Consider the following 558,343-nt stretch of genomic DNA (forward strand, 5'->3'; position numbering starts at 1 on the left):
AAAAACTTAACAGCACCAGTATTGAATATCCTTTAAAACCTGGGCTAGTTACAACCCTATCAGCCAAACCTATTTTTGTTGGCATCCGGCTGTCTCAAGAGACAATGGAGTGCACCTCCAGGGGTGAAGTCAAATCGCTGGAGAATCACAGCGCCTGCTGTGGCTGCAGAGGGAAGAATCCCTGAGAGGTGGACCTCCAACCTCTTTAGAAACCTCCAGTGAAGGAGAGTCCACCACCTTCCAGTGAAGTCTGTTCCACTGTGACTCTTCCTCTGAAGGGTCTTCATGCTCACAATAGTTGTGGAACCTGTAGTCTTCTAGAAGTTCGTGGACCTCAGCCCCAACCAGCATGGCCAATGTCATGCTGAGTTATGGTGTAGCCCAGTGGTTCTCAAAACTCTTTTTCTCCGGGCCACGCTTTCAGAATAAAAAAAATTTGCTCGCACCACACCAAGTTTAAATTGACAAGAAATACATTGAAAAACGCCTGATGCCCTTGCTCTTATTTTGAAAAGGTATCTATCCATACAGTCATACCTTGGGTTGAAGTTACTTCAGATTGAGAGCTTTCAGGTTGCGCTCCGTGGCGAGCCGGAAGTAACGGAACGTGTTACCTCTGGGTTTCGCTGCTCGTGCATGCGCAGTCAAAATGACGTCACGCGCATGCGCGGAAGTGGCAAATCACAACCCACACGGACGCGGGTTGCGTTCGCTTCAGGATGCGAACGGGGCTCCGGAACCGATCCCATTCGTATCCAGAGGTACCACTGTATTCTGCAAAGAATTTTCTTATATACTATACTGTGTTTAAATGTCTCTTTGATGGCCCTTGAATCTTCCTGCCACACTTTCCATCCTCTCATGCCACACCCTTTGAGAACCACTGGTCAAGCCGCAGCCGAAGGCCACCAATTCTCTCCCCCTTTTTTAACAGGTGTCAGAAGCCGAACATGGAACCCACTGCATGCAGTGCATATTCATTCTATGCCTAAGCTATGTGTCAGGTGTGCGTGCAGGAGCCAGGCCCTGTGACCAATAGGACTGGAGGACTGGGGCCTTCCTAAGTTTGTTCTGAAGAGGCAAGGTGTGGCCACACAGGTGAGGCCGATTGGTAACTCACAGCACCTGGTGGCAAAAGCTGGGAAGGGATATAAGGGCAGCATTTTCCCTTCAGCTCTTTGCCACAGCAACACGTTCCCTGCCTTGCTGCGCTTGACTCCTTGCTTCTTGATCCTCAGACCCCTGACTTCGTGACTCTCTGCTTCTTGATCCTCGGACCCTTGACTTCATGACTCCTTGCTTCCTGACCCTCGGCTTCTTGACTTCCGGCTCTCTGACCCTCGGACTCTTGGCTTTCTGACTGCTGGCTTCTGGACTCCCATTCCTGCTCCCACCCCAGCCGGGACTTCAATTGCCCGTGAACCGGACTGTGACACTATGTTACACACTCCAGTTCCTGATGGGATATTAGTCTAGGAATGTATCTGTGCTTGCAGCATGCAAGCTAAATGGGTGGCGATAAGGAACCAAGAAAGCTAGCAAAGAGAACAGAAACAATGAAAATCCAAACTATAGCTGTTGCTTTAAACTTAAAAATTAATATATGTACAGCCAAATGGTATTTTATTCTTGATCACTAAGCAAGCAAGGCAGTATACAAATGCATAGCACACTCATGCAAGTGTGCGACCTCAACTCCTTGCTTAGCCAATTTTACAATTCACCTAAATTAATTATTGCACGCATAGCTGATACACAGCTGCGAATCCATGTGTTAAAACTGGCAACATTTAGAAAGCAAGGGGAGGAAGAGTGTCAAGGGGGGAAAAGGCCACATTCCTCTTTTCTATAAATCCTATTTATAACTAAACTGCAGAAGTTTATTTCATTTGTTGAGAGAATAGCAGTAGAAGCATAGAGTTGGAAGGGCCCTCCAAAGATCATCTAGTTCAACCCCCTGCAATGTGGGAATCTCAGCTAAAGTATCTGTTATGTACTGAGTTGAATAGGATCCAAAAGGCAGCAGTCTAATTGGTCCTAGAACAAAAGGGTCCAGAATGCAGCAGTCTGATTGGTCCTAGAACAATGCAGCAGTATGATTGATCCGCAGGGGCCACCCAATCCAGCTCTAGGTGGAAGTGAATCCGCAACCTGATTGGCCTACAGGAGAATCCCAGAATTAGCCAATCACGTGCGGCCCATTGTGTAAATAATGTATATAAAGAAGATATTTTGGGGGAACTTTCATTCCTCACTACTATGAGCTGAATAAAGAGCATGAAGTCCACACTCGACTCCGAGTATATTTCAGTATCCATGACAGATGGCTTAAAAACCTCCAAAGGAGGAGGGTCCACCACCTTCCGAGGGAGTCTGTTCCACAGTTGAACAGCTCTTACTGTCAGAAAGTTCTTCCCGATGTTGAGTCGGAATCTCCTTTCTTGTAAGGCCATTGGTTTGGGTCCTACCCTCCGGAGCAGGAGAAAACCAGCTTGCTCCATCTTCCAAGTGACAGCCCTTGCGATATAAGATGGCTGTCTTATTTCCTCTCAGTCTCCTCCTCTTTACCAGGCTAAACATTCCCAGCTCCCCCAAACCGATCCTCCTAAGGCTTGGTTTCCAGATCTTTGACCATCAGTCAATTGTTGGCACTCAAGTTGCGCTTGGAGAGCTGATGAACTCAAAAAAACAAAACAAAACAAACCCACCCCACCCCGGATCCTGGTGTTTTGTTAAAGCAGCAAGCACCTGAGGTCCAAAAGAGCCCTGCTGGATCAGGTCGCAGACCCATTTAGCTAAGAATCCCATTCTCACGGCGCCCAGCTTGAGCTCCCCAGTTTGACTATTCCCAGCAAACTGAGATTCAGGTCGCCTCCGATGGCAGAGGAACCTAACACACATGTGCAAAGCATGCTTCATTTTCAACCTTTAGTTAAAAAGGTAAAGGGACCCCTGACAATAGGTTGACTCTGGGGTTGCGGCGCTCATCTCGCTTTATTGGCCAAGGGAGCCGGCGTACAGCTTCCGGGTCATGTGGCCAGCATGACTAAGCCGCTTCTGGCAAACCAGAGCAGCGCATGGAAACGCCGTTTACCTTACCACCGGAGTGGTACCTATTTGTTTACAGTGGTACCTCAGGTTCAGTGGTGTAGCGTGGGTTGTCAGCACCCGGGGCAAGGCAAGTAATTTGCACCCCCTAACCTGTGGATTTGCGCCCCCTAACCCGTGGATTTGCGCCCCCCAACCCTAACCCCCAGGTGTTGCGCCCGGTGCGGCTGGCCCCCCCTGCACCCCCCACATTACGCCACTGCTCGGGTTACATACGCTTCAGGTTACAGACTCAGCTAACCCAGAAGTAGTGCTTCAGGTTAAGAACTTTGCTTCAGGATGAGAACAGAAATCATGCTCCGGCGGCGCGGCAGCAGCGGGAGGCCCCATTAGCTAAAGTGGTGCTTCAGTTTAAGAACAGTTTCAGGTTAAGAACGGACCTCCGGAACGAATTAAGTTCTTAACCCGAGGTATCACTGTACTTGCACTTTGACGTGCTTTTGAACTGCGAGGTTGGCAGGAGCAGGGGCCGAGCAGGGATTCGAACCACCGAGTTGGACAGGAGCAAAAGATCTTCGTTGGTGGTGGTTGTTTTTTTTTTGGGGGGGGGAGGGTTGCTTGCTGTACACGAGCCGGGCCCCCCCCCCCGGACCCCAAAAGTCGCCGAGTGATTTGGCATGCAAGGCTTCTGGGCTGGAGGAAGGAGCCCGATGAGTGAAAAGCTTTGCACCGCAAGCGTGTCATAATTAGATCCGAGAGAGAAGCTTCCTGTTTCCTTTTTCGGGTTTTTTCTTTTTCTTTTTTCCAAGCTGTCACACAAAATTTGAAACCAGCCGGTAACGTGACCCGCCGCACCAATGATGTGAGCCGAGCAAGGCGACTTTCATTTCTGGCGCCCGTTACAAATGCGAAGCTGTGCGCTCTTCGCTCCTGCGCGCGTGGAAAGAGCTGGAGGAGATAATGGTACCGCTTCTCTGTTATTTTAAAGATCGTTTTGAAGCTGCGCTTGGCTCGTGGACGGAGCCCGACAGCTAACTTCAGCAGGCTGGCCAAACAGACCTAAGGAACCCCCCTCGGCAGGAAGCTATGCTGGTAAGACGCAACTTCATCCGTCTTTCTTACAAAACTGCACTTTGCGCAACAGCGGGCTGCACAGCTTTGGACGTGGAGCTCCTATAGCCTCGTTTGCAAATATCACGGGGGCTGTGTGTTAAAAGCTTCCACCGATCTGCTCTGTAACTGCCCCCTGCTCTCATTTTGGGGAAGGCAGGAAACACCCGGGTCTCAAGCGTGCCAGGAAACGCCTATGCCTGATCGGAAAGCCCTAGTCGCCGCGCAAATGACGCACCTGCTCTCTGGGTCGTTTCTTTCTCCAGATGCTCCAGCCTTGGGCCAGAGTTTTTGGAAACGGGTATTATTAGACTCTGATTCAGCCCTATCCTGGTCTGCAGACGTAATTTGGAAACTTATCAGTCATTCAGCTCAGTGATGTGGTCTTGTTCAGTAAAGTGGAAATAATTCAGGAGGGCTACTAGTAACTTCTGATCAGAAATGTTTTAGCGCTTTGGAAGCGGGCTTGCGGATGTGGCATGGCAGCAGGTCTCAGGTAAAGGAGTATAGACAACAGGTTCTTGAATGAGGCAGAGTTCGTTCAGGAAGAAAACTGGAACCCGATTCCTGTTAGCGCTGTCTAATTTTAAGAACGCGAGGCAGCTGCAGAGAATCACTGTTTACTCCACCAGTAATTGATACTTTATCCGATTTTTGTTAAGTTTTGTTGTTTGGGTTTTGTTTTTTAAAAACTGCAAATTGCCTTTTTGAGGACCTGCACTAAAGGTAGGATAGACATACGGTATCTGAAAGGGCAGCCTCTGTGCTAGAGAGAAACCAGGCTTTTTAGCAAGGATAGAAGGTTATCTGTCGTTTTCAAGCAGTGACAACAAACATCCCTGGACAAACGCATCATGGCAGGTGAGGATATACTGTACTTAAGTCTATTCTACGGGGGCGCAAAGCACTTTGGGCACCCCAGGGGAGGACAGGTCATTGGAACAGCCTGGAACAGCCAGTGTTTTATCCCCTCCCCCAGGAATGAATGGAAGCCATGGACTTATATGAAGGAAAGTAGCAGGATCCATGTTGGGGCATCACAGGAGATTTTTGTTTGTTTTGTTTAGTCGTTCAGTCATGTCCGACTCTTTGTGACCCCCTGGACCAGAGCACGCCAGGCACTCCTGTCTTCCACTGCCTCCCGCAGTTTGGTCAAACTCATGCTGGTAGCTTCGAGAACACTGTCCAACCATCTCGTCCTCTGTCGTCCCCTTCTCCTTGTGCCCTCCATCTTTCCCAACATCAGGGTCTTTTCCAGGGAGTCTTCTCTTCTCATGAGGTGCCAAAGTCTTGGAGCCTCAGCTTCACGATATGTCCTTCCAGTGAGCACTCAGGGCTGATTTCCTTCAGAATGGAGAGGTTTGATCTTCTTGCAGTCTATGGGACTCTCAAGAGTCTCCTCTAGCACCATAATTCAAAAGCATCGCTTATTAGGCGATCAGCCTTCTGTATGGTCCAGCTCTCACTTCCATATATCACTACTGGGAAAACCATAGCTTTTACTATACGGACCTTTGTTGGCAAGGTGATGTCTCTGCTTTTTAAGATGCTGTCTAGGTTTGTCATTGATCACAGGAGATGGGAGGGGATAAAACCTAACTGCACGGAGCCCCTTCTTTGAGAACTAAACCTGCACCTATCTGCATAGACTCACTCTCTGCTATTCTGATTTCTGGTCTTGGCAACAGAATGTTGGTACTTGGCGTTGAAAGCTGAATGGCTGGATTCAGTTATATTCTTTTTCCCTGAAATACACACTGTAATCTTAAAGCCATTTATTTGGGAATAATCCCCATGAAACTGAATGGGAGTGACTTCTGAGCAGACATGTTAAGTAGACTGTCAACTGGGGTGGGCAGAATGTGATGGTAGAATATTCGGAAGGTTCAGGTGCCAACATGGGAAGTTTAAAAATAGCAATTGCCATTTTCCAGGTGTTCTGTGATCAATAAAAATAAGAGATGGAGAAGTGAGGCCCAGAGGATTGTGTCTTGGGTTTCCAACCAGTTTCTGTATTTAGTGAGAGTAATTGACCTAGTTCGTTGCTGTTTTTTCATATTTGTATAATAATAATAATAATAATAATAATAATAATAATAATAATAATAATAAATTTATTATTTATACCCTGCCCATCTGGCTGGGTTTCCCCAGCTACTCTGGGTGGCTTCCAACAGAATATTAAAATACAATAACCTATTAAACATTAAAAGCTTCCCTAAACAGGGCTGCCTTCAAATGTCTTCTAAAAGTTTGGTAGTTATTTTTCTCTTTGACACCTGATGGGAGGGCGTTCCACAGGGTGGGTGCCATTACCGAGAAGGCTCTCTGCCTGGTTCCCTGTAGCTTGGCTTCTCGCAGTGAGGGAACCACCAGAAGGCCGTTGGCGCTGGACCTCAGTGTCCGGACAGAACGATGGAGGTGGAGACGCTCCTTCAGGTATACTGGACCGAGGTCGAGGTATCCAAGCCTTCCTCCAACAAGATCACTTCAGGCTGCCATTCGTGCACATTTTATCCTCATGAAAGCCCTATGAGGTAGCCTAGTCTGAAGGAATTTGACTGCCATCTGTTGGCTTTGTGGCAAGCAGGAACTCAAACCTGATCCAAGTCTAACACCAGCAAGCTAGAGTGCTGGCTCTCATGTCTGGCCTTTCTCGTGTTGCTGTCAGTCAAGATTTGCCAGAGCTGAATGGTCTGCATCAAAGCCAGACCCCGGCTCTTGTGCAAAATGAGCATTGCAGAACAAACTGACAACAACAGAGCATTAAATGCAATGCACCTGAATTTTTTTTTTTTTTTTTTTTTGCAAGAACTTGGCTTTCCTGTGGCAGATGTTGCAAAATCTAGGGGCTTCCCATAGCATAGATGGTTACAGAGCTCTCTTCAGGTCTTCATCTTCTCTAGAAATGGAAGATGCGTAGCAAGCATTGCAGGAATGAATAGAGCAATAAACATTTGAATCTTTTCTTTGGCCTTTAAACATGTCAGTATGAAATGTCTGATTCTGTTTTAGCCTGTTTTTAGCTTATTCTTGATTCTAATTACATTCTGAATTTTTTTAAAGTACAGTGGTACCTCAGGTTACATATGCTTCAGGTTACATACGCTTCAGGTTACAGACTCCGCTAACCCAGAAATAGTGCTTCAGGTTAAGAACTTTGCTCCAGGATGAGAACAGAAATCGTTCTCCGGCGGCACGGCGACAGTGGGAGGCCCCATTAGCTAAAGTGGTGCTTCAGGTTAAGAACAGTTTCAGGTTAAGTACGGACCTCCGGAACGAATTAAGTACTTAACCCGAGGTACCACTGTACCTGAGACCACATAACACCAGTCTTGAAAAACCTACATTGGCTCCCAGTACGTTTCCGAGCACAATTCAAAGTGTTGGTGCTGACCTTTAAAGCCCTAAACGGCCTCGGTCCAGTATACCTGAAGGAGCGTCTCCACCCCCATCATTCAGCCCGGACGCTGAGGTCCAGCGCCGAGGGCCTTCTGGTGGTTCCCTCACTGCGAGAAGCAAAGCTACAGGGAACCAGGCAGAGGGCCTTCTCGGTAGTGGCGCCCGCCCTGTGGAACGCCCTTCCAGCAGATGTCAAAGCGATAAACAACTACCTGACATTCAGAAGACATCTTAAGGCAGCTCTGTTCAGGGAAGTTTTTTACGTGTGCTATTTTACTGTATTTTTGGTTTTTATGGTAGCCGCCCAGAGTGGCTGGGGAGGCCCAGCCAGATGGGCGGGGTATAAATAATAAATTATTATTATTATTACCTGTTGTTTTTTTTTAACCTGTTCTTTTACTGACAATTTTGATTTTTTGTTGTTGTTGTTTTTTGTAAACTGCTTAGCGGTTCTATTAAGTACTATTAAGTACTATTAAGTACCCAGCCCTATCTGGATGGAGATGCTGGGTTTAAACCCCAGACCTTCTACATACAAAGCATCTGTTTTGCCATCAAGCTAGGCTGTTTCCCATTGTTGCATTTTGTTAAATAAGTGTAATTTTGTTGGCATCCATCTATCTGAGGGCCGCCTCCCAGGGGTGACAAAGCAGCACCCAAGTGCCCTCCCCAGGGCGCAAGTCTGGGCAGTGTGTATGGAGCTCCTGGGCTGCCCAGATGACAAAAATAAGCAAGTATTTTTGGATTGACCCTGAAGGGGAAAGATCCACAGCTTGGGTAGCAGGTCTTTACTTACAGTGCTGCCAATCAAAAAAATCAGGACTGTGTGAGACTAGACCAATTTGGCAGCTTCATGTGTTCACAATCTCTTTTGTTGATATTCTTCCTTTACCACCTGAAATATACTCAGCGTCACATAGTGATTTCATGCTCTTTATTGCGGCTCGTAAAACAGTGAATAAATTTCTCCCCAAACTTCTGGCTTTATATACGTTATTTACACATTGGGTCCCGTCTGATTGGCTGATTCTGCTTCCCTCCTGGAGCCTGATTGGGCTGCTCCCAATATAAACCACGTGTCTGAAATAGTACAGGAGAACAATCCTGAAGCCATTTTGACTCTCCCAAATTGACCTCAAATATTTCTCTGCAAGGAGGACGGAAATGGGAAAAGCTTTCCAGTTGTCTTTGGACTTGTAGGGGCTTACGCCTCCCTGTAAATACAGTCTGGCGAGTATCTGTTAAGCTGAGCAAACTATCAATATGTGTAAGAGATTCAGGAACTACCATGTCAAAGGGATGGCTAGGCTACCCAGAAAAGGCAATCAGATAAGGTATTATCAGGTATCCTGACAGACAGGAGACTCATATTTCTGCTGGGGACCACCTCTTTCCGTGATGTATGCATGATGTTTTGGGGGGGTGGTCTTGAGCTACAGGGGAGGCAACTTTCAAATGTCTATATAAGAGCTTGCACACCAATGTTCTAGGTCAGGCTTCAGCAACCTTTTTCAGCTCTGGGCTGCTCCACCGTCCCTCAGACCATGTGGGGGGCCGGACTATATTGGGGGGGAAATGAACAAATTCCTATGCCCCACAAATAACCCAGAGATGCATTTTAAATAAAAGGACACATTCTACTCATGCAAAAACACACTGATTCCTGGACTGTCCGCAGGCCGGATTGAGAAGGCAATTGGGCCGCATCCGGCCCCCGGGCCTTAGTTTGCCTACCCCTGTTCTAGGTCCCTAGTCTCCTCCCTCCCAACGAGGGGTGAGTGGTGGACCCTGTTGCAACAGTTTAATAAAGATCAGGCTTACTAGCTGCTTTGCTCCTCAATATTCTCTGGTTGGCCTCTGTTATTTTCTCCTACCAATAGAGAACCTACATAAGGACTCTATACGGGCTCTTCGATACCCCATAAGGGAAAGGGAGCAGTATTTTTCTGTACAACGCTAGGTAAATCTGCGAAACATTCCCTGTCTGAAGCCCAGGAGAGCAGCTGCTCGTCAGTGTAGGCAGTGCTAAACTAGATGGACCAATAGTGTAAGGCGGCTTTCCCTGTTCTTTCGTTCCTGGTCTCCTGTGCAAAGGTGAGAGTTGCATCTGTTGTTCTGCCTACTTGGCCTCTGCCATGGGGCTCCCAGAAGGTTCCCTTCACATTCTTTTTTAGTGATTTACTCATTTAGGGAGGAAAATAGGTTCTTTGATGGCACTTCTCTAAGCCAAGCTGGCTTGACCTATTTTTTTTTTTAGGCCTTGCTAAATCCATTGATCAAACTCACATTTACTAATTTCAGAATTAGGGGGGAAACTGGCACCCAGGAATTTAGAGGATCCTTGCCCCCTACAAAACCATACCACTAGCTTGTAAAAAATAATTGTCTTTAGAGTCCTCCACCCCTTGAAAATACAAAAATTAAGAAGAAGAAAAAAAGCAACTCTGGGGATTGCATAATCATTGTGCTACATCACAGTTTTAAGTGCCATCATTTTGTCAGTCAAATAGCAACTGCTGTAATAGTAAACCACAGCACTGGGTTAATCCTATGCTCTTTCATAACTTTCCTTACTCATTTGTAAACTGGACTGTGGGTTTAAAAGAAGTTTAAAAACCTTGCTATTCATCACTAGCAAGTGGTTTTGGCTCAGACATGTGGTCTATACATTTATGTATGTGCTTGCTTGGTACATCTATGAACTTTTATTTTGCATATATAAGACCTTAAAATTCTTATAACACTATACATTATGTTTGGACTTGTTAACTAAGCATTAGTTTCCACAAGGCAGCTGTGAAGTCCAGTCCCACCATGGTAGCACAATATCGTGTGCATTTATCAACACAAATATTGCCTGAAATTGATGAAGTTACATAACTGAGGCTTTACGCAAGTCAATGAACACACTGCATTTTTTGTTTCTTTTAACCTGTGATTCATTCCACATCTCTGAACAGGGTTTTGTTTTTGCTTTGTTTCGCTTCAAAATGTGGGAACATTTGACTTTGATTAACCAGAAGCCTATTTTAGCTTCCTGTCTCATATCTTCTACCAGGAAAAACGGAGGAATTTGCTTGTCAAAAAGAAGTCCTCAGCACCGCCTCCCCGCAAAGTCTAAACACGTTTTTTGGTGGCATTGTTTCCGAGTGCATAGGTTTAACTCGTGAAACACCTTGACCTTTGTCAGCCGGATGAAATGCTACCCTTCGCTTTCAAATGGAAATACGCATGAGCTTACAAAGTGTTGCCATTTAAACTGGTTAGCCTGAAGGAGGAAGCTCTTGAAAGGAAAAGGAGAGAAGTACCTAGCCTCTGCTTGTCTCTTCTCCCCGTCCCCACTTTTATCTGTTTATGTTTTTGGTGAAACAATAATATAACTACAATCTTTCTTGCTAGAATACTGCTTTCTGATCCAAAGTTCTTCGTGACAATAGGGGTTGCAGACTGAAAATGAGGGCAGGCTCCAGCGTTGATGGGCGAAGCGCCCTCTGGTGGGCCATCTCTTATTACAACGATGGGCTCCCTAAGATGGTTGGGTGGCACCTTGTATGCCTCATTCTGGCAAACCCTTCAGCCAAGCTGGTGCCAAACATATTGCTGTGCTTTCCTTTAGAAGAAGAAGAAGAAGAAGAGTTTGGATTTGATATCCCGCTTTATCACTACCTGAAGGAGTCTCAAAGCGGCTAACATTCTCCTTTCCCTTCTTCCCCCACAACAAACACTCTGTGAGGTGAGTGAGGCTGAGAGACTTCTGAGAAGTGGGACTAGCCCAAGGTCACCCAGCAGCTGCATATGAAGGAGCGGGGAAGCGAACCTGGTTCACCAGATTACGAGACCACCGCTCTTAACCACTACACCACACTGGCTCTCTTTAGATGCCATCTTTAGATGACATCAACAAGGCCAAGAGGGGGGTCTTGTTGTCTGGGCAGCCCAGGACCTCCATACACGCTCACACTGCCCAGGCGTGTGCCCTGGGGAGGGCACTTTGCTTCTGCTAATACTGTGGTTTGGCTTCACCCCCGGAGGTGCACTCCATTGTGTCTCAAAGGAGTCGTGATACCATCTTATCAGACCTGGTGGTGTGAGAAGGCCCAAGTAATGATGAACTTATATAAAAGTTCTAAGAAGTTCTTAACAGTTCTAAAAAGTCCTAAAAATAAGAATACAAAGAACTTGGAGAGTCGCTGCCAGTCAAAGCACTGAGCAGTGGTGTTACATGTTTTGTGGTTTTGTTGGGGGAGGGGAACCACAGCTCAGTGGTAGAGTACGTGCTCTGAGCCTCAGTCTCTGGTATTTCTAGTTAAAAGGATGAGTGTTCAGGTGATCTCTGCCTGAAAAGCCTCTGTCAATCACTCAGAAAATGGGCTAGATTGACAGATAAGGCAGCTTCCTATGAATATGCCAGTTTTTCTTTTCTTCTTTTCTTTTCTTAAAAAAAGGTTAGCGTCACACCCAGAAGTCTGTTTTTAGAATGCTATTAAAATGGGCACAGCATCAGATATTTTTACACTTTCATGTTTCGTCTTTTTTGTGGCGGAATCATGCTTTTTTGCCATTCTCGTTGGCAGCAGCGCCACCTGCTGTTGAAAGCAAAGGCGACGAAAGATGAAGGGTGAGAAAGAGCCTCAAGTGTTTTCCTCTCACGAAGAAAGAAGTCAAAAACCTGTTCTGTGCATCTTTCATGCGAATGTGTAATTTTCATTGGCTGAAATGCACGTTCAGGGTTTGTTTGTTTTTGACTGCGTTTCTTTCAAGCCCCACTGCCTAAGGTTGGAGAGAGGTGTTTTTTCTCTCTCCATAGATTTTAAGTTACCAGTAGTCTGAAGAGAATGGGCCTAGCTGTGGTATATACATTTGTACCACTTTCACCTATGAAAAAATGGTGTCTTTGTAGGCTTTCTGTACTGTGGCAAATGCTGTTTAATCAGAGGTGACAGTATGGTGAAAATAAAACCAAAAGACATGATGGCTCTTTCAAGAATCTCAAAGATGATGGTATTTCCCCAGCGTAACCTGCATTGATTCTAATGTCAACTTTTTAAATATACCAGTTAGGTTGCTGCATCTTTAATAGTTATATAAAGGTACCCTGTACGGGCCAGTCGTGTCCGACTCTGGGGTTGTATGCCCATCTCACTTAAGAGGCTGGGGGCCAGCGCTGTCCGGAGACACTTCTGGGTCACGTGGCCAGCGTGACGAAGCTGCTCTGGCGAACCAGCACCAGCGCAGCACACGGAAACGCCGTTTACCTTCCCGCTATAAAGCGGTACCTATTTATCTACTTGCACTTAGGGGTGATTTCGAACTGCTAGGTGGGCAGGAGCTGGGACCGAAAGATGGGAGCTCACCCCGCCGTGGGGATTCGAACCGCCGACCATACAATCGGCAAGTCCTAGGCACTGAGGTTTTACTCACAGCGCTACCCGCGTCCCTTAATAGTTATATAGAAGAGGCGATTGCATGATAAACTACACCTGCTAAAATTACCTCTTCACACACAAATTATCCCCTTGCACCAGATGAATACCGTTTTATTTGCCTGGCCTTTTTAGATCTTTTGTCTACTCTGTTCTATAAATTATTGTATTTTTTAAAACTCATTTTAAAGCTGCTCTGGAATACCCTTTGGGACTGATGATGTGTGGGCAATTAAATCTAAATTAATAACTATTCATACATATGCTCAAACAGCAGAACAGGAACACTCTTAGAGCTCATCTGCGCCGCTCCTGAAATCCCACATTTTCCAAATCTGTTTTGTGCATTATAGCACTCTGTGGTTCAGTACCTATGCAGTTAGATGTTCTCGCATTCTTTTGTACCAGGAACACACATTGGGCCTATTGTTACTTCGCATCTAGAGTCTTGTTGCTGCTGCTGCTTTTTAAACTTAACCTGCCCATGGACACTTCGTAAGCAGTCCATAAAAGCTCCTGATGTGTCCTAACATTAGCTTTCCCTTGATAGATAAAGGAAAATCCAACTTGTGGTCCTGACTAACCAACAAAATTTACAATGCATTCTCAGGCACACCTCCTACTTAAGGTGCAAGGGGGGTCTTCCTCCCTGGTAAAGGAGAAAGGAGAGAGAGTTTCACTCAGATATCAACAGCAGCAACAATGAAAACAAAATGAGGACTGAAGGCAGTGGCTTTGGCACAGAGGACAGGGCAAAATAGGATAAACTAAAAAACATGATATGGCAAGTGCACATTACAAGACACAGTGCCATGTGCAACTGATTTAGAATACCTTTTTGCATTACTATTGGTTAGGGGGAAAGCAGATCTTAGCTTCAGAAAGACCGACATGCTACCAAGTCAGTAGAAACTTGGGAAACAGTAGAAACAGGTGGTTCCTGCAAATAAAATAAGAAAGCAGCAGCCTACAAGGCAAATTTTGAGGTGGTGTGGGTGTTCTCATTGTTTCCTTTGCACAATCCTTCGCAAGTTTCAGGCTCATTCATTCCCTCCTGTTTTGTGTGCAAGAAGCAAAATATGAGAGCTCTCCACTGTGTCATACGCTGTACGACTGTGGTCCATTTGGACTGTAGCTAGCTAAAGTAAGCCGTAATTAAACCATGGTTCATGAGCCTGGCTTGACAACCCACTAGAGTTTAAGCAAGCTGCAGTGCTGCATGTTCAGACAAATGGGAAACTGTGGTTTGTTTAAAAGAGGAAGCAGATGCACACCAGATGCATGTGCCAGAGGAGGAGAAGGAGCATGTGAAGCTGGCATCTCCACACCCAAACTGGTCCACTTACTATCACATGTGAAAATGTCCCCAGTTTATGCAGAGTAATCTATCATTCTTCCCACTAAGATCAGGGTGCAATAAGATGAACACATAATTGTCACATGTTTTCCTCTCGAGATCCACCGCTTAATGTTATTTGTAGTAAAGCAGGAATGAGAAGCGTATAACTCTCTGAATGGCTCATAATTAAAGATCAGTAATATTTAATGTTCATGCATAATGTCCTTGTGTTCTGTTTAAGAACCAGGAGGTTTTTGTTGTTGTCAATGCAATGGATCAAGAGCAATATATATTGCATTTTCACCTTTAAGCGGTAGATGGCACTAGCGACACACTATTGCTGTCACGTCCTGATTTTTCATGTTTTCCTTTTGTGAGGAAGGCACATATATTTAAGTCCAAAACAAGATCACATTAAAACACACACACACCAGCACTTGGCATGTCTGTAAACACAAAGGCCAAAAAGCAGCTGCCACTTCTGATCAGAACCACAGAACAGTTTCCACAAGGTCTTCTGAGGACAAGTTTTTTAAAAAATATAGTAAAGGAACTCCTCCGAGGCTCTAATTTAAGAGCCTTGCATGACTCATGTAAACAGAAGTGGCGCAACTGGTGAGTAATCCTGATAGCGCCTTTCTGTAAATATTTAATCGCAGTCAGGCTTCCAATGAGCCAGTCGGATTTTGGGTATTAAGACAATTACGATCTTAAAGGAAAGACGTGAGGAACGGGAAGGAGCTGTTCTCGTTGCATGAGATTTGCTGCTTGTTTTTCTATATTTACTGTTGACCCCCTTTGTCGCATATATTTTAAATTAGCTTTTCTCCTTGTTGTAAGCCGTGCAGAGAACTTGGTTCTAGAACGGCATATGAATGGCCTAACATATGTAAAGTAAATATATGAATGAAATTCAAAATTCAGCCTACAAACTGAGGTATAATGACACTTTTGCTGCAGATGGAAATATCGGTATTTTGACATTCAGTGTATGAATCTTTACCCATGAACATTTTGGGGACAAAAGAAGAGCTTTGAGAGGACGTTCAAAATTTTCTGCAGAAAGCAGAGTAGCTATCTCTTGTTCCCTGACTGTTCCCCAATCAGCGCAGGATCATATAGGATCACTGCTACATCACCCAATCAGATTTGCCTATGGATAATGTTGTGGGGGGAAAGGAAACCAGTGCTTTGCCCTCAAAATAAACTCATGAGAGGGAGGAAAGTTCTGTCTTTGTTGCTCAAGCGACTGGGCTGTGCTAGCAACACATCACCCTGATTGCCTATGCGATTGTGGTGCTCCTGTAAACATTTTCACCCACTTTAGAGGCCTCTGTCAAACTCACAAAAAGGGGGGTGTTTTCCGTAGGTGTTTGCAACCCCTTCTCTTGTTCTGGCACTGTGAACTGACTGAGGTTTTAGAGTAAATAAGGTGTGCTGATTACTTGGTCGAGGAATAGGTAGTTGATAGCCTCGTGGACTTGCAGCATTTAACTCCACCTACAGTAGGTTTTAATAATAATAATAATAATAATAATAATAATAATAATAATAATAAATTTATTTATATCCCACCCTCCCCAGCCGAAGCCGGGCTCAGGGCGGCTAACAACACTAAAGTAGTGCAACATTATAAAAACATTATAAAAATTAATTAAAATCAAAATTGATGGCAACCTGAAATATACTCAGAGTCGCAAGGTGATTTCATGCTCTTTATTCAGCTCATAGTGGTGAGGAGGAATGAATGAATGTCCCCTCAAAGTATCTGCTTTATATACATTATTTACACAATGGGCTGCACATGATTGGCTAATTCCAGGATTCTACTGTAGGCCAATCAGGTTGTGGATTCACTTCTATCTGGAGCATGATTGGGTGGTTCCTGCTAACCAATCATACTGCTGCATTGTTCTAGGACCAATCAGACTGCTGCATTCTGAATCCTATTGTTCTAGGACCAATCAGACTGCTGCCTTTTGGAGCCTATTGTTCTAGGACCAATCAGACTGCTGCAGTTTGGATCCTATTCAACTCAGTACATAACACCCCTCCCCTCTAAGTTCCAGTCCTGCCCGGAAGGTCGCATTCATAGTCCTCAAGGTACGCCGGTGGCCTACGTGTGCGTTGCGGCCTGGGGTGTTCCCTGGTCCGGGGTTCAGGTTCTGGCTCGTGTTCCAAGGATGGGGCTGTTTGGTCTGGCGCAACCGGCTCGCTCAGTCGTGGTTCTGGTTCCGGTGTCCTTTCGGCCTCGCGGGTCCTCTCTGTATTTACTGATTCTGCCTCTCCTGCTTGCCCCTGCTGCTCTATGGGCCTCACTGCCCCACTGTTCCCTTGGGACTCCTCTGACCTGTCCTCCTCCTCCTGGTTTTCTCCCGGGAATCGTCGCCGTATCTGGTCGCAGTGGCGGCGCCAGCATTGCCCCCCATCTGTTAGCACCTCGTACGACACGGGGCCCGTGACCCTGGTGACTGTGGCAGGTACCCATGCAGGGCCTGCCCCAAAATTCTTTGCGTACACTGGGTCCTGGGCCTCGAAGGTCCGGGGGTTCCTGCCTTCCCCCACCACTACCTCATCCTGAGCTCTATCGGGGTGAAGGCGGTCCAATCTGATTGCAAGGCGCCGACCCATTAGTAGTTCAGCGGGGCTCCGGCCAGTCGTTGAGCTGGGGGTGCTGTGCTGTGCTAGAAGGAATGTGGCAAGGCGGTACTCCCAATCCCCTTGCGTCATGCGGCGAAGGGTGTCCTTGGTGGTCCGCACCATGCGTTCTGCTTGGCCATTGGTGGCAGGGTGGAATGGCGCCGAACGGATGTGGCGGATGGCGTTCTGCACTGTGAAGGTTTGAAATTCTCCTGATGTAAATGCAGTCCCGTTGTCTGAGACGAGAGTGTCAGGGAGCCCGTGGGTTGCAAACAGCCTGCGTAGTACCCGGATGGCTGCGGACGTAGAAGTGGACGGTACCAGTGCGACTTCCAGCCATTTGGTGTAGGAGTCCACCACTATGAAGAATGTTTTCCCCTGAAAGGGGCCAGCGAAGTCCACATGCAGGCGTGACCATGGTGCTCGGGCGGACTCCCAGGACTGGACTGGGGCCCTTGGGGGATCTGGGCGGGATTCCTGGCAGGCCTGGCAGTGTTTGACCCAGGCCTCTATCTCTCCGTCGATCCCCGGCCACCACACATAACTCCTGGCAAGGGCCTTCATTCTTACTACCCCTGGGTGTGTCTCGTGTAGGGCTGTGAGGACCCTTTTGCGGAGGGGCTGGGGAACAACGACCCTGCTTCCCCATAACAGGCACCCCTTGTGGGCTGACAGTTCATGTTTGCGGGTTGTGTAGCCGGCGAATTCTGGCCCGGGGCTGCGGCTGGGCCATCCCCTCCACACCCAGTCCAGGACCCGGGAGATGACCCTATCTTTCTTGGAATGGTGTGCAACTTCTTGTGCCTGAATGGGGCGGTCAGGAAGCAGCTCCAGGCTCATAACCTCTTGTGCAGGTGCTGGGTCGGGGCCTGTTTCCGGTAGTGGTAGCCTGCTGAGGGCGTCTGCATGGCCCATCGCCTTTCCAGGGCGGTGAATCAGTGCATACTGGTAGCTGGCAAGGAAAATTGACCACCTGAGGACGCAAGGAGACAGCACTTGGGGGGTCTGCTTTTCGGGGGCAAACAAGCCAAGCAACGGCTTGTGGTCAGTCACCACGGTGAAGGGCCGCCCGTACAAGAAATCATGGAATTTTTTTACTCCCTTCACGATTGCCAGACCCTCCTTGTCGATTTGCGAGTAGTTCCGCTCGGTTTCGTTGAGTGTCTGGGAAAAGTATGCTACCGGTACCTCTCTTCCATCCGGGAGTTGGTGTCCCAGGACAGCGCCGATGCCATAGGGCGAGGCGTCGCATGCTAGCACCACCGGCAGCCTCTCGTCGAAGTGTGCCAAGACCGAGTTTGAGACAAGCAAGTCCTTGACTGCCTGGAATGCAGCCTCCTGGCGCTGGCCCCACACCCAAGGGGCCCGCTTGTCCAGGAGTCTGTGTAGGGGCTCCGCTACCGCCGCCTTGTGGGGAAGGAAGGAATGGTAAAAGTTCAATAATCCCAAGAAGGCCTGAAGTTCAGTCTTGTTCTTGGGCGCTGGGGCATCACAAATGGCCCGTACCTTGTCCCCAGTCGGGTGAACCCCTTCTGCATCCACCATAAATCCCAGAAAGTCCACTTGAGGCACTCCTAGTAGACATTTTTCCCGCTTCACCTTGAGACCCGCCATCTGGAAACGGTGCAGAACAGTGCGGAGGCGGTCCTCAAACTCCTCTGGTGTGGGCCCGGCAATCAACACATCATCAAAGAAGGGGGTGACACCAGGAATCCCTTTAAGGAGAGAGTCCATTAGATTCTGGAATATGCCTGGTGCCACGCTGACCCCGAATTGCAGCCGCTTTACCCTGAACGCTCCTCTGTGCGTCACAATCGTCTGTGCCTCTGCTGTGGCCTCATCTACTGGCAGCTGTTGATATGCTTGGGCCAAGTCCAGCTTGCCAAAAATTTTCGACCCAGCCAGGGTGGCAAGGACATGGCTGACCACTGGCACTGGGTATGCATGGGCCATGAGGGCCTTGTTTATGGTACATTTGTAGTCTGCGCAGATGCGGACCGAACCATTAGGCTTGACGGGTGTGACGATTGGGGTTTCCCAGGGGGCATTAGGCACCGGCTCCAGCACTCCTTGCTCCACGAGTCGGTCCAATTCCTCGTCTATACGGGGTTTCAGGGCGAATGGGACCCGGCGGGCCTTGAGCCTGACTGGTCGTACTGCGGGGTCAAGCTGTAGAGCAATGGGGGGGCCCGTATACTGTCCCAATTTCCCATCGAAAACCCCCGGAAACTCCTTGCATATGGCGTCCACGTCCACTTGTAAGCTCATGTGGTTCACCCCGGTGATGGCTAGTCCCAGTGGTCCAAACCATGCCAACCCCAGTAAGCTAATGTAGGGGCCCTTGACCACAAGCAAGTCCAGTTGCCGCGTCCGCCCTCGGTATTGCACCCTGAAGGTCCCCACCCCCATTGTGGGGACCTTACGTTTCTGGAAGTCCCGGAGGGTGAATGGGGCCGGCCTGAGTTTGGGACCCCCAGTAGGACACAGTTTCCTTAAGGTCCTTGCCGAGATTATGGATAGAGTTGAACCCGTGTCAAGCTCCATGCGGCATGGGGCCCCCTCTATCTGTACCTCTACATAAATTTTCTCTACGTTGGGGTGGGGCAACTGGTATACCTGGAAGTCTGTGAGCTCCGTCGAGTTGCCTTGGTGCGTTGGGCCCCGGGACCTGGGGCTCTTGGATTGGTCATCTGATGCCTGGCTTCGGGTGGGCCGAGCCCGACACACCCGGGCGATGTGTCCCAATTTTCTGCACTGCCTGCACTCTGCGTTGCGGAAACGGCAGGTCCTCCTCTCGTGACTTTCTCCACAGCTTGCGCAGTTCCCTCCTTCTCGTCGAGGCAGCTGTGGTATGTGGGCTGCTTGAGTGCGCTGCTGTACTCGGTGCACCTCCTCCCTGTCGGATCCCGAGTCGTTGGTGAGGTCTTCGTGGTGGACCCTCGGTTGGGACGGCTGGCTCAGCCGTGCCTCTTGCGTCGACCTCTCAGCAGCTTCCGTTGCCAGGGCCTCCTCCAGAGCGACCTGGAACGTTAGGTTCTTCTTAGCGTAGAGGCGTCGTTGCAGCTTCTCATCCTTCAGGCCACCAACGAGGCGGTCACGAAGCATGTTCTCCAGCTCTGAGAAGTTGCAGAACCGGGCAGCTTGGCGGAGAGAGGTCACAAACCCAGTTATGGTTTCCCCAGGGGCTTGCCGCTTTGCGTAGAAGGCATTTCGACAAGCCACCACTGAGGGCTGTGGCGAAAAGTGCCCCTTCAGCTGTTCCATTATTGTTTTGTATGGAACAGTAGCGACGTCTTCAGGCGCAAGGAGAGCCCGGGCGATTTCAAATGTCTCCTCTCCGCAGACGCTGAAGAATATTGCCCTCTTCTTGGCGTCTTCTTCATCGGTGACCCCTTTGGCTTCTAGGAGGAAGGTGAAACGGGAGGCGTACGCTTCCCAGTCTCCAGATGCTGGGTTGAATGGCGAGAAGCTGCTGTCAGTTGCCATTCTGAGTTCCTTGTGTCCCGGAGCTGAAGCCTGGATACACGGTGCGAGGCAGCGGTGCGGCAGGTGGCGGTGCTGCGGTGCTGTGTGTGGCAGTCAGCTCAGCGGGATCCCACCTTCGTCGCCAGTGAAATATACTCAGAGTCGCAAGGTGATTTCATGCTCTTTATTCAGCTCATAGTGGTGAGGAGGAATGAATGAATGTCCCCTCAAAGTATCTGCTTTATATACATTATTTACACAATGGGCTGCACATGATTGGCTAATTCCAGGATTCTACTGTAGGCCAATCAGGTTGTGGATTCACTTCTATCTGGAGCATGATTGGGTGGTTCCTGCTAACCAATCATACTGCTGCATTGTTCTAGGACCAATCAGACTGCTGCATTCTGAATCCTATTGTTCTAGGACCAATCAGACTGCTGCCTTTTGGAGCCTATTGTTCTAGGACCAATCAGACTGCTGCAGTTTGGATCCTATTCAACTCAGTACATAACACAACCATAAACTAAAGTTTTGTAAAGATTGCCAAAGGAGGGAGTCAGGCTGCGCCCTGACCAAAGGCCTGGCGGAACAGCTGTGTCTTGCAGGCCCTGCGGAAAGATGTCAAGTCCTGCAGGGCCCTGGTCTCTTGTGACAGAGCGTTCCACCAGGTTGGAGCTGCAGCCGAAAAAGCCCTGGCTCTAGTTGAGGCCAGCCTAACCTCTCTGTGGCCTGGGACCTTCAAGATGTTTTTATTTGAAGACCGTAAGTTCCTCTGTGGGGCATACCAGGAGAGGCGGTCCTGTAGGTACAAGGTTTTACAGTAAAAACCTAGGGGACGCGGGTGGCGCTGTGGGTTAAACCACAGAGCCTAGGACTTGCCAATCAGAAGGTCAGCGGTTCGAATCCCTCACGACGGGGTGAGCTCCCGTTGCTCCTGCCAACCTAGCAGTTTGAAAGCATGTGCAAGTAGATAAATAGGTACCACTCCGGCGGGAAGGTAAATGGCATTTCCGTGCACTGCTCTGGTTCGCCAGAAGTGGCTTAGTCATGCTGGCCACATGACCAGGAAGCTGTATGCCGGCTCCCTCGGCCAATAAAGCGAGATGAGCGCCGCAACCCCAGAGTCGGCCACGACTGGACCTAATGGTCAGGGGTCCCTTTACCTTTACCTTTACCGTAGATTTTGTCTGTAGACCAGCCTTTGCAACCTGGCGCCATCCAGATGTTTTGAATTGCCGTTCCCACCTCTTGAGGGGAAGCGAGGCCTCAAAGCAGCAGGTAGCTTTTATAAAAACACACCATATCCACCCAAAACTACACGCTTGTGCAACGAAGAGGACCATCCCGCTGGATCCATGTGTTGTGATGAGTTAGCTCTGCATGGCTTAGGTCAGGGACACTCCAAGTGGCCTTTGGCTTTTTCCCTCCTTTCCATGGGGCAGAGTTGGCCTCAGGTGCTGGAGAAGAGGTTCATATAGGAAAAGGACGGGAGAGGTGGAGCCAAGCCAAGAGCCTATTGGGACCCAAGGAAGCCTATCGTATTCCACAGAGCTATTGAATTTGCTTGGCAAACTCCTCTTTCTCTGCCCACACTCCTCATCCTGCTCATGCGTTTGACTAGCAGCAACTGCCCTGGGAAAGAGCTGATGTCTGGATTGTGGCTGTCTGGTGTCAGCTGGTTTCTTTTGCACAGTTCCTCACCCTTCCGGTCTTGAATTCAATTCGCCACATTTCCAAACAAAGTTCACGTGTCGTGCTTGAAAAGACCTCATGCAAATTCAGCGGTGTTTTAGTATACACACTATCAAATGCAATTTTTTTCCTAATATGTATATTCATTGTGTAATTTGTTTTTCTGTATACATTTCTGCACTGCAAAATTTGGAGAAGTGGGTCAACTTTGACAGGCGGCCGGGAGCATCCACATACCGGTCACCTGGTGACATCAGATGATTGACAGGTGGGGGACCCCACCCACTTGTCAGAAGTTGGCTTGTCGGGTAGGAGGTGATAAAGATCTGGATTCCCAGGCCAAAAACCTTCCCCATCCCTGCCCCTGGAGTCTCATCGCACAATTACTTATTTATTTAGTTATTCTCCCCCACCAGATCTTATCCTCACAACCCTGTTCATAGGTTCATAGATAGTGAATAGCCCAAAGTCACCTGGCGAGTTTCATGGCCGTATAGGGATTTGAACCCTGTTCTTCCAGGGCCTAATCTGATGCACTAACCACTGTATCAGCCAAACATATTCACTTCCATTTGTTGAAAGGAACAGCGCTTGAGGGGATGTGATCTGAAATCTTCCGCTTTGTATGGGTGTTCAAGATGGGCGATGGTTTTGTGACACAATCTGGCCGCCTTAGCTTTTTTTTGAGGGGGGGACATATTCTGGCATGGTGCCAACACTATCCAATTTATTTGACGACTTTGTGCATCAGATGAAATGGTCTTGACCCCATGGAAACATACAGTGCGATTATGTTGACGTCTTCAAAACCTTGCAGGATGCATTGTTGATCTTTTCTTAACAGGTGATATAAAAGCCATTTCTGGTTCCCTTCCCTTATTTTGGCTCTTAAACAGAAGAAAACAAAACAAATCTGAGGTGGGATGGATTGATTTCTTTTTGTGGGATCATGACAAAGAAGCTCACTTTAAAAAAAAAAAAAAAAGAATCGCTCTGTTTTATACAAAGCATTGGTGGTGCTATGGAAATCGCGAAATAACAATAATAAATAGCTTGGGTGCCTCTCTCAGTGTTTTTAATCTGGTGGCATTATTTTTAAGTCCTTTTCATTCCGGTGGGAGCGCCTCGCCGTCGAATGACGTGTTACATGTGCCCAGCCCTACTTGACGGCGAGCAACAGTCAAGAAATTAGTTTCATTAAATCTTGCCTCTTGTCCCCCGATGATCTCAGCGCACATAGGCCGCTGTGCCTTCCAAGCCAGAGATTAGTCTCCACCAACTGTGAATGGAAAGAGAAACCTGATCTCTGAAAAAACAAAGACTTCCCCCACCCCCCACCTCCCACCCCTCTTGCCTCTCTGTGCATTGTGAGCTGCTGGCTTCTACGGTCCAAGGTATTCTCCCTCCTTCTCCCTGACAGGCCTGCTGTAGCCATCCAGAGTCTCTTATCTGCCAACTGCAGTCAAACCAATTTTTAAAAAGGGCTGAATAAGACGGAGCTTATCTGGAGAGCCGAGGCCTTATCTCTAGCCTGTTTGGGAGCTAGCAGCCCACTGTGTTTGCAGGGAGAGGAAATAATTTTCTCAGAAGGCAGCGGGAATTTTTTCCGGCAAGATTTCTGGTCCTTGGCGACTTGGAAGTCCTACGGAGGAAAGCTTTTTAAAGTGCACGAGCCGGTGGCTTTTGTCGCGAATCAGTTTCAAGTCAAGTGTCTTGAAATCCTTGGTGAGAATTTGGGCAGCCCTGAATTGTTTTTTTTTTTTTTTTGTGGTTCAGAAACTAAAGAAAGAAAGAAAGAAAGAAAGAAAGAAAGAGAGAAAGACAGACAGACTCAAGCGGGCAGCATAGAAACAGGAAGTGACATCTGCAGTCAGAAGAATAAGCATGATCCATCGTTTAACTATGCATCCCTCCCAATTATAAATCGCTAGTCAGAGGATCGCGTATTGGTCTCAAGCAGGCATGGCCAAACTTGGCTCTCCGGCTGTTTTGGGACTACAACTCCCATCATCCCTAGCTAACAGGACCAGTGGTCAGGGGTGATGGGAGTTGTAGTTGGAAATAGCTGGAAGGCCAAGTTTGGCCGTGCCTGGAAAGGAATATGAAGCTCAAAGTAGGTAAAATAGCCTTGCATTTAAGCACTAGCCTGGTTACCACAGGCAACTAGGAATCACATGCAAGTGAGTGACCAGGCTGGTAGTAGAAGAATGGGGTGCTCTGATCCTTCTCTGCACCTGTCATATAAACCAAGTTGGCTGCTAGAAGCCCCCTCCTCTTAGCTCAGCTTATAAATACAGCTCTTCATGCCTCCTTTGTCAGCGACTAAAAAAGCTTTGCATGCTACTACTGACTGAGATGCTTATTTTAGAAGGCCCAGGTGAAACCTATAATCTGGGCTGGCTTAGTTGGTGTCGAATTATGCAGGGTGCATTCCCCCAGGAGGCAGTGATGACAACCAGCTTTGATGGCTTCGAAAGAGGATTGGACAAATTCACAGAGGAGAGGGCCATCGGTGTCTACTGGCCAAGATGGTTGTGTTCTGCCTCCACAGAATGCCAGTTTCTAGAAAGGTGCTCTTGTAATCATGTTCTGCCCCTTGGTTCTCCACAGGCATCTGGTTGAACATGGTGAGAATGGACTGCTGCATAAGATAGGTCATTGGCCTGATCCAGTAGCCTCTTCCTATGATGTTCTCCCATAGGCTTGCTCTCTGTTCTGTAGCAGGAACCCCCCACCCCAATCATTCAGTTTGTACAAACTTCACACACACACTCACACACTACATACACTATGCTTCTGTTATAAATTCATAGAAAATCAACCATACATTGGATTTGCACTGTTCCACTTTTATTTTACTCCATGAAGGAAGGACTACAAAATGGGGAAGGTTTGATACAGGGCAGCCATAATCCCTTCACCATCCCAGCACATCTACAGGAGCCCTGCCCAGTTATGGCTATGCCAACCCTGATGATCCCAGACAGAAGACAATCAAGATCACAAAGAACTTGCATATGGGAGTGGATTCAGCATGGACTGAAACAAAGGACACTGATCAGATCTTCCCTCAGGGGGCAGGAAAATGCCAACTCCCCTTTGTCTCCTGGAAGTGACTCATGGGGAGGGGGAGAGAAAGGAACCAGCCAGGTGACAGGACACTCAGGTTACCACCACAACTCCTCCCTCAACCCCTCCTTTCTGTAATGTTACAGATAGGTAGCCGTGTTGGTCTGCCATAGTCAAAACAAAACAAATTCCTTCCAGTAGCACCTTAAAGACTAACTAAGTCAGTTCTTGGTATGAGCTTTCGTGTGCATGCACACTTCTTCAGATACACTGAAACAGAAGTTTCCAGACCCTTCTATATAGTGAGAAGGTGGGGAGGGGTATTACTCAGAAGGGTGGTGGGAATGGGTGATTGGCAGATAGCTGTGATGAGCCTGCTGCCAATCACCCATTCCCACCACCCTTCTGAGTAATACCCCTCCCCACCTTCTCACTATATAGAAGGGTCTGGAAACTTCTGTTTCAGTGTATCTGAAGAAGTGTGCATGCACACGAAAGCTCATACCAAGAACTGACTTAGTTGGTCTTTAAGGTGCTACTGGAAGGAATTTGTTTTGTTTTTTCTGTAATGTATGCATGATGTTTCTGGGGGTGGGCTAGACCTAGAGGAGGGGAATTTCAAAAGTTTTTATAAGGTCTTGCACACCATTTTTCTGTGTCTTTTCTCTCACCTGCAAGTGAGGGGGGCACCCTGTTGCAACAGTTCAATAAAGGCCAAGCCTACAGGCTGCTGATTTGCTCCAATTTACTCTGGTTGGTGTCTTTACTTTTTGTCCAAGGGAGCCCTCGGATTTTTCCGGTAACAGTTCCTTCTTCCAAGCAATGAACCTTATTTATTTATTTTAATTTTTATTCATTTTCCTTTTTCATTCCTTACATACATCTCATATCCATAACATTTGCTATGCATTCCTTCCTTCCTCCCCTCCTTGGCTTCCCTCAACTTCCATTTCTGGTTTGCATCTCCTTTCACCCACTTTGCTACTTCCTAAAAGAAAATAATACTAATAACATATTTATACAGCAACATCAAACTAAAAACATAAAAATAAAAGTAAATACACCGTACTATTTCTCTATCTTCCACATTTTTTCTAATACTAATAATGTGAATGTTTATTTAAATCCTGCCATCCAGTCTATAGACTTTCTTTGTTTCTGCAAGAATAATATAAATGGTTCCCATTCTTTTTCAAAATCTCTGTTGTCCTTTTCTCTTAATCTGTCTGTCATTTTTGCCAGTTCTGTGTAATTCATCAGCTTCCCTTGCCATTGTTCTTTAGTTGGTATTTCTCCAGTCTTCCAATTTTGTGCAATCAACATTCTCGCAGCTGTAGTGGCATACATAAATAAAGTCCTCTTTTGGTATATCTTGACCTAAGACACCTAGTAGAAAGGCTTCTTTTTTTAAAACAAAAGTTACTTTCAACATTTTCTTCAACTCATTATGTATCATTTCCCAATAGGCTTTTACCTTTTTACAATCCCACCACATATGGTAAAACATACCTTCAAGCAACCTTATTTATGAACCTTAATTGTAATATGCAACACAACTACAAAAAGCAACTAATTTAATACATTACAATGGCAATAATATACTATGACAGTTTATTATAATAAAGTTATGACACGGGCAATTGCTGTCTCATAATGGCCCAGTTCACACCTTGTGGGAAACCATTGTAAATCTGGGGTGCTTTGCTCCTCTGCAACCATGTACAGGAGAAGCAAGCCATGGTCTAAGCCAGGCATAGGCAAACTTATCCCTCCAGATGTTTTGGGACTACAGCTCCCATGATCCCTAGCTAACAGGACCAGTGGTCAGGGATGATGGGAGTTGCAGTCCCAAAACATCAGGAGGGCCGAGTTTGTCTATGCCTGGTCTAAGCTGTGGCTCATGGTTCTGCTTTTTCTCAGCCAGCGTACCAGATGGAGCAGGTAGACAGCTGCCTTGGACACAGAAGTGACCTGCGCCTCCATGGACAGCTGTGAGTCCAAAATGACTCCCAGGCTGCGCACCTGGTGCTTCAGAGGCATAGTTACCCCAATCAGGAGCACAGAGTCCCTCACATCCGCCCAGCCCCTATCCTCTCAAAACAATACTTCTGTCTCTGTCTCGTCAGGATTCAGCCTCAATACCATCACTTTCCCACTGGTCATTTTAACTGGACTTGCCAGATATTGAAAATGGAACTTTCTATATGCAAAAGCACCAACTTTACCACTAGTTATGATCTGTATGAGAATGCAATATATTCTCATGATAGTTCTGAGTGTTTTAGGTTTATTTTTGTGCCAAGCATTTGTAACATTTCAGCACTTTCGTGGGAAAATATACCATATTTTTCCGTGTATAAGACTAGGTTTCCCCCCTCAAAAATAATGTCAAAAATTAGGGGGCGTCTTCTACACGGGATCATCTCCCCCCATTTTCTTAAATCTGAGTCCCTCAAATTAGGGGGCGTCCTATACATGGGGGCGTCTTATAGACGGAAAAATACGGTAATTCTTGTAGTGGAACATGCATATGTGAAAACGTGTGGTTCTAAGACTACAAAATCCATGATGTAGGGCAACTACGAGCATCATAAGCAGGTACAAAAACTTCCATGGCTTCCATACAATTATACTGTAGGGAAGGCAGTGTAAAATGGAACAGCCAAACCTCAGGTCGACAGATTTTCCACAAAAATATGCTTCTTGAGACAGGAAAAACAGAATTGGAAAAGGAATTTTGTCTGTGGCTTTCACTTATGCCTACTAGGGACCCTTAACCAGCAATTTTAAGAGGACATTTATGTCTTTAAATGTGTACTGCTAGTCTCATGACTACCAATTGGTTTGAAACCTGGTGTTGGTAATGATTGCTCAGAAAGACAAAATTATTAGTGTAAGAAAGAACTCAAGAAGGTAAGGACTAGGAATAGGGGGGAAATTCAGTTCAGTTTGTGAATCTATAAGATTACCGTATTTTTCGCCCCATAGGGCGCACTGGCCCATAGGGCGCACCTAGTTTTTTGGGGGGAGGAAATAAAGAATTGTTTTTTTTATTCCCCCCCAGGCGCGGGGCTGGGGCGGGGGAAGCCCGAGCTTCCCCCGACCCCAGCCCCCAGAACAGGCTGCTATCCGCAAGCCTAGGGAGCCCGGCGGGAAGTCGCGCCGGTCTCCCTAGGCTTGCGGAGAGCTGCCTGAAGCCTGGGGCGCGCTGTTCAGCACGCCCCAGGCTTCGGGGTGCAGGCAGCTCTCCGCAGCCCTTGGGAGAGCTGCCCAAAGCCGGGGATGTGCTGTTCAGCGTGCCCCAGGCTTCGGGGTGCAGGCAGCTCTCCGCAACCCTTGGGAGCCCGTCGCAACATCGTGCCGGGCTCCCAAGGGTTGCGGAGAGCTGCCCGAAGCCCGGGGCGCGCTCTGCTGCGCTCTCCAGGTTTCGGGCTGCAGGCTGCTGTCCACAAGCCTTGGGAGCCCGGCGGGAACTCCCACGGGCTCCCAAGGCTTGGGGATAGCTTCCTGAAGCCTGGGGAGTGAGAGGGGTCGGTGTGACCCACCCCTCTCGCTCTCCAGGCTTCAGCGAAAGCCTGCATTTGCCCCATAGGACGCACACACATTTCCCCTTCATTTTTGGAGGGGGGGGAGTGCGTCCTATAGGGCGAAAAATACGGTAATGCTTTCTGAAACAACATGCAAACTAAATAAAAAAAATCCTGCCAGTAGCACCTGAGAGACCAACTAAGTTTGTTATTGGCATGAGCTTTTGTGTGCATGCACACTTCTTCAGATACCTACTTGTAACTAAAACACAGCCAACCTTCAAAATTAATGCTTAATCTGAATTTTTTCCACAACCAACCATTATTTACAGAAAGGCATGTATTAGTCGGAAATGTGCATAAAAACGAATATACAAGTAAAACAACATACAAAAATGCATTATATTAAAATAAATTGCTTGATACTAAATTGACACTGCATACAAAAATGTGTTTTATTAGGAGGAATTTGCACCAAATTTGCACCAGAAGATTTTTTTTTTTTTAAGACTGGTATCACTCTACAATATATCACATACATAGTTTTATGGCGTGCATTTTGTCAGCTATGCACACCTGACTAGAAGCCCCTCTGCATCTAAGCTTTAGGGACTGGAGATGCTAAAACACGCCCCCCAAATGACAGCTGTCTGGATGTACAGTTCAGAATTGGTACAGCTATCCTAGCTGACTTGTGCCCAGTCGATGACCCAGGGCCCTTGTATAAAAGGTGCGCCAAGCAGAAAATATCAGATAACACGAAATCCAACGGAACTGGTTTTATGTTCTCCCAGACTACAGAGTACTGTATGTCCAAGGCTATGAGCACAGATGGTCTCGTTCCAGTGTGACTCTGGGTCTCCTGGAACTGTAATTACCCACTATTGTATAGTGGGGGAAAAGGGAACAAACTTGAGTCACTTGGACAGTCTTCAACCAGAAATTCAAGTCCCTACATCAAAGAGTTGTGCAGCTGTGAAGCATGAAAGGCAAGAGGTCCAAATTAGCAATAAGGTCACATCAAAGTTCAGATAATGCCGAGGGCGCGTGCATAAGGGGATACCCTTGGGAATGGGGGTGGGATCCACAGAGCAAGTGCCATATTTGTTGAGACAATTCCATGAAAGCTGCCATTCCAGAGAAGAAAACTCTTTTCTCCTCCACCCCTCCCTTCGGTAGATGTAAATCTGTGTTGTCAGTATGAGCCAAAGTCAATAGGCTTGAACCTTGTTCTTATGAACAATTGTTTCACAGTTTAATAAACCCTTAATGCACTTTTAACTTCTCTTCTGTTCTTGCTCTCTCTCTCTCTCTGTGTGTGTGTGTGTGTGTGTGTGGAGAGAGAGAGGGAGGGAGGGAGGGAGAGAGAGATTTTAAGTGGGTGAACAGGCCTATCTACCTATCTCTGTGTCAGAATGCTTTGGTTCCTAAAAACATGACCAGAATACCAGTGCCTCTGTATACCTTTGAGATGATACCTACTTACTTGGATACCATGCAAAGAAATGGTAGCTTGCAAATTTTTCTGGAGAAATATAGCAAAGCCCAGTCCCTAGGATGGTATTATTATTATTTTGTGGTGATGCATTTATGATATTTAGATCTTAACTTTCTGTCTTTAAAAGTTCTACCAATACAGCTATTAAAATCAGCAAGCAGTCAATAAAAATATAGTATAGCAACAAAATGAGAATTCAATCGGCCAGGAGGCACAATTCATCATCCTACCTGGTCTCCTGCCAAATGTTTCTCTCTCTCTCTCTCTCTCTCTCTCTCTCTCTCACACACACACACACACACAAACAAACAAACAAACAAACACACAAACACACTTTAGAACATAGAAGATGCTTTATATACCAGATCAGTCTGTTGTTCTGTTTAGCTCAGCAGTGGCTCTTTGGGGTTTTAGCAAGGAGCATTTAGTGAAAGCACATAGTGCAAGTAGATAAATAGATACCGCTCTGGTGGGAAGGTAAATGGCGTTTCCATGCGCTGCTCTGGTTCGCCAGAAGCGGCTTAGTCATGCTGGCCACATGACCCAGAAAAACTCTCCGCGGAAGCGGACAAACGCCAGTTCTCTCGGCCTGTAAAGCGAGATGAGCACCACAACCCCAGAGTGGTTTGCGACTGGACTTCAACTGTCAGGGGTTCCTTTACCTTTACCTTTATTTTGTGGCCTTGCCAGGAGATGCTAGGGATTGGAACTGGGACCTTGTTCATGTGCTCTTCTGGGCCCGACCCAGATCCGAACAATGTCAGAAGGCCATTCAGGCCAGGACTAGACAGGCCTGTGCTGAAGACTGAGTAATAGTAGTTAAGGATGTCCCTCACGGGCAGGGCTTCCATTATTACAATTTATTATTTATTCTGTCTCTCTTTCTCACTCACTCTGAACTTGGTCCTCCTTGTGGGGATGAAGACAAGGACTTTGTGATTAAAAACCATGTATGAACAAATACAGACCCGAGGCACTTACTCTTGACCGCAGCGGAAGTTCATCGCACAGTTTGCCATAGCTCATAAATGCAGGATGAAGTGTCCCGTTCAGGCTATGTGGGGCTTCAGGGGGATTCTGTCATGCACTAATTACCCTGACAATGTGAAGACAAAGCACCTCTGTCTGAGGCCCATAAATGCAACTTCGTATAAGGCATCGAAATTCTACATTTTGCACTTGCATAGATGCTTTCATTTAGAAATGAAACTGTGCTTTTTCAATAGTAGGCTTTTCAGTCATTCTTGTAGCTTGGTCATTCATAATCATGGGATATAAAATAATTCAGAATGGTGAAGCAGAGGAGGAGGACTAGAAAAACAGTGGGTGGGGAAAGGATTAAGCACCCCATTTCCTCCCCAGCTACTTTTGCATTCTAAATTCTGCCCCCCCCCAAAAAACCGGCAACAACCCAGCTTTGCTTGAAAGGAAAAATAAGGCTATGGCATAGTAATTGTTTCCTGACACTTTTGGGTTACCGTTTCTGCATCTTTCTCCCTGTAATGGACCAGCTAAAACTCCATTGCAGAGGTGAGACTACATCTCCCAGATCAAAATTCATGAGTACAGATGTCAGGGGCTCAGGAGCAGAGACACAGGGGAGAGAGGAAACGGAGAGCGAAGGGGAGGAATCTGAGGGCAGTTTACGGGAGTATGACAGTGGCCCGAGAGATTCCATGAGCTTCTCCAGTGATTCAGAAGATTCCCAGAGGGGAGCGCCGGTGGCCAGGGCGAGGGGGGTCCCAGGGGGGACACACCAGAAGCAAGGGGCCAGCGGGGACTCCCAAAGCAGCAGTGGGAGATCAGGACCAGTTCCCCCACCAGAGCGGAGTGGGGGGGAGGAGTCCCATGAATCAGGGCCAGCGTCTTCTCCAGTAGGGAGAGAAAATGAGTCAGGGCTGGCCACGCCTCCATCGGAGAGTGAGGGAACGGAGGGGAAGTCAGGTCCAGCTACCCCCCCCCCCGAGGGGGGAAGCAGTGACAGGAGCAGTGAAACGGTCAGAAGGAAGGTTGCCGGCTGGGCGCGGGCGCCAAGTTCAAATGTACAGGCACGCGGGACAGCTGGAAGCCCGGATTGGGAGCCAGGTCCTAAAGCACGCCGGAGGCAGGGGGAAGAATCCGGGGACTCAGCATCAGAAGAGTCCAGAAAGGGCAACACCCCAGCGGGCAGACGGACCCAGAGGAGGAAAGAGCAGAGGAAGAGGTGGAGCAAGGCTAGAGTCTTAAACTGGTGTCTGGGGGGAGGAGATTCAGACGGAGCTTCAGCGGTCTAGCGTTGAGACGTAGAGCTGCACGCCATGACTTTGAAATCGTAACTGAACTTCAGTAAAGACTTTTGTATATAAGAACGAACTGGTGTTAGTCCTTTGTGAGCTGGGACCTCGGGCAGCCCTGACATTAAGCTCCGTCTCCGAAAAAAAAACCTCGCAGCGTGAGTTGGCGCAGCGAGGGGCAAAACTTGGTGTTTTGCGAGCTCACGAAGATCCGGAAGGATGACTACAGAGGAGAAGGTGACAGCCCTGCAAGAAGCAGTCACGAGGCTTTCCATGGAAGTAGCAGCATCCAGGAAGAGAGAGGAGGAAGCAGTAGCGTTCTGCCAGGATCTGCAAACCAGGTGGGAACATTTGAGCAAGGAGGGGCTGCCAGGACCCAAGCCGGAGGGAGTTGGCCTCGGGAAGAGTGGGGGCAGCATCGTATCCCGTTTCGACGGGAACCTGCAGCAGTATCCTAACTTCAGGGCAGACATAGTTTTCGCGCTCAAGTTGCTTCGGAAAGATTTTAGAGATGAGGAGGAGAAAGTGGGGTTCATAATAAGTCATCTGCATGGGGAAGCTAAATCGTGGCTGCGCAATTTATGGCGCGAAAATGACCCCGCCGTCAAAGATTCAACAGCTTTTATCAAGGCTATGGACACTTGTTTTAAATCAACGGTTGATGTGGATGTGGCCAGAAGGGAAATGCATGGTTTGAAGCAGGGGAAAGCCACTGTGCGACAATATCACTCCCGCTTTTTTGCGTTGGTTAATGCGCTGGGCTGGGAGAAGGACTCAGCTGCCATCCGAGACCTGTTTTGGGAGGGGCTCAATGGGGCTGTGAAAGATGAAATTGCGAGGGGGGGAAAGACCCAAGAGCACCACGGAAGTCGTTCAAAGAGCGCTGGCGATTGGGGTGCGTCTGGAGGAACGCCCTTGGAGCAAGGATGAAGGACGTTTGGGACGCACACCAGCCAGATCACCTCCTTTCCTACCCAGAGAGGCAGCGCGCGCCCAGTCCACGCCTCCACTGGGAGGGGGAGAAGAGCCGATGGAGATAGGTGGTGCCAGGGCTCAGACAGCAACCAGAGCCTAAACACCAGGAGCAGTCAAGGCGAAGCCTCCTAGAGGGAGCAGGAAGTGTTACATCTGCGACAGTGCACAGCACATGGCCAAAGAGTGTCCCCAGAGGCTCCAAAAGCACACTGCAGCCTCAGCAACAGTAAAAGGAGCAGTTCAGCAGGGGGAACAGCTACAGGAAAACGAGGGGCGTACAACCTCATACGCATGCGGGAGGGCGATGAGTGGAAGACAGCCATGTTTACGCCTTTGGGCACCTATGAATACCGAGTTATGCCATTTGGTTTACAAAATGGCTCCCATTGTTTCCAAGCCTTCATGCACCACGTGTTAGCGGGACTCCTCTACAAGAAGTGCGTCTGCTTCCTAGACGACATCCTGATTTTCTCAGAATCGCAATGGCTCACGACAGAGACGTCAAGGAGGTCCTGCAGAGACTACGGGAGCACAGACTTTACGCCAAACTGGAGAAGTGCCAGTTCGACATGACGGAGGTGGATTTCCTGGGCTACAAGCTGTCTGACAAGGGACTCGCCATGGACAGCACCAAGGTCCGATCGGTGTTGGACTGGAAGAGCCCGTGCAATCGGAAGGAGGTCCAGAAGTTCCTCGGCTTCGCCAACTTTTATCGCAAGTTCATCAAGGGGTTCGCGATGGAGACGGCAGCCATCACGGACACCCTCAGCTCCAAGAAGAAGAAGTTCACCTGGACGGACCAGGCGGAGCAGTCCTTTCAGAGACTCAAGCGTCTCTTCGCGTCCGAAGAACAGCTGCTACACGTCAACCCCAGCAAACCAATGAGGGTTGAGACGGACGCCTCGGACAGAGCGGTGGGGGCGGTCCTGTTGCAGCAAGATCCGCAAGGGGACTGGAGGCCGTGCGCATTCTACTCCAGGAAACTCAGCAAGTCGGAACAGAACTACACCATCTGGGACAGAGAGTTGCTGGCCATTCATGCAGCTTTCAGAGCGTGGAGGCACTTCCTCATCGGAGCCAAACACACAGTGCAGGTCCGCACGGACCATAAGAACCTGGAGTACTGGCGCACGGCGCGGTTCTTGAACCAGAGACACATCCGCTGGGCGGAGTTCTTTGCGGATTTCGACTTCCGGATAGAATACATCCCGGGAGACAGCAACGTCATGGCGGATGCGCTATCCAGGAAGCCACAGTATCTCGAAGAAGCGGCACCGATGGCGGCCAAGCACATTTTCGCACCGAAGGCGTGGGCGTGCGCTTCAGCTACTGTGGACCTGGACGCGGTACGTCGCGCGCTGCAGGTGGATTCGTTCGCACAATCCAAGATGGAGGAGGTGCGAAGAGGCACTGCGAAGGACGACGAGTTCCAGATACGCGACGGACTGCTCATCCGCAAAGGGGCCCTCTACGTGCCGGGAGACGAACTCCGCGCGAAAGTGCTGCAGCAATTACACGACGCGCCCAGCGCCGGGCACTTCGGCAAGGACAAGACGGCGGAATTAGTAGCCAGAGACTTTTGGTGGCCCAAGATGAGGGGAGAAGTCGCGGATTACGTCACTAGGTGTGACACATGCCAAAGGGCCAAACCAGTACACAGGCCGCCGGCGGGACTGTTGGAACCGCTACAGACGCCGCTCGAACCGTGGGAGAAAGTGGCCCGGGACTTTGTCACATATCTGCCCAGTTCGTGAGGCAAAACAGCGGTACTCGTGGTCGTAGACCTGTTCACCAAGATGGCGCACTTCATTCCTTGTGCGAAGGTGGCCACAGCGGAACAGACTGCCAAGCTATTCATAGACCACGTGTTCAAGGTTCACGGTTTACCGCGGTCCATCATGTCCGACCGGGGTCGCCAATTCATCTCGAGCTTCTGGCAGAAGCTACTGGGCATCCTGAACGTCAAGATCAACTTAGCGTCGGCACGACACCCGCAGACCAACGGACAAGCGGAGAGGGTCAACGCCATCATGCAGCAGTACCTGAGATGCTACGCGAATCAACAGCCCTCGACCTGGGTGGACTACCTACCGCTGGCCGAGTTTGCCTACAACAACACAAAGCACGTGTCCACGGGGGTGACACCGTTCTTTGCCAACAATGGGCGGCATCCCAGAACCTTCCCGGGTTTAGAGAAAGTCGGGGAGGGAGAGACACAGGGAGCAGAGGCTTGGGCAGAGGAATTATGTGAGGTCCACGAGCAGCTCCGAAGGCATTTAGAACTAGCAAAACACGCATACAAAGTGCAGGCAGACAGGCACAGGAGAGTAGGGGAAGACATCCAGGTGGGGGACTGGGTCTGGTTAGCAGCACAGGCAGTGCCGGCCAGGACGTTAGCTAAGAAGAAGCTCAGACACAAGCAACTAGGGCCTTACCAAGTCGAGGCACAAATCAATCCGGTAGCCTTCCGGTTGACACTCCCGGAGGGTTCCAGAATGCACCCGGTCTTTCATAGATCAGTGCTTACACCCTACAAGGAACCCCACAGGTTTCAGGCGCCAGGGAACACACCAGACCCAACCCGCAAATCGCCAACAGGGGGGGGGTCGCCGAGAGCGGCGCCACTCAACGAGGTCACGGAGATTTTGGACTCGAGATGGGGGGAAGAGGGGGTCGAATATCTCCTCGCCAGGGAAGGTACCCCGGCCAGCGCCAACAGATGGGTACCGTACTATGCTGTGGAGGAGCACTACCTCAAAGACGAGTTCCATGCACTCTTCCCACACAGACCTATGCTGGCAGATTATTTCGACGAATATCTTTTCACACCCACACTTTCAGCCAGCACGTTCCAGGGGTTCTCATCAGATGAGGAACCAGCACCCGACACACGCTCCCCGGAGGGATCACTCTCGGGGTCTGTCACCGGAGGTGGGGTGGAGCAGGGAACTGCTGAAGGGGCCTTTACAGGCAGCATCCCCCGAGGCAACCGGGGGGGAGACGGACATGCACGTGTTGGGGGAGGATCCTGTGTTCGAGCACAGCTGCAGAGAGATGGAAGCAGAGGAGATCGACGTCGACGAACCCATTACGGACTGGCCGGACCCAGCCGGTCAGCTGCACACCAGAGGGGAAGAACTGTATCCCGCGCTCACCCCCACAGCGCTGGAGCACCCGGAACCCGCACCCGAAGAGGGGGAGGGGGGAAGGGGGGCTTCGAGGGGGGATGGATGTCAGGGGCTCAGGAGCAGAGACACAGGGGAGAGAGGAAACGGAGAGCGAAGGGGAGGAATCTGAGGGCAGTTTAGGGGAGTATGACAGTGGCCCGAGAGATTCCATGAGCTTCTCCAGCGATTCAGAAGATTCCCAGAGGGGAGCGCTGGTGGCCAGGGCGAGGGGGGTCCCAGGAGGGACACACCAGAAGCAAGGGGCCAGCGGGGACTCCCAAAGCAGCAGTGAGAGATCAGGACCACTTCCCCCACCAGAGCGGAGTGGGGGGGGAGGAGTCCCATGAATCAGGGCCAGCGTCTTCTCCAGTAGGGAGAGAAAATGAGTCAGGGCTGGCCACGCCTCCATCGGAGAGTGAGGGAACGGAGGGGAAGTCAGGTCCAGCTACCCCCCCCCCCGAGGGGGGAAGCAGTGACAGGAGCAGTGAAACGGTCAGAAGGAAGGTTGCCGGCTGGGCGCGGGCGCCAAGTTCAAATGTACAGGCGCGCGGGACGGCAGAAAACCCGGATTGGGAACCAGGTCCTAAAGCACGCCGGAGGCAGGGGGAAGAATCCGGGGACTCAGCATCAGAAGAGTCCAGAAAGGGCAACACCCCAGCGGGCAGACGGACCCAGAGGAGGAAAGAGCAGAGGAAGAGGTGGAGCAAGGCTAGAGTCTTAAACTGGTGTCTGGGGGGAGGAGATTCAGACGGAGCTTCAGCGGTCTAGCGTTGAGACGTAGAGCTGCACGCCATGACTTTGAAATCGTAACTGAACTTCAATAAAGACTTTTGTATATAAGAACGAACTGGTGTTGGTCCTTTGTGAGCTGGGACCTCGGGCAGCCCTGACAGCAGATAAAATTGTTCTATACAGTGGTACCTCGGGTTACATACGCTTCGGGTTACAGACTCCGCTAACCCAGAAATAGTACCTCGGGTTAAGAACTTTGCTTCAGGATGAGAACAGATATTGTGCTCTGGCGGCGCAGCAGGAGGCCCCATTAGCTGAAGTGGTGCTTCAGGTTAAGACCCATTTCAGGTTAAGAACGGACCTCCGGAACGAATTAAGTATGTAACCAGAGGTACCACTGTATAATAATAATAATAATAATAATAATAATAATAATAATAATAATAATAATAATAATTTATTATTTGTACCCCGCCCATCTGGCTGGGTTTCCCCAGCCACTCTGGGCGGCTTCCAACAAAACACTAAAATACAATAACCTATTAAACATTAAAAGCTTCCCTAAACAGGGCTGCCTTCAGATGTCTTCTAAAAGTCTGGTAGTTGTTTAACTCTTTGACATCTGATGGGAGGGCGTTCCACAGGGCGGGTGCCACTACCGAGAAGGCCCTCTGCCTGGTTCCCTGTAACTTGGCTTCTCACAGTGAGGGAACCGCCAGAAGGCCCTCGGCGCTGGACCTCAGTGTCCGGGCAGAACAATGGGGGTGGAGACGCTCCTTCAGGTATACTGGGCCGAGGCTGTTTAGGGCTTTAAAGGTCAACACCAGCACTTTGAATTGTGCTCGGAAACGTACTGGGAGCCAATGTAGGTCTTTCAAGACCAGTGTTATGTGGTCTCGGCGGCCGCCCCCAGTCACCAGTCTGGCTACCGCATTCTGGATTAGTTGTAGTTTCCGAGTCACCTTCAAAGGTAGCCCCACGTAGAGCGCATTGCAGTAGTCCAAGCAGGAGATAACCTTTCCAACATCATTGACAGAATCATGCACATAACATCTAACAAGAAGTCAGGATTCTATTCTATTCAGGGCTGCCTTAAGCATAGGTGGCGCTGGGGTGCAAAGATCCACCCGGCGCCCCCTCCCCCAGGTTGCCCAGTCCCAGGTGCACAGGAGGGTGGAGCTGACCTGCCGCCTCAGCATCTTGCTGGCTCGGCCTCCCCCGAACTTGTGACGCAGAGCCGCCCACAGCAGAAGAGCCCACCGCAGTGCTCCAACCGACCAATGGGCTCTTCCCCGCACTCAGCTTTTAGGCCCTGGACTCTCGGCCTGGCGCCCCTGAGAGGCTAGTGCCTGGGTGCCCCACACCCCTAGCACCTATGGGTAAGACGGCCCTGATTATATTAACGAATCACCTCTGAATTATTTCAGTGACAAAGACTATTGCACCTTAATTGTGTGCTTCTCCAGATGGGTATTTTATTGTGGGTGTATTCTACAGCAAATTATTGCCACAATAATAGTGCATTTGTGGTGGATTTATTGTGCTTAATCGGTTGTTCTGCAATGTTTCCCCAATCCTGCCACGCTGCTGCTGTCTGGAGCGATAAAAGTGGGGCAAGGAGCTGCACGTTTGCGGTATAAAATGTCGCTGGATTTCCACCACTGGTTAGAAATGAAGCCTTGTGAGCACACCAAAACTTTTTGCAGGCACAAACCATATTGAATGCAGGATCAACGTGCAACCTCCCTGAAATAATAATGAAAGCACAATAAAAAGTGATGTCTAGAGGAGCTGTTGGTGTGTGTGCACCCGCTCATAGGATCGTTCCAAAATATTGCCCTCAGGACACCAAATCTTTATTGCCCAAGATAAGCCCTGGTTTTCTTTCCCTACAGCTTCCATCAGGAATATGACATTTGATACTTAAAGGCCCTATTGGAAACTCTTTGACTGGCTTTTATGACCAAACAAATGATCTTGAGGCAAGAGGGATGTGGGGAAATGTTAAGGAGAATCAGCGTCGCATGTTTTGGAGAAAGGAAGATTCTCAGCAGTGGTTCTTTCTGAAAACTTTGGTTATGACCACAAGCGCTCTGTTTATCTTTCAGAAAAGAGAGGGGGGAAATGGTTTTGCGGGAGCTTTTCCAGGATTCTGCCTTCGGGGGGAAAAGGCCCCTGCCAGTTTTCCTTAATCATTAGGGCTTATGGGTGAATGTTTTCTGAAGAAGGCTCCAGCCATCTGGGCAGTATACGGACATGTAATTATGCCGGTGTTTAAGGCAAACAAAAGACTTGCTGATCAGCAGTTTTTGTGCAGGCTGCAGGTGGCTGAGAGTTTTTTAGAGGAATGTCACAATGTATGAGAGGAGGTTGGGGGGCGGGGGGCGGGGATGACTCAGAAGTGCTTGGTCACTTGTGGTTTTTCGTTCATGGTTTTGCTATGACTATTGCCTTGTTTTTACTTGAGCAAGAAAGCAGGTGTTTTGTGTCTTGGTGCAAAACAGTATTTTGTAACAGGGCTGCAACTGTTCATGCAACCCATGGTTGCTTAGCTCGCCAAGAAGGGAACTTTTTTTAAAAAAATACACCAGGGTCACACAAATGGTTTTCAGCAATTTTTCTGCAGTATCTATAATATCATAACTCTCGAAAGTCATGGATAGACAGACAGGCTGATTGACTATAGTCTTTGGGAAACTTTCACCAAGACCATCTGTGAAAGCCCAGGAACAGGTGCCTAAGAAAGCCTTAATAATAATAATATACAGTAGTTCTAAAAAACATTTTGTTTTTTTACTAAGATGATGTGTGTGAATTATCTTTTGGGCACATGTGGTGGTTGTTGTAGTGCAAATAGGTCCCAAATCTCTGACTCATGATTGTGTTAAAAAAAAAAAAAAAAAAAAAAACTCCCATGGCTGCTGGAGTAGAGTTAAGGCTTGTTAGATTGCAATAATGGTAATAATTAACTAATAACTCAAATTTCTATCTCACACCTTCAGCAGGACTGTTTTCAGAGTGCCTTTACAATAGTTGAAATTTGCACCATGAATAAAATAACATGGCCGTACAGGAGCAAATAAAACACAGTCCAGTTGATCGATACCAAACAAGCGAGAGCTTTAAAAAGGGCTTGGTAAAGTGGCTTGAAAGGTCAAAAAACCAAGAGATCGTAAAAGCCTGGGAGAGCAAAAAAGGTTTTATTTTGCTATATTGGCACCAAGGGAATTTCTGCTTCTTTGGAAATCATAGAAGGGTAGAGTTGGAAGAGACCACAAGGGTCATCTTGTTCAACCTTCTGCAATGGAGGAATCTCAAACTGAAGCATCCATGACAGATGTTCATCCAACCTCTGCTTTAAAACATCCAAGGAAGGAGAGCCTGCCTTCTGAGCGAGTCCGTTCCACTCTCGAACAGCTCTTACTGACAGAAAGCTTTTTCTGATGTTTAGTCGGAATCTCCTTCCTTGTAGTTTGACTCCATTGGTTTGCACCCTACCCTCCAGAGCAGGAGAAAAGAAGCTTGCTCCACCCCCCATGTGACAGCTCTTTAGATATCTGAAGATGGCTATCAGATCTTCCTCTCCTCTTTTTCAAGGCCAAACATACCCAACTCCCTCAACCATTCCTCCTTTTCTTAAATCCTCCGGTGTGTTGGAAGACGAGGTAGCTTTGATGTGCACCAAAAGACATTAGAAGGTTCATGCCAAAGGCCCATCAAGTGCAACATCCTGTACAGTGGTACCTCGGGTTACAGACGCTTCAGGTTACAGACACTTCAGGTTACAGGCTCCGCTAACCCAGAAATAGTACCTTGGGTTAAGAACTTTGCTTCAGGATGAGAACAGAAATCGCACAGCAGCGGCACGGCGGCAGCAGGAGGCCCCATTAGCTAAAGTGGTGCTTCAGGTTAAGAACAGTTTCAGGTTAAGAATGGACCTCCAGAACGAATTAAGTTCTTAACCAGAGGTACCACTGTAGTTCTTTGTGGATTGTTTGCTGCCTGCTCTAGGGAGTTAAAGTGGGTATCCTGTCTCCTTTTGGGGTTTTGCCTAAAGTACCGGTAATAAGGCAGCCTAAGAAATAAGGCGACACGACTCAGCCTAGGCTTCAGCAGTTTGTTCTCCTATGCCTGTGGGTATGGACACCTCTCACACCAAGCAGTGAAGAGGGGCACTTCCAGATGTTCAGGAGGGATTCTATATAACATACAGTGGTACCTCGGGTTACGTACTTAATTCGTTCCGGAGGTCCGTTCTTAACCTGAAACTGTTCTTAACCTGAAGCACCACTTTAGCTAATGGGGCCTCCTGCTGCCGCCACACCGCCAGAGCCCGATTTCTGTTCTTATCCTGAAGCAAAGTTCTTAACCTGAAGCACTATTTCTGGGTTAGCGGAGTATGTAACCTGAAGCGTATGTAACCCGAGGTACCACTGTACAGGTGAATTCAGGCATTGAACGCAGTTCAATATGATTTGGGGCTCTTGAGCAACAAAATCGTTTCCCCACAGCGCAGATATTTTACGATAAGAAAAGTGAGGGGGAAACGGTGTGAGATAACACCTGCTTAAGAAATCATCATCTGACCTCCCTGCAAACAGTTCTTACAGGTACCACTGTAGTCACAGAGGCCAACCAGATGCATGTGGGATGCTTTCAAGCAGAACATGAGTGAACAGCAGTCTCCCCTCCTGCGATTTCAGGCAACTGGTATTCAGAGGCCTATCACCTCTGATACCAAGGTACTGTAGTAGACATCCCTCATGATGAGTAGGCATGGATAGTCTTATCCTCTGTGAATTTGTCTGAACTGTCAAACATGGGATTGTATTTTTTTGAAGCTAGGAAGCTTTCTCATACTATGTCACACTGTTTTTCCATCTAGCGCAGGGTTGGGGAATAACCTCCATGAAATCTGATCAATACTGTGTCCATGCCAAACATAGGGCGCTTCCAACGACCTGTTTGTTGTGTATTCGTCCTGATTTATTTGCAAGGATCTTGGTTAGTTAGTGAGCATTTACTCTTAATTTGTTAGTGAGGACGTTGGATGATCAAAACAAGTGTTGGTTCGCACTTTCTAGGGCGTTTTCTCATCACTTTCCTTGTTGCAAAAAGCCTGGTCTTTTGAAGAAAAAAAAAGGAGGTTTGTTGCGCAAGGCTTCCCAGTCTTTAGTTCCGCAAACTGAAAAAAAATTGCCTCTATGTGACTGAATCCCAGCTGAAAAGAGTGACAGTCTGGAAACTCCCTTAGTAGATGGGAGTTTGCTTGTTACTAGCCAGGGCCTGTTGTCTACTCTACTTTCCTGTCTATTGGTCAAGACAGAACTCCAGATGTTGCAAGAAGGCACTTCCCATTAAAACAAAAACGAAAACCATTGGGGGTAGATTCTGTCTTACTCATCTTGTTCATTCTTTATTTATTAAATTCATATACCTCCCTTCATCCCAAGATCACAGGGTGGTTTACAACATCAAAACGCAAAACACATAACATTAACAGCAGGTTAGATTTGTGAGTGGCAACAGTCAAGAGCCAGATAAGGTCTACAAAACTATCCCTTATTTTCAGAGCTCTGTAGCTCGAACTAGCTCCGTTGGTTAAAGCGTGGTGCTGATGATTCCAAGGTTGCAGGTTTGACCCCCCATATGGGACAACTGCATATTCCTGCACTGCAAGGGGTTGGACTAGATGGTCCACAGGGTCTACGATTCCATGGAGACGCCTGAAGGAGCGTCTCCACCCCCATCATTCTGCCCGGACACTGAGATCCAGCGCTGAGGGCCTTCTGGCGGTTCCCTCGTTGCGAGAAGCCAAGTTACAGGGAACCAGGCAGAAGGCCTTCTCGGTAGTGGCACCTGCCCTGTGGAACGCCCTCCCACCAGATGTTAAAGAGAAAAATAACTACCAAACTTTTAGAAGACATCTAAAGGCAGCCCTGTTTAGGGAAGCTTTTAATGTTTAATAGGTTATTGTATTTTAGTGTTTTGTTGAAAGCTGCCCAGAGTGGCTGGGGAAACCCAGCCAGATGTGCGGGGTATAAATAATAAATTATTATTATTATGAACTGCACACAAAGATTTCTATGAATTACTGGTTTGCGGAGCATGAGGCCTGGAGATTCTTATCCCTGCTGTTCATGCCAAGTTCATGTACTTTAGGTGGCATTTAACAGTGATCCCTAGCCCTGCCTATGTGCAAATGTCGTTGCAATGTGGAAAAGCAGTTAAGGCGTGCAGTTGTTTGGCTGTGCTTCCATCCAGAGCAGATTTGGGGGCGGGGGCTGGAGGCTGAGCAAAGTGATGTCTTTTGATGAACCCCTTTAGGCTTACCTATTAGCAGTGGTGCTGTGAACAACACTGGATGGCCGAGTCTCTCTGCATCTCAGTGTCCCAAAGCGATGCTAGGGCAGGGACATTGCCGGAAATGAATATGGCACCCAGCTCTGCTCAGAGCACTGTGCCAGAAATGTTTATAATGGGAGCAAGCCAGGGATGATGTTGGCAGTGGGCCCTGCTGGGGTACTGTAGCCCTGTAGCTTAAGGATGCCATGTGTTGATACCTGCCTTGGATCTTCCTACTTATGAGCAGATGAAAAAAGTTACTTGGATGCTCTAAGCAATCCATGTTCATGAATTTCCCTGAAAGGGGAGCCATAAGGCATTTGGAACTTCCAGACGGAGGCAGTTTCATTGTTCAGTTCAGTTCAGTTGTAGTCTCCCTGCTTCAGAGTTAATTAAGTGTCTTCCTTCTCCCCAATGTCCTGAAATAGATAGATTACAAAAAGCTTGTCGTTAGGCAGGCAGGCTTCCTGCTCTGTCCCTGTTTGATCAACAGGTAATTTAATTGACTTTGCAGAAGTAGAATAGTGAAGGGATCGGAATGGGGGTGGATGAAGTTCCTTCCCAAATCGCAGCACCTGCCAGAGGAAGTCACCCTGTGGTACCAAATAAGGTTGCCAGTCAGGTTACCCCCAGAGGCAAATGTTCCCTTAATAAGCACACATACCTCGCAAAATGAGATGTCTGGGCTGGAAGGCAGGGAAGAGATCAAACAGTTAGCATGCCCCTGATTAGGCTCCAGCCCGTAATTATAATCCTGCTGTTTCCATGGTTTCCTGATCGCACAGCGACTTTGCCCATGGGGCTGGTCAGTTTTTGGAGGGAGAAAGCCCACCCGCTGGAGCCCGGCTACGTCTGTAATTCTCTTTCCGTACTTGTACGCACAGCAGAAGATTTGCACTAAAGCCCTGTATCTTCAAGAGACACAGGGTGTGCGATGTATGGCCGATACTGGCCCATTGGCGGATCAAACTCCTTGGGGCAGATTTTAGGCTGTTTGTATACATGAACCAGGGACGCGGGTGGCGCTGTGGTCTAAACCACAGAGCCTAGAGCTTGCCAATCAGAAGGTTGACGGTTCAAATCCCTGCGATGGGGTGAGCTCCCGTTGCTCTGCCCCAGCTCCTGCCAACCTAGCAGTTCGAAAGCAGGTAGTGCAAGTAGATAAATAGGTGCCACTCTGGCGGGAAAGTAAATGGCATTTCCGAGCACTGCTCTGGTTCGCCAGAAGTGGCTTAGTCATGCTGGCCACATGACCCTGAAACTGTACACCAGCTCCCTCGGCCAGTAAAGCGAGATGAGTGCCGCAACCCCAGAGTCGTCCACAACTGGACCTAATGGTCAGGGGTCTGTTTACCTTTACCTTACAGACTTTCAAACCCCAACACTCACCTAAAAAGAAGAAGGCAGGACAGATTTGTTCTCTGTTCCTCCAGAGGACTCAAAAACAATAGATGAAAATTTCAGGGAAGCAAATTTTGCTTGAATGTCATCAGAACCCCCCTTGCTAGTAAGAGCTTCGATAGAAGTATTTAAGCAGAGGATGGCTGGCTGTATCTTAGGAATACTTTGCTTGATTCCTACATTGTAGAGCCTGCATTGAGCCCCAGGGGTTGGAACAGATGACAATCTAATATTACTTCCTTGATTCTACAATTCTATAATTGTATACAATTGTATAACTGTATACAAACTCTATAATTCTGTGGCCTGCCTTCCCCCCACCCCCTTGTAAACAGGGCAGCTCGACAAGTAGAGGGGTAAATCTTGCACTGTTATCTTCCCAAATGCAAAAATTGCCCGTCAGTCCCTGGCCTTTGCTTCTGGAGCATTATTGCACGCCAGCTAAATGCTTACTAATCAAAAGCATTCCCAGAAACTGCCTTCGGTCTATTGTGTTGGTATGTGTCCGGAAAAGAACAGCAGCCCTTGCTGTGTTTTTTAAAAATGTGAAGTTGCTACTTGGTGCACCTGAATGCACCTCTTGACTTTTCAGGTGTTTAGTGGCTACGCAGGGGGTCAAAACACGTAAGTGCTAAGTGCAAATTATCAGCGGCATTGTGGAGTCACTGTTGAATGGCTTTTTGTAACAATAAACCTGGAGAGCATTCATTCTAGTCAAGGGTTTGCTTCTTTTTTTTCCATTTACCCCCAGAAGAGCTTTGGTCTGCTTCCAGCCATCCACCAAGAACCCCCTAGTAAATAGTTCATAGCAGAAGTCAATAATTCAGGCTGATTGGCAGGGTAACCTTAGCTTAGCATATTGTTTACGGCTTTTGGTATAACAAGACAGGAAATCTGGAGAAGGGGAGCGGACTGGGGGAGTTAGAGCCTGTTTTTGTGTGTTTTCCCCTCCTCCCCAACAAGCATGGATGGAGCATTATGGAAGAAATATGGTAACTCTTTAAGTTAGTTGTGTATCAATGAAGCAATCGGGAGGGAAAATCTTCCCAATGAAAAGATCACGTTGCTCATTGAAATTCAAAAAGCCTCCTTTAGACTGTCCCCATCTTTATTTTCCTGGAGAGTTTCTCGTAAGTGTATCCTAATCCCTTAAGAAATGTAAGTCTCTGGGTTGCAAGTCTTGGGCCAAGAGGGCACAGATAGTTCATATTGATATTGATTTTTGCATTTGGTTCTTTTGTCCTTTTCTCCCACTGGCCCCTCTAATTGGCTGCCAAGGTCCCTTTGGAGATTGCTAATAGTGTGAAAGTGCATCTTCCCAAGATCTCACATTCAGCACGAACTGAAAAGACAAAAGAGATGAGAGAAGGGCGGGGGGGAACAAACCCAACGAGGAGACAAAGCTTACTGGCATCAATTCTGAAACTCTCTTATTTTATTAGCTCCACAAAATGCCCTTTCCAGATGTTCGCTTGAATGGCTGCTGGATTTCCATTACATTTCCATAAACCGTCAGCATTTGCAAGCCTGATTATTAGATTAATGTTTTCAAGTTGTAGACTAATGTGGTGATTAAAACAAAATGGCTCATCATGCTATGTCTTCTGTTGAGGCTTCAGATTACTGTAATTAATGAAGGGAAAAACACGGTTATGAATGCGTGTTTGATTCAGCATTGGAAATGAGTAACCTTTAAAAATAGTAGCTTTGTGCCACAGCGAGAAGCCAGGAGGTTGATTCTCTCCTGCCCTTAAGTTGTTTTAAATATTTTTTAAAAATGCTATAACCCACCCTGAGACCTTTAGGATGAAGGATGGGCAATGAATAAAAAAAATAACGATGATGATGATGATGATGATGATGATAGGAGCTTTTCAGGTGTGTGGGTGGTAGTACATGGAATGTGGGAAGCAAACTTTCTGATTATGCACATTATTTAATTATTGTTGGCTTGAATAGTTTGTACTTGGTTGGTTTTCCCAAACAGGAGATTGATAACGGGTTAATTTCTTTAAAATCCTTCTTTGTAAATGGGTGTGCTTCAGGGAACCACAAGCTTTTAGGAATGGGAACACCTGAAGTTTATTTAAACTAATTCACTGTTTCACTCATCAGTCCACGTTCTTCCCTTTTCTCACCTTCCCATCCCACACTCTCCTGCAAGCCCCACTTGACTTGCCCCTACCTCTTACTGCAAGCTCTGAAGTGACAGGAGCAGGTTTCAGCAATTCCAGCCTGCTAGATCACACTATACCAGAGGCCGACTGATATTGTAGGCAAGAAGTGCCAACTGAATGTTTTGTTCATGCCATAAACTTTAAAGCACCCCAGAAAGAACCCTGGGAAATGTAATTCACAGAATAAAAAAATTCCTTCCAGTAGCACTTTGTTGTTGTTGTTTAGTCGTTTAGTCGTGTCCGACTCTTTGTGACCCCCTGGTCCAAAGCACGCCAGGTACTTCTATCTTCCACTGCCTTCCGCAGTTTGGTCAAACTCATGCTGTGGTAGCTTCGAGAACACTGTCCAACCATCTCATCCTCTGTCGTCTCCTTCTCCTTGTGCCCTCCATCTTTCCCAACATCAGGGTCTTTTCCAGCGAGTCTTCTCTTCTCATGAGGTGGCCAAAGTATTGGAGCCTCAGCTTCAGGATCTGTCCTTCCAGTGAGCACTCAGGGCTGATTTCCTTAAGAATGGATAGGTTTGATCTTCTTGCAGTCCATGGGACTCTTAAGAGTCTCCTCCAGCACCAGAATTCAAAAGCATCAATTCTTCGGCGATCAGCCTTCTTTATGGTCCAGCTCTCACTTCCATACACCTTAGTAGCACCTTAAAGACCAACTAAGTTTGTTATTGGTATGAGCTTTCGTATGCATGTATCTGAAGAAGTGTGAATGCACACGAAAGCTCATACCAATGACAAACTTATTTGGTCTCTAAGGTGCTACTGGACCATTTTTTTTTTATTTTGTTTCGACTACGGCAGACCAACATGGCTACCTACCTGTAACTGTAATTCACAGAGCTACAGTTCCCAGCACCCTTAACAAACAACAGTTCCCAGTATTCTTTTTGTGGTAGTGGTGGGGGGAAGGGATGTGCTTTAAATGTGTGGTTTGCATGTAGCTTTGAGGAATAGGTTTTTCCAAACCCATGCTCACTCACTAACTTTGAATATGAGACAAACATCACTGTAAACAAACAAACAAACAAACAAACTCTTTTTACCACAAGAATTTCTTCAGCCATGAAATACATATTCCAGAGGGGTTAATTGCATTAGTCTGGAGCAGCTAAAACATTTATTTGTTGATCTTTTAGGATGCAGCACAGCTCTAGTTTTGGCCACTAGAGGGCGTTCTCACTGTTCCATCAATAAATGGTGGCTGTGAGGAGATCAAAAAGATTTCTCCTTTCATTATGCTTGGAAGTAAAATGTATTGATTTCAGCGGAGCTTACTTCCAATTAAACATCCTTAGACTTCCTGCCAAAGGCTACGTACACACTAATGTAGTTTTCCTCGATCCAGAATCATTCACAACATGCCGTTTTCAATCTAGAGAGCCAGTGTGGTGTAGTGGTTAAGAGCGGTGGACTCGTAATCTGGGGAACCGGGTTCGCTTCCCCGCTCCTCGACATGCAGCTGCTGGGTGACCTTGGGCTGTTCACACTTCTCTGAAGTCTCTCAGCCCCACTCACCTCACAGAGTGTTTGTTGTGGGGGAGGAAGGGAAAGGAGAATGTTAGCCGCTTTGAGACTCCTTAAAGGGAGTGAAAGGCGGGATATCAAATCCAAACTCTTCTTCTTAGATTGATTCTAGATCTCTTCCGGTAGCACCTTAAAGACCAACTAAGTTAGTTCTAGGTATGAGCTTTCGTGTGCATGCACACTTCTTCAGAATCTGAAGAAGTGTATTTGAACTGTTTTGAAATGTGTATCTGAAGAAGTGTGCATGCACACGAAAGCTCATACCTAGAACTAACTTAGTTGGTCTTTAAGGTGCTACTGGAAGGAATTTTTTTATTTTGTTTTGACTATGGCAGACCAACACGGCTACCTATCTATAACTGATTCTAGATCTGTGGTTCCAAACGGGGAAAAATTGATTTTTAAGGGGGGTAATTTGAGAATGAGTTATTAACAGTGAATGGACCTTTTAGGCTTCCTACACATGAATAGGAGTTCACTTTTTGAATAATAAGAATTATATGTTGGGGGAGGTGGGCATCAATATTTTAGAGATACTTAAGTGGGGCATGGCCAAAAAAATGTTGGGAACCACTGTTCTAGATCCTGCCGATCCTGGGTGGGTGTTGTAATAAACAAAATCTGCCCTTATTCCCTTATGGGGTACCCAAGAGCCCTTATAGAGTCCTTTGTAGGTTCTCCATCGGTAGGAGAAAATAACAGAGGCCAACCAGAGAATATTGAGAAGCAAAGCAGCTAGTAAGCCTGATCTTTATTGAACTGTTGCCTCAGGGTGCTCCCCTCACACGCAGGAAAGGAGGAGGACCCTGAACCAAGGTGTGCCTGCCCTTATATTTTAAATTTTAAATTCCCTGCCCTGGAGCTCAAGACCACCCCTCCATACATCATACATACATCACAGAAGGGGTGTAACCCAAGACCACCCCCCCACCAAAAGGTGGTCTACAACAGAAATTTGAATGTTGTTTTTTCCTGTCTGCCAGGTTATCTGATAATGCCTTATCTGATTGCCTTTCCTGGTAGTCTGGCCACTCCTTTGAGATGGTGATTACCCAATTCCTGAGACAATGGGAAAGTTCCCTCACCCCCTCCCTCCTTGCAGAGAAAACATTTGGTCAGTTTGGGAGTCAAAATGGTTTCAGGGTGGTCTTTCTGAGCTGCTCCAGACATGTGGTCCCCATAGCTGTGTACGTGCTTGGTTGGTACATTTATGAACATTTATTATATATAGAAGACCTTATTTTTTTATTTCAGTGTGGTTATTCGATACACCTGAGAAAACCCTCAGCCTGGTCATTTGATTTGGATACACTCCCCATTCCTGGGACCATCTTATACCTGTTTTGAAATGAACACAGTGCAGGGTAACGCAGAATCAATCTGTAGTGAGCTTTTCTCGGACTGAAACCAGTTTCTCAATATGCACTTAGTAGGGGCAAATAATAATAATAATAATATTTATACCCCATCCATCTGCGTGGCTTCCAACAAAACATTAAAGGTAAAGGTAAAGGTTAGGTCCAGTCGTGACCAGCTCTGGGGTTGCGGCGCTCATCTCGCTTTATTGGCCAAGGGAGCTGGTGTACAGCTTCCAGGTCATGTGGCCAGCAGAACCTTCTGGTGAACCAGAGAAGCGCATGGAAACGTGCGGTACCTATTTATCTACTTGCATTTTGACATGCTTTCGAACTGCTAGATGGGCAGGAGCAGGGACCGAGCAACGGGAGCTCACCCCGTCACAGGGATTCGAACCGCTGACCTTCTGATCGGCAAGTCCTAGGCTCTGTGGTTTAACCCACAGCACCACCCGCGTCACCAAAATATTAAAAATACAATAAAACACAAGAGGTCTAGATTGTGTATGGACTGCACACTGTGGAAATTTTGTGTGTGTGTGTGTGTGTGTGTATTCACTCAAGAATCCCCTATAACTTTTCTTTTGCCACCAAGGACTAAAGAAACTACAGTGGTATCTCGGGTTAAGTACTTAATTCGTTCTGGAGGTCCATATTTAACCTGAAACTGTTCTTAACCTGAAGCACCACTTTAGCTAATGGGGCCTCCCGCTGCTGCCGTGCTGCCAGAGCACGATTTCTGTTCTCATCCTGAAGCAAAGTTCTTAACCTGAAGCACTATTTCTGGAGTGCTTAGCGGAGTCTGTAACCTGAAACGTATGTAACCTGAGGTACCACTGTATCATGGTTTATAAGGCTGAGAATTAGTTTGGGGCCCCTGGTCTGAACTTCATGTGTAGAACATGATTAAACCACAGTTTCCTGGTTCTGATGTAAGGAGTAACTGCTGTTTAAACAAACGGAAAAGAATGGTTTAAACCAGTGGTGGCCAAACTTGGCCCTCCAGCTGTTTTGGAACTACAGTTCCCATCATCCCTGACCACTGGTCCTGTTAGCTATGGATGATGGGAGTTGTAGTCCAAAAACAGCTGGAGGGCCAAGTTTGGCCACCACTGGTTTAAACAAACTACAACAGAAGTACTGATACTGGAAGACAAAGGAGTACAGAAAAGGAATGCATCACATCATTCCCAGCCTAATGAACCATGGTTTATTAGGCTGAGATACCTATGTCTGACATGGCCCACAGCCTTAAATAGATTATTGACTGAGACAGAAAATGAGTGTGCTTCTTCAGGGTCTGAATATAGTCATTATTAACACAGAAAACCATAGTGGTAAAGTTTTAACACTTCTTCACAGATGCTTTCAGAAACAGATCAATCTGAGTAAATCTTCTCACACACATTGGCTGGTGTCTTTCTTTTCGTGTCATGTTCAGCTCAACCTTGCTGAGCAACCGTGAGGTAACTGGACCCTTCTCTGCTGCTTTAAATTGACTGGTTTAATTTGGTTTCTCCACCCCCCAAAAAAGCTGTATCTGCAGGCTTTGGTGGAAGCAGTGTTTACTGTTTGAAACTGAGGAAATCTGGAACCAAACTCTGAAGGGACCAGCTATTGCCAGAGTAAGGAGATTTAAATCAATGCAGTTTAACTCACTGGGAAGGAAAAAAATATGCTCCTCTGTGAGGTAAAAAGTAAAAATTAAGCTATACGTTTTGTGAAATATGCTTTTAGAAAGGTCTGCTTAACACTGGCAAGAAAAAGCAGTTTTATGGGACCCCAATCTGACCTGGCAGTGGGGAAAGAGTTAGCCCTTTCCCCTTGCATCAATGTGCCACTGCAAATTCTACTCAGCTACTGTTTGTCCTCCCCTCCCTCAAATTGCTTCTTGCAGCAAAAGTGCAAAAAGAATGTGTTCTGTATTTAAACAAACCTTAAAAATAAAAATATTCACGTAACATGTAATTTGACCCAAAGAGTCTGTGCTGTTTGGTTCACGAATTGCCACAATACTCTTATATAACCTGTTGGTCATACATCTCAGGCTTGACCTCAAAGAGTCAGGTGTTGTTGTTTTTTATCTGCAGGCATTTCACATCAGTTATCAGGGGTGGTGGGAGCTGGAGTCCAGCGACATCTGCAAGGCCACAGGTTCCCCTCTCCTGTTTTAACAGGAAGGAAGGCTTTTACTCAGTATGGCTTAGATTCCTTTTTGAGAAGTGGGGCTGGCTGTGTCTGAAAACTTTTGCCGCCTGGTCCTGTGCCTTTGACGAGAGCACGATGTGCAGGCCTTAGCAACTGATGTTAATGCTCAGCCCCATGCTGTGAAGAAACTAAAGCTTTTGTTTTCCGCAAATCAAATTGCCACTAAAGACACAGGAGCAGGTCTTTTCGAGAATGGTACTCCTAATCCAACACAACTGCAATTAATTCAATAAGTACACCTTACTCTGTGCTGGATTAGGGCCTACTAGTGTTAATTTTAAACCAGGGAATTTTTAAGAGAAAGAGGATAATAAAATTTTAATTAAACTTTCTTTTTCTTTTTGTGTCCCTCCTGGATTTTTTCCAGCCTTGCTCAAGGAGCATCCGGCCAAGGTCCTTAAAGGCTGAAAACCAAGAACACTTAACTACCATTAACTTACTGTTGCTAATTTTGTTTGTTTGTTTCTTCCTGGCAGGGCTTCTTTATCTTCAACAGCAGCACAACAGGAAGACTCTAACAGGTGCGCTTCCCTCTAGTGATGCAACATACTGGCTGATGGTCTCACATAGAATCATAGAATCCTAGAGTTGGAAGAGACCACAAGGGCCATCGAGTCCAACCCCCTGCCAAGCAGGAAACACCATCAGAGCACTCCTGACATATGGTTGTCAAGCCTCTGCTTAAAGACCTCCAAAGAAGGAGACTCCACCACACTCCTTGGCAGCAAATTCCACTGTCGAACAGCTCTTACTGTCTCCCTTTTGTGCAGCTTAAAGACACAACATCTCTTCTGGAGAAAAGAGCGGGCAGCTCTTAAACGATCGCATTTAAGTACAAAGCTTTGGGGAAGCTGTTCCACAGGAGGACTCAGAAGTGCTGTTTATAATGGGTAAAGCTGGTGGAATCTGTCCCAGAAAACTCGGATGCAAATGGCAGTGGTAGACCGGTGGAATTGCACTTTAATGCCATTAATACAAACATGTTCTGTGCTCAGTCTGATTCTTCAAACCCTTGTCGTTGTTCCCCACCGCCCACCGCCTCATTTTCCTTGAAAGCTATCCAGCTTGGCCACAAAACAGCTCGCTAGGCTGTGTAAGGTTTCGTTTAGTAACATACTGAAATAATTATGAAAGGACACTTTCCTGTTTCTTAAACTTTGTCCTTTTTCTTCCTTCACACTCTGGTGTGGCAGGTTAAGGGAATCCTTATAGATAGAGCCTTTCCTGCCAGCTGGGATAGCTCAGCTGGTAGAGCATGAGACTCTCAGGGTTGTGGGTTCAAGTTCCGTGCTGGGCAAAAGATTCTTGCATTGCAGGGGGTTGGACTAGATGACCCTCGTGGTCCCTTCCAACTCTGTGATCCTGCGATTCCTGCCGATTGGCAACTAGGCTGTTGCTGCATGCAGCTTCACAGGGCAGGCCCGACCTTCACAACGCCAGTGGAGGTTTAGCCATCAGCTCTAGAAGAGTCAGGAGTCCAAGTGACAACGTGAATCTTTCTGCGGTGACCTTAAAGGCCAGGATGGCCCCAGATGGCATTGTGGGAGGCTGACCTGCAGCTGTTGTGATTTAGGATTGCTCCTCCACAGATAAATCACCAGAACTCTCGAGATTTACCGGGCTGTCCCTTGGCATATATAAAAAGGTCAGCGCTTTCTTCTCTTGCTAGGGAAATTGCACATCATTCAGGGAATTAACACAAGTTGTTAAAGTGAGCCACCTCTTTTAAGAATGTATGATCTATAAGCACAAGACAGAGCTGTTAACTCATAGGGTATAATTGGTATTAGAATAAGCCATATTATATGGAAGGGACCCTGAGGATCTTCTGGTCCAACTGCCTGCAATGCAGGAATATGGGGATTGAACCTGCAACCTTGGTGTTATCATCACCATGTTCCAACCTACGGAGCTATTATGAAAATTTGCAGGTTTAGAGAGCCCAAGGGGGTAGAGTTATGTGGGGAGCGCATTTCACAAGTTGAAAAGAAACACCCAACAGAGGTCGCACCCACGCCACACATTTAAAGCACATAGCTTCCCCTAAAGTTACAGGGAACCAGGCAGAGGGCCTTCTCAGTAGTGGCACACCCCCCCCCCCCGTGGAACGCCCTCCCACCAGATGTCACAGAGAAAAATAACTACCAGACTTTTAGAAGACATCTGAAGGCAGTCCTGTTTAGGGAGGCTTTTAATGTTTAATAGGTTATTGTATTTTAGTGTCTTGTTGGAAGCCGCCCCAGAGTAGCTGGGGAAACCCAGCCAGATGGGCGGGGTATAAATAATAAATTATTATTATTATTATTATTAAGAATCCTGGGAACTGTAGTTTACACACACACACACCCAACTCCCAGTACCCTTGACAAACTACAGTGATGGGAAAATGCCCTTTGCTTTAGTGCAACGTCAACCCAAAGCAAATCTGAGTGAATGCTCATTAGATAGCCATCATCATCATCTAATCTCCCTGCAAACAAATCGGGATGAATGTTCCACAAACAGGTTGCCTGGAAGCTCCCTAAAACAATATAACAAGAAGGCCTACCTAGCAGGCAGGGAGTTATAAAGCATAGGTGCTGCCACACCTGGGACTTTCTGCAAGTAAAGTGTTGCACCACTGACGTACGTTCTCTCCCCTGACATCTAATGATATGGTGCACGGATCATGGCCCAGCAGCCAAACTGTACTGCAGGTGTGATAACAAAATCACTCAGCTGAATTTTTTTTTGGAGGGGGGAACGACACACACCCAAGGTTAACTCACAATGGAAAGTTTGGGGATTAATTCCTCCAGATGAAATGCCTCTTTTAATTTGAAGCTACTGGATGACTTAGAAAACCCACAGAGCTCATAAGGAAAGTAAAATGCAGGTTTTCAGATTCTGCAGGCTGTTGCTGCTGACATACTATCACTGTGGGAAATTAGGATCAGAAAGCAAAACCACTAGTACCGCAGGTGCGCTGGGACTGGAAGAGTACAACTAAGCATTAAAATGTCAGTGTCCATATGGCTGAGCATACATCAGTTCATTGTCCAAAGAAAACAACGTCCCCCAGTTTGCCGTGCATCTATGGATATGCCTTAATTATTTTATTTCTTGGATGACATCAGTTTTATGTTCCCTCTGGAATCGCAAGGTCAAAGGCTAGCGTCTCTTCAGCATTAACGCACACATAATATTTTGTCTGAAGAACTGATAGAAGGAAATTAAATACACGGGGCGGCCAAAGTCCCTGGACTTCAGAACTACAAGCCAAAATCATAACGTGGCTCAGAGCTACAATATACCACATCTTGTTGCTACTTCATCTCCCTCCCCAAAACCTTGGCCGTCAGATCAACCCTTTGCTCTCCAAAGCCCCCAACCACATCACCTGTGCCTCTCACTCTCTTAAAAAAAATACACTCTTCAACCTCACCCACCAGGGCTTATCCCAATATCTACAGCAGCTCCATTGATTGCCAAACGTTCCCTTTCTTCTGTGATTTTCCAGTTTCCCCTTCCCAGCTTACCCCCTTCAGTTAACCCACTCTCCCCCCCCCCCAAATCTTGTGTCCCGCTATTCTCTTTGTGCCCTGCAGAATTCTGAGGCCATAACTCTTAAGAACATCGAAGAGCCTGCTGCATCAGACCAATGGCCTGTTTAGTCCAGCATCCTGTTCTTAGAGCAGCCAATCTGTGAAAACTTGCAAGCACTGCAAGAGTGCAACACTACTCTGCCACTTGTGATTTCCCAGCAGCTGGGGTTCAGAGTCATGCTGCTTCTCACAGTGGAGGTGGAACTTTGCTATTGTGGCTCGTCTTCATATCCCAGGATCTTCCTTGTAGCTGGGGGGGGGGTGCGGTGCTGGGGGCAGGGGAAGATTAGGAAAAGGTACATCTTCACTGTCAAGATTGCAGCCAATGCAGATTAACTTAATGTTTCGTTTTAGCTGGGTTATGTGCAGGGCCTTTTGCCCTGAGCACTCTGGTTTTCTTCTCATAGGTCTCACCTCTTGTCTTTCCAAACCACTGACAGACCTTGCCCGTTCCTTTGCTTCGTCTTCATCTTTCACGTCCTTCACCTGCCTTTTATTTTTATTCTTTTTAGAGACCACCCATTGGGGCGGCCCATCAGTGAGGCAAGGTGAAGCCATTTGCCTCAGGCGGCAGATCTGGCTCCCGCCACTGCAATGCCACCGGCCTCACCGGGGCTTTGCCCGCACTGCCGCCATTGTTGTTGCCCGCACTGCTTACCTTTTTTTTGTTTTAGACAGTAATTTTACCTTACTTTCCAACAGCTCTTTTACAAACGTTTAAATTTCATTACTAAATCCGATTCTTTTGTCTTTTTTAAATGCATCATTTAATTGGTGATATTGTAGCCAGTCTGTTAATAACTCTCTTATATCTTCAAAGTTCTTTAATTTCAGTTGACTCTCCACCTCCATTAACAGCCCTTTATATGTTGCCCATTTATTTTTTTACATTCAATTTTTTCAATAATATTGTTTCAAGTGGGGAAAGCCACCATGGTGTTTTCTGTTCTAGTAAGTTTTTATATTTCTCCCATACACCATAGATTGATTTTCTTACCAAATGGTTAAAAAAAAAATCCTTTATGTACTTTTACCTTTTCATACCATAAATATGCATGCCAACCAAATCTGTTATCATGACCCTCCAAATCTAGAACATCAGTGTTTTCTAATGTTATCCATTCCTGAAGCCAACAGAGACAGGATGCTTCGTAGTATAACCTCAAATCTGACATACTGCTTACCTTTTTTCTGAATTATTGGCCTCATGTCGTAAGCCTTAAAACACCCCGATGAATGAAAGACTTTATAAGATTAGATTGTCTTCCAACTATGAAACCTAGTTCTCAATGAGATGGTAAACCAATACATGGGTTATACCATTTCATCAAGGATGGAGAACTTTCAGGCCTCTCTGTGCAATGCTCTGGACTCCACTAAGCCACTCCCTTACCCCCCAGACCACACCCCTCACTGGGCTTGGTTCACAGCCTATTCAAGTGTTTTTGCATGGCTGGAACATGTCCTTGAACTATGACAGTGCTCCTTTCTTGCGTGGCTGGAATGTAGAGACAAGGTCTGCATCTGTTGCTCTGTCCGTGTTTGGCTCTGGTCCTGTCCATCAGTGCCCGCTCCTCAAAGGCTGCCCACAAGGAAATATGGTCCTTGGGCTGAAAAAGTGTTCCGCTCTCCTCCACTGTGCATTAAGCTTCACACAACATAAAAAAATGCCTTTCACATAGAAAATTAGAAGTTGGGTGGTAGTTTTCTCCCCTAGTTTTCTATGTGCATGGATTTTTCCCCTGCAGAGAAACATTCAGCAATGAGACTCTTACCTGTAGTTTGAAGTTGTATTTGATAGTGGAAACAAGGATTTTGAATATATAAACATTTTGGCTGTTTTCGTACTATTCTATCACATAAACTGTATTGGAAAGTTTTTAATGTTTGATGTTTTAGTATGCTCTGATATATGCTGTGAGCCACCCAGAGTGGCTGGGGAAAACCAGTTGGATGGACAGGGTGTAATACTAATAATACTAATACTAATAATACTAATAATACTAATAATAATAATAATAATAATAATAATAATAATAATAATAATAATTTATTAAACAAATTATCACCTTCTGTCTTCTCTCTCTCTCTTTGCAGTATCATATTTATCATCACTTAAAGACGATTTTTTAAATTAAAACTTTTCTTCTGCTTAAGGATGTTAGCCGTGTATTGAAGGAGGATCATCTGGAGGTAAACATAATAATAATAATAATAATAATAATAATAATAATAATAATAATAAATGTATTTTGTTTTGCTGAGTGTTGAAGCCACACTCTTTCCTTATGTCTTAACTGTGTTGAAAAAAAATGCCTACGATTTGCACAATATTTTTTCGTGGGTACCCTAAGCCTCCCACTTTCCTTTCTCCTGGCTTTTTATGGGCCAACATATTGAGTAATACTGATAGGGTTGTTACCTATCTTGGCAGACTTCTAAGATTTATGTCCTTTTCTTGAACTTTGGCAAAGCTTGAGTAACTTACCCTGCCAGTAATGTAGCACTTAGCTGAACTCAGCTGAGCAAATCTACTTATATGGGTTTTTTAAAAAGTGTATTCCAAGATGTTGCCTTGTTATTCTTATTGTCACTTTCACAAGTAACAGGGATGGTGAATCAATTTTCCCACGTAGGAAAACTATCACAAGCTAGCAGTATAAAAATAACCCACCCTTTAAGGATCTAGGTTTAGAACTGCCTAGAAGTTACTTTTGCCAACTCGAAACTGGCAAAGAAGATAACAACAAGAATATTAAATCAACAAGGCTAAACAGATTACTTCATGTAGAGTGACAGCTGGCCATGAGTGATAACACATGATAATAGCTTGTAAAAAGTCGAGATATGAGCTGAGCAAATATGATTCCAGAGCTACTATCTGAGTCAAGTATTTATGACAGCCTGAGTGAGTAGTACCTGTTCTGGCATAGCTTTGAGGGCTCTGTCCTCTTCTTGAACCTTGGCAGCGCCCGTATAACTTGTCTTGCAAGTTAATGTAGTGCTCAGATGAACAGAACTGAACGCACTGGATTCCAAAGCCACCATCTGACGAAAGAGTTTAATTATAACAGATCAGTTGTTAATAAATAAAAATAAACCAGAGGCCTCTTCTGTGTGTTTAACCTCACAGGCTGCTGTTTGCAATACATGGCCCTTTGATTATGCAGAATCACAACGAACAATTAAAAACCTTTTGTTAGCACAGATCATTCTGTTAATGCATTTGTTGTTGTCTTTCACACACACACACACACACACACACACAAAAACACATGGTGAGGTTGCAACATTGATTCTGTTTGCTAGATTCTTTCAAAAGTGGGATGGAATTATTTGATATCTTTGGACATGAGCCTTTTTCCAGTATTTGCAGTCTTTCACAAACAATGCAATAATGAGTGGAGCTTTTTTCTGTTTGCTCCAATTCTGGCTTGGTGCAGGCATAACACTGCAGATCTTCCAAAAGATGCTGAAGAGGCTTTCAAGGTTCCTCTGTCTTTCCTCATCTCTGCTGTGAATTCTCTCTCCACCACCTTCCTTTGCTGGCTTTTGTGGTGGTTTAGTGTCATATCTTGCACAGTTTTATTAGGAAACTAGCCAAAGAGATAGTGGGACCATTGGAAAACGAGCAAAGAAAGGAAGACAGGAGAATTGCAAGGAACATATTTGTCTGTGTTCACTTCAGATGATGTTGAAGGGGTACACACACCTCAACTATTGTTATTTTCCTGGAAGTCTCTGACGACCCCGTCTCTGTGCTGTGCCAAGATCATGTCTGACCACATCCTGGAAAACCTTTGAAATGTGTGCCGAGCCCAGGAGTTGGTGACGAAGAGTTGCGTTTGTTATTTGAAGCATTCCTAAAACTTATTCACCACCACGGTTGGCTGAAAATAGTACCTTGTGGTCGCTTCACCATGTTAAAAGAAAAAGCAATGTCAATCAGCTGTGAATTTGATCCATGAACTTCTTTAGATGCAGTTTTAACTTATATTCTAGGCGATGTCTCTTCTCTGTAGGAGATGTTCTCTGAATGGGGGGAAGAGCAGAACCAATGTCTTGCTGAAGGCACCAGCTGCTTGTTTTCACCACCAGAATAAAACACCAGGTTGTTTTCAACCAGAAACCAGGCAGTGGTAGTGGTAGCCTGGAATCAGCCAGAAGTCAGCTCTAGCAATTCTTTGGTTGGCTGCTGGAAGATATGCATTGTGAGGGTCATGGTACGCAGGAAGCAGGGATATGTGAACAGATATCCCAAAGTCATTTAATTTTTCTAAAAGCAGCTGAATCAGGGACAGAAAATTGGGTGGGTGGTGGGTGGGCTGACCCTCTCACCTTGCACGGATTATCTCACATAAATTCACACACCCCTGCCATTCCTTGAAACTGTTGCTAGAATATTTTCCAGGGACGGTCATAGATTTACAGAAGCCACCCCGGTTTCTGATTTGATCCCAGAATGTCCCACTTTTCCTTAAGACGTCCCTATTTTCATCGGAGAAATGTTGGAGGGTATGCTATTAGAAACTTCAGGAAGATGGTTTATTTATATCGGAGGTGCGGGGCGGGGGGAGAGGTTAAAAATGCATCTTCCCAGCTCCATATTCACAATCCAAACCAACACCTTGGAAGAGCTGATCACAGATCTCACTCACTGTCTGTAATTTGGCCCTTAGTGGCCTTTACAGGCAGAGTCAGGGATTTGTTCTCAGACTAATTAATTGACTGAGGTAGGAAGTGAGTGGTAGGCCCAAAGCTAGCCCTTACTACCTGTAATGGCCTCTGGATAGCTTTGCATCTGTTTCTGACAGCCAAGACAAGCATCAATGGGGAAAACGGATTTCTGCTATCCTAACCCATAAGCCTTTTTTGAAGGGTTTAATAATATCATCTGATCTGATCTGGCCTGTTTTTCTTAAGAGGCTTCCTTGCCAGACAGCGTAATTTCCTACAGTTTACTCTTTGGTCAGAGGACAATGGTGTTATCCCTTCAGTCCCAGATTCAGGATCTGCTCTTCAGGGTCTCCCAACAAGGTAATCTCTCAGTAGACCCCAAGATAAATTGCTGCACAGTTCTCATATATATTTTTAAGAGTTTTTGGGATTTATTTTACTTTTATTCCTTCCTTCCTTCCGAAGGAGCCCAAGATGGCAAACTCAGCAACAGCAATGAAAAGAAAACCAAACACCATTAAAAAAAAATATATTATACAAACAGTTATCTCATGTTATCTCATGGTCACCGCAAACAGTGTCATTCAGCCATCAAACTGAATAAACAGAAATATTTTTAATTTTCTCCTGAAAGTTAGTAATGAGGGAGACAGACACACCTCCCCAGGGAGGACATTCCACAAATGGGGGGCTGTGGCTGAAAAGGCCCCGTCATATGTCAGTAGCAACCCAGGCAGTCCCACCAACAAAACATTGTCCCAATTGTTAAACATCGGAGCTCCCACAAGATGGCAGCTGGCCACTTTGGAAGCCTTGCTTGTTTGTATTTTTTGGTCAGCCCTGAGCCCAGGTCTTCAGCCCCTCAAGGCTACTAAATTGGTCAAGCTCTGAAACAGTAGCTAGAGAAGGATGGACTCAGTAACTGTACTGGTTTAACTGGTCCCCCTATATACGTTTCCCAGAGGAGTGAGGAACATTTTGAATTTACCAAGAAACCACGTCTCTCATTTCAAACTGTAGAGCATGTCTGGGCAGGTCCTTAGGAGCCGCATAACACACAGAGTTAACTGTGCCTATAATTTGCAACTGACCCAAGTAAATTGATACCATGGTATGGTAAGCAGATAAACTCCGAGAACTATTACTTTATTGTAACCCTGTTTCCGTCGCATATTGACACAGAAATTCACATTAACGTGGATAATAAGCAAGAGACGATTTTTCTGTTATCGACAGCATCCATTATCCCAATAAACGACACCAGGGCCCTCTTGCATTTCCTCTTTATATCCACAACATTTTTACACATGCCTTGCGCATTGCCGTGACATTTCCCTTTTTAAAAGGCCTCTCATGTTTATTTCCAGTGAGTGTTGTGTGACAAAGGAATTCCTCAGTTTTGGCTCTTATCTTCTGTTCTTCCAGCTGCCCAAGCGAATGCCTGCCATAGCAGATGCCCTGGCTGCCTTGCTAGCACATGTCCCAATTCTTTCCGTCTTTATTTATAGCTGACTTTGAAGAACTCTGAAACTTGGCATATGTTGAAATTCGTTAAGAGATCTGGAGTGCAGCGTGTCGCAGGAACATAGGAAGCTGCCTTATGGTGAATCAAACCATTGGTTCATCTAGCATCAGGCGAGGTGACATGGGGTTCAAACCTGGAGATGCTGGGGTTCAAACCTAGGACGTTCTGCATGCAAAGCCGATGCTCTGCCACTGAGCTATGGCCGAGCTCTATTTCTCTGTTGCACCTGAATCAGGTGTAGCCAGGCAAATGCTGGTCCAGGACCTGGATGTTGTGATGGGGCTAGATGATGGCCAATAAGTTGTAGTTGAATCCCAACAAGGCTGAGGCCCTCTGGGTAGGGGATTTCCAGGTCTGGCAAGTAAGTGGTTGTTCCTGTTCGACACAAGATTGCCTTTCCCCTAAAGGAGCAGGGCTGCTCATTGGAACCATCCTTTATTGCAACTCCTTGCTCTGCCCCACCCGCAAACACCACAGATGCTGGCATCACCATTCAGACTACCCAGAGAAATTTCCTTAACTTCTGGAGCAGATTTGAGTATATTTCACTCTGGATAGTCTGAAAGGTGATGTCGGGGAAAATAAAATCACCAAAAATCAGTTCCCCTCCCTCATACTGGATTGAAGGCCCTTCAGCGAATAGAAGGGTAGCTTGAGGATCAGTCAGGAGTGCGTGCAGGAGCCGGGCCCTGTGACCAATAGGGCTTCGCAGGACTGGGACCTTCCTAAATTTGTTCTGGAGAGGCAAGGCATGGCTGCACAGGTGAGGCCGCTTGGTAACTCACTGCACCTGGTGGCTAGAGCCGGAAGGGATATAAGGTCAGCATTTCCCTTCGGCTCTTTGCCACAGCAACACGTTTCCTGCCTCGCTGCGTTTGGCTTCTTGCTTCCTGATCCTCAGACCTCGGCTTCTTGACTCCTTGCTTCTCGACCCTCAGACCCTTGACTTTGTGACTCCCAGCTTCCTGACTCTCGGACCCCTGGTTTCTGGACTCTCGTTCCTGCTCCCACCCCGCCATCTTGCCCCCGGTCTCGACGTCCTCAGCCAGGACTTCGATCGCTCGTGACAGGGTCTGTGGTGTTTGTCAAATGAGGAAGGGCCAGCCCTACTATTAGGTATTTGGTGGCAGGCGAAGGCCAGCAGTGGCATTCCACTGAGAGTGTTCCTCTTGAGCAACCTCAAACATTTCCCTCTGCTTGAAGGAAGGAAATATGTCTGCCACATGCTCTGTCCTGGTCCCCCTAAACTAGCTTGCTGCCTTAGGCGCTGAAGTAAAATTCAGCTGCCAGGCCAATCAGCTTCTGTCCATGGAGTGGAGAGGGGGGCATCTTGTCCTTTGCCTCAGGCAGCAATATGTCTGGGGCCGGCCTAGTGAGCTGTGAGAAACAGCAGTTGGACAGTTTGGGGATTTGGAGACATACAGAGCTGTGAATGTGTGAGGAGGCTGAAGGTGAAATAAGTTCTCTCTTTCTGAAACTCTGAGGCGTGGGGTGGGAGCAGAACTGATCCCTTGCAGGAGTTACTGTTTGCCACCGCTTATGCTCTGTTTGTGTATTTTATAAATGAAATATTACAAAGACACCACAACTCTCCGGTTCCATGCAACGGAATCTAAACCTGATAATTCTGCCCTTGGAATTACTCTCTGCTCTGGGAAGCGGGGAGCACATAACAATATTTGAGGGCATTGGCTTACATGGTACTGCGAAGGACAGCTTATTTCCTGCTTGCATTGAGTTGCCTTCTAAGACGATACACAAGCTGGGATTGATTTCATTCTGCGCAACTTTTATTAGTTACAGCTTTTCCCTTCCCCATGCTGAACATTTGCATTCTGGCTGAGACGCCTCTTAGATCTGGTTCACTCATGTCCCGGCAAAGGATGGAAGGGTCTGTCCATTTCAGTTCCCATTTTCCCCATCTTAAATTCAGTTCTCTGCAATTCTGCAGTATTTTTTTTCTTTACTAATGTACACATTTTTTTGCAAGCAGTTTCCCCCCAATATAATGCATTTTAACGTTACTTTCACTTATATGCACCCTCTGCCTTAATATATGCTGTTTTATAAACCTTGGTTGTTTGGTGAACTGTACTGCAAAATTTGGATATATTTGGAAGAAATGCTGCATATCAGTTCACATATTGTTTTGTAGGTTTGTCATGTTTCAAAAAGTGAAAATCTGGACACAAAAGTTGTTGGGCTTTTATTGGCAAAGTTGTTGAGCGTTTTTGGTGAAATAAAAAAAGGGGGGTTCAGCTACTTTTAATTAAATTTGTCAAATTCTCTGTACGTACTACTGACATGGGTTGCCATACATATGGATTTTCATGGAGATTTCAGCAATTTCCACCCGCACACTGTTTATGAGAGTTGAATACAGTGGTACCTCAGGTTACATACGCTTCAGGTTACATACACTTCAGGTTACAGACTCCGCTAAGCCAGAAATAGTGCTTCAGGTTAAGAACTTTGCTTCAGCTTGAGAACAGAAATTGTCCTCCGGCGGTGCAGCGTCAGCAGGAGGCCTCATTAGCTAAAGTGGTGCTTCAGGTTAAGAACAGTTCCAGGTTAAGTACGGACCTCCGGAACGAATTAAGTACTTAACCTGAGGTACCACTGTACCAGCTATGTTACAGGTAGCAACCCTATTTGGGAAGTGCAAATCTGGTAGATTCCTGCTGACTGACTTACTTTTGTGGTGGATCCTTGCATCGTCAGATTCCTTTATTATTTCATTTTTAAATAGTTTTTATTTACACCATTCTTCAGCCAAAGAAAGGCTCCCAGAATGGCTTACAAATGTAAATAGTAAAACATATCACGGACCCATCCGCAGTGACCCCCCTCCCTGGAAGCAAGGCACGAAGGGGAACAAACCCTGCCCAACTGACCTGGCCATATTGGCTAGTATTCAAATAAACTGATATCAGGAAAGCCCGCCAATCTCCCGCAGCTGGTCTGGGAATTCCCCACAGACGGCTGCCTAGCCCTGACCTTGCTCCCAAGGGCAAGGGCCTGGTGCGACAGGCCGCAATAGCTGCCCGCCCTGTGATCGGGTAAGCAGCCATTCTAAGTCTGAGGGCAGGGACTAAGGTCACATCCACACCGTCCATTTAAAGTACTCTTATACCACTTTAGGATGTGTGTGGCGCTGTGGGTAAAACCACAGAGCCTAGGACTTGCCAATCAGAAGGTTGGCGGTTCGAATCCCAGTGATGGGGTGAGCTCCCGTTGCTCGGTCCCTGCTCCTGCCCACCTAGCAGTTCGAAAGCACATCAAAGTGCAAGTAGATAAATAGGTACCACTCCGGCGGGAAGGTAAATGGTGTTTCCGTGCGCTGCTCTGGTTCGCCAGAAGCGGCTTAGTCATGCTGGCCACATGACCCGGAAGCTGTACGCCGGCTCCCTCAGCCAGTAAAGCGAGATGAGCGCCGCAACCCCAGAGTCGGCCAAGACTGGACCTAATGGTCAGGGGTCCCTTTACCTTTACCTTTACCTTTACCACTTTGACAGTCATGGCTTCTCCCCAAAGAGCCATGGGAAGTGTAGTTTGTTAAGGGTGCAAATCTCTCAGATCCACAATTCCCAGCACTCTTAAGAAACGCCAGTACCTAGGGTACTCCATATTTATTAGAGCTGTGGTTCCTGGTTAGCTGAATACTCTGTTTTTTCAAAAGCCAAGTCTTTTGAAAATGTTGAAATCTCGATGGTAGTTTTTGTTGTGTGAACGGACCACCCATTGGGAAACCACTGTATTAAAATGGTCTAAGAGTGCTTTAATCGGACAGTGCAGATGCGACTTAAAAGAGACACAACACAAAAGGAGTTTGGCGGGCAGAGGGAGAAAGCAAACTCAGGCACTGGTGCTTGGTTACATCGTTCTTATAATAATCAGCCGGAAGAGGAAAGAGTCCGAGGGAGGAGGAGCCAGGTTCTGGCTGGTCTCTCAGGGGACTCAATGGACATTAAAACACCTTCCTCCGCCACATGCAGAAACGTCTGTGTGGGCAGGGGCTGCTCTGCATAAACACCTACACAAATGGGTTGGCCCCACTCATGTGATCTGCCCACTGTGAGGTGGTGTGGCTCACATGAGTACGACTCACTCACACGGGCATTTTCGGGCCTAGGCTCCTATTCATTCCAAAAGTTCTGTGAGCTGTGGGAAAGGGTGTATTCGCCTTGCTCTCAGCCCTTTGCCGTGTACAGGCCAGCACACTGAAAGGAAATAATCAGTGATGATCAGAAGAAGGGCAGGAGGCTCCTGTGTTTATTCCTGACAACGCACTCTAACCTGGGTTGCTGCACTTTGATAGCACTTTGCTTCCCACCCACCCCCGCACCTACCATAATGCATTAAGAAATACATCTCCTCGTACTACAATAAGCTCTCTCTTTGTTGCATCTTTTTGTTAAAAGTAATTGGGCAACCTTTTTATAGAATGTTCATCCTGTTAGTTTGCACAAAGTTTTCAGGGGGTGTAGTTGACACTGGCTGCTGTTGATTTGTTTGCAGGGAGGTCAACAAAATCTTATCCCACACTTAGAACCCAGCTATTTGGAAGTGGAAGGAACTCCCATATTACCTGGATCTAGGGACAGAGGAGGGATGCGGGTGGCGCTGTGGGTTAAACCAATAGAAGCATGCTACTTTTTCCCCAGCAGATGAAAACCAAAACCAACAAACAGGATAATCACTGTGTGTATTTGCTAAGAAGACCCTCTTCCCTTCAGGAAATCTTTAGGCATGCACAGAGGTGCTGAGTTGCTCACAACAGTGAATCCTATACATTTCTGTCTGGAAGTCGTAGAATTCCAGCAAAAATTGAAATGGGGGCAGAAAATGCTATTGTTCACCTGCTCGCCCCAATTGCAGCACATAAATCAATCCAGTGAATACGACTGGTATTCACTGTTGTTGCTTTCAGTCTGCAAACAATATGTAATTGATTAAGTCCCCCTCCCCTCTCTTTTGCATTGAAATAAAAGGAGTGGAATGATATGATGTAATTAAGTTTTGCAGTTTTGCCGCAGCAGACAGCGAGATGAAGATTGTAGCTTTTGGTGGAAGATGAACTGCAGCAGAGCAGAAACAGTGCTGCGTGTGACGAAAACTGGGAGGAACGGGAAATGATGCCTTCTTACATTGCGACTCAGAAGTAAGTTTAACTGAATTCAATAGGTCTTACTTCCAAGCAGTGAAGTAGGTGGGTACAGGATTGCTACCTGAAATGTCTTCAGTTCCCACCTGCGTATGTACATAAATAAAGCTTGATGTGAACTCCTCTAGAAAAAGGACAGTGAGGTGCAGCTCATTGCTGCTGCTGTTTCGCATGCATTTACTGCAAGATATCATTTATAATGCTATTTCTTCTGACAAGGCATGGAAACTAAGTATACCTGTTTCCATCTGAAAAAGGCTAGGGGTATGTAACAGAATAGTTCATAAAGAGCAATATATAGGAAATAAAAAGCTATTTGGAATGTATATTTATATATGAATTTCCATACCAATTTACTGAAACAAAGGATGTGGTTTCTCTCAAAAGCTGAGCTCGAGGCGATATTTTTGTTTCTTAAAATATAAGGATTTATAGAAATCAGTATGCTTCATTAGCCAGCTCCGTTTTATTTTACAGCTCTGTGTGTATTGCTTAAAAGTCCTTGCTATAGTTTTTTAAGTGCGGTTTGAGGGATTTATTTTTATGTAGTGCAGTCAAATATGTCATCTGAAGCTGAGCCATATATACTTCAATCCTTTAGAATGTTTGGAAAAGGACTGGCTTTTTCTGATCCAGATTTTCTTGGCATCACTATTAAAGCACCTGCAAAGGAGAAAAAAAGGGAAGAAAAAAACATTTCACATCCATCTGGCTTGGTTACATGTAAACTGCCTACATTATGTCAAGTGCAATAAAGGCAGGAATAAAAACAAAACCACTATCAGCTAAGAGTATTTTATTTATTCCTTTTTGAGCTACGGAAGCAACTTCCTGCCTAGTACTACAGCCGAAACTAGCAATGATCACGCAACTGTAGTGTGTGTTAGCATATGTAGCCGAGGTGGAGAGAAAGAGGCTTACTCATATGGGACAAATTTTGCTGAGGCCTTTGAAAAATGTTAGGTGGTCACTCCCCTGCTGAAAAAGAAGAAAGTTGAGGGAAAATAGTGGAGGAGCCCTTGCTTTTTTTATAGAACTAAAAATCTGAAACTATGCTTGCATGTACATCATGCTTTTTAAAGCACCCCCCAAAGAATTCCAGGAACTGTGTTTTCATTTCTTTCGTTTCGTTACATATTTTGTGTTTTCGCTTTGTATTTTTATGCTGCAAACTCCCCTGTGATCTTCGAATGAAGGGAGCCATATAAATTTCAATAAATCAATAGGAAACCCCTCACGGAGCTACAAAATTCCCAGCACCCTTAATGAACTATAGTTCCCGTGATTCTTTTGAAGGGTGCATTAAAGGAACAATGCAACCTATACAGTCATACCTCGGGTTAAAGATGCTTCAGGTTAAATCTTTTCAGATTGCGTCCCGCGGTGACCCGGAAGTAACAGAACGGGTTACTTCCGGGTTTCACCGCTCGCGCATGCGCAGACGCTCAGAATGATGTCACACACATGTGTAGATGTGGCAAATTGCGACCCGCGCATGCGTAGACACACAGACACAGGTTGCGTTCTGCTCATGATGCGAACGGGGCTCTGGAATGGATCCCATTTGCTTCCAGAGGTACCACTGTAAAGCATGGGGGTTGTGTCTTCTTCTATGTCATCACAAGTACTGTCCAATAGGTGCCTGCGGCAAGTGAAGAAGAGCTCTTTCACAGGAGCTGGACTCTGCTAACTCGGGACCAAACTGGATAGTTGATGCAGTTATTATATCTTGCCCTTCTGTCGGATGCCCAGGTGGCATCTGTGGCATGAGGCACCTTCCACCAGCTTAGTCTGGTGCTCCAGCTGTGTCTCCTCCCCCTGAAAAGAAATATCCTGGCCACTGTTACCCAGCACCTGGATTAGATTGGACCACTGCAGTGCATTGTATGTGGAACCACATTTGTAAACTACTCAGAAAGCTCCAGTTGGCACAAAATGCGATAGCTGGGTCACTGGTTGGCACTAAATCCAGTGAACTCCATTGGCTTCCCATTTGTTCCAGGGCACAATTCAAAGTGCCGGCTTTTAATCTTGAAAGTCGTTTCGGGCTTTGGACCTGGATATCTGAAGGACTGGTTGCTGCCTTGTGAATTTGCCTGGAGGGTGTTATGGTTGGGGTTCCTGCCTTCCTCTGTGGATGTCTATATACCTAATATGCCCTTCACATCTATAACGCCTGACACCAGCGTTCAGCCTGCTCATATCATTTCAAATAGAAACAAGCAAACTACTGGCATACCTAGACCTTTATTATTTATTTTAAGGCCAATATCTATTGAACTTGATCTATTTACCTTTTGCAACTGCTTCGAAATCACACACTGCAATGATCCTGTCAGTTTAGCTGGGTCTGCCGTGGCTAGAGCGATGGCATCAACGTACAGACTCAGTTGATAGATTTTTATCTCTAATTTCAGGAAACCATAAGTTTAGTTTATTTATTTCCATTGCCAAAGGCCTGGATCCGCAAGTATCTTGCTTGTAGAAAGGCACTTCTGCTCATGCAAGGAGCACGCTCAATTTCTGCCACCTGCTACCCCAGCTGCAGCTGCCTGTGCACACTTATTAACCACACTTGGGATGCCTGGAGAGGTTGTGCCTTGACTGCAACAGTGATCTTACGAGGCAAGAATCAGCAGTTTTCCTCCCCTGTATGCCGAGAAGCTAACCTGCCCAGCTCATTTCCAGATTACCTGTTTATTGAGCATTCATCCTGATTTGTCTGCACAAGTGTGGGGAGGTTATAAGACGTCATCTGTTTATTGAGCATTTGTTCTGATTTGTTTGCAGGAAGGTCAGATGATGATTTCTTAAGCAGGTGTTAACTCACACCTTTCCCCCCCTCACTTTTCTTATTGTAAAATGTCTGGCTCTGTGGGGAAATGATTTTGTTGCTCAAGAGACCACATCATATTGAACTGTGCAACCTGAATCCACCGGTGTGTTATATAGAATCCCTCCTGAAAATGGCAAACATCTGGAAGTGCCCCTTTTCTCTCTTTGGTGCGAGGGGTCTCCAGACCCACAGGCATAGGAGTGCCACCTTATTTCTTAGCCTCTTGCCTTTATTTCTTTAGGCAAAACCTCAAAAGGAGATGGGATACCCACTTTAACTCCCTAGAGCAGGCAGCAAACAATCCACACAGAACTAAAGCAAATATAAAACATAAGCAGGGGTCCCCAAATGGATAAGAGTTATTTGTGAGGGTAAGTTAGCTTGTGTTCTGATCTAAGAGGTGGCGGGAATGTTATTGTGGTGGGAGGGGAACTGTTCAGTCTCTGAAGGCAATTCTGGGCATTTAAGAAACAAACAAGTCCAAAAACATAGTCGCTACTGTGGTACCTCGGGTTACAGACGCTTCAGGTTACAGACTCCGCTAACCCGGAAGTAGTACCTCGGGTTAAGAACTTTGCTTCAGGATGAGAACAGAAATCATGCTCCAGTGGCAGCGGGAGGTCCCATTAGCTAAAGTGGTACCTCAGGTTAAGAACAGTTTCAGGTTAAGAACGGACCTCCAGAACGAATTAAGTTCTTAACCCGAGGTACCACTGTACTTTTAAAAACCACCTTAGGAGATTCCAATGCATGTCCCCGAAGTTGTAAAACTGTTAGCTGCCACAGGGAATAAAAATATCTTCCTCCAGGAAGTGCTTCTCATGCGAAAATCACATGTTCTCAGCAGTCGGACTGTAATTTTACCCTGCTGGTTAAGTTGCGATTTTTCTGCACCGCGGCAGTGCATCTGTTCTTGTTTTCTATGTGCAGCCGAATCACATAGGATGTCGCACTTCCAATACAACTGCTGCACATAGGAGTGTCATTGCTGCACACAGAACAAGATCTGGGAAAGCTGGACACTAACTGAAAATGAGTTGCTCTTGCAACTTCACATACTTACCAGGACTTTACATTTACATTTTCTTTTGGCTAATATAATTTTCTCCGTGGAGATTTTCTCTCTCTCCCTTTTCCATGAGTTGTGGCAAGCGCACATTCTTTTCATAAATTAATTTGTCCTTGCAAAGCATAATGTCAGCATCTTTTTATTCCCCTTTGTGCCTGACATTTAATAGGTTTTTGTTTTCCATGGCAAAAGATACCGCTCTGTTATTTAGGTAGTAGAGGAGGAGAGAGGGAGGTTAAGCCAAAAGCAATAAAAAAAAAAGCATAACCGCAATTAAATGTCAGCTGATCGGCTTTTAGAAAACAGTCAGCTCCTTCTCTCCCCTTCTCCACTCTCCTTCCTTCAAAGTGCTGTAATTTAGCAGAAAGCCAAAGCAGCAAATGAAGCACTTGTTTCATGCAGCCAGCTTTTAGCAATGTGTTATTGGTTACTCAAAGGCAAAATGAGATGTGAAACATGAACTGTCTCTCCTCCCCACTGTGGGTCCATTAAATTATAGAGACAATATTGTAGTGCTTAGCTAGCATATTTATTGCAAGATGTATCCCATTATTATATGCTAGAGAAATGAGTGCTTGTAATGAACCAATTAGCAAGGAGGCAGCTGTTTGGATTATTACACCCATTTTATAGGTGGGTAATCAGATCCTGCAGTCCGCGGTAGAGCTGGACAGATGCTTCCTTAAACATGGTGCCCTATGCAACCTGAGGATTCCCATTTTGAAGGCACACGTTTTGTACAACATAAATGCAGTGTGTGATTCTTCATGCGCTATGCTATAAGAAGGCATGCAAGTGTTCCAAGGGGAAGTGCTTGTTTTCAGTGCTCAATTTGTGTGGTGGTACATTTTGAATTCTCATGATGCAGGATGATTTATTTACTTTTTAAGATTCTGAAATGTGTGCAGGAATTTTCTAAGCTTGCTGCTTTATTGGGACTGTAATATAGCTGATTCAGAAAGAAAGAAAGAAAGAAAGAAAGAAAGAAAGAAAGAAAGAAAGAAAGAAAGAAAGAACACTGTATGAGTCCTTCCTACAAAACCAAACCACAAGTGGGAAGTTACCTATTTGAATGCTCCCCCAGATCAAAAGCACCCTACATGTTGGGGTGTAAGTTTATGATGATTAGGTTTCCCTAATCGTTAGGTTTTCCATTTGCAGGGTGTTTGTGACACATCAACAGGTCTCAATATTCTACAGAGGGAGCATTCAAATGTTTACATTTCCTCTTTCAGTTCCTGCTGTTGGACAGAAGCCAGTGGATCATCTAGTTCAATTCTCTGTCCTGAGCCAAGAAAGAAGCCTGCCCAAGTGTTTTTGAGCTTTTCAAAACTTCCAACAAGGAAGTGGGATTCTATTGCTTCCCAATGAAACTTATTTCACTTTTTAGTAGCTCTTCTAGGAACTACTTTGTAATGGGCAGTATTAGTCTTTCTCATCTTGTCAAGTTGCCAGATCACCAGTATCCCAAAGTCAGAAACTCAAGAAATGGGACTCGGTGATGTCGCAGGGTTGCCAGCTCTTGAAAGTAAAAAAATGTGATTTGTTGGTGGCGATGTGATTGCACAGGCTGGCACAAGGCCTTTGGCTGCTTGAGAAGAACAGCAAACGGCGTCCCTCTCCTTTCAAGAATCAAGATACAGACAGCCCCCCGGCACCTGAGGCGGAAAATCCCACAAGTGCCTCTTCCCTTTTCTTTGCAGGAAAAATGCAACAATTATAAATTAAATAAATCTGTTGCTCGTTAACGACATCCAAATTCAGCTGCCTGAAACAGCTGCTTCATTCTGCGTCATGGCAGAGCTGGCCCTCTCAGTTAGAAAACCAGTCGTGTGTGTGGATTCTAACCAGAAGCAGGTAAATAAGTATTGTGCTGTCAAAAGAAATCAGGGAGTTGTGTGTCTCAAAATTCACAAGATTTTCCTTAAGAAGCTCATGAAAAAGGTGTGGGGGGGAAACTACTATGGGAGTGCCAAGAGAAAAGAATTGCATTAGTCGGACAAAAGTAGTTGTCTTAAGGGTAAAGGGCCCTTTCATAATAATCATCAGCATCAAATATCTCTTGTACCCTGCCCATCTGACTGGGTAGACCCAGCCACTCTTTTTCCAAAACAGGGCTGCCTTCAGATGTCTTCTAAAAGTCAAATAATTGTTTATTTCCTGGACATCTGACAGGAGGGCGTTCCACAGGGCAGGTGCCTCTGCTGAGAAGGCCCTCTGTCTGATTCCCTGTAATGGTAGAGATGGAGATGACCCATCAGGTATACAGGACCAAAGCCGGGTGGGGTTCAAATGTCAACACCAACACTCAGTATTGTGCTAGGAAACATATTGGGAGCCAATTTGTACTTTTTCAGGACCAGTGTCATGTGGTCGTCTTGTAAAATGTCTGTAAATGTTGTCACACTGAAGAGCTGGTTTTTTGGTTTCTCAATTCCTGAGCGACACCAAGGCTGTTAGTCTGCTGTGTATTTTGGAAAGTTGTTTGTTTGTTTGCTATGCCTTGGGACACCTCTTATGATATTTTGCATGATGGTCCTTGAGGTCAAGAAGGCTTTTTGTCTGTATAGGTATACAATCGGATGCCATTTTGAATTGAGATAGCAGACTGAACCTTTCTAAACCACACAGTTTATAACAGCTGATTTCAAAACTGCACAGATCTTTTTGGTTTCTTAGAATTCCCAGGCAGCACTCGGTACAATGCTCCTTGTAAAAAAAAATATTAATGAAATAACTAACAATATGCTTCCCTTTCATGACTCCCAAACACAGCTGTCTGACTTTGCCTAATAGTAGGGCTGGCCCTGGCCAATGGTCTGAGGCAGCTTCATACATTCATGGACATTCACAACTCCTTCTGTTACTCAGTTTCATTTGGTTTGTGCTTTCTGCCCCCCCCCCCCATTAGCAGTTAGGGAATTAATATCTCCATTAGAGGGTCTGGTCCAGATTCCACAGAAGTTAGTAAAAGTCTTAATGCTGGCTTCAGTGTGGGAAAGATGGATCCTTAATGTTCCCATGAAAATGTTTCTCAGGACTTCTTTCTACAAAGGTCTAAAAGTTCACCGGAAAGCAGAGCCACACACTCTGGTTATTTTTGACAAATTTGTTTATCCATTCCCCCTACCTCTTTCCGCCCTTTTTTTTAAGACCCAATTTTGATCTCGGTTTATCATTTCTCCCAGAAGCTTCACTTTCTTACAAAAACAGATTTCTGTCCTTTTAAAGGAATAGTAAAACAGTAAGTGTGACTACAAAGTGTGGGAAAATATTGCCCCTTCGTTTCCTCACCTCTCCCCACCCCCCTCGCCTTCTTTTTTGGCACAGGATTGACATGGGACCTAGCATGGTTATTATTCCCAGGACAAGCCGGACCATTTGCAGTTGTGCTGCGTGACCTGCATCGATGTCAGTGGAAGCCACAGAAAGGTAAGGGAATGGCAAGCAGCTTTCTATTAATGTATGTTACGCAGAAGGATCGGGTGTAGCATGGCCACGTTTCTAAAGGCGCAGGACTTCCGTTGCTTTAGGGTTCTGGAAGCAGGACAACATTCTTCAGGCACAGTGGTGCATCTCTGCAACACTCCCTTTGGAGAAGCTACACCTGCTAGGCTATTGCTGAAAAGTTTTTAGAAGAGCCCCAACCCTGTCTTGGTTGCTTTTAGCTAGACAGTATTTGCTCTAGGCAATGATTATTATCTGTCTGCCGTGCAGTGAGCTAGCCATTAAAAAAAATAAAGGCCCTGGTATTTACTGAAACAATAGAACGAGGAAAAGAAGCCTCATTTTGACTGACTGGTACTATTGTTGTTCTTTCCCTCTCTTCCTTTGAGGAGCTAAAGCATGGTCTGCATATGGTTCTTGGGTGGTTTCCCATCCAGATAGTTTGCGGAGTCTGACCGGCCTAACTGGCACCGTGAGCCCTCAGACAGTTGTTATCTTTCCTGAACTTATGAGGCTGAGCAAGAGAGAGAATCGACTGTCTTGCATGGGAGCAGGGAGACCATAGCAGTAGGTACCAAGGTGATCCATGGCAGCACCTCCAGTTAAAAGGATCAGGTAGCTGTAGCAGATGATGGGGAATGACCACCTCTCTGAAACCCTGGAGAGCATCCTAATTTTTATGGACATTTTGGCAACTAAGGCGAACCACAAAATGGCGCTTCCTCCCCACCAGGGAAGAAGTGGTAAGTGAACAAGAGGGAATAATGATCTACATTGGGATATGTTGCCCCTGTGGATCCTGCCACCTGAGGCAGTCGTCTCACATTGGCTCATGGGTGGGCCGGCCCTGGCTGGGGTTTTCACAGTGACATTGGTAGCGGCAGGGAGTAAAAGAAGGCAAGTGATTGGACAGGACTGGAGGTGGTCACAGGGTCCACCAGTTAACTCCTGCTTAAAATTTCACCAACTGTTATTTTAACTTGGTAGTGTCATAATGTGTTAAAAAACCCCACTGTTGGGCCAACTCTTGTTCCGGGCACCAAAATAAGTCCCAGAAATTTGCTTCCTACAAGATGCTTTCAGATAGAAAGGGACACTCTGATGTAAAAAGGAAAGGTGACAAAAAAGCTATGAATAGCTTCGAGATCAAAGGTACATCTCTTTAAAGAGGGGCGTATCTTTTTATGGCTGCAATCCTGTGCACATTTGTCTGGAAGTGATGGGATGGTAGGTTCTCAATGCACACTGGCGTGGGGTTTCCTTTGTGCTTTGTCCAGAAGCTGTAGTTAGTGAAGCAGAATGGAAGTCCCATCTTTCGCTACCCTGTACAGATCTAGCCTCAAAACTCCTTCACGAACTGAGAGCAGTTAAGACTCTGTCAGCACCCTGCTCAAAGATCCAACCGCCTGTGACTGGCCCAAATTCAAAATGTTACAATTAGTATAACAGGTGCTTATATAGGCTTGGGAGGTATTTATTTAAAGGAATGCCTTGCCCTGTGTGTGCCCACTCAACCTGCAGAAGGGGCAGTGTTACAGCGCCACATAATATTTTGTATTTGCGAGATATCAAGCTTTTCACTTTTTCATTGGAACTCCCTGTCTATCATGCAGGCCCCTTCATTGTACTGTTTTTGACGTCTACTGTTTCTGTTTTTCTGTATAGGCCAGCCTGCCCAGACAAGGAATTTTCTTGTGTACATTTGTATTTAAAGCGGTTGGTTTTATACATATTCTGATAATTTTTATTATGTCTGTATTTTAAAATCACGATTTTAAACGAATACTTTATACTACTTTATGTAAACTGCTGAGAGATTATTTTTCTGCTTTAGCTGTTGCTTGGTAGCATTCAAAAGACAGTCCTGAGGTATTTGTCACCCTGACAAGCTGAGGCATGCTGGTTCAGATGACCCTTACTTGTGGTTTGTTGGTTTACCAGAACTTCCTTGACCAGCCTTTGTTGGGTAGCAAACATACAGAGGCATAGCTGACTATCTAAACTTAACCCGCTTGTAGAGAAAGTCTTTAAAATTTTATTTTCTTATTCAAATTCGTGTAAGGACAGTTGTGTCCAGTCTATCTGTGTTTCATGAGAGAGTTTCAAGCACTTTCCGGAATTTAGGTTTGCCACAATTGAAGTGGTTTTGAGTGCTCTGCTGCCTGGTGCAACAAATGCACTTCCTGTAACAACTTTTTGTGCTTAGGAAAGTCATAGGGGAAAGTTTGGGATGGTCAAATGATTAACAGGAAAACACTCAAACAAATCAAGATGAAAGCTCAATGAGCAGGTCATCTGTAGGAGCCCAAAATCTTTGCATTTCTAACTCTTTGGTTTCGGACATTTTTAGCTTTTTGTCCTTGCTCTTGGATTGAATTGTTCATTCTGTGGCTCTGTCTGTACCATACATTTAAAACAGCATCATATCACTTCAAACAGCAATGGCTGTCATGAAAGAATCCTGGGAAATGTAGTTTGTTAAGGGTGCTGAGAGTTGTTGAGAGATCCCTGTTCCCCTCACAGAGCTACAGTTCTCAGGGCGGTTTAACAATCAACGCCCGGGGAAATCTGTGCATTATAGGTCTGTGAGGGGAATAGGGGGCTCCTAACAACTTGAGAGTCTCATGGACTGCAAGAAGATCAAACCTATCTATTCTGAAGGAAATCAGTCCTGAGTGCTCACTGGAAGGACAGATCCTGAAGCTGAGGCTCCAATACTTTGGCCACCTCATGAGAAGAGAAGACTCCCTGGAAAAGACTCTGATGTTGGGAAAGAGGGAGGAAGAAGAAGAAGAAGAGTTTGGATTTGATATTCCGCCTTTCACTCCCTTTAAGGAGTCTCAAAGCGGCTAACATTCTCCTTTCCCTTCCTCCCCCACAACAAACACTCTGTGAGGTGAGTGGGGCTGAGAGACTTCAAAGAAGTGTGACTGGCCCAAGGTCACCCAGCAGCTGCATGTGGAGGAGCGGGGACGCGAACCCGGTTCACCAGATTACGAGTCTACCGCTCTTAACCACTACACCACACTGGCTCTCGGGCACAAGGAGAAGGGACGACAGAGGACGAGATGGTTGGACAGTGTTCTCGAAGCTACCAACATGAGTTTGACCAAACTGTGGAAGACAGGAGTGCCTGGCGTGCTCTGGTCCATGGGGTCACGAAGAGTTGGACACGACTAAACAACAACCAACAACTTACAGCACCTTTACCAAACTGCACTCGCTTACCAGGATTATTTGGGGGAAGCCATGCCTGTTTAAAGTGGCACAGCGATGTGTTAAGTGTGTAGTGCGGAGGGGGCCAAGGAGACAAAGGACCAAACTACACATTATATGCAAGGGCATGTGTGTAAACTATAAGTAGCTTCAGTAGTGCATTGCAGTTTTTGGGTGGCCCTGTGAGCAACAGATGAGGAGTGGGAGGCACAATCTACCGCCTCAGCCTTAACGTGGCTTGTTGCAACTTACGACAGGACCACCCCTCTTAATTTGTTACCTGTGTTGCTCTGTTTGGGGCTCTGGGTGAGGACTGTCCTGTTCTCTTGTAGTGGCACTTAATTGGTTTTTGGATTCCTTGCATTCCACCCCTCCCTTTTAACTGGAACTGAATTTTAGTACTGGCTGTTGTTTTATTTTCACCAGCTGCTTCTAGTTGTTAATGGATTGTTTGTTGCTACTAGAGTTTTTGGTTTTTAATGTACTGTGCCTGCTATCGTTAGCTATCTCGAGACATGTCCTTATGACATTGCCCTGGAATTGCTGTGGTACAGAAGCTTCAGCTAGGAGGATTTACAACCTGTATTAGACGGACAAGATAGAGGCTGTGGGAGAGGTCAGGAACTGACCAGGAGTGGTGGGGGAATCAGGGCAGGGGGGATCCAGCACTGGCATTTCCTGCGGCAATTATGTGTGATATATGAACAATGCACATGCCTCCTTCACCTTCACCTGGGAGTTCTGAGCAGCTGTGAGTTCCTAATATATAATCATTGTCCTGTTGAGGCAGAACACTGGTATTACACTGGCGAGGTCCCGCTGTGATCAAGATGGATGAGAAAGATCTTGCTAAAGAAGTGGGTCGTGAAAAAACTCTTTGAGAACACAGAGGGCTTGTCGACACTGGAGTATAATGTGGAGTTGAAATTGCTCATCACGTGTTCTCATTAAGTTTTTGCCATCACGTGATGTGCATTGCAAAGAACTGCAGTCACACACATTCTTCCCCCTGACCTCAGATTTCCCCAATTTGGGGACAATCCGCTTAGTTGAAAAAACCGAGCTCGCTCTGCTGTACTTAGGTAGTGGTATGCTATGCAGTGGACATGAAATATACTCGGAGTCCTGTAGTGATTTCATGCTCTTTATTGCATCTCGTAAAAAAAAACCTCAGGCTTTTATATACATTATTTACACAATGAGTTCCGTCTGATTGGCTGATTCTGCTTCCCTCCTGGAGCCTGATTGGTCTTTTCCTGCAAGCCAATCAGTTGTTGCATTCTAGGATCCTACTTGCCTATTGTTCTAGGATCCAAGCTTAGTACATAACATTTCCCTGTGGGTGGAGCAATCCCTTGGGAAGGCGCAGTCCACTTTAGCAGCCCTTATTCTGATATGAGCTTTCACCGAATATTGCTGGCACATTTTCAAGGATGTGATTGCAATCATAGAGAAAAATCGGGGATGGTGGGAAGTGACCCTTGGCTGTCAAATGAAAATAGACAGTTTGAGGAAAGGGGGCTAATTCCAGAGTATTCTTAGTATCTGCGCAGGGTTGGCAGTCTTTTACACACAACTTGCCTACAAAAGCGTTCTTCCGTTTTATTTCAGTATCTTCTCCCATTTATTGCTTTGACGTTGCTAGTTTTTCAGTTTGAGCTGTCAACATATAAATTGGATGGGGGAATTAAAGATGGCGCCACACATTTAAAAGTGCACCCACTTAACGTTGAGCATCCTCTGTAAATCCTCTCCAAACATATTATTCCTTGTGGGATGAAATTACTTCCTTTAGCATTAGAGGGGGGGAGGATTCTAACTGAGTTGGAAAGCGTTTTCCTCCCACGGCATGGACTCCTTCCTGGAATAAATTTGAGATACAGTGATCTTGAGAAGTTGACTAGTCATACTCTGAAGTATGAAGAGAATGTAAGAGAGGAAGTGGTGGTTGGTGAGTCAGCATGAGTAATCTGGTTACAGTGAACATGAAGACTGGAGTTGAGTTTTCTCCCCTGTTAATCATTTCATTATTAATATTTTTAAAATGCAAGGAAATAAGTGATATTATGCCTTTGTTGCTAGCAGTTGCTTTTCATCAATCCTTCACAAAGTGGTACCATCTCTAGATCAGTTTCTATCACCTTCTTTCAAAGAACATGGAGAGAAGAAAAGAGAGGAAAGAAAGAAAGAGAATGGTAAGCAGCTTTCTTTTCTATCATTGCCCAATTTAGCAGGCTATGTGGCTTAAGGATATACTGGCACCTTAAGATTTAGCTGCTCTTCCCAGCATGGTTCAGAATCCAGTGCATTCTCATGTGCAAAGGGTGGCCTTCTGTTGTACAGCAGTTTTCTGACAATTGAATTCTCAATATTTTACCTTCCCTAATTAATCTGTTTTAGCTTTAGTATCTTAACTAGCTGAGAAAAGGCTTGCAGACAAATTGGGAGTGTTGCAGACAGACTGAACACTGGGCACTGAAGTGGTGCAGAGAACTGACAGTCCTTGGAAATAGAGTTCAGAATACAGTGCTGGTTGTTGCACAGACCTGCAAATCAGGATGTCTCTGATTTTTGTGGAGAGCCCCTTATAATGCTGGAAAAAACTTTTTTCTTTTCCATTGCTCTTTTTGTAGCACTATGCCACAAATCCAGTGTGCCCTTCCTTAAATATACACTTACAGATCAAGGTCTTCAGCTTCTGTGAGAAGGTGATGTGAATAGCTTGTTGCTATGTTGGGCTGACTACCTGTGACAACCATCTAAAACTTAGTACCTGAAAAATTCAGCAAGCAAAATGCCAATAATTCGGGTTAATGGAAATGATTCCAATGGATTTGGTTCCATTGCAGTACTGTAGTTTATTTTCCTTTCAGTGTATGTCAATGTGCTGCAAGCTAGGTTTGGGCATTTGACCATTCAAATAACATTTGGCCAAGTCACTAAGTCAAATGTTGGCCAATAATGTGCAAGCATTTTTTGAAGCATTAACCTAATGTTAGGAGATAATTAATTGTAAAATTGTGTTAATTACCCCCCCCAAAAAAACTCAGTTGCTCCAATGATAGTCGGATTACCTGTTTAGAGGTTTTCAGGTGTCGAAAGTGCAGCCCCTCACAGGAGCTCTGCAGAGCAGCCTACTAGATCTCATGCAGGATCTACTTCTGGGTTCCACAGCAAGAAGAATGGTGACAGGGTCAGGCCTAGGCAGCGGCCTTTGCTCTTGCTGACGTCTTCTTTTCCTGTTTGGGATGGTTGCAAATGTAGCAGGCAGACAACAAAAGAAGCTTTGTTGTGCTTCTTGGCTTAACCCCTAACACTGCTGTAGTGTTAGGAGGCAAACAACCTTTAGTCTTCCTATATAACACTATAGCGAATTCTGTTTTAAGATGTAAGCTGCTATCTGCAATGCGGCATTTATTTATCTGATGCATTTTTGCACCTACTTGACAGTCGGAAAGGCTCCTGGAGAGCCTTACATGCAATCAGTAAAGAAAGGGGAAAAGGAAAGAAAGACAGCCCTTGTCTTTACCATCTAAAAGATGCAATGATTAAAAAGAAAGAAAGAAAGAAAGAAAGTTGGTGAGGAAAGAGGAAAAAAAGAGAACTGGGCACCTATTCTTCAATAGTAGTTCTGATCATGACCAGCTGGAAAGAGAAGCAGTTTCAGGGAGAGGATGGGGCAAATATGGCTGGGCTAAGTCCAGCTAAGCCCATGGGGTGGCCTTGCTTTCCATCTCACCCGCTGCTGCAACCTGATGGAATAGCATGAATGCTCCCTAGTGATGGGTGTTAGTGTGTCTCTCTCTGTGTGTAGGCATAGGCTTGATGCAACTTGTCTTTCAGAAGAGCCGATGGAATGTGTTTGCCATTGTTTGACAACATGTGGCTGCAGTCACAGTCTAGGTGGTCAGTAGCAGCGGCGTAGCTAGCTGCTCAGGTACGGGGGCGTGTCCTGCAGCCAGGGGCGGGGCGATCCACCTGTGGGGGTGGGGCGAGTCTCCCTGACGCTTGGAGCCTCTACGCTGCCTCCCCCTCAGCTGTAGGGTGGCTGAGGGAGAGGCAGTAGGCAGGTGCGAGTCCCACGCTGCCGTTTCAGGCAGCACGGAACCTGCAGGCACCTAAGCCACCACGTCACTCCTAAAAGGTTTCATGAACCCATTTTTTAAAAAAACAACAACCCAAAAATCATTTTGTCACCCCTCCCCCTCAGTAATGACACCTAGGGCAGACTGCACCCCCTGCACCCACTTCCTCCACCACTGGTCAATGGATAATATTTTGACCAGCCCATTAACTTGAGGGACAACTCTGCTTCCAACCCATGGGTCATGGGCACCTTAGTAGGGCCACATTGTCCTTGCAACAGGCACTGTGGGTGTTTTCTCCAATACAAACGGATGGCCAACCACCTAGCTTTGTCTGCTTCACAATTCTTCACCCAAATGCCTATTTTTCACCCCGTTTCCAAATGGGAGTTGAAGGGGGGAAATGAACACACACACACACACACCTATTTTGAGCACCCAGACCCATCAGTTCCACAGTTCCACACTGTGTCTTCTGGAGGTTTAGCAAATTGTTTTCCTCCTCGCCAAGTAGGTAGGCTTTGTAGCAATTCTAAATTGGCCAGTCCAGCCCTAATTGCAACAGCAGTTCAACAACATTCTGATTTGTGTTTGGGTGGCTCCTATAATGCTGTCAATTCTGCCTTTATAAAATGGAAGTTCTTGCCATATGCTTCCTTGACCTGAGCAATTATTTCTCAGGATGCTTTGAATGATGCAATTTCCTCCAGCAATATCACTTAATTCCTGTTGCTCTCTGGGACCAGAAGTAAACCCAGTTAAGAGGAAATTGCCTTTAAGGGGACATTTTGAGGTAAGAATTGGTGGGTGTGGGAAGAGTTAACCTTCGCACCCACCAGTTCCCATCTGCAATTCTCATCTCAAGGTTACCTTTGTGTAACCTTGATAAACACAGTAGTTTTGGGAACATGTGTTTGCAGACGTAGACGTGTTCGTTCCTTGTGCAGCTGTGTTTGTGGAAGCTCCAGCCATTTCAGACGGAATATGCACAGAACTATCAATAGGACTGTAGTTTTAACAAGGCATTAAACCCAACTTTTGCAAAGCCTGAGACAGGGGTCCTACATCAGCCCTGGGGCACATTTTGGCCACAAAATGCCAATTTCCCAGAAGAAAAACTATGATTCACAGGAACTCCACAACAACAGGCAAAACACGCACACAAACACCAAAACAAATAAAGCACAGAACCCCCCCCCCAATAAAGCAGGTAACACCCTCCACAAATAGGCATCCCTCCAAAAAAGGCCAAAAAACCTCATGGAAAAAATTGAGACAGACTGGGCCTTAAGGTATCCTGGTGTGGTGTCCATGGGCACCATGGAAAAAAAGAATCTTCTTTAAATCTCTTTTAGATCAAGAGACAAATAGGAAGTTTCAAAGCTATGAAGTAAAGGTTAGGTTCTGTGTGGAAAATCTTTGTACAGTGGTACCTCTGGCTAAGAACTTAATTTGTTCTGGAGGTCCATTCTTAACCTGAAACTGTTCTTCTTTTTTTTTTAAATAATATTTATTGAATTTTCCAGTAAAACATACCAATACAAAACAATTACAATAAAGACAAACACAAACAAAAAACAACAAGTATAATTCCAAAAATTATTTTCTCAACCTAATTTCCCCGACTTCCTCATACCTCACCGTTTTGTATTCTAATTTCATTATCCCGTCAGCAACTCCATTCCCTTATTTCCCATTTTTTTTTAACAAATTCCATTCCTTTTCATACTCTAATATCTCTGAAAACCACCATATTTTTAAATCCACGTCAATCTAACATTCCTTAATCTTATAGTATTTATTAAGATAGTCCTTAAATTTCTTCCAATCTTCTTCCACTGTCTCTTTCTCCTGGTCTCGGATTCTGCCCGTCATCTCTGCAAGTCCCATATAATCTGTCATCTTCATCTGCCATTCTTCCAGGGTTGGTAAGTCTGATGTCTTCCAATACTTTGCAATGAGAATCCTTGCTGCTGTTGTAGCATATAAAAACAAAGTTCTATCCTTCTTTAACACCACATGACTAACCATGCCCAGGAGGAAGGCCTCTGGTTTCTTCAGGAAAGTGTATTTAAACATCTTCTTCATTTCATTATATATCATTTCCCAGAAAGCCTTAATCCTTGGGCATGTCCACCAACCTGACCTGAAACTGTTCTTAACCTGAGGTACCACTTTAGCTAATGGGGCCTTCCGCTGCCGCCGTGCCGCTGCCGCGCAATTTCTGTTCTCATCCTGAGGTAAAGTTCTTAACCCGAGGTACTACTTCCGGGTTAGTGGAGTCTGTAACCTGAAGCGTTTGTAACCTGAACCGTTTTTAATCCGAGGTACCACTGTAAATGAAGCTTAAGGAATCTACCTTTTTTGCTTATTTACAAGATTTACATATCTTCATTTCAAAATTCGACAGCCAGACTTCAGGTGCGGGAAACTGAATCTGTTTTGTTCAGTAGCAGAAGCGGGGTGAGGTGGCAACACTTTCTTTTTTTTTTTTAAAAAATATTTATTAAGGTTTTTTTAAAATATAAATGCACACATCAAACAATCTTACTTTTATAACAACAAATTCTTCACTTCTTTGGACTCCCTCACGTCCCCCTCTCCCATTTACATCATTAAAAAAAGAATTTTTCCAAACAAATTATCAACTTGTTTACAATCTCATGTCCACACATTCCAATATAATTTAACACTTTTTCCAATAAAGTTTTTATATTTTCTTTAGTCTCACTTATCATCAAATTTAAGTCTAGTTTAGTGGTGGCCAGTTTTTTATAATCTAGCATCCTTCTTAACATTCAAACAAATTACAATGTTTTTGTAGATACATCTTGAATTTCTCCCAGTCTTCCTCCATCTTTTCTTCTCCCAGGTCTCGGATTCTGCCAGTCATCTCGGCCAGTTGCATATAGTCCATCAGCTGCATCTGCCACTCTTCCAGTGTGGGTAAATCTTGAGTTTTCCAATTTTTTGCGATGAGAATCCTTGCTGCCGTTGTTGCATACATGAAAAATGTTCGATCCTTCTTTAACACCTTCTGGCCGACAATACCCAGAAGGAAGGCCTCTGGTTTCTTAGTAAAGGTATACTTAAATACCTTTTTCAGCTCATTATATATCATTTCCCAGAAGGCCTTCACCTTAGGGCATGTCCACCAGAGGTGGAAGAATGTTCCTTCATTTTCTTTACATTTCCAACATTTATTGTCAGACGAATGGTATATTTTGGCAAGTTTAACTGGGGTCATGTACCATCTGTATATCATTTTCATAACATTTTCCTTCAGAGCATTACATGCAGTGAAGTTCAACCCAGTGGTCCACAACCTTTCCCAGTCCTCGAACATAATGTTATGCCCAATATCCTGTGCCCATTTTATCATAGCCGATTTAACCATTTCGTCTTGTGTGTTCCATTTTAGCAGCAAGTTATACATTCTAGATAGTACCTTGGTTTTGGGTTCTAACAATTCTGTTTCTAACTTCGATTTCTCCACCTGGAACCCTAACTTTTTATCATTTTTAAAAACTTCTTTAATCTGAGCATAATGTAACCAGTCTCGCACCTTATCCTTCATTTTCTCCAAACTCTGCAATTTCCAATTGTCTCCATCTTTTTCTAATAATTCCCAATATTTTGGCCATTTGGCCTCCATATTGGGTCTTTTTAGGGCCTTAGCCTCCAGAGGTGAGAGCCACCTTGGAGTTTTGTTTTCCAATAAGTCTTTATATTTCGTCCAGACATTGAACAGTGCTTTCCTGACAATATGGTTCTTAAAGGCCTTATTAATCTTAACTTTGTCATACCATAAGTATGCATGCCAACCAAAAGCATTGTTAAAACCTTCCAAGTCCAGCACGTCAGTGTCTTCGAGAAGTAGCCAATCTTTTAGCCAACAGAAAGCTGCGGCTTCATAGTACAACTTTAAGTCTGGCAGGGCAAAGCCACCTCTTTCTTTCGCATCTGTTAATATCTTAAACTTAATTCTGGGCTTTTTGCCCTGCCAGACAAATTTAGATATATCTTTCTGCCACTTCCGGAAGCACTCCGTTTTGTCCACAATCTGTAATGTTTGAAACAAAAACAACATTTTTGGCAATACATTCATCTTAATAGCAGCAATTCGGCCTAACAAAGAAAGCTTCAATTTTGTCCAACTATCCAAGTCTCTCTTAATTTCAGACCAACATTTTTCATAATTGTCCTTAAATAGACTCAGGTTTTTTGCTGTTATGTTTACCCCTAGGTATTTTACTTTTTTAACCATAGTTAGTTCTGTTTCTCTCTGAAACCTTTCCGACTCTGTATCTGTCAAATTTTTCCCCAACACTTTAGTTTTCTGTTTATTTAATTTAAATCCTGCCACCCGACCAAAATCCTGTATCAGTTGTAATACTCTTTTCGTACTAGATTCTGGCTCCTGCAGAGTCAAAACTAGGTCATCTGCAAAAGCTTTCAATTTGTATTGTTTCGCTCCGACCTAGGTGGCAACACTTTCTTGACCTCCCGGCAGTAGCGTCAGTGCTACACACCAAGAGTGAAAGTTGGGGGAGCAAGGTGGTGAGGAGGTCAGTTCTGCACCATCTTGCAATGCATATGGGCTCTGCTGGTATGTTTGCACAGTGCTGACCTTCATGCCACCTTGTCCATCCTCTCAGTACTCGTCGGAAACTCCACAGCCAAGAGGTCAGGAAAGCGCCCACTGCCCCATGTGCTACTACATAAAAAGGAATAAACCAAATCCATGTGAGATGGTGGATGCCTTAGAGGGGAACCTTTTCATCTTGTGAGGGCTGCATTCCCTCAGTGTCAGCATGTTGAGGGCTGCAATGCAGGTGATGGGTGGAGCAGGAGCTAAAAGTACCTATCTCTTCTCTCCCTCTTTTTGCGTTCTCCTTTGTTCTCTTTCCCTCTCTCTTCCTTCACAGCAGGCTATCAGGGGAAGCACACCTGGCTCTTTCCAGAGGTCTGAGCGGATTGTATACAGAGGGCTACCCTTCTCCTTCCACCACTACAGTATTTTCTGCTCTCCCCTCTCACCATTCTCAGGATGGTGTAGTGGTTAGAGCAGGGGTTGTCAACCTGGTCCCTACCACCCACTAGTGGGCGTTTCATGATTCTAGGTGGGCGGTAGGGGGTTCTACAGCACAAGCTGAATCCTCCTTCCATCAATCATTGGTGGGCGGTGAGGAAATTTCACCATCAAGAAAGATGCATTAGTGGGTGGTAGGTCTAAAAAACCCATGACTACCCATGGGTTAGAGTGTCAGACTAGGACCTCAGAGACCAGGGTTCAAATCTCCAACCAGCCACTGAGCTAGGGGACCTTGGGCCATTCCACCTAACCTACCTCATAGGGTCGTTGTGATGATACAACGGGGAAGGGGAGGATCTTGTAATGCCAGTCTGAGCTCCTTGGAGGAAAGGTGAGACCAAGAAAGAAAGAAAGAAAGAAAGAAAGAAAGAAAGAAAGAAAGAAAGATCCATCTCCCCTCACCATTTCATGAGTCTGTTCTTGGGCCACAGGTTCCCCACCCCTCCCTTAAGGAGACATGGACGTTACCAGATGAGATGAAATGCAGTCCAGCTTTTTATGTGCATTGGTTGAGATAGAGGGAGCAGGTAAGGACTTCCCTAACTTATCAGACACGCATAGTGTTGGTTTGCAGCGGCGTCTTGCTGCTAAAGTTGCATGCAGCTCACTTTGGATTGGATTAATTGTCTAGACGTGAGCACAGGATAGGCCTTTGTTGAGACTCCCAACTACTTTTGTGAGGTGAGAATATTCTCTGCTAGAAAATTCTCCGGAGAAAATATTCTCCACAAACTGTAAATTCTGTGTCATCTACACAGCTGCTTTAAATGTACACACCTCATTAATCGAGAATATTCTCTAAAAGATTATTCTCAAGAATTTAACATCATTACTCCCAGCTCTAGATTCAGGTAGGTAGCCATGTTGGTCTGATGCAGTTGAAATATATAAAAGAATAAAAAAAAAATTGTCCAGCAGCACCTTAGAGACCAACTAAGTTTGTTCTTGGTATAAGCTATCTGAAGAAGTGTGCATGCACACGAAAGCTTATACCAAGAACAAACTTAGCTGGTCTCTAAGGTGCTACTGGACTATATATATATATATATATATATATACACTCACTCCCAGCTCATAGAAATGGGCATAAGGCACAATCCCCAGCAGCCTGTTAGCCCCTCCAAAATGGTGGGGCTTTTTTGGGTGAAGCTCTATCCTGCAACATTTAGCTAATAATAATAGCGCATCAGTGGTAGATTTATACAGGGGCATCCACACATCATGCCACCCATTAGTTGCTCTGCTGTGCTTCCTCAATGCTCCTTCATCATTGCCACCTGGAGGGGTGCTCTTGTGCTATAATGCAGCAAAAGCAGAAACAACCCAGAACATTTGTGGTATAAGCAGCTGCAGGGTTTCAGCAGGATATTATGGGACATGTACTGTTTGGAAACGAAGCAGTGTTGGCCCCAAAACCTTTGCACGTGCAAACCATATTGAAAGCGTGGTCACGTATAACCACCCCAGTACCATTATAAGCAAAACTCGTAATGAATGCATGATAAAATGACACCTAGAGGGACAATGCAGAATTAGACAAATTGACAGGAAGGATTCGAAACCTGCGGGACCAGAGATTCTTAGAGGACTGGAGTAAATATTTGAATTATCTGAAAAGCAATTGTAATAAACAGATTATGCTAGTAGGACTGCAAGAAGTTTTGTAAGGAGGATTGTGCGAAATATTGCAAGGAAGATTATGAAGAGAATATCAGTTAAGGATAATTAAAAGTAATAGAGAAATTAAGAAATGCAGATTAAGCGATAAAGAATGGAAAATCTTCAGAGGTAGTTGATGGAAATATTGTATAAGACAAAAATGTATGTTAAATGACTGTTGGAAATGATATGTTAAAAAATTAATAAAAATGTATTTTTTAAAAAAGAAAGAAATGACACCTAGAGGAGCCCTGAAGCTACTAGGAAAGAGGGACAAGAAGAAGAAGAAGAGTTTGGATTTGATATCCCGCTTTATCAATACCCAAAAGAGTCTCAAAGCGGCTCACATTCTCCTTTCCCTTCCTCCCCCACAACAAACACTCTGTGAGGTGAGTGGGGCTGAGAGACTTCAGAGAAGTGGGACTGGCCCAAGGTCACCCAGCAGCTGCAGGTGGAGGAGTGGAGACGCGAACCCAGTTCCCCAGATTACGAGACTACCACTCTTAACCACTACACCACACTGCTTTGCCTGAGGAGATACAGGGTAGGGATGTGGAACCTGTGCCTCTCCAGGTGTGTTTGGACTCTCTAGCATAGCCAATGGTCAGGGATGATGTGAGCTGTTGGCAATGACAACTGGAGAGCCCCAGGTTCCTCACCCACGGTGTAGGGAGAAGCGTAGCAATAAATGACCGACCCAGAAATGATTGCAACCTCAGCTTCAGAAATGTACAGCCTCATCAGCAAGTGAAGACAAGAGTGCATAAAAATTACAGTGTCATTGTAGATGAAAGCAGAATTTGAAAGGTGCTGATTATCTCGCTTCTTACTCACCGCTTTGGTGCCCTTTTCTCTGTTGGAATTTCTTTCTGTGTATTTTCAAGTGGATGTTGCTTACGGTAAATGAAACTGGGTCTACATTGTTGAGATTCACGAGAAGAGACTTCTTCTTTTTGTCGGTGAACTCCCAGTGACCTAATTTTGGGGAAGGGGGAGCGCTTCGCTGTCGCCTACATACAGTCACTCTAGTGTGTCAACTTTTGGGGTTAAAATTAGTAAGCAGCCACGCTCTTTAAAATCAGCTTATCGCTGACAATGAGCAGTTGAATTTGCCTCCTTACAAGAGGAAAGGTGCCGTGCTTTGTAGTTTTTTGAAACAATGCAATGTAAGGAGAGAATTAGATATTGTGGTGGCATGAGCAATATGTCAGAATGCAGATCATGTCAAATTCTAGTAATGAATTGAGTGTGTGGGGGGGTAACTTTAAAGTCAGGTGGACTGATTTAAATCAAGGATGGCTTAAATAAGCAAGAAAGGGGCATATTTTTTCATGTATAGTTTGTAACAGTGATGGTACAAATCTGTCCATTAGACCATGTTAATTTTCAAATAAATGGAGTACAGTATTTGCACTATATATAGGCATAAAGGTAAAGGTAAAGGACCCCTGATAGTTAAGTCCAGTCGCAGACTCTGGGGTTGCAGCAGTCATCTCGCTTTCCTGGCTGAGGGAGCTGACATTTATCCACAGACAGCTTCTGGGTCATGTGGCCAGCATAACTAAGACGCCCCTGGCGAAACCAGAGCAGCGCACAGAAACGCCGTTTACCTTCCTGCCAGAGCGGTACCTATTTATCTGGGAGCCAGTGTGGTGTAGTGGTTAAGAGCGGTAGTCTTGTAATCTGGGGAACCGGGTTCGCGTCTCCGCTCCTCCACATGCAGCTGCTGGTTGACCTTGGGCCAGTCACACTTCTCTGAAGTCTCTCAGCCCCACTCACCTCACAGAGTGTTTGTTGTGGGGGAGGAAGGGAAAGGAGAATGTGAGCCGCTTTGAGACTCCTTCGGGTAGTGATAAAGCGAGATATCAAATCCAAACTCTTCTTCTTCTATCTACTTGCACTTTGACGTGCTTTCGAACTGCTAGGTTGGCAGGAGCTGGGACAGAGCAATAGGAGCTCACCCCATCACAGGGATTTGAACCGCCAAGCTTCTGATCAGCAAGTCCTAGGCTCTGTGGTTTAACCCACAGTGCCACCTGCATCCCATATATATAGGGATACTTTGTATCATATGTTTTATAAATAAATTATGGTGTAAAAGGTTTTTACATACATACATACATACATACATACATACATACATACATACAGGGGTATCCCTGCAGGTTTGTTATTGTTTTCAAGGCATTTTCTAAAGTTTTGTCTTTTCAAAGTGTAATCAAGTTATGCTATATGGGCTATGAAGGGTATTTCGAGAAATTGTTAGCAAAAATGTGTATATTAGTCGAAACGGCATACAAAAATGTATTTATCAGGAGATATTCACATTAAATGCTGATGAATTTTCATGCAGATTCCCCGCCCCCCCGCCCCCAATTCACAAATTGTGGTAGAAATGTGGAGAACTGAATTTATGTTGGGAAATGAGAAAATGAGAAAAGGAAAAACAAACCTGACCATTTTTGCCATCCCTATCCTCTGCTCAGTTCTGCATATACAGACCCTCCAAGTGTCCATATTTTCCAGGGACATCCCTGATTTAGAGAAGCAGTCCCAGTTTCTGATTTGATCCTAGAATGTTCCATTTTTACTTAGGACATCCCTATTTTAGTTGGTGAAATGTTGGAGGGTACGTAGGTATCCGACCCCTGAGCTGTCTGAATGAAATTCCGTATACAGAAGGTTTATTAAAATTTCCCATTTTCTGTGGTTTGTTTTTTATGTACACCATGTAGAAATGCAAATACCGTAATTAAGCAGCATACAGATGTCACGAATAAGCAAAGCAAAAGGGCAAATGATGGCATAAACTGACCTGAAATTGACTTAACATACTGCATGTACTTAAGGGCTTATTAACAAGAAGCCACAATGCTATTTAGTGAACGTATTTTTCTGTGGTGAATCTATGGTAGCTACTATGACAAGACATTTCACCAGTAAAAGAGCAGATAGGTCTCTTGTCAGTGTTATTGATAAAACTAACACAACTCACGAGACCGTAAAGTACAAATTCATTTACAGAACTGAGGGAAGATGAAACACTCAAGTGAGAATGGACATCATGTTTTGAAAGTAAAAAATTACCAGTCTTCAGTCAGAAATGCCCTTTGGGGGCTATGCCACAAGACACGAATGCATGATATGACTAGTTTTCTCACCATTTACTATTACCGAGACAAAAGCTTTCTTTTTAGTGCCTTGGATCAGGGAATTTGTATGATCCTCTTCTCAAATCTTAGGCTTACGAATTAGCTTTCTTTTATTACATTTATCCCACACTTTCCCAAATCGCTCTGAGTCCCACCTTATCTCTCATACAAGCAGTTTAGAGGGACAAAACTGCTTCACTTCAACAGAAGAGCTGTATCGTATCCCTGCATGTCACTACCTCGGCATTATTTTGTAATTTTCCCAGGTGCAATGGAGCACAGGTCCAGTGGAGGGGGAGCACAGGTCCAAGGCTATTTTTCACTGCTGGAGCAATGACAGCACCTGGGGTGTTTTTTTTTGGGGGGGGGGAGTTTAAAATGGCGGCAGGGGTAAGTCCAGTTGGGTGCATTGAGACTCCTGACACTGCTTCGATACCCTCCTACTATATGTAGGGTTTGGTGTCAGCATTGCTTGTGCAGGTTCTCTGCTGTTTGCTTGTGTTCCTTTGGTGGTGAGAAGTTGGGCTTGGCCTAGGGTGTGGTTATTCATTTGTGGTTGGCTGTGGTGGTCTTCGTTTTCATGTGTGAGTGGGGTGGGTGGGTGTTTTGCATCAGGTTAGCCATATTGATTTGTATGCTGTTGGTGGATTTTTGTCGTCTTGTTGGTGAGCCCCACATTTTGGCTTTGCAGAGAATTGTGACAATGGAAAATATGCCGCTGGCACTTCTTATTCTTTATCTGCATTTACCTTCACATTGGATGAGGTCTTTACTATGGCTCCTATGTTGGGAAACTGTGTATGTGCAGCTACTCACACAGAGTCAATTAAGGTTTGGCAGACAGCCAGAAGGCAATCTGAAGGAGTAAGGCTGCCTGGTGATAACAGAGACATGGAGACCGCTCCCTGATTGGTCTATCCTGTCTGCAGCCAAGTCGCAAATTGCTTCCGTGGATTCTGCGTTAACTCTGCTAGGTCTGGCTAAGGTCCTGCAACTAGTCAGAAAGTTGCGAAACACCAAATAGGTTTTACCAATATCCTACACCTATACCGAAACCTGAAACATTGGAGTCCTTCTGCTTCTCCTAGTAATAGCCACAGATTTTATGGGCTACGTACTACCCTGAGGGCAAATATCATTCTGAGGTGCCACTGTCATCACCAACCTTCTCTCCGCAGTACCTTACATAGGTTCTACCCTTATCAAGTGGGTATGAGGCGGGTTTGCAGTAGATAGTGCAACTTTAACTCAATTCTTTACCCTTCACTTTGTACTCCCCTTTATTATTATGGGTACCTCCATAGTCTACTTACTCTTCCTCCATGAAACAGGCTCAAACAACCCTGCAGGTCTTAACTCTAATACAGATAAGATTCCATTTCACCCCTACTATTCCTACAAATAGGGATGCGGGTGGCGCTGTGGGTTAAACCGCAGAGCCTAGGACTTGCCGATCAGAAGGTCGGTGGTTCGAATCCCCACGACGGAGTGAGCTCCCGTTGCTCGGTCCCTGCTCCTGCCAACCTAGCAGTCCGAAAGCACGTCAAAGTGCAAGTAGATAAATAGGCACCACTCTGGCAGGAAGGTAAACGGCGTTTCCATGCGCTGCTCTGGTTCGCCAGAAGCGGCTTAGTCATGCTGGCCACATGACCCGGAAGCTGTATGCCAGCTCCCTCGACCAATAAAGCGAGATGAGTGCTGCAACCCCACAGTCGGCCATGACTGGACCTAATGGTCAGGGGTCCCTTTACCTTTATTCCTACAAAGACCTTTTAGGTGCTTTAATAATATTGTCATGCCTCCTCTTTCTAACTATTTTTTTCACCAAAACTTCTAGGAGACCCAGAAAACGTCTCCCCTGCAAACATTCAAAGCTGCCTGGGGCATATAGAAAACAAGTTCTGGGGTTGAAACTTGTTTTGAAGAAAGCGAGAAGACTTGAAAACTGCCATTTATTGCAGTTTAGCATTGGCCTTATTAAACAGGGCCTAGCCTTGAAAAATATTTCACACCCACTAATATATATTTTTTACAGTTTGTCGGTCTCTTTCACTGACAGCTTCTGTGGGTGCACTCCTATCTTGCTCTTGTTCACATCGTTTCAGAAAATATCTACTATTTAGGATTCCACAGGCAGGGCGCTCTTATATTTCACAACCTCTGATATTTATGCTGAGATCATGCAATGCAGTCTTCTTCCGGAGGGAGCCCTTTCCATTACTGTCAGATTGCCCAGGAGATATGAGTTGCTGGATGACTTGCAACTGCTTGTAACTAAAAGGACTTTAGCAGCAGCAGCAGCAGCAACAACAACAACAACAACAACAACAACAACAACAACAAAAAAGCAATCATTTGCTTATGACGCTGCATTTAATTGTTTCACCTGCACTTGAATATGCTCTGCTTGTCAAATTGTCATCCTCATCTAAATTGCACGGTGAGAAAGTTGAGTAAACATTTTGTCAGCTGGATTTTCACTCCGCTACTCAGTTGCACGACGGCAGACAAAATGTTTTCAACATTGTTATAACACAAAGGAATATAATTAAGCACAGCACATTAACACCGCAATGTGTGCTTTTATTATCCTTTGTTCGGCGTGTCGTTTCACTTTGCCATCTGGCTTGCTGGAGCTAACTTTCAGTTTAATTAAATTCTTTCAGATCTTACAAGGTGCAGCAATAAAACTAGCAGTGGGTGTGTTTAACAGTCTTATATCGGGCTCTTGGAGTTGCTGTGGACGTCAGCAACCGCTTGAAAAATTTGCCAAGCATTTTCAGGATTTGTTCGGGACTAATTTTATTGATCATTGCAAGAGATGCAAGTGGCTGCCCGGTGCATGTTAGGGATTCTTGATGTTCTGCTATGTTAATTCTGGGTGGCTTTCTGCCCTGTTATATCAAGGAAGGTCAATTACACAAAAGTTACAATCATGATCTCAACCCGACTAACTGTTAAGATACCCATTATTCTATTTACTACTTTGTTCAAGCTTGCAGTATAAATGGTTTTTTAAAAAACAAAACTTTAAGAAACAAATTCTTCAAGCATTCCTACACAGGATACAGCCCCCAGGAATTTAAATATGTGAGCTGGTTCACTAGCTTTTGACTGGGCTGAATTCTCATGGGAGGTTGGTCTAATCCTGCCTGTAGCCTAGAAAAGATTCTTTTTTAAAAATAATCCCGGACCATTTCATACTGAACCATGACATAGCCAGTAGTTTTAATGATTGCTTTTTAGGATTACTCTTAATGTTTAATGTTGTTTTTAATGTTTTCCTGTATATATTTTTTGTATATGTATTGTTGTACATTCCCCTTATATTTTATGATTCTTTTTTTAAAAAAAGGAAAAAAAAAAGAACAAGAAATTGCGATTCAGTTCCACTATCAGTGGTCTGAATTACCCCTATTGAAATGAATTGGAAAGTGAAACAACCAAATGTATAAGATAACCGGGTTCCATTCTGTCACCAGCAGCTTCTTAAAATAGGGTAGAGAAAACTGTAGCTCTGTGTGTGTGTGTGTGTGTGTGTGTGTGTGTGTGTGTGTCCGTCCCCTAAAGTGATTCTGCCACTTCAAGATCACTTGAACCTTTCCCTTGTTTTTTTAATCTGTTTGTTTGTTCATGTACAAAAATAAATAAATAAAGGGATTGCAGGGTCTATTTGGCCCCAGGAATAAATTTTACCAGAAGAGTTTATTATTCTGCTCCATGTTGCTATTTATTCCTCTTATCATTGATGGTTTGAGTTACAGATAGGTAGCCGTGTTGGTCTGCCATGGTCAAAACAAAATAAAAAAATTCCTTCCAGTAGCACCTTAAAGACCAACTGAGTTAGTTCTAGGTATGAGCTTTCGTGTGCATGCACACTTCTTCAGATACACTGAAACAGAAGTCACCGGACCTTTCTATATAGTGAGAAGGTGGGGAGGGGTATTACTCAGAAGGGTGGTGGGAATGGGTGATTGGCAGATAGCTGCGATGAGCCTGTTGACGACTCTTAACGACTGCAATAGGTCTAACAGGAAAAAGCAAGGGGTGAGAAGGTGAAAAATGGCTTTGTCATGTATAATGAGATAAGAATCCAATGTCTTTATTCAAACCAGGTCTCTCCATAGTTTTAAGTTTGGTGATAAGTTGCAATTCAGCAGCTTCTCTTTCCAGTCTATTTCTGAAATTCCTTTGTAATAGAACAGCTACTTTGAGATCTTGTATAGAATGTCCTGGGAGATTGAAGTGTTCTCCTACTGGTTTTTCTGTCTTGTGGTTCCTGATGTCGGATTTATGTCCATTTATTCTTTGGCGTGAGGTCTGGCCTGTTTGTCCAATATAGAGAGCTGAAGGACACTGTTGGCATTTTATGGCATACACAATGTTAGACGATGAGCAATTAAATAGTCCCGAGATGGTATGTGTGATGTTGTTGGGGCCAGTAATGGTGTTGTCCGGGTGTATGTGGCAGCAAAGTTGGCATCTGGGTTTATTGCAGGCTCTGGTGCCAGTGTCCGTGTTAAGTCTGGTTATAGTATTATTGTGGGTTAGGAGTTGTTTAAGATTGGGGGGCTGTCTGGAGGCAATGAAAGGTCTTCCTCCCAGAGCTTGAGAAAGAGAACTGTCATTGTCCAGGAGAGGTTGTAGATCTCTGATGATGCGTTGTACTGTTTTAACTTGGGAGCTGTATGTGATGACTAGAGGTGTTCTGTTATTTTCTTTTTTGGGTCTGTCTTGCAGCAAGTTCTCTCTGGGTATCAGTCTGGCTCTGTTGATCTGTTGTCTAACTTCATCTGCTGGGTATTTTAGTTCTAAAAAGGTTTGCTGTAGATCTCTTAGGTGAGAGTCTCTGTCTGTAGAATTGGAGCAGATGCGGCTGTAACGTAGTGCCTGGCTATATACAATGGACTGTTTGGTATGTTTGGGATGGTAGCTAGAGGCATGTAGATATGTTTGTCGGTCAGTTGGTTTACGGTATAAGGTGGTGTCTATGCGCCCATCCTGTATTTTTATAGTAGTGTCCAAAAAATGTATTTCTTGCATAGATTGATTCATTGTTAGGTTGATGGTGGGGTGAAAATCATTGAATTTCTGGTGGAAGGTGTCCAGGGTCTGTTGACCATGTGTCCAGATGATAAAAATATCATCAATGTATCGCAGGTACAAGAGAGGTTTGAGTGCTCCAATTCTACAGACAGAGACTCTCACCTAAGAGATCTACAGCAAACCTTTTTAGAACTAAAATACCCAGCAGATGAAGTTAGACAACAGATCAACAGAGCCAGACTGATACCCAGAGAGAACTTGCTGCAAGACAGACCCAAAAAAGAAAATAACAGAACACCTCTAGTCATCACATACAGCTCCCAAGTTAAAACAGTACAACGCATCATCAGAGATCTACAACCTCTCCTGGACAATGACAGTTCTCTTTCTCAAGCTCTGGGAGGAAGACCTTTCATTGCCTCCAGACAGCCCCCCAATCTTAAACAACTCCTAACCCACAATAATACTATAACCAGACTTAACACGGACACTGGCACCAGAGCCTGCAATAAACCCAGATGCCAACTTTGCTGCCACATACACCCGGACAACACCATTACTGGCCCCAACAACATCACACATACCATCTCGGGACTATTTAATTGCTCATCGTCTAACATTGTGTATGCCATAAAATGCCAACAGTGTCCTTCAGCTCTCTATATTGGACAAACAGGCCAGACCTCACGCCAAAGAATAAATGGACATAAATCCGACATCAGGAACCACAAGACAGAAAAACCAGTAGGAGAACACTTCAATCTCCCAGGACATTCTATACAAGATCTCAAAGTAGCTGTTCTATTACAAAGGAATTTCAGAAATAGACTGGAAAGAGAAGCTGCTGAATTGCAACTTATCACCAAACTTAAAACTATGGAGAGACCTGGTTTGAATAAAGACATTGGATTCTTATCTCATTATACATGACAAAGCCATTTTTCACCTTCTCACCCCTTGCTTTTTCCTGTTAGACCTATTGCAGTCGTTAAGAGTCGTCAACAGGCTCATCGCAGCTATCTGCCAATCACCCATTCCCACCACCCTTCTGAGTAATACCCCTCCCCACCTTCTCACTATATAGAAAGGTCCGGTGACTTCTGTTTCAGTGTATCTGAAGAAGTGTGCATGCACACGAAAGCTCATACCTAGAACTAACTCAGTTGGTCTTTAAGGTGCTACTGGAAGGAATTTTTTTATTTTGTCATTGATGGTTTGGTTTGCTTTGCATATGGTATGACGTAATACCCTGCTACTGTACCTTTGAGGTCTTAGTAATGGTTGTTACGCTACAACAATAAGAAAAAAAGGGGGGGATTTGTTCCAAGTTTGCACACTTTCATGGTGCGAACTATTTGTTTTAGTTTTTTTTTCTTATTTGTGATTTTCTTTTGGAGGAAAAAAAAACACCTTGCTTCCTAGGTACATTGGACCCTTTCCATTATTTAGTATAAATCCACCATTTCAGCTTGGTACATGTTGGCTTCTGTTTTTCTTTAACATTATGGAGCCTGTGTACCCTGCTTTTTTTGTTTCCCACTACATTTTGGAATATGATACCAATAAAATCTGCTTATGTGAAGTTGGAATCATTTTGAAATCAGTTGTTTTTATTTTTAGCTAGGGCTTTAAAAGGGGGCCGTTTGAACCGTGAGTGAATCTGTCATTTTTGGTTTCTCTTAATTTTTCATTTTTCCTATTTTCATTTTTCAAATCAATTTTATTAAGAGTTTTCAACGTATCCTAAAAACAATAATAAAACTAAAAAATGAAAGAAAACAAGAAAGAGAAAGAAAACAAGGAAGATAGATAAAATAAAACAACAACAATAATCCTAATAAAATACAAAATTATATAGAAATAAATATATCGCCCTCTATCACCGTTTTATATTAATCTTCAATTCACATACAGATATTTTAATCCTTCCAGCTCCCACCTGGAAGAGCTTCCATTTTCCTCAATCTCACACCCTGAGGAAAACCACTCTCGCCTGACTCTGGTCTCTCCCTCTTCTATCCAGTCTTAAACTCAGTTCTTCACATTTCTACATTAGTTGGTGAATTTCTTAAGTGCTCGTGAAAATTATCAGCATTCTGGTGTTATTTTTTCCTTAATATACACTTCCTGACCTACTTTAGCTTGGGGTTTCTTTTAGTGCATTTGTTAGGAATCAGCATATATATATATATATATATATGAATATGATATTATATGATATGATATTATATATATATATGTGTGTGTGTGTGTGTATATATATATATATATAATCATATCATATCATATCATATCATATCATATATATTGATACAGAGGTACCACTGTATATATAATATCTAGTTGTTAACTGGGCATGCTCAGTCTCTACAGGTAGAAGAAATTATACGTAACACTTCCATGGCCATCTTGACTGTGGGTCCTGCAGAACTTCCTGCCTGCTTTGTTGGCCTTTTTCCATCTGGCCTGGAAGGGCCTGGTCCCCACAGATTTCTGCTACAAAAGCTACTGCTAGAGGCCATCTTACCCACAAGTCCAGAAAAATAGGCTGCTCAGGATGCCTAGAGACCATCAAAGTGGGGCAGGAATTAAGGGCTTCTGTTTGGGCCAAGATTTAATTTTGATGCTGTGTTGTTTTTGCTGTTTTGTATTCTGCTGTTAGTCCTTATTTTATTAATTATAAAGGGGCTGTTTAATTTGATGAAGGAGGTGCTTTCGTTTACTTAATGATTAAATAAGTGTTATGTTTTTTGCCTCGTGAATTACGTCTTTTTTTCTGTTGTGAGCCACCTTGAGCATGGCTTACTATGGAAAAGCGGTATACAAATCAGTGGTAATGATGATGGCATTTGTGATCATTTAATAATTCTCTTTCTTTCTTTCTTTCTTTTGTAAAAAAAGCACCAAATATTTATTTATATGAGGACCTCCGATCCAAGTTTCTTATAGGCTCGTATCTGTTTATCTTCATTGTGGCAATGCAGCATCAGATGTTCTGGATCACTCACTTGGCTCAAAGTCCACAATTCTATGGTTATCTCTCTCTCTCTTTGAGACCTGCACAGTTCTTTCTGTGTACATTTCATACGTGATAGGATGGTTGGATTCAGAGCCTTTTTGGTGGTGGCTCCTTATGTTGGGGAGGTTCCCCCAAAGATTTTAGAGAAATCACAGGCTTTTAAAGAACTTTTAGAAACTTTGAATTTACTTTTTAATGTTGAGACTGCTGTTGCCATTCTTTCTTGTCGGTTTCTACTGCTGTTCTGCTTTAGTTTTGGATACTGAAGGTGCAGAAAATAAATGGTGCGAGTGAGCGAATAAGAAAATAAATGGTGTGAAATTGGGTGCGTCATGGAAGTGTAGGCAGAGTGAAGCTTTGGTGCATCAAAATAAACATCTTTTGGAATATCAAGCATTCTTATTTTAAGGTCTTCATAGAAACGTCCTGCTCTTCTGCTCTTTCATGATTTTTAATTCTGCCAACAGCCTAAATTGCAGCAGACTCAAATAAATTTTGCTACATCAAGTGCGAAGAGTTTAGAAGCCAAGAATAAAGGGTTTTGTGTGTGTGTGTGAGGTTTTTTTTTTTTTTTTTGTAGCATACACCTTTGCTTCATGGTGGATTATTTATCTTGGACAGAAATGCGGCAGCTGTTATAGGTCAAAATCATCGTAATGAGTTAATGATCTTCTCTGCTTTTTGGCTGCTGAGAAAACACTTGGTTCCATCTGAAATTTTGTACTTGAGCTCCCTGGCTACCAGGAATGAGGTTGAAGTGTTTTGTTTTGTAGCAGCAGTAGAACAAAGTCATTAAGCTAGTCGCCATTCATCACATCTTGTGGCAGTCAATTCCTTAAGTTAAATATGCAATGGTTTCCTTTCCTTAGCCATCCTAAAACAGCCCAATAAAACAGTCATACACGTTTTAATTCATATGTTAAATTGTATTTGTTAAATTTATATTCCATCCTTCTTCCAAGGTACCCCACGATAACATGATCATGTGAAATAGTGTGCACTTTCTCCAGTTTGGAGATTGAGTAGCGATTAATCTATTATTTTAGAAATAATAGCATAGCGTTTTAATGAATGTGGGCCTCCTTTAGGTCAGGAGTTGGCAACTTTAAGTATATGGGGACTCCCAGGCTGTCACTGTTTTGGGGCAGGATTCAATCACAAACTTGCAAATTTAGGTTGTGCAATGAAAGCTGAACAGAGCTCTTGTACAACATTGACTTTTTACAGTAAGGAAAGTGACAGGACAGTTTGAGATAACAGTTGCTTGATGTAATGGCCTAGAATCTGCCCTGAAAACAAACTGATAAATAGCTGGCATTATCTAAACTCTGTGCAAAGTTTGTGCAAACAAATGAGGATGAACGCTCAACAAACAGGTCATCTGGAATCGGCCTGAGCCTCTGGGGATTCAAGAGGTCAGGTGGCTGGCTGTGGTTGTCATTTCAGCTGCGTAGGCTTCACCGTGGAGCAGGAAATTCCACACAGATTCCTGTAAGACATCAGGAAGTCTTTGAGTGAATGTGTTACTATAACATTTTCCTGTTGTCCGTGAGAGTGGGTGGGGTAGTCAGCGTAGTGCCCTCCAAATGTTTGTTTCCACCAACTACCAGCAGGCTCAACCAGCAGAAATGTTGTTGGTCAGGGATAATGGAAGCTGTAGTCTGGCAGAATCTGGAGAGCACCCACATTGGCTACCGCTGTGTTGCTTTATACTGAGAGTGGATCTTACTTCCCTATATGGGGGACAATGGGCATTTTAACGTTGAAGCTAGGTCACTGAAGACATCTCTTTCTGTGCAGTACTTGAATAGGTCCATGAATGGTCTTTTGTATACTACATCTTGATTTATCTTGCAGCAATGTTCTCATAAATCAGTTGAGGCCAATGAATGTGCCCTTAGGCAGCAAGAAGTCAGAAATATAGACCAGTTGGGGGGGAAACAGCTGAACTTTTCCTGGATTTTCAAATTCAGGCTGTAGATAAAGAGTTGCTGCTGGAATGAAAATAAATGACAAAAGTGGAGGAGACCTGGGTTGTATGAGTAAATGCTTGTGACTACCTAAAGCAGAGTTTCCCAGAATTGGGTCTCCAGCTGGTTTCGGACTACAATTCCTATCATCCCTGACCACAGGTCCTGCTAGCTAGGGATGATGGGAATTGTAGTCCAAAAACAGCTAGAGACCCATGTTTGGGAAGCACTGACCTAGAGGGTTCCACTCCCCCCCCCCTTGGCATTTTGTATGATGCAGTCTTGAGTAATAGCACCATTTTAGCATTTGTAGATAGACCAGTTCCCCACAGCACCATTTTAGTGTTTGTAGATAGACCATTTCCCCACAGCACCATTTTAGTGTTTGTAAATGGACCACAAGATGTAGTGATGGCCCCGAAATTGGGTGGCTTTAAAAGAGGATTAGACATATTGAAGGAGGACAAGGCTATTGAAGTCTACCACTCACAGTGGCTGTGTTGGAGGCCTCTGAAAATCTGGGAATCACAAGCAAGGAGAGCACTGTTGTACGCAAATCCTTCTTGTGGGCTTGCCAGAGGCTGTGGCACCAACTTAAACAAAATATTTTTTTGAGGGGGCCACATCACGCTCCCTCTGAGCTGGGGACTGCTCTGGCATGCCCTCAGGAAGGCACAGTGAGTGCAGGCATTCTGTCACATGCCTCTCACCATCAAGGCGCCTGCCTCTCCTATGCCCGAAGCCCACTGGCCAGGAATGCTCATTGGTGCTTGGGCTGGCACCATGGTAGTTTGGGAGTTATCCCAGAGGGGGCTGCTGTCCCTGCTGCGAGAAGGCGCCACCTCTGCTGGCTAGCCGGTCCATGGCAAGCTATACACGGAGCTGAGCTGCTCCATGCCAAGCTACACAGAGGGAGGAAGCGCAGGAAGGAGAGATGGGTAGCAGACATTCCCCCTTGTTTCTCCTGGAGACAAGTCGGAAACAGAGGGCACTGACAGCCCCCAGAGGGCTGAGGGGAGGCAGCAGACCGAGGAAGGAAGGTGGGTGGGGGGGAGAAAATATTGAGGGGATTGTGCCCCCAGAATAAAATTATTGGGGGGGTCGTCTCAAGGGGCCACCCCCCTCTAGTTGGTGCCTGTGCCCAAAGGCCTCTGGTTTTGTACTGTGAGAACAGGATGTTGCACTACATGGGCCTTTGACATGATCCAGTTCTTGTGATCTCAGTAAGGCTGTTATTGAATATTTAAGCCCTGCTTTTGGGGCTTCAGGAATTTGAATTAGTCATGCCAAGAATCACCAACTTGCTATGTTAATGGGACCTGGGATTTATTATATTGCTGGGGTTGACTGAGAAGGCCGGGTTCCTCCTCTCCATCCTTGCCTGAGTCAACTCAGTTGTTGTTGGTTTTTTTTAAAAAAAGAAATCTTCAAAGTTAATCCACAGGTGGTGGGAACTCTGAGTTACGCAATGTGACAAAAAGCCAAGTGGTGAGGTTAGGCACTCTGTAACCAACTGGTCCGTTCATTTATAGCTTCTGTAGAAAAGCAAAACATGGCAGTGTTCCTTCCCTACCCAAACAGTAAAAACCGATGAGCCATTGCACCAGGCTTGAAGCTACAGCTGTGGGAAGCATCAAAAGCTTTTACCACTTGAAAGTTCTTGAAGCACTAACCAAGGAAAAGGTTGCAGGCAAGAGCTAGGTGCCAGATAAGATCCACAAGTGATAAGGGCCGGCTGTTTTTGTTAAACTGGTAGAATTGGCATCTTTCGAAATTTAAAAAATGGGCTTTCAGCAGCGAAAGTTGTCATAACATTATGGGAGAGGAGCATTACTTAAATATAGGTTCAAACAAACAACAACAACAACAACAATAAGCAGACCTTCTGAAATCTGTGATTTAAAGTTTATGGGTCATGGATCTTGTATGGCTAACAAGACAGTCCTAACCATGTCTTCTCAGAAATAAATTCTACTGGATTCAGTGGAGCTTATTCCCAGATAAGGGACGAAAATTTGAAATTATATATGAGGATAAATAATCAAGGGTAAATTAAGAGGGTATGAATTTGCTGAACAAATTTTTAAATGGAATACAAAAAAGGGAGGTGTGAGGAAGTCAGGAAAATAAGTAAATGAGCAGTAAGATATTAGAAAAAGGGATTTTTATTTTTTCTCTTTTTTTCTTTTTATGTTAAATTCTGGTTTTTGTATTTTTCTTGTGTTTTTTGGTTTATTGTTTTGTAACTCTTTTCTTGTTAAAAATTTAATAAATATCATTTAAAAAAATATTTTTCACTGAAAAAATCAAGTAAACGGTGAATTTTGCCTGGTTGTGCAGCAGAATTTCAGGCTTGACCCAGGAGTGGAGCTGCGGCTGGAGGTGTTGGGCTGATTCAGGCTCCGATGAGGTCGCACCCCCTCAAAAAAATGCACCCCGGGGCCACTGACCCCCCCAGTCCCCCATACTATACCACTGGTGTGCAGAATGTCTAGTATAATTCCACCCCCTAATGCATTATTACTTTGTCAATAACATGTTGCAGAATGCACTCACACAAAACTGGAGGGCCCTGACCTGAGACGATGCTCCAAAAAGAGAAGAGAAAAGGGTGCTTCTGACTTAAAACAGTCGCATGAAATGTGCTCCAGACTTAATATGCCCTCATTTTACTAACTGCCACCGATTCTCTCCCCTGCATTTCTGTAAAATTGTAGCTATCACATGTGCTCAAATTTGTGAAGTTGTTTGTCTCTCAGCATCCCCAACCCCCGGCAGTAGCTTGTCCTGCAAGTAGATTAAGAAAGAATGAAAAAGTTACTATCTGATTTGCTGCAGAAATCACATTGACTCATTTGGTGCCTCTCGGGTCCTCCGGCCCCCGCGGAGAAATTCCCAGCCCACAACAAACCTGAAACCTTTTGTCTGTAAATTTTGTCTGCAAAACCTGAAATCTTGCTTCATTTTTGTAGCAATGTGTAAAATGTACAGCATCTGTGGTCAGGCTCAGCTGTGTCTTTTCAAATGCTACTTAGCTGGTTTAAGACCAGAATCCTAGAATCCTTTTGCTAATTGATTAATTACCTAAATTGCTAAAATGGTAGTTTTGCTTAATAATAATAATAATAATAATAATAATAATAATAATAATAATACTCCTGAAATGTTAGGTCCATTTATAGGTCCATTTATAGGTTTTGATCTCTGGCTTGGGCTCAGGTAAACAAGGCTGTTGGATGCCAGGCATGTTAAGACCTACCTGGACCCTGATATCATCTTCTGAGGCCCTTCTTCGTGTGCTGCCTCCTTGAGAGGTCCGGAGGGTGGCAACACAAGAACAGGCCTTATCTGCAGTGCCAACCTAGCAGTTCGAAAGCACGTCAAAGTGCAAGTAGATAAATAGGTACCACTACAGCGGGAAGGTAAACGGCGTTTCCATGCGCTGCTCTGGTTCGCCAGAAGCGGTTTAGTCATGCTGGCCACATGACCTGGAAGCTGTACGCCAGCTCCCTCGGCCAGTAAAGCGAGATGAGCGCCGCAACTCCAGAGTCGTCCACGACTGGACCTAATGGTCAGGGGTCCCTTTACCTTTAGGAACAGGATGGTGATAAATGGAAGGGCTGTAGGTCAGTGGCAGGGAGCCGATATGTGCAATCATACACAGTGCCGAACCCAAAAGTGACCCAGAAACATCATAAAAGACATCACTAAAAGGGTGGAATGGGGTGTTTCAATAGCACACCATTGCACACCCAGAACGTCCCCCCCCCACACAAATTGTGGGTTGCCAGTACGCAGAAGACCCCAGGTTGAACCCCTAGGATCTCCAGGTGGGACGAGGAGGGCCCACTGGTTTGCCTTGGTATAAAGCAGCTTCCTATAATACTCTTACACACCACCGCACTCTCAATGAGATTCCAGAGGTTGCAGGCATGCTTCAACTCGGGGCGTGTGATTCCTTTTTGGGAATAAGGCACAGCAGAGACTGTGGTGTCTTTACGATATATGGTTTATTTGCACATATCTGAGCCGACTGTGAAGAGCTCTCTTTCCCTCATAGTTGCCATGTTGGAGCCAAAGCTGCCAGCCCACTTTCTGCTCTCACCCCCCCCCCCCACTTCCTCCTTACCAAACTGCTTGCAAAAAAAAAAAAAAAGCCACTAATTTTCCTCTTGCTTAAACCATCCCCTACTGCCAGTTCTGCCAAATTCCACCCTTAACTCTCCTTTTTTGTCTTTCTAACTAACTGACTGTTGAGGGAAGGAGTTCCCCTCGCATTTGCCTTCATTGTCTCCCTAATGATCCATCTTCATGGGTGATTTCCAGGACACAGGAAGCCAGCCTAGGTAGCATTTTAACATGCTAAATCCAGGGGTTCAGTCTTTCTCACACTAGCCTTAAATCCCCAAACCTTGATCAGTTCTAACTTTGATTGGACCCAGGAATTTAGGGGGATCTGCCCCTCCCCCGCCCCAGCAAACCCATAACAATACTTTGCTGGCCCATCGGAGATCTTTTTATATTGGGCTGAATTATACGGTGGCAACAGACAGTGGTGTGTGTTTCAACACAGGACTTACCCCAGCCACATAGAAAAGGGGCAGGGGAGGGAGTGGAGAGTCAGATTTTAAAAGCAACATTTGAAATGCGCAATGTTTTCCCCACTTGCAACATGCGTATCCCATCATCCCTTCTTTTGGGGCCACTTTCAGAGTTTGAACTCTTACATTCTACTTTCTTAGGACTGAAATGAACCTCCCACGCCCTATCCCTAAAATGTAGATAAGCTCTGTACTGTAAATGGTTTATCTACATTTGAAAGGTATTTTGGAGGCAGGAATTGGGTGCAAGAATTGGGCATGTCTCACCTGAAAGATACTGCTACTTGGTGCTGTGGCTGCAGTCCCCCCCCCTCCCTTTCCTGGTTAAAAACCTTTCTGCCTAATCTGCCACCAACACTGTCAGCCAATGGCTTTCAATATATAGACAGCAGCAAAGAAACAAAATTTGTTGCACCAGCTGCTTCTTTGTCTTAGTAGAAACAGTTCCAGCCAAAAGTCTGTAGGGGGTGTTATTAATAAAGGAATCATGTTAGAGAGCTGCTGCTCAAGTTTTAAATTCTGTTACGTTTTAGGCTGTTGGAGTTATAAAAGCGGCTGCGTGCATATGTTTATGCCAGGTTTTCACTAGCACATCTCGGGGAGCAGCTTGTATCTATGTTAAATTTTTAATTTTCATTTCCAGTTTGTTCTTTGAGGGATTGCACGGGGTTTTCATGGTTTTTCTTGAAAGAGGCACGCTGATAGTTTGCACTAACAGCAAGTGTTAGTTAATGCCTGGATTGTAGGTATCTCATACATGGGATTCTCAACATGCCAGCTATCTGACAAAGCACTATGATCACAGGACAAGTATAGTATCTGGAAGTACTTCACCCAGACGTGCATTGATAGGTAGGCCTGTTTTGTAGAAAACTGCATCTTCATAGGGTCAAAAAACTTCTTTAAAAACATCTGATTGCACTGGGAGGTTTTAATTCACCGGTTGTGAATTAAATTGTGAATTAAGTTGTGAATTCTTATTGCACCTATTAAAGCTTGCATCTTGATTCATTTGAATTTCTGTTGGAGCTGATTTCTGCTGGTGTTTTGCTGGATTGGACAAAAAAACCCCCATTTTTTCTGTTTACTGCTGTAATTACAGTATAGTGTTGTTGTTGGTTCTGTAGTAGTTGTAAGTAGTTGAGTATGTAACTTGTGAACCCACTATTGAGTGGAGTAATTTAAGAAAGGGGGTGTACAGTATAAACAAACTTTCCTTCGCATAAGCATTCCAGTTTATTTTATTTTTTTGGTTTGTTTATTTACCTTTGTCCTTTGGGCAGAATGTAACATGGAAGCCAGGGAGAGAACAACTCAAAATTCACACACTGAGAAATGCTATCATATTTGGTAATACATTTTTATTCCGAAGCCTGCCATTTCTGTTGCCTCTTAAAATTATTGAACAAAAGGACAAGGAAGAGAATCATAACTCAGTGACTCAGCTGCTGCCAGTCAACACAGACAATTCTGGGAAGATAAATAACCTGGTCTGGTTTAAGGCTGCTTCCTATGTTCTTAAGAAATTGGCTCAATTCAGGCATCATTGTTTACAACCATAGTAGAACCGTTGAACTTTGAATTGTACAACTAAAAAACCATGGTATAAAACTGCTTGTCTGCTGTCACCTCCTGTACTTTCTGTACTTAGCTTTAGCAATATATACCTAGTTTGTTGGTCAATCCCAGACTAAATCATGCCAACTGCACTAAGGTTTCTTAACTATGCTTTGACGCGATGTCTGAATTGAGCCCTTCTATTCTTTATGAATATATTATGTGTTCATACCTTTGCTGCACTATTTGTGGGATAACCAGCCTCATATAACCAACATGCTTAAGTCTAAGTAATGCAGACTTGGCAAGGTAACCTCTTACCTTGGAAGGAAATGGGTATTCAAGCCTGTTGGGTTTTGGGGGGGGGTTTTGGTTAAGTTTTATTGATCTTCAGTGCATAAACACAATTAATAAGCGTTCCCCCCATCTTAACTTACCCCCCAATCAAGCCTATTGTTCAACCCACAGTCTAATTTGATAAAAAAAATACATGTACTGTTTTATAAGTCAAATCATAGCAATCCATCCTGATGAATGGGATGGAGGTGTGAGATAGATCACTGTCATTTGCATTGTGTGTGGAACGGGGAGTCATTGCGACTTCTGCTTTTATGGCATGTTTGCTGACAGCCTTGCTCCATTCATGCCCACGTTCCTAAGTCTATTCTCACTATAATTAAGGAGCTTTAGTTCGGGATTTGCTGTATTGTAGATGAAAAATGTTTTTGAGAAGTGCTAACTGTTAGCGGAGTGCCATAAAATATCAGCTTCGTCATGTGATTTTGACCTTGCAATTATCCTGCCTCCTAAGCTGTGTAAACAGAACGTTAGTTCTGGGCGGTGCCCACAATGTCTGGTACGGCATGTTTTCTTCATTGCTAGAACTCGAAGGTCTTGAGCTCCTGGGGTTCTTTTAGGGACAAAGTTCAGGCAGGGGATTTTGAACCTTTGGGAGCCAAGGTTGGCTAAAGTCAAAGCTTGGTCAATTCTCTTCTTTTTATACACACATGTCCTCAAAATTCCCATCCTAAAAAAACAACCAGGGGGACAATTTCTCCAGCAGGAGGAGAAATTTTATAACAATTTATCAGGGTGCAGCTCACCATGAGTATAAGTAGTAGCTAGGTGCTTTCTTTCCCCCCTTGTTTTGTTTTGTCACTACTCCTGTAACTCTGTAGGTAACCTGGCCACCCTTTTGCATCCTCCATAATTCCCTGTGCTTAGCATCATTCCAGGGCATTGTGGGAGGAAATTGGAAGCTGCTACAAAAATAAATTAAAATAAATGGTGGGGGATATTGGGAGAAAATTCTGCTAAGTGGTTATCTTTTTCAAGGGAAGTAGGAACAAGAAACATTTCTGAAATTTTCTCAGAAAGGTAATTTATGAGAAAGTGAGGTTGGGGCTTGCTAAAGAGGATGGAATGCATCAGGAAGTTAGGATATATATATATATTGCAGCATGGGATGTGAGAGGTCACCAGGTCTCATGCCGGCAAGATCCCTGAAGGGCCTCAGACAAGCCACTATCTCTCAGTCTCTGCCCTACATCTACAATGTGGGACAGACAGCGCTAGGTGGCCTGGTTATCAGGAATACACTGATAAAGTACACAAAGCACTTTGAACCCTGAAAGCACTATTTAAAGTGCTTCCGTGTTTCTTATTTATTAATTCACATAACGTAGGAACCACAAAAGGAGGATATGGAAACACGTAGAGCACAGAATCCTTGGTCAAAGCCCACAGAAGTAATACAAAGCCATCACTTGGCTGCATATGTACACTGCATGGGCGTAGCCAAGAGCGGGCAGGGAGGGGCAGCTGCCCCCCCATCAACAAAAATACATAGCTAACTGAGATTCTGCCCCCCACTAACAAAAATCCTGGCTACACCCATGGTACACCCACAATTTCTCCGGTCAAGTTCCAGGTTGACTTCGCACTTACAAATTTTCTGCTGCTTTTCTTGGTGGCTTTGAATGTTAAAATAGCAGGGGAAAGCATTCAGGGAGGAAACTTGCCTATCTTCTGCCATGCAGATGGTTTTAAGTTTGGGCATGAAATCCTCTTTTTGGAGGTCCTCCTAGTAAAACGCCACAATAACGCTGGATCCCAGATGCTGGGAGTCTCCCTTTAACGATTGGCCTTGAAGCAGCAGAGTTGCCACACTAGCTCTCATTGCAAAATGGAGGTGTGTTTACACAAAAACTAAAGAGCCTAGAGTAGCAACGGGCTTCCTGAAGAACATATGTGCCTCCTTGAGCCTCCCATATGGAGAGAGTGCATCTGATAAATAGAGTAAATAATATTCTTGCACATGCCTTCAAGGCATGTGTTGCAATATTCCACAGGAAGGAGTGACCTGTCTGCTTCATTTCCTTTCATGAATCATGACGGCAGAATGATGATTCTCACCAGTGGTAAGGCAAGACGCTCTTGTTATCTCCCTTTCACTGGGAGTGTTTTCACTTATTTTTCTTTCTCACCCCTACTCATTGCAAAACACTGGTCTTACCCACATATACGAGAGTAAAGCTTTTTTTTTTTTTTTGCAGCTCATTTCATCTTCTTCTGCTTCGCTTTTTTTTTTGGGGGGGGGGGTTGCATGAGCTTCCAGCACATTAATGAAGAATTGAAGTTCCGACCAGCTGTGGACATTACTATTGCTCCAGTTTTTTGAAAAGGGGCATGTATTAATTGATCACTTCAACATGAAGCATGTGTGTGAGCTGAGATTCTATAAATTGCATACTTAACCAACCTGTAGGCATAGCTTACTCTGTCCTCAGGACTCGGGGCTTTGGCTATGGAGAGCTCCTTCAGAATATTCCAGCCCCTGCCCAGAGTTCCTAGCTTTTTTAAAACAAAAAACACAACACCCAGGAAGCATTTTTATTTATGCATATTTAAGGGAAAACATCCAAGCAAAATTCTGTTCAATTTCTCAATAAGAAGCAAACTTGGTCCTAACTTCCACTGTCCTGACAAGAAGTATAAAAATCCTGGGATAAAAAGCTAGCTTTCATTTTATCAAGGGAATGAAATAGCATTGATTAAAGCATGCATTTAGATGCTTGCTTACATGCATTTATTTCACACCATCCTCTAGGGCTGAGGATCCCACCACAACAGTGGTAGGCCCTGCTGAAATCGTGCAGAAATAAGTGCCGCAGTGCACTTGTGATTCCAAGCAACAAGCATACAGAGGCATACTACCTTTGACCTAGGTCGTCATGACTGGTAGCCATTTATATCCTCTGTGAATTTGTCTGTTACTCTTTTAAACCCATCCAAGTTGTTGCCCATCACTTCAGCTTGGGGTAGTGAATTTCATGTCCTGACTCTTTCAACATTCAGCTCCCATGTTTGCCCCTGTGCTCTAGCATTGTGAAAAAAAGTATAAACAGTTTCCCTACATGGGTGTAGCCGGGTGTAGCTAGATCAAGTAAAACAGTTGTTGTTGTTGTTGTTGTTGTTGTTGTTGTTGTTTAGTCGTGTCCGACTCTTCTGTGACCCCATGGACCAGAGCATGCCAGGCACTTCTGTCTTCCACTGCCTCCTGCAGTTTGGTCAAACTCACGCTGGTAGCTTCGAGAACACTGTCCAGCCATCTCGTCCTCTGTCGTCCCCTTCTCCTTGTGCCCTCCATCTTTCCCAGCATCAGGGTCTTTTCCAGGGAGTCTTCTCTTCTCATGAGGTGGCCAAAGTATTGGAGCCTCAGCTTCAGGATCTGTCCTTCCAGTGAGCACTCAGGGCTGATTTCCTTAAGCATGGAAATAAAACAAATAGAACGGAAATAGAAAATAAATAGAATGGAAAGTAAAACAATAGAAATACTTAACTAACTGACCAAACACTTCGGTTCAGCACGCCCTAACAAAAGTCCACCAAGTCTTGCCTTCTCTAACAAAAATACTGACTACGCCCATGTTTCCCTGTTATTGACACACCATACATAATTTCACACCCTTCTATCATATCTCCTCTTACTAAAAGCTGCAAGGGGATTATTTCATCCCCTTGGTCGTTTTCTGTGTCCTCCTGAACTTCTTTCAGCTCTGCAACATTGGCAGTTCTATTTTCAATCCCTTTCCTCAAGATTTTGTGAAAAAGGCAAATTTCCTAGCATGGGTCAGCATCTTAATTGAGCTAGCCTCTGTGACTCTAAGGCCTGCTTCCTGGTCAGTCATTCCTAGTTCAAATTCTGTTTGCATATATTTTAAATTAGGATCCCCCCCCCAAAAAAAGTGCATCAGTTCGCACTTGTTTACATCATGCATTTCCATTTTACTGTCTATTCACCCTGTTTGGAGAGATCCTTTTCGGAGCAGCCCACAATTCCTTTTTGTTTTAACCGCTCTGTGAGCGATTTGGTGTCATCAGCAAATGTGGTTACCTCACTGCTCACCCACAAGTCTAGATCATTTACCTTGCTCATAACATGCTTGTTGTGGCATATACACCCATGTAGACCGCTCAAGGACCCAATCACATTTTACACCCTAGTAAAAAAAAAGCTAGGGTCCGTATAGGTTTTCCCAGTAGTGATGGTTTTCCCAGTAGTGATGATGGTTTTCCCAGTAGTGATGTATGGAAGGGAGAGCTGGACAATAAAGAAGGCTGATCGCCGAAGAATTGATGCTTTTGAATTATGGTGCTGGAGGAGACTTGAGAGTCCCATGGACTGCAAGAAGATCAAACCTATCCATTCTTAAGGAAATCAGCCCTGAGTGCTCACTGGAAGGACAGATCGTGAAGCTGAGGCTCCAATACTTTGGCCACCTCATGAGAAGAGAAGACTCCCTGGAAAAGATCTTGATGTTGGGAAAGATGGAGGGTACAAGGAGAAGGGGACGACAGAGGACGAGATGGTTGGACAGGGTTCTCGAAGCTACAAACATGAGTTTGACCAAACTGCGGGAGGCAGTGGAAGACAGGAGTGCCTGGTGTGCTCTGGTCCATGGGGTCACGAAGAGTCGGACACAACTAAACGACTAAACAACAAAAAAAGCTACAATAATTTACAAAGTTTTCTTCCAGAGTAACACATGGTAGGGTGATGCTAAATTGTACATAAATAGCATAAAAAGCAACAGCAAAGCTGTAAAATGCTTTGTAGATTGGAAAGCCTCAGAGATACAACGAAATAATAATTTGGAAACACTGGGAGGTCTGGCTGTAGAAAGAGGGTGCTTCTTTTAAAGTACAGGCGCTCTGATCTCAAAACTTGACCCCACTCCGCTGCTCATTACAATAATATTTTTTTAAAAAATCACATATTTTTTTAAGTTTTCTGCTACCTTTTTTCTGGTGGTTTACGTAATGTGAACCCTACAGCAAGAGCACAGAGTATCCACAGGCTTCCTGAAGGAGGAAAATTCAAGATGCTGTTATCTAGTGAACATTGTTCCTATTTTCCTATTTCATTGCTTTAAATAATTTTAAACTGTTTTTAGCATTAGCAACTTATCATTAGCTTTGGCGTGTAATGCCTTTGAATTTGTGTGGGTGTGTGCAGACATTTGTACCTGAAAGAGAGTTCTCTGTAACTTGAAAAGCAACACTCCCAACAACAGTATTGCCTCATTGTGTGGTTTGGCTTTTGTTCTGCGTCAGGAACCTGACTGCTACATACGTCTCTCTGGCCCATTTGAGGAGCCCATAAAGTAAAATGCAAATTAAATGTTAAGTATCTACCTAGAATACAGTCCTTGACATCTTTCTTTTAATATTAACATTATTTTAACAGTATTATGTTGTAAATGCAATTGGAAAGATCTAGAACTGCCCTAGGACAGACATGTGTTTGTTTTCGTAACAATCAAGGATCCAAATTTTATCTCTTAAAAAAAACTTGATAGCAAGCCCTTTAAAACCCACACTTATCCACACTTACAGTTTGCCCCTTTCTTTCCAGGCACAAGTCTTCACTCTAAAGCTCTATGTCCAAGTATTTGCTTTTTTTTTTTTTGCTGCAGATCTTTCTCTGCAAAAACCCATTCTTTGGCACCAAATAGGAGCAAATGTCAATTTGGGTTTTCCGTATATTGCTCTTTGCTCCAAATGAACTTTAAAGAGCTGGCTTTCACAGGGAAAGCTTCAGCGGGGGTGGGGGGAGGTTGAGGGAGCTGGAAAGGCATTCAGACATGGACATTTAAAATACAGACCTGTACCTGGAAAGAGCAGAGGAAATGTGAGTGTGGCTAAACCCATAGATTTAGATATGCATAATACTGACTGCAATAATAATTACTGCTAATGTGTGTCTTTTGTTGTTCCAAACAACAGAGCTCCAAACAATCTAGATTGATTGTTGTAAATACTACCATGTATGTAAATTTTTAGTGTACTGTATTTTAAATATTGTGCTGGGAGTACTATTTTCTGTTACTTTGCCTTACTGTCAACTTTTCATATAGGGCAGTTTTTATGCCTGGCACAAAACAACTGTGTGGTCAGAGTATTTTTTGGCAGATGTTATTATAACTGTTGCCCTTTGTTTTGTGGTGTGGATGTGCAATACAGCTAGTATGAGGCTATGTGGTGTGTGCCTTTTCAGAAGCACTTCACTTTCTGGAAAGAGTATAGGTGGTTTGCTTTATAGCAAAAACTTTTAAAGTTCGTGCAGAGATTTCCCATATACCTTTAAATTAGAAGCTGAATTGGGAGATAAGGAAGCTGTGGTTTTCCCTACACACATCTCCCTTTACCCACTCCCGACCCCAGTCCAGACTTGCTTTCACCAGTAAACAGAAAGGAGGGGCAGGGCATTATGGGTCAGAGAAGCCACAGATTACTTCGGCTGCTGATTCATCGGTGAATTTAATGAGAAAACTCCGAACTGCAATGCAGCAATCTGTTTGCAAAAGAGAGCATCTGATTACCATTTTGACAAAACTGCTAAAATTTAATATAAGCGATGTGTTTTATTGTTGTTGTTTCACCATTAAAGGGCTTTTCTTACCTTGCGTGCATTGGGATTTTAAAATTCAAGACAGGCCTGTAAAGACAGTAGGCTCATTTCTGTTTACTTTGGGAAATATAACTTCCCAAATATGCTAAATCACTGACCCTGTTAATGGAAGATGCTTTGCACATTGCTTATGCTAAAGCAGAGGCAGCATTTAACTGTCCTAAGCCGATGTCATGAAGGCTTTGTGTGTTCGCTTGTCAGCATGCAGGACAATGTAAACAGATTCATAATGACTAAAAAGGAAATGAGTGGGGGTTACTAAAAGAAACCACTGGTTTTTTTAATAATGCATAAAGGAAGATCCAATTAATATAAACAGTGTTGTGCGTCTCTGAAATGTGAAATTCGTAATTCAGGGCTCTTCTAGACAGTTGCTATTTGGGGGTGGGATTTTGCAGCTCTTGAACAAAAAACCTGCTTCCCCTCAAAGATGGGACGTTTTATGATAAGGAAACTGATAGAGAACTGCACTGGAAAGTTTGGGACAGCACCTGCTTGACACAACGTTGCCTAACCTCCCCACAAACAAATAAGAAGAAATGCTCAATAAATGTGTTGTCTGGAAGCAACCTCAGAAACAGAATATAAGAGAAGAGGAGAGTGCTAAAATGTAATCTAGTGATAGTCGCTGAGCTCCTTCAGGCAACCTGTTTATCTTGCATTCATCCTGATTTGTTTGTACAAAGTTTCTGTGGAGATTAGGTTAGATCCAGTCTTTATTAACCATTCCTTCTGATTTGCTTGCAGGGATGTTACATAGCAACACACATTCTGCATTCACGCTTATTTGTTTGCAGTGTGTTTATCATCTTCCTGTGTTTATCATCTTCATTCCTCGCACACTTTTCAGCGTGTTTCCCTGTCACTTTCCTAACCTCAAAAATTCAGTCCCTTTTTTGTAAAGTGGATTTATTGTGCTGAGGTGACAGAGTGCTTTAATCCACTTTATCTGCACAGACTTAAATCTCCTGGTATACGCCTGAATCCCTGCTACAAAATACTGACAATCTGGAGGGGCCAATTTGTATCCTGGTCTAAACCATCCACAACAAATACAGTCTTAATTCCTATCCAGTAGATAACATGTAACTGACTGCTTATTGTTATACTGTATTGTTTTAATTAGTGTTTTTATAGTTGTTCTGATTTTGTGTGGAGTGCCCTACCTGGGTGGATGGAGCAGCCAAGTAATTTTCGTTGTCCCCAAGAAGGGGCAATGACAATAAAGATATCTATCTATCTATCTATCTATCTATCTTATTGATCCCATGGATTATACTTTCACACATACCATTAATTCACATTAGATGTACCAGTACTCAGGATTAAGGTGCAATCAGAATTAAGAGCGGCAGGGCAGTAAAACGTAAAAGAAGCATTTGGCTGCCAAATTATAGGCTTGGGTGATTTTGCTGAAAATTACCCTTTTTGTAAAAAACAACAACAATAAATTAATAAAAATAAATCTGGTTCTTCCACCCAGGGAGTCACTTAAAAAACTGATGTGCCATTAGTGCTGCATACTGATAGCCAGAACTTTTGGCCTTGAACACATAAGTATATTTTCTTAAGCCTGTACATTTTATTAATTTGTTTTATTCATATTCTGCTTCATCCCAAAGGCCCTGAGCAGTTTATATAAGAATTTAAAAGATTACAGGTGGGTGGGGAAGCAACACAGTCTTTCCTTTGCTTATGCTTTTGATAATATCTTCTAGTAACACTTCTCTGTCAAGCTGGTAAGTGAAGCTTGGTTGTCTTTATGTGGCATTTAGGCTGCAATCCTGTACAGTATGCATACTTGCCTGAGGGTAAATCCCATTAAGCTCAGTAGGACTTAGAAGACATGTAGAAGATTGTCAGTCACAGCTTGCTGACAGGAGAAAGCCTCTTTAATGAGAGGTCTGGAGGGTGGCAATGCGAGAACAGGGTCTTTTCTGCAGTGGCTCCTTGTCTGTGGAATGCTCTCCCCAGGGAGGTTTCCCTGGTGCCTTCATTATACACCTTTGGGTGCAAGACAAAAGCGTTCTTCTTTAACCAGGCCTTTGGTTGACTGACATCCTATTCCTTTTTAAAATGTGTAGGGATGGGTGGGTTATTGGGTTGTTTTTGTTTTATTACTTATTTTGTGGTTTTATATTCTGATTTTATCCAGTGAACCACCCTGACACCTGCAGGTATAGGACGGTATATTATAACAACAACAACAACAACAACAATAACAGAAGAGATCTCAGTTAATAGAGCCGAGTGCTAGTACACAGGAATCAGGGATGCGGGTGGCGCTGTGGACTAAACCACTGAGCCTCTTGGGCTTGCTGATCGGAAGGTCAGTGGTTCGAATCCCCGCAACGCGGTGAGCTCCCGTTGCTCTGTCCCAGCTCCTGCCAACTTAGCAGTTCGAAAACATGCCAGTGCAAGTAGATAAATAGGTACCACTGCGACAAGAATGTAAACAGTGTTTCCGTGTGCTCTGGTTTCCATCACGGTGTTCTGTTGCACAAGAAGTGGTTTAGTCCTGCTGGCCACATGACCCACAAAGCTGTTTGTGGACAAACACCGGCCCTCTCGGCCTGAAAGCAAGAAGAGCACTGCAACCCCATAGTCGCCTTTGACTGGGTTTAACCATCCAGGGGTCCTTTACCTTTACAATTTACCTATGTAGGAATCACTGCATTACTGAATTAATATAGAGTGGGGGTGCTCTGCTCCATTTATGTAAGCAAGAGTTTTTCAGGGTGTACCTCTTGGTTCTTCCCCTCTCCAGTTGTTTACCGCAGACGTATTTCAATTCGACCACACTGAAGCTGTGAAAAGAGGCATAGCACGTGAAAGTTCCTTTAAATAACACTGACTGAGCATAAGAATGTGGGAGAAATTTGGTTCAGCTTGCATTTATGGGCGAACCTGCCTAATTTGCCCTATCCGAAACAATACACAAACTGAAACACAGGCATTGTTCAAAAGTTTACATGTCCCTATATCTTGCAGTGTAGTTATTTAGCTAAACAGTGTGTACAAAGATGCATATGTTAGCATAAGATGTACCTATGTTAATGAACAGAGCCTACAAAAATCCATTATCTAAGGGGTGGTGGAGTTCATTTATAAAAATGTCTATATTAGGTATACAAAGATGTGTATATCAGGAGAAATTCGCACTAAAGCGCTGCTAAAATTTCATGAGGACTTGAAATAAATAACTAAATCGCAAATGTGGAATGCTGAGACGAACCAAAGTTGACAGATTCACCCATTCCCAGTTGAGCAAACAACTAACTTTCCCCTTACTTATACCAAGAACAAACTTAGTTGGTCTCTAAGGTGCTACTGGACAATTTTTTAATTGTTTTTATATATTTCAACTGCATCAGACCAACACAGCTACCTACCTGAAACTAACTTTCCACTTACTCATTCTCTTTCGGAGCCTCAGCCACTCCCTAGCACCTAAAATCTGTCAGTCTGAAAAAGGTTTGGGTTTTTTGTTTTGTTTTTAAAGTGCAGAAACAGCTTCTGGTCAGTGTCTAGACTAGATAGCATTCTGCTCACACAAGGCCTGATCCCCTTGGTTGAATCAGCAAACATAGGTAACATTAAAATCAGAGACCAAGCCCCAGTAGAAGCTACACTTAAAATAGGAGAAGAAACACGAACCACCCTGTCATGGTCCTTCAGTCGCATCTTAACAACAAATAAACTAATAAGAGAAAGTCTCCCAAAAACTCTTCAGAACTACTTCAAAGAAAATGACGTAGAAGCCCCCTCCTTTGGGACACAATGAAAGCAGTCACCAGAGGAGCTTTCATAAAAGAGAAAGCATCCCTTAAAAAACAAACCTCCTCCTCAAAATTTAGCAAAATAGAACAAGACATCACGGCCTTCTCAGCACAATACAGTGGTGCCCCGCAAGACGAAAAACTCGCAAGACGAAAAACTCGCTAGACGAAAGAGTTTTCCGTTTTTGAGGTGCTTCGCAAGACGAATTTCCCTATGGGCTTGCTTCGCAAGACGAAAACGTCTTGCGAGTTCTTGCGAGTTTTTTTCCATTTCTCCCCCCCCCTTTTTTCTAAGCTGCTAATAGCCGCTAAGCCGCTAATAGCTGCTAATAGCCGCTAAGCCGCTAATAGCGCTAATCCGCTAAGCCGCTAATGGCCGTGCTTCGCAAGACGAAGAGACTCGCGGAACGAATTAATTTCGTCTTGCGAGGCACCACTGTACAAACAAACAGGAGCTAAAGGACTCCTTAAACTTACAGGACAAAAATGGAGGGAACTCAACTCACTAGAAATCAACAAAACAACAATCTACATTCCATACTCAAAACAACGCTTCTATGAGTATGGAGAGGAAAACTCCAGATTATTAGCAAACATCTGTAGGAAAAAATCACTCAAAACAAGAATACACTGCGTCACCCAAAAAGACGGCAACATAACATCCTCCCCCAAATAAATAACCTCAGTATTTGCAGAATTTTACTCCAACCTATACACCTCCCACCCGAGGAGGAAATCAGAATATTCCTAGCAGGACTAACCATGCCAACTTTAACTGATGCGGAACAGGAATTCATGGACAATTCTATCACCCTGGAGGAAATAGATACGGTCCTCAAAATCCTGAAACCACACAAAGCCCCAGGCCCGGATGGCTTTACAGCAGAATTCTACAAGTAATTCAAATAACCCCTAATGCCTTACATGACCCATCTATTTAACGGCATCATAAAAAGGGGACCCCATTCCTAAAACCTGGACCACCTCCAAAATAGTCTCTATCCCCAAACCACTCTTTTCTTCCCAACCTTATACTGCATGCAACACTAGTGTCTCACAATAAATGTGACTGGCCTTTAGAAAACAAGACTTGAAAAAAGAGACAATGCATGTGTTTTTGTAAACTAAGAAATCTTTAATAAAGATATATTTTTAAAAAATAATTGAAAAAAGGAGAAAAGAAAACAGCTTCTGGTTTTCTGCACGTGTGGGTTCTGATATTGTAAATGTTTCATCACAGCCATTATTTACCTCTTTCACCTCGACTTATTATCTTTTAACAAATAAGGAGAAAGGAACTAAAACTGACAATATATTAAAAACTGTGGTTATATTAAAGAAGGTGAATATATTAAAGAATACAGGAGGATGCAAATTAATATGGATGATTTTATTATTCCAGAAGTTAATAAAAAAGCCCCTCTTTCTAAAACTCCCCTTGTTAATTATTCTGTCTCTGATATGTCAGTTTGGCCATTAAAGAAACTTCCCGTTTCTTCTGCAGCAACTCTTTTAATACTGGAATTCTTTTTTCTTTCCAAAGTTGAGCTTGTTAACAGACTGGCAATTAATTGCACATCCACATTTTCTACTTCTGTTTTTAATATGCACATAATAGTAGTTTTAGGTCCTCTTGAGGGATTGTCTCCTGTCATTTTCTGTGCTGTGTTGAGAACCAGTTTTTTATTTTATTTTCAAAGCTCCAGAAACTCTGTTGGTAATGTGCCCTGGGGGAGGGGGGGATCTTTGGATCTTAAATACAAAAAGTCATAACCTTGAAGCACTGAACAGCAAACAGATTTTGCTATTTTGAACAACCCAGGGTTAATCTAACCAGTTCTGAGAACAACGTGTGATTGACAAAAGCATTGATAGTGTCTTCTTAGCACCTAAAACCACTTAAGTGATTTAGCTTATTGTAAATCCCACAATGAGGGTGTTTGATAAATTTGTCTCCCTGTCATTGCTCTGCCTGGATTTCAGGGTCCTCTGAAGTTATGTCCAAGGGCCCTAACAGCATGCTAGATTGTTTGGACTTCAGATCAAGTCAACTCTAGTCCAAATAAAGAGGGGGTACTGGATCTGGAATGGCCTTTGGGGACTCCCCCCCCCCAAGCATATAAAAAGCAACCTGGTTTGTTGAACACCGCGGGAGGCATAGCGTGGTTGGCAAAGTTTCAGACACCAAATGGATTCACCTCAACAGAAACGCAGAAATCCATCCTCAGTGTTGGCATCATCACTAGTGCCATCCGTTTAGGATGTCCGGGTCCTCTATTTTTTAGAGAGCAGTTGCATTTTACTTGCACGGGGATACATATGTTCTGTTGTTGTTGTTGCTGTTGTTGTTGTTTAGTCGTGTCTGACTGTTCGTGACCCCATGGACCCGAGCATGCCAGGCACTCCTGTCTTCCACTGCCTCCCGCAGTTTGGTCAAACTCATGCTGGTAGCTTTGAGAACACTGTCCAACCATCTCTGTCGTCCCCTTCTCCTTGAGCCCTCCATCTTTCCCAACATCAGGGTCTTTTCCAGGGAGTCTTCTCTTCTCATGAGGTGGCCAAAGTATTGGAGCCTCAGCTTCAGGATCCGTCCTTCCAGTGAGCACTCAGGGCTGATTTCTTTCAGAATGGAGAGGTTTGATCTTCTTGCAGTCTATGGGGCTCTCAAGAGTCTCCTCCAGCACCATAATTCAAAAGCATCAATTCTTCGGCGATCAGCCTTCTTTATGGTCCAGCTCTCACTTCCATACATCACTACTGGGAAAACCATGGCTTTAACTACACGGACCTTTGTTGGCAAGGTGATGTCTCTGCTTTTTAAGATGCTGTCTAAGATGCATATGTTCTAGGTTTCTTTAAATAGACTGTTGCACATCCTGTGGGATGCATGTTTTTACCTGTTTGTTCATTGGATTATAGGATTAAATGGCTGCGCCCCAGGCACCGGCCTTTGAGTATGTGAATGAGAATGGGAAGCAAAGTCTGAGGTGAAGCAACCTGGGAGGCAGAGTTTGCTGAAAACCAAATGGAAAAACAAATTGCAGTAGTGCTAATGGTTGTTGCTGGGGTTTTTAAATGTGTGGATATGGGAATGCAAATCTGTGAATATGCATTATTTCACAAAGGCTGTAGCGATAGCATGTCCAGGTGATACCTTAATGTGGGAAGCCAGAAAAATTGCTAACTACAAAATATACCTACCTCTCTGTCTTCTTTGTTTTTTTAAAAATGTATTATATTATATGGAATGCATATCTACCAACATGGGATCATGAATTTAAAATAACAAAGGATAAAATTTTATTGGGCTTTTGGATATGTCTATATGTTCCCACCTACTCATCTCAACCCTCTAAATTGCCCTACGATTTCATTGCTAGCTTCTCTGCAGGAAACTTTAGTTATTTAATTTTTTCTCTCATGAATTTATGATCTTGAAATTACTATGTGCTGGGCTGCTAAATTGGTTTTATTAGCTGTAGTGATTTTAGTATTGCAGAATTTTTTATTGTGTTTGGTATTCGCAGTCCTGTTACGATGTTTTGTATTGGTTTAGCTCTGTGAGCTTCCTTGGGCGTCCTGGTGAGAAAGCTGGATAATATGAATTTAAAAATAATAATAGTCATAATAACAACAGGTAATAGATATAATTATAATTTACAAATGCATGCTGAAAAGGCTGTGCTGAACTTTCTACCACTTGTGGAAGAAGCTGCAGTAAAGCAAAGAAAAATATAAAAAAAAGAATTTTGGTATTAAAATGAAGTGAATACATGCGGGGGAGATGTGCCCCCTCTTTGCAGAGGCAGCGCATTTATCATTGTATAATTTGCTGCTACATAAATCATAAGACATTTTAGGAAAAGTCAACCAACCCCCAAACACACCAGCTCTAATGAGAAGAATACATTAAAACACCTCCGAAGTGCCGTGTTAATCAGCTGCATGTGAATCTATGTGAAGCTCAGCATTTGCCTCTTCAAAGGGTTAGCGCTAAGCAGGAACCAAGTGTTCACGGTGGATGACAGAATGGGGTTTCTTGAGATCCCCTGTGGATTGTAATGTGGGGAGGGGGGGGATCCAAAGGTTGTACTTCTACTCCAGTCTCACATAAATTGTCATATTGCTCCACTAAGAATTGCCAGAACACAGGTAAAAAGAAATGAATACATTTTGAAACAATTAGAATTCAGCGAGGAAACACTGGGGGGAATATGTTAGCAAACATTCTAGAATCTCTCCACTAGACCAAAAAAAAATGGCCACAAAAGAAAGGTAACACCCACAGAATCACAATAATTTTAGATAGGGGAGTAATATTCGCTCAGTATAAAAAGATAAAGGGACCCTTGACCATTAGGTCGTCATGGCCGACTCTGGGGTTGTGGTGCTCATCTCGCTTTATTGGCCGAGGGAGCCGGCGTACAGCTTCCGGGTCATGTGGCCAGCATGACTAAGCTGCTTCTGGCAAACCAGAACAGCACACGGAAACACCATTTACCTTCCCGCCGGAGCGGTACCTATTTATCTACTTGCACTTTGACGTGCTTTCGAACTGCTAGGTTGGCAGGAGCAGGGACCGAGCAATGGGAGCTCACCCCGTCACGGGGATTTGAACCACCGACCAGTAATACAGGTCTCAGACCACCTGCTGTAGACATTTTGCTTTGCCCCTTAGTGTTATCACCATCCCCTTCCAAGTTCACCTAACTTCTCCATACGTTTCCATTTTTGTTTCAGTAACTTCTCTGAGCATAATTACCATTGTACAGGCAACTCCTGTTTTGCGTGTGTTGAAATAATGCACGACTATGTGTACACGGGCTGTTTTCAGACCCGGAAGATGGTGTGGCGGCAGATGAGGGGCATGGTGGGTTTATGCTCTGCCGACACGTGTGATGACCCAGAACGTAACCGCTGCGAAAAACGGGAGTTGCCTTATATACCTTTCTGCATTTTGTTTCCCTCGGACCTCACTGTATGCAATTCTCCCCCACACTGTGTGCATATCAGTGCTAGACAGTGGGGGGAGGGTGGCGGTGCTCACCTGCCCTCCTGACAGCTGAGTCGTTGCACTGGGGTGTGCGCACCACTCCAACCTCCCTGCCACACACCCCTCTTCTTCCTGGTAAACAGCAGCGACTCAGCTGCTGGGAGGTCAGGTGAGTGCTGCTATCCCACCATGTCTTTGGCTACTGCGTATACCTGTAACTAAGGATAAATAACCCTCATGCATATGATGAAATGGGCTCTAGTTCACAAAAGCTTATTGTACCATATTAAACCTATTAGTCTTTAAGGAGCCTCTTAGTTATCTTTGTGGCAGTCTTCTCAAAGTAGTAGTAATTCTGGAGGTCTGGGGGTGCAGTAAGGACTGTAACTAGGGGCATGACTAGGGAGCAGAAGTGGTGGGCAGAGGATGGATGGATGGATTTGCCAGGTGCACAGAGGAGCTATTTTGGTAAATGCGTGAGTGTATGTGAGAAATTTCAGATCGCTTTCTTACTTTGCACTTCAGAAAGGAGCACTGAAATGATTAATTCTGTTAGATGAATCAACTAAATGCATGCCGCCTATTAATCAGGGAACAAATTTTAAAATTAAAGAAGTTTACAATGCTGTAAAGTGAAATGAAATGATAATGAAATATATGACTAACACTGGATCTCAGCCTCTAAGTATAGTGGAAGTGCTCTGAACGCACATATTCTGCTCTGAACACAAATAAGGGATGGGCAAATCTGAAAGTATTGCTCTCTCTCAGTTTCTCAGTTTCCCAGTCTTAAATTTGGTTTGCCCTACTTCTGCATAAGTATTCATAAAAAAATCCATGAAAGTTAATATGCCTTTTTTGTGTGCATTTTTGCAAGCATTGCCAAGAGAGAAAGAGAGAGAGAACTGCATCAGAAAATTCCAATAAGCCTGAACTACGAAGGGTACCTGCATTTCAGTTTGCATATTGGTTCAGGAAGTACAAATTAGGTTGGCTGGTATTAAAATAGAATGAATTTCTTCCTCATTACTGACATCAAATGGCTTCACAATGCAATGGATATATATCGAAACCATGTCCACCACATTTTATAATGTCCTTCTATTTTCATCTTTGTCACATTCATAAATGGGGTGTTTTTCACAGGTTAGGGAAGCCACCCAGAATGCCTAGTCTGTCAAGGCCTGCAGTCCTAATTTTCTTAAGACTTGTGTACCCTTAATCCGTTAAAGGGCCTAACTTCACTTTACATGAATGCGGTGTATTTTTAAAAAATAATAATGGGGGGGGGGAGGTGATTGTCCTGAAGAATGCAACATGTGGTGAGATTTAAACTTTCTCTTTCCAGCTACAATATTAATGAAAACCCCCACACCTCCCCTCCCCCACTCAGTATGGTAATTGGAATGGGGGGGGAGTGTCTCCCATGGGCACCAGTAGAAGTGTTTTCCTAATGGTGATTGTTACACGCTTGTAAGCGTGTGTGCTCAGTTATCGCAGGTGGGAAGGAACAGGTTAAATCCCACCTCCTAAGAACCCCTGGTGCTTAATTTTTAGAAATCCACAGTGGAATTGCTAATTGTGTCATCAACATTGTGTGTAGCTGGGCTGTTAAAGGTTGAGATGGGGCCAAGACCAGCTCCAGGTTTGAAGAGGTCCACCTGTGCTCTGGTGGACCTTCTCTGGTGGGCTTGGCAAGGTTATCTGGCTGTGACGGCATCTCTCCAAGTGGTTGTACCTGGCCACACTTTTAATTTCCCATAGTATTCTATTCCAAAATGATGCAAAGTTGAGAGAATTGTTGGAAATTAAAAGAGTGGCTAGATCCAGCTGCGCACTGCAGCCCAGAATGCTGAGCCAAAAATAAAGAAAGAATTAAGGGGGGGCAGGCAGTGATGAGTTTGGATAGTCTCACACAGGACTGTGTGAGAGTATCCAAACTCAGCTAGGTTAAAGCAGTCTCTCAGGTCTATTGTGCATTTTCCGTAGATGTGCTCTCAATGTTCTCAGCAGTTGTGAGCTTGGGTGATAAGGATTAGGACGGTTACTCTGAACGTCCACAAATAGGAGTCACATGCAGCAATAAGGTGTTTGCAAAAATAGAAAAAAAGTCAAACACACACACACCCAAAATCAGATTTTGAAAAGGGAGGGAGTTGTGGTGGAGGAAGGGTGGAACAACATAAGCTGAAAACATGGGGCGAATGTTGTTATTTGTTTAACATGAAACTGATTTTCATGTGAAAAACCCAGAAGTGGTCAGAGACCATGAAGAAAACGTACACAAAGATGTACACATTGCACGTGCCGCTTTATTTTGTTAGTTGCAGATACATATCATGTGAGACTTGGCTGTTTGTATAGACAACAGTCTTTATTGGAACCACGGGTGCAGACTAAAGGTATTTTAGATATTTGTTTAAAATAGGAAACAGCTGACAACCCACTTTTTCTTTTAAACAGAATTTTATTTCTCCATGTACTGTAGGTGTTTTTTTAATTATTATTTTCAATTCAAGTGGGGGCAATAGGGAAGTTTTTCTAAATTTGAAACCAGCAAGGGCTTGTCTGACTATTGAATCTCTTGAAGTGAGGTTTCATCTAAAGATATATATAGGCTTTGTGTGTGTGAAGCTGACATGTATGATGATAGCTCCTTCTAAATGTCAGATACCTACAGCACATGCTGTGAGTGCTACCTCTTATCAAACCCAGAGCCCTTTCTTCCTTTTAAAAATATGTTTATGTAAATTCAGCCTTTATGAAGCCACAAGCTGTTTCTCTCAGTTTTGTTTTCGGCTATCTTTGATGAAAAAGATTGACAGCCTACGCATCAGTCTACAGTTGCTCCACAATAGATCGAAATAAGTATACCCATGAAAAGTTTTGTGCATTGCATGTTACCCATGCTTCATTTAAAGCAGGGATCAGCAACCTTTTTCAGCCGTGGGCTGGTCCACCGTCCCTCAGACCATGTGGTGGGCCAGACTATATTTTTTTGGGGGGGATGAACGAATTCCTGTGCCCCACAAATAACCCAGAGATGCATTTTAAATAAAAGCACACATTCTACTCATGTAAAAACACCAGGCAGGCCCCACAAATAACACACTGATTCCCGGACCGTCCGTGGGCCTGATTGAGAAGGCGATTGGGCAGCATGTGGCCCACAGGCTTAGGTTGCCTACCCCTGATTTAAAGGTTTCCTTCAGATTTTTGGTGGGTTGGTGGGAGGTCTGTTTGCTTAGATCTAGTGAAATCTGGCAAGTTTGACCACTAACCGGAGCATATATTTTTTATTTAAGTTTCTAACCCCCACCCTCACCGTTCCTCCCAAAGAACCCTAAACTGGAAAACATCTCAGCAGTGTAATTTTTTCAAAAATGTAATTAATCAAAAACACCTCAAAAGGTTAAAATCGATCACTTTAGCAACACAGTTGCTAATTTCAAGGTTGCCACGGCCAGTATCTCTGTCATCCAATGCTTGGGTGAACAGCAGTGCTTAATTCCGCCCCGCCAAAAGTCACGGAGGGCATTCCACAAACAGCGAACCGCCACCAGGAAGTCAACACCAAGCAGGGAGCAGCCAGATACTCTGAACCTTCATTAGCCAGCTTTTATTCGTGGGAATGAACACACTAATGATAGGTCCATCAGCATTTCGTCTGCTACTGTGACACCTGTGCAAATAAGAGGCCTCCCTCAAAGGGCTGGTGTGTTGTGGAATGAGTTATTGGCTGCACAGCCCATTGCTGTAACAGTGGGTAAGAGTACTGTACAAATAAAAACACGTCAAGGCATCAGATTGTTTTTTTCTCTGTCTCTCCGGTGCAAACACGTCGCAATGTAATTTGGCTTACTAATCAATTCTACGTTGTGAAATGACTTTTCTGACACTTCACATGGATTTCATTTTTAGAAAAGGGTGTTTCTGAACTACTGTATAGTGAAACTCCCCCCCCCCCAGTAATGACTGAATGACTGTGCCTGTATTTTGGAGGCAATATTTTAAAGAGATTTGAAAGTGTCTTAAGAGAGTTTATCCTTTACATTTATTTTGTCTGCCCTGTCTGCTCTGTTTATCTCTTATCCAAACAGGTCTTGCAAGCTTTGAAACAGTATAGAAAACCAATGTTGGCGGTTGCCAGCGTAAGGGTGCAGTCTTCTGCATGCTTACTTAAGAATAAAGCCTCACTAAATTAAGGAGGCATTACTAGCAAGTAAGCATGCATGGGATCAGACTGCAAACATATAGTTGAACTGCAGGTAGAGTTGTTGATTCATCCGTTTCTATGCTTCAGACACAACTGCTTCAAGAACATTAAAGATCAAAGCACATTCATTTTGTTCATTGTTTCATCTTAACTGTAGAAGAGTGGCATAGATGTTGTTGCTATTGTATTTAACCTTTCTTCGGTTAAATCTTTACATATTGTACCTGCAGGGATGCCATTATTCCACTGTGAACAAATTAGATCTCCTGTTTCCTGTTTAGATTTTTTTGCAGTGCCGCAGTGTTTAATGGATCAGTTGGTTAATTGATTAAACAAAGGTTTTAATCACCGAAAAGTGGCCTCGGTTAATTTGTGCGCCAGATTTTCTTTTCTAAAAATAAAAATAAAAATCATTTTGAGTGCAGGTCTTATTACATAACAAACTATGGAGTTGGTGGTAAGCATCATTTTTTTTTTTTAAAGGCATTCCTTCTCTCTGGCTTGGATCCTAACTAGGCACCTGTAGATGGAAGAGCTCCTTCTATTCACAGATGAAACTGAGATCCAGCACAGAGGATCCTGCTGTTGGGAGAAGGGAACCATTTATTACCAATTCACCATTTCCCATGCTGCGTTCCCAGCCCCAATGGGCAGATCTTTTGGTTTTGGGGGCCGAGATGGAAGGGGGAGGAGGGAATTAGTGAAAGTCACTTCCACCTCTTTGCTGGTGGGAATGGCGGATAGGAACAGCATCCTACTGTTGTGGGCCATAAAACAGCTTATCTCCTGAGTTTACGCCAATAAAACTCAGAAACGTGAGGAGTTAGAAGTCCAACGTTGTTTATTGCAAAGCAATAGGTTACAGTCGGATCGTTCTGCAAAACTGCAACCCCGCCCGGTGGTCCAGGCAGTGGTATTTATAAATTTTCACCAATCGAATACACCATTACCTCATTTTATGTTTAATACACATGCGCGAAAAGCACTGGCAATTTCTGCCGATAAAGTTCTGATTCCCATCGTGTTCTATTACATAGTGTTAGTGTGCATATTGGGAACCTATGTTACGTGTCGCCATTTGCACAACGTAGCAACTTATGTTCCAGCATTGATATGTATCTTTGTGATTCACATATTAGCAGTATTTCTGACCCATTGGGGGGGCAGCAACTTGCAAAATCAGTAACAGGCTACCATAACTTCTCTATTAGAAGCACACTCAAGGATTTACAGGGGTACACATTATCGCATTTATTGTGGCCCTTTGGGCCACTGCCACACAACCAATGGAATTCTGCCCATAGGATGCAGCCGCCACTAGAGGCCTAGTGAGGTCTGAAGCCTTGGTAGAGGATGCCGCTTCTACGATGATGATTGCCAACAGTTGTTTTTATCAACTTGTATTTAAATGAACAAACCAAAAACTATTACAAAATCTTACAATTTATTCCCCTTCCCTCTAAATGATGCCAGCTACAACACACATGTGCATGATCTAAAACAGGGGTCAGCAACCTTTTTCAGCAGGGGGCCCGTCCACTGTCCCTCAGACCTTGTGGGGGGCCAGACTATATTTTTTTGGGGGGGAAATAATGAACGAATTCCTGTGCCCCACAAATAACCCAGAGATGCATTTTAAATAAAAGCACACATTCTTCTCATGTAAAAACACCAGGCAGGCCCCACAAATAACCAGAGATGCATTTTAAGTAAAAGGACACATTCTACTCATGTAAAAACACGCTGATTCACGGACCGTCTGCGGGCGGGATTGAGAAGGTGATTGGGCCGGATCCGGCCCTTAGGTTGCCTACCCCAATCTAAAAATAAAGAAATCGGCTTTTTCCCTCCCAAGCTATTGCTTTTAGCCATGTTTAGTAAACCAATTGAATAAATCAGTTGAAACTAAAATTCATGACTAAGATTTCTGCAAATTAGGTGACAATCCTATATTATTGTAATTATTTTGTCTCTCTCTGTGTGTGTGTGTGTGTGAGAGAGAGAGAGAGAGAGAGAGAGAGAGAGAGAGAGAATATAAAACAAGTTGTCAGGAATCTTGGGCCTTTGCATACTTTCTAAATTGTTACGTTAACAGTTAGTATTTAATAATTTTGTTCTCTAGCAGTATTCTGAATCTGGCATATCCCTAAATGTATTAGCAAAGAGGAAGCATATTCTGAATATCCATAGGTTTTGTCCTTGATAACTAATCTGTCTTTATTAGCTATTATTCAGCTCTTATGGCATTGTCAAGTTTTGCCATTTCCACAAAACTGAAATATATTCAGCGTTTCTGGACTCTTGCTAACAGACTGAACGGCAAATACAAATCACAGCATGCGAGATCACCCTCTGTGAAGTCGTTTTGAGTTTTGTTCTTGGCAAAGATGAGTTACAGTAAATCGTATGCAGACAAAGGAAATATTTCAAGAAACAAATGAGTCAAAAGTTGAGGATGTAATAATCCACAGTATATAATTTAGCAGCTGCTGAAAACGTGACGGCAGTTGTGAAAGTCATTTTAGGGAGGTACACACTATGTGGTATTTTAAAAAATAGTAATGAATTACTAACCCTTGCTAACTTTCATTTTGAAATTATACATTTTGCCGCAACAATAAATGGTGTTCATTTTATGATTTTGTTAATGTCCTTTGCCAGTAGTACTTTTAACAGCCCATTGTATGTACCTCATTTTTGTTATAAGTTGTTTCTTTGATTATATGAAGATGACTGAATTGTAAATAGGTGATTCTGTTTATTCTTTGGCCTAGTGGCAACAGAAAAGTAAGTTCAGGTTAAAAGATGGCTGATAATAGCAAGGAATATGCAGAGGAATGATGGAAGAGTTGGGTTACATTTTAGATGGCTTGTCCTAAGTTTTATTTGTTTGTTTTTGAGACACTGATGGGCTTTGCATGGAGTCAATCAGGCTTAGTCATCAAAATGCATATAAAGGATTGCAGCCAAAGTCTGACATCTATTCTGTTTCAATTAGACAGAAGGCTGGTAATTTTATAAAAAAAGGAGAAGGAATTAACACTATACCTTTGAGATTTGTCAATTACTACATGAAATATATTTACTGGGAGGGATTTTGCACACCAAATAATAACCAGGAAAATGCCTTAAAAATAAATGGCACAATAAATAATAAACTAGACAAAGAAATACTAATTAAAGTGGGGTCTTTGATCCAAAAATAGGTCAAATTCAACAGGAGATACTGGTATCCTTCCTAAGGTATTTTTTTGTGAAATATTAAGAATCGCCTAAATATTAAAAGGCAATGAGACATTTTCACCACCGAACATACAATTCTTACTTGAGAATGAAAGAAAGCCGGCTTAAATGCTGTGCTTTCCGAGTGTGTTGTGGTGTTGCATTTTAAGTGCGCCCACTTTAGAACTCTGTTTTGAATCTTTCAGAATCGGTTTAATTCAATTTTGACTTTCATAGGTATTTGCAGAAAAGGGAGCTTTAGTGAATGGTTTCAGAATGTGTCATTGTGTCTCTTGACTCGCAGGAAAGAAAGCGTGGGAGATACAACTGCTTTAAAGAGCTGAAAATACTTCTTAAATTATTGCTTCAGATATTGCCTAACTGGGAATTGAGTATTCGCAGTAGGTGCTTTTATTTCATGACTCTGTTGTCTCCTTATTTTCTCAGCATTGTTGGGTGGTGGTTGTTTTTGAAACAAATGAAAAGGGGTTTGTTTGTTGAGTTACATACAGTTTAGTGTAGCAAAGCCAAAAAAGTAACTCACCGTTTTTTAAACAGCAATTTAACTTGGTTGCCGCATGTGGCAAAATTAGAGAAACTGTTTCATATCTGATTTGTTTGACTTCTGTTTTGCTTTGAAGGAACTTACATTCTTTTCTGCTTGGCAGAACTATTCTTCTTTACAGTATCCTTGTTCCTCCTACCCCCATGGAAAATATTAAAAGACTTAAAATTTGGGTTTGTATTTGTCTAGTAATTTAATTGGGCTTTTATTTGTCTAATGATTTAATTAAAGTGCTTTTATTCAAGATCGCAAACTGCTAGCAATTATATTAACAGTAATTCAGATTGTATGAAGTTTTTAAAAATCTTGTTAATCATGAAAAATACTGTGTGCCTGGTTTGCAGTGTGTGTGTGTGTGTGTGTGTGTGTGTGTGTGTGTGTGTGGCACATGTAGAAAATATTTAAAAAGAAAAGATTTGATTATTATTTTTAGTCAAAATCGTCAGTATTTTACTCTCTGCAGCATTTAGAGATTGGTAAAAATATTTAGTTCTTGGCTTAAAGAATATTTCTCTCTCTCACACCTGCGCAGGCATACATAGAAGTTGTGGCTTTCCACAAACTGGGTGTACTGTACAATACCTTAAGTGTTATAAGAAGTTCGGGAACAAAATGTCTACTTAAAGCATGAGAGAACTGGCCACAAATTGCAGATAGAACTGATAACAGCAGCCAACAACACCAAGAAGTACAAAAACAAATATAAAGCTGAAAGACCACTGGAGACGTGTGTGTGTGTGTGTGTGTGTGTGTGTGTTTGCATGTTTTACTCTATTTCACTATGTAGCTAACCTCTGAAAAGAGTCTGCAGTATTTAGATGATGTTTGATGAATTACCTTGATGAGAAATCTTTTAGATAACCCCACTGACAGAACTGCTTCTGCTGCCTGTATGCTCACAATTCAAAAATCTCTCGGCTGCCCTATGCTAAAATTGCTTTGAAACCATCTGTACTTAAAATGAAGGATCCTTTCCTGTTCTGTGAGGCTGATTTAAATCAAAGCTTTATTCGGCTTTTGAATTTTTGATTGCGTTTGTAGCTATGATTGCAGCTTATAAATTTAATTATCTGACATTTACTGTGGAGTGTCCGCCTGCCTTGCCCCATCTGTGGTAAAACTAAAAGGAAGAACCAGCGATTAAAAAGAGGGGGAAGCCACTGGCGTGATGAATATGCTGCATTTAAATGCATGTTTCCACAGTAGTGCAAAGGCAGGGAAAATCCTCGGTGTGATTCATGAGCCGTGCTCAGAATAATTTTTCCTACACATCGCAGCCCGGAGGCAAGAACACAGCCTTTTGTCATCCTCTCATAGTGTGGACAAAAGAGTTACCTGTGAACAAAGTATACAATACATTTTGTCTCTTGAAATAAGTCGGTTGTTGAACAGAAAATTCAGGATGAGGTTTTTGTTTTTGTTCTGCCGCTTTAATCTTTGTTTTTTACAAATAAATACAAATAACTCAAACTGAAACTTGATGACTTTTGGTGATACTAAACGAGCAGCCCTGGGGGAAATTTTCTTCATTAATATGGGTCTTTCACAACCCACACTCGGTTTCGCTAGGAAAATTGTTTTAACCTTTTCAGCAGCTCAAGAAGAAGCCTTTGAAGTCTAGACATGCTATAACCTTGGTTCGCAATTTGGATCCTTTCCAGATGCCCATAAAAAGCCCCAAACAACAAACATACTTAAATTTATTTATTTTTTATTTTTAGCACTATAATAACTGGCAGCCCCGATCCAGCAGCATAGAACCAGTATTCTGCTCCCCAGTAGTATAGGGACAGTTTTGTTGCAGTGCAGGTAATATTTCTGTAGAAGCAAAAAAAGATATTTTTTTAAGGAGGTGGTTTCTTAGAATTTCAAAGAAGGGCGTGTGCTGCCTCCCAAAAACTAACTAACTATTGAAAAACTAAACTGGAAGACTCACAAAATTGATAGGGCATTTGGAGGAAGGTCCTGCTGGTCTGAGCGTTATTGTTTAGAATCATAAAGCTAGAAAATCCAAATTCCTTATCAATGCTGGATCTGCCATACAGGATGCAACCACAGCATTTCCAAGAGATGACCATCCAGCGTCTGCTTAAATATCTCCGGTGAAAGAGAGCCCACTATTCTCGGAGGCAGTCTGTCCCACTGTCAAAACACAGTAAGCCCTGAGGACATTTCTCCTATAGTTTAGCCAAAATCTGCTTCTCTCCTTCCACCCATTGCATTGATTTTAAAGGACTTAATGTATGTGATACAGTAAAGGAAGATTCGTTGGAGACATAGCTGTCAACGTTTTCCTTTTTTTAAGGGAAAGTCCCTTATTCCGAATAGGATTCCTCACAAGAAAAGGGAAACGTTGACAGCTATGGTGTGAGATGGGGAGGCATTTCTCGCAATTGGCAGAGGAAGATTGTGGAGCATGTTTCCTCACCAACAACATAGTTCAGTTTGAGTAATGAAAAAAAAGTATTTCGCCACAGCGAAAGCACCTGCGGGTGTGAGGTTGGGTTGATGTCCTTCTGCAGCATTTGAGTACAATTGTTGGGGAAAGGCTCTTGAAGTCAGAGCTGGGATTGCTGTCACTTGGAAAACAGGGTATGAAAAATATCCTTCTCTGTGGTGTTGAAATAAATTTAGGAGGCTTGCTTGTGGCACGCAAAACTCATGTTGATGGTTTTTGTGGCGCTCTAGAAACCTAAAAAACAAACAAAAAAACTTCCATCAGAGGTGGCAGTGAGACAGCATAAATGGGACTTTACCCCTTGGGAAAGGATGGCTGTATTGTACATGCCAGTTTCAAGTCACTTTATCATCTGGCTGAATAGGCATGTGAAAATATATATGCAGATGAAATAACACTCTGGTTACTGTTGCTCAGGGAAAAAGCCACTTAACACGTGGAACATAGTGGCTACTTATATTGCCTTAGAGAAGCTTAGGCTTCTTAGTGCCTGCTTAAAAGAAACAAACCAGTTTTACAGCATTTTGCTGTTGAATCGTAGAACTGTAAAGTTGGAAGGGATCGCGAGGGTCATCTAGTCCAACCCCCTGCAACGCAGGAATCTTAAATAGATCACACATGACAGATGGCCAGCCAAGCTCTACTTTAAAAACCTCCAAGGAAGGAGAGTCCACTACCTCTCCTGGGAATCTGTTCCACTGCCGAAACAACTCTAGCCTTTTTTTTTGCTGCTACATCATGCAGTTGACTTATGTTCAGTTTGTGGTCTCCTAAGACCCCCTAGATCCTTTAAACAATGTGCTACTAGCAATCCACCTGTCCCCCCATCTTACATGTGTGCAGCTGGTTCTTTGTGCCACATTGCATGGGACTATTTTCTCTGTTTATCAGTTGCAAATACAGTATTTCCTCCCTTTTGCTGCAATTCCTTGTGCCTGACAACTGCAAAGCTTCCTTTGCATTGAAATGAAACTGAGGGCATACGCTGTCAACAGAAGAGACAGTCAGCAAAAGAACCGTATCTAGCAAGGTCTTTGCACACTCCCGACACTTTCCTAACAATCTAGTACTGAGTGTAACATACACCTGAGCGATACAGCTAAAACCCTATTCAACTCAAATGCCAGTACTGGGAAATCTAGGTTCATAGTATGCTCCTTACATAGCTTCATAGCAATATAATCTTATGTCAACAGCACACTCCTTTACCTGTAATTTCTGATTGTCTTGGTGTTTCCTACCTTCCCTTCCTCCAAACTTAGGTTGTGGTGAATAGGTGGTATGTTTTCTTCTCCTTTTCATCAGCTCTGTCTCAAAGTTAGGCAATGGCGGTTTTTAGATTTTTATATATTTAAGTGAATCAGTGTGTGGCAATGAGCAGTGGACATTTCTGCCCTACCACCTTTGTGATTTGGTTAAATGAAACTTCATTATAAGAACTTAAGCAGATCCCTGCTGGATCAGGCCAAAGGGCCATTTAGGCCAGTATTCTGTTCCCTCATCTGCCTGTGAGAAACCTGTGAGCAAGACATGATGATGAACTCAACATTACTTTCCTACTTGTGTTTCTTCCGCAACTGGTATTCAGAGTCTGGCTTTCTCCGGTCTTGGAGTTTGCCTGTAGCCTACATCACGACTAAGAGTCATTGCTATATCCTCTGTTAATTTGTCTACTCCCCGTTTAAAGATATGTAAGTTGGCCATTTTTGTGTGTGTCTATATAGACATTTATACCTTTCCGTGACCATTATTTTTGATTTCTCATTTTACAAAAAAGGTATAAAAATGAGGAAAGCTACCAGTTTTGTGACATTAGGTATCTTGTGCTTCAAATTCCATTATTTAATTATATGCTGTGGGGCACAGTGTGTCCCTTCATCTGGCCTCAATCTGCCATTATTCAGCTTCATTTGGCGGACCTTCAGCTCTAAGATTCTATGATTTCCTTGATCTGGACACTATATTTCTGTTGATGCAGCCTAGAATAGCTTTGGGAAGTTTATTCACTTTCTTCACAGCAGGCATAATTTTGGATGCCACAGTCATGTCTTCCCTCATATATTTTTTCCTAGATGGAAAAAATTGCCTCAACATTGAACCTTTCCTCATAGGAGAGTGGTTCCAATCACGTGATCCGTTTGCTTGCCTCTTTCTATTCATTAGTGTCAGCACTTGAAGGCTACAAACCAGAAATCTGTAAGGGGTCCTATGTGTTTTGATGCATGCCATCAACATAATTTGCATACACTTTTCAGGAACCCGACAGATGCCAAACTACTACAGCTGATGGAACTTCTTGCTTTGCTTCTGCATTTGATGCCATCAGACGAGATAAACTCAAGAAAGCATTTGAAAATTCTGGTATGGATTTACAGTAGAAGCAAAGAATAAATGTGGGCTTTTAAAACAAAAAACACAAAAAAACCCCAACTCCTGCCACACTTTCCTGTCCTATTTTCAAACTTACATTTGCAACCTTGAGAACTAGTAACTTAACATTTTTTATTTAAAAAAAACCACCCAGAAACTGGTTCTAGCAAGAACCCTGGAGACATTACATACCTCCCACCTGTGCTATATATGTGAGTGAGCTAAGAGTTGTTTATATTAGGAACTGTTGAGGAGGCAGATACCCACAAGTCTGTGGCTTCTGTGATAGCAAAACAGCTCAAGATGCTTGGGTATTTCAAATGGTTTGGAGGGGTGGGGGAGTTTGCCCTACATGTGTCTCAAGTAAATTGCTGTTGTCTCTTAACAAAATGGGATGTTGTAAAACCTAGACTTCGGGTTTCTGTGAGATTTTCGCATTACACAAGGTCCTATCTCTCTGAGACTCCCAAGTGAAATTTCTTCACTTCCTCGGTACTGCTTTTTATTCCTGACTGCTCTGACCAAAGCAAAAAAAAAAAAACCCCTTAAAAAGTAATAATGAAATGTGCAGCTTCCTTGAAGCCAGCTTTGTTTTCTGTCGGTGGTAGTTTGTTTGCTATTACCAGCAGGTACGACACTGAATGGAAAGATTGTCAATGTCTCCTCATAAGAACGAAATGACATTTAAGTTTTAAGGAAATGCCAGCTTAAAAAAAGAAAAGAAAGAAGAAAGCGTGACTAAGAATCCCAGTAAGACTGCTAATCTTGTATACAACTGATTTTGTGTCAAATGAAGTCCCATACTGTCCCCTTTGCATTTTATGAACTTTTAGCCTCGTCATTTTTATTATTTTGTCTCTCTACATTTGTGTGTGTGTTTCTATATATCTGCCAGATGACGATGAAGTTCCATGCATCAGATGAAGTGGCCTCCAGTCCACAAAAGAATTATGGCACAATAAATCGTTCAGTCTTTATGGCCTCACAATACTTGGTTGTGCTTGTTGTAAGAAACTAACCTGGCCATCCCTTTAGGGTAAGCCTCACTCTTACTCTGATAAGTACGGATCACCTTTCTTTATTTTAGGCCCCAATCAACTAACATAAGCATGCATAGAGCAAACTGGTTAGTCAAAATAATCATTAGTGGGCATATTTGCAAGTCTCTGGTAGGTACTGTTGTATGACCTTAAAATTCTTATAACAATACCTTCCCTCTTTCTAAATCCTGGTTCCTCAGTCCTGAAGCTGTCACTTTTGTGAAATGCAGAGGGGTGGGGACTGGTTCTCTTCATTCCCCTTTTTCTGTGTGTGCATCCTAGTGCAATTTTTAAAAAATAAAAATAGGCAATGTAGCAGGAACCCCCCCCCAATCATTCAGTTGTACAAACTTCACACACACTCACACACTGCATACGCTACGCTTCTTTATAAATTCATAGAAAACCAACCATACATCGGATTTGCACTGTTCCACTTTTGTTTTACTCCATGAAGGAAGGACTACAAAATGGGGAAGGTTTGATACAGGGCAGCCATAATCCTTGACCATACCAGTACATACACAGGAGCCCTGCCCAGTTGCTATGCCAACCCTGATGGTCTCAGACAGAAGACCATCAACACTGCATACACGAGTGGATTCAACGCGGACTATAACAAAAGAACAGTGACTGGATTCCCCCTCAAGGGGCAGGAGACTGTGACTACCTTTTGTCTTCTGAAAATGACTCATGGGGAGGGGGAGAAGGGAACAAGCCAGGTGACATGACACTCAGGTTACCACCACCACCCCTCCCTCAACCCCTCCTTTATGTGATGTATGATGTTTCTTGGGGTGGTCTTGATCTACAGGGTGGGATTTTCAAAAGTTTTTATAAGGCCTTGCACACCCATTTTTCTGTGTCTTTCCTCTCTCCTGCAAGTGAGGGGAGCACCCTGTTGCAACAGTTGAATAAAGGCCAAGCCTACAGGCTGCTGATTTGCTCCAATTTACTCTGGTTGGTGTCTTTACTTTTTGTCCAAGGGAGCCCTCAGATTTTTCCGGTAAAAGCAACTGAATTCTCATAGACCACTCAACACTAGCAAAACGTTCTCTTGATCTTTCCTAAAACTTGAAGTGGTCAGCTTCTCTCTCTCTCTCTCTCTCTCTCTCTCTCTCTCTCTCTCTCTCTCTCTCACACACACACACACACACACACACACACACCATTGTTGTAGTTATGAGGTTTGCATGATTTTTGCTTGGTAAATAGATACTTAAGTATTTTTCCTTCTGAGAAGAGCAAGCGTGTGGCTATGGAAATACTCATCCTCATAAGATTACTGTATGTTATTTACACAACGAAATTAAGATTTCATGAGAAATCTAACATGTTGACTTTCTGTATTCGCTGCTCACTCATTTCCTGTGAGGTTGAGTTTGTTTATCTTGAAAAATCCTATTTTTAAACCTGTTCTGACAATAAGCCATTTGAATGTTCATGCCAGTCATTTGAAGGTGTTTCACTTTGGTGCATGGTTGGTTGGGCTTTGCAGCTGCTTCTTTGAGAAATATGATGTTCAGAAGAACCATAATTTGCAGGGCAAGGGGGGAAAACAACAGACGTGTTTTCTAATATTACATGAGGGGAAATCAGTTCTGAACGGGAAAGATGACTTCCTAAAACTATCTGAAGTCAAATTCTGACCCAAGCCATCTGGTCTGATGCCATTCATGCAAACTATTACTTCTGGCCCACAACACATGAGACAGATGATGAATTAAAAAAAAGAAAACCAGTTTACATATTAGGCCAAAGCCTGAAGTATACAAGACTTGCAAGTTTCTAGACCAACATTTATTGCTGCTTGTAGGACCGTTGTGGTCCCTTCCAATGCTGCAATTACATTATTCTATGATTCTATGATACAGACTGGTTCACACTTGTATGTTTCTCGCTTGGTGATGACAAATGAAGGTCATCAAATGGTGACTAGTGTGTGTAACCGAGACATCACAGAAGCTGACTGAAATGCCGCAAACATAATTTTCACCTCACTTTCTACACACACAAACACACTGTTGCTGGGACCACCTCTGTTAGGTTTTCAGATGGACACAGTGGGAGCTAATGCAGAATTACCTTCTCTCAGCTTTAATTTTTGGAATGAAACCAGTTTGTGGGAAAGTGCTTTCCAAGGGTATGAAATATGTAGTAGGTCCAGTTTGTGTGCGGACTACGGGAAGATCTCAGTGTGCACTGAATGTAGAATACAATGCTTGTGTGTACACAGTTCTTCGTCTGCACTGGGATAAGGCAGCTTCCTGCGTTAACACAATCAGCTGAAATTACTCAGTAATCCGTTGATGAGAACTCATGGGATCCATGCCCTTCAGCGTAGATGGCTTTCAAAGGATGTGCTTATCATGCACTTAACCATGATAACAAAATTCCCCTTGAAATTCCTAATAGCTGTTTCGTTTATGCCCTGCCTGTGGTCTTCCCAAAAGCATCAGGCTGACCATTGACAGGATGTGGGACTAGATGGACCCTCACAGGGTTGTGAGGATGAAATGGAGATGAAGAGAAGCTGCCACAAACTCCTTGGAAGAAAGATGGGGGGGGTTATGTAAATGTTAATAAAGCAGATAAACTCCCATCAGCCCCAGCCAGGTTGGCCAATGGCCAGGGATGATGACAACTGTAGTCCATTAACGTTGGAAGGGCGCCATGTTTGGTTACCCCTGGTCTGAGGAATGAGAGTAACCCCGCAGTCCTGTTTTGGCACCTGTTAATTCTCTTGCTCTCGTCCTGCATTTTCTTTGTAAAAACCTAAACAATGATAACAAGAAAAAGGGAGCCACTAGTACATTGTGTCAACATTGTGTATCCAGAGCCACTGTTATGTACTGAGTTGAATAGGATCCAAATTGCAGCAGTCTGATTGGTCCTAGAACAATAGGATTCAGAATGCAGGAGTCTGATTGGTCCGCTGGAGCCACCCAATCCAACTCCAGGTGGAAGTGAATCCGCAACCTGATTGGCCTACAGGAGAATCCCGGAATTAGCCAATCATGTGGGGCCCATTGTCTAAATAATGTATATAAAGCAGACATTTCGGGGGAACTTCCATTCTTCCTCACTACTATGAGCTGAATAAAGAGCATGAAATCCACACTCGACTCCGAGGATATTTCAACCACCAATTGAAAACAAATAGCCTCTGCCTTTTTGAAGCTCTCTTTAACCTTGTAGGCAGAACGCTGTCTAAAAGTAAGGACTTGTTTTACTGAATTCGGGCCTCACCTCAGTAACTTGCCTGAATTGATTTGAGGTTATATATGAAGCTGTGTGGCAGGGCTCCTAACCTAGGACTGTCCGAGTCTTAAGGGGAAAGAAGGAGAGGGGAAGCTGTGGTTTGGGTTGCCCTTAAGGTGACAGTGCTGGAATACAACACCTCGACGTCATCTTGTCTCGTAGTAGTGATTTCCCTCAGATAATTACGCATTTTCTGAGGGAAAACAAGGTGCTTTCTTTTTCTGGGGCGTGTGGGGTTTCGCTGTTCCTCCCACACTATGATGTTATCATATGGCCTGGATGGAACTTGGGCACAAAGCGGTTGGGGCTCTTCTCAAAAAGATTTGGCTCTGCCCACGCCATGGCCTATGCAACATCATTGAATCACGAAATGTGGGCTGAGCTGGGCTAAAAACATGCAGCCCTCGCCACTCTTCAGCAGCTTTGGAAGCAGTAAAAAAAACACCAAAGATGCCTGTCTCTGAAAGACTATCTAGGTTTGGTTTGGTTTTTTAAAATAAAAAAATGGGACCTATCTGTGTGAAACGCTTGAACTTGAAAAATAAAATAAAATAAAACCCGCCACTGTTGCAAAATGCAGCATTTGCTGTTCCAAATGCAGAGGCTGAAGAACACCTTCCTTTATTCCAATGCCATGGATGTTAGTAGTCTCGAGGTGTCTTCAGCCTACCAAAGCAGTTTTTTCCTGAGATTTGTCCCATAACATTGTCTGTACTGTAATAAATGAAAATCTGCCTTTATTCCCTTATGCGGGACACAAGAGCCCTTATAGAGTCCTTTGTAGGTTCTCCATTGGTCGGTGAAAATAACAGAGGCCAACCAGAAAATATTGAGAAGCAAAGCAGCTCGTAAGCCTGATCTTTATTGAACTGTTGCAACAGGGTGCTCCCCTCACATGCAGGAAAGGAGGAGGACTCCGAACAAAGGTGTGTCTGCCCTTATATATACTTCTTAAATTGCCTGCCCTGGAGTCCAAGACCACCCCCAGAAACATCATACCTACATCACAGAAGGAGTATAGCCCAAGCCCCCCCCCCCGATACATCATACCTACATCACAGAAGAGGCAGTCTACAACAGAAATCTGAGTGCGTTGTTTATCTCCTGTCTGGCCATTACCTGTTAATGGTTACTTGATTGGATACCCTGGGGAGCCTGGCCAGTCTTTTGTAATGACAAATACTTAGTTCCTGAGCCAGGTCACAGGCTCACCCTATTCATACACAGACATACCCTTAAGACAGGATTTGTGAACAAAAAGACAATGGGGAAGATCCCCCACCCTCTCCCTCCTTGCAGAGAAAACATTTGGTCAGTTTGGGTGTCAAAATGGTTTCAAGGCAGTCCTCCTGTGCGGCTCCAGACATGTGGTCCACACATCTATGTATGCGCTTGGTTGGTACATTTATAATTTTTTATATATATATATATATATATATATATATATATATATATATATATATATACACACACACACACACACACACACACACAACACCTTAAGTTTTTAAAATTTCAGTACGTAACACAGATACAGAAAAGTGAAAAGGTGAATGGTTTCACCACAACGACCCCACAAAATGCCTCTGTGTTTTGTTGCTGAGAAGTAATTCGCTCACGGAGGCGATGCTCACTTGCCCTGCAACTTGTTCCTTGTGACTAAGGAATTCTTTTTTAAACACCCGCCTCCTCCAGTGCAGAGCTTGTGCCTAGAAACTTCAAACTGGGCAGCATATTATGAGGCAAGTATGGAGTGACCTAAACCCCTGTTTGCCTTGTAATGACAATATAAAAGGTAAAGGTAAAGGGACCCCTGACCATTAGGTCCAGTCATGGCTCATCTCGCTTTACTGGCCAAGGGAGCCAGTATGACTAATCCGCTTCTGGCAAACCAGAGCAGCGCACGGAAACGCCGTTTACCTTCCCGCTAGAGCGGTACTTGCACTTTGACATGCTTTCGAACTGTGTGGGAAAATGATTGCTTGTACATGAGAGCATGAGCAAAGTTCTTATTGTTACAGGGTGATTTCATAGCTAGAAGCATCCTTGGAGCATGAACAGCGCATGAACAGCTCGTGCTGTCCTATATGATTGGCTAACGTGGCATGGCCTGATGCTCGCATGGTCTAGTGCGAAGGTCCTTATCTGCTTGCTAGAACAAATTGCTTGGCTTGTACTGCTAGGTTGGCAGGAGCTGGGACTGAGCAACGGGAGCTCACCCCTTTGCAGGGATTCGAACCGCTGACCTTCTGATTGACAAGTCCTAATCTCTGTGGTTTAACCCACAGTGCCACCCGCGTCCCCAATGACAATATAGAATCCTGCAATTCAGGATGGGATCTTCAGTCTTCCCCTGCCTATTTTTTATATGCCACTGCTCTTCCTCATGTCCCATGCTGCACCCATTTCTTCCCTAGCCAGCCTTCCGAAATATGCCCACGGGGAGAAAGGGAACATGGGAGAACTGGCAGAAAGAGAAGTTTTAACTACTTCTTGCGCACAGGCCAATTCTGCACTCCCTCCTACTCTCAAAGTTCTGCTAGGTGGGGAGAAGGATTAACACTATATCAGGTTTTGTTTTTTTAAAAAAAGGCATGTCATAATGATATCATTACAAACTTGAAGCCTTTACGTAACTCTGGGGTCAGCAAACATTTTCAGCAGGGGGCTGGTCCACTGTCCCTCAGACCTTGTGGGGGGCTGGACTATATTTTGAAAAATAAATAAATGAACAAATTCCTTTGCCCAACAAATAACCCAGAGATGCATTTTAAATAAAAGCACACATTCTACTCATGTAAAAACACCAGGCAGGCCCCACAAATAACCCAGAGATGCATTTTAAATAAAAGCACACATTCTACTCATGTAAAAACACCAGGCAGGCCCCACAAATAACCCAGAGATGCATTTTAAATAAAAGCACACATTCTACTCATGTAAAAACACACTGATTCCCGGACCATCCACGGGCCAGATTTAGAAGGTGATTGGGCCAGATAGTTTGCCTACCCATGAGTCCTAACCCTCATCAGTCCAAATGGGAAAAAATAATTAAATAGGGAAATACTGATAAACATGTGTTGTTGGAGGAATGTGCCACAGGATACTATTACTATAAGCCTCAAAGAAAGTGTCTACAAAATAGGTTTTTTAAGTGGCATTTAACGCCAAAGCATCTTAGATGTACAGTATAGGCAATAAGTCCACAATGGAGATGTAAGAAGCCTAAAGCCAGCATTTTACACACATTTTGGAATTGTTCTCGAATGATCCAAAAAGAAGTGTTCCCCCTTTCCGTGATATAGTGTCATATAAATAATAACATTTTGAGATTGAGTCACTATATATCAAGTTTCAGTTTAAAAGAGGGAGGTTTAAAAGGTTGGGTGGGTGGGTTTTTTCTCACTCTCACCAAAATTTGGCACTAAGAGGATGTTTGTAACCATTAAGCCGAATCCAAAATAGAGAGTGTGTAGGATTATCTTGATTTAGGTTCAGGATTCCCTGATATGCTTTTCGAATCCTAGCATGCACAGTTTGTATATTTTTAATTTTTGTTTGAACCTTGGTTTTATTAAGTGTGGTTTGTACAGTTCATGGCTTTAGGGACTAAACTGTACCTTCAAGTCATATATAGAGGAAGCTAATTTATACTGAGCCATAGGTCTATCTCGCCCACTCGTGTTTAGTGATCAAACAGACTAAACTTCAGTCTGGCTGCCAACAGCTCCCCAAGGCCTCCTCAGGAGTTTTCCCCTCAGTCTTGCTGTTTCAGATTCTTTAAAGTAGAGATGGCAGGGATATTGCATCTGGGATCCTCTGTGCAAATGTTCATGTCTGGGCCCTGGAAAGATAACAAATAGTCTCTGCCAAGGGAATTATAAGCCACCACATCCACCCCTTCTGTTCTGAGCCCACTAGGCTTGATTTTTTCATTGTTGTAGTGCTGTGGGAACCTTTTATAGGAGCATGGGAAGCTGACTAACACCCAGTCAGAAAACAGAGAATTATATTCACAGGCCAGCAGTGGATCTCCAGAATTTCAGACAGAGGGTTTTCCTGGTGGTCCTACCTGGAGATGTGAGGGACCTTATGCATGCAAAGTAGACGGTGTACCACTGGGCCACATACCCTCCCCTGGAGTCCCATGCCACTTCCAACGATATATGGATGATGGAGCCATGTTGGTTGTGAAAATGATGGGATTTCTGCCCATGCTGCCATGCCCCTCCCTAAGACCTGGTCATTGTTTCTGTGTCAAGAAGTCACACTGTTCATGGGACATATGCAGCTGGATATTAGCAGAGTAGCATGAGGCTAGAGTCTAGACTGGGGGCAGGGCGGGGGCATGGCTTGTATGTCACTGATGGAAATGATTGAATCCTGTGAACTGCTCTGAGACCATATACTACTACTACTAATAATTGTTCTTAAGTGCTAATGCTCACAATTCCACTGCCTTGTTTTTTTTAAAGTTTCCAGTCCTCATTTCCTGTTGTTGCTGTCTCTGATGAAATAGGTTGTATGTGTTTCAAAATACTATAAAAACTGGCAAAAGCCTGTTTAAAAGAGGTGATGGTGGGGTGGTTGGGACCATTTTAACTCTACAACTCTTTCAAGCTCATAATTGTCCTGTCGTATCACCTTCAGCACCTAGCAGGGTGGGGTGGGGATTGCTATTTTCTGTCCCCACCTAGGAAGGATAGCGTTATGTACTAAGCTTGGATCCTAGAACAATAGGCAAGTAGGATCCTAGAATGCAACAACTGATTGGCCAGCAGGAAAAGACCAATCAGGCTCCAGGAGGGAAGCAGAATCAGCCAATCAGATGGGTCTCATTGTGTAAATAATGTATATAACAGCCTGAGGTTTGGGGGGCAGTTCTATCAACTGTTTTACAAGCTGCAACAAAGAGCATGAAATCACTACAGGACTCTGAGTATATTTCAGATAGTCTTTACTTGCCCTAATTAATGGGGGAGAGGCTCTTTCTCTCTCTCCCTTTTGTTAATCATGGCCAATGATGGTCAGGGGCAATGGGAGCTAGACTCTGATCACAACTGAAAGGAACCACATGGGCTGTCTTTACCAAACTTGGTCCACTGGGAAAGGAGGGGCAGAAAGAGAAGGAACTTGCCCACCTGGCATGGATCTTTGTATAAAGCCGCTTCATATTTGTCAGTTTTAGGCATGTGTAAATTGGTGCAGATTGAATCAATTAAATGTTGAATTGGTTGAAACTCATATAATCAAGCAACTAAAATTTCTCAAATTAATTTACACCTAGCCCTCTTGGCAAAACAGACAAGTAAGACGAAACCCATTTCGCTCTGAACCTGATACACAGAGCAGCTCTTTCAGAAGAGCATTTCATTTACAGCAAATAACTTAACAAGATAAAAGCCTCAGGAAAAGAACAATATATTTACAGCAATTGGATTTGCAAAGCTGGGAGTGTGCTAAAGGATTATTAATTTGGATATGGTGCTTCCCCGCCCCCCCAGCATTGCTATGCAGCTGAAATGCGCTTATTGTGAATGGCAAGCCCATTTCTAGAAAACAACGCCGTTCATTTTTGCTTGTTGTGCCTTGCGTGAATAGGCCCCTTCAACGTGGGCCTTAAAAGTTAGCATATTTATGGCCTGAGCCCGAAACATGCTGCAACAGCAAATAAATTGGTCCAGATGGAAGTATTCAGGCTGCTGTGGCTGTTCAGCGTCACAAACCACAACGTTCTGTTGGCATTGCAGGCAGATAGTCTGGTGCATGGCTGTGTATTCGGGACTGCAACACTAGTGTGCAAAACGCCCTTTAGTTTCAACACCCCAAAGTGGTTCGGCATGCAGAGACGGGAGAAACTGTTATAATAATGCAAGGATTTGCCTGTGTTTCTGTGTACTTCCTCCTCTTTCCCTTGAACTTCTGTGCCAGTACACAGGACCAAGATATTTTGAGCCACTGTTGTAGGAAACTCATAATCTGTTAATGGTGGCAGCTGCCTCATGGTAAGGCTGTCCCTGTTAGCAGAAGAGGACAAGGAGAGGTGGCCAGGCCCAAGAAACTGAGAGGCAAAGGCAGAGATGGAAGTCAGTAGGCCATGATGGGAGAACACAGTATCTTTGGGGAAAAGCTTTACAAATGTCCCTTAACACTCAATATTCACACATAGCAATTCATCAGGATTCTCCCCACAGGTCATTTGGTGTCAGTTGGCCCAGTCAAGGTATGTGTTGGGAGGTGGGGGACGGTCCAGCCATAGCGGGCTCTGTTGTCTTCTATGACAGCCTCCTCTGTACTTTCCCACAGGACACCTGGTGTCACTTGTTTTTAGAGTTCCTCTAAACATGTGCCGTGTATCTCATAACGTGAGTCACCACAGACAACAACTTCCGCATTTATTTGACCCCATATAAGCTTCGGACTTCAAAGCCCTGCCTTAAAAACCTTATGCATTGCCATAAATCCTAGCGTAAGGCAGTGTTTCTCAAACTTGGGTCCCCGGCTGTTGTTGGACTACCATCATCCCTTACCACTGGTCCTGCTAGCTAAAGGATGATGGGAGTTGTAGTCCAACAACAGTTGAGGACCCAAGTTTGAGAAACACTGGCACCAGGAGAGGCCTGTTGGATCAGACCAAAGGTCTGTCTAGTTCTGAATCCCGCATTGCACAGGAGGCAGACAGGTGCCTTTTGGAAGCGCATCATCAGGCCGTGATGGCAGTAATGATTTCCTGGTAGCAGACTCAGACGTGAAATTCTGGTGGCTATGTAGCCAAAATGGGGCTGCTGTGATACAAGAGGGAGGGATCAGCCAACTCACCCGCCCCCTCAAAAAAACCCAATCCAATGAGGATTGAGAATTCTCCCTAGGCACAAAATGTTGTATTTCAGTTAGAAAATAAAAGTAAAAATATATAGTATTCCGAAGGAAAGTGTGGCTAGGTGTCTTGCTAAAACCAAGGAGAAGCATTTCAGTTAGAAGGTGAGGATGCACTGTAATATTTTACAGCCTTTTAAATGTCTCTGTGGGAAGGGGGGTATTGTTATGTTGTTTTGGTTTAATTATTTACTTCTGTTTTATCTTGTATTTTATTCTGCGAACCACCCTGAGATCTTTTGATGAAGAGCGGTATATAAATTTAATAAACAAAACAATTAAAATGAAACGTTTCGTTGCATGTGGCATCTGTCACAGTTAGACGCGCTTTCCTCCACGAATTTAATTCAAAGCACGTGGCTTCCCCCAAAGAATTATGGGGACTGTGGTTTCTTAAGTGTGCTGGGAATTGCAGCTCTGCGAAGATGGGTAAACTACACTTCCCATAATTCTTTGGGGGAAGCAATGTGCTTTAACTATACAGCGTGGGTGTGATTTAAACCCATCCAGGCCACTTGCTATCATCTCACCTTGTGATGGTGAATTTCACAAAGTGAATATGGGTTGCACACTGTGGCTTAAGTATTTCGTGGGCCAAACAGAGCACCACTTCACATGTCTGCAGTGTGTATTTGCCATGGTAAACACTGGAAAACTGCACGTCCATGGAGATAAGTATACTCCAGGGAGGAGCAGCCAGTCACAGCCATTGGCCGTCTGGGTCATCCACTGTACACTCCTGCACCGATGGATACATGGCAGGCATGTCTGTTTAGTAAAGTGTGAATCAGCCCTGGCAGTCATTATGAAACAAGCTCCTATGACCGAAAAGGGAGAGAGCAAAAATTAGACACGTTATCACTGCGGGTTGAGGTAGTGTTTTGAAAGGGGACTTTTTCTCCCTTTCCCTCGCTCAGCGCCTCCCCCAATATAATCCATTGTTGAGTAAACAGTCATAAATCTGTTGCAGACGGACAGGCTACGCCTACTCAAATTGCCTACTGCTGCAATTTCAGCTTCAAGCTTTAATGCCCTAAACGTGAATAACTTTTGTGAGCAAGGCACAGATCTGATTAATGATGCAAGCTTGCCAACCACTGTATTCAACAACTGCAGCGGCAGACCCACACCCCGCCCTGTCCTTTAACTAACTAAATAAGCAAATTTCAGCACTGAATTATACAAGAGCACCAGAGCTTAATAAACTGTATTCTAAAAGACACGGCAGATAAGGTTTCGTAGCCCCGCTGGGCTAGCAAACTCAGCAGACTTGTTCATTTAGCTTTCTGTTTTCTGGTGTTTGCCAACTTTTTGTCTGTTAATTCAGACGCAGGAGGAAGAACGTGTGTGGTTATTTGGTCAATTGGCTCCTTTCACAAACAGATGGGTTCTCCCAAGCCTACTGTCTTTAAATGCACGTGCACGCACACACACACACACAAAATGTATATGATGTTAAGTATGCAGCAGAGTGGGACCCCCTGCTTTGATGTACCCCAAGCTGGTGCCAAACGTATTGTTCTGCTTTCCTTTGAACCACATCAGTGAGGCTGGGAGGGGGCAGCCCAGGACCTCCATGCACACTGCTCAGGCTTGCGCCCCAGAGAGGTCACTGTGGTGCAGCTGATGCTGCAAAAGCAATGCAGGAGGCAGCAGTTACGTGATACCAGTCTCTGCAGCCACAGCAGGTGCTGTGATTCTCCAGCGGTTTGACTTCACTCCTGGAAGCACATTCCATTGTTGCTCGAGACAGGCGGATGCCAACAGTGACTCCTGTGAGCATGACTGCAGCTGTTGCTTGCCACAAAGCTAGAGGTGACTTGTAATGAAGAGTTACCATCTCTTTCTTTTCTGGCATGCTCAAATATCAGGCAAAAATGGGTTTGTTTGTATATCACATCTGTATCTTAGCATTCCTCTGAGGGGTTCAAAGCAGAAAACATGAGGCTATCATGTTCTCCCACTGCCCAACCCAGTAAAACTGAGAGTTAGTGATGGGCCATAGTCTGTGCTATGAGCTACCTAACAGAGGAGTTGAAAACTCATGCCTGTAACCCAAATCTAATGGTTTGTCTGCTGTGCCACATTAGTTCTGTTCTACAGCTGAAGTTTCTGAAGTTTCTACAGCTGAGAGCCAGTGTGGTGTAGTGGTTGAGAGTGGTAGATTCGTAATCTGGTGAACCGGGTTCGCATCTCCGCTCCTCCACATGCAGCTGCTGGGTGACCTTGGGCTAGTCACACTTCTCTGAAGTCTCTCAGCCCCACTCACCTCACAGAGTGTTTGTTGTGGGGGAGGAAGGGAAAGGAGATTGTTAGCCGCTTTGAGACTCCTTCGGGTAGTGATAAAGCGGGATATCAAATCCAAATTCTTCTTATTCTTCTTCTCCCATTGTGGAGAGGCGCTGATGGGAAAACCTTATCCTGTCATATTTGTGACTATCATCCCAGCTATTGAAAAGCAAAAGAGCTCAGCAAGGGAAGAGATGGCAATTCACCCATGAGTGGGTGAGGGGAACCTGGGGCCTTGAAGGTGTTTATTACCTTATTTCCAAAAACTTATGCACTGTCAACATCAAGGACAGAAATAATGGCAGCATAAGGTCAATAACAAAATTACATTAATATTGGCCAACCAAGTACAGTTGTTGGGCTATAACTCCTAGCATCCCTGACCCACTGGTAATGCTGGCTATGGTGGCAGACCACCATCTGACCAACATCTGGCAGACTACAAGTTCAATAGACTTGCAGTAGCAGCAGTGATAGGAGCATAGCTGTCAACTTACAGATTTGAAAATAAGCGACCAGCAGCCCGGAAATAAGGGATTAGCAGCCAAAATAAGGGATTTTCCAAGCACAGGTATGTTCGACTTCTGAGCCCCTCCGAGCCAAAGGCAGAAAGCCCAGCCAGCAGCCGAACGAAGCCTCAATCGGTGGTTCCCACAGCGCAGCAACCCGGCAAAGGGGATGTAGCAAGGAAAACCACTGTCACCTCTCTGCTGGGAAGCGCTGAGCAAAGGCAAGTCCCCAGGCAATGTGGCCGATTTAATGCAAGCTCCACCCCCCCCAGTCGTTCTTAGACTCCTTATTGGGTGAGCAACACAGCCAAGCAACACAGTTGGAGCCTCCCTCCTCCCTGGCCGGCAGGGAAGGAGGGAGAGAAACAGCTTCCTTTGAAACCCGGGAAATTTAAGGGACATCATCAATAAGGGACAGCAGCGTGACACAGCGCTGGGATAAGGGACTTTCCTGCCAAATAAGGGACAGTTGACAGCTATGGACAGGAGGAAAAATTTTCCAATAGGGATGTGGCTCACCGTTAGCAATGAAAGTAGCAGAGCTTATTTGTTTCCCCCTTAAGCCTTTTGTTTGTTTGCTTGCTTGCTACATTGGCAGCCTGGCCACTATTTTACTCCCCCGCAGTGCATTAGACTAACATCTTTCCAGGGCATTGAAGGCAGAAAGTGGCAGGGTGCCACAAAAATTGGTAGAGGATATTTGGAGAAAATTCTGCAGCACTCCATTTTCTAGGAAGGTGAGAAAAATGAAAAGGAAATCTCAGAAATTTTCTCTGAGATATTTCAGGTCAGCTCTACTGGATACAGTGCAGATGTCCTGCATGAAGGCCAGCAGACCTTTCCACACACCAGAACCATCTTTCTCTTTTCTTTCTTTTTAAAGACTAGCAGTTGCTACGGCCTCTTTCAAGTCTTTATTTATAGCCAGGATGAGAGATAGAAACCTGCCTTTAAAAAAATGAGCGATGAGATTATACCAAACCCCACTGAATTTTGCATAAGATCTTAAATTCCACACTGCCTGGTACGATTGCTGCCATGCAGCTTCCTAAACTCCCTGTTTAAGCATTATATTCTCCTTGTGATTTATTTTCCCCCTGGAGTGCTGAAGTGAACACAGTCCACTAAAATTAATTCCGAGGGAAAAGAAACTGGTTCAAATCTCCTGAGAGATCAGGCTGCTGTTTCCCTGAGGGAAAGCCTCACCACCACTTGAGAAATGTGCCTCTTGCTTGATACATTTTTCATTCGCTGCATATTAGCAAATTAAAAAAGACAGCAGATTTATATTTCCTGCAAGAGGTGATTGTGTAACAGAAGTCAGCTAGTTTGTTTCCCTGTTTATTTCAACATGGTTAATTGGCTAATAAAGATGCAATAATCTGAATGGCAACACGTTCCAAAATATGGAAACGTGTCTTTCTGCCCTGCCAAGCCCGTTTCGTTAATCGCCAACACATTACGGTAATAAAAAGCTCATCCACTAAGCACAAAGCTGTAATGCAAGACATTACAACGGCTCTAAATTTCGGTGAGCCGTCAGCACCAATGCCAGGCTTTAATTATGATTTGCGAAAGGGAGTTGCTGAACAACCATACGTGTCACCTTTATTGCCCTTGGGCCTAAAGAGTATTCCATTCTGAAAAATGTCAGCATAGTTTGGCTCCCTGACCATCCAACAGGCAAATGAGGGAGTGCCCGTATTCCTTATTTATTGATTTTGTTTTGCCCCCCCACAAAAGATCTGTGTGGCAATTTGCATATATCTTCTGAAATATTCTGAAACAGCATAATAAAATAACTGCATATGAAACAAATATAACAGCTGTATGGATGGAGGCAGCATGCTCTTGGGAGGTGCTGTGATGGCCATTGATTTCGTGAGCGCTCACTTTGCATGTAGAAGATGACAGATCAAACTCTTGACATCTCTGATTAGAAGGTTTTCAGGTGCCATAATTGGGACATGAGGCTCCTGCAAATGATCTGCATTATCAAGCATTATCAAGCCTCCCAGAGTGGCTGGGGAAACTCAGCCAGATGGGTGGGGTATGAATAATAAATTATTATTATTATTATTAATCTTAGCTTACTTGCACAAAGCTTTCACGGAGGTTATACTATGTCTGATCTTTATTGAGTGTTCATTCTGATTTGTTTGTGAAGAGGTAATAGGCCTTCCCGATAATTCATTCAAATGCATTTCCTCATCACTTTCCTAACAGCAATTTATTTATTTACTAGATTTGTTTCAGCAGAGCGCTTTAATTGCACAAACCTACATTTCTGCTATATGCTCTTGACTACCTCCCTCAAAATACTGACTTTGTGGAAGCAGCCACAAATGGACTAAACTCTATCATAGTACAAGGCAAACTCTGCTCATACGCACTAATAAATGTATTGCACTGTTGCATTTAGTTTTGAGATACGTTTCTACGAGGTGGTTGTTGTTGCTGTTTTTACTGGTTTGTTGATTTGTAATAATAATAATAGTAATAATAATTTATTTATTTATATGTTGGCCATTTGACGGGGGCTGCCCCTGGGTTGTATCCTGCTTTGGGTCTACAGCTTTAAGAGAAAGGCAGCCATAAAGCATAATAAAAGAGATTATTATTAATGTATTCCTACCGGGGAGGTAACGTTATCAGACCTAACTCTGTACCTATCTCTCATGATGAATGTTTGAGCTCCGAGCAATTGAAGGCATGCAAACACAGCTGAAATTTCATGTTCATTTTAAAGCATTTATATCTCTGGAACCCACCACCCCATCCTTTTCGGTTCATGAGTATTATCACATAACAAGTGATGGCTTTCCTGGTTTAAATATCACTACTACTCTCTCCAATGACTGCAGAAGTCACTCCTCCACTGGCCTGGCCTGGATACTGCCTCATCGTGCCCTGTGTCTAGACTCAGATGAAATCCCATAATTGTGTAATGAACGGTGTATCTGAAGAAGTATGCATGCACAGGAGAGCTCATACCAATAACAAACTTAGTTGGTCTCTAAGGTGCTACTGGAAGGAATTATTATTATTATTATTATTATTATTATTATTATTATTATTATTACTATTACTGTTACTGTTACTATTACTGTTATTATTTTGTTACCTACCTGTAACTAGAAAAAAAGCAAGTTAGCTATCGCCACAACCTGAGGATCCAGGTTCTGTGATCCAGGAGAAGTAGAAGACTGCCAACCCCCTACAGGAAAGAAGAAATTATGTATGATGATGGTGTTGTTGTCTAGTCGTGTCCGGCTCTTTGTGACCCTATGGACCAGAGCACACCAGGCCCTCCTGTCTTCCACTGCCTCCCGCAGTTTGGTCAAACTCATGTTTGTAGCTTCGAGAACACTGTCCAACCATCTCGTCCTCTGTCGTCCCCTTCTCCTTGTGCCCTCAATCTTTCCCAGCATCAGGGTCTTTTCCAGGGAGATAGATGGTAATGTCCTAATATTGTGTGTGGTAAATTATCTGTTTTACATGCAGAAGGTCTCAGGTTCAGCCCTCAGCCTCTCCAGGGAGGGTGAATTGGGAAAGTCCCCTGCCTGAAACCAGGCTAGCTGGTCCAAGGGTCTAGCTCCATATAAACCAGCCTTTTCTGTTCCTATGCCCCTGTTTTGATTTTCTCCGGCAAACAGTCTTTCCTGGGCCCAAGGGAACCAAACAGAGAGAAACCACATGTCTCCCTCTAGCAGCCAGCAAGATAAGGAGATTTTATGAGGACTCCAGAGGACAAACTATTTGCTTGAGAAAACCACCAGTAAACTAAGGAAGGACAAATGTAGATGCTGTTCCCCGGAGCAGGAAAAATACCTATTTTGGTTCAAAGCAAGAACACACTAGATTGGCCATATTGTGTTTGGACTAGGGGTAGAGGAGAAAATCGATCCAGTTCACATTTAATGCTGAATCTATCAGATTTGTACAACCATCATTTGAATTTCTCACTTACCTGAATGTTGTGATGCAGGTCTCCAATGCATGTTTTTTTATTTTATTTTAAATGCATATATTGGGGACAGGCACACCGAGTTAGGCCCAACATTGGGGGGGTCGTTGCACGTGCATGACGTCACACATGCGATCTCCCTCCCCCAGGCTGGCCAGGCCTATCGGGACACACAGGTGTCCCTTTGAGGATTGCCTGTGCTCTTTCACGGAAAGCTTTCTGGCGATCACAGCAGGGGGCGCAGGGGATGAAAATTGCCCTCAGTGCCTCCTGCTCTCACCCAGCAGGACAATGCTCACCTGGGGGTGGCAGAGGTTGGCACCCCCTCAATATTGGGGAGGCTCAGCCCCTTGCCTAGAAATATTGAGGAGGCTGAAGCCCCTTCTACCCCCTATAGTTAGTGCCCCTGTACTGGGATAAGGTGAAATAACAACAACAACAACAACAACAACAACAACAACAACAACAACAACAATTTATTATTTATACCCCGCCCATCTGGCTGGGTTTCCCCAGCCACTCTGGGTGGCTTCCAACTGAATATTAAAAACAATACAGCATCAGACATTAAAAACTTCCCTAAAGAGGGCTGCCTTCAGTTGTCTTTTAAAAGTAAAATAGTTGTTTATTGCCTTGGCATCTTCTGGGAGGGCGTTCCACATGGCAGGCGCCACTACCGAGAAGGCCCTCTGTCTGTTTCTCTATAACAGGGGTCAGCAAACTTACCGCGCCTTGGGCCGGTGTCTCCAGCGCCGATTGTGCGGCGGGCCAGAGGGTGGGGGAGCGCGTGCCCATACGTGTGTGAACACGCTACTTCCAGCACACTTCCAGGTCAGAGGAGCACCGGAAATAGCTTGTGCGCATGTGCATGGGCCTCCTCTGATCCGGATGTGCACTGGAAATAACACACATGCGCAAATAACGTGCATGCACTCAAGCTATTTCCAGTGCTCCTCCGACCCGGAAGTGGGCAGCTACACTGCGCAGCGCAGCGCCGGCAAGAGTGGGCGGCGGCGGGGGTCACCGCGTGCTGGATAAACGAGCCCCGTGGGCCTTAGTTTGGGTACCCCTACTCTATAACCATGCCTTTGGCTGATTAAACAATCTATGGCCTTTTGAATGTGTTTGTGGGACGGGGGCTATTAGAATTGTAGATTTGGAAGGGACCACGGGGGTCATCTAAGGGATGCGGGTGGCACTGTGGGTTAAACCACAGAGCCTAGGACTTGCCGATCAGAAGGTCGGCGGTTCGAATCCCCCGCGACGGGGTGAGCTCCCGTTGCTCGCTCCCTGCTCCTGCCAACCTAGAAGTTTGAAAGCACGTCAAAGTGCAAGTAGATAAATAGGTACCGCTCCAGCGGGAAGGTAAACGGCGTTTCCGTGCGCTGCTCTGGTTCGCCAGAAGCGGCTTAGTCATGCTGGCCACATGACCCGGAAAAACTGTCTGTGGGTAAACGTCTGCTCCCTCGGCCACTAAAGCGAGATGAGCGCCACAATCCCAGAGTCGGCCATGACTGGACCTAATGGTCGGGGTCCCTTTACCTTTACTGGGTTCATCTAGTTCAACCCCCTGCAATGCAGGAATATTTTGCCCTGTGTGGGACTCAAACCCCCGATCCTGAGATTAAGAGTCTCAGTGCAAGCAAGAAGCACTATCAGGAGGACACATTCCAGCCTGGCAAGAACATTCAAGTAGAGCGCCAACCAAGGATGGTAACAGGTTTGGACTAGGTAGAGTTGGTGTGGCTGGGCAGGAGCAGGGCCTGGACCACTTTCATTCTCCAACCCTGATGTCCGCCATCCCTGCCTTCCTACCGTACTTCTAACATGTGGGAGGGTAAGGGCAAACAGTGTTGTTTCAATAGATGATATTATGGACTGAGAATTTTCATTGTGGTAGAAATCTTTTTTAAGAAGGCTGGTATTCACACACATATAACAGGATCAGGGGTAGGGGTAGGGCCTGTGAGGGAATGCCAGTGAAATTCCCAAGAAAAAAGAAAATTAGCAGATCTGTTTGAGTCACACAGGCTCCTGCCAGGTACCACAGTGAGATCATTACAGGTAAAAAATAAGCAAGTAACAAGTCTGAAAATATTCGAACAGTGGACGAGGAGGAGGGGAAGGGGAAGAACACAGCAGCTATGAATTGTTTTATAGATTTTGTCTCAGAAGCATTTTTAGCATTTGAGGTTCTGGCATTTTGAAATTAACCACAGTGACAATTTCACATCGTAATTCATGCGGGCTGAAGCATTTATGCTTCTCCTTCCACAGAACTTTCCGGACCCGACAGATATAGCTAAACCAATGCGATGTAAAAGGCATCTCAGCATTTTCCACTGGCTGCGGAATTGCCTGGATTTAATCCGTTAATTACTTTTTACATATGGGAGGGGAGTAGATACAAGCCCTCTGCTCATAAATTTCATTCTCGTAGCCTTTGAACAGCAGCAACATGTTTTATTATTTCCATTGTTACTGTTTTGAATTCACAGCTACTATTGGTGCCTTGTGTTGGAGGCATTTTGTATGGAGACATGTTGTTGTAGCAGTCTCCAAAAATGAGAGACAGGCAGACTGCATTCCTTAAACTAATCTGGAATTGACTTTTTAATTTGACATGGCCATTATGCATCAAATAGCTTTGGTTATAACAAGACCATACATTGAATACACATGGCTTACCTTGAAGAATCCTGGGGACTGTGGTTTACCCTTCACAGAACTACAATTCCCAGCAGTCTTCAGTTCTCAGGATTCTTTTGGGGGCACACTGTATAAGATGATGCTCTTTTTCATGGTTCCAATTTTGGTTCATGTGCATTTGAAAAGAGTGGTTGTTCCTATTATCTTATCTCCTATTGGACATAGCTGTGTGGCAAGCATATACAGTTGTACCTTGGTTTTTGAACCGCTTAGTTCTCAAACGTTTTGGCTCCCAAACGTCGCAAACCCGGAAGTGACTGTTCCGGTTTGTGAACTATTTTTGGAAGCCAAACATCCAACGGGGCTTCTGATTGGCTGCAGCCAATCAGAAGCCACGCTTTGGTATCCAAACGTTTTGGAAGTCGAACAGACTTCTGGAATGACTTCCGGAATTCAACTTTCAAGGTTCGACTGTACTGTATTGGCTTTTTACCACCTTAACTATAATGGCTTCTATAGAAGAATCCGGGAATTGTTGATTTTAGAGAAGGTGTAGAGAATTCTTCAGATCCGCCACAAAGTCCAGTTCTCTGGCAGTGGACATTAATCTTAAGCCCATTAAAGTCTTCGATGTAAATATGTCCTTAGTGTGTCCTTTAATATTTAAAAGCATTAAAAGCCCCCGCTGGATCAGGCCAAAGGCCCATTTCATCTAGCATCCTGTTCTCACAATCGCCAACCAGATGAGTGCAACAGCCTTTTCCCCACTTGTGATTTCCAGCAGCAAGTATTCAGACGGACAACAACAACAATTTATTTATACCCTGCCCATCTGGCTGAGTTGCCCCAGCCACTCTGGGCAGCTTCCAACACACATAAAAATAATAATAAAACACCAGACATTAATATTAACGATCAGATCCTATGTGAAAAGTCACAATACCTTTAAAATAAACAACTTATATCAAATCTTATTCTTACTTTTATTATTTATTGAATTTATATACCGTTCTATACCTGCAGGTCTCAGGGCAGTTTGCTGATAAATAAAGCAATATTCAAAACTCCATTGGAATCCAATAGTCAACAGTAAAATTAAAGATCGGCAAATAATAAACAGTTTACACTTATCAGTTACAATAAAGAATTGCTAATCTATAATCATTTTAAAAAAACAGCAAATCTCAATGCATGAAATACCACAAAACATACAAAACAATGTAGAAGGATGATATTGAGAAACAAAGACACACAACTTATAGAACTGTTTTTTCAAAACTATCCCTGAGCTCCTCTCTTTTCAGCTGCTTCTGCTGTTGTCAAAGTCATGGTCTGTGAAAGGCTCAGACTTGCTTCAGCCATTGGAACCATCATAGCTACCAGCTTGTTGTGCCTTCTGTGAGAGAAGATATTCAAATATACCAAAATTTCATTGCACAGCTGGCCCCATTGGCAGCAGCCTGCACCCCCCCCCGAGTTCCCCTGAGGCACCTGAGCTAGCCTCCTTTGAGCACCCCTGGGCTAGCCTGCCATCCTCAGGTGGACAGTGGACTATCATCAGTGTTAAAGCCCGGTTGGATTCTGCACATGGAATCATAGAATTGTAGGGTTGGAATGGACCTCAGGGATCATCCATGGAGTCCATACCCCTGTGTGGCGTTCGTACGGATCCCCCGGTCGTCTCTCAGACTATTGACCTGTATACCACTAATCCGCTGCCACCAACCAGGTCCTCCCCGATAAATCACTTAGTCTCAGTCAGGTTCTTAACAAAGAAGAGTGTAGTTTATTGCAAATACAAATAAACTTTAAGTGCATTCAAAACGTTGTTACTCTTTACCTTCTTAGTCTTATTTTATCCTGTCTCTATCTCTTCTACCTCCCCTCACAAAAGAACCAACTGCACTAACTGTCTCTCTGTTTCCAACTGTCTGCCAACTGCTTTCCCAACTGCCTTTCCCAACCAACCAACTAAAACCAACCAACCCAAACCTCGGGCTAAGCCCTTTTATAAACAGGTAGGCTCCGCCCCTGGCTTTTCTATTGGTCTACCTATTAACTCTTTCTCTCCCCCTGTACAGACATTTTCAAATGAACAGGCAAACGCCACACCCTGCAATGTAGGAATCTGCCCACAGCCATCCCTGGTTGGGCTTGAACCACCAACCTTCTCTGGTTAGCAGCCAGGCGCACTGACCCTTATTGTGCCCCAACAACCAGCAGTTGGGAGGAGGGCGCCATCTTGTCCTTTGCGCCAGGCAGAAAAATGCCACAAGCACCCACAGTTGTTGTTTTTTTATTCTGTGGTCTCTCCTCCCCACCCCTGAACCCAAAGTTCAATGGATTTGGAAGGGAAGAAAGCAGGGTGGATTTGATTTAAATCAATTTGATTTAAATCATGATATACCGTATTTTTCGCTCTATAACACGCACCCAACCATAACACACACGTAGTTTTTAGAGGAGGAAAACAAGAAAAAAATTATTCTATTTTTTTAAAAATAATATTTATTGAACATTTTCAAATATAACAGAAAAAATAAAAAATAAAAAAATAAAACATCCATTTTATAACCTTATTTTCATTAGCATCTTGCCAGGACTTCCCCACCCCACCCCCTCTTGTATTCCAATTCCTTCAAATAGATTCAGCAAGTTCTTACCCCAAATTTTAAACTTATTATAGTTAACCCAATGTTAAGAATGTTTTTCCATCCCCTAAAATCGACCCCGCTCCCTTCCACGAGTTCCCCTCTTAAAATAAAAGAAAATGGAACAAAGAATAAAATATAATTTAACACCCTTTGGATTCCAAATTTCCCTCCCCCCTTTCCCGGTTGCGTTCCCCAATGTCCATCAATGCCTGTTGTCATCCTGGAGATCCCACATCTAGGCCGAAATCCTTCACAAGTCCACTTTGCCGTCTTTTTAATAGTCTTTGCCGTCTTTTTGATCATCTTTAGTTTCAAGCGTCCAATCTTGGAAAAGCTCTATCTCAAAAAGGTCCATTTTTTCCATCCAGATCTCTGTATTTAAGAGTAAAAACTCCAATTTTGTTTCTTTAGACCTTTCAAATCTGGATGTCCCAAATGTTCCCACTTCCAGCTTTATCCAATTCTTGTTGTTCATGTTGTTCTTATTATTCTCTGTCCTCACTTTCCTCTAGTTTCTTTTCCTGCTCTCCTGCAAAAATGTTCCAATTCCAAAAGCTTCTAAATCCCCTACAGAGGCTTTGTTATTCAGGAACAAAACTTTACGTCAAGTCCCTTCCATTCTTCAATAGTTAAATCTATTGTCTCCTTTAGTGTAGATACCTCTGTAGACAAAATAGTGTTCCATTTCAGCAGTTTCCCAGGAGATAAAAAGTCCAATTCAAATTCCATGCCAGCAATACTTGTAGTGTCCCACAGCCCCTCTAGAGGGATTATAGTAACTCAGTTTCCTTCCAGATCGCACCCAACAGTCAAAGTAACTTGTTATTCCTTGTTTTAAACAATTTATATCTAATTTGTAACAAATGTAACCGGCAAAAGTCCTCATAACAAAGTTCTCTTTTTATTCTTCAGCTTTGACAGCTCCTTTGACAGCTGTCAAAGCCTCTGTTTCTCCTCTCCCGGCGCTCTCGCGGATCGCTCCCAGTTCCCGGGGGGGGGGGGGTTGCATTTTAGCTCACGTTCTACTTTTCTCCTCCAGCCCAGTCTTATAATTTTCCATCGTGAAATTAGTGACTTTATCAAAATAAGGTAGCACTCGATCTTAGTTGTTAAATCCTTTGCTTTAAATCCTCTACGACAGGGGGGAGACTGACTTCCTTTTTGCACCTCCCCCACTCGCTCCGAATTTAATTTTTCCCCCTTTTTAAGTCCAGTTTCCAATTACTCACGGGTTGTTCTTTTTAATCCGAATTTTCAATGGAAGAAGTCAGCGCTCTCCGCCAAATGGCATGCGGCTTCGCTCGGTAGGGGAAGCGGAGGACTCATAGCACCACACCCCCCCCCGGCACCCGCTCCGTAGCCTTTAAAAAGGCTCCTTCGCGGGTCGGGGGGGCGCAAACGGTGCCCGCCGAGTCACCATGCCCATGGGTTTCAGCGCCCATGGTTTTTGAGGGTCCCCGCGACGCCGACGCGGTAGAACCCAACCCCTGCCGAGCAGGCTCTCTCCGGAGCTCGGAGGGAGTCCGCCATTCGGCGATGGCGCCAACCCGGAAGTGAGAAAAAAAAAATATTCTAAACGAAACAGTGGATGTATGATTTTTGTGGTTCATGCTGTGGCCACAGACATGTGATCTGACAGTGAGTTTGGAGTAGTCCAATGCAAAAATCCTGAGGATCCATGTGGATCCATGCTTTGTAACTACGTTTTTGAACCACTGCGGCCCCAGGCAACAATGGGTGCGTGATTTTTTTTGGTGATGTAGCCATGGACATGCTATGTGGTCTGATGGTGAATTTGGGGTGACCCAGTGCAAAAATCCTGAGGATCCATGTGGATCCGTGCTTTGTAACCATGTTTTAAGTGGGAGGGAAGGAAAAGCACTCAAGGGACAAGGAGCATGCATGGGGTGGGTGAAGAAGGATGCTGCTAATAATGAAGAAGAGGGGTATAAGGGGAGAAGGCTCCTCTCCTCTCCCGCTTTGCTCCTTTAAAGCAAGCAGGCTCTGCTTTTCTCCCTCCTCCCCGCTCATCCCCGGCTTAGCGAGCTGAAAAACTTTGCTGCTATTTAGCGAGCTGAGTGGGGAGGAGAGAGGGACAGAGAGCCTGCTTGCTTTAAAGGAACCAACCGGACAGGAGCCACTTACACTCATGTAAGCGGCTCCTCTCCTCTCCCGCTTTGCTCCTTTAAAGAAGCAGGCTCTCTGTCCCTCTCTCCCCCCCACTCAGCGGCTCTTCTCCCGCTTTGCTGTTTCAAAGCGAGCCACGGAGAAGGGAAGGAAGGGGAACCATGGATCCTCTGCTCACGACAGCAGCAGATCCCCCCCGCCACCCGTAGGCATTCCCTCCATAACACGCACAGACATTTCCCCTTACTTTCTAGGAGGAAAAAAGTGAGTGTTATGGTGCAAAAAATACGGTAAATCACTAGTCAGTAAGACTTGATTTCAATCATATATTTTTTTACAGAAAGACTAATTCTTGCTGGTATAATCTTAATATTTACAACCAGATGAAGGTTTCATTTTTGGAATAGTAAATTTTCAAAGTAGTTTTTACAGTTCGGCTATATCAAAAATTACTGATTTGGTTATACTATTAGAAATACATAGACAGAGAATTATGAAATTATTGTGAGGTTTAATAAGTTAACTTTATATTTGGACAACTTTTCTGCTGTACTTTATTGGAATGAGAAGAATAATCATTTCCTTAATAACAATTTAAACAATTTATTTAACCAAAACAATAACATTATAGCATATTTATCCATGTTTGTTATTTGAGGTGGTTAAACAGTTTTTTTAAAAAAAAACTTAGACTGAGTTTTAGCGTACATGAGAAACTTAAATCTTTATTTCCTGATGAATTGCCTTTGGACTACAATGTAACTTAAATAGAAAACTATATTTAGAAAGATTTTTCCTCCAAAAGCATTTTATTTTAAAAACCGAATTTAAATAAAAAAACCTGTTAGAAATAAAAAAATCTGATTTAAATTAAAAAATTGATATATATATATATATTGATATATATATATGTCAGGGAACTGCCATCGGAGAGACAGGTGGTGGACAGGCTCCAGGAGAATAGGAGAGAATCTGCAGCAGAAGAGGGAACCAGCAGGGGGAGTGCAGGAGTCACAGCGGAGGGGAGGCTCTGGGATGCTTCCAGTGAGAGTAGTGGAGAGGTAACGGGACCCCCGTTGGGAACGCCCACCCTTCGCCGGAAACTGTCACGCAGAGAGTCACGAAAGCGCATGTCTGTCAAACAGCTTTTATGTTGGCGTAGATTCCGTAGACGCCCACTGTCAGATACTACCAGCGACTGACGGAGTCATGCTTTGGGGGCTCCGTTAGTGCATCGGTTTGGATGACCAGCCAAACCCCAGAGGGATCAAGCTTTTACGCACAAGCAGCTCATTATCCCATCACAGCAATCTGACAGTCTTTGAAAGCAGCTTGTGCAAGCAGAAGGCATCATGAGCGAACCAGCCGGAACCGGGGGAGCAGGAGCCGGGGCAGATCCAAGCCTGGAACAAAGGTACAGGGCGTTGGAGGTCCAGCTGGCACTGCAAACGGCGAGGCTCGAGGAGAGGAGGGCTCAAGATGCAGATAAGGGGAAGACCACCCCACTTGCCAGACGGGTGCCTGGACTGGTGCAGAAATTTGGGGGGGATCCCCGGAACTATCAAGCCTTTAGGACAGAGATGCAATATGCTCTCAATCTGCTGTTTGATGACTTCCCCGACGAGAACTCTAGAGTGGCGTACGTGATTGGCCATCTAGAGGGAGGGGCGAGGGACTGGGTTCGGCCCCTGATGGCAGCCAATAATGAAATCTTAAAGGACACAATGAAGTTTTTCCGCGCCATGGACTTGATGTTTTCCAGCGAGATCGAGCAGGGAGTGGTGCGCAGGCAGTTAATGGCGTGTAAACAGGGGAGCCGATCTGTACGTGAGTACTGGACTGAGTTCACCATGCTGATTCATAGACTTGGGTGGGACCTTGCTAGTGAACCTATTCAAATGCTGTTTGAAGAAGGTCTCTCTCCGGCAGTGAAAGATGAACTTTCCCGGGCGCCTAGGGCGGAGTCTATGGATCAGCTGACTAAATCAGCGCTGTCCATTGGGGCACGCCAGGAAGCTAGAGCTATGGAAAAGCGGGAAGGAAAGGGGGAACGTTGGAAGGACTTCCGCATTCCAGAGATTCCGGAGCAGCCTTTCCCGCCAGCAGAGCCGATGGAACTTGGAACAGCGCGCGCGCGCAGTTTCAAACACCAGTGAAGGGCGGAAGAAGGAGGGAAAGAGCGGCAAGAGATGCTATCTCTGCCAACAGCCAGGTCACTTTGCCAGAGTCTGTCCGCAAAGGAAGGAATGGCAAGGGATGGCGGGAACTGTTGGGGGGAAGGAGGAAGAAGAAATCACGGAGCAAGCAAAAGCCAACGCCTGGTTGCCAACATCAGGGCACAGCAGCCAGGCCAGGGAGTAATGAATGTGCCCACGCCGGAACCTCCAAGACCAGCGCTTGTGATAGAGGTGTTGCTGGAACTGGCAAACGGACACCCACTGAAGATAAAGGTGCTATTGGATTCAGGTAGCTCATGTAATTTCATGAGCAAAGAGTTTGCAGCTGCACACCAGATACAGACTATCCCATTGAGTAAGCCTTTGCAGGTTACCACGATTGATGGGAGGGAGCTGTTGGGAGGAGAAGTGAGCCAACAGACTGTACCAATGATAATGAGGGTGGCACGACACACCGAACTGATAGCGTTTAACGTAGCCACCTTGGGAGGAGCTCCTATTATCTTGGGTATGAGCTGGCTGGCGCTACACGATCCGCTAGTAGGCTGGCATCAGAGAGTGGTTTCCTTTGGATCAGCACATTGCCTAGAACACTGCAAGGAGGGAGAGGCTCAGGCAGGCGCCAGGGCCACTCTAGCAGGGATGGAAATGATGGACAAGGGGAGGGTGCCACCACAATACGCTGACTTGATTGACGTATTCAGCGAAAAAGAAGCAGATAAGCTGCCCCCGCACAGACCCTTTGCTTGTCAAATTACCTTACTCCCAGGAGCACAATTGCCAGTGGGCAAGCTGTATGCAATGTCAGACAGTGAGATGCAGGAGTTAAGGGAGTTCATTGACAAGAATCTCAAGCGAGGTTTCATCAGAGAGTCACGAGCGGTGGGGGGCAGCCCAGTGTTCTTTGTGGACAAAAAAAACACGGGCAAGCCCAGGCTTGTATGTGATTTCAGGGCCCTAAATGCAGTGTCAGAACCAGTGACTTTCCCTATGCCCAGAATTGATGACATTCTAACACGGGTGAGAAAAGGGAAAATTTTTACCAAGCTGGACCTTAGGGGGGCATATAACTTGATACGTGTGAGAAAGGGGGATGAGTGGAAGACCACTATGTTCACCCCCTTGGGGGCCTTTGAGTACTTGGTTATGCCTTTCGGATTACAAGCGGGCTCCGCCTGTTTTCAATCATTCATGAATCACGTCCTGGGGCCACTGCTCTACAAGAACTGCGTAGCGTTCTTAGATGACGTCCTGGTGTACTCAGACAACGAGGAGCAGCATGTGCGAGATGTAAGAGAGGTACTGAGCAAGCTGCGAGAAAACCGGCTGTGGGTGAAACTGGAGAAGTGTCAGTTTCATACCAAGGAGGTGGAATTCCTGGGGTACCGGTTGTCTGACAAGGGATTGGCCATGGATCCCAGCAAGGTTCAAGCGGTACTGGAATGGAAAACACCAAAGACCAAGAAGGACGTGCAAAGGTTCCTGGGCTTCGGAAACTTCTATAGGAAGTTCATCAAAAACTTTGCCCATTTAACAGCGCCCATCACGGATTGTCTTAGTAGCAAAAAGAAATTTGTTTGGACGGGAGAAGCGCAGAGGGCGTTCGAACGCTTAAAGCAGGCGTTTGCGTCGGAAGAGCAACTTTTGCACGTGGATCTACAACAACCAATGAGAGTGGAGACTGACGCGTCAGACCGAGCGGTGGGGGCCGTTCTTCTCCAGCCGGGAAAAGATACGTCTGAATGGAGACCGTGTGCATTCTTCTCGCGGAAGTTGAACAAATCCGAGAGGAACTACACAGTGTACGACCGAGAACTGCTCGCCATTCGTGAAGCATTCCGGAAATGGCGGCACTTACTGATTGGGGCGCAGCACAAGATTCAAGTCCGAACTGACCACAAAAATCTGGAATACTGGAGAACAGCCCGAGTGCTGAACCAGAGACAAGTGAGATGGGCCCAGGAGTTCTCCAAATTCCACTTTGAGATTCGTTACGTACCCGGCTCCGAGAACGTGAGGGCGGACGCTCTTTCCAGGAAACCTGAGTACTTAGAGGGGGAGGGAGCGCCTGAGGCAAGGCATGTAATCCCTGAAGACCGCTGGGTGTGTGGGGCGGCATTGGTGGGGCAGAGGGAACTGATAGAGGGTACGGAGAACGATGAATACGCCCAAGAGAAACTCAGAGAGCTCCGGAGGACAGAGGAGAACACAGGGGGGTTCGAAGAAAAGAACGGGGCGTTGTATTACAAAGGGGCACTGTACATACCCGACGGGGAACTGAGGGGCAGAGTACTCAAGCAGTTGCATGACAGCCCCACAGCGGGACATTTTGGACAGCACAAAACCATGTGGTTGGTTACCAGGGAGTTTTGGTGGCCCAAGGTGAGGGAGGACGTATGGGAATATGTCAGGGGTTGCGACAGGTGCCAGCAAGCGAAAGGAGAGAGGGTGGCGCCAGCGGGGCTATTACAACCCTTACCCACCCCCGAAAGGCCATGGGAGGCAGTATCCATAGATTTTATGACGGACCTTCCAAAATCCAAAGGCAAAACAGCTGTCATGGTGGTGGTAGATCAATTAACCAAGATGTGTCATTTTATAGCCTGTTCACATGCAGTCACAGCGGAGGAAACCGCCAAGTTGTTTGTAGAACATATTTTTAAGTTGCATGGCGCCCCCTTGAGGGTTTTGAGCGACAGAGGGAAACAATTTACTTCCAGGTTCTGGAGGAAACTTATGAGCTTACTGCACGTAGAACTCAATTTCTCAACTGCCCGGCACCCAGAAACCAATGGGCAAGCGGAAAGGGCAAATGGGGTTTTACAACAATACCTGAGGTGTTATGTAAAAGACAGAGAAAATGATTGGGTGGATAAGTTACCTCTAGCAGAATTTGCCTACAACAACGCGGAGAACGTGTCCACAGGGATGAGTCCCTTCCTGGCAAATTATGGGTGTCACCCCCGGGCATTCCCAGGAGAGGGAGGGGAGAGGTGGAGCGTGCCGGCGGCGGAATATTTTTTTGAAGAGATGGAGGCGATCCACCGTCAGCTTCAACTTAACTTAGAGAAAGCCAAGGAAGAATATAAGAAGCAAGCAGACAGAAATAGGAGGGAGGGTGAAACTATAAGGGTGGGGGACCGGGTGTGGTTGTCCACCCAAGGGCTACCGTTCAAGGGCGGGAGTAAGAAATTGAGGCCCAAAAGATTGGGACCCTTTGAGGTCACACAGCAGGTCAACCCAGTGGCATTCAAACTCAGGCTGCCCAGTCACATGAAATTACACCCAGTATTTCACAGGTCATTACTGTCGCCGTACCGAGAGGGACGTGAGTGGGGGGAGCATGAGAGAGAGGCCACCCAAACGCCCGTGATAGAAGAGAGAGAGCGCGACATGAACGTGGCAGGAATCATTGATTCCAGGTGGAAGGGGAATCAGGTGGAATATCTGGTAGAATGGGAGGGGGAAGCAGAGTCGGAAAACACTTGGGTACCAGCAGAGGTAGTCAATGACGAGGTTTTAATAGAAACATTTCATCAGCGTTTCCCAAGAAAACCGCAACCCGTGGCTCGATTTAGAAGGGAACACTTTGGGACCACTGATGAGGAAGGGGAGTTTGAAGGGGTCCCAGAGTCAGGGGTGGGTGAAGAAGCCGACTCCGACGAAGAAGAGGAAGACGGGGAGAGAGACGGTACGCCGTGGCTGGAAGTGTTAGAATCCTCGGACGACGAGGAGAGTTCCTTCAGGGGCTTTCCGCCCTCACCGCCAGTGGGAGAGGAGGCGGGAGGGGGTGAAGGGGGCCCTGGGGGGGAGGTGGATGTCAGGGAACTGCCATCGGAGAGACAGGTGGTGGACAGGCTCCAGGAGAATAGGAAAGAATCTGCAGCAGAAGAGGGAACCAGCAGGGGGAGTGCAGGAGTCACAGCGGAGGGGAGACTCTGGGATGCTTCCAGTGAGAGTAGTGGAGAGGTAACGGGACCCCCGTTGGGAACGCCCACCCTTCGCCGGAAACTGTCACGCAGAGAGTCACGAAAGCGCATGTCTGTCAAACAGCTTTTATGTTGGCGTAGATTCCGTAGACGCCCACTGTCAGATACTACCAGCGACTGACGGAGTCATGCTTTGGGGGCTCCGTTAGTGCATCGGTTTGGATGACCAGCCAAACCCCAGAGGGATCAAGCTTTTACGCACAAGCAGCTCATTATCCCATCACAATATATATTTAAATCGTTGATTTTTATCCACCCTGAAGGAAAGTGATTTCCTAAAAATACAGACGATGTTGTTAATAGCATTCACCTGAGAAGCAGGCCACCAGAAAGGAGCGTAAAGGAAGGATTCCCTTTTATTCTCTTTACCCAAGCTTCACCATTCTAGCTAATTTATGGAAAGATAATCTGTGCCATTTTTGTTTTACGGTGCAGAGGATGATATATAGATTTAAAGCTCTGGCATTTCTCCAGCCATAAGGGCTGAGTGCCAACACAGGCCGCAGTGCCAAAAAGCTTTCTCCCCACCTTCTTCCCCTTAGCTTCGTATAGTCCTCAGCCTTGACATTTCGGTATAGAGTGGGTCTCAGATGAGCTTTTCTGCCATCAAGGTTGTGTCATCTGCATATCTGAGGTTGTTGATATTTCTTCCAACAATCTTAATTCCGGCTTGGGATCCATCCAGTCCAGCCTTTCACATGATGAATTCTGCATATAAGTTAAATAAGCAGGGGGACAATATACAGCCTTGTCGTACTCCTTTCCCAATTTTGAACCAATCAGTTATTCCATATCCAGTTCTAACTGTAGCTTCTTGTGCCACATAGAGATTTCTCAGGAGACAGATGAGGTGATCAGGCACTCCCATTTCTTTAAGAACTTGCCATAGTTTGCTGTGGTTGACACAGTCAAAGGCTTTTGTGTAGTCAATGACACAACCTTGATGGCAGAAAGTGAGGAGGAATTTTAATGAACCTTTTAATGAGGGTGAAAGAGGAGAGTGCAAAATATGGTCAACATCAAAAGCTCAACATCAAAGCTCAACATCAAAAAAACTAAGGTCATGGCCACTGGTCCCATCACCTCCTGGCCAATAGAAGGGGAAGAAATGGAGGCAGTGAGAGATTTTACTTTCTTGGGTTCCATGATCACTGCAGATGGTGACAGCAGTCACAAAATTAAAAGACACCTGCTTCTTGGGAGAAAAGCAATGACAAACCTAGACAGGCATCTTAAAAAGCAGAGACATCACCTTGCCAACAAAGGTCCATATAGTTAAAGCTATGGTTTTCCCAGGAGTGATGTATGGAAGTGAGAGCTGGACCATAAAGAAGGCTGGTCGCCAAAGAATTGATGCTTTTGAATTATGGTGCTGGAGGAGACTCTTGAGAGTCCCATGAACTGCAAGAAGATCAAACCTCTCCATTCTGAAGGAAATCAGCCCTGAGTGCTCACTGGAAGGACAGATCCTGAAGCTGAGGCTCCAATACTTTGGCCACCTCATGAGAAGAGAAGACTCCCTGGGAAAGACCCTGATGCTGGGAAAGATTGAGGGCACAAAGAGAAGGGGACGACAGAGGACGAGATGGTTGGACAGTGTTCTCGAAGCTACCAGCATGAGTCTGACCAAACTGCGGGAGGCAGTGGAAGACAGGAGTGCCTGGCGTGCTCTGGTCCATGGGGTCACGAAGAGTCACGAAGAGTCGGACACGACTAAACGACTAAACAACAACAACAACAAAAGTTGAATTTGTTTGAATTGGTAATTCCTGGCTCCATCGGCAGCTTTCAAAGCTGAGCTACGGTCCCTTGAGTTCAGTGAGATTTACATGCCAGCGTATTCTGATTTTCTTCTGAGGAACCTCCGAGTGACAGCGATGGCCCATCTGTGGCTGCAAGAGTGGTGGCAAGTCCCCCCCCCCCCCATGGCACACCTTATTCCAAAGAGGAGGAAACAAAATCATTAAAAAGTCACTTCCACTAATCATTCTTATTAAACGTAGAGGATAACGCTTAAAAAAGAACTTTTAACTCCATGCAAGCAGCCAAACAGGAGTCCTGCCAGAAGTGTCATGCTTCAGGACTTAACATGATGTCATTCGCACAGCTAACAAAGGAAAATGAGAAATTAATGGCACAAGCTATACATTGTATCATGCAAAGTGTAGCTGGGGTTTTCCTCAAGCTTCTTGTGGTGTGTGGCATTGTATTATTGGCAGGGAGAAGGTCTTGCAAAGAAGCACATTTTAGCTTGCGAGCGTTTTCTACTGCTCTCTCACAAGACTACAGGTTTTCGCATTTTTACTTCCGGCTGGGAAAAAATAACAGGACTCCAGGCAGAATAAGTTCAAATGCACTGTCGCCAGAAACCTAAATTCTTCTTCTTGTTGTTGTTCGCCAGTGCAATGTACTGGTTATTTTATTGGGCTGAGGCTGAAGAGACCTGTGTTGAAATGCCGCTCCACCATGAAACTCACCGATTGACTTTGGGCCTTCCTCTCGACTTCCCTCAGGGCTACTGTGGGGGTGCAATGGGGAAGGGATGAGCCATGTGCATTACCTTTGAGGTAAAGATGATAAATGTAGCAGTAGTCATAGAAGCAGAGATCTATGTAAGTCAATTTTTTGAATGTAGAGCTTTTTCTGTTTCCAGTTTTCACACCACACTCATATTCTCTGTTCTCTCACACACTTGCTGAGCCTACTCATTCACAATATTGATGTACACAATTACTCAGACACGTAATTCATACACTGATGTCTTTACATTGCAAATCCAACGTTCAAATACACAAGTCTAACCACGAGCCAAACAGTTATGTAGTATTGCCTTTTTCCTTTCTCTGTTAAATAGGCCTAGTGTGCTGGCATGTTTTATTTTAAACTCCTGAGCACATTGAGATGTTCATAAACATTGCACGGCAGCTCAGTGTTAAGCCGATGGCTAGGGAGGTCCGGTTTCAATATAACAATGCCACAATTTTGTGGTTTTTCTTTGGAAATACATATTTTTTATGGCAACACAGAGAGAGAGGGGGGGAGGGGGGGAGGAGACCTATCCACTTTTTCTTGAGGTTAATTACCTTCATTGGGCATCCCAAAGTGCCTGCAGTTAATTTTTGTCACTTTTAAGTAAATTGATGATTTTAAAAAACCCTCCAAATGTTTAATTGATGTTTTCCTGTTGCTGCCTCTGGATGCTCTATTAATAGTGCTGCTGATCATCAGACTGTTCCCTTCACTTCTGTTAACTGCTGGCTGTGTTGTTTCTTCCACTGCGATGCTTTGAGACTTTGAGGGAAATGGTTAAAATAAAAATTGAATCAGTTTATTTTATATATATATATATATATATATATATATATATATATATATATATACAGTATATATACAGTGTGTGTGTGTGTGTGTGTATATATATATATATATATATATATATATATATATATATATATGTATATATATATATAAACATTTATATACTACTATTTCATTTAAAAATATCAAAGTGGTTTACAACAAAAGTACATAAAACCATACAGTAAAACCATTAAAAAAAGAAGAAGCTAAAAACAGACATTAGTTAACCTTTGTGGAAATAAGTGTTTTGAAGCGCTTGCATAAACCTGGTGGAATAGAAGAGTTTTGAGCAGGCATTTAAAAAGTTGAAACAGAAGGTGCCGGCAGAATTCCACAGGACTGAGCTGATGACACTCAATTTGTGCTACCAAGTGAGTTTCGCCAGCTCATGGAAAGACCAAGTTTTGAGGGATTTAGGAATAAAATGAAATGAAAAGGCAGTTTGCATTTTGTTGTGATCTTACTCACTAGTGTGGAGTGCCATCACATCCTTTTTGTGCTGTCAGCCAGGGCATTTTTAATATAATATGAATTTATGAGTGCCAGCAGCTCATTTTTTTACCAAGAGAGAGAGAGAGAGAGAGAGAGAGAGAGAGAGAGAGCCTTGATAAAATTTATTAATGTTCTGTTTTGGCCACATCCATTTTTTCACCTCTGCCATCTCACTTTATCATGCAGCCCTTGGTGGGATAGCCATGGGTCAGTGCAGCCATTCTCCCAGAAGATGTTAGCTGCCCCTGTTCTAAGGCCCTGTGCCCCCCATGCTTGGACCTTAACTGTGCTTCTTGCACTTCATTACCTTTCAGTTCCACTGTTTACATTTTCTCCATTCTCTAGCCATATATGTGCCAAATATCCACCAGCTGGGGAGGTGTTGCATGCAACTTGAAGGATCAAAGCACTTGAAGAAGCATCTTCCTCTGTACCAGGCAACTCAAGTTTTGTGAACTGCAGGGGAAGCTGTGCCTGTGGTTACCTCATGAGATATGGCCTGAAGGTTAGGGGTGGGGTGGGTGTTTTCACACAAAACAGAGCCTTCTTGGTGGTGGCACCCTCTGTAGTGAACCGATTATCCCCCGCAATGTGTTCAATCAGGCAGCAAGTCCTATTTGTTCCAGCAGGTCTTTGTATTATGCTGTATTTTGCTTCTGCTTTTTCTTTTATTGTTGCAATTTCATTGTCAGTCTCCCACCCCCCAAGCTGTCGTGAACAGAAAAGTGAGGTATATGAAATAATACAACAACAAACAAACAATTAAAGAAGGGCTTTAGCCTATGGTAACGTATGCGCCAATAAATCTGTTAGTCATTAAAGAGACACATGGTTGCCTCTGGAATCTGAGGTGTGCTTTGTCATTTAGTGCCAAGATTGTGGCTTCCTTTCATATAAAGCGTCCTTCTCTCATCTGGTTTGGGGTGAGCGGGGCGGGACAGTGAGAGCGATTCTCTTTCAGCTGCATTTTTCTGCCCATCTCAGTGGCAGAGCCAAACCATTGAATATTTGCCATTCTGTTCGCAGTCACGGGAGCCAACTGTTTATTGCTTTCTTTGGTTTGCGTCTGAGGGTGGGGAATATCCTGGTGCAAGTCCTCTTTTTTGGGTCTTATTTCCTTTTAATCGGTTTGGGTTTTTTAACGGAACGCCTTGCACTTTTCAGCGGCAGCAGGCTTTCCCTAGGCGTGACGCTTGTTTCGCCTTCCCCAGTCGTGCAGGCAACCTCCCTCTAATGGCCTGTGATATTGCAAAGGTGTTTTTATAGCAAAATGTGGTGAAGAGAGAAGAGTATTTTTAGGCTGGGAGATCAAGGGGAGAAGGCTGCATCTGGTAGGTTTTTAACCGCAGAACCTTTTTTTTATGGTGGGTTCAGAGTTTGGAGTGGCTGGAGGCCAGAGGCTGACAAGAGGTTGGCTCTCTGCTTATGCTACCTCCGGGTTCAGAGGCAACACGCATCTCACAGAATCATAGAATTGCAATGCATGAATCCCTACTCAAGCATCCATGGATAGCCACTGTATACATATACATGGAGACTGTAGGTCCTGTGGTATAAATTGCAAGTCCTCTGAGAAGGGGCCATTTCACTTCTCTGTTCTGTATATCATTGGCAGGAGTGTGTATGATGTTGTTAATCCTTTTTAATATCCAGGGCAGGCCCTGTCATTAACCAGGTCGAGATTTGGGGTGCTGTTCTAGAATGCCGCACATTGATGACAAAATTTACTATAATTGTTTGGGCCAGTGCTATTAATATCTTTAATTCTTAAGGAGCATGGTTTTCTTGTTCACTGTATTTATATAGGCCACCCAATAACATATTTCCCCCCGGGGGGGGTGGCTTACTAGAAACACAAGAATAAAACACAATATTAAAGCAAAACAACGAAACAAGTAAGTAGCACCCATAAAATTTTATATCCTGTGAAGAAAGCAATTGAAACCAGTCGCACATAAGACATGAAAAGCCCCGTTCTTTTCCCCCTTTAGGTCACCAAGTCTTTTATTTTGTGCACCTGTTCCACAGCAGGAAAACCACATTACACACATGGCGTTCCAGTTGGGTGTTTCTTGTGGGACGGCTGCTCTTTATGCAAGCAAAGGTGTTTTCTTTTTCTTTTTTTGCAGCGTCCACATGAGGTTGTTGGCCTCAAAATGCCAGGCTCTATTTCTTCCCTCTCCCACATTTAATCCAGATTATTTATCTTTTCTGCGAAGAAGCCAATAAACTTGGGGAAGGGGAGCAATATGTGAACAACCTGTTTGTTTCGTGGGCTCATCCTTTTGCACCCTGTTTTCCAGACACATGTCCATGTCTGAATGGGCTTTTCTCTCTTTTTTTGTCCTGCTGTTTACCGTTAAATCAGTTCAAACAGCAATCGAGTTATCCATGGATTCAGCAGTAGATAGCGGGTTTTACGGGGGGAAAGCGGCAGGCAATTTTGCAAGTAGGGTTCAGTCACATACTGCCAAATTCAGGTTGCACAGTTAGTGAATTAGGTGCTCAGGTGCAATAAACTCACTCTCCCCACCCTTGCAAAATTCAATTTTTTTGTGGTAAGGAAAGTGATAGGAAAATGTTCTGGAAAGCGTGAGATAACTATGGCTTGATGCAGTGACGTGCAACCCTCCCAACACACAAGTGTTTGATAAATAGCATTGTATAACTTCCTCACAAACTCTGTGCAAACAAATCAGAATTACTGAGTGCTCAATAAACAGGGCATCTGAAAGCAGCCTCATTCTGTGAAGCTCAGAGGAGACCACAAAAGAAGGGGAGGGGACTGGGTGGGGGCAAGTTTAAACAGTAGGCAACATGAGACAGACAAGCTGGATGTAGCCTAGCAGGAAAACTCCCCTGCTCCTGAGAAAACTTACTCCAGAATGACCAGCCTGCAGGTGAGTCATCATCTCCACCCATTGGCATCACGGGGCTGCATGGCAAGAGGTGTTCTGGAGGTCTGGTTAGCTGAGTACAAGTCCCATGAAGCTCAACAACTTTAGGATCTTCCTAAAAATAAGCTCAACAACCAGGGTGTCCTGGTTTTTACTTTTTGAAATATGGCAACCCTGCATAAGCCAAACTGTGGCTTAGCACAGAGAAGGTTGTGTCCACTTTTACAGTTCCTCTAGTCCTGCCTCTGCTGCTGGGTTGCTCTGAGCTAAGCCATGGTTTGAATCGGGGTTACATCCAAACCCAAGCCCATGGTTTATCTCCACCAGGCAACCCTGGGGTAACGAACCCTGGCTACACATAGTGGTTTGTTTAGAGTGTTATAAACAAACCAGGTCTGTAACTGAAAGTATTATGAGTCAGGTATTATTGTTTTTACCTACGCACACTTTTTTTTTTTTAAAAAAACAAAACCTTACTGCTTTCTCAACTCAAATGGGTCTTTCTGACTTTTGACACACTACATAACCTGCAATAACCTGCACTACATAACCTGTTTACCAGAATTGATAGTGGTGCCTTTTATCACACCTCCTTCAACACTCTGCAAAGCCATTGCTTTGCCTGTGCCATCTGAATGGTGATAATAGCAAATACCCCCTAGTTTACCTGCACATTAGCTTAGAAGTTCAGACTTCAATGATCAGTGCATGGAGGCAACCTGAATGCATAACCCATTTTCTTGGGTGGGGTGGATCTGAAACAAGGTCATTTTCATTCTACATGGATGGTTATTTTTAAATCCCCTCCCCCTATTTAGCATTTAATCCTTAAAAGGACAAATTGGAGAAACTTAAAACTCATCAAGGAACCGTAGTTTTGGACACTTTAATCTAAAAAGTGTCCCATTTGGACGCTGTAATCTGCAGAGTGTCCCATTTGGCAGGGTCCGGATACTTTCTGCTGAGTGAGATGAAATTGCTAAGACTCTCTGAGAGCTGGAACTCAGAAGAGAATACTCAGATCTGTGTAAGCTGAATAAACTTTGTGATCTCTTCCTCCCTGCCACCCCCCCCACCCCAAACGCATCAACCACAAGCTACACTGTTGATACGAACCATGTGTTTCAATTATTGAAAACAATACAGATCACGTCTGTATCAACAAGAAGAATGTTGCTTTATACTACTTCAATTACTGCAAAGCAGAACCAGTTCCAAAGTTGGCAGAGCACCTTTTAATGAAGAAATAAACTAGGTGTCACCTGGCAGGTGGCCAAAGCAATGGCTGGTTAACATCATCAGTGTGTGTTTGCTTTATCCTAATCTGACCCGTTTTACAACATTCGGGGAGCTTAGCGGTGTCTTGTGCCTGGAGCGGCCTATGTGCTATCCTGGCCTCTGTGTTATCTGAATGGAGTTGCTGTGTACTGACATAGGCTCCCGGCCAGGATATAGCGTGTGGGGAACTGGAAGACTCAAGGAAAAAATGCTGTCTGCTTTGTACAGTGGAAGCGAAGTGTGCAGCTAAGGCCAGTGAACTCGCTCCAGCTGGCAGGATGGGAATGTCGGTCACACAGATCTGTGAAGAGTTCCGCATGTGCTGGAGAGCCCGTGTGATGGTTTTAGCATGAGCCCAACTTGCGGCAGCTCAACCCGCAGTTATTGAGCGAGATCTTCGGGGGCTGTTGTGGGGGGGGGGAGCAAAGAGGAGACGGGAGGTGGGACGTGATTCAAGGTGCGTGAAAGTATTCCTGAGATAGAGTAGATAAGAGAGAACTTTTTCTCCCTCTCTTACAATACTAGAAGCAGAGATTCCTTTGATCACGTAAAAGGTAAAGGTAAAGGGACCCCTGACCATTAGGTCCAGTCGTGGACCACTCTGGGGTTGCGGCGCTCATCTCGCTTTATTGGCTGAGGGAGCCGGCATACAGCTTCGGGTCATGTGGCCAGCATGACTAAGCCGCTTCTGGCGAACCAGAGCAGCGCACGGAAACGCCGTTTACCTTCCCGCCGGAGCGGTACCTATTTATCTACTTGCACTTTGATGTGCTTTCGAACTGCTAGGTTGGCAGGAGCAGGGACCGAGCAACGGGAGCTCACCCCGTCACAGGGATTCGAACTGCCGACCTTCTGATCAGCAAGTCCTAGGCTCTGTGGTTTAACCCGCAGCGCTACCTGCGTCCTCCTTTTGATCACGTAGCAAGACGTTATTAGTGGACATAGTGAAAGAAGGATGAGTGTGTTGAAGATGGTTACTGTTTCCTGGCTTGAACGCTCATAGATTACTGCAACACGTTATACGTGGGGCTGCCTTTGAAGATGGTTTGGCAACTTCAGCCAGTGCAGAATTCGGCAGCCAGGTCGCTCACCGGTACAAGATGGTTCGAGTACATTACGCCCATCCTGGCCCGACTGCATTGGCTGCTGATTAGTTTCTGGGCCCAATTCAAAGTGATGGTTTTGACCTATCAAATGCAATACCTCAAGGGCCACCTCTCTCCCTATGAACCTACTTCGACCCGGCAATCATAATCAGAGGCTCTTCTTCGTGTGCCTCCCCCCAGCGAGAGGTTCGGAGGGTGGTAACATGAGAATGGGCCTTTTCTGTGGTGACTCCTTTGTGGAATGCTCTCCCCAAGGAGGCTCACCTGGCACCTTCATTACATATCTTTAGGCACCAGTCAAAAATGTTTTTCTTCAACCAGAAATTCGGCTGATTAACATTCTATGTTTTTTTAAAAAATATGTCTGTGGAAGGGGGGAGATTTTTGGGTTTGTTTGCCTGTTTTTATTTTATTATGTATTTTGTGTTTTCACTTTGTTGTTTTATGTTGTGAAACGCCCTGAAATCTTCGGATGAAGGGTGGTTTACAAATTTAAAAAATAATAACAATAATGATAATAATCTTAATCTCATGGTCGTTGGTCCGGGCTCCGCGTTGGGCAAAAGATTCCTGCATTGCAGGGGGGGGGGGTGGACTGGATGAATTTTGAGGTCCCTTCCAACTCTACAATTCTATGATTCTATATATTTGACAGAAATAAAAGAAAAGAATGCTATTAGAACCTGGAGCCATTTAATGAAGCTGAAGAGTTGGGGATTCAGTACGGATAAAAAGAAGTGCTTCTTCACAGAGGCTACAAGATGTACATCATCTTGAATGGCTGCAAAAGGAAATCGTACAAATTCATAGAGTATTGAGGCTACCAATGGCTAGGTTGCTAATTATGATGTCCTTCGTGCAGGATCAGAGGCAATATGCTGGATGCACAACAAGAAGAAGAAGAGTTTGGATTTGATATCCTGCCTTTCACTCCCTTTAAGGAGTCTCAAAGTGGCTCACATTCTCCTTTCTCTTCCTCCCCCACAACAAACACTCTGTGAGGTGAGTGGGGCTGAGAGACTTCAGAGAAGTGTGACTGGCCCAAGGTCACCCAGCAGCTGCATGTGGAGGAGCGGAGACGCGAACCCGGTTCCCCAGATTAGGAGACTACCGCTCTTAATAACACAATGGTGTTATTGTTCCCATGTCTTGCTTCCCATTGTCATCTAGATGAATGCTGACAGCAGAAAGCTGGATTTATTTGGGTCTTTGATCTGATCCATCTTACAAGTGACTGTGGACTGACTTTTGAAATAAGGACAAGTGGTAGAGGCTGTGTGGGGAATGGAGGGGCACGTGGCTAACCATAGAGCCATAGAGTTGCCATGTTGGAAGGGACCACAAGGATCATCTAGTCCAACCCTCTGCAATACAGCCGTCATTCACCCAACGTGGGGCTCAAACCCACAAACTTGAGATTAAGAGTTTCATGCTCTACCAACTGAGCTAATGCCGCTATATATTTTTCATCGCCTCGCTCCTGTGTCTTCAGCAGCTGCCTGTTATGTAGAGACAGGTGAAGCTTTCTTTCCCCCATGCCAGGAATAACTTCAGCTGAAGTCCCAGGCAGCTGTTAAAGGTGCAGGAGCAGAGAAGAAAGTGGCCACCCTTTCTGTTAGGAATATTAGGAAATGAGATAAAGAGAAAGCATTGTAAATTTTTCCAATATGCAGTGACAGCTGCAAGAGTGTTACTGGCCCAGAAATGGAAACTACAGAAAATACCGACGGTAGAAGAATGGAGAATGAAGCTGTTAGACTATGCGGAGTTGGATAAATTGACTGGGAAGATTAGATATTTAAGAGACCAAAAGTTCATCGAGGACTGGGGGAAATTTGTGGAATATCTGGAAAGTATAAGTGAGGGACAGATAACGCTAGAGGGATTTAAAGAAGCACTGTGAAAATTGAGAAGTATTGTTTAAAGGGAATAGAAAAAGAAAGGTATAAATAATGACAATACAAACCTAAGGAATGCGTAACTTAAATAATGACTATGGATGATTTACGGAAAAGCTGAAGGAAGCCCAGAAAAGAAATAATTTGTGAAAAATTGGATGTGAAATTAGTATGTGTTTTTGTTTTTGTTGTAAACTAATAAAAATTATTTCAAAAAAAGAAAAAAGAAAGTGGCCACCCTATTCTTAGCCACACGAATGTTTCAAAACGCGGCTTGTAGGGTTCGGATTTATGCACATCCTGCTATCCTTTGAGAAGGAAGGCCGTTTGCTCCATATAATTACCTCTCTTTAATTTTGCTTGCTTTGCTTATTGTATGTTAAATATATATATCCTCCCATGGCTATGGTTAGGCCCTTTCCTTGTTAACTCTGTGGGAGACTGACGGCACGCAATGGTATATATGCAAGGAGCAGCATTATGGATTAGGGCCCTGCGTAATTATGCCTCCAGCGATATGTCAGATGCTGGCATTTGGGGGGTTAATCGGGAGATCTGCCACGGCGGGGAACGTGCTCAGAATGCAAACGGTCACGGGACATTTAAAGCCTGCCCTTCGTCTTGACCTAAATCCATTTGTGTAAATATTCAACTTGTAAACCGAAGGCAATAATGCTGTAAATGTCAGAGTCGAGGCAGTAAATTGCGAAGGAAGAGATTGTGTGAATCCTATTTCTCTCCCTGTCTCTCCCCACCCCTGGCCCGGCCGTCCCTTAAAATCTGATCAGGTAGATGGAAAGCTCAAGGAACCAATGGCTACCTACAACCCAAAAGACTTAGGCTGTGTTCCCAATATGAACCCTTAGAGGAAGAAAGAGGCATTGGGGACTTAGTTGCAAGCAAACATGCATTGGTTGGGGTTGCCAGGCCTTCCAGTCATAGCTCGGTAGTAGAACATCTGTTTTGCAATGCAGAAGGTCCATGGCCTCTCCATGGACAGTACTGAGCTTGATGGACCAGTGGGCTGACTTATCATAGAATCATAGAATCATAGAGTTGGAAGAGACCACAAGGGCCATCGAGTCCAACCCCCTGCCAAGCAGGAAACACCATCAGAGCACTCCTGACATATGGTTGTCAAGCCTCTGCTTAAAGACCTCCAAAGAAGGAGACTCCACCACACTCCTTCGCAGCAAATTCCACTGTCGAACAGCTCTTACTGTCAGGAAGTTCTTCCTAATGTTTAGGTGGAATCTTTTTTCTTGTAGTTTGGAACCATTGCTCCGTGTCCGCTTCTCTGGAGCAGCAGAAAACAACCTTTCTCCCTCCTCTATGTGACATCCTTTTATATATTTGAACATGGCTATCATATCACCCCTTAACCTCCTCTTCTCCAGGCTAAACATGCCCAGCTCCCTTAGCCGTTCTTCATAAGGCATCGTTTCCAGGCCTTTGACCATTTTGGTTGCCCTCCTCTGGACACGTTCCAGTTTGTCAGTGTCCTTCTTGAACTGTGGTGCCCAGAACTGGACACAGTACTCCAGGTGAGGTCTGACCAGAGCAGAATACAGTGGCACTATTACTTCCCTTGATCTAGATGCAATACTCCTATTGATGCAGCCCAGAATTGCATTGGCTTTTTTAGCTGCCGCATCACACTGTTGGCTCATGTCAAGTTTGTGGTCAACCAAGACTCCTAGATCCTTTTCACATGTACTGCTCTCAAGCCAGCTGTTACCCATCTTGTATTTGTGCCTCTCATTTTTTTTTGCCCAAGTGCAATACTTTACATTTCTCCCTGTTAAAATTCATCTTGTTTGTTTTGGCCCAGTTCTCTAATCTGTCAAGGTCGTTTTGAAATGTGATCCTGTCCTCTGGGGTGTTAGCCACCCCTCCCAGTTTGGTGTCATCTGCAAATTTGATCAGGATGCCCTTGAGTCCATCATCCAAGTCGTTGATAAAGATGTTGAATAAGACGGGGCCCAAGACAGAACCCTGTATAAGACAGAACCTTAGTATAAGGTTTCCTATGTTTTCTTGTCTGAACCATTATGAAATAAAATTGGGGGTGTTGTACGGACTTCTGGCCTGGGGCCAAATTACAGCTCCCTGCTCTGTTTGGTCTAGCCCACAGAAATCTCCAGGGAGATGCTGTCAGTCTCCAAGGAGGAAAGTCATATCCTCCTTCATTTTGTATTGAAGAGGGAAATAATTGTAATTGATCACCATGAGAAGGAGGAGGGTGATGCTTGAAATGTGTGTGTGTGTTAGAATTGTAGAATTGGAAAGCACCCCAAGGGTCATCAAGTCCTACCCCATGCAGTGCAGGAATCTCAACTAAAGCATGCATTACAGATTCTTCCTTACCAGTTCAGATATTTTAATGTTTGATACCGTTGAAGGGTCACTTACAATATCAGGAAAATCATAAAACACAACAGGAATACATGGAATTGCAATTGGGTATAACAGGGACAATTCAGATATAGCGGCAGTTTAAAAAATATATTAAATCTTGATCACTAAAATATAACCTAAAATTGTCATTTAGAACCTTAATCATTTTGGTAGTACAGCTTGTTCCCTAAGTTTTATGGCAGGCACAGAATTTGGCCATCCTTGGTGTAATCTCTAGATCCTTGTCCTATACTGACTCTAAGGTAAAGGGTAAAGGGACCCCTGACCATTAGGTCTAGTCGTGGCCGACTCTGGGCTTGCGGCGCTCATCTCGCTTTATTGGCCGAGGGAGCCGGCGTACAGCTTCCGGGTCATGTGGCCAGCATGACTAAGCCGCTTCTGGCGAACCAGAGCAGCGCACGGAAACGCCGTTTACCTTCCCGCCGGAGCGGTACCTATTTATCTACTTGCACTTTGATGTTCTTTCCAACTGCTAGGTTGGCAGGAGCTGGGACCGAGCAATGGGAGCTCACCCCATCATGGGGATTCGAACTGCCAACGTTCTGATCAGCAAGCCCTAGGCCCTGTGGTTTAACCCACAGCGCCACCCGTGTCCCTCTACCGACTCTATGCTGATGTAAAAAGCAGCCCATGTCTTGCAAGGGCATCCCTTTGAGCTAGCTGTTTTGTGACATCAGGTCAGGTTGTTGCTGCTTTTACAAAAACTAACTCACACTGTGGGAGGGAAACAGAACCTCCCCCAACCTAGTGCTCTCCAAATGATGTTGGACCCATCAGCCCCAACCAGCATCACCAACAGTCGGGGTTTATGAGAGACGTAGGCCAAAACATTTGGAGGGCACCTAGTTGAGGAAGGTTGCTGTAAGAAATCACATCAATTCAATCTAATTGGACTGGGGGATTGGTACAGGATCTGGCCCATTTCCTTTTTATCCTGCCTGGGTCTATAAACAATGGCCTGGAGGTCCTCACCCAGAGACTCCAGTTGCCAGTCGGTGGATCCTTTATTCACCGTCTGTGCCGTCAAAACAGGGGGAAGTCTCCCTCCGCTGAAATCTATGGCAGAGCTCCAGTTAAGTCACCCATTAAGTCTAGACAAAAAGATTGAGATCTCCTCCACAAATAAAGTATGGGTGGCTTCTAATAAAAGCAGTTATTTGCTCACAAAGGCAGCACCAAGCTCAACAATGAATGCGGCAAGCAGCAACAGCTGACGCTGCCGTGTAGCGGGGGAGAGAGAGAGAGAGAGACCACTGTAGTTATTAGAATGGTTAGCGAAACGGAACAGGAAACATGAGGAGGTTGTGACATCACCATCTCAACTTGACATGCACCATCTATCAGGGATGGCTTAAGGATAATGAAATAAATCATGCCGTGATGCAACGAGATGGGCGAGATGACCCCACTACTGCTTCCTTTCAGCACTAATAACTCTGCCACCGGAAGGACAGCGTCTGCCGAACAGGCGGTAGAAATCTGGCAAGCTACAGTTCGCCAGTTCCGAGGGCACCGTTCCCACGGGCACGCACTTACTTAGTGCCTTGAGAGACAATAAAAATGCTATCAGTACTTTTTGACCTACTTTCCCCAGTCTTTCCTTATTATAACAGCTTTTTAATCATTCCTCCCCCCTTTCTCCCCATTCACCCATCGCAGCACCCGTTTCTTGAAAGCGTTCTCTGCAAAGACATTAGGACAATTGCTGGATGGATAGCATTGGAGAAAGTTAAAGTAGTTTGAGAGAAGCTTCCGTTCCTGCAATAGAACCACCTTTTTTTGTGTGTGTGTCCCACTGGCAACTCTGATAAAGTAGGTTTGGCAGGATTTTGAAACCGCAGAAAAACCTGCAGCGCCTCTTTATCAGAGGTAAACGTGGAATTGGTGTTCACATCAAGGACAGCGATCCCTCTCTAAACTTGCCTTCAACTCTCTGAAAAATAAGCAAAGCCTTTTGTCTTGTCTCCAGCTATGCAGAGCTATTACTTCTATAATTACATGTGGTTGGGACTTAACATAAAACCAATTTCTGTTTTTCCTTTAAAAACCAATGTAACCAAATTTGCAGGGTGAGGGGGGGAAAACACACACACACACAAATAGCGCTGAAAAGAAAACAAATAATGTGCACTTTCTACCCTCCGCTTGCATCTGGAGGGGGAAAAAATCCAAATCTAATGAAACTTGTCATTCACTATTGTTTTCCACTGGGTCACTTATTAAAAAGGGACTTTATGATTTAATAAGACAGGTGAAGATCCGCAGCAGGGTGTAGTGGGAAATGAAAAATCTGCTCTGGTTATGTCAGACCTCCTTAAAGCATTTGTTGGATGGCAATTTCACTTTATTGTCTCTGATAGCACAATTTTAATACCTCCACTTCATGTGGCGCATTTGAATTCTGCCGTGCCAAGTTTTGTGTAAGAACAGAGGACATGATATTAACCCACAGTTTCAGAGAGGACTATCAAAGGAAAACATGAGAGCATAGCAGCTCTGTAGCCGTCTTGGCATTTCCGAAAGAACCCCGGGTCTTATAATTGCGGGAGAGTGCAAAGCATTCTTTGTTAAAGTTATCCTAACCTTGCCACTTTCTGAACAGATCTGAGTAACTTTCTGTTTAATCCGTAGTGCTGAGGGTTGGTCCAAGACATTTTGCTGCCTGAGGGGTACCAGCAAATTGAGGTTGCCCAATTAAAGTGGACTTGGCATTCCAATGCAACAAACCTGCTTCTGCCCCACACAAACAGAATGTTTTCAGATAAGGAAAGTGATGGGAAAGCGCACTGGAAGCTCTGGGGTAACATTTCCTCGATGCAATGCCATATAACCCCTTTTGCAAACAAATCAGAAGGAATGCTCAGTAAACAGCTCACCCGGAAGCAACATGTGGCTCTGCCATAGCCTCTTGTCGTCTGAAAAAATGGGATAGTAATACTGGCGTTCTTTACATGATAGGTGCAAGGATTCTTAGCGGGTTAATTCCCATTGCCTCAATGTGTTGCAGCAGCACAAGGAGTTCCACTTGTGCAATAGATCTGTTTCTTCCTCTCCTCCTACCCACCCACAACCTGCACCCTCCTCAGATCTGCTCCAGAGTGTTCGGGGAACCTTTAGAGCAGATTGGGGAGGAGAGGGGAGAAAGAGTTTTGTTGCACAAGCAGAAATCCTTGCACTAATGGAACAAGTCACTTAGCTCTCCTTTGGATACAACCCAATATGTACAAAATGTCAAAATAAAGTTTTATTTTATTAGGAAGTACAGGTGTTGGGGAATGAATGATACAGTGGTGCCTCGCAAGACGAAAAGAATCTGTTCCGCGAGTCTCTTCATCTAGCGGTTTTTTCGTCTTGCGAAGCAAGCCCATTGACGGCTTAGCGCTATTAGCGGTTTAGCGGCGTTTAGTGGCTTATAAGCGGATAAGCGGATAAGCGGATAAGCGGCTTAGCGGCTTAGAGAAAGGGGGGGAAAGTCGGAAAAACTCGCAAGACATTTTCGTCTTGCGAAGCAAGCCCATAGGGAAATTCGTCTTGCGAAGCACCTCCAAAACGGAAAACCCTTTCGTCTAGCGGGTTTTTCGTCTTGCGAGGCGTTCGTCTTGCGAGGCACCAATGTAGTCACATTATTCAGGCAGCCTTTTGGATGCAAAACTTCTGTGCCTTACCAAATTGGTAAAAGAGAACCATCAGATATCATGCAAGTGAGGCTAAAGGAGAGATCTAAGGGAGACTCACCTGGTGCTCATGGCATTATCCTTCAGGCTTCAGGTTAAGACTTTTTTATATACTTTCAGGCATTTTAATAGTTTGCACTTTCAAATAGCTTGTTACATACTATAATAATAATAATAATAATTTATTATTTGTACCCCACCCATCTGGCTGGGTTTCCCCAGCCACCCTGGGCGGCTTCCAACAAAGATGAAAAATACACTAAAATGTCACATATTAAAAACTTCCCTGAACAGGGCTGCCTTCAGATGTCTTCTGAATGTCAGGTATTTGTTTATCGCTTTGACATCTGATGGGAGGGCGTTCCACAGGGAAGGTGCCACTACCGAGAAGGCCCTCTGCCTGGTTCCCTGTAACTTGGCCTCTCGCAGTCAGGGAACCGCCAGAAGGCCCTCGGCGCTGGACCTCAGTGTCCGGGCAGAATGATGGGGGAGGAGACGCTCCTTCAGATATACTGGACCGAGGCCGTTTAGGGCTTTGAAGGTCAGCACCAACACTTTGAATTGTGCTCGGAAACGTACTGGGAGCCAATGTAGGTCTTTCAAGACCGGTGTTATATGGTCTCGGTGGCCGCTCCCAGTCACCAGTCTAGCTGCCGCATTCTGGATTAGTTGTAGTTTCCGGGTCACCTTCAAAGGTAGCCCCACGTAGAGTGCATTGCAGTAGTCCAAGCGGGAGATAACCAGAGCATGCACCACTCTGGCGAGACAGTCTGCAGGCAGATAGGGTCTCAGCCTACGTACCAGATGAAGCTGGTAAACAGTTGCCCTGGATACAGATTTGACCTGTGCCTCCATGGACAGCTGTGAGTCCAAAATGACTCCCAGGCTGCGCACCTGGTCCTTCAGGGGCACAGTTACCCCATTCAGAACCAGGGAATCCTCCACACCTGCCCGCCTCCTGTCCCCCCAAAACAATACTTCTGTCTTGTCAGGATTCAACCTCAATCTGTTAGCCGCCATCCATCCTCCAACTGCCTCCAGACACTCACACAGGACCTTCACTGCCTTCACTGGTTCTGATTTGAAAGAGAGGTAGAGCTGGGTATCATCCGCATACTGATGAACACCCAGCCCAAACCTCCTGATGATCTCTCCCAGTGGCTGCATGTAAATGTTGAAAAGCATGGGGGAGAGGACAGAACCCTGAGGCACCCCACAAGTGAGAGCCCAGGGGTCTGAACACTCATCCCCCACCACCACTTTCTGAACACGGCCCAGGAGGAAGGCGCGGAACCACTGTATGACAGTGCCCCCAACTCCCAGCCCCTCAAGACGGTCTAGAAGGATGTTATGGTCGATGATATCAAACGCCGCTGAGAGATCCAGCAGAACTAGGAAACAGCTCTCACCTTTGTCCCTAGCCCGCCTGAATCCCGACTGGAAGGGATCCAAATGGTCCGCTTCTTCCAGGCGTGCCTGGAGTTGTTCAGCAACCACTCTCTCAATCACCTTGCCCAAGAATGGAAGATTTGAGACATACATAGTTCCAAACACTGTAACTGAAGTTGCTGCCTTGCTGGATTTTGCTGCTATTTTAATTTGGGAGCTGTGCAAATTATATGGTTTGTCTTAATACCTTTAATTAGCAAATTGTACATTTTATTACCATTTTGTTTCAAATTACATGGTGAAGTGCTGTGGGATAAATATTGTGAAGCATGGTACACCTGAGATAAATAGGTCGTGCATTGTAGTTGTAGAATTGGACTGCGGCTGAAGAGACCCAGGTTAAATTCCTCGCTTGGGTGACTTGCTCTCAACCTCACTTGGGAGTTGTGAGGTAAAATGGGGAGGGGAGAACCTTGTACGTCACCTGGAACTCCTTGGAGGAAAGATGAGATTTAAATGTAATAAAGAATTAAAGAAATGTGGCAAACATCTGCAGGGAGTGAGTTCTTTTGCTGAGGTTTTCAGTCTTTTATAATAATAAAATAAAATTATTATTATTATTATTATTATTATTATTATTATTATTATTATTATTTATACCCTGCTCATCTGGCTGGGCTTCCCTAGCCACTCTGGGCGGCTTCCAAAAAAATATTAAAATACTGTTTTAGTCCTCCTCTTAGTGATCGTTTATTCTGATGTCATTCTCTGTTGGCGGATTCGCTCTGGTTTGATTCCGTATTAGATTTCGAGTTTATGTTTTATTACATGTGCATTGTATGGTTTTAATTTCTACTTGTAAGCCACTTAGAGATTTATAACTGGTACATACGACAAGTAAATGAACCTCTTAATGTAGGTGTCAGTCCTTATTGTTAAATGAGGCCGTCCTGATTTTGTTAACATCCTGTCCCCAAATCTGTAGGTGCAATCCTGTTCGTTGACCAAAATGCCAGTGCCTTGGCAACCTCTATAGTCACTGTGTGTATTCCAGATTTCTGAATACCACATGGCTGTAGCAAGCAACAATTTCCCCACATAATACATATACACACACACACGGCAATTGCTTCATGTAGTGGCTATCATGATACATAGCAAGTCACCATCTGGATTTCCACCCGCGGACCCTCTAAGTGTCCTCATATTTTCCAGGGACAGTCCTGGATTTGCAGAAGCCGTCCCGGTTTCTGATTTGATCCCACAATGTCCCGCTTTTCCTTAGGACGTTCCTATTTTCACCAGAGAAATGTTGGAGGGTATGGTGTTATGTGAGCCCTGAGCCAAGGACATAATAAAGTATACAACTTTTAGAAGACATCTGAAGGCAGCCGTGTATAGGGATGTTTTTGTTTTTAATGTTCAGTGTTTTATTATGCTTTTATATATGTTGGCTGGGGCAATGCAGTTAGATGGGTGGGGTTTAAATAATAATTATGGATAATTGTTGATAATGGAATAGGACATGCCTATTTTCATCAGAGAAATGTTGGAGGGTATGTGAAGAGTCTCCAGTATGCCACTGTTGTTCTTGAGTAACTGTGTGGACAGACGCTGTGGTCTAAACCACTGAGCCTCTTGGGCTTGCCGATTGAATCCCTGAAACCGAGTGAGCTCCTGTTGCTCTGTCCCAGCTCCTGCCAACCTAGCAGTTCGAAAGCACGCCAGTGGAAGTAGGTAAATAGGTACTGCTGTGGCCAGAAACTGAATGTGGCCTTCCAGACCTCTGAAACTGACCCTCCTTTGTACCCCAAGAGTTTTTGCCTGACTGGAACGTGCCCCTGAACTCTTGCTTGTCAAATGGAGGATAGGGAGGGGTATGTGGAAACGAGCCTGCTGAACAAAGATAAAATTTGCATGCATTGCTATGCTCACTTTTGCCATTGGCCCCGCCCACCACTGCCACATGGCCCTTGGAAGGCTAATCAGAAGGGAACATGGCCCTCATGCTGTAAAAGTTCCCCCACCTCTATGGAGCCAAGAGTATCAGCTTAATGTCCTTGTGATCTATGCTGACTGTAGAACAAGGCTGCGCAGACATTTTTGAAATACGAAATCGGTTGGTTTTGACCCATTTCCTTCACGGTCACCTCAGACCAATGGAAGTTGTTGCTCCCTAGGAATCCTACAGTAAATAAGGAGTTAAGTGCTGGCAGAAAGATTCTGGAAGGAACATCTTGAATTTGTTTGCCACTAATCTAGAAATGCAGAGATTTCCTTAATTCTCAACAAATTTTGGTCCTCCTCAACAACATATGTGGTAAAATGTTACGGGCATGTGTGGAAAAGGAGTTTTAAAAGGCTTACTTTTTCCATAGTTAAGCCCATTGTTATCCTCCAAATTGTAATCTTATCATGTATACAAGCTGTTCCATATAAATAGACCCATGTATATTTTCAGTAGTTTCAGCTGAAACCCGTTAAGAGCAGATGTGCATATGGTTGCCTGGCAAGGATCCCTCTAAAATGTATTTTTCCGTTAGCAAAGTCCCCCCCCCCCACCATCCCCTTCTCTTCTCTGCCCTAGGGAGGGCTGGCGGGGAGGAGAGAAGAAAGGAGGAAAGTGGTTTCGTTCATCATTAGAACAAATCTCAAAATGTTTTTGAAGCTGGCTTGGTTTGTGACGTTTATTTACAGGCCTTTGTGAACTTGACGTGCTGAGCAAAAGGTGCCTAGAAATTTTTTAGCCCAGGGGACATCCTTTCCCAACATCTCTGCTTCATGTTGCTATCTCAGGCTGGGATTCTCAGGCATGATAGAGGTGTCTAAGGTTATTCACGTTGCTGAATAAGGTGGCTAGAGAGAAGTTTTCCTTCCCCCCAAAACAGTTGAACCTGGGGCTATCCAATGGAGATGAATGTTGGAAGATTCGGAACAGGCAAAAGAAAATACTTCTGCTCAGCGCGTAATTAAACCGCTGAATTCACTTTTGCCAGGGCTGTGTGCGCATCAGTGGCTCAAAATACAGCTAGGCTGTTCTTTCCCTCAATTCAGATTTAAGTTAGTTTGGGGTAAAGCATGCCAAACACAGCATTTCATAAGAAACAACAGTATTGATATGGGTTGCATTTAATGCTGTGTGTACACTGCTTCCTAAACAAGTTGTATTCATTCAACTTGTTTTTATTATTGGTTGTTAGCCGCCCTGAGCCCAGCCTTGGCTGGGGAGGGCGGGGTATATATAAAATTTATTATTATTATTAAACCGGTGGTATATGCACACACCCTCTGTGTAAATGCAGTGGAACCTTGGTTCTTGAACTTAATCCGTTCCAGAAGTCTGTTCGACTCCCAAAACAGTTCAAAAACCAAGGTGAGGCTTCCAGTTGGCTGCAGGAGCTTCCTGGAGTCAAGTGGAAGCCACAACAGATGTTCGGTTTCCGAAAAACGTTCAAAAACACTTACTTCCGGGTTTTCGGCGTTTGGGAGCCAATTTGTTCATCAACTAAGCCATTCGGGAACCAAGGTTTGACTGTATTTGCATTCAGGTGCTGGTAAGATTTGAGGCTGCACACCAAACTCTCCAGGGACAAAGCTGCCCTTGCGGCAGGCAAAGCTTGTCTTTGTTTCTGAGCTACAAGCCAAAAATCAACAGATGCAGCGTTCCCCCCCCCCCCATTGCATCTCCAAGTTGGGAAAAGCTTGCCCATCATCCTGCAGACATAGGTGCTCTGGCAGTGGGGGCTGGAGGAAGGTAGCAACAGGTGCCACAGATGATATCAGCACCGAAAAAGAAATGGTGGAAGCACCCTTGCCTTATGTCCTTGGTCATTTCCCATGCTGCAACAGGAAAAAGGGATAAGCAGACCTTTTGAGGTGAGCTCTCCATCACACCTGTCAGTGTTGTGGATGGGCAGGAAAACAGCTATGCCCCCTTATGCCAGACAGGTTTGGTGTGCAGGGATCATCACCGGATCCCCTTAATAACTGCTGTGTGAGCACACCTGTTACTATGCCCGCCCTCACAAATAGAGATAAACATAGGAACCTGCTGTGGGTCAGACCATTTTTCCAGCTGCCTACTCAGACTAGCAGTGGATAACCAGGGTCTCTGGCAGAGAGCCTTTCCTCATCACCTCCTAGCTGACTCAGTCATTCATTTATTTAATGTATTTTGAAAAAAAAAAAAAAATAATAATAATAATAATAATAATAATAATAATAATAATAATAATAATAGTGTGCACTCCACCCCCGGGACAATTCTATTGTAACTACCTCCCAAACCTCCCAAAATTTCAACACTTCTTGCAATGGTTTGACCCCTTTCCGTTTTAACAGTACAAATTCTACAAACACCTTCCATATCTCCTCAGAATCATTTCTCCTGCACATTCCCCGTCTTACCTTAATAGCACATGTTAATTTATCATTCATAGCTATATCCCACACCACTTTATACCATTCTTCCACTTTATTTTCTGCTTGCCTCTTCCACTTCCTAGCTACCACAATCCGTGCAGCCGTTAATAAATTTGTGAGCAAGTCCTTCATAGCCTGCGAACCTTCCACCCCATCATAAATTGATAATTATGCTACCTCTGGACTTACGGTCAGCTTTAACCCAGTGATTTCTATTATCTCCTGAAACACTGTTTACCCCCCAAAAATGTACATATTTACACCTCCACCACATGTGAACATAAGTCCCGTACCCGATTCTTTTAATCTGGAGATACCAAGGTCTGATCCTGCAGTCTTCTGCATAAAATTCATGTGCTCAGATTCTGAGCTCTGGCCTCCCCCACTAATCATAATGATTCGTAGTTCTGCCCTCAGGGGCTTCTCGACGGACTCTACCTAAAAATGTAAAATGTAGATGTGAAAAGAGGTGTTTGGAAATCTAAGTATCATACTGTGATTGGTTATGGTTCATTCTTGAGTGTACACCATATAGATCTAATTTATTTAAAATATTTTAGACCCATTTCCATAGCTAAACCATGTCTAAAGCACTATAACGAGAAAGAAGACAAATTAGTACAAAATTTCAAAATGTGGTTTGTCATGTTTTTGTTATGTATTTTTGTGTTTTTTATATTGTAATTTTATGTTGTGAACCGCCCTGAGATCTACGGATGTACAATACAAATTGTAATAATAATAATAATAATAATAATAATAATAATAATAATAATAATAATACCTGGTTATTACACTGAGTTACACACTTGGGTTTGTTGTTATTTAATGCCTGTACTGGCCCTTAGCCAGCTCTTGAGTTTTGTCTTGTTCGATGCCCTGCTCATGAACCCAGAGTCGTGGGTACTTAATCAGTGTGATGCAGATTAATGAAGTTTGAATCTGCAAGCAAACGCTTTGCCCGCCACATTTATTTATTTTCCCTTTTCTGGTTTTCAGGTCTTCCTGATGATGCACACAGGTCCCGTTGCCTTGTCTTGCATCATGCCATGTCTCCAAACCACATGCTTTCACTCAGAACAAGCGGTTCTCTCCTCACTGCCTGGGAAACAGCAGCTATTTCAAAAGAGGTACTTCTGCATGGCTAAAAATATCACCAAGTGCAGGAGGGTGCATATTAGTGCAGTAACGTCAAGGGGGGGGGCACGAAATGGAGTTGCTTTTCCTCGTTTGGAAAAAAAAAACAACCCACACACACACAGATGGCATGTCAATCAACAATGAACCTGGGCTAATTGCTCCCAAGGAAATGGCTGATCTTGTTACTAATGGTACAGTTTCAGCTGTGTGCTAATATAATAGAATGAGGTCACAGCGCATTATCAGGGCTACGTCCTTGAACAGTTGGTACCGGGAGACCTTGCATCAACTCACGTAAAAATTTGGGAGCGGGAGCTGTGTTTTTGGAAGTTACAGAGCTGTCATTTCATGATTCAGTTGGCAGGAGTTGCTTTCTTTCTTTTTAAAGAAACCTCTAGTCATTTTGTCTTCTGTTTTGCTGATTTAAATGGTGCTTATTGGTAAGTGTTTGGCAGTAGGTGAGCGAAGACTATAAGGTGGTGTTTGGCTAAACAGGAGTTTGTACAGCAGAAACAGGGAGTCTGAGGCTCTCTGGTTGTTGCTGGACTACAGCTCCCATCATTCCTGACCATTGGCTGGGCTGGGCTGGAAATGATGGGAGTTGAAGTCCAACATCTGGAGGAACACAGTTCCCGCCACCTCCTAGTTGTATACAGTAAGTGGTTAGGATAGTACGTGTCTTGTGGATAGCCAAGAACAGTTTCCACAATTTGTTGCCTCTGCATTTTTCCAAACATTATCTTGTTCATAGGGATGGAATCTCAAGGTTTTGAAAGATTTGTTTTGGCAGCCTATGGACTTCTGAGCCCAGTTTAAGGTGCTGGTGCTTATCTTTTTAAAGTCTTAGATGGCTTGGCATCAAAATACCTGAAGACCTATGCCTTCAGGAAAGGCCTTGTTCCAAGTACCCTCTCTAGTAGAAGTATGCTGTGCCTTCTGCAAAAGAGAGATCCTTTTTTGTGTTGGCCCCCACCCTCTATATAAGGGATGCACACCTGGTTGTCAACATTACAGGGTTTTTTCAGCACTGGGTGAAGCACTTCCTGCTTTTAGCTTTTTGGGTTCATATTTTCTGTTGTATTTCATTACGTTTATTCGTTGGTTTTTACATTGTATTTCTGTGTTGTGCTAATTTTATCCGCACGCTTGTACACTGCTAAGAAATGTGGCACAAATAAGTAAACAAACGAGCACACAAAGGTGAAAGGCCCAAGAATATGTGACTTGTTTTACCTTCAGTGCCTTTTAATTGCCTTATGGAACATCATGGGCGTAGCCAGCATTTATGGGGGGGCAGGCTTCGGGGGGGCAGAATCTCAGTTAGTTAAGTGTTTTTATTGATTTACTTGATTTGGGGGGGAGGCAGCTCCCCCCCTGCTCCCCCCTTGGCTATGGGAATACAGTCATAACTTGGTTTTTGAACGCCTTGTGACCTGAACGTTTTGGCTCCCGAACGCCGCAAACCTGGAAGTAAGTGTTCCGGTTTGCGAACTTTTTTTTGGAAGCCAAATGTCTGGTGTGGCTTCCGCGGCTTCCAATTGAGTGCAGGAAGTTCCTGCAGCCAATCGGAAGCCGTGCCTTGGTTTTCGAACGTTTTCAGAAGTTGAACGGACTTCTGGAAAGGATTCCGTTCGATAACCGAGGTGCAATTGTACTCTTCCCCGCTCCTTTTGAGGCATTTATATGAGAACAGTGAGCACAGTGAGCGGTCGTGGTGTGGAGGTTGAGACCCCCCAGTGGCCTCATGAAACAGAGAAAGCAGGTAGCACACCCAGAGCTGATTCACATTTTTCTCACCAGCAGGATTTTGCTGACTCAATCAAGAGTCCCGTCCCGCCCCCGTCAGGGAACTGACATCAGAGCGAGCAGAGCGAGAGGCGGAGGCAGGGCTCCAGGGCGATGCCGGAGAGGGGACCAGCAGGGGGGAAGGAATTCAGCGTAACACCAATAGAGATGAGAGGGAGATGGAGGAATTGGTGACAGGGCTCCAAGACCCTTCACCCGAATCTAGTGGAGAGAGCGCTGGCACGCCCCTGCCTTCCCCTCACTTGCGCAGACGCGTTCCGCACAGGGAACATAGGAGGAGACTTGGGGTCAAACAGCTTTTATGCTGGAAGAGGTTCAAGAAACGCCCACTGACGGATTCTGCAAGTGACTAACAGGTCACGGAGGGCGAGCTCTAACCCTAAACATGGTTGAGCAAACAAACTGACCAAACTGAAGGCAATTTACGCACAAGTAACCCCTTACAACCATTACACCCCCCCATTCCCCATTCCCCTCCAGTTGCTGGAACTGGAGAATGTAAAGCCCAGTTGTCCGCATGTACGGCGTGAGCTCATGTGTGTCACTTCTCTGCTTTCTCTAAGATACATTGACATGAAAGAAATTAATGTACCCTTTCATGTTTAGAAGAGAAGCTCTGTGCATTCTAATAGGCACTTGCGTATTTTAAGACTGCAGCTTCCTGGTCAAATGTGTGCTGTACATGCTTAAAAGTGCTTGGTTCCGTTTGGCAAAGTGGCACTTTGTATATGCTCAGATACATCCAGGTTGAGGTATCAGAATTTTTGCTATCTGGAGGTTCCTTCTGAGGGAGCAGGAAATTTGCAGTCCCCCTCTGCCTATGTTAGATTTCAAAGCCAGAATGATGGAGGATATTCCATTTCCCGCTTTCCTGGGGAGAAGGATACAGTGGTACCTCGGGTTACAGACACTTCAGGTTACAGACGCTTCAGGTTACAGACTCCGCTAACCCAGAAATAGTACCTCGGGTTAAGAACTTTGCTTCAGGATGAGAACAGAAATTGTTCTCTGATGGCATAGCAGCAGCAGGCTAAAGTGGTGCTTCAGGTTAAGAACAGTTTCATGTTAAGAACGGACCTCCAGAACGAATTAAGTACTTAACCCGAGGTACCACTGTATCTAGAGACCAAAAAAGGGGGTGGATTCCTTAAGAATGGCAATTCTAACAAGTCACACTAAAAATGTTTTACAAAGGCACCTGCAAAAATTCCCAAAATAGGGTCAAGAATTTACCAGGGATAGGAACCAGACTGTTGGAAATCTCTCCCATAAATAGAGACCGCTGGAGTCTTGGAGTTGCCCAGAGACCAAATACACCTGTAGCATTGGTCCTTCGACGAATGGTCTAGGGTGTGATTTGTTCCATTAAATGGCATTTCTTTGTAGAGCAGATTGATATCAGGAATATAGGATCAGACTCTAGAAGAGATGAATCACTCAGCTCTTCTTTATGATAACATCCTTTCCTTCCCCCTCACCACACACCCGGCCTGCAGTCTTCTCAGATCTTCAAGAGTAAAGGGATTTTTTTGCGAAGCTGATGCTGAAAGAACATGTGAAGAAGAAAAATGTTTTGTTTTATTCTTTTAAAAAAGAGAGAGAGAAACCTCAATCTGGTGTGTGTTGTTTCTGAAATTCCAAGGTCCCCTGTATTTTTAAAAGGTGGTGGTTTGGGGTTTTACAAACGTTGTCCTCATATGTGTTTATTCATATGATAAATAAGATGTTCATACGAACAATAAATAAGATGTTCATGCGAACAGTGATTTTCTTTCCTAGCACAACAGGAGGGCAGAGAATTGCCAGACCAGAGGCTAGCAGTGGGATGGCTTTCCCTATATGGAACATCCATACAGATGCAAATCCCTGCTCAGTTTTCCCACTCCCTGGGTATACTTTGGTCCAGATATCTACTGCTCTGTTTAACCTGCTTTGACACTCATTACAAAAATAAATGAAGTAAAGTGGTACCTTGGGTTACATATGCTTCAGGTTACATACGCTTCAGGTTACTATTAAGTTGTGGGTTGACATAGCAGACGACACAGCGATTTCTCCAAAGCAGCTCTTTATTTTGTAAGCTGGAACAGAACTAAACTGAGGAGCTCAGTCAGCCTGCTTATATAGAGCTCCAGAACAATGTAACTGTTGCCATTTTCTAAAACTATCCAATCCCTGAACATCACTTTTCGATCCTTCATTTGCATACAAAACTATCCAATCACTGAACGTCACTTTTCGATCCTTCATTTGCATAACTATCTACAGTATCCCCCTGCTGGCCCAGCGTGAGAACATAACAGTTATAGACTCCGCTAACCCAGAAATATTACCTCGGGTTAAGAACTTTGCTTCAGGGTAAGAACAGAAATTGTGCTCCGGCGGTGTGGCAGCAGCGGGAGGCCCCAATAGCTAAAATGGTGCTTCAGGTTAAGACAGTTTCAGGTTAAGTATGGACCTCCGGAACGAATTAAGTACTTAACCTGAGGTACCACTGTACAAGCATCCACCACTTACGTATGACTGATTCGCCTGCACCCACAAATATACGCGGTGCCAGGAAATCAATCAATTCAAACCTGGAAATGGCAAAAGAGAGCTGGAAAGTCCTCGTGGCTTGTGAGGAGACCCTCTCCAGAGCCTGAAGAAGTCAGTGAGCCAAAGTCTAGAAACAAATGTTTAAAAGGCTTTGCAAAAAACCACAAAAAAATTATGGGCTCCAAAATGGTGCACAGGAACTCTCACTGCTGCTGCAGTACCCTGCTCAATAACTTTTGGGAGGGTTGCATCAGGCAAGTCACCACCTTTTAAAATGCAAAACAGTTGGGGAAACTTGGGTTTAACAAAGCATCGAGTGGTCGAGATGCCTGTGAAAGTGGGACCATATGGCCAATCCCTACCTAGTTGCTTTGACAGAGTGAAAATGGGCTCCATGAAGGGCTTTGCTGTTGCTATGGCAGCAGGTGCACTGTTCGACACATTTTCTTGTCTCAGGTTTGGCATGAGAGGGCGATAACTGTTGGGTGGTGTTGGCAAAACCATGATGCAGAGTGGTGGAACTTTTGGAACATTTATGGCAATTGGCATGGGAATCCCCTGTTAATGTTACTTTTCTATCACAAAGACCAATGCCCCTGTAAGTTGGAAGTTCTGCTATGCAGTAGAATAAAAATCTCTGCACCAAGACTGAATAATCCATCAAAATAAGTTTCGGCCTTTATTGCTGTAGCAAGGGTTTGTAAATCTTTTTCTCCATAACAAAAGTGGCAAAGGCAGTGGAGATTTAGAAGCAATGGAATCTCTGTATACAATGGATCTCTGTGGTTGTGACCTCAAATAAATGATCAATTATAGGAATCATTTTTTAAAAAATGCAAAGCAATTTGACGCTCAGGTATCTGAAGGACCTCTTTTTCCTGCATAAATCTGCACGTGCATTAAGATCGTCATCAGAGGCCTTTTTTCTGCTTGTGCAAACAAAGACCCACCATCACCATCTTTGGAAGTGAGATAGACAGGGCCTTGTAGATGGTGGCTCCCTGACTTTTGAATGCTCTGCCCAGGTGAGGCCTGTCTGGGCCCAATTCTGATGTCATTTCCCTACCAGGCAATGACTTCCGTTCCCTTTCAGATCTTTTAGTCTCCTGCTTTATTTTTATGCTGAGAGACTTTGGCCGTTCTGCTTTCAATAATCTTTATTGGTTTTCATCAATTTCAATACTCTTTATTGGTTTTCATCAATTCTTCTTAAACGCTGCTTTTAAGAAGAAAATCCTCGGCGTGAGGTGCCAAACCATGGCAGCAAACAGCAAATACTCCTGTTGTCTGCTCATGCCATCTCTCCCCTTAGAAGCAATTTATATATTGAGGGAAATAGGATGCAATGCAGACTCTGCAGACTGTACCAATTCAAAGTGGGGGGGATCCCATGTGTGCCTGTTATCCCAGAGGTAACGCATCCTCAGCTTGGAAAGCTAACACATCACACAGGGAGGTCCTAGCCTAGACTTCCTAGCAGCACCTTCCTCTGTTTTGAAGTCCTACGTAATACACACACAAACACACTCACGCTTTAGCCACTGTGTGGGCTGCCTGCCTGCCTCTGCAGCTGAGCCTTCTTCACCGTCACCTACTGTGTGGAGGCGAGCTACCAGACAGGGTGTGTTTCCTTCCAGGAGTTTTTTTGGCACTGGTTCCAGTTCAGCTTTGCTAACAGAAGCTCAGGCACAGCTAATGGGACACCTGTTAGAATCTGCTAGGAATATAGATGCACCTTCGCAAGCCAAGCTAGACACTTTGGGCATTTTTATTTTTTTCTAATGCTTTTATTTCGTTTCTCCAGCCGGCAGGAACCGTTATCCTTTCGGGAAGAAAGAAAAGAACCCCCCCCCCCCCCGACAGCAGTGGATCTATTAATAACAGGAATACAGGGAGCAGCGGTATGCGATACCGAAAAGGCATGCTCAAAGAGCTTCAGTGTCATGCAGACCAATCCAGTGCATTTCTAGAAAGACCTAAGTCCCAATTCATTCAGTCAGGCTCATCCAGACTCAGTATGTTTTCCGAGCAAAATTCAAAGTGTTGGTGCTGACCTTTCAAGCCCTAAACGGCTTTGGCCCTTCACACTGAAGGAGCTTCTCCACCCCCATTGTTCAGCCCGGACACTGAGGTCCAGCTCTGAGGGCCTTCTAGTGGTTCCTGCATTGTGAAAGGTGTGGTTACAGGGAACCAGGCATATCTCTTGAGCATTTTCTTTTATCCACAATGTGTTTTTTAGTTCTCTGGTTCTTCTTTGAACCTCAGCCTTAGCGTTGGCATAGGGTTTTTTTAATTAGTGGCACAGTTTCTATCTCTTTGCCAGATCTGAAAGGCCTTCCTTTTCTTGTCAATAATGCATTCAATCTCACTATCATTCTCATCAAACCAGCCCTGGTGTTTCTTGGTTTGTTATTCAATAGTTTGTTCACAGGGTGCCATAATGGATGTTTTTAGCTTGGTTCAGTGTTCCTCAATGTTATCAGGGAACTCCAAAAGTAGATGGTCCTTAAGAGTTGTTTGGAACCAATCCTGCTTAATAGACTCTTAAAGGGCTTGAGTGTTCATTTTGTGCCTTGGTTTCCTTGAGGTATAATCTCGACAGCCATCGTGGAACGTATTAATCGGTAGTCTGTCCAGCAGTCGTTGGCATTCGTCATAGCTCTGGTAAAGAGGCGATTTTCAGCTCATACAAATACGTAGTCTAAAGGTGCCTCCACAATGTTTTAAATTAATTTTTGTTGTTGAAAGACAGTGTTGGTAATAACAAAGTTGTGCGCTGCACATATAGTCAAAAGAAAGATTCCGTTCTGGTTGCTGTTTCCAGTTCCTTCTTTCCTAATAGTCCCAGGCCACAGATTGAAATCTTGCCCAACTCTTCTGTTAAAATCACCCAGGTGGATAATTTTATTTTGCATAGGCATCTCTGATAGGTTGGCATTCAGTAAGATGGACGGCATTATTATTATTATTATTATTATTATTATTATTATTACTACAGTGGTGCCTCGCAAGACGAAAAGAATCCGTTCCGCGAGTCTCTTCATCTTGCGGTTTTTTCGTCTTGCAAAGCAAGCCCATTAGCGGATTAGCGGATTAGCGCTATTAGCGGCTTAGCGCATCAGATGATAAGCGGCTTAGCAGATCAGCTGATAAGCGGCTTAGCGGCTTAGGAAAAGGGGGGCGGAGGGAAAAACCCCCGCAGGAACTCGGAAGACATTTTCATTTTGCAAAGCAAGCCCATAGGAAATTCGTTTGGCGAAGCCCCTCCAAAACGGAAAACCCTTTCGTCTAGTGGGTTTTCCGTCTTGTGAGGCATTCGTCTTGCGGGGCACCACTGTATTATTATTATTATGCCAAGGTTTCCAGGCACAGGTCTGTACTTTCCATGTCTTTGCCTAAGCAGTTTTCTCTTTCTTTTCTTTCTTTCTTTCTTTCTTTCTTTCTTTCTTTCTTTCTTTCTTTGGTAAATAGCTGCTTTTCCTGGGGGAAATGTTGGGACAAAAAAGCCTCCTTGGACACAGGCCTTCAAATGTGCCTGTTAAGTGTGGCGGAAAAGGAAGCCTGGGTGAGCCCTTACTCTCAGGGAAGGGAAAAGAGGATTACAGCACAATCCCAAACCCATTTACTTGAAGGAAGGCCCGCTGATTTTGCTGGAAGAACGGGTGTGTCTATACAGACAGCAGGAAAGTGCGTTTCCTGCCTTCCAGAGACACATTTTTTTGAAAGAAGAAAAATAATAAAAATGCAATTTAAAACCAGTATGTAGATTTAATGTGGACATGCTGCGAACCACCTGAATGAAGCTTGAGGACCACTGGTGGTCCACAGACCACCATTTTTTGGTGGTTGTAGGGAACCCTGTAGTAGATGATGTGCCTCAAAGCTGGAAAATTTGCCATAGGGATGCTAAGCCGTGTGGTGAACATAGTGTCTAGTTCAGCACTGAGATTCTAAGTGACAGACCTGAGACATTATACATGAAATGTATAAGCTGAAGCACTTAGCTTCCCATTGGCTGCTTTGCAGGTGCACAGCTATTTTATTTATTTATTTATTTATTTATTTATTTATTTATTTACTTTTATATTCCGCCCTCCCTCCCAATTTTAAGGAAGTATTTTAAGGAAGAATTGTAATTAAGAGGATCAGTGAAAACACACACTGGCAGACTGTGTGACTCAGGACGGTCCAAAACCTGTGGATGCAGGATGCACTTGTAAAATGGAGCATCATTACTGTACTGGAACTGCAAGAAGGGAAAATGATGCTCACTCGCATAAAACAGAATGTGAGCAATGCCATGGATCTGAGGGAACCAGGCCGAAGTGCGCTAACTCGCGGTGTGGACTTGGTGCGAGTGAAGAGCCTTTTGGCCCAAGCATCTGTCTTCCACCACCAGAGTGGTTCCTTTGTGTGCCACTGACAGGTTGGGTAGTGCAGCCCTTTCCTGATTTATGACCAGGAACTGGGCAGATTCAGACCTCAAAGTGCAAAAGTGCTTTGAATCCATCTTTGCAGGCACACACCCAGTGGTGAGTTATTGCCAAGCATATCACAGCTGCATCTCTACATCTGGAGTAGTACAACTCTGGCTGCTCACACACTCGTGTGTGTGTGTGTATCTTACATATGTATGTGTGCATTACGCATACACATTGACAAAATAATTACTCCCAACTCTTCACTCAGCACTTCATTACTCATCTAGTAAAACAGCTTCCCAGTGTCGTGTTGCCACAGTCCCGGGCAGTTATAGTACGGGTTGAAGCGCCTGCCAAATTGTATATCAGCCAGAATTTCCTTGACAGTTCATTAAGAGTAATTCTTGTTTTCTGGAGCCACAACTCAGGTTTATGTGTCTCCTTTTGGACCAAAATAAAATAAAACTCGACTGCCTGTAACCACACTTAACAGTTTGTTTTGTGTCAATAATGTAACTGTAGATCTCTAAAAATATAAATTGTGAACCATCCGCCAACAAGGAAGAGAGAGGAGAGGAATGTGTTTTTGCTTCTTAGGACCTGACATCCACAGAGCCACACAAGTCCTTTGTTAACATTTATGTGTAGTCAGCAGCGCGCTGTTTGGGGTTTTCTTAGGTAATGTCTCCTCCTCCTGCGTGGACTTCTGTTGTAATGGCTACCCCAAATTTACAAGAAAGCAGATAGGTAGCCGTGTTGGTCTGCCATAGTCAAAACAAAACAAATTCCTTCCAGTAGCACCTTAAAGACCAACTAAGTCAGTTCTTGGTATGAGCTTTCGTGTGCATGCACACTTCTTCAGATACATGAAGAAGTGTGTATCTGAAGAAGTGTGCATGCACACGAAAGCTCATACCAAGAACTGACTTAGTTGGTCTTTAAGGTGCTACTGGAAGGAATTTGTTTTGTTTTTACAAGAAAGCAGCGTGGGACATAGAAGGAAGAACCACTTTCTGGATGTCCTGATGTTCCAGAATTGCAAGGGTTTGGACTGAAATTGCACTGAAACCCAAAAGAGGAATGCAGGATTGCATTGTTAACTGAGTGTTTTAACTCTTATGGCATTGCGATGCTAATGGACAGCAAAAGAACTACAGTCATACCTCGTGTTGCGTTTGCTTCAGGTTGAGCGTTTTCAGGTTGTGTCCTGCGGCGACCCGGAAATACCGGAAAGGGTTATTTCTGGCTTTTGCTGCTCGCGCATGCGCTCAAAATGACGTCACACACATGCGCAGAAGCAGCAAATCATGACCCGCAGACGCGGGTTGCGTTCTGTTCAGGTTGCAAATGGGGCTCCGGAATGGATCCTCTTTGCAACCAGAGGTACCACTGTATACATTTTGCAAAATAAAATCTCCACGGATTCTGCAAAAGCTGACAGGTATATCACAACATCAGAGAAAAAAGAATCACACGTATTCCGCTATTATGCATAAGATGGTTCCTGGATTTCAGTCTCTCTGGTCGGGGACAGAGGGTGGCGCTTGGGGGGGAATTGTCATCGCGCCACTCCTTGGTGTGTGGAGTGCCTCAGGGTGCGATTCTCTCCCCGATGCTTTTTAACATCTTTATGCGCCCCCTCGCCCAGCTTGTCCGGAGTTTTGGGCTGGGCTGCCATCAGTATGCTGATGACACCCAACTCTATCCGTTAATGGATGGCCATCCTGACTCAGCCCCAGACACACTGGCGAGATGTCTGGAAGCTGTGGCTGGATGGTTACGTGGGAGCCGGTTGAAGTTAAATCCTTCGAAGACAGAGGTCCTCTGGCTGGGCCGGGACGATATGGGATTGAGGGGGCTACTCCCATCTCTTGCAGGGGTGCAATTAGTGCCAGCACCGTCCGTTAAGAGTTTGGGTGTAATCTTCGATACCTCCCTCTCTATGGAGGCGCAGATTACAGCTATAACAAAGGCGGCATTTTTTCATCTCCGCCAAGCTAAGCAGTTGGCCCCTTATCTCTCTCGCCCTGACCTAGCCACTGTGATCCATGCGACGGTCACCTCCAGACTGGATTATTGTAACTCGCTCTACGTGGGGCTGCCCTTGAAACTGACCCAGAAACTCCAGCGGGTGCAGAATGCCGCGGCGAGACTCCTTATGGGGTCTTCGCTGCGAGATCACATTCATCCAGTACTATACCAGCTGCACTGGCTCCCGGTGGAGTACAGGATCAGGTTTAAGGTGCTGGTTTTAACCTTTAAAGCCCTATACGGCCTAGGACCCTCGTACCTACGGGACCGCCTCTCCTGGTATGCCCCACAAAGAAACCTACGGTCTGCAAATAATAACATCCTCAAGGTCCCAGGCCTCAGAGAGGTTAGGCTGGCCTCAACTAGAGCCAGGGCCTTCTCGGCTGCGGCTCCAATCTGGTGGAACGCTCTGTCACAAGAGACTAGGGCCCTGCGGGACCTGACATCTTTCCGCAGGGCCTGCAAGACAGAGTTGTTCCACCAGGCCTTTGGTCAGGGCGCAGCCTGACTCCCTCCTCTGGCAACCTGCACAGAATATTGCTTAATCGGTTGCCATTAATTTGATTTTAATTAATTTTTATAATGAATATTTTGAATGTGTGATTATTTGATTGTTTGATTATTTGATTATTGTTAGCCGCCCTGAGCCCGGCTTCGGCTGGGGAGGGCGGGATATAAATAAAATTTATTATTATTATTATTATTATTATTATTATTATTATTATTATTATCATACGCTACTAGGACTAGAAAATGGTATGGAGGCTGAACTATGCAAATAAGAGGTGGGGCAATGCAAACTTCAGGTTCTATGGGGCAGTAATTGCTCTATAAAGTATGTGGTGGCATCTCTTGAAGGCTTGAGGCGTGAGTGTTTCTAAGCATTAGGTAGATTGAAATTAATGGACCTAAATTAGTCCTGTTCATTCATTTCAGTGGGTCTACTCTCAGCAGGATTAGCACAGATTACAACCCTTAGGCTTTTCCTTAACCCTTCTGAGATACATTATCTTACACCATGATCTTTTGATCTGCACCATGGTAGAAGCTTGATGAGTCTTGTCTATTTGTTGTATCAGTTGACGAGAGGTTATGGACAATCCAACAGTACACAATTATGAGAGATAAAAAAACACAGCTGTAATGGTCACAACCTCCCACTGACCCCACTTAGAAAGAAGCAGATTGCTCCCAACACATTTCAAAACATGTTTGTCAAGCGATCATTTTTACATTGGATTGATTGGTCTCAACTAGGGCCGGGGCCTTTTCAGTACTGGCCCCGACTTGGTGGAACGCTCTGTCACAAGAGACTGGGGCCCTGCGGGACTTGACATCTTTCCGCAGGGCCTGCAAGACAGAGCTGTTCCGCCTGGCCTTTGGTTTGGACTCAATCTAACCCTTATGTTCCCCTCCCCTTATGGTTTTGATCTATGGGCTACTTTTAAAATGAGGCTGCATTTTAAATTTCATTTTAACCTGTATTTTAAATTGGCTTTTTCCCTCTTATGTTTTTACTTTAATTTTACTGGTGTTAGCCGCCCTCAGCCTGGCTCTGGCCGGGGAGGGCAGGGTATAAATAAAATTTATTATTATTTATTATTATTTATTTTTATTATTATTTGTACTCCCTTGTAAAGCACTGCTCCAAATAACTTTACTGCTGCAGCCGAGTAAGCTGCACCTGCAACATGTCTTTGCGAAGGAGTAAATGCAAGAATTCTCCCTTGTTAAAGGTATTTTGAAACCTGTTGGTGTCTGGCTGGTCGCAGTGAGAATAGGAGGCTGCACTAGATAGAATCAAGCAGGGCTCTTTGGCGGTGGTTTTTTTACGTACCAGTCTGTGCAGCTGTTTCTTTGTGGGGTGGCGAATCCAATTAATCCTGCAGGCTGTCTTCAAAATTTGGGGTGAAGGCATGGACCGAGGGGCCAGGGCCAGCAGGAGGCACAATGATATTGTGCCCACAGGTGTGCAAACTGACCAGGGCTTTGTTCTTGGGTTGAAGGGGCTGCAGATGGAAACAAGTGGTTGGGCGAAGGGTCGTGGTGCTGCTTCTCCCCTGCAAATGCATTGCAACCTCAGAAGCAAACTCAGGGTTTGGAATCATCTCTTTGTGCTGAGGTCCTAGCTGCGTCCTTTGCTTTAGGAAGGATGGCGAGGCGAGGTGTAGTTTGCAAATCCCCCCACCTCTGCGCCTTCCAAACCCGCTCTGTATTTTCTGGCTAGCAACCCCACACTGACATCAAAGGCATCCAAAACAAGAAATCATCTCTTCCTGGGTGGGAGGAGGGGATTTGACTGAGAGCTTTTGAAGTGGGTAGCAGCGTGTGAGTAGGGGGGAGTCCCTGTCTATTAATGTGCTTTCATTGTGCAACAGCATAGCCTTCCAATATTCTGTCTCGAGAGTTTGGAGGCAAGCTGGGTATATTAGTGAATTGCTGACCCTGGTGCAGCTGATCAAAGAATTCCTGCAGAGTCGTTTGCGTGGAAGCATTTATAGTGATGCTATCTGCCGATGCCATAGAAGGGCTTGCACAAGTCTCTTCCTCCAACCGTAAGGCGCAGGGACAGCAGGTTCTGGCAAGGCACAGTTGGCATTAATTCATTGAGCTCTTCTCATTTATTCTGCCGAAATATCTGATGCTATAACACCACCGCTTAGATATCATTTTTGCAGCTTTCCCACATGTTTTAAGAAGAGAAGGGCAGCTTTTTATCAGCTGCCATAAGTTTTGTCTCAGTGAAAAAGATTTGTGGATACCTCAGATTGCCTATGAAATGTTTTCAATGGGTAAATTGGAAAGATGAAGAATTAGATGGACTGCATCAGATGAACAAGCGTGTTGATATCCAAAGCAAGCCCCGCCAAGTGGCCTCAGTTTTCCCAGAGTCCTTACCCGGGATGCTTCCAGACCGATGCTATTTCCCAGTGGGATTCAGTCAGGTTGCACAATTAAAGTTGAGCTGGTGCACAAGACACTCACTTCTTCCATAAATGCATTGGAAAGTATGGAACAGTTGCTTGATGTAGTGGTGTACAATGGCCCAGCAAGCAAATCAGAATGAAGACACAATAAGCACCCAGCACCATCTAGCCTCTTCACAAACTTTGTGCGAACAAATCAGGATGAATGCACAATAAAACAGGCCATCAGAGATTAATTTCACAAAGATAAGATTTATGAAATGAAAGAAGGAATTTTGAATACCCTAGATAATAAATATAAACACAACAGTAATATTAGAAAGTAGAATTAAAGATGCCATGCATGGGGGGGGGGGTCACAAGGGAATATGGGGAAAGGGAAAGGTGTATAAATACTTTGCTTCAGGATGAGAACAGAAATCGCATGGCCACGGCAGGACGCCCCATTAGTTAAAGTGGTACCTCAGGTTAAGAACAGTTTCAGGTTAAGAACGGACCTCCAGAACGAATTAAGTTCTTAGCCCGAGGTACCACTGTAATACCTACAGTATTTGAATATGCAATGTATATGTATGTAAATAAATAAAGATAGATAGATACTGCATCTAGCCAATTAAAACAAAAACAAAAACCGGCCATCTGGAAGCAACCCCACTCCTCTGTATTGTCTTGTAACCACTAACTGTTAGTCACTCAGTAGATGAGTTGGAGAGGGAGGCAGATCTTCTACTTCATGATAGCTTCACATGATAACTGAAATAAAACAATTGATTTTTACAGTACTTCAACTTCTGACCTTCCTCGAAATACCGCACAGTCAGCTTGATGGGTTCTCCACAGGACTTGGGATTTGCCCAACCAAAGGCATTGTCAATTAGTAGCTGGTCCTGGGACATGAGTGAAGATACCACAGGCCAATAGATTTGTAGAAAACTAGGAAGGAGGTCAGCCCTACAATGGATAATTTTCTGCTTGAAGTAGTAGAGTTTGGCAACCAGGCCTATTTTATTAAACTTTCCTCCCACCTCTGAACAAGAGACCGCTCCATTACTGATCTTACACACTGATTTACTGTGCAGGGATAACCATACAAACGTTGGGTGAAGAGTTTTCTTACGAAAGCACTGTCATGCACAGCTAAATTGGGAGCTATTGTGATGTTGAGAAATCTGCAACTCATCTGGATGCCAAAAGAGCGGTTTTTAAATACAGTATCTTTGAAAGCTTTGAAAATCTGGGCTGTGACCCAGTCCACAGTGCTGTTTGCTTAAATCCCTTTGAAACTAATGGGGCTTAAACACAATTAACTGTCGCCTGGATTGCCGCCTGGGCCCATAAGACCAAAGGGAAAGAATGATTGGTCATGGAAAGTAAGAGATGATCCAAAGGCTCTTTGGGCTTGTTTCCCCTCCCCTGCCCCCCCCCCCCATGCAAGGTGTACAGTTCATTTCTGTGGTGTCCATGAAATCCTGCCTCAGATGGCAGACCAGCTGTGCCTCTTTGTAGGAAAGTGGGGATCGTACTGATCTGTTGATAGCTTACTTTACATTTGGATTGTTGAAACGCACCCCAGAAATCGCAGCTTGTGTAGAACGCTGCAGCCCAACTTGTTAATAGATGTTATAGCTGCAAGTAATTATTACACCTGTGCTGGAATAGCAGCCCTGGCTGAACAGAGGCTATATATTAAAGGTAAGAAGAGGGTAACAGCCTAAGAAACAGCAAAAGGTGCTATAGCAAAGGGCCCCTATAGAAGTCTATTTTATTGTGCATTCATGATGATTTGTGGTCATGATTTTATCCAGGCAGTTATACACCATCCATCTTTCAATACTGTTTGCATGTGCAAAGGTTTTGGGGCAGATACCTCACTTTTGCAATCAGTGCATGACCTCTAGTTTCCTGCTGAGATCCTCTTTATATCACAACATGTTCCAGGTGGGTGAGTGAATATTCACTTGCTTTTGTTGCACTGTAGTGCAAGAATGCCCCTCAGGACAGCGTTGGGGAAGCATTGGTGGAAAACGGATAAAGCAGAAAAAATGTGAGGACAGTGCTGTATAAATCTACCACTAATGCACTATTATTGCGTAAATTATATGTTGCTAAATGTACCTGTAGCTCCTTCGCCCCAACGAAAGTCTGGAGAGGCCCACAGACATACTGTATTCTTAGAGAAAGATATTGGGTGTTAGGGAAGTTTTTGAACATGTCAATCAAGTGCTTGGTTTGTAATACATTCTACATTCCTTTCCTTTGAATAGACTTCTTTAGAATTTTAAATGCATCAATGGACTCTTATTTGTTATATATTTATTTGTATTTATGTATTGCTTTTTATTATATTTATTTAATTTTTGCACTTATTTACTGCCTTTCCGCCAAGGTACCAAAGGTGAACCTCAGAAAGTGAGTTTCACTTAAAACTGCCCCAACGCCAAACCTTTTGAAACTAAGGGAGGGACATAAGAGGGGGAAGGAAAAATAAGAATTATTAGAGAAAGACAGAGGCACAAATGAAGATAACAGAGAAAGAAGGAAATAAATTTGGGGAAATGGGAAAGACAGAGATGCCTTGAAAAGAATGGGAGGTTAAAGGGATGTGTCCCCCCACCCATTATTCCTAGGAAGGGATCATTAAACTTTCTTCTCCCACAAAGCATAACTATGAAGCTGAGTCCCCCACTACCACTTGCCTTGAAACAAAATGTGAGAGGAAGCTCATCTCTGTAATCTTCTGTTTGTTTTGGCCTGTTATGTAGTGATTGTCTACTTGCATATTCGGTTGAAGTGGAGTTCAATATGGGTCAATAAGTGCCTTTGACTAGTCAAGTAATTACGTCTCATAATTTGCTGTTTGGATAAGATTTTATAGATTTTCTCATCTATTCCTTTTTAGAAAAACTACCTACCTCCTTATTAAATCCCATAGGTCCAACTGTGCGCACGCACACACACAACTCATTTCACTCTATGTGCTTCTTACACAGATGTTCTTGATGCTCAAGACATATTTAGCTGCATAAACCCTTATGTGGCCGTTGAGGGGGGCAGAGACCACCTCAGCTAGATCACCAGGAGCTATTGCATGAGTGGGGAACCTCTGACCTACAGAGGCTGAATGTGGCCCTCAATGCTTGTTTATCTGGCCCTCAGTACTTTCCCTAGGCCATACCCAGTGCCAGCCCTCTCCTCAAGGGCTTTTCTCTGTCTGGGATATGTCTATGAGTTATAACACAGTCGTACCTTGGAAGTTGAATGGAATCTGTTCTGGAAGTCCATCCAACTTCCAAAACGTTTGGAAACCAAAGCGTGGCTTCCGATTGGCTGCAGGAAGCTCCAGCCAATCGGAAGCCACACCAGATGTTCGGCTTCCGAAAATCATTTGCAAACCAAAACCCTCGCTTTCAGGTTTCGATGGTTCGGGAGCCAATTTGTTCGGGAGCCAAGGCATTTGAGATCCAGCGTACGACTGTAGTAGCTCCTTCCTGCCTGGGTGGAGGTGTATGTGTGTGTACACAAATCCTCTGATTTTGGTGTGATTAAGAAGATGTAGCCTACTATATGAAGGAAAGAGTCACATCCATTGCTTTGCCCAGCTTTCCTTCTGACCCCACCCACCACTGGAATATGTTTCCCGGAAGGAAACATAGAAGATGGCTATCGTGTCTCCTCTCAGTCTTCTCATTCCCAGGCTAAACATATCCAGTTCCTTCAACCATTCCAAATGTGGTCTGACCAAGGCAGAATAGAGTGGCACTATTACTTCCCTCGATCTGGACACTGTACTTCTGTTGATGCAGCCTAGAATAGCTTTAGCCTTTTTTTGCTGCTGCATCACACTGTTGATTCATGTTAAGCTTGCGGCCCACAAAGACCCCTAGATGCTTCTTCAATTGTGGCACCCAGAATGGGACACAATATTTCAGATGTGGCCTGACCCAAGCAGAAAAAGTGCGGGACTATTACTAACATCGATCAGGACACTATGCATCTGCTGATGCAGCCTAGAATAGAATTAGCTTTTTTTAAAGAGTAGGAAGAGTGTGGGAACAGGGTGAAAAGGGAGAACGGTTACATTTTGCAAAATAGGGTATTGCCAGTCCTTTGCTGAACTTGCTGGCTGCCAAATCATAAGAAACAGGGGAGGCAGCCCTGCCAGCAGCCGTCCAAGGGAGTTGGGTGTGGTTTTGGCAGCTGTAGATGTTCTGCTTTCAACAGCAAAACAGATCAGCAACTGAGTGCTTGACTTCTAAACAAGCACTTCGAATGTTTGTGCTCTTTGGTTGATTTTGTATTCAAATTGCCCTGCTTTAAAGCCTTTCCGCCAGCTCCTCCGGGAACCAACTTATCTTTTTACCTGTCGCGAATTTCATAGTCATGCCACTGATGAGTCCTTATTTCAGATAATATAATGCACTCGTTGCTATCTGAGGATTTATACTGAGCCTCAGCCAATTGCTCCAGCTCCTGCTGTTGTTTGCTTATTAATTGTGCAGGGCTTTCAAGACAGCGAGTATTATTTTTGAAAGTTGTACGGCATTATTTTTTCATTCCTCCCAGTGTTGTTTTGTAGCTCGTTTTCTTCTACTAGGCTGCTCTCCCTAGAGAAGCGAGATCAGAAAAAGCTGCTGGTAACAGAGAGCTGCAAAAAAATTGAAAAGCTTTCTCTGCAGTAGTAACTAGTTGCTGCTCTCTGTCATCTGAAAACTGACTGGCTGCATTTCCCAAATCAAATGCAGAAATGTAGGAGTTTTCTGGCTTGTAAGGCGGCATCTCTGCAGAAGGAGGCTGTCCTCTCCTCTCCTTTCATCTCCTTGCCATCCCTCTAGATCAGGGTGGTCCAACTTTTCATACCAAGTGGGCCACAAGAGAACACGCGGGCTGCACACTGTCTTGCACTGAGGGGGGGGGATTGAGGCCAAAATTTGATGCCCCCAACCCCAGCCCTCATGCTGCCTTCCCAAAGCTGGCTGAGTAAGGTGCTCTAGAGACCATGGGTAGGCAAACTAAGGCCCGAGGCCCGGATCCGGCCCAATCGCCTTCTAAACCTGGCCCGCGTATGGTCCGGGAATCAGCATGTTTTTACATGAGTAGAATGTGTGCTTTTATTTAAAATGCATCTCTGGGTTATTTGTGGGGCCTGCCTGGTGTTTTTACATGAGTAGAATGTGTCCTTTTATTTAAAATGCATCTCAGGATTATTTGTGGGGCATAGGAATTCGTTCATTTCCCCCCAAAATAATATAGTCTGGCCCACCACATGGTCTGAGGGATGGTCGACCGGCCCCCTGCTGAAAAAGGTGGCTGACCCCTGCTCTAGTGCTTCTCCTTTTGTCTGCATTTTCAAGCACATCTGGTGTGGGGAAGGGACATAGCTCAGTGTTAGAGCCCATGCTAAACAAGGTCCCAGGTTCAGGCCTCGCCATCTGCATGTAGGGCAGGGGAACACTGGGGGAACTTCTGCCGGTCAGTGTACACCATATGGAGCTTGATGGCCTGGTGGCCCGACTCTGTGTAAGGCAGGTTGCTATATCCCTATGTGGCTTACACAATAGTGCACCATCTCGCTATTTGGAATGGCAGGTGGGGGCACCAACCCATGAAGCATTCCAGCTTGCACATAGGTGCTCCAGCTTGTTGTTCGATGTTGGAAGCTCGGGGGTGGCGGGGAGGCAATATTCCTGGGAATGCCTGTCCAGGCAAGGGAATAGCAGGGAAATCTTTGCTGGAAATGTGCTGACTTGCAGGTAAAGGGACCCCTGACCGTTAGGTCCAGTCGCGAACAACTCTGGGGTTGCAGCGCTCATCTTGCTTTACTGGCCGAGGGAGCTGGCATACAGCTTCCGGGTCATGTGGCCAGCATGACTAAGCCGCTTCTGGCAAACCAGAGCAGCGCATGGAAATGCCATTTACCTTCCCACTGGAGCAGTACCTATTTATCTACTTGCACTTGACATGCTTTCAAACTGCTAGGTTGGCAGGAGCAGGGACTGAGCAACGGGAGCTCACCCCGTCGCGGGGATTTGAACCGCCGACCTTCTGATCGGCAAGCCCTAGGCTCTGTGGTTTAGCGCCACCCGCATCCCAACTTGCCTACAGCAAAGACTTATACCAATTTGGTGCAGCTATTCTGAGGAATCACAGAAACACAGGCTGTTTTACACAGCCCGTTTCCCCCGTAAGCCAACAGCTTCTCCTCCTTATTCTTTCCTATGCTTGCAGTTGTGGGTGGAAAGGTTAAAATGTGAACCCAGAACCCTACGTAGTTGCAGCAAGCAGCTATTCCTCCGATCATGGCCACCACGGTAGCTGGAAAAATGGCTGTCAGCAATTTCATCATAACATTTCGCTCTATGATCGTGTGTGTGTGTGTGTGTGTGTGTGTGTGTGTGTGTGTAAGGATATGTGTGTGTGCTCATGACCACTTAGTCATAGGGGAAGTGGATTGTGTGTACTGGACTAGAAGGGAGCCAGTGTAGTGAAACTCCTACCTTAATCTAACCTCTTGACCATGGGTAGGCAAACGTAAGGCGCGGGGGCCGGATCTGGCCCAATCGCCTTCTAAATCCGGCCCACAGACGGTCCGGGAATCAGTTTTTACATGAGTAGAATGTGTCCTTTTGTTTAAAATGCATCTCTGGGTTATTTGTGGGGCATAGATATTCGTTCAGTTTTTTTCCCCAAAATATAGTCCGGCCCCCCACAAGGTCTGAGGGACAGTGGACCGGCCCCCTGCTGAAAGTTTGCTGACCCCTGCGTCTTGACTTAGGATTTGATGGCGGATGGTTCCCCAGATGACTAAGGATTAATCCCTGTTGCTTGCAGCGGTGGGAGTCTAAGGAAGGGTGAGATTGGTTGATGATGGAATCAGCACAGAAACAGGGTGTGTGTGTGTGATGGTAATCACAGAATCATAGAATTATACAGTTGGGAGGGACCCCAAGGGTCATTTATCCCAGCCCCCTGCAATGCAGGAATGTGTATGAGCTGCTTTGATCATTCAAAACAGTGCTGTATAGGGATTTCCAGTCCATAGTTTCAAAGATCTTGCAAGTTCCACAGCTGGAGCCAATGGGTTGTAATCAATGTAACTGCCAAGGCAAACTTTGCATTCCCTCTTTAACACCTGTTGGGATTTTAACACCTCTCTGACCCCTTTGTAATGCTGCTCGTTTATCTGACTGCTTTATTAATTGCCGTGTCTTCATCGTGGCTTTAATTTTGTCAAACTCCTTTGTAATATTTAAGGGCGATGTGCAAAGTCAACAAACAAACGGAAGTGTCCATGGCTTGAAAAGCGTTGCAAGGTAAGCAGCCGCGATTCACTCGCTCGGCCCGTTCGTCACTCAGTTCAATGGTTGTGCAAACTAGCCCTACAAACAAATCTCACATGGATCAGTACTTTAGGGACCACATTAAAACCCAGCCCGGCGAAAGGGACCTGACTCATCTGTGCATAAGAGCTTAATCTTGTGCGGATTTGCAGGGCTGCATAAGCTGTTTGTTTACCTAGCTGTGTGCAAGATTACAGAGAAGAGAGTGTGCTTTTTTATCTTCAGCAGAAGCCCTGGCCGTTCCTTCTCTGCCATTGCAGACTAATTGCGTTCATTAGAGCAGAAAGCGCAGCAGGTTGCCTCCTCTCCTTGACTGGACTCGCCGCAGCCTCCCGCTGTTCGTTTACTTGATGTGGCTGGAGTTATTAAATGGTTGTTTTCATAATGACATCAGCTCTGAATTAGATAAGGCTCATCCAGGAAAGATAATTAGCTCGGCTTCAGAAAGAGCGTGCAGGAAGACTTGGCGCAGGAAGAAGAGAGCGGGTTGGATTCTTGAAGGATAGCTGACTACAATCTAAATTACCCTTGTGTAAAGAGGACGGCGTTGTCACTCCCACACATGCGCATTACAAGGGCTTCGCATGTGTGCTTATATCCCAGAGTTAAATGCCAGAAAGCATTTTCAGGTTTAAAAGAACTCTCTACTATCATTTCCATTATAGAAAGACATGCAGCATAAACAATTCTATATTATGTTTACATCAACCATGTATGATAAGGCCTGTTTTTAAAATACGGCACGTAAGATTCAAAAGCTCAAATGCATATGCATTGCAAGTGCCGTCTGTGCGTATTGCCCACATCTGCTGGTAAGAAAGGGGGGGGGGAGTAGTATTGGAAGGCTACTCAATTTTAAAATAACTATTCCACTTGCTGTTCTGCATCTGATAGCATCCACACATGCAGGGAGTAGTCTGGAGGAAGCTCACAGCAGCTTCAGTTTCTACTTCTGTGCTTAGCCTGTGATATTAAAAATCACCCCAACGGAATTTCCTAAATCGAAAGTAAGATTTTAATTCTTACTGTCACCATGCTGATTAGAGATTTGCTTAAATGATCAGGCAAAGAAGGGTGGCGGAAACTTTTTTAAGCTGCCCTGTTTTTCCGTCTTGTCTGCCTAACTTCATGCAGATTCTTAGAAAACACAATACAGTCATACCTCGGGGTACAGATGCTTAAGGTTGTGTTTTTTTGGGTTGCGGACCGCCAAAACCCAGAAGTACTGGAATGGGTTACTTCCAGGTTTCGGCGATCGCACATGCGCAGGAGCACTAAATTGTGCTTTGCGCATGCATGCCAAATTGCAACCCGCACGTGCGCAGATGAATGTGCATCCCGCACTGCTATGGCTATCGGGTGGTTGCTCAAGAGCAATCAGGCAAGGTGCCTCACTGGTCTGTTCTAAAGCTTTATTATTGGTGCTAAAAACCTTTAGAATGCAGAGCGCCTCTATTCCATGTCTTGCTCATTCACTAGCAGAATCTGAGAGTGGGCGGTCCTTGAATCTTCCCCAGCAGAGTAGTCGCTTGACCCCCAGCCTACGCCTCTCCTCTCTGCGTGAAAGCCTTCTGCACAAGAAAGGTGTGGGTAAAGGGGGACCTCCCTCCTCAGCCCTGCACCTAGAGGCGTGGCTTCCTTCCTCCGCTGAGGAGGTGCTGCTTCCCACGATCTTTGGGGGCTCTCTGTAATCCATCCGCCTTTCCCCCCCTCACCCCTGAGCCAATGGCAGTTCCCTGACACACACAGATCACATTTGCAACCTGAGCGCCCACTGTAAACATGATCAACACTGAAAAGTTGTCGGGCTCCTTCCCACGGTTTGGTGGGATGGCGCTGTGAGTGGATGCAACCGCCCATTTAGAACCGATAGAGGCACTTGATGTCATCTGTTCAAGTTGCAAGAGAAGAGGTTCCACCCAAACATCAGGAAGGGTTTTCTGACAGTAAGAGCTGTTCCAACAGTGGAACAGACTCCCTCAGAAGGTGGTGGGCTCTCCTTCCTTGGAGGTTATTAAGCAGAGGTTGGATGGCCATCTGTCATGGATACTTTAGCTGAGATTCTGGCATTTCAGGGGGTTGGATCAGATGACCCTCAAGGTCCCTTCCAATGCTACACTTCTATGATCTTCACCTGCCTATCTCACCTTCCTGGCCTCTGTCCCACAGGGCAGCTGTTGACCATGCGGGGAAAGGGAGTAGCCCATCTGCAGCAGCCCCAGATTCTTTCTTTATCTGCTCCCTCACTCTCCTGGGATCCTTCCCACAGTTGGTGATAGATGGCCCTGCGGAGGAGGAAGATGGGGGGATACAGCTGATGGAGGCAAAACTTACCTTTGTACAAGCCATGCTGATTTTTATTTGGCAAGGCTTTTTCTTCTCTTGAAGGCCAATCTGCACAGTAACATAATTCATATGGATCAACATTATTGAGATTTTACTATTTCAAACTGCACCTTGAGGATTGCAAATAGTTTGTTATTCCCTCACAACCAAAGCTCCCTGTTAATGGAAAAAAGATCATAAAGCAGACAGGGCTTTGGCCTAGCTTTCTCTCTATTGTGCTATTTTCCCTAACAATATTTTTTATACAAACATGTAGCCTCCAACTGTTGCCTGAAAGGCTTCAGTCCCAAAAACATGTGATTTGTTTTGTGTACGTGGCCTCTAAATGTTTAATAATGCTTTGCACAAGTTCATCTGGGACAGGTCTCTAATTTTCCTTGGATTCCCTGTAGATTCTTTAAGAACAAGCCTCTGCTGAATTTAGCAGTACAATTATAATTTAGTGAAAAGATCCTGTTTCAGGTGTTAGTTCTTTTAAAACTCTCACGTATTTAAACAGAGCTTAGTATAATTTAAAATATATAAGCACAGACAGCACACCCAATATTAGTTTACAGTTAAATGATTAATAACTACACATAATAAAGGCTGCCTTTAAAATAAGGCAAACACAGCTCGTATTCTAGGAAATATATGAGGGTTGGCAGTTCGCAACTTTTTACTCAGAGTAGACCCATGTAAATGAATGAGCCACACTTCCGCTTGCTTGCCCCACCTCGTGCCTCCTGGGAAAACCCACTGTTTGCCACTGAATCAAACAGCAATCAGGTTTTCTCCAGATTGACCATTGCTCCGATTTAGCGCATAAAAAACCAGGTTTTTCCAGGAGGAAGCAGCAGGGGAAAGGCAAAACCACTCAGAGCCGTGCATAAAAGCATGGGACCAGCGGGAAACCGCTCAGACCCTAAGGTCGGCCTGTTTAATGTCAGTGCACCCAATCTGAGTAAAACTTAGTTGAATACCGTGTGTCTGGTGCTCCCAATCTTCCCCTCTGTTGCCACATTATCTCAGCAAATGTGGGTTGGGGATCGTGATATTTGCCAAGGCCAATGTCCAGTTTGGCTCAGAAGCGCCATGTCTTCACAGCCATACATATTAGAACAGAGGTCAGCAAACTTACCGTGCCTCAGGCCGGTGTCTCCAGCACCGATTGTGCAGCGGGCCAGAGGGCGGGGGAGCGTGTGCCCATACGCGTGCACACACACACTTTCCGGGGCACTTCCGGGTTGGAGGAGCACCAGAAACAGCTTATGTGCATGGGCCTCCTCCGATCTGGATGTGACCAGAAATAAAGCTTGTTGTTGTTTAGTCGTTTATGTTGGGATACTGCTAGGGAGACAAAGTCCATCATGACCCCACGTCGTTTCCGGACATCCATTGATCTCCCGTAGACAACACAGTATCATTCAATTAGCGACACGAGCTCCAGAAATAGCTTGCCACATTCCAGAGCTCATGCACGCTCTATCAGCAGATAATGCACAGCGAAAGATGCATGCAGGAGAGCATTATTTACAACTTTATTCAGCATTGGTCAGAACAAAGAAAACATGACTGCCTGTTTCAATGTCTCAGGCACAGAGAGAGAAACGAAAGCATAGACACAACAGAAACATCCTGTGAACAGGAAATACGCAGACTCTGTGACTCACAAAGCCTGTTCCCTTTTAAGGTGGAATGGAAATATCCTAACAGTTTAGTCATGTCCAACTCGTCGTGACCCCATGGACCAGAGCACGCCAGGCACTCCTGTCTTCCACTGCCTCCTGCAGTTTGGTCAAACTCATGCTGGTAGCTTCGGGAACACTGTCCAACCATCTCGTCCTGTCGTCCCCTTCTCCTTGTGTCCTCCATCTTTCCCAAAATCAGGGTCTTTTCCAGGGAGTCTTCTCTTCTCATGAGGTGGCCAAAGTATTGGAGCCTTAGCTTCAGGATCTGTCCTTCCAGTGAGCACTCAGGGCTGATTTCCTTCAGAATGGATAGGTTTTATCTTCTTGCAGTCCATGGGACTCTCAAGAGTCTCCTCCAGCACCAAAATTCAAAAGCATCAATTCTTTGGCAATCAGCCTTCTTTATGGTCCAGCTCTCACTTCCATACACATGCGCAAATAACGTGTATGCATGCGCACAAACTATTTCCGGTGCTCCTCCAACCTGGAAGTGGGCAGCCGCGCAGCGCAGTGCCAGTAAGAGTGGGTGGTGGCAGCGGGCGGCAGGGGTCGCTGTAGGCCAGATAAACGAGTCCCTCGGTCCTTATCTAGCCTGCGGGCCTTAGTTTGGGGACCCCTGTTTTAGAAGCTTCAGGTCTGCTGCAGGAGAGAGTGAGGCCCCTCTCCCTTCACAAGAGCATAAGACAAGGCTGGTTGCTGGATCAGGGCCAAGGACCAACCAACGGCCTGCAAGCAGGAAATGAAAGCAGCAGTGACTCCTCCCACGTTAGGTCCTTTGCAGAGTGTGATTTAATGATGCTCTGTAAGTAAGACATTCAACCACGAGCCACCCCCACAAAAAAACTGCGGTCACAATTCTGCGGGCTTGTTGGAACAGAACAGAACAAAAGAGAAACCGGGGTGGGGGGTGGATAGGAAAGCAAATAAATCTTAGCTATCCTTTATATTTTACAACCTTGTTTCTTTCCCTCTGAAGTGAGCTGGAGGGAAAATGGCTGCCAAATCCTTTCAGGTGGCAAGTCTCCACAGCTAGCGATTTCCCTTTTTATTTTATTTTTCTTTCCTTATTCAAAAGGCAAGATTCACTCCCTTCAGTGCCATTTATCATTAAAGGTATACAACAAAGCAAAAGTTCTCAGCCGAAAGCCTAGTCTTCAGAAGAATCCATATGTGTAAGTAATGTGATGCAGCAGTTACTATAGCAATTATCTCTTCACAAGCCAAACTTGCGTCTGACAAGTTGTATTTTATCAGATTTGAAAATAAAAAAAGGTTGAAGTGTTGGTTTTGAATGGGATTTCTTTAGCCCACTCACAAGTCAAGCTAGCGTGCAGGGCCAGGAGTCTGTATAGGGGTTAAAAAAAGAGAGAGAGAAAGTTGGCGTTCTGTGCTATGGTAACTCCGAAATCTAAGCAAGGGAACGAAGGGTTCTGTCACCTGTATATATTATGCCAATTGAAGGACTCTATATGTATATTTTTACAAAATTTATTCGGCTTTTGCTAGGCATGGGCGGGGCAAAGAGATATGTAGCAGACTGAATGCCTGCCCATGACAACTAGATAATTCTTGTGTTACATGTTATGATTTTAGCGGAGTGGATTACTGTTATTTTAATTCTGCTTTGCTTCCAGGCAATCTGCTTAGTGAGCATTCATTCTTTTCAAATTGCCTTTTTAGATTGCCCTGTCTCTTTAGATTGTGAGCCTGAGGGCAAGGACATGTGTGTGCTTTTGTAAACTGCTCTGGGAGCCTTTTTTTTTTTTTAGGCTGAAAAGCAGGGCAGAAATATATTGTCATTTGTTTATGGTGAGGGTATCGAACGCTGCATCAAGCAAGTGTTATCCCACACTTCTCAGGGCCTTTTTTGACACTTTCCTCGCTGCAAAAAAGGTCAAATTTAAGGGTGGGTGTGCAAGAGGAATGGGTTTGTTGCACAGGAGTGGCAGGTAAATTGTGCAATCTGAATTTATCAATACAGTATGTGTTTGAGTTCCATCTGAAAATAGCAGTAGATTGTTAGCACCTTCTGACCATGGATGAATTTTGTAAGCCCCTTTGAAAACCTCCACATGGAGGGTGGGAAGAGAATAAAGTTTTAAACAAGTATATGAATAAATAAATTTATGAATCCTGTTCATACACCTCTTGGCTTCTGAGAGATATTCCCAGGTCCGCCCACTCTCCCAACCGACCTGAGCAGTCATAATTTTTTTATGGTGATCCTACCGTGCTTTGATCAGACAATATACAGTACTACCTTCTCCTCCATATTGAGCGCTGGGGGAAACCAGAGTTCATTTGGTTTTACTCAGGAGGCTGATTGGCACAGCCCTGATTGGCTGGCCCTTGTGTCAGTCACAAAGCCGTCCCTCCTCCGTAAGACTTTTCTTTTTAATTATGCATGAGGCTGGGGGACACCTCAAAAAAAAAAAAAAAGGATCGCAGAACAAATATTTGTACAGATAAAAAAAAGAAGATGCAAAGTACTTGAGGAACAAAGCAAACAGAAAAACAAGACAGACAGCCTGTCTCCGGAGCATGAGGGGAGGGGAGGGCAGTGGATCACAGGAGCTTAGGAAACTTCCTTATACAGAGTTAGAATATTCACCCACCCAGCTCATTACAGTGGTACCTCGGGTTAAGTACTTAATTCGTTCCAGAGGTCCGTTCTTAACCTGAAACTGTTCTTAACTTGAAGCACCACTTTAGCTAATGGGGCCTCCTGCTGCCGCCACACCGCCGCTGCACAATTTCTGTTCTCATCCTGAAGCAAAGTTCTTAACCTGAGGTACTATTTCTGGGTTAGCGGAGTCTGTAACCTGAAGTGTATGTAACCCGAGGTACCACTGTCCTGTCTATATTGATGAGCTTTCCAGGGTTTTGGGCAGGAGATTTCCCCAGGGAGACAACAGGGATTGAATCTGGGAAGTCCTGCAGGCAGGTCAGATGCTCAACCACTGAACAGTATCATAGAATCATAGAATTGGAAGGGAGTTGGAATGGACGCCCGAAGGTCATCCATCTCAACCCCCTGCAATGCAGGAACCTTTTGCCCAATGTGGAGCTCGAACCCACAACCCTGAGATTAAGAGTCTCATGCACTACCGACTGTGATAGCTCAGTATGAGACTCAGGATTGTGGGTTCGAGCCCCACATTGGGCAGAAAGATTGAACCGCCCTAAGACCTCCGGGTATAGGTCGGTAGATAGTTCAGTAAATAAACTCAAAAAAACGAAGATCATGGCTACTGGTCCCATCACCTCCTGGCAAACAGAAGGGGAAGAAATGGAGGCAGTGAGAGATTTTACTTTCTTGGGTTCCATGATTACTGCAGATGGTGACAGCAGTCACAAAATTAAAAGACGCCTGCTTCTTGGGAGAAAAGCAATGACAAACCTAGACAAGCATCTTAAAAAGCAGAGACATCACCTTGCCAACAAAGGTCCATATAGTTAAAGCTATGGTTTTCCCAGGAGTGATGTATGGAAGTGAGAGCTGGACCATAAAGAAGGCTGATTGCCAAATAATTGATGCTTTTGAATTCTGGTGCTGGAGGAGACTCTTGAGAGTCCCATGGACTGCAAAAAGATAAAACCTATCCATTCTGAAGGAAATCAGCCCTGAGTGCTCACTGGAAGGACAGATCCTGAAGCTGAGGCTCCAATACTTTGGCCACCTCATGAGAAGAGAAGACTCCCTGGAAAAGACCCTGATGTTGGGAAAGATGGAGGGCACAAGGAGAAGGGGACAACAGAGGACGAGATGGTTGGACAGTGTTCTCAAAGCTACCAGCATGAGTCTGACCAAACTGCGGGAGGCAGTGGAAGACAGGAGTGCCTGGCGTGCTCTGGTCCATGGGGTCATGAAGAGTCGGACATGACTAAACAACAACAAATAAACTCTATGATTCTATGTGTCTATCCCTACTTAGCTGTATCCCTACTTGTGCTGGATCCATATGTGTGTGTGTGATTACAGGAGCAAAAGGCAGAAGCTTTCTTCACTGCAGAAAAAAACCCAAAACCCTGCCTGCATGAGGATGCAGTTGCATGTAGCAGTACAGTGGTACCTCGGGTTAAGTACTTAATTCGTTCCGGAGGTCCGTTCTTAACCTGAAACTGTTCTTAACCTGAAGCACCACTTTAACTAATGGGGCCTCCTGCTGCTACTGCACCGCCGGAGCACAATTTCTGGGTTAGCAGAGTCTGTAACCTGAAGCATATGTAGCCTGAAGCGTATGTAACCTGAGGTACCACTGTACCAAGGGCCAAACTACACATGGCATTATTCACGCTTTTTAAAAAGGTGCGCTCATACTGGTCACTTCTGTTCTGAAGTGAAAGCAGACCCAGGTTCCCAATTCTGGGCATGTTTCTGGTCCAGATCTGGACCTTTCTCCTGTTGGCTGGAGCTTCCCATAGCTGAGACCAGGATATAGCTGGGAGGGTGAATTCACTGGTGAAGTTCAGCAAAATCCCCAGAGGTTGTTTATGCAAGGAGTGTGTCAGCAGCTGGATTCAGTGAGAGCCTTCCACCTGGGTCACTTCCAGGCCTGTTATGTACACAGCCTCAAGGGGATTTTGTGCATTGGACAGCGGCTTTTGTCGATCTCACCTGGCCTGAACCCAGCCTGTAGGAAGTACAGTTCCTGTCAGTGTCTCTTTCACGTTTCTTGCCCAACAGGCACTAGGTGTGGTTTAAAAATTGCTTGTGCCCGTGCATGTGTGTGCATCTTCTGGAATGGGAACCTTGCTCCCCAGTACAGTCATACCTTGGTTCCCGAATGCCTTGGTACTCAGACGTTTTGGCTCCCGAATGCCGCAAACCCAGAAGTGAGTGTTCTGGTTTACTAACGTTCTTTGGAACCCGAACGTCCGACGGGGCTTCAGTGGCTTCCAATTGGCTGCAGGAGCTTCCTACAGCCAATCAATAGCCACACTTTGCCAATACATTTATGTATTGGCAATAAGTAATATGAAATTGAAATATGGACTAGACGGGAGGGTTGGGTCTTTAGTGTTAAGACCAATATATGTTTTATTGTTTGCTAAGAAAATTATGTGTCTATGGTTATTCTTGTGTGTAATTTGGTATTTGTGGTTTTTTTTTTCTTTTTTCTCGTTGTATTAATAAAAATCTTTTTTTTTTTTTTTTTTTTTAAAGCCACACTTTGGTTTCCAAACGTTTCAGACGTTGAACGGATGTCCAGAACAGATTCCGTTCGACTTCCGAGGTACGGCTGTATAATGTTTGCTTTGGGAAAGTATTTTTAAAACAATCTCTTGCAAATCCCTGCCCCCATGTGCATATTTGGGGGGGGGGACTTTTGGGGGGGGGAGGGTAAATTGTTTCCCAAATTGATCTTAATCCCAACTTTTGAAATAGCACCTCGACCATCTAAATACTATGCCATCCTAGCTGACAGTTGTTTGCTGCCTGCCAGCATGCTCTGCTCCTGTAACTGTTGGCTGATCCACTGTGACATTGTGCAACGTTCACAAAAATTCTAACTGATGAGGAGAAGTGTTAGTTATATAACGCATACAGATAGTAGTACGGCTTCTGTGAGAGAAATTAAAGGTCAGTCTGGCAGAGGGAAAAGCCTCACAGGAAGTGGTGTGTGCATCCTGAAACAGGAAACGAGAAGGCTGAGTTGAAACTCAGAAGATGGGGGGAAGGGGCTGGGGATGAAGTCCTGGGTCTATCTGTGGACTGGAAAGAAGCTCTTCTTAGAATACAAACCTGCCAATTATATAAATAAAAGGCTCCACGTGCTTCACTTTTGGGTGCCTAATCCATTCCTAGCAGCATCTCTAATATTCACAGCAGATGCTGGTAACTTAAACTAGGCTATATCAGGTGGGTGGCATTAGAGAACCTTAACAAAACCCACAAGACCTCATTTATGATACCCACAATTTTTAGCCAAATCATTGCCCCTCTCATTCATCTTCTTGAAAAACAGTGCCTATGGCAGCTATCCCAACAAGATAGCTCCAGAGAAGCTTCTCTGCTGCTCCAGAGAAGCGGACACGGAGCAATGGTTCCAAACTACAAGAAAGAAGATTCCACCTAAACATTAGGAACTCCTTCTTTGGAGGTCTTTAAGCAGAGGCTTGACAACCATATGTCAGGAGTGCTCTGATGGTGTTTCCTGCTTGGCAGGGGGTTGGACTCGATGGCCCTTGTGGTCTCTTCCAACTCTATGATTCTATGATTCTATGATACTATGATAAGGAAAAGGATCCGTTGGATGGTTGGCTGGGTGGCTGATTCCTTTGTATTTTGAGCAGAGGCTGTGGTGGTCTTTTTGGAATAAATGTATATGTGCATTGCCCATCTACATGCTCCTAGTTTAGTCGTGCACCTGCATACAAACTGAATTTATTTGGTTATCTTCTTCACTCTTTGCAATATTTACAGAGGTTTGTTCCCTAACTCTGTCATCATGCTTCGTTGCTTTGCTGAATTAGTAAATAAGCTGCTCTTACCAAATCATGGAGCTGGTTTTTACTAAGCTCTAGAAGAGGGCTAAAAGTGTGTGGGAAGTTCTCAGTTCATTCATCACCTCTTCTTGAATGAGGTGGCCTTTGTGAAGCCGGTGCCACTCCTTTTTTGACCTCATTCTCTTTTCTGTGACACGGGGTTTATAATGTTGTTGGTTCATCTTACAGAGTTGGCTTGTGAGAAGTCTTCTGAACACTTGAAATGTGCTGTATGAATGTTGGATGTTATTATGTAAACTGACAGTGCAACTTTGGTCTCCTCCTGATGGCCTGATTGAGGCTAATTTGCTTGCACAAAGCTTACACAGAGGTTAGACTATGTCCAGTGTTTATTGAGCATTTATTCCGATTCAGCAGGGAAGTTATGTTATGTCAATGAACATTGGTCCTGTTTACTTCTGTACATTTTCCTGTTAATCATTTGCTTATACCACACTTTTTAGAACATTTCCCTGTCACTTTTCTAGCACAAAAATATATATATTGCTTTTTAAACAAATGGATTTTTTTTTGCTCTAGGGCAACAAAATGCTTCAATCCACTTTAACTGCACAGACCTAAATTTCTGGTATGCCCTTGAATCTCTCCTACAAAATACTGACAGCCTGCAGGTGGCCTTTCAGTAATGGATGTGTGGCTCGGGTGTGTATTCTGTTCAATTAATAACATTTTTTTGCAGGAATTCAAACCGAACCAGACCCCCAACTCTTTTTATGTTTAAATTAGATATTATTCTGCCAGCCCAAATAGGTCAAGTGTCAGATACAAATCCAGAATGCATCAGCATTCTGTTGACGTAATGAGAAAGTAAGTACTGTAGCTACTAAATGTTGGCGGATATGAATATTTTCTGGCTTTGCTTATACTAATGTGGGTTTGTGTTTTGAAAAATAATCAGTAGAACAGTGGTTGCTCATGATGAAATGTTTATTTTTATCCATTAACTGCAACTAGAATTTTGTTCTGCCTTGGAAGGGAAAGACGAAAGCAAGGATTTATTACTCAGTGGGCTATTGGCCAACGTGGGTGTGTTATAAGGGAATTAGGCCCACCAGGCCATTTTGGCCAAGCCACACCCACCTGTTCTACGCCAGACATCATATATGCCATCAGGTGCTTGGAAAGTTTAAAGGAACAAGTTCTACTTCCAGTTCATCCTGTCCAAAAAGGAACCAGTTCCTGTTTGAGTTTATCCTTTTACAAAACATGTTCATATTCTCCACCAAAAAGCAAAACTCAGCATTCAGGAATATTACAAGCTCCTATGGTGAAGTATAGAGTCCAAAAGGGGGTCACACACAATCAATGAGATATCTGAGGGGGTGCTCATCAGATTTGCAGATGATGCCACAGTGGGAGACGTAGCCAGAGCCACAAAAGATAGAATCGGGATTCAAGACAACTTTGGAGGACTGGGCCAAAACTAACAAAAATGAATTTCAATGGGGGGGGGGATGTAAGCTTCTGCACGTAGACAAGAAGAACCAGAAGCACAAATATAAGATGGGGGATACCTGGCTAGCAGTACATGTGAAAAGGATCCAGGGGTCTTGGTGGACCACAAGCTTACCATGAGTCAGCAGTGTGATGCAGCAGCAAAAAAAGCTAATGCTATTCTAGGCTACATCAACAAAAGTATAGTGGCCCAACGGACTCCCTCTGGAGGTGGTGGGCTCTCCTTCCTTGGAGGTTTTTAAGCAGAGGTTGGATGGCCATCTGTCATGCATGTGTTAGTGGAGATTCTCGCATTGCAGGGGGTTGGACTAGATAACCCTCGGGATCCCTGCCAGCTCTATAGTTCTGTGAATGTCAGGTGTGGTGTAGTGGTTAAGAGCGGTGGACTTGTAATCTGGGGAACCGGGTTCGCGTCTCTGCTCCTCCACATGCAGCTGCTGGGTGACCTTGGGCCAGTCACACTTCTTTGAAGTCTCTCAGCCCCACTCACCTCACAGAGTGTTGGTTGTGGGGGAGGAAGGGAAAGGAGATTGTTAGCCACTTTGAGACTCCTTCGGGTAGTGATAAAGCAGGATATGAAATCCAAACTCCTCCTCTTCTTCAGCAGCAGCTGAAGTTTTTGCCATGATCATATTTCCATGCTAGAAAAGGGTTGCCCTGTTTCATTTGTGCCAGCCGCAGAGCTGTGAAAGGCAGAAGGCACCATTTTCTTTGTTCAGGTACCTGCACCTTTCTTTGCTCCTGTTTTGAAAAGAACGAATAGGGAAGATACAGTAAATGCCTTCTTTTGACTCCTCCAGCCCTGCTTAGCTATAACCAGCATTCTGTAACCTCACAGGTTAGAATCATAGAATCATAGAATCTATGATTCTAACCTGTGAGGTTACAGAATGTTGGTTATAATGTTATAATGTTATATAATGTTGTTGTTGTTGTTGTTGTTGTTGTTGTTGTTGTTGTTGTTGTTGTTGTTGTTTTTAACGTCCTTTAAAAAAAAATCACCAAGTTGTATACCTCTATGTACCTAGGGCATTCCCAAATATTTAAATAGCACTCTTATTTCTGGATGGTCCCATTTCTCTTCCAAACTGATTGACACTCAGGCACCTGAGCTTGTTATTGGAGAGAAATAGATGGATCAACTGCAAAATCTCTAATGTGTAGAATGTAGATAGCCTTATAAACTAGAATTACAGCGGAGGGGTCAATAATTTGACATATTCTTCCCCAGGCAGCCTGAAGGAGGCCTCCCATCTAGCAATGTGTTCCTTTTGTGTTATAAGGAAAACTCCTCATGGATGATATTATATCTGTCTCTCTCTCTCTCTCTCTCTCTCTCTCTCTCTCTCTCTATCATCTATCTATCTATCATCTATCTATCTATCTATCATCTATCTATCTATCATCTATCTGTCTGTCTGTCTATCTATCATCTATCTATCTATCTATCTATCTATCTATCTATCTATCTATCTCTATCTATCTATCTATCTATCTATCTATCTATCTAATCCATCTATCATCTATATCAGCCTTTCATTGTACGTTTTCCTAACTCCCACTGTTTGTTTAAGAAGTCTCTGCTACAAGAATATTTCCCCCATACAGTCTGCATGATATGGCCCTCTCTCCCTTGAACAAATTCGAAAGAATTATCTATTTCCCGCTTCCTTAGCTTAGTCCACCATTAAACCATGTGCCTTTTAAAAGCGGCATGTTGCAAACGTTTGGATTTATGGCACTCTACAAAATGCATTTGCAAATCGTTTCCACAGACAACTTTGCATTTTGAAATAGGTTCTGGCAAAGCTGCCTTAAAAAAACACAAAAAACCCCAGCAACTTTTATATAGTGTGCCAATCAGATTGGATTTAGGGACGTAAATTAAATCCATCCCTATAATATACCATGGTGACTTAGAAGGATGCTGCAGGATCTTGTTGCCACAGAGAGTCCTTCTCAGCCCTACCCAGGATGGCTATAAAGTAGACATACCTGATTTTAGTACTTCGTTCTTGGGGTCAACAGCATCAAACCAAGCTGAAAGTGAGGTCTTTTACTGCTAGCATTGAATTGCTCTTTGGAGGGCTATAACATTAATCAGAGATACTCAGCTTCGGTTAAGAAACCTGCAAACTGCCTATACCTGGAGGCTTAACACACACAAAACAAATGTATGCTCCATCGATTTTAAATTGAAATGCACAATGTAACTAATAAATGGCTACATGTTTTGACTAGTGCGGTAAGAAGATAGCCTGATTAGTCATGATCAAAAGGAAATAATCAGTGTGGGAAAAAAGGAGTTAATTGACAGCTCCCAGTGTGTTTCTGTTGTTCAACAGGGGATACATAATTTTAAAAAAGCCTCTGTTCTAGAACATAACTGCATAGCATGGAATACAATATAAAAAGCTCTTTGTATTGTCATAGGATAGCTATTAATGCCCTAGATTTGGTCGGCAAAGCCTTATTTTGGAACCAGCTGCATAACTTGACTCCCAGCTTTTCACATAAGCCTTCAGTGAGTTTCATTGGCTAAAGTAGTTCTTTATGTCAAAAACAATTAAGATATGAATGCCGAGTCCGGCGTCCTTTTTAAACTTCCTTGTTGGAATCCAATGGCAACATCAGATGACAAATAGTTAGGGTTGTTCCTTATTCCAGAACAGCAGAGTTAGTTGAGCAAATGGTGCTTCTTTCAGTAGCTGGAAACTTCAGCTGTGTTCCTTGGTTTGGGGGGCTTGGCAATCTCTGTGGGGCAGAGTTTATGACTGACACAAGGGCAGGGCACTTAGCACTGTGCAAATGCAGTTTGGGCTGCATATAGCATGTGGGAAATGCCCACGCCCCAACTCAATCTGGGGAGAGTGAAGATATCTAAAATGTAGTGAGCATATGGTATGAATTATCAGTTGCATTTATTTAGAACATTTATATGCCAGCTGTTGGGGCTTAGCCCTCATAAGGCAGCAAATAACTAAAGGAGAATTCGTTGGAATGCATTTGGCTGTAGAATTTATTTATTACATTAATATACCACCTTTATCTTCCAAGGATTTCAAGGTGGTGTCCATGGTTTTCTCCCTCCCCATTTCACTCTCACAACAACCCTGTGAGGTAGGTTAGGCTAAGAGATGCGGACTGGCCCGAGGTCACCTAATGAGTTTCATGGCTGAATGGGGATTCAAACCCTGCTCTGCCAGGTCCTCGTCCAACACTGACCATTACGCGGCGCCACACGAGTCTCAGAAATCAGTGGCTGTACAACAGAGGCAGGGTGGAACAAAGGAGTGTTCAAGGCATGCTTGGAAGCCTGTGCAGTTCCTTAGAAAGGGGCCACAACTAGGGAGGCCCTGTTCCTTGTGCTCGCCAACTTAATTGTCTGTATTTCTGGGCACTCAAGCAGGACCTTTGCAGCCCAGCCTAATAAATGGGCAGGGCCATATGGGTGAAGTCAGTACTTTAGATAAGCAGATTAGGGATTTAAAGGTTAACATCAGCACCTTGAACTGAGGAGTTTGTATAAGATTGATGTAATGCAGGAGTGTGGATTCTTTTTCAGGCAGTGCTATGATTAGACAGAGACCACTCTCCATCAAAATTCAAGGATATGCTGCAGCAGCCAGGCAAAGCCCTTAGAGCAGGCATGGCCAAACATGGCCCTCCAGATTGTTTGGGACTACAATTCCCATCATCCCTAACCACTGGTCCTCTTGGCTAGGGATGATGGGAGTTGTAGTCCCAAAACAGCTGGAGGGCCAAGTCTGGCCATGCCTGCCTTAGAGGATGGGGCAGTGAGGGGTCTTTCTTCTTCTTTGGCGACCACTCGTAGCCGAGTAAGATTGTCTTCCATAAACACGGTTTTAACAATGAGTCTGTAAGTGACTGTGGAGGCCAATTCTGGATCCCAACGTCCTTCCACAGTGGGGACATTGGTTTCCGGGCGGGAGTTGATCACGGTGTAGATTTGCCAAGCGTGCCTTCCTCCTAGCACGTTTCTCTTTTGCGTCCTGAGTTTGAGTGTCTTCAAAGTCCATTTACAGATAGGTAGCCGTGTTGGTCTGCCATAGTCAAAACAAAACAAATTCCTTCCAGTAGCACCTTAAAGACCAACTAAGTCAGTTCTTGGTATGAGCTTTCGTGTGAGTGTATCTGAAGAAGTGTGCATGCACACGAAAGCTCATACCAAGAACTGACTTAGTTGGTCTTTAAGGTGCTACTGGAAGGAATTTGTTTTGTTTCAAAGTCCATGACACCTCTGATAAAGGCCGTTCTCCAACTGGAGCGCTCGCAGGCCAGTGTTTCCCAGTTGTCAGTGTTTATACTACATTCTTTTTAGATTTGCCTTGAGAGAGTCTTTAAACCTCTTTTGTTGACCACCAGCATTACGCTTTCCATTTTTAAGTTCGGAATAGAGTAGTTGCAGTGAGGGGTATGACCTGGATCAACCCTGGAGTTAGCCCTGCTGGCACTCTGGTCCTGAATTAGGTAAAGGTAAAGGGACCGCTGACCATTAGGTCCAGTCGTGACCGACTCTGGGGTTGCGGCGCTCATCTCGCTTTATTGGCCAAGGGAGCCGGTGTACAGCTTCCAGGTCATGTGGCCAGCATGACTGAGCCACTTCTGGCGAACCAGAGCAGCACACGGAAACGCTGTTTACCTTCCTGCCGGAGCGGTACCTATTTATCTACTTGCACGTGGTTTCAAACTGCTAGGTTGGCCTGAGCTGGGACCGAGCAACGGGAGCTCACCCTGTTGCGGGGATTCGAACCGCTGACCTTCTGATCGGCAAGTCCTAGGCTCTGTGGCAACCAGCCCTATTCCCCAAAGAATGTTTCCTTCCTTGTCCCCAGGTGCCAACTCTCTCCCTCCTGCAACCCTGACTATTGGATGAAGGGAGGTGGAGATCTGCAAGCCCTGGAGAGGCTGGTGTCACTTAACAAGCCTCCGTTGTTATTAGTAATCAAATTTAGTTTGAACAATGAATGCAAGCGTGTCTTTTGATTAAATTACTACGAACAGGCATTATAACCGCACAGCGATTTATATGAACTCCTGTGAATAATTAAATCTATATTTTAAAATATATATTAAAAAAAAGCTTCCTCCTTTTGTCAAAGTGATGGAAACCTCGGGGAGAGAGTTTACATATTGGGGGGTTTTTTCCGGCTGAAGCTCTTAACCGAGTACTGATTGACTCCTGTATAATTTTAGAACAAGTTCTGTGCTGTTGCCATGCTGTATTATTTGAATATGTGATTAGCATTAATTTCCTCCTGCTTTTGCCTGTAGCGATGCTGAATGCAGAGTTGAAAAGTGATTCGGTACTCACTTGTGGATGCTATCCAGCTATAACAAAAGGAACAATCTAGCTGGGGTGTGTGAGTGGGTGTGACAAAAATAGCATCCCCTTGTTTTGGGACTGTTGCCACTTACTTCCTAAGCTGCAGGGTCCTTCCTGAAGTGTCTACCTAAACTCTAGCCCAGGGGACAGCAAACTTTTTCAGCAGGGGGCCGGTCCACTGTCCCTCAGACCTTGTGGGGGGCCAGACTATATTTGGGGGGGGGGAATATGAACAAATTCCTATGCCCCACAAATAACCCAGAGGTGCATTTTAAATAAAAGGACACATTCTACTCATGTAAAAACACGCTGTTTCCTGGACCGTCTGTGGGCTGGATTTAGAAGGCGATTGGGCCGGATCTGGCCCCCAGGCCTTAGTTTGCCTATCCATGCTCTGGCCCTTGTAGCAGTAGTTTAGAATAGGGGGAAGGGTCTCTTGGGAGGGGGTCTCTTACCCGCCCCCCCATATGCTTTCGACTGCAATTGCCATCATCTCTGACCATTGGCTACGCTGGCTCTCTTATCCTGCCTTTCTTCTCTTCTCTTTTCCCTTCCCTTTCATATCTCTCTCTCTCTCTCTCTCTCTCTCTCTCTCTCTCTCTCTCTCTCTCTCTCAAAGCAAATGTTGTATAAATCTGATGCATTGAGCCACAGCCCACCCATGGGCCACAAATCACTACAGCGAGTGGCTTGGAACGCATTCCGTGATTAATTAAACTGAGACACAGAGGCATCCATTTGAAGTACAGGGCTAAATCTGAAAAAGACGCCTTCTGGGATCCATGTAAAATACGCAGTCCTCCCCATTACATGGGTTTTAGTATTAAAAATGTAATAATAAAACAGTTGGGGGGAGCAGCCAAAAGAATATTTAGTGTTTCAGTTTTGATTTATTGCCTGCCCTTCACTATAAGGTCCTAGGGCACATCACAAGAACCTAAAACCCAACGTTAGAAAGAAACTTCAATCAAATTGTAGGGTGGGTCCTGAAAATATGTATATCCTTGAACTCTGATAATGCCTCTTGCTTGTCTGGATAGATAGATAAAGGGGTTTGAGCATCTACAGAAACTAGCTTGCTGTGCAGAGATAGAAATGGACATTTATTGCTCCTCCCACTTTTGCTTTTGGCCCCACCCACCACTGTCACATGGTCCTCAGAACACCCACAAGTTAAAGACCAATGGATTCATTGGTCTAAAGGAGATGGGGAGGTCTTAAGAGTAGACTGCTTTGGGATGGGTGTTGTTGTTTTTTTATGTCGGCCTTTAGCTGTGTGGTTTTAATAATTCCTCATGCATTTATTTATCCATTACGTCCACCTTTCCATCCAAGAAGCTCGAAACAGATGACAACCCCAAAGCCATAATACGTACAATTAAAAACAAAGCCGCGACAACAATTTCCATAGCCAAACAACCTGAATCAAGCTTTGATTCGTCGCCCGCAACAAGATTCTAATCAGCTAAAATAAACTTGCACATTGCATGCATTATCTCGGTGCTTCTTACCTCTCTGTCAAGTGGAACAGAGTAATTATCCTGGCGTAGCTGATGAACGACTGAGACTGAGTTGAGAGCGGCTCAGAGGCTTTAAACTGGGGCAGTTCCTAGGCTCACTCTGCTTTGGCTCAGGTTGCGCATGGTGTTGATCTTTGATCATGTGATCCTTTCTACATACACACACACTCTTCCCTAAAGCTGCTGCCCAGGCTGCATCTCAGGGGCGTACCTAGGACTCCGAGAGGTTGGCCCCAGCCAAGTGTGCAAGCCCATGGAGGTGCAAAAATCATGGGTCTCCACTCTGGCTCAGAGTGCCTAGGAGCCTGTCTATCTGACAGAGGAGGAAGAGTGGAGGAAGAACAGAGCAGACCCAACCCCGATGGCTGCAAAGGAAGTCACTGGCAGAATGTGAAAGGCAACAAAAAACACATTTTTTGTGTGGTCCATGATCTCTCCCAGCTTTGGAGGTGCCAGTACAGTTCCTTGCCAAGGGCACAAGCGAGCCATTTTTAACACCGTGGGAGGGGTGGGTAGGATCCGTGTGTTTTCCCCTATGGGGCCAAAAAAGCAGCCAGAGGCAGTGGCGTAGCGTGGGTTGTCAGCACCCGGGGCAAGGCAAGTAATTTGCGCCCCCTAACCCGTGGATTTGCGCCCCCTAACCCTAACCCTAACCCCCAGATGTTGCGCCCGGTGCGGCCGGCCCCCCCTGCACCCCCCACGCTACGCCACTGGCCAGAGGGACCTGGGGGGGGACTGTCAGAGAGGGAAAAATTAAAATGCCTCTCCCTCTGCCATATTGCAACTTGCAAGAGTGCTTCAAGAAAACATTGTGTGTTGGGAGGTGGCTTTATGTGATGAAGGTGGGGCAGGATCTCCTTCAGTTGGGCCCAGTAGGAGAAAAGTAAGAACTCTTGAAAGCTTGCTATGATGAGTTTGCTAAGTATTACCTTAAAAATGAAAGTTCGTCCTGTCGTGTTTGTGTGTTAATTTGCATTAATATATATGGTACTTTTAATCTACACTAAAGAAAATTTTTGTTAATGTACTTGCTATTCTATGTATACACATAATGACATGACGCCTCCTCCCAAGGACATTGTACAGCAGTGGAAGCTCTCCCTATAGAATGCCCTCCCCAGGGACGTATGCCTTGGCACCAGTTTGCTATCCTTTAGGTGCCAAGCGAAAATCTTTAAAAAAAAAAGCTACTCAGACATTTTATAGCATTTTTTGTTACCTTGAGTGTTTTAAACACTCTGACCTTTAATTGCATGTTTATCGGCTAGTTGTGGCTTTCTTAGGCAAGCCAATGCTTAAATAAGTTGATTGAATGTTGATTTATAGACTCGTAGAGTTGGAAGGGACTCTGAGGATCATCTAGTCCAGCCCCCTTCAATGCAGGAATATGCAGCTGTCCCATACGGGGATCGAACTTGAAACCTTTGCATTATCAGCAGCACACTCTAACCAGCTGAGCTACCCATGTGTTTGTCGTTTTTAATTTCTGCAAGCTTCCTTGAAACGATTATCAAAAGGAGGCAAATAAATGCATTTAAACAGATAAGTTATTTATTTATTTATTTATTTATTTTAAATTTGTTATGCTGCCCTTAATCCATGGATCTCAGGGCAGTTCACAACATAAAAAATACAAGATAAAATGTACAACTGCCGTGTGCAGTTGTCACCTCATCCACCATTTTGGTTTAATTTGAATAGTTGCGGGGTGTTTGTGTTGGACTGAAGTTATAGTCTTGAAAGCATTGCAAGGGAACAGTGGTAGGCAAAGCACTCTTCTTGGGTAGATATTGCCCAAAGCAGTTATTCTGCGTTTTCTTTTTTTCACGAGCCTGTAGAATTTCACCCACTTGTACAAATGACATGGGTGTTTTAAATCTTGGGACTGTCTTCTGATCGCAAATCATACACTTGAGATTTTCCTTTCGTGCCCTTTGACATAGCTGCGATCCAGCAAAGAAATCCAATCAATCATAAGGTCCCAATGTGACATTTTCTCCCTGATAACAAAGGCCACTTTCTGGCCCGGTAAAAGCACCAGGTGGCAGACCCTCTGCAGCCTGGAGGGCTCTGGTTACATCCAGCTAATGGCCAGTCCACCCATGACGAATTTGAACACAAAGGCGGCCAGCAGTCTCAAAGCGCCACACCAGTCCAAGCTCCGTTGAAGTTAATGGGGCTTGTGGGCTTTGACGACGGGGCTGTCCAGCAGGGAGCTCTTAATCCCTGCTCCATCTTTTCAGCGTCTTTATTTTATAGACCGTATGGAAGATGGCGCAGAGAGATAAGGTGGCATTTTACGGGGGGGGGGGGGGGCGCGACTGAAGGCGAGTGAGCATGAAGGTCTGTTTTGGAAAACACAGGTGCTGAGTGTAAACAGAGACAGACTCCTGTCTAGACAGTGTGCTGCTGCAGGTCTACGAAAGGGAACTGCTGAGAGTACATCTACATCCCCTCTGAATGATGGCTATTCATGAGTTTTAGCATTCAGCATTTATATAGGAGCTGCACTTAAAAGAGACCAAACTGGCTAGACCAGTAGGGCGACTGACCTGACCTCTTCCAAACACTTTTATCAAAAGGCAGTATATTCAGGGAGGATGAAGTCACTGATGTTGTTATCCAAACATTGTCTGCAATAAAGTGGTTTTTTTTAAAAAAAAAAATCTTTTTTTTCTCATGCTGCTTTAACTTTGGGCCAATAGAGATCATTGAGGGCGGACAGACACGCAGGCAGAACAATTGAGTTATTGGTAAACAGGGACAGAAGTATTATCTCTGGTTTTTTAAAAATCTGGAGATTTTTTTATTTTTTATTTTCTAAAACAAGCAACGAAAACCATTATGAGCTTCTATTTCTCAGGCTGTGTACAGATGGTTCTGTGGCACCCCTGCTGACAAATGCAATGTGTGAAGTATTTGGAACAAGAGCAACTGCCGTCTTAACACTGCTGTGGCATTTAGCCCTGATCCAGGAGCAGTAGCTTTTGCATGATTCAGCCATCGATGAATGTGCATAAGGGTCTTCTTCTTCTTCTTCTTCTTCTTCTTCTTCTTCTTCTTCGGCGATTACTCATAGCCGAGTCAGATTGTCTTCCATGAACATGGTTTTGGGATGGGTTTCTAAAAGATGCCTGTGCTTGAATTTGTTTTATATGTGGAGATCAGTGTACAGTGGTACCTTGGGTTACATACACTTCAGGTTACATACACTTCAGGTTATAGACTCCGCTAACCCAGAAATAGTACCTCAGGTTAAGAACTTTGCTTCAGGATGAGAACAGAAATCGTGCTCCGGCGGTGCAGCAGGAGGAGGCCCCATTAGCTAAAGTGGTGCTTCAGGTTAAGAACAGTTTCAGGTTAAGAACGGACCTCCGGAATGAATTAAGTACTTAACCCGAGGTACCACTGTATGCTGACCAACTGTCAGGCTTTGGGGAATCAGATCCCTCCCACAGTGGCAGCCAAGAATCAGAGAAACGAAAAAAGTTATTACCAAGCAATTTATTCAATAATTCACAGAGAGCGACGAAGGAATGCAGTCTTCCCTAAAAGATGGTGTTGCTCCAAGTAAAGTCCCACCCCCCTTCGTCTCCCCTATTCTACGTCATTCCTGCGCCGGCTCATCTGAGCTTTCTGCCCATGAGCTTTCTGTTCTACTATCCTCAATGCCTACCTAGTTCTGGGAGAGCGGGGCTCAGGAATGCTTTCCAAAGACAATGAGTCTGTCATCTGTCTATCCCCCGGTTCTTCTTCCTCCGGTTCCTCTTCCAATATTTCCCAGCTTTCCCCCTCTGCAGCCTCTGAACTATGCCCTTCTGCAAACCACTGTTCTAAATCTATACTGTCCTCCAGTTCTCAGGAAGGTTCAGGAGAATGGGGGAGACAGTCCCCACCATTCCTCCTCAGTCCAGTCTCAGTCTTTGCAGGAAGGCTCTATTCTGATGGCATGAGTATCACAACGACCGGTACATTCTTAGCTGCTGCAGCCTTCATCCACCTTCACAGCCATTGTAACATGCCACTTGTTATCTTCCACCTGTTCTGCCATTGAGGACTTCTTGGGTCCTTCTTTGTCTAGCTCCTTCCCCCTTGACCTTGCCATCTTGGGTGACCCACAGTGGCTTCACTCACAAGGGTCATAGGAACATCCAAGCCTACTCACCGCGACAAGGTGATGACCCAGCAAGTGAGTGCCCATGTATACCAGGAGCCTGGCTGGAACAGATGCCTGTGTGTTCTGCCTGGTATTTGTGTTCAGACACTTAGCTGGTTATTGCTTGGTTTTCTATTCATTGACAGATGTTCAAGCGAACGGTTGCAGGAGCTGAGTACATTAGGCCTGGCGAAGAGGAGACTGAGAGGAGATAAAATAGCCACCTTCAAATATCTGAAGGGCTGCCACATGGAAGATGGAGCAAGCATTGTTTGCTCCTGCTCTGGAGGGTAGGACCCGAACCAACGGCTTCAAGTTACAAGGAAGGAGATTCTGACTAAACATCGGGAAGAGCTTTCTGGCGGTAATAGCTGATCAACAGTGGAACGGTCTCCCTTTGGGAAGTGGTGGACTCTCCTTCACTGGAGGTTTTCTGAAACCTTAGAGAGCCACGGGCAGTGTAGACGATACTGAGCTAGATGGGCCAATGGGCTGACTCAGTGTAAGGCAGCTTCCTGAGTTAATAATAATAATAATTTTATTATTTATACCCCACCCATTGGGCTGGGTTTCCCCAGCCACTCCTGTGCAAGGAGCGGCACTATTGAATAGCACCCATGTATGCCAGTGGGACGTACCCAGGAGAACTGTGTCCTCTAGGCTGAAGCCTGCTTCCTCACCCACGCTGCCCTTGCCCGCTTATCCCTTTGTGCTCCTGGAATTTGTACCTTGTGTGTAGTTTGGTCCCTAGAGATCCACATAACTGTAAAGAGAGAGAGAGAGAAACCACCATGCCTCACTATTTCTGCTTATTTGCGGTACAGCCATGAATCAAATATTCTTTGTATCCTTAACTTGAGAACCGCAGGGCAGGAATTTACACAACCTGTGTTTTGCAAAACTAAATACATTGGCATTGGAGAGAGTCAGCGAAAAGGAAGGGGGAAAACAAAGCCTCCCAGCACAGCATCTGTTGTTTGCTATTGTTGGATAATCAAACAAGTCTTTACACTGAGGTCAGAAGCCAGCTCAGCTTTTGCAACTCAAACGCATTCCTTTGTGAAGAGACTACATGCTGTGTACCTGCATACAGTGGTACCTCGGGTTACAGAGGCTTCAGGTTATGTGTTTTCGGGTTGCGCACGACGTCAAACCCATAAGTACCAGAACGCGCTTTGCGCATGTGCAGAAGTGCTGAATCGTGGCCTACGTGTGCGCAGATGTGGCACTGCTGGTTGTGAACGTGCCTCCCGCACGTTCCACAGTTGTACCTTGGTTGCCAAATGCCTTGGAACTCGTACATTTCAGCTCCCGAACGATCAAAAAGCAGAAGTGAGTGTTCCGGTTTTTGAACAATTTTCGGAAGCCAAACATCCAGCGTGGCTTCTGTGGCTTCCGATTAGATGTTCCTGCAGCCAATCGGAAGTCGCGCCTTGGTTTTCGAACAGTTCCGGGAGTCATTTGAAGCACTCTGAAAGCACTTCTGAAGCCGTGGCTTCCTCTCCCAAAGAATTCTGGGAACTGTCATTTGTTAAGAGTGCCAAGAGTTCTTAGAAGACCCCTCACAGAGCTATAATTCCCAGGACCCTTACCAAACTACAGTTCCTGGGATTTTTTTATGGGAGGAGGGGGAGATATGACTATTAAAGTAGTACAAGAAGGCTTTAAAAGTATGGTGTGAATGTGACCATACTAGAATTGTATGCAATTCCCTTTCTTTTTTTGCAATTCCTCAAGCCGGAACATACCTTTTGTGCAGGATTACCTGGATTTTAAAGTTTTACCGTCATGTTCTGTTTTATGGTTGTGTGTGTTAACTGTTTTATTGTTTTATTTTGTGATAAGTATTTATATATCATGGTTTTAACATCTCCTGTCACCCACTTAGAGATTATGTATATCCAGCAGTATGTATAACAATATTATAAATAAACAAATGCCACTTTATTATATTTACTTGATGAATTTCTGTCTCACTTTTCAGGGAAAACTATTGCAAAACAGCTTACAGCAAGTGGGGAGAAATATATTTCAAAAAGAATTAAAATCTTCACTATAAAGTGTTGTAGAAAAATTGGGGGTTGGCTTTTGCTGCCCAGCTCCCCAAGGGACTCTGATGATTGGTCAGAGAAGAATGGATGGAGCCTGGAGGCAGGATCCAGTGTTTTATAGGGTGGCAGCTGATTGTGTTGCTTAGCTGCTGGTAAGGCTTCTGCCAGTGAAATGTGGAGGGAAGCTATTTTTGGCAATTTCCTCTCTCTCCTGTAGCCCCCACCCACGCAGCATCTCTGACTCTGCTCCAAAGGGTTCCCCAACCCTTTGAAGCAGATTTAAGGATGTGTGGAAAGGGAAGTTGCCAGAAATTACAATAGGATACAAGTCCTGGTGCCAACTGTTTAATTGTAAGTAATTCAGTGTGAACAGTGGTAAGGCAGATAATTGACAATGTAAGAAACAAATGCAAGAGCTGTCGTTCTCTGGGCACATTCCATCCTGCACATGGCCCCGTGGACTTAAGGAGGAAGGAAACACCTGGAGTTAAGTCTTGGATGTGAGCATAGGTACCGTGTGCCCCCTACTTAGGGCCAAGAGGGAGAGGAAGCCATGGAAGAGACTCCATTGCAGGCATAGGCAAACTCAGCCCTCCAGATGTTTTGAGACTACAATTCCCATCATCCCTGACCACTGGTCCTGTTAGCTAGGGATGATGGGAGCTGTAGTCCCAAAACATCTGGAGGGCCAAGTTTGCCTATGCCTGCTCCATTGTTTCCAGAGGGGATGGATGGCTCATGCATGCCCGTGGATGAAAGGCCATCTCTAATACATATGTTATTTTCATTTAATTGGTCTCCAAAAATAAACATGTGTTCTTTTATCTCTCAGCTCCATCAATTAAAATTTGTCCCAGCAAGTTGGACGCAAGCCACATGCAACGATTGCACTTGTTTTGCGTATCATAGCTTATCAAGGGAGATGTTCCATGCTTTCTACATAGTTGAAATGCTTTTTATATGTAAACTTTGCAGTATGCGAAGCAGCTTTGACATGGCTTTTTTTTATCTGCTCTGTCAGCCGTCACTTGCAGTCCCTATAATCCTTCCTTCTTCCCTCTCTTCTCCTCCAGCTCATATCAAAAAGCCCTAAATTATTTGGAAATCCCAGTCAGCAAATAAGTTTATTTTATGGAAAGGGCATGATCTGCGTGCCTTTGATGCAAGAGTTTTTTAAAATTATACTTTGTTGTTGTTGTTTAGTCGTTTAGTCGTGTCCAACTCTTCGTGACCCCATGGACCAGTGCACGCCAGGCACTCCTGTCTTCCTTTGCCTCCTGCAGTTTGGTCAAACTCATGTTAGTAGCTTTGAGAACACTATCCAACCATCTCGTCCTCTGTCATCCCCTTCTCCTTGTGTCCTCAATCTTTCCCAATATCAGGGTCTTTTCCAGGGAGTCTTCTCTTCTCATGAGGAGGCCAAAGTACTGAAGCCTAAGCTTCAGAATCTGTCCTTCTAGTGAGCACTCAGGGGTGATTTCCTTCAGAATGGATAGGTTTGATCTTCTTGGAGTCCATGGGACTCTCAAGAGTCTCTTCCACCACCATAATTCAAAAGCATCAATTCTTCGGCGATCAGCCTTCTTTATGGTCCAGCTCTCACTTGCATAACATAATTGCTTTGTTGTATAGGATTACAATTCTTCCAGCCACCTTATTATGCCATCTAAAAATTATACACCCCACTTAATTGAATTGCTAGTTACAGCAGTCACTTAATTTACCTGTACCACGTTAATGTTCATATATTAGCAATCTCAATAGAACAGTGCTCCAAACCACAAATAGATATTATCAGCTGCCTGCTGCCATCTCTGATCTGTGGTGTAACAGAAGGCAGACGAGTGTGGGTGGGTAAGAAATACACATCTCCAAGCGACCCCATTTTTCATGTTTGTTGGTGCTTACCATGAAATATATCTGGCCGTAAAACACCAGGGCCGGTTCTGATCGCTGCATAGACAATGGAATGGGAGACGCAGAGTAGAAAGGCTTAACCTGCCAAGATGGAAATGAGGAACACAGATGACTGAAATAGAAAAATGACTCGCGTGAGAGGCATAAGAAAAGCAGAGAGGAGAAGATCAAAATGATGAACTGGCTTCCTTTCCTGCCCTGCTTTCTAGTCCCTTTGTGCGTTAAGGATAATTATTTTAACATTAAACAATCCCCTGTGCCTGTTGCTTTTACTCGGAGAAGGCATGGGTGGAAAAAAAAAATCTTCCTGTGTATACCAAGAGTTCTCCAAGTTTGTGCAGCTCATTTGGCAGTTGCCACTGAATTATTGCAGAAAATTTCAGTGGATGTGAAATATTCAGACCTAACATATTTTTGAATGGTATCTGTGTGGTTTTCAGTTATGTGGCTCCTTTTCTGCTGCTAGCTTTTCTGTCTTAGCTGAGCTCCAGTTTACACGAATAAAAATGTATGGATAAACATAACATGGGGATACTCCTGTGCAGCACCACAGCTCTTCAGAATGAGTGAAAGAAGTGAAATCAAAACCTACAGGCCCAATTTATTAACGGCACACACAGGAGCTTGTCCCTATACAATCATACCTCGGGATAAATACGCTTCAGGACAAGTATTTTCAGGTTGCGCTCTGTGGCGACCCAGAAGTAATGGAGCACATTACTTCCAGTTTTTGCCGCTCGTGCATGCGCAGACGGTCAAAATGACCGTCATGCACGGAAGTGGCGAAACGCGACACACGCAGACGTGCAGTTGCATCTTACGTTCTGTTCAGGATGCGAACAGGGCTCCGAAACGGATCCCGTTCGCATCCCAAGGTACCACTGTACAGCATTTAACACCAATGTTTCACAACAAATGTAACTCATCTGCAGAAAGCAACACTTAAAGAAAGAGACAATGCATGTGCTTTTGTAAATGAGGAAAATCTTTAATAAAACAACAGCAACAACACAGGAGCTTGTGAACTACCCTATGTGCATAGAAACCTCCAGCTGCCTGGAGCAGCTACTGGATATGGCCTTCCTACAGCTGTGGTAGCCAACGTAGTGCCCTCTAGATGCTGTTAGACCACAACTCCCATCAACCTTAGCCAACAGGGCTTGGGAATTATGGGGAATGTAGTCCAGCAACATCTGGAGGGTACCACATACATGCAGTGGTAGTGGTAGAGCCATTCTTGATAGCTTAGTCAAGTAGAGCATAAGACTCTTCAGGTCATGGGTTCAGGCCCCATGCTGGGCGAAAATATTTCTGTTGGGTAAAAATAACTCATGCAGGGCGTTGGACTAGATGACCCTGGTGGTCCCTTCCGACTCTACAATTCTGTGATTCTATGTATGGTGCCCTAGGCTCCTTGGAAGGAACCAAGATTCTTGTTCCAGTAGACTCATCTGCCTATCACTCTTTGTCTAAGAGCTCAGTGCCCCTCATTCTTTACCACCTTCCTGAGAGACCTCCATGTCCAAAGACTCTCCTGTAAGGTCTCAGCTTTCTTGCCCAGCTTCCCCAAGCCTACATTTCAGCACCCCACAGCTCTCTCCCATTGATCTGCTGTCTCCTGGACCCAACGGTGAGGAAACTCTCCTGCTGACCCTTATAATGGGGGATCTGAATGGAATGCACTTATTCAGAACAATGGCAAGGAGAACCCAAGAACTTTATCCTGAAAGGGGAAGGAGGCAAATTTTAGCAGACTCTCCTGAACCTTGATTGGCAGGGCCTAAAGGGTTTCCCCTTTTACCTGTCCTTTAGCCCGGCATATCGTATAGACATGAGTTATCTCATCCTGGGGCTATGACAGTCATACAGCCAACTCCAGGTTCCAAAGTCCTTAAAGCTTAGGTAGGGCTGCCTTACAACCTGATTTTCCAGGACATGTCCAGGAATTCACCTCCGAAAATCGGGCAAATGTCCCACAAAATCGTGCCAATTTTTTTTAAAAAAAACTCTTTAAAACAATTTTTTTTAAATCTTAACAATGTTGGGGTCTCCCTAAAAACTTTGTTTTGTTTTTTGAAACAAAATACGATTGAATCCCTGTCATCTGCACCCAAATTTACTCTCAGGTTGTACAAACTGTTAATTTAAAATTCGCTGGCAGTATTGATTCTGATGGTGATATTTGGAGACTTCAGCATGTTTGACATTTGAAGTAAGACACGAAGAAGGAGCTGAGGTATGAGGATCAGGGCCAAGAGTGGTAGAGGCCCAGATACCATGCAAATCAGGAGCTGAGGAAGATGTGAAAGATATAGAAACATCATTTGTGCACCATCCCAAAATAGGAAACGCATCTCCAAAAAAAGAGAGATTAGCACAAAATTTGTATATGCTAATTTATATATATAGATTTGCATGTGCTCATGTATGAGTATTAGGATTCTTGAACTCTAAATCAGACTTGCACAAGTCAACTAGAGGACTGTCCTCTAGGAAGTAGAACATATGGCTGTTCACCAGCAGTGAATATAGCCATAGAGGGAACAGAGCCAGAAAATGCCTTGCCTAAAGCATTCAGCCCTGACCGTTGGAAGGCAGCGATTAGGAGAAACACCATTCTCTGTATGATCAAGAGTTATTCTTATCTTTAGGCTACCAAGAGAGACTTTGCCACAAGACGGCTGTCCCCAAATTTTGCTCTCTAATTAGATGCAAATGAATTCAATGCTCCAGCTTTCTGGGCATTGCACTGTGATAAGAGGAACATAATGTTACCGAAATCATCCTGAGGAGCTTTTTTTAAAAGTTTCTTTTAATATGATTTGAATCTCGGTTTAATTTTTTGTCTGATTCTTTCTCTCTTTTTTTCCGCAACTGGGAAACTCCTTTTTAAAGAACCCAGCTGGGGCAATCTCTATTGGCCTCCAATTTTGGCTCTGGCGTGGGTAGACTGTGTCGTTCCTGAGCAGTTGGCTGCAGCCAGCATTAAAACAAAAAAACAATCCCGGCCTTTGTGAGGTGATTGTGCTTCAGTCCTTTCAAGAGGGGTATGGAACTCCCCCAGATTTCTTCAAAAATATCTGCCTGAACCCTGTGGGAGTGTGAGACCACAGCCATGGTTCTGAGGGCCAAACTGGACGTATTGGTGTCAGCAGGCTCCTTTGTTTAAACCAAAGTATTCCCCAATATAAAGCAGAAGGGTTGGTGCCCAGTTTCCAGAGTAAAAGGGACACACAATTGAAGAGAACTGAACCTTCCTCTTCCCCTGAGCATTTTTCTCTCTCTGCCTCGCTTTGGTTTCAGAGCTCAGCTGAGGAGAAAACTGTACCTGAGGAGCAAACTGTGGGTGGGGGAGAGGATTTAGCATCCCCACCCACATGTCCCTTTCGACTTCAAAAACAACAGCAGCCCAGGCCCACTTTCTAGACAACCAATGCAATGCAGACCCAGGTTTAAACAAACAGCCCTGCTGACTTCACACCTTAGGTTTGCCTAGCAAATCAAGGAAAAGGTTCAGCAAGACCCCCCTTGATGTGCTCTGCACACACAACATTTAAGAAAGCAACACACGCCATAAAAGATGTTCAGAAATCTGGCACACACATGCCATCTTGGCTATGGGGACTTGCTGCCTGTCTTGCAGGCCTTCAAGACAGAGCCCTGACTGACTCCAGCTACAAAAGCTGAGACTGCTGAACTAACTCTTGGGTTGGGAATTGTTTAGGGAGGGTTCTTCCTGCTATGGATATTAAGTGTTGTATTTTTATTTTTAGATCTTGCTCTGATTTAATGCGGAAATTGTTCGATTTGGTTGAGGTGTTTTATTTGTTGTTTATGACTATTTTTGTTATGTTTGTAATTGTGTGTGGGAGTTTTTTTCATGTTGTAAGAGGCCTTCAGCAAGAGTTTAACAATGAAAAGGGGGCATACAATTAAAATGAGTGTGTTTACATCCAAAATCATACTGTCCCTGCAAAGACACAATTCACACCTTTGTGAAGTGATTTTGTTTCACTTGTTTTGAGAGGGGCATTTTCCTCTCATATGGTCCTAAGTAACCTTATGAATGCACTTAGCGGTGAGGAGTTAAGGGCCATGAACCATGAAGTCCCTGGCTTGAATTTCGCCTGAGGCATGAATTTATCTTTATAATTGTATGATTATATTGTTGTTGCCACCCACCATGGGACCTTAGGGTAAAGCATGGGTAAGAAATCTTATTTTATAAACATGAAGTCTCTGCATGGCCTGAGGCAATCCATTTTCTCTCAGCCTCTGCCCACTCCATCTGCAACACAGGGATGATAATACCAGCCTACCTTATAAGGTTGTAAAAATTTCTGAGATAATGTATCTGAAGCACTCCAAACACCCTAAATAAGTGTGATCAGCAAGTCGGGCTTCGGCATAGCTCCTTTTTTTTATTGTGTCAAATTATGAAGGGAAAGGGGGCGTAATTAAATCTACATGAACATCTCCGATAACCTAATCTTAGCCACATTGGGTCCCGCAGAGCCTTATAAAAACAATGGTTAAGAAAGTCACCATAAAAAGCAAAGGGACTGTGTATATTTTTAATATCCTATTCTAATAACTGCAGGAAGATTTTCTTCCTTGTCTCATACAATAATGTTGAATTGGGGATCTATTTTTACATATCGGTTTATTTTCACACTTCTCCAGTGATTTTCCAGAAAAGAAGTGAAACTGTTGAGGGGGAAATCAAACACAATGAGGTCTGAGGCACTCGGACGTAGACACAATGGGGCAGACAGAAATGTGACACAGGTCATATACGAGCTGCTGTTTAACTCACAGCTGTTTATATGAGCACTCTTGGGAGTTACCGAGCAGAAAACGGGAGTGGTTTTCTTTTGTTTTTGAGGTGAAAATGAAACTTTGTCTTGTTTTGCTCCTATTTGTTTACGTGCAGATAGGTTTTTAAAAGCGGGCCCATGACTTCAGCCTTGCTGATGGAAAGGCAAACTTATTCCTGATCTGTTTAGTCATATCTTTTACATTAAAAGGTAATGTTAAGCAGAAGCAGAAGTGATAAGCAATGCAGGTTTACTAAGTGGAATGTCCTCCAAATGAATGGGTGTGAAGCAGCTGTGAGGGCTGTTGACCTGGTGGACCAAATTCATTATTGACTTCAAACTTTCTATGCCATTTAAATATGGCAATCTTTGCTCCTTGAGACTTCATGAGGTGGGGATTTTTTGATTTCTACTCCTGCAAATAGATCCGAAATGTGAGTAGGGATTGATGTAATGGAAATCACTGACATAAAAGCAACACTTCCCCTCACCCCAAGGCAGGGGGAAAACAATTTTTCCCTCAGCAGTTCCAGGGGTGAGTGGGAATCAGGGGGACGCTCTTCCACTCTGAGGAGAAAGGTTGCTCGTTCCACCAATGCATTCTGTTTCCTTCCTCTCCGTCTCACCAAGCTGATGCTACAATTCCCTCCCATATCAGCAACATGGTAGAAGGAGGGCAGAACAGACCCACAGACTTGCCAAGCTGTCAGATGTTGTTATAGATTTATTTGCATCCTGGCACTGTGGAAACGTCCAAAAAAAAAAAAAAAAAAGTACAAAAGCTCTGCCCTCAAGGGGCCTGTCTACAGCAGACCCACTGAAGTTAATGCACATGACTAAACGTGGTTCCATTAATTTCAATGAGTTTCCTCTGAGTATAAGTTAGTTGGATGCAATTTACTGCAGGGGTCAGCAAACTTTTTCAGCAGGGGCCGGTCCACTGTCCCTCAGACCTTGTGGGGGGCCGGACTATATATTTTTTTGGGGGGGGGGGATCAACAAATTCCTGTGTGAAATGCATTTTAAATAAAAGCACACATTCTACTTATGTAAAAACACATTGATTCCTGGACTGTCTGCGGGCCAGATTTAGAAAGCTACCCATGATCTACTTGCCTACCCATGATCTACTGATTTGGAGACACTTGCCCACTTGGAACTGATCATATAGAATTGAAAGACTGTTAATAGTGTAGTTGCAGCTCCTTGGCCTCAGAACTCCCCTCACATTGTTAAAACGGGGACCATTGGCCATATCTTTTGTCCTGGGTCACATCCACACCATCTTTTACTTCCCCCAAAGATGCTTGAGATGTATAATTTGTTAAGGGTGCTGAGAATAGTAGTGCTGTGAGGAGTCTCCTAAGAACCCTGAGCACTTCTTTAACAAACTACAATTCCCAAGAGTCTTTGGGGGAAGCCATGGCTGTGGTATAAGAGTGCTTTAAATGCAGAGAGTGGGTGCAACCTGCTTTCTCATCCAGCAACGGATAGCCACATGGGCAGGGCTTCTTTTTGGGCCGGAACTCACCGGAACTCAGTTCCAGCACCGTTCATGGTGAGTTCCGGAACCTCTTTTCCAAGAAAAATAGCACTGCTTGTGGGTACCTGTGCAGCAGCCCCCAGCCCCAGGAGCTGCATGAGTGATGCAGGCCAACAGTAAGACGTCCATATTTTAGAACTGGTAAGAGTTGGTTTATTAACTTAGTAGTTTTAAATGTGGACCTTAGCCAGGCTTGCTCCTTCTGTTAACAAACAAAGAATAAATTTTAAACCTCTTGTTTAAATTTAGTCCTTTAATGAGAACAAAAGCATGCGCAGCATAAGCCTACCTCTCCCCTAATGACCTTCCTTGATGAAGTGCCTGGGATTGCCTGCAGCGAGACTCATTCAGACATGAGGGAGTGAGTCATCAATACAGGAGCCTGTCTCAGCGGAGCGGGCAGTGGGGAGAGGCACATAACTTTCGGGGGGGGGGGGAGAGAAGAGAGAGATTTCTTGTTTCCTTCTTTATTTCTCTGCTGCCTGCACATAGTTTCCTTTTCCTCCTCTTTCCATTATTATTACAGTCATACCTCGTGTTGCGTTTGCTTCATGTTGAGCGTTTTCAGGTTGTGTCCCACGGCGACCCGGAAGTACCGGAAAGGGTTACTTCCGGGTTCCGCCGCTCGCGCATGCGCAGACGCTCAAAATGACGTCATGCGCAGAAGCGGCAAATCGCGACCCGCAGATGCGGGTTGCGTTCTGCTCATGTTGCAAACGGGGCTCTGGAACTTTGTAGCTAAGTGGGGGGATTTGAACCTGCAACTTGCCATTTCCGCTGGCTCAGCAAACTCTTACATAATAAAAATGGCAGAATAGATTAGAACTATGCCATTCTAACATGTAATATTAGAGAGATGTAGTATGAATTGTGAAATTTACAGTGCCAAATTATAAAAACGATATCTGGGGTGGGGTGGGGGGTGGGACATCCGGCTGGTGGAGAAGCAAAATTGACTATCTTAATAGCAGCAAAATACATGCTCTTGACATTATAGAAAATAGTGACAGAGGCATCGCACCAACAAACAGGGGTGCCAACTTCAATAAAATATTGTGGGGGCCCAGGTAAGCCCTGCCTCACATAACTGATCACATGATGCAGTGCACACACACCCTTTGGATGGGAATGCCCATCAACTTTGGGGCCCCCTCAAATATTTTATTGTGGGGTCCAAAGCCCCCACGGCCCCTAGGAGTTGGCTCCTATGCCAGCAAAAGTTGCACACACTGGTGTTATGAGGTATATGGACTGATTGCACAATGGCCTCATGTGCAAAACAGGTTTTACTTTCATGAGGTAATGATCAAAGGTATCCTAAGATTAGACACTGAGGTCAGAGATAGGAGAAGTTTCCTCTAGTTGAAAAATGTGTAATACTTCCTGAGAAGCAAAAGTCACCCTATTACATGGTGCTGAACTATAATATAGTCCCTATTAAACTAACATACATAATTTGCTGCTCAGAGCTGTGCTGAGGCACATAGGCACTGCTGAATTCAAGTGGCAATCCCTTCTTTCTTGATCCATCTAAAAGCTAACTACAGAAATGTTGTTCCTCCTCCCCACTGCCATGCCCTCAATTTCATAACTTTTTTTTATGAGCACAAACTTCCATGACTACATGCAGGAGAAAAGGTCAAGAGGATAAGAGGAACCTGCAGCAGAAAGCTCACAAGTACTCATTTGTGCTGGTGATTTTATGGGGTGTGGGGGAGACAATGTGTTCAGAAGAAAAGAACAACAGCTGAGTGTCTTGTGGTACCTTCAAACTTAACAAATTTAATATGGCCTAAGCTATCATGAACCAGAATCCACTTAATATGGCTAAAATGTTGTCCTCAGTTGACAGGTGTGTGTGTGTTTGTGTGTGTGTGTAGAAAGAGAGAGAAAAATGTAAACAGTGAGGTTAGATGAAAATGAAACACAAAAAAGACAATATGACAATTAATTTTCAGCTTAAGTATGCAAAGTTAGCACAGTAACCAAGCATAACAACTGCAGTTGATGACAAGACACTCCAGTGGTGCTAAATTAATTAACATCTGCAGTGGCGTAGGAATCCCTTATCCTGATTCAAGCCAGAGGTGGCAGAATTGAATTATTTTTTGGGGGGGGGAGGTAAGTTGTAATGAAGCTGTTTCTCATTAGAGTCTCCTTTTCAAGTTCCTTTGTTTGAGAATGACCATTTTCAGCTCAGAAGCAGAGTGTCCTGAGAGTGTGAACGGTTCTCCCAGTGGTTTCTGATGTCAGATTTGTGTCCATTATTGTCTTGCATGGAGAGTGAACTGTTTGTCCTGTGTAGAATGCATAAAGGCAAGATAAAGATAAAGGTGGTATACAAATTACCATAAATAAATTAAAAATTAAAAAGATGAGCATGAACGATCCTTTTACACTGTGGCTAACATTATTAGGTCCTTTAATAGTGTTGCCTGTTTAGACATGGCAAATGGGTCTGTTGTGAGGTCTGTTCTCTATGTCTGTGTCTCTGTTGTTTGCTTTGTCAATGGTGTTCAGAAGGTGTCATTAGCGTAGGAAGGCAGAGGCAGGGGGCACACCAGGCGTCACTGGGGTTGTAGGGCACCAGAGTCACTGTCCCTCCCGGGTGCCAGGCTTGGGCAATCTCCAAAAAAAAGCTCAACAAATTTGGGTGATCTTCCAAAAAGAAAAAAGCAATCCTATCTACATGTACTACAGAGCAGTTTCCATTGAACTCAGTAGGTCTTACTTCTGAATAGACATAGATTGGATTCTGCAGCTAAGCAGAAAAACCACATTGATAGAATGTCTTGATTTTAAGATTGGCTCAAGAGACTTCTTTCTTTCTTTCTTTCTTTCTTTCTTTCTTTCTTTCTTTCTTTCTTTCTTTCTTTCTTCCATCACATGTTGTGCACAATACTTTCAACTATTTCTACTCCTACTTCCCCCATTATCAGAGTTGTATGGGTCTTTACTAGACCCAAACCTGCAAGATTGGTGGGAGCATCCTTTCTTGAAATGCTACTCAGAGTCCAGCTGTACAGATACATCCTCTGAAAAACTTCTCATAATTCTTCCCTCAGATATCAGAGAGAGAGCCAGGTATTGACTGAGTGGAGGTGGGGAAGCTTTGTGAAAACACCAGGAGGAAAAAAGCAGGCCCAATGAAGTCATACTCACAGCAATGTGAGCTCCTCCCCCCCCTTACATCCTAAAATGACTGGGAAATCCCATTGTTAGGAAAAGAAGGCAGCAGCAGGATGACCACTTCCTCCCAAGAGAGAGTCTTCTTCCTTCTGCCAGTCATGACAAGCAAGAAGAAGAATCTGAGTAGAAAACTCAAAGGCACCCAAGGTCATTTCACAAACAAGCAGAGCAAGAAGGAGAAATGACTAATTCATCGATAGTGGGCCAAGCCAAACAGAAGAACAGGAGGAAAAGCTTATGTTAAAGTGGATCTACAAGGCTCAACTAACACCAAAGAAAACCAGCCCCGAGGTGAAAATCTAAGCTCCGTGAATATGGAAGGGCGTGTCAGGATGTACTCCCATTCCTGACTCAAACAGAGGCTTTCAGGTAAGAACAAAACATCAAGAGCAGGAGGAAATCCTGAAATGACTGGAACATTGCAAAGGAGGCAGGTGTCCGCGAGTAGGTTCCCAAGGAACATATACTATATCATGGATTATTATATGGATTGCAGCTTCTTCCTGCCAAAGACAGCATCCAAAAACACCTGGGACCCCACCTGACCATGCCTAATGAAAGTATGGATACTTGGCGGCTCCCCACAGAGCGTGGGAAGAAATAGGAATATGAGAAACTACCTCGTAGTCAGGCCATTGGTCAACCAAGCTTGTCTACGTTGATTGACAGTGGCTGTCCAGGGTTTCAGGCAGCGGTCTCTCCCAGCCCTATAGGGAAAAGCTAAGGAAAAGCCATGTGCTGCAGGGGGTTTGACTAGATGACCCTTGTGGTCCTTTCCACCTCTACAATTCTATGATTCTATAAGTTTTGAACCTAGGGGGTTTTTTGCATTCAAAGCATGGGCCTTGCTACCACTGAGGCACAGCCCTTTTCCCAGGCACTCCCAACAACTCACAATATTAGTGATGGCTGCAGTGAGCCACTTCACCAGGGCTGAGAGTTAGGAGCTTCCTTCTCTAGAGAACACTAGCAGAAGGAGACAAAAATATAGTTTACATGCTGAAATGGATTGATACTGTGAATATCATACTCAAGGGCCCTCGTGATTTTGCGTGTGCACACGATCTGTTCCTGGAGGTGTTTAGGCTCTGGGGGAAAAGAAGACAAGGAGAGTCTTCTTGCAATCCATGAAAGACTGGATCCACCTTCGAGGTTAATGATGAGTCTGGGAATGAAGTCTAACCTTGCCCTTATGAAACTCACTGAGATTCTTAGACATGGAAAGCACATTCCGCTCCGAGACATGCCTGGCTGAGATCAGGGCTACAAGCAGAGAATTTGAATGGACTTCATGGGAATTTGATCTAAAGATTCAAAAGTAGCATTAGCAAAAAGACTGGAGAACAAAATTCAGGTTCCAGATAGAAAACCAGTAGACCGTGAGAAGTTGAAAATAATTTAACTCTCACCAGGAACTATATTAAATGCAGGTTATCAGAGATGCCTTTCCTCCTCTTGCAGGAGAGGGTGGACTTTCTCATGTCAGCCTGGGGCTTGTGGGTGTTAGCCACAAGACCCTGATTCATATCTTCCAGGACCCCTGCTTGGTGCATGAACACTCAATAGTTTCTTTGTTTCCGGGCAGAGTGGAAAAGCACCCCCCCCCCAAAAAAAGTACAGAAGTGCTGCAGACAATAATTTGCAGACACCCAACTGTCTCAGCTTCACAATGTTGATAGGGGGTGAGGGGAAAGTGAGGTTACGTCCTCCAGGCAGGGCTGGCTCAAAACATTTGGCACCTGAGGCAGACCCCCCCCCCCATGGTGCCTTCCTCCCTGCCAGGGAAGATCTACATCAGGAACAAGAGGGAGTGGGAAAAGATCAACACTGAGATCTGCTGCCCCAGTGGACCCTGCCGCCTGAGGAAGTCATCTTGCCTTGTTTCGTGGGTGTGCCAGACCTGTCTCTGGGTCAACTTAAATTCTAAACAGAAAAATAAGCACATTGGGCATCTATTCTGTGCCATATGCATGTCTCTGGTCCAGAACGGAGAAGCTACATGGAGACCACAATCATCATATGGTACCCAGTCTAGTGGGCTTTAGAGAATGCTTTAGATTTGCCACAACTCTTGGTTTATTAATTTGGTGGTTTTAAATGTGGATCCTAGTTGCTCCCGCTGTTAACAAACACAGAATAAATGCTAATTCTCTTTGTTCAGCCCTTTCATAAGAAGAAAAACAAGTGCAACTTAAGTTAAGGCTACCTCTCCCCTTAATGACCTTCCTTGATGAAGTGTCAGAGATTGCCTGCAGCAAGACTCATTTAGACATGAGGGAGTGAGTCATCGCAGGGGCCTATGTCCGTGGAGGGGGTGCAGACTTCTAAAACAGGTTTCTCTCTCTCTCTCTCCTCTACTATCTGCTTCAGGGTTTTTCCTTCCCGTTTCTGCTATTCGCTCCCTCTGCTCCAGCTGCACATAAACCAGAACTGCTAGTAGTTTATTTACTATAAAGCAGTGAGCCTTTAGAACAGAAAATAAAACATATTAAATTACATTTTACATTCAGTAATGATTGATAAGCATGAAAAGAAAGTGGGGGGGGGAGAAAGGGGGTTGATAAAAAAAGAGCAGGGCAGATACAGTTGGCTCCATTTCCGCCCACAAAACAGCAAACTGGCCCATTTTAAAAGTTTCAGATTCATCCCTGTAATTTAACATAGGTGTTAACTTATATAGCCATGGAGTGTACCATTCCGGCCCAACAGAAAATATCAGATCCACCCTGACACATTTTGCATTAAAATGCACCATTGGAAATCAAATAGCAGTGGAAGAGGAAAAGATTTAGCACAGTTCCATGCATGTTCATTCCCACTGAGTTAAATGGGGCTCACTCACCAATAACCATGCATAAAATTGCAGCTTGTCTCCTCAACGCTCAGGTTGTATGTTGCCGTGAGAACTTGTGTTATGAGGCGACAGACAAACGCTAATAATGATAAGGATAACAGCGACAACTTTGGCTTCTTAATTGCTGGTAAATACCTTTAATAACTTGAAGGGGGAGGGGGAAGGTTTTCTGTGGACTCTTAAAGGCAGGTTTGTTTTTCTTTTTACGTAGCTCTTTTCAGCCAGCTTGGAGATGGAACCTGGCGCCTCCATCCAGCTGCTCGCAGCAACTGCCCACAACTCTCAGGGGAGGCCTCCCCCACATGTTGCACATTATAGAGCTAGACAGGACATCAATGACTAGTAAACACTGTGTTTCCTCCACCCCCCCACTCCTGCACATCTTCTCAAGATAGCTCAGCATTTACCCGAATAATTGAGATGGGAGAGAATTTCGTTCAGCATGCATTTTGAAGTCAACTAACCTAATTTGCAGTCTCTGGACCTACGTGTCAATCAGAATGCTGTTAACAATCGGATCATGCCCTTTTCCAAATTTTGCGATGCTGTTTCGGTTCAAAAATTTCTAGAGAAATGCATACAAGAAGGTCATATTTTATAGGCAGGTGAACAGAAAAGCATACAAAAGGCATAACAAAAATACTTTTCTTAGGGGAGCGTGTGCAAAAGTGGATACATTTCTATTCAAATTTTTCATTTTGAAAAATCTCAGTGGTAGAACATCTGTTTTGCAGGCAGGTTCAACCTCTGGCATCTTCAGGTAGGACTGAGATCTTACCTGCCAGAAACCCTGAAGAGCTGCTCACTGTCAGTGTAGTAGAGCTATCAGTGTTCCTCAAACTTGGGTCCCCAAGTGCTGTTGGACTACAACTCCCATCATCCATGACCACTTGTCCTGCTAGCTAGAGATGATGGGAGTTGTAGTGTAAAAACAGCTGGGGACCCAAGTTTGAGAAACACTGATAGTTCAACCAGTAGTCCAACATGGCAACTTCCTATGTTCCTAAGAACGTGAACACATTTTGTTTCACGTCCTTAAAAGCTTGCTTACAGTTGGGAATGAGAATTAAAGAGATGAGCCAAAGGCTACTTGGAAAAGGTGGGTTTTGAGGAGGGGTTTGAAATGCATATTTGAAATGAAACTTTCCAGCATCCATCAGAGGAGCGTGCCAGTCCCCAGACTCCTTGCACATACTGTTTGTTCTCTGCACAAGCTGTGGAGTGGTGAGCTCTCTGTAAAACAAGAGTATTTCCCTTTGACAGCTGTTGGAGACTGTGTGTCCTTTTCATGTTGCTCCTATCAGCCACCACAGAGCTACAGACGATCCAGTGTTCTCTTGGCCCCTGGGCTATGCTTTGACTTGATCCCTGAGCTGAGCAGGAAAGGCTGAGTCAGGGGCCTCGCCCCAGAGCATTGCAGGAGCTTCTGTAATTCACGCAGTACTGGAAATCAAACAGCTTCACTTGACTCCTTCCTTGTTCCTGTGCGGGAGAGGAGACTAACATTGTGGTGGCTTGCAGTAGTTGACAACAATTATTCCATATGCTCTCTCTGCTCAGGATCTTATGAGGTTGGGGGTGGATGTGAGATCATTGCCACAGTCCTCCCATTTCTATCCGCTCGCTTGTATTTATCTGAAAAACAATTACCTGCTTTTCAGTTCAGAAGAGTTTTAAATGTGGAGAACTTTTTTTAAAACAAGACTAATAACAACTGAGTCAGCAGTTTTTCTCTACCGGCAGGGGAAAAAATAAATCACAAGTAAAGTCCCACAAGGCTCAAAATCCAACGCTTGCCTAAATAAAAGCAATACATCTGTAGGGGCCACGCTGTAGAATTTGGTGACTCTCTGATAGCAGCAGGTTCCATAGACTCAGGACCATAATGGAAAATGCACCATTAGTCATTACAGACTGCCGGATTTCTGATGGAGTTGGCATCTGCAATAAACTGGACCTCAAATACTTGGAGAGAGGTTCGTATGTGAGCAAGCGCTCCCTTGGGTACCTCCTCAGACCAAGTCTATAAAGGGCTTTGAAGAAAATGACATATGCCTTGAATTTTGCCCAGAAACAAATTAGTAACTGGTGGAGGTCTTGTAATAGTAGAGGCATGTGCACTCGGCAGCTAATGCTTGCTAGGAACATAGGAAGCTGCCTTAAACCAAGTCAGGCCCTTGGTTCATCAAGCTCAGTATTGCCAACACGGAATGGCAACAGCTCTCCAGGGTTTCAGGCAGGGAGATGCCTGGGACCAAGCCTGGGACCTTCTGCATGCAAGACAAACTGAACTTTCATTAAGGTGGTTACTTATGCATCAGCGAAAAAGAGGACATAGATGTGCAGGCATTTTGCATTTGCTGTTTCATTGGTATAGTTGCAAATTTAAACAAACGATTTCTGCAATTTAAATAGGGATGCAGTGCATTTCAGCGTTGTGTGTAATATCATGACCGGCTGATCTGTGTACCGAACGGTTCAGTTGATGGGCAGCTTCAAGTCCCTTGTTCCCCCTTCTTATGGTTCTTGATCTTCATGGCTCTTTATCCTTAAACTGGACTTGAACCGGACAGTCCTCAAATAGATGATTCCTTCAAACCGAGGACAGTCCTCTGTAATGGCCAAGTCACCCAGAAGGGCAGCTACACATATTTTATTAATCATGAGGGCATCAGCCAAGGGGGCATGCACAGCCATGAAAAGAGCCTTTATTTTCAGGAAGAGATACCAGGACACATGCCTCCCTCTGAGAATCCAGAAAGAGGCCCGGATCCGGAAACTGCAAAGCATGAGGGGGAAATGTTCAAATGAGGCAATTCCATGGCTTCCCCTGTCTCATGACTGCTAACCAGCCCAGCTCCATTTTTGCCTGGGTTAAGTTTCACGTGAGTCACTGTCACCTAGTGCTTTGAGTATGTCTGTACGATTCATGTTTCCAAGTGAATTTTATCCCCCTTAAGTAATGCATTATACTTTTAGGTGTACTCTTGAAAGTGAAATTTTACTGGTTTTTTTTAAAAATGCAACTCTTATTTTCAGCAATGTCAATTTAAGAAGTGTTATGTGGGCACCTAACCCGCCCTGCCGCCTCCCCCCGCAAATCCTAGTGTAGGAAGAATCCCTTCAGCCCCACTTCAGCTTATCACCCGATTTGTTCTCCACTTCCATAGGTCATAATGGTAAACTGGGGTTTCAGAGAGGACACCCTTATCTGTGCCGTTGCATCTGGAGCAAGGAGGATTTCTTGCCTGTGTAAACACGAGTCGCTGCTGCCATTTCCTGAGCACCTGTGAGGGCTCTGGTCACAGAGCGTCTTCTTTGCCCTGCTCCACAGCTGTTGCCACTACCTGCTGCAGTGCTGGGTCATGAAATCGCTCTTGACAGGGCTTAATGGAATACAAATGCTGTTATAACAACTGTCAAAAGCTTTTTTAAAAATAGTTGGGCCTAAGCGAGGAGCAGGTCGCATATTACACTGCACCTCTGCTGAAGTGTTTTATGATTAGGTACACGATACTCTGTAAGAAACCATGGCACTTTATGAGGCAGAGCCTTCCTCCATAACTCAAGCATGGGGCGAATCTTTTGAAGGATGGGGGTGGCGGTGAGGGCAAGCTAACTCACCCTTGGTACGATTCCTGTTGTGTGCTCCATTAAGAAAGAAAGAAAGAAAGAAAGAAAGAAAGAAAGAAAGGGAAGTATTCAACCAGGGTGTAGTCATTTGCTACCCAGGTTGAATTCAGACAGCTCTTTATTCCCTCCTCCTGATGTCTCATTACCTGATAATTCCCACATTTTCTGTGATTCTTCGCATAGCCTAAACTTCTGGAAATCTAGGGGACTGTAGTAGAAATTTAGCGCTCATTTCTGTGTTAATTGCTTCCAGGAAAGAAAAAAAATCTGCCTGCAATTTCATTAACTTGGAAAATCGTGGGCATTTTGCGCTGTAACTTTTCTGCTATTTAATGCATTTTGTGACACAATTTGGGTCTTTCCTGCCGTTTTCATGGGTGACTCACAGGGGAACAGTCATATATCGACCAAAAAGCCATGATTCCATAATCCAGCAGGTCATGCAGTGCATAAGAAACATTAGAAACCAGAGGGGAAGCTCTAGCATTATAATCAGGAGAACTAACACAATAATCCTCACATCCCAATGCATTCTTAGAGTAGCAAGTAGACGACCTCTTCCTTTGTACATCCAACTCAGAGTTAATCAGAGGTAAATACATTAATATAGGCAGTGTCCAAAAACTGATTGAGGGGTTGTGGGTGCAGTGGATTAGCAAGGCCTAAAAGGCCGAAGCCTGCTCCTCATCATGAGATTGGGGTCTACCTCTCTACAGCCTGTACCTCATTCACTTCCAATAAATAGTTCAAAAATAACAATGGTAATAGGAAGACAGTCTCATCTAGTCTGAGAGGTGTGTTCCTGGTTATGGCACCATCAGTGCACCACAGAAAGTTTTAAGGGCCTCAGAGTTTCCTGAACCTCTCCTGGAGCAGATCGGGACTTCCTTGCTAACCTTGCTTCTGTCACAAAGTCACTTGGGGATGGGGACAGTTTGCAAGACCCAAACTATATGCCTTTGTCCACTTGTGATGTTATGAGTAGCAGTCTGCTGAGGCCAATATGCCTTGTTGACTTAGATTTGATGTTTAATTTTTTAAAACAGACAAACAAACAAAATCTGAAAGCAGGTTTTGGCCCCATTCTGGAGAATGAAATGGGAGCCAGGAATATTACCCCACCCTGTGCTTAGACATGCATGTTGGGCCTGTCAAGAGACTGCCATGAGGTGCCTCCAGACCATCCATTTTTTGCAGGAGGCATTCAAGAACATCCTAGGAAATGTTTGGCTTGTGCCATTAAAGTGCTGCGTCTGTTGCCCTAGCGCGACTAATCGACTTTGAAAAAGAAACTCTGCAATTTGGAAAGTGACAGGAAAACCGCGTTGAAAAGTGTAGAATGAACAACTGATTAAGGGGGAAGACCTGGAAACACCCCAGAAGCAAATCGGGATGAATGGTTGATGATATACAGCCTCTGCAGAAACATATCAGAATAAATGCTCAATAGAGACCGGCTATAATCTAACCTGTGTTTAAGCTTTGTGCAAGCAAATCAGGGCAAATGCTTTTGATTTTTAAAAACACACAGCTCTTTTGCACTTAAAACACCTATAATGTGATGTCTTTTCCCCCTGCTCTGTCGCAGGTCAGGGGGCATTCATGCCTCACAGAGCTCCTCTGCTAGTAAACAAACCAGTGGGTCCTCCTCCTCTGCCTCCCTCCCCCTCCCAAGGCCATGCTTCCTTTCACACAAGGTCCTGGAATCGTGGCTGCCTGGCTGGTGATAATGGAGCAAGGGAGGCTGCTGCAGGCTCCTTGATGAAGGAACCCTGCCAGAGCCCAGACAGCCTGCTGATTCAGCAAAGTGCAGGCAGGCCGACTGAAACCCTATCTCCCTCTGTTTTCCCCACCAAAATGCAGCTGCTTGGAAGGGTGAGCCCTTTTTTTCTGCCTGTCTGCAGGCAGGAATTCTCCTTTCACAAACTGATGAGCAGTGTGACAATGAGGTGGGTTGCCCTCTGGCTTGTGGATTGGGGAGCGCTTTTGGGGGTACAAATTCAGTGTACCCCACCAAAAAAACCACCAACCAAACTTTTTTGACTACGCCTAACTTAGACCCGTCACTTAGAGACCGAGAAACTCAAGAATCGGACAAAAGCAATTGTAAACTGGAAAAAAGATTGAAGAGTCACATAAAAAAAAAAAATCACCACTCACATAGGCTCTGATATTTTGATGTTTATCACTGGCCATCGAATGGGAAGCTGTAATTCCACTTCGTAATAAAAGCAAGAGAGTATTTTGCAGGCTGGTGGCTTAGATCTGCGGTAGAATTCATTACTTTTTTTAGCTCTCATTACCCTTGGACTAGATAGGAACAAACCAAAACAGGTTAAGAGTAGCTGAAAAGAACTTGTTAAAAAAAAATGCTTGATGGGCCTCTGTTGAGGTCACCCTGTTAGTTTCAGATGAAGGCAGCGGTGCCTGTTTAATTTCCTATCTGCAGGCGAAAGGAGTCGCTTTGCTCCTGATTATGTAGATAAATGAAGATAAAGATCTGGCTCAGGACAGCTTGACATGCTAAGTCTCCCCCCCCCCCCGGCCCCTGTCAAGAAAGCACTTCCATGTAATAAAGTCCTGAAGGACCAGGGACCCAAGTACTTGAGAGAATGAATTCCGCTGTACCCACCAACCCTGGCTGGAGAAGAAAGGAGGCAGCAATCTCTGTCTTGTCCTGGTTGCATAGTTGTTTCTATTCCGCTCCTGGGTTTGTTGCAATCAGTGTCGCTTTGCTCCTGATTATGTAGATAAATGAAGATAAAGATCTGGCTCAGGACAGCTTGACATGCTAAGTCTCCCCCCCCCCCCGGCCCCTGTCAAGAAAGCACTTCCATGTAATAAAGTCCTGAAGGACCAGGGACCCAAGTACTTGAGAGAATGAATTCCGCTGTACCCACCAACCCTGGCTGGAGAAGAAAGGAGGCAGCAATCTCTGTCTTGTCCTGGTTGCATAGTTGTTTCTATTCCGCTCCTGGGTTTGTTGCAATCAGTGTTGTTTCTGTTCTGCTACAGATTGACTCCTGCTAAAACTTGTTATCTACCACGACGAAAACCTACATGATGGATTATGTAATAATTTGGGTTAATTATTTTCAGTGCATTTAAATGGAAGGCAAGTGACAAAAACAAAGTGGTAAATAATGTAACTATTTGCATAACGTTTACAGATATATATACAGTGGTGCCCCGCAAGACGAATGCCTCGCAAGACGGAAAACCCGCTAGACGAAAGGGTTTTCCGTTTTTGAGGCGCTTCGCAAAACGAATTTCCCTATGGGCTTGCTTTGCAAGACGAAAATGTCTTGCGAGTTCCTGCGTTTTTTTCCCCTTCCCCCCCTTTTTCTAAGCCGCTAAGCCGCTTATCAGCTGATCCTCTAAACCGATAAGCCACTAAAAGCCGCTAATAGCGCTAAGCCGCTAAGCCGTCAATGGGCTTGCTTCACAAGATGAAAAACCACTAGACGAAGAGACTCGCGGAACGGATTAATTTCGTCTTGCGAGGCACCACTGTATCTAAATAAAATAATAATAATAGTGAATATCACTCATAATCACTTGGGTGAGTTCTGCTTCTGCTGCAGTGTATGTTTTGTGAACCGGCCTCTGATCTATTCTTGGAAAGGCAGTCTAAAACTGCAGTGCAGTACAGAAGCACAGGAATAAAGAGAGCAGAAGCCACACATACCATATTTTTCGCTCTATAAGACACACCTTTTCCCTCCTAAAAAGTAAGGGGAAATGTGTGTGCGTCTTATGGAGCGAATGCAGGCTGTGCAGCTATCCCAGAAGCCAGAACAGCAAGAGGGATCTCTGCACAGCAATCTCTCTTGCTGTTCTGGCTTCTGGGATTCAGAATGTTTTTTTTCTTGTTTTCCTCCTCCAAAAACTAGGTGCGTCTTATGGTCTGGTGCGTCTTATAGAGCGAAAAATACGGCGGATGTCCCTGCCCCATGCAGATTGTCTGCATGTGCATGTTTAGTGCTGGGAAATAACGAGCTTGCACCCAGAGCAAGAGAGTCTGTCTGCCCAACAGGGTGTGACTGTGTGGGACTGAGCATGTGAACTGCAAACAGGTCGCTGAGTTCTTTGTGACTAAGCAGGGTCCTCTGGAAGCAGCTCACACTCTTGTCTAGGAATGGAATGGTGCTTCCTAGACTAAAAACCACACACACGACTCACTCACTCGCTATGCTAAGTTTGAGTAAGAGCATACCCTGGGGGACCTTGCATGGATACAGAAGGCTGGGGCATGTCTTCACACTTTTATGAGCAGGGCTACATTTTGCTTGCTTCACAGTTGATGGCAATGAGGGGGTTTTGTGCAGGGCTGGCGTTGTGCTCAACTGTCCAACCTCCCACCGATTCTCCACTATAACAGGAACATAGGAGCAGCCTGGCTGCTGAATCAGGCCAAAGGCCCATCTAAGTCCAACATCCTGTTCTCACAGTGGCCAGCCGGATGCCTACGGGAAGCCCACAAATGAGACCCAAGTGCAACAACAAACCTTCCATTTGCAGATCCCAGCACTTGGCATTCAGAGGCATATTACCTCTGACAGTGCAGCTAGGACATTCAGAGTAATCCCTCCCACTCCACCAGTTTATTCCCAAGCTCAGGGTTCATCCACCTCTGCTTCATATCTCTAGGTACAGTTCCGGGCTTTCCAGATCTGTGTCTGAGGGCTTTTTTCTTTAACCCCTCCACTTTTCCTGTGAAAACCCAGTTTGCTGCTGAATTGCAGCAGACCACCCGAACTGAGGTTTGCTGTGGTTCAGTGATGAAGTTTGGATTTTCCTGGAGAAAGTGGTAAGGCAAAAGAATGCCATTGGACACGGACTGGGAAAGTGTGGACCTGTGCCTAGAAATCATGGAGCAAAAGGTTAAGTGTGGATAAGCCCTCAGAGCTGCCCAAGAGGAACATCAGGAGCAAACAGGCTAGCAGGGAGAGGCTGTGGGGGGAAATTCAACAGGCAGGAGAAGGGTCATGTTAATATGTGTCCCACCACATTACAAGTCACAGGACGAGAACTCTGTGTTAGCTTTGTATGGCGTAGTCAGCATTGGGTGAAGGGCAAGCTGGGCCGTATTAATAAGGCAGAAAGCGCTTGGTGAAACTCTTTCAGGGGTTGGTACCACCAGAAGCAAAATTTGAGCCCAAGCTGAAAAGTTGTTTTTACCTGAGACTAAGGTGGTTGGACACAGGTGGCGCTGTGGGTTAAACCACAGAGCCTAGGACTTGCCGATCAGAAGGTTGGCGATTCGAATCCCCGCAACGGGGTGAGCTCCTGTTGTTTGGTCCCTGCTCCTGCCAACCTAACATTTGAAAGCTCGTCAAAGTGCAAGTAGATAAATAGGTACCGCTCTGGCGGGAAGGTAAACGGCGTTTCCAGGTGCTGCTCTGGTTCGCCAGAAGCGGTTTAGTTGTGCTGGCCACATGACCCGCAAGCTGTACGCTGGCTCCCTCAGCCAATAAAGCAAGATGAGCACTGCAACCCCAGAGTCAGCCACAACTGGACCTAATGGTCAGGGGTCCCTTTACCTTTACCTTTTTAAGGTGGTTGAGTCATGGCTGGTGACCACAGCCAACAACTCTTGGGTCGTTGTTTCGGGATGTGTCTCTCTATGTAACTTATAGGGACAATTCCACTCACCTCTGGGTATGGAGAGCGATAGAAAGCCTTGTGTTTACATCAGCGATAATTTCCAGACGAAACTGATGTTGCTTGAGGGCCTCTCATTATCCAGAGGCTGCTCTACTCATTTGTGCTTTGCTAATTAAGCCCTCAAACATGTAAGCAGTCAGGAGTTGAAGCCAATCAAGGAGCTTGCTTGCTTGGCATCACTAATTGTCTATGCAAGTCAGAAGCATTCATTTTAAGTCACATGCAACAGTCCAGTTCTGTGTACCCAGCCTTGACAGCACCATCAGTTTGCTCAGTTTAGGCACAGCAGGGAGGAAAATGAGAGGTTTTTGGACTCTGTAGACCTGGCTGTGGTCATTGCGTAGCAAACCTATTCCATGTCTCTTACAGGCTGCAGCAGCATTCTGAAAGACTTCCACCAGACAGCTAATTTCCTCATCTTTGGACTCAGTGAGCTGGATTATTCTGCACCCACTAGGCCTTCAGTTCTTATGCAGAGGAGGTAATAAGTTGCTACTAATCCATTTACGGAAATGTGGTCTACTTTTGGAATACGAATCATTGGTGCTTACTTGCAAGGAAGCATGTGCAGGGCTGTATCCTCCAAGAATTTGTCTTAATGCTTTTTCCTAATGCCATCCAAGCTAGTAACGGTCACATCTTGTGTGAGTTACTTCTTAATTATGCACTGCATGGAATAATATTTCCTTAAGTTTTGTCCTGAACCCACTGCTAATCAAACAAGGCATCATATTATAAAGCAGGGTAGGGAACCTCTGGGGCCTGGTGAGCTAGATATTTAATACCTCCCATTTGGTCGGTCAGCATTGACAGGTAGACAGCTCACCTGTCAATCAGCTGACAGTATAATGCCACCAGGTGACTGACAGGCAGGTCATCCCACTCATCTAAGTTGACCCACAGGGATCAATGGGGGGCAGAATACTGCCATACCTGACAGGAGGTGAATGCATTTCAGGGGGCGGGAAGTGGTTGGATTGGCCAAATAGGGAGGTCTGGGGGATCAAGTTGGCATAAGGGCTGCAGTTTCTCTACCACGTTATAAAAGGAAGAAAAATCTCTCCACCCTATTCATCTTATAATCCTTGACCATATCCCATTTTACAAAGCAATCCTATTGGCAGGGCGGATATTCCAAGGTAGTTTTACTGCAACATCCAAAACCTTGCTCGTTTGCTGCAGCAGAGCAGGCTGCAGAGAGAGGCAGCTTTTTCCTCCTTTTAGGCATGGCGGCTCCAGGGGCTCATGTCCTTTTAGGCCTGAACTGTGGGAATGGCAGAATGAAGGGCACTGAATTCTGCAGATCTAAGGCTACCCTGTGACACTCCTCCAACCCACTACCACCTCTGCTGGAAGACCACCATTAGCACATCTGGACCCCTGAAGCTTTCCACAAGTGTAGCAAGAAGTACCACTGTCAGCTGGTCTCCCTCCCTGTGGGAACAGATCAGCATTTTTACCATCTCCAACAGTCTCTCAGCAGCCCTTTGAATGGTTTTCCTTTTGCTTAGTTCTATACCTCGTTTCTGTAATTAAGTGCTAGTTGAATTAGACAACTCCATTTCTTGAACAATCCATTATAAGGATTCTTCTGATTATGCACATTAAGGGAAGTGTACATAAGGGAAGTCTGCACAAATAATATTGTGTCCCAGTCCAATTCATCGCCTTTGTTTCATTTATAACACTGTAAGAACAAGCAAACTTAGGAAAGAAACTGAAATAAAAAACGTACGCAATGAATAGTTGAAAGTTTTATTCATATAAAATTCATTAAGAACATAAAAGATTGTATCTTAAAAAAAGATCTGCGGTTATTTACAGCAGTATTGCACAAGTAAAGTGGCAATTACCCTGTCAAAATTTCATCAGTGCAAAACACAAGTAAGCCAGGGAAACTGCAATAAAAATGCTACATAAAAATGCTGGGTTCTAAGAAACATGTTAGTGATTAATCAGTACAAGATCAGTGCTACATTGATGTTTGTACCTGATGTTATGGTGCTGTCATACAGTAACTAGTGGTCTATAAACCAGGGTGCAAAATGTCTCTCTTCCACTAAAAATTTAGTAGTTCTTGAATAAACTGCAGGTACTTCTTATTTATGAGGTAACAAGTCATATCCTGTGCTACGTAAACTGAGGCTAAGGGACAAGTTCTTAACGGCCCTTAAATGTACGCACAATTGTAGGAAGAAACAGGAAGCACCAAGATTGTGAACTGGCACCTAATGAATTTGCAACAAAAATCTACTTTTGAGAGGGGATGCTGTGAGTAGGTGTCCCGAGTAAGCTCCCTGGACATTTTTAAAAGACTGACCAGTTCAGAGCACTGCATGTTGCTTTATCAAAACCAATATGTAATCTGCCTTCGGTCCTCAGAAAGTTATTTGGAACTAACTCCTTTTAAAAGCCACAAATGCAGTGCTGGATGTGGCCCTTGAACATGTAAAAGCCCTTCCCAATCAAACTGATCCCTGCCTTCACTTCATATTTCAATTATTTTAACAAGACAGAGAAAGATGGGCAAGAGACACGGTACAGAAAATCAAGGGGTTTAAACAACATTTAAAATAGCATCAACTATCCCAAACTAGTAGACAGTGCTCTAAACTGATCAATCACTATTTCCATATACACTAAGTACAATTCAAAGGGGGGGGGGAGACTTTACAAGAACTTAAATAAGCAGAAAATAAATATACAACATTTCTACAAGTTACAGCATTATGGAACAGTAGAGTGCATTAATTACAAAGAAAAGGGGAATCTACAGTATTTAACAAAGTCAATTCTACAAAAAAAATGTTTAGAGAAATCAATCCGTTTTACTTCAGCTGCTGTACAAAAAATCTTACATGACATAGTAAGAAGAGAGGGAACATTGCACAGAGGCGACATTTGGCTCAGATGAGGACTGCACTAATCTAATAAATACTCAAATATTTACAATCATTCAAAAGGGGGGAAAGCATGGAGACACTAAGAAGAAATTTGAATATGGTTTCTCCACAACCAAAGAAAATTCTTCATAAAATGTTTTGGCAGGATTATATATAGTTATAGATATATAAATGGGATTTCTAGAAAAAGTTTTTTTTAACCCACAAGTCTAATGTGGACACTGTGGGGATGTCAAGGCACAAAACCTGCACTGAACTGTGACAAACTAAAACGGGCCTTGCTTGATTCAGCATTTTAAGATATAATGTCCGGCAGAGATTTCTTGGAAAAACAAAGAGAGCTTGGGTTTGGGCCACACAGTGCCAATATCTTGCCATTTACTGATTTATGTTATAATTCACAGAATTTTTTTTTTTATTAAAAAAAACCACATTTCTTCGGCTTACAATTAAGTTTGCCTGAAGCCATGGCAGCAAGCTAATTGCACTCCCATGCTAGCAGTTAACACATATGAATGTGTACACATCTCAAGGCACTGGGCCAGCCGAGCCTTATAAGAAAAGGGGGAGGGAAGGTTATAGGGGTCTGAAGAGAGTGCACTGCGACTTTCAGGACCCCCCTTCCCAAAGCAGCTCCTTATTCCCTTAGCTCCCTCCCTCCACAAAAAAGCCACTCTTAATAGGTTACCGTTTCCTAAAGAATACTCTCTGTAACCATGTCAATGAAGAGCAGGGGAATCTTCCCACTTCAGGCGCTTGCCTGGAGCTCCCTGGATCCCAACCACTGAAAGCATGACTGCAGGGAGGATTTTGTGTTAGAAAGGCATTAAAACTAGAGTGCTCCAAATGCAGAAGCACTAAACAGAAAACACTTTGGTGAGTTCTTGAGAACTAATTCTGGTGGCAGAAACGATTTTAGAAGGAATCACGATGGGTCAGTGATGACAACTAATATGAGTCAGTTGGATCCCAAGAGACAGCTTTCTAATTATTCCCGGTGAAAAACACAGGTTTCCCATCGTATGCTGAAAGATTACTGGCAAACTGCCGGTTTAAAAGCTGTGTTATCAACATTGCTAAACCTGGAAATGAAATCCTTGGTTTCCCTGGTTTTTTGGATGTCACAAAAAAATCTCTATCACACAGTATCAGTTTGAATGGTCTAAGACTAACACCCGCTTCTTTGCCTTTTTCAATCAACCAGCTTTATGTGGGTACCATGCAATTAATTATACAGGCAAAATTACCATTAGTGATGTTGCAATTTCTGCTTGATGTTAAAACAAACTGGGGAGAAAACCCACAACACTGTTCACCAAAGCTAGTAAAATTAAGAAACTAACGCTGCTACAAAGCTACCATGGCCTTGCCCTTGTTAGCACATTATCGCCGTTGGAGCTTACAGATGAACAGCCCAACCGAATAAGGGCTATACAGATAAGGAGACAAGACTTCTTCTGCACATGATTCCCTGGCTGGATCTGGAATAGCAAAAGCACAAGAGGATGAAGTGGTTTGGACTCTGTCCCTGGATGCAAGACTTAGGGATGTTTCCAACAGTGAACTGGCAACAGTCAGATCATGGCTGTCAGTTTGGACAGAATCTTAGCACACCCTTTCCTCGTCTCTTGTTTTCAAAGGGGTGTTTGGCACTGTCAATATCAATCTTACTAACCATCTATTGTACAGACATATGCACCAGGTGATGTGTGCGAGCAGCTTATTGTTGCTTGCGCCTCTCTCTAGCTTGGGACCCCAAAGCTTATTTCGATCAACTGGATTTATCCTATAATCTACTGCAGAGACATTCAGGACAGGGGATGCGTCTGCAGGCACTGGCATAGGAGCTGAAGTTGACAAAACTCTCCAGCACATAATAGCACTTAGGATGGATTTGATATAGCCCCAAAAAGACTGCAAGTTTTTTAAAAAAGAGGTTACAACATTTTCAGTGGCACTGGTGAAACCAGAAATTGGTGACGTAGCATTTGGAAGCGAGTTACAAACAGGAATCAGTTGACCCATTGTATTATGCAAAGTATCTGCACCATTTTATGTAACTGATCAATGGCCAAATAAAATTATGTGGAATAAGGGGCACTTGCAACCAGAACTTTTAAGCAACTATGCAGTTCCAGGAAGCTCATTTTGCAGTTGCCTCCCAAAGCAAAGTAAAAACTCAGTCCAAATCCACATATGAACCAGTTTACCATAACATGGTACAGCACAGGTTAAACCGCTTTGATTTTATAGGAGGAAAATGAAATGAACAATGTCCCCAAACTGAAGCAATTTATGTTGCAATCCTTTAATCTACGCACGTAGGAATAAGCCTCATTGAACTCACGTGGAACTTACTTCTGAGATATGGGGATTGCATCAGGAAGCATGATGAAGGATATTACAGAAGCAAAAGGTTTCTTTTTTTAAAAAAAGGAAGTCGGGATCTGTGCCAATACTGTCTGCCATCTGGCTTAGTGGAATTTTACTTGTTTTTTTTTTTAATGGCACATTTTTATTTAAGTTTGGGATTGTGTGCATACTGTGGTTCTTTACCAATTTGGTATAGGGTACAGAATTCAGTATCCTGAGAATTTCAGCTCTTTTTAAAAGCAATTTATTAATCTTTTCGACTGCAAATCTAAGTCTGAAAGACTCCTTACGAAATCTGATGTAATATCCGAATGCAAGGGACCACGGGGAGTCTTCAGGGCTCTGCCCAGCATTTCCCAAACATTTATTACATGGGACACAGTGTTTTCTAGGATTAAGATTGGGGGCTTTACCATACACCTATTTTCTCAGTCTGCTCCCACAATAATCGGCAGGCATCCTCCTTACAACTACAGAATGATGCAGTTAAGAGGGTCTTACTGCCACTTTACATTTCCCCTTCTTCTGCCTGTCAGGAGTCAGGTAGGGAAGGACTGTGTGCAGGAGACCCCAGGTTCAATCCCCAGTATCTACAGGTAAGGATGAGAAAGACTCCTTACACACTTGTCAGTCAGAATGACAATACTGAGCTAGATGGCTCAGTGGTATAAAGCAGCTTCCTATACTTTCTGGGATTCTCCTGTACCTGGCAGCCCATAGCGTACCCGAGTCAAAGAATCTAGCAAGTCCTTCCCACAGAAGACTCCCTCTTCCCATAAACTGACAGATAAATTGGGTAAAAGGGACAGAGGAGGGAATTAAAGATGCACAGGACTCTCTCCAGTCCAGGATAGTGACTTAAGTTTTCCAGACGCGTTTCAGTCCTTTGCTATGGCATACCACTGTGCCCTACCCTACAGTTTGGGAATTATCAATCCTTACCGCTCCCCTTTATGGCTTACAGAAACAACCTGCACAATTTAATATGTTGCACAATTCAGCTGTTTGCAGCAGGTTGCCCTTGATTCAGCTTTTTGTTTTTCTTATCACATTACAAGTAGCCCTGATTAAGGAACATCACAAAACAAAGTAGCTAACTCATATTAGATAAATGCAGCCAATCACCTACTGGCACCTTAGGAAAGGGAGGTGGAATAGGTGCCACTTGTTAAAAGGTCTTTTTTTCTGGAATAACATTTGTTCCTGCTCTATCTTTTGTTGGAGTTTTCACCCTCTGAATACTGTGCTGCTGTTGACCTCAAACCCAGGCAGCGAGTCAGTAGTCCTTTTACATTCCACATTATGGTTGCTCGGTCATCTCTCATATTATTTAAAAACAAAGGCAGCAATTAACAAAATCCAGAGTGCTTAAAAAAAACAAAAAAACCCCCAAAGACTGGATTTAAAAAAAACAAAGAGAAATATACCAAAGTGAGGATCAAAACAGTGCCTGAAATTATGCAGTAGGACCCTGTTGCTAACAACTCTGGGCAATATTGCACAGGCATAGGAACTGCTTTCACCCACATACAATGACTTATTGCTACATTCCCCCCCCCTCCCGCCCGCCTTCAGTATATGTCATAGAATACACACTTATCTATACAAATTATAAAGGAAGAAAATTGTAAAAGGCAACCTGGTGACATTATTTGGAACATTAAAACTTTCACAGTTTAATTTCAACTTCCAAAGCAAATTCAAGAGTTCTCCTTCTGGGCTGCAAGATACAACTGCTTCACCCAACAGAAGATTAAAAATGGTGCTTGAACAGCAGATGGGTGTATTTCCGCACCCCACCCCCACCCCAAACTTCTTCTGTGAATAATGTACAAGGATAGGTGAATTTAGGTAGCACAGAAATTACCAGTCTGTCTTCTCACTGCTTGGAAAGATTTTGAACAGGAAGCATGTAATATAAAAACTAAGACAGCTTTACAAAGTAGCTGGCTCAGACAATTCTGTTGCACGGTATAATAGCAACCCACAAGTTTCCAAATGAGAACAGGATTCAATGATTTTCTTGAAAGCTGCAATATAGCAAGGTTCTTTTCTTTCTTTTTTAAAGTACTTTCAACAAAACAAAGAATTCCTGTTTCTTAAAAAGGTGGTCCATTTCCAAAGATCCATTTAAAAAACTTGCTTTCCTCAAAAAAAAAAAACCACAAAGAGGTCCAAACCGCCTGATATGGAGTCCTTCTGCTCCTTTTCATTTGCTGGATGTATCCGAGGTCAAGAAAGGTCTGTTACCTGCACCCAGAGACCAAAGACATTGTGTTCAAGGTCACTATCGCTGGAAACGAGTAAACAATCCCAAGCTGCCTCTTGGCGCATTAGTCACTGCATTCTCCATATGAGGCGGACGATGTAATGCAACAGGCGCAAAATTATGATCTGGTGGTTTACTGCTTGGTAATCCAAGAAACCCTGCAAGAGGAAATGAGAGGTTCTTTTAATTCACGAAGCTTTCCTGTCTGGCAGTAATAATTACCGAATTTATATGCCAAGCACAGGAATTGCTATGCTAGCACAGTTAGGATAGGAAATTGCAAAAGCTATGCCAGGGCAAAGCATGACATGATGGCACTGTTATATGTTGGCATTGCAAGTCGTTCCGACAGGTGCTCAAGTGGCTAAGATTGATGTTCTGTACACAGTGAGATAATAAAACAACCAGTTAGCTTTTATTTGAGTTTTGGGTGTTTAGCATCACCTACTTGGCCACACTTCAACTTGTGCATTGTAATCAAAAGAACTATCATGTTGTTTGAAAAGGGAGATAACAGCATATGCGCATGTGATCACAAGTAGCCTACATGACATAAAAGTTTAATATTTATTGACCTAACAATGTTATTTATGTGAAAATTAGCCTCTGCTGATTAGATGGGGATAATAAGGGCAAGATGAGGAATCCTGTTCTTGTATTAATTGGTATGGATTTATTAAGATTTATGATGTCTTGACATGAATTTGGCTTTTACTTGTTTTATGTTTTGACACACAGTGTTTTGCTGTATTTACTTTTATTCTGATAGTCTGCCTTAATTGAGTTGGGGTCGGGGTTTTTTGGTGTTTTTTTACTGTTTGCTGTTCTGAGAAACTATCTGAAGTGGGATACAAGCAATTCTTTAAATGAAAATGCAAATACATGAGCAGAACTTACTGCTTTTTCTCACCTGTGAGCATGGAAACACCCCATGTTAGCACCTAGTTCAATATACTGTACACACATTGTGTGAACCAGTCACTACAGTAGTAAGCTCTTGAACAGCCTGAGCTATAAACCCCAAGATCACATTCCAGCCCAGCCATGAATTCAGCGGAGGCAGGTGGCCTCAAACGACACAAAAACACACACACACACAAAATATTACACTGGCCTCTCACACAGAGCTGTCACAAGGATTACCAGGACAATGTATGCAAAGTGTTCTGACCACTTGGGGAGAAGTATTCTATAAATACTGCTACTAATAGCAGTATTAACAATAAAACACAGCTTGTTTCAACATTAAAAAGTGCGAATTTATTATCTAAATAGGAATTGGCATTGAGCTGCAGCTGACTTCAAGGAGGGAACAAAGTTGAAGGGCTGTACCTCCCTCTCCGACCTCTGCCTTGGGGGCAACACCCCTAAGTCTGCTCATGCTACAAAGCATAAATTGGAGGGTGCTGTCCATCTCTAACCAAAACAGTATCTATGCCACGTACATAACGGAGCAACACTGTGTCCACTTATAAACGTCTGTTAGAAGCACCTCTGGCTGCAACAAAAGATTGAAGTGTAAACAAGAGCATCAAAATGCCTCTGCTTGGTTTTTGCATTCCACTGATTCCAGTGGAACATCCTTCCATGTAAATGCATTTGAGATCAAATGACTTTCGTAATCATGTAGGGTGTAAGAGAAATGCATCCTGTTAATGAGAAACGGATCTACTTGGGGGACACTCAGCAAAGCATGAAAAAAAAATCATCATTAGATAGCCGGGTTTCTGCAGTTTGCCTCCTGTCCTTGTAGTTTAGATTTTCCACTGATAGCTGCTGTCCATGTATCCTGAGTATACACTCACAAAGAGTGCCACCAGTGGCGTAGCGTGGGGGGTGCAGGGGAGCCGGCCGCACCGGGCGCAACATCTGGGGGGGGGGGGCGCTCGCACTCACAGCTCTCTGCCCCTACCTGGCTCCACGGGTTAGGGGGCGCAAATTACTTGCCTTGCCCCGGGTGTTGACAACCCACGCTACGCCACTGAGTGCCACACAACATGCCTTAAAGCAGGAACGGGAAACCTGTGGTCCTCCAGTTCTGGTTGGGACTCCCAACACCCTTCAACATTTGGAGGGCCCCAGCTTTCAAGGAGATAGCACCTAGCCAAGAAAAACACTTGTACAGAACCGTGTTTATTCCTTTTTACCATGACTATTTTGCCATTCCACTCTCTGTCCCAGTGCAGCCCCTGCCCTGCTGAGAGGAACACTTATGAGAAGCTCACACCTACCCTGCTACACAAATCCCCACTCCCACCCCAGCAACTAGCCCACTTGCCTACCTGGCTGTCAGTTTTCTACATGCTTATAACTAGAAGTAAAGAAATCTGTTTGTGGAATGCTTAAGCACCCTCAGCGCTGGGACTTGAGCAACTGTCGCTATATTTAATCTTGTTCTACACTGCTTAATTCACTGTCGCTAAGTTTTATGTGAGGTTTGTTACGAGAAACAAAATGGTATATAATTTATGAGATCTGGTAGCACACACAGAAGGAGAAAAGGGGAAGCCAAAAACAGGATGGTATTCTCAGAGTATAATTGTGTCATTGTCCAAATTGTTGACTCTTGAAAATGTTAAGAGATTCCCAAAGGATGAAATCTGGTAGCTATAATTTATCTGAGAAACCAGTGATTTGGCGTCGTTTGTGCCAAGAGCCTAAATAAAGCTATAGGCAATATGCGCCAGAGCTAATGAACTGGTGAACCTCTAAATTATTCTCAAGTGACTCCACCTGTGTAAACACTAGTTGGTTCAGTCTGGGGTATAAAAATATGCCAGCAGATATATTAGAAAAGATGCAGCCACGTAATGCAAAGTATGGTGGGTCACATATTAACATGTTGACTGCGCTCAACTTTAGGTAAGCGCCACAGCCTGAAGGAAACAAGGAAGCTAACCAGATGGTGTATCATGCTAGTAATTTTACTTTCTATTCCTTTTTTAAAAAAACATTGTTTCAAGATAGAAGTGTAAATGTGCAAGGTGGCCCAAAGTTTTACATATACAATCAAATGTCATGAGCACATGTGGCAAATGTATGGTGCACGTGGTTGAATCCATACAGACATGTGTAGAAGGAAACCTTAGAAGACCAGTTCAGAGGGTTAGCTACATTGACATATGCGCAGAAGAATCTTGCAGTACCTTATAAGATTAGCAGATTTGTTGTGGCTTAAGTTTTTGTGGGCTAGAACCCACTTCATTAGACACCACTGTTAAAACTCTAAAGTGCCGTAAGACCCACTCTGTATATGTTAAATCCAGAGGCTAGCACCATGTTTCAGCTAGGAAAAAGCATGAAAGAGCACTTGGGAAAAGCCAGAAGGAGCTACGACTCAACTAAGGCTAACTGTTATGTCACAAGACACTTCTTTGGGTTTTCAAGCTAAGCAAAAGTTTAGCTGCATAAAGAATCCTGCTAACATTTCTGAAAGCTGAACAAGACAGCGGCAGCTGCTGCTGAGTTTGCCTGACCAAGCCCTTGCCCCGATTCACCTGACATAATGGGACTGCGATAAGACCAAGGCACTTCCCCTCCACTTCTGCATAACAAGATGGGAGGAAATCAGTTTCGTGTCTGCAATTCCTGTAGAGGCACTCTAACAACAGCCTGTGATTTTTATCTCAAATGTATGGGATTGTTCCATAATTAGCCTTTCATACGTTTATTTTCAAAACCATAAAGGCATTATTTTAAGTTGCTGTGTGTGTGTGTGTGTGTGTGTGTGTGTGCGCGCGCGCGCGCGCGCTTGCGGGACAAGAGATGGCAACCCTAACTGGAGTAATCCAAGGCAGCAGAAAGATTGAAAAAGATATGATTACCCGTTCAGCATGTGGGAAGCCACAAGACAGTGATGCCACCAAAAGCTGATACAAATACTGTTTTAAAAAGGTACACAGAAAACCTGTTAATAAAAAAGCAAAATAGTACCCCAACACCTTTTCTGACACAGGGGTGCCGAAAGCCCCTACAAGATGCAAGAGTGAGTATGCTCTGCAGAGACATCTAATACATGAGATCTCTGCCCCCTCCCAAAAACAACGGGGAAGATTCATGCAAACCAGATATTCATGACATTCATATGGAGTGCCTGTGGCATATGTTTACTATGGCAAAGAAGAGAGGACATTCTAGCTTCTCTACCATGTGAATACCGTCGCCACCTGTACAAGCGTCTGAACCAGGTCAAAATCCCAACTCACTGCTTCTTTAGGGGAATGGCTGGTGCAAAATGTAACTACACACAGAAGACAGACAACTAATAGATTCACAAAGGTAAAAGATTCAGAAGACTGGTACAAGAGATCCTGAATTATTATTTTGGATTAATACATTTTCTGCACTCCTTTAGTCTTCTTTCCTTCAGCTCAGAAGAGATTTCGAATGAGCTGAAGCATGTAATTCAGCAACCCTGAAAAAGCTCAGCAGGACTGGCTAGAACTGGTCAAATCCTGCCTGAGAACTCCAAGTGTGTCTTCTTGAATTCCATAAAACACAGGAGGGATACAAATGGCATAAATAAAAGACCCAAAGCTTCCTGAAAGAACCGAGAAGCCAGCCCCTATGAATCCAACACTATCTCCAAGACCAACTCTACAAGCTGGAAGTCTAAGGGGACGCAGACAGAAAGACACAGGTGGACCATATTTCTAGTCTGTCGTGTGCTTGACACCAGAAATACAGCCACTCAAGTGCAACAAAACAACAACACATCTGTGTAAAGTCAAAATCAGTGGATGTTTGCAATTCTGGCTGATGGAATAAGTCCCACTGAAGACAGTGCAATTTATTTCCAAGTAAAAATGCATACAACTGCAGCAGTTATACATTCTGCTACAGAGAATGCTAGAAAATCGAGCTTCACTTTGGCAGTAGAAAATGAGGCCGCCATTTAAATTTGGTACAAACTGAGAATAGTATTATTAACGAAGTGAACTAAGCAGAAAAGCTGGGGCTCTGGGAGGGAAAGAAGAGTGAAGCTATCCTTCAGGTTCCAGGCAGGTAAAAGAGGGAGGGAGGGTAAACTGTCACAAACCTGAACTTAAGGAAACCTTGGAAGTTGCTTAACCATCCTGAGATGGTTTTTGCTGATCCAATTCTAGCTCAATATTAGGAAGAGGTTCCACACAGCTGTATACAAAAGTAAAATGAAAGAAAAATAGTCGCTGATGGGTAAGAAAGCAGTTCCGAAAATAAGGCCACAGAGTTACTTTCTCTCTTAGAATGGATCCCTCAGGCCCTGTGATGGCCCTACAGAAAAGAGGAACACTTAATTTGCCTTGCTCAAGCAAGAAGTCTGTAGCCATGCAGGCAGATCAAATCAGAAGAGAAACTGCATCAATAAAATCTAACCTCAGATCTTCCCTGTACATGGGCATGCTTGTGTGACCCAGGAGGTGGCTGCCCAGAGGCCCTCTATAACACTGTGAGGTAGAGGCGAAAGCACGTGCAATTTTAGGCCTACAGATGACCTCGGTCAAACAAACCATGGCCTGGGAGCAGAATTTTACTCCCATCAAGTCTTACCTGCATAAGAAAATTCAGGTCAAGGCATGTCCCAAGTCCTAGGTCCAGATTCAAGAAAGGCTTCAGTCTTTCAATATATTTAATTTGCTTTAAATTAATAGTGCAATAGGCTGAAATAGTAGCAAGTGGCAAGAAAGAAGAGCCAATATGTAGCAGTGAGCATACATAGGCAACTAGGAAAGGAATAAGAGAGTCGAGTAAGATGGCTACTACAAAAAAAATAATCAAAAGAACTGCTAAGCAACAAAGTAGTCTCCAATAAACCCCAATCATTTGTACTTTTCCAAAACGCTAGTGCAAGGTTACTGCAAGACTATATGTTTTCAGACTTTACCATTAGGTTAACTCCTGCCATGTCCCCATGTGCTGCTAGTCTCAGCTCATACAGACTATGCTGAATTTGCCATGGTCACTGAGGAACTTTAAAGATGTTCTCAGAGAGCCGAAACATGCGCTTAGAACCCGACTGGATTAGCTGCAATTCTCTCAAGTAAGCAGCCTCCCATGAGTTAACTTCTGGGCCTTAATCACCTCTGCATACAAGTGTCTGGACTGGCACAACAGTGGAATGAAGAAATACCCAAATCAAAACAATCTGCAAGTTCAATCCAGGGAAGCAGGTGCATAGGAAACAAAAACAGACCTTGACAGCCACTCGTTCTTTCTGAAGTCTCCTGTGAGTTTACTATTGTTATCAGTAGTAACATTTAGCAGCACATTCTACTCAAGTTTCCAGATATGAATGAGGAAACCAAAAAGCTGTCTAAAACCCAATTCATATGTAAACCAAATGACTCATCACAACAGTTCATTACGGAACACCCCTTCTGCACGTTATTTTGATGTGTGACAAATCAGGTGTGTGAAGCTTTGCCAGCTGAACAGAAAAGCTACATAGTCCAAAATAAAGGCGTGAAAAACGGGAAGGAGCTAAATATAAAACATACTAAACAGCCGGCGAAGTTTAGCCAAAACAAATAGCTAACGGGAAGCAAAACACTATTGAGGAAATATTTCTTAAGCTGAAAATTGCAGCCTGGAAAATCACTCAAATTGGTTTAACCAGTGATGCAAATAACACAGGGGCATCTGGAGGGGGAAAGTGGCAGCTGGCAGGTTAACCCTTCTTTCCTTGTCCCCTGGCAGCTTCCCCATCCCACAACCAAGCCCCAATAGTTGGAGTATTAGGTATCTCATCTCACCCATATTTCCTTGCAAGAAAGAGCCTTGCTGAATCAAACCAAAGGCCCATTTTTGTCCAGCATCTTTTTCACACTGGCCAACCAGATGCCCACGAGAAGCCCAGATGCAGATGTTCCCCAGCAACCGGGATTTCAGAGGAATACTGCCTCAGACACTGGAACTAGTCATAATGGCTAGTAACCATTGATAGCCTTGTCCCTCCTTGTCCAAGCCCATTTAAAAACCATCCATAAAGGTATAGGTAAAGGGACCCCTGACCATTAGGTCCAGGCGTGGCCGACTCTGGGGTTGCGGCGCTCATCTCGCTTTATTGGCCGAGGGAGCCAGCGTACAGCTTCCGGGTCATGTGGCCAGCATGACTAAGCTGCTTCTGGCGAACCAGAGCAGCGCATGGAAACTCCATTTACCTTCCCGCCGGAGCGGTACCTATTTATCTACTTGCACTTTGACGTGCTTTCGAACTGCTAGGTTGGCAGGAGCAGGGACCTAACAACAGGAGCTCACCCCATCGCAGGGATTCGAACTGCCGACCTTCTGATCGGCAAGTCCTAGGCTCTGTGGTTTAACCCACAGCGCCACCCGCGTCCCCAAAACCATCCATACTGGTGGCTATATAATATTGTGGTATTGAATTCCATAGTTTAATCATGTGCTGTGTGAAGAATAACATCCTTTTGTGTCTGCGCTCATTCTCCTAACATTCGGTTTCACTGGATGACTCCAGGTTTGACTATTATGAGACCTGCACTCGCCTTTTTTTAATACTAAAAACCTGCAGACATTGTCATCTTCCTCATAGCTTCACACCCTGATAATTTTGGTTGCCATTCCTGAATCTTTTTCCAGTTCTGCATTATCATTCTTGAGGTGTGGCCATCAGAACTGTTCACAGCATTTCAAATTGTGGTTGTACCATAGATTTGCATAATGACATGATATTGGTAGTTTTACTTTCAACCCGTTTCCTAACGGTCTTTAACATGAAATTCACATTTTCACAGCTGCTGCATGCTGAATCAAAATCTTTGCCACGACCACAAGGTTCCCCATCAGTCACTGCCAGTTCAGATTCCCTGAGCATATCTGTGACTTTAGGATTTCTTATTTTTTGCTCCACTGTACATCACTTGCTTATACTGAACAGCATTTGCCATTTTTATGCCCATTCCCCTAGTTTTGCAAGTTCCTTATAGAGCTCCTTGTTGTTGTTTAGTCGTGTCTGACTCTTTGTGACCCCATGGACCAGAGTGGACCAGAGCACGCCAGGCACTCCTGTCTTCCACTGCCTCCCGCAGTTTGGTTAAAATCCTGAACAATGTGATGTCATAAAGGCACCCTGACTTCCCACCCCTAACTCCAGATAATAAATCAACTAGTCAAAAAGCACAGGCCCCAACACAGATCCCTGGAGCAACCCTCTTCTTACAGCCCTGCTCTGTGACAACTGTCCATTTATTTCCTATTCTGTTTCCTGATCTTTATCCAGTTATTGATCTGGAACATGCCCCCCCTGCCACCCACCCCATGCAGTCACTTCAGTTGGCAAGCACAGGAATCTTTAACTGAATGCTAGACTGTGAATCTTCCATATCCCCTGAGGGAGAGTAAGAAAGAGAGAGATGTGTCACTATTAATGCCACAGATCAGTTTGTGGTAATAACATGTGCACTTCCAAGTCAGGTTATTAGGTCTGCCAACACTGCCTAAAGGCAAAAGAACTGCACCATTCATGAGACAGGCAGAACAAGACATAAGAAGTGCAATGGTAATGGAAAGGAGGTCACTGCACTGCACACTGGGGAATTAGCAGTTCATTACATACAGAAAAAGAAGAGGAAAAATAGATCCCGAAGTTTTATATGTTATTGAACAACTGGTTCCTTTTGCTGAAATAAAACTAATTGCAATCTCTTCATTACTGATAAAGTAAGAAGAATCAGACTAGTGCAGGGATAGACATGTCTGTACATGCCCAGAAGAGAAGCACTGTGTTAAGCCCTTTCCTGTCTGCAAAGTTAGTGTCGTCCTTCTGCTTCCAGTAACAAAGCACAAAGGACAGTTATGAAGTATCTGGCTCTCAATAGTTAAAAGCAAGCAGAATGCTGTCTTGTAGCCCAAATTCTGTGAACAGCCAAATGAAGCACAGTAAATAAATGTATTAAATAGGATTGCCATATTTCTCAGGAAAATCGGCAAAAATGTCAGTGCTGCCATACATCCAGACATTTCACCAATTTGTACCCAGACACTGCTTGCAGCTGCACTATTCCAGATATGTCTGGGAAATTCTGAACATATGGCAACCCCATATTAAATAAAATAAATTCCACAGAATTGTGATCATTAGGCAGCTGCATTACAGTAGCAGGGAATCTACACATTTGGAGACACTATCACTCACCAAAAGCACTAGCAGCCAACAGGTAGGTAGATGCAAGGCATTGGTGCGCGTGGATCAAACACATGTGGTGTCTCCTCCAAGTTTTGACTAAAAACCAAGCATACCTTTACCAAAAACTACCAAAGGGTTGCCGACTTCCACTTGGCCTTGCCAAGGACATTGAGACTTGGCAGTTCAAGCTTCTCCCACCATCTTCTCTCCATACCAGGAAAACACTTTACCTGCTTAATTTTCTAGTAATAAGCTGCTGGTAGAGTTACTGGAGCAGGGCTAGCAACAGATACGCATCCTTTATTTAAAGTGAAGACTTCCTCTGGCACACTGCTCACAAAATTATAAAAGTGCACCGTAGACCACAAAAGTTCAACCACCATATGGACAAAAGTATTGGGAAGAAAAGAAATAAATCAGTTCTTAAGCTCTACCTACTATTCCTTCAGACAGTAAATATATACCCTTCCCCAACTTTGAATTCCTTTGTGATTTTAAAGTGTAGAGTTGTATTCAATACAGCGCTACTGCAAACATTTTGTCAGTGCAAGCTGACTGTTTTGTTTTTCTACTGTAGCCTTCTTCCACCTGGTGCCCTCCAGATGTTTTGAACTACAACTCCCATCAGCCATTCTGGCTGGAGCTAATAGAACAGGCACTGGCAAGCTCTGCCCTCCAGATGTTTTGGGGCTACAATTCCCACCATCCCTGACCATTGGTCCTGTTAGCTAGGGATCAAGGGAGTTGTCGGCCAAAAACATCTGGAGGGAAAAGTTTGCCTATGCCTGTAATAGAAGTAGAGGGCACAAGCCTTTTACCACTGAACTTACAGAGTTTCTGATATCAAAGCTATTGATTATCGAAGTTAACCTGTCACTGAGCTGACTGAGTAGTTTCATTCCCTCCTCCCTGCACAGATACTTATAAAGTACACCAGAATATCCCAAACTTTACAACAGAGGTTAATGGCAATACATTCCCCGCCCTTGTTATGTTTTGCTGTGAGCCACACTCCTGACAAAGCCCTCCAGGTCAAACTAAAGTATCTATGCGAAACACAGAAACAGTTGCCATACTTTAATAGGGGAGAAAAGCAGCAAAGGGCAATTCTGACTGACATAAAGCCCCACAAGAAGTCACTTCACCCTACCCCATCCCAGTTGCTCCGATAAAATTTGCAAGCTCCCACAACTGCTTTTCAGTAAAACCAACCATAGTTTGCTTTTTTTAAAGTTAGGGGTCTTCTTAAAAGGTAGCTTTATGAGATTCTTTCAATTGGTACTGAATGAAAACTGGAAAGAACACCAGTATGTGCACACACAGTTCTGGCTTTCAGTAAACATCCTTCTGAATGCCACTGATAAGGAATTTCTACATTATGGTGCAATTTTTTTACTCCTAGTCACAATACATAAACATGCAAGTACATCAAGTTGAGTAATAGGGCCTGGGCAGGGCAATCTTATACGTATGTTACACTGGGGACTGGGAAGAGAAGAAGAAATGGCGCTGCTACCCCAGCAGAATGACTGCACAACCCAGTGAATGCTCAGCTCAGTGCAGGAAAACCCACAAGCAGAAAATACAAAGGCTGCAGGAGAATGACGCACCCCCAGTGTCCCCAGAAAGACTGCCAGCACCCACCAACCAGGGACTTTGCCACTATCAACACTCTGCTGCAAACACACACAAGGGGGCCCATGAACTCACCTCAAGCTCCTTGAATGTGGGATATATTTGACCTGAATTAATACAAATAAAATTGATGTGCTACAGGAAGAAAAAAAGCAAGCAGTTTATAAGTAGATGAGTGGGTGAAGCAGGATGCAGCTTTCTGCAAATTCGGCACATTTGGAGCAGTTTGACACCTTTATGAATAAGGAACCAACACCTTTGTTGTGTGTGCTTTCTCCTGCCAAAACTAAGAATACCCCTGTTTGGGCATACAGGGCTGCAGCAAAGAGATTAAAAAATTAAGTTACCCTTCTCGGACTGTAGGAAGCATTAAATTCATCTCCAATGCGCTGTAATTCCCGTGCAATCCATATTTCTGGCCGTATATCTTCAGGGATTGACCGTGACTGCCACCTGTAAGCTGGATCAAAGCAACATAAAAACAAATACTTTTAAAAATTCCCAAAAGATACTTTCCCCCATCTCTCTCCCAATTTCTCACATGCATGCACCCAAAGGTTCTACATTAGTTTTCTGACTGAATTACAAGAATGAGAATGACAGCTCTAAAGAGACCCTGAAAACTTTTCACTGAGCTAATCACGAAGAAGCATGGGATTATATTTTACATTGAAGTTACCATGGCATCAGAAGCTTCAATTCCTTGCTTACTAAATCCATGACTGCCAATGGGCCTTCTTATGCTACCTCCCCACCCAGAGATAAACAGTAACTGATGTTCTCTAAGACTTTTACATGAGCTGCATAGAACAGCAAACCCTCAAAAACATCCAGTGAAAGCGTGTAACAACACACAGATTTACAAATGAGAATCAGAATCTGATCAGAATTTCAATATTCAAGGATTATGTCCCCCAACAGAAACCATGAAGCAAAAGGTGAATCTACCACAAGCAGTTCCAAGTATTCCCATGTCATCAAGTACCATGGAACCCCTGCCCAAAAGCACCCACAATGCACTGATCTCCCTGCCCCTTCTCATTCCTGGTAAGCACAGCAACACAGCTGTGTTGTGGCTCCACCCCTCTGGGTGTGCCCCTTCTGCGCCCCTCATAAAAAGTAACAGGAGTACAACTCTCAAATGCAAGAGCAAGATTTGCCTCTTGGAGGGCTCTGATACAATGTTCAACTCAGTGTCAAATAGGTTTATAAGGTATTCAGGAACTGGTCTTCTTGTACATCATGCACATTGATGGTATGCTATCCTTCATAGGACAGGTACCACAAACATCCAAAAAGCATGTAAACAGAGCAGTAGAAGGGACAACCTAGTTCAAACCAAAGAAAGGATTTCTTATGTGTGCATAACTTTGCAGTTGAGAAGGAAAAGACTGATCTAATTAACAAGAGAAGAGTATTCAAAATGGGAATGCATGAAGTGTGATTGCAGTACATTGCATGCCTTTCCTATTTACAATGGCAAGGGAAGTTTCAATACATCAACTAACACGGTCAAGAAGTTCTTAGACTTCAACTCCCAACCATCATGGCCAATAGCGAGGGATGATGGGAGTTGAAATACAGCAATTTCTGGTGGGCACCGCTTGGTCACTGGTGCTATAAGTATTACCTCATTCTCCCCCTCTTCTGGCTCAATTTTTTTGCACATGAACAAGAACAGTCAATATTCGCCTCAAATATTAAGTGTAAGAACTGACTCATGCTTTTGTCATTAAGCATGAAGCAAAATGGAATCACTGCCCAATACCTTCACTGGCCCTTCAGTATCAAGGAGTAATTCACTTAGAGGGAACAGGGTCATTCAGCTTGTGTTCAGTATACAGTACTAGAAAAGCTGACAGAAAGATTACCAGACACACACAGAAAATGCTTCACTGCATAGCATATCGCAGACCAGTCTATACGTGCCAGCATGGGTCTGCCAGAGTTATGTAGAAGATGGGGAGGGGGCTCTCTGATTTTATGTGCCCAAGGGTGAGAGTAACAGAACTCTCCACATGACTGCCACTTGCTTTCACACAGCCTCTCCCCCTTAGCCATTATTCTCCTAGCCAGACCAATTCCCCACACTGGAGACAGAGTGAGAGAAAAATGGCATCCGGGGACAAAATGCAGAGAGACAAGTTGTGCTTGAGGGGAGGAATTCTATACTCCATGTCTACATGCCCCTTTTGCACTTTAAATCAGTCACTCGGACACACACACACACACACACACATGTGTGTGAGGGATTTATATGTAATTATGTTTTTGACATCCAAGGTGGCCCTTATGTCACACAGCCACTTTTCAGGTTGGACTACAGCTGTATATTTAAAATATGAACACATGCCTCTCTATAACCAAATATTAAATGGAAATATTTGAATCCTTTTTCAGCAAGGAGAATGCAATGTGCACTTCAGAACCCATGATTAACTGCACTGAAGTGTCATAGCGCACAATGAGGAAATATTCAGTTTTCCAATTGAACAAGGTATCTTTTGTTTTTTACTTGTGCATAAGGTGGGAGAAAAAATTGTTAGCTTTTTTAAAAAAAGCCGCTTTAGGATCTGTGGACCCTTAGGGCCAAACTATAAGGTTTCTTTCCTTCAAAATGTAGCTTCCCATGTATGGGTGGGCACAGACATTTATGTGAGAGATTTGGATAGCAGTTATGGTGCAGGGAGCATGGGTTAACTATAAGCCCCAAGTCAGTTCAATTTCCCAACTTAAAAATTACACACAACCCAAACTGCTGTTTGCCCTGTTATTCTCTTCCCCCCACATTAGAGCACCATCCAAATCCTTTCAACTACTCTCAGCACTCCTTTGTTTATGAAGGGAACTTGGGTATGTAATGTAATATGGCTTGAAGTAGTATCCCTTAGCATTACAAAGAATGATCCTTTATCAAGCAAATAGAGTGTGTATTCTAATGCACATTTTACACAAAGAAACATTATTAATTTAAAGCAGCAGATATTAATGCTAACCATGTACAGCAAGAAATACCACATAATTTGGAGAACAAAATGAACAGCTTTCGGCACATAAATATCAGCGCTTGAGATGACTGTATGAACATCTATCCAAGATTATTTCAATCAACACAGTACTACCACTGCAGGGGTTCTGGTGGGATTACCTTTTGAGTGCTTTTCAGTTCTATGAACCTAGCCTGACTTCCCCCACCCCCTCTTCAACATGAAATGAGAATGTAAGCAAGCATGACAGCACTTTTTACACAAAGTATTCCGCAAACTTGGCATTAAAACCATAAAGGGATCATAAGGGAATACTCATAGCTTCCAATCTCAAAACAATCAAAAGCTAGCAGAGCAGTGAAAACGTTAAGCAAATGCGCCTGGCTTCAATCTGTATGGAAAAATTACTTCAGAGCCAGACTAACATTTGCTTGGCTTACAGATGTATTGTTTTCACATTATAGTAGTGAAATACCCGATCGGTTTTCAAAACAGACTTTGCATCAGGCCCAATTTTACTCACTTGCTTAGCTGCTGAATTTCATTCAGTAAAGTCCTTGCAATACTGGGCTTACTCTGCTCCTAATCTTCTAGACCTTTTAAAAGACAAGTGTGGGGAGCCAACCAACAACATTGATATTGCCATAGCAAATCTTGAGAGAATTCTCCACAGATGACATGTTATAATAGTAAATAGTATTTGTTCCCACACCGCACAAAATTAAACTGTTTCACTCTGATTTGATCATCACAAAGCATACCTGAGCAGGTAACTCCAAATGTACAAATGTAGAGGGACCACAAACTAGTCACACAGTTCCTATGGAAATCAGTGCAGTTCTCAAAGGCTTATATTGGAGAGGACATGGGTGAATCCAAGGATTTAGGCTTGTGCAATGGAACTCCCCCCGCACCCTGACTCCCCAAATCTACTCCAAAGGATTGGGGGGGGGAGTTTACTGCAAAAGTGTAAAAGATTAAAAAGAGAACACATACTCTTCACAACAAAAGCTCAAATTCCTACTTCAAAAGGCCCAGATCCATTTCACTCCATAGCAGTACAAAGAAAAATCCCAGGAAAATCTCAAGCTACAAATGCCACTCAAGCAAATTCTGATACCCCATGTCGTATGTAACTTACACACACCCCAAATTGCCACCCAGTGCCAGCTAAAACACTTTGATGCCCGAGGCAGAAAATTCAACTGGCAAAGCTGACAGGCACTAAAGAGAGCCACAAATGTGGTGAAAAGGGACATCAAACTACCCATTAGCATTTCCTGCCACAAGACCAAGCAGAACCAAATCTTATAGCAAACTTGGCCAAAAATAATCTCACTCTGCCAGCGGGAAATATATAGATAGGTGCCTCAGCAGCCTGACAAACAATGGACAATTTCAGACACATTCTCCCCACCACACTTCATACTCAGTTTATGAGTAGCCAAGAGGTACGTGGGTAAATTCATACTGATCAGATGAAGGCACCACTGCCATTTTGCACTGTAAAACGTGCTGCAACATTTCCATAGTAGTTTCTCACACAGAAAACAAGTTTTCTATGCAATAGTAATTTCTGTGTTGGAAATTGTGCACACTTGGTGTTTTATTTGCCACGCTTAGATCCACACCTTTAGATCCACACCTTTTAGCATTTTACTGTGTGCCGATTTTGAAGTCATCGGTGTAGGACAGGAATGGGGAGACTGCGACCTTTCAAATGTCACTGGGGACTACAACATGGCCCTAATGATTGGCCATACTGACTGGAGCTGATGAGACTGAGTCCAACAACTACCTTTGCAAAACTACCCAATTGTCAAGAATTATTAGAAAAATAACAATGCTTTTAAGACTTTGGCAAGAACAGTTTGTTCTTCTTAGCAAAGTTCTATATCAGAAAGAAAGGCAGAAAATTACTTCTAAACCAAACTGGCAAGTCCCATTTTGCATATTACACAGAAGTCTCAACATACCAAGGTCCTCCAGGAAGAAAGATGTTCTTTTCTCCTGAAAAGCCACCTGCTTAGACTTTCTTCATAACTTGACAAGATGTTAGTTTCACATAAGTACACAAAAGCAGAATTGTCCAACTAGCCTAAGAAATCTAAGTGTGTAATGGGACCTAAGGGACTGCATGCATATCAAAAACCTATATTGACTTCAAATGACAGGTTCTGGAAGTAAAGAAATTAATATAAAGTTTCATGTGGTTAATAGTGAAATCAATCTGAGGGTTTCATAAAGAACTTTCTGTGGTACTGCAAGATCTACGATCAGTAGCATCAAGTCATTTAGCTAATGCAAAGTGGAGATACAATATCAACATTCATATTTAATATGATCCACTTGAAACACACATGGCTGAAACCATACTCAAACAATGCAGCTTCTGTTCCCTCAGTATTACTATACAAAAGTTTTACATGTAATATATAGTGTCACTGCTGCAGAGCAAGGATGCCCAACATGCATACTCCGCATCACTTGTCCACTGGAGAGACTTAAACAGTCAAACACACCAGCTTCCCAGGTATCTAATCACAGCTCTCAGTGGGTGATAACCAAGTCATATTCAGAGCAGACCCTTTGAAATCAATGGGCTTAAGATGTGCAAGTACATTTAGTTTAACAGACATACTTTGAGTAGTGACTAACACTGAATATCACCCATTAATTTCAATGGGATTGGCTCAGGAAAATCTACCCAGTCCAACACTGAGTGCCCAACATTGGCCATCAAATTTAAGTTAATTTCTAAAGGGTTTTAACTTCCATCCTTACAGATACCAGGGCATTGTGCAAAATGCATGACTAAACTTGTCATAACTAGATAAAATACAGTAATAACAAATCAATCAATAAAATAGCCTGTGAAGCAGCTAAAAAAAACCCCCTAGAGCTAATTAATAGAAAACCAACACTTAAAATGTCTGAGTAAATAATAATAAAAAGGTTTTCACCTGGTGCTGAAAGGATAATATTGTCAAGCACCAGTTGTAATCTATGGGGAGGGTATTCAGGATGCCACCACAGAGGAGGCTTTCTCCCTTAATGTTCCTCTGCTGGCAAAGATACTCATACGCCAGCATTTTACAAGCACTCATTGCTTGGCAGCAAAATGACTCAGGTGTAACTGTTCAATTCTGAAACTGTGCCAGCACAAATGAACAAGATAGGGCATCATCAGAGCCATTACACTGGTGATGCAATGATGTTACTCTCACACAGCAGCTGCACACATCATCAAAATGGTTTATAACAGGGATGCAAGAGGTTCAAAAGGGACAAATGTTTTTTTTCAATGATGATAGCTTAGGATGATAGCTTAGGATGATAGCTTAGGATTTCCAAGTTCATAGATTTGGCAGTAGTGCACAGTACAGACTGATACTGAATAGGGAGAGCAGTATGCATCTAAACAGGCTTACAGGACCTTGCGCCCCCAATATGGGTTCATTCCTGAATAAAATTGAGCATCTAAAAGGAAGTGCAGATGTTCTACACCCATCAGGCACTACTGACATAACATGAGAGTCTCCAATAGGGAAGTGGTAGACAGCTCATTTGTGCTCTTTGTATTAAAGAAGAGAAGTTCTATGCAGCTCAGAGTGTAGACCAAAAGATGCAGGGGTTTTTTTTTTTGGGGGGGGGTGTTAAAATATATACACAGTTGGCATTCACATTAAAACAAAGAAAAAAGTAAACTAGGCAGTGGAGTGTTGGTTTCTTGGAAGAGGAATAAAAGACGTCAGGAAAACTTTGACGTTGTTCATGTGAATATGACAATTCATGTAGTCACATTGAAGACAGCACATAAAACATGCCATAAGCCATAAATCTTAAGTAACGCAGATGAGCTCTTTATGCTTCTAGAATGAATTGCTTACTTCCTTTACCAACAGAATTATTTCCATCAGTGTTATCTATCTCAAATAGATACTCGCAAAACAGGAAAAGTAAATAGTCCTCATATTCTTATTGTTTGTATAATATTGCAATATTGCATCACAATAGCTGCAATATTTGGTTTAAAGTCCCTGTTTGGAAACAGAGAATCTCAACTTTCACTTAATCAAAAAGTGTTTAAATCATGAAATTGCTGAGAACATCCGTAAAAGACTAGAGTGCCTTTAGCAACACAGAAACTAAATATACAAATCTTCGTACCATGCCTGACTCATAGTTTCTGTGCAGTTGAGGTTGACAGCACAGTATCAATATGAAACTAGTCTATACCCAAAAACCTCATATACCATACAAAGCTGTACTATACAATGTAAACAGAATTCTGTCAAATATGTATTTTTTATCAACAAACAGATGTTTACTGCCCTATTCCAGCACAGATGTATCAAAGATGTGAATATACATTTCTTCAGAAAAAGTTGAGAAAGTTTTCCTCAATCTTTGCAAATACATAATGAATCCAAGTTAGCCCTACCCGCATTTTTTTTTAAATGTCAAAAAAAGACTTTGCAGCATATATCCAGCTACCTTAAATTACTTACTTCTCTTCATAAATGGTGTCCAGCTCTAGAGTCACACTTTTAACAACATCCCGAGGCTTCTGGAAGCAGCCACGAACTGCTGCGAGAACTAACAACTCACACTTCTTGTTAAGTTCTAAAGGACTTTTTCTCTGCAAATACTACTTGAAACCAACCTTAAAGCACAATAATGATAGTGTAAGGCGGCTCAAAGTCACCACCACTTCAGCAATATTGTTTGGGGGGGAACTATTTTCTCTTCTCCCGTTTCTTTAGGGTTCTTTTTAGTCTATGTGTCAAATTGAAAACATGTTTAAATGCTAGTCGTCACTGATTTGTTAAAATCTATTCAAGCCTTCATAAATGCCCACATCTTTTTTATAGATTCCCCCACACAACTTAACACAAGCAAATTCTCACATCAAGGCAAGAACTTAGAATGTTAGATATCACTAGCAACAAAGTTAGTTCAACTAAGTGCTTCATTATTCCAAGCCGTATGCACCCAGAATTGCAGCAAGATTTCTAGTTTCACTACATTCAATTACAGACCAGGTCCCAGACACAACCTATTATTATTTGTTTCCAGAGCTATAGAGACATATATTTCAAATAACACATCACTAAGCATATCAATCCCATCCCAAATTCACAACTAAGAAACCATTCAATTTTCTTTAGAATATGGAAGTCTTAAAATAGGTAAGAAAAACATTGCGTTTTTTTTTCTTTGCAGGCTAAATATGGATGAATATTAAGGCAAGCTGAGCAAACCACTTGCAGGGAGTAACCCACTTTCCGCCTCACGCCATCTCCTCCCTGGTTTTCTCCACAGAATAGCGCAGAATGAGCAAGAAATAGCAGGAGAGTTGGCTGAGAGGTCATTTAGCTGCCTGTGGAGCAAGCAAAACGTTGGCTGTTTCCAGCTGCCAGCACATGTTGGACTGGAGTCAGAAGGACCTCTAGTGAACTCCAGGAAGTGTAGCAGCAGCATCCCAGGAGTGGGAAAGGAAAACACTGCAACAACTATATTTGATGCAAGCTGCATTCCATTAAAATCAGCTGAAGTTCCTTTATTGGAACAGTGAAAAATACACATTTATTAGAGATGCTGCCGAAACTCACAACTAGTCAGTTCATATGTCAAATCTACTATGCTCAAACCTCCTATATAGCAAAGACCTGACTTTGATCCAACATACAAAATATTAAAGTAACTCCAACCAAGATATATATTATATATTTTTTTCTGCACCTGCAAAGTCTGCATGTGTGGGATGGATGGGGTGGGTGTCCTAGTAAGCTTACAATAATGCAAGGTAGCTCAAGGAAGCTTTAACCTTTAAAATAAACTTAATGGTAAAAGCTACAATGCTCATGCAGTGTTGATTCCAGTACAAAAGATATTAATTATGGGGTTTTTTTTCAGTTAGTCAGTGTAGATCCACTGAAAATAGTGCATCGAAGTTAGTAATGTCTATTAATTTCAAAGGGTCTACTCAGAGCATGACTAATGCTGGCTGCAATCCAATTGCTGCCCCCATGGAAAGGGTTATTTCCAGCCCCATCTTGAAAGCACACAGGAGGAGCAGGAGCACTTCCTTAGCCTCTTAAAGGCCTTTACCTTTAAAAAGACTTTAAAAATATACTGTAAAGTGGGGGCTGTAAAGCACCTTTGGACAGTATCATGCTACAAGTTTAAATCTGAAGAAAATAGGGGTGGTATTCAACCATGTTTTACTCAGGCCGAAATTAATGAGCCTAATTTAGTAATGCTCATTCATTTCAATGGGCCTACTCTAGAGTAAAATTAGTTGACTACCACCCAAGATTTCAAAGGAGTAACAGAATGTGTAACTCATGCAAGCAAATTACGACACTGTCGATTCACCCACTATTTATTTAAATTAATTTTTATATAAAAATAAACACCCAGTAGAAAAAATTATATGTAAGAACGCCTGCATGTACATGATGCAGACAAAAAGAAATCAAACAGATTGCTTATACAATATGAATGCCCATCATTAGATTTTTTTGAAGAGCCTTCTTGGTGGCTGCTCCCAGCCTTCAGAAATCTCTTCCTAGAGTTGTTAAGACTGGTTCCCTCCTTGTTGTCTTTCCACCGGCACATGAAGACCTTTTTATTCCAACAGACCTTTAGGGAATGACTGTTTTTAAAGAAAGGTCTGGTGCTGTGATGTTCATATTGTTGTTGTTATTCTTATTTTTATAAGATTTGTTTTTATATGGTTTGAATATTATTAGTGACTAAATGCTTTAAAATGATTGTATTTTCTGTTTATCACTTTTCTATTTTATCTGTGTTTTGTATTTTTATTTGTAAGCCACCCTGAATCCCAATCCAGGACAAAAGCAGGATAAAATATAATTTGTTTGTTATAATAAAAAAACACTACCTAAAGGACTGTCCATGCTGCTGCAGTCATTTAGACCTTGCTTCTCACCAAAGTGATACAGCTGTGTAGTGTAGTGTCTAGCCTGTTTGACCTAAGGTTGAAGGTAGAGAGTAGCTCACATAACTATGCCTCCACACAAAGAAGAAATTGCTCCAGAGGGGAAAAAACAGGCACTGAGAACAAGGAAACCAAGTCTATAACTGGTATGAAGAAGCATGCACATTGGCAATCTGATGTGGTGGTACAGTCTAAACAAAAGAATCATCACATCAAGGACAAGTAAAACAGAATTTAAGGTACAACAAGAGCAGTATCATAGTGAAAGTTGTATGTTGGGTTTGAGTTACCTTCTCATGGATTCTAATCTAAATAAATCACATTTCTGAAGATACCACCCAAATGTAATTCAGGTATTAGAAGCCTGAAGTATGTTATCCGAAAAGAAAAGAAACAAAAAACAAACAAACATCTCTTCCCCCAGTGAGATGTGGGCACCAGATGTGCACCTTCCTTCTTCAAATGTTACACCAGAACTCCCAAAAGAGGATGCATGAGTCATTCATACTTCTGCCCTCCCTAAAAAGTATTAATCTCAGAATCCACTCAGTTATGACACAGAACTTATACCCTAAAATGTAGTAGCTACACCAGGCATCCCCAAAATCGGCCCTCCAGATGTTTTGGTACTACAATTCCCATCATCCCAGACTACTGGTCCTGTTAGCTAGGGATGATGTGAGTTGTAGTTCCAAAACATCTGGAGGGCTGAGTTTGGGGATGCCTGATCTACACAATCAAGGCCTTAGCTGCTATGGTTCCAGAGAACTTCAACTATATAATGGGTTGACTTAGCTGACTTAGTTTTAAGTCAACTTCTAGGAAGATGAGATTGTTTGGTGTCCATTTCATGAATTTCTAAAAGAAATAAAGAGCAAGATTTTTTTCCTTTCTCAAACCCAAAGGAATGCTATATATGGGAGTATATTCTAGGATAAACAACAATATCTCACAGCAATCTAAAGATCTCTGAAGATTGCATATTCTGTCCAAACCAAACATTCTCTTCTGGTGAGCTTGTGAAACTTGCAATAATCTCAAAACAAACAAACAAACAAACAATGCTAAAAGGGCCTTAGAGGGCATTTTACTATTTGTTTTAACCCATTTTTTATTCCACCCACCACCCTTTTTTATTTCAGGGCAATGTAACTAATACCAAAAAAACAGTGAATAAGATCCATAAAAATGCTTTCGCATTTGTAACCAGTGTGTACTTATTTTGTACTGCAATGGCCTATATCTAAGTTTACTGTTCAAACAGACTGTTTAACATGCAGTTTTGTCTCCTTTTCACAAATACTATACTTTTTAAAATTGACATATAAACAAATTGACTTCTACTGAAAACAAGTAAAACTTAAAATCAACTTTCACCTGGAATATGAAGAAAGGGAAGTGGTTACATAAACTGCACAACACAGAAATTTCCCCTCCCCTTCATCACTGTAAACTGAGATGTAAACTTTGCCTGAAGCTACAAAAAGAAAAAACTTCACAAGCTAGTAGTGAAGAGAAGAAACCATATACAAAGTGAAATCTCTGCTATGCATACGGTCATCATAAAAGGCCATAGGATTAAGCTTCAGAACCCAAATTTCTTGCTGTAGCAGGTGTGCTTCTAGCTTGCCTAGTGAATTCTGAATGTTTCATTCTGCATGATCTGTCATGCATACATTGCAAACAACAATCAGGAGCAACCCTTATTGTCAAAGCAGCACTACTTACAAAAAGATATCTAGCTGCAGACAGGAAAAATCTAAGAATAACCAAAATGTGCACTACCTCCATCTGAAATGGAGGTCTGTCACACTACACTTTCAAGGCCACCTGCTTTCCCACTTTATAAAACAAAATTTGGATACCTGAAGCCACCAAGTCATGGCCAGTTTGTACATCTTAGCTACAGATCACATATTGCTAAGAAACTGGTAAGTGACTCTGCCACACCTTCACAAACACATACAAATGGTTCAGCTAGCAGTTCACATTCATGCCCACAGCAAGAAGGAAAAAGGAAGGTAAGGCGGCAGGGAGACAAATGTATGACTTGCAGCATGATATAAGGTTCCAGATGGATAGACATTATAGAAGTTGCAGAATCAAGGTAGATGTAGCAACTCCAAGCACAATCACCACAGGCAGTTGGGATCATAGCCTTTTGATGTGCATAGGAGACTGGGCATATTCTCGCCTCCTACTCTATTCTAAGTACAGTGGTACCTCGGGTTAAGAACTTAATTCGTTCTGGAGGTCTGTTTTTAACCTGAAACTGTTCTTAACCTGAAGCACCACTTTAGCTAATGGGGCCTCCCGCTGCGCCGCCGGAGCACAATTTCTGTTCTCGTCCTGAAGCAAAGTTCTTAACCCGAGGTACTATTTTTGGGTTAGCGGAGTCTGTAACCTGAAGCGTATGTATCCTGAAGCGTATGTAACCCGAGGTACCACTGTACATGTGAAGGAGGCAGAAGCGTCACCAAATAAGAACTTAATCTCCATTGGTAGTCTTCACTTACCAATAAAGGACTGTGCTAATGCATCAGCACAATAGCAGCAGCAGCAGCAGCAGCAGCATAAATCTATTGCTTGCAGAAAGGAATGCAGGAACTATAAACTCTTTTGCTCAGGACAAGATTCAAGCAGCAATCCCATTTATACTAGCAGAGGTATACATTCCATTGGCTCCTTAGGTCTGTGCAACATGTGCAGGATTGTGCTACAATACCACTGATACATAAGCTGAACACATCTGTGTAGTGATCAAATATCAGCCAAGTCACCAGGAATACCAGGTGGCATCTCTGGGTAGCTGCTCCAGGACTCTGGAATTCTTTTCCCTCAGGAGGCTGTTAAATCCTCCTGTCCATCTGCCACAAAAATGTTCAGACTTTTGGGCTGGGATGCCATTTAGGAGGAGAGGTTAAGCAGGTAATCCATATATTATAAAACTAATGTTTTGACATTTTCATCACTTGTAGTCACATTCCCTGGTTCCTCAATATATATAGAAATAAAATCTAAATAAATAAGAAGTCCAGAGTAGCACCCATTTCTGGTAAAACTGTTTACTTAAACAATGATGCCATCTACCCTCCCAATGATCCAAGCAAGGTGGGCTCCCTCTCCTCAAATTGCCACTGCTGGGCTACTCAGGAACCACACTACCCTGAAAGGAGGAGAGATCTAGCTTTCAAAAAAGTTCTCCATAACAGCATCGGCTTTGCTGTTCTATTGTATAGTTTTAGTTGATGCTTTTTGCTTTCATGTTTTTATGTAAAAATGTTTTGTGAAGTTTGGATGAAAAACAGTATATAAATTCCTTAAAATAAACACCAGTGATACGCTGCTAGAAGCATTGTTTATTTACATGCTTGCCTTCCAATAGTGTACAAAGTCCCTTTTCACATTTTAACTTCATTCTTTCCTAGGCTTACCACCTCTCCCCACCCAACCCTGCAGCTTCTCTGTACAGTATTTAAACAGCTACGGATGGAGATTAAACAAGTCAGCTCTCCCCCCCCCCCACTTGATCTCCAAACTAGGGAAAGAAGCATTGTTCCTCTGTTGAATTTCTACCCATCATACAACTGTTAAAAGGCAACAAAGCCTCTTATGTTGTGCAGAAATGGTAACAACTATTCTGTACAGTTCAGCAGCAATTTTATTAAACAAGTTACAAGCAGATTGCACACAAATTCTGCTTTATCGTAGAACTGGACTTCAAGGATCAGATAGTCCAATCCCCTACAATGCAAGTATCTCAACTAAAACCTCCATGACAGATGACCATGCAACCTCTGCTTAAAAACCTCCAATGAAGGAGAATCCACCACCTTTATTAATGTCATCACCTTATCACCTAATCAATAGGCTGCATAGGTATTTTCCCAAGTGTGTTGACTGTTCTACATTTCCAGCTAAGCCGGAAAATTAAGCTCCAATACGTTTTAAAATATCAAAGCAGTAAGAGGCTATAGCAAACAAGGGATTTTTCTCCCTTCTAGATTCTGATTGGTGGAATTTTCAGGAAGTGCCTTCAGTTTCCATGGTAAAAATGGGAAGATAAACATGCCTGAAATATTGAGCTAAACCATTTTAAAAGGTATATACGCACTTGGCAGTATACTAACTTAAGAGCATGTCTGTGCTTCAAGCTTTTGATAATCACTGGTTCAATGATGTACAACACAAAATTAGACCACAAAAAGTATCATTAAAAAGGAGCATTTATTTCTCCCTCCTCCCAAGCTACTTCAGCACTCAAAAGAGGAAGAAACCCACCATGCTGAAGTATATTGCACAGGATGGACTTAACAGCTTCTGCAGCCCCCTGCCCCTTCCCTCATCTAAGTCAGACAGACATGGGTAACTGGTGGCCTGCCAGATGCTGCTGCACTCCAACTCCCAGCATCCCAGACCATTTGGTCATTTGAAGACCCTCCAACTGGAGGGTCACCCATCCTTGCTTTAAGTGATCTGTACATCCCACTGGGAGAATTTGCGCATTTAACACAAAACCATGAGGATAAGCTATTGTATGCTGCAAGGACAGCAGTTTTTTATTTCCATTGTAGGTTAACCAGTTAGCATTACATCTGAACCCTAAACTGATGTTAATTTCAACCATAATTGAAAGGGGCATCAAAGGTAACCTAGCCCAACTCCCTGTCATTGCAAGAAGTTCGTACCACAGTATCTGAAATGGATGGTTTGAATTTGGCTTGTTCCAGCAAACCATAGTTAATATTAACCAGTTTTTCAGGTTTAGGTGACATGGCAAGCCAGCCTGCGGTTCATCTCAAATGGAAATGAAAGTTTCCAAACTCCTCTTCACAGTTGTGTCAGAGGGGGGAGGGGACCACAAAGGCTTGAAACTCACCTAGGCTTGTTCAAGGAACACTAAACTACGTCTAAACATTACATCTGAAGCAGCCCATCATCAGTGTGAGGGTTCAAGTTTGTTTCATAGTGAACACTGCAGTCTCTTAATTTTAGACTTGGTTAGACATGGGGCTGCCAATACCAATCGCCTGAACTTTTCAGTATTCACTTATTCCAAATCTTGCAATTTACAGGTAATCTAACCTTTTGAATACCTGAAAAGCAGATATGCAGTGAGAAGCCAATTCCAGTCACTGTATGCCTGGCACCAGCAATTGGCCAGAACAGGTCCCAGTGGCCCCTCACTGGTCCAAGCCATTTGTATCACCATTCATGGCCCTCTCCCAGATGCTTTTCAGCAGTGAGTAGTAGTGCTGCCTTTGAACAGGAGCCAAAGTTGGCTCCCATCCATGGTGACTGTCCATCATTTTAAGTCATGCAAAATGCAACACCCTGGCACATAGGTTTATGGCATTATAATTTCACAGGTCTGTAATCCACATGGGACACCAAAAGATTCCATTGATCTATAGGCAGAGGAATTGCATTTCGGATAAGTTAAGATGGCAGATGGCCACCATGGATGGAAACAGGTGTAGCTTCCAGTCAAGAGTGCCACTGCTTGTGTATTCCTGAAAAATGTCTAGTGCCTTGTGGAGGGTGATGACTGACATGCAGATGCTACATTCCTGCACTTCTAAGCAATGGCTGAAAAAGCATAGGCAGCAGGTTAGATGTTTTGATGACAATCTTCAACTTAGGACCAAGTTACATAGGACACTAAGGACATCATTTTCAGTTTTCTGCATGTTTTTAAAACAGTGACTAAGAGGTACGGTGGAGGGGCAGGGGCTGATGAGGATGTGCTGGAGGGAGCATTTCCACCACTACTGCAGTCCAGTGAAAGTCTCCCTACCCTACTACTATTTGCTCCAGTAAAAAAGTTTCCATTAGCATCAATGAAAGCTTTCAGGATCAATACTAAGCAGACAGGAGCAACACTCATCGGGACTGTGCCACAGGAAACTGTTCAACCCCCTTCCAGCACACCACAGTGCCACCCCTACTCCACAGTTGTTTAGTATTGTAAAAACATTCATGTTACAAGTGGCACATTTAGCGTCATGTGCAGCTTGGCCCTTACTTCTTCCAGAGTAGCCTCGCTGAAATTACAGGACTACTCTAAAAGGGTGTCGCTTAATATACAGTAACTTCCTGATTTACTGGAAAATATCCCAGAAAAGCAGTTTCTTTTTGACTACTTGGCGTACTATTCCTATAGCATATACAGGGTGTGTGTGTAATCCCTAGCATTTATTTAACACTTCAGAGTACTGCAAACATTTTACATACAATTGCCTCAGTAAATTTGTCAAACCACACTGTTATATTATTCCTATACCACAGATAGCATGCCTCTCAGTCCCAGCTACTGGAGAGCACAAGTGGAGAGACTGCTATTTCATCCATCCTGATTCTGGGCTTCAACAGGCATTTGGTTGGCCACTGTGGGTAACAGCATGCCAGATAGGCAACTGGTCTGGCCCAGCATGGCTCTTCTTGTGTGCTTAAGTAATTTGCAAAAGGCTACCTAGCGAGTTCACGGCAAAGGAAAGATCTGAGCTGGTGAACCTCATGGCTCACAGTTCAGTCTCTCAACCACTACACTGCACTAACTGACCCCCTTTCAGAGTTCATATAAGGCCAAACACACACACACAAATGCAAGCTTCACTGGCAGGCTGAATTCAGAACACAAGTGGAAATGTTTCTTACCATGGTCTAGCTTACCCATTGCGCTTAGATAATGACTGAAGGCTTGACACGGGGGACTCGGAGTCTGTGTGGCCTTGTCGCAACTCATAGGTGCAGGACTCCTGTCGGTGTCAAAAGAGAAATACCCACTGGAGGATCTGGACAGCAGTGGGGATCTTCTTACAAATATGAACAACGGGGATCTGGTAGCAAACGGACTGGGGCTGGAGGGTGGTGCCAGTGGTCCCTGAGGGCTACTGGGTGATGAAGTGTCCCGCTCGCCCGAATGATTACCTTGGTACACAGTTTGTAAGGAGGTAGGGGCCCCAGGCCGAAGATGCTGAGCTGGCCTTTCAGCAGGCTGCAATTGTCCACCCTCTCTACCGCACTCAGAAGTTAAATCAGAAGATTGTTTTGCCATTGGGCCTTTTATTTGTGTTCTCCCCCTGAAAAATAAAAGGAGAAAAAGAGAAAGGCAACTGAAATTACACATAATGTTCGCCCAAGGCTAGGTTAATAGTGGTGGAATTGCAGTGCAGTCATTAAGAAATACAATACAAATACAAACCACTGTGTGTTTTCCATCCCCTTTTCATGTACAAATTAACCAGCATGCCAGAATTAAAAATAAAAGTGAGCACTGTTGAAGATGTCAACCTGTATTATCCAGTCCAACATCATTCACAAAAAAAGCTTCTCCTGGTGAAAAGAAAAACAAGTACAACAAAAGTTTGAAGACAAAACTTGCTAGCCAGCTGAGCAAGCATTCCAAGTTTGATTGTGGGGGAGGGGGGAGGTGGTTCAACTGGCTAAGAAAAGAAAGAAAAAGGAATATTAACTTGGATCACCAATCCTCTCCAAGTCATTAGACAGGAGGATCAGATACAGTGTTGAAATGTTAAGTGAGCAGTCGATGCCGTGATTGTGCAGGACAGGGAAGTCGGCCAGGCTCTCTCTCCATTGTTCTACTGAATATGCTGATCACAGCAAGTCTGGAAGGTTTGGCAAGAGCAATCAGTTGTAAAAGTGCGTCACAACAATAGCGTTTGTACACTGCAAAGTGCTCCTCCGTTCACTCCTCCCCTCCCCTCATCCTTTCTACGGCTGGTTCGCCACCACCAAATCCTTCTCTCTGCTAAGAAAAAGACGCAAGGAAACGTTTCACTTCGAAACCTTTCGAGACGCCACGGCGACTCTTATTTACATTTTGTTTCGGTCGATGGCAAAAGGGAACAGCAAGAAACGAACCACAGTCGGTCACTCCGGCAGGGAGGCAAGAGGAGACACCACCACCCGCTCCAACTCACCTTTATTTACTTTCTTTCCAAAATGTCTAGCGTGACTCGACTAAGCGCTCCATCGTTGCCCGATTGAGACGCAACCAACAACAGGTTGAAGAAAAATGTCAATTTAAAGACACGCATACAAAAAGTTGGAAAAACCATCACAAGCACGGAACAAAAAGGTGGGGAGTAGTGGGGAAAATAGCCATGCAAAGGCAAAGCCTGGGAAGGAGCTTTGGGGGGAGGGGAGCAGGAGAGAGGGAGGGGGGGGCAACACCCGCGCTGTGACTTGAAAATAAATTCAACTGCAAGCTCAAGTCGCTTCTCCTCGGTCTGAAGAGTGCTCGTTGGGAAACGACACCGGGCGGCAGCCCGACCGGGAACGTGGAGGACAAATCCCTTCCCGCTATGAAACCCAACAAAGGGAGAGCGAGCTCAAGGCAGGAGAATAACAGACCCAGAGACGGGCACACACACAAAGGGGGAGGGGATAAGAAGAAGGGGTGGAGACACAGGCACGCACACCGAGAGACCCCGGCCCACAAGCCCATCCCACACACACACACACACACTCGCAAACCCACCCATCCCCCGGCCGCTACTTACGCTTTATGGCGTCTGAGTCATCCCGAGGCAAACCCAAAACTTCCCCTAGGCTGACCCCGCTCCTCCTCCGCGAAGGCAGAGGCGAAGAGGGCGACGCGCACAAACATATACACACGCCGCGCGCGCGCCGGGAGAACAAGCTCTCCGCCGCTGCAGCTGCTGCTGCTCCCGCCGCACGCACAAAACACAGCCAGCCAGGAGGGCACTGCCGCGCTCTGACCGCTTCTCCAAACACAGGGCTAGGCGCCCGCCCAGTCGCCACTGTAAAAACATTCGCCGAGGCTTCCAGGCCAATCCGGAGCGGCAGGGCGGTCGCGCTCCGCCCACCTCAGCGCGAGGGTTGTGTTTACAAACTCGGCCAGAGAGAGGGAGGGAGAGGCGCGGGCGCGCGCGCACAGCCTGCCACAACCCTGCTCTGCGCCACGGCCCGCCTCCCTCCCTCCCACTCCTCGTCTCCCTCCCTCCTCGCATGTCCTCAGGAGCTTCCTGGAGCCGCCGCGGCACTGGTGGTGGTGGTGGTGACGATCGAGACGTAGTTCTGCTGCAAGGAGCAGCAGCAGCCGCTCTTACGCCCTGGCCCGACGACCCACTTTCCACTTTTGTTTTTAAACAGCGGGGGGTGGGGTGGGGAGAACCCTACAAAGAATGTGGAAGGAACACACGCGCGCGCACACACACATACCCGAGAAAACCTGGCGACGCATTTACCGCGGCACCAGTTTTTCGAGGAATAAAGCTTAAGCTTAGTCAGATGCGAAGCCACGGATGCATCGAGAGGCTGCCCCCTCCTCGTCCGAGCTTCACCCGGAAGACTGGACTCCGCCCTGCTTCTGCTTAGCATCCCTACAAACCTACACCCAGAGGCTATTTACTCCCTTAACCGGAGTATCCGCGCCCAGTTCTCTCACCCTCAGATCACTGGTTTGAAAAAGAATCTGTTACCAATCCAAGCGCAGGCTCCTCTCTTCGTTCACGGCATGCTATGGCATTTCACCAGCCTTTTCCCTATTTTTTCTTTCCACCACCCACAACAAATTACACACTGTCTCACCCACACCCCACTCATCCTTACAGCTGACACCCTTACCAGATCCTCACACTTAATGGATTGGTGTATTATATATTGTTATTATTTATTAAATTTATATATCACCCTATACCCGCAGGTCTCTCTCTCTCTCTCTCTCTCTCTCTCTCTCTCTCTCTCTCACTTACACACACACACACACACACAATTCACCCCAGCATCACACAGCCACACACTATCCTCACCACAAATTCTTGCTCTATTATTAACAGACCTATCCAGACACACACTTTGTCCCCATTGAGTCAGCAATCCACTCATTTCTGCAAACAGGCCCTACCAGCGAGTGATTGCTGAACAACTCCAGGCACGCCTGGAAGAAGCGGACCATTTGGATCCCTTCCAGTCGGGATTCAGGCCTCATCATGGGACTGAAACTGCCTTGGTCGCACTGGTTGATGATCTCCGGCGGGCTAGGGACAAAGGTGAGAGCTGTTTCCTAGTTCTGCTGGATCTCTCAGCGGCCTTTGATACAATCGACCATAACATCCTTCTGGACCGTCTAGAGGGGCTGGGAGCTGGGGGCGCTGTTATACAGTGGTTCCGCTCCTTCCTCCTGGGCCGTGTTCAGAAAGTGGTGGTGGGGGATGAGTGTTCAGACCCCTGGGCCCTCACTTGTGGGGTGCCTCAGGGTTCCATCCTCTCCCCCATGCTTTTTAACATCTATATGAAGCCACTGGGAGAGATCATCAGGGGGTTTGGACTGGGTGTCCATCAATATGCAGATGATACCCAGCTCTACCTCTCTTTCAAATCAGAACCAGTGAAGGCGGTGAAGGTCCTGTGTGAGTGCCTGGAAGCGGTTGGAGGATGGATGGCGGCTAACAGATTGAGGTTGAATCCTGACAAGACAGAAGTACTGTTTTTGGGGGACAGGAGGCGGGCAGGTGTGGAGGATTCCCTGGTCCTGAATGGGGTAACTGTGCCCCTGAAGGACCAGGTGCGCAGCCTGGGAGTCATTTTGGACTCACAGCTGTCCATGGAGGCACAGGTCAAATCTGTATCCAGGGCAGCTGTTTACCAGCTCCATCTGGTACGTAGGCTGAGACCCTATCTGCCTGCAGACTGTCTCGCCAGAGTGGTACATGCTCTGGTTATCTCCCGCTTGGACTACTGCAATGCGCTCTACGTGGGGCTACCTTTGAAGGTGACCCAGAAACTACAACTAATCCAGAATGCGGCAGCTAGACTGGTGACTGGGAGCGGCCGCCGAGACCATATAACACCGGTCTTGAAAGACCTACATTGGCTCCCAGTACGTTTCCGAGCACAATCCAAAGTGTTGGTGCTGACCTTTAAAGCCCTAAATGGCCTCGGTCCAGTATATCTGAAGGAGCGTCTCCTCCCCCATCGTTCTGCCCGGACACTGAGGTCCAGCTCCGAGGGCCTTCTGGCGGTTCCCTCACTGCGAGAGGCCAAGTTACAGGGAACCAGGCAGAGGGCCTTCTCGGTAGTGGCGCCCGCCCTGTGGAATGCCCTCCCATCAGATGTCAAAGCAATAAACAACTACCTGACATTCAGAAGACATCTGAAGGCAGCCCTGTTCAGGGAAGTTTTTAATTTGTGACATTTTAGTGTATTTTTCATCTTTGTTGGAAGCCGCCCAGAGTGGCTGGGGAAACCCAGCCAGATGGGCGGGGTACAAATAATAAATTATTATTATTATTATTATTATTATTATTATTATTATTACTGCAACCACAGCAGTCAACCAGTCTCTTCCCCACCCAAAAATTTCCACTTGAAATGGCATACTTATGAAACCCACAGAAGACCCTACAGGATGTTCCTTTTCATTCCCTCTACAGCTAGCATCCACATCCTCAGGTTCACCTGGCCTCCATAAATTGTCAATTTCCTCTCCCAACCCAGAGCGGTAGCGGGGGGCATGTTTTTTGCCTGGGTGAAGCCTTCAGAGGGGTGCATTAAGGCTCCCAGCCTGTGTAGTGTGTATGCAAATGTGTATGTAGGGTGCCAAACTGGGTCTTTGACCCAGGTGAAACAAAGCCTACTTTTGCCCCTGCCCAACCCATTTAAGTTCCACACAAGTGTAGCACATGCCTCATTTCTCCCTCCAAAATGCCTTCTCCTGTACATGTAAAGTCCCTCAGTATGTTAGAGTCACCTCATTCTCCATGCACACACTATGAAGTGCACACAGCACTGCAGATCTGCTCCCACAACGTCCTGTCCTCACCTCGCAATTCTCACAAAACAACGTCTCCAAGCAGTCATCATGCCTTCTTCAGCCCTTGTACTCCACCAAATGCTTCCAAAGACTCAAATTTGAGTTCTAATATTAACATTCTCATTCTTCCACAAAGTAACCCCTATCCATACTCAAATCAACCAGAAAGAACCTTGCAAAAATGTGTAAAAAAGAATGTAGTGCAGCATTGTTCAGTTCTGAGTTTGAAAAATCCTGATTTGACTCTTAGTTATAAACCTTGACTTGTCTCAGGTGAGTCACTAATTCTCAGGCCAACCTGCCTCGCAAGATGGTGTTGCTTTAAGGTTCTAGGAAGACGAGTGGGCAGGGATAGAAATGTTAAATATAAAAATGACACCCTACACTTGTTTCACAAACTGGAAGCACCAGCAGCAGTGACAATGCAACCAAGTTTTGCATGCCTTATTGGTAACAGGCCTTTTTTCTTTCTTTTTTTACTGGCCTACCTATCCTTGGCTAGCTGCCTGTCCAAACAATCACAGTGCTGATCTGCTATGGGATACTATTAAGTTCTGGTGCCCTCAACCGATTATAACGCAGGCCTTTAAAAAACAAGAACCAAGGTTCATTTGGATTGGTGGTTTTTTTAAAAAGTCAGATTATAAAAAAATAGGTTGTAAGCACCTGAGAGGACTGGGGCTAGAGATGAAATAGCACAGGAGACAGTTGTGCAAGAGCAGAAAAGTGGGAGAAATGATAGTGTGTGCAGTGTTGATGCTGGACAGGGAGTGGGTAATATACCGTACCAAATTATATAACAAGTGGATATAATTAATACCAGATTAAGGTTCTAAGTAGAGAGAAGGAAGCCGATGCTCTAATAAATGTAGAGAAGGGAGTCCAGGGTTCTTATTTAGTACATTTATATCCTTCACTCTTTCCATCAAGAAATTAAACTGGACATGTGTCCTCATATCTTGCCCTGGAAGGACATGAACTTTCCACATCCTTGCACACCAACATGGTCCTAAATCCAGCTAGCCGCCACCATAGAGCCTGTTCCAAACTTGCACACATGTGTCACCAATAGGGTCCCCTTCCCTCACCCCCACCCATTAGGACCAAATATAAAGTTTCTTGTCTTTCTTTAACTGTCTGGCCCTTTCACTTCTGTCACTCTCCACTCAGTATGTCACAACCCTCTTAAATCCTTCTTCCTCCCCAGAGTCACCTACTGTCCCATTTTATCAATATACTCACCTTCCTTGTCATAACAGTCCAACTTTATTTCTAGGCTACCTGGTAGGAGACAAATTTCAGGGTGTTAACATAGATAGATAGATAGATAGATAGATAGATAGATAGATAGATAGATTAACAAGAGGCAGGCAGGAAAGGCCCCAAGCCTTTTGATACCTGGCACTGAAAAATTCAAATACAGTATTAAAAATACAGTAATAAATGAAATACTTTGCTCCCACCCACCACCACCATTTCCACCCCAAGGCCGGCTTAAAGAAGTGCAAATGCCTTTGAATAAATGAATAAATAACCACCCCACCCGTCTTTTCCACACCTCAAAAACCACGACCCATCCTTATTTCAGAAACGCTCCTTTCTCTCACCTTTTCTTCACCTTTCTTCCTCCCCGCCCCGCTTTACAGCTTCCCACACTTTTAAATACATTATTATTATTATTATTATTATTATTATTATTTACAACACCTCCCGCCGCCACCCCCCGGCGCCGCTCGCCTCGGCGTCACCGGCCTCTGCCCGTTTTGAAACAGCACCGATTTCTCGAGGTGCGTTTTCCTCACGCCCGGCCTTATTTCTAAACGGCCCGCGGCGCCGGGAGACTGCGCAGCCGAGTAGAAATGCGGGAGAGGGACGGGACGAGGTAAGGCTGCCGGGAGGCCTTCTCCTCCTCCTCCTCCTCCTCCGGCATTCTCCCAAGACGGCGGCTAAGGAGAAGACCCGAAGCCGGCCTTTGGGCGCCGCCGGGACTCCCCGCCACTTGCCTGCGGCGGCTGCTGCCTGCCCGCGCCGCGCGCGCCTGAAGGGAGGAAAAAGGCGCCTGAGGGCTGCCAGGTCGGCCTCCCGCTCTGGCTCCTGCGCGGGAAGCTGCTTCTGGCGCCAATCACCTGAGGGCGGAGCCGCCCGCGCGCCTGAGGGAGGCCGGAGATATATAGATATAGAAATATATATTTAAGACAGCCGGCATGCAGAACTGATAAGAAGCCGGCGTTGCGTCGATGACAACAACTTCGTCCACTGCCAGGCTCGGGAGGAAGTTGGTGGAAGTTAGCGGGAAACTCTTGCACAACAACCCCGCGCGCCGGCTCCACGCAGGGTGGCGGCGGCGGCGGATCTTTCTTTCTTTCTTTCCTTCTTTCTTTCTTTCCCTCAGGCAGTCGGCGCGAACGAGAAGCAGTTCGCTGGTTTCGAAACCAAGCAGAGTTTCACCGCGGCCCTTCCGCCTCCTACAGCCAAGAGCCTGATGAGACCGTAGTACTGTATAGCAAAGCGCGTGCCTTTAACAGGGGGGAAGTTTCTCTTTCAAAAGCAAACAGAAACGCCGTTCCGTCTGCCGTCAGGTGCTTATTTTATTTTATTTTATTTTATTTTATTTTATTTTATTTTATTTTATTTTATTTTATTTTATTTTGTGTTCTTAACTCTCTCCTCCCAAAGCACACATAATCTGTTTTAGGGGAAGGAAGGCTCAGATGCGAAGGCAAGCTGAGTATGAAACCAGAGTGGGTGGTAGTTATTCTGGACTGCTTAACTTGAAACAGAAGGGGGGGTGAGATGTTCAGAAGCCAGAAGCAAGAAGGAGGTTTGGCAAAAACATCTGGAAGATGCTCAGACTCAGGACAATGGTTTTTAACAGAGCTGACAAGTGCCGGGATTGGCTTGTGGTCCTCCACATTTTGTTGCTGGCCTGACATTTTTTCTGCCTGAGGCAAGTGACAAGATGGTCCACCGCTTCCATTTCTTTACAAAAGCTGAGCAAAGAGGCCCCATTTGCTCTCCTTACAACACTATGGATGGGGGATCATTCTCCGCCACATCTGAAGGCAATGTGTTAGATAAAGGCAGAGATCCCCAACCATTTTGGAAATCCATATTTCCAAATAATAATAATAATCCATATTTCCTAATAATAATAATAATAATAATAATAATAATAATAATAATTTTTATTTATACCCCGCCCCCCCACCCGAAGCCAGGCTCAGGGCGGCTAACAGCAATAAAACAGTACAACAGTACAACACAACACAACACTCTAAAATCATTCATTATAAAACTAATTCAAATTAATTTTTCAAATTAAAATTAATTAAAATTATTCTTGGCCAAATACCCATTTCACAGAAGAAAAACTGGTGGTGCTCAGAACCACCACCCCATCAAAAAAAGAAAAGCAACCCATTGGGTAAAACACCTGCATATAACCCAAATCATAGAAGACAGAGGGAAAGGGGGGGGGGGACAAACATGGCACCCCTCCCCCCAAAAAGGTCATCAAATAAACATAGCCACTTTAACCCACATTTGGTATCATACCCAATTTGTCATTAACTATATACCATCAACTCTTCAGACTGAACAGATTTTCTATAGGCAGTGATATTTTTCCCAAGTAGTGGGGGCAGTCAAGTGTGATTGCTTATTCACAATAGTCATGTGAAGACCATACCATGTGATATTTCTGAATATGTTTTTTGGCTTCAGAATCAGCTTTTGCGGTCCTGATTAAACTGATGACTTCTAGAACATGGCTCAGGCAGATGGTCCCTTGAGATCCACCCACATAGTGCATGCCACTGATACCCGTATGATTCTAACCAGACACATTTCTGTTAATTCCATCCCTTGCTTCACACTCACTGGGGGGAAAAGTCCTCTCCTCTTGAAATCAATTCCGCTGTTGGTCACCTCCGATGACTATGCTCTCTATAATCTTACTGTTTGTTCTTCTCACTATTCTACATGGTAGTCACCTACCACCCACCTTGATGATCTGCCTTCACCTATCTACAATCTGTTACATAATTTGAACATGTATCATGCCGTAACCAGAAGCAAACAACTGGTTCATGAAAGGATAAGACACAGAGATTCTTCTAGTAGTAAATGGACAACTTTTCAAAAAACCCATAATGTTTACAACTGACTTCTGAAGAAATCTCTTAATCTTTAACAAAGTATTTTAGTAAAAAATGTTTAAAACCAAGATAGAGTATCATCTCGAGTATAATAGATGTTGTACACACTAAATACTGCACTAACAAGACATACTGGATGCAGTTTCCACAAATGATGCTTCTACCTAATAATAATATGAATAAGAACTCTATATATATATATATATATATATATATATATATATATATATATATATTTAAAACAGCAATAATTTATAATAATATAATAGTAATTTGTATCTAATTTGAAAGGCCTATAGTTTAGAGGTTTAGCTGGTTGAAGGCTGAGACTATATTTGTTCTTAAACTTGTTTCAGCAGAGCTATGCTTACCTTAGGATATAAAGCAGGATTTAGAACACATTTTCAGAGAAATCAGCACAACCGAGTGCCTTCATTGGCCCCAGCTGCAACAAAACATATCTTTCCTGTATCGGTCTCTACAGCCACAGCAGGCGCTGTAACTCTTAATGGTTTGACCTCACCCGCAAAGGTGCACTCCTCCTTTGCCTCCCAAGGCAGACAGATACCAACCATACTCCTTAACTTTTATGAATGCAAGTATCACTAGTATGCCTCTAGTAATACCAGGCATTGGGGAACAGAAATTGAGGGCTATGACGGTTGTTGGCCACTGTAATAACAGAATGCGGAACTAAATAGACTTTTGGTCTGATCCAGAATCTATGCTTCTTATGTTCCCTCAGGGAAAGCCCATTCTGCCCTTTCCTAGGGAGCTACTGTCCACCTTAGAGAGCAGGCCTACATACTGTCTAGAAAACTGAGTGAAGGAGAAATCCTGAGTTATCATGCCACACATCACTTCGCCAAATATGGTATTTGTAGAGTGGGGGAAAGTGAGGAAGGTATTCCACTATATAAAGAGTTGGGGAACAGTACATAAATAATGCATGCCCTTCTTCAGAATGAGACAGTGTGAGAGTAAATAATGCTATTTGCTTTTCAAACACAACCTGTACCAAAGTTAATGTACAAACTACAACAGGAATAGACCGGGCGACCACTTTTCAGGCATGTGGAATTGTACGCTGCAACTCTTTGCTACTGCAGCTGAGCAGTGGTTGTGGAAGGGGGACTCAATATGAATTCTAGAGGTGCAGGCATGTGGGCTAAGATGACATTTATGGAAAACAAAATGGCAGTCATTTCCCCATCTGATGTTCAGAACTTGAAAGATTATTTCCCATAAGCACCTATACCCCTAGCTATTGTGAGATATGTAAAAGTTTGTTGCATTTTCGGCACCAAAGTGACTTCTCTGAGGTGCAAATCTGGGCAGTGTATATGGAGGTCCTGGGCTGCCTGCCTCCTTTCAGCCTTGCTGATGTGGTCCAAAGGAAAGCAATGCTATACATTTTGCACCAGCAGGGGACAGCAAGCTTTACCTTGCCTTGGCCGGTTCACTCTAGATCCCTCTGTGGGCCGGATTGTGCGCACGCCTGTGATTTTCGGCATCTGCGCAAATGCGATTTCTGGCATTTGCGCATGCACAGACGCAATTTCTGGCACTGTGGAAGCAAGTCCCCGTGCCATGCTGCACCGGTTTAGTGCAGCGTGCAGGGACTCGCCGAGCGGGCAGCTCAGTTTGGGGGGCGGCTCATGGGTTGGTTAAACGACCCACGTGGGCCACGGCTTGTGGCCCACGGGCCTTAGGTTGCCTACCCCTGCCTTAGCCTTTTCTTTTCCTGAAGATGTTCCGCAAGACAGTGGGTATGGATTGTTCCTTGGGGTTTATTCCTGAAGCCTTTTTCACAAATGAATACAGTGGTACCTCAGGTTAAGTACTTAATTCGTTTCGGAGGTCCGTACTTAACCTGAAACTGTTCTGAACCTGAAGCACCACTTTAGCTAATGGGGCCTCCTGCTGCCACCGCGCCGGCGGAGCCCGATTTCTGTTCTCATCCTGAAGCAAAGTTCTTAACCTGGAGCACTATTTCCGGGTTAGCGGAATGTGTAACCTGAAGCGTATGTAACCTGAAGTGTATGTAACCCGAGGTGCCACTGTATAGCTATAAGGCAGCGGAGGTTAAGGATCAGAGTTTTCCATCTACATGGGCTGCCTTCCCAGGCTGACAAGCCCTATCTGCTCCTCATTTCCCTCTACAGCTCGTGTAGAAACCACCTTCTTGACAGTTGGACCCAGTATTGACCTTGTCTGCTCAGTCTGCCAGTCTGTCTTCACATGCAGGGGAATCCCCTAACTTACCAAGGGTTTGAGATCCATCAGCTACCCTCACCTGGTTAACAAGCCAATCAAAGCTGTTCCTGGGGTATGACTGCTGTTGCATGCTAACAGCTTCTAGGAGCCACAGATGAGAGTGTGGGAGGCCCTCATCAAAGATACTACCCATCCCCTAACACCCTATACACCCCAATTTAAAAACAACAAATTAAAATACATTGGGATTTTTTTGCAATTTAAATTGAATATATAATTGGAACATTGCTCTGAATCTTGTTTTACCATGAATGACGTTTATTTGCCTTGCTACTAAAATGTGAAATGGGCTAAATTATGCTTCCAGTTTTCCTAGCTGATTTGTTACAATATTCCAAGATGCCAGTAGATGAATTAATCTCAGATTGGAACACATCCCCTCTGATGAGAAAATGGCCTTTCAATCTGATCTGTGTTCACTCAGATTTTGCCATTTCTTTCAGTTTCAGGTCGTTAGGATTTGAGGAACAAGTTGGATAAATGTTTTCAGTATTGCAGGAATTAAGATGAAAGGGGGGGGGGTCTCTATGAGTCCGAATGAGAAAGCTGAAATCCCCTTCAAACCTTCTTCCTCTGTGAAATCCCCAATTGGGAGTTGCTACAGACTCATTAGTAAGCATTTGTTCCCAACAATCCTGCGTCACACTGGATTGCTTGCTTAAGTCTCTCCAAAAGCCTGTCATAACTGCCTTCATTCTGCTTTCTAGGATGCCACTAACCAGCACTATTGCACTCAACCAGAAACAAAGTCCCTTTTGACCCTGCAAAAATGTATAATGTGGCACAGGAGAAACCTATGCCCAACATTCAGTGCTTTTCAGGATAATCCTATACATGTTTATTATTTATTTCTTTAAGGGTTGCCAGAAGGCAATTCCCTATCTCAGTGTTTCCCAAACTTGGGTCTCCCGCTGTTTTGGGACTACAATTCCCATCATCCCTGACCACTGGTCCTGCTAGCTAGGGATGATGGGAGTTGTAGTCCAAAAAACAGCTGGAGACCCAAGTTTAGGAAATACTGCTCTATCTGAAGGGGTCATCCACTTGAAATTCAAGTATTGCCTTAAGAGAAAGAACCACAAGAAAATAACAGGGGCCTGGACATTACCTGCACAGCAGACTGAGCCAGGCACACAGGTCGCTTGTTCAGTTTCCCCCACTCTGTTGAGATGTATCTCTATTTAAATTATAGCAATTGCTTCTAAAACTGCATCTATACCTATACACTAGCAAATTTGATGCAAATCATTGTTCTCTTTTGTGGCACTGTGAATGGCCACCCTATCCAAGGAAACGAAACCCAGTTGTGTCACTCCTGGGGTTTCCTGCTGTTTGGGGACTTGGGCAGGGAGAAGCCTACAAATGTTATTAATGATGTCTTCCTTTTGAGTTCTTAAGCTGCTGTGTTAATATATCAAGCTGATTTGAGGACTACATTCTATTCTTGCTGGCTTTTCTTCACTTTTGTATTGAGGTAACCCATGTTGCTTTTCAGGAGGAGAACATCATGTGCATCTGATGAAATAGGGCTTTCCCCATGACTGGCAGAGTGAGGCAGCTGCCCTCAGGCAGAAGATACGGATGAGCAACAGTGAGGTGTTGGAACTGGGTGTGCCGCATGACTTGCCCTGCAATCTCTGAACTCATGTGCTACACTCAGGTGTTCTGCAGGACACTCAGCTACAGAGTGTTCCACTGATGTGCAGGTCAACTTCAGTATTTGGAACTGAGTAGGGGTGGTGGTGAGAATCTCTGCCACCCCTGTTCTTGCCATTGACAGCATATATACACAGTAAGGCTAAAATCCTAAACACACTTACCAGGAAGCCACACCATTGGCTACAATGGGAAGAATTGTAGCCCTGTGTCATAGCCCTATGGCAATCATTCCAACAGCAGAAGCTTTTCAGCTTGTCAAGTAAAACATCCCCCACCACACCTCCCACCCTTGAGTGCTGGGGATTCTCTTGACTCCCCAGATCCAATTTTTCATGGGCACAAGGGGAATTCCCAGGAGGGGAAAAAGCCATGTTGTGCTTGCAAAAGTAATAAAATCATAGAATTGTGGAGCTGGAAGGGACCCCAATGGTCATCAAGTCCAATGCCCGCAATACAGGAATCACAGTTAAGTCCTTGTGAAGTCTTTTGCTAGTGGGATCAGTTCGTTGATCCCATCCAATGGCACTTACAACTTTTGAGTAAGTAATGCATAGGACTGCACTCGCATCAGTTACTTTTTCAAGTGCTTAATTTCCCTTCATTTCCCACCTCTCCTCCAAGGGTCTCAAGGTGGGCTACATGGTTCTTTTCTTCATGTTAACCCTGCCCCCCAACAACAACCCCATGAGGTCGGTTAGGCCAAGAGACAGTGAGTGGCCCAAGGTAACCCAGTGAGCATTGTAGTCAAGTGGAAATTTGAACACTGGTCTCCCAGCGCTCTAACCACTACACCACACTGGCTCTCCACTGGCACCTTGGGGGTTGTTTTTTTCCTGGCAGGATACCCGTGCTTCTAAAGCTGCAGGACCTTGCACTTTTAAAAGTGCCTTTCTCTCTTTCCAAAAATGCACATACTTTTGCTGACACCTTTCTACAGATCACATTTATTTTAAGAAATACACATTGCAATAATTGCCTCCTTTGTGCTATGTTTTCTGTTCTGGATTTTTGCAAGGACTGTTTTGTCATTTGCAGATTTCAGAAAGTACCGAAGTATAACATCATCATCATTATTTTTGGCATGGTTGTTTTTGTCATGTGCCAAGTGAGTGGTTATTTTGTATGTGTGTGTTGGGCAAGGGAGAGCTCGGATTCTGCATCCCATGGTGAGGCTCATTCATTGATTTGTGTGGGAATGGAGCACGGTCAGCTTCTCCCATAAGGAATTCAGCATCTGGCTGGGATGAACCCATATAGATCCAATTCTTTGTGTTGCTTTTAAAAGCCATGCCATGAGAGAGCGCTTATGTGGCTTAAAAGAGCAATGACTCACCCCTCTCCCCCTCCTGGTTCCCATGAAGTCAGAAGTCACTTCTGGTGCTAATATTGACAACTGAAAAGAGAAAAGGGCCAGCGAACAAAGCTCACATGACTGCAATGGACTCTAGGTACACTGAGAAAATTCACACACAGATGCCTATGCTGCATGCTGCTTTGTCTTCCCTGATTCCCAAGAGAGCTGGGCATTTATTACAACAGGCCTCCAAGGTATCAGCTACACAAGCTTTGCTCCATTTGCAGCATTATTTTGGTGCCTCCTGGGACTGCATCCATCCCTGTATTCAAGTAAACAGACCCATCAGCAATTTTCTTCTTCTTCTTCTTCTTCTTCTTCTGGAGACTGATCCTACAGATAAAGTTCAGCATTGTCACCGGTGCAACAATAGGAAAGAAACCAATTAACATAAGACTAAGGAAAAGACTGGGTTTATTTCATTTGTCCCAGCCATTGTAAAGATAAGCTGAATTGGTTTCTGGGAAATGTATTTACATTTATTTCTATGATTTAGGACTCACTTTTTCTTTATCGGTGTGCCCAAAGTGACATACAAATTAAAGTTAAAAAAAAAACTTTCTAGAAAAAATAGTAGGACACACACACACACAACATTAATAAACCTTAAAATATGACAACAGTTATTGTTTGAGAGACTATTAAATCAACAGTGACTGGTGAAAGTTTTTCAGAATAAATTTTCCTCTTCCTCTTGTTTCTTTCACCTGTATTGAATTTTAGATTGTAAGTTCCTTGAGGCAGGGACTAGTCTTCTTGTTTTGTCAGGCAGCCTGTACATGAGTATATATTAAGTAATAATCAATAATGTCTAAAGTTGCAAGGCAAAGAGAAAAGGTGGTAAATTGTTGTTGTCACTAGAATGTCCCAGAGTAGGTTACAACAACAGCATTAAAAAATTTCAAACAAGTTACCGTCACAACTAGAATGTGTTCTATAGATGATAGATAGATAGATGATAGATAGATAGATAGATGATAGATAGAAAGATAGATAGATGATAGATAGATAGATAGATAGATAGATAGATAGATAGATAGATGATAGAGCAAGCATCAAAGCATGGGGTAAAGAGGTGCATCTTCAGCATAACAATAGACAATATGTAACAGCTGAACAATGAAGGTGCAAGACATATCCCTTTGGGGAGGGAATTCAACAAATTAGGGACTGCCACAGAGCATGCCTTCATGGTCCCTTCCAACTCTACAATTCTATGATATGATTCTATGATTATACAAAATAATAATATAATATAATATAATATAATATAATATAATATAATATAGTTATGTTATTGTAACAACATATAAATATCCATGTCTGGAAAAGATACACCTGCTTGATTTCTGGGTGTCAGGCTGTTAAAAGACACAGAAGCACCACGTCAAAAAGGAAACTTAACAACTTTATGTACCCTCATATTTGTTCACCATTAAATGCCAGGCTACATCAGAACCTGAGGTTGGGAAGAAGCAAATGAGTAGCCAGGCCCATAAAAGCAAGATGCATCTGTAAGCTGGAGAGGCATACGCCACTATTTGCACAACTGCTGCAAAAGCATTTAAAGGACCAAGATGTTAATCTCATTATAAATTGGTTGGTACAGCATTTGGGGTACAAGTTCCACCCTCCCCCCTTTTGCTGAAATTCAAATATATGGCTATGGTGATAAAACTAACTGTAAAGAAAGGTGACCATTGTTTAAGAAAACAACAAATGTGGAATTCTTCTCACCGGTTAACAACTTGCTTTTCAACACCTCACTGCGGACTACTGTGCAAATGTTGACCGGCACATGAAACTTGACAAAAATCCTGACTTATTATCCCTTTTCTGGTCTCCCACCACTGACTCTAAGGTAGGTAAACATTCCTATAAAAACACAGATGTTGAACATTTTTGTTAATGCTATATTTCTGAAATATGGTCTGGACTGGCAATGTTTGCCCAATTAAAAGCACTAAATTATAGCACCACATCAGTGCTAGGAATGTTAACACTGTGACACAAAAACACAAGGTAGTGCCATGTAATGCCTCACCAAAGCAGTTGAATCCTGGAAAGGAAGTTTTACTAGCTGCTAATTCCAAGTTTCGATTCCTTGCATTTGCTGTTCAAAAATATATATACTAATGAAAATAGGCCTCAAAGAGCACTCTTCTGCAATGATTTATGCGTTCGGCTAATGTCTCATGCTGTGAGTAAGCTCCTCTGAAACCAATAGGGTTCTTCACAGTGTGTAAAGTTAAGCTTGCATAAATCATTTGCAGAATGAAAAACTGGATAAAGGAGCGCCACTAACTCAGAATGCAAAACCCTATTGGATATTGTAGTCGATCTAGACGAATATGAAAGTTGGAAGAAAACTGCATTGCAGCTTATCTGCTTGGAACTGGATCAAAAAACAGTCAAGCAGTGGTTGTTCTATATAGAGTACATAACAGCAGCAGTCTACCCCTTGAGGTTGTGGGTTGTTGTGTTTTTTTGTTTGTTTTTTTTTAATTCCAGCATTTGTAGCCACCTTTCAGGGCTATCCTTCTCAAGGCAGCTGGAAACACATCAAAACACAACTGATAACAACATATAAGGAGCATGGAAGTTGGGAAAGACCTGCCCACCCTTTCCCTGGCTGCCCTACAACCTTTGCATCCCTGGGTCTTGGCAGAATCCGCAAGGAGAGGGAGAGGCAGCAGCAGCGCCTGTAGCTCATTTGCTGCCATCTAGCTACTTAAGGGACGTGGGTGGCACTGTGGGTTAAAACAAAACAAATTCCTTCCAGTAGCACCTTAAAGACCAACTAAGTCAGTTCTTGGTATGAGCTTTCGTGTGCATGCACACTTCTTCAGATAAGTGTGCATGCACACGAAAGCTCATACCAAGAACTGACTTAGTTGGTCTTTAAGGTGCTACTGGAAGGAATTTGTTTTGTTTGACTATGGCAGACCAACACGGCTACCTATCTGTAACTGGATCTGTGGGTTAAACCACAGAGCCTAGGACTTGCCGATCAGAAGGTTGGCGGTTCAAATCCCCGTGATGGGGTGAGCTCCTGTTGCTCGGTCCCTGCTCCTGCCAACCTAGCAGTTCGAAAGCACGTCAAAGTTCAAGTAGATAAATAGGTACCACTCCAGCAGGAAGGTAAACGGCGTTTCCGTGTGTGGGTGAGCAGGCAGTTACAAAGGAAGGACAGGGGTCAGGTGTCTACTTATTATCCCTCACCTTTCCTGTGATTCAGTTGTTCTGCCTCTGTAATCAACAGTCTGGCAGTGCAGTGCCAGGTTGGTTCACAACGAGTCCTTACGGATCCATAATTGGATACTGAATGAGGGAGCCAACCTAGTTACTGAGACCTGCGTGGGGTGAATCTGGAGGAGGAGGCAACAGAGCCTTCAACAACTCTGTGAGGTAAAAGCCCCAGGCCACCCAGTGAGCTTCATGGCTGAGTGGAGACTCGAACCCTGGTCTCCCGGGTCCTACTCTGACACTTTAACCACTCCAGCCACTCATCAAAATACTCTGAGGCCACCCAGCCTGGAATGAAGAGAACCATAGAAAGGCAGTCCTACGAGTACCTGTAGGCTTGTCCACCAACACCGCATAGTGGCACGCAACGCTGCAAGGTTGTTGTCGCATCAAAAAAGAATCTTGTAGGCAGCACCTTTATGACTAACCATGTATTGTGGCATAATCTGTTGGCTTTGTCAGACTCATGATGTGTTATCGTCTAGCGCTCATGTGCACATTGAAGGATAAAAAATGTAAACAGTAGGGTTAGAAGGCCATGCAATGGAGAGAGAGAGATACCTAGTCTGTGGCCTTCTTAACCAAAGCTCAAGTGTATAAAAGATAAGAACGGTGACGATCCACCACAGCAGAGGTATTAGTAGTGATCACAAGCTTCCTGGCTTTGCTATGCTAATTTAGAGAGCTGGGATGGCAGTGAATAAATTCTAGTAATTTTCTTAATAAATTCTAGTTCAGCCATTTGCTTCTGAGTGTTTTTGCAGGGGAACAATAGCAGGAGAGGGCTGTTGACCTCCCTATGAGCAGGGTTTTGCTCTAATCTTCTGTAACAGCCATCTAAGCTCTTGACCCAGTGGCACCCAGTGGCAAAGAATCCTACACAATGAATACTCAAAGTGAAGAGTATTTTGCCACCAAAGAAGCTACTGTCAGTGAATCTCACAGGTACTTCCAATTTCTAATATTCCGAGAGAGGGAGAAGTGTTTCTATCTATCTACTTCTCCACACACTGTGCACAATTTTAGAAACCTTTATCACTTTTCCATTTGGCTGTCTCCCTCCCTAAACTAAAAAAAGGTCGTATCTAGTAACTTGTCTGAGATATGTAAACAGCTGCCTCATGTGGTGAGCCACAAAACTGCAGGTGGTACTTGGTGAAATATCCTCAAACCTGGGACTGACTTCACCCACCCAGTGGACCCTTCTTGACCAGAAGAGGGTATAAGAGGGCTTCCTGCTCTAGTTGGATGTACTGTTCTTGTATAAGGCATTCCTCAATTCTCATTGTCTACAATTTAGTTTTACTTACTTGGTTCTGAGTTGCTTCCTCACTTTCCTTCCTAGTTATTAGACAAGGTTTTTCCTCTTTCAAGGGAGGCTTTTACTGTAAATTTCTCCCTCTATCCACTGTCTTCACACTATGCATGGTTTTAGAAACCTCTATCGAAGTAGAGTTCTCTCCCTCTCCCCCCCAAAAAACCACCCTACCTGCTCGTAGCTAGCTTTGTGTCAGGAGCTGCTGGGATCTGTGAACAGCTGTGAGCTTAAATATGTATTTGTGCTTAATGTTGGGTGGAGGTATATGGCTGCAGACCAGATCTGGCCCATGAAGCCCTTTCAGCTAACCTAACAGCCTCTTCCGTTTTCTTTCTTTTAATGGTGATAAAGCAACAACCCTGTAGACTGGTTTCCTTCCAATTGCAGCACTCCATTGGGCGTTTTCCAGGATGGGGATGAAAACTGAGACCTCCCTACTACTCAGATGATCCCGTAGATCCCTGTGGTATGTTGGCAAAGGGGATGAAAGCAACTCTCTCCTTAGCTGATCAATGTGGATCAGCTGAAGAGTGGGGGGAACCTGTTTGGGGGGTGTAGAGGGAGGTCATAGTCTTTGTGTGTCTCTGACAGTGCATCAAGTGTGTGTTGTGTGTTAAGAGGTGTGTGTTGTAAAGTATTGTGTAACTGCCTGGCCCTGCTCACTTTTGGAATGCACCTGGCAATAACTTTCCTCTAAGGTATAGTGACCCCCCCCCCCCCACACACACTGAAAAACTTCCCCCACTCCTTATTTTTAACGTGTTTAGCTGTCAGGAGGAACAGCCTTATTCAGGACTGAAACTACAGTGTGTAGGGATGGGGTTTAACCCATTTGTTCTGCCATGACCCTGATGGAAACGATCGGCAGCTCTGCAAGTTTCCTGTTGTTGTTGTTTAGTCTTTTAGTCGTGTCCGACTCTTCGTGACCCCATGGACCAGAGCACACCAGGCACTCCTGTCTTCCACTGCCTCCCACAGTTTGGTCAAACTCATACTGGTAGCTTCGAGAACACTGTCCAACCATCTCGTCCTCTGTCGTCCCCTTCTCCTTGTGCCCTCAATCTTTCCTCAATATTACCCCTTCACGGATCACTGCCTTGCCGTAGCAAAGGGGCTTGAACAACTCAGAGAAGCTATGAACTATGCTGTGCAGGGCCACCCAAGATGGACAGGTCATAGTGGAGAGTTTTGACCAAATGTGATCCACCTGGAGCAGGAACCGGCAAGCCACTCCAGTATCCCTGCCAAGAAAACTCCATGGACAAAGACAACTGGAAGTTTCCTAGCTAGGGTTAATAGCAGCTTGGGAGAGGGGTTGCAGAAGGGGGCTTTTAAAAACCCTCCTTGTGCTCTGCAGTACGGGACTCCCCACCACACTCGGTGGATGTTACAGTGCAACAAAAGCAGGATAAAACAACAGCAACCCAGTAGGCCGTAACACAATAACACGGGGGAAGCATTACAGAACAATAAACCAGAATAATGTATGGACAGTCTAGTATAGAACCATCACTTAGGCACTCTTATGGCAGCATATACCCACAAAAACACACTGTTGTGGAGGGCCCCACAGTCTTCCAGCTTTCTGCAAGAGGCAATTTAGAAAAAATGTTCACTTCTTTTGTTGTTCATAATTTAGAACTTTTATTTAGTGTGCATCTCCCCCCAACAGGATGCATCGGCTTAACCAGGCAATGTTTCCTGCATGGCAGGAGTTTTAAAATCCAGTTAAATCTGTGCTGAGAGAGGAATTATTGCTTCAATTGCTCGGCAAATCTGATTAATGCCATGTAAGATTATTTCTGGCACAGGAGGGAGTCATGCTTGATGCAAAGCAATGCAAACATTTGGCAAGATAACTGGCCTCATTTTAACATGATGTTTCGTCAGGGGGTCTCACACAGAAACAGTCATTTACCTCAACTCAACCATCAATGAAGAGAAAAGAGAAGGGGGGGGGACCCACGGCCAGGAAAGCCAAATGTGGTACTAATGAAAGTGATGTGAAATTCTTTGATCTTAGAGTCTGTGGACATAACTCTGTGCAGCGCCAACAGAAATAAGTAGTGACATTTTGTGGGGAACAATTGCTAGGTTAGTTTGTTGGGCTGGGTGGGAGACATGCTAATCTGTCAAAACCAAAACCAGTCTCCATACGGAAAAGAACTCCCAAACCCACAGTTGGGCAGTATCTATATTAGAACCAACCAAAATGTCACGAAAATGCCAAGCACACTTTTGAGCTTTCCAAAATTCTCCATCAGGCTAGACAAAGAAGGGTGGGGAGTGAGTAAAAAGCAAAAAAGCAAAATTAGGTTGGCTCTTACTGTCGTATAACTTTATACAGTCAAATCTTCCTTCAAAGAATCCTTTATTAAGGGTACTGAGAGTTCTTAGGAGATGCTTGTTCACCCCTGAGAGCTAAAATTCCCAGCGGGAAGAGGGGCTGATTGTTAAAACCACTCTGGGCATTGTGAACAATTCTCGGGGAATAATTCCCAGTGTCTTCAGCAAACTGCACGTCACAGGATTCTTTCGTGGAAGTCACAACTGTTTAAAGTGGTATGATACTGCTTTAAAAGTATAGTGCAGATGGGGCTGGATTAGTCAGCCTACAATCACCATCTTGTCAGACTCCAGTGTTGCTGGGAATCACACATGGGGAGAGAGCCTTTTATACTTTGAGAAGATGCTTCTGGAACTCTGTGCAGTCTGCTTGGGTTTTCACAGCGCAAATCCACTCGCTTCCACATATTTTATGCTCCTATGAGGAGGGACACATTTGGAGGAAAGAGTGGGCAAAGCTTACCAGAGCTGTTGCAGTTCAGGTCCTGTTTGTGATATTCCCATAGGCATCTAGCTGGCCACTGTGAGACCAGGATGCTGGACCAGATGGACTACTGGCCTGATTCAGTGGCCAGGCTCTTCAGCTACAGGCACTCTCTTGTAGCACACTGAAAAAGGGATGATTTAGTTCCAGCTTATGAAGCAGTGAGTAGGGAGAGGGGCACACAACACAACCAAATCTCACCTTGCTCATACAGTAATAGTAGTAGCAGTAATAATAATAATAATAATAATAATAATAATAATAATAATATTTTATTATTTGTACCCCGCCCATCTGGCTGTGTTTCCCCAGCCACTCTGGGCAGCTTCCAACAGAGACCAAAAATACACTAAAATGCCACACATTAAAAAATTCCCTGAACAGGGCTGCCTTCAGATGTCTTCTGAATGTCAAGTAGTTGTTTATCTCTTTGACATCTGATGGGAGGGCGTTTCACAGGGCGGGCGCCACTACCAAGAAGGCCCTCTGCCTGGTTCCCTGTAGCTTTGCTTCTCGCAATGAGGGAACCACCAGAAGGCCCTCGGCACTGGACCTCAGCGTCCGGGCAGAATGATGGGGGTGGAGATGCTCCTTCAGGTATACTGGGCCGAGTAAACTCGCTAGATAGCCATAGGCAAGTCAGCTTCTTGCACTGCTCAATCTCCTTTTGCAACCCGGGGGATAATTATGCCAACCTTACAGGGTGGATGTAAGGATGATAGGAGAATTACAGTGGTGCCCCGCAAGACGAATGCCTCGCAAGATGAAAAACTCGCTAGACGAAAGGGTTTTCCGTTTTTCGAGGCGCTTCGCAAGACGAATTTCCCTATGGGCTTGCTTCGCATGACGAAAACGTCTTGCGAGTCTTGCGAGTTTTCCCCCCTTCCCCCCCATTTTTCTAAGCCGCTAATAGCCGCTAAGCCGCTAATAGCCGCTAAGCCGCTAATAGCGCTAATCTGCTAAGCTGCTAATAGGGGTGCTTCGCAAGATGAAAAAAACGCAAGACGAAGAGACTCACAGAACGAATTAATTTCGTCTTGCGAGGCACCACTGTATGTGAAACTCCTTGACCTTTCTATAGTGCTGTAGAGGCACGGAGAATTACTATGAGCACCAAACATGCTAATTGTGCTATTTTAAGGCAAAACATGCGCCACTACTTTCTGTATGAATTTTCTGCCTCATCTTTGACATCAACTCATCTCACATTTGTGAAAAAGTGCCAGATGCCATACCACATTAGAAGGAACAATAAATCAGAAAGTGACACATACATTTGTTTGCATAAACCTGTTTTCAAGCGGTATTGATGTGAATCTGAAATTAAATTTTGCTGATCAGCACTCAACCTACTCTTATGAACTTGTACTGACAGCGTAACAGGTATTATTTGGAATTGTCACACACACACACACACACACACACACTTTACTGTTATAATCATGGTTTTAATTGAGTAACCCTGTATTCTGACCTGGGACCTTTTGGTGAATGGTGGGATATATTCATACATTCACACACACTAGATATACACCATAAAGTTGGGTTGTTCTAAAGCAGGTGCCAGGCGTGGTCAGAAGGCAGATCAGAATCTACTTGCAGACTAAGAGTTCCTCCATATGCCCTTTTTATTGCATATTCATTATGGTTTGCCATATACTTTCCCATTTTCATAGCGGTCACACTGCTTCATTTCCAGCCAGTGCATATCCCCTAACTTTCTACTGAAATCCCATAATTTTTTATACCAGAAATGTTCCGCTTTATTTTTGTTTCGCTTTTGTTGCACTATATAACCCCTCTGAACATCAGCAGCGAGATTGGACTGGGAAGCATCGCAGAACACACAAAGTAGAACAAATCACCACCTGCGCAGTTTTAATTGTGTCCAGAACATTGTTGTCAACGAAGCACCAGCTTGGAGGGGCCCTGTGTGGTAATTTGCAATATATTGACAAATATTTTTTGCTCCCAGTTTTTCAGGCAACAGGAACTGCAAAATTAGTTCCCCTCCGTTAAGTAGGCAGCAAGAATCCCTGGTACATACTAGTGGAAAGACCTAGATCTATTAGACTTAAGTTAGAGCAGGGGAGATTTGGGTTGCTCATTAGGGAGGCTTCTTGATAGTAAAGTTTGATGATGGAAGGAGTGGGCACACTGTCCATCATGACATCTGAGCAGGTGTTTGTAGGGGATGACGTATCTGTGGGCATTTCATCAACCTAAACCTATACTAAGAGGTAGTGTTCAGGCCGAATGTTACAGTGTAGACATGTGTAATGTCCAACTGGCTACGTCTTCAAAGCAACCTCAGGAGGGGCAAATGTGCAGTGGTGATAGGATATGAGAGGGTGCTTAACCCTCTCCCCCATCTTTCTCCTTTTAAACTCTCCTCTTCCAACTGATTTCACCATCACTGGGTAAAATCAGATGGAAGCCGCATGTAACATTAACCCAGCTCCAAAGATCCCTTGAGAGGGGTTGATTTGCAACAGAGAATCAGCAGAGGGGTAGCTTTACCCTTTACCTACCTCCTGTTTTCTCCCCAAAGCCCTCCTGGAGGTGGACATATTTGTCAATTTGTGTTTCTCTCATTTCCTCATTCTTCTAGTCTTAAGTCTGCATCTGTCTACATTTTTTTTTTAGTCCTCATGAAAATTTCCAAGCATTTTAGTGCCAGTTTCTCCCAATACGCGCATTTTTGTATGCTGTTTCGCCTGAGATACACATTTATGCAAGTGAATAGAATGCCTTTTATTTATTATTTTCACTAATACACACATTTCATGCACACTCCCCCAAAATATGGACTTTTTGTACACAGTATTTGGTTAATGAACTGCACCACAGTATGAATTTTGAAGGATACCTATTTCAGCTTGCACGTTGTGGAATGTGCGAAACAGGTAGGTTCACATTAAAATCCCAGCCAAACTAAACTTCTCTTCCATCCCTAACATCTCTCGTCTGCTCCACCTGCAAGCAGATTCTTTGCTTGAAACCAGCCCATTTCAAGGATGCTTTTTGCGGCAGAGCAGCAGCTGTTGTGTTAACCTTATACGTGGCTCTGGTATAATCTGTAGTTTGGGTCTCAGAATACCCACTCTGGGAGACAGGAAACCTGGCTAGGCATTAGCTGTGCTCAGAAATCACACCACTGTCAGAGGAGTTTAAATAGAGAACCAGCTGAGATCTCTTGAGAATTATCTGCATTCCCTGGTAGTAGTTGTTGACACCCACTTTCCTGTCATACCCAAACTCGAGAGACGGTAGTTGTGCTCATTAACCACCAGTCCGCCATCCTTACTCAGCGATGACAGTATTATCCCTGCAGAAGGGGAGGACTCAGCAATGATAAATGTGCCTTCTCGCTAGTCCCCCCACAAGAGCAATTAAAAGTGTTACTATCCCAGATGGAGTATTTTATTTAAGTAACATGGCTGCCTTCATTAATAAAGTGAGGTGCTCCAGAGCTGGACATCTTTCTCCCTGCTGGTAAGGGGAGTCAAAAAAGCAGCTAAAAAGAACAGCGTAAATATATTGTAAGACACATCTTACTGTCTGGCTATGTCCAGGGGCTTTCTATATCTGAAGGAGCGTCTCCTCCCCCATCGTTCTGCCCGGACACTGAGGTCCAGCTCCGAGGGCCTTCTGGCGGTTCCCTCACTGCGAGAGGTCAAGTTGCAGGGAACCAGGCAGAGGGCCTTCTCGGTGGTGGCGCCCGCCCTGTGGAATGCCCTCCCATCGGATGTCAAGGCGATGGACAACTACCTGACATTCAGAAGACATCTGAAGGCAGCCCTGTTCAGGGAAGTTTTTAATATGTGACATTTTAGTGTATTTTTTATCTCTGTTGGAAGCCGCCCAGAGTGGCTGGGGAAACCCAGCCAGATGGGCGGGGTACAAATAATAAATTATTATTATTATTATTATTATTTCTAGTGAAAGGTTCTGAAGCTGCTCGCCTGATTTGTACAGTGGCGTTGTTTCAAAGCTCATCAAAATCAGGCAATATTTATTTATTCCAACAATGTACAGTGGTACCTCGGGTTACATACGCTTCAGGTTACAGACTCCGCTAACCCAGAAATAGTGCTTCAGGTTAAGAACTTTGTTTCAGGATGAGAACGGAAATCATGCTCCAGGGCTACAGCAGCAACAGGAGGCCCTATTAGCTAAAGTGGTGCTTCAGGTTAAGAACAGTTTCAGGTTAAGAACAGACCTCCAGAACGAATTAAGTACTTAACCCGAGGTACCACTGTATACCCCACTTGCAATATTCTCTCAGCAGTGCACAAGAAACTCAATACAATGCAAATAAAAATGAGTTAAACACCAGAATTCAGTAGACGCTGGAAGATCAACAGGGAGAGGGCCTGACTGACTTCAAACAGAAGGGAATTCTATAAAATTTGGCCCACAATGCTGAATGCACCATTCCTACTGGTTACAAGCCATACATCTAAGCCATGGGGACCACTACTATAACTGTGACTCCTCCTAAGACCCCAGTGATCAGGCAGTGATGTAAGGGATCAAGAGGTCCTTGGGCAATACAGTGGATGCTCAGGTTGTGAATGTGATCCATGCGGGATGCATGTTTGCAACCCACAGCGTTCGCAACCCGTGTCTGCACATGTGCTGGTTGCGATTCAGAGCTTCTGCACATGCGCAAAGCGCAATTTAGTGCTTCTGCACATGTGCGACCGCCAAAACTCAGAAGTAACCCGTTCCAGTACTTCCGGGTTTCGGTGATCCGCAACCCGAAAAAACACAACCTGAAGCGGCTGTAACTTGAGGTATGACCGTAATTGTTCAATTTATTAAAAAGTGCTTATGCATCTTGTAACCCTAACGTCTTCCATATTACTTCTCCATGGCCTGGCATGGGACTGACTAGCCTCTTTGTGACATCACAGAGGCCAAAAAAGCGACAGAAGAGGTGGTTGTGTCACCTCTCAGTGGTCTGGTTCGCATGTCATGGTAACCCAAACTACTGCCTATTGGGTCTGCACAAACATGCAGGCTCCTGGAGAGGAGTTTGCAGCCACTGTGTTCCCTCGCCATTTTTATTTCTGTGATGCTCTGAACTCAGCCAAGGTTTAGCGGGTCGCCTGAAACTGAGTTTGCAGTTAAGTCACCTCCTCTCTAACCATGAGCTGTAACCAAGGTTTGATAAGCTAGGAGGGAGTTGAAACATGATAATGCCTTTGGTGAATCTGCGAGGAGACCATATATAGTGCAGGTCCACACCATCTCAAAAACTGATACTGTAGATCAGTTGGGTGGTATCCCAAGAATTAGCATTTTCTGCTGCTGCCCCCTGCACTCTGGAATGCCCTTCCTCCTGCTGCATGCGAAGCAGAAACCAGCTGTTTCAGACATCTTGTGAAAACACTTTTTTTTTTACCCAGGCTTTCCCTGACTCATAAGATTGGATGCTCTTATTCATCAATTCCTGTTTGGAGGCACTTCCAGCCTGTCACGATTTCAGCTGGGATTCAGTCATATTCCGGCAAATTCAAGTTTCACGGCTAAAGCTGGTTTGGAGCTCTTGCACAACAAACTCACTTCCCCAAATGATCAGACTTCTTATGATAAGGAAAGTGATAGGAAACATGCAGTGGTACATGTGGGATAACACTTGTTTTGGTGCAGCATTGTTTAGCCTCCCCAAAATCAATTCCGAGTGAATATTCATTAAAATGTTGACATCATCTAATCTCCCTGCAAACAAATTAGGACAAATGCTCAAGAAGCAGGCTGTCTGTTTTTATACAGTTCTATTTGTTTTTATGTTGCATTTCAGTACACTGCTTTGAATGTGGGTGTGGGTGTACCTTTTGGTCTCCCCATGCTTCCCTCTTAAGCCTGAGATCTCAGAGGCTGTGAGTTTCCACCTTTCACCTTCAAATTCCCAATCTTGGAGACTTAAAGGGGGAGCAGGCAGAAACTCGCAAAACCTTTTCCAAGTCTCCTTGTGCTTCCCTTTTAAGCCTCTGAGATTGCGGACTTAAAGGTGGAGGGGGCAGGGCCTTTTTTCAGCTGGAGCTCCAGCACTTCTCAGGTGGGCACCATTGCCATTCTAAGAGAACAAGGGAGAAGCTCATGGAGAGCTCTGGCAGCCAGTGTGGTGTAGTGGTTAAGAGCGGTAGACTCATAATCTGGTGAATCGGGTTCGCTTCCCCACTCCTCCACATGCAGCTGCTGGGTGACCTTGGGCTAGTCACACTTCTCTGAAGTCTCTCAGCCTCACTCACCTCACAGAGTGTGTGTTTGTTGTTGGGGAGGAAGGAAAAGGAGATAGCCGCTTTGAGACTCCTTAGGGTAGTGATAAAGCAGGATATCAAATCCAAACAACAACAACAACAACAACAACTCTTCTTCTTCTTCTTCTTCTTCTTCTTCTTCTTCTTCTTCTTCTTCTTCTTCTTCTAGAAAAATAGCACTGAGGGGGAGACTTGCAAAGGGCTCAGCTTTCCCCTTCTCCCTTTAAGTCTCCAGTCTTGGAGTTGAAGGAGACTCAAAAAGCCTGCAATTGATTTTCCCCATGGGTTAACATCCCTTCATAAAAAAAAAGGATTCCCCATCCCTGAGCTATGGAATTTTAGCCTTAGTTTTGGGGGGTGGGGTAGGAAATGCAGCTAAAGGAAGACATGTCAGAGGCATATAATTATGATTATGCATGATGTGGGGAAGTAGGGTAAGAGAGCTTCTGCTCCAACTCCCCAAGCCCCATGCGAATGGAGGGTGATTACGGGAGTTTGAGTCTAGCGACATCCAGAAAACACTACATTGGCTCCGCCTGCTTTATATTGTTCTGTTCACTTCTTATATTCTTTGCTTCAATTGGCTTTTTGCAGCTGCATCTCTATCCAGGTTTGCCAAGCAGAAACACACACACACACACACACACACACTGCAAATCTAAAAAAAAATATTTGCCCTTCACAGTAATTTACATTTTGTTCCTTCGCCACATACAGATTGTTTTGTGGGTGGATGATTTTTTTTTTTTTTTTGCAACATTTTACTTTGCAACTATGGATATTTGTCATATGGTTATCTCAGTTGCTTTTGTGGTTTGACATTAAGGCAGCTTCCTATTGCTCTGGGATGCTCTGAGAATGGAGGCTTGCAACACCACCTAGCTGGTTTGCAAAATTAATTCCAATTTCCCATCAAATTTCAAAAGATGCATAGGGCCTTTCCACAAAGAAATCAAACATGTTTCCCCAGCCATTTGTTATACACTATCCAACTGCTCTGCCATGATGCTCACACAAACCATATTCCACACAGCATGACCCAAGAATGGTGGATGGAGTCATCTGGGGACCCTCTGGGCTTGACTGGCATTTCAGGTACCTGCAACTACGACTGCTCTGTGTGTGTGTCTTCCCTTGAGATTGATCCAGAAGCTGTGCAGAATGCTGTGCCCAGTTTGTGGAGTGGAGCTCCTGGAAGCACACATATTACACCTGTGCTGGGGGAAATTCAGTGGCTGCCAATCAGCTACTGGGCTGTGCTCAAGGTCTTGCTGTCTAACATATGAAGCCTTGAACATCTTGGGGACCGGTTTACCTGAAGGACCACTTATTTCTGTATAGGCCTCTAAGATCACTTAGATCAGTTGGGGAAATTCTACTTGTGGTACCCCACCAGGCAGAACATCATAGGGAGGTGAGCCCAAAGCAGGCATTTTCTATTTTTACCATTGTACTGTGGAATGCGCTTCCCTCTGCCATGAGTGAAGTGGTAACCATCACTTGCTTCAGAAATCTTTTGAAGACTTTGCTTTCTACCCAGGGTTTTCCTGACCCATGAAGCTGGATCCCATTTTATGTCATTGAAACCTCTGAAATTTAGTTTGATATGCTTTTGTGTGTTTAAATATTGCTGTTTTCCTGGGTTCTGGTTGCATTTTTGTTTTAATGTTTTGAATATATATGTTTGTTTTTAGACTTACAGCTGTGTTGGTCTGCCGCAGTCGAAACAAAATAAAAAAATTCCTTCCAGTAGCACCTTAGAGACCAACTAAGTTTGTCATTGGTATGAGCTTTTGTGTGCATGTATCTGAAGAAGTGTGCATGCACACAAAAGCTCATACCAATGAAAAACTTAGTTGGTCTCTAAAGTGCTACTGGAAGGAATTTTTTTATTTTGTTTTTAGACTGTACATCATCACTGTGTCATCCAAACCCTAAACCAGGGGTCAACAAGTTTTTTCAGCAGGGGGCTGGTCCACTGTCCCTCAGACCTTGTGGGGGCCTGGACTATATTTTCTTTGGGGGGGGGAGGAAGATGCAAGAGCACCACGAGCCCCAGTGGCTGCTTACCTGTGTCTTGTAAGCGGCAGGGGTTGGTGGCAGCGGCGGCAGAGGGACGATGCGAAAGGGCTCTGGAGAGGGGCTGCTTAAAATGGCAGCCACTCAAGCGCTGCTGCTGCTAACACCAACAATGCCCAGCCCCCTTCCTCCTCTAGGCAGGGCAGGGAGAAGCCAGGAGGAGGGAGGGGGGAGGCGCTGGCGCTGGCACCATCTGAGGGAGCGGGAAAGAAGGCGCACACTGGCAATCCATGCAGCGATTCCCTGACCGTCCATGGGCCAGATCCAGAAGGCAATTGGGCCTGATCCAGTTTGCTGACCCATGCCCTAAACTGTGGTTAATGTTAACGGTACTTTGTTTAAATATGGCAGCTCCATAAGAGATGGTTTAAAGTTGAGTTGTTTATTGGGTTTGGACAACACAAGGAGCTGCAGTAAACTAAACTGGAAACATAATCTACCCTGCTCTCCCTTGTGGCTGCATTGGAGTTGTGTGTGGGATGCGCAAGCCTGAGGTTCACTGTAGCTCATTATTGTCACACTAAACTATGGTTTAGCAAGATGTCCACACTGGGACACGGTGCAGACAGGAAAGAGCTGGCTGTACCAATGCTCTGATTCAGAAAAGGCAACTTCATATGTAAGGTTAGAGCCCCTGGTGAGAGACAGATGATGAAAATTACATCATTTAATTGCATTTGCCAAACTTTATATTACAATACAAACACATAGTCATATCCTGCTCTTGCATGGGGCTCTCAGGGACTGATCAGATCCATTACCCTTATATCCAGCAATGCTTCCAAAACTATTTCACACATCTTATATCCCGAGGTGAGAAAAGATTGACATAGATTTCAAATGGTTCCATATGACAATGACACTTTCTAACATTTCCTAAACACATTTTGCTTTCTCAAATCTCGCAAGATATCGCACATACTGAAACAAGTTATGGTGCAGTGTAAAGAAGGGTGGATTTTTCTTTTCTTATTTTTTTTTTTAAATGGGGACAATAGTCAAATGCTCTTACTATTTTCTCCTAACAGCTTGTTTTGGTTTCTGTGTGGGTGGCTCATGTGAGCCAAAATGTTATGGGGTAAATGTTTTGTGAGTGGAGAACAGATTGTCCTTTACAAGCTGAAATTTGAAAAATTTGCATTTTAACTATATTGTCAAGGGTAAAAAAAAACAACAACAGTGGCTACTTCTTAACCTGCTGACATATAGTAGCTGTTCCTCATACGAGAAGGACTGAAACTCAAAAGGAGAATAACAGATTATATAAACTAGAGCTAGTTGCTAGTTTTTCAAACAGTACAGTCTACAATATTCAATCTGTGAGTTATCATTGTCCCCGCTACTTAGATCCCAACTCACACATTACAAAGAGAAAAGGTTGGGGTTTGCATGATGTGCTCAACAATATTCCAGAGTGGGTTACTGAAATGCGCTCTACATGGAGCTGCCCTTGAAGATGACTTGGAAGCTTCAACTGGTCCAAAATGCAGCAGCCAGATTTCTGGTTCAAGCTCATATCCCTCTGTTTTAAAACAGCTGTACTGGTTGCCCGTTGGTTTCTAAGTCCAATTCAAGGTGCTCAAATAGGCCTCAAATATCTGAAAGGCCGCCTCTTTCACAAGATTTTATTGGGTGCTAAGATCAGCAGAAGGGGCCTTCTTGTTTGTCCACGACGCTCAGAAACTATGGGTGGCAGCAGCTCAGGAGAGGGCATTCTCTGTGGCAGCCCCTAAGTTGTAGAACTCCCTTCTCAGAGAGGTGCATCTGGAACCTTTGCTATACTGTTTTCATTTTATGCTCTTTTCCCTGGTCATTGAGAAGTATACTTTGGGGGTTCACCCTGTTCTTGAGAAGTAATTTAAGAGTTCTAAACTATTTTTTTATTGTTGTATTTTAAATTGACAGCGGTCATGAAATTAAAATATGCCTGCTTCTTGGGAGGAAAGCAATGACAAACCTAGACAGCATGTTAAAAAGCAGAGACATCACCTTGCCAACAAAGTTAAAGCTATGGTTTTCCCAGTAGTGATGTATGGAAGTGAGAGCTGGACCATAAAGAAGACTGATTGCCAAAGAATTAATGCTTTTGAATTATGGTGTTGGAGGAGACTCTTGAAGATCAAACTGCAAGAAGATCAAACCTATCCATTCTGAAGGAAATCAGTCCTGAGTTCTCACTGGAAGGACATATTGTGAAGCTGAGGTTCCAATACTTTGGCCACCTCATGAGAAGAGAAGACTCTCTGGAAAAGACCCTGATGTTGGGAAAGATTGAGGGCACAAGGAGAAGGGGGTGAGAGAGGACGAGATGGTTGGACAGTGTTCTCGAAGCTACAAACATGAGTCTGACCAAACTGCGGGAGGCAGTGGAAGACAGGAGTGCCTGGCGTGCTCTGGTCCATGGGGTCATGAAGAGTCGGACACGACTAAACGACTAAACAACAACAATTTTAAATTGCTGCGAACCTTTCTGAGACCTTAGGTTGAAGGGTGTAAAATAAATATAATAATAATAATAATAATAATAATAATAATAATACAGCACCATATGATACACATGTGGCCTGCCAAACAAATGGACTGTGTGGTCTAAGAGGGTGGTCTAAAATAGCTGATGATAATCATAACAAAACTAACAATAAATGAAATGACTTTATGTTGAACTTGTATGAAATTGTGTATTCCTTCATTGCTTGTCCTGTCTCCGCTACACTTTTGGGTGCCTAAAGAAGAAATCAAGGTATCAAGAAGGTCCTCCTATTCACATCCACTCAGAATTAAGTCCTGTTGAATTCAATAGGGCTCACACCCTCATAAGTAGTTATGGGATTGCAGCCTTATTTCGACTGAATGACCTAGAAAACCTGAGTTATTTAAAGAGGGTTGCCCATGAAGTGTTCAGAAATTTCAATTAGCGCAAAGCACTGAAACCACAATGTTGATGGGAGCTAGCTAGGCAATTCAGTCTCATCACACCAGTTCTACATGATTTGCATTGACTGCCGATTTGTTTTGGAGCTCAATTCAAGGTGCTGGATTTAACCTTTAAAGCCCTTCCAGAGATGGGATTCCATTTGTTTTATTCTGTTTTTATTGCTGTGTGTGAGCTGCTTTGTGTTTTGTTGCGAGAAAGAATTGGAACAGATTTTTAAAAAATAAATAATGTAAACAAAACAAGCACTAACAACCTGTTTTGCATCCTCCATGCCAAATAGGCCCCTGGCTGCACCTAGAAAACCAGCAGATCAGGGATGAAGTGTAGGCCAGACTCCTTTCTCCCTAATATCTTGTGTTTCATGTGGAATGAACTTTTTGTACGGATAAGCATTTGACCAAGTAAGCCCCTTCAGCAGTCTGCCGTGACACAATCTAGTCACATGCTTAACACCTCAGTGAGAACAAGACCTTTGTCTGAAGTGGTGTTAGTGGTTGTGGTGGTTACAGACTTTCCCTCCGATTTAATTTTAGGAGCAGAAAACAGCAAGAGAAGGTCACCGCCATCTCTTCACATCTGCAATCTATTTGCAATGAGTCGAACCAGTGCTCCTCTGTCAAAATACCTCCCTTCCCTTCAACCACATTCTTCCATGGTGACTCAGGTCAGCTATTCTCTTGGAACAAATCCATTCTGATGCTGTCCTTGTCTCTACTGGAAATTAATTCAGATATGAAGTCAAATGTTTATTTTGAAATGGCATCTCAGAAACCACGTGACTGAAACTGGACTTTACCCAGTGTGACAAAAACAACAACTTTGCTCAACGGCAAGGTGGACCTTGAAATGATGACCCTGGGATATTTCCATCTGAATGAGTAGAAGCATCACATGGTAGATTTTCCTAGCTGTGTCTTGACCCAGCCCTGAAAGGGTTTTCGGGCTCACAGACACTAGCAGTGGAGGACAAGTGGGGCACTGCCTCACCGACCTCATTCTGCCCTATGCCAGTCTCCACCTGCCTGCTTTTCTGCTTACAATTGGTCTAGGGCAGCCTTTCTCAACCTTGGGTCCCCAGGTGTTGTTGGACTACAACTCCCATCATCCCTGACCACTGGCCCTGCGAGCTGTGGATGATGGGAGTTGTAGTCCAGCAAAATATGGGGACCCAAGGGAGTAGAGCTCTCATCAGCTTTTTCCTCCTCCTCATAAAACTTAGCAGGTGGAAGGGGGGAGGGAGACAAAACTAGAAATATTTGGCGCTGTCTGTCATTGGCTCTGGCTCCACCTACAGTTGGTCTTCCCAACTTCCACCCTAACAGTCTCAAATGGGCACCAGCCACCATTGCCCTACAGGCCCAAAATTAATCCTGGGCTGAAATATTCAGCTTATTGAGTTTTTACCCGATTTAGGGAGATGGGTAGAACAAAAATATGTCAAATAAATGAGTTATTTTCAGGTGGGTGACAAAATATGAAGTTTGGGGTGGCGCGAATGAGGCTTAATACTTTGGAAAGAGGCAGTGTGTGTGTGTGTGTGTGTGTTTCCGTATGGATTTCCCTTCACATGTAGGCCAAGCTTTTTATAGATGTGTCACGACAATCTCCACTGTAAGGTGACGAATGTGAAGAATGTCAAAGGTCAGCTCTTTTTGCACTGTTATTTTCCGCTCACATGAATATGGCTTGATAGTGCATAGTGGCTTGTACTTGACCTCCGTGGTTTCTCTCTGTTCTGTTGTTATTTATTTACCACCCAGAGCAGTGACTGCTAAGAAAAGAAAACACCCACTGTCGTTGCAGTGGTAGATCTACAAACAACAGCCCTGTGGGCATGTAATGCCTTACGAGAGAATATTATGAAAATGATATACAGGTGGTACATGACACCAGTCAAGCTTGCAAAAATCTACCATTTGCCCGATAATAAATGCTGGAAATGTAAATAGACTGAAGGTACATTTTTTCACCTTTGGTGGACGTGCCCAAGGATTAAGGCTTTCTGGGAGATGATTTACAATGAAATGAAAAAGGTATTTAAATATACTTTCCTGAAGAAACCAGAGGCCTTTCTCCTGGGCATGGTTGGCCAACTGGTGCCAAAGAAGGACAGAACTTTTTTTATGTATGCCACAGCAGCAGCAAGAATACTTATCGCAAAGTATTGGAAGACACAAGATCTACCCACCCTGGAAGATTGGCAGATGAAAGTAATGGACTATATGGAATTGGCGGAAATGACTGGCAGAATCCGAGACCAGGGAGAAGAGTCGGAAGAAGATTGGAAGAAATTTAAAGATTATTTACAGAAACATTGTAAAATTATTGAATGTTAAAATGATGTTGGAACGAAATGAAGAGGTCTTAGCAATAAGGTTAAAAGGAATATGTAAAAAGGGATTGATATTAGATGAAAATTCGAAATTATAATATGTGAAGACAAAGAATTAAGAGAAAATAGAGAGGGTATGGATTTGCTGAATTAAATATTTCAATTGGAATACAAAAAAGGGAGGTGTGAGGAAGTCATGAAAATAAGTAAATGAACTGTAAGATATAGAAAGAGGGATTTGTTTTTAATTGTTTTTGTTTTTCTTAGTGTTTGTATTTTCTGTGTTTTCTTTTCACTATTTTTGTAACTTTTTTCTTGTGGAAACTTTAATAAATATTACTTTAAATATATATATATATATAGAAGACAATCTTACTCGGCTACGAGTGATCACCAAAGAAGAAGAAGGGTATTGGGGATTTTCGCTCCATGGGGGTAAACTACAAGTCCCACTGAAATCCATAGGACTTACTTTGGCATAGACATGAATAGGATTTCCCTGCAAAGTCCACAGAGGCCACTCATCCATGCTCTTTGTTTGTCTATTTGGAGGGGAGGTAATCCTCCAGGGTCTTAATTGGACCCAAGGTACATGCCATCAGTTGCTAACTCCTGAGTCCCATGGACTGCAAGAAGATCAAACCTATCCATTCTGAAGGAAATCAGCCCTGAGTGCTCACTGGAAGGACAGATCCTGAAGCTGAGGCTCCAAGACTTTGGCCACCTCATGAGAAGAGAAGATTCCCTGGAAAAGACCCTGATGTTGGGAAAGATGGAGGGCACAAGGAGAAGGGGACAACCGAGGACGAGATGGTGGGACAGTGTTCTCAAAGCTACCAGCATGAGTTTGGCCAAACTGCGGGAGGCAGTGGAAGACAGGAGTGCCTGGCGTGCTCAGGTCCATGGGGTCACGAAGAGTCGGACACGACTAAACGACTAAACAACAACAACTTATAATAATTGAGCCTTGTAGTATGATATGGAGTCTAGATCAACTCCTGTTGTTTATTCTGGGTACATACAGTTGCAACTGAAAGTATTCAACCGCCATTGCAAATCAGGTTTATTATCAAAATTTACAGGCTTTCAGCTGTTTGCCATGAGCAAATCAAACAAAAGCAATCGAAGTAGCTCAACGCAACAGATGCCGCAGACCAAGCCACTGCCAGTCACAATAAACAAGGCTGGTGATATGGATGTAATGGTTGCAGAAGGCAGTTTTGCATGTCACAGGATTATTGAGATAATATATATGAAGTTTTAGATCAACCTTCTGCACCCCTGATTTATTTATTTTTTTAACTACAATTCCCATCAGCCCTAACTAACATGGCCAATAGTCTGGGGTGATGGGAGTTGTAGTCCAACAGCATATGGAGGGCAACAGGTTGTGGGAGGCGGTGCAGGATCAAACCTAAGTATTGTGATTAGTTCTAAATGTGAGTTTATTAGGATTTTAACAATTCCAAACAGTCAACATGAATCTCCTAGCCTGCCTTTGTATTTCTTCCTATTAAAATCCATGTACGTGAGAATCCAGTCATCATTTGAGATGGCAGACATATCTGCCGTTACCATGAGGCTGTCCAATGACACCTTATCAGTCTTTCTCTGGCTAGTTGTCACATTAGCATGACCCTCCAAGACATTTTGGAGGGGCGGAGGATTGCGTGTCATAGCTAGCAGACGTTGTAGGATTCACAGTGTCAATTACAGAGAGGGGAGGTGGATGAGCTGAGCACTCTGGGAATTGTGCTAGACCACAGCTGTTTTCGCCAAGCTTCTGGTAGACACCATGTCAAAGAACTCAGTGTTGTATTTTTCTAAATCCCATCTGATGAAACTGCCACAAGGCTGGCCTTCAAAGCAGCTATGGAGTTGTAAATGGCTGTGTCTTGACATGTATGATCAGATTTCAAAGCGAAGCAGAGGACTAATGGCCAATTAGAACTGTTCCCTTTGGACATGGGCTCGCCCAAGCGATCATGTCAAATGAAACTTTAGAAGCTGAGGATTCTCCAAGCGACTCTTTCTGTCTTCTCAGAGCTGTAGTGTTGACATTCTAAAACATCTTATTGTTCCATTTGTGAAGGAAGGTGTCACAAAGCCTGTAACTGATCAACTTAAAAGAAAACTTTTCTAAAATTCGGACCCAACCTGGGAATGACTTTTGCACATGAGTACAGAAGTAGATTTACCTTTCCATGTTGACCACTGTATTCACGGTTCCTGTTAACTTCCTTCCCACATGAAAAAGAACACCTCACTACGTGACCATGGTGGTGGTTGATATCGGCATGTTTCCCCATACAGATATGGGGCAACCGATCAGGGGAAGCATGTCCACACCCTTTTGGGGTCCTGTCTTTTGGATGTGGCAGCTTCTTTGTGTTGTGCCACTCCACCAAGGTAGCCATTTTGTAATATGCCATGCTTCCACAGCAGCCATTTTGTGACTTGCACCCAACAGCATTTTCTCAGAATTCCTAATGTACTTGTAGCACTGGCCCAAAAAGGTTTCAAGACCCTGGGGACGTTAAGCCCCACTGAACACAGTGGGTCTGATGTCTGTGTAAACATGCGTATTGTTAAGCAGAATGCATATGAAAAAGCAATACAGGCAACTCCCAATTTACGTGGGCGTTACGTTCCGTGCCTCCGCACATGAAACCAAAATCGTGTATATTGGGAGCACCCTGGAGGGGCACAGCTGACAAACTATAGCTCCCAGACATCTTTGGCGGAAGCCATGTCACAGGGAATAAGGCCCCATCTGTTCTAGACATTTAAAGCAGTATTGTGTCACTTCAAACAGTCATGGCTTCAGGGTGCTGAGAGTTGCTAGGAGACTTGCTATTCCCCTCACAGAATTACAGTTCTCATAGTGGTTTAACAGGCAGTCCCTTCTTTCCCCAGGAACTATGGGACTTCTATACAACTCTCATCACGCTTCACAAACTACAGTACCCAGCATAGGTGCCATCTTGTGCTGAAGACTGTGGGTGCCCGCAATGAAGAGCTTCAACTTTGCCCATTGATTTCAAGTATATTATTGTGGGTGCTGAAGCACCCACGGCACCCAGGATTCCATGGGGGAAGCCGTAACTGTTTAAAGTGGTATGGTACTGCTTTAAATGCATAGTGCAGGCAGGGACTGAGAGAGAACTTCAAGGAAACGGTGACAATTTTACACTGTCCATGACCATGCTACAGTCCCAGGCTTTTCGGAGGTTCCCCGTTGTCCTTGCTGTGTGCATGAAGTCTAACGCCCATGCTTGGCAGGGCTTTGGGCCACGCATAGAACTTCCATTACAAAAGTGTGAAAAGTGCTACCAGGTGATTCTTTCTGCTTGTTCAAGGATTTGTTCGGTTTTTCTTAATATCAAAAGCAACGATCCTCGGAGTGTGTCACCAGTCTTTAGAGAGTAGGCTGATCACGTGACTTCTACTTTCTGTTTCCAGCTGCCACATAACATTAAAAGAAACTAACACTTAATGCTTTCCTTAATATTACTTTCCATATTTCTCCAGAGTTGCCATGGGAATATTAGGTGATCACGACTAGAAGAGAAAGTGATCTAAGAGGAAACCATTTCCCTATCTAGCCATTATTCATCATAATTAAATAGCAGAAAACTACTTTCGCTGCAACTGGCCTGGACACAGTTACCCCCCTCCCTCACTTTCCTCTCTTACTTTACCATTTGTTCATTTTTTTAAAAAATCCAAGCCTCAACTCTTGATAGAGAGTATGGGCTCGAATTTTATATACTGCTTACATTACAGAACAGGTGGGGAGGGCAGGGCCAGAAGCAAGGGTGCGTGGAGCGAGGAATGTACAGTTTATTTTCGTATAGTAGGCTAGTTCCTCCACCACATGCCCATCTTCATCCTCCACCCAGGCAATCAAAACAGCTTATCAGAATTTGAGGGCACATTTCAGTCAGGCAGATTGGGAAGCGGGTGGCGCTGTGGGTTAAACCACAGAGCCTAGGACTTGCCGATCAGAAGGTTCGCAGTTTGAATCCCTGCAGCAGGGTGAGCTCCCGTTGCTTGGTCCCTGCTCCTGCCAACCTAGCAGTTCGAAAGCACGTCAAAGTGCAAGTAGATAAATAGGTAAACGGCATTTCCGTGCGTTGCTCTGGTTCGCCAGAAGCGGCTTAGTCATGCTGGCCACATGACCCGGAAGCTGTACGCCAGCTCCCTCGACCAATAAAGCGAGATGAGTGCCGCAACCCCAGAGTCGGTCACGACTGGACCTAATGGTCAGGGGTCCCTTTACCTTTACGTTCAGTCGAGCAAAAACACGGTGCAAAATAGGGCCAGTGGCTTGGGGAGGGTTTTGAGGGCCTGATAAAAGAGGCCTGGAGGGGTTGCATTTGCCTGAGGCTCCCCACCCCTACATTAGGGAAAGGATTTATAGACTACGCTCCTAGGAACACTGGGATTTTCCAGCAGCTGCTCAGGGGGTCCTGTGTATGAAGATTAGTAATGGATGATCAGCTTCCCGCAAGATACCCCCACAACCCAGGTGTATGTATGAAGGCTCACATATATGGAATCAGGCCAGCTAGATAATAGGGGAATGGTGCATGTGAATAGATGCTTGGAATGCAATCTCCCTACCCAATGCACCAGCTGGATGTGGTCAGAGATTTGTGTCTATTGGTGGTTTGAAACTGGGGAGGGAAGATGGGGGTCCATCCTCATAACAGCTGATTGGCACTTTCCAGAATTGCAAGCTGGGCTACTTGCACAGTGCTGGTGATTGCACATAGAAAGATATGAGGTGGCTTATTCTCCTGTACAAATCTTTCTCAAAAATGGTGGCCACAGGCTTGCGGGGGGGGGGGGGACAGCTTATAGTTTTTCATGTGCATCTCTATTTATCCGTGTGATGACCTGGGATTCCAATTCAGAGGCTGAACCAGAGGAATCCTAGCCTGCACAGGAGTCCCCGCCTCCAGGGCCGGCTGAACTGGGGCAGGGCCTTGATTCTGAAGCGCCTGCACCTGTGTCGGATCCTCAGGAGCAGACACCAGGTGATTCCACTCTGGCTCCAGAGGTGGTTGAGGACTCAGTGGCTGCAGGTGAGTCTCCCCCTGGGCCCAGTAACCCTTCAGCCTCTCCTGAACTGCAGAGGCTCAGGGCAGAGAGGCGAAGGGAACTGGTTTCTCCCAGGAGGAGTGCTCACCTTAAGGCCAAGAGAGGCGGGTCTCCTGGGGGCCGGGGCCGCCCCTGGCCTCAGAACAGATAAAGGCCAGTCGGCCCGGTCCCAGGTTGTGGGAGCAACGTCGTTGTTGAGTACCTGTTCCTGCCCAGACCCAGACCTGACTCTCCAGTGCTCCTGTCCCCGCCTGGCTTCCTGCTTCGGACCTCGCCCCGCTCCTTGTGAACTGTTTCCAGGCTAGTGATCCAGGACCGGACTTTGACTACGCCAACGATAACCTTCCCCCCAGGACCAGCACAATCTGTCTGCGCTTCAGGTGGGGAACCTGAGAGTGGTCCTCAAAGTGTGCATTTATGTGCGGGAGAGAAATGGGGAGGGGTATTGAATAGAGCGAGGAGCTATGCAATGCTGTAAACTGTCTGCCTCTGCCAAACGGTCATAGCCACTGATCGACTCTTACCAACAGCCTTTCATAGGAAATCTTTCCACTCCTGATCTACAGACACACATATATACAGCCAAAAGATAAAAGAAAGTGCTTCTTCGCACAGCGCATAGTTAGACTGTGGAACTCGATCCCATAGGAGGTAGTGACGGCCACCAACCTAAAGGGAAAGGGAAAGGGACCCCTAACCATTAGGTCCAGTCGTTGCTGACCTCGCTTTATTGCTGACCTCGCTTTATTGCGGTGCTCATCTCGCTTTATTGGCCGAAGGAGCCAGCATACAGCTTCTGGGTCATGTGGCCAGCATGACTAATTCTGGCGAACCAGAGCAGCACACGGAAACGCCATTTACCTTCCTGCTGGAGTGGTACCTATTTATTGCATTCTGATGTGCTTTTGAACTGCTAGGTTGGCAGGAGCAGGGACCGAGCAACGGGAGCTCACCCCGTCGCGGGGATTCGAACCGCCAACCTTCTGATCGGCAAGTCCTAGGCTCTGTGGAAGTAGATCCCACCGGAGGTAGTGACGGCCACTGACCTAGCTGGCTTTAAAAGAAGATTAGACAAATTCATGGAGGAAAGGGCTCCCAATGCCTATTAGGCGTGATGGCGGTGCTGTGCCTCCAACAGCTGGAGGCAGCAGTACTTCTGAATACCTGTTTCGGCAAACCACAGGAGGGGAGAATGCTCTTGTGCTGATCACTGTGAGAACAGGATGCTGGGCTGGATAGGCCATTGGCCTGACCCAGCAGAGTCTTCTTACGCTCTTCTATACCTTCAGAGACAGTGAATACTGGGAAACGCCAGGAACTGTTTTCCCATTTCACCTGTTGTTTGCATAAATCCAGTTTCAGTACAGTGGTACCTCAGGTTACATAAGCTCCAGGTTACATACGCTTCAGGTTACAGACTCCACTAACCCAGAAATAATGCTTCAGGTTAAGAACTTTGCTTCAGCAAGACAGGAAGATAGGCTTTCAGAGTGAGAGGTCTAAGTTAGAAACAGAGCTATTAGATTCCAATACTAAGAATCTTTCTAGAATGTATAATCTACTGCTGAAATGGAATGTACAGGATGAAACAGTAAAATCAGCAATGATTAAGTGGGCGCAAGATGTAGGTCATGATATTATGTTTGCTGACTGGGAACAGTTATGGACCACCGGCATGAAATTTACGGCATGTTCTGCCTTGAAAGAAAACATAATGAAAATGATCTATAGGTGGTACATGACCCCAGTCAAGCTGGCTAAGATCTATCATCTGCCTGACAATAAATGTTGGAAATGTAAAGAGTCTGAAGGAACCTTTTATCACCTTTGGTGGACCTGCCCAAAGATTAAGGCCTACTGGGAAATGATCTATAATGAAATTAAGAAAGTCCTTAAGTGGACATTTCCTAAGAAACCAGAGGCCTTCCTCTTGGGTATGGTGGACCAATTGGTACCAAAGAAGGATAGGACTTTTTTTATGTACGCCACCACAGCAGCAAGAATACTACTAGCAAAGTATTGGAAGTTGCAAGAACTACCCACTCTGGAAGAATGGCAAACGAAGGTGATTGAATATATGGGACTGGCAGAGATGACCGGCAGAATCCGTGACCAGAGGAAGGAGGCGGTGGAGGAGGACTGGAAGAAATTTAAAGTGTATCTTGAGAATTGTTGTCAAATTAAGGACTGAAAAGATGTCGAGGGGTAAGAAATAAAGATTTACAGCTGTAAACTATAAATCATAGGGAAGAAGTTTTAAGGAGGAGATATGTAAAAATTGACTGAAGGGTTGCTAGAGAGAATTCTGAAATAAGGGTGCAGAACAGGTGAGGTATGGGGAAGTCTTCAAGTTTGTATGATCTGTGTTTTTTTTCTTTTTCTATGTTGTATTGTTATTTTTTCTTGTTAAGTTTATGTTGTTACGTTTATGTTGTGAAAACTTAATAAAAATTATTATAAAAAAAAAAAGAACTTTGCTTCAGGATGAGAACAGAAATTGTGCTCCAGCGGCGCGGCAGCAACAGGAGGCCCCATTAGCTAAAGTGGTGCTTCAGGTTAAGAACAGTTTCAGGTTAAGAACAGACCTCCGGAACAAATTAAGTACTTAACCCGAGGTACCACTGTGCTTTTTACATGCTGCAGCCTTAAGTCATATTTTGCAGGAATTCTCCAACACCTGCTCGAGTATCTTGACTGAACTTCCTTGCCCTTTCTTTGAGCTGTGCATGCTAGATCTTATCTTTCACAGAGGACAATCTCTCTCTCTCTCTCTCTCTCTCTCTCTCTCTCTCTCTCGGGAAACGGAAGGTGGCTTTATCCCAGGTCTTCAAATTGTATTGGTGGCCTCTTTCGGGTTGCCTAAAGGCCACCACCAGTGTGCTGTTGTCAACAATGGACCATACTATAAACACACGTTTCGAAAGCTACACAGATTTCATTCTGAGCGATAACACCATGCAGAAAAGCAAGTGGCTCATGCCTCTCCAACCCATTGTGCTGTATCACCCAACAAAAAAACCTCTCAAGCTTATCTCTGCAGATAAGAATCAGTTTAAGCCACATGCACCAAATGCAAGCTTAGGCTGAATCCTGTTTTTGCAGTTTGACCTTTAAGGCACTGCAGCAGTAGACCAAAGAAGTCTTTGAGAAATGCCATCTTTTAAAACATGCAGATGTTTTCAACACAAAGCCAAAGCAGCACCTGCAATGCTTTCAAAAATTGTTAGTGAACCTTGATTTTTTTTTTTTAAGGGATTTTCTTCAGATAACCAAAGCTTTTGAGTGCACAGTGATGCTATGTGCTGTTTTGTAGCACTATATACAGTGGTACTTTTTAGCCCCAGTTGAGAAAGAGCCCTGAGGCTTCTCTGAGCTAAATGGCATTCTAACCACTACACATTTGTGAGATTAAGAGGGAGAGGCCTTCTCACTGAAAAAAGAACATAAGAACACGTGCAGAGGAAGACAACCGAGATGATCAAGAGTCTGGAAACCAAGCCTTGTGAGGAGACTGAGAAGTGATATGATAGCCATCTTCAAATATCTAAACGGCTGTCACATGGAAGATGGGGCACACTTGCTTTCTGCTGCTCCAGAGGGTAGGACCCAAACCTATGGATTCAAATTACAAGAACAGAGATTCCAATTAAACATAAGAAATAACTTTCCGGTGGTAAGAGCTGTTCAACAGTGGAATGGGCGACAGTGGAATGGGGAAGGTGGTGGACTTTCCTTCATTGGAGATTTTTAACCAGAGACTGGATGTTGGGAAAGATGGAGGGCACAAGGAGAAGGGGGACGACAGAGGACAAGATGGTTGGACAGTGTTCTCGAAGCTACTAACATGAGTTTGACCAAACTGAGGGAGGCAGTGGAAGACAGGAGCGCCTGGCGTGCTCTGGTCCATGGGGTCACGAAGAGTCAGACACAACTAAATGACTAAACAACAACAACTGGATTGCTTGGGGTCCTTTCCTCACCTGGAGTACTGTGTCCAGTTCTGGGCACCACAGTTGAAGAAGGACACTGACAAACTGGAACGTGTCCAGAGGAGGGCAACCAAAATGGTCAAAGGCCTGGAAACGATGCCTTATGAGGAATGGCTAAGGGAGCTGGGCATGTTTAGCCTGGAGAAGAGGAGGCTAAGGGGTGATATGATAGCCATGTTCAAATATATAAAAGGATGTCACATAGAGGAGGGAGAAAGGTTGTTTTCTGCTGCTCCAGAGAAGCGGACACGGAGCAATGGTTCCAAACTACAAGAAACAAGATTCCACCTAAACATTAGGAAGAACTTCCTGACAGTAAGAGCTGTTCGACAGTGGAATTTGCTGCCAAGGAGTGTGGTGGAGTCTCCTTCTTTGGAGGTCTTTAAGCAGAGGCTTGACAACCATATGTCAGGAGTGCTCTGATGGTGTTTCCTGCTTGGCAGGAGGTTGGACTCGATGGCCCTTGTGGTCTCTTCCAACTCTATGATTCTATGGTTCTTTCCAACTCTACAAGAGTATGATTCTGTAATACTAATCAGAGCCCGCTGAATCAGGCCAGTAGCTCATCTAATTCACAATCATGTTCTCATAGTGGCCAACCAGATGCCACATTCAACTTTAGTGATCTCCTTAGAGAGGCTCACGCGAGGTCCCCTCTGTATTCTCTTCCCCCGTTTCATTTTTTAATATAAAAAAAATCATCATACATATATTTTATTGATTTTTAAAAGGAAACAAACTAAGCCTGCACTTAAATAGAACATCTGCATTAAATACAACTTGAATTGTATTTCAAAAGGAATTACCCTCTATATTCTTTATTGTGCCAAGTGAAGAGTTGCAGGGGGTTTTAAAGTCCCCATGCTAGCTGGGGCTTATGGCAGTTGTGGTCCAAAACAGGTAGGTAAATGCCGGCTTAAGAGAGAGGAACATACCAAGGGGGGAGGGGGTGGTTGCTGAGGCTTGCTTTGCAGGATCACAATGGGAGCTTAGAAAGAAGGCGATGTCTGACTGTGTGGGTGCGCAGACAATTATTTCTGCAAAGTACCAGAGCAACTTCCTCCTTTACTGCTCCTGCGGCAGTAACCTCAATCCAGCTCTGGCAGCTTGACAACTATACAAGCAAAATGACGTGGTGGGGAGGAGGAGGAGGTCTGGATGTGAGAGAAATAGCCTTACGCACTCAGTTTTCCTAATTTCCCATAGCAGCTGCTTCCCCTAGTTCCAGAAAAGCCAAGGGAGTAGTGAAACTGAGCACACGAGTTCACGAGCAGAAGACCTGCAACTCAGTGGTCCAGGGCATCTTCTTTGCATGCAGAAGGTCCCAAATTCAATCCCGGGCATCTCCAGGTGGGGTTGCAAAGGACGTTGCACCTTAGAGAACTCTTGCCAGTCCATGTAGACAATACTGAGCTAGATGGACCACTGGTCTGGCCAAGTATAAGGCAGATACTTATGTTCCTGTGGCCCTCTAGATCATAGAAACATAAGAGCTGGAAGGGACCCTGAGGATCATACTAGCCCAACCCCTGCAATGCAGGAATGAATATGCAGCTGTCCCTTGACGGTATCAGCACCATGCTCTAATCAACTGAGCTTTCCAGGATGTTGCTGTCTTACAATTCCCACCATCCCTGATAGTTGGTAAGTTGGGAGTCTTAACAACATCTGTAGGGCCATTAGTTAGCCACCTTGGCATACAGAGAGGTTGCCTTGCATTGTTTGTCTTGCTTTTTAAAGAGCCCAGTATACCTGAAGGAGTGTCTGAGGGCTTTCTGGTGCTTCCCTCCCTGTGAGAAGTGAGGTTACAGGAAGCCAGGAAGAGGTGCCCACCCTGTGGAACGCCCTTCCATCAGATGTCAAGGAAATAAATCTGACTTTTAGAAGACATCTGAAGGCAGCCCTGTTTAGGGAAGTTTTTAATGTTTGAAGTTCTATTCTGTTTTTAGTCCTTTGTTGGGAGCTGCCCGGAGTAGCTGGGGAAACCCAGTCAGATGGGCGGGGTATAAATAATAAAATAATAAAAATAATTATTAACTACATGGAGACACCTATAAATACATCTCTACCTATACATAAGTATCCTGCTAGATCAGGAGCCTATCTAGGTCAGCATCCTGTTTCTAAGGACCAGCAAGATGCCTCTGTGAAGCACCTCCAGAGCAAGACAAGAACAACAGAGAGCATCCCTTCACATACTGAATAAAAAGTTTCAAACAATTCTACAACACCTCGTGAAGAAGAAAAGATCTTCGTCAGGGGCGCTATCCCTTTAATGGTACAACTGGGTAATTTTGGACTCTGGGCTTACAAGGGCAGTCATTCTTTAGAGAGCAATGTGTTCACCAGCTTCAAAACGTGCTAAGATAGTCTTGTTGTGTTCAGAGCCCCTGGGCTTCTGTCCCAAAGTCCTGTCTGGGTGGCTCGATTGATCCCATAAACTCCTCCAATAAATCACACATAAACAGCAGCACTGATGGAACTACTGTATTTTTTGCTCTATAAGACTCACTTTTTCCCTCCTAAAAAAGTAAGGGGAAATGTGTGTGCGTCTTATGGAGCGAATGCAGGCTGTGCAGCTATCACAGAAGCCAGAACAGCAAGAGGGATTGCTGCTTTCACTGCACAGTGATCCCTCTTGCTGTTCTGGCTTCTGAGATTCAGAATATTTTTTTTCTTGTTTTCTTCCTCCAAAAAGTCTTGTGGTCTGGTGCATCTTATAGAGCGAAAAATACGGTAGTTTTTTGGAGTACAGATCAAAGGTGCTGCAGAACCAGCTTCATCAAGGGACCAAAGCAAGAAACAAAGATGAAGAAGAGGAGATTGTAGCAGTATATATTACAGGGAATTCTTCTATGCTATCACCTCAATTTCCCTGAAAATGTACTATTTGTATGTCGCTTGTAATACAATTGTTTCGACACACACAGCTTAGAAGTTTGCCCTTGGAATCTAGGAACTGAAGTCCATCGGTCACAATTAAAAACAACACCAGCAATGTTTCTACCGGACTGGTTTGTGGCACTGCAAAAGTTATGATTTGAGGAAGGATGGCAAGTGTGCTTGGAGTGGGTGGCTGGTTTCTTCCTTTTTCCTCCTCCTCCTCCTCCTCCTGTTGCTTTGATTCTCTGGCTGGCCGAGTTCATTTGCATGACTGTTTCATGCTTCTGTCAGCATATGCTCACGTCTGCGATAATTTAATGCCACCGCTGGTTGAATTGACAACGTGCTATCAGTATAGGAAAGTATTTAATACTGTTGGCTGCTCGCTGCCGTGTTATCATAAGGCGGGTTGGCAGCATGCCTGGGAGCTCTCACCACTGGAAAAGTCTGATCGTTTAATAAACATAAATAAATATGGAGTTCCATTAAGCTGGAAGGAATAAAGGTTTATTGGCTGGTTTAAAGAGCCCGGACACAGGTCATTTCCACATCACTTCGGATTTTAGCCTGCTAGCCCTCGGGACTTCACCGAGAGCTGAAACTTACCCTTTGGCTACTGCCCTGCACATTTTCAGTCTGACCTAATGGTTCTCTGCGGCTGCAGAAAGCACCACATGCGCATCACAGAGAGATAAGGAAAAGAGCATTAGAGCGACACCACATGCACTTCTGTACTAAAGGGCAGCTTGTGGTCATGCAAATCTGCCTGTCTGTTAAGATCATAATCTGAAACTTTTTCCAGGTGAGCCTGCCATCCAAGGTCAGGTGGGTGGTGACTGAGTGGACTGATTGGTTGTCCTGCCTCATCTCAATCAGGGGTGGGGGACCTGTGCTGCTAGACTACAAATCCCATCATCTTTAATATTTGGCTGTGCTGATGGAAGCCTAACAAGATACAGAGGGGCACAGGTCCCTCAGACGTGTCCTAAATGCCTTCCTTGCTTTCATCTGCTGATGAACCTCATTTCCCTAGCAATTTTTATTTTCATCATCTTACTGCTGGGTTTTGTTGTTGTTGTTGGCACCTGTCTGTCTCAAGAGACAATGGAGTGAAGTCAGACTGCTGGGGAATCACAGCACCTGCTGTGACTGCAGGGACCAGTAAAACTGCAGTAAAGCATTAAAATATTTTATTTCATCAAATAAACTTTATGTATGTTGCGCTATTTGTATTTAGGTTCTTGCTGTTTGACGGACAATTCCTTGCTCTCCCCACACTTTCTATGCACGCTTACACCCTAAAACACCCACAGAATCTACAGCAGAGCTCTTATGACCAGGAAACCGAATAACATAAACTAAGCCATAACAAGAGATCTATTTAGAAACCGAAGTTTCGCCCACCCGCCACACCCAATAATTTTTGTTGGTTTTCTTTCTTTCTTTCTTTCTACAGAACATCCCTCCTCAGGGCCAGACAACAGGCATACAGCAGGTTGCTGTTACCAAGACCTACAGCAGAAAACACCCAGAGATCAAAATCGTCAAAAGGCACCAAACTGAAGAAATCTATGAACAGAAAAAATATATAGAAACGGTAACTCAGTTCTAGTAAGCCAGAAGATTTCAAATGCCAGCAAGACCCCTCTGCTATTTTTGCTTTTATTTTGTATAAACGATAAAGCATTACCAGTCAGCTGATAAAAGAAGCCTTGCACTTCTTTTCTCTTGCGAAACTGAAGTTTGTGTGCGTGTGCACATAAGATACAGTATAAAAGAATAGACTTTGTACGAGAGAGAGAGAGAGAGAGAAGAGTTGGAGCCCTGTGAGAGACACCTACACCCCAGGAAATCTCTTTTTGCTGTGTAGGTGGAAGCACTGAGATGTGTTATCTCTAAAAGAGCAGTTTTGGGGAAACCTCCATCATCTTGTCATGCAGATAACAGTTCACAATCTTTCAGGGGATGGAAACTCAACAGTGACAACAGAAAGACACCTGTATGAAAAATGGAAAATGCCATCTCACACATCTCTGTTCTTAAATAGCAACATGTTATATGCCAGAGCTTCGAAAGAGCAATGCCTGTCATTAATGCCTTAAGACTTAGCACTCAAGTAAAATTTCACTGTAGTCAACGTAGCCAATGCATCATTAACCAATTGAGCAAAGGGATCTCATTGCAAGGTTTTTAAAATACCTATCTCTAAGTACCTTGAGTACTTCTTCCAATATTTACTTATTTACAATCCTATCAGTTCAGAATGGCCCCAAACAGCTTCGGGATGTAACAAAGCCATGTTTTTAAAAACCTTTTCTCCCCACCAGTCGTCTCGGTCTGCCTGATCTGTATAGCTGCCATGAAAAATACACTTCATTCCCCCCACAACATAACATCACATATTGCAAAATACATGTCCTTTTCCGCACAAAGATTAATGTTCGCACAGGAAAGTGTAAGACATAAAGCAAACTTGAGAGGTCATCCACCCTTTATTTTAGAGCTTTTCTGCATGATCACTCCCAGACAAAGGGAGACGGCCACCAGGAATGTATTTATTGAGCTCAGACTCCCCCACTCTCAGCTGCTTCCATGTGGTTCCCAGACAAGTATCCTGTACAGGCAGCATGCAGGGGCCAGACCTGCTAAGTTTCAGCAATGGAACAGTACAAACAGAATCTGCAACAAAATGTTGCGGTCTGAAGTGCTCCTGCTCAGGATCCCAGCCGCTAAGACCCTCTTCCAGAACATTCCAATTTTTATTTTGTACTCCTCTCACTCTCGGGGTTCCAACAAGCCTGCTGATTCCCAAAGCCATTTCACTAACAATGGTATGTTCCGCATGTTCAGTTAACTGTTGTGTAGTTAAAATAGTTGGCCGATGCTGCTATTATTGCAGTGCCATCAATATACATGTAACAATGTGCCTTTCATGCTTCATAAAAGGTTAGGTGCCTGATTCCAAGACACTTAAAATCTAAAAGAATGAGGAACGTAATGAAGGGAAGGACAGAAGTGGGGAAATCTTACTGTAGGCCAACCATAGGTTAGAGATTTTAGGTTGTCCATAAATGTTATGTCTTAGTATCGGCTGTGTTTGTGTTTGAATAAAATAGCTTTGTGGGTTCTCCTAGAATGGTTTGGAGAGTTCAAGCTTCTTACAAGCTTAGCACTCATGGGAATAAGAGGTGAGGTCCTCTTGTGGGAGGGGGTTATTGCTTTTCTTTTCTTTATTATGTATTTTGTGTCTTTGTATTTTTATGTCGTGAACTGCCCAGTGATCTTCGGATTAAGGGCGGTATACAAATTTAATAAACAAAATAAAGTAAAGATAACTCCCTATTTTTATGTGTGTTTGTGTGTGTCTGTGTGTGTATCTGTGATGTCATTTGACTATACAGTGTTACCTTGGTTCTCAAACTTAATCCGTTCCGGAAGTCCGTTCTAAAACCAAAGTGTTCCAAAACCAAGGCACACTTTCCCATAGAAAGTAATGCAAAATGAATTAATCCGTTCCAGACTTTTAAAAACAACCCCTAAAACAACAATTTAACATGAATTTTACTATCCAACGAGACCATTGATCTATAAAATGAAAGCAATAATGTATTGTACTATAGAATAAATAAGACAGTATTATAGATGATAAAAACTAACATTATTTTTTTTTCTTACCTGCACTGATGACAGTCATTGTTCGGATGGGGGGCTTTTATCCATTTCTGCAGTCATACAATCAATCAATCAATCAATCAATCAGTAGCGGAACTGGGTTCCACACAGTCACAAAAGCCAATTACTGGTAACCAAAAAACCCTCAAAAACAAAAATGCAAAATAAACAGCAAAAACAAAAGCGACAAACTGAATCCGTTCTGGAAGTCCGTTTGACCTCTGAATGTTCGAAAGCCAAGGTGTGGCTTCTGACTGGTGCAGGCGCCATGGAAACACTAGCCGACAGCCGCACCTGATGTTTGACATCCGAAAAACATTCGAAAACACTTACTTACTTCGGCGTTTGGGAACCAAGGTATTTGAGTATCAAGGTACCACTGTATACGGATCTGCACTCAGACAATAAGTTCGCTACAGTGGTACCTCGGGTTAAGAACTTATTCGTTCTGGAGGTCCATCCTTAACCTGAAACTGTTCTTAACTTGAGGTACCACTTTAGCTAATGGGGCCTCCAGCTGCCGCTGCGCCTCCGGAGCACGATTTCTGTTCTCATCCTGAAGCAAAGTTCTTAACCTGAGGTACTATTTCTGGGTTAGCGGAGTCTGTAACCTGAAGCATCTGTCACCCAAGGTACCACTGTATTTAGTGCACAAGCAGGGAACCTCTTTCATCCCAGGGGCATATTCCCTTGCAGACGAGCTTCCAGGAACCATATTCCAATGGTGCCTGAGGGGAAAGTAGGTGGCGCAGTGGATGGGACCCTTGCCTTTCTACAGTGGGCTACACTTCAGCCACACAAAAGCCAGAAGATTCTGCACACCCAAACCTCCCTTCACCCCCCAACTAAGAGGCATTAAAACACTTCAAGGACACATTTCCTGCCCCGCCAAAGCACCTGAGGAGGGTGTGGAGCAGGGTTACTGCTGTGGCTTAGGCAGTCCTGCAGGCTAGGCAGAAGACACCTGGGGTCTGTGGTTCCCCACGCCTGATTAAGTATATTGGGTTATGTACGTGCAGAGTAGACCATCCCGTGGGTAAGATCTCACAATTGGTACAATCATGAGGCAGCATAGCATCGTGGTTAGAATGCTGGTTTGTTTTAGGGAGACCTATGTTCAAGTCCTGGGATGCGGGTGGCGGGTTAAACCACAGAGCCTAGGGCTTGCCAATCAGAAGGTTGGCGGTTCAAATCCCCACAACGGGGTGAGCTCCCGTTGATCAGTCCCTGAAGTTCGAAAGCATGTCAAAGTGCAAGTAGATAAATGGGTACCACTCCAGCGGGAAGGTAAACGGCATTTCTGTGCGCTGCTCTGGTTCGCCAGAAGTGGCTTAGTCATGCTGGCTCCCTCGGCCAATAAAGCGAGACGAGCGTCGCAACCCCAGAGTCGTCTGCGACTGGACCTAATGGTCAGGGGTCCCTTTACCCTTACCTTATGTTCAAGTCCACCTGCTCAGCCCTGAAGCATGCTGGGAGAGTCTCCATCTGCAAACCTAGCCTCCCTCACAGACTGCTGAGACCCTACCTAATTTACAGACCTAATAGGTATCTAAAGCCATTTGCACATAACAAAATATTTATTTTATCAAAGTAATGGTTGAACTGAAATACAATTAAGAAGAAGTATATTAATAGTGAAATAATCATTAAGCTCTAACTTAAAACTATTTACAGATAGGTAGCCGTGTTGGTCTGCCATAGTTAAAACAAAACAAATTCCTTCCAGTAGCACCTTAAAGACCAACTAAGTCAGTTCTTGGTATGAGCTTTCGTGTGCATGCACACTTCTTCAGATACACAGAGATGCACACGAAAGCTCATACCAAGAACTGACTTAGTTGGTCTTTAAGGTGCTACTGGAAGGAATTTGTTTTGTTTTAACTATGGCAGACCAACACGGCTACCTATCTGTAACTGGAACTATGGAAGGCACCACATTGAGCCGCATGAAATGGAAGTCCATCAACCTCACCAAGAAACTTGCACAGGTACAGACTGATATCTTCTTTCTTACTAAATGCAAGAACCTGGACATTATACCCAAGGGTCTTAGAATTAAGAACCCTCTACAATCCACGTATCCCACTGAATATGCAAGAAAACTATGCAACACTTTCTCTGTGTATCTGAAGAAGTGTGCATGCACACGAAAGCTCATACCAAGAACTGACTTAGTTGGTCTTTAAGGTGCTACTGGAAGGAATTTGTTTTGTTTTAAAACTATTTTTTATTCATAACAAACTTAATAATGCAAACACATTGGCATTTGGCAATAACTAAAGTTCCTTTAGAAACACAATTTACAAAGACTCATAGTCTAGTCTCTAGAAACTTGCTATAACATGAAATAATACTAGGTGTAAAAATATGATGCAAACTACTTATAAATAGCAGAATGTAGGCACCCTATATATAGAAATGAGTAAACCTGTGCTATTTTAGGGAGCAGGCAAGCAGGCAGGGTCCATTACTTAATGACAGGAGCCCACAAAACGCAAAACACTGTTGCTGTATGTAGGTTTTATTTTATTTGTTTTTTATCTTAGATTTTGGAAATGTACCTCCAGATTTTTTTTCCCTTAATTTTTTGGGGGGGCCCCCAAGAGAGTGGGGCCCTCAGCTATAGCTTCTTTAGCTTATATGTAAATCCAGCACTGGGTCTAGGGCCAAGGGTCTTCTGGCTGTTCCCTCACTGCGAGAAGTGAGGTTATAGGGAACCAGGCAGAGGGCCTTCTCGGTAGTGGCACCCACCCTGTGGAACACGCCCCCCCATCAGATATCAAGGAAATCAACAACTATCTGACTTTTAGAAAACATCTGAAGGTTTAGGAAAGTTTTTAATGTTTGATGTTTTATCATGTTTTTAATATTCTGTTGGGAGCTGCCCAGAGTGGCTGGGGAGGCCTGGCCAGATGGGTGAGGTAAAAGTGAATTATTATTATTATTATTATTATTATTATTATTATTATTATTATTATTCCGAGGATGAAAGTGGGTGGAACCACGTATGCCAAGTTCACTTCTTTTGCAGCACTCCAGCCATTTCCTCAAGGCACACAACATGGTACACCCATATGTCGAACTGTTCACCCAACACCTATTTATGCTTAAAGCGTTCTGAAGTGTTGACAATATTAAGAGATGCTTCTTCACAAGGTGGGAGGCAAGGAGTTCTCATAAGCATCTGCCTGGCCAGGACTTGGGTGAGTGAAGCACAAAGTAAATATTCCTTTTCTTCTTTTCTGCATTGGCAAAACAGAAAATGTGCGTGTGTGTTTTTGTCAGCTATGAAAAACAGTTTTTCTCTAGCAGATCATCAGCTCCACTGTCAATCTTGGCACAGCCTACTGGGCACCCAGATGTTTCGTATCAAGTCTGAAGAACTTCCATATGAAAAGAAGCCCGCCTTGCTGTATAGGCAACACCTGATTGCACTAAAGAGTAATCTGAGATTAATTTGCCAGAAAATGTTGAGAAGAGTACCAGATGCAGTTAGTGGTTCCCATAAATCACACGGACTTCGTTTAAAACACAAATGTGATTCCAAATAAAAGTATAAGGCAAGATACATATTTATTTATTCTAAAAAATAAAAAGGTTCTACCAAGACAGGCCTTCAAGGTGATTTACAAGGCATTTTAAACAACACGAACATACACACTAAACTAACTTCAGGGCTGATCCAAGACAGTTTTCTGCCTAAGGCAGAATACCAAACTGTGTCCCTCTCCCCAAGTCATGGAGTACTGTAATCAAGCTAGTTTGGCACCTGAAACAGAAAATCCCCCAAGAGCCTCTCTCTGGGAGTATAAATACAACAATATTATATTGGACTTACTAACATGATACTCAAGATCAGCTGCTACTGTCTACCAAATGGTAGGGATGGCCCTGAATGGCTAGTTTAAACAAAGCAACCAAAAATATGCTAGACAGATTTAATGAACTGAACATTTCTTTCTATCAAGGTATTGCTACTAGGGCTATCAAACTGAGAATTTTGAGACTGCAATCCTAATCACTTACTTGGGAGCAAGCACAACTGAACTCAGTGGAACTTAGGTAAAGGTAAAGGTAAAGGTACCCCTGCCCGTATGGGCCAGTCTTGACAGACTCTGGGGTTGGTGCGCCCATCTCACTCAAGAGGCTGGGGGCCAGCGCTGTCCGGAGACACTTCCGGGTCACGTGGCCAGCGTGACAAAGCTGCATCTGGCGAGCCAGCGCAGCACATGGAAACGCCGTTTACCTTCCCGCCAGTAAGCGGTCCCTATTTATCTACTTGCGCCCGGGGGTGCTTTCGAACTGCTAGGTTGGCAGGCGCTGGGACCGAGCAGCGGGAGCGCACCCCGCCGCGGGGATTCGAACCGCCGACCTTTCGATCGGCAAGCCCTAGGCGCTGAGGCTTTTACCCACAGTGCCACCCTGAGCAAATATGCATAGGCTTTGGCAGTGCAAGTTGATTAAATGTGCAACTTTTTTAACAGCTTTAACTGATAGTGAAATAAAATCACTACATGTAGGGTGAGTTTTGAATGCATGAACTAGGATAGCATCATAATATGCAACAGGAAGTACAGTAATACTATCATGAGGAACTGAATGCGCCCACTGAATTAAACGTGGTAAAAATAAAATTTCAGTATAAGGAATTGGGTCATGTAATATAACAGTGCAATGTAAAAGAAAGGGATGTCAGCATTTTTTAAAAGTGTTTGCAATTTATATCATTCTCTGTTCACACATTAAGCTCTTAGGTTGCAGGGCAGTTACTGTCAGAATGTTGACTTGCTGTATTAACAACTGCTAATCGTACAAAAAAGTTTATATTACAATGTGATAACGTACAGCTGGATTCTGGCCTCTATAGTTTTATGATCAGTCTTCAATTAAATGGGTACACAATGGAATCCTCTCCTGCTATGATGAGGTAAATTGGGAAATCAAAAGCAGTTTCTCTTAGTATAGTTCTACCGTTTCTTACAGCACAACCATCGGACACCTTGTTAAATAAAAATGCTATAGTGATAATGCTATCACCAGTTAATTCTGTTGTGAAAGATTTAGGCAGCAATCCTATACATACAGTGGTGCCCCGCAAGACAAACGCCTTGCAAGACGGAAAACCCGCTAGACGAAAGGGTTTTCCGTTTTGGAGGTGCTTTGCAAAATGAATTTCCCTATGGGCTTGCTTCGCAAGACGAAAATGTCTTGCGAGTTCCTGCGGGTTTTTTTTTTCCTCCCCCCCCTTTTCTAAGCCGCTAAGCCGCTTATCAGCTGATCCGCTAAGCTGCTAAGCCGCTAAAAGCTGCTAAGCCGCTAATAGCGCTAATCCGCTAAACTGTCAATGGGCTTGCTTCGCAAGACAAAAAAACCGCTAGACGAAGAGACTCGTGGAACGGATTAATTTTGTCTTGCGAGGCACCACTGTACTTACCTGGAAATCCCACTGAGCTTGGTAAGACTTGCTTCTGAGCGGATAAGTGTTGTGGAATCTTCTTCAGCCTGAGGCAACCCTGGTTAGGACAGGGGTGCTAAGGAGGCTAGAATAATGGAGGTGGCTCTGCCCTTTGTACAGCAGATTACATCCTAGCCATGTTCTACAAACATACAAATACACCTTCATTCTCTTTTCAGGCAAGCAAGCAGCATTATCCCTGTTCAAACACCTATTATCGTATATCCTAATGGCAGTCTTAATACTCGGGGTACCAATCTTTGTGAAACAAAAGTGGCCACACACACCTGACCAATAACACCGAAAAAGTATGGGTGGGGGATGACACAGCAAAATGAGGACTGGGTATCCTCTACGGGCATAAAGTGCTAGCTGACTGTGTGAGTGAGGACAGAAAATAAGAGAGTATCAGGAATGGAATTTTTGGAGACCTGAATGCTTGTACTCAACACTGCAACATTTTGTTGCAGAGCCGTAAAGGAGGACAACATTCCAAAAGTCTAATGAAGTGGACTCCAGTCATGAACTGTTTATGTCATAAAAACTCTGTTACTCTTTTTAACACTTATCTAGGTACAAGTCCCAATGAATTCAGTGGGGCAAACTTCTGAGTAGATATGAGTAGGATGTGCTGCAAGGTATCTAAATACTACTTGTTTTTGCTGCAACAGACTAGTGTGGGTACCCTTCTAGGTGACACTATTGGAGAAAGCTTTTTCTTCAAGCTTACAAAATGAAAAAGGCACACCTAGTTATTAGGAATCGTCAGTAACTGAAGTCACGCTTCACCCGCAGAATGAACTTTGTCTAAGCTTAAGAAAAGAATAGAGGCCTGCAATGAGGCTTTTTGAAAAACTTATTGTTTGCCACCCTCTTGTGGAAATGAAGGAAATTAGAACTTGTGTCAGAAAATGAGAGATTATTGATACATAATTATAAAAAAATAAAACAAACAGCAATATCAGCAACAAAAACTAAGGAATGTAGTGTGGCCTAAGCGTTCATCCTGTTGGCCAAGATGTCCAAATCAGCTTCGATTGTACAACCTGAATTTGCCAGAATGTGATCAAATCGCACTTGAAAACACTGAGCACTGCAAATTATCTAACACTTAAAAGAGTACTTGCCTGTCTTCTTCCGCTGCCTTCATAAGGACTGCAGCCTTATTTCCCTAGTTTCCAAGCTAGGCCTGACCATTAAACAGTGTGAGGCAGCTGATCTTGGTTGTCCTGTAAATGGTTGGGGTTTTTAGTTTATTAAAAACGTGTACCTTTACTTTCAGAGATAGGTGATTGGTGGTAATTTCTGCCGCGGGTGCCAGTATAACTAGTAGCGCAATCCTTGCCAAGTCTGCTCAGAGCCAGTGTGGTGTAATGGTTAGAGCGATGGACTAAGATCTGGGAGAGCAAGGTCAGCCCCCTTGTCAGTTCATGGTAACCTTCCTCACAGGGTTGTTGCGGGGGATTAAATGAGAAAGGAGAGAACCATGCCACGCCACTTTTGAGCTGCTTGGAGGAAAAGGGGGGATAGAGATACAGTACGCAAATAAAATAAAGTAAGTGAGGTGTTATGTACCAAGTTGAATAGGATCCAAAATGCAGCAGTCTGATTGGTCCTAGAACAATGCAGCAGTATGATTGGTCCGCAGGAGCCACCCAATCCAGCTCCAGATGGAAGTGATTCCACAACCTGATTGGCCTACAGGAGAATCCCGGAATTAGCCAATCACATGCAGCCCATTGTGTAAATAATGTATATAAAGCAGATACTTTGGGGGAACTTTCATTCCTCCTCACCACTATGAGCTGAATAAAGAGCATGAAATCCACACTCGACTCCGAGTATATTTCATGAGGCCTGTTGAATTCCAGGGAAGTGGCGAAAGGATTGCAGACTTATTTGGCCAACTTTTGTTTCCTGATACTATGATAGGAAACTACGAAGGTGAATAAGGCTACCTTAGCATTTAATAGGGTGGTATACAAATAATTGGGACACGGGTGGCGCTGTGGGTTAAAGCACAGAGCCTAGGACTTGGCGATCAGAAGGTCGGCGGTTCAAATCCCCGTGACGGGGTGAGCGCCCATTGTTCGGTCCCAGCTCCTGCCAACCTAGCAGTTTGAAAGCATGTCAAAGTGCAAGTAGATAAATAGGTACCACTCCAGCAGGAAGGTAAACGGCGTTTCCGTGCTCTGCTCTGGTTCGCCAGAAGCGGCTTAGTCATGCTGGCCACATGACCCGGAAGCTGTACACCGGCTTCCTCGGCCAATAAAGCGAGATGAGCGCCGCAACCCCAGAGTTGGTCACGACTGGACCTAATGGTCAGGTGTACCTTTACCTTTACCTTATACAAATAATTTATTATTGTTGTTGATATAAATATCAGCTATAATATAAATATAAAAATGAAATTAATAATAATAAAAAAAACTGCACCTACACTTCCGGTTCCCAATTGAGCGCGCGGGGCAAGTAGCTGATGCAAAAGTCGTGGGGACCGGACACCAAAAACGCGAAGCTCCGCCCCCTCCTCGTATCATCTTTCTGCCCCGCATACGGCGGGCTTCGAATGTGAACCGGAAGCGAGGGTCGTGGGTGATGCTTATCTGGATCCCCCCACCCTCTTTACCTCTTCGGTAACAGTGGCGTTACTACGGCCTCTCTCCATGGGGGACTCTCTGCCTTCCTTCCTTCTGATTGGCTCTCATTCCAGCCAATCCCGAAATGGCCAGAACGCCTTGTGCGGCTGCGCGGGACGGTTTGAATTTTTTTAAATGTTTCTTCCCAGTTATGGTGGACGCGGCAGCTTCCATGGCTTCGCCGGCGCCTGGCGTAGCCCTGGAGCTTTCCGCGCGCGCACAGTGAGTAGTCGCGGCTTAGGGGGGGGGGGGAGGCGAGGCTCGTTCCCTTCCCCGGGTTTTATCGCGGGCCTGAAATCTGAAAGGATGTGGGAGGGTGGGGGGGGGGAGGTGGCGGGTAAATTGCACTCTGCACATGCACAGAGGCCGTGGCAGTGAGGCTCCGCGCTGCCTGTGCGTACTCCGAGTTTAAAAATGGAAAGCGTAATGCTGGTGGTCAACAAAAGAGGTTTAAAGACTGTCTCAAGGCAAATCTAAAAAAATGTAATACAGTGGTACCTCGGGTTAAGAACTTTATTCGTTCTGGAGGTCCGTTCTTAACTTGAAACTGTTCTTAATCTGAAGCACCACTTTAGCTAATGGGGCCTCCCGCTGCCACCACACCGCTGCTGCACTATTTCTGTTCTCATCCTGAAGCAAAGTTCTTAACCCGAGGTACTATTTCTGGGTTAACGGAGTCTGTAACCTGAAGCATCTGTAACCCGAGGTACCACTGCACCACCTACTTTCCCCTCAGGCACCATTGGAATATGGTGCCTGGAAGGTCATCTGCAAGGGAATATCCTGGGATGAAAGAGGTTCCCTGCTTGTGCACTAAATACAATGGTAGCTTGGGTTACAGACGCTTCAGGTTACAGACTGGGAAACTGGGAAACGCTGGCCTGTGAGCGCTCCAGTTTGAGAACAGCCTTTACCAAAGGTGTCATGGGCTTTGAAGACACTCGAACTCAGGACACAAGGGAGAAACTTGCTAAGAGGAAGGCATGCTTTGCAAATCCACAATTCCAATATTATGAATAATATTTGTATACTACCCTTCACAGCATAAAGATGACATTCTCAAGCTTCAGTGCCAACTGAAAAGGTTGGGTATATTGTGCCTAAGCACCAAACTTTAATTAATGTGGCTGCTGCTCATGTTTTCACTTTCATTCAGAGCCAGTTTCAGGTTTTTGAAGGCTGACAGCACTTCTGTTTAAGTTGGTGGATAACTGGTGGCCCTCCCTTACCTTGACAGTTTGGAGCCACCAATTTAGCCCTAGTTTGTGGCAAGGGGAGGGGAAAGAGATCAGGCACCTGTATTTTTGAAGGGGTCTGCGAAAGCACTGTGGGATACAGTGCTAAACCCATTCAAATACTGCTAAACTGCCATATTGTGTTAAATACTGATATGCTGTCTGCTTTGTTTCACAGAATGTTTGAAACTCTCATACAGAACTACAGTGGTGATGACCCACTTGATCCTTGGTATAGGTTAGTCTTTCCTCTGGCTGCCCTCTATCTTTTCTAGATTTATTCAAGTTATTTTATAACCACTAACAAAAAAGTACAGTGGTACTGCTGGATGCAAACAGGATCCATTCCGGAGCCCCGTTCGCATCCAGAAGCAAACACAACCCATGTCTGCGCCTGTCGCAATTTGCCACTTCTGCGCATGACGTCATTTTGAGCGCTTGCGTGAGCGGCGAAACCCGGAAGTAATGTGCTCCGTTACTTCCGGGTCGCCGCAGTGCGCAACCTGAAACTACTTATCCTGAAGCTACTTCAGCCCGAGGTATGACTGTACTAACAAAAAAGACCAATTACTCCAACTAAAGCTAAATAATAACACCCGATCTAAAATCAATGACAACCATACAGTGGTGTCCCGCAAGACGAATGCCTCGTAAGACGGAAAACACGCAAGACGAAAGGGTTTTCCATTTTTTGAGCTGCTTCGCAAGACGATTTTCCCTATGGGCTTGCTTCACAAGACAGAAACGTCTTGCAAGTTTGTTTCCTTTTTCTTAAAACCGTTAATACAGTTGCGACTTGACTTCGAGGAGCAACTCATAGCACGCGGTGTGCGTCTCCGTAGGGGCAAGAACGCGTGAAGGCGGGTTCTGAGGGAGAGGGAGCTTTGTTTCAGCGAAAAATAGCAAGGCGCGCACACTTCCCTCCCCACAACTCCCAGTTAGGGAGGCCAGGCTCCGGGGCTCTTCAGATGGGGCTCCTTCCTTCTCCCCCCCCCCAGCGCCCTGGCGGTGACAAGAGCGCCTGCCCGGGCCCTCCGGCGCTCGCCCTGCGAGGGGCGCCCCCTACCTGCATCTCCGCGCTTTCCAACCCCGCGACGTCACGGGTGCGGCAAGTTTGCCTCTCAGTGTGTGTGCGCGCGAGTGTGTGTTCTCCTCGCCCCGCTCAAGTTAGTCCCCGCGCAGCGCAGGCAGCAGGTGAGTCGCCCTTTGGCAGCGCGGAAGGCGCCGGGCCAGGCAAGGTCAGCTCAGGAGCCACCGGGGACGCGACCCCGCACTCCTGTCCAACGGGCTGGATGCACCCCTCTCCGCTCGCGCGCTTCTGGCTGGCTGGCCGGCTGCAGCAGCAACAGGGGCAATAGGCATCCACCATCGCTGACGCTCCCTCCCTCCCTCCTGCCCGCGGCTGGCTGGCTGGCGCTCTCGCTTTCTTTCGGGCTGCTGCTGCAGAAGGGATTTTGCACCAGACAACTTTTAGGCCGGTAGGAGTTTTGACTACCGCGGCGACAGCAGCAACAGCAGCAAGACGGCGCCGACTGTAGTGCAAAGGATCGGAGCAAGGCGAGCCGAACCGATCCCGGGGGCTCAGGCAGCAACCTCCGCCCCGCCTCCCCCCACACCCCGCGCCCACCTCTCCCTCCCTTCCAAGCACCCCCCTTTTTTGAGGTTTTTGAAGACCAAAACTTTCCCGACACCGTGCTTCGCAAGACGGAAAAAATCGCAAGACGAAAAAACTCGTGGAACGAATTAATTTCGTCTTGCGAGGCACCACTGTATTTCTCTAAATGGAGAGCAGAGAGATGCCTGTATATCTGAAACTAAACCATATGAAATAAAAACCCTCCGCAATGATTAGAAATGATCAAAATATTCTTGCCCCTTAGAGACCTGTAGCTTGTGTTACTTTTCTGCAATAACTAAATCCCAAAGGTTTTTATATCATAAGGATGCAGTCAAATTTTTAAAAAATGCTTTCCACTGTTTTGCCCTAGAGATCCTAGCAGCTGGCAGCATCCATGTTAACAGCTCCTTTTGGTGAAATGTCTTCATAGTGTCTGGCCGCATATTTAGTAGGGATTCTAACTATACTGTAAGGTAGCCTTTCCCATCCTTGGGTGTCCAGCTGTTTTTCAGCTACATTTTCCATTATCCCTGGTAATTGGCCATGCTGGCTGGTGCAGATGGGAGCTGTAGTTGGACAACATCTGGGGATCCAAGATTGGGAAACGCTGCTGTAAGACATACAATTGATCAGTTCCTCTTTTTAGGTATTTTCAGTGGGTTGAAGATCTATCAGGAGTAGAAGGGAGACAAAAGCACCTGCTGTACTTGCTGGAGCGGCTTATGAAAATATTTTTAAGTGACAAGAGGTACCAGCACGACACAAGATTCATCAACTGCTGTGTGACGTTTGTACGTATACAGAATAGATGCACAATTTATTAAAACTTTGCACATGCTGAACAGTATTTTTTTTTTAAGTTGTTGTTTTGGATTGATGTAAGTAGCCTTAAATTATATAATGATAAGTTGGGATATAATTTTGTTTGCATTAAAAGAATCTGAATTATTGTACCTTTGGATTGTGTAATGTTTAACCTGATGTTTATTGATATTCAGTGGAAGTCCTGTTTATCTGGTTAGTTAGCAATTAAAAGGAATGTCAGAGTGTGGGGGTATCTTTTAGTGCAGGGGTGAGTATCCTGTCACCTTCCAGATGATGCTGGACTCCAACTCCTATTGCCCTGACCATTGTCAATGCTGGCTGGTGCTGATGTAAATTTGAGTCCAGCAACGTCTCTAGGTCTGAACATTCACCATCCCTCTTTGGATGGCAACCTGGAGACCTCCTGACCCCCTCATCCTCTCCAATCTCTGTGATGTGTCACAAGTATTTTCTTCTGTGTGAACCAAGACACAATCAAAGTTTTACTTGGCCCTTTACTATAACCAACCCCAAGCAGATAGCTCTTGTACCACACATTCTGCTGCATGCCTGCTCTGAATATGTAGCAAAACTCTCCTCTTACCCTGTGAAGCTGCTTTTTACTAAGTCACATCATCAGGGGAGGTTCGGAGCTCAATAGCAGAGCATCTGATTTGTATGCAAGAAGTCCCAGATTCAGTCCCTGGCATCTCCAGGTAAGACTGGAAAGAATTCCTGTATAATTATTATTATTATTATTATTATTATTATTATTATTATTATTATTTTATTTATACCCTGCCCATCTGGCTCCTCTGTCATGTATGCTCTAACTGGGATTCCTGCATTGCAGGGGGTTGGACTAGATGACCCTCAGGGTCCCTTCCAAGTCTACAATTCAATGATTCTATGAAGCCCTGCAGAATCGCTGCCAGTCAGGGTAGCCAGTTCTGAGCTAGATGGACTTGGTATAAGGCAATTTACTTTTTCTATTAGTCCATCTCATTATTGTCCATTCATGCCATTTTAAGAAATAGTGATATGGTTGCAAAGTAGCCTGGTTTTGCTGGCAGCAGCTTTCCAGACTTTCTGATAGGGATCTTTCTCCACACCTGCTGGCAGAGATCTTTATACCAGACATACCAAGAAATGAACTGGATACCTTCTTCCACTTGGCCAGGTGATAGAGATGGCCTTGTCTGCAGGGCTTGGAGTTCTCCCACTCTGTACTTCAACTTGTTGTTGTTGTTTAGTCGTTTAGCCGTGTCCAACTCTTCGTGACCCCATGGACCAGAGCATGCCAGGTACTCCTGTCTTCCACTGCCTCCCGCAGTTTGGTCAGACTCATGTTTGTAGCTTCGAGAACACTGTCCAACCATCTTGTCCTCTGTCATCCCCTTCTCATCTTTCCCAGCATATGGGTCTTTTCCAGGGAGTCTTCTCTTCTCATGAGGTGGCCAAAGTCTTGGAGCCTCAGCTTCACGATCTGTCCTTCCAGTGAGCATTCAGGGCTTATTTCCTTAAGAATGGAGAGGTTTGATCTTCTTGCAGTCCATGGGACTCTCAAGAGTCTCCTCCAGCACCATAATTCAAAAGCATCAATTCTTCGGCGATCAGCCTTCTTTATAGTCCAGCTCTCACTTCCATACATCACTACTGGGAAAACCATGTACTTCAACTACTGATGCCTATTCCTTGGCTTGTAGAAGGGAGTGAGCAGCTGAGGTGTAGAATGGACAAGAAGAGATTGAAGAGCCCTTTACTCTCTCCTTGGTTCATGTGGTCATGAATCAATGAGTGGCCTTTCGGTCACTTATGCTCAATTCAAAATTGAACTAGTTGCTACCCAGATGAGTAGCTTGTCTTGAAAGATGTTTTCACACTCATAGAAAGGTAGTTTGCAAATAGCGATGGAAGTGTTGGTTGTTTTCTTGTCCTTGCTTTTATAATGGAACATTATTGTTACTAAGCTGACTTCACTTTCTTTTAAATGAATGTTAATGTGCATATGTCTATATCTCCTCTAGGCCGACTTCATTGATAAGCCGAGCAATTTTTTTGACTATTTGTGCAGCCAAGGGGTTGGTAGCAAATCATCTCTTCTGTATTGTGCTTGGGCTCAGAAGCTTGGCATGCAAGGAAATATATCTCATGCAAGCGCTGTTATTCAAAAGGGTATTCAGAATGGAGCAGAACCAATTGAGAAGCTGCATCAACAGTACAGGTATGTCTATATTTGGCCTGTGATTGACAAACTGATTTTGTAAAGTAAAGACAGTGGAGTCCAAGGGGAAGAACCTCTAGTTTGGGGCAGAATGTGCCCCTCCAGGTCTTTTTGTTTGGCCCCCCCCAGCCCCCTTCCCAGGCCACACCTATCACAGCTCCTGTGGGTGGCTTTTGATGGGCGGGTCAGAGGAAAAGTGGGTAGAGCAGCAAATGTAAATTTTACCTGCTCTGTAGACTAGGTTCGACACACATTCAGAGACTCCTCTCTATGCTCCATCCAAGAAAACAAGGGGCATCACAGTTTGGGTACACATTCCAACCAGGCAAAACTCAAGGTGCAAAGGAGGGCTATGAGCTGGGGGGAAAGGGTGGGGCCTGGGGATAGTTCTGAGGCCCAGATAGAGAGGACTTTTGAGGCTGCATTTGGCCCCCTGGGCCTGAAGTTCCCCACCCCTGTTGTGGAGGAAAATAATAATAATAACAATAATAATAATAATAATAATAATAATAATAATAATAATAATAATAATTTTTATTTATACCCCACCCTCCCCGGCCAGAGCCAGGCTCAGGGTGGCTAACGCCAGTAAAACTGCAATAAAAACATAATAGGGAAGAAAAAAACCCAATTTAAAATACAGGTTAAAATACAATTTAAAATGCAGCCTCATTTTAAAAGTAGGCCATAGATCAAAACCGTAAGGGTCAGACTGAGTCCAAACCAAAGGCCTGGTGGAACAGCTCTGTCTTGCAGGCCCTGCGGAAAGATGTCAAATCCCGCAGGCCCCTGGTCTCTTGTGACAGAGTGTATATAGGTATATGCTGAGATTTTTTCAAGCCTCAGGTGTTGTCTGATTAAGTGTGAGCTGGAAATCTTGGAATTACAGATTCAAAGACCTTATGTGCTTCTTTGTTAAAAAATAAAATAAAAGCTGCATCTCTTGACAGTGGTGAGGCTGAAAACGAAGCTTAAGAGTTAAAGGCTTTAAAACTCTAATTGGCACGTGAGGTATGTGTTGTGCTTGGTGATAACGAGACTAGGCGATTAGGGAATAATTTCATCGTAACCAACATTAGAAAACTGCTGTTGTGTGGCCTTTTAAGCTGTCTTTGCTGTGATCTTTAAACTTCAACTTGAGCTTTTAAATTAAATCTTATTTGATACAGAAGTATTTGACTTCTTAACCTTCCATCGCCAATGCTAGTTACGGTCTCTTCTCTTCCACCTAGATTTTTGCAGAGTTGCTTACCTCAGAATCAAATTTCAAATCACGGTAGGTTTACTTTCTACACTTTCAATGTAATAATCTTACGACTTGCTTTTTAAGAATTTAATTTAGTAATGTCAGAATTCCTGAAAATAAACTTGAGGGTCACGCCCTTCAAAGAGGGAACTGAAATGATGCTAATGTAAAACCTTTGTGCCTCTGCCTGATGGCACCGCACATTGTGGCATTGTCTCCAAGGACTCTTGAAAATCTTCACAATCTACTGGTTCTCTATAGGGGGGAACTGATGGGTGGCTGTCCTCTGAAACAAAGAGTTGGATTTTTGTCCTGTGAACGAAGAGAGTTTGCTGTGTATGTTCAAGGGCAGAGGAACACAGAAAGCTCCCTTATGCTAAGCCAGGCCACTGGTCCAGCCAGTTCAGTATTGTCTGCACGGACTGTTAACAGCTTTCCAGGATTTCAGATGGAGTTCTGTCCCATAACTAACTGGTGATTCTGAGTATTGACTCTGGGACCTCCTACCTGCAAAGCAGATGATGTAACACTGAGCTGTAGTCCTTCCACACACTTGCCGAGGTATCATGTTTGCGGACAAAAATGGTCAGAACTGGACTAGGACACATGTTTTGGACTGGAGAAAAAGTGCCGGTCAAGTGAGAGTGTGCCCAGTGGAAATAAAATAAAGGAATGAGGAAAAAGAGCTCTGCATAAATACAATAGCTTGGATCCCAAGCTAGGTTAACTTAGGGAAGGGTAGCTTTCCATTTCCTCCTCTCCCCTGCAACCATCTGGGAACCCTGAAAATTCTTTCCAAAAAGTTGGGTGGCCCTCCTAGATAGTGTGGAGTGGGACACAGGAGGATAGAAAATAGCCTCCAATTGCTCAGTTTCGCGTGATTCCCCTGGACGTTCCCATTGCTTCGCTCTACATTGCTGTGGTGCAATGGCATTGTTGAACTTCTTTTGTAGATAGAGATGACAGAAGCTCATTTTATGCATTCTATTGCCTGTTTTTTGCCTTCAGCCAGTGAAAGAGATAAGATTGTAATCTAAATCTCTACTTGTTTGAAGTGGTATTGCTGTTCTGGTGCATTCTACACTGAAAACTTTTAATTAGAGAAACAGACCAGGTTCTAGAAGCCAGTCATTTTCCCGTCGTCATCTTGTGGAAGTAGTCTTAGATCAGGGATGGGGAAACCTGTGGATCTGGATGTTCTCGGACTATAGCTCTCACCATCCCTGATAATTAGCTGTGCTGGCTGGGGCTGGTAGGAGTTGGAGCTTGAGATCATCTGGAAGGCTACAGGTTCCCCATCCCTTCTTTTATATGTGAACTGTCTTTAATGATCAGCATCCATTCTTGGTTTCTCTCATGGTATTTTTTCCTCCTGTAGTTGGTGTTCTGCAGCCTCTTAATCCCCAAATGTCAAATCAAATGGCTCCTAAAGAAGGCCCAGTCTGTGCTAATCAAAATCAGGTACAGTAGAACCGCAACTCGTTATGTGATTGCAGCTTTGAACAGGTGGCAGGAATATAAGTGGAGAATGGGGGAAACAGTTGGAAGAGGCTGTCCGAGATCTTGTAATATCTCCTGAAGGCCCCATTAAATCTCACATGACCTTCCCAGGCCCGTTAAGCAAGGCAGAGGGCTTAAAAAACTCTTTCCAAACTAGGTTTTCCTGCCACAGAAAGTTTTTAAACCCTCTACCTTGCTTACTTGGCTCTGGGAAGGTCACATGAGGCCTCTGTTTATTATTGTTATTTATTAAATTTGTATCTTCTTCCGCTGCCCTGTTCCTTGTCTTTTCAGCCCTGTGCTAAAAGAATCCTCAAACTGAATTTCCTCTCCTATTTTCTAGAATCCAGTGAATTCTGAACAACAGCCCATCATCTGTAGGGAACAAGAAAAAATGTAAGTAACTGTAAGTTACATTCACAACTTGAATGTTCATGCTTAAATGGTTTGGGTCATGCATACTTGAATGTGCATCTTTGCCCTGTCTCTTGAGTCCAGGGGGAAACTCTGCTTTCCCTGCTAAGCTTTCCCTAGTTAGAAACAGTAAAGCTGATTTTTTTCATTGGTAGCACTCACTCTGTAATACATTTCCAAAGGAGATCTGCCTTGTTCCTGCCCTAATTTCTTATTGACATTTTACCTCATTTTTACCCTAACATTTGGTAAGGGAGCGGGTTAAAAGGTACTACCCTTTATCATCACAACCAATCCCAATTCATTTTTTAACCTGATTTGTGTTTTTGTTAAACACAAAGGCCTCTTTGCTTAGGATGGTGCCTTTTTTGGTTTTTCAAAGGATTAGAGATCTCCATTCAACGAAAGTTTGCATTGGAGCCGCTTTCAGACCCCCTTCCTTATGGGTCTTCAGAGCAGTCCCTGCTCACTCCTACAGCATGAGCAGGAACTACTCTGAGGGTTGCTGGCAAATAGAGCAACTAACTAGTTGGGAAAGTGAAGGCAGCACCCCAGAAAAATAGCTGGGGAGGAGGGGGGGGGAAGTCCACCCTGCCAAGGCAATGGCCTTTCAGGCAAAGGAGCAGTCTCTGAGCAGCGGACTTCTCCCTCAGCTATTTCTAAGGTTCAGCCTTCATTTCCCCCCTAGGTCCAGTCTTGCCGATGAAGGCAGCACTGTCTCCATTCATTTACATGGGGCTGGGGTGGGAAATAACATCTCAGAAAATACCTATATTGGGCCTATCACAGCTCTAATACTCTATGGAGTTCTGGAATTTCAGGGACAGCCTATTTTGTTTTAGACAGCACTGGGGAAGGCTTGTTTTCCTTGTAGGTCTGCATGCTGCGACTTGCTTTGGGCTTTCTCCAAAGTGAATGCACATTTCTAGTAGGCTAGACTGAACAAGGGGAGAGACAAACCCAAGAGCACCCTATGAACATCTCCCTTCTCAAAAGACCCTTTTGGCATTTGAATTGGTGCTGTCCAGAGGCTGCTGCTGTTAATCACAGATTGGTTATTGGTATTACCATTTGTTGGCTACATTATAGGATAGGACGTTGCTTGTTTGTGTTTTAATGGTCTCTCTTGTTTGGAGTGTTGCATGCTGTTTTGGGTGCCCTTGGGCAGAGACTTTGCCAAGAGTTGCTGTAAAGAAACTTGCCACTTCTTTTCCTCCGCAGGGAACAGCCTAGATATGTCACCACTATTTCCAGGTCAGAAATCCTACCGACTCCATCCAATCCTAACCTTGAGCAGAAGGTCATGTACGACAAGAACCTTCTCTTCTGTGAAGGTTCTGAACTGTGCTTTGAAGAAGTCAGAGCGAATGCGCATTTTAAAAAGGCTGAGCAGCTGAAAAGGAACAAAAAATGGGGTAATTATAAGTTAAGACTTCCAGCTAATCTTGCTCCAGAGCCTGAAGACAGAGTTGCAAGACATTTTAAAATTAGACAAAACATGCAGCTACCCTAGACTGGACCCAGGCTAAACTAGTTGCACTTTGTGTCACATTGAAATAAATGGGGCATAATTTTCACATTGATGATCTTAGTAATAGCCCTTCCAGATATTCCTAAAAGTTCCCAGATGTGGCAACTTATCCAAAGTAACTCATTCAGTTGTTGTGCGTAGATGTATCCTATATCCTTGGAGACCTTAACATATTCAGAATTAACAAGAATTTTTGACACCTTGTCTATCATCCTGGCTTCTGTGCTGGCCTCTATCTTTTCCTATTTTTTCAGAGTTGCTAAGTTTCCTTTTATAATAGCTAGTAGCAATAACCAAAGAGGAAGTGGGAGAGAGATACTGCCTCCCTCCAAACTAAAAAATATTCATATAGATGCTTTGCTTTCTGCAATATGGCATTTGACATTCAGAGGATGATGAGAGAGAATTTTTGAAGAAGAAGGAAAATGACCTCCTTGAGCTACAGAAACTACAGCAGAGGCTAGATCAGCTCTCCCAGACATCATCAACATCCCAGAAAACTGTAGCACAGCCATCTACTTGGCAATCCCTTCAAAGCTCCACACTGGTATGTATGTTTGTGATACTGTATACTATATTGGCATTCTTTTAAATATTCACTCTCTGCATTGTTAACATTAAAGTGTTACTTGGTTCAAAAACATGCTTTGAAAGTGCTGACTTCCTCGCCTCTCTCACCCTTGGGGAGCAGCAGAGACTCCACGCCAGGACCCATAGCTGCCCGCCTCCTCATTAACTGCTCTAGTGAGATACCCCGGCCATATCTCTTTGTGCCAGTTAAGACTAAGCAACAGCATCCTCAAGACACTGTTAAAACAGAGCTCATGAATGAATGAGCTTGGCTAGCATTTCATTGATTGATTGAAGGGATAAACCGCAAAAACGTGTACCTAAAGGTATTTTCAGTAGTTCCCCTCCAACTCTAAGCCTATATAAGCTTTCCAAAATCCAAGTCAGGTTGTTTTTCAGGAGCTATGCGTATTTGTTACTTAGTGAATATATTGTTTTCTTTAAGTTAAGGAGTAAGTTGTTTTTCCTGCACCACTCCCCCAACTGCTCAACTTCCTTCCTATAGGCCACCTCCCCCTCTCCAGCTGTAATTAAACCAACCACCGTTGTATCACCTGCGAACTTAATGATCTTATTACTGGGGTATTTGGGGGCACAGTCAGCTGTATAGAGTGTATATAAAAGCGGGCTCAACACACACCCCTGTGGCATCCCCGTATTTGTGATGAGATCCGCAGAGACGTGGGAACCCAACCTGACCCTTTGGGAACGGTTTGATAGAAAGTCTAATATCCACTTGCACAAACATGGTGGAAGTCCCAGGTCTAATAATTTGTGGTTTGGGAGCTGCACAGCCAGGGAAAAACAATGCTATCCAGGGTTGTAAAGACTGCAGAGAGAATTATTGGGTGCACTCTTCCCACCTTAGATCAAATCTATGCTGCCAGGTGCCATAAGAAAGCGGCAGAGACAGCACATGACAGTACGCACCCCGGAAATGATCTCTTTCAGCTTCTGCCTTCTGGAAGAAGGTATAGGGTTATAAAGGCCAGGACTAGCCACCTGAGAAACAGTTTCTACGCTAATGCAATTCTGGCATAAGGGGGGTCTCTGTAGTATAGTGTATTTTAAAATGGGGTGTAGAGTTTTTAGGGGCTATTGAATGTTTTATGTAGTTTTGTAGTAGTTTTATGCAGTTTTTATGTAGTTTTGTGGTAGTTTTATGTAGTTTTTATGTAGTTTTTCAATTTCATTGTTCCGCAAGGGACAATGACAATAAAGATATCGTTTTTATCGTTTTACAGAGTTGGCCCACTAGCCAGTCTCGCCTGGCATTGGGAGCAGCAGCTCTCCCAAGTTCTTCCCACAATCTCTGCTTGAGTTGGAAATAGTATCTGAGACCTTCTCAAGCCAAAGCAATGTGCTGTAGTCCTGGCTCCTTTGGTTAGACAGGGGGTTTTATTTCAGTTGGGCTGGTGGGGGAAGCTAACATGGTGCCCTGCAGATGATTGTTGGACTATAGCTCCCATTAGCAACAGCCAGTGGACAGGGGTGTTGGGAATTATAGTACAACTAGCATCTAGAAGGCACTGTATTGGCCACATCTGGCTTCAAGTCAATAGGCTAGGAATGAGGAACCAATCTCGCCCATCATCCGTGTCTATTTCCCATGCTGACTGGGGCTGATGGACAGCAATACCTATTGGTCCTGCAATAGATGGTATTGTTTGAATTGCCTAACTTTCAAAACTTGTATGTCCTTCCTGTGTTAAAACACATTTCTACCCTAAGTCTTCAGGGCATGATGGGAAGCAGATTTAAATTGATAAAAAATTCCTTAAAGCTTTAAACCCATTTTCATACTAGCACTTCTGTCTTGAAATGCCATAGGTTGCTGGACAGGGTCAGAAATTCATTAAAACATTGTGTAAGATTCTCCTTGCCTAAATGTTGTTTTTCTTCACTTTTTAAGGGTGACCCATACGTAGAAACCTGTGCAGCTCAGGGTCAGCCAGAGTGGGCAGTACCTTCCCTAGCCGGATATCTGCAAAAATCTTTGAATTTGGGGATAGAACATCAGAGTTTGGCATCAGGTTCTTCGCAGCTGGTAGGAAGTTTGGCATCAGGTTCTTCGCAGCTGGTAGGAAGTTTGGCATCAGGTTCTTCGCAGCTGGTAGGAAGTCGGCAGCAAATATCAGTTTCTGATGAGATTTCGGTGGGTGGTGCTTCAGCTACACAACCAGTCGGCAATTTCCGGCAACAACCAGCCTTGGTTTCTACATCGACCATACCCAGCGGAAAGGCGGCATCCAAAGCAAAACTTGATCTTGAAGATTGTGAGAATAGTCTGCACAGATTTCAAGTCAGCTCTGATGATCAGCCGCCCCAGAAACGTGCTATCCTCTCCAACGTTTACCATCACGGAGAGCAGTAAGTGAAAACTAGGCCTCTTAATGACTGTCTCCATTGTTTTTTCCCTTGTTTTTCTTTTAACTAGGTGAGGGGAACTTGGAAGTGCGTTCCTTGAGGGGGATTATTTGTGAAGACATGCTATGGCAGGCACAGGCAAACTTGGCCCTCCAGATGTTTTGGGACTACAACTCCCATCATCCCTAGCTAACAGGGCCAGTGGTCAGGGATGATGGGAACTGTAGTCTCAAAACATCTGGAGGGCCGAGTTTGCCTATGCCTGTTGCTATGGCTTTTATGGGCAGACCTAAAACCACCCTGCTCCTTTTCAACAGATGGCTCTGTCATAAATTTTAAAAGAAAGCCATTCGCTTCCTTTCACCCATCTCTCATTTTGAGCACTCACTCAAATATGTTGTTCATATTTCACTACCTGTTTTTGACCTTGTAAGAATTATGTTGCCTTTACTGGAGAACTTAACACGTTGGCTTTTCTGTGCAGGCACTTGGACACATCTCATCAGAAACAGCAACACTCCGCAGAAATGAGAGATGGTAATAATCTGCTCTCTTGCACTCTTTGTAATACTCTGTGAGCCCTCTAACATAGCAGGCTATTGAGCTATACTCAAAGGTCTCCTACTTTATCTTACAGGCAGTGAGTGGTTCAGCTGTGTTGAGGCTCCATGATAAAGTTGACTCCAACTACTGTAAGGGCTTCGTGGCCACAGAGCAAACATGCTCATGAATCATTGCATAACACTGGAAAGCCCAGTATGCTGTAGGACTAAGGACAGAAGGTTGCAGGTTCCAATCCCCATGTAGCCATGAAGCACAATGGGTTGACACTGGACCAGTCACATCAGCTATTTTCATGTATGTAATTATTGCGTAGAGGAAGGGCAACTGGACCCCACGGCCCCATCAGCATCTCATGCAGGCAGCATACACTCAAACACATACTCTGGCCAGTATGTTCTTAAGTAGAACATGAGAAAGGGCTACCTAAGTGTATGCAGGCAACTAGGACTCTCTTGGGCAGGGACTCTGGTGTTCTGAAGCACCTACAAACGTGTGAATACATAAGCTCTCATCACACCGATGTTGGAAGGTGTGGCTGGCATGGCAGCATCAGTTGTGTGCCTGATTCTGCCTCATCCATGTGATGATGGTATCTCAGCTTCTATCTCAGCTTAACTTACTTCACAGGGTGGCTGTAAAGATAGGAGTGGAAGAGAGGGGGAAGTCTGGGGTGGCGGGGAGAGAAGTATTTTTTGCTGCCATGAGCACTTTGGAGGAAGGGTGAGATATAAATGTCACACACAAAAATACACTTTTAAAAAAAAATTACTAAGTTTCTTACAGATATAACACATATCACAACAAAAGAAAAACGGGGGGGAAACAACAAAAAAGACAAGTTAACAAACATAAACAAAAAAGAGAGTAAAAACAAGGTACCGGTAAATACCTAAACACCTAAACAACACAAATTAATTAATTATCTAGACTAATAATAAGAATAATAATTAATAAATTTTATTTATATCCCACCCTCCCCAGCCGGGCTCAGGGCGGCTAACAACAATAAAATAGTACAACATTCTAAAATCATTCATTATAAAATTAATTCAAATCAAATTGATGGCAACCATTGGGCTAGAGTTCTGTGAAGATTGCCAAAGGAGGGACTCAGGCTGTGCCCAGGCCAAAGGCCTTGTGGAACAGCTCTGTCTTGCAGGCCCTGCGGAAAGATGTCAACCTCATAAACATATTTCGGGCTTCCTCTGAGCCCTCCCATCTGAATTTCCTTGTAATTAAAATGCAGCAGTTTTCTGATAATCATTTTTTAAAAACACAATATTCCAATTAAAATAAAATTTAACTTTCCTTAAAGTTCTAAATCTTATTTATTTAATTAACTCTTAATTTAATCATAGGCCTATTTTGGTACTTTCAAGTAATTTCTAATTTTTAATATCACAGTATTTATTCAAATAGTCCTTAAATTTCTTCCACTCTTCTTGGTATTCCTCTTTTTTTGGTCACGGATTCTTCCAGTAAGGTCAGCCAACTCCATATATTCCATCATTTTCATCTGCTAATCTTCCACAGTTGGTAGTTCTTGTGTTTTCCATTTCTTGGCTATTAAAATTTGGGCAGCAGTTGTGGCATACAAAAATAACTTTACATCTTTCTTGGGCAGTTCAGAACCTATTATTCCAAGGAGAAAGGCCTCTGGTTTTTTTATAAATGTATATTTCAACATTTTTTTTTAATTCATTATAAATCTTTTTCCAGAAGTCTCTTACCTTGGACCATGTCCACCACATGTGATAAAAGGTACCTTCCTTTTCTTTACATTTCCAACATATATTATCACAACTATGATAAATCTTAGCTAATTTAACAGGAGTTAAATACCATCTATACATCATTTTCACAATATTTTCCTTTAACATCGTACATGGAGTAAAATTTACCCCTTTCTTCCATAGCCTGTCCCAATCCTCCATCATTATATTATGTCCTACATCTTGTGCCCAATCAGTCATAACCTATTTAACTTGTTCATCCTTTGTATGCCACTCCAACAACAGATTATACATTTTAGACATGTTTTTAACATTAGTATCTTAACAACTCCGTCTCCAATTTGGTTTTTTCTGTTGCAAAACCATTTCTCTTTTCAATCTTGAATAATTCATTAATTTGATAGTATTGAAGCTAATTCACCTTACCTTTAATTTGTTCAAACAATTTAAAGCCTTCTTGGTCCTCTATCAATAAATCAGAGTATCTCAACCCTTTGTTTTCCATATTTAACTTTTTTGGGGCCTGTGCTTCCATTGGAGAGATCCATTTGGGTGTTTTTTATATCTATTCCAAACATTGTATAGCATTTTCCTAATTATATGATTCTTGAAACCCCTGTGGGCATTTATCTTATCATACCATAGATATGCATGCCACCCAAATCTATTATCCAATCCCTCCAAATCCAGGATATTTTCATTGTCTAATTGTATCCAGTCTAAAAAAATTCCTTCCAGTAGCACCTTAAAGACCAACTGAGTTAGTTCTAGGTATGAGCTTTCGTGTGCATGCACACTTCTTCAGATACACTACACTTCTTCAGCAGTGTATCTGAAGAAGTGTGCATGCACACGAAAGCTCATACCTAGAACTAACTCAGTTGGTCTTTAAGGTGCTACTGGAAGGAATTTTTTTATTTTGTTTTGACCATGGCAGACCAACACGGCTACCTATCTGTAACTGTATCCAGTCTTTAATCCTTCAGAAGGCCGCAGCTTCAAAATATACCTTCAAATCTGGCAGGGAAAACCCCCCTCTTTCTCTCATGTCCGTAAGCAATTTATATTTAATTCTAGGTCTTTCCCCCTGCCAGATAAACTTTGACAACTCCTTCTGCCATTCTTTAAAACATTTAAAACATTTAATATTATCAATAATTAGTAGAGTTTGAAAAAAAGAACAACATTTTCGGCAATACATTCATCTTAATCACCAATATTCGGCACATAAGTGTGAGTTTTAGATTTGTCCATATCTCTAATTCTCTTTTAATTTCATTCCCTACTTTTACATAATTGACCTTATATAAGTTCAAGTTCTTTGTCGTTAATTTCACCCCTAAGTACTTAACTTTTTTTTGAAAAGGTCAGGCCTGTCTTTTCAATAAAAATTCTCCTTTCATCATTGTCCAATTTCCCCCCCTAAAACTTTGGTTTTGCTCTTATTTAATTTGAATCCTGCCACCTGCCCAAACTCCTGAATCATCTCCAGTGCTTTTATTGCACTGTTTTCTGGATCCTGTAAAGTTAAAACCAAATCATCAGCAAAGGCTTTTAATTTATACTGTTTAGATCCTACTACAATGCCCTTAACCTCCTCTTCTTTCCTCAACATATTTAGCAAAACCTACAGAACCGAAAGAAATAACAGAGACGAGAGTGGACACCCTTGCCTGGTTCCTTTCTCAATTCTAATTTCCTCTGATACCACATTGTTAACAATAATTTTAGCTTTCTGCTCAGAATAAATTGCCTTGATACTATTTAAGAATTCTTGACCAACCTCAATTCTTTCTAAATTTCTTTCCATAAAAAGCCAAGAGATATTATCAAAGGCCTTCTCCTTGTCAGTAAACATTAATAAAGCTTTACAATTTCTTTTAGCTTCTAATCTTTCCAATATATCAATTAAATTCCTAATATTATCTTTCATATGTCGTCCAGGCAAAAATCCTACCTGGTCCTTATGAATATACTCTGTTAAGACCTTCTTCAATCTATTAGCCACAATATTTGCAAAAATTTTATAATCCACATTAAGTAATGAGATTGGTCTGTAATTTTTAACATCCAATCTATCATGGTCCAATTTCGGGTGCTTTCTCCCCTCTTAAAATCTTATTACACACATCTGCCAATGGTTGAATTAGCCAGTCTTTCAGAGTTTTGTAATATTTGGCTGATAACCCATCTGGTCCTGGGGCTTTGCCTAGTTTCATCTGATTTATAGCTGTCTCAACTTCCTGTCTAGTAATCAAACCATTGAGTAGGAGTCTTTTATCTGTGGGAATTTTCTGCAATTCATTTGTATTAAGAAATTGCTCAATTTTATCCTTGTCTTCTTTACTTTTTTTATACAGTTGTTTAAAATATTTCTGAAAACATTTCCTTATGTCTGCAGGGTTTTCAACAGATTTTCCATCAGATGCAATATTTTTAATTGTATTCTGTTTCTGTCTCTTTTTTAATTGCCAAGCCAACAATTTACCACACTTATTTGCAGATTCAAAGTTCCTCTGTTTCATTGTTTTTATTTTCCATTCTATTTCTTGATTTATGATTTGAGAAAATTGAATTTGCAAAGCTTTAATTTCTTTTTTGTATCTTTGGCATTGCTCTCAAATTCTTCTCTTTTTCTTTTATTTGAGACAGAATTTTTTTCTTTTTTTTTTTCATTCTGTATCTTTTTCTTTATCGAATTCTATTGTATGAGGAAACCTCTCATTACAGCTTTACTAGCATCCCAAATGACTCTTGTTTCTACCTCTGTATTCATATTTGATTCAAAATAATCTCTTAGAGTTTTTTGGGCCTTGCCCATTCCTCAACAACTCATCATTCATCCTCCATCTGAAGGAATCCTGCAGACATAATTTCATTTCCAAAAACACTGCATTATAATCAGAACAAGTCTTAGGACAAATTTGAGTTTTACAGACCCTAGGGACCAGATCTCTAGAAATCCATAAATAGTTGATTCTCAAAAATGTTTGGCTTGAATTTGAGGGGAAAAAGTATAATCTCTTTCCGTAGGATTCCGTAGCCTCCATATATCTGACAAGTCATATTTATCCATCATATATATATATATATATATATATATATATATATATATATATATATAAAATCTTTGGTAATCTTCCAGAATTTTGAAGTTTTTGTTCTTGTGACTTATCCATAAATGTTGAGACTACCCCATTCAGGTCACCCATTAAAATCAATTTGTAATCCAAATAGTCTGTAAGTCTTGAGTCCAAATTTTTTAAAAATTCCACTTTACCATCATTTGGTGCATAGATTCCCAATAAAAGAAATTTATCACCTTGTGCTGTAATCTCAACAGCAATGTATCTCCTCTCCTCATCCTTACAACATCAACTTGGGGTTCCATTTTTCTTTAACTTAGAAAATCACACCTCTTTTTTTAACTTTGTCCGATGAAATAAATTCCTGTCCAAGTTTCTTATTCTGTAAAATCTTTCTATGAAGTCTAATAACATGTGTTTTTCTGTAAACAGATTACATCCAAATTCTGTCTTGCCAAAACATGATGAACTTGGCTCCTTTCTCGAGGAGAATTTAAACCATTCACATTCCAGGAGCAAAATTTTAAAGCCATCCTGTTTTTTTAGGGACCTGCTGCCCCTGCCCCCAGTGAGGAAGGACTTTCCAATCCCAGCTCTTTTACGTTTTTCTCCAGAAATCTTTCTTTCTCTCCCACAGTTCTTATTCTTTGTTTTCTCCCTTGGAACTTGAAAGAGAGACCTTCTGGAAACTCCCACCTGAAAAAAATATTCTTTCTTCTTAAAGCAGTCGCCAAATCTGTGTAGTTATTTCTCAGGGCCAAGAAGTGTTTTGGGATCTCTTTGAACAAGATTATCCCCTTCCCTTCTATCTTTAGGCTTTTTTTAAAGTGGTGTCCTAAAATGGTGTCTCTTTGTTCCTTTGTTTTAAAAATGACCATACAGTCATGTGTAATCTTGGAATCCTTTTTCGGCCCAAATCTATAAGCCTTATCAATCCAGGAATTTACAAAAATACACTTATGAACACAATCCAAAAGAGAGCTGAATTGTTGAAAGCATGAAATCTCTTACTACTTAACAATTTGAAAATACTGTATGTGCCAGCTCTAGATACAGTAGTCCCCATGGTTGCATCCGTACTACTTATAAGCTCAATTTGGGTTCCAAATATAACTTCAGTTCATACAATTCATTTTATATTTACTTTGGGATAAAAGCATTTTATCCTTTATTGAGATATACACTACCCATTCTGAAACCAATGCAGGGCACTAGAAATTACAGCATAAATATTTTTTTTCGTTTTTCTTTTTAAGAGGAATGCAGATCTATAAAGCACAGCAAAGTCTTCTTGCTACTTGTTCCAGTGTTAACTATTGTGCCTCTTCAGTGGAAATAAAGGAGCACATGTGTAATAAAGTCCATTAACTTCAAAGCATGTTTTCCACTGCCAAATTCTTACGTTGGTTTTCTTACTATTTTAGCATCGGGTGGTAGAAATTCTTCCATTTTCAGTGACAACCGTCATACCACTCCAAACACATCAAGTATGACACAAGCGACACCATCTAAAATACTTCCATCTCCCACTGTTCACACTAAAGAGGCCCTGGGTAAGTATATGGTCCCTTCAAAACAGGAATATAAAACCTGTGTTTCCATGTTGGCCGTGGGGGAGGGGAAGCCCTCTTCTCTGTGGCTGCTAGACTACAGTGGTACCTCGGGTTAAGAACTTAATTCGTTCCGGAGGTCTGTTCTTAACCTGAAACTGTTCTTAACCTGAAGCACCATTTTAGCTAATGGGGCCTCCCGCTGCCGCTGCACCGCTGGCACGCGATTTCTGTTCTCATCCTGAAGCAAAGTTCTTAACCCAAGGTACTATTTCTGGGTTAGCGGAGTCTGTAACCTGAAGCATACGTAACCCGAGGGACCACTGTAGTTAAAAATATTGTCTTCAACAAAACAGACTAGTGGCAGAGGGATGGAGTTATCTGTTCCCCCATTTCTACCAGCCTTCTGGGTTTCTGTGCAGTTGTTGTTGTTGTTCTTGTTGAGACTTTAATTATTCTGCCGTTAGCACTGAAATCAAGTGGGCTAGTCAAACAGGGATGGAGCTATTCATCCCTCTCTTGCCAGCCTGCTCATTCACCTATATGGAATTCTTGATTACGTATGGCTATCAAGGTAATACTTAAAACCAGTGCTTTTTTCTGGGGGTACGCAGGGGTACGCATACCCCTAAACATTTTGTGAATCTTTGTACTTTTGTCCATTTACTGCATTTTTTCTCCCCGATTTGAACTATAAAATGGTGATTTTCTTGAGTCAAAATGAGAGTACCCCTAAACATTTTTAAAGGAAAAAGAAAGCACTGCTTAAAACAAGGCTGTGCATATGGTTGGCTTTAGGAAACTGACATTTCCAGCAGTTACGTCCTATTGCATTTCCCTAGAATGGAGGTGTGAAATGTCAGTTAATACATAATATTAAAAGATTCTCCAGAAGGTTAGCAGAAATCAACCAACGACAGCTCAGTTTTGAATATATATTTCTGCATTTGTTCTGAGAAAAGACAAAAGCTAACATCCAGCAAAGTTTATATCTTCTCTGGAGGCACATCTTTGAGTGAGTTTGCCCAGGCTCTTGATCAAGTTAACATGTGCAAGCCTCTTTAGTAGGGTAGCTGGGAACTGTGTGAATGCAAAGGGATGGTCTTGACTTCTGAGCTAAGATAGTTTCTTTGGTGCAGAATGCAGGTAGCAATCCTCTTGTTGCTCACGACGAGCTATATTCTTGACTAAATGTATCCGGGGTTGGCTTTTTTAAAAACCTGGCATCTGTTTTTAATTTTTCTTCTTCCTTTGCTAGGATTTATCATGGATGTCTTCCAAGCCTCTTCCTTCAAAGATACTACTATACTTTCAGAAGATGAAGATGAGTTTGAGGCCTACTGTAGAAATAACGGTATATATGTCTATAGATGTCGGGGAGTAGAACCAGCACATGTTGCATAAATTTTTTTATTGGTATATATCTAATCCTGAGTGTTATAACAAGTGCTTTGTTGGCCAGGCATGGTCTCTACTGTTGTTCCTTTGTGGGTGGGTGGGGGACCGGTCACAATAGGGATTTTTTATTTATTTATTTATTTGAGCAACCAAAATAGTGAATACATTTTTGAGTTCTCAGGTTTTTGTTTTGTTTTGTTGTTGTTTTAAAGAGGGGATGCTTGGAGAGAGAAATACGGGTATGATGTTGGATGCCCCAAACTCTGTAAAGTTTTGAAATGGAATCCAGCAGGTGTTAGGCACACTTAATTGGATTAGTCTTTGGACCTAGGAAGCTGCCTTTTTCCAAATCGTACCATAGATCCAACTGGCTTGGTATTGTCTACACTGACAGGTAGCAGCCTTCCAGGTTTTCAGGCAGGGGACTTTTGTAGCCTTACCAAGAGATGGATTGCTCCCAGTACGTTTCCGGGCACAATTCAAAGTGTTGGTGCTGAATTTTAAAGCCCTAAATGGTCTCGGTCCTGTATACCTGAAGGAGCATCTCCACCCCCACCGTTCTGCCCGGACACTGAGGTCCAGCGCCGAGGGCCTTCTGGCGGTTCCCTCATTGCGAGAAGCCAGGTTACAGGGAACCAGGCAGAGGGCCTTCTCGGTAGTGGCACCCGCCCTGTGGAACGCCCTCCCACCAGATGTCAAAGAGAACAACAACTACTAGACTTTTAGAAGAAATCTGAAGGCAGCCCTGTTTAGGGAAGCTTTTAATGTTTGATGCATTACTGTATTTTAATATTTTGTTGAAAGCTGCCCAGAGTGGCTGAGGAAGCCCAGCCAGATGGGCAGGGTATAAAAAAATTATTATTATTATTATTATTATTATTTAAAAACCTGGGATTTTATGCATGCAAAGCAGATGCTCTACCACTGAGCTATGGCCCTTTCCTTGTACAAAAAGCAACCTCAGGATACAGAGGCTGCTGGGACAAAGACCCAATAACGTCTTTCCCTCTCCTCCCCACTTCTCATTTGTTTACAATATACTTGAGCCCCTGTGAGGCAGAGATTAGATATAAGGAGATACATAAGAGTCTTTATATTAGTCAAGCTGGAGTGTGAGTTTAGTTGATGTGGTAGGTTAAAAAAAACCATAGAAGTCAAATTGGGTAGTATTTCTTCATGGCTGAAGGGCAAAACCTGCATTTGTTTAATTCCTGAAGGTAACTCAAACCTCTGGGAATAAACACGCCTCATACTGGCTTTACATGGAAAGTAGATAAGGAAATGCTATTTAAAAATGGGTTAACGTGCAAAGCAATTCTTTGGGAAGTTGTTTCTCAAAACCAACTTTTTTTCCTCACCTGTTACTTCCAAACGAAAAGATGCTCGCTGAAAAGAATGGGTTTCTTTACTTCAGAGTTGATACCTGATTTGGTAAATTGATGCCTGTTGGCAGGGCCGGCCTTTTTTTTTTTTTTTTTTTTTGGTAAGCCACTCTGAGAGTGTCCTGCTTGAGCTCCATGGAGGAAGGGCAGGGTAAAACTGTAATAGACTGTTCAATTCATAATGTTATCCCCGGTGGTGGAGAGATCAATGTGCAGAGGGTTGTCTTACCATCATTTTCTCTCCCTTCCTACTAAGAAAAGCCAAAATCTGTTTCTCTCCCCCTCCCGCCAGAAGCTTGGCTCTGCCCTCGCCGGTCCTGGAAGGATCCTTTAAAAAAGTCCCATATGCTCAGAGACTTTGCGCCTGTTCATTGTGGGAGATAGGAAGCCCAGAGCACTTGTTCTTTAGATGTCCCTTTTATGAAGAGGCACGTAGTAAGACCATTGATCCCCTTCTGGTGAGGCTCACTGATCTCCTGGAAAAGCAAAAAGTTGACCTTTTCCTTTTAGGCAAAGATAATAAGACGACCCGGATGGTCGCCAGATTCTGTGTACAGACTTGCAGGCGCAGACCATCTCCCGACTCAAACTAGTCCGTTAAGAAAATCCCCAAACTCGGTTCCATGGGTGACTCTGGGTCAGCTCTCTGCGGTAGTTTATCTTAAAGTTTTAAGTGTCTATACGCTTATCGCATTTATAAATTTTAAATTTATTGTTGTACATTGTTTTAATTGTTTGTTTTCCTTCTGGGACTGTACCCCCAAGTGTGTTTTATAAGCTGGTCTCCAACCGAAATAAATTATCTATCTATCTCCCCCTCCCCCGTTTTCTGACCTTTTTAGGACTGGACAAGGCTTCCAGCATCAAGCCCAATGCTCCTGCAGCACCACCTGCCTTTACGATCTTTGAAGACGAGAATGCAGAGTGAGTTGAACTGTTTGCAACACCTGTATATAGGAGCCAGTGGCACTATTTTATCTCAGATAGCCTCTTGCAGCCATCTTTGGGCTTCTCTCAGCTCAGGCAAAAAGTCTCACCACTGTTTCTTTCAATGTTATGTACACTGCCGTGCACCTCAGAGTGGTCCAAAAGTGTGTGATGCTGCCACACTGCTAAAGCTACATAAGGATCAGACTGATCATTACCTAGATAGAAGGTTGCCTGGCAGTTCTCTAGAATGGTTCTGAGTTTCCTGAAGAAAGAGCAGGGTATGTAAAATAAATGGAGCCAGAAGGAATTAACTCTTCTCTTTCGCATCTTGTTGATACTTCCCATAGTAAATCTCTTTGAAATCGCATCTGGTTGGCATGACTGAAGGGTTGAGGCCCAATGACTAGGTACATTACTCTGGCATTTCAGATGGGGCTTAAAAGAACATGTGAGGAAATGAGAGGATGCACAAGTCTCTGAGCTGCACATATAAGCATATATCCTCGTCACCATTAGCATGTTACGCGCCTGCAGTGGGGATGTCAGGTTCATAATTACTAAAAAGGCAACAAAATGAAGTTGTGTGACTTACAAACCTGGCTTATCGAGAACAGTGGCCATTTTGGACCATCGTTCATTCTCTGTGTGAATTGCTCTGCCCGAAAGATTTGCTCCTGAATTGAACTTTTCGTTTCAGTGTTCCCGTGCATCCGCCAAAGTTGACAGGATCCAAAGTCTTTGGAGAACGTCCCACAGTCAGCTGTGCTGCCAAATCAGCAGTAAGTGAATGGCATTTATAACAGAGACATAGATCAAGGATTTTGAGAATGCAGGATTCTTCAAGTGTTTTGAGAGAATGCTCCCAGTCTTCCTCCCACCCTACATAGAGCCTTGTTGGAATTATGCTGCCTCACCCCTGGGGCAAGCTTCTTCCTTACCACTGGGTGTTTGTAAATTAAGCTTCAGATCTGTGTAGGGTACAAAGAAGGCTGCCACAACCTGTGCTGACCCCTCTCAACCTGTCTCCCCCACTCCCTCTCTGTGTCAGCCTTTTTTGTTCTTGTCCTTTGTTGTTTCTGTTAAACAAAGGAAAAAAACTAAATAAAAACCTTAGTTGATAAAGAGCTTGGGTTGTCAGATGACTAAAGAAACCATTGTCGATTGATCGTGGAGTTTTAGTTGATTTATGTATAGCTGCTTAAATCTGCATATGAGGAAAATCAAACATTTTAAAGAAAGTGTTTGGATGTGGCACTCACGTGTCTTAGTAGGTATTGTCTTAGGAGAGGATCAACCCAACGATGGTGAGCCAATAGCCCTGCAGATGCTGTTGGACTACAACTCCCATCATCCCTGACGGTTGGCCATGGTAGCTTGGGCTGATGAGAGTTGTAGTCCTAAACAGCCTTGGCTCAGATGCTGATATCCAGTTCTGAGGGCCTTCTGGCGGTTCCCCCACTGTGAGAAGTGAAGTTATATGGAGCCACCCTGTGGAATACCTTTCCGTCATATGTCAAGGAGATAAAGAACTATCTGACTTTTAGAAGACATCTGGGAAGTTTTTAATATTTGATGCACAGTTGTGTTTTTAGACTATGTTGGAAGCTGCCCAGAGTGGCTGGGGCAAATAAAATAAATTTTAAATAAAATAAATGAAAGCCCTGGTGAGTGATATAACAGGCCACCCGGCTATGTTCACTTTGTGAGGGCATACAGTTGTTGCAAGAGTTGATTGTTCCTCCCCCGATTGCCAAACTGTGGTTTGGTGTTACATCTGAATGTATTTGTTTATGTGCACATGGCCTCACAAACTCCTGATGTGCACATCATCACACATTTGCTATGTGCATCTAGCCTGCAACAGGGGAGATGACACTTGTAAATCTTCTGCTATTGCCAAACAAAATAAAATCCGGGGGTGGGGTGGGGATTTTCCTTTATATGTCCCTAACTTTTGGGATGTGAAATTCTGCTTTCTGCTTTGAATGGAAAGGTGGATGTAGTTTGTGTGTTGCTGTCTTTAGGAGGTAATTCCGCCAACGGAGGGCCTGAAGGATGACTGCACTGTGTGGGCTAATTTCTGCAACAAGACCCTGGCTCCTACTCCAGGCAGCACAGGAGATTTTGCTTGCGCTGCGCAACTTGCCTCTACGCCATTCCACACCATTCCACTCTCTGCCTGTCAACTGACTCAGGGTAAAGTTTCTGTCCCAGGAGGAATATGTCTAAGAATACAGGGCTGTAAAAAATGGTCTTCCTAGGTGAACTTGCCTGACATACCTAGAACTAACTTAGTTGGTCTTTAAGGTGCTACTGGAAGGAATTTTTTGTTTTGACTATGGCAGACCAACACGGCTACCTATCTGTTGCCTGACTACAAGCACTTTATTGCTGGCCATTCTGCATCTAACGAGAAAATGCCAGTTAAGCTTGGTTTGCACCGGTTATGTCGAAACCTGGGTGGGATCGTGTTAGTTTATGAGTCCTGACTTCCTAGGGAGTGACAAACCACAACCTTGGTTTCAGATGCAAAGCCGAGCTTAATTATGGCTTTATGGTTTCTTTCTCCCAGTTGCACCAGAGAATGCAAGATTCAGCAGTATAACACCAGCTTGCAGCTCCACTGGATTCCTTAGTTGCCTTGTGCCCATTTTTTAAGAGAGAAAAGGCGGGGGTAGAAAATGTTCAAATAAATAAATGGCGATGTTTTGAATTATAGGGAATAAATGTGTATCCCAAGTGCTCAGTGTTTCATCCCAGACCTTTGGCTGTATCTCCATGCCTTTTCTTTTGGTCCCTTCATTTAGGCTTGTCTTTTCAAATGTTGATGATGCCTGTCAATGAGAAAATCTTGTTATTTCCCTGATTTAAATGGCTTAACCAGAATCTTTTTTTTCTCCTGAAGTAGTTGAAGACCCTTGGAGCAACAGCTTAATTCATCAGCTTCTGCTTGGGCTGCCCAAGCCAATCAGTGCCTACTCAAATACTTTTGAATGGGAATCAGGGCTTCCAGTTCTCAAACCGAAAGCTGAACTCAAATTGGGTAAGACCTGCATACATGCTATACTTGGTTTCCCCCCACATATGTCAGTTTAAACTGTGTGCTGTGGACAGAGGTCTGAAAGAAGTAGTCAGTTTGCATTCACTGGAGGATGCCAGACAGAAAGTGAAAAGCTGGGACTTGCATTTTGCAAGAATAATGAAGTCTTGGGCTTTTTTTTTTACTCCAAAGCAAAGTTTTTGCAGAGCATCACTGTCTACCTTGCACAATACTAAATCAGGGGTCTTCAGATGTACAGGATATGGTGCAGAATTCATCATCCTGAGAAATTAAGTTTTCATGGAGTTGCTTAACTCTTAAAAAAAAAAAGTAGTTAGCTCTTATAGCAGCTACAATGCATGCTTGAAAATGTGTAGGCAGTTCCTGCATCAATCTCTGAAGTCACGAGACTCAAGACAATGTACATACCTAGGTTTCCATATGGTTCCTTGTCCACACGCAGACCTGTTTGACCTGTTTCATGCACCTTCATACCAGTCTCTGGGACCTTGGTTCCATAGAATTCCTGTAGGGGGTACCACTGTCAGGCCAGAAAGTTAGCACATGAGTTTGAAATGGGTCATTTCTGCTGTATTCTAATTCCTTTTTCTACATTTCCTCCTCTTCTTTCTCCTTGCCACTTGCTTAGCAACCACATCCTTTCATGTTGACTGCTTACTGGGAGAAGGAGCTTTTGCACGCGTCTATCAAGCGTCTGTCCTTGATATGGACAACACAAAAAATAATCGGAAAGTCATACTGAAAGTAAGTGGGCTTTGGGCTTCAGTGGCTTATCTGAAAACAAATGCCATCTGGTACTGCTGTTGTTTAAAGGTCAGGTGTGGATGCTTCCTAAGCAGACCCTTCTGTCTTTATGTACTTAAGGTTATAAAGAGTTTAAAGGTTAAGACCAGGAACTATACTGGGATAAGAGAGTGTTGGGTTGCCACTTGCTCTGTATGTTTCACACAGATGGGTTGATCCATGGTACAAGAGACACTTCTGTCCTGTGGCCATTGCACCTTTTGGCAGAAGGTCCTATCTGTAGGGGGATTTGCCATAATTTTTATTTTAGTGATAATTGTGTCCACCCTGCCCTTCTCCAATCCGCTCCCCAACCCCCACCACTCAGGCAAGTGCCTAACATGGATTCAGGAAGTCACTTTTTCCTGTAGTGATGGTGGGTTTTTCCTGCATGTTGCTCCTCCCACTCTCCCATGAATCTCCTCTACCCTGACCCTGCTGAAAATGAACTCGATGTGATTTGTCCAATGTTCTCTTTTCCTTCAGTGGAGAAGGAGAGCTATACAGTAGATGAGTGGGAGGAGCAAGCCTTCCTTGGGTCTCCTCCATTCGCTGCAGAAAATGAACTTGCCCTGGGCAAGAGAAAGCGACTAATAAATTCAATAAATAATACCGTATTGGCCCAAATATAAACCGCACCTTTAAAATTCAAGGGGGGAAAAGACAATACCCGAATATAAGCCGCTCCCTTAAAATTCCGCACTCACACCCATTCCGTTTTACTGTATGTCTGTTTCAGCAGTGATATCATAAAAGCCAATTTTTGTAAAGTTGCGAATTCAAGCTGCACTTTAACTTTTCATAGTCAGAATTTGGAAAAAAAAGGGAGGCTTATATTTAGGCCAATATGGTAATAATAATTACCCTAAAAGTGTTTGTGCCTTTATTTGCAGGTGCAGAAGCCAGCAAGCCCCTGGGAATTCTACATAGTAGCTCAGCTAACAGAAAGGCTTAAACCAAGCTTGCGCCATCTTTTCATCCAGTTCTATTCTGCTCACTTTTTCCACAATGGAAGCATTTTAGTGGGCGAGCTTTATAGTTACGGGACTTTGCTGGTGAGTGCGGTCTGGGTATCAGTGAATGTTAGCTTTACTGCGGGTGGTCTTGGTCCAAATCGGGGATATAGTACTTTTTCCAGCCTGTGGGTCACATATACAGTGATACCTCGGGTTAAGTACTTAATTTGTTCTGGAGGTCCATTCTTAACCTGAAACTGTTCTTAACCTGAGGTACCACTTTAGCTAATGGGGCCTCCTGTTGCAGCCGCACTGCCCCCATGTGATCTCTGTTCTCATCCTGAAGCAAAGTTCTTAACCTGAGGTACTATTTCCAGGTTAGCAGAGTCTGTAACCTGAAGCGTCTGTAACCTGAGGTACCACTGTACCATTCTGGGCAAGCTTCTGGAGATCACATGCCAGTAGTGGGCGGGGTCAAAGGCAAAAGTGGGCGGAGCAGTAAATGTGAAACTCGCCGTTGTACAGTAGGCTAGCTTCTGCACACGCTTGTGTACCCCCCTCTGTCCTCCATCCAGGCAAGCAAGAAACCTTATCAGGGATCAAGGGCATAGTCTAGCCAGGCAAAAACACTTAAGGAAGGGCACAAAGCAGGGCCAGTGAAGGTTGTGTCCTAGGGAAGAGTCCCAAGGGCCAGATAGAGAGGTGCAGAGGGTCGTATTTGGTTTCCTATCTCTGGTCTAGCATGTTCATGTACAGCTTCCATTGTAGCCTGGCTGTATGTATGTTTACGCAAACGTTCATTGAAACCTGCTCCTTGGTTCAGCATATGTAGGATTTCAGCCCTATGCCTTAATTTGTCCACTCATGGCTAGGATCGTTCATAAGCATCTTCTCTTCCCCACCCCCAACTCTCTCAACTTCAGAACACCATAAACATATACAAAAAGCTGGTGGAGAAAGTGATGCCCCAAGGGCTTGTTATCTACTTCACCATACACATTTTGCGCATGGTCGAAGAGCTTCACAGCTGTGGCATAATTCATGGCGACATTAAACCCGACAACTTTATTTTCAGTGCAAGGCAAGTATTTCACTTGTGAGTTTTACCTTTTTTTAAAAAAACAATCAAAATAACCTGCCTTGCCGTATTGGAAATAATGGTTCGATTTCTTTGAATCGCAAAAGGTTTTTGGATGACGACACCTGCGATGTGGATAGCGTGTCTCATGGCTTGACCATAATTGACTTTGGCCGAAGCATAGACATGAGCCTGTTCCCTGCAGGAACTGTATTCACAGGAAAATGCAAAACATCTGGATTTCAGTGTATTGAGATGATGACAAACAAGCCATGGAATTACCAGGTATGAAGCAAATGCATGGTTTTTGTCTTTGTATATGCAGTCTGGGACATATCTCAGGGGTAGAACATCTGCTTCCAGGTTCAATGTCTTTCATCACCAGGCAAGGAATATCTCCTGTCTGAAAGCCTGAGAGAGCTGCTGCCGGACAGTGTATAAAGGTAAAGGGACCCCTGACCATTTGGTCCAGTCACGGATGACTCTGGGGTTGCGGCTCATCCCACTCTATAGGCCGAGCGAACCAGCATTTTCCGCAGACAGCTTGCCAGGTCATGTGGCCAGCACTAAACTCAGTGGCCAAAATTTTTTACTACAGTGGTGCCCCGCAAGACGAATGCCTCGCAAGACAGAAAACCTGCTAGACGAAAGGGTTTTCCGTTTTGGAGGCGCTTCGCAAAACGAATTTCCCTATGGGCTTGCTTCGCAAGACGAAAATGTCTTGCGAGTTCCTGCGGGTTTTCCCCCCTTCCCCCCCCCTTTTCCTAAGCTGCTAAACCGCTTATCAGCTAATCCGCTGATAAGCCGCTTAACAGCTGATCGCTAAAAGCCGCTAAACCGCTAATAGCGCTAATCCACTAAACTGTCAATGGGCTTGTTTCGCAAGACGAGAAAACCGCTATACGAAGAGCCTCACGGAACGGATTAATTTCGTCTTGCGAGGTACCACTGTAGTTATAAAGCAGCAACATTGGTGACAGACGCCGCACAAATTAAAAATCTATTGGTAGCCATTGGGTCTTCATTTCAATCAGGACTTGCGGCTTACTGCTTTTGGAAGGCTGGTGGTATGCAGAAGTACTAAAAAATATCATTAACTTTGAACGTTCAGAGTTCACACTAGGCGGTGTGCTGGTTAGAATGCTGGATTAGCACTAGAGACCCGAGTTCAAATTCCTGTCCAGGTATGAATCTCACTGGTTGACCTTGGCCAGTCACCAACTCTCAGTCTAACCCTACCGCACAGAACTGTTGTGAAAATAAAATTGAGCTGGGGGAGAAAATTTCTGTGCCACCCAGAGCTCAGTGGCAGAAGGGTGAGATCTGAAAAAAACAAAACGCCACACCAAACTGTAAGATTAGATCCTGAAAACTACATAGAGCAGTTCAGAAGCACGGGCTAGTTGAGGATCACCTGAAACTTTGAGGAATATATTAATTTTTCCTTCCTGTGTAGCTGTGAAGCTTTCTACAAACATGTCCTCCTTTTTTAGACTGATTACTTTGGTATTGCTGCAACAGTCTACTGCATGCTGTTTGGCACATACATGAAAGTGAAACAGGAGGATGGAGTCTGGAAACCTGATGCTGTCTTTAGGAGGTTGGTCAAGAACAAGTCTTTTTCCAAAATGTCTGCCTTTGGGGTAATGCGTAACATGTCTACGCACTTGCTACATATTCCTGTGCAGTCTGGGGGGGGGGTGTTCTAGGAATTGTACTTTGTTCATGCTGGGCATTGGCTTTTTTTGGACATCATCATCATCATTGACCCACAGTAACTAAGCGCACTGCCTCATAAACACCTAAGACTCATCAGTATCCGTTTAGGAGGCAAGAGTCTTTGATATCACTGGAACAGCGGGGGACAAGCTGCTTGTTTGCCATTATAGGGTAAAGGTAAAGGGACCCCTGACCATTAGGTCCAGTCGTGGCCGACTCTGGGGTTGCGGCGCTCATCTCGCTTTATTGGCCGAGGGAACTGGCGTACAGCTTCCGGGTCATGTGGCCAGCATGACTAAGCCACTTCTGGCGAACCAGAGCAGCGCATGGAAACGCCATTTAACTTCCCACCGGAGTGGTACCTATTTATCTACTTGCACTTTTGATGTGCTTTTGAACTGCTAGGTTGGCAGGAGCAGGGACTGAGCAATGGGAGTTCACCCCGTCGCAGGGATTTGAACTGCCGACCTTCTGATCAGCAAATCTTCTGATCATTATATTGATGCTTTAATTGAGGAACCCGCAATAAGACTTCAAGGCACACCAGTGATTTGAATACCATTTATATATTGAGCACTATTTAGTAAGGTTAGCTAACGGTACACTGCTGTAGAGTTGGTCTCCTGAAACAGTTGTGGCAGCAAATGCATTGTTTCACTTGACTCCTGAACAGAGTTAGCTTCTCTCATAAAAGCTGTGTTGTCATCTTATTTTGGTACCATTTTTCTCTCTCTCTTTTTGGCATCGTTTCCCCCTCCTCCCTTGCTACAGTACCAGTTTAAAAAGTTTTGCTCTAATAACTCAAGGGGTGAGTGCTGAAAAGATAGGAGGCAGATTGGGGTCACTGAGAAACTCGCCGGAGTACAGCAAAAAAACACATTTCACAAAGCTTAAAGAGACAAAATAAAAAAATAGTTTTGCAAGCCACAAAACTCAAAGAATTGCAGAAAGGCAGTTCAGGGATTGAATATCCAGGAGGAGAGCATGTTTGGAAGTCTGAAGAGGAAGTAGGGATGCATACATACATACATACATAGTGATCTGCTTTTGGCTGCTGCTCTGTTTATTATGTTGTCTTACATTTTGCTGTTGTTACTTTACCCTGCGTGGGGGTATAGTCAGCAAGGCAGCCTATAAATAACTAAATAAAGAAGACTGCAGTTAAGCAACAACCAGTGATGTCAAAGACCCTTGCCTCCTAGACTTTAAAGACCTGCTAGCATAAAACACATGTTCACCAGCTTCCTAAATCAGAGGTTGCCTATTGGCGCACTTGCCTGCACAGTAGTGCTTCCCCTCCCCTGACCGAAACTAGGCTTGAAAGAAGCATTTTACTTTGACTCTTTTGCACTTGTGTTGGGTAGTATCCTGGCTGCCTGTTAAATGGGTGAAAACTTACCCAGTGACTAATAAGACTTTGCTTGGTTGAGGGAGACCAACATTGGTCTCGTGTTATGAGAAAGTTTGAGCTTGTTATATTAGGACGCAGTGGGCATTTTTAACGATGCCTGTAAAGTCTTTAACCTTGTGCTTAATCTTCCAGGTTCCCGAATGCAGAACTCTGGACTGATTTCTTCTTCACCTTGCTGAATGTACAAGACTGCAACCACATTCCTTCGTTGGGAGCACTGCGGGCAAGACTGAGAGACGTATTTCTGAGCACTTGCGCCAGTAAAGTAGCAGTGCTCCGTAAAAGGCTTGCCGTGTTGCTCGTGGAAAACAAACATTCACGGAAGTGAATCTTGGGACTCCAAGGCCCACAAACACGCCTTAATAGAGAATGCTCCCCACCTTATTGTAACTACGAATTTAATAAATTTAACAGTGCCTAGGAAACATGTATAGCAGCTTGAAAACTGGGTAGCTAAGAGAATAGGGAAAGGATTGAGAATGGGACCCCAGGGTACTATGATGAGTGGATGGAGAAGAATGAATTATAAAGGCTTGGGGAGAAAAATCCAGTACTGCAACTGCTAAGATGAGGATGTTTATAGAAGGGGGTCTATTTTTAATATTTTTGAGCAAATTTAACTAATCAAATTGTAAATCAATATAGCCAATTACATTACATATGTAGAGCAGAGATTTTAACTGCCATGTTCTAGAATGTGTTTTTCAGGCTCTGAACTGTTTACTATGGTAACATCCAATTTTACAAGAACAGACTTCCTCTTCCTGTCCCCTACGTCCAAATAAAGGAATGTGGGTGGCACTGTGCTCTAAACCATTTTTAAAAATAAATCATTTTTATTAGTTTTCCAATAAGAACATCCAATTAACAAATCTACCAACTCATAATCCAATTAAAAATAATTAAAAGAAAAAAAAACAGCCAAATTACAATCCAAATTATTTTTTTGGGCTTCCCATAGTCTGGACCTCTGAAGTATATCTCCAATATTTTCATTGCTGCCGCCTTCTTGTTGTTCTCATATTTTCCACATTCCGATCTTAACGCTTTAAAGTTCCCTGTCCCTGGCAGTGCGATTCTCGCAGAATCTGTTGTTTGAGCACATGGGAACAGTGACCACGATGCTATCAAATTCAAGATATGTAAACGGCCGATGGATAAGAAAATCTAACATGGTTTCATTTGTCTTCAAAAGACAAACTGCCCCCAAATAAGGGGGATTTTTTAGAAAGGAAGTTGGGAGTTGTTGCAAAGCACAATATTAGAAGTTAAACTAGGGTGTATACCACAGATCAGGAAGGGAACAGCAAGGCTTAAAAGGATGCTGGTTTGGTTAACAAACAGTCAAAGCTATTGGAGACAAGAAGGCATCCTTCAAAATATAGAAGCCTCGTCCAAATATATATAGAAACTTTAGCAAAAGAAGCAAGCGGGAGCATGTTGCTAAAAATATTAAGATCAACAACAAAATGTTCTTTAATAAATTAGCAGCAGGAGCATGAGTATGGCTCAGTTAGTAAATGCAGTTGGCATGAAGTACTCTGTACCCTCTGCTCCAACACAATCTGTTCCTCTGCATTATGCAACGTATCCTGGAATTCAAAAGGACCCTGAAGGTCGTTTAGTCCAGCCTTCAAGACAGGAATCTATGGCCCTCCAACCTGAGCTGCACAGAATAGTGGAACTATTGCCTCTCATGTGATGTGAACACTCCTTCTATTAATACAATCTATGATTGCATTTGCTTTTTTAGCAGCCGCCATCATACTGCTGGCTCATATTTATGGCTTCTGCGCAATCTTTTCCCCATAAACAGGGGGAAAGCATGCCTTTAAGGCTTAGGTCACACATTGCCAGCTGCAGGGTGGTAGTGGTTGTGCCTGCTCTGCTTCTGCATGACTTAAGAGGCAGCTGCCTCACCCATATGAACCAGCCTTCAAACTGGTGTCAACTCTGACATTTGAGTTTTGGCTGCTAATATCTTCCGATAATTAACTATGCCAAACACGGCCCAGAGATCGCCGTTTTTAAGCACTCTTTACCTGTTAGGTATCAGTTTGCACAAAAATGTAGCATTTTTAAACCAGGCCACAAGACAAAATCCATTTGTTTCCTTTCTCCTTGCTTTAAACATTCATCAGGATAATAGGCAGGAAAAAAGGAGAGATAGAAACAAGTCTTCTCTTTATAACCTTTTATTGGATTACCCCACATTGGTTGATAATGCACCCAAGGAAAAGCATTACTGTATCAAAACAGGTTACAGAGGTAAATATTAGACATTTTATACAGGTTTTAGTACTATGTATTTAGATAGCATGCTAAGTATCTTTGGAGAGAGTCAAGTATTTTAGACACATTCAATGTGCTTTTTTTCCCTTTATAAAAAATACTGCAATTTTCATGATTTTATACACTTTAAAAAAATAGCACTGTGGGATGCTCTATTCATTGGAGGAAGGGATTAGAGAGCAGAGCACCAGTACCTCTTATCTGCATGTGGTAGATAAGCCTGTGGCAGCTAGTGAGCCACCTGAAAAGTAGCTTCCAGTTATACCGCACTGTTGAAGGTAGGGTTCTTCAGGTAAATGTCATCCGGTGAAAGGTTTAAGATCTGCTCCAGTGAAGGGCCTTCTTCTTCCGGAGGTATCTCTGCTTCAAACATGCGTTGAAGTAAAGCATCAACAGTCCTGTATCCTGGGGACAAAAAGCTGAACAATGTTAATTTCCAGTGATAGAGAATCTCAAAGCTTCCTTGAGCACCACAGTACAAATGCACATGACAATTTACATCATGTAAAATGGATACCACTTTGACTTCTCTCAGCAGCCTAGTCTGACCCTTGGGTCAGTAGGACTTCAGTTTTATCAACGTGTTAACACACTCATGTCTTGGAAAATAATAATAATAATAATAATAATAATAATAATAATAATAATAATAATAATAATAATAATTTATTTATATCCCGCCCTCCCCAGCCAAAGCCGGGCTCAGATAATAAAAGTAAAACAATAAGAAACAATAAAAGTAACACAGCATTTTAAAATCAATTCAAAATCAAATTAATGGCAACCATTGGGCTAGAGTTCTGTGAGGATTACCAAAGGAGGGGGTCAGACTGTGCCTTGGCCAAAGGCCTGGTGAAATAGCTCTGTCTTGCAGGCCCTGCGAAAAGATGTCAAGTCCCATAGGGCCCTAGTCTCTTGTGACAGAGCGTTCCACCAGATCGGGGCCACAGCCAAAAAAGCCCTGGCTCTGGGTTGAGGCCAGCCTAACCTCTCTGTGGCCCGGGACCTCCAATATGTTTTTGTTTGAAGACTGTAAAGTCCTCCGTGGGACATACCAGGAGAGGTGGTCCCAAAGGTACGTGGGCCCTAGGCCGCATAGGGCTTTAAAGGTTAAAACCAGCACCTTAAACCTGATCCTGTACTCCACCAGGAGCCGGTGCAGCTGATATAGCACCGGGTGAATGTGATCCCGCGGGCGAGGACCCCATAAGGAGTCTTGCCGCGGCATTCACTCAAGTTCCATGCTAAACATTCAGCAGCAACCCTTTAAAAAGTCTGACAACACACTCACTTTTGGAAGCAACTTTAAACATCAGTCCTTTCGGTTTCTTCTTCGTTGCTGCTCCCTCTTCACCTCCAAGGTCATTTTCACTGGTTTCCATGTTGTCTATCAGTTGACCTTCTAGTAGTTCATCCCTTTAAAAAAAACACACCACAAAAACTATAAGCACCTGCCTTCTCAATACATTCCCTACAGGGCTGCAGATCATGCCTTTCCTGTTAAGTGCATAGCTTTTTACTGGAAATGCAATTTTCTTCTTGAAAAAAAAGGACAAGGCTGCAATCCTCAGCAGGGCTAAGCACAATAAAGTCCTAATGAATTCAGTGGGGCTTATTCTCAGGTAAATGTTTAAAATAGATCTGCGGTCTACAGCAGCCAGGTGCCCTGCACCTCTTTTGTTTCATTTTTTAAAATAGAGACTTCATAATGTAGTAGAAACAAACTAAGCACAAAACCAAAGGGTTGCCAGATGTGAAATATATCGGCATTTTTAAGCTCTGCTCTCCTACCCTACTCATTCATTCATTCTCTCTCTATATAATAAGCTGACAGGTTGTGCCAATTCTTAAAACTAAAGAATCAGTTTACCCGACCAAACAATGACAGCAGTGAGAAGCAAAAGTTATTAAGAATTGCAGTTCATGAGCAGACATCTAAGGGAGCCTTCTAGACTTGGTTGGACTACTACTCCCACCAGCCTCTGCCAGCAAGGTCAATGGGAGTTGTAGTCCAACATCTGGACCACCACAGAAGGGAAAGTGGATCCATTGTAAATACATTCAGCCAAATGGCCACAAAAGTTATAACTACAGTGGTGCCCCGCAAGACGAACGCCTCGCAAGACGGAAAACCCGCTAGACGAAAGGGTTTTCCGTTTTGGAGGCGCTTCGCAAGACGAATTTCCCTATGGGCTTGCTTCGCAAGACGACAGCCCATAGGGAAATCTCCGGGACAGTGGGGAAGCGCAGCTCGTCTTCCCCGCTGTCCTCGGACCTCCTCCGAAGCCTGGCGGCGGGGCGGGGACACCTCCTCACGCCGCCGGGCTTCGGAAGGATGCCCCGATGCCGGGCGGCGAGGCGGGAACGCCTCCCCCCGCCGCCCGGCATCGGAACGATGTCCCGAAGCCGAGCGGTGGGGCGGGAAAGTCTCCCCCCGACGCCCGGCTTCGGGGCATCGTCCCGATGCCGGGCGGCGGGGCAGGAACGCCTCCCCCCGCCGCCCGGCTTCGGGGCATGGTCCCGAAGCCGGGCGGCGGGGCGGGAAAGCCTCCCCCCGCCGCCTGGCATCGGAACGATGTCCCGAAGCCGGGCGGCGGGGCCGCGAAGCCTGTCCTGGACCTCTTCTGAAGGCAGGCGGGGGGCAAAAGTCTTTGTCCCCCCTGCTTGCCTTCCCAGGGGCTTTTAAATCGCCCGGACAGCGGAGAAGTCGCTGTCCCGGGCGATTTTAAAATGCCGCCCGCCAGAAGAGGTCGGGGGAAGGCGGTTTCCATAGGAACGCATTAATTGATTTTCAATGCATTCCTATGGAAAACCGTGCATCGCAAGACGAAAAACTCGCAAGACGAAGAGACTTGCGGAACGAATTAATTTCGTCTTGCGAGGCACCACTGTAAAGCATCAGTTTTCGCAGGTGGCAGCTGCTCAAGTCCATACAAATCAAGCATCACTCGACTATCATTCATTGGGCCATGTACATGGGACCGGAAGGGAGATGTTATTCTGTCCTTGGTTAACTTACTCCTGAATGCCCACACCAAGTTCTTGGATTTTCTTCTCGATGGCAGTTTCCACTTCGCTCTTTTCAAGGGAATACTCCACAAAGAAAGCTTCCAGAATAAATGCTATAAAGATGCTAAAAATCAAAAGTTGACACATGGAAATAATGCACCTCAAAAAACAATCCTTTCCCCCCTCTACCGCATGCATCCATGTGGCAGTTGGCACTGAAGCGTGTGATCAACACACCATAGACTTTCTATTTTAATTATTTTATTTATTAAATTCATACCCCACTTTTCCCCCAAAGCAGCCCATCACTATGTACACACAAACCCAGTTTCTTCACCTAGAACAGAACAGGACAGATGTTTATGCTGTACCTTAATCCCACTGGATTTTCAGAGCATCAATGTTACTCTGCTTGCAAGCAAGCTCACACACATTTGGAACATTAAATATAAGCAGAATGAGTCTCATATCACGCTTGTCATGTCCATTAGCATCAGTGGTTCTACTCTTGCTAGGACTAACTGATGTTCATTTGCTTCACTGGTCCTACTCGGGTGGAATACAACCCAATGCCCCCACTTCTATCCCAAGGAAGGAGGTGCAGTAACCCACTGGACTTACTTAATGATCATAATGACCACGACAATATGAAAGGTGATGAAGTATAGCTTTGCTGCCTCGTGAGTCACCAGGGCAAATCCACTGGCAAGGAGTAGAAAGTTAAGGACTATAAAAGGAAGTTTGCCATATGCATGCTTACTAACTTCGCCCATCTGCCAAGTTAGGCTCCAGTTAGGAATGTAGGAAGAGCCTGCTGGACCAGACCAATAGCCATTCTTCCCCAGTGTCCTGTTCTCAGAGTGGCCCAGTCAGATGACTATGGGAAGCCTGGAAGCAGGACCTGAATTCTTTTCCCCAGCAGCGAGTATTCAGGGGGTATACTGCCTCCAGCTGTGGAGGTAGAACACAGCTTTTGCCTATTCCTCTTTTAAAGCTATCCAAGTCAGTGGCCGTCTCTACCTCTCTCATGGGAGCAAATTCCATAATTCACCCCATCCCCCAAGCTTTTAGCCATTTGGACTTGGCTAACTGCATTCTCAAGGGACACAGGTGGCGCTCTGGTCTAAACCACTGAGCCTAGGGCTTGCCAATTGGAAGGTCAGCGGTTTGAATCCCTGCGACGGGGTGAGCTCCCGTTGCTCAGTCCCTGCTCCTGCCAACCTAGCAGTTTGAAAGCACATCAAAGTGCAAGTAGATAAATAGGTACCGCTCCGGCGGGAAGGTTTACAGTGTTTCCGTGCGCTGCTCTGGTTCGCCAGAAGCGGCTTAGTCATGCTGGCCACATGACCCGGAAGCTGTACGCTAGCTCCCTTGGCCAGTAAAGCGAGATGAGCGCCGCAACCCCAGAGTCTGTCACGACTGGACCTAATGGTCAGGGGTCCCTTTACCTTTAACTGCATTCTCTAGCAACATTCACTGATGGCATGGATCTAAAGTGCCCCCTGTGTCCGTTTACACCAGTGCCTCTCATTATTCTCCCCCCTTTCAGAAATCTTTCTGCAAAAGCATTCCTCTATGCTATATTGTAGGCTTCTGCAGAAGGCCTGCCTCACAATTTCAAAAGCAGCTTCATAGAAACAGAATAGCTCCTCTCCTTGCAAAAAAAAGGGGCGGGCAGAAGGCATTTGGAAACCTATGCATACATGTATCTAGCTGACATTTTTTGGACAGAGAAACAAAAATTGCGTCCTAGAAAGTAAACTTCTGATTACCCAAAGATGTGTGTAGCCTGACCAGGTGCAAGTACTATGATCATTATGTCCGTGACATAAGAAAAGCTGCAGAAATAATTGTTAGAAGTTTGCCATTGATTACTGAACCTTCCCAAATGGTAATTAACATTTAGGGTTGTATCCAATTGCTGCTGTTGAACTTGGGACGTGGGGCTTCTGCTGGTACAGTACAGCTCTTCCCTGCACTTCCTCTCCTCTACAGCCCCCAAAGTCAGCTCCAGAGGTCTGATGGGGATCCACTGGATCATATTTGGAGTGTGAATGGAAGGAGAAGTCCTAGGGCATTAGGGAAAGCCTCTTGCACAGCACTGACTACAAACCTTAAAGAAATAACAACACTATTATAGAATATTTTTACTCCTATTGCTTTCAAGGAGATTTAGCACCGACTTTTGCATATATGCATTTGTTCTGGAAATGACTCTCTGTAATCAGGGCTAGCCCAAAACGTTTCACTGCCCAAGGAGGACAGGATGTTGTCCCCCACCCCATTCCTAGTCTGCATACCTGAGCCACCTGGACTAGCAATTGGCTCCAGTTTCAACACTAGGGACAGGTCACTTTTACCCAACAGTAGGGCTGGCCTGTTCTGCTCATGGCACACAGAGATCTGTGGAATGCCCTCCCATCAGATGTCAAAGAAATAAACAACTATCTGACATTTACAAGACATCTGGAGGCAGCCCTGTTTAGGGAAGTTTTTAAAGACTGATGTTTTAATGTATTTTTAACCTTTTGTTGGAAGCCGCTCAGAGTGGCTGGGGAAACCCAGCCAGATAGGCAGGGTAGAAATAATATAATAATAATAATAATAATTGTTATTGTTATAGTGTGCAGCTTTGCCAAAGGATAGGGAGTCCTTGGTGGCTTTTTACTCCCTTCCAAAGCGTTTTTTTAAAAAAACCATGCTGCTTTACGAAGGATATCATGCCATTGGTTGACGACAGTTAATTCCATTAGGACGACGAAAGACGACGCAATGTCATTGAAGTTATTCTTGCAATATTTGGCCCGAGCAAAGGTGGTGTCTTTCAGAGCGGGGTTTCCGCAGTAGAGGGCATGTTGCACGGTGCTGTTTCCAGCGAAGAACTGGACCTTCCCGTGGAAGATTTCCATTCCGATGATGGAAAACACATAATACACCACCTAATGGGGGAAATGTGGGTATCTTCTTGTCAGTGAACACACACAGGGGGAGTGAAGATTTACATTGGGGACAAGGGAAGGGAAATCAAATCAACGTCACCACATGGTTGAAGCTGGAATCAAAGGCTGTCAGGCCGGTGGAGGGGGGTGGGGAAGCGGCCCATTCAATCATGCTTGGTGGATGCAAAACCCAGAAGCCCCTGCCATTTCCTCCCTAGAAACGGGACCTGTAGCGCCTCTTATTTGCCAAGAGGCCGCAGCAGAGGCAGCACAGTGAGCTGGGGGCTGTCAATGTTGCCCCAGTGGATCTGGTCTCCTGAGGTGGTCACCTCACCTTGTCTCATGGGTGGGCCAGCCCTGTCTGAAAGTCTCCCGTTAAACGTGCCATAAGTGGGCCAGGAATTAGTATATATACCGATCAGACCAGGTTGTTTGGACACTTCTCTAGGACTTGCCGATCAGAAGGTCGGCGGTTCGAATCCCCGCGAGGGGGTGAGCTCCCGTTGCTCAGTCCCTGCTCCTGCCAACCTAGCAGTTCGAAAGCACTTCAAAGTGCAAGTAGATAAATAGGTACCGCTCCGGCGGGAAGGTAAACGGCGTTTCCATGCGCTGCTCTGGTTTGCCAGAAGCGGTTTAGTCATGCTGGCCACATGACCCGGAAGCTGTACGCCGGCTCCCTCGGCCAATAAAGCGAGATGAGCGCCGCAACCCCAGAGTTGGCCACGACTGGACCTAATGGTCAGGGGTCCCTTTACCTTTTTTACTTGGAAAATCATCCTGCTCCTAGGAATCATCTACAAATGTATAATGCTGTTGGGAGTGATTTCTAGATATGACTGAGGCTGTACATGCTTTGAGTTTGGGAAGTGGGGAGGACAGTCCCACTGCACAAACGTACCTCATTCCATACACACACACACACACACAGCAACTGGGTTGAATCCTGTCTTTTGTGCAAACTAGCCCAAAGCCCCTACAGATTTAGGAAAACGAGCAGGAATTAAAAAAAAAGTGAAGTTGAAGCTCACCAGAGCCAGTCCACCAAAGGTCAGCATGGTAGGTACAATGTTTATTAGCGTAGTCATGATTACCCGGAACCTAGAAGAAAACAGTGTATGAAAACTGAGTTTGGATGGGATGGGCCTTTTAGGTGTCACTGGTAAATTCCTCTTCATCCTGGAGAAGAGTGACTAGTGGGGTGCCACAGGGTTCTGTCTTGGGCCCCGTCTTATTCAACATCTTTATCAACGACTTGGATGATGGACTCAAGGGCATCCTGATCAAATTTGCAGATGACACCAAACTGGGAGGGGTGGCTAACACTCCAGAGGACAGGATCACACTTCAAAATGACCATGACAGATTAGAGAACTGGGCCAAAACAAACAAGATGAATTTTAACAGGGAGAAATGTAAAGTATTGCACTTGGGCAAAAAAAATGAGAGGCACAAATACAAGGTGGGTGACACCTGGCTTGAGAGCAGTACATGTGAAAAGGATCTAGGAGTCTTGGTTGACCACAAACTTGACATGAGCCAACAGTGTGACGCGGCAGCTAAAAAAGCCAATGCAATTCTGGGCTGCATCAATAGGAGTATAGCATCTAGATCAAGGGAAGTAATAGTGCCACTGTATTCTGCTCTGGTCAGACCTCACCTGGAGTACTGTGTCCAGTTCTGGGCACCACAGTTCAAGAAGGACACTGACAAACTGGAACGTGTCCAGAGGAGGGCAACCAAAATGGTCAAAGGCCTGGAAACGATGCCTTATGAGGAACGGCTAAGGGAGCTGGGCATGTTTAGCCTGGAGAAGAGGAGGTTAAGGGGTGATATGATAGCCATGTTCAAATATATAAAAGGATGTCACATAGAGGAGGGAGAAAGGTTGTTTTCTGCTGCTCCAGAGAAGCGGACACGGAGCAATGGATCCAAACTACAAGAAAGAAGATTCCACCTAAACATTAGGAAGAACTTCCTGACAGTAAGAGCTGTTCGACAGTGGAATTTGCTGCCAAGGAGTGTGGTGGAGTCTCCTTCTTTGGAGGTCTTTAAGCAGAGGCTTGACAACCATATGTCAGGAGTGCTCTGATGGTGTTTCCTGCTTGGCAGGGGGTTGGACTCGATGGCCCTTGTGGTCTTTTCCAATTCTATGATTCTATGAAATACCAAAAAAGGAGGCATTGCAGAAAGGGGTCTGCATAAGGATAAAACAGAGCCAGGGAGCTCCAGATTATGAGACTGTCTTTGTACCTTTGGCCTCTGTGCTGATCTCCCTATCCTTTAAAGTTTAGACTGATGCATCTTCACATGCATCCTGTTTACAACTCCCCCCCCCCTTGGGATCTAAATATGAGTTGTCACATTCAATCTATCCATTGAGAACAAAGGAAAAAGGCTGCCTTTGTCTTCCCTAGATTAGTTAGCTAGCTTGGAACTAGAAATTTTTCTATCCAAGTTATATACTTGTTAGCACATTGTTGTTGTTTTTTACTTTACAAGCACCTACTTATCTGTGGACTCAGCTATACAGCTGCAGATATAACATTTTAAGTGTGTTTTAAGTGTATTATACAAATGAGACACTAGATGACGCTGCTGAGCTAATGGCAAATTCCATATATATTTTAAAACTTTTTTAATATTAAAAAAGCATTATTTTTTAATCTGTGTAGATGCAGCCTGTGTATGGTTGCAACAGGTGAAGTCTATTGTCTAAGCAGATTCACAAACCACAGTCTGCATACTCTGCAAACTAATACCCAACAACTTAACTCACTAGAAAACATGATTTTATAGCTCTTACAGCAGTGCTTGTAAATAAAACCTGGTTATTTTACCGTTGTATACTGTCTATGATTCTTATGAGCCGAAGAACTCTCAGGATAAAAACAATGTCCAATACTTGCTGGCTGTTGTATATGGTCACTGGGAAAAAAGAAGAGGGGATGGGGAAAAGCACACAAGAAAACTAACATTATCCTAATGCTTGGACACCATAAGCCATAGGTCATTCTGATGGGGGAAAGCTGGGCTTATCTTGAGAACAACGAGCTTCAGTGAACTTAAGGCTCATTTACTCTGTCCTCAAGTTTGGGAACTTTCTCTTCCAGCTGTGTTTTGTCATGCTAGCTTGTTTTAACAAACCATGGTTAGGAATATCTCCACACCACTGTGGTTGATGCAAAACTGCAGCCCATATCAAATGGAAGCAGAAGCTCTGCATCTCCTCCTTGCAGCTGCACTGGAGAAGAATGAGTTTGTGAGCATGGAGGGAGACTAGGCTTGTTTCTACCAGGGTAATCCATGGTTTAACATTACCACGAGCCAGCATTACAACCCAGCTCAAGTCCATGGAAGTTTCACAAAGGGCCCTCAAGTTTTGCCTTATCTATTCTTTGATGCACCAATGGTCACAAGAGACATGAAACTATATGGGAAATGGAGAAGTGTTTTCATCTCACCTGCTGCATACCTTTGCACAGGAGAAACACACAGACTTACCTGATTTAAGGGTAGTGTTTAGTACAGTTGCAATCAAGGCCGCAAGAATGATAGAAGTATCAAACCTAGAAAGGATGGGAAAAGACACTTGTTTAATTACAGTGGTACTTCGGGTTACAGACGTATATAGCTTCCTATTGCTCTGGAGTGCTGTGAGAAGAACGGAGGCTTGCAACACCACCTAGCTGGTTTACAAAATTAATTCCAATTTCCCATCAAATTTCAAAAGATGTGTAGGGCCTTTCCACAAAGAAATCAAATGTGTTTCCCCAGCCACTTGTTATTATTCTGTTAGTGTGAATAACTCCTGATGTGCTTCTCCCAACTATCATACACTACCCAACTGCTCCGCCATGATGTCCACACAAACCACATCCCACAAAGCATGACCCAAGAGTGGTGGATGGAGTCATCCGGGGACCCTCTGGGCTTGACTGGCATTTCAGGTACCCACAACTACGATTGGACTACAGTGGTACCTCGGGTTACAGACGCTTCAGGTTACAGACTCCGCTAACCCAGAAATAGTACCTCGGGTGAAGAACTTTGCTTCAGGATGAGAACGGAAATCGGGCGGTGGTGCGGTAGCAGCAGGAGGCCCCATTAGCTAAAGTGGTACCTCAGGTTAAGAACAGTTTCAGGTTAAGTTCTTAACCTGAGGTACCACTGTAGTGTGACTTTAAGTCATATGCCTATTACAATCTCCACCAGCCTTCGCCAACCTAGTGCACCCTCCAGATGACAGCGCATCAGCCCCAACCAGTACTGCAGTACCAAACATCTGGAGAGCTCCAGCTTGGTGAAGAGGCTGGTCTAATCTCTCATGACAATCATGTCACCTGTGAGAAGCTCAGAGTCCTGTGAGGTCCAGCCAAAGGCCCATCTTGTCAAGTGTTCTGTTCTCACAGTGGCCAACCAGATCCTGCAGGAAGGAGCTGAGCACTTTCTCCATCTGCAATCTCCAGCACCTGGCATTCAGAAGCATACGATCTCTCTGGTAGTGGAGGCAGGACACAGCCTTATTCTGTCCCTGAATGTGTCTCATCTGGACCTCAGAGGTCCAGCTCCAAGGGCCTTCTGGCAGTTCTCTCACTGCAAGAAGTGAGGTTACAGGGAACCAGGCAGAGGGCCTTCTCAGTAGTGGCACCTTCCCTGTGGAACGCCCTCCCACCGGATGTCAAAGAGAACAACTAAAAGACTTTTAGAAGACATCTGAGGCAGCCCTGTTTAGGGAAGTTTTTAATGTTTGATGTTTTATCGCTTTATTATTATTAGTAGTAGTAATAATATTCTGCTGGGAGCTGCCCAGAGTGGCTGGGGAAACCCAGCCAGATGGGCAGGGTATAAATAATTAATTTATTATTGTTGTTGTTGTTGTTGTTAAGAAGAAGAAGAAGAAGAAGAAATCATCCAAGTAGCCATTGCTACTTCTTGTAAGAGCAAATTCCAGAGTTCAGCTATGTGCACTGTGGGATACCAGTCATGGCTTCCCTCAAAGAATCATGGGAACTGTAGTTTGGCTGCTGGAAATTGTAGTTCTGTGAGGGGTCCCCTAACAACTCTCAGCACTTCTAAGACCCTACAGGATTCTTTGGGAGAAGCCAGGACTCTTAAAGTGGCGTGAGAGTGCTTTAAACATATGGTGTAGAGTCAGAGTTTTTCCTGGCAAGCCTATATTAATAGACAGGACCATAGCTCAGTGGTAGAGCACATGATTTGCTTGCAGAAGGTCAAAGGTTCCATTCCTGGCATCTCCAAGTAAAGCTGGAAATGTCTGGAAATCCTGGAGAGCCAGTCAATATAGGAGAATGAGAAACTACTGGCTTCTTCATAACGCGGAAGGACAAAAATTAAAGAATTTACTTACCAGTTCCAGAACTGGTTCCTTGCAAAAAAGGTTCTGGGTTCGTAGGTGTACAATTTCAGAAGAATCTCGACGATATACAGACTGAGGAACACCCACTCTGCGTAGGAAATGAGGGGGTTCTCCTCATCCAGTGCAATGAAGACGGCATTGATGAGTATGATGACATCATACATCCAAACAAATACCCTGCGGGAGATGTTTGCCAGGTTAATTACCAACCAAACTTGTTCATTTCAAATAATTTCCCCCAAAAAACCCAAACTACTGTTGGGATACTGCCTGGGAGACAAAGGCCATCATTGCCTCCACGTCGACTCCGGACGTCCATCGATCTCCCGTAGATACAGTATCAGCAATTAGCGACACGAGCTCCAGAAAATAGCTTGCCACATTCCAGAACTGATGCACGCTCTATCAGCAGATAATGCACAGCGAAAGATGCACTCAGGAGAGTATTATTTAGAAGTTTATTCAGCGTTGCTCAGAACAAAGGAAAAACATGACTGCCTGCTTCGGTCTGCTCAGGCAGAGAGAGAGAGAGAGAAACAACAGCTCTATCAAAACAGAAACATCCTGTGAACAGGAAATACGCAGGCTGTGACACAAACATTCTGCTCCCTTTTAAGGTGGAACGGAAATATCCTAACAACTACTACCGCCCAGCCACGTGCACCATCCAAAATGGCCCCGTGGGCAGGTGAGAACATTTGCTCAGGGTCACCTGAAGCACTTTGTTAGAAAGGAAAGCGATTCAGACTCACTTGTGCTGAACCATCTTGCGCAGGAGGAGGCTAGGAGCAGAGTTGTACACATGGGGAATCCAGACTTCCAGGGGGTGGCTGTGGAGCTTCATGGTGATCACTTGTATATTCAAAAGATCAGCCAGACGCACAAAAGATTTTTTGTCTGCCATAAACAGAAAATAATGCCAGAAAGGCAGGGAGGGACTCATTTAGAAGCTGCTTAGGCCAATACTCAGCAATTCAGAAAAGCCCCACGTATAAACCTACAGGAAAAGAGTAACAGTCTGGATCTGGCCTGGTCTTCTAACCAGATGTGCATAAGAGAAAAGTAAAGGCAGCTGCAGATTAACTGAATATCAGGGTGGGTAAAAATCAATTACAGTATTTAAAAAAATAAATTTTAAAATTTGATTGTTTTTATTTAAATTGGATTTTTAAAATTTAAAATAAAACACTTTTGGAGGAAAAAAATCTTTCTAAAGGTAGTTTTCTATTTACGTTACATTATTGTCCAAAGGCTATTCATCAGGAAATAAGGATTTGTTTTAAGTTATTCATGTGTGCTAAAACTCAGCCTAAGGTTGTTGTTTTTTAATTTAAAAAAATCGTTTAACCACATCAGATAACAAACATGGATACATGTGCTATAATGTTATTGTTTTGGTTAAATAAATTGTTTAGTTATTAAGGAAATGATTGTTTTTCTCCTTCCAACAAAGTACAGCAGAAAAGTTGTCCAAATATAAACAGTTAACTTATTAAACCTCACAATAATTTCATAATTATATGTCAGTGTACTTCTAATAGCATAATCAAATCAGTAATTTTTGTTATAACTGTAAAAACTACTCTGAAAATTAATTATTCCAAAAATGAAACCTTCATCTGGTTGTAAATATTAAGATTATACCAGCAAAAATGAGTTTTTCTGTAAAAAAAAGAAAAAAAGATTTAAATCAAGTCTTACTGACTAGTGATTTAAATTGTGATTTAAATCGATTTGATTTAAATCAAATCCACCCTGCTGAATATACACTCAGTGAGCTGCTCAAGATCCTATTAAGGGTATTATTAGTATTACTGCATTTTTTAAAAACCACCCTGTGGGATTCCAGGGTTGTTTACAGCACACTCAGATAAATATATGAAGAGATGAACGAAACACAACTCTAAAAATTCAACAACGACAACACTACATTGCCGCAGCAGACATAAAAAAAACACCAATCTTTGGGCTCAAGGTGTTCATTACCTCCTGAAGGAGTGAATGAAACCAGTTGAGCCAGTGGATAATGCATTTCAAGATGTTATCAGCATTTTTAAGAAGACAAGGCAGCAGAACAGACCATCTCAGTTCCGACTGTAGGTGGGAGATAACATTTTTGAGTGGTCCAGTATAGTAGATGGCTAGGAGAGCAGGCAGAAGAATGGGCTAGAATCTCTCTTCTCCCTCCCCTCAAAATGGTACCTGCCTCTACAGTGGTGCTACAGTCAGACCAGCCTTTACTCTCTCTTTCTCTCTCACACATGCATGAAGGAAACAGATGTGGCTTCAGGAAGCAACTTGGCTCCTGCTTGCCTCCAGCTACTTTGAGGAAAAGGTATGCTCAGGGATGAAGCATCTGCATAGAGAAGCTTCCAGGTTCAATCCTTGGCATTCCCAGTTAGCGTTGGGATGGACGCCTGCTGGAAACCCTGAAGAGTATCTGCCACTCACTGCAGCTAATACTGAATTAAATGGCCCAGTTTTTAACTCATCCTTTCCCCACATTCACCCATGTTGACAAAGCTGCGTCCAGCAGCAGTGGGCTGCTTTCAGGATATATTTTTTGACTTCCCATCCTCAAAAGACGCATCCCCCTCTCAGGGCCTGTTTTAGGGTGGTGTAGGCGGTTCCTCCACATAGGGCGCAGAGCTGAGGGGATCTGCATCGTCATCATCATCATGCCTATATCTATACAGGTACCTACTGTTAGAATTCCTGCTCCATGATTGTAGTCATGGGATTGTTGTCTATCACATGACGGTATATGTTTTGACTCCACAGAGTGGGAAGTGATGGAGACAGGATGTTTGCGTTACTGTGTTCCGTGAAGTGGGACTGTTGTCCTTTGTTCTTGCTCTCTTTGCTGTCTGATGCTAGAGAGAGAGGGAGCCATGTTGCAGTGCTCCGTCTGTGTTTATATGTATATAAAGTAGATTAGCCAAAATGCTGAGTTGCTGAGGTCTGTTACGCATGATGTGCAAACTCTGCGGATCCCTAAGTGTGCCGGTGCCTGTTGGCATCAGTCACTGTGATGTTCGGGCAGAAGAAAGCTCCCGAACGATCGACCAGGAGGGAGAGAACATGCCAGTGGGGCATGTGTCTCTGCCAGGGTCCTACTCGAGTGTCTCTGCCAGGGTCCTACTCGAGTGTCTCTGCCAGGGTCCTATTCGAGTGTAGGCCGAGCTCCTGGCACCTACTCAAAGTTAGGCCCTGGTCAGATGGGCGATTGAGCTGCTGCAACTAGGGCATAGTGCACTTGAAATCATGGGAAGAATGGAAGTTAAGAGGGAGGAGGGCATGAAAATAAGGAATACTGTTGGAGGAGACGCCAAATTTTGTCCTTGCTCAGGGTGCCATATTGCCAAGGTCCACCCACTTCCGCTGTCCTTCCCTCCCTCTCATCTGCCCCGGCAACCTCATCTCCCAGCCACACTGCTTGAGTCTGCTGTTACCCACCCACAAAGCCCTTCTGCTCTTCGTCACATATTCGCAGCAAGAGCTCTCGGTGAGATGTGCTGATGTCGGGGGCCACCAGTTTCACAAGCTGCTTCCAGCGGTCTTCTTTGATGACAAACTCTGCTTCCTCCTTCACCTTCAGGAGGTTGAAGGCTTCTATCATCTTGCGGCGTTTCATGTAAGCAAGTTTGCGGATCTCATTCTGTGGGAATATATATATATATAAATATATACTTAAGAGGAACACCCGGCTTAGTACTGTCTGCCCTGACGGGGGTGTCAGGCAGAGGGGCCTTTGCCCCAGTCTTACCTATTCAATCCCCATTGCAAATTTGGTTTATTATCAAAATTTACAGGCTTCCAGCAGTTTGCAACGAGAAAACCGAAGAGAAGCAGTTGAAATAGCTCAACACAACAGATATGCTTCAAGCTGTTTCCCCCAGATTCAGCTAAAATTGCAACTTATCTCTTATCCCTTCCTTGGCGGGGCTTACCTTTAAGTGTTTTCTGTAATTGTTGTACACAACAGCCAGGAAGACTGACATGAAGATGTAGGTGTTGATAATAACATAGACTATGAAAAACAGGCAGTACCACCAGCTGAAGTCATAAGCTGGCATCCTACAAGAGAGGAGTAGCGTCACCACCGAGAAAGTAAGAAAAGCCTAGGAACTAACTGATCCTATACTTGTCTGCTGTGTATATAATATTTAGCAGTTTTGCGATATTTGGATTCATATAAACCACCAAACTTTGTAAGCTTTCCTGGGATTGCCGATTGGCCATTGAACAGCGGATTGTGCATTTCAGAAAAATACCGTACTTTCCCATGTATTAGACGAGGGTTTTTTTACTCCAAAATAAAGTAAAAAATGTGGGGGTCGTCGTCTTATACATGGGTAGTGCAGAGGGGGGGATAGGTGATTGGTTGCATCCCTGAGCAGGATCTAGCGATTGGGTGGGTGAATGGTGTCGGCTGCAAGGGCTGCTTTGGATTGGCTGCTGCTTTGTCAGGTGGGCGGGTTATTTGTGGATGCTTAAAGGACTGCTTTGGATTGGCTGCTGCTTCGGCAATTTGGCTTTGTTGCTTGTGATTGTTAGTGTTTGCCAGTTGGGTGAGTGATATTCGGTTTGGCATCCCACCCCCCAATTTTTTTTTCTCAACAATCGTGGGCATACCCCTCCCCCAAAAAGCTCAACAGTCTTATGCATGGGGGCATCTTATAGACAGAAAAGTACAGTAGATTGTCACGTCACCAAGGTGGTGCTGACGTCCCTCTTACACCAGGAAAACATCCCATTACTACAGCTCAACAAGAAAAATTAAAAGCATGCAGAGGGGCAAGGCAGATACTTACATGACATCGGGGCTATTTGCTGTGGTGACCAGCACATACATGTCAAAGACGATTTCAAGGTAATTTGAAAAATACGGCAAGCCTTCCACAGTCTTCAGATTCCTTAAAGAAAAGAGGAGAGGGAAACAGAGTCACAGAAGATGCCAACGTGAACTTCAAGCAAAGTGCTCAAGAGGCTGTAAGCGAAATAACATGGCTCAAGGGTTGTTTTTCAGATCCGCTTTTGACTCTTTTTCCACTGGTGTGCCATACAGAGATATCTTCTTCTTTGGCGATCACTCATAGCTGAGTAAGACTGTCTTCCATAAACACGGTCTTAACAGTGAGTCCGTAAGTGACTGTGGAGGTCAATTCTGGATCCACACGTCCTTCCACAGTGGGGACATAGGTTTCCGGACAGGAGTTGATCATGGTGAGGGTTTGCCAAGCGTGCCTTCCTCTTAGCACGTTTCTCCCTTGTGTTCTGAGTGTGTGCTTCTTCAAAGCCCATGGCACCTTTGGTAAAGGCTGTTCTCCAACTGAGTGCTCGCAGGCCAGTGTTTCCCAGTTGTCGGTGTTTATACTACATTTTTTTAGATTTGCCTTGAGACAGTCTTTAAACCTCTTTTGTTGACCACCAGCATTACGCTTTCCATTTTTAAGTTCGGAATAGAGTAGTTGCTTTGACCGTGGAGCAAAGGAAGCTAGACAAAATACACCTTCCTAAAAAAAACCCAAACCACCTTACTTCCAGGCAGCAAAACTGAGGGTACCATTTTGCTGAATATTCTCGGGGTTGGTGAAGGAGATATTTCCTGATATTCCCTTGCAGGTGAGGCAGCCTCTGGGTTCAGAGTAAGAGAGGGAGGAGGACGATCCCCTTACCTGTCCCCAAACAGCTTCAAAGCCATGAGAGAAAACATCAGGACACTGAACATAAACAGCAGGAAGACGTAGGTGATCTCCGGGAGAGTGTTCCGGATGCTACGGAATGCTCTTCGGATCTGTCAAGAAGTGGGAGGCCTTCATTAGGAGGAGAAGCAGCAACGTTTATATTCTTTCCTCACCCAACACCAACCTATAGAGATGGACCCAACAGTAAGCAGACCTGAATGCCCCATTATTGGTCTGGGTGAGAGAGCCAGGCACCCCTCTCCTGGTTCCAAAGCTCCAAAGTTTATCAGATGAATGCTCAAAAGAGCCATTAATTACAAAGACAGCAAACATCAGAGCACCATACAGCTGGTCAAGACCCAGTTTTAGGCATGCTTGTATAGACAACATGAACATACCCCTCCTCCAGCACAAACTGAATCTCTGCGGTACATGCAGATAAGGCATTGCAGGCTACAAGGGACATATCCCTGCCCCCCAATTTGTCCAAATAATAATAATAATAATAATAATAATAATAATAATAATAATAATAATAATATTTATACCCCGCCCATCTGGCTGGGTCTCCCCAGCCACCTTGGGCAGCTTCCAACAAAGTATTAAAATACAGTGGTCTGTTAAACATTAAAAGCTTCCCTAAACATGGGCCCAGGATCATTGTAGGATGCACAGAGGCCACCTGCCATTTGCTTCAAGTATAGCACAACAGGTGTGATATGTAAACGGCACATCACATCCTCTTTCTCTAGCCTGGGCTGCCTCAGGTGTTGGACTCCTGACTCTCATTAGCCCAAGTCATCACGGCTTACAGTTCCTGGGACTCCCAGCTCCCATTGTTTAAAGCAGAGATGGCTGTATGCATCCCCTGAGAGTTTTTGTGCCGCTCCCAGACCGCTTATCCTTTAAGCACCCAGTTGGATTACTGACACCTCTTGCCGGTTCTCTGCTGTGATTCTGTGATGGTTTGGGCTGAGCGTGAACCAGGCTTTCAAACCAAACAGCTCTCCATCTAAACAGCACAAAACCCAAAGTTGAGGCAATGCAGCCTTCATGTGGTAACGGACCTGCCTTGTTTATCACATACCAATCAATCACAGGATTGAGGTACAAATCAGGTTGAAGGATCCAAATGTACCTAGGCTCTGTTAACATTGCCATCCCTGACCAGAGAGGGCCCAGCACTGGATTCTGGTAGTGAGAACACATGTGAGCCCTTTGTGCATCTATGCCACATAACTCAAACCGATCACTTTCACCCAGGAAATCTGCATACTGCAGGAGTGCTGGAAACCTCAGTAGAATTGCATTTCCGTTTTTGCAAGAAGCCACAACGGTACATGCTTCAACCATGCACTAGACTTGGCTTAGGGATGCGGGTGGCGCTGTGGGTTAAACCACAGAGCCAAGGACTTGCCGATCAGAAGGTCGGCAGTTTGAATCCCCACGATGGGGTGAGCTCCCGTTGCTCGGTCCCTGCTCCTGCCAACCTAGCAGTTCAAAAGCACGTCAAACTGCAAGTAGATAAATAGGTACCACTCCGGCGGGAAGGTAAACGGCGTTTCCATGTGCTGCTCTGGTTCGCCAGAAGCGGCTTAGTCATGCTGGCCACATGACCCGGAAGCTGTTGAGCGCCGCAACCCCAGAGTCAGCCATGACTGGACCTAATGGTCAGGGGTCCCTTTACCTTTACCTTAGACTTGGCTTATAACAGCCAACGATTAGCATTGCCAATTTCTTCAGCTCCCACTTTTGCATTAAACTGAAACAGTAGGAATTTGCTCTAAAAGCAGAGCTTTTCCAAAGCATGCCTTCCTGTTCCCTGGTATCTCAGCTTCCCTGACTAGAAGAAATACAAATTCTCAATTCATATCCCAAGCAGAGGAGATGCAAAAAATGTAATTAACGCAGAACTGTTCTTTCCACCCCCTGCCGTTGCCATCAGAAGCGACTCAGGATGAGGTTCAGAATCCACCATCTTCCTGGAATTGCAATAATTTGAAGTGGCATTGGATTCCCACCCCCACCCCCATTCCCCAACTTTCAGAGACGCAGCCATGCCTTACCTCGTGTTTCCGCTTCCCCAAAGCTAGGCCAGGCTTAAGCCTGCCTGTTTGCATAGAGAAAAGAAAAAGCAGAAGATGGTTTCAGAACAGAAAGCACTCTACAGCTGGATCTCTGGAACAGGCAGACGGGACAAAATTGAAGCCCCTTCTCTTCGATATATATGCACACCATACAGTTTAGAGTTGCTGGCTAGTTTAACTAGGGGATCTCTTTGGGTTTGAACAGCTGGCAATGGAAACACTGGCCCCAAAATCTTACCTGGCGACTTTCTGCAAAATTTATTAAGAAGATGGGTCTCAAAGGCCTTGACCACCGGACGCCACGTATGCTTGAGATTCTAAGAGCTCCGAAGACAATCAGGTCAACCAAAGTCATCTGGGTAAGGGGGGAAGTGAGGAGAGAAGGAACCTCTGAAATTCAAGGAGCAGTGGTCCAAACCAACCAAACAACGTTGTAATTAGAGGAGCCCGTGGGAGGAATGAAGGACTCTAGAAGCCAATTCATACTTCTGTCTGGTACAAATAAACAGCCAGAGGAGATGTGGATTGGCTCCACTTATACAGAACAAAAGATGCTAGGCTTATTTATTTACAGTTGTACCTTGGTTTTTGAACAGCCTAGTTCTCGAACGTTTTGGCTCCCGGATGATCGGAGTCTGGAAGTGACTGTTCCGGTTTTCGAACGTTCTTTTGGAAGCTGAACGTCCAACAGAGCTTCCATGGCTTCCCATTGGCTGCAGGAACTTCCTGCAGCCAATCAGAAGCCACGCTTTGGTTTTCCAACATTTTGGAAGTCAAACAGACTTCTGGAACGGATTCTGTTCAACTTCCAAGGTATGACTGTGTTTATAAAAAATATTTATCATAAAAGCATATTGCAGATGTTTACAGCAATGGACAAAAAAATCAAGTTAAAAGCAAAAGAAATTAAAAACAGAACATCATTTGACCATTGTGGGTGATGTATTTTTAATTGCCTGCACAGACCTGGTGGAATAGGAAAGTGTTCAGCAGCCATTTAAAAGTTGGCACAGATGGTGCCTACTGAATCTCTATTGGCAGGGAGTTCCACAGGACTGGGCCAATGACACTAGAAGCTCAGGTTCTTGTTGTTGTCAAACAAGCCTCACTAACTCAGGGAACGACCACAGACACTCCTGCAGATGCTCTCAGCTGGAATATGAAGGTTCAGGAGATTCTTAAGGAAGCCTGGACCCAAGTTTCTGCACTGAAATGTGGTTTTGGTGCAGGCATCATGGCTACGCTATAATCTGGAGGAGTATGAAATTGTACAAGCAGAATAGCGCAAGTTGAACGGCATCTAGCGACACTGCAGGCTAGACTGCTACATTGCTACATTGCTAGACTGCATTGGGAGCAACAGAAGGCAGTGCCATTCAGAAGAACAGTCTGCTAAGCTACTGCTCCTTCCATGACTCGCAGAAGGAGCCATGAGCTACAACTGACCAAGATGGTTATCATGATGCAGATGTTCTTTGTATCCTTCCAGAACACGTCGCGAGGAGTGACTTGCGCAAAATGAAAGAGCCTTCCGAAGAAAACCAGAAGGCATAAGACTTCGGTCAGCGAGGTAACCTGTTGGAATGGAAAAAGCAGCAGCTTAAAAGGAGATGGGCTTTTAACAAACAAAACAACTAGGCTGGAACAGGCATGCTGGGTCTGAGAGAGGTTTGACTCAACAGTTTCCCCTTGGGAAAGTGGCAAACAGGGAAAGATGGGGACTGGCCCAGTGGTTGTCTCCATAAGCCCACTGTCAAAAGCATGCAGGTTCCTTTTACTGTTATTGCTAACCACTGACAGTTGCAGTAGGACACATCTAGCTAATTCTTCATAAAAACCCATATATGTCAACAGGCAAAAAAGCATTACAGCCAATATTTTGGCTGGTAAATGCCAACACATATCCCCTTTACCCAAATCAATGAATCATGTTGAGTTGCTGCAGCAGGAAAACAGCAGCTAATAAACTGAATACGTGTTTGGAATAATCATAATAATATTTTCTTTTTTTCACCCAGGCCTTTGGATCCTAGTCATCTTCTTAACTTTTAGTGGGGTGGAGCGGGATCTGTTGTGTGTGTGTGTGTGTGTGTGTGTGTGTGTGTGCGCGCGCGCGTAGTTTATTGACAGATGATAGATAGATAGATAGATAGATAGATAGATAGATAGATGAATGGATACATAGATGGATAGAGTGTTTTAGGGGGGGTTTAAAAATCCTTTTTTAAAATGTACATTTTGGTGCCGTATTTTTCGCCCTATAGGACGCACCGTCCCATAAGGCGCACCTAGTTTTTTTGGGGGGGGAATAAAGGAGAAAAAAATATTTCCCCCCACCAGGCGCGGGGCTGGGGCGGGGGAGGCCCGCCCGAGCTTCCCCCGACCCCAGCCCCCAAACAGGCAGCTCTCTGCAAGCTGTGGGAGCCCAGCGCTGGCTCCCGCTGCTTGCTGAGAGGTCCGCGAAGCCTGGACGCGCTGAGCTCAGCGCGCGCAGGCTTCAGCACGCTGGCAACTCTCCACAAACAGCAGGAGCGCTCCCGCTGCTTGCAGAGAGGTCCGCGAAGCCCGGAGAGCGAGAGGGGTCGGTGTGCACCAACCCCTCTCGCTCTCCAGGCTTCATCAAAAGCCTGCATTCGCCCCACAGGACGCACACACATTTCCCCTTCATTTTTGGAGGGGAAAAAGTGCGTCCTATAGGGCGAAAAATACGGTAATTTGTTTTGAGATTCTTTTTTTTCTTTTTCTTTTTTGAGGGCAGAGAGTAAAAACAGCAACATTTCGTTGTCAGGGAGAACAGAGGCTGTACGTATGGAAGCAGGTCAGAGGACAGAATTACACAATTCCCATTTGGCAAGATATTGTCACCTTGTTCCTTAAATAAATCTTGAGCAAGATTATTTCCTAAAATAGATCATGTTAATACAAATTAATATGGAATTATGCAGATTGAGTGCTGCATTTTTACACACTGTTGGTGCTTTATAAACTTCTGTGGGTAACACAATATATGCAGACTTCAATGCAAAATCAGGACATTTTAATTAGGTGGGAAGCTATGAAAGTTCACATGCATGATGAAGTATTTTGAGAATTAATTAACCCAGTGCAGAAGTCTGGCTATTTTGCCCTGCATATTTTGCAGACGGTTTCCAGACAGGAGGGATTAAATGGTAGAAGGCTTGCCTAGGACAGTGGAAAAATGGATTTGAAAAGAGCCACCCACCAAGGGGGTGGAGCAACTCCTTTAGGAAGAAAGGTGGTGGCCTTTAGGACTTTTTAGTTTAGAGCAGGGTTTCCCAAACTTGGGTCTCCAGCTGTTTTAGGACTACAACTCCCATCATCCCTGTCCACTAGTCTTGTTAGCTAGGGATGATGGGAGTTGTAGTAAAAAAAACCCACACTGGATACCCAAGTTTGGGAAACCCTAGTGGGGAAAAGGGGAGTAAGGGGTGACATGATAAGACGTTTATAATATTGGGCATGAAATGGAGAAAGTGGAAAAAGTTCTCCTTCCTTTCTCACAACACTAAAACTCATGGGCAATCAGTAAAGCTGAAATGTCAGAAGATTTGGGACACATAAAAAAGTATTTCTTAATGCAGGGCCTTTTCAGTACTGGCCCCGACTTGGTGGAACGCTCTGTCACAAGAGACCTGCGGGACCTGCGGGACTTGACATCTTTCCTCAGGGTCTGCAAAACAGAGCTGTTCTGCCTGGCCTTTGGTTTGGACTCAGTCTGACCCTTATGTTTCCCTCCCCTTATGGTCTTGATCTATGGGCTACTTTTAAAATGAGGCTGCATTTTAAATTGCATTTTAACCTGGTTCTTTTCCCCTATTATGTTTTCACTGTAACTTTACTGGTGTTAGCTGCCCTGAGCCCAGCTCTGGCTGGGGAGGGTGGGGTATAAATAAAATTTATTATTATTATTATTATTATTATTATTATTATTATTATTATTATTATTATAAAAGAGAGAGAGAGAGTAAAGTTTCTTATATGCAGAATTGTGCCAAAGTTAATCATTCTAGATTAAGGCACACACACACACTTACACTTACACACACACACACACACACACACACACACTCTTTATCGAGCCTCCAACATCAGGATGGAATTATTCGCCATCCCAATTTGCCTGAAAGCTTACCAAAAAAGGCAGCAGGTACACCGCTGGCTCTTCAAACAGCGCAAGGGCGAGGTCTACAAATATAAAGAAGTAGGTAGCTGCTTGCATAGTCCAGTGGTTATACAGATAGTAAAGTCTGGGAAGAGAAGTCGGAAAAGCAACTGAGAACCTCGGTAGGAAAATGATCTCTAGCTCCAGCAAGCGCAGTTGTTGTGGCGGCAACAGCAGGGAGAATATTTAAAGCCTGCGCCAAACCACCAGGACCTCCCTCTAAGATTTTATTATTCATTTATTTCTAAGCTCCTCTCCTGAGGGTCACAGGGCAGGTTACCGCATCAAAACACAATATTTGAAACGACTGAATAAAACTTGCAGTCACTGAAAACAAGGTGGGGGTTAAAAACATACAAGGATCAAAAGTTACTGGCGAACTGTAAAGTGCAGCCCTAGAAACCAACACATTATACTACTCATTTATAAATCTCAGTATTTTTATGTGTGGTTTTTTTTTGTTTTGTTTTGTTTCTCAGCATTCCTGAGCAATGCTGGGTATTTTCTGCTATATTTTGAAAAATAATTATCATTGTTGACTGGAAATTCCTTATAGACTTTTCGTGTGAAAAAGACATTGAACTTGTGATATCTGGATTTGAGGATTGAAGAAAATATTGGTTTACAGAAAGTGGAATTATTGGGTATTATCCTGGAGTGGATGTTGGGAATAATTTTCTATATATAGCTGACAGACGAAGAATCAGAAGTTATATTCTTTTCTCCCCCCCTTTTTCTTTCTTTCCGCTTTTTTCTTTTCCTCTTTTGAGTTTGTGTTTTTATTTAGATTCATTTCTTGGGTATCCAACATCCACCTTTGATATCTTTTTTCGAACTTTAATAAAATCTATTGGAGAAATAAAGGAAGTTATCTGTCTGTTGCTATGCCGTTGGACACCACATAAGATACTGTATCCAAATTTTGCACGATGGTTGACGAGCTCAAGGAACCACTTTTCTTCTATGCTTGGATACAATCGAATGCCGTTTTGAATCGGGATGGCGGGCTTAACCTTTCAAAAGTACACTGATTTTTATCCAACCAATGTTACCACGGCACTTCTGTTTGTTTCTGAAAATTCTTGAGCAGTGCTGGGAACAAGGCTACTAGAGGAATCATAAAGCCTCATTCTGGAGAAAACCAACAACAAGACGAATCTTTAGTATCAACCTTCCTCAAAAACAGCATTATGCCATATTAGCCACATTTGTGCCACAACCCCCAAAATACACTTTTTGAGACAACCACAGCAGCACAGGCCTCATCTTCATTCCATGTAGCTTGTACAGTGGTACCTCAGGTTAAAAACTTACCGTATTTTTCACTCCATAAGACACACTTTTTTCCTCCTAAATAGTAAGGGGAAATGTGTGTGCGTCTTATGGAGTGAATGGCGCTGCGCAGAGAGGGAGAGTTGCGCAGCGCCTCTTCAGCGAAGCGGGAGGAAAAACGGAAGGGGCTCTGTTCCTCCTCCCGCTTTGCTGGAGAGACGCTGCGCAGAGATGGAGAGATTTTTCTTGTTTTCCTCCTCAAAAAACTAGGTGTGTCTTATAGAGCGAAAAATACGGTAATTCGTTCTGGAGGTCCATTCTTAACCTGAAACTGTTCTTAACCTGAGGTACCACTTTAGCTAATGGGGCCCCCCACTGCCGCCACACTGCTGGCGTGCGATTTCTGTTCTCATCCTGAGGTAAAATTTTTAACCCAAGGTACTATTTCTGGGGTTAGCAGAGTCTGTAACCTGAAGTGTTTGTAACCCGAGGTACCACTGTAGCACCATGACCTGGCTTTTTTAGGGCAACGGCCGATTTCGGGACAGGAAGTGGCTCCGCCCTCCTGCAGCACCCTAAAAGCCAAGGAACTGACGTGCCGCCCACAAGCTCATCTGCCGCCCAGAATCCGAACCCCCACGTAGCAGCCACTGTGCCACACTTAAGACTCCCATACCACCCTACAGACTGCCCCCCCCCCAATCCGGTGCAGACCACCCCCGGTCCCTGGCTACCTACGCTACTGTGCAAGGTTTAATATTACATTTCCGAGCACAATTCAAAGTGTTGGTGCTGACCTTCAAAGCCCTAAACGGCCTCGGTCCAGTATACCTGAAGGAGTGTCTCCAACCCCATCGTTCTGCCCGGACACTGAGGTCCAGCGCTGAGGACCTTCTGGTGGTTCCCTCACTGCGAGAAGCCAAGTTACAGGGAACCAAGCAGAGGGCCTTCTCGGTAGTGGCGCCCGCCCTGTGGAAGGCCCTCCCACCAGATGTCAAAGAGAAAAACAACTACCAGACTTTTAGAAGACATCTGAAGGCAGCCCTGTTTAGGGAAGCTTTAAATGTTTAATAGAATATTGTATTTTAATATTTTGTTGGAAGCCGCCCCGAGTGGCTGGGGAAACCCAGCCAGATGGGCGGGGTATAAATAATAAATTATTATTATTTAATATTAAACACAACACAAACACACCCAGCCTGAAAAATTAATGAAGCCAAGGCACTCTCACATTTCAGCAACCTTACACACTTTTTGCAGCATGCATCGGAGTGTTCAGCATGACGCCCCCAAACCATGCACTTACCTGACTGCCCGTGGAGAGGTATCAAAGGGGATGTTCCTATTGTATTGGGCATCATACACATACGCTGCTGCCAGGAGAAGACTCTGCTGTAAATAGGGAATACATTTTCAACACGGCTGCACTTGGACTGCTCCACACTCAGACTTAATTCACAAGATGACTTCATAGATGGACTTGCTCAAAACAAGGTTTGACAGCCTAAATCTTATGCTTTTAATTTTGCTGCCAAGGATGGGATTTTGAACCTCTCTTTATCCCACACGGGTGAACATCTGGAGGAATACACAGCAATTAATATACTCTCTCCTACCCATAACCAAAGGTTATAAGTGGCTACTAGTCATTATGGCTATGCTTGGCTTCCACTGTCGGGGGCAGCCATGCTCCTGAATGTCAATTGCTAAAAATAGGGAGAGCTCTCTTGTGCTTGGGCCCTGCCTGGGGGTTCACTGTGGGTTTAAGATGCTGGACTAGATGGGCCACTGGCCTGATTCAGCAAGCTCTCCTTATGTTCTTACCAGCAGAACTGATCTGGTGTTCCTGCCAGGGTGTTAGTGCTGTGCTGAACTCACCATTCCCTAGTAAACAACGGCACCCCACCTTCTGGGACGTCAGCATGGCACCTTCGCATGCCCGTCTCTGACCAGCCACTTACGACTGTCTGTTTTCTTCAACTGGGATAATGCCTCCTGCTTGCCTGCATGGAGTATTTTCAAAGAGATGCACGCACATGTTCCATGTGGAACAGAAACCTTTAGCTTTCACGTGGCTGGAATGTAAGGTAAAGGTAAAGGGACCACGGATCATTAGGTCCAGTCACAGACAACTGTGGGGTTGCGGCACTCATCTTGCTTTATTGGCCGAGGGAGCCGGCGTACAACTTCCGGGTCATGTGGCCAGCATGACTAAGCCACTTCTGGCAAACTAGAGCAGCGCACGGAAACGCTGTTTACCTTCCCGCCGGAGCGGTACCTATTTATCTACTTGCACTTGGACGTGCTTTCAAACTGCTAGGTTGGCAGGAGCTGGGACCGAACCACGGGAGCTCACCCCTTCGCAGGGATTCAAACCGCCGACTTTCTGATCGGCAAGCCCTAGGCTCTGAGGTTTAACCCACAGCGCCACTCGCGTCCCTGGCTGGAGTGCAGCCAATTGTCCTTTGCTCTGTCTATATTTGGGCCTGGCCTTGCCTGCCACTGTTGTGCAGACCCCAGAAAGTTCCCCGTTAGGAAATGCAGCCCTTGAGTCCCCCCACCTCTGCCCTACAGCTCCTTTACCTCTTCTCCACCTTACTGCAGAATCATAGTCAGGGCCGGATTTAGGTTTGATGAGGCCCTAAGCTACTGAAGGTAATGGGGCCCTTTATATGTCAACAGCAAATTGCCACTGTTTTTTGTGTTGAATATATGCTATATGGTCATTTATGGACCTAACAGGTATCTATAGCCATTTTGTTTTTATCTTATATTTTGTACATCCAGGTTGTTTTCCTTTAATTTTTCGGGGGGGGGGGGCCAAGAGAGTGGGGCCCTAAGCAATAGCTTGTTTAGCTTATACATAAATCCGGCACTGATCATAGTTATACATGGAGGTTAGATAGTCCTGCCCATTCTCCATCATCACCGTATGTCCTTATACAACAGCGCATAGAAAGGATTTTGCTAACATGCTCAGTACTCCCACTGCCTAAAGACTATTTGAAAGCCAGTATACTTAGGGTCTGGCTGCAGGGCCATAGGACAAGAGAAAAGAGCTCCAGCCTTTTAGTAGTCCACAATGTGTGCGCACACACAGAGATTGGCATTGTTTGCCACGTCATTCAGATCACGGCCTGCAGACCACCAGCCACGTGCTTCCCAGGTTCAGAGGTCACAGAGTAAGACATCGAGTGGCAGAATGTAAGTCCATCTGTCAGCAAGAGCTTTCCAATTCAGAACGCTGTCAAAGGTTTAGTTCAAGTGGACTGTTTGGCTATTAAAATGCAATGGGTAACTGTTTAAAACTTTTAAGTAGTAGTCGTCTCACAAGAAACAGCTTGTTCCAAGCATAACAGATTACTTGATTACAGCTCTTCTGACTAAGATCAAAGGGGGCAGGGGAATCCAGTACATTGTACACCTTGAAAGGAATCTAGTACGTTGTACACCTTAAAAGAAGATGGGCAACTGCCAAGGAAAGGAGTCCTTTTGCTTTCCATAATACCAGACAACAATCTGCTTCCTCCACACCCCTCTCACTGGTCTCCCCGTATCCTTTGGCAATGACGCTTATAATTTGAGCACAACTTCCACCGAGAAGAGCTTTGGCTACATGTCAAGCCAGACAATGAGGTTGCTCTGGGCATGCAACATTGTAAAGGCCAAGCACTCCAAAATACTTGCTCTGAGACAAGCCACAGTCGAGTTGGATAGAGACTTCAGCATTGTTGCAACAAAAGTGACATTTCGTATGTCCCGATGTGACCCCAAATGTTGGCGGGCTGAACTAAAACAAGTCCCACAGTGTCCCTACTTAGGTTACAAAGCTGCCCATTCTTGCACAGATAATTTTTTTTAACTCTTCTTTAAAGCCAAGCCATGAAGTGCCCCCCTTTAAAGAAAGCTCGTTTTGATCTCCAGTGTGGCAAATATCAAAGTCAGGGGTCCACTGCAACATTCATCATTGCAATGAATGCACCCCTCTGGCAGGAATAATGAACCTCATCCTTTCTCCTAAACTTGGAGCTGGTGGTATCCTCCTCACAGGTGTGTCATGCCTCTGACGCAACGTGCAACACCCAGATGCCCCAGCCACCCTCCGAAGTTTGCAGAGGACAAGTGGGCAGGACTCTGGGACCATCCCAGCAGTTGCACTGCCCTTCTGGGGCCACTTGTGAAAAGTTTCTTGGGGAAGAGCCATAGCTGAATAGTAGAGCATTTGTTTTGCATGCAAAATGCCCCAAGTTTGATCTCCAGCATCTTCAAGGAGGTGTGTGAGAGACCACTGCCAGGAACCATAGAGACTTGTGGCCAGTCAGTGTAGAGAGTTCTATGCTAGATGGACCAATGGTCTGACTCCATATAAGGCTGTCCTCTATCTTCCTAAAAAAAGGGTAAAAGGTAAAGGACCCAGACGGTTAAGTCCAGTCAAAGGGGTTGCGGCGCTCATCTTGCTTTCAGGCCGACGGAGCCTGCGTCTGTCCACAGACAGCTTTTCCAGGTCATGTGGCCAGCAGGACTAAACCACTTCTGGAGCAACAGGACACTGATGGAAACAAGAGCGCACAGAAATGCCTTTTACCTTCCCGCCACAGTGGTACCTATTTATCTACTTGCACTTTGACGTGCTTTCGAACTGCTAGGTTGGCAGGAGCTGGGACAGAGCAACGGGAGCTCACCCTGTCACACCGATTCGAACTGCCGACCTTCCGATTGGCACACCCAAGAGGCTCAGTGGTTTAGACCACACCCGCCACCCGCGTCCCTGATCCTATCTTCCTAATGCTGTATTGCAGAGGTGCTATAAGCACCTCAGACATGCAACACCACTGTGGGAATCCCACCCCCCTCCACACACATACCATAGAAGTAGCCCCTGAGAGGCTTCTGCTCCATGAATTTGTCTAAAGGTAAAGGTAAAGGGACCCCTGACCATTAGGTCCAGTCGTGTCCGACTCTGGGGTTGCGGCGCTCATCTCACTTTATTGGCTGAGGGAGCCAGCGTACAGCTTCCGGGTCATGTGGCCAGCATGACTAAGCCGCTTTTGGCGAACCAGAGCAGTGCACGGAAACGCCATTTACCTTCCCGCCGGAGTGGTACCTATTTATCTACTTGCACTTTGATGTGCTTTCGAACTGCTAGGTTAGCAGGAGCAGGGACCGAGCAACGGGAGATCACCCCGTCGCGGGGATTTGAACTGCCAACCTTTTGATCAGCAAGTCCTAGGCTCTGTGGTTTAACCCACAGCGCCACCCATGTCCCTTGAATTTGTCTAATCCTTCTTTGAAGCTATCCTCTCGGCTTCTTTCCAACACGCAGGGACATCATTGTGTACTTGAAGTCACACAAGCACGATGGCCCCCACAACGTTGGGCGCAACCCGGTGCATCTGCTCTAAACTAAAAAGCTGCAAGGGCTACAGTCTTTTTCCTTAGTGGAGCTGCTCCATCCCCTTGATGAAGCTGGCATGATCCTGCCTGGACTGGTCTGGCCTGTTTGTCCAATATAGAGAGCTGAAGGACACTGTTGGCATTTTATGGCATACACAATGTTAGACGATGAGCAATTAAATAGTCCCGAGATGGTATGTGTGATGTTGTTGGGGCCAGTAATGGTGTTGTCCGGGTGTATGTGGCAGCAAAGTTGGCATCTGGGTTTATTGCAGGCTCTGGTGCCAGTGTCCGTGTTAGGTCTGGTTGTAGTATTATTGTGGGTTAGGAGTTGTTTAAGACTGGGTGGCTGTCTGTAGGCAATGAAAGGTCTTCCTCCCAGAGCTTGAGAAAGAGAACTGTCATTGTCCAGGAGAGGTTGTAGATCTCTGATGATGCGTTGTACTGTTTTAACTTGGGAGCTGTATGTGATGACTAGAGGTGTTCTGTTATTTTATTTTTTGGGTCTGTCTTGCAGCAAGTTCTCTCTGGGTATCAGTCTGGCTCTGTTGATCTGTTGTCTAACTTCATCTGTTGGGTATTTTAGTTCTAAAAAGGTTTGCTGTAGATCTCTTAGGTGAGAGTCTCTGTCTGTAGAATTGGAACAGATGCGGCTGTAACGTAGTGCCTGGCTATATACAATGGACTGTTTGGTATGTTTGGGATGGTAGCTAGAGGCATGTAGATATGTTTGTCGGTCAGTTGGTTTACGGTATAAGGTGGTGTCTATGTGCCCATCCTGTATTTTTATAGTAGTGTCCAAAAAATGTATTTCTTGCATAGATTGATTCATTGTTAGGTTGATTGTGGGGTGAAAATCATTGAATTTCTGGTGGAAGGTGTCCAGGGTCTGTTGACCATGTGTCCAGATGATAAAAATATCGTCAATGTATCGCAGGTACAAGAGAGGTTTGAGTGGGTAGGAGTTTAGGAAACGTTGTTCTAAATCTGCCATGAAGATGTTGGCATACTGTGGGGCCATGCGGGTGCCCATTGCTGTGCCGCTGATCTGAAGGAACAGGTCATCACCGAATTTGAAGTTGTTGTGGGTAAGGACAAATTGGCAGAGTTTGGTGGCAAAGTCCGCTGTGGTTTTATCTGAAATGGTGTTCCTTATAGCTTGTAAACCATCGTTGTGTGGGATGTTGGTATACAGAGATTCCACATCCATAGTAGCTAGTATAGTATTGTTGGGAAGATTATTTAAAGATTGTATTTTCCTCAGAAAATCTGTGGTGTCACGTACATAGCTGGGAGCACTGATGGCATATGGTTTCAGAACAGAGTCCATATAACCGGAGACACCCACTGTAATAGTGCCAATACCTGAAATGATGGGGCGTCCTGGATTTCCTGGTTTGTGTATTTTAGGTAGAAGATAGAAAGTTCCTGGTCGAGGTTCTGTTGGTGTGTTAGTGGGGATCTGTTCTTGGATGTGTGGGGGTAGCTCCTTAACAATCTTGTTCAGTTCTTTTTTGTATTCTTGTGTGGGGTCTGAGTCCAATTTTATATAAAAGGCGGTATTGGAAAGTTCTCTGTGAGCCTCCTGAATGTAGTCAGTTTTGTTCATGATGACGACAGCTCCACCTTTGTCCGCTTCTTTAATTATAATGTCTGGGTTGTTTCTGAGATTATCTATGGCTCTCCTTTCAGCATGGTTTAGATTTTGTTGTAAGCGATGGTGTTTTCTGGTCACATCTGTTTGGATTCTGTGGCGGAAGCAGTCAATGTACAAGTCCAGTGTGGTATTGCGTCCATCAGGAGGGGTCCATGTGGAGTCCCTTTTTGTGTAACACTTTCGGTGGTAGTTGGTGGTCAGTGTTCTGTTGGGAGGGTGGTTGTTGTTCTCCAGTGGGTTGAGAGGTGTTGTGTTGTGAAGTTGTTGCTTGTTCTGCTTTGCCTTGTTGTTGTGTGTGTTGAAAATACTCCTTCAGGCGTAAACGGCGGAAAAATGCTTCCAAGTCCCCGCAGAACTGGATCATGTGTGGGGATTTGGCAGGGCAGAATGACAGTCCACGTGAAAGGACTGATTCCTCAGCTGGGCTGAGTGCTTGCTGTGAGAGATTGACAATATTGTTGATCTTGTTTTGATTTGTAGCCTGTAGGTTGGAAAGGTTAGAGAGTTTCTTGTTTTTCTGTTTTTTCAGTAGCTCCAGTTGAGAGTGGTAAATGTTTTGTTTTTCCTTTTGGAACTCTTGCCAAGCTTGGTGGTTCCTGATAGAGTTGTCCAATACAAGGAGTTCCTCCTTTATTAGCTTCTGTTTAGAGTAGAGAACGCTGATCAGATGTTTGAGCAGCTTCTTAGAGAAAGTGTTGCATAGTTTTCTTGCATATTCAGTGGGATACGTGGATTGTAGAGGGTTCTTAATTCTAAGACCCTTGGGTATAATGTCCAGGTTCTTGCATTTAGTAAGAAAGAAGATATCAGTCTGTACCTGTGCAAGTTTCTTGGTGAGGTTGATGGACTTCCATTTCATGCGGCTCAATGTGGTGCCTTCCATAGTTCCAGTTACAGATAGGTAGCCGTGTTGGTCTGCCATAGTCAAAACAAAACAAATTCCTTCCAGTAGCACCTTAAAGACCAACTAAGTCAGTTCTTGGTATGAGCTTTCGTGTGCATGCACACTTCTTCAGATACACTGAAACAGAAGTTTCCAGACCCTTCTATATAGTGAGAAGGTGGGGAGGGGTATTACTCAGAAGGGTGGTGGGAATGGGTGATTGGCAGATAGCTGTGATGAGCCTGTTGACGACTCTTAACGACTGCAATAGGTCTTACAGGAAAAAGCAAGGGGTGAAAAGGTGAAAAATGGCTTTGTCATGTATAATGAGATAAGAATCCAAGGTCTTTGTTCAGACCAGGTTTTTCCATGGTTTTGAGTTTGGTGATAAGTTGTAATTCAGCAGCTTCTCTTTCCAGTCTATTTCTGAAATTCCTTTGTAGTAAAACAGCTACTTTGAGATCTTGTATAGAATGTCCTGGGAGATTGAAATGTTCTCCTACTGGTTTCTCTGTCTTGTGATTCCTGATGTCCGATTTATGTCCGTTTATTCTTTGGCGTAAGGTCTGGCCTGTTTGTCCAATATAGAGAGCTGAAGGACACTGTTGGCATTTTATGGCATACACAATGTTAGACGATGAGCAATTAAATAGTCCCGAGATGGTATGTGTGATGTTGTTGGGGCCAGTAATGGTGTTGTCCGGGTGTATGTGGCAGCAAAGTTGGCATCTGGGTTTATTGCAGGCTCTGGTGCCAGTGTCCGTGTTAAATAGTCCCGAGATGGTATGTGTGATGTTGTTGGGGCCAGTAATGGTGTTGTCCGGGTGTATGTGGCAGCAAAGTTGGCATCTGGGTTTATTGCAGGCTCTGGTGCCAGTGTCCGTGTTAGGTCTGGTTGTAGTATTATTGTGGGTTAGGAGTTGTTTAAGACTGTTTATGCCATCAGTGCTCCCAGCTATGTACGTGACACCACAGATTTTCTGAGGAAAATACAATCTTTAAATAATCTTCCCAACAATACTATACTAGCTACTATGGATGTGGAATCTCTGTATACCAACATCCCACACAACGATGGTTTACAAGCTATAAGGAACACCATTTCAGATAAAACCACAGCGGACTTTGCCACCAAACTCTGCCAATTTGTCCTTACCCACAACAACTTCAAATTCGGTGATGACCTGTTCCTTCAGATCAGCGGCACAGCAATGGGCACCCGCATGGCCCCACAGTATGCCAACATCTTCATGGCAGATTTAGAACAACGTTTCCTAAACTCCTACCCACTCAAACCTCTCTTGTACCTGCGATACATTGACGATATTTTTATCATCTGGACACATGGTCAACAGACCCTGGACACCTTCCACCAGAAATTCAATGATTTTCACCCCACAATCAACCTAACAATGAATCAATCTATGCAAGAAATACATTTTTTGGACACTACTATAAAAATACAGGATGGGCACATAGACACCACCTTATACCGTAAACCAACTGACCGACAAACATATCTACATGCCTCTAGCTACCATCCCAAACATACCAAACAGTCCATTGTATATAGCCAGGCACTACGTTACAGCCGCATCTGTTCCAATTCTACAGACAGAGACTCTCACCTAAGAGATCTACAGCAAACCTTTTTAGAACTAAAATACCCAACAGATGAAGTTAGACAACAGATCAACAGAGCCAGACTGATACCCAGAGAGAACTTGCTGCAAGACAGACCCAAAAAATAAAATAACAGAACACCTCTAGTCATCACATACAGCTCCCAAGTTAAAACAGTACAACGCATCATCAGAGATCTACAACCTCTCCTGGACAATGACAGTTCTCTTTCTCAAGCTCTGGGAGGAAGACCTTTCATTGCCTACAGACAGCCACCCAGTCTTAAACAACTCCTAACCCACAATAATACTACAACCAGACCTAACACGGACACTGGCACCAGAGCCTGCAATAAACCCAGATGCCAACTTTGCTGCCACATACACCCGGACAACACCATTACTGGCCCCAACAACATCACACATACCATCTCGGGACTATTTAATTGCTCATCGTCTAACATTGTGTATGCCATAAAATGCCAACAGTGTCCTTCAGCTCTCTATATTAGACAAACAGGCCAGACCTTACGCCAAAGAATAAACGGACATAAATCGGACATCAGGAATCACAAGACAGAGAAACCAGTAGGAGAACATTTCAATCTCCCAGGACATTCTATACAAGATCTCAAAGTAGCTGTTTTACTACAAAGGAATTTCAGAAATAGACTGGAAAGAGAAGCTGCTGAATTACAACTTATCACCAAACTCAAAACCATGGAAAAACCTGGTCTGAACAAAGACCTTGGATTCTTATCTCATTATACATGACAAAGCCATTTTTCACCTTTTCACCCCTTGCTTTTTCCTGTAAGACCTATTGCAGTCGTTAAGAGTCGTCAACAGGCTCATCACAGCTATCTGCCAATCACCCATTCCCACCACCCTTCTGAGTAATACCCCTCCCCACCTTCTCACTATATAGAAGGGTCTGGAAACTTCTGTTTCAGTGTATCTGAAGAAGTGTGCATGCACACGAAAGCTCATACCAAGAACTGACTTAGTTGGTCTTTAAGGTGCTACTGGAAGGAATTTGTTTTGCTTTGAAACCTGGTAAGGGAAGCCTCAGGTAGGCTCTCCTTGCAAGGGTTTGCGGAAAACAACCTTGCTTTCTCCATCAGGAGGGAGAGCTCAAGTCACAGGAGAAACTGCTTTGCCAGAGAGTGGCAATACTCTGTGTGAGAGTATTCATCCTACGGATGCCTGTTGCTGGAAACTGCAGGAAGGGAGATGCACCTGTGTTCAGTTCCTGATTTCAGGTTTCCCATGGGCATCTGGCTGACTACAGAGACACAGGATGCTGACCTGAACCAGCAGGGATGCTCTTCTGTTCATTTTGATAACAGTAAGGATATCACCAAGAAGCCAGTCTAGTTGATCTAAATTCACAGGGTTTCCTCTTTTGAGCAGAACTTGGGCACAGCCCAAGTATGTCAAGCAAAACAGGGGGGTGGAAATCTAATGCACTGATCACCATTAAATAATGTGAGAAGAGGAACACCTATTGCCTTTATGAATCAAGTCTTTCCATCAGCTGTTGGGAATGGCTGTGGCTCAGTGGCAGTTTTGCAGGTAGAAGTTCCCAATGTTCAACCCCAGACATCTCCAGCGAGGGCTGAGAATGTTCCCCCATATGAAACCCTAGATAGCAGCCCCCTATCCAGTGCAGACAAGATTGAGCTGGATGAACAGATGGGCCAATGGTCTGACTCTCTATAATGAAGCTACCACGGCTGTGCGCACAAGCCCATTTACTCTGCATCCATACTCCCATTTGGGAAGCAGTGTATGCACGACATTAGTCGCAATCCAAATCCATCTGGTTGTTTCTTATGAACTTTTGCATTCCCGCCCCACTTAAAAGACCCAGTTGTGATCCAAATTGAGAAAAAGAACAACCTAACTGTGTTTCCAGCCCATAATATGTACAGTGGTACCTCAGGTTTCTTAAGGAAGTCAGCCCTGAGTGCTCACTGGAAGGACAGATCGTGAAGCTGAGGCTCCAGTACTTTGGCCGCCTCATGAGAAGAGAAGACTCCCTGGAAAAAACCCTGATATGGGGAAAAATGGAGGGCACAAGGAGAAGGGGATGACAGAGGACGAGATGGTTGGACAGTGTTCTCGAAGCTACCAGCATGAGTTTGACCAAACTGCGGGAGGCAGTGGAAGACAGGAGTGCCAGTCGTGCTCTGGTCCATAGGGTCACGAAGAGTCGGACACGACTAAAAGACTAAATAACAACAACCTCGGGTTAAGAACTTAATTCGTTCCGGAGATCCGTACTTAACCTGAAACTGTTCTTAACCTGAAGCACCACTTTAGCTAATGGGGCCTCCTGCTGTCGCTGCACCGCCGGAGCACGATTTCTGTTCTCATCCTGAAGAAAAGTTCTTAACCTGGAGCACTATTTCTGGGTTAGCAGAGTCTGTAACCTGAAGCGTATGTAACCTGAAGTGTATGTAACCTGAGGTACCACTGTACACAGCCTCTGAAACAGAACTGCCATCCTAAGTTGGACTGTGATGGGAAAAGCAGAGGCCAGATTGCCTGCAATAGCCTCATGGAGTCTGCTGGGCTGGACTCTGGATGGGTGTCGGCAAGGCGCCAGTCATCCCAGCAAGACACACCTTTGCTTGCAGGATGCCGCAGGTACCCCTTGAATTGCTCCACCCCAGGCAGCAGCTGCTGTGTCTCTGCCTGTATAACGGATCTCGCCTTTGCCAAGGAATGCGACGAAAACGCCTGGCTCAGCTTTTTTTTTAAAAAAAGGCTCTCGGCACATTGGCCGAGAAGCGGCAGCCAGGCCAGCAGAGCAGCAGTCTCTGCCAACCTTTTAAGTTTGCACGCGTGCCTTCCTGCCCACCCAAACGCCCCTTTACGCAGGTGAAGCTTTTGTGCGCCATGGAGCTGAAGGAAAAGTTGCTGAAGATGCCACACAACTAGCTGTCCAGAGGCGCAGCTGTAGAAGTGGGCAAACTCTTCCTCCTAGCTCACGGGACACCCCAAGAAAAATAACGACTTGCTGGAGCAGCTGGTGCTCGGTGCAAGCAGGCGCGCTGCAAAGGGATCTCTCGTTTCCAAAAAGTGGGGGCCCGTGGAAACATTTGCAGTAGCAAAGCAGCCATGGGGGGAAGGGGGAGAGAGAGTTGCGCAGGCTTGGGCTGGGCCTGCAGGGGGACCAGCAAAGCAACGTGGACGATGCAGCCCCTCCAAGCGGAGACCTCCCCTCTCCTCCCCTCGCCACGGTCGCGCAAGAACCAGTCTTGGGCGGGTCACCTCCTCCTGCGCCGAGTCTCCCATCGCGGCGTCGGGCGCGGCTCCGGCTAAGCTGCGCGGCGGCTGCGCGGCTGCGGAGTCTGGTTGCTCCTGCACTCCGGGCGGTTGCGGGATCCCGACTCGACTCCGGCCCGCAGACTCCATCCCCGAAGCTGCAGCGGCGCCGAGGAGGCTTTAATCCCCAGCTGCACGTGACTCCGGGCAGCGGAAACGACTCCCAGCCCCGGAGAAGGATGGATGAGCGAGCAGGCGCTGCGCGAAGCGCCTTGATGCCGCGCTCGCCGTGGCGCAGCAAAACTTTGGGGTGCCTCCAGCTCCCCGCCCCCGCTGCAAAGGAGGCCGGCGAGAATCTGGATCCGCCCTGTGGGTTGCCTCGGAAAGGAAGCCCGGCTGAGTTTATTGGGGTTTGTAAAGGGGCGTCCCCATAAAGAAGGCTGAACGCCGAAGAATTGATGCTTTTGAATTCTGGTGCTGGAGGAGACTCTTGAGAGTCCCATGGACTGCAAGAAGATCAAACCTCTCCATTCTTAAGGAAATCAGCCCTGAGTGCTCACTGGAAGGACAGATCCTGAAGCTGAGGCTCCAATACTTTGGCCACCTTATGAGAAGAGAAGACCAGTGGCGTAGCGTGGGCTGTCAGCACCCGGGGCAAGGCAAGTAATTTGAGCCCCCTAACCCGTGGATTTGCGCCCCCTAACCCTAACCCCCAGATGTTGCGCCCGGTGTGGCTGGCCCCCCCTGCACCCCCCACGCTACGCCACTGGGGAAGACTCCCTGGAAAAGACCCTGATGTTGAGAAAGATGGAGGGCACAAGGAGAAGGGGACACAGAGGACGAGATGGTTGGACAGTGTTCTCAAAGCTACTAACATGAGTATGACCAAACTGCGGGAGGCAGTGGAAGACAGGAGTGCCTGGCTACTCTGGTCCATGGGGTCACGAAGAGTCAGACACGACTAAACAACAATGAAGGGGCGTCTTAGGATTTCAAAAACGCCCCTATCAATGAAGGGGCGTCTTAGGATTTCAAAAACGCACGTTTAACTCGAGGTTGTTGAAAACGCACGGGATGGCCACCTTGCAGCAGCACCCCGCTACATCCTTGTAGGAAAGCAAGTCCCTTCTTTTCAAGGAACACACAGGAAGCTGCCCTAGTACTCAAGTCAGCCCATTGGTCTCTCTAGCTGAGTGTTGTCTACACTGACTGGCAGCCGCTCCCCAGGGTTTCAGGTAGGAGCCTCTCCCAACCCTACCTGAAGATGCCTGCGGGGATTGAACCGGCGACTGTCTGTTTGCAGGGCAGACGCTCTATCAGGGAGGTATGGCGTTGCTGGACTCCATCTCCCACCATTTGTGTACCTTGGACTGAGCTTAGTAGCGGATTGGCAGCCACGTGCTTTAAATGCATCAGGAGTTTCAATGCTATCATTTGCAGATTAGATGGAGAGCATTTTTGTAAATCACCATATTAAGTATGCAGTTATCAAGGTCTGCACTTTTCTGCATTTCATTTCTCTCCGGCAACACTTTTGACAAGCCTCACCCAAGAAGAAGAAGAAGATATGTGGACCTACAAATCGGGATAACACTAAATGCATTAGATGAAGAGGCTGTAATCCATGGAAGTTTAATGCCACAATAAATCCATTTGTTTTCAAGATGCCACAAGACTCTGGCATCCCACAATATATGCATGTTTCCATTTTTATGACGTGTATGATTGCAGCCACAATCAGACCTCCGGAACAACCCGAGGTACCGCTGTAATTTCAGAGTTGTACTTCAGCAACATCTGGAGGACCACCCCTGAGTTAATTTGATTATGGCCATAATCCTCACCCCACTTACCTGAGAGTAAGTCACATTAAACTCAGTGGGACTTAAATATTAGTAGATACAGTTAGGATTACACTGCAGAGACATTTTTGGTCAAGTAAAATGGTGTCCCAGTATATTAGACAGATTTGGATTTTTTTTAAAAAAATACTTTTAATACTCATAAAACATGTAGATGACAATCATCATCCTAAAAGATGTGTTCCCCTTTTGCCTTTCATGTGGATGTTTGTACAAATTACTTCAGAACAGAGCAGGCATAGGCAAACTTGGCCCCCCAGATGGTTTGGGACTACAGCTCCCATGATCCCTAGCTAGCAGGACCAGTGGTCAGGGATGATGGGAATTGTAGTCCCAAAAACATCTGGAGGGCCGAGTTTGCCTTTGCCTGGAACAGAGCCTATGCAGGCACAGGTGTGTGCCTACAGATGTTTCATGTTATCTAGAATCCTGATGGAGTTCTCAAATGCATGAGAGCCAATTATTAAGACACCAGGCCCATTGGCAGAGCAACTCTGTGTTACAACTGCAACTGTAACACGAACCCTGTCACGTGGGAATCCCTTGCAGATGACCGTAGTGCCTTGAGACAGTTAAGTCATGTATCCATTGCAGTGATCGGAGGAGGACTGACCTCTGGGATGAACACAGAGAGAAGAAACACCTTGATGCACCTGCCCCAGCTGCAACAAAACATGTCTCTCCCATATCTGTCTCTACAGCCACACCAGGAGCTGTAAATCTCCAGTGGTTTGATTTCACCCCCAAAGGAGCAGTCCTCTATTGTCTCCTGAGATAGGCGGCTGCCAACCAACTAACTGAAGTGAAGTGCCAATGGAATCTGTGGAAGAAGACCTTTACTTAAGGCCCATTGATTTCACCGAGAACTAGATTCAAGTAAGTTAAACTAGATCCACTGATCAAGCAAGAGTGAGTGACTCTTCTTGGATGGTGTGCTGAATGCACTGGCACCCGGAAACAGGAAACTGCCTTCCACTTATAGTTTTCTATGCCACTGGGCAGCGACTATCCAGAATTTCAGGCAGGAGTCTCTCACAGCTTGGCCAGAAGATGCCAGGGACTGAATCTGGGACCTTGTGCATGCAAAGCAGATGTTCTTTGGCTACGCTGTGGCTTTCCCCCAGCGGGTTGTAGACAATTCTGAGCCAGATGCACAGATGGTCCGATCTGGAATAGGCAGTCTCCTATGTGCTCTGAGGGCTGGTTAACTTTACGGTAAAGGACTGGAAAATTACGGGAGGCAGGCTGTATGCCAGGACTGGGATTTTTTCAGCCAAGGTGGCTGCCCAGAAATATTTTATTTAGAGTTTCATTCCTACTTTACATACGCAATGTGCATAATGCTCTTTTCTTGTGGGCTGGATGGTTTCATTGACTAAATGGCTGCCCATCTGGCCGTTCTGAAAGGAGAGGCTACAGCGGAGGGTTGAAAAGTTCGCTGCTTTCATGGGCTGTGGCTGCAGCTCGCTGGTTTGTTCGTCTGCCAGCGGTGGAATCTGGCATGCAGGAAAAGGAAGTTTGGCATTAAAGTCAGCTTAATATTGTTTCTCTAAGCAGTGCCTCAGAAATGCTGAGGAAGCATTTATCTGTCCAGGGACGTACAGAGGAGGGGTTTGCATACAAAGAGCACAATCAAGTTCATTCAACTGCATTTAACTATTAGATTACTATAGGCACACTCCTGTTCTTATTAGCTTTCAGCTGAATAAAGAGTTCTGGGGCACCTTCAAGGTTAAAAATTAATTGCAGCCCAGGCTTTTGTGGGCTAGAGTCCATTCTGTCAAATGCATGAGGTGTTCTTCTCACTTGACAGATTTCTACACACAGACACAAACACACACAAATACACATGTGGATAGAAGGAGAGGAAATGAACAAAGCAAAGCTTGCCAGCCGGCCGGCACTACAAGACATAAGGTGCAATCCTATGCATGTCTATTTGGAAGAATGTGTATATAGGATTTCAGGCTTAGACGGGCTATGCTACTATGCAGAGTCAAATAAAATACAGTCCAGTGCAAATGGTAAAAGGTCTGCTAGGGTGGGAGGTAATGAACTGGCAAAGCAGGTTTCTGAACAGCGTGCATTGTGGTCCCCAACATTTTTGGGCCTGGGAAGCATGTTTGGAAATCTATCCCATTTGTAGAAGCAAATTCACAGAAGGGGAAGAAATAAATGATGCCTGGAATCCCACCTACAGGCAAAATAGCTACACTGCCCACCCCCACAATTAAGAGGAGGAGGAGGAGAAGAACACTCCTCCCCAAAAGAGAAAATAGTCCCTGCCAACGAAACAACCCAAACAAAACCACAGGCAAAACACCCCAGACCAAAGCAGGCAAAGCACACATTAGCAAACATAAACACAGAGAATGTATGCGGAGCCCAGAGGAATTCTGGGAAAGGAAGGTTAAGAGTGTAAAGCAGCTGGATACCTGCACTTTGCTTTTGATTCTGCCCAGGGCCACTCACGGTGGGCGGGGGGAGAGCTTTATAAAACCCCACAATTCAAATTTTTTGGAGGGGCAAGCGGTCTTTATAGGCACCCAGAGTGGTGGTGCTTGAGAGTGTCTTGTTGAAGACCCCAGGGGTACATTAACACCTAAGGAGTGGGAATGTAAACTGGCTGCGGATCTGCAGTGGAGAGCGGAGTTTTGTCCGCTTGTGAATACATTGCTGGGGACAGTGGGATCCTATTGCATCTGCTGCATCTTTCGGTTGTCATGATTTGCATGACTGGCCCAGGTGTGGAGTGGCAGGCTGAGACAGATGAGCATGGGGGTGGGGGGACAACAGGAGGATGACTGGCAGGGACTGAGACTGGAGAATAGAGGCTGGAGGAGGTGGGTAGTCTCCCGTCCCAGGATATGGCTGCCCTGGCTAGGGAAGCAGGACTTCTCTCAGGAAAAGGAGTGCAGCAATGGAATCCAGGTAGGACATCAGCCCAAAGGTAGGGTCTTCTCCATTGTGAAGAGCAGCTGCCGCCAGCTTTGATGGGTGTGTCATCTGTGCCCTTTCTTGGACAGGCACAGCTTGGCCACTGGGGCTCATGGGATGGTAACCTTATGTTTAGACTACTGTAATGTGCTTTCCGTGGGGCTTCCCTTACAGCTGGTCCAGAGGCTGGAGCTGGTGGCCCAGGTAGTGAATAGTGCTTCTTACCAGTGCTAAGGGGTCGACACTGGTTGCCTACCAGCCCCCAAGTTGGTTTTGAGATATTGCTATTGGCATATAAAGCCCCAGACAACAGGTCGCTCTCGTAGGCAGCCAACTTGAGGCTGAGCCCCAGCTACTAGCGTTGAGTCTTGGCATGTCATGTGTGTCTCTCGCTCTCTTCCCCTGCTTATCATCTAGGTTAAAGTGAACAATACAGGGAGTAAAGATGGCTAAAGGTGACCCAAAAAAGCTGAAGGGGAAGACGTCAGCTTATGCCTTCTTTGTTCAGACCTGTTGTGAAGAACACAAGAAGAGGAACCCAGAAGTTCCCATCAGCTTTGCAGAGTTCTCCAAAAAGTGCTCAGAGAGGTGGAAGACCGTGTCAAGCAAAGAGAAGGGGGAATTTGATGAGATGGCTAAAGCTGATAAAGTGCGGTATGATAGAGAAATGAAGGATTACGGACCAGCAAAGGGTGGGTAAAGAAGGAGAAGGAGGACCCCAATGTCCCCAAATGGCCACCGTCTGGATTCTTCCTGTTCTGTTCAGAATTCCATCCCAAAATCAAATCTACTAATCTGGCATCTCCATTGGAGACTTAGCAAAGAAATGTGGAACAAGCTCAGAGATGTGGAAAAACAGCTTTACAACAACAAGGCTGCAAAACTGAAGAAGTATGAGAAGGATGTAGCTGACTACAAATCTAAAGGCAAGTTTGATGGTGCAATGAGTCCCATGGCTAAAGATGCTGTTGCAGCTTGGAAAAAGGTAGAAGAGGAGGAGGCTGACGAAGAAGATGAGGAGGAGGAAGATGAGGAGGACAACGACAATGAATAAGAAACTGTATAATACTTGTCTCCATGTGAATACTATAGAGTAGGGAAAACACCATTTGGAAAAACAAACAGGCACCTGTTGCTTTAAGAAGATGGTGTCTTATTTGCCCTTTGTGCAAGAGAAAATGTGTTTGCATGAATGTCCCTGTTAGGTACTTATTTCTGTGTTTGTGCAATGTGTGTGTGTGTGTGTGTGTGTGTGTGTATCCTGAGAACTGCTTCTTTGCCATGTTATTACTGAATAATTAACAAAGAGATTACATGCATTGAATAATACAAATGATATAGAGAAATTTCTTGAAATATGGCATCTATAAAATACTTTGCTGATAACCCTGAAGAACGGCAACCACTGAAATCACAGATCAGACTTTGGCAAACTTGAGTAGAATGATCTCTCCTGGAGGAGTGTAAATTGGGATTTTGCTTTTGCATCCACCCCTTTTTTGTAATTGTTGTTATATATTGGAAATCAATAAAACTATATTTATAAAAGAATGAGAAAACAGTGTTCAAGGGGAAGATCGGCATGGCCTTAACTAGATATATTACAGCACTTTATAATATAAAAAACATAAAACTAAGCAATAAAATCATAAAGGGTTAAAGGCAAGCAAATATATTTAAAATTAAAAACACTACTACTAAGTCTTTTATTTTTTTGGGGGGGTTGTGGCAGTATATAGCTATGTTTTATGGTTACATGATGTATTGCTTTCATCAACCTTTGCAATAGCAAGTAATGACTGAAAAACGGGAAATATCTGTACTGCTGAATACATTTTTATTAATCTGTACTTAGGTATTATTCTTGAAAACAAACAAAAATATACAAAAACAAACAATCATGACTACTTCTATCTAGTACTTTCTTCTTCAGCGTAACGGCACCTTAGGGCAGAAAATCGAAAAGCTCTTTCGATGGCGCGAGCCTTGGCTTAACTCCGAAGGAAGCCTACTGAATTCCAGCCGGATCCACTGTCGAGGAAAAGCGCTCATCGCACAGCATCACAACCGCAGTGTGCCTGCCTACGCTTGACCGCTAGTGGCCGCTGCGCCGAAAAAAAACCTTTTCTCCTTTCCCTTTGGTCCCGGCGCAAGGGGAAGCAGTTTGGCCCTCCGCGGGCACCGTAGGAGGCGGACGGCGGGAAACATGGCGCTGAGCTCGGAGCCGCTCTCGGAGCGCTCCGTGAAGCTGGCGGTGCTGCTGGCCTTTGCTTCGGGGGTGCTGGTGGGCTGGCAGGCGAACAGGGCGCGCAGGCGCTACCTCGACTGGCGGAAGAAGCGGCTGCAGGACCAGCTGGCCGCCACGCAGAAGAAGCTGGACCTGGCGTAAGCCAGGTGAGGACGTCGCGGGATGGTGGCCGGGAAGGGTCATGCCCCTCTGTATGGCTTCTCGAGGGAGTGGTGGCCGGGAAGGGTCACGCCCTTTCCGTGGCTTTTTGAGGGAAAGGGAGTGGGATGGTGGCCGGGAAGGGTCATGCCCCCTTCCATGGCTTTCTAAAAAGAGGACTGCTGGCTTTTGAACGCCAAACTAGCTGTTGGCTACCCAACTTTTATTTGCTTAAATGTATCCACTTTTGATTTTAAAGAAACCTGAATAGATAGACGCGGGTGGCGCTGTGGGTTAAACCACAGAGCCTAGGACTTGCTGATCAGAAGGTCGGCGGTTCGAATCCCTGCGACGGAGTGAGCTCCCGTTGTTCGGTCCCTGCTCCTGCCAACCTAGCAGTTCGAAAGCACCTCAAAGTGCAAGTAGACGGGAAGGTAAACGGCGTTTCCGTGTGCTGTTCTGGCTGGCCACATGACCTGGAAGTTGTACGCCGGCTCCCTTGGCCAATAAAGCGAGATGAGCGCCGCAACCCCAGAGTCGGTCACAACTGGACCTAATAGTCAGGGGTCCCTTTACCTTGACCTACCCACTTTTGACTTTGAAGAAACCTGAATAGATAGCATCATTTATATTATTATTAATTTGTTTCTCTTCCTATCAACAGCCAGGAGCAAATGGAAGCAAGAGGAAGCCTTTGGATCAAATCTGACATTTAACAGACTTTGAGAAAACACACACGTACAAGAATAATGCTTCTGTTATTTCACTCAATAAGACTGATACCTGAAAAAGCTCAACATGTATGGAAGAACATCATCAATATAAACGCTGAAATTTTGTGGTCTGCTTTGATGGGGTCAACTTCTTGTGCCATGTTTGGAAGATTTGTTTCATTGTCTGACACTTGAACTATGATGACTGAATCTTGATAACAAGTGTCTGCATGTGACTAAATAAACTATTTTAACAAGTTATTCTAGTTAAATTGTGTTGGCTCAGAGAATGAAGGCATGCTTTATTTAGAAGGCCCTTTGGTTGTGAAAACCTAACCCTCCTGCTTGGTGGTAAAGTTTGGTTGCATTTCCCTAACCAACCCAAAGAGCTGAACTGTTTTACTGTGGCATGATCTCCTGGAGGTTATAGTTTGTTCATTGACTACATAAAAGGACTGGGTGATAGACCAAATTATAAATTTATTTATTACAGGTAACACACCACTTATCAAAAAGAGGCGAGCTCTTGGAGCACTTCACAGCATTAAAACAAATAAACAAAACCATACACTTTAAAGTACCAGAGTCAGTACAAACAAGATACAGCCAACCGACTAAAGTTAAAGCAAAGCCTATGAAAAGATAATTGAGCGATGTGTGAAGTGCAGCAGCTAATGAGGAAAGATTGTAGCTCAGTGGTTCCAAGTTCAGTTGCCAGCATATCTAGGCAGGGCTTGGGCAATGACTCCTGTCTGAAACTGGAGTACAGTGGTACCTCAGGTTAAGTACTTAATTCGTTCCAGAGGTCTGTACTTAACCTGAAACTGTTCTTAACCTGAAGCACCACTTTAGCTAATGGGGCCTCCTCCTGCTGCTGCGCTGCCGGAGCACGATTTCTGTTCTCATCCTGAAGCAAAGTTCTTAACCTGAAGCACTATTTCTGGGTTAGGGGAGTCTGTAACCTGAAGCATATGTAACCTGAAGCGTATGTAACCCGAGGTACTACTGTACTGCTTCTGTTCTGTGTCAACAGTACTGAGCTAGATGTTCCAGTGGTCTGACTTGGTATAAAGCAAATCCTAAATTGATTGCAGATCAGCTAGGTGAGATAACTATATATATATCTTACATCACTTGGTGTGTATGTGTATATCTCAACCAATATACACATTTTATATCCACAATATATAATTTCATTTACACATCTGATGATGCTGGGTATACCGTAATAGTGTTGCAATCTTATACCCCAGTGGTTCCCAGTTAGCTAAGTACTTTAAAACCTGTTTTTCAAAAGTGAAGCCATGGACCCTCTACTTTTTAAATTTTTGATATCTCTATGGTAGTTTTTGTTATGGGGATGGTGCCACAGACCCCCTGGGTGGGTTACGAGGACCCCCTGGGGTCTGTAGGCCATCAATTAGAAACCACTGCTATACCCAATCATCTGTGTGTAACCCCCCCTTGAACTTAATAGGACTTACTTATGACTAGAGATACTTTGGATTGTGCTGAAAACCTGTGATGAGAAGCCCCCAATGGCATTTTAGAAGAGGGAAACTCTTCTTTCGCTAAAGGAAAACTGGTTGTTGTGAAGAAAATAAGGTTTCCAAAGTTACGTGAGAGGGTGTTTTGTAAGATAACGTAACCTTGGCATTGGAAATGTGGTGAGCGTTTCACTTGGAGATCTTTGTGCACCTTTTAGTTAGTCATATATAAATGTCATGTAAAAAAAAAAAAGGTAACCTAGTAGTTTATGCATTGCGTGTTACCCCATTACTGCAGCTGCTTTATCTCCTAGCGTGACATTGCAAACGTATTATATCGGCTTTATAGCACTTCAGCATTCTGGTTTCCACCTAAGCAAGCTAACCTAAGTGTCTGACCCATGGAATTCTAGATCCTTGGGAGAAGAAGGCACACTTTAAAAGGGTGTATAAATATATTATGACTCTTTTTATTTTTGTTTTGTTATTAGTATAAAAATGGGGAATTCGTGGGAGGGAAATTGGGTCGACCTTAGAAAAAGGTTTCAAGTATAAAGACTGATGTATATAAGTTAAAATTTCATAAATAAAATGAATTAAATATAATAATGAATTAAGGTTAAAAATTGGGGATAAGAACTTGTTGAACTAACATTTGGAAATGGAATACAAGAAGGGGAGGCGAGGGGAAGTCGCGGAAATAGGTTATTGAAAATAAGGATTGTAAACGTTGAGTGTTTTTAATTCCGTTTTTTTCTTTTTTATCTTTTCTGGATTTTTTTTTCTTTTGAAAATCTTAATAAATATCTTTTTTTTTTAAAAAAAGGTGGTGGACAAAATGCCGATAAAATTATCAATGGGACCGTTTGCATGGGCAGCTCCGGGTGCGCAGCCCCTGCCCTTTTTCATCTCTCGGCTGCGCTGCATGCTGGGACATGTAGTTCGGTTGGACGCCAGAGCAGCGTCGCTGTCCGTCTCCTCGTAGCGCCTAAGGATGACGCTATGAATCCCGCGCCGCAGCGTTCCGTCTCCTTGGCGACCGGCTGCGGCCTTCTTCCTCCGCGCAAGGCAGGCGCCTCGTAGAGCTTTCGCCCGGCTGGCGGTATGACCGGGCGCCGGGGCCGGACGGGCCCGCTGCAGAGCGCGCTGCGCCGGGGTAGAGAGCTGCGGGAGCAGGTGAGCTGGAGAAACGGGATGCAGGGAGAGGAAAGGCGCGGCGGGAAGCGGATCCTGCCTGGCGCTACCGTTAATTGCAGGGCGTAAGCCAGAGGTGGGGGAGCCTGCGGCCCTCCTCAGACTCGAAATTTCATTCGCCCTGACCGTTGGCAGGGCCGGCCCACCCATGAGGCAAGGTGAAGGTGGATGCCTCAGGTGGCATGATCCAGCGGGACATCATATCCCAATGCCGATCTTTCTCCCCCCCCCCCCCTTGTTCCTGATGTAGATATAGCCTCACCTGCCTCTTCCCTGGTAGAGAGGGGGGGACGACACCCTTTGGGGGTCTGCCTCAGGTGCCGAAATGTCTTGGGCCGGCCCTGACCGTTGGCTCTGTTGACGGGCGTTGGGAGTCCAGCCGTCTTTGGAAAGCCACAAATCCCACGCCGAAAAGTAGTGCGCTAATTCTTTCGTTATCATTTGACAAAGTGAATCTTGGTTGTTCAATATTTTAGGTGAATGCTTTGCTCCAAGAAAGCAAGGAAGCGGGGGCTCTGGACTCTGGAAAGAAGCAAAGCCTTAGTCAGAGGTAATATGTGTGTGTGTGTGTGTGTGTATGTATATATATATATATATATATATATATATATATATATATTAAACAACTCCTTCTGGTAAGCATAATGCAAATGTATTTTGAGGTCAGAATGTTGCAACCAGCAACATTTATTGATGCTTGTTTGTTGGTTCCTTGGATGTAAACAAATTTGACTGCAGGTCTAAAAATATTTTCCGATCCAATCCTAAAAATGATTACTTTAATCGAGATCAGTGGGACTTATTTGCTGATGTATAACTATATTGCATTAGAGGTTTGTCATAAATTTGTATTTATGCAAGGATGTTCATGAATATAGACAGTGGTGATTGATGTGCTGAGATTTATTTTCAAAAATCTGGGAAAAGTGAATATAGTACTTGTGAAGGGTGACCTGAAAGTCTCCGATAGCTGGCTGCCTCTTCCTTTACCACCCTCACACTCATACATGCCAGCCCCCTAACACTGTTGTGGCCATTTCAGTTCCATTATTGTTCTATTCAGTTGCATTCGGTAGTGGCGCCCTCCCTGTGGAACACCCTCCCTTCAGATGTCAAAGAGATAAAGAGCTACATAATTTTTTAGAAGACATCTGAAGGCAGCCCTGTTTCAGGAAGTTTTTAATGTTTGATGTTTTATTATGTTTCAGTATATATGCTGTAAACCACCCTGAGTGGCTGGGGAAACCCAGCCAGATGGGTGGGGTATAAATAATAAAATTATTAAATGTCATCATCATGATAATTCTGTGAGGCGTTCATATGCATCTTGGCTGGAATTATGGATCCCCTCAGGGACTGCTGGGGCTAGAGAATGAAAGTGGCATTAAATAAGGTAAAGATAGCCCTCCTCTCCATTGTTAAAGAGCTGGCCTGCAAGCCCAGGTTCAGCAAACAGTATAACAAATGAATTTTTGAAATGTGGCAGGTGAAGAAAACAACGTGAAGGAAGCGGGGGGGAGGGAGATGCTCACTGCCTGTGCATGGCTATCAGTGCAAGTGCACATTATGCACTGTTGACATGGGTAAGGAAGAAAAGAAGACCTTTCAAACATCATGTAGGTTCTGTTGCATTTCCCAGTGGCATGTAGCATGGACTTGCACTATGTGAGGAATTTATAGTGTGGTATTTCATGCAGTATGGATCTGGCCCCTCTCCAGTGGGTTATCTAGAAGACAAATAAAGGTGACCTGATTTCAGTCTCATGTTGGCTGTTTATTTTTTTGATTAGAACGTCCATTGTCTGCCAGTGTGTGCTATCTGTGAAAACCGAGAGGGCATACTCACGATCACTGAATGGTGATTATGTAAGCTTTATGTAGCCCTTAAGATGTTGTTGGACTACCATTCCCATCATCCTTGACTACTGGTAATGCTGGCTGGAGCTTGTGGGAGTTAGTATACAACAATATATGGAGGGCAACAGGTTTCCCGTCTACTTTAGCTGTTAAGAAATGCTTAGGATCTCTTGACAGTTGAATCATACCTTTAAGATGTGACCCTGAGCATGTGGTCCTGCCTAGGAATGGAATTGTCTTGTTTGGGCAGACTTAGTACCAGGAGATACTAAGTACTAGGAGGTACTAAGTGGCCCACTAGAGAACTACAATCTACTTTCCCTCATCCCTGGCCAAGCACTTGGTTCAGATCCTCCAGGAGAATGAACAGTTGAGATAGTCTGCTGTGTTTTCTCAGCAAGAGAGATAGAGCAACTTGATGACGTCCAGTCTCAGTGTGCACACACTTTCTCCCTCTGCACCAGAAGAGATTATGTCCACTGTCTTTCCATATTCAGAGAAGTAATTTGTAGTGCCATGTTGGCATTAATGCTAACCTTGAGGTGAATGGGAAATTATGTGACTGATCTATTAGAACTGAGCATTTGCAGATTTGGGGGCTCAACACCTGTATTTGTGGCCGTGTAGGCAGTATATACAACGCAAGTACTGTTTTTGTTGTAGATGTTTGGAGCTGAAGAAGTCTGTTGATGAAAATATCTCTGCTCTACAGAACTTGAAGAAAGTAAGTGTTTAAGGTACAGCATTTCTTGTTTCCACAATAATAAATCGGAGAGGAGGTTCAGAAAAATACTCTGTCAGGGTAGGACCTGAGATTACTGCATTTACCATGTCCATCCTTCAGTGGCTAACCTAAATTTGTTGTAATGTATACAAATTCCTTAGAGAGCTGTATATATAATACTATTGGTAAATGTATCCCAAAGTCAAAGGAGTCACTATTTTTTTTAAGTATAAAATACCATGTGAATGTTTACCTGTAATTAGCATATTTTCCATAAATGTGATTAATGCCAGGCTATGCTAGATGGAAACACCGTTTCCATGTGCATCTCTGGTTCGCCAGAAGCGGCTTAGTCATGCTGGCCACATGACCTGGAAGCTGTACGCTGGCTTCCTCGGCCAATAAAGCGAGATGAGTGCCGCAACCCCAGAGTCGGTCACGACTGGACCTAATGGTCAGGGGTCCCTTTACCTTAACCTTACATTCCAGCCACGTGAAAGCTAAAGGTTTCTGTTCCACATGGAACATGTGCGTGCATCTCTTTGAAAATACTCCATGCAGGTCCTTTATGCTAGATTGATATTTTAGTTCAAATCCTAATGTACACAAGAATGTTATGAAAAATCTGGTGTATTGTTATCTTGCAGTCAGATGAGCCTGCCCCTGTGGGAAATTATAATCAGAGAAAAGAAGAAGAAGGAGAAAAATTGTTAATGCTTTCTGAGCAGCTGGATAAACTTACAGCAATCTTTAGCCGGGAAGATGTGACCAAGGACTCCAGCATGTAAGTAGGTTAACAGTACAAACCTGTGGATGTCTGCTTAGAGGTAAGGCTGCAATTCTAACCCTACTTATCTGCAAGTAAGCCCCACTGAATTCAGGAGACTTACTTCTGTGTATTTATGGTTAGGTTTGCAGCTTCAGTCCCATTGAGTTCAGTGGGATTTACTCCCAGATAAGTGTGTACAGGATTGCACTCTAAAACAGGTTTTTATTAATCAAGCTGGATTATTCCAAGCCTGCTCAAGTCTGAGCACGGGCATCTTTATCAACATAAAACTTTCTTATAAGGTAAAGGTAAAGGACCCCTGAATGGTTAAGTCCACTCAAAGGCGACTATGGGGTTGTGGCACTCATCACGCTTTCAGGACGAGGGAGCCGGTGTTTGTCCACAGCCAGCTTTCTGGGTCATGTGGTCAGCATGACTAAACCGCTTCTGGTGCAACGGAACACCATGACGGAAGCCAGAGCGCATGAAAATGCCATTTACCTTCCCGCTGCAGCGCTACCAGCTTATCTACTTGCACTGGCATGCTTTCAAACTGCTAGGTTGGCAGGAGCTGGGACAGAGCAACGGGAGCTCACCCCATCGTGGGGATTCGAACCGCCCACCTTCTGATTGGCAAGCCCAAGAGGCTCAGTGGTTTAGATCACAGCACCCTTAATAAGAGTTCCAGATGTATAGTCATTGATGCTTTGTCTGCTACATAATTTTAGCTTTATCTGACATAATTGGACAATTGTTAATTACTACCTACCCCAAAGTTAAGGGATGAGACTACTTAGAAATATTAATGTATTCAAAATATGAAATGGGGGAATTATTGAAACACCTGGTCCTTATACCCCTAGAACAAGAAAGGGGAAGTTTTTTACAATATTGTCTGCGTCAGTGGTTGATTAGAATAAGCAGTTGTCAAAAGACTGTGATGGACTCTGTTTCTTTTTGGGTTAGCAATACAAAAAGGAAGGGCAGCCCAAAAACACTACAAGAAAACGAAGAAAGTGAAGAGGAAGATGAAGAGGAGGAGGAAGAAGAAGAAGATGATGAAGAAGAAGAAAGTACACAGGATGATGGTGATGATGAAGAGGATGGTGAAGATGAAGACAAACTCGGAGATGATTCAGCTATTAAAAATTTTATTACTCTTGGTGATTTTTCTGCACAGCAGGAAGGTGACCTGACCTTTAAAGTAAGTAAAATATAATATTATTAGTTTATGTGGGCTCACTAAGTACTATAGCTGTGTAGGATTTGTTTGTTCATTTGGTGTAGACATTGCATAAGTCAGTCATCACCAATCCCACTCTGATGCCTTTTTGCAGTGTCCAAAAACTCTATTTGATTATGCTACACGAGTCTAGCAGTGATGGTTTTCCCCTAGGGTAACAAAGTCAATCAGTGCTGCTATGCATGTGAGAGGTACCAAGTTGGCTCGTGATGCCAGGTAGCCTAATAGGAACAGGTGGCCATTATCATTGTTATAGCTGGAGAGAGGTGTACACTGTACAGGAGAGGAGAGCAGCAGTGCACCTCCATCCCTGGAACCTCCTTATACATGAGGATAAGGCTTTATCCCTATTACAGTGTTTCTCCAAGGGTACTACTCTCACATGAAAAGGTAAATATCTTGATTGCTATAGGTACTAAATATATGCCTGGTGAGTCCATATGCTAGGGTGGGAGGAGGCTTTTTTCTGTTGTCCATCTCTCACCTCTGCCTTCCTAGTTGTAGCTTTTTTCTTTTGTCCCCTACCATTTAATGTGAACATTGAGAATCAAGGTTAGCCCACCACCTGCATAGGCCTATCCTGGGTTCAGTTTCTTGGTCTTCCCAGAGTGTCTCTCTAGATTATAGCAACGAGGCAGGATTCAAGATCAAGCTTTTATATGTGTGATGTTGGAAGTCCAATATAACAGCTAGCTCAATCTTAAGAGCATCTGTAAACCATTCAATAATTACTTGCCCAACTCTAGGATCTTCCACAGTAATATTTTGCATCAGTTGGTAGAAATATAAGAATAGCAGTCACTTTGGGTAGAAGCAACAAACTAGGTCACTAGGCCTCTGCTTTCATCATATATTCAGCACAGAGAATCTTTAAACCCTTGTGTATTAATGTAGTTTCTTCCCCTCTCTTTGTTTTCAATACTGAAGAAAGGCGAAGTTCTGCTTATCCTTGAGAAAAAGCCTGACGGTTGGTGGCTGGCTAAAAACTCCAGAGGGGAGAGGGGCCTTGTGCCTAAAACCTACCTTATGGTTGGTATGCTTCTATTTTTCCCTTTCTATTCAGTTCCATGTTTAATGTTATTGTTGGCATCTTTCCACCTTAGTGGGCTTGCAGTGTACCTCTAGGTGAAAGCAGGGGTGAAATAATCTTTTCATGGGCTGCTGCAGCTGTCTGGACAGTGATATGGAAAATAACTACCAAGCTTTCATCTTTCCCAAGATTGTGGTGTGGTGGAGTGTGGGGATGGCATTTTTTAGTGCTATAGAAATAAAACCCAGTAGCATGCCAACTGGTAGATATTTTCTGTCATTCCTCAAATATTTCAGACTGCTTTCTTGAGACACCCAGCCAAACATAACATCTTAGGGCGGTTCCAGACTGTTGCTATTTTCAGGTGAGATTCAATCGCATCCTGGCAAATTCAGATTGTGCAATTATAGATGATAGGGAGGTCTTGTGCAACACACCCTTAAAAAAAATATCAAACAGACTTTTTGGGATAAAAGAAAGTGACAGGAAAATACACTGGAAACAACACTTTCTTTGACACAATGTCAACTAACTTCCCTCCAAACAATCAGAATAAATACTCAGTAGCAACCCAGGATCCAACCCAAGGTGCATTCACAAAGGAGCAAGAATTTGAAGCAAGAATTTCCACTTCTACTGCAACGTAAGATCACCCAACTTCCTTTTTAAAATAAAAAAAAGATATAGAATGTTATTGACTGTTGCAATGGATCAACTTTGTAGGTGAAAGATGAGGAAGAGGGCCAAGAACCAAGTGAAGAGGAAACCGAGGAAGATATAGAGGTGGCAGATGAAACGGAAGGAGGGGCCAACATTCTGAAAAGGTAAAGGGACCAGAGCTGTGAGTGGAAATGCATCATCATGCTGCTGTTGTGATGGGGGCTTCTTCACTGCAGAAGCTTCCTTACGTCATTTGTGTATCTCTGATTTGAACTTGACTGATTTCAGTCCTGATTTGTATCCACTACAAGAGCAAACACAGTGGGAGATGGTAAAGCCTTTTAAACCAGGGCTCTGCATAATGGGAAAATATAACAACAACAACAACAACAACAACAACAACAACAACAACAACAACAACATAAATAATAATAATAAATAATACCCCACCCATCTGGCTGGGTTTCCCCAGCCATTCTGGGTGGCTCCCAACAGAATATTAAAAACACGATAAAAGATCAAATATTAAAAACTTCCCTAAACAGGGCTGCTTTCAGACGTCTTCCAAAAGTCAGATAGTTGTTTATTTCCTTGACATCTGACGGGTGTTCCACAGGGCGGGTGCTACTACTGAGAAGTCCCTCTGCCTGGTTCCCTGTAACCTCACTTCTCGCAGGGAGGGAACCGCCCGAAGGCCCTCGGAGCTGGACCTCAGTGGCCGGGCTGGACAATGGGGGTGGAGATGTTCCTTTAGGTATACTGGGCTGAGGTTTGCAGTAGTGATAGTTTGGGAAGGCATTCCTGAACAGGAATTTATAAGACTCCTGAAGAATCCTGCGAAAAGTGAATGATTTATTTAATGTAATTTAAGGAACTTCATTTCTACTGGACTTCAGAACATTATTACAGGAGAGCAGCCGTAAATCTGGTACTGTTTCTTTTAAGAACACTTGTGCTTTCAATTTGTTACTGCTCTTGTGGAACATTTTGTAATGGCGTTTTAATTGTGCTGTACACTACCCATGGTTCCTGTTTGGGTGGGAGGGCAGTGTAGAAATCAAACAAACAAGCTGACAAAATAGGTACAACCATGATCAGACCACTTTCACATGGCAGTGAAAGGCAGGAGAATAGTGCGAAAACGAAGGCTGCCTTAGCCACAAAACTGAATTAAATAAAGATTCCAGTCTCAGTTACCACATGGTCAGAATAAAAATTAAATGGTTTTTCCCAGTGGGACCGTCACTCAGTGTGTCATTTTACAACCCATCACCATAATCACATATTGAGTGTCAATTTCCCCATCTATATATTTGCAGTTAATTGATTTGTGGATCATCTTTGTGTTATGTTCTCATTTTTATGCTACCTACAGAACAGATTCACACTGGAGTGCTGTTAAAAAGGCCATCACAGAGGTAAGCCTGTGTTTTATCATTTGCATACCATTCATGATTATTGATATTTTGCTTGGTTTTTCTTACAATACCAGACAGCCAAACTGGTACTCTTATTTCATATGGTACTCCCTCTTTCAAACAGTCCAGTTATGGACAGCAAAGTTGGCAAACTGAGTATCAGTTTGCTTGAAAAGGGCAGGAATAGTGCAGTCCTATTCATGTTTACACACAAGGAAGTTCCACTGTGTTTAGTGGGGCTTACTTCTAGGTACTGTAATGTAAAGAATTGCAGGTGCAGAGTGTTTCTGCTTGTTCATCCAGTGGCTCTTCAAAATACTTGATGTTCAGTGACTTGCTACTTAAAGACTAATATGGAGCCAGAAGCAACTGATAAACGGAAGCAATATCAAGGTTGAATTATCACTCTTCTTAATAGAATAATACCTTAGATGCACTGACAACTATGGGAGCAGTTCCTGCAGGATTCCGACCTTCAACGCTTGCACAGCTCTTGGAAGAAGGTAGGAGTTTTGCAAAACTACTCTATTAAATCCAGAGCTCCCAAGCTATGAAGCAAGTTTATCTTAGGAAGTGTGAACATTTATTGGGAGGTGACCAAAGTTCTGATGGCAGAATGTTGTAATTGTATTTGTGAGGTGTTTTTTTTTAGTCAAGTGGGGTATTTTTATGAAATAAATATTTTTATTGCATTTTTCATTTCGTTAAGTTCTGGATAGCAGTGTGTCAGGGTGGGTATTGGAGCAGGTCAGCAATAACTCACAAGGTGTCAGTGAAATTAACTCTTTAGTTAAAGAAACAAAACAGCTCAGGCCTAGTGAGCACAGCAACTAGATCTTGCCCCAATGAAGCAGTTGCCAGGACTGAAGGTATCAAAGTCTCTTACTCCCCCAATTCCTTCCCACGCAATCTGAGGTTCCTTCATCTTGCCTGTCTTTTCTCCACCTTTTCTATACCACTTCAGATTCTGGGAGCCCAGAGGGGAGGGAGCTGGTTGGAGCAGGAGGGGGAGACCCCCGGCGTCTTCAGCAGCCTGACTCATCTCTGTTTCTTGCCCCCCCTCTAGCTTCTGCTTCTACCTCTGAGTCTGGACTGCTGTCTGCCACACCCTCTTCCTGCTCACTAAACCCTGTTACTGCTTCGGTTTCTCCTCCCTCTTTTCCCTCTGTCCACTCATTGTTGTCCCTTCACCAATCCCCTGGCTCTGAGCCTTCTTCCCTTGGGGGTTCCCCAGCTGGTATCTCCCACCACTCCTCTGCATCCAGTCAGTCCATGGTACAGTGGTGACATAAATCTTCTAAAAGAGTTTAAAAATGCCTCTTTTCTATTTGTGTGTTGGAAAAACGCCCCCGAACCTCTGAGCATCCTCCAGTATGTGCATCCCTGGAAAAGGCATTTCCCCTCTTCTCCAGTGTGCTCAGCAACATATTTCAGAATGATATAGGCACACTAATCTTCTGGCAAAACACTAATCTTCTGGCAAGAAGAGCGAGACAGAGCAAGAAGAGCAAGATAAGATTTATCACCAAGTCAGTATGTTTAAGATTAGGCTGTCAGTCTGTAATTGTGCTACTGCTGAAGTCATAAAGTTACTTACTTGCAAATTCCATTGAAGATAACCAAGTTAAAGGGAGATGGGAAAATAAACACACTAAAAATAAGCATTGTTCTTCCAGGAGTTCAGTTTCGGGCTTCTTACTTCTTACAACCTGAGCTCACACCTTCCAATCTTTCTTTCCGAGATCTAGTGTGGAACCCGGAAAAAGGCACTGTAAGTATTTGCTCTCAATAAAAGCCAGATAAACTCTCTTTAGGGTAGCAGAAAATGGGGAAATTGGAGAAAACGTATTATGCAATAACATAGTAAAGGTAAAGGGTCCCCTGACCATTAGGTCCAGTCGTGGCCAACTCTGGGGTTGCGGCGCTCATCTCACTTTATTGGCCGAGGGAGCCGGCGTACAGCTTCCGGGTCATGTGGCCAGCATGACTAAGCCGCTTCTGGCGAACCAGAGCAGCGCACGGAAACGTCATTTACCTTCCCGCCAGAGCGGTACCTATTTATCTACTTGCACTTTGATGTGCTTTCAAACTGCTAGGTTTGCAGCAGCTGGGACTGAGCAATGGGAGCTCACCCCGTCGTGGGGATTTGAACTGCCGACTTTCTGATCGGCAAGTCCTAGGCTCTGTGGTTTAACCCACAGCGCCACCCGCGTCCATTATGCAGTAACATATTATGAAGTAAATGTAGCTGTAAAATGTAAAACTCTGGTCCCCGCCCCCTTTCTTTCAGATTCAGTCAAGGCCAACTCGGCTATCACTGATTGTGACCCTATGGAACTGTAAAGGGATTCCTTTTCCTGGAATGAGCATACAAGTCCTTAGTAGACATGTTCGACTCTGCCTTTTTGACGGTAACAGAGTGAGTTCTACAAATCACTTAACCTAAGCGGTTAAAATTTGAACTTCTTCCAATATCTTGATCACATTTTTGAAACGGGAAGCGTGTGTCTACTCAGTTGTCAACTGCTATTTTGTGGAGGATTTAAACAGCTGCTGCCTATAACTTATTTGCATACAGTTCATATCAGGCTTTAGTTAATTTGTACCTGAGAAAGTATTCCAGACTTCTCCTTTCTGGCTATCCTATCTTATATCTGCCGCATTGCATGATATTTATCTGTACACGACCCATGTGCAGCATTGACATATTTAGGGTCCATTAAATTTAACTCAAAATTGACTCATTGAAATTAATGTACATGGCTAAGTTAGGTTCATTAATTTCAATAGATCTGTTCTGAGTAAAATGTTGCACACCACCCTCAGTGCCAAATAAGTTGATTAGTCTGCCATCCCTCCTTATCAGAGAGCTGATGGATAATAGACCTGATTGTTACAACACTCTTGAACGTGTACCTAGTGATTCTCAAAAGCAGGATTTGCATTGTTCTCCATTGCAGAGTGAAAGCATCAGTTTGTGATAGGCTGGATTCAGTGATCATATTTCTAAATTTCATGAGCTAAAGAAGGTGAAGGTTGGTCATTCAAACATAAGCTGATCTTGTAATGAAATAGTTCCCCATTCTTCATTGCGTTAATCTACACTTCTATATTCAAATGTTAATTATTTTCTTGTTTTAGATACTGAGTAATATTCATACAGTTAGAGCTACGTGGCAACCTAAAAATCCCAAAACATGGACCTTTTCTCCACGGGTAAGAATACTGAGGAGATTATTGATAGATTTGACCTGGTAAATTTTGCATAACTTTGTAGGATTGTGATCTGTAGTATGTACAATTAATTCTAGCGCAATCTGATAATAATCTTCCTCCTCGCCAAATTTTTTTTTTAATAATAATAATTAACCAAAATGCTAGTTAAGCATTACTTGTGATTTAGAAGAGGGGGAACTGAGCCATAGAAACACATGCCAAGTTCTCAGTTGCCAAGCAGAATGAATTTAAGTGCTATGAGGTTTGACCTCTGGCAACCACATCTTGGAACTGTATTGATAAAATCCTGCTGACTTGAGGATCAAACTAGATAAGACACGGGAAATTCATTTGCTGTTTATTTTACAAAAATAAAAAAGCAGCTTGGGTAGAGGGTCAGAGCGTTGGAGAAGGAAGGGCAAAAGGTTTTACTCATCTAAATTCTCTTCCCATCTCCTATTTGCTGTGCTAAGAATAAGATGAGCAAATAGCACCTGGGAATAATTTGGAACAGGAAAGCTGCTCAGGGCATTAATCCCCCACCTTCACCAGGGGTCAGCAAACTTTTTCAGCAGGGGGCCGGTCCACTGTCCCTCAGACCTTGTGGGGGGCCAGACTATATTTTGAATAAAAATAATGAAAGAATTCCTATGCCCCACAAATAACCCAGAGATGCATTTTAAATAAAAGCACACATTCTACTCATGCAAAAACACGCTGATTCCTGGACCGTCCGCGGGCCGGATTGAGAAGGCGAATGGGCCGGCCCCGGCCCCCGGGCCTTAGTTTGCCTACCTATGCTCATCACTGTCTCTCAAATTGAATTCCACTCACTTGCTTTGCATTTGGCACTAAATAATCACAAGTTACTTGTATGTGCTGAAGGAAGTGCCATGGATTGTTCAGCAGGTGGCAGTGTTTCTTCTGAATCAGTGTTGAAATCACACAGCAAGTGGGAGCTTATGGCGGCTCCAGAAGCAGCTGTCTGCAGGCAAATGCTTCAGATATGAATTTGCCCCTGTTTCAAAATTATATTGCATCTAAGTATTAGCAAGTCTACTGGATACCCCTGAAACATGGTTAAGTTAGTTTATCTCTGGGTATATTTGCTTGGGTTTTTTTTGATCCACATATAGCAGTGGAAAGCCATGATCTTATGACATCGTGAGTACCCTCCCTGCCCCAACAGCAGCCAGCAAGGAAAAGTGCATGATGCATTTCCATTGCCACACATTAGTGGTGAAGAGAACTCACAGGGTTGCCATTTTTGACAGCAACCATCCATTCTTCATCATATCTAATTTTGTCCTTAGCTTGTCACAGTGCATGTATAGGGGGAATTTGTTGAGTGAAAGGAAGGCATTGAAGAGGCGCTGAAACCTCTGTCATTAAGCTGAGCTTTGTTTGCTTGGAGCACCAGTTTAGAGTTTGAACAAGGGAAGAACGCTTCAAGAGGAGCTGCCTTCGGATAAGAAGGACACTGCAAAATGGATGTTCTTTGGAAGCTGGTGCTTATATCTTTGTGGAAAATAAAACACAATGCCCTCCTGGTTGTTGTGTAGCTTGCTGACCACTATAGGATTTAGTGTGTATTCCCTGGTTGTATCACTTAGTTGTGTGCAATAATTTCATACAAAACTAGGTGGCATGAAAAGATAGAGATTGTTGGTGATGCTTGTGATTTAATTTAATAGTTTATTTCTGAAAGAAAATGGAGGAATTCTATTGGTGTTTCAAGAGAATCTTGAAATAAAATGCTTAGATATATTTGCTGCTGCTTCTTTTTGTACATTTTTAGGTGACTGGCATCTTACCGTGCCTGCTTGACGGTGATTGTTTTATTAGATCCAATTCCCCATCTCCGGACATAGGCATATTATTTGAACTTGGGATCACTTACATTCGGAATGTAAGTTCTCACAGGTGATTCAGTGCATGAAACTATTAGAAGACAGGCTGTCTGTTGGTATTTCTTTTAGATACAAAGAGCTTGGCATCATAAACCACAGGAATGAAGTAGAAGTCGGTTTCAGTATCACAAGAATTCCAACCTCCCATTAGGACTGGCACATAATTGATTAGTATGAATTGCCGTTCTCCTGCTTGGTGATTGGGCTGGCTGATCGTTAAGCTGTGTATACTTGAGGTTAAGGTTAATAAATCAAATTTATTTGATAAGACAAAAGTGAAAGGGATGGTGAAGACTACCAGCCTATATTTTTTACCTTCCTTTTTGGGGTAGCTCATGAAATATTGAAGGGCACACACATTAAGAACGTAAGAGCAGCCCTGCTGCACTGCGTGAGATGCACATTGAGTCCAGCCTCTTGTTCTTAAAGTAGCTCATTAGGTACCTGTGGGAAGCCCACAAACAGTGGCGGAGGAAGCCGCTTGGGTGCCTGGGGCGGCGCGCCCAGGGGTGGGGCAAGCCACCCATAGGGGCAGGGCACACCGCGGGGCCTCCGAAGTCTGCCTGACTTCTCCCACTCAGCTGCCCTACATCTGGGGGGGGGAGGCAGCAGGCGGACAGTTTAGGCAGCGCAGAGCCTGCATGCGCCCAAGCCACCGTGTATCCCCCAGGAGAGATGTGTGACTCAGGCGTGCTGCAGGCTCCACGGTGAGTACCGCCCAGCATTTTGTCGCACCCTTCAGGGGTGACACCCGGGGCGGACCACCCCCACCGCACCCCCTTCCTTCGCTCCTGCCCACAAGCAGGACTGGAGTGCAGTAGTGTTCTCTGCATTTGCTGTTCCCACAAACTGGTATCCTGAGGCAGACTGCCTCCAACTGTCCTATTGTCATCATAACCGGTATCCATTGATAGCCTCATCCTCCATGAATTTGTCTAGTCCTCTTTAAAAACCATCCACCTTGATGGCCATTGCAACATATTTTAACTGTGCACTGTGTGAAGTAGCACTTTTGTTTTGTCTGTCCTGAATTTTCCCAACATTTGGTTTTATTGGATGGCCTTGTTTCTCTCTGGTTAGCCACTGAACCCAGTGCTCTGTTATTGTAGAGATGACCAGTCCCTGAGGATTGCGTGAAGAAAATACAAAACAGGGCTATCTGTGTATGCAAGCTTGATTTCCTTGCCGATAGCTGCAACCGCTAAACCAATTCCATTCCTTTAGCTGCATTTATTGGTACAATCAAACCCACCTAGCTTTGAGTGGCAGGCATTGATTATTCCTAGGGTGATGGCAGGGGGGAAGGAAGGAGAGCCTGCCATTGCTGCTTCAGCTGCACACCTAACACAGATAATGTGGGAAGGGTGGAGCAGATGGACCCAAGGGCTGATTATGTTCACCCGTTTTACATTTTAGCAACCTGGATAATTAGTTTCATCCACCTTATTTTCTAGTCAACAGGTGAGAGAGGAGAACTAAGCTGTGGCTGGGCATTTCTAAAACTTTTTGACTCAAGCGGACTTCCAGTTTCCTCCAAGTAAGTTTCCTTTGTGATTTGGGGAGGTGAAAAATGTAAAGATACATCAAATTCACAGGGTTGGTTTATTATGTGTTTATTGCATTTATATCCCTCCTTCCTCCAAAGAGCTCAATGTGGCATACATAGGTCTTCCCCCTTCTCACATATTTGATCCTCACAACAACCCTGTCAGTTGAGTTATGCTGAGAGAGAGTGACTGGCTCAAGGTCACCCAGTGAACTTCATGGCTGAGTTGGGATTTGAACCCAGGCCCTAGCCTGACACTCTAACCATTATCTGCCAGAGGTGAAAAAATGTGTTGCATCAGTTAACTCCAGAAATTTCAGCAGTCAAAGCTGATGATGTAACAACACAGGGATACTTGGTTTTGAGTGTCCCTCATATGGTACTACTCAATAGCATTCATGAGCCATTTCATGCTTCACCTACAATACAAATCTCCTGATGAATATTATTCAGAAATAGGTGTGAAAATTCAGATGCTGCTTCCTGGCACTTTCCATGCATCTCCTCTGTACGGCTGGCATTGTGACAGACACCAGTTTGCAATGCAAAGTGTGGGTAGACCTGATGGTGTTAGATTGCGGCTATCACATTGTAGGAATCATATGTTTGGACCAATAACCACACACGTTCCCCAGAATGCTGCCAGTTCCAGAAGGCAGCAAGGTGCCAGTGCAGATGCCAGGGTCTTGATGCTGCCACAAGGTATAGTGAGGAGGTATTTGGAAGATGGCTGTAACCGTCAGACAAAGGCTTGTGGTCGTTTCATCTTAACTAGCCCTGTGTAACTAAGATGCAGCAGGGGAATAATGAAGCTGCCCATTAGTTAAACTTCTGAGAGTTGGTAGGGGAGGTTTTTTAAAACAGAGATTGGCATGTGGCTTGCTTCATATAGGTCACCTGGTGGAGAAGACTTTTTGAGTGTGCTCTTAGTTTGCATGCTTTGGTGGGTCGCTGCTTGTCTCTTACTCAAGGGCCCCCAAATACTGAAGATGGCTGTGCCACCAAACGATTGCTGTTAAAATATGGCAGCCTTTTTCAGTTTAGGAAGCTGTCCTGTAGCAAGTTAGGCAATTTTTCTATCTAGACCAGTGTTGCCTATACAGATTGGAAGCAGCTTTCCAGGGTTTCAGATAAGAGACATATCCAGTTCTACCTGAGGATGCATTTGCTTCCTGTGTTGGCATTTAGAACTTTGCTACTTACTTTGACTTTTGGGGGAGCATTTAAAATATTAAGTTGCATTGCCAGGTTTCTCCCCTCAAAGTTGTATGGCAGCTGCTTCACCTCCTAAGCATTTCGAATTCATATTCTTTATTATGGTGGTCCACACACCAATCCTGAATGCTAGTTTGCACTTGCTCCTGTTTAACATACAGGGAACTGAGGATGAGAGAAATGCTTTTCCAAAACACCCCTTTTCCCACCGCAGGCCACCATTCCCCTTTCTCTCCCCCCTCCCCCCGTCCTGAGCCACTCCAGGGAGAGCTGTAAATGATGTATTGGTGGAACAGATGAAGCTGGAGGAGGGTCAACCGCCCCTCTTCCCAAACACACAATTGGAAGTGTTTTCTGCTCCCACATTGGGGCTCTCTGGATGCTGGCCATGGTGACGAATCTCCTGGCTCTCACTCCTATCCTGCTGCTATTTCCCTAGTGCCTGCCAATACTTCCCCATAAAGCTAAAGCTTAAAGGAATTAAGTATAGCAGATAACGATTCAGTTTAACAGTATTCATTTCACAATAATACTACATTGCTTTATATCAGAAGCACATAATTGCAAATGCATCTGCAACATTTTCCAGATTTCACATTCTTTGCCAACAGAAACAATTTTTTTTTGCCATGGGGGTGGGGGGTGGGAATTCTAGCAAGAGGAAATCTGAATTCCAACAGGCAATTACATCAGGATCACAATATTAGTGAGATTTACTCAACGCCTTGGCTAATGCTCTCAACTGACTATCTGTTGCATCTTCAACTAAGGAGGGGGAACCTGTGGCCCTCCAGATGTCATTCAGCTCCCATCAGTCCAAGAAAGTGTGGCCAATGGTTGGAGATGATGGGAATTGTAGTCTTAACAGTTAGAAGACTACAAGACAGTGTTAGAAACAGATAAAGCTAGGAGTTAAATGGCCCCTTAAACCTAGGTTGTGGGCACAACAACGGAATGTCTCGGTGCGCTTTTTATAACAAGAATACAAAGCTGAAAATGAGTGAACTGCACCTAAAATATTATGTTCATTTTTCCCAGGGTCCAGTCCTTCCCCTGCCCACCTCTCTAATATTCTTAAAAGAGTTTCTTCTCCAGTCTTCAGAGTAGCTGGAAGTGGGGAGGCAGAAAAAGGTTCTCCTTTCCTTCCACTCTGCAGTTTTAATCTGAAATCTTAGGCGCAGTTCTGTGCCCAGAGTTCAGAAACTGCTCATGCTAATGAAATTCCCTAGAATGCGCCTAGAACAATGGGAGTTTTGAACACTGGCTGCAGATTCCCCATCCCTTGCTGAAACCTGCACTCAAATCTCCCACTGGGTTCAATGGGACTCCCAAGTAAGTGTGATAGGAGCAGAGCCTTGAAAGTTACAAATTTACACATTCATCTCTTTCTTCCTCCAAAGTTCATTAAGGCCAGCTTTAGTGATGTTTACTTAATATAGCATTACATATGCCACCTTTTTTTTTAAAAAAAAGAAAACCCTTTTCTATGCAAGGCAAGGCAGGACCAAAACTGACTAATGCTAATTAACGTCTTTTGCCACCCAAGCATTCTTGCCATTTCTGCATTCCAGGGGCTCGGCTCACAGAGGCTGTCCTTGAGAGGAACATTTCTGATCATACCACAGATCCTTGAGCTGGGTTTGGATACTGCCCCAAGGCTGACTCATTGCTAGGCTTGTACTACATAGCCTGGGTGTCTCATAGCCTGGGTGAATACTGAAACTCGATGTCATGTGATGTGTATGCAGCCTGTTAACTTGCCCCAAGACTGCTAAGCTTGTTAAACAAGTCTCACCCCCTAAATGATTTAAAAATGTGCTTGGTTTATTTTCAAAACTTGAAGTGGGCCCAGATTTTCTTTTCTTTAAAAAAACAACAACTTGCTTGTGGACTTCCTTTATGACTGTTTTAGCCGTCCTTTCTAGTATCATTTCCACAGTCCTGAATAAAGCCTTCTTTAGCTTTGGCAAAGGGACTAAAATAATCTGATGGCGTGCCCCCCCCCCGTATTTTATGCTTAATACAGTTATTATAATTATTTAATTGCTTTAAAATATTTACCGTTTTCCAGCTTCACAAGGAAGGCTGCTCCTTTTTTTTTTTTTTTTTGGAAGCTGCCTTATACCAAGCCATTGAGCCATCTATGAAATTTTATTAAGACTTTTCATAACACAATAGAAAACAAACCAATCTAAACAAAAACAAAACAGCAACAACAAAAAGAAAGAGATAGAAGAATGCAAAGTCCTTCCTCCAGGTATATCTTAACTTTTGTCCCCGACAGAAAAAGGTTAGCCCTCCCAGCTCTCACCTGGGAGTTTCCCATTCTTCCCCCAGCCTCTTGCCCTGGAAGACCACCCCTTCCCTGCAAGGAAGGCTGTTCCTGAGAGTCCTTTCTACACGGTTTTTTATGTGCAGCTTTACGCATTTTACAGTTTGGACATTTTCCCTGAGGATCATAATCCTATGGCAGAGATTGCCTTTCCCCCAAGCTGGTTGCACTGTGTTGTGTAATGAGGGGGAGGGGGGCAGAATGTGATTCTTATCCTAGCAAGCACAACAGTAGAAGGCTGTTGTGATGGCATTGTGCTCTGCAGCTGTCTTGGGCTCATATAACTGGACACTGTCTGTGCCTTGAATTGTGAGGAGTGGGCGACACATCCCTCCCCACACCTCCCCTTCATAGCATCGTCATTTTCTTCCGGTTTTCCTCCCAAGAGCTGGAGTGTTTGTGCAGCACTTAAGAATCATAATTCAATGCACTTGTCTCCCAAAACAAGATTGCCCCACAAAGCAAGACTACCCATATCCATTGTGTGGAAATTCCACTAGTGGTACAGGATGGGAGTACATATAGTCACCTGGTACCTAGTAAGCAAGGGGCGCGGGTGGCACTGTGGGTTAAACCACAGAGCCTAGGACTTGCCGATCAGAAGGTCGGCAGTTTGAATCCCCGTGATGGAGTGAGCTCCCGTTGCTCGGTCCCAGCTCCTACCAACCTAGCAGTTTGAAAGCACGTTAAAGTACAAGTAGATAAATAGGTACTACTCTGGCAGGAAGGTAAATGGCGTTTCTGTGCGCTGCTCTGGTTCGCCAGAAGCGGCTTAGTCATGCTGGCCACATGACCCGGAAGCTGTATGCCGGCTCCCTCGGCCAGTAAAGCGAGATGAGCACTGCAACCCCAGAGTTGGTTACGACTGGACGACTGGTCAGGGGTCCTTTTACCTTTACCTTACCTAATGGCGCTTAATAAGCAATAATCTATGTAATATAAATGGGGGGGTGTCTATTTTTCATGGTGTGTGGAGACCTTTACCACAGGTGGGGAGCTGAGGTTAGGCCTTGCCCACATTGGACCCATGACAAATGGGGCTTGCAACTGAAGTCCCAGCTCTGTGCTGCAATGAAATCCCACTTTTTGAGTCGCCTGCAAAACAATATGTACTGTATCAAAAAACTCACAATCTCAGTCTTCAGTAGGCAGCATTGTTACCTACAAAATGAAATGTAGGGCTGCACAATAGTGGGGAAAGAACCTAATATATGGTAGAAAAAAAGTTTTGTTTTTAGAATATTAGATACATATCTCTTCTTATAATTCACCAGTGGCATAATAGTTACTTATAGAATCTGGTCCAACCCCTGGCAATTCAGGAATCTCAACATGCAGTCCCTCATCCAGTTTGAAACCCTACCGGACCCAGCTTAGCTTTGCAAATGTGTTAGTCATATTATTGCTCTTTGTGTATCTTGGGTAATTTTTGCTACAACAATAAGAAACCTGCAGCCAGAATCATTAGCCCTTTAGAGGAGAGGGCAGAACTGGAATGTAAAACATTTTTGCATTGCTGAACTCCTCTTTCTCTGAATTCCAAGTTTGTATCGTTTCCGCTGAAATGATATGATGTGCTTATGAAGCTACACTTGCGGCCAGATTACCAAGTTGCAGCTACTGTGTGTGATGACTGGCACACAGTGAGGTGAACACCCATTTTCACATTGTGGCTTCTCTCAAATCCCCTGTTGAAAGTTGGCAAGAACAGAGAGGATGGGCAAGATGTTTCATTTGCATTCATCACTAAGGCTTAGGGAACCAGTATACCAGTACAGGAATTTCCACAAAGCATGTAATTCATGTCCGTCACTTCCAGACAGGAAATCATGTTGAATCAACCAATTCTTCAGTATTTTACTTGACGAGAACAGTAGCCAAATTGAAACAACGCAAATTATAAGGTGCTGCCTGGCCAAATGATGAAAAGTTTTAAAAATATCTCATTCTATCCAGAGAGAGGTTAATTAATATTGAGCTGTTGTCGTTTGTATTTTTATTTCCACCCTTCCTCCAAGGACATGAGGGCAATGTCCTCACAACAACCCCGTGAAGTAGGTCAGCCTGATAAATAGTGAGTGGTTCAAGTGCACTCACCATGCTTTGCGACTGAACAGAGATTTGAGCACTTATATTATTGTCCTAAGTTGGATGAATCCCTAGCCGGAATTAAGATTGCGGGAAGAAATATCAACAACCTCAGATACGCAGATGACACAACATTGATGGCAGAAAGTGAGGAGGAATTAAAGAACCTTTTAATGAGGGTGAAAGAGGAGAGCACAAAATATGGTTTGAAGCTCAACATCAAAAAAAACGAAGATCATGGCCACTGGTCCCATCACCTCCTGGCAAACAGAAGGGGAAGAAATGGAGGCAGTGAGATATTTTACTTTCTTGGGCTCCATGATCACTGCAGATGGTGACAGCAGCTGTGAAATTAAAAGACGCCTGCTTCTTGGGAGAAAAGCAATGACAAACCTAGACAGCATCTTGAAAGAGCAGAGTCATCACCTTGCCAACAAAGGTCCATATAGTTAAAGCTATGGTTTTCCCAGTAGTGATGGTTGGAAGTGAGAGCTGAACCATAAAGAAGGCTGATTGCCGAAGAATTGATGCTTTTGAATTATGGTGCTGGAGGAGACTCTTGAGAGTCCCATGGACTGCAAGAAGATCAAACCTCTCCATTCTTAAGGACATCAGCCCTGAGTGCTCACTGGAAGGACAGATCCTGAAGCTGAGACTCCAATACTTTGGCCACCTCACGAGAAGAGAAGACTCCCTGGAAAAGACCCTGATGTTGGGAAAGATGGAGGGCACAAGGAGAAGGGGATGACAGAGGACGAGATGGTTGGACAGTGTTGTCGAAGCTACCAGCATGAGTTTGACCAAACTGCAGGAAGCAGTGGAAGACAGGAGGGCCTGGCGTGCTCTGGTCCATGGGGTCACGAAGAGTTGGACATGACTAAACGACTAAACAACAAACAAAAGTTCAGTTCTATAGCTACTATACCAACCTATTCCTCCTGCCCTTGAACTGTGCACCATCTGGTCATTATAGAACAACTGTTTAGAAACTTGTGCCTGAGCTTTGATTTTTATTTCTTCTTCCCTCCCTGTCCCTTTCCCCTTGTATTAATCATATACAGCCCATCTCACTGGGTTGCCCCAGCCACTCTGGGAGGCTTCCAGCAAAATATAAAAACACAGTAAAACATCAAACATTAAAAGCTTCCATATACAGGGCTGCCTTCAGATGTCTTCTAAGAGTCATAGAAGCATCCAAGGCAGCTTATGTCAACAATTCAATAAAAGCAGCAAGTAAAATATTAAAATAGAAACAGGAAGCAGCAGATAATACAAAAACATCAGGAAGTCAGAGAGAAAAACAAGCCCAAATCAACCATCCTGTAGGGGCAAAGGCTAAAATTTAAGCAAGGACCATTTTGTGGTGGCAGCTTAATTTGAAGGAGACCTCCACTTTATAGCCCAGTATCTACTGTAGGATACACGACAAAGCCCAGAAAAGTGGTACATACTCTGTTTTAAGGACCAAGTTAAATAATGTTTTGGCAGGCATCGGGCTCATTTTTGCATTTGTTGTTGTTATTGTTTAGTCATTTAGTCATGTCCGACTCTTTGTGACCCCATGGACCAGAGCACGCCAGGCACTCCTGTCTTCCACTGCCTCCCGCAGTTTGGTCAAACTCATGCTGGTAGCTTCGAGAACACTATCCAACCATCTCGTCCTCTGTCATCCCCTTCTCCTTGTGCCCTCCATCTTTCCCAACATCAGGGTCTTTTCCAGGGAGTCTTCTCTTCTCGTGAGGTGGCCAAAGTATTGGAGCCTCAGCTTCAGGATCTGTCCTTCCAGTGAGTACTCAGGGCTGATTTCCTTCAGAATGGATAGGTTTGATCTTCTTGCATTCGATGGGACTCTCAAGTGTCTCCTCCAACACCATAATTCAAAAGCATCAATTCTTCAGTGATCAGCCTTCTTTATGGTCCAGCTCTCACTTCCATACATCACTATTGCATTTGTAAATACAGGCAAATAAGTGGTGCAAATGGGTGAAATATCTCTGATTTGCAAATTCAATCATGCATGTTCATCATCTGATTTATACAGAGACAAGTAATGATTTGCATGTGTGAATGAGCCATCACAGATCTAATGTCACATTCAGAACTTTCCTGTTGCCTCAAACCCGACACTCTTCAGTGCAGTCTTTTCACACATTCAACTGCAAGTCATTGAGTGATGAGAAATAAAGGGATGTATATATGTGTGCATGAAAACGATCCAGCAATGCTGGGAATAAATGTGGGTTATCTGTCTTTCAGATTATTTTTGCTGCAAAAGAGCAACATCTCAAACTATTCTAAATTGGAGGGGCCCTGGCTGAGTGTCCATATGATGCTTCTGAACTTGGAAGCCAGCCCAGTGTGTCTTTAGGATGTTCTGTTCATCCATATCTAGAAACTCAAAGCTAAAGGATTCCTTTGTCATAATTTGACTGCCTTTTATCTGTAATTATGTGATCCCTGGAAAGATACAAAATTGGCACAGGGTCGTTTCTGGGCATTCTGTGCAGGTTGGATGAAAAACCAAGAGGAGGGAGCAGATGAGTCACTTCCGCATGGAGAAGTGAATTGTACAACAGCACCAGAGGTGAACAGGTCAGGACGGAATTCAAAACAGTAAATTTAGCACCAGTGGTTCCTGCCTTAAATGACATTTGTGAGTGCGCCCAGTGTGTATCTTTGACCCCAGAGAAGCTTTTCAGGTAATTTACCCGATGATAACTTGAGAGCCACAACCCAGAGAATTGTACAAGTGTCTGCATGCCCAAAACTTTTAGTTTCCCACAGGGTGGATTTGATTTAAATCAAACCGATTTAAATCACGATTTAAATCACTAGTCAGTAAGACTTGATTTAAATCATTTTTTTTAACAGAAACACTCATTCTTGCTGGTATAATCTTAATATTTCAACCAGATGAAGGTTTCATTTTTGGAATGATAAATATTTAGAGTAGTTTTTTTCAGTTATATCAAAAATGACTGATTTGGTTATACTATTAAAAATACATGGACAGATACATGACATTATTGTGAGGTTTAATATGTTAACTGTTTATATTTGGACTACTTTTCTGTTGTACTTTTCTTAATAACAATTTAAACAATTTATTTAACTAAAACAGTAACATTATAGCACATGTATCCATGCTTGTTAACCGATGTGGTTCAACAGTTTTTTAAAAAATCAAAAACTTAAAACAAATCCTTATTTCCTGATGGAATAGCTTTTGGACTATAATGTAACTTAAATAGAAAACTATCTTTAGAAAGATTTTTCCTCCAAAAGCATTTTATTTTTAAAATCCAATTTAAATTTAAAAAATCCGATTTATTTATTTATTTATTTTTTAGGCATTGATTTTTATCCACTCTGGTTTCCCAAATGATAACCCTTCATGAACTACTTTTGAAATATATGAATATTTCCAGAGTGGCTTGTGATACACCTGGAGCGAGCAATTGTAATGTATAAAAGCAAAGCGTTCTGTTGAGCAAAAGCAAGTTGTGGTGAGTGGGTCTTAAGCAGCATTCTCAGTCATTGCAACCTTGCAGTGGTATGGATAGTAGAAATACTTTGTTTTAAAAGGGGAAGGAATTCACCCCAAATTATTAGGATTTGCCTACCAACCTAGCAGTTCGAAAGCACCCCCGGGTGCAAGTAGATAAATAGGGACCGCTTACTAGCGGGAAGGTAAACGGCGTTCCGTGTGCTGCGCTGGCTTGCCAGATGCAGCTTGTCATGCTGGCCACGTGACCCGGAAGTGTCTTCGGACAGCGCTGGCCCCCGGCCTCTTAAGCGAGACGGGCGCGCAACCCCAGAGTCGGACACGACTGGCCCGTATGGGCAGGGGTACCTTTACCTTTACCTTTACTCACACAGGTGGGATTCATAAACCGCCAAATAACACGTGAAAATGATTTATTGGATGCTGTTTTTATAGGTTAATATACCTATCAACCTCTGGGATTGCCTGGTTTGATGGTCTTTTATTGGGTCATCTTTCATAGGACAGCATCCAGTAATTAGTTTCCATATATTATCAGAAAGTTCACAATGCCTGTTTTGAGTGGGTTTGTGCACACTTTTGGTACAAAAGGTGACATATATCTCTATCTGTCTCTCCATCTGACCCATTTCTACAACTGACAGGAGGGTCATGCCACTGGGGGCCCTACTGCTTTACAAAGTACAGATTCGCAAGGTGAAGAATTTCTAAAGGCTTATAAAAATAGAACTCTGCGCTATTTAGGGAAGACATATTTTTATGGAACCTTCAATGGATGCATATCAAATCGAGCTGTTATGATTTTTTTTTTTTTTTTTGCACTAGGTATTTTGTTGTTGTTGCCTTCGTTCAGAAAAGGCAAAATACAAAAACGGGTGATTTGCATAAAATACCTTTTGCAGCTTCAGGAAAAGGCACATATTTCTTTACTTTCGTTTTTCACCCATGTCAGAAAAGAACGCAGGTGTCTGTGTTTTGTGTATTTTTCAGAATGTATGAGCTGCTTTTGAATGGTGGGACTCCCTACGAAAAGGGCATTGAAGTAGACCCGTCGATTTTGAGAAGAGGTAGAGCCTATCTTGTCCCTTATCTGAAACTAAAAACTATTTTGTATGCCCTATCGCCAGAAATCGTCCGTTATTTTATTATTTATGAAACGCATGATGTTGCATAAGCACTGCACAAGTTTGAAACACAAATGAAACAGGCACGTCCATGCCAATCTAAGGAAAGGAATTATAAATAAGCAGTGTTAAAAGTGCCATTGTGTGCCTGTGGAAACTCTGATTGCCAGATGGAAACATGGCTGTCTAAGCCAAAGAGGAAAAGGAGGGTTTTAAGACATTTTTTTTTAAAAGGAAGAAGTGTGATGGGTGTTGGAATAATTAGAATTTTAACTGCAAAGGGGAGGGTGAAAAGTATGACTTAATGTTTCTGATTTGGTCCTACTCATTAAAGTGAGCCACAGAGATCAGAATGAGAACAGGTAGAGATAAACAGATGGAAAAAGTGCTGGAAGCAGAATGAATGAGTTACGTATTTGAGAACATTTAAAAGTAACCCAAGTACTGATAATGTTTGATTCTCTGCTTTATATCTTTTTACTAAAGCCAGTGGCAGTGTTTTCCATAACATGATAACACTGAGGAAGCAGCCTCAACTTCTAGTGAAACTGAGGTCATTAAGCACCAACTCCAGAGCAATATTGAAGTAAGTGAGCAAAGTTTGCAGTTTTCTTATGATGCTTACATTGTTGTGTAGCTTTCGTTGAGGTGTAGCTTTCTCTCATACATGAAACAAGTGTTTTTGCTGTATAATTTAAAAAAATTAGGTCCAAACTTGCAGTAAAGCTCTGTTATGAATGTGACAGGCTTCTATCAACTATCAAATATTAAAGACTAATGCATTTCAGCTGCCAGCCTTTCTAAATACTATTGCATGTCAACTATCTAATGCAAGGCACCGGAGGAGAAAGAACAGTGTATCCCAAATGGTGAAATAAAAGAGGAGATAGTAAATTGTAGTTTGAAGTAACATAGTGCAATATGGAAACATTTCAATCAAAGGAAAAGTGCCCCCAGTTTGCAGATTTTAATGTTTCTTTAGAAAATGCAAGGGTTTCTTCCCTCCACCCTGTCCCGATGGGAGAGAATAGGAAATGCCTCTTCAAAGAAAATTTGAAAATAGAAATCTGATTATTATTTTTTACTTAATGGTGCCTGCCTAGAAACATAGGAGTTGACCTATGTCCTAGAGGAGGGAGAAAGGTTGTTTTCTGCTGCTCCAGAGAAGCGGACACGGAGCAATGGTTCCAAACTACAAGAAAGAAGATTCCACCTAAACATTAGGAAGAACTTCCTGACAGTAAGAGCTGTTCGACAGTGGAATTTGCTGCCAAGGAGTGTGGTGGAGTCTCCTTCTTTGGAAGTCTTTAAGCAGAGGCTTGACAACCATATGTCTGGAGTGCTCTGATGGTGTTTCCTGCTTGGCAGGGGGTTGGACTCAGTGGCCCTTGTGGTCTCTTCCAACTCTTCTATGATTCTATGACCCAAATTAATTTTACACAAAAGAAAAAAGTATAGAAGGTAAAATTAATGCCCCTTAAAGTGTTGGACCTTTTAGTATGTTGTGTAATATACCCTAGAAACAGAGAATATGGTGGTTAGGGCTTGAGTCACAAAACTGCAATTTAATCCAAGAAGATTAAAGCGGTAGTTCACAGTTGGTCAGAATAAAGTCCATCTTAATACTACTGCATTCAGAAATCTTGCATGTTAAGATGTGCTAAGATATTTCAGGAGTAATTTTTACTGACAACTTTGTTTTTATTTGCTTTTTTTTAAAAAAACAACAACAGTCTGCTACCAGAAGTATTAATTGGCAGCATGAGCTATATACACCTTTTATTATTTTATCGTCAGATTCTTGGTGATGTGCTCCTCCGGGACAGACCAAACATGCAAAATGCAGGTAAGGAAGTCTGGTAATGTTTGGGTCGAAAAAGCAGCAGCTGCTTTCTGTGCTTGCCATGTGTGTGAGAGAGGTGTCAAGTAATTTCTTCTTTTGTAAAGCAGGAGAGGGCCAACTTCAGTTTGCCATAGTCTGCTCCACCAGTGCCACCCCCTCCAAAAACCCCCTGGTCCAGCACTTCATGTAAATGAATGCATTCTCAGGAACTCTGAAACAGTTAAGGAAGTGGCCCTCAACCCTGCGCTCTTCATTAAGAGCAGAGGTAAAAGGTAAAGGTAAAGGGACCCCTGACCATTAGGTCCAGTCGTGGCCGACTCTGGGGTTGCGGTGCTCATCTCGCTTTATTGGCCGAGGGAGCTGGCGTACAGCTTCTGGGTCATGTGGCCAGCATGACTAAGCCACTTCTGGTGAACCAGAGCAGCACACGGAAACGCTGTTTAGCTTCCCACCGGAGCGGTACCTATTTATCTACTTGCACTTCGACATGCTTTCGAACTGCTGGGTTGGCAGGAGCTGGGACCGAGCAACGGAAGCTCACCCCGTCGTGGGGGTTCGAACCGCCAACCTTCTGATCGGCAAGTCCTTGCTCTGTGGTTTAACCCACAGCGCCACCCGCGTCCCAAGAGCAGAGGTAGTTATTGCAAAAATGCCCTACCCGGCACTGCAGTTCGTTTGCAAGAAATCCAAAAATTAGCAGGGGTTATGTGTTCAGCTAGAATCTGTGTTCTCTCTGTCACTCTCCTAAAAATGCTTCAGGTACAAGGGCACTACAGTGGCTCAGTTGTGGATGTGATGCTAAGCCAAACCGTGGCTAAGTGTGCAGGTACTTGTCATAAAAACTGCAGTCACTTTGCTCCTCTGGTTAACACGCTACTCTGGGCTGGGCCCTGGTTTGGCTTAGTGTTATGTCACACATGGTTTGGCTTGTGGTTTGTCACACTCCAGGCAATCTGAACGGTAAGCCAAGAACAAACCTTGCCTAAATCTTGTGGTTTTCTGGTGTGTGACAAACCACAAGCCTAGGTTCAGACATAGCACTAAACCAAACCAGGAAATGTGGCAGCGGCTGGGCTAGGAGAACAAAGAGCCATAATTCTTTGTGTGAATACCTGTATCCTCGTGTGTTCATGCTTGGCCATGGTTTCGCTGAGTCTCATGCATGAACCTGGCCAGTGTTTCCCAGCCAGTCTGGGTATATTTAAACAGCATGGGAATGACATTGTTCTGTCAGCAGCAGTTAAAGCACATCCCTGCACATTAAGTCAACATGTCCCTGACAATTCCCAGACATTTTCCTATGCTTATGTCTTACAAATACATTTTTAGTGAAGTGAATTAAGGATGCAGCTATAACAAGTGTTTCCACTGGAAATTAGCAGTGCATCTTCCATGGAATCATGTGATCATGATATGGATTTCTGATTGTGCCTTGATCTTTCCCTGTTTTTTTTTTTTTTAAAGGTATTGTGTAAACTTCATGTTTTAAATCTTAACAGGAATCCTCATTTAAAGAATAACGTGGAACTAATTATTTTTTCTGCTTTTTATAATTCAACCCGTTAAGAAAGGTGTAGTTAAAAGTCCTGAGACAAGGGAATGCATGGCCTACCTCAAAAACATTTATTTTCCCTCCTTAACCTACCTCCTGTTTGTCAAAGAAACATGTTTGTTTCTACTCAGGGAGAACAGGCTTCCTCCAGAGTTGTGTTTTTGCACTTTTGCATCTTACGACTCCATTCTTCCTATTGTAACATGCATACTACTTGCTGTGCCAGTGTCACCTATGTTGTGACAAAGGAGTGCTAGGTGTTGGGGTGGAAATCAGTCTGGGTTTATGACAGGATTTGGTGGCTTCTGGAATGCGCACTGAACTCCTCACACAGCGACAGCCAGGTTTTGGTGGAGAGGGTGTCTTCCCTGAACGAAAGAAAGTGGTGGATCAGTGTCTGGTGGGGAAACAAGGCTCTGAGAAAATGCTTTCTGAAAACTGGTTTTAGAAAATCCATCAAATTCATGGATGAGCAGAGATTGGTCCCATCCTGTCTGGTTCTTTGTCAGTGCTTGGAAGTGTAAAATACCTAATTGGTTGCAGTTCTTAAGTGTAAATTTCCTGCGGTTGGAACCTTTGCGTAGAAAACCAGCAACTTAAAATGCCTGCTTAAAAGCTCTGGACAATATTTGCACTCTTTCCCAGTTTATACCACATATTGTGTAGCTCACAGCATCTGGTATAGGCGACAACCGTTTTAGGAGCATCTGATATTTGCGTGACCGTGCACACACACATCACGCCGAACTCGGAAGTGTATTTATTTATTTCATATAATTTATATACTGATGGATTGTAAAAAAACAACAACCCTCCAAGTGGTTTACAAAGTAATAAAACAATAAAAGCTAGAAAAAATCTCAAGCATGCTTTAAAACACACAAAATTTAAAATACTAAAACAGATTAAAGCTACTTCAACTTAAAAAAATTTATGACGCACATACAAGTGGAAACCAGCATTTCAAAATGAACTGAATGCTTTTACATGGCTGTTATTTGCAATGATTCTGACCCACTTTAACCTTTCAACTGCCAGTGTTGGAGGGCCAGTTCACAATATGGGGGCCAGCCAGTTCACAGCTTTACATTTTGTACAGGAGTATAAGTTTTTGAATAAAAAACTCTTGTATCTCAGGAAGGGGAGATGCACATAGAATTGATACATGACACTCTTAACCCCCCCCCCCAACATTCAGAAATGGTAACCCATCCCAATTGTTTCTACCAGACACAGGAGTGATACAAGAGCGCATGGCTATTGTCCTCATATCATACTTAGGGGATTTTTAGAAGCAAGCAACCTAAATAAATTTTCATACACACACACATACATACATACATACATACAAACAATGAGCTCTACTCATGACCATAGAACTTACAGGCTGCCATAAATAAAACATGGCTCTTTGCAGAAGCTTATAGTCTAAATTAAACATTGTAGAAGTGCGTTCTGCCGCTACAGGTAATCCACAAAATTCCATCAGGTCTCAATTCTTATATTGACTTTAGTTCCTTCTTATAATTTCTTACCACTCTTTTTAATATTATTCTTGTTATTCCTTACAAACCTTAGCAACCCCGCCCTTTTTTTGAACTAAAAAAATTTCACCTTACAGTATAAAAACCTGTGATTGGAAACACCCTATATCAGTCTTTAACATCAGCAGTCAGGAGCGCTTCAGCCCTGTTTTTGAGTTTCTGCCCTGTTTTTGAGTTTGTTTGAAACCTAAACAGCTTATCTCATATTCCTTTTTAAGTTCTTCTTAAAACCTTTTTGTAAAGGCAATACTAGAGTTTTTACAACCGAGTCCTCAATTTCTTATTACTACTGCTTTGTTCTCTTAAATAGGGCTGTGTTTAAAACTTGTCATTGAGGTTTTCATACCTTTTTTGTAAACTCAAGGAAGCGTTTCAGCCCTGCTCTTGAGTTTGTTTGATATCACTTCAAAATCATTTAGGTCTATAATTTCTTTATTTCCTTCTGAGGAAACTGATTAGTTCAGTGAAACGAGTTTTGTAGCCGGCATCTCATTAAGTCTTTGTTTAATTCTAGGTTAATTTTTCCTTATTTTTTTTTATTTTTGTTATTTACTTTAATTCTATAGTCAATTACTTCTCATTTCAGGGATTTTCATGGCAATTTCTTTTGTTTTGTGTAATTTCTTGGTTCTGCGACTGTCTTTTTTTCCACTGGCTACAGGTAATCCAGTCTTTGTGATTTAAAATACTGCTTTGGCTATTCCCCACCCCCACCCCAGGATATTATTTTTGTGGGCAGCTCAACCACATTCTCCCTGTTTCTCCACATTCTAGACAGCATTTGTGTGTGTGTGTGTGTGTGTGTGTGTGTGTTCTAAAAACTGTCTTCAGTGGATGTTCAGAATCATGAAAGGCCAAAGCTGCCGTTCACATTCTCCCGTGAATTGTTTCTTCCTCACATAAAATGCTGCTAAAGCTTTCCCAAATAACAAACACCTTTTCAATCTCCTTTGCAGATTTGATTGGCAATCCAGTTTTGGCAACTTTCCCCAAACTCATGGAGCAGCCTGATCTCATGGATGCGCTCAGGGTGCGTGAAACGTATTGCATCACAAATCCAAAAGGACAGCTTTGAAAGCCTCTTTCTTTCCGGCATGGGAGGATTGAACGCTTTTGCACGCCTCGATCCCACTGTTGTTTTAAACAGCTGCTCTGACGATGCTAAGCTTAGGTCAATAATGTGCTGAAAGCAAAGCAAACAGATATAGAAGTGAAATGCCCAAAGTCTTTGGAAAGAGGTGGCTTAGGAAGGGCTGGAATGCAGCAAAAGGGTGTGGTGGTGTGTTGAAAGAAAAATTCCGAGAAGTTTGACTTTCCTACAGTCATAATGGAAGGAGTGATTTCTGCCAACATCTCTGGTCATCTAACATGATTACGAATCCTCTGGGGAAAAGCTAGAAGGCCAGATCCTGTTTAGCTTCGTGGGGGCGGGAAACAGATTAAGGGAACAGATTTAGTGGTATTCAGATATATATTTTTTAAAATGTGTTAGAAAAGGGGTCTCCAGCCTGATCCCTGCATTAGAATAACCAAAAAGAAAAGGATAAATGGCTTAGATCCAGACTTTGCTGCTGCTGGACGAAAGGGAGGTCACTTCTGCTGATTCCCTTCTTCCCCCTACAGCTTCCAGCACTCTCCCAAAATCTGCTTTAGAGGGCTGGAAAATCTTCTAGAAAGATGGTGGGGCTACAGAGGGAGGGGAAGTCAACAAAAATGGCTTCTTCTGCTACTGAGAAGCCGCTACTGGATCAACCCTCTACTATTGCTAGAAGGAGGCTTTCTATATGATGCCAAAGGTTTGATTCAGACTCTATTATCCTCAGAGTAGAAGAACCACTGGAATCAGTGGGACATAACTTTGTCATGTCTAATGCAAATCCCATGCATTTCACTGGGTTTGCTTGAAGGATAATTGAGTTTGAATCCAATCAATTGGGTTTAACCTGCCCCCAACTTTGACTTGGGTTATACATTGAAAATCACCCTCAACACCCCCCTCCACTTTGAGAAGCGTTCAGTTGGGCAGAAACCACCCATTCACCTCCTTCCTTGGAGATTTTCAAAGGAAAGTCACAAAGGCAGCTCCAAGGCATAGCTTCCATCTCTGAGCGGTTGTGATTCATAATGATTTTCTCATGTGCATCTCTCTCCACAATCCTTTTATTCTGCCACTCTTTGCTTGCATACGAAGTGTCTCAAAACTTTGTGCAGAGCCTCAGAGTTATTCATTCATTCATTCATTCATTTAGAGTGCCTGGGCAGAGAAGGAAAGCACGCTGAAGAGATCTGAGAAGGTAAGGAAATAAAATCACTTTCTTCTGCACACAAAATAGGTTTTATGCATAATTATATATTGAACCTAGACAGCATCCTAAAAAACAGAGAAATCACCTTGCCAGCAAAGGTCTGTATAGTTAAAGCTATGGTTTTCTCAGTAGTGATGTATGGAAGTGAGAGCTGGACCATAAAGAAGGCTGATCGCCGAAGAATTGATGCTTTTGAATTATGGTGCTGGAGGAGACTCTTGAGAGTCCCATGGACTGCAAGAAGATCAAACCTATCCATTCTGAAGGAAATCAGCCCTGAGTGCTCACTGGAAGGACAGATCCTGAAGCTGAGGCTCCAATACTTTGGCCACCGCATGAGAAGAGAAGACTCCCTGGAAAAGACCCTGATGTTGGGAAAGATGGAGGGCACAAGGAGAAGGGGACGACAGAGGACGAGATGTTTGGACAGTGTTCTCGAAGCTACCAGCATGAGTTTGACCAAACTGCGGGAGGCAGTGGAAGACAGGAGTGCCTGGCGTGCTCTGGTCCATGAGGTCATGAAGAGTCGGACATGACTGAACTACTAACAACAACAACAACAACAACAAAGGATCTTTCTCATTGGATTTTGTGCCAAGCAAAGTGTTGCTGCCCAACTCTGTCTGCTGTGCACAGGATAGGGCAGTAGCTGTGGCCCAAGCCTGAGTTTGTTTCTTAGTGGCTAGGGCACAAGGTGAGATCAAGCTGGCCATCCAAATCTGATGCATCTATCAACCCTAGAGCCTCAGTTTAAAATTGAAGGAGCAAATTTGCATGCAGCAGCTGTCAACTGTTGCGGCGCGGTGAGGGTTCAAGGTGAACCATTTTGACATCACAACAGCTTATCTGAAGGCTGGGTTTAAGGAGCACTCATTTATCTTTCTCTGTTTAGCTGTTTTTAGTTGGCTTTGCTGGTGCTTTAAAGAATTGGTTTTCCATTTTACTGATGACTTTTATAAATCTATCTGTCTTACTTGCAGCAGTTACAACGTGATTGGTGGGGGAGGGGGACAGACAAGGCTGCATCAGCATGAGGTGACTCGTGGCAATTCCAGCGCAAGAAAATAAATCTAATTTAAGGAAGAGTAACACGTTTCATTTATTTCCTCCTCCTCTTTAGAGAGATCGGGAATTTTTGAAGTCTGTATTCGTCCTGGTGTACCACGATTCTGTCTTCCCCCTTCTCCAGTCTGTGTTCCTCCCAGAGTACAAGTGGGCAGAAGAAGAATCTGAAGGCACTCGCTGGCGGATGATTGCCGACTTCTTGAAGAAAAACCGAGAAAGGGATGGCGCTCTGTCCTCTCTGCTGTCATCAGAAGGCCTTCACAAAGCCTTTGATGTCGCAGAAATAGCATATGATTTTCTTGGAGAGGCTAGGAAGAATAATCCTTTAGTATGAATGGACCTCTTCCAATCGCCATGCCAATGCAAATCAATTAAACATAATTGATGTTCTGGCCAAAAAAGTCATAGTTTTATATTTGTATATCATTTTTATAAATACAATGTATTAGTATTCTGCCTTTTTGTATTCAGATATGTTGACTTTGGCTACTTTGGTGTTTTTTTAAAAGAAAAAATAAAGTCTGTAAACATATATTTTTTAAACTTTGATAAAACTTTTCTGTATCGTTTTTTACTGGGTTTCCTCAGGACAATGAATCCTATTGTTCGTTCTGGCATTTGTGTAACAGCAAATGTTGCTGTATTGTACTTACTTGCGGAATGTTACTACTAATCTTTGATATTTTACAAGAAAAGCAGAAAATGTCATAAAATTCTAACTTGTAAATCTGAAAAAACCTGGACCCATTTCATCTTGATGTAAATGTAAGCATCGATTCTATCATGAGTTTTGCTTTGAACATATACCAACACAGCTGGGTGAACGTCATGCCAGCATTTACTAGTAACTGGTGGAACTGAATATGATATTTGGCCACCTGCCAAGGCCTCATGGTTATTCTTGAAATGTACTGAAATTTCCCACTGCCCTTCAAAATTGCGTAAGAGTTACTGGCAAATGTCAGCATTTACCAAGTTTTCAATATGCAGTCACCTTATGGAATCTTTACCGTGGCTCTGAGCTGAGTATCGGACAGAAGATAATGGACCAGTTGATTTCTAACACTGTGATGCTACCAGGGAATGTATGTGAATGGAAGCAGTGTGTGGAATCCTGTCATGCTCCAGTATCCCACAATTGATATTCCTGCTATTGTTGGTTTATCCTGCTAGGAACAAACATGGCTAAGAAATACAGTTGCTGCACATGAGTTCTCTATCTGGGGTGTACTAATTTGATCAATTCTGGGATAGATCCATTGGTAAGTGCACGAGACTCTTAATCTCAGGGTTGTGGGCTTGAGCCCCCCATTGGGCAAAAGATTCCTGCCTTGCAGGGGGTTGGACGAGATGACCCTTGGGATCCCTTCCAACTCTACGATCCTGTGATCCCTTTTTTGGTGTCGTCAAACATACAACTTCACCAATGTGAATAGAAATGCCGGGACAGCTTTTCAGACTGGGGTAAGAGATTTATACAGGCGTGTGACTCCCCCCCCCCTTTATTTATGTGCGATTGACTTGCATTTACGCCTGGCTCCAGGAAATAATTCATTTCAAACCCAGAAATGGTGGGAGAGAGCTGGAGAGTCCTTGTGGCTCACGAGGAGACCCTCCTCAGAGCTTGAAGAGGATGTCAAGGCGGAGGGAGCCCCGAAAGAGGAGGTGCAGCAGGGCTTTGTTTACACCAGGGGTTGGCAAAGTTTCTGAGCACAATTCAAAGTGTTGGTGCTGACCTTTAAAGCCCTAAACGGCCTCGGTCCTCTATACCTGAAGGAGCGTCTCCACCCCCATCGTTCAGCCCAGACACAGGTCCAGCGCCGAGGGCCTTCTGGCGGTTCCCTCACTGTGAGAAGTGACGTTACAGGGAACCAGACAGAGGACCTTCTTGGTAGTGGCGCCCGCCCTGTGGAATGCCCTCCCTTCAGATGTGAAGGAAATAAGCAGCTATATTATCTTTAAAAGACATCTGAAGGCAGACCTGTTTAGGGAAGTTTTTAATATTTAATGCTGTATTGTTTTTAACTCTCGATTGGGAACCGCCCAGAGTGGCTGGGGAAACTCAGCCAGATGGGCGGGGTATAAATAATAAATTAATTTAATAATAATAATAATAATAATAATAATAATAATAATAATTGTGGCTTGGGCCGGTTCATGGTCCTGCAGACGCCACAGTGGGCTGGATTGTGTACGCACGCATGTGCAAACGCTATTTCCGGCACGGAGGCGTGCATAGCTTCCCGTTGGCTGCAGGACCTTCGTGCAGCCAATGGGAAGCCGGCCAGCATAGCGGAAGGCTGTCCCCTGTCTGCTCCACGCCGGTTTAGCGCAGCGCATGGGAGCTGACTGATCGGGCGGCAGGGGTCCCTGAGTGGGCTGTGGGGGTCCATGGGCCGGTTAAACAACCCCTATGGGCCGGTTGTGGCCCATGGGCCTTAGGTTGCCGACCCCTGGTTTACACTGCTCAGCCTCTCCCCAACAACTGATGTGCGGGGAAAATTCAGCAGCTGCTTTCGCCTGCATCCTCCAGCCTCCTGTCAACCACAGAGCTTCAGTTCTAGTTGTGGATATTTTTGGATCAGCCCTGAGTGCTCACTGGAAGGACAGATCCTGAAGCTCTGGCTCCAATACTTTGGCCACCTCATGAAAAGAGAAGACTCCCTGGAAAAGACCCTGATGTTGGGAAAGATGGAGGGCACAAGGAGAAGGGGACGACAGAGGACGAGATGGTTGGATAGTGTTCTCGAAGCTACCAGCATGAGTTTGACCAAACTGCGGGAGGCGGTGGAAGATAGGAGTGCCTGGCGTGCTCTGGTCCATGGGGTCACGAACAGTCGGACACGACTAAATGACAACAATTTTTGGTGTGGGTTGAAGAGAGTGTGGCAGAGAAGGTGTTTAAAGGGTGCTTAGAGAGTGCTCCCCACTTTACAAGATTTATGCGCACACGGGTCCAGAAGGTAACCCCCACAAAAGTGGGGTGTGTGTGCCTGTACCTTACAATGTGAGCTGCCTTAGAAAGAGCTCCCTGGATATTGTCTTGGCACTGACCTCATTGAAATGAGTGAGGCTTGGGGAGAAGAGTCGGCGGAAGAAGACTGGAAGAAATTTAAAGACTACTTACAGAAATACTGTAAAATTAATGAATGTTAGAATGATGTTGGACAGAAATTAAGTGGTTTCCAGCTGTAATGCTTAAGAGATATGGAAAAAAAAGGTCTAGAAATAAGTGAGGATTTGCTGAACTAACAATTTGAATTAGAATACAAGAAAGGGAGGTATGAGGAGGTCTGGAAAATAAGTTAAAAGAAAATAAGTAATGGAAATTCTATGTGTTTTTAATTGTTTTTGTTTTTGTATTTTTGTTATTTTTTCTTTTTCTTTTATATTGTATTATTTTTTGAAAACTTTAATAAATATTCTATATAAAAAAAAAATGAAATGAGTGAGGCTTGAACCTTCCAAGGGCATGGGGATTGGGCTGATAATTCACAATGCAATTATTTTTAGATGCTTCCTAAATGAGCCCAAGACAGGAATCTGACCATGGCACCTAAGCGGAGACGAAACTAGTTCAGCAAGGCCAACCAGCAATAAGTCTTTTTGTTGGATGTGTTCCCAGTCAATTAACAACAAGACAATGGAGTTCTTCAGAAAGGCACGTCACTGTTGCCCTTAAATTGTTTAGAAAATGCGCTGCTGTTATGTTAATGAAAGGCTTGACTCAACCCCAAACGTTAAATATATGTCTTCCTCTTTCCACACCAGGGTGTGTAGAGCTTGCGCGGATAAGATTACTGTCCTCAAGGCTATAAATTTCCCTATTAGTTTGGGGGTGCTTCACACATATTTTCCCCACAGGGTGCTGTGGGGGGTGGAGAGTGGGGGGGAGCACATGCGCTCACTGAATATTCTGGGTGTGCATTTGGATCTACAACAGGCATAGGCAAACTCCGGCCCTCCAAATGTTTGGGACTACAATTCCCATCACCCCTGACCACTGGTCCTGTTAGCTAGGGATGATGGGAATTGTAGTCCCAAATATCTGGAAGGCCGGAGTTTGCCTATGCCTGATCTACAACAAGAGCTTTTAGTCTCTGGTACACAAAGCAAAATGGATACTCGTTCAGTGCTCATGCCTGATGGGTGTAATAAAAGAAAAACATGTGTTCTCTTCCTTAGAAAAAGGATACCCAAAGTGTATCACAGCATGTTTAAAACAACAAAACTTCATGAGAAAAATATAATTGTTTAAAGGACAGGTGCAGCCAAATTTTAAATACCTGTATTGTTATTGCTATCTGGCCATGGGCTGTCACCGCTCATTGCAGTAGTAAATAAGGAGCTGAACCTGCTGGCCTGGAAAGGAGACAATCAGAGGAGGTGCTGACACTCCATTCTCCTTATTTTTTTAAATAAAAAATATATACCATATATCCTAAGGGATGCAGGTGGCGCTGTGGTCTAAACCACAGAGCCTAGGGCTTGCCGATCAGAAGGTCAGCAGTTCGAATCCCCGCGACGGGGTGAGCTCCCGTTGTTCGGTACCTGCTCCTGCCAATCTAGCAGTTCGAAAGCACGTCAAAGTGCAAGTAGATAAATAGGTACCGCTCTGGTGGGAAGGGAAACGGCATTTCCGTGCGCTGCTCTGGTTTGCCAGAAGCGGCTTAGTCATGCTGGCCACATGACCCGGAAGCTGTACGCCGGCTCCCTCGACCAATAAAGCGAGATGAGCACCGCAACCCCAGAGTTGTCCGTAACTGGAACTGACTGTTAGGGGTCCCTTTACCCTTTACCTTTATATACCATATACTGTATTTTTCGCTCTACAACACGCACTAGACCATAACACGCACGTAGTTTTTAGAGGAGGAAAACAAGAAAAAAAATATTCTAAACGAAATAGTGGATATATGATTTTTGTGGTTCATGCTGTGGCCACAGACATGTGATCTGACAGTGAGTTTGGAGTAGCCCAATGCAAAATCCTGAGGATCCATGTGGGATCCATGCTTTGTAACCATGGAGGAGGGAAGGAAGGGGAACCATGGATCCTCTGCTCACGACTGCAGCAGATCCCCCCCGCCACCCGCAGGCATTTGCTCCATAACACACACAGACATTTCCCCTTACTTTCTAGGAGGAAAAAAAGTGAGTGTTATGGTGCAAAAAATACGGTATATACCCAGTGTGTGTGTGTGTGTGTGTGTGTGTGTGTGTGTGTGTGTGTTTTGCAGCCAACCCCACTCCCCACCCCACCTGTCCCCATGTAAAACTACCTTGGGCAAAAGATTCCTGCATTGCAGGGCAGCTTCGCAATTCTATGATTCTATGACCATACAAAAAAGTTAAAAACAGACATCAATTAACCATTGTGGAGAGATGACTTCCTAACTGCCTCCTCATATACCACAGGTTGTATAAACCTGCATGCTTTGACATTTTGGCCTAGACTTCACTTCCGTTAAAACAGTGGAGGCAGTGACCAGAAAATAAATAAACCACACATTTGATTTTTATTGTTATTAAGGACTGTAGCCAATGTCAGTCCTACTCAGAGTAGACCTACTGCACACCAGTAACTTAGGTTCATTAATTTCAGTGGGTCTCCTATGAATATAGCATAGTTGGATACAACTCTCAAGGACTGTAAACCCCTTCACTGTAGTCTTTGCTGTTTTTGTCACTGCTTGGAATAATGCTTGCTGAGTGGTAATTGCCATGGGTGGTAGTAGTAGTAGTAGTAGTAGTAGTAGTAGTAGTAGTAATTTATTATTTATACCCCACCCATCTGGCTGGGTTTCCTCAGTCACTCTGGGCGGCCTCCAACAAAAGATTAAAAATACATTAAAACATCAGTCATTAAAACCTCCCTAAACAGGGCTGCCTTCACATGTCTTCTAAACAGCAGATGGTTGTTTATTTCTTTGACATCTGATGGGAGGGCGTTCCACAGGGCGGGCACCACCACCAAGAAGGCCCTTTGCCTGGTTCCCTGTAACTTGGCTTCTCGCAGCGAGGGAACCGCCAGAAGGCCCTCAGTGCTGGACCTCAGTGTCTGGGCTGAACGATTAGGGTGGAGACGCTCCTTCAGGTATACAGGACTGAGGCTCTAGGGCTTTAAAGGTCAGCACCAACACTTTGAATTGTGCTCGGAAACGTACTGGGAGCCAATGTAGGTCTTTCAAGACCGGTGTTATGTGGTCTTGGTGGCCGCTCGCAGTCATCAGTCTAGCTGGGAGGGTGACTGGTACCTTTCTGTCTGATTTGTGGCATTTGGGTGGCTAGCATTGGGGGGGCAGAATACCCAGCTGGATAGATTCAGGGGTTACTCCAGCAGGGCTCCTCGTATTCTGATGCCTTCTACAGTAGCTGGATGTTTTGCTGGTGTTGGTTTGTTCATTTGCTGGTGTTGGTTTGCTCTAGGAGCAGATGCAAGGAGACAGAGGGCCAGATCAGTTATTCCATTCTTCAGGAAACCCCCCGTTGGGCTGGTGTGCCCCACCCTCCAGGAAGGATGGAAGAAGCACACTTGTGTGTGCCATGCTTATTGGACACAGAACGCTTCCCCATCTATAACTGATGCAGTCCCCCTCCCATTCCCATTCTTTCTGGCAACAGTCGGAAATGCTGTGCTCAAATGCAGTACAAATCACTTCCCCTGTTAACTTTTGCTCCAAAGTGTAGGGAAGGGCTATGTAGGCAGGCTGAGTGCTTTCCTTATGCAGTGGATGAACGGAAACAGAGGCAGTCCGCAGCCAGTTGCCGTAGCCGTCATATCAGCCCGAATGCCCTTGAACGAATATCAGAACAGCAACACTGAACTTGATGTGGAAACAGCTCTTTCTGTCTTCTTCTTCTGCTCACCTCTGCTTGTCTTCCCTCCCACACCCTCTAGGGGGCAGTGACTAAGACGCTTATGCCTTTGAGGGGCTGCTACATGGGTGCTGATCTGCAGATAAGTTCTTGTTTAGCACCTTTGCAGGCCAAAGGAACATGCCAGCTGATCCTTTCTGTTGGCCAAGTAGCCTTTTTTCCTTTTTTTTTAACCAGCCTTGCAACGGTGCAAAATTCAGATTCCAGCATTCTTAACTTTAGGTAAAGGTAAAGGGACCCCTGACCATTAGGTCCAGTCGTGGCCGACTCTGGGGTTGCGGCACTCATCTCGCTTTATTGGCCGAGGGAGCCGGCGTACAGCTTCCAGGTCATGTGGCCAGCATGACTAAGCCGCTTCTGGCGAACCAGAGCAGCGCACAGAAACGCCGTTTACCTTCCCACTGGAGCGGTACCTATTTATCTACTTGCACTTTGACATGCTTTCGAACTGCTAGGTTGGCAGGAGCAGGGACTGAGCAACGGGAGCTCACCCCGTCGCGGGGATTCGAACCGCCGACCTTCTGATCAGCAAGTCCTAGGCTCTGTGGTTTAACCCACAGCGCCACCCGCATCCCTATTCCTAAGTTTAAAATACTGTTAATGAGTTTGTTTTATTGTTTAACTTTTTTTGTTTTAAAAAGAGTTTTCTAAAGTTTGCAGTCTTTCGGAATAAACAGCCAACAGCTTGTACAGATTTCTCTCAATGCCTAGAAGCTGAGTGAGCTTGCAAGGGAGCCCCAGCCAGGTATGATGGCCTTATTGGGAAGCCCTGGAATACAAAAGCCATTGAGCCTTGCAACAGAAACAGGTGTGTTTGTGTGTTGCCGCTTCCTCTCTCTCTTTTCCAGCAGGGCATATGGTTGCCAAGCCCTTCCTGATCGGCTTTATTAACTTTAGAATAGTTGATGATTCTTCTGCAGTGATGAGTGGAGCTACCTGCCAAGCTGGAACAGGCTTCACCTTTGACGTCCAGTTGGGTGTGTCTGTGGATACTATTTTAAGCTTTGCTTGCTAACAGCGTCTCAGAGATAACTGAGAGTAGCGGAGCTGTACTAACTACAGCTATTCAGCCTGTACAGAAATGGATACCAAAGCTTCAGGACCAGCTCCCGTCGGCACAGCGCCTGAAAATATTCCTTCAGGAGTAGATGTTTTCAGGACCATACCGTATGCCTTGATTCTGCCAGAGCTGGTAAGTCAAACGACTTCCTTTAATTATAGTTATTTGATTCCATATAGTATAATACAGTTCATGTATGCTCCTCGTAGCATTTATGCATGGCCGGGAGTCTTGGCTTCTGGCATGGGCATGAATATGCAGGTTGAGACACACACACACACACACACACACACACACGCGTGCACATAGATAATCCACAAAAGGAAATCCATTGCACATCAAAAAGTCTCCACATACATCTCACTTACTGGATCAGGGATGCAAACTTAAAGCTGTTGTGCATCTGAATTTGCACCAGCGTGCCATTCTGATTGCTATCCATCTGTATCACTGTTGCTTTCAGTGGGCCCTGAAATTATTTTAAGCCTTAAAAATATTTTTGGAGCACCTATTCCGATTATTCCAAGGATATTGATGTTGCAGTCTGTTGGGATAAAACCTGGATGGCAAAGATCCCAAGAATTGGGGCTTTTGAAAAGGATGGGGACTCAAAAGAGGGGACCCCTAAGGGAGGATGCAGGAAACTCACAACTCCCTGGAAAGTATGCAGGTCAGGTGCAGTGGAAGAAGTGAGGCTGGAGAGAGTCAGTTTAGATCAGTGATCTCCCACCAACTGCGAACATAGCACCTTGCCTGTATGTCTCTTGTCCTCTTTGTCAGAAAGAAGCTCAATAGGTACATCAGTACAGAAAATGGAACCAGGATTAGTTTGGTAGTATTGCTCACTTGCTTGTGTGAGGCAGAGAGCAACAGGACTGGGTCATTTTGAGCAGGAGAAGAGAACAAGGTGTTTTGAAATTGTGAGACAGCTTTAACTCAGACCATCAGTCCTTTGAGCTCAGTACTGCATTCTCTGCCTGGCAGCAGCTCTTGTGGGCCTTGAGAAGAGGCATTTGCTATCCCCTACAACATGGCCCCTTTAAGAGGCAAACCCAGGGGTTGGAGGGCATCATTTTCAACTCTCCATAGTTCAAAAAATGCAAAGAGATTCCCAGTTGATTGACCATGTTGATGAAACACCAACTGACCATGCTCTTAAAAGAAGATGGCACAAATGGCACAAAACTAGCACAAAACTTTGGCACCTGTCTGGAATCCATTGGAAAAGGTTGGTTTTTTTGGCATTAAAATTGTGACCCTGTGTCAATCACTCGGTTTGAAGTCTGGCATGAAATGTGGGGGTTCGTGGCACAAAATGGCACAAAACTAGTGCTAAACTTTGGCATCAGGCTGCAGGGGGATCCAGAATTTTGGGGTCACACGGTAATGAAGCTGTTGATTTATACAGGTGAAAGGAACAGGCAGATTTAAGTAACTGGAACTTTGGGGGCAGAGTTCTGCTGCTGACATACAAAGCAGAGAGGTCCAAAATCAGCTGCACTAACCATCCCTGAACATATTCTTATGCACATTTATCTGGAGGTTAATCTATTGATTCCAAGAGTTTCCTTTCAAGTCTGCATACTTTGGGTATTAGCCCATGATACGGAAAACGTGGCAGAGGAACTCAAGAGCTGCAGCCCATTTGCATTCCCCGTGAGCTTTATGACGTGTGGACTTTAATGCTGTCGGACTTTGCCTCTGATAAGTGAAGGACCTCTTGAGCGAAGGTTGTCTTCGTCACAAATCCAGCAAATTACAATAAATGCCCCAATGGTGCTGATGACAAAGACTTCGCAAGAAGAAATCTCTGCGCTCTGAAATGGAAAGCCAGCGCTCCTGTGATATGACTGACACACCTTACTTACCTAATGGTTTTGGAATGCCCATTAAGGAGTGTGGCAGGCAATGCATTTTAATTAAAAGGATGGCATCGAGGTGGGGGCAGATCAGAGGAACAGCGGCTGCTAACATAGGGTTACCAGACGTCCCTAGATTTGCAAATCTGTCCCCGGACAAATTCCATCCCTGGAATGTCCCCAAATTTACAAATCTGTCCCGGGAAATGTGGCAGTGGCAGCCTCAGCAACCCAGAGCCAGCCTGGTAGTGCAGTTGGCTCTGGCTGGCTTCAGGAGCTGCTCGCTGCTGTGGCACCTGCCATTTTTCCTCGCCGGAAGTCCTCATATGATGTGTCTTGTGCGCATAGGATGTGTCTTGTCTCCTGCCCCCTTCCCCCTTTATTTTGACTGATCAGGGAGGCTTGGGAGTTGTGGGCGGGCTGCCGTGGCCCAGTTTTTAAAAAACTCTGCGCCTTTATGTTTCACAGGGTGTGAAAGAAGGGCTTTGCACCTTTATACAATATGCATGTATGCTTGGGCCCAGGGTCTTTTGCCCCACCATCCCCACTACTGACTCCCTGTTGCTACTCAGCTTCAAAAAAAGAAAAAAGAAAAAAGTGTCCTCGGATTCAGTGAAAAAAATCTGGAAACCATATGCTAACAGGCATGGGGGAAAGTGGCAAAGCCTTGGAGCTTTGTTTTCCTCCACAAACCTTTTTATACTCTGCGAAATGGGCAGTGTTCATATCAGAACTGTCAGGAAAATTCTGCACACCACAGAAAAGTTTTGACTTCTTTATTTGGAAGATTGTGCAGACTAATGGATCCAAATGGCAAAGGTCTATCAGATGAGGAACACAGGAAGCTGACCTGCTGTGGGGCCCTTCAGACAGGGGTTTTGTTGCCTACTGCAACATGCTATTGATATAATAAATATATACATAATTTTTTATTTATACTCTGCCCTTCCCGGTTCAGAAAACTGGGCTCAGGGCGGCTAACAACAAATTTAAAACACTTAATTGATGCAACAAAAAACAGCATAAAATACAGTATAAAACATGAATAACAATAAATTCGGCATTCAAAAATCAATTTAGGGGGGAAATCCATTAGATGATCACCAGGGCTAGCTGGCTAAATTAGTCCTATTTGGGCCAGCGAGGAGACCGGGGGAGAATTAGCTGCGGGATCCCAGAGCAGGTAATCTTCATAAAAAGGGGAGGGGGGAGGGAAGGAAGGGGAATAAAAGATCAGGCTAAATTCAAATTGAAAGCCAGTCTGAATAGCTCTGTCTTACAGGCCCTGCGGAAGGAAGTTAAATCCTGCAGGACCCTAGTCTCATGGGACAGAGCATTCCACCAGGTTGGAGCCATCACTGAAAAGACCCTGGCCCTGATGGATAGTCTGACTTCCTTAGGGCCCGGGACCTCTAAACTATGATTATTCATGGACCTTAAGGTCCTCTGCGGGACATACCAGGACAGGTGGTCCCGTAAATATGAGGGCCCTAAGCCACAAAGGGCTTTAAAGGTCAAAACCAGCACCTTAAACCTGACCCGATACTCCACTGGGAGCCAGTGCAACTGGTAATGAAATGGTCATGCATTAGTGGTGGATTTCTACGGGACTTGTGCACACATCATTTTGCTTTATTAGATGTTCTGCAGTGCTTCCCCAGTGCTAGTGCATCTGGAGGGGCTCTCTTGCAATATAGTGCAATAAAGCAGGACAAAACAAACCACCTCAGGAACACCTGTGGTACAGTTGACTTGCAATACACACACATTTAACTTGCACAAATTCAGCCTAAAAAAATAAACAGGGGACAAGCGTCCAGGGAAACAAATATTGGCAACCCCACCCACTATCGCATTCACCTGGGGAGAGAGTTCAGAGTTACAGGGAGAGTGTTTCGCAGGCCTTGGGAGCTTTCATGCCTTGCTTGAGAGCTTCTCAGAAGCATCTCTTTGCCTTTTTAAGGAAATAGGTTGGATTAGACGGGCCTTTGGCCTCTCTGTTATGTTCTTATGAACCGTAATAGAATGTGGTGGGTGCAACTGAGGAAGTTAAGTCCAACCAAGTCCCACTGAAAAGCATTCCTTTTGTGCATCTTCTTGTGAATGTAAGTGGGGCTTGTGCAAGGAGAATCTGTGCTAGCTTATGCCTTTACAGTGGTACATTGGGTTACATACGCTTCAGGTCACATACGCTTCAGGTTACACACTCCGCTAACCCAGAAATAGTGCTTCAGGTTAAGAACTTTGCTTCAGGATAAGAACAGAAATCGGGCTCCGGCGGCGCGGCAGCAGCAGGAGGCCCCATTAGCTAAAGTGGTGCTTCAGGTTAAGAACAGTTTCAGGTTAAGAACGGACCTCCGGAACGAATTAAGTACTTAACCCGAGGTACCACTGTAGATACAAAAGAGTATCTCTCTGTGCATTTTTCATTTCATGCAGACCACAGTGGGCTTACAGGGCTTTTCTCAAAGAAGGATCCTAAACTTTGTAAAGAAAATAATGTTCTAGGTAAAGACGCTTAAAAGAATTGTACACAACCCTGCTACAGGATCGAAGCAGAGAGCTTCTGACTTTAATCCCATGGGCTTAGATAATAATTAGGATTCTGCCAGTAGAAACATCCTCTGAGTGGAATGTTACCTGCTGGATGCTCACACCAGTAGAGGCAAAGTCCACCAATTCCCCCTTTCCTCCGTAGCCAATTGATCCTCCCCCATTCAAAGGTGCTTGGGAGGTTTTGGGGACCGTCCTGAGCAGTATTTTGAAACGGAAGGCCTGATTTCACCTCTGCACGACCCACCCTTGAGAACCTGTCTGGTTGCTTCTCAACAAGGGTGGGTCTGTGCCTCTCTTGAAAGCGATCCTTCCTCATCAGCCCTCAGTGGGGAGTGTAGGTCTGAGTAAGCTAAGAGATACCTGTAAGTGGATATGAAAAGCTCAATGCCAGATTCCCCCCAACCCCGCCCCTTGTTGTCACTGAAATGGTAGCTCTGGCTCAGGGTAGGTCTCTGGGAACACCTTTGTGAAATATGTGCATATTTATAGCGGCTGCTCAAGTAGGTATGCAGGAACTGACATCCTAAGAGAATTGTGAGGCTAGGTTCTTCTTGAAGAATTAATGATCCAGAAAACTCATTGCCTGTTCATAATGAAATGTTGGCACAAATCATATGAAGTTATGTCCTATATATAAACACAGGTGTGTTTTTTTTCTTCTTTTCTCTCTGTGCCAATATCTGTCCCCTGAATTAGGCTTCACAGGTGTACATATTTTGCCTGTACATTTTGCCCCCCACAGTAAATAGCATCTTTTTCTTTCTTTTTTATGGGGAATTAAATAATCCTTCTCCATTGCCGTGGACCCAGTCCAACACCCCAACACCACCACATGGCTGCTATTAGTTTTTTAAAACTGCAGGGGATCGTATCTATGGATTTGCAGCACCATGATCTATTTTGGTGGTTGTTGCCAACCCAGTCAGAACACTGGAATCTACTAAGGTCATCGGTCCATTTTGCTCAGTATACTGTCTATGTTGATTTACAGTAGCTCTCCAAAGTTTTGGACAGGGATCTTTATTGCCCCACTCTAGAAATGTCAGAGATTGAACTCACAGAATCATAGCCCATTCCCTATGGAACTGAGGGTATAAAATGCCTGATCTATCCTGTGTATAAACACCCTACTTCAGTCCAGAGTTCCTGTGCATGTTGTGAAGTACACACTTAGCTCCTATGCTTGCAGATGTTCCCCGCTCACTTCATTTACAGTGTAAGACAGGGGTGTCAAACTCAAATTCATCGGGGGCCGCATCAGCAGTTTGGTCGCTGCTAGAGGGCAGACGTTCTCTGGCTTGTAGGCTGCCGCGCATGTGCTGAAGAGGCGGCTTTCTTGTGTCAAAAAAACCCAAAAAGCGAGAATAAAAGGTGAAGGCTGGCAGCCCGCGGCGACTACACGGGCCACATGACGAGGTCTGGCGGGCCGGATTCGGCCCGCGGGCCTTGTGTTTGACACCCGTGGTGTAACTTGTCCAAACCCAAATAGTGAATGGAATCTTTGCTATTCGGCATTAAGCATGGCACAACACGGTCATGGTCTATGCCGTTAAGCCGGATAAGCCGGACCACGGTCATGGTCTATGCCGTTAAGAACGGATGAGTAGAATACCGGGTTTGCACCCTGCTCCTTTTATCAGCAGTTCTCATCTTATAGCAGAGCGGCTGGCCGGCCGCAGGTAGCTTTGTGCCAATGTAGGGAATATGGGAAAGGAGAAAAGCAATCAATCTTTTGAAGAGAATCTAGGATGGGTGCAGAAAGATGTGACATGAGAGAGAGAGAGAGAGCGCTAGCTTACAACACATCCTTCAGCCATGAGGTGAAGCCACCTTCCTCCTGGCTTTCAAACAGATGAGACAGATCTTGGTCCTGGCTTGGTGGTCAGTCTTGCCCCTTCCACATGCTTCAGGAAGGCTGTCGGCCATTATAATTTTTTAAAAAATGAATTTTTATTAAAAGAAGGCTGAACGTTAAAGAATTTATCCATCTGTCCATTGCATTATTTCTTTATTTGTCTAATGAAACTTTTTGAAGCACAAAGCCATAGTGGAAAGTGGAATGGTTTGTTGGTGACATTATAGGAACATAGTTCATCAGTGCTGTACAGGTCTTCTGCTGCAGATCTACAGATCACACAGAACACCCTCACAAAGTCAGTTCTGGAGAGGAATAGTTACATCATTAGTGCAATCCTATGTCCACTCAGAAGTTGGTTGCGTTGTGTTCGGTGGGACTTTACTCCCAAGCAAAGGTGTCTAGGATTGCAGCTTTAAACTGGCCAGAGGGAGGTCCCATTCCAGAGCAGCTCCAATGCTCTATAAATGTTATATGTTTCTTCACCTACAGAGAAGTAAACAGTAGCTTTATTCACAAAGCAAAATAAATAAACAGTCTTATCTCAAAGCCGTGTTTGTGCCAATTTGCACGAAGAAGTCCCCTAACGCAGGCATAGGCAAACTCAGCCCTCCAGATGTTTTGGGACTACAACTCCCATCATCCCTAGCTAACAGGACCAGTGGTCAGGGATGTTGGGAGTTGTAGTCGACTTTGCCTATGCCTGCCCTAACGTACTAATACTTCTTTCAAAGACTATTTCTGGGTGTTTATTAAGTTGCTAAGAGAGCCAAGAACAAAAGTTTTCAGGGGAAAAGCCACACTCTTTTTGTGTGTGGCAAAAACAACCAAGGTCACATGTACAATGTGGGTTGTCGTCATTTTTTTTTTTTGCTAAGAACGGACCCATTAAAATTAATAGACCCAAGTTACCTATTTCCATTATTTTCATTTAAAATACACCCCTCCCCCAAAGAATCTCAAGAACTGTAATTTACCCTTCACAGAGCTACAGTTCCCAGTTAACAAACTACAAGCAAGCACACTGGCTAGTCTTTAAGGTGCTGCAGGACCCTATGTTGCTTTAGAATAAAGATGTGTGGTTGTTGTTTTCACGATGACTTGTTTGCAAGCCTCTGTTTGTCCATCAGCAGAAATAGCTGCAATGTACTCCCAAGAATCAGGTTCAATGACTCCTGGGTGGAGACCTTGAAAAGAGCTGAGAGAGGCAGAAAGGGAGGCTGGGTGTGGAGCCCAGGGTGAAGACATGGTGAAAAGAATCAGGTTCACAGAGTTTGAGGGCAGGTGTTGCCTTAGTAACAAGGCCTGAGAGAAGAGAACACTACTGCTGGGAACTTGGTAGTTGTGAGGCAGTCACACAGCACAGAGATGGACGGCTGGTCAGTCCAAGGCAGTTTTGTGGGGAAGGCACACTTGTCCTTTGTGAGTTGACAGTAGGTTCAGATTAATGATATCTGCTAAGAAATTTTCATGGATTGGCAGGATGTAGAGGAATGGTGTGAGGAACCAGCTTGGGAACCCTCAAGGGAAGAAGGCTCAAATCCGGGGAGTGGTGGTGGGACAATGATGAGTGGGCAGAGGGGGAAAACTGGGAGGAGGAGGTGTCAGAAGCTGAGGAGGTAACAGGGTTTAGTGAGCAGGAAGATGCTGTGGCAGAGCGAAGTCTAGAATCAGAGGCAGAAACTGAAGCAGTAGAGGAGGGAGGCCAAGAGGCAGAGATGAGTCTGGATGGTATGGGTGTCCCACTCCTGCTGTGACAGGCTCCTGTCCCCCTTGGTCTCCCAGAACCAGTGGAGGCATGAAAAGGACAGAGGGGAGGTTAGATTCACACAGGCACAGTTTCCAATTGCTTGGGGGGAAACCCTGGAGAGGAAGGGACTTAGACAGCTCAGGGGAGGCAGGGACATTCAGTCTCAGCAACTGCTTCATGGAGGCAAGACTTGCCAGATATAAGTTGCTGTGCTCAGTAGGTCTGTACAGATCATATTTTTGCTAATAAAGAGTTAACTCCAACTTGCACAGTGTGATTTATTGCAGGCTCGCTCCTGGCAGTGCTTAACAGGGCAAGGCTCTTCTCTTGGCAAAATTGCCAGGCAATTGCCCGAAAAGCAATAGCTAAGGATATATCTAGCCAGCTCTGATCTGAATAGTTGGGTGGGTGCACCGCTCCTTGTCTCAGACGTGAAGGACTCTTCAGCCCAGTTGCAACCCAGAGAGCTTGCACAATACTTTTAACCACTGGAAGATCTTTCTCTTCCCTTCTAACCGAAACTGGGCAAATCACACTTGCATTTTGCTTCCTCTCAGTTTCTTTCTTTTTCTTTTCAGTCCTCAGTTCTCCATATCAGCTTGTGATTTTTTTTAAGTCCTTGTGAAGATTCATCAGCATTTTGGTGCAAAAATTCTCCCAATCTGCACATTTTTGCATGATGTTTTGCCCAAAACACATTTTTGCAAAGCAATTTCCCCCTAATATAATGCCTTTTCACGGATGTGTGCATTTCATGACCCTAATACGGTCATTTTTGCACACAATACTCGGCTGGTAGGCTGCACTGCTAAATTCAAAATGCTAATTCAGAGTGGGCAGCTCTGTCCTGTACACTGTGAAATGGATTTTTTACTTTATAACTGTAGAGGTAATGTGTAAAGCAGGGGATGGCAAGGGTTACCTCACCTGGGCTGGTTCACTCCAGCGGAGATCCCTGTGTGGGCTGGATTGCACATGCACCTGTGATTTCCGGCGTCTGTGCAGACACGATTTCCGGCGCTGTGGAAGCGAATCCCTGCACCATGCTGTGCCAGTTTAGCACAGCGCACAGGGATTCGCCAAGCAGGCGGCTCGGTTCGGGGGCAGCTCGTGGGCTCGTTAAACGACTTTAGGCCTTAGCATAGCCATCAAGCTTCCCTTTTTTTGCGGGAAATTCCCTTATTCCAGCGCCGTTTCCCGCTGCTTCCCGCATTGTTAGATATCCTGTAGACTGTCCCCAGGATAGGTGAGGCTGCTGATCCCTTATTTTCGAGGCTGCTGATCCCTTATTTTCAAATCTGAAAGTTGATACCTATGGGCCTTAGGTTGCCTATCCCTGGTGTAAAGCATATGTAACGAACTTTTGAATCAAAGCATACACTGATTTTGAGGACTTTTTCTCACAAAGCTCTTCTTTATTTCATTTTTTAATCATTCCCCCTGTTTGCTACTGTTTGACAGATGGGTAAAATCTAATATTTCAGGGTTGCTTATAAAGTGATCAAGCAGAAACTAACCTGCCGTTGACCTTATGAAGAATGAGAGCGGGTTTCGCAACTGCTAGGTGTGGACTCCAGTCTCACTTCCTGCACTCTATTCAATCTATATTTGGATGTCAAAATGCTGTAGAATGTGGGTGGCCAACCCACTGTCCTACAGATGTTGCTGGACAACATTAGATCAGAGCTGGATCAGAGCAAAAGTCTACTTGGTTCAGTATCTTTTTTTTCATTTTTTTTTCATTTGCATTTTCAAAAACAGGAACAGAGAGCTTGCTTAATCCCTCTCCCCTCCCCCTTGTCCCACTTACAACTTCATACCAAATACAGCATGTATACATATACCATATGACTTCCCTTCCACCTTTTTCCTGGTTTCTTTGCTTTTCTACTACTCTGCGTAATCCACATCTTTTTAATCATCCAATTTGTTATCTATTAAAAACTCTTATCTATTTCAGCTCCGCTGGATTTACTCGAGACCTGCTAAGCTACGTATTTGTTTATACTGGTTCTTAAAATATTCAATAAACATTATCCATTCCTCCTTGAATTCCTTATCTTCGTTTTCTCTTATCCTGATCGTCAGACCAGCCGGTTCAGCATATCTGAACATTTTACATTTTACCATACTTCTTATCCACCTTTGTGCCAATATTGGGTTCTAGCTGCGGCCATGGCGTATAGTAATAAACTCTTTTGTTTTTTGGGGACCTTTGTTATGACCATCCCCAAAAGGAAAATCTCAGGTGTTTTGTGGAAAATTTAATTATTATTTTTTTTTAAAAAAAAATCATTATATTTATGTGATGGTTCTAGGGGTTGCTCGTGCGTAAATAGGCGCCACACCTGGCTGGGTTGCCTGAGTGAACCTTTTCTGTCCGGACAGCCACTCGCCCGTGGCTGTCTCAATCACTGGCAGAATCCGTTAGTGGGCGTTTCTTGAACTTCTTCCAGCAAAGAAGCTCTTTGACTCGTGGGACTGCCTCGCCGACTCCCCCATCTGCCCCCCTTCTCCACTGGTGCTACGCTGATTTCCTTCCCCAGAAGATGGGCTGCTTCTCCCCATCCCGGGACGCTCTCCGGAATCCCTCTGGAGCCCTCCCTCTCCCTCTGGCTCCGATGGCAGTTCCCTGACAATTTAGTTTCCCTATATTCCTTAATTACTTTATACGACCACATGTGGAAAAATGATCCCTCATTTTCCTTACGCTTACAACATAAACCTTTTTCTTATTTAGACATTTTCATCAGTCTGGTGGGTGTTAAATACCATCTGTATCCTAGTCTCACAGTGACCAAGCAGATGCTCATGAAAAGCCCAGAAGAGTGAGCTGTGCTTGCCAATTCTAGCAACTGGTTTCCAGAGGCACCAGAGGCACCAACCAGCAGAACTAGAAAAAACATACTGTTATAGATTTGGAGGGGGAACCCCTAAACCCTAGAAATTAATAAATGGTAGGATTGTGTTGATTTGGGATGTGAAGGGAGAAATACAAGCTGCAGAGGAATTCCTGGGCCAGCCTATGCAAAAACGACCTGGCCAAGCCAGGGCCATTAAGAAGCAATACAGGGCCATTGAGGGCTATTGGCAATGCAGAGAAGTGCTCTCCCCGTTGCCCTGAGGTGTGAACAAAGACTGGGGGGGGGGGGGTTGGAAGGTTGCCTGGGTAATTGGGTGTGAGGCGATAGAAAGAGAGTCCTGAGCAAGGGTTGCTGGGAAGAAGGAGGGGAGGAAGATAGATTGGGATCCATCTTGGACAGGCTGGCTGAAGGCTGGCTGGGAGAAATGCCTTAGATTCCAGGGCTGCGCTGCTGTGGGGGACAAGCCACAGGGGACCATGCTGTAAGATCTGGAGTCTCCTCATGCAGACTGAAGGTGTACATAGGTGAATAACACATATTTCTTAAAGCTATGACAGTCTCCGCCATGTCTCAATTCTCCAAAGGAACACAGGCCCTGGATGAGGGCCTGGAAACCCATTGCTTGGCAGAGAGAGAGGGAAGGCAACCCAACTTTTGTAACAATACTCACTGTGGCTAGAAGCCATTGATAGATTTATTGACCACAGATTTAAAGCCATCCAAATTGGTGTCCACCACTTCATGTTGTAGGAACCAATTCCACTAAGGGCTGTATGAAGAAGCACTGACTTTTGTCTGCCCTGAATCTTTCAACATTCAAGTTCATTGGACGGCTCTGGGTCCTAATCCTATGAGAGAATGAGGAAAATGTCTCTATGCCCACTTTCCCTGCACTATGCATAATTTTATGCAACAGTATTACTTACTGTGAAGGGATGCGGGTGGCGCTGTGGGTTAAACCACAGAGCCTAGGACTTGCCGATCAGAAGGTCGGCAGTTTGAATCCCCACGACGGGGTGAGCTCCCGTTGCTCAGTCCCTGCTCCTGCCAACCTAGCAGTTCAAAAGCACGTCAAACTGCAAGTAGATAAATAGGTACCGCTCCGGCGGGAAGGTAAACGGCGTTTCCGTGCGCTGCTCTGGTTTGCCAGAAGTGGCTCAGTCATGCTGGCCATATGACCCGGAAGCTGTACGCTGGCTCCCTTGGCCAATAAAACGAGATGAGCGCCGCAACCCCAGAGTCGGCCACGACTGGACCTAATGGTCAGGGGTCCCTTTACCTTTATTACTTACTGTAGTTGTAAACTACAACTCCCATAATCCCCAGTGATGGGCCGTGTTCACTTGGGCTGATGGGGGTTGGAGTCCAACAAATCTACACAGAACCGAAGCAGACTGATGTGGCATTAAATGGGTACAGCAAAGCTTATAATTGTGCCTTCCTTCCCCCTTCTTTGCAGATCTTCGGCTGCTGGGTCTGGATCCTTGTAGCAGCTACCAATGTGTACTTCCCTTTGCTGCAGGGATGGGTCATGTATGTCTCCCTCACTTCCTTTCTCATCTCGCTGATGCTTCTAATGTCCTACCTGTTTGGCTTCCACAAAAACTTCGCCTCCTGGAGAATCCTGGTAAGAGGTGGGGCACACACAGAGTTTATGTACAGGGTGCAAATTTAGAAAACATATTGCTATTTATTTATTGAATTTATACATCGCCCTATACCCAGGGGTCTCAGGGCGGTTCACAGAATAAAATCAAGATATAAAACCACAAAATACATAATAAAAATAAAAACAACAACCCAATAGCCCTCCCCCAAACCCCACAGGGCAAAGGATGTAAATCAGATCAACCAAAGGCCTGGTTAAGAAGGAATGTTTTTGCCTGGTGCCTAAAGGTGTATAATGAAGGCATCAGGCAGTCTTCCCTGGGGAGAGCATTCCACAGACGGGGAGCCACTGCAGAGAAGCCTATTCTCATGTTGCCACCCTCTGGAACTTGCTACAGTGGTACCTTAGGTTACAGATGCTTCAGGTTACGGACGCTTTAGGTTACAGACTCCACTAACCCAGAAATAGTACCTCGGGTTAAGAACTTTGCTTCAGGATAAGAACAGAAATTGCGTGGCGGTGGCGCGGCGATAGTGGGAGGCCCCATTAACTAAAGTGGTACCTCAGGTTAAGAACAGTTTCAGGTTAAGAACGGACCTCCAGAATGAATTAAGTTCTTAACCCGAGGTACCACTGTAGTCATGATGGGGAAGACCACCAGACTTATGTCAGACACTGAAGCTTTTCCTAGGTTACATCACACATTTAAGGTCCTCTGGTACCATGTTAATAGTCACAGCTTCCTCCAAAGAATCCTGGTAAATGTAATTTGTTAAGGCTACTGAAGTTATTAGGAAATCCTTTACAGAGATACCATTCCCAACAACCATAAGAAACTACAGTTCTCAGAACTATTTTAGGGGAAGTTATGAGAGTTAAAGTGGTATCAGAGTACCTTAAAGATTTGGTGTGGCTGTGACCCAGGCCACTGGTCCCCAAATCCCCCCCCCCCGCAGCCCAATTGTTGAATGTCTTGGCAGACCACTTACAGTGGTACCTCGGGTTACAGACGCTTCAGGTTACAGACGCTTCAGGTTACAGACTCCACTAACTCAGAAATAGTACCTTGGGTTAAGAACTTTGCTTCCGGATGAGAACAGAAATTGCGAGGCAGTGGTGCGGCGGCAGCTGGAGGCCCCATTAGCTAAAGTGGTACCTCAAGTTAAGAACAGTTTCAGGTTAAGAACGGACCTCCAGAACGAATTAAGTTCTTAACCTGAGGTGCCACTGTTATTACTTTGCAGCTTGTTTTAGCTGTTCCAGATGCTGTGTGATTTTTAATTGCATTTTTTAAAATTTCTTCTTTGATTTCTTACAGATAGTATTTCATGGCATTGCAATTTAGCAAATAAGTAACGCAGTGAAATACAATGTAAAGAAATGAGAGCAATAGTAAAACTACAATTAGAAATCAGTATGAATGCTTGAATGAGACGGGTGTGTTGTCTCCCATCTCCAACCACAAACCCACAGGCATGCCCTAAACCAGGGGTCGGCAAGGCCTACTGGGCATGGGCCAGATCACTCCCGCAGAGATCCTCCGTGGGAAATCGTGTCTGCGCATGTCCACGGCTCCAGAAATTGCTTCTGTTCATGCCCAGACACCGGAAATCATGCCTGCGCAGATGCGATTTTCAGCATCTGGGCATGCGCAGAAGTGATTTCTGGAGCCGCTTCCGGCCCATGGGCCTTAGGTTGCTGACCTCTGCCCTAAACCACCAGAAGGAAACTCATGGGCCACTGGTGATCCAAGGACCATAGTTTGGAACCCCTGACCTAGGCAAACCATCAGCATCCAGCATAGCTCTCAGGGCTGACCCAAGTCAATTTGGCAGCTGAGGCGAACCACAAAATGGCGCCCCCTCCTTGACAGGGAAGAAGGGGGGTGGGTGAAGATCTACAGCAAGAACAAAGCCAGAATAAAGATCTACACTGGGATCTGCTGCCCCTGTGGATCCTTAGATCTGAGGCAGTCACCTCACCTTGCCTCATGGGTGGGCCACCCCCAAGTGCTATTTTTCTAGAAAAAGAGGTGCTGGAACTCACCATGAACACCTCCCTCATTCTCCCCCACCTGAGCCGGAACTGAGTTCCAGAGAGTTCTGGCTGGAAAAAAGCCCTGTCTGGCCTTGATGGTTCCTGCACCCTCTCTTCATGACAAATAATATATCTTCTAAACCTGCACAATGTACATAACATAGACTGCAGAACTGAACTTTTCACTTTTTAAAAGGCCCTGATCTGGACACGAACCTATTGCTCTTCTTCTGCTTTTTAGGATAGCCTTTACCATGGAGCTACTGGCATCCTCTACATGAGTGCTGCAGTCCTTCAGGCCAATGCAACCATCCGCTCGGAGACAGAAGTGCCCCCAGAGTCTTCGCCCCTCTACTACCAGCTCAATGCTGCTGCTACGGTGAGATAACTCTTACGTGCTCCACCAGCTGGATTTGGTTTGGTATGTTTGTGAATGTGGGGTCGAGGGGAAGGCCAAGTTCAGTTTCCCCTGCTTCTGCTACGGACTCACCATGTTGTTGTTGTTTGTTGTTTAGTTGTGTCTGACTCTTCGTGACCCCATGGACCAGAGCACGCCAGGCACTCCTGTCTTCCACTGCCTCCTGCAGTTTGGTCAGACTCATGCTGGTAGCTTCAAGAACACTATCCATCCATCTCGTCCTCTCTCGTCCGCTTCTCCTTGTGCCTTCAGTCTTTCCCAACATCAGGGTCTTTGTCAGGGAGTCTTCTCTTCTCATGAGATGGCCAAAGTATTGGAGCCTCAGCTTCACGATCTGTCCTTCCAGTGAGCCCTCAGGATAGGTTTGATCTTCTTGCAGTCCATGGGACTCTCAAGAGTCTCCTCCAGCACCATAATTCAAAAGCATCAATTCTTCGGCGATCAGCCTTCTTGCTGTGCGTTAATATCTCTTAGCCCAGGTGTGGGGAACCTTCAGATGTTGCTGAACGACAACTTCCACCATCCCTGCCCAGTGGCCATGCATTGTTGGGGCTGATGGAACCTGTAACACAGTAACATCCAGAGGGCCAAAGGTTCCCCACACCTGTCTTAGCCTTGATGAAACCCATCTGTAAAATGGGTGCAATAGTTTGTGGGATCACCATGATGCTTATTAACAGGCTGAAAAATATTTTGCCAACAGAAAGTGTGTTTCTTTCAACCAGCAATAAATACCGTCCAATTGGGCTTCTGTTGATTATATACCCAGTGAATCATTTGTTTTTGATCTCCTATTTTGTTAATATAACGACCACCGTATTTTAGCTTATTTCGGCACTTTCAAAGGCAGAGACGTCACTGATTGCTTCTTTGTTCAAATAAGCTTTGGTGTGCAACCTGTGATCTTTTGCACTGAATGAAGTCAATTTATCTGCCAGGATAATCCTGAATATGGCATGTGGCAGGTGGACTTCATCCATGCCTTTTATTAGCAGTAACTTGGAAGCTAAGTGTCCTAAGTGTTCTTTCCATGAAGGAAAGGACTGCTTCCAAGTGCGTAAGGACTTCTGCTTCAGTGAAGCAGTGTGTGCAATTTTTGCTGTATGTCCTCTACAACCTCCCAGGTCACCCCCCCATCCTGTCCTGCAACCAGCAGTGGCTGATGTCCATTGGAGCTGGTAGGGCAAAATGTAGGGAGGCCAAACAGTAGATAGATCCAGTCAAAGACAAGCAGAGCCAACTAATTCTGGTTTAGTCTCCATCCTCCTCCCTTCTGAGTTCTGCCAGGGGCAACATTGAGTCTAAGGAGCAGGAAGCTGACAGTAACTGCCACCCTTGGACTGCCTGTAAGAAGGTCAGGGCTGGCTGGGAACAGAACTGAGTTTGGTGGGGCAGTACCTCATTCACTTTTTGTGGGGGAGAACTGTAAATTTTAAGTTGAAACTTGGCAGAAGAATGTGATGACATTTGTATGTAATGCTAAACCATGGTTTAGTGCTATAATAATAATAATAATAATAATAATAATAATAATAATAATAATAATAATTTATTATTTGTACCCCGCCCATCTGGCTGGGTTTCCCCAGCCACTCTGGGCGGCTTCCATAAAAACCAGAAATACACTAAAATATCACAGATTAAAAACTTCCCTGAACAGGGCTGCCTTAAGATGTCTTCTGAATGTCAGGTAGTTATTTATCGCTTTGACATCTGATGGGAGGGCGTTCCACAGGGCGGGTGCCACTACCGAGAAGGCCCTCTGCCTGGTTCCCTGTAGCTTTGCTTCTTGTAATGAGGGAACTGCCAGAAGGCCCTCGGCGCTGGACCTCAGCGTCCGGGCAGAACGATGGGGGTGGAGACGCTCCTTCAGGTATACTGGGCTGAGGCCGTTTAGGGCTTTAAAGGTCAACACCAGCACTTTGAATTGTGCTCGGAAACGTACTGGGAGCCAATGTAGGTCTTTCAAGACCGGTGTTATGTGGTCTCGGCGGCCGCCCCCAGTCACCAGTCTAGCTGCCGCATTCTGGATTAGTTGTAGTTTCCGAGTCACCTTCAAAGGTAGCCCCACGTAGAGCGCATTGCAGTAGTCCAAGCAGGAGATAACTAGAGCATGCACCACTCTGGCGAGACAGTCCGTGGGCAGGTAGGGTCTCAGCCTGCGTACCAGGTGGAGTTGGTAGACAGCTGCCCTGGATACAGAATTGACCTGCGCCTCCATGGACAGCTGTGAGTCCAAAATGACTCCCAGGCTGCGCACCTGGTCCTTCAGGGGCACAGTTACCCTATTCAGGACCAGGGAGTCCTCCACACCAGCCCGCCCCCTGTCCCCCAAAAACAGTACTTCTGTCTTGTCAGGATTCAACCTCAATCCATTAGCCACCATCCATCCTCCAACCGCCTCCAGGCACTCACACAGGACCTTCACCGCCTTCACTGGTTCTGATTTGAAAGAGAGGTAGAGCTGGGTATCATCTGCATATTGATGGACACCCAGTCCAAACCCCCTGATGATCTCTCCCAGCGGTTTCATATAGATGTTAAAAAGCATGGGGGAGAGGACGGAACCCTGAGGCACCCCACAAGTGAGGGCCCAGGGGTCTGAACACTCATCCCCCACACCACTTTCTGAACACGGCCCAGGAGGAAGGAGCGAAACCACTGTATAACAGTGCCCCCAGCTCCCAGCCCCTCTAGACGGTCCAGAAGGATGTTATGGTCGATTGTATCAAAGGCCGCTGAGAGATCCAGCAGAACTAGGAAACAACTGCTAGGGGAATGAGCCCGTGCAAGTCTTGAACTTGTGCACTCCTCCCTCTTGCACACCCATGAGGAAGGGTTCAGAAGTTTCCGCTTCCATTGTAGACTAACCCCAGGTTATCATGACATCCGAAGCCAGGAAAACTATGGTTAGTCTTAACTATGATTGGCTAAAGCAAGGCATCTTCAAACCACGGTTTATGAAGTGGTAGTTTTACTAAACCATTGTTGAGATTAAACACAGTTTATACTGTTGTTAGTCACAAATGGAGGCAGGAGCTCCTGGTGTTTCTGCACTAGAGGAGGCAAGGGAGAAATGTGCTAGCCCAAGCCTCTCACAGGCTCATCTGTAATGTTAAACAGGGGTTTAGCAAATTGAGGAAATGCAGCCTGTTTGTATACTCCAAAGACTCTTTGATTTTCTTTGTAGGAAGGGCTCGCTGTTTTAGTACAAAAAAATTCAGTGAGTCTTGATGATACACCCAGGAATTCAGGGGGAAGTTTATACCACTCAAGATTTAAAGGGCAAATTGTTTGCGCCTTGCTGTTTATGCCTCATCACATTAGAATAGATTACATCCATTTCCCACTGATTAGCTCAATTAATAAAAATGCAATGTTCATCTGATAGGTTGTTTTTGTTCATTGTCATAATTTCCTAATCTAATTCTAATCAGGTAGTGCATGACACACTTTGGTGGATAAACATTTGTTAGCTGCACCTACTTAGTTGTTCCCATGAAATTGTGATGACAAGTGGCTCCAGAGTCACAGCCCTTCATTGCCACTGGCATCTAAGCATTTGCCTTGGAGCAATCAGGGCTGACTGTGGGTGTCTCTTTCATTTTCCTGGCATGTGACATCCGTAACAATTTGGATTTGAGGTAAGAAAGGGCCGCAGCTCCAAGATATGAGTGTGTGTTTTGCATGCAAAAGCTCCTGGGCTCATTCTTCAGCGCCTCCGGGGAGAGCTGGGAAAGACTCCAGGTATTTTGAAACCCTGGGGAGCTGCTACCAGTCAGTGGAGGCAATACTAACCTAAATGGACCAATGGTCTAACTCAATGTAAGGCAGCTAAGTTCTTATGCGGTGAGGTGAAGGCAGATTTGAACGTGGTGAGAGAAAGACTTGAAGTTTTGTTTTGGTGAAGTGCTGCAAGTTGCTTTGCCCTTCAGAGTGTACGTGGGAATCTTACCCAAACTATGTGGCAGCAGAGTCTGATTTGCTACCGATGAGACAAGGGCTGGAGAACTGCAGGCAGTTTGGGGAGTGTTAAGTTGTGGGTGAACATATCAGACGACACAGCGATTCTTCAAACAGCTCTTGTTTATTCAAAGACGAGGACAGAACTGAAATGAAGGGTTCAGCCAACCTGCTTATATAGAGCTCCAGTACAATGTAACTGTAACAACTTTCTGTAACTATCCAATCACTGAACGTCACTTTCAATCCCTTATTTGCATATGTGGACCTCAGTAAAAACTATCTACAGTATCCGCCTGCTGGCTCAGGGTGAGAACTTCAGTACATAACAGGGAGCATGCAGTTTGTAAATAAGAAGGGAAGGGATTCCTGGTGTTATGTACTGAGTTGAATAGGATCCAAAATGCAGCAGCCTGATTGGTCTTAGAACAATAGGATTCAGAATGCAGCAGCCTGATTGGTCCTAGAACAATAGGCTCCAGAATGCAGCAGCCTGATTGGTCCATAGGAGCCACCCAATCCAGCTCCAGGTGGAAGTGAATCCGCAACCTGATTGGCCTACAGGAGAATCCTGGAATTAGCCAATCACGTGGGGCCCATTGTGTAAATAATGCATATAAAGCAGACATTGTGGGGGAACTTCCATTCCTCCTCACCACTATGAGCTGAATAAAGAGCATGAAATCCACTTTTTACTCCGAGTATATTTCACCTGGCCTGGTTGCCATGCCAATGAGGACTTGCCTTCTGAGTCCAAGATGCCCTGTGGGGTTTTCTGGAGGACCAGTTAGAGCTGGGGGACTTGTGTGTTTGATCATGGCAAAGCCATGATGCTGCCCCAGGGCACTCTTCAGTCCTTGACTTGAGGCCTTAATCATTTCGATCTGCGGATGTGGCACTTTTACAAGTGCCACACAATGTCTGTTCTTCCCCAGTGAGGAACTGATCTTTCATTGTGGTTTCACCTATACTCTAGGACTCCTTGCTCACTGATATGAGTCAGGTGCTGTATTAGTTCAGGCACTTGCTAAAATCCATTTTGTTTGAGTAAGCTGACCCGTATACGTAAAACTGATGTGCCTTTTAATAGGTAATTTTCTTCCTTTTTTCATAATGTGCGTTTTTAAACTACTGATTTTATTCATATTTTGAATCGTTTTTAGGTCACCTTGCCCTTGGCTCCTGTCTTTCACAGATACTCTTACTGTGTATCTTATGCTTTATGTAAACCGGTTAGAGGTTTTGGCAGTCAAGTGGTGTGTTCCAAATTTCATTAATTAAATAGATAAGGTGAATCTAGCCCACATGTCAGGCTGCACCAGCCTCTCCCAGCGCAGGGAGTCAAGGGTGATGCTTTTGGATTAGCAAAGCCTGTCTGACTACTCCCTTTCCATCTACTTTATATAAGAGGGATAAACTATTAGAAAAGCAACAAAATCTTCCAATATCCTCTCCTCAGAAGAAAATGACCCAGGGAAGCTGGGAGAGCAAAACCATGTGCATTATACTTTAATCATCTCTCTTTTCCCTCCCTTTTTCTCTTTTTCAGTTCTTTGCATTCATCACCACGCTGCTGTATATTCTTCATGCCTTCAGCAACTACTACCAGTGAAAACTGCCGGGAACGTATATAACATAAGGCCTAATTTTCCCTCCATGGAATCCGTGTCCCAAAACAAATTCACATTTGCGTAAGGACAGGGCCCAGTTGAAATTGTGGCCATTCATCACCTAACGGCGCCTTCTCATTTTAGGTGACAGAAATATTGGGTTTTATTTCAACCTGCCATTTCACTCAAGCTGTGTTGTGAATACTATCACCCAAGCCTTGATAATCACAGTTATCCAGAGTCATGGTCTGTTCCCCAGAATTGTGCCTTGGAAAACCTGTGTAAATAATACACCCATTTTTCTAAATCAGTGTGTGTTTGTGGGGGGTTCTTCTTCAAAGTACTTGTACCATTTCCAAACCAATTCCTTTGCTGATGAAGTCAGGTATATCTGCTCTGAAACCCTAGCACATTGCAGAGGATTCTGGGATATTTTCTCGGTGAGCACAGAGGCTAAGAGGCACTGGCCAAGTCTGTGGAGCCCCACCATTGCTCAGCTTAAACTCAGAAATGTGCTCTCAAATGTGTCTCACAATCTCCCACCTCTGTGTGTCACAGGAAACATGGGTGGCAGCAGGCAAACTATCTTTCAGGGAGGCCATATTTTTCTGACTAGGTTCCTTTGAGAAGCTTCCAGACAATTCCAGAGCTTCCCCGAAGAACAGTTTGAAAACTATTCCCTCAGGCCATTTGGATAAAACCATGTTTGGCCAGACAATGACCGTCACAAACAAACGAATACCGTTGTCCAGATGACCATTAAGAAAGATTCATGTGTTACTTTCTGATGCTGTAGTATTGTCACGTGGTATTTTTACCTCATCAAATGCGTGTGGGACGTATATTTTGTAAATGTTCCTGCAAGTGGCAAAAGACTGTATTTTCATCAGGGGATGAATAAATATAAACTCTGGCTTGTCATCCTGTCACGATGATATTACTGGGTCAAAGAGCAACGTGTGAATTGCCCTTTCAGTACTGCTGATATATGCTAAAAGGTTTTTCTGTCCTTTGTTATTACAGAGAATGTTTGTTTTTATGGGGAAACATGAAGTAACTTATTGGTAAATCTGTGTGGGTTTTTTTAAAAAATAGTTTTGTTCTCCATTTTATATTGCTATTTTAGTGAACTATCTTTTGCTAGGATAATATGGCTGACTGTTCTCTCTGATTGGCTCACGTGTGTCTCTTTTGCTGTTGCTGTAAAATAAATCTCTCTGGAGATCTGCCTCCCACTATATCTGTGTTCCTGTGTATGTAGAAGTAGATGCAGAAGGTGTAATTAAGGACATGTTTTTGCCATGAAGTTTAAACTGCCACAGAAGAACTGTGAGGGTTGTAGGCTTGTGGGGTCCATTAGGGAGCCACAGCTTTCTAAGGATCCATCTAGACGATTACATATTTCCAAACACAACTACTGTAAGCCACGGGTCACTCCCAGAAAAGGCGAAGAAATTCAGTTTTGTTTGTGTTTTAATGAGAAACTACCTGATTTGCAAGCTCTTCAATAAATACAAGAACCAAAACATAGCTATTCATCTGAATTGGCACCTCTCTGAATTTTGCGATACAGCCGCACAACCAGAAGATGTGTACAGAAATGCATGTATTAGGGGGAAAGTGTGTATAAAACTTCATATATTAGTGAAAGTAACACACACAAATACATTATGTTAGGGGAACCCGCTTGCAAAAATGTGTATATTAGTCAAAACTGCATACAAAAATTGTTTTTTTATTTTTTATTTTTTAATAATATTTATTAGAAATTTCCAATTACAAAAAAAATAAAAAGAACAAAACATCCCAATTTAAAATCTTATTTTCAATAGCATCTTTCCAGGACTTCCCCTCCCCTCCCCCTCTTGTATTCCAATTCTTACAAATGAATTCAGCAAATTCTTATCCCAGATTTTGAACTTATTATCATTAGCCCAGTTTTAAAAATATTTTCCCATCCCCTAAAATTGACCTGTTCCCTTCCGCGCGTTCCCTCCTTTAATATACAATACAGATTAAAATAATCAAATATAATTAATTAAAATAAAATTGTAAAAATATAATTAAGATAATCAAATATAATTTTACACCCTTTGGATTCCAAATTTCCCTCCCCCCTTTCCCGGTTGCGTTCCCAATGTTCATCAACGTCTGATGTCTTCCTGGAGCTCCCACATCTATCTAGGCCATAGTCCTTTACCAGTCATCTTTAATTTCGAATGTCCAATCTTGGAAGGAGTCTATCTCAAAAAGGCCCATTTCTTCCATCCAGATTTTTATATTTAAGAGTAAAAACTCCAATTTTATTTCTTAGACTTTTCAAATCTGGATGTCCCAAATGTTCCCACTTCCAACTTTATCCAATTCTTGTTGTTCTTGTTGTTCTTGTTAATCCCTCTCCTCCTTTTTTTTTTTCCTGCTCTCCTGCACAAATGTTCTAATTCCAAAAGCTGCTAATTCTTCTGCAGAGGCTCTGTTATTCAGGAACAAAACATTATGCCAAGTCCCTTCCATTCTTCAATAGATAAATCTATTGTCTCCTTTAGTGTGTTGACCTCTGTAGACAAAATAGTGTTCCATTCCTGCAGTTTCCCAGGAGATAAAAAGTTCTATTCAAGTTCCAAGCCAACAATACTTGTAATATCCCTCAGCTCCTCTAGGTGGATTGCAATAACTCAGTTCCCTTCCAGATCACGCCCACCAGTCAAAATAACTTGTTATTCCTTGTTTTAAGCAATCAAAAACCTCTCTTTCTCTTCTCCCGGCGCTCTCACAAATCGCTCCCAGGATTCCGGGGGGGGGGGGGGGTTACTTTTTAATTCAATTCCACTTTTCTCCTCTAGCTCAGTCTTATAATTTTCCGTCGCGAAGTTAGTAACCTTGTCAAAATAGGGTTGCGCTCGATCTTAGTTGTCAAATCCTTTACTTTAACTCCTCTACGACAGGGGGGGGGGCTGACTTCCTTTTTGCGCCTCCCCCGCTCGCTCCGAATTTTTTGAAAAATTTATCCCCCTTTTTAGTCCAGGTTCCAATTACTCACGGATTATTCTTTTAAGTCCAAATTTTCAATAGAAGAAGTCAGCGCTCTCCGTCGAATGGCATGCGGCTTCGCTCGGCAGGGGAAGCGGAGGACTCAAAGCACCCCCCCGTCACCCGTTCCGCAGCCTTTAAAAAGGCTCCTTCGCGGGTCGGGGGGGGCGCAAAAGGTGCCCGCCAAGTCACCATGTCCATGGGTTTCAGCGCCCATGGTTTTTGAGGGTCCCCGCGTCGCCGGCGCGGTAGGACCCAGCCCCTGCCGAGCAGGCTCCCTCCGGAGCTCGGAGGGAGTCCGCCATTCGGCGATGGCGCCAACCCGGAAGTCCCATACAAAAATTGTTTTTTTAAAGGAGAAAGTCACACCAAAATGCTGGTGAATTTATGCGGATTTTTTTTTTTTTAAAAAAAAAACACTTGCGAATTTCTGCTTAAAAGTGAAGAACTGAATTCAAGATTTGGAAAAATGAAAAACTGACAGAAACCTAATCGACATATCTGTCCATTCCCCATCTCTGCTAGTATCATCAGCATGCTTCTCAATAAAGGAGAACAATGAAAACACACAGAAGTTTGGGAGTTAATTCTACGCGTCTGCCTCTGAGATCCAGGAGGGCTTCAAATCGAGTCGAGGGAACTTTTTTGTAGCAACCCAACTCTGAGGTTAAGCTGTGCTTCCAATCCATGCAGGGGTGCTCAACCTTTTTTGGGCCTGGGGCCACCTCTGGAGATCCAAACCACTGTTGTGAGCATCAGAAAATATCCATTCCAGAGAAGAAAAATGGGCAGTGCTCGGAACTCCACTCAAATAACAGACAACTAGTTTTATCCCCATATGCCTCCCTGTTGCATTCTGCAAGGGCCACACTGAGGACTCTTTTGGGGCTGAGATTTCCTCCATTTATGCCATGATGTCTAGGCATGGGTCTAAGTGATGTGCTGTTGTTTTTCTGCCTCGCTGCTTCCACCAGGAAAAATCGTGGTTTAGTGCTGACGTCAATCAGGTTTTCTGTGGATTGATATTTTTTTTTCTGATTCAGCGCTAAACAGCACTGTTTCCTTGAGGAAAGCAACATGGTAAAAAACAAAGAACCCACATCACTCGGATCCATGCACAGTAGTCATGGGACAAATGGAGGAAACCTTAGACCAAAGAGAAGTGTGGATGAACCCAGAGACTACAAAGGAAGTCTCTGAGATGCAGAGATGCAGAGCCACCCACCAGACTAGCTGAATTTAAGAAGGCAGGCAGAGGAAGGGCGAGCTGAGGGCCGACCCATTTGCCTGAGGCAGATTTAGGGCAGTGCAACTGGTTCCCCTGTAAAGGGCACCAAGCTAAGGGGGGGGGCTGCATGTAGTACATGCACAGAATAGAAGACAAGAGGTAGGGGGGCACTGAATTTTCACCTCATACAGGATGCTGTGCAAGGCTAAAATTCAGTGCCCCTGCATTTGTTCTAATGGATTATTCTCACCTGGTATTATCTCAGACACTCTATTAGGGTCCACACTCAGATAAGTTCTCCCCTCAAAAAAAATATATCCCTGCCTCGTTGCAGCTGAACCACTGACTCTTCTATTGCCCTTTGCTTCTGGGCCCATTTGCACCACAGTCCATGAGGAAGCTGCATGCAAATGAAAAGAGCTGCCTGTTGATTTGCTGTACTTGGGCCTCGTCCACACTTCCTAGAAATCATGGATCTGAGTGGGTTTCTGCTCGTCCTGTGCTTTCGAGGCATGGGTCAGAGTGCCTTTGCCCTGGAAAACCTACTCCTTGAGTGCAGTGGCTTTATACAGGGTGAGTCCTTTAAAAGAGGCCCCGTGGATATAGAGCACACATGTTCCACGGGGCCTCTTTTAAAGGACTTGCCCTATATCACCCGTGTCAAAGACCCAATTTGGCACCCCCTCACGTATTTGCACACAGGCTGGGAGCCTCAAGGGTGCCCTCCGGAGGCTTCACCTGGGGCAAAAAAACCAACTAGCCCCCCCCCAACTATGGCACTGCCTTAGTGGTAAATTAGAATTTACAGCAGTCTGTGGAAATCCCAATCGCCGTTTGTTCCAATTCAGAGCTGAACTATGGGTTTCCCTGGGGGAAAGTGGCAGGGCAAATGGAAGTGTTGATGAGCCCTGAGAGGCAAGCAGCATTTCCTTTTTCTGGCTAGTTGGCGCAAGCCTGTCTCAGACGGGACCCAGCTGCTGCTGCTGCTGCTGCTGCCTGCCTGCCTAACTCATTTCTTCTTCTGCTAGGATAGATAGCCTTTCTTTCTTTGACGTAGCTGATTGTCATCCATAAACAGGGTCTTAACACTGAGTCTGTAAGTGACTGTGGAGGGCAGTTCTGGATCCACACGTCCTTCCACAGTGAGGACATAGGTTTTCAGGTGGGAGCTGATCACAGTGTGGATTTGCCAAGCATGCTTTCCTCTTAGCATGTTTCTCCCTTGCATCCTGAGTTTGTGCTTCTTTAAAGCCCATGACACCTTTGGTAAAGGCCGTTTTCCAACTGGAGTGCTCGCAGGCCAGTGTTTCCCAGTTGTCAGTGTTTATACTACATTTTTAAAGATTTGCCTTGAGAGAGTCTTTAAACCTCTTATGTTGACCACCAGCATTACGCTTTCCATTTTTAAGTTCGGAATAGAGTAGTTGCTTTGGAAGACGATAATCAGGCATCTGCACAACATGACCAGTCCAACAAAGTTGATGTTGAAGAATCACTGCTACCACATTTCTGAAAGACAAAGAACTGTGCTGCGCTGGAAAGAACATTACCAGCATCCCCTAAACAGGGTAGCTAGTGCCGTGCCCTTCATAGGTTGTTGGACTCCAGTGCCCCAGACAGCATGGTCAATAGTCAGAGATGCCAGTGTGATGTAGTTGTTGATTGTAGGACTAGCACGTGGGTGACGCTGCCTTAGGTGACCTCGGGCCAGTCACTGTCTCTCTGTCCAGACAACCTCACAAGGTGGTTGTGAGGATAGCAGTGAGAGGGCAGAAACAATGTGCGCCATATTTAGCTCTTTAAAGGGAAGATATAAATGGCAAGATACTACTAACACTAGGAAGCTGGTGGGTATCACACTGACTATTGCTGTTCTTCCGTGTCTAGCAAACTTGTGATGTCTCTTCTACAAGCACCATGCAATTAACTGAGCTGGCCACTGGGTGTCTGTAGTGCTCTGTTCAGACACCGAAAGACAATGTTTTTTCCCCCTGGCTGGACTCCACTTTGATGCAGTTCCTGTGAGAAATATGAGCCATTCTCTCTAACCAACTGGAAGTGGGCTCCTTTAATTCTGCCTTTAGGGCCAGTTCTCACTTTGCAGGATAAGCAGAGCATAGATACCAAGCAGGCCCTTAGCCAGAAATGCTGCATTGAGGGGGCCTGGTTATTTAATGGATGGAATACTGTCTGGATGCTGCTTTCCTTTTGTTAACAGAGAAATCTGAAGGCTCCCTTGGACAAAAAACAAGGACACCAGCCAGGAATACCAGAGCAAAAGAGCCGCCAGTAGGCTTGGTCTTTATTGAAGACTGTCACGACAGGACTCCCACCTGCCACCAGGTGGAACAAGATGGAAGCCCCGAACAAAAGAGCATCCAAACTTTTATTAGATGCTAATCCCCATGTTACACCCCCCCAACTACACTAATACATCATGATTACATCATGAAAGGGGAGGTCTGGTGGCAGTAATCTGAGCATCCTGGACCCTGCCCCATGGTTCCACTTGCCCTCCACCAAACACCCATCAAGGGTAACAAAAGAGATATTTACACTTCCCTGTTTCCCAGCCAAGTTAATCACACCCTTTTGTCTTCATCTGGGTTTGTTATTTCTGGAATGGCTACCTGTCTGGCACTCAGGTATCAGGATGCCAGGGATTATCACTCAGGCAGAGGTGCTGCTGAGTAGCTGAGCTCACAAGTCTATATGAATTTCTGAAGTTTTTCCAGTGAGCCAGTACATAGATACATTTATCAGTGAATTGTTACATTTGGTATCATGCAGCAAACGCCCTTTGAATAGATAGGAAGAAACTGTGATGAAGTGTTTTCTGGGGACAAATCACAAAAGTCACAAAAGCGATTGTGCTGGTTTTGGTAGTGGGTTGCATGCACATGATATCTGCTGGAGGGACAACCCGCCCCAACCTATACATAAATTCTTGCAACATAAGGAATGGCATGGAGTATTTCAGGGCAGGTGTCTTCCAGGAGGTCTTCCAGGACTTACAGCTAAGATACCCAAAAAAATCAGCAGCCCTGGAGTTGTTTTGCATAGTACATGCCAGTGTTACCAACATATCAACCCCTTGTGAGAGAGATGGTGACTTTCGTGGCTGGATAGGGATTTGAACCCAAGGCTCTCCAATCAATCTGCAGCACTCCATTAGCTATGTTACATTGGCTTATCCAATTTTAGGCGGCATTTCGGGCGATGATGCCCCGAAAGCGAAGCTATTTGGGAACTAGAAAGCACACAGAGTTGTGATGTCTAAAGACGATGTGCATTTTCTTGGTGGTCTATAGGAATGTTTGGAAGTTTATCTAAATGTAAGATGAATATGTCTGTCTTTGACCAACTGTAAAGGGTAAAGGTAAAGGGCCCCCTGACCATTAGGTCCAGTCGTGGCCGACTCTGGGGTTGCGGCGCTCATCTTGCTTTATTGGCCGAGGGAGCCGGTGTACAGCTTCCGGGTCATGTGGCCAGCATGACTAAGCTGCTTCTGGCAAACCAGAGCAGCGCACGGAAACGCCGTTTACCTTCCTGCTGGAGCGGTACCTATTTATCTACTTGCACTTTGGTGTGCTTTCGAACTGCTAGGTTGGCAGGAGCAGGGACCAAGCAACGGGAGCTCACCCCGTCGCGGGGATTCGAACCGCTGACCTTCTGATTGGCAAGTCCTAGGCTCTGTGGTTTAACCCACAGCGCCACCCTCGTCCCTCCTTGACCAACTGTACACCTGATCCAATACGCTTTCCCATGACTGGGAGGACCTTTGGCCCTCCAGGTGCTGTTGAACTACAACTCCCATCTTCCCTGGCCATTGGCCATGCTTGCTGCAACTGATGGGAGTTGTAGTTCAGCAGCATCTTGAAGGGCCAAAGGCTCCCCCGCTCTTGAGCTAGTTTCACCATCACCACCGCCATCATTTGCATGCCACCTTTCCATAACAAGCCATGCTCAAGATATCTCAAAATATCAAAAGATTTACATAATTCACTAATATTTGCAATACTGGTGCTTAGCTAACAGGCTGGCCGAGAGACAGGCATCAAGGAAAGGGACAATGACAGTGCGCCATCTGCTTGGGAATTAGGCTGACCACCTTTGAATCATTCCCTGAACTTTCAGGATTTTGATGCGGGTGGCGCTGTGGGTTAAACCACAGAGCCTAGGGCTTGCCGATCAGAAAGTCAGCAGTTTGAATCCCCGCGAAGGGGTGAGCTCCCGTTGCTCGGTCCCAGCTCCTGCCAACCTAGCAGTTCAAAAGCACGTCAAAGTGCAAGTGGATAAATAGGTACTGCTCCGGTGGGAAGGTAAACGGTGTTTCCGTGTGCTGCTCTGGTTCGCCAGAAGCGGCTTAGTCATGCTGGCCACATGACCTGGAAGCTGTATGCTGGCTCCCTCGGCCAATAAAGCAAGATAAGCGCCGCAACCCCAGAGTCGGTCACAACTGGACCTAATGGTCAGGGGTCCCTTTACCTTTAATAGCAGGTGATCCACGCCAGGAGCAGGCTAGGCTGGAATTTTCTTTTCCAGCCATTTGGGAACTCTATCACTTGATGCAGCTAGAGACTGAGCCTCTCCCCTTCTGTCCTGGGGAATGTGGTTGGTTCAGTCTAGGACTTAAAACTATGCAGATGGCAGCGATAGAGACTAAAGCACCTGGAAGGGACAGGTATTTACTGGAAGGGCAGTTTAGCGGAGGAAGGCGGGACCCGAGTCTCAATAAAGATTAAAGATCTTTTTCAGTTTCTTACATAGTGTATGTGCAAGGTTTTTGTGTCAACGTCAAGTGGGTAGGTTCTCTTTCTATTCCATGCTCTCCCTGCCCACCTCTCTTCTCTCCTAAGGTTGCCATACATCTGGAATTTCCCAGAGATATGGGGGATTCAGCAGTTGGAAGCAGAGTCTGGGCGGGGCAGAAATTGTCGAAATGTCCAGGAAAATCTGGACATATGGCAACCCATGTCGGAAGTGTCAATTTTGGAAAATTTCCTTTAAAATAGCTTTAAAACTTTATTATTATTATTATTATTAGTTGTTGTAGTAGTAATTTTGTAAAAGAAGCAGCAGCAGAAGCTCAACAACTTTGACAAAAAAACTTTTGTGTCCGGATTTTCACTTTTTGAAATATCCCAACCTGATTACAACATCATTGTATCACATCAAATATTTGTGATCTGTAGAAAGGACTTTATGATCTGAAAACAGAGGTGATGCATGTACTTTTGTAACCCAAAAATCTTTAATGAAAACAATTAAAAAAGAAAGATGAAAGAAATCAGCTTGAAGGAGGAAAACCGGTTTCAGGTGAAAGAAAAGCACAGTGTGAACAACAGATTTTTCCATTTGAAGAGAGAGGAGAGAATACGCTTACGTTATTTAAGATTTCATACCTGGTTCCGGTTACAAGGCATGCGGCAAGTCTTTTCCTGTGAGGAAAAGTTGTATCATTTGGGGCTTTTTAGCGTAGAGAAAAGGTGAGTGAGAGGAGACAGGGTAGAAATGTGTAGAATTATGGATAGCTTGAAGAAAGTTGGATAGAGGTTTTCTCTCTCTCTCTCATAAAGCTAGAATTTATAGGCGTCCAGTGATGCTGATCACCGGATTCCATTCTTAAGATTCCATTCTGAAGGAAATCAGCCCTGAGTGCTCACTGGAAGGACAGATGTGAAGCTGAGGCTCCAATACTTTGGCCACCTCATGAGAAGAGAAGACTCCCTGGAAAAGACCCTGATGTTGGGAAAGATGGAGGGCACAAGGAGAAGGGGACGACAGAGGACGAGATGGTTGGACAGTGTTCTCGAAGCTACCAGCATGAGTCTGACCAATCTGCGGGAGGCAGTGGAAGACAGGAGTGCCTGGAGTGCTCTGGTCCATGGGGTCACGAAGAGTCGGACGCGACTAAACGACTAAACAACAACAGTGATGCTGATCGTTGGAAGATTCAGGATTGAAAAAACAAAGCCTGTCTTCACTCTGCACATAACTAGTTAAGCTATGGAATTCTCTCACACAAGAAGCAGTGATTGGACATCAACTTGGATGGCTTTAAAAGGGGATTAGAGAAATTCATGGAAGGGATAAGGCTATCTGTGGCTAGGAGTCATGATGCGCATTTCTACCTCCTTGAGGCTTTGAGTCTCTGGTGTACCAGTGGCTGGGAATCACACGTGGGTGGAGTGGCTGTCGCACACTGGTCTTGCTTGGGCTTGGGGTGGGTTCCCATAGACATTTGGTTGGCAAAAACAGGATGCTGGACTATATGGGCCATTGGCCTAATCCAGTAGGCTCTTCTTAGGTTCCCGGCAGTGCTTATAGTTATTGTCCATCAAATTTCCCTTCATGCTCCATTCCCTCTCGACCGCGTTTTCTATCAGGAACTAGTTATCAGACAGAACAGGTTTTGTGTACTAAAAATGTAAAATAGTCCGACACACAGAAATTACCAGCGCAAACCCTTGGCAGAGGTCAGCAAGGAAAGGCCTTTCGGACCTGTGATCTGATCTCCCAACTCTAGATTTTTTTAAATAGAAAACATCTGTTGGATGATTAAAAACCAAGACTGAATCCAAGAAATCTGGAACGAATATTTAAGCGATAAGGCGGATAGTGGTGGGAAGTAGGGGGAGGAGGGATAGATGGGGAAATATTGTTTAAAAAGGTGTAGTTGTAGGTATATCAGTGTATTCAAATCTGAATCGTCAAATTGTGTTATTATTGTTATTATGGTTTTTGTTGTATGTGTCTTTTGCGGTTGATGTTTGTATCGAAAAAACGATTAAACAAATTAAACAACAACAACCAAGACTAGGTTTTTAACCTATAACCTAGGTGCTAGGTTATAGCCACCAATTTCATTTTGGCTATAACAGCACCTGTTTACCTTCGTAGTAGAAGTATTTCTCAATCTGAGCAAGGAAATGCAAGTGTGTGTGTCTGTGTGTAGGTAGGATTATCGGCCAGGGGAAAAAAGAGAGAGATCAGCTGCTAATTGTTGCAGAGCAAATAGTGAATAAAAGGACAGCCAAAAGGCCTAACGAAAGAAAACTGGCAAATTTGTGTGCGAGAAAGAGTGTGTGGAAGTAAAGGGGACCGGCTGCATGCTGATTTTGAAAAGAGCCCTTGCAGAATACCTCTTGTAGCCGTGACAAACCTATAAGAAGGAAACGTAAGAAAATATGAAACAACAGTGAAAGTCCAAACACAGCTGCATGGCCCAAAGTCAGGAAGGGTAGAAGTTGTGGTCCAAGGTCGTCCGGAGGTCTCCCCTTTGCTTCTCTCGACTGGAGACAATGGTGACCTAGATGAACCAACGGACTGACCATGTATATAAGCCAGTTTCCTCCCAGCGAAATAGAGCATGGAGCACGGTGCAAAGAGAAAGGGATCAAAAGTCCAGGAGGGAAGCCACCCTAGTACTACATGCTTATCTCAAAGAGTTGCATTAGCCAAACACAAGCGGGTTGAGCTTTCTGACCACACCAGGAGTCAGCTGTGTCGAATCAGACCATGGCACTAAACAGAAAGGGGCCAAGAGGGAACTGGGTGGCAGTTGCAGTCCAGGGAGTGGAGTGTTGGACAAACAAGTGTCAGATTTATTCCGGGGCCCTGGGTACGTTGCTGTCAATACCTCCTGCCCCATGGCCACAAACACACAGACTTGCTTCCCCTCTCCCTCTGCTGCTGCAGTGGCAAAAATACCATTCCCTGTTGGCTGCCCACTGGCAGCATCAAAGCAGTTGGGTTGATGGTAACTCAACAGCATCCCTAGAGTCTCAGGCAGGGCTCTCTCTATACCCTGAGGGTCATCTAGCCCAACCCACTGTAACTCAGGAATCTCAACTCAAGCATCCAAGACAACCTCTGCAAATTAAAGGAAAATAACCCTATATTAAATGACATCCCAAGACAAACGCCCAATGAAGTTGGCTTTGCTGCTGTGCTGTAATCTTGGCAACAGCATTAGATCCTTACTCTCTGAGGAAAAATGAATTGGTGCCTGATGATGTACAGTCAAACCTTGGTTCCCAAATGCTTCCGTTATCGTACGTTTCAGCTCCCCGAACACCGAAAACCCGAAAGTAAGTGTTCCAGTTTTCAAACATTTTTTGGAAGCCAAACATCCGACGTGGCTTCCGCTTGAGTGCAAGAAGCTCTTGAAGTCGGTTGGAAGCCATGCCATGGTTGCTGAACGTTTTGTAAGCTGAACGGGCTTCCAGAATGGATTACATTTGACAACCAAGGTTTGACTGTATTTTAGAAGCTGTTGCAAGAGAGGTGTTGTTTTTTTGCACTTGGGAATGAATCTGTCAGCACCTGAAAGATGCATAATCTAATGGGGCCCTCCTCTAAGTAACGAACAGTTGGTGAAGTGAGAGGGTCCTTATGTGGTGGTACCCTTTACATTTATTTATTCATTTGTTTATTTATTTATTCAAGCAAGCAAGCAAGCAAGCAAGCAAGCACTGCTTTCTCATAAAATATCAGGGTAATGTTCTGCCCTGGAATCTACAAGGTTAAAGGGTGACTTAGAATAAAATTTAGAATAAAAATAAAATAATAAAAAATAACTAACCCTAACCCTAACGCTACCCCTAACCCTAACAGTACCTCCAAGCCTAACAATGACCTGACCCTAACCCCAACCTAAATCCTACCCCTACTCAACTTTAACTCTACCTCAGACCCAGACTCTGACCCTGGCCCTGACCCTAACCCTAACTCCAACTCCAACCCTGACCCTACCTCAAACCCTGACCCTGACCCTACCCCTACCCCTCTAACCCTAACCTTCAGACAGGGTTCACCAAAAGCAGTGGGGCAGTTTCTTCCTTTCCCCCTTAGTTGTTTTTATTTGTAACTGCCACCTCACAAATAGCAACAGCAGAAGCAGTGGCCCCCATTTTGCATCCCGTACAATGTCCTGATTATCCGGTGCCTTGTGTGGGGAGAGGGGAATGGTAGAATATTCTGCAAAGTAGTCTTCTCATTCTTGACCTGGGTAGGGTGAGAAAAATAAAAATCTCAGAAATTTTTATATCAGAAATACATTTTGGCTATGCTCTAGAATGTACATCAGCAATATTGTAGGAAGATGGAGTATCGGCTTAAAGAGTCATGTGTAAGGTTGCCTGTCTGTTGGGCGAATTGTTTATAACGTGAATCACGGCTGAATTAAGAGTTGAGTGGGCTCAGTCTTCAAAACGTTCCAATTTCCCTACTCCAGTAAAATTTAGTATTGCCTAAAGGTAAAGGGAACCCTGACCATTAGGTCCAGTCGTGACCGACTCTGGGGTTGCGCGCTCATCTTGCTCTATAGGCCGAGGGAGCCGGCGTTTGTCCGCAGACAGCTTCTGGGTCATGTGGCCAGCATGACTAAGCCGCTTCTGGCGAACCAGAGCAGCACACGGAAACGCCATTTACCTTCCTGCTGAAGCGGTCCCTATTTATCTACTTGCACATGACGTGCTTTCGAACTGCTAGGTTGGCAGGAGCAGGGACCGAGCAACGGGAGCTCACCCCGTCACGGGGATTCGAACCACCGACCTACTGATCGGCAAGTCCTAGGCTCTGTGGTTTAACCGACAGCGCCACCCGCATCCCTACTAGTATTGCCTACCCCCCCATAAACCCATCACCTGTCATAAAGATCCATCTTGCCAAAGTTCAGATTTGGTCTGTCTGTTAACTCCCACCTGCCAAAGCTTATCCTATTTGTGACATCATTCATGACAGAAGAATGTCATGTTTGCATTCGGTTCCAGCTATCTCCATGCCAACAGCAAGTGGGCAGTAGGAATTCCTTGCAGCTAGAGAGTCATCAATGCCTGACGACCCAATACGTTTGATTTTATATTTGCTCCCATAACCTAAGTCTAAATCAGACTTTCGATTAACCCTGCAAGCCTGATTCCAAAAGCTTATAAACTAGTCGATCCAATGAATCCTTTATGGATGAATTCTGATCCAATTCTATTCGATAATTTCTGCTCCAAATTGCCCCCACTTCCTTCCACCTGTTTACAGCATTTTAAATATTTAGAAATCATTTTGAACTGTTCAATATCTCCAGATCATTTTTTCAGAATTGTTCTTCAGGTTTCATTGCCCCTTGCTATGCAGAGGTGAATACTTCCACAAAGATTTTGTTTAGTACTGGGGTTGGGAAGCTTGATAAATGTCTTAATTCTCAAGCTCTTGTTCCCCTGTGGTAAAAGTCAATATAGCCCCCAAATAAATCCATCACCTGAGAGTTCAGACATGGTTTGACCATTAACTGTCTCTCTGTCAAGACTTCTGAGCTTATTCTTTTTGTGACATCACACAGAACGTCCATGTTTCTATTCTGCCATGCTATCTCCATGCCAACAGCAGTTGGACAGCTATAAATCCCTGTTGTGGCTAGAGAATCACTGATGCCTCGCTATTCAGCAAATTTAGATTTTTGCTCTCATGACCTAAGCTTGATTTTGAGTTGTATGTAACCTGAAAGCCTGCTTCTAGAAGTTTATAGACTAGTTGATCCAGTGAATCTTTATAAACAAATTCTGATCCAGTGTTACTCCACAACTTTTACTGTGAGTAAATTCATCTCCCTCTTCCATGTGTCCGATTTTAGAATACAAGCCCCACTTTGAAATGATCAGTATCTCCGAATTGTTATTCAGGCTTCTTTCTCACACCCTATGATGAGGTTGCTGGAGACCCAAATAATTCTATTCAGTACTGGGCTTAAGAAAACTTTAAATATTGAAAATCTTCCCCTCAATAGAGCCCCAATATAAATTCATCACCTGACTTGATGATCCATCTTGCCAGAGTTCAGACATGGACTGACTGTTAACTGCTTTTAACTCTGCTGAGACTTTTGAGCATAACCTGTTTGTGACATCATGCGTGACATCAGAATGTCCATGTTTGCATTTTGCCCAGGCTGTCGCCATGCCAACAAGGGAGGCCAGTAAACCTTTGCAAGCAGATAACCATCAGTCTTACTCGCCAGTATCTGAGGTTTATTGCTTATGCTTCCTTGACCGTTCCCTTTATTATATAGGAATAAGTGGGCCCCCAAATGATTTTATTTGGTATGGAGGGGTGGTTGCTCAAGCAACCGCTTCACCTTTTTGTTGTTTGAAGAACATTCATGAAATACATGAAAAAGATGCTGGAAGAGGTGGATTATTGGTCAACCAACTGGAATGAATGGCAAATATGTGGCAGCACTGAGTCATGGGTAGCCGAGTACACAAGACCTGAACTGCAAGGCCCATCGTAATCCAAACTGTTTTTATTTAGATTTGTTTCTTTTATATTTGATTAAAAAAATTACCAGATATTTAATATTAATATATTTTCTTTCAAACTTTAATAAAATCGATTGAAATAAAAATTTCATTTATTTAAATAGGAGAATTAATATTTTCCATAGCAATCAATGGAATTTCTATGGGTTTGACTGGATTGTGCCGATATATATTTTTCTACTTGGGCTCCACCATAGCCAACAACCTCTCCATTGATGCTGAGCTGGAGAAGCATATTGGCAATGCAGCTACAGCAATGGCTCGGCTCTATTTGAGTTCAAATAGTTCAAAACTATGGGAAGGAAACAAGAATAATGTAGCTGACTTTAAATGAAAGCCTAAGTTACCAAAATGATCATGTGGACAATTGAAAATAATTTTTCAAAAAGTACGCCCTTAAACAGCATAATTTCTAACAGTCACCAATGGGATGCAAGGGAACATTTCAGCATTTCAAAATCATTGTTGAACTTGCAAGCAGAGTCCCTTTGTAAATCAGTTCATAGTCCCAAGAGCAGAAACCCACGCCTCTGCTGTAGTAGCCTGCTTGGGGTTGCCACAGAATTCTTCCACTTGAGTAAATAAAACATGGTTCTCAATCCACATTGGTTAATGCTCCAGTTCAGACACTCAGGAACTTCTCTATTCCACCTTAGCTGTGGGTCAGGAACCCTCGTCCCAAAACAGCCACTTCTGCAGCCTCTTCAAAACACAATTTCAGGAAGGATTCCAGCTGTTTCCTCTCTGACACATGAGCCACAAGTCTTTACCTGGGGGTGCAGGGGTGCGGGACACCCAGGTGCCAAATTCTAAGGGGGGCCCGGCGCCCAGTGCTGAAGCCACCTAAGTCAGGGGTCAGCAAACTTTTTCAGCGGGGGCCAGGCCCTCAGACCTTGTGGGGGGCCAGACTATATTTTGAAGGGAAAACATGAATGAATTCCTAAGCTCCACAAATAACCCAGAGATGCATTTTATATAAAAGGGCACATTCAACTCATGTAAAAACACGCTAATTCCCAGACTGTCTGCGGGCCAGATTTAGAAGGTAATTAGGCCGGATCCGGCCCCCGGGCCTTAGTTTGCCTACCCATGAGCTAAGCTCTTAACTATCTACCTGTTATGAAATAATAAATGATTTTGATCAAGCTGGAAAAACAAAATACATATAGGTATTACCAAAATGTATACCTACTGTTTCACTAAAGGACTTTTGACTTTGTGCGCTCATTTACCAAAGACATGCTGTGCCAGCGGCGTCACTTGTCATTCACAATGGTGGCGCTTGTCAGGCTTGGGGGCACTGGGCGGATCTTTGCAGCCTGGTGGCACATATGCTAAAGACTTGAGGACTCTCCACCCGCCTTCCATGTGCTACGCACCAAAAAACACAAATCTCACTGCTGACACTAGTGTTACATGCTACCCCGGTCTCCACCGAGCAACTGCACAAGATCCCAGGGGCTGCAGCACTTACCCAGGGTTGTGTTTCCACTGGGAAGATTGAGCCACAGCGGAAGCTAGTGGCTTTAAGAAATATGGTTTATTAACACATATTTACACCTGGAAATCTGCAGTGGACGGGGTACTGAACATTATACCCCGAGAAGAAGAAGAGTTTGGATTTGATATCCCGCTTTATCACTACCCGAAGGAGTTTCAAAGTGGCTCACATTCTCCTTTCCCTTCCTCCCCCACAACAAACACTCTGTGAGGTGAGTGGGGCTGAGAGACTTCAGAGAAGTGTGACTGGCCCAAGGTCACCCAGCAGTTGCAGGTGGAGGAGCGGAGACGCGAACCCAGTTCACCAGATTACGAGTCTATCCCTCTTAACCACTACACCACACTGGCTCATAGCTTCAGCAAGCTTGGATCCAAAGCAACGGTCAGTAATGGCTCCCCGTCTCGTAGTGCAGCCTCCTCCAGCCACAGCCAAGATGACCTCCAGGCTCCGCATGGACTTCTGGCCTGCCCAGCAGCTCTTAGAAGACTGACCTTTGCTCTTCTCCCCAGCACACCTCTTCCCACAAACCCAAACTTCCTGTAAAACAACACTTTCCCCAGTAACATGCATAAGCCGCTTCAGGGATTCCTTGTCCGGCACAGTAGCTTGCATAATTTCTCCTTCCTATACCCAAATGTTAGCTAGATGCTGACATTCATTAATTTATTGGGTTTGGCGGGCAGGTGTCTCCCCACGAACTAGTAACAATATGGTGTGAAAGTAGTCTCAGAAGAGTTCAACCCAAGTGGAAAGCACTGTGGGTTTTGAATTACACTTGCTGCACCTGCCCTTCGGATACGATCGTAAGGTGCTTGCAACAGTGTGTGACAAAAGATGACACCCTTTGGAGCAGCCTTTCACTCCTCCCCAGGCACAAAAACAGAAGAAGAGGCAGGTCCTTCTGCTAAGCTGGCCACACCTATGCTGAGCTCCTTACCTGGAGGGCAGGCAGCATTAACATAGGGAAAAGGTTAAGAACTCAGCTGCTCAAGAAGAGCACAGGGAAAGAGAATTTGGCTTGGAAGGGTGAGGACGTGTGCGTGGTGAGTTTTGGAAGTGAAGCGAACCAGAAATATGTCTTCAACAACCACCGGTTCCAGTTTACCCAGCGGCATGAAGGTCCTGGCTACTTTCCCTGATATTCTGGCCATTCCTGAATTTGTAAGTATGATTTTCCGCTGTTAAAAACAGAACCTGGTAGCTAGGACATTCCAGTGCAAACCTAGGAACATTTACTTGGAGGAAAGTCCGGCTGTATCAAACAAGGCATTTCACCCTTGTGTGTCTTGGGATTGTGGCTTCTGCTTCTTAGTGACTTTCTGAGCAATTTTTTTTTTCCAGGTTTGGTTAGCTCTCCCCCTTGTTCTCTCATTTACTGGAACATTTACTTTTCACTATGATCCCCTTCTTTAAAAACAGCAAATTAGACTGGTTATCAAATATTTTAAAAGGAGAACTGGGAAAGAAATTACCCCCAAAAACCAGATGTTGATGGGATTTGAGGTGTTCAAATTCTGCTTCTAAATGTTTTGCTTTGCTTCTGTGCACATATATATTTTAATTCTGAGAACATGCTAAGTTATTTGACCTTCAAGGTTATACCCTGCCGCACAAATCCGTGCGTGGAAACAGGTGTACCTCGTGCAGGTGTGTGTAGCATTCAAGCAGCTAATTAGTCAGGTGAACTGGTGGCCTATGCAGTAGAGCAAATCTTCAAGGTCTGCTGAGCTTGCAGCTTACTGGGAAGGCATGGTGTGCTACTCTCTGGTATGAAGAGAACTGGCAGGTTACTCAGTTACTCTACTTCTCATGTGGATAAACATCCATAGTGCAAATGCAAAGGTTTGGGCAGTGTAGAGCTAGAAAAATGGTGGAGAATTAAGACTGCTTCTGTCCATTGCTATTTTGCAGGCGAGATCCAGTTAATTGCTGGCAAATTCAGAATGCACAATAAAAGGGGATTTGTGCTGTTGCTAAAAAAAACACAGTTTTGTTGCGCAACAATAACAGCCATGTTTTGTGGTTGGGAAAGTGATGGTAAATGCAGATGTTCCAAGTGTCCCGGTTTCGGATTTGATCCTGGAATGTCCCTATTTTCCTTAGGGTGTCCTTATTTTCGTTGGAGAAGTGTTGGAGGCTATGGAGTTATCCAACCCCCCAGCCGTCTGAAGGCAATCCTGTATAGGGAAGGTTTTTTTTAAATGTTTAATGTTTTCTTATATTTTTATATATGTTGGAAGCTTCCCAGAGTGCTGGGGCAACCCAATAAGACGTGTGGGGTATAAATAGTAAAATTTTCATTATGGAATGGGACGTCCCTATTTTCATCGGAGAAATGTTGGAGGGCATGGAAATGCATCGGAAAGTGTGGATTGCTGAAGTGATGTCATATAACCTCCCCACAAACTAATTGGAACAAACGCTCAATAACAATGGATGTTGTATCACCTACCTGCAAATTTTGTGCAAGCAAACAAGAATTAATGAATGCTCAAGTTTGGAAGAGACTTAAGTGATAGTGAGGGGTTAAGCAGGAATGGCAACTCATTCAGCTCTTACAGTAGCTAGCTTAATTTACAGTTCAATCCTCTAATATTAGCCTCATTGAGTTCAATGAAGAACATGGCTATTGCAGACTTAGGGGACAATGCTCCCTTTCCAGAACTTTCCATGCCAGAAAAGTGTTTATTGCACTGTCATCTAGCCCTTCTTTCAAGATGCTCAGAGTGGCGGCATTCTCTCTTTCATTCATCATCACAACAACCCTGTGAGGTAGCTTAGGAGGAGAGTGTGTGATTGGTCAGCCAGTGAGCTTCATGGCTGAGGGAGACTTTAAACCTGAGATTCCAACACATTATCTATTACAGCTGAACAGTTGGGTTCTACTTGGGCCTTGAGCAGTGTGAAACAGGCGGAAATTTTGGCACCAAAGTGGAAAGGTTGCAGCTATTGATTTTTGATCTGTTGTGTACGGGATCTGTGTACGGGATCTGTGTACGGGATCTGTCTGAGGTACGGGAGCTCAGCTGAATGGGAGCCCCAGGACTGCTTGAAGAGCTCATTACATCTGCCTGTTATTTTACCTAAACATTTGTGCCTCTTATCAAGGCTGCTAATACACTATACCTTTAAAACACATTCAGAGCACTTTCTTTCCCTTCAAGAATTCAGGGTACTGTAGTTGACCACACACACACCCTGAGCTGCAATTCCTAGTGATCCTTAACACACTACAGTGTCCAGAATTCTTTGAGCAATGTGCTTTAAAGGTAAAGTCTGTACACAGTTCTATGTGCCTACCTCTGTTGCAGCCACCGGATGTGGTTTAAACAATACATGATTGTTTATTCATTATTTGGCACCTTTTCAGCTATAAAAGGTCCATGTATGGTTTGGGGTAGAGCCAAGGTATATGTGTGGAGGTCTAACAATTTGCCCTCATACTGATCCCCCACCACTGTCCAATTTAAGGCCATTTTAGATATGACAAATAACCACACAGGAATGCTAGTTGTGTGATTATTGTCACGTCTGCTTTGGCCCTTAAAACAAACCCTCCCCCATATAAAATGATAAGAGAGGAAATGAATGAATGGAATCCCACCATCTTACATATGTATATAAAGAAACTAGGCATAACAGATTGCTTGCTACTAAAAGGAAATGGATTTGCATTTGCAAATGGATCTACGTTTTCTTTTACAAGCTATACTGTATATTGTTGGATATTGTTTATGCTATGATTTCAGAGTTGTATATTGGTTTAAGGAACTAGATTTGTATTTCTTTGAGAAACGGAGGGCATAAGGGCCAACTCCTAGAGGCCATGGGGACCACACACCCCATAGTGGATGAGCATTGCCTTTCAAATAGTGTGTGTGCTTGTCTTGTGCATGTCTTCTGATTGATTATGGTCGTGAGCCTTACCTGCCCCACCCCCAAATATTTTATTCAAGTTGTTACCCCTGTCGGAGGGCTCTGTTAAATGTGACCACAGAGAGGTTTAATGGAGGAAGGTAGGTGCTTCACCCAGCAGTTTAGCAAGCTCTGTTAAACCTTGACGCAGGCTTGGCTTGTTGCAGGAGGGGTGGCAGAAATGCTAGGGACAACCTGTTAAGGGGTGGGTGAAGTGTGTAATAGTTGGGGGGGGAGTTGGGGGGGGGGGGGAAGCGGCGATTGCCAAATGAGTATGTGGGGTTGGTGAGCAGAGGCAGCAAGGGTGGCAAACCCTAGTTAAACATACATTTTTTTTAAGAGAGAAGGTGAACTATGATATCAAAGGTTTTGCATTAATATATCTTAGCAATATTGAATGGTTTATATAGCAGGATGTGTGGCATTATTTGCTATACTTGATAATATTTCTATTATTATTTAAAGTTTGTATGGCCATAAAAAGTAAAATGAAAAGAAAGGGATTCCTCCATTGAACCTTCTGTCAACAGCTGGTGAGACTGAGTTGAATAGATGGAGATGTTTGGTCTAAGCCAAGGGGCTGGAAGATCAAACTTCGGGAGCTCTCTCTGCAGAAGTCCTATGTCACATCTAGTTTGGCTCTAACCACCAAGTCAGCACAGTGCTTAGCCATTCCTTTCATTGGAGGAGCCCCCCACCAGCAGATCTGGGTCCACTTGCTACTGCTACAACAGGTTAAACTTTGGGGAAATTCCAGCACCTTTGCCAGTGCTTTTCTCTTGGGTTGCTAGGGGTTGGGATGGGCTAGTGGAATATCTGCTTAATGTTGTCACCTCTGCGGACAGCACCTGGGCCTTTAACATCTGGACAGCATGCAGAAATTGGGTTTTTGTGTGTTTTCTGATTGGAAGCTGCCATCTTGGGCGAGCACCTCTCTCTGTTTTTGCACAATTGTCTAAGTGACTTCTGTGTTTGTTTTTTCTTTTTTTTAAAATACAGCCACCCTAACCCTAGCTTTGCACTGCAAGAGTAAAGTAGGGCATTTCTACGCTGCTTTGGGGTGTGATCTTGCTGTCAAATGGACGTGTGCACTCCTTTGCAGAGTCCTCCATTTGTAGGGTGACTGGAGGGCAGTCCTCTATTCTGAAGGATTACCCAGCCCTAATCTGATTTAAGGACAGAAACACCTAAGGAAGGAAGCAAACACATTATCTGGACACAGTTTTCCCCACTGTGATGCAATGTATTGTGTTTCTATTTAAATGAGAGCAATTATTTTGAAATTTGCATCTATGCATACAGACCCGCCAAGCATGGGCGTAGCCAGGCCTTTTATAGGGGGTGGGGGCAGAACCTCAGTGAGCTATGTATTTTTTATTGATTTTTATTTATTATGGGGGGCAGCTGTCCATCCCTGCCTCCCATGTCTACTCCCATGCCTCCAACCTCCCCTATTTTCTAATGCACATTGCCAGCAACCAGCCGAGTGGGTAAGGCCAAACCAGCATTTGATGCAGCCCCACTGTCTTTTACTTAGAAGGACCAGGATCGCACCCTCTGAGGACTGTACATTTGAATGCTCCACTTTACTTTTGTTACATGTAGGAAGATGGGAAAGGGACCAAGAGGTTACAATGCATTTCTGGAGGGCAAAACAAATCTAGTTATCATCCTGGCAATCCTGTAAATCTATTTTAATGACCTCTTAAATGGTTTTTATGGCTTGAGAGCCCCACACAATACACAGAGAAAGGAATGCAGAGCTAAAAGCAAACTCAAAACGGGTCTGCCTTTTCTGAGAAAGGGAGATTGGCTGGAGGGAGGAAAGATCTGTGCTAAACGGGTGAAGAGTTTTATGTCTGCCTTAGGTCATGGGGGTGTCCCCCCCCATGTCTCTATTACATCTTCCTATAACCTGGGGCCTTCCAGGTGTTGCTGGACTACAACTCCCATGAATCCTAGCCAGCATGGCCTATATGACCAGGGATGATGGGAGTTGTAGTCCAACATCGTCTATAGGACACTAGCTAATGAACTTGGAAGTTCTGAGAACAAAGCTGTCTCTGGAATGTACGAAATGCATAGCAACACCCATCCTAGAGAGAGAGAGAGAAAGAGCAAGAGGGACTATCTGGAGGGTAAGAGCAAAAAGATGACCAATCTGTGTACCTGTTGCAACAGCCCAAAGGTCCCAGCACACCCAGTTCTGTTTCCCTCTCTTAAGCAAACTGATAAAATACAGTGGAGCCCTATTGTGGAGATAGCAAGAACTAAAGCTGGCGCAGGTGTTGCCCACCCAAGGAAAGATTAGGGAATGGGTGCAGAAATTTTGCAGCTTAAAATCAACTTCCCACCCAGTTAACACAATAGCAGAGAATCTGATAGGGAGGGGAGATTAAGCAGAGGGTGGTGGCGAGAGAGAGAGGAGAGCCCAGTGGCTTCAGAGCTGGAGGGGAGGGGAAAGGAGGATTAATGGCCCGGTTGCTCTGCGTTGTGCAGTGGTTGCCAGAAACCTGTTAAACCAGGCTGCCTGCCAGGGAACAGAGATTCCAGTCGCCCGCCTGCAGCATGTAAAAAGAAGAAGAAAAATATTAGAAAGCAGTTGAAAGGGTTGGGGGGTTTGCCCATCCCTTGCGTAACTGTGAAGCCCTCCCTCCCTCCCTCAGGGACCTCTGTCTCTGTCCCCGGCCAGCTAACCCAGAAAGGGATATTGGGATTGTGGTGTGCAGCTGAATGAAAAGGTCAGTGTCCAGTGTGAGGCAGCTGTGAAGAAGGCAAATTCCATGGGAGGGTTCATGAAGGAAAGGTGGCAAAAAATCTAACTTCCAATATCTCAAGGCCTTTATACAAATCTGTGGCGTGTCACCACACTTGGAATGGTATGTTGTAGAGTTGTGGTCTCCTCACCTCAGAAAGGATATTGCGGAGCTGGGAAATGGCAACCAAAAATGATCAGGGGTGGGGTGGGGTGCAGCAACTCCCTTATGAGGGAAAGCTACTGCATTTGGATTTTTTTAGTTTAGGGAAAAGGAGACTGAGACAGAATGTGATAAGAGGTGTGCGAGATTATACACGGGCTGATTCTGGACACATCAAAGAAGCGTTTCAGTTAAATGTGTTGTAAACTTTGTATGAAGGAATGCGGGTGGCGCTGTGGGTTAAACCACAGAGCCTAGCGCTTGCTGATCAGAAGGTCGGTGGTTCAAATCCCCGTGACAGTGTGAGCTCCCGTTGCTCGGTCCCTGCTCCTGCCAACCTAGCAATTCAAAAGCACGTCAAAGTGCAAGTAGATAAATAGGTACCGCTCCGGCGGGAAGGTAAACGGCGTTTCCGTGCACTGCTCTGGTTTGCCAGAAGCGGCTTAGTCATGCTGGCCACATGACCCAGAAGCTGTACACCGGCTTCCTCGGCCAATAAAGTGAGATGAGCGCCGCAACCCCAGAGTCGGCTACGACTGGACCTAATGGTCAGGGGTCCCTTTACCTTTACCTTTAAACTTTGCATGAGAAATCAGGTTGGCAAAAACGGAACTCCACAGCACAGTGTTACAATGCATAAACAACACATGCAAAGTGCTTTTTCTTTGCTAATGTAGCTGAGTCCATGGAAAAGCAGGTGGAGGAAGTTTTTTCTCCCTTTCCCATATTGCTAGAACCTGGGGCCATCGAATAAAGATGAATGGTGGGAAATTCACGACAGAGAAAAGGAATTCGCTCTTCACACAGCAGAAAAGCAAATAATGTGATTTGCCACCACAAGGTGTGGTGGTGGCTACCAGCTGGGAAGGTTTAAAAAGGGGACTAGACAAATTCGTGGAGGATAAGACTATCTGTGGCTACTAGTTGTGAGGAAGCTTTGTTGACTTCACTGGCAGAGACAGCATGGCTCTTAATGCAGGTTGCTGGGAAACCCAGATAGAAGAGGGCTGTTTTGGGCTTCCATGGTCATCTGACTGGAAACAGTAGGAATCAGGATGCTCATTTATATAGGCTTTTGGTCTGATTCAGCACAGCTCTTCTTAAATTCTCAATCTCTAAATGAGGCTCTGGTTGAACATCTTAATGTGGCCACGTGTGAAGTTATAGGAGAGGGGAGAAGCTCAAGCCTAGTGAGGAAGCACCATTTTCTGGCCTCATAGCTTAGTTGGCATAAAAACAGGGGACAAAATGGCCTCCGGGACAGAGTGGTTGCACCAGAGAATTGACAAAACAAAAAGTTTAAGCTTGCAGTAGCTACCTGGTGGCCCTCCAGATTTTGATGGAATTCAATTCTTATTTGAATTTGAATTCAAATTCAATTCTGGCTATTGTCCTTGCTTGATCAAGTTGGAATCCAAAAGAGGAGACTGAGAAAAGATATGATAGCCATCTTCAAATATCTCATGGACGATACAGCAAGCTTTTCTCTCTCTCCTGCTGTTGAGGGCAGGACTGAAACCCATGGCTTCAAATTACAAGAAAGGAGAGTCAGACTAAACATCAGGAAGAACTTTCTGACAGTAACAGCTGTTTGACAGTAGAACATTCTTCCTTCGGAGGGTGTGAACTCTCCACCATTGGATGTTTTTATGCAGAGGTTGAATGGCCATCTGTCAGGGATGCTTTAGCTGAGATTCCTTCAATACAGGGGGTTGGATGACCCTTGGGATCCCTTCCAACTGTACAGTTCTATGATTCGATAAACATCTGGAGAACCAAAGGTTCCCTACTCCTCCTGTTCCAGAGACCTCCATCAATGAAGCGACCTTTGTTTAAGAAGAAGCTTCCACTCACTGAATTTTCTCTCGCAAATCCCCCAAACGTATATAGCATTGCCCAGAAATGTATTGGGAAGCCCCCGTTCACCTTGCCATATGTCATTCTGTCCTGATTCTACCCTCCTCACTGCACTCGTCATAGAATCGTAAAATTCTAGTCCACTGTAATGCAGGAATCTCAACGATAGCATCCATGTGAGATGGCCATCAAACTCTGCTTAAGAACCTCCAGTGGAGTCCACCACCTTCCAAGGAAGTCCATTCCACTGTTGAACAGTCATACTTCGTGACATCCCAGGCACCCATTGAATTAGGAGATTTGGCTGCATGCCTAAGCTGGGGAAGAATGTGTCAGTGTCAAGCAACCTATGCCCATTTCTAAGAGAACTTTGTATGCCTGTCTGAAGCAGTGACGTAGCTAGCCACTTGGGTGCCTGGTGCTGCAAGCGCGTCCTGCAGCTGGGGGTGGGGCAAGCTGCCCATGGGGGCGGGCGAGCCAAGGCAGGGCATGCTACATGGAGCCTCTCAGCCTCCTCCCCCTCAGCTGTAGGGCAGCTGAGGTGGTGAGCAGACGCAAGCCCCACATGAAAAAGCAGTGCAGTGGAGATGTAAGGAAAAGGAAAGAACATATTGTCATATGTGGTGGGAATGCAAGTGCATTTAAAAAAAAATGGGAAATGATATACAATGAATTGAAAAAAAAAGTTTAAAATGAATTTTGTCAAACACCCTGAAGCCTTTTTGTTAGGAATCTTAAATCAAGAGCTACCAAAAGAAAAATGGACATTATTTATGTATGCTACAACAACGGCAAGAATCTTGATTGCACAATATTGGAAGATGGAAGAAATTCCATCAAAGGAACAATGGCAAGAAAAGCTGAGGAACTATGCAGAACTGGCTAAGTTAACAGACAAACTACGAGAGAAGGACAAAAAGGACTTCAAAAGAGTCTGGGAACCATTTACAGTTTATTTGCAGAAACAACAGAATGGACTGGATTCACTGGTGGGATTTGAATAAACTATCACAACTTCATTTGAGTAACAGATATTTTAGAGAAATGATAAGGGTTTTTATTTTTGTGTCGGGAAAGCAGGATACGATAAATAAAACTAAATAACACAGCAGAGGGGGAGTTGAGGGAAGTCCAGAGGAGGGGAAGGAGAATAATTGTAAATAAAACGATGAATGAGATTTGTATCATTAATTGTTCTAAAATTCAATAAATATTCCAAAAAGAAAGAAAAAAAGAAAAGAAAAAGCAGCATGGAGCTTGCAGGCAGCCTCCCCCTCAGGAGAGACGCATGACTCAGGCATGCTGAAGGCCCCACAGTGTGACACACAGTGCCCCCCGTCTCACCTAGCTACCAGTGGCGTAGGAAGGGGGTGCAGTTGGTGCGGGAGTTATTCCCCCCCCCACAAAAGTGTTGTGAGCCCTTTTTTTTAAAAAAACCACACAGATATTTTTGCCATTTTGTCACCCCCCTCAGTGATGACACCCAGGGCAGCCTGTACCCCTGCACCCCCCTTCCTACGCTTCTGGTCTGACGTATTCATTGCTAGCAAATGAATCAACCTGCCCATGATCTGGCAACATGCCCTGCAGCAGATATTACACTTGTTTCCCTATAACCCAGAGAGTTGTCCCTGCATTTGACACCAGTCATTCTTGTCATACCACGTCACTCAGAAGTTTCCAAATGCAGCACGTAGCTGGGGGAAAGCAGCCCAGTCCAGTTTGTGTGTTGAGTCAAAGCACAGTGTTGCACAAGAAGAGGTGCTACGGTCACAGGGAAGCTCTAGAACGGGATACAAATTCATACCATAACATGGAGCGTCTGTAACATGAAAGAGCCCTCGGGACCATAAAATACTAAAAAGAATTTATTGTTGCCTAGGCCAGGCTTCGCCAGCCTGCTACCCTCCAGATAGGTTGGCCTGCAGGACCCATCAGCCCCAAGGAGCATGGCCAATGGTAATGGATGATGGGAGCTGTAGTCTAGCAACTTCTGGAGGGCACTAGGTTGGGGAAGGCACTACAGGAAACCTTCAGGTAGAGCACCTGCAGCCACGAAGGCTTATGCTGTAATAAGACTGTCACTCTTAAGGTGCAAAAGGACATGGTGCCCATAATTCATCATCCCTGACCACTGGTCCTGCTAGCCAGGGATGATGGGAGTTGTAGTCCAAAAACAGCTGGAGATCTAAGTCTGGGAAACCCTGATCTAGAAGAACAGCAGCCCTGGGTTCTCCTCTTCTATCATCTTCTAAAACAAGATGTATGGTGTGATCAGGACGTCTTTCTGAAGACTGTTTTCCTGCACACAGAAGCCCAGTGAATCAGGGCAGGGGGATCTGGATGCTCTTACCTAGCTTCCACCAACCTGGTGCCCTCCAGATGTTTCAGACTGGGGCTGATGGGAGTTGTGGTCCAAAACATCTGGAGGGCACTTGGTTGGCAAAGGCTGATCTTAATTATGTACTGTCTTGGAAGGGGCCGATGGGGCCTGTGAGCCTGGGAAGGTAGTCTATCTAGGAGAATGAAAACTGTGATCCTAAACCTGCCTTGCAGAACATCTTCGAGACAAGAAAAGGCTTTAAGGAGGAATCCCAGCACAAATCCTGAGTGAAGTCCCTAAGGCAGTTGGATGGCGTCTTCTATGCCTCCTTCCGGCAACTCCTGCAGCCAAGCTGGTGCCAAATGTATTGCTCTGCTTTCCTTTAGACCCCATCAGCGAGTCTTGTCATCTGGGCAGCCCAGGACCTCCACACACACTGCACAGGCTTCCATCCTGGGAAGGGCACCTTTGTGGTTTGACGTCACCCCTGGAGGTACACTCCATTGTCTCTTGAGACCGTCAGACTAATTCCAGCAACAAAAGCAACATTGTCTTGGAACCAACAGACATTGCCTTACCCTTCAGCACCTCACAAAAGAAAGAAAGGAAAAGGAACATTCTTTGTTATTTCCCCATTTCCACACCAAGGGTTTCCCTGAGTTTCCTCCCTCTCTCTCAGCTGCTGCACATGGCTGGGGGTGCCTTTCTGCCTGCAGTATTCATTAACTCCGCATTTGCTCTGCCTTGCGCTGGCTTCTCGGGTAATGTGTTGATAAATTGACCATTGCAGATTCCTCCGCAGTGGATTTGCATGTGGTTTAAAAATAGCTGCTGCTTGAATGTATTCAGCAACGATTCCTCTCCAGGGGGTGGGAAGGAAACCAACTTCTCTCCCCATCCCTCCTGCCCAGAATTAACTTCTAAAGAGGATCGAACCCTCAGTAATTATGAACTGCATCCTTAACACGCCTCTAAATCATGTGGATGGCATCTCCTCCATGTGCGCAATTGTACGTGTTCCAGGGGCATCTCTACAAATGTTAGGATGCAAGAGGTGGACAACATGGTGGCTTCCATATATTGGTGGTGGGCTCAACTCCCATGATCCACAGTCAGCATGGCCAATAGCCAGGGATGATGGAAATTGTAGCCCAGTATTATTGAGGGACGGAGGGGACGTGGGTGGTGCTGTGGGTTAAACCACAGAGCCTAGGACTTGCCGATCAGAAGGTCGGTGGTTCGAATCCCTGCGACAGGGTGGGCTCCCGTTGCTCGGTCCCTGCTCCTGCCAACCTAGCAGTTCGAAAGCACGTCAAAGTGCAAGTAGATAAATAGGTACAGCTCCGGCAGGAAAGTAAACGGCGTTTCCGTGTGCTGCTCTTGTTTGCCAGAAGCGGCTTAGTCATGCTGGCCACATGACCCGGAAGCTGTACGCCGGCTCCCTCGGCCAATAAAGCAAGATGAGTGCCGCAACCCCAGAGTCGGTCATGAGTGGACCTAATGGTTAGGGGTCCCTTTCTATTGAGGGATGGGTTCATGTTGGCACCCCGAGGGATAAGGGCCATAGTTCAGTGGCAGAGCATCTGTTTTGCATGCAGAAGGTGCTTGGTTCAACCCCCAGTATCTCCACCTAGGTCTAGGAAGTCCCCTGCCTGAAACACTGAAGAGCCACTTCCACTCAGTCATTATAGGCAAGTGTTTCCCAAATTTGGATCTCCAGCTGTTTTCGGACTACAACTCCCATCATCCCTAGCCAGCAGGACCAGTGGCCAGGGATGATGGGAGTTCTAGTCCAAAAACAGCTGGAGACCCAAGTTTGGGAAACACTGGTATGTAGACAATACTGAACTAGATCAGTGGTCTAATTCAGCAAAAGGCAGCTCCTATGCTGTTATAAGGAACACGTGTAAAGTGAAGAGGAGGAGCTCCCGTCTTGATGCCACTCCCCTTCTACATGCATGTTTCAGATGTTCAGTAGTTGCTCCCATTGCTGATGATTCACACATGAGAGGGAGGTAGCAGTCGTCGGCACCCGTCTGCCTCGAAAGACCATGGAGTGCGCCTCCAGGGGTAAAGTCAAACTGCTGGAGAATCACAGCGCCTGCTGTGGCTGCAGAGACTAGTGATTCGTATCTGCTGCCTCCTGTGTTGTTTTTGCTGCATTAGCAGCACTGAAATGACCGCATTGGGGTGCAAGCCTGGGCAGTGTGCATGGAGGTCTTAGACTGCCCAGATGACAAGGCTCGCTGATGGGGTCTAAAGGAAAGCAGAGCAACACATTCGGCACCAGGTTGGCTGCAGGAGTTGCCGGAAGGAGGCGTACAAGGCACCATCCAACTATTTCGGATTTGTGTAGGGTTTACTCCTTAGCCTTTTCTTCTCCATGCTCAGATTTTTCCTTGGGGTTTACTCCCAAAGCCTTTCCGAGAGCCAGTGTGGTGTGGTGGTTAAGAGCGGTAAATCTGTAATCTGGGGAACCGGGTTCGCGTCCCCACTCCTCCACATGCAGCTGCTGGGTGACCTTGGGCCAGTCACACTTCTTTGAAGTCTCTCAGCCCCACTCGCCTCACAGAGTGTTTGTTGTGGGGGAGGAAGGGAAAGGAGAATGTTAGCCGCTTTGAGACTCCTTAAAGGGAGTGAAAGGCGGGATATCAAATCCAAACTCTTCTTTTTCTTCTTCTTTCTCATCAATGAGTATACTGTATTTTTCGCTCTATAAGACGCACCAGACCACAAGACACACCTAGTTTTTGGAGGAGGAAAACAATCAAAAAAATATTCTGAATCTCAGAAGCCAGAACAGCAAGAGGGATCGCTGCGCAGTGAAAGCAGGAATCCCTCTTGCTGTTCTGGCTTCTGGGTTAGCTGCGCAGCCTGCATTCGCTCCATAAGACGCACACACACTTCCCCTTACTTTTTAGGAGGGAAAAAGTGAGTCTTATAGAGCAAAAAATACGGTAATTGCAAGGCAGCAGAATCTTAGGTCCAGAGTATTCCTTCTCCTAGACGGACTACCTTCCCAGTTATACGAGCCCCATCTGCCCCTGGGAGGTAGCAGTAGGATTTGAGTAGCCCCATACGTTGTAGAGGGCTCCCTCTCTAAAGTTTTTTCTGTACTTCTAAAGTAGAGAGAGAACGTTCCAGTCAGTCTAATGAGGACTAAGCAGTCACAGTGGCCACAGAATGCTGAACCCCTAATAAGGTGAGATGAGACAGTTGCCTCAGGGCAGCAAGCTGCGGGAAGCTGGGTGGGACAACAAATCTGGCCTCTGTAGGGCATGCGCTTCCTCCTCCAGCTAGTGTACCCACAGCTGTCCAACTATTAAGCCATCTCTCAGGTCAAGAAACTCAGGACCACTTGGGAACAGAGAGTTCAATAGCCATCGAGGTACATTTTAGTAGCATTGATGAAATATTCTACTGTGTTGCTTTAAAAAACAACCAACCCTCTTCACCAGGAAAGAAACTTAAAACCTGCATTGCCTGGGGCTGCTGCGCTCTGCCTCACCTGAGAAATGGTGGGCCAGCTTCTGTTTCCATACAAACAAGAAAGCACTTTACATATTTAGTTAGTTCATCAGCTCTTGAAAACGGTACCTGGGTTGGATCTGTGGAGCAGGGTTTAGGACAGGACCTGGTGCTGTTGGCTGATTGTGAGGGATGGGCAAGTCTTTATCAGTTTTGGTTTCTCTCTGTTTTCCATTTTTCCAGTTAAATAAATTCAGTTCTCCACATTTCCATGTGAGTTTGGTTTATTTATTTATTTATAAATAAATAAATAAATAAATAAATAAATAAATAAGGCATCATGAAAATCCATCTGAATTTTAGTGCAATTTTCTCCTAATATACACATTTTTGTATGCTATTTTGTATGCAATTTCCGTTAAATATAATGCATTTGTTTGCATTATATTGCACTAATATATGTATTTTTAATGGACACTTTACCCTCCAATATACATTTTTGTACACATTCCATGGTTGGAGAACTGCACTGCAAAATTGTGAAGTGTGAATTTTGAAGGAAGTGTGAATTTGCGTATTGTCTCAGAAAATGTGAATTAAATGGGTTTGCCTATTGAAATTCTCTCTCCCCCCCCACCTATTGCATAGAAAAATTCAGAGTGATTTTTATTTTAATATGAGCCTATTTAATTGGCACTTCCTGAAACAACATGTGAACTAAGTTCCAACTTCCCTTTGGAATATGTCTCCCTCCGGGTTTTGCAATGCAGTTTGCCAACCATGAGATGTACATGAAGATGCATATCTGGTGAGACTATTGTGCAACATGTAGCATATCAGGGGAAAGTGCTTACAGAAATAGGTATGTTTTTTAATGATAGACTGATGTGGAAATGTTGAGAACTGAAGTTAGGAAGAAGAAGAAACTGGTGCCACCTTCAGACCAATGCTGTGAGGCTGCTGTGCCTGTGACACCATTAAATGAATGAATGGGCAAGGCTTTAGCTCCCTGATACAACATCTGCTGTGTATGCAGAAGGTCTCAGGTTAAATCCTTGGCATCTCCAGGTACGGCTGGGAGAGACCCGTGCCTGGAACTCTGAAGAGCTGCTGTTGTCCGCTCAGACAGCCATGAGTTAGATTAACCAACAGGCACCTTCCTGTGCTCCCGGTTTGCCTTTACAGCCAAAACATTTCTCTTCTCTCCAGTGCACACATCTGCATAAAGAGAGGGGCAAAAACGAAAACAAATTTGCAGTCCATGCTCACTCGCTTTTAAAATGTGTGTTTTGTTTAACTGACAATGAGACACTAGCAAAACAAAAATGAAACTAGGCCAACTTGTTTGTTTGGTCAGTTGGCATGATGAGTTGTTGACAGGCACTTCATCCAGGAGGTTGTTATGATGCTACCAGGTGGTACAGAATGACTAGGTTTGCCATATTTTTTTAAAAAGTGAAAATCTGGACACAAAAGTTGTTCAGCTTTTTTTCCTTTTGCCAGAGTTGATGAGCTATTTGTTTGTTTGTTTGGGGAAAGGAGTAGAGCTTTTTCTTCTTCTTTGGGCCACAGCTGGTGATCTTTTTTGAAAACACTAAAAAAAGAAAAAAACATTTTAGAGCTTTTCTTTTTTTTAAAAAAAAAATAGCCCCGCCCCCAAATGATACTTCGTCATGGGTTGCCATACATCCGGGTTTCCCCAAACATTTTAACCAGGAAAAGAAAATTTCTGGATGCTGCTTTTGACAGCCAAATCCCAGCTATGTCTGGGAAATTCCAGACGTATGGCTGCGCTAGAATGACATTGGCAAGATGGACCTGATTGCTCCTGAAAAAGTATTACAGCCTAAAAGCAGACAGTGGCGGAGATGAGAAAGTGGTGAGCTGACAGTAATTTTGTGTGCATGTGCACATGAAGAAATACACGGACTTTGTTTCACTTGGAGGTGGGGGTTCAGCCTGTTTGCAGAAGTCCAGATGTTGCTGGACTAGAATTCCCATCACCCTGACCATTGGTCATGCTGGCTGGGACTGAGGGAATTCAATAATATCTAGACAATCACAGGATATCTGCTCCTAGCAGTAATTCTGGAATGTGGGTATGCGAAAAGGGACTTGTCACCATCAGTACCTTTCTATCCAGTGCTCTTAATATGAAGCACTTTTAAATCAACTGAAGCTGCAGTCCTATACACACCTATCTGGGAGTAAGTACACTTTAATTCAGTAGAGCTTACTTCTCAGCAGACATTGTGCTGTAAAGCTCTACCTGCTTGAATAGTCAATTAAAGCCCTGGTTTGTATAGTTTCTGCCCTGCTTAGGAGAGCATCACCCCCCGCCCCCAGTATTTAGGTAACACCAAGTTATTACACATGGTGTAGAGAAAGTTGGTAGAGATGTATTTTTCTCCCTCTCTCATGGACACCCAACAAAGCTGAATGTTGGGAGATTCAGGATGGACAATCGAAAGTACTTCTTCACACAGCACATAGTTCAGCTTTGGAATTCGGTCCCCAAAGAAGTAGTGATGGTGATTAATGTGGAGTGGGCAGATTCCTGGAGGATAAAGCCATCAAAGGCAATGCTCTACATACATTGTCAGAGGTATTATGCCTCTGAATACCAACTGCTGGGGATCATAACTGGGGAGAGTACTGTTGTGCTCAGGTTGGGCTTCTGGCCAGTATGAGAACAGGATGCCTGGCTAGATGGGCCATCAGTTCCAGTAGTTGCTGGTGCCCATAGAGACTGGTAGAGCAGAAGACTTAGAACCCAATTGTAGTTGGAGTCAATGACAGTCAGAGCTGGCTGATTCTAGTTTTGACCCTATTGAGTTCTATCGTGGTAACGCTGAGAGTAAGGAGAAGGAAACTGATAGGGAGGAATATACTGGGTGTATGTAAGAAGGCAGGCAGGTGGAGGCTGGTTAAGGGCAGAGTTTGGTGAGGCAGTACCCCATTTCCCCTAATGGACCCCCTTCCACTATTTCTTCTTATGTTTTTATAAGCTAACTAGGAAAAGTAAGAACTCCCATGAAACACCTGCTTGAGCCTCATTGTGCACTCTGACAGCATATACTCTCAAATCAAAAAGATCTGAGAGAAGATCGTAGAAGTAGCTAGTTTATTTCAGGAAAAATCAAGCAATATTTACATAATTACAAGGCATGGTGTGAAAGGAGGGAACATAGCCAACACAGAGACTGCAAAAAGCAAATTTAAAAAGTCTTACTTTAAGGCTGTTTGATGCATTTTGCTGTTCCCTAAAGAGTCTTACCCAATACTGTAGTCTATTTCTGAGTTGTCCCGATGAGAAAGAGAAGAAAGAGCTTTCCTGCCCCCAAAGCCAGAGAAGTTCTGGCGGAGGAAGCTAATTCAGTATATTATTTTCTCTAGACTTCTAGAGATTTCCGATGGGCATATGCGTCACAGATAACAAAGAAAGGAACTAAGTTCCACATTCTTTAACAAGGTACTATTAATGTCATCAAAAGCCTGATCTGGGAATATTAGCTTCCCCAGTGTGTTCCAAACAATAGATTTCCTTTAATTTCCAAAACAAAATCCTTAACTCTTAGGTCTTGGGGTTGACAACCCCCTCCCCATTGTCTTTGGAACTGCCTGGCCATGAACTGCTTTAAATTTTCTTCACTCCCAAGAATGTTCCATCTCATCTTCATTCATTTATATCTCAAACTGAAAACATTAACAGAACTATTGTTACTAGAGAATCTGCTAGAATGAATCCTTTATCTTCTATTATCTTTTTTCCTGCTTATACAAATGTGGTAGAAGACTAATTTATATGAGCGAAAGTTCTGCAACTGACAGAAAGATGGCTTAGTTTGAAAACAAAGCAAAAAGGGCAGAGGTAAAAATCATGACAGCAAATCTAGCTTGAGAGGAAAATAAATCTACCACACCTTTTTAACATGTGCTGTTACGAGAGATTGGCAGCGATATATATAGACACCAGGAGTCAGGTGATGCTGAAACAAGAGAGCAAAGGTTTTGGCGGCTAAAATGAATCTTATTTCCTTTCATCTATATTATTGTGCAATATGGGCAAAATTGGGGCCAGACAGGACAGTCACCTTATTACTGGCTCCTGTAAATTTAACAGGAACAAGACATAATATTAGCAGGTGCTAGTGTAGATCTCTAAGTTTCATCTCCCCCTCCCCACATATTCTGCATTTTTTGGTTGCATTTCTTTTGTAAACAATCAAGATGTGCATAAATTTTGTGAAGTAGCATTAAATTGTTAGTGGCAAAGGTTGGCTTCTGGTCGATTTGCCGTAACGTTTTGGGTTGCTGGCTGGCAATGTTCATTCAGGGCTTCTGTATGTTTGCCAGCTGAGCATGACAAGGTGAGCAGCATTTGAAAGCTGGGCTGGGCAGCTGTTCCAGGTCCTTTCATGCCAATATGTTTGTGGAAGGAGGGGCAGCTCCTGGCTATGATATTACTGGTCCTCTCCTCCAATGCACACTGGCCGGGGATGTTTGGCACCCCACCCCAACATTGCGCCTTTAGTTCTAAGAATAGTTACATTTGTACGGAGAGGCGTGGCAATCTCCAGCAGCTGGAGGGATGCCAAGAGCGGAGCACTGCCTTTTGCCTTACTGGCGCTACACTCACACTTCCCTCTTGGTACCTCTTACTTATCACCAACACCACTGTCAATGCTAATGTCAATCTCAGTTCTCCGAGTGCTGTTCCTTCAGAAGCCAAAACAGCACCAACCCACTGAGTGGTTAATGCACATAACAATTGACCGTTGTGCACATTTACCAGCCTATTGGGGATTATGCAGAATGACCAGAGAATATACAAAATTCATTTGATATATGCCTATTTCCCAAGGTCTGTAGGAACAGATGTTTATTTACCAGGAAATGTGCACAGTTCCCTCTTAGTTGTGCACATTTACCAGCCTATTGGGGATTACGCAGAATGACCGGAGAATATACAAAATTCATTTGATATATGAATATTTCCCAAGGGCTGTAGGAAAAGATGTATATTTACCAGGAAATGTGCACAGTTCCCTCTTAATGGAAGGATTAAGTGCACATTCACCATGAGACGTGGTGAAAGTTCACAATGGCTGGTTGCTATGCACAGTAACTGCTCAACTCACACATATGGAGAGGGAGGGAAAGAGAGGGAGGAACAGCCACTCTTGGGTTTGAACATCTATGCACCTAAAAGCATATGGCATTTTGTAAGCACTGAGAACATATTTTAATCTAGAAATTAAAATTCTCTCTCCCGCTCTGCATAGGCATCTTAGTGAGAGTGTGTGTACATGCAAATGGACACCAAATACTAGTGTACTAATCTCATTCCATTTCCACCTATATTGCTGAATATGTTTTGAGTTGCATTTATTCCAGATTGGATATAAGATCTTTCTAACAACACTTAAATTTTATTTTATTTTAAATGTTTACAATTTATTTATTCCATTTTTAAACCATCCGTTTAGATACCAGGATGGTTGACAACATTAAAAAAAAACCACACCACTATAAAATTACAATATCCATATAATAACAATAACCAAAACAACTGTTAAAATCTCTTTTATTATATATAGGTTTGGACTAGATGACCCTTAGGCCACATTTCAACTTTTAAATTCTATGATTCTATGATATCAATATATAGATACAGCAGCAGATTTCTCCAATAACCTAAAAATTCACTACGGCAGCCAATTAATCTTCAGCATTCTGCAAACCTGAGCCTTTGGACAGTGATCTATGGCTTTAAAAGGAGGGGCGTTAACAAGAAATATATCTATTTCCTCTGTTACAGATAGGTAGCCGTGTTGGTCTCCCATAGTCAAAACAAAAAATTCCTTCCAGTAGCACCTTAAAGACCAACTAAGTTAGTTCTAGGTATGAGCTTTCGTGTGCATGCACACTTCTGTGAACTTCCTCTGTGAACATGTTGGAGGGGGACTTTAGGGTTGTATTGAGTGCTCCTGGGAAGCGTGGATCTATTGGTGGCAAGCAAACCTCGATTTCTAATAGTAGTAAGCCATTTGTTGATAGGGGCCCAGCAGTACTTATATTGTCAAACCTGGGAAGCAAAATTCTGTTGCAAAACTGGTTGGATGCAGAAGAATTGTGGGAAGCACAAGCTGGGGAACCCCCAAGGGAACCCCCAGGGGAAGAAGGTTCAGAGCCAGGGGATTGGTGGTGGGACAACAGTGAGTGGACAGAGGGAAAAGAGGGAGAAGACTGGGAGGAGGAGGTGTCACAAGCTGAAGAGGTAACAGGGTTTAGTGAGCTGGGAGAGTCTGTGGCAGAGAGCAGTTCAGAATCAAGGGCAGAAGCTGAATCAGGAGGGTAGGATGAGGGAGGCAGAGATGAGTCTGGCTGGAGAAGAGGCACAGACATCTCCCTCTTCTGCTGCAACGTGTTCTCCTGCCCCCTGGTCTCCCAGAACCAGGAAAAGCACACTTTCCAAAACAATATGTGAATTGAATCACAGCCATCCTTCAAAATGTGTACTTCTCTGCATTTTGCGATGGAGTTCTCCAGCCAAGTAATTTGTACGAAAACTGAGGTCTTCCAGAACAGATCTGATTAACCGTTGTAAGGGCTGCTGACTGAACTACTTTTATTACATTTTATTGTAGGTTTTTGGCGGCCTAGTCTGGATCCTGGTGGCTTCCACAAAAGTTTATATTCCAATGAGTCAAGGCTGGGTGATGTTCGTCTCAGTGTTTTGCTTTGTAATTTCAACATTGCTTTTGTTCCTATATATGTGTGGCGCTCATGGAGGGAAGTCAGCTTGGGTTGCTGTGGTAAGTCTCTTTGGAGAAATTAAAATACCAGTATACTCTCCCACCCCCTGCCCCAAATACAGTGCTATTTATCCATGCATCAGGTGTCATATCATCTAAATTTTGGTGGGATAAGCAGAGGAAAAGGGTGCCATAAAACTGGAGTTTAAACAAATTACAGTTTCCAGTGTTCAAACACAAAACAGGAAACTGTGTTTTGTGTAAAAATGGAAGCCAGTGCTTCTAAACTCCTCCCTGCGGCTGTGAAGTGCAGTGTGTGGGCCAGAGTGTGAGCACTGTGGGGTGCTTCTCCTTATATCAGAACCAGCCTTAGTATGCCATGAGAAATACATTTAAACAGAGCCCAAAGTACCCACTCACAGAGAAGGCTACCTGCCAAATCTTAATATGAGTCGCTGCTCTGGATTTGGCATCCATTTAGTTCTGAGGCATGCCCAGTTCAGAGGCCCTGGCAGATTCTTGTCCAGAAGTGCGTGATCCTTGCGTGCTTTTGAAAAGCATGGCACCGACTCTGCTCAGAATACAGCATTCCTCTCCTCCTGGATACAAACTCTCCCTCTAAAGCTGTTAGTCATGGCAGCGTATCCTATAAAACTGCCACTAAGCAAAACAAACTTCTCACCAGTGTCGGGTGTTCTCTGGCACAGGGATACGGTGGGGACACCTTCTCTTGCGCTGGTCTTAGGGTCTTTGTGTTGTTTTCTTTTCCAGGATGCTTTCTACCAGGTAATTGCTTCTCTCTTCTACCTGAGTGCGTCAGTTGTGCAAGCCTATACTACCTATCTAGTGAAATCTCATCCGGATCATTTTAAATACTACCAAATAGATATTGCAGCAGTGGTGAGTATATGTCCTCGCTTACAATACACACAGACACACTGTATATCTATCTATCTATCTATCTATCTATCTATCTATCTATCTATCTATCTATCTATCTCTATCATCTATCTATCTATCTATCTATCTATCTATCTATCTATCTATCTATCTATCTATCTATCTATCTATCATCTATCTATCTATCTATCATCTATCTATCATCTATCTATCTATCTATCTATCTATCTATCTATCTATCTATCTATCTATCTATCATCTATCTATCTATCTATCTATCTATCTATCTATCTATCTATTATCTATCTATCTATCATCTATCTATCTATCTATCTATCTATCTATCTATCTATCTATCATCATCTATCATCTTCTTCTTCTTTGGCGATCACTCGTAGCTAAGTAAGATTGTCTTCCATAAACATGGTTTTAACAATGAGTCCGTCAGTGACTGTGGAGGCGAATTCTGGATCCACACGTCCTTCCACAGTGGGGACATTGGTTTCCGGACGGGAGTTGATCACGGTATGGATTTGCCCAAATGACTTGTGAAAACTGCAGAGGACGAGTGCCTTCTTAAAGAAGAATCACTGCCTTCCCTGGGGCAAAGGATGAATTGCCTCTGCCGTGACACATGCGTGAAATCACCTGAAAACAATATATGTTGCCTATATGTTTGTTTCCATTTGCATGCAAGTGTGTGGTGTAGTGGACTAGGACCTGGGAGAACAGGGTTCGAATCCCCACTCAGCCATGAAGCTCACTGGGTGGGCTTGGACCATATAGATTCACAAGTGACACTGAATTAAAGAGCACCATTGACAAAGTGACCAATCAAAGTAAATGATAACTCCAGTCTCCCTCAGCCCATCTAGTTGTGTTACAAATCTACAGGAGCCGGGTTGCCCCCCAAGATTGGGGGGCCGGCGTGTGTGTGACATCACACACGCCATGGGTCACATGACATCACACACGTCTTCCAATGCCATGCAAGCCAGACCGGCCTGGCCTAGTGGAAGTCTGCACCAGCCTGCATGGGGTTGGGAGATGCTGTGCAGGCCGGTTAGACCTTGTTTGGTGGTTCGGTCTCCTCTGCCCCCTCAATATTTGGGGGCTGAGCCCCCTGAGAAAGAATATTGAGAGGGCTGATGAAAACCTCTGCCCCCTAGAGTTGGCATGCCTGTACAAATCCAAGTCCCTAGCATCATAGAGCAATAAAAATTCATAGTTGCCAATCTTAAGGCAGTAAACAGGGTCCTCACTTAGTCCTGTTAAGTTGTGGGTGAACATATCAGACGACACAGCGATTCTTCATACAGCTCTTGTTTATTCAGAAGCCAGAACAGAACTGAACTGAAGAGCTCAGTCAGCCTGCTTATATAGAGCTCCAGAACACGTAACTGTAGCAACTTTCTAAAACTATCCAATCACTGAACGTCACTTTCGATCCTTCATTTGCATACAAACTATCCAATCACTGAACGTCACTTTCGATCCTTCATTTGCATAACTATCTACAGTATCCCCCTGCTGGCCCAGGGTGAGAGCTTCAGTACATAACAAGTCCTTTAGCAAAGCTCACAAAGCGAGGCAGATAGCAACCAAAAAGGAAGAAATACCTTTAAAACACCTTTAAAAAACAACACACCTTTGATATCAATCCAAGGGGTTGGACATTTCCAATTCTAACCCGCTCCACCCCTGGTCAATTTTACAGTTGTTATGAGGAGACCCACCTAAAACATGGGGCTATGAATCACCATAATCCACCTGGGAGGAGAAACTAGGAGCGACTGGGACCCCAGCTCTTTTAGTGGGATCCGTGACACAGTTCCAGTCTTGATTTACCAAGACAATTTACTGCCTTGCTCTAGTTTAGGTGGCATGGCTGCTTTTCTGCCGTTCTAATCATAACACCACAGTCCCCAGGAACCTTATGAAAAGTGGCATGAAGGGTCCAAGCTGCTTGTAAAGGAGAGACACAGTCCTGGCACAATGTCATCCATTTTGATCCATCATGGCTGCCCTATCATGCCTGTATAGGGTACCATAAGTGCCGGGTGTGATGCATATGCGGGGCCTAGCAGGGCCCAGGGGAACAAAGGCTGCATACCTGAGGTAGGCCGGGCAAGAGACAAGAGCAAGCACAGCAATACACACAGTAATGTGGGAAAAGATATTACGGAGAGATGCTCAGGATTGCTCATGAACTAGTTTTAGCAAATCAACACACTGAACCCTCTTTGTTTCTCTTCTAGGTTTTTGCCTATGCAGTCACATTGACATATGTGATCCACATGGTGTTCTCGCTGCTGAGATGGAAGTCCTCTTAAAAAAAAAATAAAATCTTTGAATGTCTTTTTAAATTTGATTTTTGCAGGTGTATTTGGTCAGTTACTCTCTATGTGTATCTAAAGGATTGTCTTTCTTTGGAAAATTTGTATACACAACAGTGTACTTTTATTGTATGCCGACGAAAAAATAAACAAATCCTTGTGCATCTCTTTTTAGCTTAACTCCCACCCCACTCCCTCCCCAGGTCTTGGTCAGATAACTTGCGGAACCGAGGAAACTGGGAATATCTCTTAAATATATTTGTATTAAAAATGTCTTTTATGTAAATGGAGGTAAGGTTTGTACAATAAAAAGCTTCAAGTAAATTGTCTGCTGTTCTCTTTTTCTAAAAAAATGTTTTCCCACCTCCTGCATGAGCAGTGTGAGGCGGCCAACTTCATGGGTGACACAGAATTATTTGATGTGAGGGCTCATCCACTTCTGTTTGTCCTAAGATTTTGAGTCATGGGTCTAAGATGTCCGTCCACTTCCCCTGGGAAAACCCACTGTTTACTGCTGAGTTGGAACAAACATCAGTCGGGTTTTCTGCATATTGGTGTTTGTTCCGATTCAGCAGTAAACAGCGGGTTTTCCTAGGGATGAAAAAAGAACCTCTCATACCTTTGACTATAAAACTCGGGGACTGACAGACATGCAGATGAGCCCTGGGATAAACAAAAGCAGATTGCAAAGAGCTCCAAAAGGACGTCTCAGAACTGGGTGAATGGGCAACAAAATGGCAAAAGCCGGTTCGATATAAGTAAGAGGAAAGTGAGGCGCCTTGGGACCAGAAAAGCATGACTTCAAATATATGCTGATGAACGTAAAATGACATAAGAAAGGCGCATCAAGTCCAGCATGCTGTTCTCAGAGTGGCCAGCTAGATGCCTCTGGGGAGCCCAAAAGTGCAACAGGACATGTGATTCTCAGCAAGTGGAATCCAGAGGCAAAATGCCTCTGACTGTGGAGGCAGAACATGGCTGTTGTGATTAGCAGCCATTGGTAGCCTTATCTTCCATGAAACCATCCAATGTTCTTCTATAGACCTCCATAGACTGTTGGGTCTGATTGGTTGGAGACTAACCAGGAAAGAGATTTGGGGTCATGGCGTGTAGCTCAGCGAAACCATAGCTCAGCGAGACCCAGTATGCGGTGGCTGTGAAAAAGATGAATTCTACTCCAAGGACCATTAATGTATGAGATGATGTTCTCAAGAGCAGTACCCCGATTATGGAATCCACTTGGCACTGATCCTGGATGGTGGCTTTTAGCAATCTTTTTGACATCTTTACCCAGGCAAGTGATGTGTTTTTCACTATTGTTGGATTGCTTTGTGATTTGATCTACCACCCTTACTAGAATCATAGAGTTGGAAGGGACCCTAAGGATCATCTAGTCCAACCCCTTGCAATACAGGAATATATGCTGCTGTACCATACAGGGATCGAACCTGCAACCTTGGCGTTATCAGCACCACACTCTAACCAATTGAGCTATCCAGGCTGACAACGTTTTACAATATTGTACAGTGCTGGTGATGTACTGTATAATTTGATATTGTTCCCTGCTCTGGGATTTATTGTAATGAACATTTTATTTTAATGAATAAATAAATTGAGAAAGAGATCAAAAATAAAACTGCCAACAACACAATGTCAGCCCACACTCTTCTCACTTTCCCTGCTTCACACCTCAAGTGTTTCTTCCTGTTTGGAATATATCCCTGAACTCTGATAAAGGCTCTTGCTTGTACAGAGGGGTGTGTGAATGTGTGTAGGAACTAGCCTGCTGTACAAAGGCAAAAAGTGACATTCATTCCTCTGCTCTGTTTTTTGCCCACCATTGGTTCTATTGGTTCTGCCCATGAATGGCATGTGCCATTTGGCTGAAAAAGGTTCCCCAACCCTGTATTTCAACACAGCAGCCATCTAATCTGGGCTGCCTCCTTTGTACAGTCCAACATGATTAATTATCTTGAGTTTGGCAGCATTTCCTGCCAGATTCCCCAAATGCCAGGCATTTGGAAGAATTCTGTTGGGTGGCCTACAGCAAGCTATAATTTCATACCCTTTTAACAGTTCACTGATGAAAATAGGGATGCGCTATTCAATGATGATGATGATGACTGGATTACCCAGCCGTTCTGGGAGGCTTCCAACATAATAAAACATTTTAAAAAAACTTCTCTATACAGAGCTGCCTTCAGATGTCTTCTAAAGGTTGTATAGTTGCTTATCTCCTTTGCTCGTGGGTCGGATAACTCCATACCTTCCAACATTTATCAGATGAAAATACAGACGTCCCAAGGAAAAGTGGGACATCCTGGGGTCAAATCAGAAACCGGGGCAGCTTCTGTAAATCTGGGAGTGTCCCCAGAAAATAGGGACTCTTGGAGGGTCAGTCATTTGCCAGTCTGTTGGCATGCTGGAAAAGGTCTGAGAGAAGCCCGTTCCACCCCTAATAGGTATGAATTATTACTGAACTTTTAATGACCCCGGAAAGGAAAGCCTCACTCTTCAAATGACAGCATGTACATGCATTTGTGCAATAAATTCCTAAGGAACCTATGGGACAAAAGGATGGCGGCATCTGGAGGTGAGCAGAGAGCAATCCTTGTATGGACTTCTTTTTTCTAAGATGGAACCAAAGAGCCTAATAAATCCGGTGCGGTTTGGCTCCACGTCTTGCAGACAATCAGAAATATGCAGCAAAACTGCTTGTGTGAGAAAATTCATATTCCGGTGTCTTTTACACTCGGTACACCTGTCGAAGGGCAGGTTCTCAAAACATGAAGGGGGGTTTTCTGGAGAGGTGTGTCCAGGGTATGGCTCCGTCTCTGAAGAGCTTTTTTTCCTTTTGGTTTTGTTAAGCATGCGGTTTTGTTTGAAGTAATCTCTTAAATACCTCTAAGACCAGGATTTGTTGAAAATAAGAAAAGAGCAAAGAAGGAGTGTGAAGCTCCCCCACTCCATTGAAAGAACACATGGGGGAGAATTTATCAGCTCTGCCATGGCTTCTTTTGTTTAAAAGCTAAGGGTAAAGGACCGCTGGACGGTTAAGTCCAGACAAAGGCGACTATGGGGTTGTGGTGCTCATCTTGCTTTCAGGCCGAGGGAGCTGCCATTTGTCCGCAGACAGCTTTTCCGGTCATGTGGCCAGCATGACTAAACCGCTTCTGGCGCAACAGAACACCGTGATGGAAACCAGAGCGCACAGAAACACTGTTTACCTTCCCGCCACAGTGGTACCTTTTTATCTACCTGCACTGGTGTGCTTTTGAACTGCTATGTTGGCAGGAGCTGGGACAGAAGAAGAAGAAGTTTGGATTTGATGTTCCGCTTTATCACTACCCTAAGGCGTCTCAAAGCGGCTAACATTCTTCTTTCCCTTCTTCCCCCACAACAAACACTCTATGAGGTGAGTGGGGCTGAGAGACTTCAGAGAAGGTCACCCAGCAGCTGCATGTGGAGGAGCGGAGACCCGAACCCATCACAGGGATTCAAACCGCTGACCTTCTGATTGGTGAGGCCAAGAGGCTCAGTGGTTTAGACCACAGCGCCACACGTTTCTATGTTGTATGATAAATGGCATTTATGCCATTGCTTATGTCGAATGATTGATCGATTCTCTGGTTTTCTGATTCTCTGTCATGAAAAGTGGTCTATTGCTTATAGGAAGAAAGAACAAGAAAACTCAGCGTTTCAGAGGTCTTTCGCTAAGTAAAAATCTAAGCCAAAAACCCTAAGTGTGAACACGCAGCCCTGGGCGAAATCGAAAAGCCTTTTGATCCTGTATCTGCGAGGTTAGAATCTATACGTGGAAACCTGCTGAACTGGCCAAATGAGTTCTTAAGGCCATAGCCTCCCAGCTAACTATAAAAGAATTGAATATGCCCATCAGCATATTAAAGAATGAACTCTGTTGCCATAGTGAACAAATGGATGGTCTCTCCCCCCCAACCCATCTGACTCAATGCTACATAACCTAGGGTGGAGAGCAATAGGCCCAGGGGGTATTGTGTGTCTGTAGAGAGAGAGGGCAGGGGGTTTGGAGAGAGTTTTGACTGATGCCAGAAGCTGGAGACACAGAAGCTTGTCTTGTTCTGTGCTGGACCCCAAAGCTATGGATTGTGAATGCCCCTGGGAACCTAATCAGGAGACAAGATCTGCTGGAGTGTTAATTCTGTAAGGCCCTCCATCCCATGCTCTGTAAAAGGTAAAGGTACCCCTGACTGTTAGGTCCAGTCATGGGCGACTCTGGGGTTGTGGCGCTCATCTCACTTTACTGGCCAAGGAAGCCAGTGTACAGCTTCCAGGTCATGTGGCCAGCATGACTAAGCCGCTTCTGGCAAAACCAAAGCAGTGCACGGAAACGCCGTTTACCTTCCCGCCGGAGCGGTACCTATTTATCTACTTGCACTTTGTTAGGTGGGCAGGAGCAGGGACCAAGCAACGGGAGCTCACCCCGTCGCAGGGATTCAAACTGCTGACCTTCCGATCAGCAAGCCCTAGGCTCTGTGGTTTAGACCACAGCGCCACCCGCGTCCAATGCTCTGGTTGTATATGTGTTTAAATAAAGCCACATATTGTAAAATCACCAACATCTCTATTGACTTCGATTTCAAGGAAACAGAACCCCACGTAAACTATGGATCTTCTGGAATGAGCTCCTTGCTGCTCAGAGACTGGGGTGTGTGTATTATTATTATTATTATTGTTATTGTTATTGTTATTATTATTATTCCTTGCCTTTCTAATATGTTACCTGGGCAGTTTACCACAAAATATTCAAAACACCATAAAATAAATAATGCATTGAAATATGCCCATTTCTCTCTTCCCCTGTGCTTTTAGATGACTATATCAGACCTTGAGATATCTGGCTCTGAAGCCCTGGTCCTCCTCAGTCCACTCAAGTCATGTTTTGAACATCACACCCGTGTTGATTGGAAAGGGAAAGGGCCTTCACAGCGAGTAGCCTAGGGTTTTCTGTATACCAATGCAAGCCAGCGCTTGCATTTTAGGATTCACAATAAAGGTGTGCAAACATGAATTACAGTAGTCTTATCGCTCTGTACGGCGACCATCTGTGGAAGAAGGGAACTGAGGGAAAAGATTTGGCAAGCCGCAGGGACTCTCGGCTCTCAGCTGTGTTTGAAGAATCCCCATTAAAATGTAAAACAAATATTCTTCTCTTTGTACATTTGTTTTGCCTCCAATATTAAGCAATGCCCTCCCCCTTTTATTACCTCAGAACGACAGTTTCTTAGTCTGAATGAAAGAGGCACCTACGTAGCAACTACATAAACCTGATTTATCACATGAAAACAAACCGGTATCTACTGCTGGATCCTATTTACACTAAAGCGATGGTTAAAAGCCAGTGCTGTCAACAATTCTTTTTCCAGCAGGTTCCAATACTTGCCTTAGGAGTCTTGAGAGGGCCGCTGACAAAATGGGCTGCATCTCAGTTAGTTTACCTGGCTGTGTTAGCAGCGGCAGGTGGCAATGGCGATGTGGTCAGAAGTGGGTGGTGTTGTGACGTGGGGTTTGTGATTTCAGCTCTCTTGACATAATATGCTGGAGAAAGCTCTCTAGTAACACTTCTTTATTAAAGCAACAAGACTAAAACCTGAGGAGGGGAGAGCTACATTTATAGGGACAGGGAACTAGCTAGAAGGGATACATTTTGGAGGGAACAATATCAGGCAATCACAGTCCTGCCTTTTGGAGGCAACCAATAAGACAGAGGATCCAAATACAGCAGCTTAAATGAACCAATAGTAGCTGTACCCTCTGGAACCAAAAGGCAGTTACTTTACCCTAATGCAATTACAGACAATAATAATACAGATATAAAATCCTTTGACTCAATACACAACAGGTGGTTTGAAGCTGCCTTTTACATTTCCCATAATGCCCTGTGTGCTGGCTCTGGCTCTGTGTGTCTTTCATGTCTACATGACCGGGCAAAATTTAATCGGTGAAGCTGGAAATTGATGCTCGGATGGAAATTTCTCCCTGCCGTGCTGCAACCCTGTCAGCAGTCAAGGGGACAACCCAGTTCAAAGTGCAGTAAAATCACCGTGTGTTTAGAAAGTGTTTGAGAATGCTCAAAGAGCTTCAGTCAAGTTGTCGCAGTGAATTCTTAAAGCAGCTTTGTAAGGGAAGTCAAGATTAAGAAGCCCATATTGCAGAAACAGGGCAGGCGAGGGCGTGGAGGCGCAAAGTCAGCGACTTGCCTGAGGCTACCTGCTGAGTCCATGGCAAGAGGAGAGATTTGGAAGAACTTCCTGGTTGACTGCCCCTACAGCAGCGGAACTAGAAAATGTTGTAAATGGGGTTTTTCCCTGCACACTGTAAATTTGGTGGAGGAAGATGACTGGGGTTGAAGGTGGGGAGATTATGAATCTTCCTTGCAGGTATCGGCACTTTTGTGGGTTAAACCACAGAGCCTAGGGCTTGCAGATCAGAAGGTCTGTAGTTTGAATCCCTGCGACGAGGTGAGCTCCTGTTGCTCGGTCCCTGCTCCTGTCCACCTAGCAGTTCAAAAGCAAGTCAAAGTGCAAGTAGATAAATAGGTACCACTCCGGTGGGAAGGTAAACGGCGTTTCCGTGTGCTGCTCTGGTTTGCCAGAAGTGGCTTAGTCATGCTGGCCATGTGACCCGGAAGCTGTACGCCAGCTCCCTCAGCCAATAAAGCGAGATGAGCGCCGCAACCCCAGAGTCGGTCACGACGGAACGTAATGGTCAGGGGTCCCTTTACCTTTACTAAGTTGTCATTATTCACCCAGTGTTCTGGAATAAAGTACTCAAAAACCTGCTTCCTTTTCTACCACAAAAAAATCTGACTTTTGTGAAAGATCCATGGATCCTCAATATTTTTACATGCCACCTCAATTCTGAGCAGAAAATCTGTAGGGGTTCTGGAGCTCACCTAAGGTTCTGTTTCCTTCGAATTCAGGTCGAGACTGGGGAGTCTTTTTCATATATGGATTTATTTGCATATATATACAACCTCTCGCAGGACATCTTTTTTTTGGGGGGGGGGGAGCCTGGGAAGCTATCCCATCTAGAAGAAGGAAAACTCTGATCCTAAACCTCTGTTGCCTTGCTTCAGGAAGCTTTTAATGTTTGAGAAGAATGTATTAATTACAATTACAGTGGTACCTCGGGTTAAGTACTTAATTCGTTCCAGAGGTCTGTTCTTAACCTGAAACTGTTCATAACCTGAAGCACCACTTGAGCTAATGGGGCCTCCCGCTGCCGGAGCACGATTTCTGTTCTCATCCTGAAGCAAAGTTCTTAACCCGAGGTACTATTTCTGGGTTAGCGGAGTCTGTAACCTGAAGCATATGTAACCCGAGGTACCACTGTTATTTGTGCAAATTCAGGATGTGTTTTGTATATTCCTTGCTAAGGTGTGAATATCAAAAGACTCCATAAATGTCTTGATTCTCACCTTCCAGGCTAACACTTTAAGCCTATGAAATTCAGGCCACATGTATTTCTTCAGATAGAAGCAAACATTTAATTCAAACATATTGGAGATGTGAGGTGCTTTTGGAATGGGATTCGGTGTTGTTTAGTTTCTGAAGACGCCAATGGATCAATCCCATCAATGCCTTTCAAACCCTGCAGTTCAACACCCCCCTGTTTTATGTCAGTCTAGGGTCCCTCCTGCCCCATACGTCAGTGGTGTTGACTGTCCCTGGAGCGAAACTTGAATTGGCTGCTGTCTAGCAGATGCACAGAGCCAGAGAGCATAGAAGATGCTTGTCTCTGTGTGCTTCTCTGACAAAATATTTGACACGGGCTCTTATTTGACTAAGAGAAACAGACTTTGTTCCTGTAGGGGAGTTTGTTCTGGCACTTAACTGACAAGCAGACGAATACCTCCCCCCAGCCCAAAAGCCTGCATAGCACTTGAGTTATATCGGTGGAGCCCAAGGGACATAACAGAACAGCTCAGTAAACTTTTTAAGAAGACCCATTGACAAGGCTCAGGGCAGATCTGAAATAGCAAATCCCCCTCATTCTTTAGGCCCTGCAGCAAGGAAGATGATTTCCGGGCAGATGGCTGAAGCCGGAATATAATGCGTATGTCTTCCAATAGCGAGCCATGAATTCTTGCGGAACTAATGAAGAAAATATGCTCCGAAGCTGTACGGATGCCCCCCAAAGAGCTTCCTTGGTGGATCAGACCAAAGATTTGCTAGTCAAACGCCCTGCTTTCCACAGCAGCCAGCCAGGTGCCTCTGGGAAGCCCCCCCCAAGCAAGAAATGAGCCCTCTGCTGCTCATGATCCCCAGGAGCTGCTTCTGAATATGAAGTTCCTTATAGTCACAATGAATAATACTATGAACCATTCATTTGCCTAATCGCCTTTTAAGGGCAAATGTGGCCATGAGCACACCACGTGGCAATGAATTATACCAACTAATTATGCACACTTCCTTTCATCACCCCTGGATCTCACGCAGGACAGCACCTTCCCCTTTCAGCTCAGGTGGAGAAATGGGGTGGGCCAGTACCCTGTGGCATCCCACACCACATTTCTCCAGGGACTAATCTATACTTGTGAGTTATAATGTTATAAATGCTTTATAAAATTGTGACACCAGGGGGCGCTGTACAGCAGTCAATGGAAGCTTGCGTTAAGAGTTATATAACTTTTTTGTGTGTGTTAGCGTTTGTTGTTGCTTTTTAGAGCAATATAGATCCAGCCCAGGTTGATGAGAAGCCGATCTGTCTTTGGCTAAGGTCCATCATACCCAACGTACCGGTAGCATCCTCCTGTATTGTCTGGGATCGGAGTTTAATTGAACGCAAAATTTGAGTGTGGTCGTATAATAATAATAATAATAATAATAATAATAATAATAATTTTTATTTATACCCTGCCCATCTGGCTGAGTTTCCCCAGCTACTCTGGGTGTCTCCCAATCTATTGTTAAAAACAATACAGCGTTAAATATTAAAAACTTCCCTGAACAGGGCTGCCTTCAGATGTCTTTTAAAGATAGAATAGCTGCTTATTTCCTTCACATCCGAAGGGAGGGTGTTCCACAAGGTGGGCACCACTACCGAGAAGGCCCTCTGTCTGGTTCCCTGTAACTTCACTTCTCGCAGCGAGGGAACCGCCAGAAGGCCCTCGGCGCTGGATCTCAGTGTCTGGGCTGAACGATGGGGGTGGAGATGCTCCTTCAGGTATACAGGACCGAGGCCGTTTAGGGCTTTAAAGATCAACACCAACATTTTGAATTGTGCTCAGAAACGTACTGGGAGCCAATGCAGATCTCTCAGAACCAGTGTTATGTGGTCCCAGCGGCCACTCCCAGTCACCAGTCTAGCTGCCACATTCTGGATTAATTGCAGTTTCTGGGTCATCTTCAGAGGTAGCCCCACGTAGAGTGCGTTACAGTAGTCCAAGCGGGAGATAACTAGAGCATGCACCACTCTGGCGAGACAGTCCGCAGGCAGGTAGGGTCTGAGCCTGCGTACCAGGTGGAGCTGGTAGACAGCTGCCCTGGACTCAGAATTCACCTGTGCTTCCATGGACAGCTGCGAGTCCAAAATGACTCCCAGGCTGCGCACCTGGTCCTTCAGGGGCACAGTTGCCCCATTCAGGACCAGGGAATCCCCCCCCACCCGCCCGCCCCCTGTCCCCCAAAACAGTACTTCTGTCTTGTCAGGATTCAACCTCAATCTGTTAGCCGCCATCCATCCTCCAACCGCCTCCAACCGCTGTATCAGGAATAGTTTGACATTCTTCCAGCCAAATTAGCTCCATCTACATTGAGATTAGCCCTTCCTCTAGGTTCCACCCGGGGTTAAAAGGCGGGAACTCAGTCTTCTTATCACTGCTCGAGCTTTTGCAGACAGGGAGAGAACATTTGATACTTGCTTTCAGCCAGAGAAATGTGGCAAACTGTCAGGGGTTCAGGAGCAGAGGCACAGGGGAGAGAGGAAGCGGAGAGCGAAGGGGAACAATCCGAGGGCAGCGTAGGAGAGTATGACAGTGGGCCGAGAGATTCCATGAGCTTCTCCAGCGATTCGGAAGATTCCCAGAAGGGGGCACCGATGGCCAGGGCAATGGGAGTCCCGGGAGGGACGCACCAGAAGCAAGGGGCCAGCGGCGACTCCCAAAGCAGCAGCTGGAGATCGGGACCAGCTTCCCCACCAGAGCGTAGCGGGGGGGAAGAGTCCCATGAGTCAGGGCCGGCTTCCCCTCCAGTGGGGAGAGAAGATGAGTCAGGGCTGACCACGCCCCTATCGCTGAGTGAGGGAACGGGGGTGAAGTCAGATCCAGCTAGCCCCCCCAAAGGGGGAAGCAGTGACAGGAGCAGTGTAACGGTCAGGAGGAAGGTTGCCGGTTGGGCGCGCGCGCCAAGTTCAAATGTACAGGCACGCGGGACAGCAGGGAGCTCGGATTGGGAGCCAGGTCCTAAAGCACGCCGGAAGCAGGGGGAAGAATCCGGGGAATCAGCATCAGAAGAGTCCAGAAAGGACAACACCCCAGCGGGCAGACGGACCCAGAGGAGAAAGGAGCAAAGGAAGAGGTGGAGCAAGGCTAGGGTCTTGAACTGGTGTATGGGGGGAGGAGATTCAGATGGAGCTTCAGCGGTCTAGGGTTGAGACGTAGAGCTGCGCGCCGCGGCTTTGAAATCGAAACTGAACCTTAATAAAGACTTTTGTATATAGCAAGAACTGGCGTTGGTCCTTTGTGAGCTGGGATCTTGGGCAGCTCTGACACAAACCATTTGTCTTCTGGCCATGGACAGATGCCAGCATAGTTGGAGATTTGGAAATCCAAAGCTGCCTGGCCACGTGAGGCTTAAATCACCTCTGATCGCCTCTCGTACATTTATTCAGCCATTTGATCTGCATCTGCATGAGAAAGAAAAAGCACAAGAAAGGCATTTATCTTCTTTTGGCAAGGAGCATTCTCCCAAATGCAGGTTTTACATTTGCATTGCAAACTGCTTGGAGCCGGAGCTGCTTCCAGACTCGTGTCACGCTTGCAAAATGCAACCTGCTCCGAGCACTCCTTCCTGCCAGCCAGTACCGCCATCAACCTGGCTCATCCTGACAGCTGATTTTATTATATTCTTTAAAACGTTCTATAGAGTGCAACCGAACATCATAATTCATAATTCAACGTCGAACTGCTGTGCTGTGGCAGACAGAAACAGTCCATCTAGGTTAGATTTCTGGCAGTTGAAGCCCACATGCCACAGAGCAGATGGAGATAGCTGAGTCAGAAGAGCGTGAGACCCTTAATCTCAGAGTCATGGGTTCAAATCCCACACTGGGCGAAAGATTGCAGGGGGTTAGACTAGATGACCCTCGTGGTCCTTCCCATCTCTACAATTCTATGATTCTATGTCATTTATCACCATCAGCTGATAGTCAAAAGCGTATCGTCTTGGAACATGGGAGATCTCATTTCTGGCTGTTGGGGCTGACAGACAGAGGCAGTGGTAGAAGACTCCTCCAATTGTTTCTTATTATTTCTTGAGATCTAATTATTTCTTCCTGGAGCGTGGGCTGCTGCTTGAAACCCTCAGCAACAGCAATTAAAACAAATGCAAAATGCGGTTCCCCCACTAATTTGTTTAAAGTAATTAGCTGAACATAATACGGAGTGGGTTTAAAAATAAAAATTAAAAATCCTAGGTACAATGACTCAGCATGACCTTTTGCACATCACTGATTCCGAACTGCGCCTTTCCTCCTATTCAGAGTCATTTCCACAAATTCCATGCAATGCAGCTAGAGCCATGATCTCAGTGGCAAAATCTGATAAGAGCCTCGGCAACAGGAACAGGATCAACAAAACATTTTATGTGAGAATGTGGCAGTGGCACACCCATTAAAAACAAATGGAATTCTCGATTATTTTTAAGGAATTCCCAAGGAAGTAGCCAATTACTTGACGGACAATGCAACCCCAAGGTTGCGCATGGATGCAAGGGATAGCGAAGAAAGTTTTATCCAGTGCACGCCAGGCTCAATGGCCTCTGAACTGCATCACTTTTAATTGCAAGTTGGAGCAAAATTCAAGTTTGAATGTTCTTCACACCGCTGCAGCTAGCAAACTCCATCATCTCAACCCCATGACATAGAGGAGGGGGGGCACAGGGAGGGTTGCTCTGAGTGCAAAATTGTTAGGGGATACAAAATTTCAACACCCGGCGCTGCCTAAATACAGTGGCACGCTTTCATCACTGGGCTCCATTGAAAACGGCTTCTTCCCGTGAACCAGGAAGTGACCTCTCTGGACAACAGAACTCTTGGTGTAGTGGTTAAGAGTGGTAGATTCGTAATCTGGTAAACCGGGTTCGCGTCTCCGCTCCTCCACATGCAGCTGCTGGGTGACCTTGGGCCAGTCACACTTCTCTGAAGTCTCTCAGCCCCACTCATCTCACAGAGTGTTTGTTGTCGGGGAGGAAGGGAAAGGAGAATGTTAACCGCTTTGAGATTCCTTCGGGTAGTGATAAATTGGGATATCAAATCCAAACTCTTCTTCTTTTTTCGCTTGCAATATCTTGGGTGATGCAGACACCAATAGGCAGCTGAATGCTCATGTGTACTCAGTCTGTTTGCCACCCTCCTCTGTGCAACCCCGGGTCCTTGCAACCCGCGCTATGCCACTGTCTCAACCCACTGCCTTAGAGAGTTTAAAGGTTTCAGAGAAGCCAAGGATGATGAATTTTTGGCTCTGCAGATGTTGCTCAACTTTAGCTCCACCATCCCTGATCACTGCTGTGGTGATAGGAGATGGAGTCCAACAACATCTGGGGCCCAAGGTCAAAGTGCATTGGCTTCCCATCCCTGAATGAGCCATGTTCCTCAGTTCTGTAGCTTTTTATCTATGACCTCTGGAACAAGATCTTTCCCCTGCCTTTTGTCAAGGGGACAAATGGAGTAGAGAGAAGAGCGCCACCTGGTGGCTGTCATGTATCCTAATGGAAACTGCAGCTCGTCTGGTCATCCATTTATTCCTTAAACCAGTCTGATCAATGGTTTGGGCAGGGTGGTAAACCAAGAATATGTGGAGGGGCACAGGCTCCCCGTGCCTGATGAAAAAGACCTGTAAGCTGCCTTTCAAAATATATTTCCAAAATGTCGCATAAAATACAGCACAAAAACGAAAATCACGATTCACAACTAAAATAGTAAAATTGGCTTATCGCTTCAAACCGTCCATTCCACCGTAAGCACTAAAACCCGACTTCGCAAGCCTTTGAAAGCAAGATCCAGAAAGAGAAATCTGTTGGAAGAACACAGAGGAATGTCTCTTTCTTGCTGTTGTTCATTAGGCTGCCGGTGGAGCGGCTTCTCCATGGAAATATTACCAAGATGGGTCAATATGACACACGGTTTGTGGGTGGAAGTCTGTGGACTCTTTCAATAGCACGCCCCCAAATCTCTTCAAGGCTGGGCAGTAAATTGATGCTGGTTCATGATGCCACAGAAGAATGAAGGACTAGATAGACCACAAAGAACACGTGTATTATTTTTTTTAAAAAAAGTTCTGAACAGGAAAAATAAAGTACCTGTGGTTAGTGGATGGCTCAGACCTTTTTATATAAATTTTATATGGTTTTTCAGATTAAAATTTTAGCCACACATCCAACATACAACCAAGATTCCAAAGAATATCCTGGACTTCCCTCCTCTCTGTTGTGGGTCCTATTGTTAATCATTTCCTCCCGCATCTTTTATAATAATCCAAATCTTTTACCTCTCAACTGTGTCCAAAATTTACCATTAAATTACAAGTGTTATTCCAATCCTACTAATGATTTTAACTGTTCGCAATGGTTTTTAAGATAAATTATAAAATTTCCCCCATTCCTCATTAAAATTATGGTTTTCCTGATTTCTGATTCTTCCGGTCATTTTAGACATTTCGGCATAATCCATCAACTTGATCTCTGGTAGACCTACCTACCTACCAGGCTCAGAACTTCTTTAGCCTTTCCCTCTCTGCCAGTGTGGTGTAGTGGTTAAGAGCGGTGGACTCGTAATCTGGTGAACCGGGTTTGATTCCCTGCTCCTCCACATGCAGCTGCTGGGTGACCTTGGGCTAGTCACATTTCTTTGAAGTCTCTCAGCCCCACTCACCTCACAGAGTGTTTGTTGTGGGGGAGGAAGGGAAAGGAGAATGTGAGCCGCTTGGAGACTCCTTCGGGTAGTGATAAAGCGGGATATTAAATCCAAACTCTTCTTCTTCTTCCCGGATGATGTGCCAGTCATTCAGGGTGGCTCCTGAAAGGCTGCTTTGTGCTGAAGCACAGCTGAAGTTCAAAGCGCACACATAGGCACACGCTCTCCAATGGCCACACACAGACCCTAAACTGTGAAACTCCCTCCCCAAAGGGGTACATGCAGCACCTTTGTTGTTTGGTGCATTTTGAAGGTGTACCTTTTTATCCTGGCCTTTGACAGTTAAAAGGTTTTTGCTTTGCGGGACCTGCCTCTTTTGCCAAATCTGTACAGTGGTACCTCGGGTTACATAAGCTTCAGGTTACAGACTCTGCTAACCCAGAAATATTACCTTGGGTTAAGAACTTTGCTTTCAGGATGAGAACAGAAATCGTGCTCCGGCAGCGCAGCAGCAGCAGGAGGCCCCATTAGCTAAAGTGGTGCTTCAGGTTAAGAACAGTTTCAGGTTAAGAATGGACCTCCGGAACGAATTAAGTACTTAACCCGAGGTACCAGCGGCGTAGCATGGGTTGTCAGCACCCGGGGCAAGGCAAGTAATTTGCGCCCCCTAACCCGGGGCAAGGCAAGTAATTTGCGCCCCCTAACCCGGGGCAAGGCAAGTAATTTGCGCCCCCTAACCCGGGGCAAGGCAAGTAATTTGCGCCCCCTAACCCGGGGCAAGGCAAGTAATTTGCGCCCCCTAACCCGGGGCAAGGCAAGTAATTTGCACCCCCTAACCCGGGGCAAGGCAAGTAATGTGCACCCCTAACCCCTAACCTGCCGCCGCTGCCAGCTTCTTCTTGCTGCTGCCTGGGCTGGTCAGGTGTGGTTCTCTCCCGCGTTCAGCGCTGCGCTGGGCGGCCGCTGCACTGTCCCTCCCCCAGATAGTCCCTCCCTCGCTCTCTCTCCGCTCCGCACCGCACGCCTGGCACCCTCCCCCTCCACAGTGGGCAGCGACCCGGCAGCTCGGATCGGATTCGCACAGCCAGCACTGCAGTGAGAGTGAGTGAACCAGGTAGGGGCAGAGAGCTGCGAGCGCACCCCCCCAAATGTTGCGCCCGGTGTGGCTGCCCCCCCTGCATCCCCCACGCTACGCCACTGCGAGGTACCACTGTATTTGTCCTAAGTCCTGTGGAGGTATCATGGAGGGGCGAGTGGTGGTCTGATCCCAAGGAGAAGAGCTCAGGGAGTTGGGAGCTGGATGACCCTGGAAGTGTCAAGAGTCCAGGGAAACTGTTGGTAGTGTGGTGGATGGTAAGCCGGGTCTCAAGAGGGGGACCAAGTGAGTTCGCAGAGAACAAGTTGTGCTCCGGTGACAGCAGACACCCCTAGTGTCTCTTAGTTAAGGACACCCTTTCATCAGAGGGCATGGGGGGCTGGGAAGTGGCCACCCCAGCTGCATAGCCAATGAAGAGGTTCCAAACCACAAAAGCATTGCCAGATTGTGTTCCTGTTCTCGTACTGAGCATGTGGGTTTCTCCATCAATGCTGTTGTCCG

At 44.4% G+C, this 558,343-nt stretch overlaps 7 protein-coding genes, 6 long non-coding RNA genes and 2 pseudogenes across 35 annotated transcripts; 9 read left to right on the forward strand and 6 right to left on the reverse strand.

Moving 5' to 3' along the window:
* The first annotated feature begins 4,020 nt into the window (after positions 1-4,020).
* On the forward strand, positions 4,021-290,433 carry LOC309338052. 8 transcript variants are annotated; one of them, XR_014154631.1, is made up of 9 exons: positions 4,021-4,140; positions 52,855-52,899; positions 58,060-58,155; positions 67,204-67,325; positions 74,564-74,665; positions 192,131-192,261; positions 262,376-262,487; positions 282,711-282,807; positions 288,524-290,433. It is a non-coding gene; the product is annotated as an uncharacterized lncRNA (long non-coding RNA). The 8 variants fall into 8 exon arrangements; XR_014154632.1 differs by lacking the exon at positions 58,060-58,155 and having other exon boundaries at positions 67,190-67,325; XR_014154633.1 differs by lacking the exons at positions 4,021-4,140; positions 52,855-52,899; positions 58,060-58,155 and adding an exon at positions 60,864-60,999.
* Positions 46,567-63,226, reverse strand: LOC309338062. The gene is made up of 5 exons (XR_014154656.1): positions 61,628-63,226; positions 59,866-59,994; positions 58,882-59,010; positions 58,032-58,149; positions 46,567-46,732 (listed from the first exon to the last, which is right to left on the reverse strand). It is a non-coding gene; the product is annotated as an uncharacterized lncRNA (long non-coding RNA).
* Positions 79,911-87,975, reverse strand: LOC309338117. Its single transcript, XR_014154726.1, has 3 exons — positions 87,332-87,975; positions 80,971-81,135; positions 79,911-80,040 (listed from the first exon to the last, which is right to left on the reverse strand). It is a non-coding gene; the product is annotated as an uncharacterized lncRNA (long non-coding RNA).
* On the reverse strand, positions 143,279-159,650 carry LOC309338093. 2 transcript variants are annotated; one of them, XR_014154695.1, is made up of 3 exons: positions 159,091-159,650; positions 153,763-153,851; positions 143,279-146,977 (listed from the first exon to the last, which is right to left on the reverse strand). It is a non-coding gene; the product is annotated as an uncharacterized lncRNA (long non-coding RNA). The 2 variants fall into 2 exon arrangements; XR_014154696.1 differs by lacking the exon at positions 143,279-146,977 and adding an exon at positions 148,365-148,654.
* On the forward strand, positions 196,910-197,434 carry LOC309338950 (reactive oxygen species modulator 1 pseudogene; annotated as a pseudogene). Its single transcript has one exon. The product of its transcript is annotated as a reactive oxygen species modulator 1 pseudogene (transcript).
* Positions 248,785-250,311, reverse strand: LOC309338896. The gene is made up of 2 exons (XR_014155098.1): positions 249,632-250,311; positions 248,785-248,960 (listed from the first exon to the last, which is right to left on the reverse strand). It is a non-coding gene; the product is annotated as an uncharacterized lncRNA (long non-coding RNA).
* Positions 263,748-356,241, reverse strand: BCL2L11 (BCL2 like 11; the record flags this gene model as incomplete). Of its 9 annotated transcripts, XM_081855039.1 has the most annotated exons (5): positions 356,066-356,234; positions 318,885-319,029; positions 296,922-297,346; positions 280,658-280,770; positions 263,748-269,709 (listed from the first exon to the last, which is right to left on the reverse strand). In XM_081855039.1, the coding sequence occupies exons 2-5, from the start codon at positions 318,929-318,931 to the stop codon at positions 269,620-269,622; spliced, it is 675 nt and encodes a 224-aa protein (XP_081711165.1). In that variant the 5' UTR covers positions 318,932-319,029; positions 356,066-356,234. The 9 variants fall into 9 exon arrangements, with proteins under 9 accessions (XP_081711165.1, XP_081711172.1, XP_081711166.1 ...); XM_081855046.1 differs by lacking the exon at positions 280,658-280,770 and having other exon boundaries at positions 296,937-297,346; positions 356,066-356,241; XM_081855040.1 differs by lacking the exon at positions 356,066-356,234 and having other exon boundaries at positions 318,885-319,047.
* Positions 356,242-356,334: 93 nt separating this feature from the next.
* Positions 356,335-389,849, forward strand: BUB1 (BUB1 mitotic checkpoint serine/threonine kinase). The gene is made up of 24 exons (XM_081854566.1): positions 356,335-356,486; positions 357,678-357,737; positions 359,764-359,908; positions 361,949-362,145; positions 363,378-363,421; positions 364,770-364,852; positions 365,235-365,287; positions 366,527-366,720; positions 367,226-367,383; positions 369,319-369,439; positions 369,506-369,776; positions 370,258-370,310; positions 376,581-376,709; positions 377,965-378,060; positions 380,329-380,410; positions 381,114-381,195; positions 382,441-382,612; positions 383,322-383,459; positions 384,106-384,221; positions 385,154-385,315; positions 386,140-386,297; positions 386,402-386,579; positions 387,788-387,894; positions 389,557-389,849. The coding sequence occupies exons 1-24, from the start codon at positions 356,350-356,352 to the stop codon at positions 389,750-389,752; spliced, it is 3,132 nt and encodes a 1,043-aa protein (XP_081710692.1). The 5' UTR covers positions 356,335-356,349; the 3' UTR covers positions 389,753-389,849.
* Positions 389,850-391,603: 1,754 nt separating this feature from the next.
* On the reverse strand, positions 391,604-429,657 carry LOC309337791 (two pore channel protein 2-like). Of its 2 annotated transcripts, none has more exons than XM_081854645.1 (19): positions 429,106-429,657; positions 417,577-417,659; positions 414,969-415,083; positions 412,262-412,390; positions 411,054-411,170; positions 408,720-408,838; positions 407,856-407,957; positions 406,992-407,118; positions 406,498-406,699; positions 403,794-403,938; positions 403,033-403,218; positions 401,166-401,230; positions 400,502-400,589; positions 398,693-398,762; positions 397,445-397,664; positions 395,347-395,437; positions 394,736-394,849; positions 393,008-393,132; positions 391,604-392,121 (listed from the first exon to the last, which is right to left on the reverse strand). In XM_081854645.1, exons 1-19 carry the CDS (start codon positions 429,247-429,249, stop codon positions 391,976-391,978), a joined length of 2,388 nt encoding a protein of 795 aa, XP_081710771.1. In that variant the 5' UTR covers positions 429,250-429,657; the 3' UTR covers positions 391,604-391,975. The 2 variants fall into 2 exon arrangements, with proteins under 2 accessions (XP_081710771.1, XP_081710770.1); XM_081854644.1 differs by having other exon boundaries at positions 417,577-417,662; positions 429,106-429,656.
* LOC309338166 lies at positions 407,555-412,391 on the forward strand. Its single transcript, XR_014154778.1, has 2 exons — positions 407,555-407,612; positions 412,305-412,391. It is a non-coding gene; the product is annotated as an uncharacterized lncRNA (long non-coding RNA).
* Positions 429,658-434,243: 4,586 nt separating the features above from the next.
* Positions 434,244-435,010, forward strand: LOC309337977 (high mobility group protein B3 pseudogene; annotated as a pseudogene). Its single transcript has one exon. The product of its transcript is annotated as a high mobility group protein B3 pseudogene (transcript).
* A 1,016-nt stretch (positions 435,011-436,026) lies between these two features.
* On the forward strand, positions 436,027-437,249 carry MTLN (mitoregulin). 2 transcript variants are annotated; one of them, XM_081855113.1, is made up of 2 exons: positions 436,027-436,292; positions 436,953-437,249. In XM_081855113.1, exon 1 carries the CDS (start codon positions 436,105-436,107, stop codon positions 436,285-436,287), a length of 183 nt encoding a protein of 60 aa, XP_081711239.1. In that variant the 5' UTR covers positions 436,027-436,104; the 3' UTR covers positions 436,288-436,292; positions 436,953-437,249. The 2 variants fall into 2 exon arrangements, with proteins under 2 accessions (XP_081711239.1, XP_081711238.1); XM_081855112.1 differs by having other exon boundaries at positions 436,037-436,292; positions 436,949-437,249.
* A 2,257-nt stretch (positions 437,250-439,506) lies between these two features.
* On the forward strand, positions 439,507-473,168 carry NPHP1 (nephrocystin 1). 3 transcript variants are annotated; one of them, XM_081854701.1, is made up of 20 exons: positions 439,507-439,660; positions 440,155-440,228; positions 442,199-442,259; positions 442,907-443,043; positions 443,995-444,232; positions 445,199-445,304; positions 446,032-446,125; positions 447,337-447,379; positions 447,798-447,882; positions 449,056-449,150; positions 449,670-449,798; positions 450,521-450,595; positions 452,394-452,504; positions 453,960-454,042; positions 464,182-464,258; positions 464,802-464,901; positions 466,049-466,161; positions 470,211-470,284; positions 471,504-471,548; positions 472,681-473,168. In XM_081854701.1, the coding sequence occupies exons 1-20, from the start codon at positions 439,589-439,591 to the stop codon at positions 472,957-472,959; spliced, it is 2,091 nt and encodes a 696-aa protein (XP_081710827.1). In that variant the 5' UTR covers positions 439,507-439,588; the 3' UTR covers positions 472,960-473,168. The 3 variants fall into 3 exon arrangements, with proteins under 3 accessions (XP_081710827.1, XP_081710826.1, XP_081710828.1); XM_081854700.1 differs by having other exon boundaries at positions 445,199-445,300; positions 446,025-446,125; positions 472,681-473,164; XM_081854702.1 differs by lacking the exons at positions 439,507-439,660; positions 440,155-440,228 and having other exon boundaries at positions 442,199-442,272; positions 445,199-445,300; positions 446,025-446,125; positions 472,681-473,161.
* A 7,254-nt stretch (positions 473,169-480,422) lies between these two features.
* LOC309337994 (MAL-like protein) lies at positions 480,423-501,279 on the forward strand. Its single transcript, XM_081855096.1, has 4 exons — positions 480,423-480,696; positions 492,908-493,075; positions 495,336-495,473; positions 501,025-501,279. Exons 1-4 carry the CDS (start codon positions 480,586-480,588, stop codon positions 501,085-501,087), a joined length of 480 nt encoding a protein of 159 aa, XP_081711222.1. The 5' UTR covers positions 480,423-480,585; the 3' UTR covers positions 501,088-501,279.
* Positions 501,280-519,032: 17,753 nt separating this feature from the next.
* MAL (mal, T cell differentiation protein (MAL blood group)) lies at positions 519,033-542,958 on the forward strand. The gene is made up of 4 exons (XM_081855098.1): positions 519,033-519,320; positions 539,291-539,458; positions 540,170-540,298; positions 542,557-542,958. Exons 1-4 carry the CDS (start codon positions 519,234-519,236, stop codon positions 542,629-542,631), a joined length of 459 nt encoding a protein of 152 aa, XP_081711224.1. The 5' UTR covers positions 519,033-519,233; the 3' UTR covers positions 542,632-542,958.
* Positions 542,959-558,343: the final 15,385 nt, after the last annotated feature.

This window comes from Podarcis erhardii (assembly GCF_964252035.2).
Source record: "Podarcis erhardii genome assembly, chromosome: 3".
NCBI classification, from domain to species: Eukaryota; Metazoa; Chordata; class Lepidosauria; order Squamata; family Lacertidae; genus Podarcis; species Podarcis erhardii.

What these genes read in the sequence shown, in the direction of transcription:
- LOC309337994 (XM_081855096.1), top strand. Translation starts at nt 480,586, where the DNA reads ATGGATACCAAAGCTTCAGGACCAGCTCCCGTCGGCACAGCGCCTGAA. An exon ending in TCGCCTCCTGGAGAATCCTG is followed by an intron (nt 493,076 to 495,335) that starts GTAAGAGGTGGG and finishes TCTGCTTTTTAG; the next exon opens with GATAGCCTTTACCATGGAGC. An exon ending in AGCTCAATGCTGCTGCTACG is followed by an intron (nt 495,474 to 501,024) that starts GTGAGATAACTC and finishes TCTCTTTTTCAG; the next exon opens with TTCTTTGCATTCATCACCAC.
- BUB1 (XM_081854566.1), top strand. Translation starts at nt 356,350, where the DNA reads ATGGCCAGAACGCCTTGTGCGGCTGCGCGGGACGGTTTGAATTTTTTT. An exon ending in TCACACTAAAGAGGCCCTGG is followed by an intron (nt 376,710 to 377,964) that starts GTAAGTATATGG and finishes TTCCTTTGCTAG; the next exon opens with GATTTATCATGGATGTCTTC. An exon ending in CCTGATGCTGTCTTTAGGAG is followed by an intron (nt 387,895 to 389,556) that starts GTTGGTCAAGAA and finishes TTAATCTTCCAG; the next exon opens with GTTCCCGAATGCAGAACTCT.
- NPHP1 (XM_081854700.1), top strand. Translation starts at nt 439,589, where the DNA reads ATGACCGGGCGCCGGGGCCGGACGGGCCCGCTGCAGAGCGCGCTGCGC. An exon ending in AAGCAAAGCCTTAGTCAGAG is followed by an intron (nt 440,229 to 442,198) that starts GTAATATGTGTG and finishes TTTTTGTTGTAG; the next exon opens with ATGTTTGGAGCTGAAGAAGT. An exon ending in GGACTTCCAGTTTCCTCCAA is followed by an intron (nt 454,043 to 464,181) that starts GTAAGTTTCCTT and finishes TGTATTTTTCAG; the next exon opens with AATGTATGAGCTGCTTTTGA.
- MTLN (XM_081855113.1), top strand. Translation starts at nt 436,105, where the DNA reads ATGGCGCTGAGCTCGGAGCCGCTCTCGGAGCGCTCCGTGAAGCTGGCG.
- MAL (XM_081855098.1), top strand. Translation starts at nt 519,234, where the DNA reads ATGTCTTCAACAACCACCGGTTCCAGTTTACCCAGCGGCATGAAGGTC. An exon ending in TTCTGGCCATTCCTGAATTT is followed by an intron (nt 519,321 to 539,290) that starts GTAAGTATGATT and finishes ATTTTATTGTAG; the next exon opens with GTTTTTGGCGGCCTAGTCTG. An exon ending in AAATAGATATTGCAGCAGTG is followed by an intron (nt 540,299 to 542,556) that starts GTGAGTATATGT and finishes TTTCTCTTCTAG; the next exon opens with GTTTTTGCCTATGCAGTCAC.
- LOC309337791 (XM_081854644.1), bottom strand. Translation starts at nt 429,249, where the DNA reads ATGGAGTCTGCGGGCCGGAGTCGAGTCGGGATCCCGCAACCGCCCGGA. An exon ending in AGAGCAGAAGGGCTTTGTGG is followed by an intron (nt 403,939 to 406,497) that starts GTGGGTAACAGC and finishes TGTTTATGGCAG; the next exon opens with ACAAAAAATCTTTTGTGCGT. An exon ending in CCTTTGGTGGACTGGCTCTG is followed by an intron (nt 397,665 to 398,692) that starts GTGAGCTTCAAC and finishes TTCCCCCATTAG; the next exon opens with GTGGTGTATTATGTGTTTTC.